Genomic DNA, 576716 nt, shown 5'->3' with positions numbered 1-576716 from the left:
GCAGGGTCTTAACTATTGTTTTTATTAATTAGTCTGTGGTAAAATTGTTTTTATTATACATCATTTTGCTTAAAGTCACAGTTTCCAAGAACTTATCAATGATGTTAAGTAAAGACTTACTGTACTTTTCCTAAATACTCTCAGCAAAACCCAACAAGTAGTAGTTTCCTAAATGTTAGTTGCAATGTAGAATCTGAAACTGTACCAGTGAATTTTTTAAGATGGACACATTACATTTCATTGGTTTGTCTTGAACTTTGAATGCATATTTTTTCTACATGCATTATTTTGTAAACATTATGCATTGGTCATTTAGAAAGTATTATTTCAATGAATTATACACACCTTCCAAATGTTGACAAATTGCATTCTCCAAAAAAAAAAATCTCATTTGTTACTATCACTACTAAGCTCTTTAGAAACGTCTGTAACTATCAGGAAGCCTCAACCTCACAGCGACAGGTAAAACTTTTTCAAATATCCAATTTTCATCTGAAAGGTCAAATTTTAACCATTAGCCACAATACTCTCAGTTTTTTTTCTTGAAATGACAGACCCACTTTATTTCTGAGAACAGGTCTCCCAAATACCTAATCTGAATGACCATAGGTTTCCTGTTTCTCAAGTAAAAATGGCATTCCATTTTTAAAAGTGGGGGAGCCTAGGCCAAATCATCTCAAAAAAAGTGCATTTTCTTAAGAAAACCATCATATTTCAGTATGCAGCAGAGTGCTTTATGCTCACATTGTCATTTTGTCACAACTAACATTGAAAAGATGTGTTCTCAAGGGTTGAGATTTAATAAAATAATCATATTTACCACTTCATCAAGAACATTTGTAAGGGAAAGTGTACTGTTTTACTGCAAGTATGTGATGATGAAGAATCTCAGGACTGCTTCCACTGCTTTGTGCCAGTGACTTGATTCATGCAAAGATGTTAGCAGTTTTACCCACCATGTTGTATCTTCAGCACAAACGCCAATATAGCGTAAAAAGTAAATAACATCTTAGTATTATTATAAAAATAGTTTTGACCTCAGGGACTCCAAAAACAAGTCTTCAGGACACTAAAGCATCTGGGGACCACACTTTGAGGACCACTGGTCTAATCCTTCCTGTATGTTACTATTAGATTCTTTCTAAACTGTTTCTTTCCTCCTGGATGATTGTTCTCCATCACCTATGGCACAGAACTCAAGCTTCTTAGCCAGCTTTTAAAGGATATATCATACTCTGGCACCAATATATTTTTCCAACATGGTCTTTCAGAATCAATCTACAGCAGGGGTCCACAAGCCCCCAGCCATGGACTGGTACTGGTTGGTGGCCTGTTAGGAACTGGGCCGCACAGCAGGAGGAGCGCGATGAGCAAGTGATCAAAGCTTTATCTGTATTTACAGCCACTCCTCATCACTCTCATTACCACATGAGCTCCGCCTCCTGTCAGATCAGCAGTGGCATTAGATTCTCATAGGAGAGCAAACTCTATTGTGAACTGTGCATGCAAAGGATCTAGGTTTTGCTCTCATTATGGGAATCTAATGCCTGATGATCTGTCACTGTCCCTCATCACCCCCAGGTAGGACCACCTAGTTGCAGGAAAACAGGCTCAGGGCTCCCACTGATTCTACATTACGGTGAGTTCTATAATTATTTCATTATATATTCCAATGTAATAATAATAGAAATAAAGTGCACAATAAATGTAATGCACTTGAATCATCCTGAAACCATCCCCCTACCACATCAGTGGAAAATTGTCTTCCACAAAACCAGTCTCTGGCGCCAAAAATGTTGAGGACCACTGCTCTACGGTTACCACATACTGCTCTATAAGCCAGTCAGAGCTATTCCCTAAATTTCTACCTTTCTCTATCTCTAATATAGCACACACTATTTGCTTGTATGAAACATCCTAACTCTTCCTCAATGGTATAAAATCACAGCCAGCTGAGGTTCACCTTTTTCAACAACGCCCTCTCTGATTGCTCCTACCCGCAGTGATTTCTCCATCCTGTATGTTCAGCCTTCATCATCTAAATAATCTCCTTAGCACTTCCTGCACTGCCTTTGTTGAATATATTGCTTGTACTTGTACCTTTTTTTTTTTTTTTACAAATTAGTCACACTTTTATGGACAGGTGCCTTATCTTTCCAGTTCCCTAAGGGCTGAGACCATGTGTTACAAATCTTTGTAAACAACACAATGGGAGATACATAAGCACAAAAATAGTTTTTGATTGAAAAGTTGTGGTTGTTCTAACTAGTCAGGCTGATAAAAGCCAACCCCAACAATCTTCCAGAAATAATTTGCTATCTAATCAGTAATAAATATCTTTCATGGAATGTCAAATGGAAAGAAAAAAATGGGTCATAAATTTCAGCCACAATTATTTATACTCCTTTAATATAGTCCTTAGGACTACACTATTTGAGACCAACATTTCTTAAGACTATTAAGCTTGACAAAGTACATACACAAGTTGATGAAATATTTGATGGTCGTTCCTCTTGGGGATAATTTCTGTTGTCCTAGTGCAATAAGTACTGGCTCTGGGTTGTGTGCTCTTAACTACAGATCTTTTTACTAACCAGATGTCTAAAGACTATGCTGCCTCTGGGCATATTCTGACAGCTTTTACTTTCTCTGAGGGTTTATCATAGAGGAAATAAACAAAATGATGCTACAGCCATTGTAAGTACAGTAAGTAAAATGTTTTGTCTCTCTCTAGGCAACAGGATTGCAGCTTATATTCAGTAAATACATTACTATCAAGAGGCCTTGAATTTCTTGATACCTTGAGGTTCTCATTAAGGCTATCATATTGCACAATGGAAATGTATTTTTAGATATCAAAAAATGCTTTATTAACTTAGTCTTTTTAAATGAGCAATTATGGGAGGTAAACATTCTTCACGCTGATTTTCATTTTCTAGAAGCTAGCGTTAGAAAAATCAACCTAACAATAGTTTATAATCTTCCTCTAAAAAAATCTACTAAGAATTCAGTGAATGTGAAGGATTTAGTGTATGGAAGTGTAAAAGGGGAGTCAGGGAGGGGAGGGCATATGTACTGAGACAAATTTGGAGATGAAAATTTTAGATTTGTCTAAATGTAATCTAATTTTTTCAAAAACTTGTATACACATGCCCATAACCTCTTTTGTATGTTTACTATGAAATAGGCAGGGGCTAGAGGTGACAGCACCACTTTATCTGTGCTTTCAGTCTCATGTGTAAGAAGCTTCTTACATGGAATTGAGTTTGGCCCATTTCTTAAAGTCAATACCAATTCTTGAGGATAGATTTTTTCAATTAAATAAAAATATCCCATTTAGTGTGAGAGTAAGATCCAAAAAATGATAAAAGGATCAATGAAACAATAAGTTGGTTCTTTGAAAAGATAAACAAAATTGACATACCACTAGCTATGAACAAGAAACAGTGAAGATTCAAATAAGCACAATCAGAAATGATAAAGGTGACATTACCACTGATATCACAGAAAAACAAAAGATCATCAGAGATTACTATACACATCTCTATGTACACAAACTAGAAAATCTAGAGGAAATGGATAAGTTCCTGGAAACATATAACCTCCAAAGACTGAACCAGGAAGAAATAGAAACACTGAACAGACCAGTAACAAGTAATAAAATTGAATCAGTAATCAAAAATCTTCCAACGAAAAAAAAGCCCAGACAAGACAGATTCATAGCCAAATTTTACCAGACATACAAAGAAGGCTAATATTTCTTCCTAACTCATCATATGAAACTGATATCACCCTGATACCAAACTCAGGTAAAGACGAAGCAAAAAAAGAAAACTACAGGCCAATATCCATCATAAACATAGAGCAAAAATCCTCAGCAAAGGACCAAGCACAGTGGCTCACGCTTGTAATCCCAGCACTTTGGGAGGCCGAGGCGGGTGGATCATGAGGTCAGGAGATCAAGACCATCCTGGCGAACACAGTGAAACCCTGTCTCTACTAAAAATACAAAAAATTAGCTGGGTGTGGTGGCGGGCGCCTGTAGTCCCAGCTACTTGGGAGGCTGAGGCAGGAGAATGGCATGAACCCGGGAGGCAGAGCTTGCGCTAAGTCAAGATTGCATCACTGCACTCTAGCCTGGGAAACAGAGCAAGACTTTGTCAAAAAAAAAAAAAAAAAACCCTCAGCAAAATAGCAGCAATCCAAATCCAGCAGCACATCAAAGAGATAATTCACCATGATCAACTGGGTTTTATTCCAGGAAGGCAATGATTGTTCAACATTCACAAATCAATAAATGTGTTCACCATATAAACAGAATTAAAAACACAAACCATATGACCATCTCAATAGATACAGAGAAAGTATTCAATAAAATCGAACATCCCTTCATGATTAAAAAAAAATAAACCTCTAACAAACTAGGCATTGAAAAAACGTACTCAAAATAATAAGAGCCATCTATGACAAACCCATAGCCAACATTATACTGAGTGGGGAAAAACTGAAAGCATTACTCCTAAGAATTGGAACTAAGCAAGAAAATCTTCTTCCAATTCAACATAGCACTGGAAGTCCCAGTCAGAGCAATCAGGCAAGAGAAAGAAATAAAAGCCATCCAAATAGGAAAAGAAGAAATCAAATTATCTTTGTTTACTGATGACATACTTTCATACATAGGAAACTGTAAAGACTCCTACAAAAGACTTCCAGGAAAGTTTCAGGACACAAAATCAACATCCAAAAATTAGTAGCATTTCTATACACCAAAAACATTCAAGCTAAGAACCAAATCAAGAACTCACTTCCATTTACAATAGCCACCAATAAACCTAGGATTACATTTAACCAAGGAGGTGAAAGATCTCACAAAAAGAGCTACAAGACACTGATAAAAGAAATCACAGATGACATAAACAAATGGAAAAATATCCCATTCTCTTGGATTGGAAGAATCAATGTTGTTAAGATGATCATACTGCTCACAGCAATTTACAGATTCAACACAATTCTATCAAATTATCAGTGTTAGAAAATATTCTAATTCACAGAATTAGAAAAAAAATCCTAAAGTTCATATGTAACCAAAAAAGAGCCCAAATTGCCAGAGCAATCCTAAGCAAAAAGAACAAAGCTGGACGTATCATATTACCTGATGTCAAACTATACTACAAGGCTAGAGTAATTAAAACAGCATGGGACTGGTACAAAAATAGACACATAGAACAATGGAACAGAATAAAGAACCCAGAAATAAAGCCACATACCTATAACCAGGTGAAATTTATGAAAATTGGAAAGAATAGACAATAAGGAAAGGACACTCTATTCAACAAATGGTGCTGGGAAAATTGGTTAGTCATAGGCAGAAGAATGAAAGTAGACACTTATCTCTCACCATATACAAAAATAAACTCAAGATGAATTAAAAACTTAAACATAAGACCTGAAACTATAGAAATCCTAGAAGAAAGTCTAGACAAACTCTTCTAAACACTGGCCTAGGCAAAGACTTTATGATGAAGACCCCAAAAGCAAATGCCACAAAAACAAAAATAGAAAAATGGAACTTAATTAAACTAAAAAGCTTCTGCCAGCAAAAGAAATAGTCAATAGGGTAAACAGACAATCTACAGGATGAGAGAAAATAATTGCAAATCATGCCTCTGACAAAGGACTAATATCCAGACTCTACAAGAAACCCAAATAATTCAACAAAAGCAAACAAACTCATTAAAAAGTGGACAAAAGACATGAACAGACGTTTCTCAAAAGAAGACATACAAGTTGCCAAACATGAAAAAATGCTCAATGTCACTAATCATCATGCAAATTATGAAAATTAAGCCACAATGAGATATCATCTTACACCAATCAGAATGGCTATTACTAAACAAAAAACAATAGATGTTAGCATGGTTGTGGAGAAAAGGGAATGCTTATACACTGTTGATGGCAATGTAAATTATCACAACCTCTACAAAAAACATTCAGATTTCTCAAAGAACTAAAAATAGAACTGCCATTTGACCCAGTAATCCCACTGCTGAGCCTTTACCCAAAAGAAATCATTATATACAAAGGATATCTTTACTTGTATGTTTATTCCAGTACTATTTACAACCACAAAGTTATTACAACCTAAGTGTCCAACGACGGTGGATTGGATAAAGAAAATGTGGTATATATACATTACAGAATAATATGCAACCATAAAAACAACAAAATAATGTCCTTTGCAGCAACATGGATAGAGCTGGAGGCCATTCTCCTAAGTGAAATAACTCAAGAACAGAAAAATCAAATACCACTTATTCCCACTTATAAATGGGAGGTAAACAATGGGTACACCTTGACATAAAAATGGAAAAAATAGACACTGGGTACTCCAGAAGTGGGGAGGGTAGAAGAGCAGTGAGGGTTAAAAAATTACCTATTGGGTACAATGTTCACTATTTGGGTATTCTAGAAGCCCTAATCTCACCATTACACAATACATACATGTAACAACCTGCACATGTACCCCCTAAATATACATATAGATAGAGATACAGATATACACCTGTATCCCTGAATCTGTATATATGTGTGTGTATATATGTGTCTGTATATATACTTATATATATACATATATATGGGATATACACATACACATATATATAGGATATATATGGGATATATATATGATATATACAAACATATTTATATATATATCCATTTAGATATGTTCATATGCCTGTCTTAAAAAGATACCAAAGGGTTAATAACATATAAATCTTAAGGAAATTATATTAATTATAACAAGAACCACTTGTTGCTTATTAAAAGTGCAGATTCCTAAGCAATGCTCTAAAGCTAAAGAATCTGCATTTCTCCAAGTAGGGCCTGGAATATGTATTTGACAAGTTCCAAAGGTTTACTGCATATATTCTGAAGTTTAAGAACGACTGAAGACAGACCATCTAGAGCTTTGATGAGTATCCCTCATTCCATGTAGACTTACAGAACCTTCCCATCTCAACTGTATGGCCATGATCTAATTCCAAATGAAATTTTCATCTTAATAAAACACAGGAATCTGAAATCAACCATTGGTTAGTGATACGGTTTGACTCTGTGTCCTCACCCACATCTCATCTTGTAGCTCCCATAATTCCAACATGTTGTGGGAGGGACCAAGTGGGAGATGATTGAATCATGGGGGCCGGTCTTTCCTGCGCTGTTCTGGTGATATGGGTCTCACGAGACCTGATGGATTTAAAAATGGGAGTTTCTTTGTACAAGCTCTCTGTTTGCCTGCTGCCATCTAAGTAAGACATGACTTGCTTCTCCTTGCCTTCCACCATGATTGTGAGGCCTCCCCAGCCACATGGAACTGTAAGTCCGTTAAACCTCTTTCTTTCGTAAATTGTCCAGTCTCAGGTGTGTCTTTATCAGCAGCATGAAAACAGACTAATACAGTTAGTTTCCCCTTGGGAAAACAGCTGATTGTCACTAGAGTTCAAACAATCTTATCAACTAGGATCTTGGCAAGTGTTACACAGTAGACCATTCTAGGCTATGGAACATAAGTTTATGAAAGCAGCAACTTTCTCTGTTGCTTCACTGCTACATCTTCCATGCCTGGAAGATTGGATGCCTAATAAATATTCAGGAAATAGTCCTTCATCCATTCTTTAGCAAGAACCCAAGAAATAAATTTTCATTTTCTTCTTAGGAAATTTTACCACCTTCATGTGGAGACAGAATAGAATCCCTTAAAATAACATTTCTTTTTTTTTGTTTTAGAACATAAGCGTCAATGTGTAGGCTAAAGCCATGATTTAATGAGAACCTAACAATGATTAATAATGACTTGCAACTAACGTTTTAAGATCATCAGCATAGCAAGGAGATTTTTCTTATTTTACCATTGCAATGTTTACATGAACATGGATCATTTTAAAATAATGTGTTGCCTTAGGTTAATATTCTTATATGATCTTGTTTTAGTCTAACATTTTTTAGCTACCACAAGGCTAAATTACGAGACATCTCAGAGGTGAATCATAAAACAAATATATTACATAAAATTATTGAGGTCTTTTCTCATATTTTCTCTTTTATTTCACAACAAAATAATGCCTGATGTATTAGGTGCCTCAGGTCTGTCACTAAACTCCTTTTATAGAAACAATGACTGTTCATACTAATGTTAGCACTTCGTCGGAAAACATTTTGTTTTCTTGTGAAGGCAATATTAAAACGTCTCAGTTAAGACAATGAAATTAAAGCATTACATAAACTTATGAGACTATTTTACTGTTTGTCATTATAAAAGTTTCAAGCAAATTCGAAAGGTACTGCTGTCATATAATAATAGAAATACGTCTTTTGGGCCTGGTGCAATGGCTCACACCTGTAATTCCAGCACTTTGGGAGGCCAAGGTGGGTGGATCACCTGAGGTCAGGAGTTTAAGAGCAGCCTGGCCAACATCCCTGTCTCTACCAAAAATACAAAAATTAGCCAGGTGTGGTGGCGCTTGCCTGTAGTTCCAGCTACTCGGGAGGCTGAGGCAGGAGAATCACTTGAAACCGCGAGGCAGAGGTTGCAGTGAGCCGAGATCACACCACTGCACTCCAGCCTGGGCAACAGAGCAAGACTCCGTCTCAAAAAAAAAAAAAAAAAAAATGTCTTTTGCACATCATGACTAAAAGACTGCATATCACATAAGAAAGTAAAAGAGAATTATTCACATGAGCTGTTCACATTGCTGTCAATTGTAAACCTGGGTGACTACAACATCTACAAACTGATCACTAGACATAACTATTGTTTACATCCTAAAACACACTGGTCAAGTCAATAATCATTATGACCTAATTTACAATAACACAAGCATGAGACTAGCAGACCTATGCATTGCATCCATCAAAGACAAAGCAATCATCACTAAAACCACAAGTAGTAAGAAAACATCAAAGCCACACACAATGGCTCATGCCTATAATCCCAGCACTTTGAGAGGCCGAGGCAAGAGAATCACTTGAGCCCAAGAGTTGGAGACCAGCCTGGACAAAAAAGTGACCCCATCTCTACAAAAAATAAAACAATTAGCTGGATGTGGTGGCACATGCCTGTAGTCCCAGCTACTCAAGAGGCTGAGGTGGAAGGATTGCCCGAGCCCAGGAGATTGAGGCTGCAGTGAGCTATGATCATGCCTCTACACTCCAGCCTTGGTGACACAAAGAGACTATCTAAAAGAGAGGGAGAGGGAGAGAGAGAGGGGAAGAAGGAAGACAGGAAGGCAGGAAGGAAGAATGGAAGGAAGGAAGGAAGGAAAAAAAACAGCTGCTCATGAAACCAAGTGAGGTAGAGTAACTGATAAAAAAAAAAAAGCCCGTGTAAAAGTGTAGCATCAAGGAAAGTATCATCTTAGTACTGTGACCTTTCAATAATCATTATTAGGTTAAGGGATTACAGATCAGAAAGTAGCCCATAATTATGATGATAAATGATTAACATTGTTCACTAAAAACTTAGGATTATTTTGAAAATAGCTGTTATAAGATGCACTACTACAGGACTGACCAATGAATCTTGGCCAACATACCAAGAGTTCTGGGATTTAATAAAATAAATATGAAAAGTCTTATTCCAGTTCTACAACATAGCATAATCATAACAAACAATGAAAAAAATCTCTAAACTAGGTTTGGAATTGAGTATTTATGTTTAAGGAAATTGTCAAAGCTTTTAGGTATTTGCATTTTTATTCAGAGATTTCTGTCCTAACAACAGATTACTGAAATGCATTAAGGCATTTAGAATAAAAAATAACCCACATTTACCTGATTAAGGATTTTGTAATATATTATTATTGGTACTTTGGTATGGAACTTCTTAAATTACTTTTGCACACATTATTTAATTTATTCTTCAAAGATCTCCACAGGAACTAGAGAGGAAAGGTGTTATTATGTCTACCTCTTGAGAAAAAATACTAAGAGGAAGAAATTTTGTAAAACCTTTATGTGAGTTTATATTCAGTCTGCATCAGAATGACAGATCTGATTCAGTCTAAAGATATAAATCATCTAACTTTCAGATTTTCTACTCATGTTTCTATGTCCAAAAGTTTTGGAAGATTCATATAATTATATAGATAAGTGAGGTTATAACTCATATTTATGAAACAAAAAATAAATATTCAACTAGAGGGTTTGCTCATTTACAAAAAAATTCATGGAGGATTCCTGTAAACAGCATTTTAAGAGAGAAAGGAAAGTACTTGAGCTGACTAAGTACCCAGTAGGTTGATAGGCAATTTTTATGTTTTTCCTAAATTAATTTTCCCATTAGTCCTGCAAGGTAGGATTATTGCATCATTTTATATAAAATGTAGCTCAGAAAGGTTGAGAAATAATGAAGTCTAGGGTTTTCCCCATTGCCCTAGTGCTTCTCAAACTAATCCCCACAGTGCCCTGATGGCAGAGGAGAGAGAACATGGACCCAAGGTCTAGGGTCCCAGCTGCCCTTGCCCTTGCACCGTCACTAACACCCTTGTCACATCCACACGCAGCCTAGTTTACCTCCTACAAGGACAACACCAGACCCTCCTGGCACACCGCGTCCAGACACACACAAGCCATGTCACAACTCTGGCATTCTGACTTCCCAATTCCTTCCGCCCTATGCTTACTTCATTACCTTAAACCCCTTACTCCTCCCCAAAACCCAACTTAAATGTCGCCTCCTGAGTAAATCCTTCAGCCTGTTTTGACACCTACAGAGAATGACCTACACAACATTTTGTTCATACATGTATACGAATATTAACTACTTTTATTGTGATTTATGTATGTCCTATTGTGTCACTAGACTTGGAGCTCTCTGAGGGCAGAGAGCTATCTGGTTCATTCTGATATCTCTAGTACCTAGCATGGTTGCTGGGAAAAGATAGATTTTTCTATGCATATTTGTTGAATGAAGTGCTAGCAGGTAAAGTAGAAAACCTGGTAACCATTGGGTTGTTTGAATGTAAATGTGCTTCGAAAATATTTCTGGATAGAGAATGAGTAAATAGTTAAAAGTAGTGTGTTCTCATTATTCTTTGAAACATTCTTTCTACACTCTTGCTTTTTCCAAACTATTTACTCTGTCATTGATTAAAGGGCTGGCTAGGAATATTTTACATAGCAAAAACTATGACAAGTTACTAATTAGTACCATCCAAATTCATAAGATACGGGTGTTTCTAAAGGGAAAACAGATAATAAGAACTGGAATGCCCCCAAAATATATAAATAGCTGCTTGCTTTTAATAATCAGAAAATCAGATTTGACTACCTTATTTAATATTTGTATCTTATCTCTATATCTTACTCAAAAATCCTAATGTTGTGAAAATAAATTTTTATAAACCATTTTGAAAGTAGATGTTTTTAAAATTTCAAACCTCAGAGAATATCTCATACAAAGTTTTACTGAAACATACCAAGTAAAACTCCTATTAAAAGAAAGAAATAAATAGGCATCACTGTCCTCTTTTTACTCATTCATCTCTGCTAGCCTTAGGGAAATATACATTTACATGGAAATTGCACACATTTTCAAAAAGTACAAAGCAATGACAAGATAACAAGATGAAAAACTTTTCTCCTCTACCAAAATCAAAGGCAGCTAAGTTCCTATTCTTCCCTGATTTTGTGCAGCTAAGATTGTTGCTCTAACACTTTCAACAATAACAACATTAGTAATAGGTTACAAGAGGTGATATTCTTTATGGAGTTTTTTTTTTTTTCTTATGGGGTTGTCTCGACCCCAAGAGCAGCAAATAAGCCCCTGACTACTCGTAAAACAATTGCAAGTGATGGACCAGCCGACACGTGCCACAGAGGGCTCGAGCAAGATAGGCGGCCTTCATGCGTCCCACATGGCCACTTTTATGACAGTTTGTCCAAACATAAAAAAAAAAAAAAAGCAACTACTACAGCAACGAGGCTCACGGGAAAAGATGCAAGCTAGGCATGAAAATACTTACTGATTCCTGTGTGTGGTTGAAAGATGTAGCCACGAACCTTGGCAGAAGGGCTCCTTTGAGGGCAGTGTGAAAGGTCAACGGTTTTGCCATAAACTAACAAAACACAAAGAAGGGGAGAAAAAGAAAAAGCAGCCCCCATGGGGTTAATTATAGCAGAAATATCATCCAGTCTCGAGCTTATGGAACTATAAACCCACCTGCTGATTCTCCCTTCTTCTCCTTCCATGGGACGGGAAGGCAGCCAATCAGAAGCAGTTATAGATACCACCCACCTCGCCGCTAATCCGTTGCAGGTTGGCAAGAGAAAGCTAAAACAAGATAAGTGCCTCCATCCTCTCCTGCCTTTCCAATCAGGGTTAATACTGATCGTTATTTGGTCACTGGCTAGTCCAGCTGCAGTGATTTGCTACCTCCTCCTCCCCTCTCGTATTTGCATTTGAATTGCCTTCATCCTAACACTAAAATGGCTCAAACCTTGTTTTGCCTGACCTTACGGAGATAACATGCACTTCTTCATAATCAGTCAGTATCTACCATCTGTGTCTTCCTAGAACGATGCCTGGATAATGTTCACATCTCCCAACAGATGTTCTAAGAATGATAAGGCTTTTTTTCTTCTGTAAGCATGAATCCTTATAATATATACATATAACATGCATATATATATATGTCTGTGTGTATGCATATATGCATGCAGTCTGATTATATTGCTTCATCTTGGATAATTTCAAGCTGCTTGGTTGGTGATCATTTGGCTTTAAATACTTTTATAAATAGCATAGTCTCATTTTGACTAAAGATGAGAATTTTAGTTCCATCTGTATAGGAAGCCCTTAAATTGCAGCATATTTATATGGTGAAACTTGGTAGCTGGGAATGTCAAACTGTAGGCTTTACTAACAAATGTGATTTGCCAAGTACTCTCACAATATTTGAAACACTAAATTAGGCACTTCTTGCAGCCAGAAAAAATGGCAGTTCTTTCCCTTATTGGGTTTATATTCTAACAAATATCACCATCTGCTATTTATTCTTCTTATTTTGAACATGGTATCACAGAGACACAACAAGTTTAAATGAATCTGTAAGATTCTATAGTTAACATACTCCATTCACGGAACTGGAAAATCTTCAGAAGTTATTTTTCTTAATTCACTTTTATTGGAAAATATTCTCTCACTCATATTGGATTAAGAGTTTACACTCTGAAGGCAGACTGTCTGAATTCAGATCTTACCTACCTCTACCAAGTGATAGTTGTAGCACTCAATCACCCTACTGAACCAATTTCTTCATCCACAAAGTGAAAACAACAGCCATACCTATTCTTCAGAATTGTGGTTAAGGGTTAAATGAATATACATAAAGATCCAGGTCTACAATAAATTCCATGTCAGCATTAATCCTTACCCATGGGCTGTGACACTCCCCAAAAGGGACATGCTTAAGCCCAATGTTCAAGTCTAGATGGCCACCATTTCTGTATACTTACATACATTCTCAATGAAAATCACAAGTCTAATTTAAATGTGAGACAACCACATTTGCTGAGTAACCACTGTGTGTCTTCATCTTCTCCAATATTGTTAGTTGCCTAACCGATTTTCATCTTTCACTTCTTCCTTACCAACATAATCTTTTTTTTATCGTGGGGTTAGCAATATGTCCAGCTAAAAGAAAGAAAACACATTTCCCAGACTCTTACTCAGATGGGGGATTCATGTGATACAGTTTTGGCCGATGAGATATCAATGGGAGTTTTTGGTGGAGATTCCTGAGAAATCTCCTTGAAAGGAAGCAAATTCTACTAGCAAGTGGAGTTTGCTTTTACTCTTCTCTTTCGTCCTGCCTACAGAGTGAATGTGATAGCTGGAGCCCCAGCAGCCACCAGGTGACCATAAGAAAAGAAAGACTCCGGGGATGGCTGAACAAAGGGGCGAAGAGAGCCTGGGTCATGCCTTCATAGCCCTGGACTACCTCTCTTCCAACTGACTTCTCATTAGGAATTAAAAGATAAACCCTTATCCTACTTGAAACCTTATCTGGGGTTTCTATACATACAGCCAAACTCAGTCCCTAATATAAGTGGGCATCATTGTCCCCACTCACAGACAAAGTTAAGGAACTGCTGTGATGACACAGCCTGGAGATGGCAGAACTGGATTTGGAACCAAAACATTCTGGGCCCAGAGCTCACATGCTAAATTATATACTACAAGCTTCTTTAAAAAGAAGAAAAGAGAGAAGAATCAAATAGATGCAATAAAAAATGATAAAGGGGATATCACCACCGATCCCACAGAAATACAAACTACCATCAGAGAATACTACAAACACCTCTACGCAAACAAACTAGAAAATCTAGAAGAAATGGATAAATTCCTCGACACATACACTCTGCCAAGACTAAACCAGGAAGAAGTTGAATCTCTGAATAGACCAATAACAGGAGCTGAAATTGTGGCAATAATCAATAGCTTACCAACCAAAAAAAGTCCAGGACCAGATGGATTCACAGCCGAATTCTACCAGAGGTACAAGGAGAAACTGGTACCATTCCTTCTGAAACTATTCCAATCAATAGAAAAAGAGGGAATCCTCCCTAACTCATTTTATGAGGCCAGCATCATCCTGATACCAAAGCCTGGCAGAGACACAACCAAAAAAGAGAATTTTAGACCAATATCCTTGATGAACACTGATGCAAAAATCCTCAATAAAATACTTGCAAACCGAATCCAGCAGCACATCAAAAAGCTTATCCACCATAATCAAGTGGGCTTCATCCCTGGGATGCAAGGCTGGTTCAATATACACAAATCAATAAATGTAATCCAGCATATAAACAGAACCAAAGACAAAAACCACATGATTATCTCAATAGATGCAGAAAAGGCCTTTGACAAAATTCAACAACACTTCATGCTAAAAACTATCAATAAATTAGGTATTGATGGGACGTATCTCAAAATAATAAGAGCTATCTATGACAAACCCACAGCCAATATCATACTGAATGGGCAAAAACTGGAAGCATTCCCTTTGAAAACTGGCACAAGACAGGGATGCCCTCTCTCACCACTCCTATTCAACATAGTGTTGGAAGTTCTGGCCAGGGCAATTAGGCAGGAGAAGGAAATAAGGGGTATTCAATTAGGAAAAGAGGAAGTCAAATTGTCCCTGTTTGCAGATGACATGATTGTATATCTAGAAAACCCCATTGTCTCAGCCCAAAATCTCCTTAAGCTGATAAGCAACTTCAGCAAAGTCTCAGGATACAAAATCAAAGTACAAAAATCACAAGCATTCTTATCCACCAATAACAGACAAACAGAGAGCCAAATCATGAGTGAACTCCTATTCACAATTGCTTCAAAGAGAATAAAATACCTAGGAATCCAACTTATAAGGGACGTGAAGGACCTCTTCAAGGAGAACTACAAACCACTGCTCAAGGAAATAAAAGAGGATACAAACAAATGGAAGAATATTCCATGCTCATGGGTAGGAAGAATCAATATCATGAAAACGGCCATACTGCCCAAGGTAATTTACAGATTCAATGCCATCCCCATCAAGCTACCAATGACTTTCTTCACAGAATTGGAAAAAACTACTTTAAAGTTCATATGGAACCAAAAAAGAGCCTGCATCGCCAAGTCAATCCTAAGCCAAAAGAACAAAGCTGGAGGCATCACACTACCTGACTTCAAACTATAATACAAGGCTACAGTAACCAAAACAGCATGGTACTGGTACCAAAACAGAGATATAGATCAATGGAACAGAACAGAGCCCTCAGAAATAATGCCGCATATCTACAACTATCTGATGTTTGACAAACCTGAGAAAAACAAGCAATGGGGAAAGGATTCCCTATTTAATAAATGGTGCTGGAAAAACTGGCTAGCCATATGTAGAAAGCTGAAACTGGATCCTTTCCTTACACCTTATACAAAAATCAATTCAAGATGGACTTAAGAAAGACTTAAACATTAGACCTAAAACCATAAAAACCCTAGAAGAAAACCTAGGCATTACCATTCAGGACATAGGCATGGGCAAGGACTTCATGTCTAAAACACCAAAAGCAATGGCAACAAAAGCCAAAATTGACAAATGGGATCTAATGAAACTAAAGAGCTTCTGCACAGCAAAAGAAACTACCATCAGAGTGAACAGGCAACCTACACAATGGGAAAAAATTTTCGCAACCTACTCATCTGACAAAGGGCTAATATCCAGAATCTACAATGAACCCAAACAAATTTACAAGAAAAAAACAAACAACCCCATCAAAAAGTGGGCGAAGGACATGAACAGACACTTCTCAAAAGAAGACATTTATGCAGCCAAAAAACACATGAAAAAATGCTCACCATCACTGGCCATCAGAGAAATGCAAATCAAAACCACAATGAGATACCATCTCACACCAGTTAGAATGGCAATCATTAAAAAGTCAGGAAACAACAGGTGCTGGAGAGGATGTGGAGAAATAGGAACACTTTTACACTGTTGGTGGGACTGCAAACTAGTTCAACCCTTGTGGAAGTCAGTGTGGCGATTCCTCAGGGATCTTGAACTAGAAATTCCATTTGACCCAGCCATCCCATTACTGGGTATATACCCAAAGGACTATAAATCATGCTGCTATAAAGACACATGCACATGTATGTTTATTGCGGCACTATTCACAATAGCAAGGACTTGGAGCCAACCCAAATGTCCAACAATGATAGACTGGATTAAGAAAATGTGGCACATATACACCATGGAATACTATGCAGCCATAAAAAATGATGAGTTCATGTCCTTTGTAGGGACGTGGATGAAATTGGAAATAATCATTCGCAGTAAACTATCGCAAGAACAAAAAACCAAACACTGCATATTCTCACTCATAGGTGGGAATTGAACAATGAGAACACATGGACACAGGAAGGGGATCATCACACTCTGGGGACTGTTGTGGGGTGGGGGAAAGGAGGAGGGATGGCATTGGGAGATATACCTAATGCTAGATGACGAGTTAGTGGGTGCAGTGCACCAGCATGGCACATGTATACATATGTAACTAACCTGCACATTGCGCACATGTACCCGAAAACCTAAAGTATAATAATAATAAATTTAAAAAAAAAGTACAAATAAGATTAGATTTAGGAACCAGAAATTGACTTTATCTGACTTTTCCTCCTATCTATACACTCCCTTTCCTTGATCCACCATTCATTCCTTTGGACAACTAACCCCATTTAGTGTATTAAGTATCAAGCACACCGCACCAGGTGCTGGAGATACTACACTGACAAGCCAGACAAGATCCCTGCCTCATAGAGCCTGTACCTGTGGGGGTACAGATGAGAACATAGACCATTACAATGTTATAAGCATAATCATGTGGGTGATACAAGGTACCATGGGAAACAAAGGAGGAGTCTTAGCCCAGTTGGTTTTCTCTCCCTCCCCAAAAATATAGTGACTAATTGTCCAGATGTACAGAAAAAAAAATCAGAAAAAGTGAGCTCCTCTACTTAAATAGTCTCATAGACTATTTTCTCCTGAAGGAGAGGGGAGCCAGCTAGAAAATTTTCCTTACACCTTCTCGACTTGACACAGGATTCCTCAGCCTTTTTTCACATTTCCTATGCAATCTTTCTTACAATTGTTCTTACTCTTGACATACAGAGGTGAGAAATATTTCCCAATTCTCCCACAAGTGGCATTTGAAGGACTGTTACTCTACTATGGTTAGTCCCTCCCATGTCTCTCCACAAGCTGTGTTACTGTCTGCCTTCAGAAGCTGTCTCTTCAGTCTGTGTTGTAATAAGGCTATCATCACTCTGCTTGCCTTTGTTCACTTCCATCCCTCCTGGATAGAATGGCATTGGAAAGGAACAATGAGGATCCTCCTTTTAAATCTTCTGCAGCAGATCCACGTAAAATAACTTCCTTCTCTGTTTCACAAAGCCCAAACCTTTCTTCTGACACCACCTTAGGCTTCATCTATGATTCACATACCTAATACATAAAGACCCCCTTTTGTTAACCACTGCATCAGGAAATTGAGTAAGATAATAGACTACTCTCTCTTGCTCTCACCCCCCATGTCCTTCTCTCTCAGTAGAGCAATATATCTCATAAGATTCTAAAAAGGAAAGGCAGAACGAGATTGTTAAAACCTCTACTGCATTTTGATCCTATTTTACCTGGTTAACTATCTATTCATCATTTGCCTTCTGAGTATGAAATACAGAAGCATCTTGCTGCTCGGGGGAACATCAAGCTGTACTTTTCTGGTTTCTACCATTGACAGGCACCAACATGGAATCACTCGATAAACCTAAAAGCAAAGAAAGTGTTCAGGTAATAGACACAGCACAAATAACAACAAAAACAAGCAAATGTATCACTTTATTTTAATTGTCCTTAGTGGCTTAAAAGCATGGCACAGACTACGTTTTTTGCATGAATAATGACCCCTTTTGTCTTCCAGATTTTTACAATAACAAACTTATATGCCTATCTCACTTCTTAACACATTATCCCTGGTTATCCCATTTGTCACCATAATTATGTGACTTGAAGCGCAATAATCTGGTGAAACAAGGACTTTGAGTTTTCGTTCTAAACTCATAACTTCCGATATGACCTTGTAGGAATTATCCAAGCTCCACAGTCTCATCATTAGAATAGCAGTGACAATAACCTACCTCAGAGGTTTATAGGAAAACAAGCAGATTTTTCAAATCATGATGAGACACTTTTCACAAACAAAGGGCTTTGAAGCTGTATTATCATTCTTGGACTTGTGCTCTATTTCCAATTATGGGGTGAAGTCAGTCACTGATTAATCATTACTAGAGCCGCAGTCTCTTCCTAGGAAGTGCAGCCACAGGGCAGAAGAGTGTCAAGATGAAATATGCATTGAAATATCACTCTCACAACTTTGGATAACAAAAGGGGCTGTTGGTTCTTTTCATTATCACAAAAAAAATCTGAGTTCTTTGTGTCTTCATAGAAAACTAAACACAGGGAAGCTTGATAGAGGGGAATCAAGGATGAGAACACTGATTTCTGTCATTTATTCTTGCCATGCTGAAGAAGAATCAGTAATAAACACGGAACTGAGGCTGCCATCTTATACCATCTACCCCATGTGTATTCAGCATCTGACAGTACTAAGGCTTAGCATATTAGGCAGAAAACCAGATTCAGATAACAAAATTGTGCTCCTCACAAGACCCCAGTGTGCTAACCCTTTTCACCATCATTACTCCCTCTTTCTAACTTTCCTGTTGCATTCCTGAGTCTCTCACTCAATTTTTTTACACTCTTGTCATTGTTCTGCTCCACGGTGCTGGGCCCTCTCCATTTTCCGTAATTTCCACCAACAAAAGTTTTACTGATGGTGAATATTTACATTTATTATGGGCAAAAAGTGGTAGCAGCCATTAAACTTCACCCTGCTGGAATCCTCTCCTAAATATTTCCATAATCCCTTTGGACTCTCAAGTGTGAGCTTTGGGTAGGATGATAAACAGGCACATGGACAACTGCTGAGTCTAAGTCTCCCTATTTCTCCCTGCCTCTCTTCCCCCTTTCATGGTTTTCTCCATGAAGCTGCCAGGGGCCTTTTGAAAATGTGAATCAGATCATTTCACTCCTTTGCTTAAAACCCTGCACTGGCTTCTCATAAACATAGGAATAAAATCCAAAGCCTATTGCATGTCTCATAAAGACTTACAGGATGTGGCCACTAGCTACTTCTACAATCGTACTTCCACAGCCTTCTCCTTGCCCAGCCACCCTAGCAGCAAGGTTGCGCTCCTCATATGCCCCAAGCACACTTATGCCTCAGGTCTCTGCAGTTAGCTTAACCTCAACTAGGATGCTCTCTCTGATAGTCACAGGCTTATTATGTGCCTTCATTCAGGTTTATACTCAAATCTCACCTTAGCATAGAGACTTTCCCTGACCACCCTGTATTCAAAGCCTCCTTGGCTCTTGGCTATTACCTTACCCTGATTTATCTCTATAGCATCTATCAACTGTTGGTGTTATATTCTTGTTCATTTGTTTACTTGTTTGAAAATTTACTAAAATACAGACTCCATTAGGGCAGCGACTTGGTCTGTTTTGTTCATCATTGCAGGTATCTTCAGCACACAGAGAAGTACATGATTCAAAGCAGACATGCAATAAATATGTGTTGAATAAAAGAGAAAGGGAGGGAATAGGGAAGGAGGGCAGAAAGGAAGGTGGAATGGAGAGGGAGAAAGGAGGGAACTTCAGATATCCATAGCAGGCAATCTACCCCAAAGGTTAAGAATATGAGCTCTGAGTAGAAGAGTGGTTACCAGAGGCTGGGAAAGGGAGGGGGCTGGGGAAGGATTGGTGAACTAGTACAAAGTTAAACAGGAGGAAAAAGTCTTGGTGTTCTATTACACAGGAGGATGACTATAGATAACAATATCATATTGTATATTTCAAAATAGCCAGAAGAGAGGATTTAGATTGTTTCCACCACAAAGAAATAATAAATGTTTTAGGTGATAGATGTGCCAAATACCCTGATTTGATTATTACACAATGTATACATGTATCAAAACATCTCACTGTCCCCAAAAATTCATACAATTAGTCCACGTCAATTAAAAATAAACTAAAACTAAAAAAGTAAAATCAACTCTGGAGTCCAATCTTTTTGGGTTCCAAATCCTAGCTCCAACACTAGCCATCCAAGTGACCATTTGCAAATAACTTCTCTGAGATTCCTTATCAGTAAAATAAAGACATTAAAGACAGTGACTCATGGGATTGTGTACTAATATAATATAATAAAATGTATTAATTATAATGCAAATTAATATAGTTCAATACTAAATTTGAGAGGAGAGAGTAGTGGTTAAGAGTAAAGATAGTGGCATCAAATTATCTAGGTTCAAATTTCAGCTTTACTACTTGCTGGCTGTATAATCTTTGACAAGATATTTAATATCTGCCTTGTTTTCATCATCTGTAAAGGAGGATATGTTAATACCCATCTCATAATAAGTGAGCATAAATAGAAAAAATAAGAACATCAAAGAATGAAAAGTGCTCAGTCCTAGATCACCCCAAATGACCAGTTTGGAGAAAAGAGGAGAGGGCACTGAAAAGGTGCTACCAGTGACATATGGGGAAAACCAAAAGAGTGTGGTGCGATGCAAAGCTAGCAGAAGTTTAATAAAGGAAACCAGTGTGATCAACTGTGTCAAATGTTCTGAGAGATAAACACAAGATAAGTTCTGGAAATTGGCCACTGGATTTAGTAATATGGAAATTATTGTTTACTGTGACAGGAATAAAATCTTTGGAGTGCTTGCAGAGGTATCCTGTTAGAAGTGTGTATAGGAGAAAATGAGAGAAGAGAAATAGAAGACAGCCAACATAGACAACTCTTCTGAGGAGTTTTCCAGCAAAGGAGATTAAAGAAAAAGCTTGATAACTGGTGAGAGAATGAGGCCAAGAGAACATTTTATTTTAGATGGGAGAAACAGCAGCATGTTTGCATTTTGATGGGAATGAGCTAGTAGGCAGAATAATTGCCAAATCAATGTCTGTATAGCAAGAGAGAAGAGGATCAAGTGGACAAGAGAATGCTCTACCTAAAGTGAGAGCATGGATAGCTAATCTGTAGCAATACTCTGCTATATCACCATATATCACTATATCACCATATCTATCAGTATCCAAACACTTATACTTCCTGCAAAATGGGATACTGGTAGATATGGTGGTGGGAATTCCACGGAGCTTCTTTTTTAATTGCTTTAATTTTCATAGTGAAGAGGTTGAGAGGGATGACAGAGGAGAAGTGGTTATGAGTGTGAGGGAAAGGAGAAAATGTGAAGTGTTGTCTAGGAGAATAGGAGATTGATTGGGCCAGTATAATTGCCTGGCAGCATTAAGGGCCTACGTAAGGTTTTTATCATGAACATAAAATGAGACCAGTCAGTATAATTACAAGTTTTCCTCCAGCAAGTTTCAGCTGGATAGTTGTAGGCTCTGAGAAGGAAAGGTTTCACGCAGCTGCAGTTTCATGCAGCGGTACAGTGAAGGAAGAGGTGGAGAAAGGAAGTTAAGAGTAAATGTGAATAGAGATTATTATTATCGGACATGAAATTAAGCTGAGTAAGAAGAATAATGATATGTCTAGAGGAGAAGGACAGTTTAAAGGTGGTGGATCCCCTCTCAGTGGGGTGGATGGGGAGGGTTATCGAAGGATGGCTAGATGTGAGCTGGGAGGGGGTGCTGGTTAGAGTGGGGTATGAAAAGTTGGGATTATGACGGGTTTGGATTTATTGGTAATCACAGGGTCTCGGATATGACAACATGTGAGTGAGGGGCTGCACCAGGCTAGAGACAAGTTCATTGAAGAAAAGTTCAATCAACTAAAGGTCAGGGTGTTAAAAAGATTCCCTGTGTGCATATTAAAGTGAGCAAGAATCACAAATGTGTTAGAGAGAAGAATGATCCAAGAATTAAACTGTAGAAAAATAAGAGAAAAAGACTGGAGATTCAGTAAAGAGTGGCAACAATAATGGGTAATGAAAGATAAAATCTGATGACACAAGAGTCAACATTGGGAGGCTATAGGGAGGGAGAATCATCTGGACCAGCAGCAATAAGGTGCAAGGAGGAGACCTCCGCCCTCAAGCTCAAGTGAGAAAGCTATGGAAGATAAAACAGCCATCACTTGTGACAGCTGTCAAGGAGGCAGAAACCTCAGGAGAGAGTCAGGTTTCTTTTAGAACAACAAGGTAAATGGAATATTTGGAAACTAGGTTGAGGGTACAGGAGATTTTACTTCTAAGGAAACTGGAATTCTAGAAGGAATCGTGGAAGAATTTTAGGAAGTGGAGAAGGGTAATGAAAGAGAACAAAATAGGGGTATAGTGTGCTCAATGGGAATTAGAGTGTGGGAGAGGAGAGGTGACTTGGGCATCTGGGGACTCCTTTGGTGATTGACATCAATAGGCGCAAATGGAATAATGGAGTTGTCCCAGTAGACATGAGGCAAATGCTGAGAGGCTGAGAGTGTTGGCAAGCAGGGAAAGATGCTTCCTGACAATGAGAATAGAAGACTATAGGCCAAATGGTCTTCATCTAATGCACCACAGTTCCTTCTTAGCCTCTATCAGGAAGGTTTTTTTTTTTTTTTTTTTTTGAACTTTAAGCATATGTGATCCTTACTGACCCCTATTGATGGACTTGGGATTTCAGGAGTAGCTGAGTCCCACACCAACCTATGCCTGTTGTCTCTTCCCCATCCTCAACTTCATTGTCTTACCAAAGTCATGACTCAATTAAAGATTATTTTATTTTGAGAGGATTATAAGAGAAATTTAATGTCATAGCAGACTAGCAAGGATAAACGTTTGGACCAGACATTTGGGTATTCCTCAATCCATTGTGATCATCCAACTAAATTTATGGTTGTATGAATCCTGCCTTTTCCCATTCTATAAAGTCTCTCTGATCTCTTGCACTTTTCTCAATACACATAGATTTCACGACTTTTTACATTTCCTTAAAATAACCATAATTATTTCAATGCTGAGATGTATCTGGCCTGTAAGAATGTATGCACATTATTAATTACAGAAGCAACGAGAAGACTTTCCCGTTAAAAATTTTAATATTTATAAAGTTAGTTTTTACTTATATATAGTAACAACAAATTTCAAAGGTATAAAAAGCTCATAAATCCTTGAGAGATCAACCAAAAATCTTGAAAAATGGAATTCTTCTACTTATGAATTTAAAGTCTAACTTCATCAGTTATGTATCCAGTTTTATTCAAGGTTAATAAGTTACTAAAAGACATTTCCTAAATACTCAATTTGAACTAAACTCTCTTAATTTGCTGACATTCAGTTGATTAAACTCTTTATTTCTTTCTTTTTTTTAAATTATACTTTAAGTTCTGGGATACATGTGCAGAACGTGCAGGTGTGTTACATAGGTATGCATGTGACATGGTGGTTTGCTGCACCCATCAACCTGTCATCTACATTAGGTATTTCTCCTAATGCTATCCCTCCCCGAGCCTGCCACCCCTCGACAGGCCCCAGTGTGTGATGTTCCCCTCCCTGTGTCCATGTGTTCTCATTGTTCAACTCCCACTTATGAGTGAGAACATGCAGTGTTTGGTTTTCAGTTCTTGTGTTAGTTTGCTGAGAATGATGGTTTCCAGCTTCACCCATGTCCCTGCAAAGGACATGAACTAATCGTTTTTTATGGCTGCATAGTATTCCATGGTGTATATGTGCCACATTTTCTTTATCCAGTCTATCATTGATGACCATTTGGGTTAGTTCCAAGTCTTTGCAATTGTGAATAGTGCTGCAATAAACATATGTGTGCATGTGTCTTTATAGTAGAATGATTTATAATACTTTGGGTATATACCCAGTAATGAGATTGCTGAGTCAAATAGTATTTCTGGTTCTAGATCCTTGAGGAATCACCACACTGTCTTCCACAATGATTGAACTAATTTACACTCCCACCAACAGTGTAAAAGCGTTCCTATTTCTCCACATCCTCTCCAGCATCTGCTGTTTTCTGACTTTTTGAGGATCACCATTCTAACTGGTGTGAAATGGTTTCTCATTACGGTTTTGATTTGCATTTCTCTAATGACCAGCGATGATGAGCATTTTGTCATATGTTTGTTGGCTGTATAAATGTCTTCTTTTGAGAAGTGTCTGCTCATATCCTTCACCCACTTTTTGATAGGCTAAACTAAAGAGCCTCTGTACAGCAAAAGAAACTATCATCAGAGTGAACAAGCAACCTACAGAACGGGAAAAAAATTTTGTAATCTACCCATCTGACAAAGGGCATATATCCAGAATCTACAAAGAAATTAAACAAATCTTTATTTTCTTTTGTTGTATTATACTTTAAGTTCTGGGATAAATGTGCAGAATGTACAAGTTTGTTACACAGGTATACACGTGCCATGGTGGTTTGCTGCACCCATCAACCTGTCATCCACATTAGGTATTTCTCCTAATGCTATCCCTCCACTAGCCGCCCACCCCCTGACAGGCCCCAGTGTGTGATGTTCACCTCCCTGTGTCCATGCGTTCTCATTGTTCGATTCCCACTTATGAGTGAGAACATGTAGTGTTTGGTGTTCTGTTCATGTGTTAGTTAGCTGATAATGATGGTTTCCAGCTTCATCCATGTCCCTGCAAAGGACATGAACTCATCTTTTCTATGGCTGCATAGTACTCCATGATGTGTACGTGCCACATTTTCCTTATCTAGTCCATCAATGATGGGCATTTGGGTTGGTTCCAAGTCTTAGCTGTTGTGAATAATGCTGCAATAAACATACATATGTATGTGTCTTTATAGTAGAATGTTTTATAATCCTTTGGGTATATACCAAGTAATGGGATTGCTGGGTCAACTGGTATTTCTGGTTCTAGATCCTAGAGGAATCACCCACTGTCTTCCACAATGGTTGAACTAATTTACACTCCCACCAATAGCGAAAAAGCATTCCTATTTCTCCACATCCTCTCCAGCATCTGTTGTTTCCTGACTTGTTAATGATTGCCATTCTAACTGGCATGAGATGGTATCTCATTGTGCTTTTGATTTGTATTTCTCTAATGACCAATGATGATGAGCTTTTTTTCATATGTGTGTTGGCCACATGAATGTCTTCTTTTGAGAAGTGTCTGTTCATATTTTTTGCCCATTTTTTGATGGGATTGTTTTTTTCTTGTAAATTTATTTAATTCCTTGTAGATTCTGGATATTAGCCCTTTGTCAGATGGATAGATTGCAAAAATTTTCTCCCATTCTGTAGGTTCACTCTGATGATAGTTTCTTTTGCTGTGCAGAAGCTCTTTAGTTTAATTAGATCCCATTTGTCAATTTTGGCTTTTGTTGCCATTGCTTTCAGTGTTTTAGTCATGAAGTCTTTGCTCATCCCTAGGTCCTGAATGGTATTGCCTAGGTGTTCCTATAGGGTTTTCATGGTTTTACGTCTTACATTTAAGTCTTTAATCCATCGTGAGTTAATTTTTGTATAAGGTGTAAGGAAGGGGTCCAGTTTCAGTTCTCTGCATATAGCTAGCCAGTTTTTCCCAACACCATTTATTAAATAGGGAATCTTTTCCCCGTTGCTTCTTTTTGTCAGGTTTGTCAAAGATCAGGTGGTGTAGATGTGTGGTGTAATTTCTGAGGCTTCTGTTCTATTCCATTGGTCTATATATCTGTTTTGGTACCAGTACCATGCTGTTTTAGTTACTGTAGCCATGTAGTGTAGTTTGAAGTCAGGTAGCATGATGCCTCCTCCAGCTTTGTTCTTTTGGTTTAGGATTGTCTTGGCTGTACAGGCTCTTTTTTGGTTCCATATGAAATTTAAAGTAGTTTTTTCTAATTCTGTGAAGAATGTCAATGGTAGCTTGATGGGGAAAGCATTGAATCTATAAATTACTTTGGGAAGTATGGCCATTTTCCTGATATCGATTCTTCCTATCCATGAACATGGAATATTTTTCCATTTGTTTGTGTCCTCTCTTATTTCCTTGAGCAGTGGTTTGTAGTTCTCCTTGAAGAGGTCCTTCACATCCCTTGTACGGTGTATTCCTAGGTATTTTATTCTCTTAGTCGCAATTGTGAAAGGGAGTTCACTCATGATTTGGCTCTCTGTCTATTGTAGGTGTATAGGAATGCTTGTGATTTTTGCACATTGATTTTGTATCCTGAGACTTTGCTGAGTTTGCTTATCAGCTTACAGAGATTCTGGGCTGTGACAATGGGGTTTTCAAAATATACAATCATGTAATCTGCAAACAGAGACAATTTGACCTTCTCTCTTCCTATTTGAATACCCTTTATTGCTTTCTCTTGCCTGATTGCTCCGGCCAGAACTTCCAATACTGTGTTGAATAGGAGTGGTAAGAGAGGGCATCCTCGTCTTGTGCCAGTTTGCAAAGGGAATGCTTCCAGCTTTTGCCCATTTAGTATGATATTGGCTGTGGGTTTGTCATAAATAGCTCTTATTATTTTGAGATACGTTCAATCAACACCTAGTTTATTGAGAGCTTTTAGCATGAAGAGGTGTTGAATTTTATCGAAGACCTTTCTGCATCTATGGAGATAATCATGTGGTTTTTTTCATTTGTTCTGTTTATGTGATGGATTACTTTTACTGAGTTGTGTATGTTAAAACAGCCTTGCATCCTAGGGATGAAGCTGACTTGATCCTGGTGAATAAGCTTTTTGATGTGCTGCTGGATTCATTTTTCCAGTATTTTATTGAGGATTTTCACACCGATGTTCATCAGGAATATTGGCCTAAAATTTTCTTTTTTTTTTGTTGTGTGTCTCTGCCAGGTTTTGGTATCAGGATGATGCTGGTCTCATAAAATGAGTTAGGGAGGAGTTCATTTCTTTCTATTGTGTGAAACAGTTTCAGAAGGAATGATACCAATTCTTCTTTGTACCTCTGGTAGAATTTGGCTATGAATCTGCCTTTTTCTGGGATTTTTTTGGTTGGTAGGCTATTAATTACTGCCTCAATTTCAGAATTTGTGATTGGTCTATTCAGGGATTTGACTTCTTTTTTTTTTTTTTTTTTTTTTTTTTTTTTTGAGATGGAGTCTTGCTCTGTCACCCAGGCCGGAGTGCAGTGGCACGATCTTGGCTCACTCCAATTTCCACCTCTCAGGTTCATGCCATTCTCCTGCCTCAGCCTCCTGAGTAGCTGGGACCACAGGCACCCGCCACCATGCCTGGCTAATTTTTTGTATTTTCAGTAGAGATGGGGTTTCACTGCCCTAGCCAGGATGGTCTCGATCTCCCGATCTCGTGATACACCCGCCTCAGCCTCCCAAAGTGCTGGGACTATGACTTCTTATTGGTTTAGACATGGGAGGATGTATGTGTCCAGGAATTTATCCATTTCTTCTAGATTTTCAAGTTTATTTGCATAGAGGTGTTTATAGTATTCTCTGATGGTAGTTTGCATTTCTTTGGGATCAATGGTGATATCCCCTTTATCATTTTTTATTATGTCTATTTGATTCTTCTCTTTTCTTTATTAGTCTGGCTAACGATCTATCTATTTTACTAATCTTTTCAAAAAACCAGCTCCTGGATTCATTGATTTTTTGAAGGTTTTTTCATGCCTCTATCCCTTCAGTTCTGTTCTGATCTTAGTTATTTCTTGTCTTCTGCTAGCTTTTGAACTTGTTTGCTCTTGCTTCTCTAGTTCTTTTAATTATAATGTTAGGGTGTTGATTTTAGATCTTTCCCACCTTCTATTGTGGGCATTTACTGCTGTAAATTTTCCTCTAAACACTGCTTTAGCTGTGTTCCAGAAATTCTGGTATGTTGTGTCTTTGTTCTCCTTCGTTTCAAAGGACTTATTTATTTCTGCCTTAATTTCATTATTTACCCAGTAGTCATTCAGGAGTGGGTTGTTCAGTTTCCATGTAGTTGTGCAGTTTTGAGTGAGTTTCCTAATCCTGAGTTCTAATTGGATTGCACTGTGGTCTGAGAGACTGCTTGTTATGATTTCCATTCTTTTGCATTTGCTGAGGAGTGTTTTACTTCTAATTATGTGGTCACTTTTAGAATAAGGGTGATGTGGTGCTGAGAAGAATGCATATTCTGTTGATTTGGGGTGGAGAGTTCTGTACATGTCTATTAGGTCCACTTGGTCCAGAACTGAGTTCAAGTTCCTGAATATCCTTGTTAATTTTCTGTCTTGTTGATCTGTCTAATATTGACAGTGCGATGTTAAAGTCTCCCACTATTATTGTGTGGCAGTCTAAGTCTCTTTGTACGTCTCTAAGAACTTGCTTTATGAATCTTGGTGCTCTTGTATTGGGTGCATATATATTTAGTATAGTTAGCTCTTCCTTTTGCATTGATACCTTTATGTGACTCCATTCTTTGTCTTTTATGATCTTTGTTGGTTTAAAGTCTGTTTTATCAGAGACTAGGATTGCAACCCCTGCTTTTTTTTTGCTTTCCATTTTCTTGGTAAATATTCCTCCATCTCTTTATTTTGAGCCTATGTGTGTCTTTGCACGTGGGATGGATCTCCTGAATACAGCATACTGATGAGTCTTGACTGTTTATCCATTTTGCCAGTCTGTGTCTTTTAATTGGGGCATTTGGCACATTTACATTTAAGGTTAATATTGTTATGTGTGAATTTGATCCTGTCATTATGATGCTAGCTGGTTATTTTTCCCATTAGTTGATACAGTTTCTTTATAGTGTCAATGGGCTTTACAATTTGGTATGTTTCTGCAGCAGCTGGTACCATTTTTTGTGCTTCCTTCAGGAGCTCTTGTAAGCAAGCCTGGTGGTAACAAAGTCTCTCAGCATTTGCTTGTCTGTAAAGGATTTTATTTCACCTTTGCTTATGAAGCTTAGTTTGTCTGGATATGAAATTCTGGGTTGAAAATTTTTTTCTTTAAGAATGCTGAATATTGGCCCCCACTCTCTTCTGACTTGTAGGGCTTCTGCCGAGAGATCCACTGTTGGTCTGATGGGTTTTGCTTTGTGGGTAACCCAACTTTTCTCTCTGGCTGCCCTTAACAGTTTTTCCTTCATTTCAACCTTAGTGAATCTGAGGATTATGTATCTTGGGTTTGCTGTTCTCGAGGAGTATCTTTGTGGTGTTCTCTGTATTTCCTGAATTTGAATCTGGCCTTTCTTGATTGGTTGATAGAGTTCTGGTTAATATCCTGCAGAGTGTTTTCCAACTTGGTTCCATTCTCCATGTCACTTTCAGGTACACCAATCAAACATAGGTTTGGTCTTTTCACATAGTCCCATGTTTCTTGGAGGCTTTATTCATTCCTTTCCTTATTTTTTCTCTATTCTTGTCTTCATGCTTTATTTCATTTAGTTGATCTTCAATTTCTGATATTTTTTCTTCTGCTTGATGGATTCAACTGTTGATAGTTGTGTATGATTCACGAAATTCTCATGCTGTGTTTTTTAGCTCCAACAGGTCCTTTATGTTCTTCTCTAAACTGGTTATTCTAGTTAGCAATTCTTCTAACCATTTTTCAAGGTTCTTAGCTTCCTTGCATTGGGCTAGAACATGCTCCTTTAGCTCAGAGGAGTTTGTTATTACCCACCTTCTGAAGCCCACATCTGTCAATTCATCAAACTCATTCTCAATCCAGTCTTGTTCCTGTGCCGGCAAGGAGTTGTGATCCTTTGGAGGAGAAGAGGCATTCTGGTTTTTGGAATTTTCAGCCTTTTTGTACTGGTTTTTCCTCACTATCGTGGATTTATCTACTTTTAGTCTTTTAATGCTGGTGACCTTTGGATGGGGTTTCTGAGTGGATGTCCTTTTTGTTGATGTTGATGTTCTTCCTTTCTGTTTGTTAGTTTTCCTTCTGCCAGTCAGGCCCCTCTGCTGCAGGTCTGCTGGAGTTTGTTGGAGGTCCATTCAAGACCCTGTTTGCCTGGATATCACCAGCAGAGGCTGCAGAACAGTAAAGATTGCTGCCTGTTCCTTCCTCTGGAAGCTTTCTTCCCAGAGGGGCACCTGCCAGACACCAGCCAGAGCTCTCCTGTATGAGGTGTCTGTCAACCCCTTTTGGGAGGTGTCTCCCAGTCAGGAGGCACGGGGGTCAGGAACCCACTTGAGGAGGCAGTCTGTCACTTAGCAGAGCTCAAGCACTGTGCTGGGAGATCTGCTGCTCTCTTCAAAGCTGGCAGGCAGGAAAATTTAAGTCTGCTGAAGCTGTGCCCACAGCCGCCCCTTTCCCCAGGTGCTCTGTCCCAGGGAGATGGGGGTTTTATCTATAAGACCCTGACTGGGGCTGCTGCCTTTCTTTCAGAGATGCCCTGCCCAGAGAGGAGGAATCTAGAGAGGCAGTCTGGCTACAGCAGCTTTGCCAAACTGTTGTGGGCTCCACCCCGTTTGAACTTCCCAGTGGTTTTGTGTACACTGTGAGGGGGAAACCATCTACTCAAGCCTCAGTAATGGCAGATGCTCCTCCCTCACCATGCTCAATTGTCCCAGGTAGACTTCAGACTGCTGTGCTGGCAGCAAGAATTTCAAGCCAGTGGATTATAACTTGCTGGGCTCCATATGGGTGGGATCCGCTGGGATCCTCTGAACTAGACCACTTGGCTCCCTGGCTTCAGCCCCCTTTGCAGGGGAGTGAATGGTTCTGTCTCGCTAGTGTTCCAGGCACCACTGGGGTATGAAAAAAAAACTTCTTCAGCTAGGTCAGTGTCTGCCCAAATGGTCACCCAGTTTTTGCTTGAAACCCAGGGCCCTGGTGGCATAGGCACCCAAGGGAATCCTCTGGTCTGTGGGTTGTGAAGACCATGGGAATAGCATGGTATCTGGGCCGGAATGCACCATTCCTCATGGCAGTCCCTCACGGGTTCCCTTGGCTAGGGGAGGAAGTTCCCTGACCCCTTGTGCTTCCCAGGCGAGGTGATGCCCCACCCTGCTTTGGCTCACCCTCCATAGGCTGCACCCACTGTCTAACCAGTCCCAGTGAGATGAGCCAGGTACCTCATGTTGGAAATGCAGAAATCACCTGCCTTCTGCATTGATCTAGTTGGGATCTGCAGACTGGAGCTGTTCCTATTTGGCCATCTTAAGTGTATCTTATTAAACTTTTAACAGTAAATTGCTAATATAGCCACTGATGAGATAGGTGAAAATGTAACTTGTACTCCAAAACGTAATCATGGGTAGCCCTATCCTTATCCAAGCTTCTACTATTACCCATATTCAGGTTCTACTATGTTCTGACTCAGATTTACCTATATTCTCGTATACCAGTCATACTGCGGAGATTAGGCATAAGCGTTGATCTCTTCTCCTAATGTATACATATTTATCTACCAAGAAGAAATGACATGGAGGATTGTATCAGTCAGGTTACAGATAGACAACTACAAGCTCCCCATAAATGGGTAAAGAAGAGAGATTAATACATTGATAATTAACAAAAGTGTGGTCAAGACTAAGGGAAATGCATCAGAGAATTATAAGGCACACAGAGACTAACAATGGAGGGAAACAATTACTATCCCTAGGCCTGAAGGAGAAATAAAAAGAAAGCAGTTTGGAAGAACAGCAATACTAGTTAATATTAGCAGGAGCTGTAATCCTCTATAGCAAAATTCAACCACCACCTATTCATGTCTCAACAGGTAGGTCTCTATAGGAAATGCCCCAAATTTTCCTTCCTCCCACTTCCCAATATCCTGCTGATGTCTTCCATTGGCCAAAACCAACTGGGAGCCAGAGGACAAAGAAGCTAGTTACAGTATGCTTTCCCGGGGCACATAACAGGATGATGATGGGTGGAGAGTGGATCTAAAAAGTCCAATGGAGAATATCCAGCACAGAGGACAATGTACATATTTCAATAAAGCTATAGGAGACAGGAAATAAATGATGAGTGATTACTGATGAAGCAGCATGGAATAAAAGGACCAACTGAGTTCCAAAAAGAATAAGTTAAAAAGTGTCCAAACACAGTCATATTGCCTCCCTTCTGCTTCATCAGACTTACATGATTATAAATGTTCATGAAAACAAAAATGAAAAGAAGAATCTAAGTTGGTAGCATTAGACATCTCGTGAGCAATAATGGGTGTCAGAACATAATGAATGCCTTCAAAGTTCCAAAGGAAAAAAAACAATTTTAACCTAGTGTACTCTACCTAGCCAGATAATAAAACATAAAAAAAGATATAGAAATTTTCAAACATAAGAATTCCAAAAATTTACATGCCCTAAAGCCTTTCTTAAGAGTTTGTCTGATGATATGCTCCAACAAAACAAGAAAGTAAACTATCATGACAAAAGAAGAAATTGAACTACTTGAAGAAAAGCAACTGAGAGAATTTCTGAGCTTGGAAAAACTCAAGGCTATAATAAATGCAGATAATGTAAGTAATTAAAGAATGAGAGATAAATTTGCCCTCACCAGATGTTAAAAGAAAAAAAAAGCTATTTTTAAAAAGGCAGCTTAAATTTGAGTGAAACTAAAACATGGAATGAATATGAGTAAATGATAAAAAGATAACTTTTGAATTTGATACTAGATTTACTTTCTTTTGCATGACACTGAATGTTGACTTTGTAAACTTAGAGAAGGAAGTATAATCACAGTGTATGACTTGACTCACAAAGCAATATTTTCTTAACAGCTGAAATACTGTGAGTGTTATTTACAGGTAGTTTTCCAACTTTGCCCCTCCTTTCAGAGGAGTCCCCAGTGTTTATTGTTCACATCTTTTTGTCTTTGGGTACCCAATGTTTAGCACCTACTTATAAGTAAGAACATGCAGTATTTGGTTTTCTGTTTCTGCATTGATTTACTTAGGATAATAGCCTCCAGCTGCATCCATGTTGCTGCAAAGGACATGATTTCATTCTTTTTTGTGGCTACATAGTATTCCATGGTGTGTATGTACCACATTTTCTTTATCCAAAATGATTTGTCTTTATCAGCCATTATGAACAAGTTGATACTTTTAACTATGTGGATGTTTTATTTTAATAATAATTTTAAGTAAGATTTTTTTCCTCTAAAATCCTGTATCTGTAATGTAATTCTCTAATTTTCAGGCCTACCTATTAAATATTTGCTTAGATATATCCCGTATATACCTTAACTTCAAAATACATCCTCTTCCCACTCCTCCCCCAAAAACACCTGTTCCTGCTTCTCCTCCTCCTATCATTCATATTTTACCTACTGACCCAGGTAAAAAGATGGGAATTAATTTAGACACCACCTCCCACAGATACACACACACACACACACACACACACACACACACTCTCCCACATCCAGCTTGCCACAGAGTAGAATCATTCTATGTTCTTATCTCTCTAAATCATTCCCTCCTTTGCTTTCCTAGTGCCTTATTTCAGTCCCTCATTATCCTAATAGCCTCCTAAGTGGTCTTTCTCACCACTTTCCAACACAGCAATCTATATTTCACACTGCTGCCAGGGGACTTTTTCTAAGTTCAAACCTTATGCCATCTCTCAGTCCTCTCTGAAATTCATCTGAAAGCATCACCCTTTATTCCTTTCAGAATAAAATCCAAATTCCTTAGCATAGCGCACGAAGAGCTCAACACGACCCCAAACGCTTGATGCTCCAATCGCACCAAACATGAAGCATTTCTCCAACAAAACAAGATTTTTATAATAGAAATCAGATATAAAGCAATCAATTATGAAACTTCTTTTGTACTGTATAAACTAGTATTGATTACAAGTGTGTCTCTATTGAGAATTAATACCTGGCCAGCCAAGGTGGGGGTAAAAGCTCATGCAGACAAAGCATGGAAACTTGTGGCTGCTCTGAGTTCATGGCTGGATGTGCTGCAAACACTTCTTTCGACTTCTGTCCTTGAGCTCTTTTGTTTACCTTCCACAGTCGTGATAAATGCAGCAAACTCAATTGTAAGGTCAGGACCCATCAACAGAAGAAACTGAGGCTGTGTTTGTGGAAGAGTAAATGAGAAAATGTTTTAATTTTGTCCATTTTGATGTTTTGTTTAAAATATTTTTTAAAAGCCGTTAGAATAGCAAATATCTTTTTTATCAAAATCTCTGCAAGAGAAATAAAAACTTACTATAGAAGTAGGAGGCTCTCAAGCATCTTACCTATGTTTTTCTATTGAAGATAGATTTTCTATTTTACTAGTGGAAGATTTCCTAAGAATGTAATAATGGATATGTAATATTTAATAATGGAAGATTTCTTAAGAATAATAATAATAATAAATATTTTTATTTTAATAATGGAAGATTTCTTAAGAATAATAATAATAAAAAATATTTTTATTTTAATAATGGAAGATTTCTTTTTTTTTTATTTTTTTTTTTGGAGTCAGGCTTTCTGAGCACATACTGTGTCAAATCTGCTTACTGGCTGTGTGACATTTGACAAGTCACTCAGCCCTTCTTTGACTTAGTTTTATTATCTTTTTTTTTTAATAATAGTTACTATACTTCAGGTTTTATGGTACATGTGCGCAATGTGCAGGTAAGTTACATATGTATACATGTGCCATGCTGGTGCGCTGCACCCACTAACTCGTCATCTAGCATTAGGTATATCTCCCAGTGCTATCCCTCCCCCCTCCCCCCACCCCACATCAGTCCCCAAAGTGTGATGTTCCCCTTCCTGTGTCCATGTGTTCTCATTGTTCTATTCCCACCTATGAGTGAGAATATGCAGTGTTTGGTTTTTTGTTCTTGCGATAGTTTACTGAGAATGATGATTTCCAATTTCATCCATGTCCCTACAAAGGACATGAACTCATCATTTTTTATGGCTGCATAGTATTCCATGGTGTATATGTGCCACATTTTCTTAATCCAGTCTATCATTGTTGGACATTTGGGTTTGTTCCAAGTCTTTGCTATTGTGAATAATGCCGCAATAAACATACGTGTGCATGTGTCTTTATAGCAGCATGATTTATAGTCCTTTGGGTATATACCCAGTAATGGGATGGCTGGGTCAAATGGAATTTCTAGTTCAAGATCCCTGAGGAATCACCACACTGACTTCCACAAGGGTTGAACTAGTTTACAGTCCCACCAACAGTGTAAAAGTTTTCCTATTTCTCCACATCCTCTCCAGCACCTGTTGTTTCCTGACTTTTTAATGATTGCCATTCTAACTGGTGTGAGATGGTACCTCATTGTGGTTTTGATTTGCATTTCTCTGATGGCCAGTGATGGTGAGCATTTTTTCATGTGTTTTTTGGCTGCATAAATGTCTTCTTTTGAGAAGTGTCTGTTCATGTCCTTCGCCCACTTTTTGATGGGGTTCTTTGTTTTTTTCTTGTAAATTTGTTTGAGTTCATTGTAGATTCTGGATATTAGCCCTTTGTCAGATGAGTAGGTTGCGAAAATTTTCTCCCATTTTGTAGGTTGCCTGTTCACCCTGATGGTAGTTTCTTTTGCTGTGCAGAAGCTCTTTAGTTTCATTAGATCCCACTTGTCAATTTTGGCTTTTGTTGCCATTGCTTTTGGTGTTTTAGACATGAAGTCCTTGCCCATGCCTATGTCCTGAATGGCAATGCCTATGTTTTCTTCTATGGTTTTTATGGTTTTAGGTCTAACATTTAAGTCTTTAATCCATCTTGAATTAATTTTTGTATAAGGTATAAGGAAGGGATCCAGCTTCAGCTTTCTACATATGGCTAGCCAGTTTTCCCAGCACCATTTATTAAATAGGGAATACTTTCCCCATTTCTTGTTTTTCTCAGGTTTGTCAAACATCAGATAGTTGTAGATATGTGGTGTTATTTCTGATGGCTCCGTTGTGTTCCATTGATCTATATCTCTGTTTTGGTACCAGTACCATGCTGTTTTGGTTACTGTAGCCTTGTAGTATAGTTTGAAGTCAGGTAGTGTGATGCCTCCAGCTTTGTTCTTTTGGCTTAGGATTGACTTGGCGATGCAGGCTCTTTTTTGGTTCCATATGAACTTTAAAGTAGTTTTTTCCAATTCTGTGAAGAAAGTCATTGGTAGCTTGATGGGGATGGCATTGAATCTGTAAATTACCTTGGGAAGGATGGCCATTTTCACGATATTGATTCTTCCTACCCATGAGCATGGAATGTTCTTCCATTTGTTTGTATCCTCTTTTATTTCCTTGAGCAGTGGTTTGTAGTTCTCCTTGAAGAGGTCCTTCACATCCCTTGTAAGTTGGATTCCTAGGTATTTTATTCTCTTTGAAGCAATTGTGAATGGGAGTTCACTCATGATTTGGCTCTCTGTTTGTCTGTTATTGATGTATAAGAATGCTTGTGATTTTTGTACATTGATTTTGTATCCTGAGACTTTGCTGAAGTTGATTATCAGCTTAAGGAGATTTTGGGCTGAGACAATGGGGTTTTCTAGATATACAATCATGTCATCTGCAAACAGGGACAATTTGACTTCCTCCTTTGCTAATTGAATACCCTTTATTTCCTTCTCCTGCCTAATTGCCCTGGCCAGAACTTCCAACACTATGTTGAATAGGAGTGGTGAGAGAGGGCATCCCTGTCTTGTGCCAGTTTTCAAATGGAATGCTTCCAGTTTTTGCCCATTCAGTATGATATTGGCTGTGGGTGTGTCATAGATAGCTCTTATTATTTTGAGATACATCCCATCAATACCTAATTTATTGATAGTTTTTAGCATGAAGGGTTGTTGAATTTTGTCAAAGGCCTTTTCTGCATCTATTGAGATAATCATGTGGGTTTTGTCTTTGGTTCTGTTTATATGCTGGATTACATTTATTGATTTGCGTATATTGAACCAGCCTTGCATCCCAGGGATGAAGCCCACTTGATCATGGTGGATAAGCTTTTTGATGTGCTGCTGGATTCTGTTTGCCAGTATTTTATTGAGGATTTTTGCATCAATGTTCATCAAGGATATTGGTCTAAAATTCTCTTTTTTGGTTCTGTCTCTGCCAGGCTTTGGTATCAGGATGATGCTGGCCTCATAAAATGAGTTAGGGAGGATTCCCTCTTTTTCTATTGATTGGAATAGTTTCAGAAGGAATGGTACCAGCTCCTCCTTTTACCTGGGGTAGAATTCGGCTGTGAACCCATCTGGTCCTGGACTTTTTTTGGTTGGTAAGCTATTGATTATTGCCACAATTTCAGCTCCTGTTATTGGTCTATTCAGAGATTCAACTTCTTCCTGGTTTAGTCTTGGGAGAGTGTATGTGTCCAGGAATTGATCCATTTCTTCTAGATTTTCTAGTTTATTTGCGTAGAGGTGTTTGTAGTATTCTCTGATGGTAGTTTGTATTTCTGTGGGATCGGTGGTGATATCCCCTTTATCATTTTTTATTGCGTCTATTTGATTCTTCTCTCTTTTTTTCTTTATTAATCTTGCTAGCGGTCTATCAATTTTGTTGATCCTTTCAAAAAACCAGCTCCTGGATTCATTAATTTTTTGAAGGGTTTTTTGTGTCTCTATTTCCTTCAGTTCTGCTCTGATTTTAGTTATTTCTTGCCTTATGCTAGCTTTTGAATGTGTTTGCTCTTGCTTTTCTAGTTCTTTTAATTGTGATGTTAGGGTGTCAATTTTGGATCTTTCCTGCTTTCTCTTGTGGGCATTTAGTGCTATAAATTTCCCTCTACACACTGCTTTGAATGCATCCCAGAGATTCTGGTATGTTGTGTCTTGGTTCTCGTTGGTTTCAAAGAACATCTTTATTTCTGCCTTAATTTCATTATGTACCCAGTAGTCATTCAGGAGCAGGTTGTTCAGTTTCCATGTAGTTGAGCGGTTTTGAGTGAGATTCTTAATCCTGAGTTCTAGCTTGATTGCACTGTGATCTGAGAGATAGTTTGTTATAATTTCTGTTCTTTTACATTTATTGAGGAGAGCTTTACTTCCAAGTATGTGGTCAATTTTGGAATAGGTGTGGTGTGGTGCTGAAAAAAATGAATATTCTGTTGATTTGGGGTGGAGAGTTCTGTAGATGTCTATTAGGTCTGCTTGGTGCAGAGCTGAGTTCAATTCCTGGGTATCCTTGTTGACTTTCTGTCTCATTGATCTGTCTAATGTTGACAGTGGGGTGTTAAATTCTCCCATTATTAATGTATGGGAGTCTAAGTCTCTTTGTAGGTCACTCAGGCCTTGCTTTATGAATCTGGGTGCTCCTGTATTGGGTGCATATATATTTAGGATAGTTAGCTCTTCTTGTTGAATTAATCCCTTTACCATTATGTAATGGCCTTCTTTGTCTCTTTTGATCTTCGTTGGTTTAAAGTCTGTTTTATCAGAGACTAGGATTGCAACCCCTGCCTTTTTTTCTTTTCCATTTGCTTGGTAGATCTTCCTCCATCCTTTTATTTTGAGCCTATGTGTGTCTCTGCACGTGAGATGGGTTTCCTGAATACAGCACACTGATGGGTCTTGAGTCTTTATCCAATTTGCCAGTCTGTGTCTTTTAATTGGAGCATTTAGTCCATTTACATTTAAGGTTAATATTGTTATGTGTGATTTTGATCCTGTCATTATGATGTTAGCTGGTTATTTTGCTCGTTAGTTGATGCAGTCTCTTCCTAGTCTCGATGGTCTTTACATTTTGGCATGATTTTGCAGCGGCTGGTACCGGTTGTGCCTTTCCATGTTTAGCGCTTCCTTCAGGAGCTCTTTTAGGGCAGGCCTGGTGGTGACAAAATCTCTCAGCATTTGCTTGTCTGTAAAGTATTTTATTTCTCCTTCACTTATGAAGCTTAGTTTGGCTGGATATGAAATTCTGGGTTGAAAATTCTTTTCTCTAAGAATGTTGAATATTGGCCCCCACTCTCTTCTGGCTTGTAGGGTTTCTGCCGAGAGATCCGCTGTTAGTCTGATGGGCTTCCCTTTGATGGTAACCCGACCTTTCTCTCTGGCTGCCCTTAACATTTTTTCCTTCATTTCAACTTTGGTGAATCTGACAATTATGTGTCTTGGAGTTGCTCTTCTCGAGGAGTATCTTTGTGGCGTTCTCTGTATTTCCTGAATCTGAATGTTGGCCTGCCTTGCTAGATTGGGGAAGTTCTCCTGGATAATATCCTGCAGAGTGTTTTCCAACTTGTTTCCATTCTCCCCGTCACTTTCAGGTACACCAATCAGACGTAGATTTGGTCTTTTCACATAGTCCCACATTTCTTGGAGGCTTTGCTCATTTCTTTTTATTCTTTTTTCTCTAAACTTCCCTTCTCACTTCATTTCATTCATTTCATCTTCCATGGCTGGTACCCTTTCTTCCATTTGATCGCATAGGCTCCTGAGGCTTCTGCATTCTTCACGTAGTTCTCGAGCCTTGGTTTTCAGCTCCATCAGCTCCTTTAAGCACTTCTCTGTATTGGTTATTCTAGTTATACATTCTTCTAAATTTTTTTCAAAGTTTTCAACTTCTTTGCCTTTGGTTTGAATATCCTCCCGTAGCTCGGAGTAATTTCATCGTCTGAAGCCTTCTTCTCTCAGCTCGTCAAAGTCATTCTCCGTCCAGCTTTGTTCCGTTGCTGGTGAGGAACTGTGTTCCTTTGGAGGAGGAGAGGTACTCTGCTTTTTAGAGTTTCCAGTTTTTCTGCTCTGTTTTTTCACCATCTTTGTAGTTTTATCTACTTTTGGTCTTTGATGATGGTGATGTACAGATGGGTTTTTGGTGTGGATGTCCTTTCTGTTAGTTTTCCTTCTAACAGACAGGACCCTCAGCTGCAGGTCTGTTGGAGTACCTGGCCGGCCGTGTGAGGTGTCAGTCTGCCCCTGCTCGGGGGTGCCTCCCAGTTAGGCTGCTTGGGGGTCAGGGGTCAGGGACCCACTTGAGGAGGCAGTCTGCACGTTCTCAGATCTCCAGCTGCGTGCTGGGAGAACCACTGCTCTCCTCAAAGCTGTCAGACAGGGACATTTAAGTCTGCAGAGGTTACTGCTGTCTTTTTGTTTGTCTGTGCCCTGCCCCCAGAGGTGGAGCCTACAGAGGCAGGCAGGCCTCCTTGAGCTGGTGGGCTCCACCCACTTCAAGCTTCCAGGCTGCTTTGTTTACCTAAGCGAGCCTGGGCAATGGCGGGTGCCCCTCCCCCAGCCTCGCTGCCGACTTGCTGTTTGATCTCAGACTGCTGTGCTAGCAATCAGCGAGACTCCGTGGGTGTAGGACCCTCTGAGCCAGGTGCGGGCTATAATCTCCTGGGGCACTGTTTCCTAAGCCAGTCGGAAAAGCACAGTATTCGGGTGGGAGTGGCCCGATTTTCCAGGTGCCGTCTGTCACCCCTGGAAAGGGAACTCCCTGACCCCTTGCACTTCCCGAGTGAGGCAATGCCTCGCCCCTGCTTTGGCTGGCGCACGGTGCACTCACCCACTGACCTGCGCCCACTGTCTGGCACTCCCTAGTGAGATGAACACGGTACCTCAGATGGAAATGCAGAAATCACCCGTCTTCTGCGTCGCTCATGCTGGGAGCTGTAGACTGGAGCTGTTCCTATTCGGCCATCTTGGCTCCTCCTCCAGAAGATTTCTTAAGAATGTAGCCAAACAGACTCTACTTCCTCTACCTGCTAATTTTTGCTAGTGTGTTTTGACTTAGCTTAGCAAAATTATCGTCATTTTTAGAAAGGTTTTTCTGATTTTCTCAGCCCAAATCTAGCTCTCTTTATTCTTGCTGCGGTTGCACTCTCGACATATTTTTCTCCTTAAACCTAGCACCCTGTGTTACAATTGTTAATTTAATGCTCTCTTTCTCTTGCCTGCTCTGAAAAGGAACTTGAGAGTAGAAGCCCTCCTTCATCTATGTATCACCATGGCTTCAAGTGATGCTTCAGACGTAATAAGCTCACAGTACATGCTTGTTAAAAAGCACTGACAGATTTATTGTGCAGCATGTGTTGCTTGATTATATCATTGCTATTCTTGTTTATTTTGCAAATTTTAAATGGTTCAGGAACTCCTTCCTGAAAATTGTCTCAGAAGCTTCAAATTTCTAAGCTATACTAATCTATTCCCCAGCATTTATTAAGGTAACCCATATGCAAATTGGGGTAAAACACTATGGAAAGTCATTCTATTTATTTCATATCCAGGGAGCTGGGCTACATTTAAACTGTTATCCATCCTAACTGATAAAAATGATTAAATGGCATTGTCTTCTGAAACCTCGTTTCTTGCCAAACTAGGAAAGCATTTAGAAATCAATAACTCATAAAACTTGCTAATAGCTTCAAATAAGCTTTTTCAGAATTGTACCATTAGTGGAAGTGCCTGGATAACATGTGCTGTATCCACCCTCTCCTTCACACAATGAACATTAAAACACCAGCTGTGTATATTTATTTATTAAATTGTTTACTTAAGATTTATATTCCACCTTCCTCTAAAATAATTGTACGAGAATTATCAGCTAGGAAAATCATTAATATCCGTGTTTCAGGGACTTTATGATTCATGGGTGTGTGGCTGTAGCTAACAGTAGTTAGGTTCTAACTCAGTAGCTTAGTTTTATATCTTCTTCCTCTGGCCTTTGTATCAGCAACTTTTCAGGAATAGTTTATAGATCAAGAATATTGTTATATTACATAGTTTGTGTACAGAATATAGAGTGACTCTGTATGATTCTGTGTGTACAGAAAACAAAGAAATTATTTAATGCTTTCTCATATAATCAAATGATGGTAAGTTTATTCTAAAGTTCAATAACTACAGCTGAAAATTCAAAAGCAAAACATTAAAGAGAGAGTCATTATACTTCAGAAAAATCCATGGCTATAGCAAATAGCACACTTTAAATGGATGCATTAACTTGTATGCGAGTTATGCCTCAATAATTAGGAAAAATCATATCTACAATGACAAAATATTAATGGCTTTGTAGGGCTGGGAAAGTAAAGATGATATAAAGGCGCATGAAGTAAATTTTGGGAGTTATGGAAATATTCTGTATTTTGATTGTGGTTAGTCTTTATTTGGGTTAATATATTTGTCAAACTTATTAAATATGAAAAAGCCCTTATTTTATTTTATATAAATTACACCTCAATAAAACTGAGTTGAAAAAATCAATGGCTAAACAAAGCAAAGCACCATTAAAAGCTATTTTAAAGAATAATGAGTACTTTATTTTTTTAATTACACTTTAAGCTCTGGGGTACATGTGCATAATGTGCAAATTTGTTACATAGGTATACATGTGCCATGGTGGTTTACTGCACCCATCAACCCATCATCTACATTAGGTATTTCTCCTAATGCTGTCCCTCCCTCAGGTGCCCATTCCCTACAGGCCCCGGTATGTGATGCCCCCCTGCCATGCCCATGTGTTCCCATTGTTCAACTCCCACTTATGAGTGAGAACATGTGGTGTTTGGTTTTCGGTTCTTGTCTTAGTTAGCTGAAAATGACGGTTTCCAATTTCATCCATGTCCCTGCAAAGGACATGAATTCATCCATTTTTATGGCTTCATAGTATTCCATGGTGTATATGTGCCACATTTTCTTTATCCAGTCTATCATTGATAGGCATTTGATCTGGTTCCAACTCTTTGCTACTGTGAATAGTGCTGCAATAAACATACGTGTGCATGTGTCTTTATAGTAGCATGATTTATAATCCTTTGGGTATATACCAAGTAATGGGATTGTTGGGTCAAATGATATTTCTAGTTCTAGATCCTTGAGGAATTGCCACACTGTCTTCCACAATGATTGAACTAATTTACACTCCCACCAACAGAGCAAAAGCTTTCCTATTTCTCCACATCCTCTCTAGCATCTGTTTCCTGACTTGTTAATGATCACCATTCTAACTGGCATGAGATGGTATCTCATCGTGCTTTTGATTCACATTTCTCTGATGACCAGTGATGATGAGCTTTTATTCATATGTTTGTTGGCTGTATAAATGTCTTCTTTTGAGAAGTGTCTGTTCATATTCTTCACCTATTTTTTGATGGGGTTGTTTTTTTCTTGTAAATTTGTTTAAGTTCTTTGTAGATTCTGGATATTAGCCCTTTGTCAGATGGATAGATTGCAAAAATTTTCTCCCATTCTGTAGGTTGCCTGTTCACTCTGATGGTAGTTTCTTTTGCTGTGCAGAAGCTCTTTAGTTTAATTAGATCACATTTGTCAATTTTGGCTTTTGTTGCCATTGCTTTTGGTGTTTTAGTCATGAAGTCCTTGCCCATGCCTATGTCCTGAATGGAATTGCCTAGATTTTCTTCTACAGTTTTTATGTTTTTAGGTCTTATGTTTAAGTCTTTAATCCACCTTGAGGTAATTTTTACATAAGGCGTAAGAAAGTTTCAGCTTTCTGCATATGGCTAACCAGTTTTCCCAACATCATTTATTAAATAGGGAATCATTTCCACATTGCTTGTTTTTGTCAGGTTTGTCAAAGATTAGATGGTTGTAGTTGTGTGGTGTTATTTCTGACACTTCTGTTCTGTTCCACTGGTCTATATATCTGTTTTGGTACCAGTACCATGCTGCTTTGGTCACTGTAGCCTTGTAGTATAGTTTGAAGTCAGGTAGCATGATGCTTCCAGCTTTGTTCTTTTTGCTTTGGATTGTCTTGGCTATATGGGCTCTTTTTTGTTCCATATGAAATTTAAGGTTTTTTTTTTCAATTCTGTGAAGAAGGTCAATGATAGCTTGAAGGGGATAGCATTGAATCTATAAATTACTTTGGGCAGTATGGCCATTTTCACAATATTGATTCTTCCCATCCATTAGCATGAAATTTTTTTCCATATGTTTGCATCCTTTCTTATTCTTTGAGCAGTGGTTTGTAGCTCTCCTTGAAGAGTTCCTCCACATCCCTTTTAAGTTGTATTCCTAGGTATTTTATTCTCTCTGTAGCAATTGTGAATGGGAGTTCATTCATGATTTGGCTCTCTGTTTGTCTGTTCATCTGTTCTTGGTGTGCAGGAATGCTTCTGATTTTTGCACATAGATTTTGTATCCCAAGACTTTGCTGAAATTGCTTATCAGCTTAAGGAGATTTTGGGCTTAGACAATGGGGTTTTCAAAATATACAATCATGTCACCTGCAAACAGAGACAATTTGACTTCCTCTTTTCCTAATTGAATACCCTTTATTTCTTTCTTTTGCCTGATTGCCACTGCCAGAACTTCCAATATCATGTTGAATAGGAGTGATGAGAGAGGGCATCCTTGTCTCGTGCTGGTTTTCAAAAGGAATGCTCTCAGTTTTTGCCCATTCAGTATGATATTGGCTGTGGGTTTGTCATAAATAGCTCTTATTATTTTGAGATTTGTTTCATCAATACCTAGTTTACTGAGAGCTTTTAACATGAAGGCTGTTGAATTTTGTTGAAGGCCTTTCTGCATCTATTGAGATAATCATGTGGTTTTTGTCATTGGTTCTGTTTATGTGATGGATTACTTTTATTGATTTGCATATATTGAACCAGCCTTGCATCCAAGGGATAAAACCAACTTGATCATAGTGGGTAAGCTTTTTGATGTGCTGCTGGATATGGTTTGCCAGTATTTTATTGAGGATTTTTGCATGGATGTTCATCAGGGATATGGGCCTGAAATTTTCTTTTTTTGTTGTGTCTCTGACAGGTTTTGGTATCAGGATGACTGGCCTCATAAAATGAGTGAGGGAGGATTCCCTCTTTTTCTATTGTTTGGAATAATTTTAGAAGGAATAGTACCAGCTCCTCTTTGTACCTCTGGTAGAATTCAGCTGTGAATCCATCTGGTCCTGGACTTTTTTTGGTTTGCAGGCTATTAATTACTGCCTCAATTTCAGAATTTGTTATTGGTCTATTCAGGGATTCGACTTCTTCCTGGTTTAGTCTTGGGAGGGTGTATGTGTCCAGGAATTTGTCCATTTCTTCTAGATTTTCTAGTTTATTTGTGTAGAGGTGTTTATAGTATTCTCTGATGGTAGTTTGTATTTCTGTGGCATCAGTGGTGATATCCCCTTTATCATTTTTTTTATTGTGTCTATTTGATTCTTCTGTCTTTTCTTCTTTATTAGTCTGGCTAGCAGTCTATCTATTTTGTTGATCTTTTCAAAGAACCAACTCCTGGATTCACTGATTTTTTTGAAGCGGTTTTTGTGTCTCTATCTCCTTCAATTCTGCTCTGATCTTAGTTATTTCTTGTCTTTGGCTAGCTTTTGAATTTGTTTGCTTTTGTTTCTCTAGTTCATTTAATTGTGATGTTAGGGTGTGGACTTTAGATCTTTCCTGCTTTCTCCTGTGGGCATTTAGTGCTATAAATTTCCCTGTAAACACTGCTTTAGCTATGTCCCAGAGATTCTGGTACGTTGTGTCTTTGTTCTCACTGGTTTAAAAGAACATCTTTATTTCTGCTTTAATTTCGTTATTTACCCAGTAGTCATTCAGGAGCAGGTTGCTCAGTTTACATGTAGTTGTGTGGTTTTGAGTGAGTTTCTTAATCCTGAGTTCTAATTCAATTGTACTGTGGTCTGAGAGACTGTTTGTTATGATTTCTGTTCTTTTGTATTTGCTAAGGAGTGTTTTACTTCCAATTATATGGTCAATTTTAGAGTAAGTGCAGTGTGGTGCTGAGAATGTATATTCTGTTGATTTGGGGTAGAGAGTTCTGTAGTTGTCTATTAGATCCACTTGGTCCAAAGCTGAGTTCAAGTCCTGAATATCCTTGTTAATTTTCTGTCTCATTGATCTGTCTAATATTTAGCATATATATGTGGGATAGTTAGCTCTTCTTGTTGCATTGATCCCTTTACCATTATGTAATGCCCTTCTTTGTCTCTTTTGATCTTTGTTGGTTTGAAGTCTGTTTTATAAGAGACTAGGATGGCAACCCCTACTTTTTTTTTGCTTTCCATTTGCTTGGTAAATATTCCTTCATCCCTTTATTTTGAGCCTATGTGTGTCTTTGCACGTGAGATGGGTCTCCTGAATACAGCACACTGATGGGTCCTGACTCTTTATCCAATTTGCTAGTCTGTGTCTTTTAACTGTGGCCTTTAGCCCATTTACATTTAAGGTTAATATTATTATGTGTGAATTTGTTCCTGTCATTATGATGCTAGCTGGTTATTTTCCCCCTTAGTTGATGCAGTTTCTTTATAGCATCAATGGTCTTTACAATTTGGTATGTTTTTGCAGTGGCTGGTACCTATTGTACCTTTCCATGTTTAGTGCTTCCTTCAGGAGCTCTTGTAAGGCAGCACTGGTGGTGACAAAATCTCTCAGCATTTGCTTGTCTGTAAAGGATTTTATTTCTCCTTCACTTATGAAGCTTAGTTTGGCTGGATATGAAATTCTCAGTTGAAAATTCTTTAAGAATGTTGAATATTGACCCCCACTCTTTTCTGGCTTGCAGGGTTTCTGCAGAGAGATCCGCTGTTAGTCTGATGAGCTTCCCCTATGTGGGTAACCCGACCTTTCTGCCTGGCTGCCCTTAACGTTTTTCCCTTCATTTCAACCTTGGTGAATCTGACAATTATGTGTCTTGGGGTTGCTCTTCTCAAGTAATATATTTTTGGTATTCTGTGTATTTTCTGAATTTGAATGTTGGCCTGCCTTGCTAGGTTGGGAAAGTTCTCCTGGCTAATATCCTGAAGAGTGTTTTCCAACTTGGTTTCATTTTTCTGTTCACTTTCAGGTACATCAGTCAAACGTAGATTTGGTCTTTTCACATAGTCCCATATTTCTTGGAGGCTCTGTTCATTTCTTTTCATTATTTTTTCTCTAATCTTGTCTTCTCGCTTTATTTCATTGAGTTGATCTTCAATCTCAATATCCTTTCTTCCACTTCACTGATTCAACAATTGAAACTTGTGTATGCTTCATGAAGTTCTCATGCTGTGTTTTTCAGCTCCATCAGGTCATTTATATTCTTCTCTAAATAGATTATTCTAGTTAGCAATTTGTCTAACCTTTTTTCAAGGTACTTAGTTTCCTTGCATTGGGTTAGAACATGCTCCTTTAGCTCTAAGGGTTTGTTATTACCCACCTTTTGAAGCCTACTTCTGTCAATTCGTCAAACTCATTCTCTGTCCAGTATTGCTCCCTTGCTGGCAAGGAGTTATGATCCTTTGGAGGAGAAGAGGCATTCTGGTTTTTGGAATTTTCAGCCTTTTTGCTCTAGTTTCTCCCCAACTTTGTGGTTTTATCTACCTTTGGTCTTTGATGCTGGCGACCTTCGGATAGAGTCTCTGAGTGGATGCCCTTTTTGTTGATGTTGACACTATTCCTTTCTGTTTGTTAGTTTTCCTTCTAACAGTCAGGCCCCTCTGCTGCAGGTCTGCTGGAATTTGCTGGAGGTCCACTCCAGACCCTGTTTGCCTGAGTATCACCAGCAGAGGCTGCAGAACAGCAAAGATTGCTGCCTGTTTCTTCCTCTGGAAGTTTTGTCCCAGAGGGGCACCTGCCAGATGCCAGCTGGAGCTCTCCTGTATGAGGTGTCTGTCAGCCCCTACTGGGAGGTGTCTCCCAGTCAGGATACACAGAGGTCAAGGACCCACTTGAGGAAGCAGTTTGTCCCTTATCAGAGCTTGAACACTGTGCTTGGAGATCCACTGCTCTCTTCAGAGCTGTCAGGCAGGGAAGTTTAAGTCTGCTGAAGCTGCGCCCACAGCCACCCCTTCCCCGAGGTCCTCTGACCCAGGGAGTTTGGGGTTTTATCTGTAAGTCCCTGACTGGGGCTGCTGCCTTTTTTTTTCAGAGATGCCCTGCCCAGAAAGGAGAAATCTAGAGAGGCAGTCTGGCCACATCTGCCTTGCTGAGCTGTGGTTGGCTCTGCCCAGTTCAAAGTTCCCAGCAGCTTTGTTTACACTGTAAGGGGAAAACCACCTACTCAAGCCTCAGCAATGGCAGACACACCTCCCCCAACCAACCTCAAGCATCCCATGTCAACCTCAGCCTGCTGTGCTGGCAGCAAGAATTTCAAGCCAGTGGATCTTAGCTTGCTGGGCTCCATGGGGGTGGTACCTGCCAAGCCAGACCACTTGGCTCCCTGGCTTCAGCCCCTTTTCCAGGGGAGTGAACGGTTCTCCTTTGCTGGCATTCCAGGTGCCACTGGGGTATGAAAAAAAAGCTCCTGCAGCTAGCTCAGTGTCTGCCCAAATGGCTGCCCAGTTTTGTGCTTGAAACCCAGGGCCCTGGTGGCATAGGCACCGGAGGGAATCTCCTGGTCTGCCAGTTGTGAAGACCGTGGGAAAAGTGCAATATCTGAGCTGGAGTGCACTGTTTCTTCCGATACAGTATCTCATGGCTTCCCTTGGCTGGGGGAGGGAGATCCACCGACCCCTTGCACTTCCTGGGTGAGGCAACACCCCACCCTGCTTCAGGTCGCCCTTTGTGGGCTGCACCCACTGTCCAACCAGTCCCAATGAAACGAACCAGGTACCTCAGTTGGAAATGCAGAAATCACCTGCCTTCTGCGTTGATCTCACTGGGAGCTGCAGACTGGAGCTGTTCCTATTTGGCCATCTTGCCAGCAAATCCCGAGTACTGTATCTTTATGGTAACTTTTCTTTGCCAGAGATCTCACAGATAAAAATAATGCATGTAGATCTCATTAGAAGAATAACATTTTGAACTTTTTCAATAAATAGAAATTATTAATGTTTAACTATGTAAGATCACCCCATTGCTCTTTATTAAATTTGCATAACATTCCATATGTATAACTTACCAGCCAGCTCCAAAGCCTGTTCTAAAAGAAATGCAAGTACAAAAGATGGGTTAAAAACTTGTGAATTTACAAATATAGTTCACCCTATGTTACATTTAGGTGGAGAAATTGTCTTATCAAAATGGATGAGCTTTGGCAGTAACGTGTATCAACTAGATAAAATCTGAAGAAAATACTTCCACAAGTAATAGTGAAGTGCTATATGTGGTGAGTGTCCATGGCACCTTACTTGTGAGTGGAGACCTCTCACACATGGCCTCCCATTATCTTTTGAATGTCCTCTACATTTTATGAGTTTCTCCATTGTGCATTTTGTATTCCCAAGATAAAATTAAGAAAACCCATTTTCCCACCATTCTTGGCATCTAGGATGCAAGCAAATTGGTTCCACCAATCAGACACACTCATGTGAGATTTCAAATCATAATATAAGAAAACAGGCTAAGTGTTGGGTGTCTATTTTCCTGGTTCAGGTGACAGCTGAGTATCTTGCTTTAAGGTGTAGCAGTAGAAATTACAATAAAGTTAATTGAGCACATGGCATCTATAGCAGTTTTACAGAAGTGGAGTTCCTGACATCTGAAGTCTGGGTTGTGGCAGCAATGGTGGTGGCAGTTTCCACAGTAGGAGATTCCTACAGAATGCTTCTGGAGTCAGAGGCAGCAGCAACAGTTTGCTCATCAGGCCAGTGTATGGCTGCTGCTGGACATGGTACCCACTAATTTAGCCTGATGCCTATTTCTTCATCCCCGATAAGGATTCTCTGAACTACCAATTTTCTCTACTAAATTCTTTGTTATCTTAAACATGCTGGAATGTTTTCTGTTTGCCATTTTGGCCAGTATAACACATCTTTTTTTTTTTTTCTTGAGACAGAGCCTCACTCTTTCACCCAGGCTAGAGTGCAGCAGCATGATCTCAGCTCACTGCAATCTCTGATTCCCAGGTTCAAGCAATTCTCCTGCCTCAGCCTCCCGAGTAGCTGGGTTTACAGGTGCCCACCACCATGCCTGGCTAATTTTTGTATTTTCAGTAGGTTTCACCATGTTGGTCAAGCTGGTCTCGAACTCCTGAGCTCAGGCAATCCTCCTGCCTCAGCCTCCCAAAGTGCTGGGATTACAGGCATGAGCCACCACATCCAGCTCAGTATACGCATCTTAGAATCATCAAGGAATAAGCCTGATGTTGGAGGCTTCCTAGAAAGTTAAGAACATGTAGACAAAATTCCATTTCAGTGTATTTCTGAAAGGTCTATTTTGTTATAGCGGCCACAGAATGGGCACCATCTTACAAGCTCTTCCAGAGAGGTATCTGCCCTTCCCGAAACTGGACAGTTTTAGTGTTTATTCAGCTCCTTAAAGTCTCTATTGGTGTTACTCCAGTACTCTGGGGCATACAATAAATCCAGAGTTATGTGTAATGATTATAAATTATATCCTTCAAGACTCATCTATTTCTAGTCTTCCTCTCTCTCTCTGAGTGATCTCATCAAGTCCAAGGGCTTAAATACGGTCTATACTCCCTAATTTCCATGCAGTTTAATTTCTCCTCTGAAATCTAGATTCATGTACAACTACTTGCTAGTCTTGGATGTCTAATAAGTAGCTAAAATTTCACCTGGCCATTTCTTAGATATGACATTAAAAGAAAAAGTGACAAAAGAAAAAATAGACAAATTGGACTACATTAAAATCAAAAGCTTTTGTAGTGCAAACAATAACATCAAAACAGGTGAATACAATCCAAAGAATAGAAGAAAATATTTACAAATCATATACCTGACAAAGAGGTCTTGTAGCCAGAATATGTAAAGAAGTCATACAACTCAACAATTAAAAAAAAATGTTTGGTCGGGCACGGTGGCTCATACCTGTAATCCCAGCACTTTGGGAGCCCAAGGCAGGTGGATCGCCTGAGGTCAGGAGTTCAAGATCAGACCGGCTAAGATGGCGAAACCCCATCTCTACTCAAAATACAAAAATTAACCTGGTATGATGGCATGCACCTGTGATCCCAGGTACTCAGGAGGCTGAGGCAGGAGAATTGCTTGAACCTGGGAGATGGAGGCTACAGTGAGCCAAGATCATGCCACTGCACTCCAGCCTGGATGACAGAGTGAGACTCCGTCTCAAAAAAAAAAAAAAAAAACAGTTTAAAAATGAGCAAAGAATATGAATAGACATTTTTCCAAGGAATTTATACAAATGAACTACAATCACATGAAAACATGCTCAACAACATAGTATTAGGGAAATGCAAATCAAAACCACAATGGCATACCACTTCGCACTCACTAAGATGACTATAATAAAAAATATAGACAAAAACAAATGTTGGCAAGGATATGGAGGAATTGAAACTCCTATTCATTGCTGGTGGGAATTTAAATGGTGAAGCCACTTTGGAAAGTTTGACAGCTCCTCAAAATATTAAACGTAGAGTTACTATACAACCCACCAATTCCACTTTTGGTTACATACATATAGAAGAGTAAAGACAGCATATGTTCATGCAAAAACTTGCACACAAACATTCATAGCAGCATTATTTATAATAGCCAAAAAGGGGAAGCAATACAAATATTTATAATAGCCAAAAAGTGGAAGCATCTGATTGATACATGCCACAGCATGTATGAACCATGCAAACATTAAGTTAAATGAAAGAATCCACTCATAAAGTTCCATATATCACAGCATTTCTTTATATAAGATGCCAAGAGTGGAGAAATCTATAGAGACAGAAAGCAGGGTGGCTAGGAGCAGGGAAATAAGTACAAGTTTCTTTTGAAATGATTGAAATGTTCTAAATATAGATTGTGGTGATAGTTGCATGACACTGTGACTATACTAAAAAAATTATTGAATTGTGCACTTTAAATATGTAAATTTTACTGTATATGATTATATTTCAATACGGTTTTAAAAAATAAAAACAAAAACCTCAACATGGCCAAAACTGAACCCTTAACTATTGACTCCCTTATACCGATTCTTCTCTGAGTTTTCACTTAGTTGTCCAGGCCAATAACATAGGAGTCATCCTTGATTATTCTTTATATGTCTCCCACATTCAATACAGCTACAAATCCATTGTCATTACCTCCAAGGTCATATCTGAGGTCAGACCATCTCAGTCCTTCTCAGCTCTAGTCCAAATTAGCATCCCCTGCATTCCAGTGTGCTTTCTGATTGGTGTCTCAACTTCCATATTTGCCTCCATGAGTCTGTTTGCATATGACAGCTAGCTCACTTTTTTAAAACTGTAAACCAGATCACATCATCCACTGCTTATAATCCTCCAATGAATTGAACTGAAATAAAATTCAATCTCCTTTTCCTAGCCCACAGACCCTAGGGAATCTAGTGTCTGCCTTCCTCAGCAAGTCCACTGCATGCCCTCGGAATGCTGACTTCCTCATCTTCCTTGAATAGACCAAATCTGTTTCGGTCTCATGACTTTTGCACTTACTATTCCTTCTGACGCTCATGACTAATCTATTTCATCAGGTTTCAACTCAAAGATCACTCCTTCCAAGGTGCTTTCTAATATAGCATTTCTTCTCAGTGGTGCTTCATCCTATTATATCCTCCTTTATTTTCTTAATAGTATTCATAATTAGCTAAGATTATCTCAATTTTTATTATGGTAAATACACACAAAATAAAATTTACGACCTTAACCATTTTTAAGTGTACCGTATTAACTACACACACATTGTTGTCCAACAGATCTCCAGAACTTTTTCATCTAGTGAAACTGAAACTCTATACCCATTGAACAACTCCCCTTTTAAGTGGAATTATGCAGTCTTTGTCTTTTTCGGACTGACTTATTTCACTTAGAATAATGTTCTCAAAGTTCATGCATGTTATAGTCAATCCTTTATTTATCTGGTTATTATCTGTTCTCTTGCTAGATTGTAAGCATTGTGAGAGCAGAGACATTACCTACCTTGTTCATTGCTGTATCCCTGCACCTAGAACAATTGAAGGAAGTTCCACAGTGATGGCAAGACTGGAGTTGAAACTTGGAGGATGTGATTAAACAAAAGAAGCAATATTCCCCAAAAATGAAGAGCAGGAGTGTCAGCAAAGACATTGGAATGAATATGGCCTATTAGTGGCATAAAGAGATTAGTATGATTCAATAATAGAGATTAGTATAAAATAATTTGGCATAGGTAGATAGGACCAGACTCTCATAATCCTGACTATCAGTCTGAGTTTCTGGATTTTACCCTAGAGGCAATAAAACAATGAAAATTTTTGTACAGGAAAGTATTTTTATACAGGGAAATTGGGGGAATTATTTACTAAGCATCTACTTTATGCTAAATGAGTGCATACCTGATTTTTTTAAACTTACAATAGCCCTGTGTATAACCTTCATTTTCCAGAAAAATATTTTGGATAAGCAATTAATTATGAGGACAGTTCAGACTAGAACAATAAGAGTAGAGATATTTAAGTATTAGATTTAATTTATAAGCATTTAATTTTTAATTTTTCAAAGGAAAAATAATAAGACAAGGTAATAGATTCTGAATGGAGAAAGAGGAGAAAAAATATTTCAAAATATTTTACCAAGATGTTTAGAAAGGAAGGAGACACACAGAACTAATCAGGACAGTTGACTGGGAGTCAACTCTCCCAGAAGAAAAGGGAAAGGTTTTAATAGAACACCTAAATAGAACACTCCGGCAGATATCTTAAAATGTGACACTGAAGCAGTCACAAAAGATCACAAGCTGTTGATGGAGAATTTGAGTATTTTTTTCCCCATAGAATGATGTAGTTTCATAACTGAATTAAATTAGTGACTTTGCAAAATTTAAATGTAGCTTTTTGCTTGATTTTTCTAACAAAAGCAAACTCTCTACCATATTTGTAATGATTCTACAGAAAATTCTCCCCAGGTGAGATTTAACTTTGGGCTCAATCTCTAAAGCAGGCTGGCTTGAGACATCCACAGAGGAGCGAGTTCATATAGAGTAAGATCATGCAAACATGTAGGAATGAGGAGGACAATATGGTTTTAAATTATTGTTTACAAAGTCATACTCACCTTATAACCCCACAGTTGCTTTTACATTTCCCAAAACCAAACAAATAAAGCAGAAGTGTTCAGGTGTCCTACAAGCCACTCTGTTCCGGAAACCTTCAGCAGCATTTCGGATTTTAGGATCTGAAGTCTAAAAAGTGTTATCTTTCTGTTGTTTAGATCTTCATTACATTTCTCTTCTTCATTAAATCTTTTCCATATGTTACCCCTGGGCCCTTGTTGTGAATGCTTGGATTCACATCCAGTTAAATGCTCATTATTTTCAACATCCTCTCAGATTTTCTTCCCTAAATTATTACAGTATTGCACAGGGGAACTTGACATCGCAAGGAAACAGTCAGAAGGCTTAACAGCAGTGGATAAAGATAAAGAACAGGCTTTGTTAAATTTGGCTTCTCATAAGGTTTTTCTAAAGTTAAACTTTGACTTTAATGTGAATATATTTGAATGCATTAAATGTTCATTCATTTTTGTTTTACCTGTTTACAATTTACCTGTATGATCAATGTGAGCATACACACACAATGTACACTTTTCATTCATTTAATTCAACATTTATTGAATCACTTCCTGTATACTAGGTATTGCACTGAATATTTTTCCAGAAACCTTATTCTTCCTTATATTAATATATAATTTAAAGTTAGTCATTCTCCAATATTCCTTTACATTTTCTTCCTGAGACTAGTTGTGCTACTAAAAATAAGAATATTGATGTATTAATTTGGCTGTGATTCTTCATGCTGTTCTATTAAACTTTGTTGTCATGCTGGAGTTTGTTTCCCTTGAAAGTTTAATAAGTGTCCACTATGTGCCAGGTACTATGCCTCGCACAAACAAGCTTCAAAGTGTAGGGTATTCAACAGCTGAAAACAGCACTTTTCCAACAAGGCTTGTATGTGGGTCATATTACAAACTGGCCCCAATCAACCTTTCAACCATAACTTATTTCTCTACACACTCATGGCTACCTCTCTATTCCAGTCATATTAAACTATGTCTCAAATTGAGACATTAAGCTTTAGATCTTATAGTCACCTGTCCCTATTTCTGGTTCAAATTTAATGAAAGATTAATATCTAAGAACTACTATGTACCTCAGAAGATAAACAGAACAATCGCAGAATAGTGATGTATGCATACATTTAAGCAAGGAAACTAGATATTTCTTCTCAGTAGGAAAAAAATTGTAAAGATTTTTCAAAATATTTTATCATACGAATAAGTCCATAATAATAAATTCTAATTAATAGCATATAATTGGAATATAAACGGGGGGACATATGTTCAATATAACAATATTTTTATAACAGAATCAAATATTTTTAAACTAGAAAAATTAGACCATGCTTATACAGTGTATATGCATATCATAAAGGCAGAATAGCATAGAGAATGGGACGACTGGATCTGGAGTCTGACAGTCCTGAGAAGGAATCCTAGGGCCATCACTTACTAGCTACAGGACCTCTGAAATATTCACATCTCAAAACTCCAGTTTCCTAATCCGTCAAGTGTGGCTAGCCACAGAGTTATGAAAATTAAATTAGTTTAACAATGAATAGCACATAGATGGTGCTTAATACATGTTATCAAATGTTTCTTTTTTTGTATCTTCTTAGTGTATTTAAATTTAAATAATTAACTTGGTATCTTCCTTTTGGTGAGATTGTTTCCTATAAAGGAGTGGTGTCAAGGGAAGGAAGAGAACAGCAATGTCAATATTGAGCAATATAGACTAGCTTGTTTTCTTCTCTCTAAAATAAAAGGATAGATTAGAAATTCGTTCTTAAGATTTCAGACTCTTCATTGAGTATATCTGTCATGCTAACTGACTGTTTTATTTACTGATATTTGTAATTGTGCTTTTTGCCAGGTTTGCAGTAGGTATGAGGAGGGAATCAAGTATAAGTGTTGTAATCCTTTTGAATGTTTATGTGTATTGAAGGCGCTGGTTATTGTTATTCAGACTACATCTGCAGTAAGTAAGGCTGGCCTCCCATGAAAAACCTTTTCTTTACCATTTTACCTCCACCTTTATCTATTTCTCAGGTCAAATTCAAGGCTACTGGTTCATCACCGTAAGGGTAAAGTTTTTGCTAATCCCATGTACTTCCCCATATCCTTTTTTTCTCTGAAGAAGGCAAGTGTGACTCTCCATTGAATTAAAGTAGTAAAATTCAAGACTGTGATTTGGGCTTGGAAGTGAAAATGGAAGAATAGGCTTAATCTGAGACTACTTTAGTGTGCCTAGTATGACAGTTTATTAAGAGGCCAGGAAAAAGTGTTAATTGAACAGATGTGATTAAAGTGAAGTTAAAATGGCATTATGGGTGTCTTTGCTAGGACATATCAATTCCTTAATTTATATCTCCCCATAATTTGCAAGGCAGATACATGTACAAGATGATAAACCAGAATAAAATTGTGCTTTATTAATGTCCAGGCCTTTCTACAAATCTCAATGTTAAATCCCAGTTTTCTAGATTGAGACCAAATGAAAAACTCTTTTTACATTAGATGGGCCTGAGAAGCCTTGAATTAGAAGGCCCACTCTGTTTTTTTATACTTCAAAGCCAAGTTCAAATCCCATTTTGTCAGTGCTCTAGAGAAAGCTAAGGAAAGGGAGGAAGGGAATATATTATCTTATTTATACCCTTCTGCTATGACTCCACTCCTAGAAATGTGACTTGCATAATGTCTTAATAAATCCCATTCAATACTCACTGTTGTAGAATAAAGAAGGGTAGGTAGGCAAGTGGGAGATACAGAAAATGTTCTTCCCAAAGGCCAAGAAAAAATTTTCTCATTAACTTTAAAATGTTTAATAGAAATTAAATTTGAGGATCTGCAAATTTTTGTATGTATAAATTAATTTTAATGTTTATGATCACTAATTTTCCAGGAAAATATGAAAAGATAATTATCTCTATATATAGTCCTTAAACAGGCAGAAAGGCTCAAGCTCCAGGAATATTGATGTTAATTATTAATAAATGAAGCCAACTTGTTAGAGTAAAGAACTAAATGAAACTTCCTATATCCATAGTCATAATAATCTCATTACTTATTACTCTACAATCTGTAATTAGCATTTTGGAAATGATTTTCAGCAGTTAACTAGTAGACTTTTCCAAAGCAATGCATAATATGATTAGTAGAAAAGGGTGAACACAATATTTCTCTTTAAAGTGAAGAGGAAGACCTAGTTCAGAAAGGGGCCTTACACTGTTATTTTTGTGATATATAGGGTGTAAGTTAAGCAAGCATTGGCTGGTGCTATGGTCTGAATGTTTGTTCCCTCCCAAAACTCATATGTTGAAAGTCTAGCTCCTAAGATGATGCTATTAGGAGATAGGACTTTTGGGAGGGGATTAGGTCGTGAATGATATGAGATTAGTACTTGCTATGGTTTAAACGTTTTTGTCCCCTCCAAAAATTCATGTGTATCGGGGGAACCACCCCCGATAATTCAACATAGGTTCTTTTCTATTTTCCCTAAGTGTCGGCCAGTCTGAGAAATAAAGGGAAAGAGTACAAAAGAGAGAAATGTTAAAGCTGGGTGTCTGGGGGAGACATCACATGTTGGCAGGTTCCATGATGCCCCCCAAGCTGCAAAACCAGCAAGTTTTTATTAGTGATTTTGAAAGGGGAGGGAGTGTACAAATAGGGTGTGGGTCACAGAGATCACGTGCTTCACAAGGTAATAAAATATCACAAGGCAAATGGGCGCAGAGCAAGATCACAGGACCGGGGCGAAATTAAAATTGCTAATGAATTTTCGGGCACACATTGTCATTGATAACATCTTATCAGGAGACAGGGTTTGAGAGCAGACAACTGGTCTAAAATTTACTAGGCGGGAATTTCCTCATCCTAATAGGCCTGGGAGCGCTACAGGAGACTGGGGCTTATTTCATCCCTTATCTTCAACCATATAAGACAGACATTCTCAGAGCAGCCATTTTAGAGACCTACCCCTGGGAGTGCACTCTCTTTCTCAGGACTGTTCCTTGCTGAGAAAAAGAATTCAGTGATATTTCTCTTATTCGCTTTTGTAAGAAGAGAAATATGGCTCTGTTCTGCCCAGCTCTCAGGCAGTCAGACCTAATGGTTATCTCCCTTGCTCCCTGAACATCGCTGTTATCCTGTTCTTTTTCCAAGGTGCCCAGATTTCATATTGTTTAAACACACATGCTTTACGAACGATTTGTGCAGTTAATGCAATCATCACAGGGTCCTGAGGCGACATACATCGTCAGCTTACCAAGATGACAGGATTAAGAGATTAAAGTAAAGACAGGCATGGGAAACCACAAGAGTATTGATTAGGGAAGTGATAAATGTCCATGAAATCTTCAAAATTTATGTTCAGAGATTGCAGTAAAGACAAGTGTAAGAAATTATAAAAGTATTAATTTGAGGAACGAATAAATGTCCATGAAATCTTCACAATTTATGTTCTTCTGCCATGGCCTCAGCCATTCCCTCCGTTCGGGGTCCCTGACTTCCCACAACACATGTTGAGACATAATCCTCAATGCAACCGTATTGGGAGGCAGGGCCTTTTGGGAGGTGTTTGGATCATGAGGGCTCCATTCTCAAGAATGGGTTAATGCAGTTATAAATGGGTTTGTCAGAGGAAGTTCATTCCTTTTGCCCTTCTGCCTTCTACCATGTGATGACACAGCAAGAAGGCCCTCATCAGACACCAGCCTTGGGCTTCCCAGCCTCCAGAACTGTGACCTTGAACTTCCCAGCCTCCAAAACTGTGAGAAAATAAATTTCTGTTCTTTATAAATTATCCAGTCTGTGATATTTTGTTATAGCAACACAAATGGACTAAGAGACCTGAGGAAGCTCGTTTGACCCTTCCACCTTGTGAAAACACAGCTAGAAGGCACAATCTATGAAACAGAAATTAAGCCCCCACCACAAAGGAAATCAGCAGTCACCTTGATCTTGGACTTCCCAGACTTCAGAACTATGGGAAATACATTTCTGCTGTTTACAAACTACCTAGTTTATGGTTGTTGTTATGGCAGCCTGAACAGACTAAAACAGCTGGTCAGGTTTGAATTCCTTTTTCAAATATTCTCTCCCATGCCTTTATAATTTTATCCTTTCTTATGTAATACTGCACCATGTCAAACACTTCACTTAAATACTAATGAGGCAAGAGAGTAGGGTCTGGGGGCAGGGAACCTAAGGTCTTCCCAGAACTAAATCAAACAGAAAATCCCCAACTTTCTAAGACCAAGTCAGCTATGACAGGAAACATCCTCTTTATTTGCACAAGGTGTACACAAAGTAAATCACTTTGTAACTTCACTTCAGCCTCTTCATTTACATAGGGTATATACCAAGTAACCAGTGGGAAAGCTCTAGAGGATATTTAAACCTCAGAAAATTCTGTAACCAGGCCCTTGAGCCACTTGCTCAGGCCTACTCCTGCCCTGTGGAGTGTGCTTTCATTTTGAATAAATCTCTGCTTTTGTGGCTTCATTCCTTCCTTGCTTCATTTGTGCATTTTGTCCAATTCTTCATTCAAAATGCCAAAGAACCTGGACACCATCCACCAGTCACACTAAGTAAAGCTTAATTAAGTTTTTCTTCCCATCACATAATATTTTCTCACAAATAATTTTCCAAAAATCTGATACTCTGATCTAATAATTGATACTTTCTGAAGGAAATGGTAAGAACCAATATAATACTGATTTTCTTGCTAACTGAAATGGGAAGACCAAGCAAGAACAAGATACTAGTGAAAACTATACACTTTGAGGCCAGGTGCAGTGGCTCACACCTATAATCCCAGCATTTTGGGTGGTTGAGGCAGTTGGATCACCTCAGGTCAGGAGTTTGAGACCAGCCTGGCCAACATGGTGAAACCCTGCCTCTACTAAAAGAAATACAAAAATTAGCCGGGTGTGGTGGCACATGCCTGTAATTCCAGCTACTTGGGTGGCTGAGGCAGGAGAATCGCTTGAACTTGGGAGGCAGAGGTTGCAGTAAGCTGAGATCACGCCACTGCACTTCAGCCTGGGTGAAAGAGCAAGACTCCATCTCAAAAAAAAAAAAAAAAAAAGCTATACACTTTGGAAATCAGCAGTTAAGTTGTCTCTGAAAGGAGCCTAATCTTCAGTTTATATAGAAACAATTATACAGAAACAAAAGTAACATTTGAAAAAGAGTAGAAAAATGAACAAAAATAATAAGTTTATATGGACAAAAGAGTTAATACTCTCCATCTCAGAATAGGAGCAAAGATAAATGAGATGTATGTGAAGTTGCTTTATAAGGTTCTAAACAGATGTTAGTTACCCACCTCGCACATTAGAAGTGATCAACAAAACTTTTTGAATGAGTGACTGCTAGTTAACTAAATAATTAATTAAAATAAATGCTGAGTGAACCAGGGACATGAAAGACAAGATGGTACTGTACTGAAGAAAAATATGGGACTGATTTTCTCAGTTCTTTTGAAGGGTAAGATCATTACTTCCATTCTAACTGCTTTTCAGCCAACTCTTCTGACAACATCACCTTTATACTCATAATATTACCTATGCAATTAAGTTAGAAGAGCCAAGAAGTTATATTCGTATTTTACATTATTCAAAGGGATTAAAGTTAATTGACTTAATTATTTAAATCAGCATAATGACATCTCTGCTTGCAGTTTTTTCATGTGGAAATCTCAAAACACTTTACAAAGCATTAGTAAGCAGTATCTCCATTTTAAATAGTAAGAAACAGAGGCACATTTAATTCTAATGAAATTTTTCCAATAGATGAAGACAGATCTTTGCTCTGAATTTAACCCATTAAAATGCAGTTGCCCACAGCATTTCAAGTCAATATTAAATGAAACACTGCAAATTATAAAAAATTCTTCTTTCTAAGTTGCAACAGGGTGTCATTCCTCCTTAGCAGTATACCTCAGAAGACAACAGAAAGAAAACTCACAAAAGAATATTTGTGGAGCTTTGGGGTGGTTAAGGGCAAGGGCTATGAGCCAGGTGGATCTGGGTTTAAATTGTAGGATTGACCTTATTAGCTTTGTGACTTGGACAAGCTATTTTTATGTCTCATTTTCCTCATCTATATGATAAATATAGTGGCAGTAGTTTCCTCATAGGATCAAACTAAGTAGCAAAGTGTCTGGCACATGGTAAGCACTCAGTATAGTGTACCTGTTAGCTGAGTGCAGTGGCTCATGCCCGTAATTCTAGCACTTTGGGAGGTCAAGATGGGAGGATCACTTGAGGCAAGAGTTTGAGACCAGCCTGGTCAACATAGTGAGACCTGATCTTGAAAAACAAAAATAAAAAATGTCATGTACCTGTAAGAGTTAAAGAAAGAGGAAAGAAACACGAAATGCAACTGAACAGCCAAGGACAGGTTTATTTTAGAGAAATCAACCTGAGGGGGGCTTCTGGCTAATTTTGGTCAGGAGCATTCTCTCTTACAGACTAAGAGTATATATTGGTTTTTGGATGAGGGGGCTTATCACAAGCTTGGCATGTTTCTGTGTCAGGGAGAAGTTTATGGTGGGGTTGGAATGTCTTTGGGTGAAGGGGAGGTTATCTTGGGGCTGGCATGTCTGTGGTTGGGGAGGGGTTTGGCATGTTTCTGGTCAGAGATATTATTTGTGGTTTATGTGATTTAGGCAGTTTTTGATCGAGGTGAATTTTAAAATGACAGTGCTTGTCGAAGATGGTGATACTCCTGCTGTATCAGTACCTATTATCATCATCATTGTCATCAGTTAATTTTATGTATCAACTTGGAAGGCATTTATGGATGAGATTCACATTTAAATCAGTGACCTTTGAGTAAGCAGATTGCCCTCCATAATTTGAGTGGGTCTCATCCAATCAGTTGAAGGCCTAAATAGAACAAAAGATCAGCCTCCCCATGCATGAGAGAATTTTCCAGCAGAGGCCAGGCACAGTGGCTCAAACCTATAATCTCAGCACTTTGGGAGGCCAAGGCAGGCAGATCACTTGAGGTCAGGAGTTTGAGACTAGGCTGGTCAACATGGCAAAACCCCATCTCTACTAAAAATACAAAAATTAGCCAGATGTGGTGGTGTGCACCTATAATCCAAGCTACTTGGGAGGCTGAGGCAGAAGAATTGCCTGAACCCAGGAGACAGAGGTTGCAGTGAGCCAAGATCATGCCATTACACTCCAGCCTGGGAGACAGAGACTCCATCTCAAAAAAAAAAAAAGAATTTTCCAGCAGATTGCCTTCAGACTTCATCTGCACCATTGAATCTCCTGGGCCTCTGGCCTGCCAGCCTTCAACCCTGAGCTGGAACATTGACTCTCCTGGGACTTGAGCCTGCCAGGCCACACATACTGCAGATTTGGATTTCCCAGCCTCCATAATCACATGAGCCAATCACTTATAATAAACGTCTTTGGTTCTGTTTCGCTGGAGAACCCTGACTAATACAGTATTATATATAAGCATGAGAACCTAAATTATACAATAAATGTGATGGTGTAAAATTGAGTATTCATATTAGCACTTAGAATAAAAGAGTCTTGAGGGCAAGGATATACCTTTAGTTATTAGCCATTCAATAAATATTCACTAAATGTTTGAAGAGCCCATTAATAACCATGCAAATGTTGTGACATATTTTAAAAGTTTGTGTGAACTGATATCATGCCTAAGACATAGCCTTAGGATTGTAATGTTAAAAAGGTGTTAGATGAAGAAGTATTCAAATAACCAGCTATGCCAGATGGCTGAGTGAGTATATGAGCTGCCCCAAATGTCACCCTAGGGAAGAGAATGTCCCAAAGGAACTGAAAGCTAAGGAAGGGATGAATCACATCTGCCGTTGTCATGGATACCGTTCATCTTATCTGTGTGAACTTCAAAACAGAAAGCACTATAGACTAGAGTGGCTAGCTACCTAATTGAGGCCTCATCTGTTACTAAAAGACCTAGTTCAATAGAGGCATCCTTAATGTTTGATGAGCACTCAAAGTGTAGTTGGCCTTTTGTAAAATGTACAAATATAGACCCTATTCTCCTGTGCAGTTGTTCTCTACTCCACATGCTCGTAGAATTATCTGGAGAACTTTTAAAAATATATTTGATGGTATCTCATCTCCAGATATTCTGACTTGAGGATATGAGGTGGGACCTGAGCATGGATGTTTTAAAAGCTTCCCAGTTAATGCTAATATTATGCAGCTGTGCTTAAGAACTGTTACTCTAGGGCCGGGCATGGTGGCTCACATCTGTAATCCCAGCACTTTGGGAGGCTGAGGTGGGTGAAGCACTTGAGGTCAGGAGTTTGAGACCAGCCTGGTGAACATGGTGAAACCCTAGTCCCCGCCAAAAATACAAAAATTAGCCAGGAATAGTGGCATTCACCTGTACTCCCAATTACTCAGGAGGCTGAGGCACCAGAATCACTTGAACCTGGGAGGCGGAGGATGTAGTGAGCCAAGATCACACCACTGCACTCCAGCCTGGGTGACAGAGCAAGACTCTGTCTCAAAAAGAAGACAAAGAACTGTTGCTGTACTTTCCTACAGTCTGTATAATACACAGAAACACGTTTCCCCACATAAAACTTCTTCACATATTAACATTGGTCATGATCCTTCATATATACAACTTAAATATTTAGGGAATGAATGTTTGGTTATGACAACTATCTGTCTTAATGCTTGCGTTCTTCCCTATCTTCTAATTATTTTGATGTTCCTCATTTTTCCCTTCCGAGACTCAAGGTAGGAATATGGACAAATGGAAGATAACAGACTTTGTTATTGATAGGAAGCTGGATAGAATAGGAGCTTAGAGCTAATAGTTAAAAGCAATTTTTCTGTTAGTTTGTGAATCTTGAAACAATCACATACAAATAAAAAGTCCAATAAGAGTCAGAGAAAATTAAGTTTTGTATTTTTATTTTATTTTATTTTTGAGAGGGAGTCTTACTCTGTTTCCCAGGCTGGAGTGCAATGGCACGATCTCAGCTCACTGCAACCTCCACCTCCTGGGTTCAAGGTATTCTCCTGCCTCAGCCTCACGAGTAGCTGAAATTACAGGCTCACACCATCATGCCTGACTAATTTTTGTATTTTAGTAGAGACGGGGCTTCACCATGTTGGTCAGGCTGGTCTAGAACTCCTGACCTCAAATGATCTGCTTGCCTCGGCCTCCCAAAGTGCTGGGATTGCAGGCATGAGCCACTGCACCCGGCCATGTTTCACATATTTTTAAGTGGTGATTTATCTGAAAATAAACTAATTTATGAACATATAGGGTTATGAAGCTCTGGAACATCTGAACTTTTAGGAATTTACTAAATTTTCGATCCCATTAAATATTTTTGCAACTGCCACTTTGTTTCTGGAAAGTGAAAATAAATTAAACTGAGGAGTACAGTCTATTTTGTATGGGTATACCAAAACTAGTCAAAAGTAACCAATCCCTTTAGTATAATATACATAGAAAACAAATGACTAAACATACAAATGTAAATTTTCTAGATCAAAAATTTGAAAAGTATAGCAACTGAAATATTTTCACTGGATATTATGTTGTCTCATTCCACAAATTAAAGATTCTGAGGTAACATGTGTGGTCAAAATGAGACAACATTTTCCACAGCCATCGTAATTGAGTAAATAAACATGGAAGTGGGCTAAGTAGCTAATTTCAAATACTGCCTTGAGTCTCAAGCATCACTGACCCCATCTAATAGCTGTCTTGTATGTGGCATTTTAGCACCACAGTCCATGCCATTGTAGCACTCCACCCTTTGGGAAACGGGTTACTGATAGTTCCAGGTGACTGAAACTGCACAACTACTCAAAGAAAGAGGATGAAATCATGCTGATTTGGTCTCTTCTGGTAACAAGGAAAAGTGACTCATTCTGATTTATTTTAAGGGTTTATATAAGATATTAAGGAAGATAAAAGTATTAGAGAAATTTATTAACTGGAACAATGATACAACCAGGCTTTATGGGGAGTGGGTCCACCATAGTTCTTTGTGGTTTTGTTTTTGTTTTTGAGACAGAGTCTCGCTCTGTCGCCCAGACTGGAGTGCAGTGGTGCAATCTCGGCTCACTGCAAGCTCCGCCTCCCGGGTTCACGCCATTCTCCTGCCTCAGCCTCCCAAGTAGCTGGGACTACAGGTGCCCGCCACCACACCCGGTAATTTTTTTGTATTTTTTTAGTAGAGACAGGATTTCACCGTGTTAGCCAGGATGGTCTCGATATCCTGACTTCGTGATCTGCCCGCCTCAGCCTCCCAAAGTACGTGAGCCACCGCACCTGGCCTGGGTCCACCATAGTTCTAAGAAATACTTCTCTCTATCTCTCTTAAGATTCATGATATCTTTGTAGTGGCATATCTGCTTATTTCTCATGCCTCATTGTTGATTATCTATTGCTATGTAGCAAACCATGCCAAAATTCAGAGGACTAAGAAAACACCAACAAGATTTGGCAATGATTTCTCTGATATGACACCAAAAGCACAGGCAACAAAAGGAAAAATAGATGAACTGAACTACAACAAAATTCAAAATGTCTGTGCATCAAAGGACACACCAGAGTGAAAAGGCACATCCACGGAATGAAATAAAACATTTGCAAATCTTAATATCTATAGGGTCTTAATATCCAGAACATATGAAGAATTCCTACACATCAAGAACAGCAACCTCCCCCAAAAAATCAACCTGATTAAAAAATGGACAAAGGACTTGAATTGTCATTTCTCCAAAGAAAATATAAAAATGGCCAACAAGCACATGAAAAGAGGCTCAACATTACTAATCATTAGGGAAATGCAAATCAAAATCACAATGAGATACTACTTCACACTCATTCGATAGCTACCCTCAAAAAACAGAAACAGGAAACAACAAGTGTTAGTGAAGAGATAGAGAAATTTGAGCAATTGTACACTGTAGTGGAAATGTACATTGGTACAGTCACTGTGGAAAACAACCTGGCAACTCCTTAAAAAATCAAAAACAGAATTGCTGTATGATCAAACAAATCAATTTCTGGGTACGTATATCCAAAAGTACTGAAAGCAGGGACTCAAGCAGATATTTGTACATCCATGTTTGCAGCAACATTATTCACAAGAGCCAAAAAATGGAAGCAACCCAAGTATCCATCTTTGGATGAATGAATAGACAAAATGTGTTATATTTTTACAATGTAGTATAGGCCAGGAAAAGTGGCTCATGCCTGTAATCCCAACACTTTAAAAGGCCAAGATGGGAGGATTGCTTGAGGCCAGGAGTTCATAACCAGCCTGGGCAATGAAGTGGGACCCTGTCTCTACAAAAAAACAATTAGGTGAACCTGGTAGCACATGCCTGTGGTTCCAGCTACTGAGAAGGCTTAGGTGGGAGGATCACTTCAACCAAGGAGGTCAAGGCTGCAATAAGCCATGATTGCACCACTGCACTCCAGCCTGGGTGACAGAGTGAGACCCTGTCTCAAAAAAAAAACGTGTTATATACATACAATGAAGTCTGAAAAAAGAAGGAAATTCCAACACATGCTGCCGCATAGATGAATCTTGAGGACATTGTGCTAAGTGAAATAAGCCAGTCATAAAAAGACAAATACTGTATGATTCCACTTAATGAGGTAACTAGAGTAATCAAATTCATATAGATAGAAATTAGAATGGTAGCTGCCAGGGGTTGGGGGAAGAGGGGAATGGAGAGTTGTTTAATGGGTATAGAATTTCAGTTTCATAAACCAAACAGTTCTGAAGGTGAATAGTAGTAATGGTCACACATCAATGTGAATGTACTGCATGCCACTGAATGGTATACTTTAAACTGGTTCAGATAGTAAATTTTATGTGTATTTCACCACAATTAAAAAATACTAAGAAGTAAAAATAAACAACAGTCATCGATTTTTCTCATGAACCCACAATTTGGGCAGGCTGGATGGGGTTGGCTCGGTTCTGTTCCATGTGGTGTCAGCTAGGGCAGCTCAACCGCATCTGCAGAATCTGCTTTCCAGAGGGCTGACTCACATGCCTGGCAAATCAGTGCTGCTGTTGACTAGGAGTTCATCCTAGGCTGTTGGTGAGAGGCCTTAGTTCTCCACCTCTCTATGTGTCTTCTCATAGAGAAGCATAGCCGATTGGCTTGGTTTCTAGCACAAATACTCGGAGACAGGAATTGAAAGCAAACAATCTCTTGAGATTCCAAAATGGCACAGGGTCACTTCCACTGTATTCTATTGGTCAAGCAACCAAAATATTAAAAAAAAAACCCACTCAGATTAACAGGAAAAAGAAATAGTACCCCACTTTTGGGGAAGACAAAGTGTCAAATAATTTGTAGCTATCTTTAACCTACCACACCATTTAGCTTATTTTTTTCTCTCTGTATTCTAGACATTTTCTTTCCCTGATAGCTTCCGATTATAACTCAGATAGTGTTGACCTTTCACAGGCCTAAACTTAATTCCTTATACATGGCTCCAAATCCGTGTCAAGGGATTTTCTGCATGTAACCTTCAGCTTCAAATCTACTGTTAATTGCCTGCTTCTCTCTTTCCTCAATTCATGTCAATGAGAGTAAGAATGTGATTAGCTCAGATCATCATTTCATGCAAAGCCATGCATGTCATAGGTAACAAATAATCTATGCATTGGCTACCATTTGATCAAGTGCTTACAATCCAATATCTGTAGCAAAGGGGGCAGGGTCATAGATATAAAATATGACTTTTTGGCTCATCTTTTTTGCATTTTCTGTGATTATGGCAATGAAATGCATGAGTAGAGTTGTTGCAAAGGTTATGAATGCAGTAGACACCATAGTTCATTTTCCTAGAATAAATGGAGCACTTAGTGGTGCTGAAAATACTTATATAACTATCCACTGCATCTCAGATTATCAATATATTGATGATATAACTGGTTTAATTGCTTCTCTTTTTTATATATCCTTCCAAAAAAACTGAATGTTGCTTTCCTATAACATTTTGTCTCCCTCTTTTCCCCTGAAAACTGCCCTTAAAATCCACTTAATGCATTTCCTCTGAATAAAAATTGTAACATGATTTTCCCTGGAAGCTGCAGTCTGCAAGTGATTAGTCTGGCCCTATCACGTTAACAGAAAAGAAGTAGCAATACATATATATATGTTCCTTCCTGATTTCAAAGATGTTCTTGTTGACCAAACATTAACCAGGTTTCTAAACCTTCTTTTCAAGTAAGTTTTGACTTTGGGCTTCAGTGGACATCATCGATGGGCCTGGATCACCCAATTTCAGCAAGAATCCTGTTAAGTCAGCTCAGAAAGAATCCCCCACCCTCCATTTCTGATCAATCAATAAAATCAAATTTCTTGTCCCAGACATTCCCCTAGGGAATAACTGGACCCCCCCCCCCCCCCACCCAGCCTGCCTTCAGCAAGAATCTTCTCAAGTCAGTTTAACCAGAATCCCCCTTTAGCCCAATATTTCCTCTTAGTAATTTTCCTTTCAATGACCCCACCCTGCTCCTTGACTATAAATCCTCACTTGTCCTTGCTGTATTCAGAACTGAGTCTTGTTCTATACTTATGTCTCTTTTCTCCTATTGCAATAGTTCCTGAATAAAATCTTGTTTTATCACTTTACTGTGAAGCTCTGGTTTTTCTTTAACTTGGTTTATTTGGCTTTATGCATTACATTTTATTTCTTATTTTCCCCTTTACCTATTCTCATTTAGGGGATTTAATCTTCACAGAGACTTTAGACAGAATATCTTTAAAAGGGGGAAATCTTAAAAAGAAAAATGTTTTCTGATGTAGATGATTTATAGAGGAATAAGAAACCTCAAGGACAAGGCCGACAGCAAACTAGAAAAGTGACTGAAGGCATCAAACACAGTTACATTATAAAGAACTTCAGACTTTCATCAAATATAGTGTGTGTGTGTGTGTATGTGTGTGTGTGTGTGTGTGTGTGTGTGTGTTTAGCATAAACCTAATATGCTCCAGAAGCCTCAAGTGCCAGCTGAATTGACATTTTCAGATTTTCAGTTATACAAAGAGATATGGTAACCATCTCATATGGTTTGGCTGTGTCCCCACCCAAATCTCATCTTGAATTGTAGCTCCCATAATCCCCCACATGTAGTGGGAGGGACCTGGTGGGAGGTAATTGAATCATGAGGGCAGGTTTTGCCCATGCTGTTCTTGTGATAGTAAGTTTCATGAGATCTGACCATTATTACTATTAATTTTTTTTGAGACAGAGTCTTGCTCTGTCTCTCAGGCTAGAGTGCAGTGGCAGGATCTCAGCTCACTGCAACTACTGCCTCCCGGGTTCAAGTGATTCTCCTGCCTCAGCCTCCCGAGTAGCTGAGATTAGAGGCATGTGCCACCATGCCCAGCTAATTTTTGTATTTTTGTAGAGCCAGGGTGTCATCACATTGACCAGGCTAGTCTTGAACTCCTGACCTCAGGTGATCCACCTGCTTCAGCCTCCTAAAGTCCTGGGATTATAGGTGTGAGCCACTGCATTCAGCCTAGATCTGATTGTTTTATTAACAGGCAGTTCCCCTACACAGCCTCCTTTGCCTGCTGCCATGTAAGACATGCCTTTGCTCCTCCTTCACCTTCTGCCATGATTGTGAGGCTGCCCCAGCTGTGTGGAACTGTGAGTCCATTAAACCTCTTTCCTTTATAAATTACCCAGTTCCAGATATTTCTTTATTAGCAGCATGAGAACAGACTAATACACTGTCATGCTCATCCATGTGCCTGCCTGTTTTCCCTGGTGATGCAGAAAAGTAAGTTTCCAAGGTATCCACACTACCCTCTCTCCATTTTCCCCATTGAAGCCAAAGTGATGTTTTTAGAATTCCTTAGATTATGTCTCTCTCCTTGCTTAAAACTCCCCAATGGCTTCAATTGCAATGAAAATAAAAGACTGATTCCTTGCAATGGCTCCCAAGGCCCCCATGATTTGGCCCTTGCCTGAATCTCTAACCTGATTTTCTACTATTCACTTCCTTAATCCAGCCACACCACTATTTTCTTGGATTTTTTCACCTCTTATTTTCCTTATTTTTAAACCTCAGCCTTAATGCCATTTGCTCAAAAAGCTTTCTCTGGTACTCCATCAAAAGTAGTCCCAATCACTCTATGCTTGTACTAGTATTTTTATAACACTTATTGCTACCAGAGTTATCATATATTTATATGTTCTTTTGTTATTGTCTTCACCTATTAGCTCCATAGTAGCCAAGATTTTATTTCTTGAATTATCAGTCACTAGAACATTACCAAGCATATCAGAAGTTCTTAATAAGTATTTGCTGAACATATGGATGATGGATGCCATCTTTCACAAATACCAAGTTTTCCAATAGAAAGCTCTTTCTGCCAGGTATATAAACCTCTAACAACTCAATACGTCAGTACTGATAAATGGTTCTCATCTTCCAATGTGCTAAGTTGCAGTATAAAGACTCAAAAAATACTCTAATGGCTTTCTAGAGACTGACCCTTATCAACACTGATGTGTAGGTTCAACTTAAACATATTTATAAATAATGCAGCATTATTTATAAATGCTGCATTATTTATGAATAATGCTGCATTATTTATAAATAATGCTCTGATTTGTTAGTGTTAAGGGCTAAAATGCAAATTTACCTTTCTTAATTGGCCCACCCAGATGGAATAGTAATGAAAACTGCAAACAAGCATATAGTCAAGTAAATCAATGAAAAGACATAACTATTTTGAAAAATGCAATATAGGGAATGCACCAGTCACAACTCTGATGTGTTATTATAAAAAGCATGGAAAACCAAAATAATGTCTTTGATATTAATGCCCATGCCAAGAGAATTTAAAGACTTGTAGTAATAGTATTCACTTAGAAGATTCCAGGGGGCAGCGACTTAGGAAACAAAATCCTTAGAAAGCCAGCTAATATTGCAGACATTATGAGGATCAGATACATTTTCTAAATGGCATATTTAAAGTTCTTAATTTATGGGATAGACCAGCTAGGATGTAAGTAAAGGAAATGCACGAAACATAAGCTACATATCTTATATAATGATTTTAAAATACTGCCTGACAGGAATGGTGGAATTTGAATATGCTCTAAAGAGAAACTTTACAGGTGCAGCATAAATTATGGCAGCCATATCTTGTATAGGCACTCATCATGTTTACGATAGAGCAATGCATTCTATTTCATGCCTAAAAGGGTGACCCACATTTTCTGCATAACAACCTCATCTTCTCCACAGGAGATAAGAGGAATAAAAATTAGCATAGAGCATCTGTTCCCAACATTTGGAAGTCATGGCTTATACCAATGCTCAGCTGATTACAACTGAGATATTATAATGTGTGAACTTCCACTTTTCTGCTGTGATAAATTTCAAAATCAAAATATCATAGCTAGTAAAAAAAATGATAAAAACATGTGTGGGCACAAACATAAAAAAGAAACATAATTTCAATGCTAATAATAATGCTACCTTGGGAAAGAAAATTGCACCTACAATAGAGATTCTATAGTATGTGTATTTTTGTCTTTCTGCTATGATGAATTTCAAAACAAAAATTTCATAGTTAATGAAAAATGGTGAAATCAACATGTGCAGGTATAAACATAACTCCAATGCTAGTAATCTTAACTTGGGAGAGACAATAGTAATTGATGCAATCTCTTTTCTATGATTATGAACTCAAAAAAATCTCCCTAGATCTTTAAATATACATTATGAGATCTCTTAGCAAGTCTAGCAAGTCACAATATACTGGTCCCTGAGATACCACAGACCAAAGTGAGGAGACATCATAACCATTAAAGCGGCCACGGCTATTTACAGTCATTGTCTGGTAACAAGAATTTCTTCAGACAACAGAAAGGGATCAAATGTATATGAACTTAAGGAGAATATCTAAAACAATTTTATCTTATAGGTCTGAAGTCACACAAGGCCTGGTTCCATCTGCTACTGCCTTTCAGGTTCTCCACTTTGATCCAGACTCAGACTGTCATTTATTATCCTTTCAACAAATATGTACTGAGTACCTCGTAAGTTCCGGACACGGTAGAGCAGTGCCCTCATAAAGTTTACATTCCATGGGAGAGAAACAGACAATAAACAAATAAATACATTACACAATATATTACATATACTTATACATGCAATTGGAGAGAAGATATCAAATAAAAGAGATGGAAGGAAGGCTATAGGAGATATAAAGCAATTTTAAATAAGGTGGCTGGAGATGGCCTCACTGACAAGGTGATATTTGAAAATAATTAAGATGATAAGGGATCCAGCTATGTGAGTATCTGAGATAAGTGTGCTCCAGGCAGAAGTGAAGGCATGCCTGAACTGTTCTAGAAAGACCAAGGAGGTTGCTGTGGCCAGATAGAGGGATAGAGGAGGAGACTACTGCAAAATGAGGCAGCTGAGATTATAGGAACCAGACCATGTGGGCCATTGAAGTCCAATATTAAACTTTGTTGGGCAATTTGGAGGTTGACATTATAATTATTATTTTTTTTTTTTGAGGCCAGATCTCACCGTCACCCAGGCTGAAGTACAGTGGTGAGATCTCAGCTCACTGCAACCTTCACCTCCCAGGTTCAAGTGATCCTCCCACCTCAGCCTCCTGAGTAGATGGGACCACAGGCACATGCCACCACGCATGGTTAATTTTTGTATTTTTGGTAGATATGGGATTTCACCTTGTTGCCCAGGCTGATCTTGAACTCCTGAGCTTAAGCAATCCACTCACCTCCGCCCCACAAAATGCTGCGATTACCGGCATGAGCCACCATGCCTCTCCATCACAAATATTTAAAACTGCAACTCACTGGCTATCCCCATACACATTCCAGATGCCTCTTACTCTGCATAATTGTATTCCACTGCACTTATCATATCATTGTCTTACATACTTTTTTAACTTATACATTGTTTGCTATTTATTGTCTTTCTCTCCTGATTACAACTTAAGTTCCACAGAGGCGGAATTTTTGTCCTTTTTTTTTTTTTTCTATTCTGTTTGTTAGTGTGTCCTAAGTGTCTGGCACACGGTAGGCCTTCAATAAGTAAATATTTGTCGAATAAATAACTTTTGTTTTGTAATAAGTTTACTTTGAGGCAAAGTTGAAAAGGAAGAGAAGAATCAGACCATTTAAACATAGGAGAAACTTCCCAGTGGCCAAGCTAAGAAAAAAAAAAAATCAGCAGCTAGAAACTCTAAGGACAAAGCAGAAATATCACATGCTGCATACCACAGGGGAGACAAAGTGTGTAGTATTGAATCCAGGTAAGGTAACTTGTCTACTAGAATAAAAACCCAACAATTTTCTGAAAAAACAGAATACAGTCACTACAACAAATTACCTGCAAAGTCCAGTTTTCAACCAAAAGTTAATAAACATGCAAAGAAACAGGAAAATATGTCCATACATGGGAAGGGGTGGGGGCAGCGGCAGAAAGCGATCAATACAATCAAGCCACATATTTAATCTGAAATTTTACTCTTTGAACCACTCTTAAGTTTTGACTAGCTCAAAACAAAAGGTTTTGTGAAGCAATTATGAGCTAGTCAAAACTTAACAGAAGTGGTTCAAAGAGTAAAATTTCTCTTAAACACATATTTTTTATTACTATGAAGCTATATTTATGAAACTGTGTGGGTGCTATCCTTTCAATAATAACAATTTATGTACCTGCTACCACTATCCTGCCATCACTAAAAACATTTTGATTATCTATCTTTTAAAATTTCCTATAATCCCAGCATTTTGGGAGACCAAGGTGGGAGGATCCCTGAGCCCAGAAGTTTGAAACCAGCTTGGGTAATGAAGTCAGGCTCCACCCCCCAAAACAATTTTTTTTTTAATTAGACGAATGTGGTGGCATGCATCTGTAATCCCAGCTACTTAAGGCTGAGGCTAGGAGGTTGAAGCTGCAGCAAGCCATGATCAAGCGAATAATTAAGATGATAAGGGATCCAGCTATGTGGGTACCTGAGATAAGTATGTTCCAGGCAGAAGTGAAAGCATGCCTGGACTGTTCTAGAAACACCAAGGAGGTTGGTGCACTCCAGCCTGGGCAACAAAACAAGGCCCGATCTCAAAAAAAAATAAATAAAATAAAATCTCCTATAACAAATTCTTGCTAAAATCTTCATTAAAAAGCATCCAAAGATTATGCAGATACAAATCTGAGAAATAAAATGAATAATATGGTTGAATAATACTTTGGAATTTTTGATTATTTGGAAACAAGTGAATAATATGTACCAATTGTGTATGTGATAAAAGTGGCCATATATTTCAAGTCTGAAGAAACAATGTATTCTTTCATAAATTCAGTTGAAGCATCTCAATAGTTACTCTTTAAAAAAAAAAAAAAATGAGTTCTCTACACCAAACCAGAAACACACAGACACACTCCAAATAGTCCAGATGGGACAGAACTTAATGTAAAACTTGAAACTCTAAAAAGATCAAAGAAAAACATACTGAATTTGTACATAATCTTGTGAGTAGGTTGGCCTTTCTTACCATGATATTAAAACATGATATCAAAAGCACAATGCATAAAGCAAAATTAACAGATTTAATGCTTAAATTTTTTACTATATAAAATATAAGAACTTTTTGCCCAGAAAATAATACTAAAAGTCAAAAAAGGGAATTATTTGCAACAAATATGGCCAAGAAAGAGTTAGTATTCTTTTTTTTTTTCCCCCCTAGGGACTGGGTCTCTCTATGTTGCCCAGACTGGACTAAGACTCCTGGGCTCAAGGAACCCTCCCACCTCAGTCTCCTGAGTAGCTGGGACCACAGGAGTACACCACTGCACCCAGCTTAATAGTTGATATTCTTAAAAAAGAAAAAAACTATCCTAAGTCAATAAAAACATAAATAACCCCAAAACTATTCTAAATCAATACAAATGTAAATATTGCAAGAAATAATCAGACAAAGGGAATGAAGATGCAAGACACAAAAGAAGTAGTATAGCTAATCAAGAATTATATGAGAAAAACATCAATCTCACTAATAATTAGAGAAACTTATATTAAAACAATTGACAGAAGTCTTTACTTACCTACTTGGCAAAGTTTTTTTCAATAATACACAGTAATCCAAAGAATATGGAGACTTAGAGGCCCGTATACATTGCTATTAAATAAAAATTAATACAACCTTTCTAGAGAAGTTCTGATGTAATTATATTTTCATTTATAAAATTACTCCAATTGCACTATGATTAGAGAATAACAGAATATGCCACTTGGAGACTTCTGGTTATTGAGATGAAAAACAATGATTACTTGGCCTACCTAGGGTGGTGGCAGTGGCAATGAGAGACAAAGATGGATTGGGGAGTTATTTAGATGGTGGGAATGATAGAATTAATGATTGATCAAGAAGCGGGGGGTAATAAAGAGGAAGGCGTCAAGAAGAACATCCAGGCTTCTGGCTTAAGTCTCTGGATAAGTAGGGATACTGTTTAGTGAAATGTAAGTCCATAGAAGAGAAGAGGGTTTATTGGGGGAAACTATGACTTCCCTTTTAAGAAGATGGAATTTTAAGTGCTCTAGGGAAAGAAATTAGCATCTGTTAATTTGTTATTTTGGTTTAGGTTTAGTTTGGTTTGGTTTCTGACTACCTAACATCAATTTCTTATTTCTTATAACATCTGAGGTTTTCTCTACATCAATAGACACGATCCATTACAATTGTCATCAAAAACCTGCCTCACTAATTACAGAGGAGGCAGGTGATCCTAGGGAGGCCAATCAGATACCATTCAAGCATGTGAATCTTGAATGGAGAGACTAAAATGTAGCAGAGTTCTTGCTACAAAATAATTGCATCATTTATCCTCTTAGTTCTTGCCTAGTTCCAAGTTCTGTGAATTCTAGCATCCTGCCAATAACTTGCCTCTTGATTAAGTGAGCCACAGTTTCTGTTGCTTGCAATCAAAGAACGTAAATAATACAATATCTATAGTAAGATAAGAGCATCTGTCATTCAGGAAGATATTTGGTCAAACAATGGATTTAGTGAAAAGATGGTAATTGAGGGCATGACTGGCAGGGAATCGGGGGTGGGTCAGGACCCTTATACAAAGAATATATAGAATGAACATAAAGCACACCTATGTATGAGAACTCAGGAATATGAATGGTGTCAAGCAGGTGAAGAGGAGCCAGCAGAATAAAACTAGAAGAAACAGTTAGAATGATAATAGGAAAATCAAGAGAGTATGGTAGCATGAAAGCCCAAGAAGCCTATAGCAATAATAATAAATGTAAGTAAACACTTTTAAAGGATGTTTATTGTAACATTATCTGTGTTAGCAAAACATTAGAAACAACCTATGTGTCCAACTTAAATAATTTAGAAGATAGCCTAATTGTGGGATTCCATGTCTGTCATTGAACATGATGTTGTAAATGTAATATTTAAGTGCATTCTTACTCTGTAAACACTATATAAATGTTACTCTTACTTTGGAAAATTGAATATTCTCCATTAGGCTCAAACATACAAGAAAATTTCACTTGCTTTTCCCTTGGGAAACAGACTTCTGGTAAAATAAATGCAGGTAATGATTTTACTAAAAATTAAGATATATTTACTTCTACAGTTTAATAGAATCAATAAAAAAGACTTTATAAAGTACTTATTGTGTGTTTACCATGGTGCCAGAGTCTGACAGATACCAAGCAATACAAGATAAAATCTATGCTTGCAATGAAATTGTACAAATACTTACAAGTAGTTAAAGAACTGAAGTTATATATTGAAAAATGATGATGAATTTGCCAGTTGGACATGAGATGTCATGGTGTTTCAGCAGAGAAAATTACTTCTTCAAAGATCCAAGAAGAGAAAGAACATGACAGGTTCAGGAAAATCTAATTAATTTTTGCATAGGGGTTATGTAAAAGAGGAGCTACACATGGGAATGTGTTAGTTTGGGTCCCTAGAAAAGCAGACAGCAAGATAGGAGTAGACATGCAGGAGACGTATTTGGGGATGGGGGAACTGCAATGGTGGATAAAGGAGAGAGAGCCAGAGAAAGTGGGAAGAGCTTTCAGACCATGATGCAGATCTGACACCTGTGAAGGAGAGGGGGAAGTAAGTAGAGTCTCAGACAGCAGCTCTAAGAAAGACTCAGCCATTCCCACAGGGAGTCCACAAGTCAAAGTCACCTGTTAAGGGGTCTTGCATCTCATAAGAATGGGCCCACATTCGTATCTCCACCATGCTCAGTCATTAGCTGGCAGCAGCCTGTGGGAATTGTGGCCTAGTGTGAACACAGGTCCAGGTCCGGAAGTGCAGCATCTAGAGTTCTTAGTGGATTTTGCTCCATGCAGCAGGAGATTTGACTGGTGCATTTTTATGGCCACCAAAGTCCATGCCTTGCGACATACAGATATACTTCTCTACTTAGCATTGAGCCCCTCTTTCTGACAGGAAGCTTTGAAGAGAGAGGCTGGTGGGAAGAATTGTCACTGCAGTTAGTCTCAGTGCCACAACTGCTCCTCATCCTCTCCTTTCTCTATTATCCATTTTAAATTTCTCTCTCCCTCAGCTGTCACCTGAGCAGGTCATGGTGATTTATCCAAACCCTCATTCCTTAGAGGTATAATTCATTGGCAATCATTCTTTTCAGGCTTGTCCAAAAAGAATATCCATTCACAGTTATAATGGAGCAACACAATACCTGAAGTTGCCCAAGAAGATCACTAATGACTGAGCATGCAGGATCCCTTCCTTACACCTTACACAAAAATTAATTCGAGATGGATTAAAGACTTAAATGTTAGACCTAAAACCATAAAAACCCTAGAAGAAAACCTAGGCAATACCATTCAGGACATAGGCATGGGCAAGGACTTCATGTCTAAAACACCAAAAGCAATGGCTACAAAAGACAAAATTGACAAATGGCATCTAATTAAACTAAAGAGCTTCTGCACAGCAAAAGAAACCACCATCAGAGTGAACAGGCAACCTATAGAATGGGAGAACATTTTTGCAATCTACTCATCTGACAAAGGGCTAATATCCAGAATCTACAAAGAACTCAAACAAATTTACAAGAAAAAAACAAACAACCCCATCAACAAGTGGACAAAGGATATGAACAGACACTTCTCAAAAGAAGACATTTATGCAGCCAAAAGACACGTGAAAAAATGCTCATCATCACTGGCCATCAGAGAAATGCAAATAAAAACCACGATGAGATGCCATCTCACACCAGTTAGAATGGCAATCATTAAAAAGTCAGGAAACAACAGGTGCTGGAGAGGATGTGGAGAAATAGGAACACTTTTACACAGTTGGTGGGACTGTAAACTAGTTCAACCATTGTGGAAGTCAGTGTGGCGATTCCTCAGGGATCTAGAACTAGAAATACCATTTGACCCAGCCATCCCATTACTGGGTATATACCCAAAGGATTAAAATCATGCTGCTATAAAGACACATGCACATGTATGTTTATTGCGGCACTATTCACAATAGCAAAGACTTGGAACCAACCCAAATGTCCAACAATGATAGACTGGATTAAGAAAATGTGCCACATATACACTATGGAATACTATGCAGCCATGAAGAAGGATGCATTCATGTCCTTTGTAGGGACATGGATGAAGCTGGAAACCATCATTCTCAGCAAACTATCACAAGGACAAAAAACCAAACACCACATGTTCTCACTCATAGGTGGGAATTGAACAATGAGAACACTTAGACACAAGAAGGGGAACATCACACACCAGGGCCTGTCATGGGGTGGGGGGAGGGGGGAGGGATAGCATTAGGAGATAAACCTAATGCTAAATGACGAGTTAATGGATGCAGCACACCAACATGGCACATGTATACATATGTAACAAACCTGCACGTTGTGCACATGTACCCTAAAACTTAAAGTATAATTAAAAAAAAAAAAAGTTAAAGAAAAAAGAAAATCTTAGGCAAGGCAGATGCCATGGCTCATGCCTGCAATCCCAACATTTTGGGAGGCCAAGGTAGGAGTATTGCTTGAGGCCAGGAGTTCAAGACCAACCTGGGCAAAATAGCAATATCCCATCTCTACAAAAAATAAAAATAAAAATTATCTGGGTATGGTTGTGCGTGCTTGTATTTCCAGCTACACGGGAGGCTGAAGCAAGAGAATCACTTGAAACCAGGAGTTTGAGGTTACAGTGAGCCAAGATTATGTCACTATGCTCCAGCCTAGGCGACAGAGCAAGCCTCTCTAATTTTGAAAAAAAAAAAAAAAAGAAAGAAAGAAATGAAAAAGAAAATCTTAGCCAGGCTGAGTTTAGTGGAGTCCTCCAGCCAGAATCACCAGTTTAAGGAACACTGTCTCATAAAAATAAGCCTGCATTAGAATCCCTGTTGTACTCAGACTGGCTGAGAAAACCCTGTGGGAATCATGGCGTCTACAAGAACACAAGAGTGAATCCAGAGGACATTATCTGGGGCCATCAGTCAATTATACTCTCTGCAGTAGGAAACCTGAGTGCTGCATTTTCATGACCACAAATGGGGGCAGCGAAAAATGAGGCCACAATGTAGGCAAGGGTCAGATAATAAAGTGCTTTGTATGCAATGCTACAAAACTTGAATTTATTCTGTAGGCCCTATAGTGTAAGAAAGGGTTTGGAAAAAAGATAACAGAGTCAAGAGATATAGCTATGAGGTAGGATTAACTGGACATGATGGTAAATTAGATTTCACAAGAGAGAGCTTTGAGTCCCAGTTTTCTGTCTTGGGAAATACATTGTACATGTTGCATGATGTCAATATTTTGGGGGCAAGATGAACTGAAATTCGTCTCTCACTATCAGGAGAAAAATTATATTATCCTGCCGATCAACTGGGCTTAAAACACTGGTTTTGTTTCTGACTCAAGTCCAGCATTATTAAATACCTACATAAATAATACACCATCTGGGCCTTCCAAGGGCTTATTCCCTTAGCACAAAGATAATAGCAAACATTACTGTTCCCTAAAGCTTAGTACTGGAGTCATTTTAATAGGAAAAATCTAAATTTTTCATGTTGAGAATAGATTGATTTTCAGAAAAAAGATAATATAGATAAAGTAGGCTGGGTGCAGTGGCTCATGCCTGTAATCCTAGCACTTTGGAAGGCCAAGGCAAGCAACTTGCCTGAGCTCAGGAGTTCAAGACCAGCCTGGGCAACACGGTGAAACCCCGTCTCTACTAAAATACAAAAAAATTAGCCAGGTGTGGCGGCATGTGCCTGTAGTCCCAGCTACTTGGGAGGCTGGGGCAGGAGAATTGCTTGAACCCGGGAGGCAGAGGTCGCAATGAGCCAAGATCATACCACTGCACTCCAGCCTGGGTGACAGAGCGAGACTCTGTCTCCAAAATAAATAAATAAATAAATAAATAAAATATTAAATAAAATGTTTTAAATAAAACATTTTTAGAAAAAAAAAAAAGATAGATAAAGTATTTCTGTGTTTAGGCACACTCAGGAAGAATACTTCAGCCATTGCTGGTGGACAGCCTGAAGCAAAGTGAAAGCACCCACCAACTCAACTGCAGCTCAGGAGGACAAGGCTTCCTCCTACCCCTCTTCGGACCAAGAGACTCTCAGGCAGAAGTAAAGCCCTTGCCACCAGGAGTCTGCAACAGGAGAACTGATAAGAGACATGAAAGGCTCTGGGGCCAGCACTTGGGATTCTCTGTCACTTGGAGGGAGCTGAAGACTCCCCAGGTCAGGACACAAGAAAGGAGAGTACTGGACAAGGGGACTGAGGCCAGAAGACTGTGAGAGGAGAGCAAATCGTGAATGAAGGTAAGAACGGGTCTTAAAGGAAGGCTTTGATTTATGTAGCACATAGAAGCATACGCAATTAATTAAAGTAGAAACACTAGTCTTCCAATTTTATACTGCTTTGGGATGTTTATCTGAATGTTCTGTTATTTCAAACAACAACAACAAACTGCCTTACCCTAGATCACAGTACTATGGTGACAGCAAAGGTGGCGTTCAAGAAAAGAACAGCATGGCTTCCTGTTTTTCCATTAGGGGATTATCACCTTGCCCTTTGGCATTAGTGGGTTTATAAAGTTTTCTGTCTACGGAGAGTATTGTGGAATAATCTTCATATTTCTATCATGGGACAAAGGAGAATGACTGTCAATTTTGAGAATGAAAGCATGGTTGTTGTAGATACTCAATTAATTACTAATAACTAATCAGACTAAAGTTAGTGTTTTCCAAAGTTCATCTGAATTATAGCTTAGATTTAATTAAAGAAATTAATGCACTCAACTTTTTATTCAACTGTCACACACCTTGTCTTAAAATAATAATAATTTGTGATTTTTTTCCCAGAGATTAAAGTAAAAGAACATGGCTTTACATTATGACAAGAATAATATTCTCAACATTTACATTAAATTTACAAACTAACGAACTGTAAGAAATTTTGATGATAATTATTTCTGAATATTAGTCACTTACATTATTTCTAAAAGTATTAGTTATTTACATTGAGCAATTTTTCTATAGCTACATTTTTCTGCTCCTTGAGAGCAGAAAAGATGTATTCTCTTCCATTCCCCAGCCAGTGCCATGCAAATAGTAGATATTTAATAATGCTGGAATAAATTAGAGATAATGCTGATATTTTAAATCTGAATGGTAGAAACAAAGAAAATCAAATTGACAAACAGAAATAGTATGGAAAGATGATTTTAGAGAAGTTGGGTCACCCATAACTGAAAGTCTGAAGAAAAAACATTATTCTCTAACCAAATATATTTTTATAAACTCAACAATCGTTCCATTAAGCAACATTTTGTTCATTGGTTTTAGTGATTCTCTAAGCTTACTCTCACAGGACAGGATAGTCATGAGAGCTCAATAAAGATATTATGCTGCTAAAGTGGGATAATGGTAGTCTTTTCACAATTTACATAAGAATGTAACTCAATTACATAATTTTCTAACTTCAAACTTTCCTGCCATAAATTTATCTCAAATATTTTGCAACTGCAAATCTACTAAAATTACATAAAGTTTATGCCTCTTACTATAGTATCTGAAAACAGCGAGATAGATCATACCAGATTCAGGATGCCTTTGATCCACACCAGTTATTTGAAAAGGAAAAATTTAATATAAAGGACTATTACATTAATCATAATAAAAAGGAACTCTAATGAAAACAGAGGTAACAAATGCAAAAAGCAGCTGCTTCTGGGACTGAGGAAGAATGAACAATGATGGAACCAAGAATGTAGAAGAAACCAACTGTCCCACCGTCAACCAATGTAGATTCATGCCTTGTTGGGGAGAGTGTGCTTGCTATAGGAACACCAGACTACCAACAGCATAGAAACTTACCAGAAGGTATATGCTGGAGGGGTTCACAGGAAGTGGCTCACCTGGTGACCAAACTTCTTGGAGGGTTTGGTGGGCCCTATGCTGGTTGTCAAGTGTCACTGAGGTGAGAGCCATGGGAGCTCTGACATGCACATCCGGCAGCAGCCTTGCTGAAGGAAACAGCAAACCTGGCCATTAGGAGCAGCCCCTTTCTCTTGCAGTGGACTTGAAGTGGCCCTCCAGCACCCTTTCTTGACAAAGTCTAATGTTGTACCAGCTGGCAATAAAGAAATGTTTACAGAGCCCCTCTTCAGTTCACAAAGCAGAGCAGAGAATGGTAGGTGGAGACTGATGGGCAATAAATTGATAAATGGCAGAGTTTGGGAAAGCCTCTTTTAAAATAGAAGGTACGAAACTTACTTAGGAACCTTGAGGGAGCACTTTGAAGAGAAAGGCAGTTTTTCTATGGAGTAATTGAGTTTGACATACATTCAAAGAGCCCTGTCTGGAAATTGGGAGAGGAAAGTCATGTGTATTAAAAAAGTGATGGCCAGAAACAGTGATACACAGTGGTGTAAAACAGGAGCTCCAATTTAAAGTCACAAGGGTGGCAGCTCTGAATGAGGATATTGACTTATAAATTTGGGGCTTCTCACTTGCACAACTCCAAACAGAGTGTTCCAAGGCAAGGAGTACATAATACTTAGTTCATTAATGATGACTAACGATTATCATAGGCAATACTAGGTAACACAACCAGTGAACGCAAAACCCCAGGAAAAGATGATGGTGGCTTATTGGTAGTGTATTGGGTGTCAGGGACAGGCTAAGCCCTGTGACAATGAATGGACAGAAAAACAGTAGAGAAAGTATGTGCTGCTTTATTTTCATATTTAGTACAGTCAGATCTTCAGTTGACATATTTTAGGTGATATTTTAGAATTAATTATATTAATATTCCATAGCATTCAACAAAATATACTCTAACATCATGTGTTCTACCACATGAGCAGATTTATGCCTGTCTGTTCCTAAAATGATAGTATAGAGGTGGGAGGTAGGCCTACCTCTCCCTACCCCCAGGTAAGACTTTGATAAGAATGAGAAAATCAGCTTAAATCTTGACACAAACTTCAGCTACGTGAAACACATGATTAAACTCATTTCAGTAGAAGTTGCAGGCTACATAAAACTACAGTATTTACAATGCCCTTAACTTGACGCAGTTAAAATTTGAGGCACTTTTTCTGACATCTTATTGTCTATTTGCTGACGTCTTATTCTCTACTCTGAGTCACCTTTTATACCTAGCAAATAACTACAATACTCAGTTTTTAATATTTAACTAAGGATTGGAAAAGTCTATGAAGACTTAGATTCGCATTAATGGGCTTTATTAATTCAAGGAAGCAAAAAGCTAATTCAAGTTTACATAGTATAAGTTTACATAACAAATATGTACTTTCGGATCAATAAACCACAGAAGATAATATTGAGCTAATTAATTTGGGTTATTATATCAAGTGTTACATAAAATGTAACTACTATCAAATTGCCAATTAGTCATCTAAATAAATTATTTCAAATTTAGCCTTTATCAAGAATATGGGAAAACTTAGTAGAATTTCAACTCAGCCTAACTTGACTGAAAAGTGAGTTATGTTGATGAATTCATAGGTTACTGATATTTTTATATATTCTAAATTTGTAGTGCTCATTAAAATTTATAGTGGAGACTGAATGTCTAATACATGTCTTACATTGCATCAGAGGCAGAACTGTTACTGAAATTGCAAAGCGGTATAGCTATTTTTAAAGTAACTTTTCTCTAACAATTCATTTTAATTATTTTGATTTTTTTCTCTCCTGTTTCTTTTGTTCATGCCAAAAACATAACATGCCACCTCAGTTGGGTGGTCCAAATCATTATCTTTGTTTCAGGGTTTATGCACATTATGCATAACAATGTTTGTGTTTTGTGTATAAGGTATTCAAGTTTGTGGCATTCTCATTACAAGTCTCATTCTTTGAGATTCTTACCTTGGTCTACCGGTCAGATCCAGGCACAAATGGTACGTTGACACCTGATTCAATATGTATCACACTTTCTTACCAATCTCCTTTCTCCTTATACCTTAGCCTCACATTAAGGATTATAGAAGAAAGTTAAATTAAAATTTATGAATATTCAATACATCAATGTTTTCAATAAAGCCATAAAATATGAAACCTATAATATTTCAACTTATGAGAACTATTCTCATAAGTTCTACCTGCTCTTCTCATGGGAATGACCCCCAGAAACAGGCACAGAATCATGTGCCAATGAATATTTAAGTTACCAAATGTTGATTTTTAGAATTTTCTGTCAAATTAAATGTTATTTATTTTAACAAAAGTAAAAATAAAACATGTTCATTGTAGAAAGTTCAGAAAATAAAGATAAATAGAATGAAGAAAATAAAAATTAACTGTAATCCTACCACTTAGAGACAGCCATTGTTGTCAGTCATATAAACTTTTTTCTATAAATTTGTCTTTTTTTTAAAGTGGTATCATGCTGTATATACACTTTTTATAAATATTGGTTTTAATTTTCAGGTAAAAGTAATTTTCTTAGGATCATTGGGTTGCAAGAAACAAAATATTCAAAGAATTTTAGAATAAAAGTGGGATTTACATACAGGTACGTGAAGACATGCATTCAGCTCGGACTGTGCATTATCTTGCAACCCCAACGCCCAGTATAATAAACTATTAAGAGAAAATGTGATTGGGATTATTCCTGATTCAAACAGCTATGATTACTGCAGCAGTATCACCTGATATAAAAATGGTTACCAAGCTCACCACTTAAGTAGGAACAGTAATTTAAATGTAAAATAATTATGAATGGGATGAGTGCCCCAAACTTTTCTACTGTAGTGTTAGACCTCTTTTGTTGTAATTATATATTCATTACATCAGTTTTATTTTTTTTTCTTTTTTAGAGACCAAGTCTCACTATGTTGTCTAGGCTAGACTTGAACTCCTGAGTTCAAGTGATCCTCCTGCCTTGGCCTCCCGTGTAGCTGGGCCTGCAGGCATATCCCATTGCACCTGGCATATTACATTTATTTTTAAGAGTTGCAGAGTATTTCTTCATAATATGAGTAATAATCTATTTAAATAATTCACTATTTTGGACATTCATGTGATTTCAACTTTTGCAATTATACACAAAGCTCTGATGCTTGCAGGTAAATCTTTGGGAATGTCTACAATTTTTAGAATTAAATTCTTTAGAAGAAAAATTTCTGGTCAAGGGTATGGCAGAGACTACTAGGTATCCACCAAATTCTGTTTTCTCCTTCCTACACATATGGCTGCCCAACCGATCAACATTTCCCAGCCTTCCGTGCAGATAGGTGGTGTGTCCATGTGACTACATTTTTACCAATAGGATATTAATGGAAGAGATGCATGCCATTTCTAGGCCATATCCTTACAACATTGGTCATAACTCCTCCATGTTATTTTTCCTCTTCTTGCCAGCTGGAACTTGGTTGTGGTGGTGACTCAGTTTTGACCTCGCACATGACTATAATGCCTCCCAGATAACCTGGACACAGAGAGATAGAGCAGACAGAAAGAAGTAAACTTCTGTGTTATTTAAGTCACTGAATTGTAGAGTCTATTTGTTACATCAGAGAGAAGAATATTTTTAAAGATTTCTTATGTAATTTTTAAAATTGTTGTCCAGAAAGCTTATACCCATTTATATTCCCTTTAGCATTGCACAGAACTTCTATTTTTATTTTTTAATTTATTTTTCTTGCTCATATTGCCCAGGCTGGTCTTGAACTCCTGAGCTCAAGTGATTCTCCCACCTTGGACCCCCAAAGTGCTAGGACTGCAGGCATGAGCCACCATGCTTGGCCCCATTTTTCTGCATTCTAGTCAACAATGGGGAAATCATATTTAATCTTTATACTTTTTAATTTGAAAACGAATTACTGTGAAATTTGATTATCTGTTCAATTTTTTTTTACCTTTTCTGGTTCCTCATTTATGAAGTTGTAGTTCCTATTCCTTGACCATTTTTCTGCCATAGATTTTTAATAGCTTTCAAAAGGAAGTGTGAGAACTAGATAAAAGAAGATGAGCAAAGCATAGATTTCTCCTAAAATTGGATGCTGTCACATGAGGATTTATTACGCTATTCTTACTATTGTTGTGTGTGTTTAAAATTTTTTACAATTAGTTAAAAAGTCTAATTGTATTTCCTAATTCTATTTACTGAAAAAGTCTAAAAGCAATCATTAAACCTAGTACCAGATTGTGATCTCTAAATATCACTCGCCAATAAAACGAACTAGGGCTCCTTAGAAAAAGGGCCAGATTGAGGTTTGGGTCAGGAAATAGATAAGATGAGCCTTGGATATCTTGTTGTAAAAAAGACAAAAGTTTGATAGTGATCAAACTGTAATGGGAGGTTGGGCATGGTGGCTCAGACCTGCAATTCCAGCACTTTGGGAGGTCGAATTAGAGACTTTCTGTGTTCTGGTCAACACAGAAAGACCTTACCTGCAAAAAACGAAAAAGGTAATGGGATTATGTCAAAAGGACATAAGAGCTAATTTGGCCAAAGATGGAATAATTTAAGCATAAAAACAATAATGACTTCAATTGATTGAAAATTATTTTGTGAAAATGCATGAGTCATATGATATTCCAAAAGAAAGAAAGGGAGCCAAAACACAAAAATTAGTAAGAACTCACCAGGAACCATTGAGGGTAATTATAATTAGGGCACTGAAATTTTATTTTTAAAATGGCAATTAAAGAGAAAAAATATAAGCCATTGTCCCATTGATCGTGTGTAATATATTTTCCTTTTTTTTTTTTGAAAGGGAGTCTCACTCTGTCACCCCAGACTGGAGTACAGTAGTGGATCTCGGCCCACTGCAACCTCCCCCTCCCAAGTTCAAGCGATTCTCATGCCTCAGCCTCCCAAGTAGCTGGGATTACAGGCACATGCCACCATGCCTGGGTAATTTTTTGTATTTTTTAGTAGCGACGGGGTTTCACCATGCTGGCCAGGCTGGTGGTGATCTCCTGACCTCAAGTGATCTACCCACCTCAGCCTCCCAAATTACTGGGATTGCAAGCATGAGCCACCGTGCCCAACTATGTATAATATATTTCAAATAATCTTAGTTTGTTCCTGCTGCTATAGCAAAGTACATGAGATTGAGCAATTTATAAAGAACAGAAATTTATTTTCTCACAGTTCTGGAGGCTGTAAAGTCCAAGATCAAGGTGCCAGTAGATTTGGTTTCCAGTGAGAGTTGCCCTCTGCTTCCAAAATGTTGCCTCTTGCTGTGTCCTAAAATGGTAGAAGGTTAAAAGGACAAAAAAGAAATGTAAAGCTTCCTCACACCTCTTTTATAAGGTCATAATCTCATTCATGAGAGCACTGCCCTCATTACTTAATCACCTCCTGAAGGCCCCACCTCTTATTACTATTGCAGTATATCAGAAAAGGAATACTTATCTCTTTTGTTACTCAAGAAAAATACATAGTTATCTATAAACTCAACTCCTTTAATGTCTTTGATACAAGATAATCAATCAGCTTCACTGTAGTATTAATACAAAAGATTTTCATGATCATGCCACATGGATTGCAATGTTTAGAGCTTGTATTGTAGGTTTAAGTTTTTTAATTTTATGAAATTAACCATGTCAATGACACCCATCAGCATTTTGCACATGTGTGACTTCAGTTTTGCTTTATGTGTTCACATATGATGGAGTAAGTCAATTTGCATTGTACTAGCTCTGAAATCCATCTGTGACCTATGAGTACTTTTTAAGATTCCAGGCAATGCAACTTGGTTATATACAAAACATTATTTTCATTAAAGAAGTTGTTTATTATTGAGAGATATCTTTTCTGGCTCATATTCTTTAGTAGCTTACACAAAAAGTAGTATTTGATGTACTTCATTATTGAAATAAAATCTAGCAAATACCACAAACTTAGACTTTGGAAAAATATTGATACTTTTATGAATAGCATGCCCTCCTTTAATTTGAAATTTGTTCTAAGTTACATTTTGCAACTTCTAACACTTTTTGCTGTAAAAGGAGTGTCTGTTGGTTTGCAGTTATATTGAGTATATTACTTTAGCCTACTGTGACAGGGCAAATAACTGCTTTTTGCCTCTTGCAATTAAATAAGAAATGTTAAAGGAAGCACTCAACGTTTTCATTAATTTTTAGTAAAATTTTGCAAAGTACTGGATTGAGTATGACTTCAAACATTGCTGAATCAATTATAGAGTTCATCTTCATGTTTTAGATATTTAGTGTCAAAATAGCTTGATTATCCTTAGCCAATATCTCAAAGGATACATATACAGCTCACATGATATTTATGAATAATGATAGTGGATGTAAATATATATATATATTTTTTTTTTTTTTTTTGAGACGGAGTCTCGCTCTGTCACCCAGGCTGGAGTGCAGTGGCTCAATCTTTGCTCACTGCAAGCTCCGCCGCCTGGGTTCACACCATTCTCCTACCTTAGCCTCCTGAGTAGCTGGGATTACAGGTGCATGCCACCACACCTGACTAATATTTGTATTTTTAGTAGAGACGGGGTTTCACCACGTTGGTCAGGCTGGTCTCGAACTCCTGACCTCATGATCTGCCCTTCTTGGCCTCCCAAAGTGCTGGGATTACAGGCGTGAGCCACCGTGCCCGGCCAATATATTTTTAAATAGCCTTCTTGATAGCTAAAAATTTGTTTTTGTCCAACTGTTGTTCAGATCATTATTTCATCTTGTAATATTGCTGATGAAAATCTTACATTTTGGCTAGGTATTATGGTGCATGCCTGTAGTCCCAGCTACCCAAGAGGCTGGGATCAGAAGATTGCATAAGCCCAGAAGTTCAAATACAGCCTGGACAACATGCCAAGACCCCACTTGGGAGGCTGAGGCAGGAGAATCACTTGAACCCAGGAGGCAGAGGTTGCGGTGAGCCAAGATTGCGCCATTGCACTCCAGCCTGGGCAACAAGAGCGAAACTCCATCTCAAAAAATTAAAATAAAATAAAAATAACATTGTGAGTGATAGACATGCGGGTCTGCTATTTTTTCATTTGTTCGCTTAAACATTGTTAGTCTTAGTTTCTTTTTGGGTTTTTGTTTGTTTGTTTGCTTTTTGAGCCGGAGTCTCACTCTGTTGCCCAGGTTAGAGTGCAATGGCATGGTCTTGGCTCAATGCAACCTCCACCTCCCATGTTCAAGCAATTCTCCTGCCTCAGCCTCCCAAGTAGCTGGGACTACAGGCCTGTGCCACCATATCCTGTTAATTTTTGTATTTTTTAGTAGAGACGAGGTTTCACCATGTTGGCCAGGCTGATCTTAAACTCCTGACCTAGTGATCCGCCTGCCTTGGCCTCCCAAAGTGCTGGGATTACAGGTGTGAGCCACCATGCCCAGCCTTTTTTTTTTTTTTTTTTTTTGTGAGACAGAGTCTTACTCTGTTGCCTAGGCTGAAGTGCAGTGGAGCAATCTCAGCTTACTGTAACCTCCACCTCCCAGATTCAAGTGATTCTCATGTCTCAGCCCCACAAGTAGCTGGGATTACAGACATACACCACCACACCCAGCTACTTTTTAGTAGAGACAGAGTTTCGCCATGTTACCCAGGCTGGTCTCAAAATCCTGGCCTCATGTGATCTGCCCACTTCTGCCACCCAAAGTGCTGGGATTACAGGTGTGATCCACTGCACGCAGCCTAGTGTTAGTTTCAATCAGCATTTTCTGTACAGGAATCTATGCATGTCATTTGTATATTTTGTGAGGAGTAGTTTAGTCAGAAATGGATCATATGAGGCCAGGCGCAGTGGTTCAAGCCTGTAATCTCAGCACTTTGGGACGCCGAGGCGGATGGATCACTTAAGGTCAGGCGTTCAAGACCAGCCTGGCCAACATGGCGAAACCCCATCTCTACTAAAAATACAAAAAAACTAGCCAGGCATGGTGGTGGATGCCTGTAATCCCAGCTACTCAGGAGGCTGAGGCTGGAGAATCTCTTGAACCTTGGAGGTGGAGGTTGCAGTGAGCTGAGATCATGCCATTGCACTCCAGCATGGGCGACAGAGTGAGACTCCATCTCCAAAAAAAAAGAAAGAAAGAAAGAAAGAACTGGATCACATGTATAAGAATATAAAGCATCACACTGACAACTCATCAGACCATGAATAAGCAGGAATATCTTTGCATATTTGGTTTAAAAGATAATTTAGAAATTTTACAATCCAAAATAAGCTTTTCTGTTATGGTTTTTGTACTAGATAGATGAATGGGACACAGGAAATATAAGGAAATATAAATTCAATATTCAATATATGTGGAAGTGGTCATTTTCATTAACAATCAAAAACAATTATTAAAGCAAAAATGAAGTAGCCATTAAAAAATAGTCCTATAATCTATAAATCCTTGTATCTAGGCTCATTTGAACTGCTTAAGACACAACACTGAGAGTGAGTAAACAAGAGAGGGTATCTCTGTGAAGCTGCTTGCATTTTGGAGCTCTCAGACATCTCTTCCAGACCTCTCCTGTACCAGATAGGATGGGGAGCATGACCATAGACACTGTTTGATCTTTGAGAGTCAGTCTGTACATTAAATATTAGTAAATTTAACTTGCATCTTATTTTTTTAATGTAAAAACAGAGGTTATCATTGTTATTACATCCAGTGACTTTTCTGTGCACTCCTGGATTCTACATTAGACTCTACATGGAGAGTACTGGGGAGTCCCATAAACCTTTGGAATAAAAAAAAAACAAAAAACACTTAGAAAGTTACTTAACCTCTCTGAGCTTCATTTTATTCATCTTTAAGATGGTAATTATAACAATAATAAAGCCATGCTGACAGATTTACTATGAACATCAAATTGAACATTATGTAAAAGCACATTGTAAAACATTATATAACTGTTAGTTAATGGTATGCAATAAACATTTCAGTGAGAGTTATAAACCTGTAGGGTATTGAGATGTAAGATGAGTAAAAGAATTATGTGAGATGGTCCACTTAATGTTACTTGTATAGAAGCTTTATTGTTTCTAAGACTTAAAAAAAATTGACATTAAGATGTCCTGACATTATAATATCATGGAATGCCAAAACATGGCAAATAATAAGTCTTTTCAAAGAAGGTTACTCTGATATACTCATATGAGATATGTATAGGAGCAGATGAAGCAATAAATAAGGATATTATCCATGTTAAGGTTTCAAAATACCTCCCACTTTGGAAATGCTGCAGGATGGATGCGGTGCCTTTAATTATCCTTGGTCCCATCACTCTAGTTTAAGACATTAATTTAATGAGGTCACAACCAAATTAACTTGTTTGGGTAATGTGGAAAATAATTGTAAACATTCATTTGATCATCTTATTTGTCCATGTACATTGGACAATGCACACACATTTGGTCCACAATGACCAAATTTAACAGATAATTCTGAAGTTTAAGTTTTATTTTTACTGCTCTTCTTGCAGTATCTCTCTTAGAGAATTCTTCCACACTCTAAAAATCAGTTATCACTTCCATATGGATTACTACCAAATATTTATTTTTGATCCAATTTTATTCTTAGAATTGTAGTCCTTCATTTTTTTTTTTTTTTTTTTGAGGGAGTCTCACCCTGTCGCTGGAGCTGGAGTGCAGTGGCATGATCTCAGCTCACCGCAACCTCCACCTCTCTGGTTCAAGTGATTCTCCTTCCTCAGCCTCCTGAGTAGCTAGAACTCAGGTGCATGCCACCATGCCCACTAATTTTTTTTTTTTTGGTAGAGACGGGGTTTCACTATGTTGGCCAGGCTGGTCTCAAACTCCTGACCTCAAGTGATCCGTCCACCTCAACCTCCCAAAGTGTTGGGATTACCAGCGTGAGCCACTGCGCCCAGCCAGTCCCTTATCTTAAACTGTGTGCAGATATTTATGCTCATATATTTCCAAATTTCCTGCAAATTACAGTTTTTATAATCTACTTCCAAACCCTCCCTACTCACCTGGCACCAGGTTCCTCTGATATATGTAATAGAACTAACAATGTTCTTGTCATTCTGACTGAATCAGAAAGTCATCTTTCACATGGCTCTCCCTTGCTCTCCAAACCCCAAAATAACAAAAAGTCCAATGATTCTTCCTTAAAAATATTTCTTCCATCACCTTTATTTTACTATTAGGTCACTATCACTCCAGTTCAGGCCTTACCTACCTTTTAATGTAAACCTCATCGCTCACCTTCCAACCTCCAATCCCTCGCTAATGCAGTCCTTCTTGCATTCTGCAGAAAGACAGATCTTTCTAAAACATTATTCCTCCCATGTCATTCTCCTGTTACAAGTCAAACTTTCTACTATCTATAGAATAAATACCCAATTCCTAAATCTGGCATTCAATCTGGCATTCAAATTTGACTACATTTAACCTTTCCTAACACATGTATTACAACTTTCAAACAAGCTAGAGAATTGTCTTCATTCTAAATATGCTTTGCTCTTTCCTGCCTGTTCTGTTACATCATAGGCCCATGAAAATGCCTTATTTCCTCTTTGTTCCCAGCTCTTCCATTCATAACCACTCACTTATTCACTAATCAAACATGTAGTAAGCATTACCAATGTTCCAGGTTCTATATAGAGGTGAACAACCCATGATCCTGACCTGATAATCTGGTGAGCTAAAAAAACACAAAACAACAAACGTAATAATCCTATTTATAATGGAGACTTAAACAAAAGGAACAATGCCCACATAAAATCAGCTACCTAGTCCAATTTAATTTTATTTTTAAAATTAGCAAGTAATGCCTCACATTTTCAAGTGGGGAAGCCCACTTTGCCCAATATGAAGTCATGGTAAGGATGAGGCATATAATTCAGAAAGCGTTAAGTCAAGTCGATCTGCCACAGCTAAGAGAAACCAAATGAATTTAAGTGAATGCAGATTCCAGATCTTCATGATTTAAACATTATTAGAGCCCACCTCCTATCTGTTCATGGAACAGCAACTGGTTTACAGGGTAATTTGGCTGAACCCTGACTGCTGCTGTTTATGCTCCATTGACCCCTTATTCCCTGATGGAGCCTTACATTAACCCATCTTTCACATATTTGCAAACACTCTTAGAGTTAGGGTTAGGTTAAAAGGATACATTATTGATCCGATGAGCATTTTTCCTGCTCTTTTGACCAAGATAGTAATTTCAAAAACAATAACTAAAAAAATGGTTGCAGGTAAAATAATGGATGTCATAAACCTAAGCAGTGTTTGTAATTTAGTTGATGGTGGTGATGCATCACTTGTTTCATTTGCATCCCTGTGGACACAATCTAATAAGATAAAGTGTTTGTTTTCTCAATTTGTCACACCAAGAGTTTATCTGCTCTCTACTTATTCTGTGGGAAGTCATAATTCTCATTACTTTTTAAGTAGAGTCGGCAACCCTTTTGTATTATGCAGAACTAACCAACCAATCAATATTTAGAGAGTAAGTGAAATATGTTTGGAATAATGACAAAGGAGAAAATTGGAGACTGAGAAAAGATAAAAGAGGTGAAGTGGATGCAGAATAGGAACAGATGTTTTTGCAATGCCCTCTTAGAAGGAATAAAGGAAGCTGAGGCAAAATGGAGTAGATCTTGAAAAGGCAAGCATTGTTTGGATTCAGGAGCTGGACGGTGAGATCTGTATAAGTGAGAGAGTAATGCGGTAGGATCAGAGACTTTATGAGGTATCAGAAGTAGAAGGAAGAATACAACACAATCTACAGGAGATGGATGAGGTGGGAGGTGAGGAGAGTGGCTCAAATTCTGTAAATAGGTAGGGAGTTTTCTGTCAGTAGGCCCAGGTAGAGAAATAAGGTTGCTATGTGTTCCCATCTGAACCAGCTAAGTAATTCTGTCTCTGGAGCTGTTGTGGGGAGCTCCCACTAACCATCCAGTGTACACAAAGAACTATAAATATTTAGTCTTGGTGCCCCAAGGAATCCACAGCTCAATTAAACGAATTATTCATGTGTATGTGAGGGGAGAAAAATGCTTTCAATGTAGCATGATATTTCTCACCAGGTTCAATTTCATTTGTGAAAGCTTCAATATATATGAATTTACTCCTGCATAATTTTGGCAACAATTTTATCTCCATTTTAGACTGACTGAGTATATCTTGATGAGGATAATAAAAAATGAATCCAGGAACTGCGTACAGAAAATCAAGGTAAAATAGATGGCAGAGGAGCTGACTGTTTTTGCAGCCAAGTCTTGGGAGAAAGTCAAGAGAGTGTAAATGGGGGCTTTAAAAGCAGTCTGGTAGTAACTGTGTGAAGGAAGTGTACACTGAACTTACAACCAACAGACCTCACTATTCACACAGAACAAGCATGCTCCTCAGGTAGGTCAAGATACTCCAAATTGTTTTACCAGCTGAATACCTAAAAAGATATATAATGTATCTTACATTTCCTGAGGAGTATAAGTTTAACTCACAATGTCTCTAAACCATAACATTTCACTTTTCTATCACAGAAAGTTTGCTCACTGTTGACTGAACATGTACATATTCAGCTTTCCTGCCTTCACAGTTTCACCTGTTGGATTACCTGCCTGAAATATTCTCACTACATACAAGTTCAATCCATCTTTTAAGATTAAACTCATACTACCCCTCTTTGTACAGTCTTTCCTACCACTCTGGAATCAAGTGATGGGACTTTCTATGAACATCTAGTGCATATTTATATAATTCATTTGGAAAAACAGTGTACTACCTTTAAGTATTTCTTATGTAAATCACGAATTATTTACATTTTTATGTTGTTCAACTTTTGTGTTTGTCTCTCCGACCGGATATTAAGCTCCTTAAAGTGTATATAATTATTTTTATGTACTACACCTTCCCACATAGGGCTTGCTCATTGCTTCTTTGTTGAGCACAGAAAAATTACACAAGAGTGTAAGTAATATATATTGCATTCCTGGAATATAACCTAGTGATGGTCTATTATTTATTTAAGTAAACTCTTAAAACAGATAAGTTCATATTTTATTTTATTTTATTTTTGCATGTTGCCCATATTCATGGTTTTGGTTTCAGGTTATGGTAGACTGGTAGAAAATGGAACTTTGCAATGTTTTGTTTCTATTTTCTAGAACACTTTAAATAGTATTGTCGATTGTTATTAGCCAACTACAGGAAACTCTTTTCTTCCTTCAATTTTGCATCACAGTGGAAGCAGAGAAACAAAAGTATCAAGTTCTCAATTTTGGAGTTCAAAGATCCCAGTCTACGTTTAAGACAAGAAATACTTTAACAGGGAATATAAATAAGCATGAGTCTCCTACCACCATATTCCTGACTCCAAACTTCTAAAGAGTCTTCTATCAGGAGAGGCCCTCTCCTTGTCCCTCTTTCCCTGTTCTCTCTGCATCCTCTATAGAGATGGAGAAGAAGCAGGCACAGCAAACACTGGGAGCGTCTCTGAGAGTCAAGTACCTCCCCATTTCCATGTGAACCCCCATTTAGACCCTTTAGCTCCTAAAGGAGAGGGAGGATGATGATGATCCCCCTGGAAATATTGGGGATCTCAGACTACATGAGATCTGTGCTGTTTCAGGTCTGGTTGGTCCTGGAAGACGCTGAGTCCAAAAGAGTTCCTCAACCCTACACAATATAGAAACACTGAGTAAAGAAAGCCTCTGCCCAATGTGTAGGAGGGCTGGAGTGACTCAGACTCACACAGGGCCACCTTCCATCTTAAGCAGGCATGACGGAGTAGCCAAATGTTTTTCTTCCTAGTGGTCTGAGTGCTGTGAAGACTGCAGAGGTCTCATGGTTGAGAGAGGGAATTAGGCAGAGGACAGTGAATCATACGATTGGAAGCCAGATAAGGCAACCCAGGACTCAGCGGGTGACATTGTCGGGGGATGGCTATACTTAGGATTATACAAATGCCAAGCAGCCCAGGAGGGACATAGCAGGATACAGCTCACGCCACCATACTGTGAGTACACTTAATTAAGCTCTTGAAGGTAAATGTTATCCCAAAAAGAAGGTGAGAAAGGGAAGAAACAATGAAAGGAATTACATATACCTGAAAATAATGATTTTTCTGCTATAGTGGGGGCCTTGAAATGATGTGGTTATTGAAATCTATTTCAATGTGGTTAGGTTGAACCATAGAAAATGAGCAGGACATTTTCACAATGCCTGATAATGCATAATAACAGAGTTAGTAATGTGGTTTGGAAATTTTGTAAGTGGCATAATGATATGGAAATTATATGTTCCTTGAAGATTTTACAAAATCTTTATAAAATTATTTTTTATAAAGCTGTTTGGGTCTTTTTTTGGCCGGGGGGCCATTTTCATTTTTAATAAGTTTTTCCATTTTCTACCATGACTATTGATATACTTAAGTTTCCAATATTTTTAATCAATTTGAACTTCTACATTTTCTTAGAGATTAGAAATATCCACTTTATCAAGATTTACAAATTTAATACCATCAGGTTATCACTGGTACTATCCTGTAACATCTGTCATTTCATCTGTCTCAGTGATAGAACTCCTAATTTCTGAGAAAAATTGTCTTGGGACACACATAAAACACACTAACACTAATGATAACGGATGAACTAAAAAAAATGCAAAAAATATTTTCATAATGTTTTAAGAAAGTTTGTGAATTTGTGTTGGGTCACTTGCAAAGCTGTCTTGTGGTCCAAGACAATTCTTCCAGTGTGGCCCAGGGAAGCCAAAAGATTGGACACTTCTGCTGTAGAGCCTGAGAACCTAAAAACTACATTTCCCAGATCCCTTTGAGGCAGGGTTCTGGCCACAAATTCGAATCCAGCTGTTGTTACGCCTGTCCTAGTCACAGAAATACTGAGTTTTTCTGCAAAAGCAAAGCCAAATTGTGGGTGGCAAGGAGGAAGATGCAATGCTAGCAGTGGTTTCTTTTGATCCATCTCTGCTTCTTGGGTAAAAATCTCTGATATTATGTTCTTGAACTCAGTTGTTCCAGTGGTAGCCTCCTAAATCTGCATCTTGTTGATTGTGTCACTATGGAAACTGGCAATACAGTTCAGCAATGTTTTTTGGGAGTAAGCCCTGAAGGCACCGCCAAAAGCCTGATTTTCCAGCTCTTCCTACAATGCTGTAAGTACCAAATTTACTGTATTAAATCTATTTATATTTAAAATGGTTAAAATATTATGATTCCTAAAGCTAATTGCTAAATAATTCCCTACTATTTTCTAATTGATTAATATCTGGTTTATCTTTATTCATTTATTTCCCTATAAAGTTTTCTATTGTTATTCATCTTGGTTCTTAGGTATAAGATTTAGTTCCCTTTCTTTATTTCCTTCCTTCCTCCACCCTCCCTCTCTTCCTCCCTTCCTTTATTTCTTTTCTGGTTAGGAGTAAAAGCATTAAACACTGCATTTTTCTCTGAGAATAGCTTTAGGGTCAACCCATATTTTGATATGTAGTACTGTTATTGCTAATGTCTAAATAGTATATAACTTTAGGTTTGATTTCCTCTTTTAAACAATAATTATTTGGCAAAATATTATTTCTAAAGGATTAAATAGCCCCTCTTCCTTTTTCATTTTTTGTTACCTTTTGTTTACCTAGTTTTGTTGCATTGTGGTCAGAGAATATGGCTTTCTATCTTTTGGAAATTGTCATATTTTATACAACATAATCAAATTTTATAAATTTATAGATGCTCTTGGCACTGAAAATTTTATTCATTCTTGTAGCGGCAAATCTATTTTATTTATATTTTGCATGTTTTAAATTATTTTTTGCCTACTCAAAATAAATTCTCTCACTTGTATTCCTACCAATTTCTTCTTTTATTCCAACAGCTTTTGCTTAATATGAAGGTACATTAATTTAAATTTTTATTATGAATTGTTCCTTTGATTTTCTGTAAAATTTGTTTCTTGTGACTGGCTTTTTCTGCCATCAAATCCATTTATTTCTTATACTTATTACTCTTTATTTTTGCTTACATTTGCCTAGTATTTTTCCATATTCTTTTTTTTTTTAATACCTTAAGTTTTAGGGTACATGTGCACAACATGCAGGTTTGTTACATATGTATACATGTGCCATGTTGGTGTGCTGCTCCCACTAACTCATCATTTAACATTAGGTATATCTCCTAATGCTATCCCTCTCCCCTCCCCCAACACCACAACAGGCCCCAGTGTGTGATGTTCCCCTTCCTGTGTCCAAGTGTTCTCTTTGTTCAATTCCCACCTATGAGTGAGAACATGTGGTGTTTGGTTTTTTGTCCTTGCGATAGTTTGCTGAGAATGATGGTTTCCAGCTTCATCCACGTCCCTACAAAGGACATGAACTCATCATTTTTTTGTGGCTGCGTAGTATTCCATGGTGTACATGTGCCACATTTTCTTAATCCAGTCTATCACTGTTGGACATTTGGGTTAGTTCCAAGTCTTTGCTATTATGAATAGTGCCTCAATAAACATACATGTGCATGTGTCTACATAGCAGCATGATTTATAATCCTTTGGGTATATACCCAGTAATGGGATGGCTGGGTCAAATGTTATTTCTAGTTCTAGATCCCCGAGGAATCGCCACACTGACTTCCACAATGGTTGAACTAGTTTGCAGTCCCACCAACAGTGTAAAAGCATTCCTATTTCTCCACATCCTCTCCAGCACCTGTTGTTTCCTGACTTTTTAATGATCACCGTTCTAACTGGTGTGAGATGGTATCTCATTGTGGTTTTGATTTGCATTTCTCTGATGGCCAGTGATGATGAGCACTTTTTCATGTGTCTTTTGGCTGCATAAATGTCTTCTTTTGAGAAGTGTCTGTTCATATCCTTCGCCCACCTTTTGATGGGGTTGTTTGTTTTTTTCTTGTAAATTTGTTTGAGTTCATTGTAGATTCTGGATATTAGCCCTTTGTCAGATGAGTAGATTGCAAAAATTTTCTACCATTCTGTAGGTTGCCTTTTCACTCCAATGGTAGTTTCTTTTGCTATGCAGAAGCTCTTTAGCTTAATTAGATCCCATTTGTCAATTTTGTCTTTTGTTGCCATTGCTTTTGGTGTTTTAGACATGAAGTCCTTGTCCATGCCTATGTCCTGAATGGTATTGCGTAGGTTTTCTTCTAGGGTTTTTACGATTTTAGGTCTAACATTTAAGTCTTTAATCCATCTTGAATTCATTTTTGTATAAGGTGTAAGGAAGGGATCCAGTTTCAGCTTTCTACATATGGCTAGCCAGTTTTCCCAGCACCATTTATTAAATAGGGAATCCTTTCCCCATTTCTTGTTTTTGTCAGGTTTCTCAAAGTTCAGATAGTTGTAGATATGTGGCATTATTTCTGAGGGCTCTGTTCTGTTCCATTGGTCTATATCTCTGTTTTGGTACCAGTACCATGCTGTTTTGGTTACTATAACCTTGTAGTATAGTTTGAAGTCAGGTAGCATGATGCCTCCAGCTTTATTCTTTTGGCTTAGGATCGACTTGGCAATGCAGGCTCTTTTTGGTTCCATATGAACTTTAAAGTAGTTTTTTCCAATTCTGTGAAGAAAGTCATTGCTGGGGATGGCATTGAAACTATAAATTACCTTGGGCAGTATGGCCATTTTCACGATATTGATTATTCCTATCCATGAGCATGGAATGTTCTTCCATTTCTTTGCATCCTCTTTTATTTCATTGAGCAGTGGTTTGTAGTTCTCCTTGAAGAGATCCTTCACATCCCTTATAAGTTGGATTCCTAGGTATTATATTGTCTTAGAAGCAATTGTGAATGGGAGCTCACTCATGATTTGGCTCTCTGTTTGTCTGCTATTGGTGTATAAGAATGCTTGTGATTTTTGCACAGTGACTTTGTATCCTGAGACTTTGCTGAAGTTGCCTATCAGCTTAAGGAGATTTTGGGCTGAGACGATGGGGTTTTCTAAATATACAATCATGTCATCTGCAAACAGGGACAATTTGACTTCCTCTTTTCCTAACTGAATACCCTTTATTTCTTTCTCCTGCCTGACTGCCCTGGCCAGAACTTCCAACACTTGTTGAATAGGAGTGGTGAGAGAGGGCATCTCTGTCTTGTGCCAGTTTTCAAAGGGAATGCTTCCAGTTTTTGCCCATTCAGTATGATATTGGCTGTGGGTTTGTCATAAATAGCTCTTATTATTTTGAGATACATCCCATCAATACCTAATTTATTGAGAGTTTTTAGCATGAAGGGTTGTTGAATTTTGTCAAAGGCCTTTTCTGCATCTATTGAGATAATCATGTGGTTTTTGTCATTGGTTCTATTTATATGCTGGATTATGTTTATTGATTTGCGTATGTTGAACCAGCCTTGCATCCCAGGGATGAAGCCCACTTGATCATGGTGGATAAGCTTTTTGATGTGCTGCTGGATTTGGTTTGCCAGTATTTTATTGAGGATTTTTACATTGATGCTTATCAGGGATATTGGTCTAAAATTCTCTTTTTTTGTTGTATCTCTGCCCGGCTTTGGTATCAGGATGATGCTGGCCTCATAAAATGAGTGAGGGAGGATTCCCTCTTTTTCTATTGATTGGAATAGTTTCAGAAGGAATGGTACCAGTTCCTCATTGTACCTCTGGTAGAATTCAGCTGTGAATCTGTCTGGTCCTGGACTTTTTTGTTTGGTAAGCTATTAATTATTGCCTCACTTTCAGATCCTGTTATTGGTCTATTCAGAGATTCAACTTCTTCCTGGTTTAGTCTTGGGAGGGTGTATGTGTTGAGGAATTTATCCATTTCTTCTAGATTTTCTAGTTTATTTGCATAGAGGTGTTTGTAGTATTCTCTGATGGTAGTTTGTATTTCTTTATAGTATTCTCTGATGGTAGTTTGTATTTCTGTGGGATAGGTGGTCATATCCCCTTCATCATTTTTTATTGCATGTATTTGATTCTTCTCTCTTTTCTTCTTAGTCTTGCTAGCGGTCTATCAATTTTGTTGATCTTTTCAAAGAACCAGCTCCTGGATTCATTGATTTTTTAAAGGGTTTTTTGTGTCTCTATCTCCTTCAGTTCTGCTCTGATCTTAGTTATTTCTTGCCTTCTGCTAGCTTTTGAATGTGTTTACTCTTCCTTCTCTAGTTCTTTTAATTCTGATGTTAGGGTGTCAATTTTAGATATTTCCTGTTTCTCTTGTGGGCATTTAGTCCTATAAATTTCCCTCTACACACTGCTTTGAAATTTCCCTCTACACACTGCTTTGAATGTGTCCCAGAAATTCTGGTATGTTGTGTCTTTGTTCTCGTTGGTTTCAAAGAACATCTTTATTTCTGCCTTCATTTCATTATGTACCCAGTAGTCATTCAGGAGCAGGATGTTCAGTTTCCATGTAGTTGAGCGGTTTTGAGTGAGTTTCTTAACCCTGAGTTCTAGTTTGATTGCACTGTGGTCTGAGAAACCATTTGTTATAATTTCTCTTCTTTTGCATTTGCTGAGGAGTGCTTTACTTCCAACTATGTGGTCAATTTTGGAATAGGTGTGGTGTGGTGCTGAACAGAATGTATATTCTGTTGATTCGGGGTGGAGAGTTCTGTAGATGTCTATTAGGTCTGCTTGGTGCAGAGCTGAGTTGAATTCCTGGATATCCTTGTTGACTTTCTGTCTCGTTGATCTGTCTAATGTTGACAGTGGGGTGTCAAAGTCTCCCATTATTATTGTGTGGGAGTCTAAGTCTCTTTGCAGGTCTCTAAGGACTTGCTTTATGAATCTGGGTGCTCCTGTATTGGGTGCATATATATTTAGGATAGTTAACTCTTCTCATTGAAATGATCCCTTTACCATTATGTAATGGCCTTCTTTGTCTCTTTTGATCTTTGTTGGTTTAGTCAGTTTTATGAGACTAGGATTGCACCTCCTGCCTTTTTTTGTTTTCCATTTGTTTGGTAGATCTTCCTCCATCCCTTTATTTTGAGCCTATGTGTGTCTCTGCACATGAGATGGGTTTCCTGAATACAGTACACTGATGGGTCTTGACTCTTTATCCAATTTGCCAGTCTGTGTCTTTTAATTGGAGCATTTAGCCCATTTACATTTAAGGTTGATATTGTTATGTGTGAATTCGATCCTGTCATTATGATATTAGCTGGCTATTTTGCTCATTAGTTGATGCAGTTTCTTCCTAGCCTCGATGGTCTTCACAATTTGGCATGTTTTTGCAGTCGCTGGTACTGGTTGTTCCTTTCCATGTTTAGTGCTTCCTTCAGGAGCTCTTTTAGGGCAGGCCTGGTGGTGACAAAATCTCTCAGCATTTGCTTGTCTGTAAAGGATTTTATTTCTCCTTCATTTATGAAACTTAGTTTGGCTGGATATGAAATTCTGGGTTGAAAATTCTTTTCTTTAAGAATGTTGAATATTGGCCCCCACTCTCTTCTGGCTTGTAGAGTTTCTGCCAAGAGATCAGCTGTTAGGCTGATGGGCTTCCCTTTGTGGGTAACCCGAGCTTTCTCTCTGGCTGCCCTAAACATTTTTCCTTCATTTCAACTTCCATGAATCTGACAATTATGTGTCTTGGAGTTGCTCTTCTTGAGGAGTATCTTTGTGGCGTTCTCTGTATTTCCTGAATTTGAATGTTGGGCTGCCTTCCTAGATTGGGGAAGTTCTCCTGGATAATATCCTGCAGAGTGTTTTCCAACTTAGTTCCATTCTCCCCATCACTTTCAAGTACACCAATCAGATGTAGATTTGGTCTTTTCACATAGTCCCATATTTCTTGGAGGCTTTGTTCATTTCTTTTTGTTCTTTTTTCTCTAAACTTCTCTTCTCACTTCATTTCATTCATTTGATCTTCCATCACTGATACCTTTCCTTCCAGTTGATCGAGTTGGCTACTGAGGCTTGTGCATACGTCACATAGTCCTCGTGCCGTGGTTTTCAGCTCCATCAGGTCATTTAAGGACTTCTCTGCATTGGTTATTCTAGTTAGCCATTCATCTAATCTTTTATCAAGGTTTTTAACTTCTTTGCCATGGGTTCGAACTTCCTCCTTTAGATCGGTGTAATTTGATCATCTGAAGCCTTCTTCTCTCACTTGTCAAAGTCATTCTCCATCCAGCTTTGTTCTGTTGCTGGTGAGGAGCTGTATTCCTTTGGAGGAGGAGAGGTGCTCTGATTTTTAGAATTTTCAGTTTTTCTGCTCTGTTTTTTCCCCATCTTTGTGGTTTTATCTACCTTTGGTCTTTGATGATGGTGATGTACAGATGGGTTTTTGGTGTGGATGTCCTTTCTGTTTGTTAGTTTTCCTTCTAACAGTCAGGACTCTCAGCTGCAGGTCTATTGGAGTTTGCTGGAGGTCCACTCCAGACCCTGTTTGCCTGGGTATCAGCAGCAGAGACTGCAGAACAGCAGGTATTGGTGAACAGCAAATGTTGCTGCCTGATTGTTCCTCTGGAAGTTTTGTCTCAGAGGATTTCCCGGCCGTGTGAGATGTCAGTCTGCCCCTACTGGGGGATGCCTCCCAGTTAGGCTACTCAGGGGTCAGGGACCCACTTGAGGAGGCAGTCTGTCCGTTCTCAGATCTTTAGCTGCGTGCTGGGAGAACCACTACTCTCTTTAAATCTGTCAGACAGAGACATTTAAGTCTGCAGAGGTTTCTGCTGCCTTTCGTTTGGCTACGCCCTGCCCCCTGAGGTGGAGTCTACTGAGGCAGGCTGGCCTCCTTGAGCTGCGGTGGGCTCCACCCAGTTCAAGCTTCCCAGCCACTTTGTTTACCTACTCAAGCCTCGGCAATGGCAGGCGCCCCTCCCCCAGCCTCGCTGCTGCCTTGCAGTTTGATCTCAGACTGCTGTGCTAGCAATTAGTGAGGCTCTGTGGGCGTAGGACCCTCTGAGCCAGGTGCGGGATACAATCTCCAGGTGTGCCGTTTGCTAAGACCATTGGAAAAGTGCAGTATTAGGGTGGGAGTGACCCAATTTTCCAAGTGCCGTCTGTCACCCCTTTCCTTGGCTAGGAAAGGGAATTCCCTGACCCCTTGCACTTCCCGGGTGAGGCGATGCCTCGCGCTGCTTCAGCTCACTCTTGGTGTGCTGCACCCACTGTCCGACAATCCCCAGTGAGATGAACCAGGTACCTCTGTTGGAAATGCAGAAATCATTCGTCTTCTGCGTCACTCACGCTGGGAGCTGTAGACTGGAGCTGTTCCTATTTGGCCATCTTGGCTACACCCCCTATTCTTCTATATTCTATAGACTTATTACATCATTTCATTTTATGCATTTATTTGTAAACAGCATATATTAACAGATAAATTTTGCATGCAGATATATTTATTCAATAATATGTTGTATCTTCTTTCTTTTTTATAATACATTAAGTATATGTATTATGCTTTTAATTCTATTCATATAGACATAATACCTCAAAAATATTATGGGTTTTGTTCAAGACTGCCACAATAAAGCAAATATCACAATAAAATGAGACTTTGTTTGTTTTGTTTTCCAGTACATTGAAAAGTTGTGTTTAGACTACTGTAGAGTACTAAGTATGAAATAGCACTATGTCTTTAAAAAAATGTACATTCCTTAAATTTAAAAATATTTCATTGCTAATAAAAAATTAAATTAAAAACTCTAATAATCATCTGAGCCTTCAGCGATTGTAATCTTTTTGCCAATGGAGGGTTTAGCCTTGATGTTGATGGCTGCTGATTGATCAGGGTAGTGATCAATTGCTGAAGGTTGGGGTGGCTAAGGCAATTTCTTAAAATTAAAAAAAATGAAGTTTATGCATCTATTGAATCTTTCTTTCACAAAAGATTTATCTGCAGCATGTGAGGTTATTTGATAGCATTTTATCCACAGTAAAACTTATTTCAAAACTGAAGTCAGTCCTCTCAACTCCTGCTGCTGCTTTCTCAGCTAAGTTTATGGACTATACTAAACCTTCTGTTGTAATTTCAACAACATTCATGGCATCTTCACCAGAAGTACATTCTGCATCAAGATTCCAATTTCTTTGCTCATCCATAAGAAGCAATTACTTAAAGTTTTATCATGAGGCTGGGAGCAATGGCCTATAATCCCAGCACTTTGGGAAGCTGAGGTATATGGACCACTTGAGCTCAGGAGTTCGAGATCAGCCTGGACAACATGACAAAACCCTGTCTCTACAAAAAATACAAAGACTAGATGGGCATGATGGCTTGTGCCTGTAGTCCCAGCTACTTGAGGGGCTGAGGTGGGAGGATCATTTGAGCTGGGGAGGTTGATGAGTCTGCAGTGAGTCATGTTTGTGCCATAGCATTCCAGCCTGGATGACAAAGCAAGACCCTGCCTCAAAAAAAAAAAAAAAAAGTTTTATCATTAGGTTGCAGCAGTTCAGTCACATTTTGAATTCTAACTTTCTTGGTATTTCCACCACATCTGCAGTTATTTCCTTGACTGAAATCTTGAACCCCACAAAGTCGCCCATGAGAGTTGGAATCAACTTCTTTCAAACTCTTGTTAATGTTGATATTTTGACCACCACCCAATGAATCATGAATGGTCTTAATGGTATCTGGAATGGTGATTTATTTCCAGAAGGTTATCAATTTACTTTGCCCAGATCCATCAGAGGAATCAGTGTCTGTAACAGCTATAGCCTTACAAACAGTATCTCTTATGTAATAAGACTTGAAAGTCAAAATGACTCCTTGATCCCTGGACTACAGAATGATGTGTTAGCAGGCATGAAAACAATGTTAATCCCCTGTACTTCTCCATCAGAGCTCTTGGGTGACAGGTGCATTGTCAATGAGCAATAATATTCTGAAAATCCTTTTTCCTGAGCAGTAGTTCTCAAGAGTGGGCTTAAAATATTCAGTAACCTATGCTGTAAACAGACATGTTATCATCCAGACTTTATTGTTCCATTGATAGAGCACAGGCAGAATAGATTTAGCACAGTTATAAAGGGCCCTAGAATTTTTGGAATGGTAAATGAACATTCACTTTCACTTAATGTCACCAGCTACATTAGCCCATAACAAGAGAGTCAGTCTGTCCTTGGAAACTTTGAAGCCAGCCATTGACTTCTCTTCTCCAGCTGCGAAAGTCTTAGATGACAACTTCTTGAATAGATGGCTGTTTCGTCCACATTGAAAATTTGTTGTTTATGTAGTCACCTTCATCAATGATGTTAGCTAGATCTTCTGGATAACTTGCTGTAGCTTCTACATCAGCACTTGCTGCTTCATCTTGCACTTTTATGTTATGAAGATGGCTTCTTTCCTTCAACCCCATGAACAAACCTCTGCTAGCTTCCAGCTTTCCTTCTGCAGCTTCCTCTCCTCTCTCAACCTTCATAGAATTGAAGAGAGTTAGAGCCTTGATCTGGACTAGGCATTGGCTTAAGGTTGTTGTAGCTGGTTTGATTTTCTATGCAGACCACTAAAACTGTCTGCATTATCAGCAAACTGTCTGCATTATCACTTTCTCATCATTCATGTGTCCACTGGATAACCACTGTTAGTTTTCTTCAAAAACTTTTTCTTTTCATTCACAATTGGGCTAACTGTTTGGCACAAGAAGCCTATCTTTGGGTCTGTCTCGACTTTCAACATGCCTTCCTCACTAAACTTAAATCATTTCTAGCTTTGGATTTAAAGTGAGAAAGGTGTGACTCTTCTTTTCTCTTGAGCACTTAGAAGCCATTGTAGGGTTTCTAATTGGCCTAATCTCAATATTGTTGTGTATCAAGGTACAGAAAGGCCCAGTAAGGAAGGAATAGATGGGAGGAGCAGCCAGCTCGTGGACAGTCAGAAACTGCACACACATTTACTGATTAAATTCACTATCATCTCTGGACACAGTTCCTGACACCACCAATTACAATGGTAACATTAAAGATTACTGATCACAAATCACCATAGCAAATATAATATTAATAATAAATTTGAAATATTTTGAGAGTTACCAAAATGTGACACAGGGACATGAAGTAAGAATATGCTGTTGGGAATATGGCGCCAATAGAATTTTACACTCAGAATTGCCACAAATATTCAATTTGTAAACATCGCAATAACTGCAAAGTGAAATAAAGCTAAGTGCAATGAAATGAGGTGTGACTGTAATTAATTTAAGATTTGTATGTAAGAAAAATAAGTTTTCTGAAAGTGATCTACATTTATCATTAAACAATCTAAACAATTCCCAAAATTCAGAGGAAATTGCAAGATCTATTCCTAGCCTTTTAGCCCAAAAACAACCATCACTAAACTTTATCATAATTTCACTTCTTTATATTTAATTATGCAAATAGAATCATATAAAATGGGATTGGTGACCACATACTTGGAAGTAAAGCACTCCTCGGCAAATGTAAAAGAACAGAAATTATAACAAACGGTCTCTCATACCACAGTGCAATCAAACTAGAACTCAGGATTAAGAAACTCACTCAAAACCGCTCAACTACATGGAAACTGAACAACCTGCTGCTGAATGACTACTGGGTACATAATGAAATGAAGGCAGAAATAAAGATGTTCTTTGAAACCAACGAGAACAAAGACACAACATACCAGAATTTCTGGGACACATTCAAAGCAGTGTGTAGACAGAAATTTGTAGCACTAAGTGCCCACAAGAGAAGCAGGAAATATCTAAAATTGACACCCTAACATCAGAATTAAAAGAACTAGAGAAGCAAGAGCAAACACATTCAAAAGCTAGCAGAAGGCAAGAAATAACTAAGATCAGAGCAGAACTGAAGGAAATAGAGACACAAAAAACCCTTCAAACAATCAATGAATCCAGGAGCTGGCTTTTTGAAAAGATCAACAAAATTGATAGACTGCTAGCAAGACTAAAAAGAAGAAAAGAGAGAAGACTCAAATAGACGCAATAAAAAATGATAGAGGATATCACCACCGATCCCACAGAAATACAAACTACCATCAGAGAATACTATAAACACGTCTATGCAAATAAACTAGAAAATCTAGAAGAAATGGATAAATTCCTCAACACATACACCCTCCCAAGACTAAACCAGGAAGAAGTTGAATCCCTGAATAGATCAATAACAGACTCTGAAAGTGAGGCAATAATTAATAGCCTACCAACCAAAAAAAGTCCAGGACCAGACAGATTCACAGCCGAATTCTACCAGAGGTACAACGAGGAGCTGGTACCATTCCTTCTGAAACTATTCCAATCAATAGAAAAAGAGGGAATCCTCCAAACTCATTTATGAGGCCAGCATCATCCTGATAGCAAAGCCTGACAGTGACACAACAAAAAAAGAGAATGTTAGACCCATATCCCTGATTAACATTGATGCAAAAATCCTCAATAAAATACTGGCAAACTAAACCCAGCAGCACATCAAAAAGCTTATCCACCATGATCAAGTGAGCTTCATCCCTGGGATGCAAGGCTGGTTCAACATACGCAAATCAGTAAACATAATCCAGCATATAAATAGAACCAATGACAAAAACCACATGATTATCTCAATAGATGCAGAAAAGGCCGTTGACAAAATTCAACAACGCTTCATGCTAAAAACTCTCAATAAATTAGGTATTGATGGGATGTATCTCAAAATAATAAGAGCTATTTATGACAAACCCACAGCCAATATCATACTGAATGAGCAAAAACTGGAAGCATTCTCTTTGAAAACTGGCACACGACAGAGATGCCTCTCTCACCACTCCTATTCAACATAGTGTTGGAAGTTCTGGCCAGGGCCGTCAGGCAGGAGAAAGAAATAAAGGGTATTCAGTTAGGAAAAGAGGAAGTCAAATTGTCCCTGTTTGCAGATGACATGATTGTATATTTAGAAAACCCCATCGTCTCAGCCCAAAATCTCCTTAAGCTGATAGGCAACTTCAGCAAAGTCTCAGGATACAAAGTCACTGTGCAAAAATCACAAGCATTCTTATACACCAATAGCAGACAAACAGAGAGCCAAATCATGAGTGAGCTCCCATTCACAATTGCTTCTAAGACAATATAATACCTAGGAATCCAACTTATAAGGGATGTGAAGGACCTCTTCAAGGAGAACTACAAACCACTGCTCAATGAAATAAAAGAGGATACAAACAAATGGAAGAACATTCCATGCTCATGGATAGGAAGAATCAATATCGTGAAAATGGCCATACTGCCCAAGGTAATTTATAGTTTCAATGCCATCGCCAGCAATGACTTTCTTCACAGAATTGGAAAAAACTACTTTAAAGTTCATATGGAACCAAAAAAGAGCCCGCATTGCCAAGTCAATCCTAAGCCAAAAGAATAAAGCTGGAGGCATCATGCTACCTGACTTCAAACTATACTACAAGGTTATAGTAACTAAAACAGCATGGTACTGGTACCAAAACAGAGATATAGACCAATGGAACAGAACAGAGCCCTCAGAAATAATACCACACATCTACAACCATCTGATCTTTGAGAAACCTGACAAAAACAAGAAATGGGGAAAGGATTCCCTATTTAATAAATGGTGCTGGGAAAACTGGCTAGCCATATGTAGAAAGCTGAAACTGGATCCCTTCCTTACACCTTATACAAAAATCAATTCAAGATGGATTAAAGACAAACATTAGACCTAAAACCATAAAAACCCTAGAAGAAAACCTAGGCATTACCATTCAGGACATAGGCATGGGCAAGGACTTCATGTCTAAAACACCAAAAGCAACGGCAACGAAAGCCAAAATTGACAAATGGGATCTAATTAAACTCAAGAGCTTCTGCACAGCAAAAGAAACTACCATCAGAGTGAACAGGCAACCTACAAAATGGGAGAAAATTTTCACAACCTACTATCTGACAAAGGGCTAATATCCAGAATCTACAATGAACTCGAACAAATTTACAAGAAAAAAACAAACAATCCCATCAAAAAGTGGGCGAAGGATATGAACAGACACTTCTCAAAAGAAGACATTTATGCAGCCAACAGACACATGAAAAAAATGCTCATCATCACTGGCCATCGGAGAAATGCAAATCAAAACCACAATGAGATACCATCTCACGCCAGTTAGAACGGTGATCATTAAAAAGTCAGGAAACAACAGGTGCTGGAGAGGATGTGGAGAAATAGGAACACTTTTACACTGTTGGTGGGACTGCAAACTAGTTCAACCACCGTGGAAGACAGTGTGGTGATTCCCCAAGGATCTAGAACTAGAAATACCATTTGACCTAGCCATCCCATTACTGGGTATATACCCAAAGGATTATAAATCATGCTGCTATAAAGACACATGCACATGTATGTTTATTGAGGCACTATTCACAATAGCAAAGACTTGGAACTAACCCAAATGTCCAACAATGATAGACTGGATTAAGAAAATGTGGCACATGTACACCATGGAATACTACACAGCCACAAAAAAATGATGAGTTCATGTCCTTTGTAGGGACGTGGATGAAGCTGGAAACCATCATTCTCAGCAAACTATCGCAAGGACAGAAAACCAAACACCACATGTTCTCACTCATAGGTGGGAATTGAACAATGAGAACACTTGGACAGAGGAAGGGGAACATCACACACTGGGGCCTGTCATGGGGTGGGGGGAGGGGAGAGGGATAGCTTTAGGAGATATACCTAATGTAAATGAAGAGTTAATGGGTGCAGCACACCAACATGGCACATGTATACATATGTAACAAACCTGCACGTTGTGCACATGTACCCTAGAACTTAAAGTACAATAAAAAAAATGGGATTGAAGGATTTTTATTTTATTTTTATTCTTTTTATTAATTATGTTCACTTTTTTTTTTAATGGAGTCTCACTCTGTCACCCAGGCTGGAGTGCAATGGTGTGATCTCAGCTCCCCGCAACCTCCATCTCCTGGGTTCAAGCAATTCTCCTGCCTCAGCCTCCCAAGTAGCTGGGATTACAGGCACGCACCACCACACCCAGCTAATTTAATTATGTTTACTTAAAATCTAATTTAATGAAAGAAGAAATTGAAGTAAAGCTGAAAGAATTGGTGTACTTGAAGTAAATGTTTCTTTACCACAAAAAATAAGTTTCTGAAACTTTCCTCTATAGATAAAATAAACATTAAGAGGTTAGAGTTGTGACTTTTTTAGACTGCATGTGTAAATTATGCTATACCCACAGCCTTTTGACTGTGGAAGACTGGGAGAGTTGTATACTAACAGTTTCTTCTACTAACCTCTTGTTTTGGCTATGAGAAACTGGGAGGTTTGTGTACTTATAGTTTCTTCCACCAATCTCTCCCAGATTTGTATTACTTATTAAGTTCATAATGTCAAGATTAATAACATTTACATTTTATTTTACAATCAAAATTCTTGACATGTTTTAGCTGTGGTTTTATACTTAAAGGGATTGTATTCATTATCATTCTTTTTCCCTAGTTTCTTTATTCTTGTATTCTATGTTTCTATACATCTCTTATTTGATTGAATTCAACTGACACGCTTTTTTTAAAGTAGCACTTACAGGTAATGTATCCCCTCAGTGTCTCTACCCTTGAGAATATGTGTTTCTGTTTTTATAGTTGAAGGATAACTTGCCTAGGGATAAATTTTAAAGTCACATTTTATTTCCCTCAGAATGTTATAGACATTCTTTCTGTTCTCTAGGATTAAACTATTACTATGGAAAACTCCAAGGAAAACCTGATTCTTTTTTAATGAAATGCTACTTGCTTTTCTGCATAAAATTTTCACAAAATTCTGTTTTTATTCCTAAAATTCCAAATTGCACCAGGACATGTTTTGGGGAACATGATTCGGAATCACTTTTTCTCTTAGATGGAGTTTGCTTTTTAAATCTGCAAATCTGGTCTTCAATTCGAGAATGCATTTTGCCCTTTTTTTTTTTTTTTTTACTATTTATTTAATTTTGTTTGCTTTATTTTCTTTCTCAATTTCTACCTCTTTCTCAAGTCTATTTTATTTCATTATGCCTATATGAAAGGCATGCATATCTTTTTCCCCATATTAAACATGATTTTTATATCACTGTCTTTTTTATTGTGTATTGTGTGATTTCTTTAGATTGTGTATTCAATCATGTGTTCTTCTATTAATTCTCCTACCATTTTTTAGCTCTTCCATTAATTTTCTGAGCTCTTTTATCTCCACATTTTCCTCTTCAGATGCCTTACATTTTTATTAAACTCTTCATTCTCTTGTTACAGGTCTTCTTCTAGAAAGGACATTGTACTAGTTCTCTATCGTTCCATAACAATATTATCACTAATGTAGTGGTTAGGACTACACACATTTGTTATCTCACAATTTCTGTGGGTCTGGAGTTTGAGCATCACTTAGCTTGGTCTTCTGCTTTGAAGGTCTCACAAGGCTGCAATCAAGGTGATAGTTGGGGTTGCAGTCTCATCTGAGGCTCAACTGAAGGATCTGCTTGCAAACTCAACATCGTTGCAGAATTCAGTTCCTGGCAGACTACTACACTGAGGGCTCAATTTCTTGCTGGTTATTGGCCAGAGGCCACACTCAGCTCCTTGCCCTGTGGCTCTCTTCCTATGACATTTGGGAATATGGTAGCCTGCTTCTTCAAAGCTGGCCAGGGTCTCCTAACACGATAGGCTACAATCTTACATGATGTAATCACATGCACAAAATCATCATCATCTCCTATTTGCACTGTATTCTATCGGTTAGAAACAAATCATAGGTCTTATTCACAGTCAAGGAGAGGATGCAAGGGTCTGAGCACCAGGAGGCAAGGGTTATGGGGGGTGATCTTAGAGTCTGCCCACCACAGTGACGTTGTATGTAATTTCTTGAAGACTGTGTTAGTTTCTTAGGGCTGCCATAACAAAGTGGCTGACTTAAAACAACAGAAATTTACTGATTTACAATTCTCAGGGCTAGAATTCTGAAATTAAGGTGTTGTCATGGCTATGCTCCCCATGAAAGCTGTAGGGAAGAAAACTTCCTTGCCTTCCTAAGCTTCTGGCAGCCTTAGAAATCCTTGGTGTTCTGTGGTTTGTAGCTGCATCACCCCAATCTTCACCTCCACTGTGACATGGCCTTTTTTCCTATGTATGTCTCCATAGGTCCTCTCCTCTTCTCATAGGATGCCAGTCACTGGATTTACGGCCCACCTTAATACAGTAGGATCACACCTTCCTAATTGCATTTTCAAAGAATTATTTCCTAATAAAGATTACATTCTAAGGTTCTGGGTAAACATAATTAGAAAGAGACACTGTTCAACCCACTACAGAGATTACAAGGAAGTATTTATTTTAACTCTTGGAATATTTAGTAAGTAATTTACCTTGCATTGTATGCTCTTCTTCTGCAGTTTATTTATGTTCTTTTTTCCTTTTAAAATATATTCTCACATTCTGTCTTGATTCTTTTTTTTTTGTAGTAATAGAAATTACAGATTCACTCATCATTTTCCCTTGCCTATCTCTAACACAGAAACTGTAACAGATAACTAGTTATTTTCCTTGCCTTCTTATCACTAGTGTTCGCCCAGAGACATGGTGCTTGTCAATGAGTTATTGACAAAAAAAAATCTGCATAAGAGTGAAGAGTGACACGAGATTTCTGGTTCTTCTCTTCCTTTCCTTACTCTGCTTTACTTCTAGCAATCTCCTTGGCTCAGAGAATAGGCTGAAGGCTGTAACGCTGACATGCCAGCCTGGTTTCTTCTTTAGTTCCACCTCTCCTTTAAACTAGACATTCCACTTCTGAGGCTCCCCCAGGTTCAGATTTTGCTACTCTAGTCACAGTCTTTCAGGATTGTTTCTCTTCCTTTGAGAGAAATCTTTGTTCTGCTCAAGATTAGAGAAGGCATGCTTTGGTTCTTGGCAATCAGCTTCTTTCCTCATTTTACTTTATTGCTGCTTCCTTTTTTGTAACTTAGGATTGTATCATTTCCTTGTTTCATTGAAGATGAAGTTGGTTGTCTGGTTGGTTGTTTTTCCTACATTATTATTTTTTATTTTTTCATTATTGGTAAGTTTCAAGGGGGAGGATCAAATTTTTAAAAATATTTTTATCTTGCCATCTCTAAAAGCCTCTATAAACTATCTTTAAGAATTTTAACATCATTATTTAACCTCTACTTCTATAATAGTCAGAACTGAAAGTAAAATATTATATTTTGAATTCTCTCTATTTAATATAATGAATTTTTGAATTTTGTAAATTTCACCTCAGTATCCCAAGTAACTGGGACTACAGGCATACACCACCATACAAAGCTAATTTTTTTATATGTATAGATATGGGGTTTCACCATGTTGCCTCACCTAGTCTCAAGCTCTTAGGCTCAAACAATCTACCTGCCTCTGCCTCCCAAAATGCTGGGATTACGGGAGCAAGCCACCATGCCTGGCCAAATTTAGTCAACTTTTTTCCTTTTCCAACTTTTCAGTCTTTGCTAATATAACATGGAATCTAGATTCAAAGTGTTATTATATTAATATTATATGTATTTCCTTATTCAATTTTTATATGATGGTGGTATTTAGTTTACAAACAAATTTACAGCCATTTTTCAGCTCTCTTTTTTCTTTTTTTTCTGTTATATATGTATTTATTCCTTTTTTTATTTCTTTCCTGTGTATTATTTCTTTCTTCCTTTTTTTTTTTTACCAAGTTTCAGTGCTTGCAGTTTGTCATTTCAAACCCTTAATTTTCACTATCTCTTAATTTTGCTTCATATTTCACTTTTTGGAGAAATATTTAAGGCATTTAAAAAATTATAAAGTTTGTCTCATAGCCTTTGCATATTTGAGAACGTCTTTCTGTTGACCTTTACTTATCATGACTATATATAGATGAAAATACAATTCTGTGGTTAAAACTTTTCCAGCCTCAGATCAGTCAGTACAGGCTTTTGGATGTGTTGACAAATGATCCCCAAATTTCAGTCATTACAACTTCAAAGCTTTATTTTCAGTCTTGCTACTATTTCCTTGCAGGTAGGCTGCAGCTCTGTACCACATCACCTTCATACCAGCACCCAAGCTGATGGAGCATCTAGAATACTGCTGGCTGTCTGGCATAGTGCAAGAAAAGCATGGCAGATGATATCCTGGCTCTTAAGTATCTGCTGGGAAGTAATGCAGTCATTTACACTTGTATTTAGTAAGTTGCATAGTCAAGCTATGTCAATAGGCATGGAAGTACAACTATCTCTTATGAATGGGCAGCAAATATCAGTAAACAATAATGCAATTTATTATACCTGCATGTGTTCCAGACATTGCTCTTTATGCTGGTATATCCATTCATACGAAAGAAGGTTAAACGAAGACTATTATATCTGAGATGGAGGAAACAGGAATAAGAATTAGTTTAGGGAAGATGATAATTGTAATTTTAGAGAGTTGAATATAAAGTATCCAGTAGGCAACTGGATATGAGACTGAAAGTGTTGGGAAAGGTCTGGGTTGGAGATATTAATTTATGTAATCAGTGTAAAGAACTGAATTCATTAGAATTACTGAAAGGAGTGATAGAATGAAGGTGTCACCTTAGAGCACTATCTGTAAGGGACAGGTAGAGATTTGAGAGGAACCAGGAAGAAGGGACTAGAGAGTATCAGGGAAAAGAAGAATCATAATTGCCAAAATAAGGACAGACAACTTCTAGTATAAGATGGAAGATACTACTTTATGTCGAATTAGGAGAACACTGATGACTTTGGTAAGAGCAGTTTCAACAGAGTAGTAAAGTTGGAAGCCAGTAACAGGTAACTGAAGAAGGAGTATTAGAGATTTAAGTGGAGAAATGAAGTATAAATTGAGCACTTTTTAAAAACTTCAGAGAAAAAAAAATGGAGATGGGGAGATTTCCCCCCATCTGAACAATGAAGAGACTTGGAATTTAAAGGACCAAGAATTGTGTTTGTGTGTGTGTGCATGTATGTGTCTGTGTGTACTTACACATTCATTTTTATTTTGTAAATAGGCAGAGGGATATACAAGATAAAATCACTTGGAATTTTTTTTTTTTTTTTTGAGATGGAGTCTCACTCTGTCACCCAGGCTGGAGTTCAGTGATGCGATTTCCACTCACTGCAACCTCCACCTCCCGGGTTCAAGCGATTCTACTGCCTCAGCCTCCTGAGTAGCTGGGATTACAGGCACCCACCACCACGCCCAGGTAACTTTTGTATTTTTAGTAGAGACAGCATTTCATGATGTTTGTCAGGCTGGTCTCGAAGTCCTGACCTTGTGATCCACCCGCCTCGGCCTCCCAAAGTGTTGAGATTACAGGTGTGAGCCACCGCACCCGGCATAACTTGGAATTTAAAACCAAAATTAATCAACATAGCTATCTTTAAATTGTGTAAAATCCATGCAATTATAGTTAGTATTTAATGTCATGGTATGTGCATTAGTCTGGGTTCTCCAGAGAAATAGAATATTAGACAGATGATAGATAGATAGATAGATAGATAGATAGATTTAGATAGATGATTGAGAATAGATAGATTGATAGATGATTGATAATACATAGATAGATGATAGAGAGATATATAGATAACACATAGATACACAGATTTATCATAACAAATTGGCTTAGGTAGTTATGGAGGCTTAGAAATTCCAAGATCTGCAGTTGGCAAGCAGGAGACCCAGGGCAGTTGATGATATAGTTCCAGTCTGAGTCCAAGTATGAAAGCAGGATAAGACTGATGTTCCAAGTCAAAGACAGTCAGGCAGAGAGTAAATTCTCCCTTACTCCACATTTTTTGCTCCATTTGGGCCTTGGACAGATTGGATGAGGTCCACTCACATTGGGGAGGGCAATCTGCTTTACTCGGTCTACTGAGTCAAATGTCAATCTCATCCAGAAACATCCTCACAGACACATCCAGAATAATGTTTAACCAAATATTTGGATACTTCATGGCCCAGGTAAGTTGACACATAAAATTTACCATCATAGTATGTCGTTAAATTAAACTTGGATTTATTTTTTTAAAAATGAGGCTGGGAGTGGTGGCCTATGCCTGTAAGCTCAGCACTTTGGGAGGTCCAGGCAGGAGGATCACTTGAGCCTAGGAGTTAGACTAGTCTGGACAACATGGAGAAACCTTGTCTCTGCTTAAAAAAAAATTTTTTTAAGGAAAATGAATGATATTATATACATAATATAATTGATTTTATAGAGTCTCACTATGAATTCAGAATGATTTAATTTCTTGATAAGGCAAGTAAATATAACTCTATTTGTTTGTGACTGATTTTATCTAGAAACACAAGCTATTGAGGAAAATTTTTAAATAAAGTAACTGTAGGTTGGGTGTTTGGTTATTTTGTTTGTTATTGTGTGCCTCTACCCCATCCCATCATCTGGAAGTTTCAAAAGCACAACAGCAAAAAAGGAACTTGATTTTTAAAGATTATATAATGGTGGCAGAAATGTCAAGAGATAAGGAAGAGCAAAAGAGGAAACAAAATATTGCAGTGATAGAGAAGATCTCAAAAAAACTAGGTCAATGTTTGACTTCATTCACAGTTGCTCCTCAAATATGACATTGCCTTGAGGAAAGAGTGCCCTCAAATTAGCACACATTCTGATTAGGAGAGCAGGGTCCAGTAGCCAGTGTTAAAGAAAACAAACGTTTTCTAGTCTTGTCATAACACATATGAAATAAACAGGAAAAAAATATAAATTAAATGTGTTTGGAATCATCAATAATCCAGCATATTTTATTCATTCCTTAAATGTGTGTACTTCTTTAAGTTATGAGAGGTGTCAATTGCTTGATTGAAAACTTCTCTACCCTGATGTGGAAGAATTTTATAGTGTAAAATGGTAGTACCAAAACTGGACCAATAAAGAGCCAAAACACAGTCATTGTCCTCATTGAATTTATAGGCATAAACTACATAACATAAAAAACTATAAAATTGCATCTGTGATTAGTGCTATGAAGGAAGATTGAGTGGTTCTATGAAAAATTTAATGGTGGGATTTGTGACTTAGTTCAGTGAAGACATCGTTAAAGTAGATGAAGAATAGAGGCAGGAAGTCGATTGTGCAAAGGCCATGTGGCAAAGGGAGCATGTCAAGGAGAAGGGACTGAACAGGCCAGTGTAATAGCAGTAGAGAAAGTGCATTAAATTATGGATTATGTCGACATTCGAGAGGTGGATGGTTGGCCAACTATGCCAGGTCCTAAGAACCACCGAAAATTTGTAAATGGAAACAATGGATTGGAAGAGATTCAAGTGACTGTGGGTAGACTAGATAAAAGGTTATCTCCGTTGAAAATATGAGACTAGGGTAGTGCCAGAGAAAATGGGAAGAGGTGTTCATGTTTGAGAGTTATTTGGAAGTAAAATTGGCAATACTTGGTAATGGATTTGATGCAGGGAATGGGAGAAATTGAAATGTTATAAACCTTTTGAGGTTTCTGAGTAAAGCAACACAACAGAAACTCCACTCAGACGGAAAGCTCAAAACATAGTTCTTGAATAAGTCCAAGGATTATTTACAGTAATTGAGGACAGGAGCAAATACTTATTAGACTGTAATTTATATGTGTTGATAATAATTTATGTGCCCCACTAGAGCAGCAGGAGGTACTCCTGTACCATCTTGTTATAGTTCTTAAGACATTATCATTCTTGGTTGATATCTATCTCTTTGTCTAGACTGTGAGCTCCATAAAGGTGGACAGTAGGTTTTTATTATATCTCTTGCAGGCAATCTAGTTTCTGGCATAGCAATCACTCAAATATTTGCAGAGTGAAGTAATTAGGTCATGACTTAAACTTTACATTTTTTTATTTTTCAAATTATTTTTACTGTAGTTATACAATTTAAATGTCCTTCTTTTTAGACAGAGTCTCGCTCTGTGGCCCAGGCTGGAGTGTAATGATGCAATCTCAGCTTGGCTCGCTGCAACCTCCACCTCCCAGGTTCAAGTGATTCTCTTGCCTCAGCCTCAGCTGGAATTACAGGTGCCCGACACCACATCCAGCTAATTTTTGTATTTTTAGTAGAGACGGGTTTTCACCATGTTGGCCAGGTTCATCTCAAACTCCTGACCTCAAGTGATCCGCGTGCCTTGGCCTCTGAAAGTGCTGGAATTACAGGTGTGAGCCACTGCACCCAGCCTTAAGTAACTTTTAATGTAAAATTTTTCTATATTCAAAATTCCAAATAATAACTTTATTTCCTCATTTACATTTAAGCCCTATTATTGCTGCATTACTAATTATGGTCAGAATTACCTGTTCAAATAATGATAACAACCACCACCACATGCTAGTTGTGATGATTAATTTTAGGTATTGACCTGACTGGATTAATGAATATATAACGAAGTGATAAAGCATAATTTTGGGGTGTGTCTGTAAGGGTGTTTCTAGAGGCAATTGGAGTGTGAGTCTGAGTGGACTAAGTGGGGAAGATTCATCCTTAATGTGGGTGGGCACCATCCAATCAGCTGGAGGCCCAGATAGAACAAAACAGAGGAAAAGTGAATTGGTCTCTCTGTCCTGAAGTTGGGATACACTTTTCTGCCCCTGGACATGAGAATGCCAGGCTCTCCAGCCTTTGGATACCAAGACTCACACCAGCTCCTCTCTGGGTTCTCAGGCCTACATACTTGGAATGAGCCACGCTACTGGCACCCAGGGTCTCTAGCTTGCAGATGGCCTGTCGTGGGACTTCTCAGCCTTCATAATTGCATGAGCCAATTCTAATAAATCCCCTCTCCTGTATCTGTATCTATATTTTATTGGTTTGGTCTCTCTGGAGAACCCTAATACGGTAGCATAGGATATAGTCCTAGGTGTCCATCTAGGAGACTGAGTAATTTTGTATCACTCAGCATAGTGCTTTTTAGAATACTTTAAGGAATTATGGAATAAATCAACAGAGACCTCTCGCTAGTTACAGATGGTAAGACCAACTAATTTTTCATTCTAGTCAGCAGATGGCAGTGTTTTACTTTATTTGGCTAACTGAGGTTTGTTTCCTGAGTCTTGCAACACTCACTTTTAACTTAATCCATGAAATAACACAGTATTTTTGAGTTAACTTTATACTTTTTGAACCACAAATAAATGTTATAGGAGTTGTTTTAGGTTTTTAAAAATCGCATTTTTTAGTCAACTTGAGCTTTCTTAAACTATCTTTAAATTTGCTTTTTACATTAATTGCAAACAATTGCTCTAATTTTTGTAAACAGGAAAACCCTGTTTATTTACTTTATTCCTTAGCTTTATTTCTAAGAAAGGTCAACGCTGAACATTAATTCTGGAAATTAAGTTTAAATTATATTTAACCGAAGATGGCACAGTTAAAAGTTTCTTTGGTTGAGTTTCTCTTCTCTAAGATGAGCCCTGTCAACTCTGAAGTTACGGGACTTGAGACTGAGTCAGGAGATCTAGATTTCATTCAAATTGCTATAAAGTTTGCACTAGATGATCTATAGTGAGCCATTTGAATAATTTTTCACCAGAATTTTTAATGAGTGAAATAAGCTCAATGTGTATACTACTATACAGTTGACCCTTGAACAACGCCAGGGTTAGGAGTGCTGTTGCCCTCCCTGGCTGCTGCGCAGTTGAAAATCTGTGTGTAATATTGGAATCCCCAAAAACTTAACTACTAATAGTCTACTGTTGACCAGAAGCCTTACTGATAACATAAAGTTGATTCACATATATTTTTATATGTATTATCTACTTATCTTTACAATAAAGCCAGAGAAAAGAAAATGCTATTAAGAAAATCAGAAAGAAGAGAAAATATATTTATTATTCATTAAGTGGAGAAGGATCATCATAAAAGTTTTCATCCTCATCATCTTCAGGTTGAATAAGCTGAGAAGGGGGAGGAAGAGAAAGAGTTGTTCTTGATGTCTCAGGGGGGTGGCCAAGGTGGCAGAAAATCTACATAGAAGTGGATTTGCATAGTTCAAACCTGTGTTGTTCAAGGGTGAAGTGTATTTATCTTGTAAAAACATTGTAAATATACTGGTTTTAAAAGTCTGAACTCTCCATAGAGAAACATAAAGGAACTGAAAATGAAGAGGACCTTTAAGTAGAAAAAGAATTTATTAATAATAAAAGTCTTCAATTCCCCATCTCTATTATAATGCTGATAATTATGATGAACAAGGGCAAAACATGACACTATTCTGTTTCCTCCTGTGAGCCTGTAACTCTTTAAAGTTTAAAGAAGCTTTATTACATATTACTTACTTAAGTATAAAGAGAAACAATACATCGAGCTACACACATGTCCCTTCCCAAAACAAAACAAACTCTCCAGTACCTCTTTTGAATGTATTTATAAGAAAAACAACAGAAAAAATCTCAAATTAGAACTTTCTAAAAGCATTTCTCCCCAATTAGAGTGCAGTAATGACTATAAATGGCACTGTCTCAGGGACAGCTCATCAGTTAATTATAAGTAGTTCTATAAATTGAAGAGTGAAGAATGATACTAAATTTCAATCAGTGCAGATAAATATGGCTTGTCATTATTCAATTGATATTTTAGACAATCCACCTAAAGAGGAAGATGCAGAACAGAAATATTGTCTTTTCTAAAGAATGGAGATTATGAGAACATTTATCTAAGACTATATTCTTGTCTGGAATATGGTTTTCATAGACACTCAATTCCCATGATCCCCAGAGACTTTCATTGGCTTGCCCAGTTTCTTTCCATCTGGTCCTTTCAAACCAGGAAAAACAATATGGTAATTCTATTGATGTGTCTAGTAGCCTGGAAAAATGGAAATATATATTTAATAGAATACGTAATATAGTGGCTCAATAATTTTTAAATATGTCAATTAACACTTCCATTTCTTTTGATTTTTGTGTCCCAGCATCATTTAGCACTCTATGTTCTGGAATAAATATCTCAAAATTCTATAAATTACATATGCTCATCTCTGGGATAATGCTACCTGACCAAGTTTAAATTATTTCTTGTATAGTCTTAAAAGCAAACATGTTAACAAAAAGTTAACATAAAGAAAATAATTGTTTAAATAGCAAACTGTTAATATGTATTATTTAACAATTTTCCAAAATTGCTGTTTTCTATTATTTTTTCTTTCTCTTTTAGATATTTTTCATGAACCTTTTATCTCCATTTTCCTTCCTTTAAAATTATGCTTCACTCATTCATGTTCATAGAATTTTCAATCATGTTAAAAGCAAATATGGGTTCTGTTTGCTTATTGTCACAGATAGCCTCTTGGTTATTATTCTCCACAGTCACCTTATTCATGAATTGTAAGTTGGAGATCAGCCTCCCAGTGCAGAACTGTTTAGAAATAGCCCTTCATGCTTGCTCCTCTATTCCCAGAGGAGTTTGCTGCACATGCCTAGATCTCTTTCCATCTGGCCTCTGCACAAAGGGTTTATCCCACTTTAACACAATTCTTTGTTTTATAGAGGACCTTGACTTTATCTGAGAGTGAATACATAGGAAACAATAAACATGTTGCAGGAAAACCTGATTTGACCATTTTTTTTTCATACTTGATTCCTAAGATGACAGTGAAACTACACTTAGCCGGCAACAAAGACTAAAGGTAAGGTTGTAATGATGACAGAGCTGTAAAAAAGTAAATGTGAAGGGTCTGATTTTTCCAATATTACAGTACTTACGTTTATGTGGCTTCAGTAAAAAAGAAAAAAAAACTTGGTACATTTATTTTTATGTCTATCACTGAAAAACCTTTGTGAGTTTGTAAGATATTAATATGAAAATGGCTGCATTTGCATACTGATAGATTTGTGAACTTTATTGCAATATATGTTTTAACAGAAAAATATAATTATAGTATTTTAACATGTAACTCTTCCTCCCTCAGTGTAAATAAAATCACAATGACAAGAGTCCTGAAACCTCTAATTGAAAATCTTCCTTTAAAAATGCATGGTGGTCTTAATGTTTAAAAGAAGTCAGCCTATTTTCTCAGTGTATATTCATGTTATCTAACGTTCTTTTTTCTCCAATTATTATACATACAGTTTCATAAGTGAATATTTAAGAGTCAAGAATTTTGTGGTATTTTGCCTAGAAACAGACTGGAAGAACACAAAATCTAAATAAAGAATAAACACCAAAAGGCCAAAAGGAAAGAACAAAAAAAGTACATGCACATGCACACACACACCCCCACATACGTGCTTTGTTTTTAATAATTTATTTCAAAACGTATTGTACAATGTTGTCTCAAATACTTTATTTAGGTTTAAAAGAGTTGTAGATGTTAGTATAGGTTGTTGATTTCAAATGGGAAAATTATTGGCACTGAAAGATGGCAACTGAAATCTTGAACCTAACTCGGTTAAGGTTACTTCGTGAGGATTAAATATTAGAATTCTGCTCCGCCCCCCACCAAAGGATACCGGTATTTTTACTAAAATATATTTTTAGGTTTGTTTTGGCATATTCTTTTCAAAGAGATTTGAAACTCTTAAATTGTTATAATTACAAAATCTTATATTTGAACTTTCAAAACATTACTCATTTTGAAGTAGAATCTAAAACTACATTTAAAAACATGTCTGCCCACATTTGGTCTGTTTAAGGGACTAACCTTTGAACACACTAGTCTTATTTTGAAAGGGCAAGGGGTGTGTGTGTGTGTTTTTTTAATAGCCAGTGCCCCACAGAAGCAAAAACTGTGACCCCCCTCCCCCACAAAGTGCTCACATATGTCATCTGTGTTTGTTAGCAATGTTACCTCCAACTTTGTTACCTTGGAGTAATTGAGAGTAAATCATTACAAATGGGCCCAATTCTAAAGGCAAAATCGTCAAAAAGAAGAAAACAGCAAATCCAACTTGCCTTATGTTTATTAGAGGAAATCCTGAAACTTCTGTAGATTGCAGTGTTAGGAAAAACAAGTTTGTCATTACAGCGATGTTATGACCACTTCCCCACTCTAACTCTGTTGTTTAAGGGAGTCCACTCCTAACTGCTGACTCAGTTTGTCTTCACTGCCAGAACTGAAGCGTGACCCAAATTGTCTACTGGGTTGAGTAGGAACAAACGGGCAAACTGATGATCACTTGGCAGTTCTAGGTTTACTAAAGGATACTTATTTGGTCTAAACACTGTTTGTTGGGACTGCAAAGGTATAAATAATGCCCCTCCCAGCAAGGAAAAGGAAAACCTAAAATCTTAGGCAACCGACTCAAGGTCACTGACGAAAGGCACCATTTGAGACCGAGCTCCTCAACTCCAGTCCCATCACGGACAGGAGCCACACAGGAGAGCGTGCAGGAGTTTCGAAGCTGCGTAGTAAAACAGCTGGCGTGGGCAGTTCTTTTATACTCTGGCTAGAGTAAAATTAACGCAGCTTTGCGTTTCTCCATCACCTCTGACAGCATCCAGCTAAAGGGTGTAGGGTTAAGGAAAGCGGAACCCAGTTGTCCTTTCTCAGCTGAGTCCTTTCAGAAACTGGGACTGAGGAGGGTGGGCGCCGCGGAGAGGGGCAGGGGTGGGAGAGGAGAGAGGGGCGCTGGGCGGGGAAGAGGCGCGTCTGGAAGGCAGTGGGGAGAGAGACTGAGAGAAATGGGGTTGAAGTCCAGCTGGGAGCATCCAGCGGCGCTGTCTGCACACGGGGGCGAAGACAGCCGCTGAGAGTGAGGGGAGAGCGGGAAGCCGAGGGAAGGGAAGGAAGTAAGGAAAGAGGAAGGAAAGGCGGGAGGGGGTAGAAGCTGAGCGGCTGCAATTTCTGCGGCCGGCTCAGTAGGAGGAGCAGGAGGGGAAAGAGGAGGATCCAGAGTCAGTCAGTCAGACAGCCAGCGGGAGGTGGAGAAAGCAGGAGGAGGAGGAGGAGGAGGATTAAAGATGGCCACCAACAGCTGCGGGAAACGGCAACAACCCCTCACTTTCCGGGATGGTCCCTGCGGGTCGGCCCGGCCTTGATGGAGAGAAGAAACCCGAGGAGCGCCGAGGCTGAGGCGGCGGCGGCGGGGACCCAGCGAGGACCAGGACGCGGCGGAGCAGGGACGGGGGCAGGAGAAGGGAAAGGCGGCGGCGTCGCTGCCCCTGCCGCCTAGCACCGCTGCCTGGCCCGGCGGACTGGTTCCCATACCTCGCGGCCGCAGAATCGAGCTCGGGTCCCGGCCCCCCGCCCGCGGCGCGGGGCTCCCGGGCCCCGCCGCGGACGTCGCGCCGGTCGCCCCTTCCCCGTAGCCCGTGCGCCCCCGGCGCGGAGCCCCGGCCCGCCGCGGTCCCCTCTCCCGGGCCCGGCCCGCCCGCGCCCTCCGCCGGCCCTCAGGTGAGTGCCCCCGCCATCCTCCCCGCCCCCCGCGCTCCCGGAGAGGCGGTGCTGCCTCGGCCCGGCGCGCCTGGCCGCTTTGTTCGTGCGGGGCGGAGGCGCTGCCCACTCGCGGCCCTGCGCCCGCTCCCCCTAGGGACAGGCCGCGGCCCAGCTGCTGTCCTCCCTAGGGTCCGCCTTGGCCGGGAGCCGCCGCCGCCGCCAGGGTGGGCGGCCTGGCCCCAGTCCTCCGCTGTGGCCTGGGGAGGGCGCCGTCGCGGTCGGGTCGGGGTCGGGGTCACGGGCGGCGAGCGGAGCGGAATCGGGATATTTCGGGGGATAGGGGAGGAGAGGGCTGGACGTTACCTGTGGGAAGCAGTGGGGGCGTAACCTGGCGGCCCTGGCTCGCAGGGGTAGGGGATCAGGCCCTGGCCCCCCTGCTGCATCCCGCGGGGTCTCAGCTTCCGGAGCCCCCCGCACCTGAGCGCAGCCGAGCGCGGCCTCCATCCCTCGGGCTCTGTCTCCAGGGCTTCGGGCCTCTCCCCCTACGCCCTACGCTGGAAGCCCTTCGATTATGGAAGGAACCAGAGATGCTCCAGTTCTCTTGTACTGGGGATGTGGTGGCATCGCAAACATTCACAGTTACGGCGGGATTTAAAAAGCAGACGTGACCTTTCCAACCAAAGGCCATCTGGCTAGTGTTTGAGCCTCAGGTGCAGTTTTTCATTGATTTTTACCATTTAATTCTGAGATCTGCAATATCAGGTCTTCCTTTCACAGAAACAATGTGATACAACCAGATTGAAAGGATATTAACTGCATATGTGAACCCTTGCATGGACTTCCAGTACCTTAAAAATGGTTAAGTGTTTTCTGTGGGAAAATGGTGCTCATGCATACGAAAAACTATTTTTGTTCAGTAATGGTTGCCAACTGGTTTACTATGTAGTTTGAACACCAAACAATTAAAAAGGAAAAACAAAACCCTATTCTTTGGGCTTTTTAAATAGTGGCATATTTCCAGGTTGGTATTTGGTAGCAGGTTGAGAATAACTGGTTTCGACTATCAGGCGACATAACAAACATAACATAAAACAGAACCAAAAATATGATAATTTATAGAAAAACATGTTGTATTAGTGCATAAGTCTAGTAAAAAAATCCCACTTTAAAAAAAATAAAACTTTATCATGAGACTCTTAAGTATAGAAATTGGGTTGGTATGTTTTTATGTTTAAAAATATATATTACATTAGAATTGAGAACTCTTCCTATGATATTTGAGCAATAGTAGAGTATGTTAATACTTTGAACCATTCTATCTCAAGCTGCTAGAAAGAGGTTTCTACTGCTAGTTTCTTTCCATGAGTTAAAATGGATTCATCTGAAATATATACATGCTTTTGGTGGGTCACAGTGGGTCATGCCTGTCATCCCAGCACTTTGGGAGGCCAAGGCTGGGGGATCACTTGAGGCCAGGAGTTAGAGACCAGCCTGGGCAACAAAGAGAAAACAATTTTTGTAAAGAAAAAAAAATGTTTCAAAAAATTTATATCACTTCCAAAAAGGAGGGATAAATTAGAAAATACGATGTTCTACTCTTGCGTAATCTGTTTTTAAAAAAGTAAATGACAGTATATTTCAATATTAGTTGGATTCTCTGCTTTGAAGAGATTCTTAAATTCCACTGCTCAACTTTGCAATTTTAAAAGTTTACATCAGTTGTTCTTTCTTTCTTTCTTTCTTTCTCTTTTTAGAGACAGGGTCTTGCCCTGTTGCCCAGGCTGGGGTGTAGTGGCACGATCACGGTTCACTGCAGCCTTGAACTTCTGGGCCTAAGTGATCCTTTCCCCACAGCCTCCCGGGAAGTTAGGACTACATGTGCGTGCCACCATGCCTGTCAAATTTTTGTATTTTTTGTAGAGATGAGGGTCTCCCTGTGTTGCCCAGGCTGATCTTGAACTCCTGGCCTCAAGTGATCCTCCTGCCTTAGCCTCCCTAAGTGCTGGAATTACAGGCGTGAGCCACCATGCCCTGCTTCTTTCCTAATTTCATGCATATACTTCTGAGGGTCCTTGGCTTCCCAGAAACCATATGCAGAATATAGCATATATTTGCATTTTTCCTAGATAAAGAGTCTGTTGGGTGATCACATTCTCAAAAGGATATGGCTCTGTAAATGATTATGAACTTCTAGATATGAAATTAAAGAATAAATATTCCGTATTTGGAAAGCTAAAATTTTAAAATTACATTTCATGATTTATGTCCTTCATTTCTGATTATGCCCAAGAAATGTTTGTGAGTAAGAGTTTAGCACATAGACGTTGTTTCTAACACATTCTCATTTAAATCGAAGGAAAATATTAATCCCATTTTACAGATGGGGAAATAGAACAAGTTGTTTTAAAGTCATACAAACACTGGTGGGCCAACATGTGAACCCAGACTGTCTGAAGTTAGAGCCAGCATTCATAACCAGGGTATACTAGACTTTGATCGGTAATACCATTTGATTGATGTTAAAATAAGTAATTGATGTTTTAGTTAGAATTGCAAAGTATATCTGAGATTATCATAGCATACAATATCATGAGATTTTGGAGCCCTGGACTCCCAGTATGATGAGATCTTAATGATACTAACCTCTGTTAATGAGGCTAGTCTGAAATCACACCCGAACTAGGGTCATTTCTACAGCATCTTTGGCAGGATCATCCACCTCTGATTTTTAGTATTTCCTGTGATTACGAATTTCCCCTCTTCTTTTTTTTTTCTTGACCTTTTTTTTTTTTCTTTTGAGATGGAGTCTTGCTGTGTTGCCCAGGCTGGAGTGCAGTGGCATCATCTGGGCTCACTGCAACCTCTGCCTCCCGGGTTTCAAGAGATTCTCGTGCCTCAGCCACTCAAGTAGCTGGGACTATAGACCCTCGCCACCACGCCTGGCTAATTTTTGTATTTTTAGTGGAGACGGGGTTTTACCCTGTTGGCCAAGCTAGTCTCGAACTCCTGAGCTCAAGTGGTCTGCCTGCCTCTGCCTCCCAAAATGCTGGGATTACAGGCGTGAGCCACCATGCCAGGCCATTTTTGTTTGTTTGTTTGTTTGTTTTTACATTTTAAATCTATATTTCTATTTATGTTGAGTCAAAATCTGCCTTCCTGATATTTACACTGATAAATCCAGTTCCCCCTTGGTGTGTGTGGTATATTTATCATCCATGAAATGATTAAGAAATAAATGGCGACCGGGCGTGGTGGCGCACAGCTGTAATCCCAGCATTTTGGGAGGCCGAGGCGGGTGAATCACCTGAGGTCAGGAGTTCGAGACCAGCCTGGCTGATATGGTGAAACCCCGTGTCTACTAAAAATACAAAAATTAGCTTGGCATGGTGGTGTGTGCCTGTAGTCCCAGCTGCTCGGGAGGCTGAGGCAGGAGAATCGCTTGAACTGGGGAGGCGGAGGTTGCAGTGAGCTGAGATGGCGCCACCGCACTACAACCTGGGTGACAGAGCGAGACTCCATCTCAAAAAAAAAAAAAAAAAAAAAGAAATGGCTCCTACTTTAATTTTTTAGAGTAATGTTTATTGAAGCATAATTTACATGTAGTGAAAGTAAAAGTTTAACAAATGTCTATAATTGGATAGTCTCCACCACAGTCAAGACATAGAAAAGGACGTTTCCATTACTCTAAAAAGTTCACTCATGCCCCTGTCATGAGTCAGTCCTCTCCCTCTACACCCCCAGCCCTTGAAAACCGTTAATTTAATTGATGCTTTTAAAGTTTTATCTCGTCTAGCATATATAAATAGAATTATACATTATGTAGCCTTTTGTGTTCCCTTGCACTTAGCATAATGCTTGATATTTATTAAGTTGTTACATGTGTCAGTAGTTTGTTCGGTGATGTGCTGGGAAATGTCTTAACAACATACTCTTCAGAAAAAAAAAAAAAAAGAATCTCTCATTTGTAGCATTTGCTAATCATTGTAGTGTAAACACTGTCACTATGGCCTAAATTAAGCTACCAGCTCACAGAATTCCTGAAAATTTAACAATGGGCTCCCATGAGCTGGTACCAGCCAGCTCCAGCACAGTTCCTTTTTTTGTTGAGTAACATTGTTTTACACCAGGGTAACACAGTTTGTTCATCCATTCGTAAACTGATGGACATTTGAGTTGTTTCTAGTTTTGGTCAAATATGAATAAAGCTGCTATAAACATTTGCATACAGGTCTATGTGAGGGACAAAAATGTTCAGTTTTCTTGAGTTAATACCTAGGAGTGGGATTTTTGGGTCCTAGGATAAGTGTATATTTATTAATATCAGTAACCTTTTTATTGAACTACTGAATTGTTTTCCTAAGTGGTGATATCATTTTACATTTCTGCAGCAATATCTGAGAGTTTCAGTTGTTTTTACATCTTTATCAGCACTTGGTATTGTCAGTTATTAAAACTTTAGCCATTTCTTATATGTGTAGTGATCTCCTTTAAATTTTTTTACTCTTATTTTCAGTAGTGTTTAGACTCAACATAGAAAGTTTATGATAGATATTTCTAAAAAAATAATTTTCTTTAGCTTGGGCATCAGTTATGATCTCACTATGAAGGCTGCAGCCTTTAAAGGCTGTTTGTTGAGTTTTTACTGTGCACTCATCTTTCATGTTGTTAAAATTACTTTTTGTAAAGGAATAATCATTAGGGAATTATTCTAATGCTTAGCTGTTAGCAATTTAAAAAATGAACCATTTTAAACAAGTAGATAAAGCTTTGTTTAAAAAATTAGAATTAAAAAATTTATCATAAAGAATTTTTTTTTTTTTCAATTTTACTTGGACTTAAAGGAAAAAAAAGATTCTTTGTGGCTCCCTGTATGCCAACAATTTGCTTTGATGGGATTTCACCAAGTTCTATAAACTCATTGAATTGTTCTTTATTTTAAAATCTTGAGGACTGTCAAGTTAGTTACTACTCTTTCTGAAACCACAGTATCAAAATCTTTTTTTTTTTTTTTGAGACAGAGTCTTGCTTTTGTCGCCTAGGCTGGAGTGCAGTGGCATGATCTCAGCTCACTGCAGCCTCCACCTCTCGAGTTCAAGCGATTCTCTTGCCTCAGCCACCCGAGTAGCTGGAATTACAGGCATCCACCACCACGCCTGGCTAATTTTTGCATTTTTAATAGAGACAGGGTTTCACCATGTTAGCCAGGCTGGTCTCAAATTCCTGACCTTGTGATCCGCCCGCCTCAGCCTCCCAAAAGTGCTGGGATTACTGTGCCTGGCCAAAATCTGTCTTTGAAATTTCACGTAGTTTTAGTGTGGACAAAGGATTAAATTACACATGCCTCATATCAACATTTAATTTTCAATAGTAAAATACTGGGTTGCCCCGTTGGAATAAGATATCATTCATTCAGAAGGTGATATGAAATAAAACCCTTAGAAGAGTAACCTGCCAGGTGCAGTGGCTCATATCTGTAATCCCAGCACTTTGGGAAGCCAAGTCAGGTGGATTGCTTGAGCTCAGAAATTCGAGACCAGCCTGGGCAACATAGTGAGACCCCTTCTTTTTTTTAAAATAAGAAGAGTACCTTGTAAAATACATAGTCATGTTAGACTGTAAATAAGAATAGCTATATTCACAGTTTGAGTACCCCGTAATAATGAAAGATGTTTGTTTAAACATCTCAACAGTTCTCACAGAAAATGAATAATTTGTTCAGTCATTGATTCATACATTTGTTCATATGTCTTGTGCATGTAGGATTCAAGGTCCTTATCATGATAGAGCTTACAGTTGAGTGGAAGAGACTGTTGAATAGAGTATCACATACGTGAGGTGTGGATGCTGTAGGTAGGTACATATGGTGTGGAGGTGGGGTGGGCATGGAACTCAGACTTCAAAGTTTGGAACGACTTCCAGGAGGAAGCATTGTCTTCACTGAGAAATCTGGAGGTTGAGTAGTTAGGGGAAGTGGCTGTGTAGCATTAATAGAATGTGCAGTTATCCAGAGATGAGAGAAAATGCAAATAGTAAACATATCAGGAATATTATTTTCAAATAACAGGCCTCTAAACCCTACATTTCTTGCCCCTACCCAATCTCAGTTGAAATTAGGAAGGTTAGTGGGAAGTAAAACTAGGGTAAAAACCAAAAAAGCAAACATTTACTATACTATTGAGGTATTTTTTGGTAGTTTGCTTATTTCTAACATTCATAGACTGACATAATTCGATCATATTATCTTTGAACTCATCCCCGGATCTTGTAAGAAGCGTTAATATAGATAAGATTATAGCCTTCCTTTTTAACATTTAGGCTAATTCTCATCTAATACTGTAATGTTTATTCCTAGTTAAGTGTATTTGATTTTTATTGCTGCCATGAAGTTCATCAAGTTTTGTTTGTGTGACAAGTATTAATAACATCTGAACCACTGATTTTATGCTGGGATATGTCCAACTGCTAGTTTAGACATATCTGCTGAGATATTTACACAGGCATGTCAACCTCAGCATGGCCCAAATGTAACTCATAATCTTTCTTCCAAAATGTATTTTCTTCTCCCATCTCCTCAGCTTGAGTAAATGCTGTTAGCACCTGTTCTGTCACTAGATTGAGATTGGCAGTCATCATCCACTCCTCAGTCTTCCTCACATCTCACATTTAATTCAGCATCAGGTCCGGTTGTTTTTATCTTCTAAATGTTTATCGTTTTCAACCTCCACCTGCCAGAAGACAATTTTGGGGTCTGTATTTCCCTGCTGAAGTATTAGAGAGGTCTTTTAAATATTCTCCTTAACTTCAGTCTCACGTCTTCTCATAGATTACCCTCACAATTTCCAAAATGATATGTTTTTTCTTTGTTTTAATTTTTTAAAATGTGAAATTGTGGTCTTTCCAGTATACCTTTTTTTTTTTTCTGCTTAAAATTCTTGAATAGATCTTAAGTCATTATCAAAGAGGCACTAAAACATGGGGTTGCAGTCTATAAAAAACTCTTTGTAACCTGGCTCCAGCTTCTCCAGTCTCATCTCTGACAGCCATTCATTTGTTCATTTTTTAAAAAAAGACTTGAGTGTCTGCTGTCTGTTAGGCACAGTGCTAGGTGATAGAGCTATATCAAGGAGCTTAAATTCTAGTGGTGAGGGGGATAGATAACAAGTATTACTATTGTCAATTGTACTGTCAATAACTGTCAGTTATTATAATACATAGTACATTATATACTATATTATATTATTATAACTGTCAGTGACATCATACAATCACTGGGGTGCTAAAGTATGGGTGGGATTGCCATTTATAGAGGTCTGAATCGGAAGGCCTCTCTGTAAAGGTCCACTTGAAGAGATTTGAGGCAGCCAAGGGAGTGAGAATTGTAGGACTGAGAGAAGAGCAAGTGCTGAGGCTCTGAAGCAGGGTGCTTGGCACATTCACAGAACAGTAAGGGGTTGGCTGGAAGGAGGTGAACCATGAGGTCAAGGTGATGGAGGTGTCATTAGTCTTGGGTAGGCCAGTGTTAGGACTTTGACTTCTGAGCTCAGTGTGTTTGAGCCTAGATTGCATCCTCTGCATGGCAGAGATGCATTCCTGTCTCCTACTTGAAGCTTTTGAAGTATGCCACGCTCTCCTGCCCCTGAGCCTTTCTTTCTACCTGGAATAGTTCTTAGGTTGTCCCTCCTGGATGTTCCCTTAGCACTCTTGGTTGTACTCCTTTTATGAAACTTAATAGCTGGTTTATTTGTCTCTCCTCCCTAAGCTGAGGTCTTGGATGGGAGGAACTGGAATTTAAAAAAAAAAAACTTCTGAATTTTTATTTCATTGAATTAATGTTTGTTGAATTATAGAACTACTTAAACATAGGATTAATCATTGAAAACTGGGTAGGAGATGCCAACCACATTGCTTAGCAACTGCTAGTTCATGTGGACATGGAATCTGTTTTGCTGACCGCTATGCATTTAGTGCTGGTGCAATGAGCTATACACAGTAGCTGCTTAGTAAATACTTGGTAAATGATTGAGTGCACATTCCTGTATCAGCCTCTGCCTTTTCCACTGCTTCCTTGAAACCCATGGGTTAAATGAACCCAAAATCCCTTAACGTTTCCTGACAGCCTTATCTTTCCACTAATCTTATGCACAAGAAATGCCAAATACTTAGAGATGCATTCTTTCACCATAAATAAATGTAATAATAAAGAAATACAGTAGCAAAGAAATGTGGAAATAATTTATCTCCAAGTTAAATAAATAAAGTTCATTGCAGAATGTTTTGGCTCATTCACACTTCTGTTTTTCTTTGGTTGGAATTTTTTCAGGTTAATTTATTACTTGGCCCCCACATCTTTAATAACTATAACACTAATAGGTCTACAATATCAGTTCTATAAACTACTGAAACATGAGTCCTGCAGAATGTGAAAAGCCCAGCACCAGAAATAAGTTAATGATATTTCTTCATGTGTTTCATTTGGTTGAACAAGGAAGTACTAGTTGATTTATTTACTTGACTGCACTGGTGCAGGGCTTTGGGATTTTTGAGTCTAAAAGTATCAGGCCTTACCACGGACCTTTCAGGGACCCCTGAGACATCTAGGTATCATTAGGGTCATAAAACTGTGACCATTAACTCCAAATTCCCCAGTTCTTGTTGCAGGCTTCCATGTCCTGTCTGACCCCATTACCTTCACGTCTTTGAACCTTCAGAGAAGGAACATTGAGATATATTAAGTACTGTATCTGCAGAAGATGTAAGATTTGAGGCAAAACATTTAAGCAATGTCTGTTAGTGATATGAGTCACTTACCCCTCATTTTTGTTTAATCAAAAATTACTGTGTCCAATAGATTGTGTATAATAGATGATAAAATATTGGATTATTGATCTTCCATAGCGTTATAGTCCATTGTGAGAAGTCTCATTATGATATGCCTTGTAGTTTTTTTTTTTTTTTTTGGTATATGAAATACTTTGTATCTGTTAACCCACTTAATGCGGGCACTGTATATATTTTGACCAACTAAACTGTAATTTCACTAAAGTGCTGAGATTTTGTTTTCAGTTTGGGGTTTTGTTGCTGTTTTAATGCTTCTGCCTGAGTTGGGCCTTGGTTTTATATCTCTATAAAGTGGTCTCACTATTAAATAAGCACATTAGTTTTTGCAACTCCAGGAAAATTATTAATGATTTTCTTAGGCCTGTGGTTTCTTCCATAACGGTTATTTTTTTTTTAAAGAAAACTTTTGTCACCTGCTTCTATTCATGTATTAGTGTATTTGTGTATAATATATGATTTAGCTTAATAATATATCATTGTTTTGTGATATTTCACAAAAGAACACCTGGTTATCAAGTGCTGCAGTAATTAAGCAAGCTCAAGGCTTGGAGGTATATGGAGACAACCCTTTTTATCATTATGCTGATCCAATAGCAGATACTTGTAAGCCTTAAAAAAACTGAAGCCCTACTTAGTAAAGATAACTGACATAGGTGGTACTATAATAATGTATTTTGATGAGGTTGCAAGCTTAGATTGGGAACTTTGTATCAACTAGGTACATGTGAAGCCCCAGTGGATTTAAAGTATTGTATTTGGGAGTTTAGAGGACTATAAACGAGTGAGGATTTTAAAAAATAATTACAGTTGTTTGATTCTTTTATGAATGGCCTAATCCCTTTAAAGTATTCATTATTACTACCTATAAAAGATTAGTGCCTATTGATAATGGCACTTCAGAGGCCCAGAAATTAAAAGACTCTTGTTCTTCCCTTGCGAGTAGAGAGCTGTGTCTTTGGGTAGGACCCCTAGCCTGTCTGGCCTCTGGTTCTTCATGCATTGGCTCTCCTTTCCACTCTGGGTCCTTGAAATAATAGTGATCATTGAGTTCTGACATGGATTCTTTCAGTTTTCTTCAGTTTCTTAAGCCTTTGGTACCTGTGTTACGAGCGGAGATCATGTGACAGGGTGATTTTTGACATGTTGTAATTGGTATGTTGTCAACACTTGATGAATCAGCTGCCCAGCCGATTAATACCAGGCCCAGCTTCCTCTTCCTGTATGATGTTTCTTCCTAGCATGTTTCCTTCTGTTCTCCAGCCAATGTAGACTTAAAGGAGGCCAACTTATTTAATATTAGCCTAAGGAAAGTAGGAATTTGATACATAGCTGTTATTTGGTCTATGACAAAATTATGCCAAAATTATTTTGTTATGTGCTATTTTTTTTCAAGGGACAACTGATTTGTTTATCTGCACATTAACTTGTAGTTTTATTGCCTTGCTCTGAGTAAAACATCCACACACATAAATTTCACTTTATAAGTGGAATAACTCAGGAGGTGATTAATTATCCTGCCTAGGATTCAACACTTTAAATAGAATTTTCACAAGTATTTTCTCAAAATATTCGTTACTTAGTACATGTTAAGTGTTTGAGTTTAGGAAAACAATTTAATTTACCTGTTTTAATTTCTCCAACACTTATTAAAGATGCATTACCTTATTGTTTTTTTAATTTTTAATTTTGAAATAATTATAAACTTGGAAAGTTGCAAAAATATTATAGAGCTCCACGTACTCTTCACCTATCTTTCTTTCCCCATTAATAATATCTTATAACTATAGTATAATAACTGATTTATATTTTATTACTAAAAGCATAGTGACTTTATTTTGAAAAATGTTGGAAAATACAGGAATGTTGGTATTTTTGTCCTCTTCAGAGGATGAAGATGTTTGTGTATACAAATTCAGAACTGTGCCTTATGTCCGTAGGCAGCAGGCCCAGGGTATGTTTCTTCCCTGCATTTCCTGTAAGAAGAGCAACAGGTAACTAGACAAATGGCTGATTATTTCCACGGGGTAATTCATTCACAGCCCTAGATATAGTCATGTAAACATTTTAGTTACATGGCATTCTTCTTAATTCATCTTTACTGTTCTTCTTTATTTAGTCACTACTATATTCGCTTACTGGGAGCTTCCGCTCCCCCCCCCCCCCCTTTTTTTTTTTTTTTTGAGACAGAGTTTTGTTCTGTCACCCAGGCTGGAGTGCAGTGGCGCAATCTCGGCTCACTGCAACCTCTGCCTCCTGGGTTCAAGCGATTTTCCTGCCTCAGCCTCCTGAATAGCTAAGACTACAGGCACGCCACCCTGCCTGGCTAATTTTTGTATTTTTTGCAAAGATGGAGTTTTGCCATATTGGGCAGGCTGGTCTTCAACTCCTGAGCTCAAGTGATCCACCTGCCTCAGCCTCCCACAGTGCCAAAATTACAGGAGTGAGCCACTGTGCCCGGCCACTGGGAGCTTTCTTAACATGTAACAAATAAAGCAAGAAATATTGAGCACTTAGCCAAAGAGTGTTTATTAAGTATCTGCTGTCACTGTGCTGATTCTAGAGAGAGTTTGGAAAAATTAATAGTGCAGCTAAATAAGCAGCTATAGAACATTACCAGACATTGTATAATATATTTCAGCAAATTTTATTTTCTCTCTAGACACATAATGTAGGAATATGATTGACTTTCAGTAAACATTTGTTGAGTGAATAAATGTAAATAGACAGTAAACATGTTGTCAGAAAATTAAGAAAATAAATGTTCACTGTTACTCTGAGGAACTCTAAGACTGTTTACTAAAAATGAAAGAATGATAATATGTGTTTTATGTTTCTTTTTTCTGTTCACCCTAGAAATCCCTATAAATTTATAGATAAATTTATAGTCAGATTTCTTTGATTAAAGCCTGGAGTCTTTTTGTGTCTCTTTGACCCTACAGTCCAAGTTCTTTCCCCATGGCATTGCCCATTAAAACACAGTATTAGGTGATTTAGATGATAAATGCCATAGTTGAGTAAATAAGTATGAAATAAAAATAAACTCTGTATCATTTATTTGTAGAACAATTATTGTCTATTGATTGCTTAATAATTTTATTTAGCTTGATTTATTTGTGTAATGAGTAGGGACTAAATTAGATCAAGTATCAGGGATTAAGCTTGCTACCTGGGAACCTAGTTCTTATTTCCCAAAATGATGATCCTATGTAAATAGACTCTCAAGTGATGTTATGATATATAATAATAATTCTGTAAGCTTTTTTTTCTAAAGATGATAACATACTTTATTGTGATTGTGCTGGGTATCATGGGTACTATGCATGGATGCTTTACACATGGGTAGTTCTGCCCTCAATAACTTTATAACATAGTGGAGATAAGATAGGTAGATACCTAATTGAATGGTATTTGATGAGTCTGAGAGGTACAGAAGTGCTATGGACACTTAATGAGTAGAAAGATTATTTTTGGTTGAACTGATTAAGAGAACCCTAAGATACGATGTTTGATCTGCGTATCAGGGGGATTGATCGAATTTCCTTGGTGGGAATTGTGAAATTTATTTATATCAAAATTATAGGACATATAAAATTAATAGATTTCACTCTCAGTGAATCAGAACAGGTTTCTTGGGAAAAAATATTAGCCCAAATATAATATTTAAGTAAAGAAGAAAAGGATTAGGGATAATGTAAGATACTTAGGAAAAAAAAATACTTATAATATAAAAATCTTACTCTTGCTCCTGAAGCATTTTACAACTACGTCATCATAAAAATTGTACTAAATATGACTTCCCTAGCATGTATTCTTTTTTTAAAAAAATACATTTTATTGTGTATATTTAAGATATTCACATGATGTTATGAGATAACAGAAGTATAGTAAAATGTTTACAATGGTGAAACAAATGAACATATCTATCGTCTCACATAGTTACCCACTTCTCCCCTGTGTCAAAAGCAGCTATGACCTGCTCATTTAGCAAAAATCCTGAATACAATACATTGTCAGTTAATGAGATCTTTAGATTTGTTCATCCTGCATATATACTATTTTGTATCTTTTGAGACACCTCTCCCATTTCCTCTGCGCAACCCTGACCCTCATAACTAGTTTTATTCCCTGTCTCTGTGAATATTTGACCTTTTTTTTTTTTGATACCAGATATAAGTGAGATCATGTAATATTTTTCTTTTGGTGTCTGGCTTATTTCACATAGTGTAATATCCTTCAGGTCAACTCATGTTGTGGCACATGACAAGATCCCCTTCTTTTTTTTTTTTAAGGCTGAATAATATTCCATTTTTTATATATACATCATAGTTTCTTAATCCATTTGATAGTTGAGGGATACCAAAGTTGTTTCCATACTTTGGCCATAATGAATAATGCTGCAGTGAACGTGAGGAATGTATCTATTAGAGGTGGTGATTTCATTTCCTTTGTGTATACACCCAGAAGAAGGGTTGTTGGGTTATAGGTAATCCTAGTTTTAATTTCTTTAGGACCCTCCATACTATTTTCCATAATGGCTACATCAATCTACCATGTATGCTTTTTAAGTTTGATCTGCTACATTAATGACAGATGTAATTTACATATTGCACTTAATTTGCTAAATCCAGAAAATTTGTTTTTTTGGTCAAGATGAGTATTAATTTATTTTGCTGTTTTATTTTTTGAAGTTTCAATGTTTAAATTATTTCTGAGTGGAATAGCATTGAAAAAAATTTCTTGATGTTGTGGAGTTCAGCATTGCTGAGTGGTAGCTGTCAGTGGCAGGCTTTAAAGAATAAGCTGGAAGAAGAAGGGAAAGTAAGATGTTGGTGAATGGCAACATGATGAGAGGAAAGCAAGAAAAAGACAGAGAAAATAAAAGTTCTATATAAAGGGGTGTTGTTTTTGCCTCAGGTCATTCAGTATAGCAGATGGTACATTGTACCTGGTCAAACCCGAAGTATTTCTGAAAGCTAATTTCTTTGTCAAACCTATAGAGAGCAGAAAATCTTTTGAGTTTGCTTCAGTTATACAATAAATATTAATGAAAAATGGTGTCATACATTCTTTTATGTTCTCCACCTCTTTTTCCACAGAGACCTAGATTTATATCTGAGTCACCAGAGTAAATAAGTTCAGTGATTCCCAGCTTGTCTTAGGTTGCATAACCACCACATGGGTTGGCATAGGTGTTTTTACTTTCAGGAGGATATGGGGAAACCTTTCAAGACATGGCAGCTGCTGAAAATGCATTAAGACCACTACTACCACTAATAGGTATTTGTGTAGTTGGGGCAGGGCAGGGAAAAGTTGTACTGCATTGCTTTTCTGAGGTGATAGTACTTGTGATCTCTTTTCACAGCTTGGAAAAGAGTATTGTGTCTTTCTTAGAAGGCTGATTTTTCTTTCTCTGTGGATTTTCTTGCACTTTCAGTTTTCTCAGCCTGACTAAAACTTTCATCAAAAATGAACTACTTTTTGACTGTGGCTTGCCAATGTTGATAGATGTTTAAAAGTCTCCTCATATTCCAGCCTTTCTTCTTCCTACTCTGCTTGTTGACACCCACTTTAGCACAGGGTTTAATAGTGGCTTTGCCTATCCTGATGTCATCTGGCAAAGCATCATTCCAGTCCAATGAAGATTTTGTTTGGCAAGCACTATTTTAATGGAAGAAAATTGGTTGCATTGCAGTATCTAATTGTTACTTTGGTTTTGTTATTTAACATCGGGCATGGCTTACGTTCACATCTGTGTGCTTTTTTGAGTTTTGTTAAAGTTTAGAAGTGATTTTACTACATAGCATGTGTGGCATGTTGTTGAGATATAGATATATATCATACTTCTAAGTAGCAGAAGTAAGTATTGTGCACAGGCTTTGAGTTAGATTTTTTATATTACATCATCTGTTATCATTTAAAGAATCAATACAAATTGTATTTTTGTTTAAAATTTGTAAAGATGGTAAAGTAATTAAATTGGTAAAGACTGCTCTGGCATCAGGTAATCTGTTTTCTTCATGAGAGTTCAACCCACTGTGACTTCTGTTACAAAGGAAAGCATGTCTGTGAACAGCAGTTTTGAAGATTTTTGTATGTTCATGTTGATGGAAAAAATATGATAAAAACAAACGAAGAAAATAGAAGATAAACATGTTGACCAGTAAATCATTCCCAGATGCCCGAAATATGGAGAAGTCCTACTCAAATAAACAAGTAATAAGATGGATTTTTAAAAGATAAATATTAAGCATCCTGTGAGGAAAGGGTCATAGGAATATAAAGTTAGAATAGAGGTAAATAATTGCCTGGCAAAAGGGAAAGAGTACATGAAATTAATCCCGAATGTGGGATGCATTTTGCATTGTGTTTATTAATGAATAGGGAGTAGTTTTTGGAAAACGTGAGTTTCTTAGCACTTACATTACACTTTGTCTCCTTAGAGTAAGGCCCTCCCTAGTAATTGACATTCTGCAGTGATTGTATTGCAGTATAAGCTGAGTACATTTGACACTTCTTTACTAACCAACTAAACTCTTGATTTACTTTTTCATTCAGTGTGTTTATTCAGTGTCTACTTTGTGTGCTGAAACTATTTTTTTTTTTTCTTTTTTGAGTTGGAGTCTCCCTTTGTCGCCCAGGCTGGAGTGCGGTGATGCTGTCTCCGCTCACTGCAGCCTCCGCCTCCTGGGTTCAAACGATTCTCCTGCCTCGGCCTCCCAAGTAGCTGGGACTACAGGCGCATGCCACCATGCCAGGCTAAGTTTTTGTATTTTAATAGAGACGGGGTTTCACCGTGTTAACCAGGATGGTCTCGATCTCCTAAAGTCATGTTCCACCCGCCTTGGCCTCCCAAAGTGCTGAGATTACAGGTGTGAGCCACCTTGCAAGGCTGAAATTATTAAGATGATGAGATGCTATTACTTCTTTCAAAGAGTTCATATACTAGTTCAGCCTATATTAAATAATGTAACCTTTTTTTTTTTTAATTAAACTTTAAGTTCTGGGATACATGTGCACAAAGTGCAGGTCTGTTACATAGGTTTACATGTGCCATGGTGGTTTGCTGCACCTATTAACCCGTCATCTGGGTTTTAAACCCATCGTGGTGTCCTAATGCTCTCCCTCACTTTGCCCCCCAACCCCTGACAGCTTCCGATGTGTGACGTTCCCCTCCCTGTGTCCATGTGTTCTCATTGTTCAACTCTCACTTATGAATGAGAACATGTGATGTTTGGTTTTCTGTTCCTGTGTTAGTTTGCTGAGAGTGATGTTTTCCAGCTTCATCCATGTCCCTGCAAAGCACATGAACTCATTCTTTTTATGGCTGCATAGTATTCCATGGTGTATATATGCCACATTTTCTTTATCCAGTCTATCATCAATGGACATTTGGGTTGGTTCCAAGTCTTTGCTATTGTGAATAGTGCTGCAATAAACATATGCTAACAGCATCTATTTTTGAGATGTCATTGGCTTCCCACCTTAGCCACAGTATTTAGAATTCTTTATTATCTACTGCACTTGTTCTTACTGCAGTTCTGTTGGCTTATAAGGGGCCTGAGGTAAATATATTTACTTTTGTCCTTGAATCTTCGGCTACTTGGTAGTTTTTTTGGCGGCAATCCCACCTGTGGCTTGATCTTTAGTTAGGAATCAAGATTGTAGAGAAAGCCAGCAGAGGAAACAACTTTAATGAAGGTGTAATATTAATAACAAAACTAGATTTTGGAGAAAGTGGTAGGAGTCCCATTTTTTGGCACTAAAGAGAATTAGAAATTGAATAAGTTTCATAGAGAAGAATTCAGCATTGATCAGAAGAGGCACTGATTTATGTGACTAGATATATATACTCTTTCATTGCTCTGGTGTACCTTAAGGTTTGCATTAAGAAATTGCTTCTAGAACTCTTGGGAATCAGATGGCCTTTTCAATATGCTATAATCTAGAACATATTTACAAAATGTGGTCATTGTCGTTTCTCCCATTTTAAAATTTATCTGGTGATTGAAAAATAAATTCGGACGTGTAAATGTGTGGGATTCTTTCCTATATTATGTTATTGTTTTAATTGTACTATACTTCCAAAGTTTCCAGCTTATGCCATTTAGAAAATAACTTTTCTTTTGTATATTTTCTATGTTTTAAAATTCTGTGAGCTTGCTTACTTTTTCCATATCTCAAAATTTGATAGAGCTTTGTTGTATTTGTGATATGGGAGCACATGGCCAAGTTGTAGAGTAGGGCAGAGGTAACTATTTTGCAGGACAGACTAGAATCAGTCCACATTTAAGGTATAGTGCTGCATGTTAAGGTCAATCTAACCTTAACTGCAGGCGCTGAGGAAAAGTTCTTTTTGGTAGGCCATGCCAGGGGTAGAACAGCCAGAGAATAATTCAGTCAACCTATTAATGGGAATTCAAGGGGAAGAAGCATATGGAATCTGAAATAGGAGGGTGTGTGTGTGTAAATGACGAAATGAATGCAAACATACATGCTTATATATGTATGAGTGGCCACCAGATAATTCTGTCTGTGGGTACTGGACTCTAGCTATCAGTCCTTGGGATTGGGAGTGGTAATTTAAAGTAGACTTCTCAGTCCTAGGAAGAGAAAAGCCAGGAAGGGATCAGACTAGGGACCTCCAAAAGTGTCTAAGCAGAAGCTTAGTTATAATAGCTGAGCTATAAACAGGGCAAGGACAGCAGAAGGGGAAGGAGTAGAACAGGGTAGGCATCATAACGAGCTAGAAATCCTAACTATCTAATCTGCAATATGAAGGCTGGGTAATGTTAGTGATGACTTGATCCAGAATTAAAGATTGGGGCGAAACTGCAAAAACATCTTCTATCACAAGTCCATATTGGTGATCTAGGATTTAAGTGACAGGAGAAGCCAGGCGCTTGGAGAGCAGAGACAGGCTGGGCTTGACATTCTTTGATGAACTACTAAGTATCTTTTTTTCTATATACTATTAAGTATTGTTGATCAGTAATCATTTAGTCTGCTTTATTGGCATTGGTATGGCATCACGAGATGCAAAGAACTGCTGATGCCTCATAGTAACGTCTTAACAGGGAACTGCTGCTAAAACGAACAAACTTAAACACTGAAGTAAATATGCTTTCTTGTGAAATAGGAGGATATGAAAAAGCATGTTAGGCATGAGGGTTCTCATGTCACACTTTGGAAGGCAAAATTACCCTTTAGGAATTTATTTTCTGAGTTGGGTAAGAGGAAGCAAGGAAAATGCATGATTATGATAAATTGACCTTAAAATGAGAACCTCCACACCTTTCATTTACTTCCTGTAAGAAGTTATAGTAGCATTTTTTTGGTTGCAGTCAGTTGACACTTACTAGCTTAAGGAGGGGAAAAGGAATTAATGGGACTCAAACTGGGAATGGAATGATGGATTGAACAAGTGGGTCTTGAACAGAAGAAATCAGAGTTGCTTTGAGGATCTCATTAGCAGGAATTTAATTAATTTATTTATTTACTTTTGAGACAGGATCTCACTCTTTCATCTAGGCTGGAGTACAGTGGCATAATTATGACTCACTACAGCCTTTACCTTCCAGGCTCAAGTGGTCCTCCCACCTTCAGCCCCTGAGTAACTGGGACTTCAGGCACATGCCACCATGCCTGGCTAATGTTTTTTTTTGGTAGATGTGAGGTTTTTTGATATGTTGCTCAGGCTGGTCTTGAACTCCTGGACTCAAGCGATCCGACTGCCTTGGCTTCCCAAAGTGCTGGGTTTACACGTGTGAGCCACTGCGCCCAGCCTAGCAGGAATTTTTATTTTATTTTATTATTATTATTATTTGAGACGGATTCTCGCTCTGTTGCTCAGGCCGGAATGCAGTGGCACAATCTTGGCTCACTGCAACCTCCACCTCCCGGGTTCAAGCGATTCTCCTGCCTCAGCCTCCCGAGTAGCTGGGACTACAGGCCTGTGCCACCATACCCGGCCAATTTTTTGTATTTTTAGTAGAGACCGGGTGTCACCATGTTAGCCAGGATGGTCTCCATCTCCTGACCTCATGATCCGCCCGCCTCGGCCTCCCAAAGTGCTGGGATTATAGGCATGAGTCACTGCGCCGGGCCCCTAGCAGGAATTTTTATACCTTCTTACTAGACTCCTGCTATTAAGGTGACTTTGCTGTAAAGATTTAGTCTCTCTCTGCCTTGCATCTTCAATTTATATATTCCATCAAGAAAGGATTAAATTGGCCAGGCGCGGTGGCTCACGCCTGTAATCCCAGCACTTTGGGAGGCCGAGGTGGGTGGATCACAAGGTCAGGAGATCGAGACCATCCTGGCTAACATGGTGAAACCCCATCTCTACTAAAAATATAAAAAAATTAGCCAGACATGGTGGCGGGTGCCTGTAGTCCCAGCTACTCGGGAGGCTGAGGCAGGAGAATGGCGTGAACCCGGGAGGCAGAGCTTGCAGTGAGCGGAGATCGCGCCACTGCACTCCAGCCTGGGCGACAGAGGGAGACTCCGTCTCAAAAAAAAACAAAAAATGAAAGGATTAAATTAGCCTCGTTCAGATCAGGTGTCTGTCTGTTCTAGAGCCAGGGTATGCAGAGTTATGATGTATAGTGTGCTAGGAATATACCTTGGTGCTGGGGGTCATTCCTAAAGAAGGGGAAGTCAAAAGCTGGGCAGCCCTCCTAGGTGTCTAGAACATCTCACTCTTTGGTAGCTTAACCACTGCTTTTCCTGTCTCTTTCCCTTTGCTTTCCTCCCCACTAGTAGAGATAACCCTGCTATCCCATGTATTGATGCAGTTTTTCCAGTGGGAGAAAATCAAAAAGCAATTTAAAGTACCATATCCAGAGGCAGTGCCATAGGGCTACTGACTCTGAGTGATATCATGCTGCCTTCTGGTTCCATTGTGATTCTTTCTTGATATTTTACAACCTAAATTTAACTCCTGCCAACTTGCCATCTGCATGCTTGAGGGAAAGGAAGAGGAAATAAAGAGAAAATGTATTTAAAGGGAAAGACAAGGGTACTTATCACACATCAGTGACTATTAAGGAAATAAATGGTGGCTACAGTCCTTAGTTTTGCATCCGAGCACAAAGCCCTAACCTGTTTCACTTCAGATTACATATTTCTGTTACCTTCTGCTAGTATCCTGGCTTATCAAGGTTCTATTTCTAGCAAGCTAATTCAGTCCTTCATTCCCGAAAGGGTCTGAGGTTTGGTAGTTCCAACTGTATAGAATTGTGATAATCTTTCACTCACATTAACACTATGCACGGCACTGCCAGAGAATACTCTATGAGATTCCCCCAAGTTCTTTTCTCATGATCTTCCTAGCCCCAGATGTGCAGTAGCAACCTGTCTTCTCCTTGATGGTCAGGAGCAGTCACCTCTGTCAATTCTATAGCCTCCATTTTTGCTTGTTTTTTTATTGTTATGAGGAAATAAAACTCTGCTTTCAATTGAGTGAAACAGTTATTTTATTTCTTGGTATAAGTATTTCATTCTTGGGTACTAAATGAAATTTCTAGATCAACAGATTCCAGAGTTCTTGAGACAAGAAGCAGAACTTTGAAAGCAGATGAAATATACCACCTCCACCATCACCACATGGTTCCCACATTCAGTGTGTTGCAGAGATGGGAGGATGGGAGACATCATATATTAGTGGGTGGTTCAGAGCTTATTTTATATACTGTAGGACAGCACCCCAATTTCAGAAGGTTTTAGGTAGTGCAACAACTTGCATGTCAAGCTTCAAAATGCTATTACTCCTCTTTGAGGACAGCTGTGTCTGAGTAAGAGTCTATTTGATAAGACTAGTGAGGTCCCTGGGCATCTGCCCATCACCATTTGAAGTGAGATCCTGGATCAGAGGCCCTGTGAGTGTGATTTATATGAAGCATTCACTTAATCTTGAATGGTGGCGATGGCAGAGACAAATTCAGAATTGGTGTTTCTTATAGTGAAAACCAGCCATCACCATTTCTGTAATGCAAAGGGTTTGTTACAATTTACCTGCTAAGAAGTAGTCTCTCTATGGGGGACTCAGGCAAATGTGTTCTCAACAGTAGTGACAGTGACGTCAGTCTTAATGAGTTCGTACAGATTTGCCCTTGCATAACTGCTTCTCCTTCCACCTGGTGGTTTTCATGAACCTATTGAGCAAAGACCAGTCTGGCTGGAGGAGTATGAGTTGGTCTATGATGTGGGTCATCTTATCCACTCAATTACTAAGAGGCTTTGTATTTTGATTTGTTAGCAGAATTCTGGTGAACATACACATGGGACAGGAATTTTTTTAGGCTATGACCCTGTTGTGAGAAGTTCATTCAAGTAGCTATTCTGAGAATCTCCCTCTTTTTTATCTTTTGATCTTTTCAAGGCCATTGATCATGACACAGAAAAGAGAAGGATTATAAGCTTTCCAGCTACTCCAGGAAGTGTCTACTACAGAAGTAATAATATATTCTATAAGTTCCCAAAACTTAAGACTTTTAGCCACATCCAGTGACTATATGTATTATTTATTTATTTATTTTTATTTATTTTTTTGAGAGGAAGTCTCACTCTGTTGCCCAGGCTGGAGTGCAGTGGCGTGATCTCGGCTCACTGCAACCTGCCTCCCAGGTTCAAGCAATTCTCCTGTCTTAGCCACCACGCCTGGCTAATTTTTTGTATTTTTAGTAGAGACGTGGTTTCACCATGTTGACCAGGCTGGCCTCGAACTCCTGACCTCAGATGATCCATCCTCTGCAGCCCCACAAAGTGCTGGGATTACAGGCATGAGCCACTGCACCCAGCCTATTTATTTTTTGATACAGGGTCTGACTCTCGCGCAGGCTGGAGTACAGTGACAAGATCTTGGCTCACTGCAATCTCCTCCCTCAAGGTTCAAGTGATTCTCCCACCTCAACCTTCCAAGTAACTGGTACTACAGGTGTGCACCACCATGCCCAGCTAATTTTTTGTATTTTTTATTTTAATTTTTTTCATAGAGAATGGGTTTGTAGAGGCTGGTCTTGAACTCCTGAGCTCAAGTGATCCATCCCCCTCAGCCTCCCAAAGTTCTGGGATTACAGGCATGAGCCACCATGCCTGGCTGATATTTGCTTCTTAAAGTTAGGAGTGATAATTTTGGAATAATTAAAGACTAATAAATAATATTTATATAAAGCTATTTGTTCAGTCAGCAAAAAGATATTTAGAGTCTTATTTGTTTTAGCATATGTATTTGACAATCAGGTGCTTATTGAAAATCATTACATGAGTTAGTTTTTCATGTAAATATACTTAAGTTGAATTTCTTTGCTTTCCCCATCAACCTAAAGTTCCCATTTAAAATTTGCTCTATAATTAACAAAAGGTGCAATATGTCCTAATCTGGAATGTTTATAATTCAGAGGTCAAATTGCAAGAGGGAGGCTTTCAACAGTTACTCTTCCTTGCTAATTTTAGGCTTTATGTCTGTGCATCTGGTAGGGACCCAACACAATGAATGGCTCATAACTGGTAGTGTAAAGACTTATTTTCCAGTTTTGAGTATGTGTAGGCCAAATTGTATCACCCTTAGGCTATTTACTAGTTGATGATGATTTTGTCACCTTTAAAGAGCGGTTTTTTGTTTTGTTTTGTTTTGTTTTTCAATAAATTTATTCAAGTACAGTTGATCTTTGAACCATGTTGGGGCTAGGGGAAGTGACCCCCTGTGTAGTTGATCTGCATGTAACTTTTTTGGTTTCCCCAAAACTTAATTACTGATAGTGTTACTGATAACATAAACAGTCGATTTGTACACATCTTGTGGGTTATATGTATTATATACTGTATTCTTTTTTTTTTTTTTGAGACGGAGTCTTGCTCTGTCGCCCAGGCTGGAGTGCAGTGGTGTAATCTCAGCTCACTGCAAGCTCCGCCTCCCTGGTTCACGCCATTCTCCTGCCTCAGCCTCCTGAGTAGCTGGTACTACAGGGGCCCACCACCCCGCCTGGCTAATTTTTTTGTATTCTTAGTAGAGATGGGGTTTCACTGGGTGTTACCCAGGATGGTCTCGATCTCCTGACCTTGTGATCCGCCCGCCTCGGCCTCCCAAAGTGCTTGGATTACAGGTGTGAGCCACCACACCCGGCCATATACTGTATTCTTACAGGAAAGTTAGTTAAAAGAAAATGACATTAAGAAAATCATTAGGAAGAGAAAATATATTTACTGTTCATTAAGTGGAAGTCGGTCATGATAAAGGTCTTCATCCTCATTGTCTTCACACTGAGTTGGCTGAAGAGGAGGAGGAAGAGAGGAGTAGTTGATCTTGTCTCATGTGGCAGAGGCAGAAGAAAATCCACATATAAGTGGACAACACAGTTCAAACCCATGTTCTTCAGGTTTATTGTATATACGTAAGTAAAAGTAAACAAATTGTAAGTTGAAGCTTAATGAAATTTCTCAAAATGAACATGCTTCACCATTTAAAAAAAAATAAAAAGGTTAGCCACAGACTGGTAAATATACTTGCAAAACATATACATACCTGGCAAAGGATATGAACCAGAATATATAAAGAACTCTCACAATTCAATAATAAGAAGACAAAGAACCCTGTCAAAAAATGAACAAATAATTTGAACAGATATTTTACCGAGGATACGTGAATGACAAATACATGTAAAATCTGATGATGTTAAGTTTCATAAGGATATGCAGCAACTAGAAGTTTCCTCTCATTCATTCCTGGTGAAACGGTATAGCCATTTTAGCAAACAGTCAACTAGTGTCTCATAAATTCAAACATATTCATTAGGATCTATAAATTCCATTCCTAGGTATATGTATAAAAGAAATGAAAGCACATGTCCACAAAAAGGCTAATGTTCGTAGCAGCATTCAAAATGTTTTAATTTACTTTTCATAAATAATGGTAGTGAGCTTTCATTGCTTGTTTGCTGTATGTATCCTTTTTTTAAAAGTGTCGACATCTTTTACTCTTTTTAAAATCAGTTTGCTTTTTTTTATTGTTTAAAGAATTCAGCAAAGTCTCAGGATACAAAATCAATGTACAAAAATCACAAGCATTCTTATACACCAATAACAGACAAACAGAGAGCCAAATCATGAGTGAACTCCCATTCACAATTGCTTCAAAGAGAATAAAATACCTGGGAATCCAACTTACAAAGGACGTGAAGGACCTCATCAGGGAGAACTACAAACCACGGCTCAATGAAATAAAAGAGGATACAAACAAATGGAAGAACATTCCATGCTCATGGGTAGGAAGAATCAATATCATGAAAATGGCCATACTGCCCAAGGTAATTTATAGATTCAATGCCATCCCCATCAAGCTACGAATGACTTTCTTCACAGAATTGGAAAAAACTACTTCAAAGTTCATACAGAACCAAAAAAGAGCCCACATCGCCAAGTCAATCCTAAGCAAAAAGAACAAAGCTGGAGGCATCACGCTACCTGACTTCAAACTATACTACAAGGCTACAGTAACCAAAACAGCATGGTACTGGTACCAAAACAGAGATGTAGATCAATGGAACAGAACAGACCACTCAGAAATAATGCCGCATATCTACAACTATCTGATCTGTGACAAACCTGAGAAAAACAAGCAATGGGGAAAGGATTCCCTATTTAATAAATGGTGCTAGGAAAACTGGCTAGCCATATGTAGAAAGCTGAAACTGGATCCCTTCCTTACACCTTATACAAAAATTAATTCAAGATGGATTAAAGACTTAAACGTTAGACCTAAAACCATAAAAACCCTAGAAGAAAACCTAGGCATTACCATTCAGGACATAGGCATGGGCAAGGACTTCATGTCTAAAACACCAAAAGCAATGGCAACAAAAGCCAAAATTGACAAATGGGATCTAATTAAACTCAAGAGCTTCTGCACAGCAAAAGAAACTACCATCAGAGTGAACAGGCAACCTACAAAATGGGAGAAAATTTTCACTACCTACTATCTGACAAAGGGCTAATATCCAGAATCTACAATGAACTCCAACAAATTTACAAGAAAAAAACAAACAACCCCATCAAAAAGTGGGGGAAGGACATGAACAGACACTTCTCAAAAGAAGACATTTATGCAGCCAAAAAACACATGAAAAAATGCTCACCATCACTGGCCATCAGAGAAATGCAAATCAAAACCACAATGAGATACCATCTCACACCAGTTAGAATGGCAATCATTAAAAAGTCAGGAAACAACAGGTGCTGGAGAGGATGTGGAGAAATAGGAACACTTTTACACGTTGGTGGGACTGTAAACTAGTTCAACCCTTGTGGAAGTGAGTGTGGCAATTCCTCAGGGATCTAGAACTAGAAATACCATTTGACCCAGCCATCCCATTACTGGGTATATACCCAAAGGATTATAAATCATGCTGCTATAAAGACACATGCACACGTATGTTTATTGCGGCACTATTCACAATAGCAAAGACTTGGAACAAACCCAAATGTCCAACAATGATAGACTGGATTAAGAAAATGTGGCACATATACACCATGGAATACTATGCAGCCATAAAAAATGATGAGTTCATGTCCTTTGTAGGGACATGGATGAAATTGGAAATCATCATTCTCAGTAAACTATCACAAGAACAAAAAACCAAACACCGCATATTCTCACTCATAGGTGGGAATTGAACAATGAGAACACATGGACACAGGAAGGGGAACATCACACTCTGGGAACTGTTGTGGGGTGGGGGGACGGGGGAGGGATAGCATTAGGAGATATACCTAATGCTAAATGACGAGTTGACGGGTGCAGCACACCAGCATGGCACATGTATACATATGTAACTAACCTGCACATTGTGCACATGTACCCTAAAACTTAAAGTATAGTAATAATAGAATTAAAAAAAAAAACAAAAAACAAGAAGGGGAAGAGACACCAGATCTCTAAACCTCTTCCCCATACCAGAAAAAAAGAAAAAAAAAAAAAAGAATTCATTATATATTTTGGGTTCCAGTCTGGTATGTGTTTTACAAATACTATCTCCCAGTTTTTGGCTTAATTTCATTTTTATAACACTGTGTTTTGATGAGCAGAAATTAATTTTGGTGATGTCCACTTTGCCCATTTTTTTCTTTTATGGTTTTTACTTTTTATATCCTGTTAGATAATTTTTTGCCTAACTCAAAGTAACAATGATTTTTCCCTGAAGTTTTCCTCTGGAAGTTTTATAGTTCTAGATTGTACATTTATGTCTGTGATTTGGTTTGAGTTAAATTTTGTATATAGTGTAATGTGTGGGTTGATTGAAGTTTTTGTGAGTTTTATTTATTTATTTATTTATTTTTGGCTTGTGGATATCTGATTACTCTAGCACTGGCTAGTGAAAAATTTTTCCTTCCCTATTAAATTGCTTGACATCTTTGTCAAAAATCAATTGAACATGTTTGTATCTATCCATTTCTGGAATTTCTGTCCTTTTCCATTGATCTAGGTGCTTTTACCACTGCCACACTATCTTGATTACTGTAGCTTTACAGTAAGTCTCGAAGTCAGGTAATATGAGTCCTCCAATTTTGTTTTGTTTCCAAATTGTTTTGACTGTTCTTTATTTCTTTTTCGTGTAAATTTTAGAGTCATCTTGTTGATTTCCAAAAACGAAAGTCTACTCTAATTTTGATTGGGATTGCATTGAATCTATAGGTAAATACGGGAAGAACTGATTCCTTGAATATATTGCCTCCAAATCCATGAACATAGAATATCTCTCTAGTTACTTGTCTTTGGTTTATCTCATCATTGTTATCAATGATTATCTTATTAGTGATTATTTCATCATTGTTTTGTAGTTTTCAGTATACAAATCTTGCACATAGTTTGTTAGAATTACCCCTCAGCATTTCATGTGTTTTGGGTGGTATTATAAATGGTACTATCTATCTATCTATCTATCTATCTATCTATCTATCTATCTATCTATAACTTTTAGTTTTTTCATTGTTAATATGTAGAAACACAATTGATTTTTGTATATTGAACTTTGTATACTGCAGTCTTGCTAAGTTCCCTTGTTAACTTAGGGAGGTTTCTTTGGTAGACTCTTTGGGGTTTTCTATATAGATAATCATGCTGCCTGGAATAAAGACAGTTTTACTTCTTTCATTCCATTTTTGCCTTTTATTTATTTTTCATGCCTTATTGCACCGGCTAGGACTTCCAGTATATGTTAAAAAGAGAAAGCATTCAGTCTTTCTTCATTAAATATGATATTAGCTGTATCTGTTTTAAAGAGGCTGTTTATCAGGTTGAGTAAGTTTCATTCTATTCCTGGTTTAGTAGAGCTTTTATCATTAATGTTGAATTTTGCAAGTGATTTTTAAAATATCTATTGAGATTATATGGTTTTTAATCTTTATTTTATTGATAATGGTAAATTATATTAATTTTTTGAATATTGAATTAGCCTGGCATTTCCAGGATAAATGCACTTGATCATGATGTAATACCCCTTTTATATGTTGCCAGATTTGGTTTCCTTATATTTTGTTAAAAGTTTTTGCATTTATGTTCAGAAAAATATGAAATTTCTAGTCTTCTTTTCTCTTAATCTCTTTGTCTGGTTTTGATATCAGGATATTGTATCTTATAAAAGGCTTTGGGAAGAGCTTCCTTCAATCTGGATTGAGCTGGTTAGTATAAACAAGAATATATAGTGTGCTATCTTTTGTGTAAGAAAAAAGGGAAAATAACACATACATATATATGCTTGACTTTACAAAAAGAAGGGGTAGTGAGAGGTAATGGGGCCAGAGGTTTATGGGAGGCAATGACACTTCAAAGTAAAACTTTTTTTTTTTAAATATAGTTTTGGCTTTTCATAGTGTGTTTTTTTCAATATTCAAAATAAGGACGGAAATGGGGAGAATCCTAATCCACTGAAACAAATGAACCTGAATGTATTTTAAATTAGTATTGTACCCCCATTGAGGGAACAAAGAGTAAATCTAAGTAATTTATTACTAATAACATGGTACTATAACTATGACTATATACCCTCAGCTTGGGTAGAGTTGAAAGAGACGAGTTGCAGGCAACTCTTGAACTCATTCTATTAGGTTTACTTTTTATAGTGATATGGACATAGCACTTCTGGGACTTTTTAGGTGTATTGGGGATTGCGTAAATGTTTTGAGGTTATTGGAGTGAGGTTTCTCCCTGAAGAAGGAGGGACACACAAATATGGGATGGGAGAAGGCAAAATAAATTCTGTGCAGGTGGATTGGAATTGAAGGTATCAGTGTGAGTTCATTATGTTTTAAGCCAATATATGTGTACATGTAATTGCATGTACAGACATATGTACATAAATTTGTATGTGTACATGCATTCATACATTTCCTAGCTCTGTCCAGTAAAAAGGCTAAGAGGCAAAGAGCATACCTAACTCCAAATTCTTGGAATTAGAATTCTGTAATGCCATTCTCAAGTCAAAGGAACCAGAGCTCCTCACAGAAATAGATTATTCTAGGATAGGGTAGGGCACATACCATGTGAGCCTGGGTTATTTTTTAATGCGAGAAAATAGAAACTTTTTTTTTTTTTTTAATAAGAACATGTCACAAGAAGCCTATTGGCATTCCTACTAGCTAAATTTGAGATAATTTAATAATCGAGTAAGTATAATGATAAATTATGAACCATTAGAAATAGGAATAAATCCATAATGATAATAAAAATAAGTGAATGAATAGAGGAGAAAGGAAGGCTCTTTCTTCCAGTAGGACTCTGAGCTTTAGAGTTGGAAAAATCATTATTTTGTAGCCAGCATAGTAGATATTAGGTAGGGCAAGAGTCATAACTAAATGAGGGAGAAATTTTGATGAGAAGCAGGATATTTTCAGTGTCTTAAAGCATCACCCCACAGACTATGTACTAATTCCAAGGGATAATATAGTGATTATGCATTGGTGCGATCCAACAACAATATGGGGCAGATGGTCACCATGTGACTCCAGATAGGACACCCTGAGGGGACACATCATCTCCTCTGTAGTATTCTGGCCAAGACTGCATAACCTGAATTTAATCATGAGGAAACATTCGACAAGTGCAAAATAAGGAATGTTCTACTTTAAAAAGCGGGGAAGGAACTGTGGTCCTTAAAAAAGTCAGTGTCATAAAAGAGAAAGAAAGGCTATTGAAGTGTTCCAAATTAAAGGAGGCTTAGAAGAGAGAACCACTAACTACAGTACCTGACCCTAGACTGGATCTTATACTGAATGGGGGAAAATATACCATGCAGGATGTTATTGGATCAATTGAAAAATTAGAATATTGGAATATAGACCATAGAATAGATAAAAATATTGTAACAATGTTATAATTACTGAAGTTGATCACTGCGCTTTTCTTATAAGAGAAAGTATTGCTAAAGAAATACACATTGGAAGCAGAGGAGCAAAGGGCTTGATATATATAGTTTATTCTCATTTGCTCCAGGAAAAACAGTGTATGTGTGCATGTGTGTGTGTGAATGCAAGAAAGTGTAAGAGCTCAGGAGCACAGATGTAAAAGTAAGGAGGTGACATTAGTAATGGCTGAATCTGAGTATGAGTGATTTTTGTATTCTTACTAACTTTTCTGTAAGTTTGAAATTATTTTCAAACAAAATATTGAAAACATTTAAAAATATCTGCCCTTTATTTTTAGACTTTCCTCATTTATAAAGAGCTTGGTTCTTTCTCTGGAACCAGTTTGGAATGAACATTTTTGTAATATTTTCCTGTGTGCTGGTGTTATGGCCCTGCATGCCAACCATTGTTAAATATGACAGCAGTTAGTGGGAGAGAAATGAGTCATTCTGTGGACGGCCAGAGTCTAAAACCTAGTTATAGGGGGAACTATTTGTTAATTTATCAAATTTATGGAAGTATCAATTACAATGTCTAATAAAGTATTTCGAGGTTATCGTCATTATTATCTTTTGAAGAAATTTTAGAATGATTCTTTTACATCAAAAATCTAGTTGTTGTCCCCCGATTATTTAGATTATCTTGTTTTATAAACTAAGAAAGATTCCCATTTTTAGCCCTAAGAGGGTAACTGTTTATTCATTTTAAAAAATGTTAATTAGATGCCTGCTATGTGCCAGATTCTTTTCTAGGCATTGGAGCTGTAGCATTAAACTAAACAAAACCATTGCCCTCATAGATTTTACATTTTCATGGAAGGACATAGACAAATAGGAATAGAAGGGAAGTACACCTGTCAGAGTCTCTCAGTGCTTATATCCAAATAACCCTTATTTTACTTAATAATGGCCCCAAAGCATAAGAGTACTATGCCTAATTTATAAATTAAATTTTATCACAGGTATATATGTATGGGGAAAAATGTACTGGGGGTCTTGGAACATGTCCAACCCCCAACCCACACAGATAAGGAAGGGTCTACTGTAATCATCTCTTGGAAAAGCATATAGGGAGAGAATAGCAAGTATAAAGGCCCCAAGGCAAGGGTGTGCCTGGCCTGTAAAAAGAATGACAAGGAAGTTAGTAGGAAATGAAGTCAGAGGTAATGGGGGCCAAATTTTATAGGTTCTTTTATGTCATTTTTTTAAAAAATGGCCTACTCTGAGTGAGATGGGAAGCCACTGGGAGATTTTGGGAGCAGATGTTGTGCGATTTATGATTTATGTTAGGTTGTCTGGATCACTCTGGCTACTTCGATGAGAAAGGACTTGAAAATAGGACAAGGGTAGAAGTTGGGAGGCCAGTTACTAACCTATGGCAAAAATCCAAGTGAGGGACAATACAGACTTTGACCAAAATAGTAACTATGCAAGTGGCGAGAAGTGGTCAGATTCTCAGTATTTTTATAGATAAAGTCAATAGTACTTGCCAGTGGGTTAGAGAAGAAGGCTAAGAACCTAAACTTTAAAGGTCAAGGAGAAGAGGAGGAACTAGCAAAGAAGGCTGACAAGGAGAGGTCAATGAGATAGGATGAAACTAATAGAGTTGGTTCTGGAAGCCAATAAAAGAAAGTGTATCAGCATGTGATATGTCATGCCAAATGCTGCAGATAAATCCAGAAAGATGAGAACTAATAGGCCTTTGGATTTAACAATATTCAGGTAATTGATGACCTTAAGTTTCAGTGATGTTGTGTAGTAAAAGTCTAATTGGAGTGTGTTAAATTTGAATGGAAGTATAATTGTAGACAAGGAGTACATGCTTGTGATGTTTTGCTAAAAAGGGAATCAAAGATATTGGCCATCATCTAGGGGCGTATAAGGAGTTGAGAGGTTTTGTTGTTTGTTTTCTAATGATTGGAAATGTATTTGCCAATGATTTTGCTTTATTGGAAGGAGGAAATTGATGACGTAAGAGAGAGAAGTGGGATTTCCTAGAGCAATGACATTGGTGTTCTAGGCATGTAACATCTAGTAGCAAAGTAGAGGAGTTAGATTTTGATGTGAATCCTGAAATTCAGTGAAAGGGTACAGATTCAGGTGGGGAGGTAAATGTCATGAGAGATTCTGGAAGTTCTCTTCTGATTGCCTGTGGCTTTTGAATTTTTTTTTTCTTGTATGATGCATTTCATCAGATTACCTGGCAGGAGTCCTGGGAGGCCTTAGGAGGACTCTAAAACTGCTTGTTAAAAATTTTGAAAATTTATTTTTTTGTTATTATTTAGTTTAACTGGCTACTTTGTATAAAGTTTGGAAAGAGACTCCACAAAATCTTTCTGGGCTATTTGGAAAAAAATTTTCTCACTGATCTTCAAGTCAAATAATTTTTTTTTAAAGAGACAGGGTCTCGCTATGTCACCCAGGCTGAAGGGCAGTGGCACGTTCATAGCTCACTGTGGCCTCAATCTCCTGGACTTAAGTGATCCTCCTGCCTCAGACTCCTAAGTACCTAGGACTACAGGTGTTTGCCACCATGCCCAGCTAATTTTTTAATTTTTTGTAGAGATGGGGTCTCACTATGTTGCCCAGGGTGGTATCAAACTGCTGTTCTCAAGTGATAGTCCTGCCTCAGCCTCCCAAAGAGCTGAGATTCCAGGCGTGAGCCACTGCTCCCAGCCCAAAGAGTATGATAAGACCCAGCACAATTTCCATTTTAAGTATTAATATAAGAAAACCAACTCAGAAGACATAGATAGGCCAGGGAGATATAGCTAATCATCTAGCTAAGTCTGGAATTCAGGTTTCTGTGGCATTTCAATGTACACAGTTTAATTTTGAAATTTAGTTTTTATACATATGTGCATATACATTTAAACTTAATCCTCTGACAATGTAACTGACTTACTCTAAATTGGAGGCAAGCCAAGCATGAAGTAAAAATATGTAAAATGTCAGGGTCAAAATGGGAACTTTATATTGTGGTCTAAATTGTGACCTGTGTAAAACTTGATTCCTGAGAATTATATTATTATATTACATATTGTAGTTAGAATGTACTGAAATCATTTTGTAGCATTTGTTCTTGGCTGAGTTTATATTAAAATGAAAGATTGTAAATCTAGATTGATTTTATAATATTTTAGATTTCTGATACTTTAAGATGTCTGTAGATTACATTTATATTAAAAAATGGGTTGAGGAAATCATTGGTACTCTAACTTGCTGTTGCCAGTTTTCTGGCCGCCTGCTATTTTTGCTTCTTCTCCCTTATCTCAACAATTGCCTGTTTTTGGTCAAGACTGGTAAAACCAAGTAATGAGCATCCAAATACATATAAAATACACATGAAACAATATGAAAATGGCAAATAACTCAGGAGGAAAATGGGTAAAATATATGAATAGGCATTTCATACAAGAGAAAATATGAGATAGCCAAGAAGCATGAAGAAGTACTCAGCATCATTAATTGACAAGGAAGTGTGAACCAAGACCACAATTAGATGCCATTCTATACCCAGCATTAAAAAGTTGGCATTACTACACATTGGAGAGGCTGTAGATGTGGTAGTTCTGCTACTACCTTTTGGTAGTGAAGTTATAAACACACTTTAGGGAAAGTAAAAATTGGCATCATCATGAAAAGTTAAATTTAAGATTACTCCCTAACTCTTAGGCATGTACTTAAGAGAAACTCGGACACATGTGGAACATGACACATGTCAGAACTTTCATAACATAGATGGTCATAATAGCAAAACAAAACAAAACTTGGAGGGGAGAATAAGCTATTGACAAGAGAACGAATAATTAAATTGTGATATGTTTGTCCAATGCAGTATTATTCTGCAGTGAAAATGAAGGAACTACAACTATATGCAACAATGTGGGTGAGTTTTGGAAACGTAATATTGAATTAAAAAACCAAATCCTACAAGACAGGAGGATAGATTTTGATACCATTTTGATAGATTTCAGAACCAAGCAAAATGGAACACTATATTGTTCAGGAAGATGTACATATGTGATATACTGTTTAAAAAGCGAAGTAATGATAAACACAAAATACAGGATTGTGGTTACAAGGGGTGGCGGGGATAAGAGAGGTGGAGCATGAAATGGAGGAGGAACAAATTAGTAGAACAATACCAATAACTTACCCTTAGGTTCTTGAGTTGGATGACAGGTATCTGGATGTTCATTCTATTATTTTGCTTTGAATTTAAAATGTTCCAAATAATTGTTGTATGTAATAATTAATAAATTAAAAGATAAGCTATAATCTGAAGTCATAATTTAGGAGACATGTCATTAATTTTGCCTACTCTCTACTGCCACCTGAATTCCTAACAGCACTCAGTATTTCACTAGAATTATCTTGTTTTAAAGCTTTCTGTCTCATTAAGCCTGTATGTATCTGCCATCTGGCAAGTGACTCAGTAAAAACTTATTGGATGAATAACTAGATCAATGATTTGAGGAAATAATTCAGGATATTTCTTAGAAACTACCCAAGAGGTAGACTTTTAAAGAGTACTTTTCCTTAATCTGATTTAAAAAATGGGCAAAAGATCAGAATAGACATTTCTCAAAAGAAGACATACATATGGCAAACAAACATGTATTAAAAGGTGCTCAGTGTCATTGATCATCAAAGAAATTCAAATCAAAACCGCAATGAGATATCAACTCGTCCCGTTAAAATGGCTTTTATGCAAAAGACAGGCAATAACAAACGCTGACAAGGATGTGGAGAAAAGGGAACCCTCGTACACTGTTGTTGGGAATGCAAATCAGTACAGACATTATAGAGAACAGTATGGAGTTTCCTAAAACCCTGAAAATAGAACTGCCATGTGATCCAGCAGTCCCACTACCAGGTTTATACCCAAAAGAAAGGAAATCAGTATATCAAAGAGTTATCTGCACTCCCATATTTATGAGCACTGTTACCAGTAACCAAGATTTGGATGCAAACTAAGTGTCCATCAGCAGACAAATGGATAAAGAAATTGTGGTATATACACATTGGAATACTATTCAGCCATAAAAAAGAACGAGATCCTGTCATTTGCAACAACATAGATGAAACTGGAGGACATTATGTTTAGCAAAATAAGCCAGGTGCAGAAAGACAAACTTTGCATGTCCTCACTCATTTCTGGGAGCTAAAAATTAAAACAATTGAACTCATAAATAGAGAATAGAATGATGGTTACCAGAAGCTGGGCAGGGTAGTGGGTGGGGCAGGAGTGGGGATGGTTAATGGGTTCAAAAGCATAGTTAGAAAGAATGTATAAGATCTAGTATTTGGTAGCACAACAGGGTGACTATAGTTAATAATTTGTACATTAAAAAATAAGTCTAATTGAAATGTTCATAACACAAAAAAATAATAAATGCTTGAGATGATGGACACCCCATTTACTCTGATGTGATTATTACACATTGTATGCCTGTATTAAAACATCTCATATACCCTATAAATCTATATATTTACTATGTACAAGTAAAAATTAAAAATAAAAATTAAAAAGAAGGATTTTTCTCCTACTTCTAGCTGGGTTTCTGTAATAGAACCAGCCAGGTAATTAGATAAACCAACAAAACTAGGTTATTATTGGTTAGGTTTTTGAATAATTACCTGTCTATTGAAGGCAATATTGCCTTCAATCATTATGAATGATTTTGAACTGTAATAGTATGATTAAAGAGTTTAACAAATAAAGTTACATAACAAAAACACATAGCTCATCTGAAAAGGTGAATGTCATTAAAGATGATGCTATTCTTTGGTATAACATTTTAGAGTTAGAAGGCCCCTAGGAATTATTCCAGGCTCCTCATTTTTGAATTAAAGAACTTTAGGACCAAAATGTGTTTGACTACACTATAGAACTTGTTGAGAGCAGAGTTACTAGAGGCCTAGAAACTAGATCTCATGATTCATATGCTAATGTTTTCATATTGAAATATTGACAGGTAAATGAAAGGAAACATTTATATATCCTGTATAAGACAACCCAAATAACTTGAGACTAGTGTATGACCTTTGAATGAGGCAGCAATTTTTAAAATTTTAATTTAGAACAAATCAATTCAGCTCTATACCGCATTTATCTTGAGATGCATGACAAACACACCTAGAGAAATAGCATGAATTTTTTCTCCAAGAAAAGAGGCTGTGTGGTCTGTGATACACAAATGAGTACCGGACTGGAAGTGGTAAGGGTTGAGTTCTGAATCTGACTCTAACACTAAGGAGCTGTGTTGTCATGATACTTTGCATAACTTCTCCATGTTAAAGTTTCCTTATCAGTAAAATGAAGAAGTGGAATCAGATGGTCTGTAGAGACCAGCTTTAAATAACTTTATATTTTTCATGGATCTTTAATAGCAAATTTAATCTATTTTAAATAAAGTGCTATATGTTCCATTATTAGACAAGCAAGACAACAAGTAAGGAGGTAAAGAGAATCAGTAGAAAATGAATGACTCATCATGCATATTCTGAACATAAACTGAGTTTTCTTTTCCTTTCCTTCATCAGGTGTAATACTTCTCCACGTCTGCTTCAGGAAGAAAGTGCCTGCCATTCTTATCATTTCTAAGCAGGTTCATGCCAGCCCAGAACAGAGAATCAGGTCAGTTTTAGGATTGTTTTATTTGTTGAAAAAGGAGTCAGGAACAGAATTGTGATTGTCTTTGCTGCGTTATTGTGCAGCAGCAAGACCAGTGACTTGTGATTCAGGAGTTGGGTTTCAACCGTCCTTTACCACTGATGCCTGGTAAGCTTGGGCAAGCCTTCTTTGCTTGTTGGCTCTTAGTTTTCTGCACCAAAACAGGGCTACATTAGAATAAGTTATCTTCAGTTTCAATTTTGGCTTTAAATCAATATTACTTTTCTTGTAGGTACCTACAGATGATAAAAGTCATATTTTTAAAGCATCATTTCCTCTTGTTTTTTCCTGGAAAAATCTAGTTGTTTTTAAAGCACATGCTTTGAAACTCTTTAATCCATTGTATTGTAGTTTCTTTGAGTGACTAGTTTAAGGAATAAACTGTCTTCTGAGGCCCTTGAGAGTACTGTGGCTACCCTTAGTTTTAATGTTTTACTTTACTTTGTTGTTATTAAAAAGTTTATTTTTTACATGAGGTTATTAGTTTTTCAATAATGTTCTTTAGCTTTAGAGAGGGTACCTTTTTGATCATGTTGGTTCCCTGTTGATTGCAAGTAATCAAATTATTTTAACCAAAAATGGGAAAACTTTTGGGAGTGTCCCAGGAGATGCCATAGGATCCAAGAACAGAAATGCAGCTGGACTGCAAATAAGAACCCAGGACTAAAGACAATCAGATTTCCCTCAGGCTCTCAGTAGAGTGTCTCTTCTCTGCATGTCCATCTCATTCTTCTCTCTCTCTTTGGGAACTAGCTATCATCACATTGCTATTCTTTGTGAGGTGAAGCCTGCTTGCCACTGTCTCCCAAGCATAATACCTTATAATCCAGATCCCAAAGAAAGGCTAACTAAGCACTCAATACTGATTTGCTGGAACAGACTCTGCTTCCTCAATCAGATACCTTTAGACAAATTGTGGCTTAGGGCATGGTAATTTAAAAGCTTTGCATTGGCTTTCTTTGTTTTAAAGACTGTTCTCTGAAAAAGATCTCACTTATTCCTACTAAAATGTGGATAACTAATAATAAGATGTAGTAGTACTTCTTCCACATGTGCGGTAGTCTCCCCTTATCAGAGAGGGATATGTTCCAAGACCCCCAGTGGAAGACTGAAACCACAGATAGTAGTGAACCCTATGTATACTATTTTTTTTCCATACATACTTACCTGTAACAAAATATAATTTATACATTAGGCACAGTAAGAGAGTGACAATAATAACTACTAATAAAATAGAACAATTTTAATAACAAATATTGCAGTGAAAGTTATGTGAATGTGGTTTCTATCAAAATATCTTACTGTATATAATATTTTTGGATTGTGGGTAATGAACCGTGGAGGGTGAAATCATGGTTAAAGGGGGAGTATTGTAATACTTTAAAGATATATCCATGTTATTGCATTCATTTGTGTTACCCAGCATTAAATAGGATAAAACTTCTGATCCTTTTAATGCTGGGTAGTATTTCATTGTTTGGATAGTCCACAGTTTGTGTATCCTTTCACCAGTTGATGGACATTTATTTGACTATCATGAATAAAATGGTACAGTGCAATAAGATATTTTGAGAAATGAAACCTTTTTCATTTGACTTTTTGAGAAAAAAAGATTTGAATATAGGAGACATACTATTAGGTACCCAGCTGAGCTGCCAGCTATGATTTTGGGTAAATTACTTTTTCTCTGTGCACCTCAATTTATTCAGATCCGGCATTGCCACATACTAGCTTTGTGACCTTTACTTCTGGACATCAATTTCTACATCTTAAAAAAGGAGTGGATGATAATGGTAGCTCATGGTATTATTATAAAGAATTAACATATGTGTTCCTGGCACATCATTATTATTATCATCATCAATTTTTGAAATGAGTAGATTAGATTATATGACTGCAGAGGTCCCAGCTCACTAAAATATCTGTGGTCCTAAGATTTTCTGGTATGGACTAATATCTTTTTTCTTAATAAAGACCTTTGGGCATCTACTTGAGTCCTAAATGGAGGCTAATTTTGGTATTTTTGATAGAAGTTATTTTGAATTAAGTATATGTGTGTTATCTATTGCCACATATATTAGTTTGTGAGGGCTGCTGTAACAAAGTACTAAGAACTGGGTGGCTTAAATGACAGGAATTTATGGTCTCACAGTCTGTATGCTGGAAGTCTGAAGCCAGTGTTGCAGGGTTGGCTCCTGAGGCCTGTGAGGGAAGGATTTGTTCCAGTCCTGTTTTCTTGGCTTTTAGTTGGCCATCTTTTCCCTGTGTCTCTTTGCACGGTCTTCCTTCTATGCATGTCTCTTGTGTCTAGATTTTTTTTTTTTTTTTAGCGAAGTTTCTCTCTTGTTGCCCAGGCTGGAGTGCAGTGGTGCAACCTTGACTCACTGCAACCTCTGCCTCCTGGGTTCAAGTGATTCTCGTGCCTCAGCCTCCCAAGTAGCTGGGATTACAGGTGTGCGTCACCACATCCAGCTAATTTTTTGTATTTTCAGTAGAGTCAGGGTTTTGCCGTGTTGGCTAGGCTGTTCTTGAACTCCTGACCTCAGGTGATCCACCCGCCTTGGCCTCCCAAAGTGCTGGGATTACAGGCGTGAGCCACCACGCCTGGTCCTGTGTCCAGATTTCTAAGGACCTCAGTCATTCTGGATTAGAGCCCACCCTGATGGCCTCATTTTAACTTGATTAACTCTTTAAAGACCCTAGCTTCAAAGGTCACATTTTGAGATACTGACGGCATGGATTTCAACATATGAATTTGGTGGGGGGAGGACAATTCAATCTATTGCCCTACATAACAAATTACCCCAAAACTTCTCAGATTAAAACTGCAAACATTATCTGTTTTTATTGATCAGGAATCTGAGTGCAGCTTAACTGAGTCTTCTGGCTCAGGATCTCTCACAAAGCTGCACCTAACATGTCTGCTAGGCCTGTGGTGTCATCTGAAGGTCCTGGGGGAGGATCTGCTTCCAGTTCAATCATGTGATTATTGGCAGCACTTAGTTCTTCACTGATTGTTGAACTAAGGGACCCAGTTCCTTGTGTGGGCTGTTATTGAGAAGCTAACTTCAGTTCCTTGCCACTTGAGCCTTTACAGTAGGGCAACTCACAACATGGCATCAACTTCCATTAGTGCAAGCTAACAAGAGAGGGTGAGCAAGATGAAAGGCCCAGTGTTTTTGTAATATAGTCTTGAAAATGGCATGCCTTCACTTTTTCCATATTCTGTTTATTAGGAGTGATTCACTAGGTCCAGCCCACATTCAAGGAGAGGGGATTACACAAGGGTGTGAATACCAGGAGACAGGGTCATTGGGAGCCACTTTTGAGGCTGAGTACTAGTATGTATAAAATGAGATATGTTTTGGTCCTGTGTATACTTATTCAAATGGCACATGACTTTTCACTTCGCTACATTAACATGGTATTTCTCCTAAAATATGCAGAGGTCTAATCTCATTTCCCTAAAAAAATTTAAGAGTAAGAGGTCTGAGGTTATTAAGATTACTTTAATTTTATCAACTTTTTTGTGGTCATTTTCAACAACTAAGGTATTATAAAGTATTAGGAATTAGCTGCCATATGTGAGGATATTTAATACACCAAACTGGCCAAGGGTACTGCTCAATTACAGTTACTTTTACAGAATGTAGTGGTACAATCATATATATCATATCATCCAGCTAGCAGTTCTTATCATTTACACTGATGGAAAAATCCATGGTGTTTTAGTCAGGGTTACCCTAGAGACAGGCTATCAATTGAATATATATTTAGATAGTGATATATATGAGAAAGGATTTATTAGGGGAATTGGCTTAGTCAATTTTAGAGACTGAGAAGTCTCACCATAGGCTGTCTGGAAGCTGGAGAACCAGGGAAGCTGGTAGCATGACTCAGTCCAAGTCCAAAGGCCTCAGAACCAAGGAAGGCAATGCTGTAACTCTCAGTCCAAGGCTGAGGGTTCGAGAGTCAAGCACGGAGGAGGGAGAGGGGTTGATGCTAGTTCCAGAATCCAAAGGCTTGAGAACAAAGAGCTCTGATGTTCAGGGACAGACGATGAAGGGCATCCTGGATTCAGAAAAGAGGGCAAGTTGGCCCTTCTGCTTTTTTGTTCCATCTGGGTCCCCAGCTGATTTGACAGTGCCCACTCACATTGAGGGCAGATCTTCCTTACTCAGTCCACTGACTGAAATGTCAGTCTCCTTCGGAAACACCTTCACAGACACACCTGGGACACCCCAATCATTCTAATCAAATTCTACACCACCTGGTTTTGTCTTTCAGCAGAAACAGGATGAGCTCAATGCCTGCTGAAGCATTGAGAATAATTACTGCTTTACCAGCTATCTGGGTATATTAGTCCATTCTCACATTGCTGTGAGAAAATACCTGAGACTGGGTAATTTATAAAGAAAAGAGCTTTAATTAATTCACAGTTCCGCATGGCTGGGGAGGCCTCAGGAAACTTACAATCATGGCTGAAGGCACATCTTCACAGGGCAGCAGGAGAGAGAATGAATGCCAGCAGAGGAAATGCCAGACACTTATAACCATCAGATCCCCTGAGACTCACTCATTATCACGACAACAGCATGGGGGAAGCCTCCCCCATGATCCAATTACCTCCACCTGGCCCCACCCTTGACACATGGGGATTATGGGGATTACAATTCAAGGTGAAATTTGGGTGGGGGCACAAAGCCAAACCATTTCACTGGGTATCCCTTAATCCAGTCATGTTGACACTCCAAATCAACCACCATCGTATTTGGAAACTAATTTTATGGGTTCTTTTTGTAATTCTTCTTATGGAAGGCCGTATAGTTGTGTTTCTGGAAGTGAAATTTGACCTAGTTGGCATTATCTGTAGGAGTTAATCTATAAGGTGTGTGTGTGTCTGTGTGTGTGTGTGTGTGTAACATGGAATAACATTTCTTTAGTAAATTTAGTCTAAGAAAATCTCAAGTTCATGGAGAAAAGATTGCTTTTAAAAACTTCATTAGGTTAGATGGAGCATGACTTCTTAAGCATATGATGACATGATTTTTACATGATTTTACAAGTGGTTGTTTATTTTTATAAGTAGTTGTTTAATTATTATTTGTGAATTACTGTAAATAGAATACATTTAATAATATACAAACACCTCATTGTTAGAAATGTTGAGACATTTTTAACTCTCACTAGATTTGGACGTTTAAGTCATAGTATACAGAAATTAAGTAAACATGATTTAATAGGATTTCTATGTGGTATTCCTTTTTACTTGTTAGCAGGGTTAGCAGAAATCATACAAAAATTTAAGACTTTCTTTTGGTATGCCTGTAGTGGACTGGGGAAGGCATTCTTATCTTTGAACAACTGACAATTTTTTTCTTAGAAAAAACTCTGTTGAATTGATTATGGCAGAGGGGAAGGTCTGTTGAATTGATTATGGCAGAGGGGAAGGTCTGTTGAATTGATTATGGCAAAGGGGAAGGTTTAAGCTTATGCTCTTAGGATGCTGTTACCAGGATACTGAGCTGAGAGTTCTGTTTTATAATATACCTCCTTTTTATTATGAAAACTTCTGGAACTGCATAGATTTATGACTAGATTTTAGGCTTTAGACTATTTGAGGAAAATAATGTTGCAAATTTTATGATTTAGAAAAACATCACCCAGATATGAAAGTCTGTGTCAAATGTATTAGAAAGAAAACATGTGTTGAGAGAGTTTGAAAAGCTGGAAGGGAACTCAGGAAAATGTAAATGAGTAAAGATACTTGATGTGAAGTTTAAATTACAAAGTATAAAAAGTTTTTGTAATCAGAAAAAAATAAGTAGCAAAATAAAATTGTGTTACTAAATAGAGTTTTAGGATTTTAAAATGTAATTCAATTTTCTTTCATTTGAAGAAGTGATACTTAAAATTTAAGTCTTAGAAATACTAATCTTTTTTATCACCACTTTATCTTCTGTTGTGAAACTTTTTTCCTTTTTCTATAGACTTTTGATTTATTAAATAGAGCCTGATGTTTGTATGGCCACATCACATTGATTTTTTTTTTTTTTCTTTTAGAGATGGAGTCTTGTTCTGTTGCCTAGGCTGGAGTGTGGCGGCGTGATCTTGGCTCACTGCAAGCTCTGCCTCCTGGGTTCACGCCATTCTCCTGCCTCAGCCTCCCGAGTAGCTAGGACTACAGGCGCCCGCCCGCTACCGCGCCTGGCTAATTTTTTTTGTATCTTTAGTAGAGACGGGGTTTCACCGTGTTAGCCAGGATGGTCTCGATCTCCTGACCTCGTGATCCGCCCGCCTTGGCCTCCCAAAATGCTGGGATTACAGGCATGAGCCACCGCGCCCAGCCACTTTGATTTTCAACCCTTAGTATCCCTTATTTAGCACTTGTTTTGGGGACAAATTATACATTGATCTTTATCAACAGTATGATTAAAAATATATAAGGTGTATTAATAAAGCAGATATGAAAGTGAAAAAAACTGCAGTATTGTTTTGGTTAGGGTCTCAAACTGAATCATATTTTCTAGTTTAAATCATATTATTGCTTACAGCATTTTTATTTTTTATTTTTTTGAGATGGAGTGTCACACTGTTGCCAAGGCTGGAGTGCAGTGTCATGATCTCTGCTGATTGCAACCTCTGCCTCCTGGGTTCAAGCAATTCTCCTGCCTCAGCCTCCTGAGTAGCTGGGATTACAGGCACCTGCCACCATGCCAGCGAATTTTTTGTATTTTTAGTAGAGACAGGGTTTTACCATGTTGGCCAGGACGGTCTTGAGTTCCTGACCTCGTGATCCTCCCACCTTGGCCTCCCAGAGTGCTGGGATTACGGGTGTGAGCCACCACGCCTTGCCTACTTACAGCTTTTTACCCCAGGACAGATTTTTCTAACCTCTTCTTATTTCCTTATCTGTAAAATGGGTTTGTTAGTAGTACTTAGAAGTATCAAAGGATTAAATGTGATAATGCTTATAAAGAACTTCATACTGTGCCTGGCACACAGTAAGTAGAAGCTAAATTTATATTAGCTGCTATTTGTTGTTAATAAGCATCATCTTTTTTTTCTTCATTTTTACTTCAGAATTTTTGAGATTGAAATATAAACAAAATCATGTCCGCAGCAAATAATATATATATCCCTTGGTATTTAGTTGATTGGTTACATATTTTATTAGCATACTGACTTTATTTTTTCACTTGATCTTAGCCAAAAGTCAAGAAGTGATGTTTATTTTTGAAAAATAGAATAGAGTTTGCATAAAAAGATGTAAGTTTAAAGGCATCACTTAAATTATTGACTTACAAAGAAAGGAGAAAAGGGAAATAGAGGAAATAAGTGTGTTCTCTTTGCTTGGGTCAGAGGTGATGTTTTTAGTCAATAAGTTCTTAAAAATTACAAGTACTAGGATGTCACGTTTTCATTTTCTTTTTAAACGTTGTTAACCACTAGACCCCCTCTTCTGTTTCTCATTTTGTTTTGTTTTCACGTAGGGGAAAGAAGTGTGGAGAAGTGATGGCTTTTCTCTTCATTGTCTTATAAAGGTCAAGTCATTCCCTGTGGGAATGTGAGTGTCCCTTGAGGGTGCCTCAGTTTTATGAAGATCTCTACTAAAAGCCATCTTTACATGGATTAATCTGGTTGTGAGATGACTGAAGCCCCTTGGTAGCATCCTAAGAAAGCTAAACTCCTTCTCCTTTGAGAAAAAGGATCTATGCCTAAGTAAAGTAAAATACGGAATTTGAAAGTGTTAGACAAGTGATATAGAAGGAAGACAGAAAATTAAAAAAAAATCTGAAATACAGACTCTGAAGCTGCTTATTGTCTTCTTTGTATGTATTGGGGGAGGAACCTCAAAAAGCCTAGCCGAGGATCATATTTTGAAAGTAAAGATGCAGTATTTTTTGATTGAAGGATTTTTTTGTGAATATGTGTATGTTCCGGATTGAAATGTGAGTTAAAGAATTACCGGATTTTAAAACATAGGGAAGGAAGTACAGGTTCTTTTTAATCTTTGCTTGCTTTTTAAAACTTAACTACTTTGTTAAGTTTAAAACTACTTTGTAAGTTGTTAAGTTTTAACTGCTTTGTGTTTTCTTATAAAAATTAGGATATTTTGATTCTTTCCTCCTCCAAGTAGTTGAAATTATTTATAAAGGTCTCTTTCCCTCCCTTCTACCTCATCATTTCTTCTCTTCTGCTTAATTTTTGACCTTTCAGCTTGGTTCTCTTATTTGGTCATACCGCATGTTTTGTAGGAAGCAAATCATATATCATATGTTTATGATGCAAGAATTGTTTTTCTCCTTAACAATATCTCTAGCTGTTTCTTACCTATATAATTGCCTAGTCCAAAACAAGTTTCAAAAAGCCCCATAGGAATGCGTTTTTGTAGTCATCTCTGAACCAGTCATGGTTGAAAATGAAAACATTTTGAGATGAGATTTTTTTGTTTTTTTTTTTTAAACCTTTGTCTTCTTCCAACATCAGTAGATAATCCTAATACTTTGCTGTTTCTGAGTGATGAATGGGCATTTAGAAATAAGGCTTCCTTTTGTGGTCAGGAGTTATTGAAACCTTTACAGAATTTTATCAAAAAGCAGAGTATCCCTCATGAAAAAACACTTCATGGTTTGTTATTGTGGAGGCCCCACTATAGAATTAGATAGTCTAGGAGATTAGGGTTTTTAAAAATATGGGTTTATCTTTATTGCTCCTGTTTTTTGGATCATACATTTTTATTTTTTTTATTTCCTGTACCTATTAAAGAGTTGCCCTGTTGAAGGAATTCAGTTTTATAATGTTATGGATATGTTTGAAATCCACCCCCGTTACCAGAATATCAGCTAATGATTATTAAAAATAATAATATTAATAGCAGCTAACATCGTTTCCTAGGATTTTTAAAAGCACATATTATGTCACTTATTTTTCTTATAATCCTGTGAGATAGATTCTATTATTATTCTAATTTTATACTGTTGAACAGGAGAAGTAACTGACCCAAGCTCACAGGATTAGCGATGACAGGGCCCAAATTCAAACCTAGGAGTCTGGCTCCAGGGCTTATGCATTTGACTGCTCTCCTATCCTGCCTCTCTAATACATGAAGAAAGACATCGCTTATTTCTTTCTCTACCCTAAAAGGACCTAAGGCATTTTTATTATATTTGAATTTATATTTAAAGCTGATAGTCTGTGAATATTCATTAATATTAAACACAGGTTTCAAACATTTTATTCTATTGCTGATAAAAGTAAGAAAATGCACACTAATAAGGAAAGTTTGGACCAGAAATGATTTGTTCTGTCTTTTCAAGTGGCTCTGTATAAGGTTACCATCCTATTTTGGGAAGAATGTATTGATCAGTAATTGAATCCCAGGCTTTGTTATGTCCTAGTCATATTTTTGGTATTTAGTATGCTAATTTAACTCATTTGTTTCTTTGGAAGTTTGCATCTGTATCTACATAGATGTCCATATTTACCTTCCCGCCCTACCCCTGATGGTTGTTTTGAAGACAATTTTCCTGGTGACAGTTACTATAGAACGCAGTACAGGAAGTACAGCCAGGCTTCCAAGGAACTGAATATTTTTAGGTGCCTCCTCTCCTTTTTCTGTAGTTGCCTGTATTTTTTGTTTTTGTTTTGTTTTGCTAAATGGTCTCTACTTTCTTATCAGTGGTCAATTATGAGTGTTAAGTTCAGCTAGCCTATAGTCCCCATAGATAAATATCTCATAAAATTCTAAATTCTAACTTGCTAGGGAAGAGAACCATTTATCTCACAACATAGAGGAGTCTAACACTGTTCAGTCAGCTATCGTTGGAAGAGCCTAGTTAGGTATTCACAATAAAGTTCCTTTTCAGTGAGAAGGGAAAGGGCAATTTCTCTAAGAAGGGGATATGTGCAAGAAGAAAATAAATACCTTTAGTATTTAAATAAATAATTTTAGTAATACCCAAAGAAAAAATGTTTTGATATAAGTTTTTAATTTGAGTTAGCCCCTTGCTTTTTCTTGACTGCATGGATGTTGGAATTTTGTGGAAGACTTATTTTTATAGCCTTTAGTTTATGTGTCTGGAATGGGAATACATTTAAGTCTAATTTAATGGTGTAAAATGGTGTGTGAACCTAAATGAATGAGTTTTTCAGTCATATCTTATGTTAGAACTGTATTTTGAAGAAGCATAGGTTCGTGAAAAACTTGTTTTCTCTGAAGTGTATTTCTGCAAAAATGTGTGGTGACCGTAGCCATCTTTCTAACTTTCTTTAGGTTCATTGTACTCCTCATTGTCTGCATGCTTTGCCTAAGGCCTGAGTCTCAGGATGGTTGGACCATTTAAGAATAAAACAAAAGTACTTACTACATAATTAATAGAAAATAACATCTGTGAGATTGTATAAGGTATATGCAAATAACAGGTTTTTATAAAAATACAATTTGCTCCTTTACCGTCTGTTGACCTTGGTAGGATATTCTATTGGAAACTATGAAAAACACGGTTTAAGAAAAGATTTGTGTAGTACACCCACACATTATCATCATTGGTACCATGGGAAAATTATATGGTTTTATACTTAAAGTATTGGTGATATACTTTTGTTCATGGAAGAAAAAAAAGAGTAGAGTCATAATTTTGTGTATTCTTCCTCAGAACCTGATTAGAATGGTAGCCCTTCTAAGATTTAGCAGTTAGCACTTTGTAGACTAAGAGGAAGTTGTTATTTCTGCTATATCAATAATAGTAGATATCTAGGTTGGGTGTGGTGGCTCATGCCTGTAATCCCAGCAGTTTGGGAGGCTGAGGCGGGTGGATCACTTGAGGTCGGGAGTTCAAGGCCAGCCTGGCCAATATGGTGAAACCCCGTCTCTACTTAAAAAAAAAATACAAAAATTAGCTGGGTGAAATGGCAGGTGCCTGTAATCCCACCTACTTGGGAGGCTGAGGCAGGATAATTGCTTGAACCTGGGAGGCAGAGGTTGTAGTGAGCCGAGATCACGCTATACTCCAGCCTGGGCAACAGAGAGAGACTCCATTTCAAAGAAATCTGAAAACAAGTGTAGACTGCCCAATGGTTTAATCTCTCCCTTACCTTTTTAAACCCAGTTTTATATTTTGAAAAATTTAAACATGCAGAAATGTTTAATGAGTAATACAGTGAACATCCAAACACCTTCAACCTTGATTCAATAATTACCAACGTTTTGCCACATATATTCTTGTGGAATATGTACATTTTAGAGAGGGGTGTGGCACTGCTGGACCATTTGAAAGTAATTTCAGACCTTATGACATTTCACTCTTAAAAACTTCATACTTTAATATGCATCTCCTAGAAATAAAGGACGTTGTTTACATGACCACTGTATTAATTACCATATGTAAAAAAGAACAATAATACTGTGTTAAATTCAGTCCGTATCTTAATTCTCCAGTTGTCCTCAAAACTTCCTTTATAGCTTTTTTCAAACAACAGTCTAGTTAAGGTCCACATATTGCATTTGCTTATGTGCTCTTTATTCTTTAAAAAATCTGGATTAGTTTCCCTTATCCTGTTTCTCTTTCATTCTTCCTCTCTTTTTCTTTCTCTCTTCCTTTCTTTTTTAATAATACTGACTTTTTGAAGAGTCCAGAACAACTTTCTTGTAAAAATCCACATTGTCCATTTGTTTCTTCCTGGGTCTGCCTAGTGAAGTCAGAAAGTATTCCTGCCATGGGAGCAGCAAGCCACATGAGATATTTTTTTAAAAACTTCCCAGGGCATTAGTTAGTGACTAGAAGTAGTTATTACTTGGTTGAAGTTAACAAATGAGAACAATTAAGAGAGGTTTCTTTGAGGCTAATAGAGTAGAAATTGGAAAAATAATAGGAAAAGAAAGAGGTTAGAGGAAATGCTTATGGCACTGAGGCATGATGCTAGGTGAGTTACTTAATAAAGAGGGAAGAGACTTGGAAGTCACAGTCCTCAGCACCTAGAGGGTTAGATGTCCATTCTGTGCTAGCTAAGTAGCTGAATGAATGAAGAAACACCTTTAGATTTTCTCTTCTGAGCTTAACTGCTACTGGGCAAAGGAGATTGTGAGCATTAAACCTTTCATAGGTATGAAGTTTTCCATGGAAGTATACATGTAATAGTATATTGTACTGGTTCTTGCAAATTTTCAAGGGCAAATTTGGAGCCATGATCTTATACTTTGGCTATATCTTTATGCTTTATAATGATTGTGTAGGTTCTGTAGTTGGAAGGTACTATAGTAGGAAAAGTTTTAGAAGCAGAGGATTTTAGTTTTAAATGATGTTCATACCACATACTAGCTAAGCAGCCTTGTTCAAGTATACCTTTTCCTCTGACTGTTTCCTCCTTTATGATGATGAAACAACAATGTGTAGGTGAAAGAGCAGAGGATCGAGTATAAGGCAGACAGACCTGTTTCTAAAGCCTGGTTTTTCTGGTTTCTAGCATGTGACCTTGGGCTACTTAACTTCTCTTATTCTCAATGTTCTGTTTTGTAAAAATGGAATTGATAGTATCTACTTCATGTGATTGTTGTTAGGATTAAAGAGATAGTTCATGTAAAACACTGCGTGGAGCCTGGCATATGGTAGGTACGTGGCATATGTTAGCTTTCTTCCCACAGGGTTGTTGTGAGGATCAAGTTAAATGGTCAACTAAATGTAAAATGCCTTTGTAAAGAATAAAGTCCTACACAGAAGAATTAGCCAATGCCTAGGAAATAGAATATGGATATAAAGCCGTGTATGTATTTCTATTCATTTTACATTGTAGAAACCTCTGCAATGATAGTATCCTAAGAAATATTGTAAATGCTAGAAAATAACTTTTCAGAAATCTGCTTTTTAAGCAAATAGCTCTAATTGTTAGGTATTAAAACATTGCAGTTATTTTTTTTGCATAGAAAAAAGATTCCTTTTATCTCTTAGGGCTGTGCCCTAAATCACTGTGCCTATGTGAATGTGTGTATTTATAGCCTGAGTGCTTCCCCCATTAATGTAGCTTGTAGGAATTTATTTATATAAATGTTTCTATTAAACAAAAAAATAAGCTGATCACAGTTTTTGCAGTTTGGCATTAGGGAAAATAATATCTAACTCTCAATCATGGCTCATTGCAGCCTTGACCTCCTGGGCTCTATCAATTCTCCCACCTCAGCCTCCCTGAGTAGCTGGTACTATGGGTGCACACTACCACAACTGGCTAATTTTTGTATTTTTAGTAGAGAAGGGTTTTCACCATGTTGGCCAGGCTAGTTTTGAACTCCTGACCTCAGGTGATCCACCTGCCTCAGCCTCCCAAAGTGCTGGGATTACAGGCATGAGCCATCATATCTGGCCTGGAAGTTTTATTTTCATGCTTGGGGCATGGTGTATAGAACCAGCTACTAAGAATGTTTATTAGCATTAGAGATTGGTAAGAACTTTATTAAGAATCTCTTCCCCTGTAGGAGAGGCAAAATTTCACCTCTATCCTCTTAGGGTAATAGTTGGGCCCAAGAATTAAATTGCCATTAACAGGAGAAAAGCATACACATTTATTTAATAAAAGCTTTATGTGGCATAGGAGCCTCATAAAGAAATGAAGACCCAAAGAAGCAGTGAGAGACAAACACTTATATACTGAATTGGACAAAAAGCAGTAACTTGCAAAAAATGTGATAAGGCAGCGGGGCTTGGGCTAGGGTAGTCAAGTGGGCAGAGAAGTGGTTGAGATGATAAGAATTTGTGTTAGCAGAGTTGTTTGTCCAGATTTCCTTTGGCCTCAACTTTTTATTCTTGATGATAAGAATGCTGTTTTCTTTGCAGTATAGGAAGGGCATCTTTCACATGGGAATTTCATCTCCTACTTTTAAGAAACAGCATGGTCAGAATGATCTTCTTGTCCCTGCTGTTTTTTTAAGTGCCTTTAACTTAAATAGTCAATATGCCAGAATGGCATTTTGGGGTAGCATATTCTTAACTCATTTACCCCAAAAGACTATGATGATTTTGTCCTCATTATTTGCAAACCTAAAGAGACAGGCTAACTACTTTTTTAAGTTCAAAGATCTCACAGCATGTGTCCCAGCTGAATAGAAGATAGGCCAAACACTTCGATTTTTAGCTTTCATTTAATGCTTTAAGCAATATACAAAGAGTAAATTAAATAACTCTGTTGCATATGGGATTCCTTGGCTGGGTGTGGTGGCTCCCGCTTGTAATCCCAGCACTTTAGGAGACTGAGGCAGTGGGATCACTGGCATGGTGGCGCACACCTGTATTCTCAATTACTCAGAAGGCTGAGGCAGGAGGATCCCTTGAGTCAAAGAGGCTGAGGTTGCAGGGAGCTTTGATGGTGCTACTGCACTTCAGGCTGAGCAGAAGAGCGAGACCCTGTCTCAAAAAACAGCAGCAAAAACAACAAAACAGACTTTGCCTCGGTAAAAGCAATAAGATTAAAAAAACAAATTCTTGCTGTACTGTTGGCCATATTTACATGCTTAGAGCTATAGAAATCCAACAAAAGAGCCCATCTATAGACCGAATTGATCTTTGATCCTTTACTCTGTCTGTCCTGACACACACCTACTCACACTTACAATTTTTAAATTAAAGTTTAAAGAACAAGTGTTATTTGTTATAAAAAGACTAAATGAATGTGATGATTAAAACAACTTTTTGTGGGGAGAGGAGGCCGTAGTGTGACATGTTTATTGCCTCTGTTTAGTTTGTTTTCTTTTCCTTCTGTAAACTGGAAAAGAAATATAAGAAGCAAGCTTTTTGTCCTGAGGAGACTCTTTAATGTATATTTGGCTATGTGTTGTATTTTATATTCTCAGTGTAAACTATCAATAAATGTTTATATTTATAAAATCTAGCTGTTGTTATTGTGCAACTTGACATTCAACATGAAAGTTACTTAAAACCTTTTACTGATCGCTAAAATCTGCAGGTGTAGGTGCTCAAGTAGAATACTAGAATCCGGATACAGATATATATTGTGTAACTTTATGTATATTATACATATATGCTATATATGTGTATATTTTTATATACAATAAATGTATAGTTATATATTGATGCCTTGAACTGAGAAATTGAAAATCTAAAAATGAAAGCAGGCCAGGCGCGGTGGCTCATGTCTGTAATCCCAGCACTTTGGGAGGCCAAGGCGGGTGTATCACGAGGTCAGGAGTTCAAGACCAACCTGGCCAAGATGGTGAAACCTTGTCTCTGCTAAAAATGTAAAAATTAGCCAGGCGTGGTGGCAGGTGCCTGTAATCACAGCTACTAGAGAGGCTGAGGCAGAGAATTGCTTGAACCTGGGAGGTGGAGGTTGCAGTGAGCCGGAATTGTGTCACCGCACTCCAGCCTGGGCGACAGAGTGAAACTCCGTCTCAAAAAAAAAAGAAAGCAATAGAAACTTGGTTCCATATTTGCTTATAAATAATAGAATATATATTGATTATGAATAATACTGTCCTCAAGTAACATTTGATAAAATGTCAGATATTGATAAAGACATATAAAAAATACTTCTCTCTGATTATGCTTGCTATTTCATTAGAAATAATTGAGAGAGGGTTAGTTAATTCTTAAAATGCTAACATTTTAACACTAGACAAATCTCTGTTTTACTAATAGAGTTTTCTTCTTTTCCCTTACCTTTTTAACTTTTTCCTTCCCTTCTTTTCAATTTTCTACTTTGCCATTTCTTTTCCTTCCCTTCTTTTCCTTAAATTTCTTTTCCCTTCTATGCTTTTAATTACCTTTCCTTCTTCCAGGGTTCTTATGTTATTTGTATAAAAGGCACTGAACATATTGCTTGATAGCAGTTGCTTTAAGATTGGGTCCGAGAAGGCTCTTGCAGTTATTTTATGACTATATCAGTTATGTTATACCAGCTTTTTAAGTCTCTGGGCAGTAATTTTTGCTTATTTGCTTCTGAAGATCCAAAATAATGTATTTCATTAGTGTTGGGTTTTTTTCAAGTTAATCCATTACGTTCTTTCCTACATATATTTAGGACAAATTAAGAAATACAGGGAGTGACATATTCAAATTTCATTGGGGGAATTCACTCTGTAGCAGTGTGTAGAATGATTTAGGGCCAAGACTGGAGGAACGGTGATCATTAGTAGATTGTAGCAGTAAATCAGATGAGAAATGCTAAGTGATTAGGTCCTACACCAATTTGGTATGATTGGAGGAAAAAAAAGGTCATATTAATGATATTCCCTTAGGAAATTCTCCTTTGGGGTGTGGGAGTTATAGAACAGGAAGGAAATGATGAAACTATTGAGTAATCTAGGTTAACTGTCAAGTTGCTAGTGGGATGACTAGTTGGCACTGGTGCTGTTGAGCTGTGTAGGAATTATAAAAGAAGGAACAGATTTTAGGGAGAAAAATAATGTGTTAGTTCCTGAATATAATGATTTTTTTGGAAATAATTTGAAACTTGCATAAAAGTTGCAAAAATAATATAAAGAGCATCCAGTTGCCCTTTATCCAGATTCATCTATTGTTAGCCATTTGTCCCAAATGCTTTATTACTCTTTCTCACTTTGTGCATGTTTATATGTATATATTTGTAAATATACATGCATGCATACATTTATTCTTTTCATTTAGCCATTTGAGAGTTACATTGAACATATTATGGCCCTTTAGTCCTAAATGTTTTTGCATAGATTTCTAAGAATAAGGATCATCTCTTACATTAGCAGTCTAAAAACTTAAGTAGACTTAACATGCTTACATTACTTTAATCTTCCATTTCCTAATTTTGTTATCTGAATAAATGCCTTCTATGTCAGTTTTCTTCTCCTCCAGTGTAGGAATTAGTCAATGATCATATGTTGCATTTATATTTGATGTCTTTTTAGTATCCTTTAATCTAGAATAATTCTTCAACCTTTGTCTTATATGACATTTTAAAAGTACACAGTCATCCTTTCTCTCCCTTTTCAGAAGTTATTTTTTGTTCGTTTTTTATTTTTTGTTCCTTATTTTTTATTTGTTTGATGTTTCCTCTTGATAAGATTTCAGGTTATACATTCCTGGATGGAATATTACATAAGGAATATATCTTTCTGAGCATATCATATCTATAGGTACTGACGGTTCTGCCCTTCATTTGTGATGGAAATTTTGACCATTTCATTGTCTGATTTTTCCACTATATAGTTACTATGTGTATTAGTTCATTCTCACGCTGCTATGAAGAAATACCTGAGACTGGGTGATTTATAAAGGAAAGAAGTTTAATTGACTCACAGTTCCACATGGCTGGGGAGGCCTCAGGAAACTTACAATCATGGTGGAAGGGGAAGCAAACACACCTTTCTTCACTTGGAGGCAGGAGAGAGAAGTGCCGAGCAAAAGGGAAAAAGTCCCTTATAAAACCATCAGATCTCTAGAGAACTCACTCACTATCATGAGAACAACATGGAGGTAACCACCCCTATGATTCAGTTACCTCCCACCAGGTCCCTCCCATGACGTGGGGATTATGGGAACTACAATTCAAAATGAGATTTGGGTAGGGACACAGCCAAACCATATGTTTGCATGTTCCTTGCAACTAATAAACAGTCTACTGGGAGGTAGACACTTTAAGACAGTTAAAATATACAACTCCTCATAACATTTCATCCCCTGTATGTAGCATCCATTGATGATACTTGCTTGAATCAATCTTTACTATTATAGTTGCAAAATAATGATTTACTCTCTCTGCGTTTACCAGTCATTACTTAGCATTCTACTGTAATAGGAGCCCTTCTATTTATCTGTGTGTATTGTTGTATTTATTGTTGATTTGAATTTATGGTTTCCTATTTTTCCCTTAATGCTTAACATTTCATTACTGTCCTTAAATATTTTGGAGCTCAAATTGTTCCAGTTCTCACCAGTGGCATCTTCTTCATGCTGGCTCTTGTATCCTTTTACATGTTCCCATCTTTTTTTTTAAGCAAGTCATTATTTTCACTCTTTATAATAAGTTTCATCTTGTGCATTTATTGCCCAGCACTGGAGTCAGTCATTTCTCCTAGGAGCCTTGGTCCTTCTTATTGGGTAATAGTATTAGAAACCAAGATCTGGATGCTTTGGTGTATATGTTATTGCTGGATATCTTTGCTTCTGGGCCCTATCAGGGAACAAACTAGAAAATGTACACGTGTGTGTGTGTGTATACATATATATACACACACATATATCTACATATACACACACATATATACATATATGTGTGTATATATGTATACACACACACACACAAATATGTGCATGTGTTTGCATGTATATGCCCATATAACATGGATATACATATGTGAATATGGGGTTTTTTTTTTCAAAATAGGAATTTACATTGATACCTGCAATTCTCTCTTTTTCTATAATGAGAACATGGGCTCCCAACAGTGCCAACATTTTACTCATTTGGTCTAAACGAGTACCATCTAAAATGGTTTCAGAATTGTTTCACGTATATCACTAAAAACAAAAACAACATGCTACCCTGGTAGATAACCAACCTTATTGTTTTTTGGTTTATCTTTCCAATGTTTCCTTTTATAATGATTAGTAGATATTTGTGTTTTCTTATTTCCCCTTTTTTCCAACACAAAAGATAGCATATTGTCTGTGTAAACACTTTGGCACTTAACTGTTTTCACTGGAAAATATACCTTGGAAATTATTCCATATCAGTTCATAGAGGTCGTCATCATTCTTTTGTGTGTATGTACACCAGTTCATTCATCTTCTTTTCTATGTTTGTGTATCCAGATAGTTTCTAGCATTTTATAGTTATACAGTTCTGCAATTAATAACCTTGTGTCTTTTCATACTGTTGGAGGTGTATCTTCAGGATAAATGTAGGAGTGGAATTACTAGATTGAAGTGGTAAATGCCTATGTAGTTTTGCTAGATGTTACCAAATTCCCTTCCATAGGGTTTGTACTGTTTTGCATTCCCATCGGCAATGTATGAGAGTGCCTGTTTTCCCACAGCCTTACCAAGTGAGTCTATTGTCAAGCTTTTGAATTTTTGCCAATCTGAAGGGCAAAGAAATGGTATTTTGGTGTAGTTAGAATGTGCATTTTTCTTATTATGAGTGAGGTTTAACATCTTTTCCCATCTATCAGAGCTATATATATAGGGGGAGATGTCTGTCTATATCTTCTTTCATTTTTGTCTAGGAGTTTTGGTCTTTTTAAATTATTACTAAGCTCTTTGAATGTTGGGAATATTATTTCTTTATCTGTAATGTATATTGCAAGTATTTTCTCCCAATTGTCTCGTTTGTCTTTTGGCTTTGCTTTTGGTGGTTTTTACCATTCCCAATTTATTTATATGTGTATATATATATATATATAAAATATATATATATATATATGTTTGCTAATGATTTCCTAATGATTTTTATTTGCTAATGATTTGCTAATGATTTTTATTATTGCCCTCGCATTTTGAGTCATAGTTATAAAAACAAGGAGTTTGAAATGAATTTGCTGTGTTTAATAGAAAAGGAATGAGTGGTTATCTATACCAGATGCTCTATTTATCCTTGTCCTGCAGTCTTACATTGTAAAGCCTGAATGAGAAAAAAATCTGCTATTATGTATAGAATAGGTAAGTTAATTTATTTTACTTTTAACTTTTTTAATAGAAAATTTCAGATATCCATAAAATATGCTCATGTATCTGTCACCTAGCTTTTGTAATTATCATTTCTTTTAAAATTTCCCTACTAAATGACTTAGATTATACATTTTCAGTTATTGTGAATTATCCTTGTAAAGAGGAAGATTTGGACCAGCCTAGTAGTCTTTGGCCAACTGGCCTCCCAGGCTCTCTTGGCTTCTTTTCAATGGTCTTGGCACCAGACCTGACCTCTTTTAGGCTTCTGTAACTTCACCATTTCCATGAAACTGAAGTTTATATAAAAGAGATAATAGGTCAGAAACTAGTAATGTTACCACGAAGCAGTGAAATAATTCAGAGGGCTTGGCGCCGATTGATGCTTTAAAAGTTATATCTTTCCACTTAAAACACACACACACACACAAAAGATATCTATTCATCTATTTCTCCTGTGTGTGTGATATATAAAATATGTATCCGTTCATAGATATATACTTTGTTTCATGTATATGTTTTTGTGTGATATATAAAATATATATCTATTCATCTCTTTTTCATGGTTTAATGTTATTAGAGGAGAGCCAGCAAACATCTTTTATCATTGAGTCTAAAAAGACAGCTTATAGATGTTTGCCAGCCAGAGTCTAAATGTAACATAGAAAATACTCAAAAATTCTAATTTGTGTAATGGAATTTTGTCTGTACTACAATTATTTTGAACTGAAATTATATTACTTTCATTTGATAACTTCCACAGAAATTGTTTTATTAATTCAGTATATTCATTTTCAGTTTATCAAGAGTCCATGATTAATTTGGCAGAATGACTAGAGATCATTGGAGCTCTGGGATTTCTTCATTTAATTTTAAGTTCTTGTATTCTATTTGGAACAACATTCTTGATACATTGACATCCAGTTGAGGTACTACATTAGAGTGTCAGAATAGCCTTTCCCTCCTGCCTGAGTACAAACTGATCAGTCACTTGCTGCTGGTAATCATATGCGAGAATGGCAGTATTCTTCAGAAAATACTTGTAACAGAGGCAGGAAGGAAAATCAGTGAATTCTTCATCTAATGATTGTAAATCATTTGCATAAGTAAAGTCCACATTTGGTTTCTTTTTCTCATTGAGAATAGCAGTGGTAGTGATCATGGCATGACAGAGTGCTTTCTGGCAAGAAGAGGATAGAGAGGACTTGTATAATGATAGGAGGATGTTGCTGCATAGAACTGTATTCATTATTTTTTCTCTGCCCATCTCTTGTGAACTTACTAGAAGAACTGATGAACTTACCTTTTGCTTGTGTTTTGCATTTCTTGACCTGTTATTTTTGTGTCGTTCTGTTTTTAGTTTATAATGTCGTTCATCCCTTTCCTGAAATTACAGCTTTTCCACAAAAAAGGTAGTTTTTTTGTACCTATCCGGTGTGATAAAACATGATATTTTTATGATTAATACTTACCCCTAAATATATGACAAGGTTCTACTTCGGTGGATTAGGAACATAAAATATAATTTCAGGACTAAGTTTATTATGAAACAGGTTCTTCATTAGTTTGTGGAAAATCATAGCATTCCTGATTAGAAAACAACATGGTAAGTAATTGGTTTTGTGGCACTTGCCAAAAGCATGCAGCACATTGTGGGGGTGAGCCAGAGGTACGTGTGTATAATTAAAACCTTTTTTCCCCAGTTCCTGTTAATAGAGGTCTGTACACTTAAAGCTTCTACTACTCTGAGGTTCTACAGTTTTGATTATTAAAAATTTGAGTGCACATATTTTTTTCTTGAGAGCCCCATTTTTAAACTGGCTTAAAGAGAGAATTCTAGATGTGGAAATAGAAACAGTAAAAATAGACAACTAAAGATCTCAAGTCTGCAGTGAACTTGGCTTTTATTTCTGTGGAGTGTTTGTGAGTTTAACTTGGCTTGAATACCAAGTTCTTGCTATAAAAACAAATCCTTTGGGGTTCATTTATAGGCTTCTTTAGTGTGGCCAGGGAATTGGGTGCCTTATTATAATGCTGAATGTATACTTTGTAGCTAGTACTATATTAGTTTATGTTTGCCTGAAAATTTTGTGGTGATAGACTTTAGATCAAATTAAATTCTGTTTCAGGAATAATATTCAATCTTAAATGCCTTTTTAAAATTGTGGAACATACACTCCCTAAAAATGACCTTTTTAACAGTATTTAAGCGTACAATTCAGCAGCATTGTATACGTTCAGGATGTTGTGTAACCATCACCACTATCTGTTTCCGGAAGTTTTTCATCATCCCAACCAGAAGCTCTGTACCCATTAGGTAATAATTCCCATTCTTCTCTCTCCTGGCTCCTAGCCACCTCTATTCTGTTTTCTGTCTCTATGAATTTGCCTGTTCTAGATATTTTATATTAAGTATGATCATACAATATTCGTCATTTTGAGTCTGGCTTTTTTCACTTAGTATAATCTTTTCAAGTTTCATGTATGTTGTTGCGTGTATCAGAATTTCATTTCTATTATGGAAGAATAATCTATTGTATGTGTATACCACATTCTATATATTTTTTCATCTCTTTACACACACCTGAGTCATTAACACCTTTCACTATTGTGAAAATTGCTGATAAGAACATTGGCATACAAAATTCTGTTTGAGTCACTGTTTTCAACTCTTTTGAAAACAGAATTGCTGGGTTGTATGGTAACTCTTTGTTTAACTTTTTGAGGAACCACTAAACTTGTTTTCCACAGTGGCTGCACCATTTTGCGTTTTTCTAGCAATACATGAGGGTTCCAATTTCTCTACATACTTACTAGCACTTGTTATTTTCCATTTTTTTTTTGGAAAGTAGCCATCGTAATAGGTGTTAAATGGTGTCTTATTGTGGTTTTGATGTGCATTTTCCTAATGACTAAATTATATTGAGCATTTTTACACATGCTTACTGACAAGATACAGTTGACCCTTGAGCAACTCAGGGCTTAGGGATGCCAGTGCTCCTCCAGTCGAAAATTTATGTATAACTTTTGACTCTCCCAAAATGTAACTACTAATAACCTATGTTTTTGTTTTGTTTTGTTTTGAGACGGAGTCTCGCACTGTCACCCGGGCTGGAGTGCAAAGGCGCGATCTCAGACCACTGCAACCTCCAAGTTCAAGCGATTCTCCTGCCTCAGCTTCTTGAGTAGCTGGGATTACAGGCACCTGCCAGCATGCCCAGCTAATTTTTTGTATTTTTAGTAGAGACGGGGTTTTACTATGTTGGCCAGGCTGGTCTTGATCTCCTCACCTCGTGATCCGCCCACCTTGGCCTCCCAAAGTGCTGGGATTACAGGTGTGAGCCACCACACCTGGCCCTAATAACCTACTGTTGAAGGCTTACCACCAACATGAACAGTTGATTAACACGTATTTTATATGTTACACATAATATATGTATTCTTAAAGCAAGCTGGAGAAAAGAAAATGTTACTAAGAAAATCATCAGGAAGAGAAAATGTATTTATCATTCATTAAGTGAAAGTGGATCATCATAAAGGTCTTCATCCTCATCATCTTCACATTGAGTAGGCTGAGGAGGAAGAGAAGGGGTTGGGCTTGGCAGTCTTAGGAGTGGCAGAAGCAGAAGAGGTGGAGGAGGTGGAAGGGAAGGAATAGGTAGAAGGGGAGGCCAGGGAGGCAGGAGAGGCAGGCACACTTGGTGTCATGTTACAGAAATACATTATAATTTCTTCCTTCCTTTTTTTTTTGCTTTATTTCTCTAAAAATATTTCTTTTCCAATCCTTCTTCCACCATTTGGTTTAGTTTCAGTGCCTGTATCATAGAAGAGTCCATGTCATAAAAGAAGTCTCGGATAATCAGAACCCTTCTTCCAGATTGTCTAATGTCGATTTTTTTTCTGGCACTGCTTATTCTACATCTTCTTCCTCATTGTCTGTTACTAGTTCAGAAGCACTCAACTTCATCAAGTTGTCTTCTGTTAATTCCTCTGATGTGGTGTGTACTAGCTTTTGAGTTTCTCCAAGATCCATATTTTGAAACCCTTCACCCCTCACCTTTTTTGCTATATCTGCAGTCTCTCACAGTTTCCTGATCAGCTATATCATACATCTTACGAAATCATGCACAACATCTGGGAACATTTTTCTCCGACAGGAACTTATTGTTTTGGGCTTGATGGCTTTTATGGCTTTTTCTGTAACAATGATGGCGTCTTCTATGGTGTCATTTTTCTAGACTTTCATGATGTTGTCTCTGTCAGGGTTCTCTTCCATAGGTTGGCAATCCTTTCCATAGAGTAGTGAGCCTTAAAGGTCTTTATAATGCCCTTATTTAGAGGCTGAGTTAGAGATGTTGTGTTTGGGTTCAAGTAGACCCTTCAATGCATAGATGTTGAACTCATGAGGTTCTGGGTGGCCAAGGGCATTGTCCAATACCAAACAAATTTAAAAAGGCAGTCTCTTACTGGCAAGGTACTTTCTAACTTCAGCGACAAAGTATCAGTGGAAGCAATCCAGAAAGCACTCTCATTTCCAGCCCTTCTTGTGGTACAACCAAAATACTGGCATTTGGTGTTTACCTTTTCCCTTCAAGACTCAGGGTTTAGCAGCTTTGTCGATGAGGACACTTATGATTATAAACCCAACTGCATTTGCTCAAAACAGTAGAGTTAGTCTATCCCTTTATACCCTTAAATCCTGGTGCTCACTTCTTTTCTATAGTAATAAATGTCCTTGGTAAGCTTTGTTTTTTCTTTTTTTTCAGAATAGGGTACTTTCATCTACAATAAAAACATGGGCAGATGTACTTTATCCTCAGTGATTTTTTTAATGTCTGGGAACTTGTCTGCTGCCTCTTGGTTGGCAGAAGCTGCATCTCCTGTTCTCTTGACATTTTTAAGCCATACCTCTTTCTAAAATTACCAAGCCATCCTTTGCTGGCATTAAATTCTGCAGCTTTAGATCCTTCATGTTATTTTTGCTTTAAATTGTCATATAATGACTTAGCTTTTTCTCAAATCGTATTAGAGTCCATGGATATGCCTTTCTTATAGCAACCCTGTGCCCACAATAAAGCTGGATTTTCATTATGAGATAAAAAAGTATTTTGCAAAAAGCGCAGGGTTTTGTGCCTTCTGGCAGAGCTGCAGTGATGGCTTCACCAGTTTCCCTTTCTGTTTTTACAGTGGTCCTTAATGCTAGATTTGTTTTTCTTGAAGTAGTCGGCAACTGTACCTGCAGACCTCAATCTAAGGTACGTATCAAGCAATTCAACTTTTCCTTGTTGTGTCATGACTTTTCTCTGCTTCTTGGGAACACAACCAGCATCACTAGTGGTACTTCGTATGAGTTCCACAGTGTTAGTCAAGGTTTATGATATTGAGCTAAACATGATGAAAAATATATGCATGAACCTTGAGACACATTTTGTTGCCATATACAACTTACTGGAGAGACGAACTGCTCTGGCAGAGATAATTAGCGTCACACACTGTTTTAATGAATACTCGCAACATTTGAGCTTACCACTATAGCGGCAAGAGATGGCTACGAAGTTATTTTGGTAGTAGAGCCTGTACTACAGTTAATTTTATGCAGTTATGATTTAATACTGCATCTTCACTGTTTACATTTCTCTTGATTATGAATGGCACCATGTACAGTCTGTGCATGTGTAAGTCTTGATACGTTTTAACTTTTTATAATAGATTTGTATATATTTTTATGGTAAAAAAATGATAAAAATAGACTGGTGTCTACATATATTTTATGCATTCATGACCTACTTAATTTTTTCTTAATTTTTTCAATATTCCTAGGCTATGGTTTGTCTGTAAGATTTTTCAAATTGTCACAAATCTCCAAAAAATTTCTAATATATTTATTGAGAAAATTCACGTATAACTGGACCCAAATAGTTTAAACCTGTGCTGGTTAAGGGTCAAGTGTGTATATCTTCTTCAGTGAAATGTGTGTTCATGTAATTTGCTCCTTTGCCCTTTTTTCTTTTTTAAGAGACAGGGTCTTACTCTGTCACCCAGTCTGGAGTGTAGTGGTGCAATTATAGCTCACTTTGACCCTCAATTCCTGGGCTCAAGGAATCCTGTTGCCTCAGCCTCCTGAGTAGCTAGGACTACAGGCGTGTGCCACATGCACAGCTAATATTTTAATTTTTTGTAGAGGCAGGGGTCTCACTATGTTTTCCAGGGTGGTCTCAAACTCCTGGCTTCAAGTGATCCTCCCACCTCCTTTGCTCATTTTTAAATTGGGTTGTTTATCTCTTTGTTCTTGAGTTATAGGAGTTCTTTATGTGTTGTGGATAACCCTTATCAGATGTATGATTTCGCAAATATTTTCTTTCATTCTGGGAGCTTTACTCTGTTGATAATGTCCTTTGGTGTACTAAAGTCTTTAATTTTTATGAAGTCCAGTTTATCTATTTTGTTTCCTGTGGTTTTGGTGTCATATTTAAGAAACGATTGGGCTAGGCATGGTGGCTCATGCCTCTAATCCCAGCACTTTGGGAGGCTGAGGCAGATGGATCACCTGAGGTCAGGAGTTTGAGACCAGTCTGGCCAACGTGGTGAAACCCTGTCTCTACTAAAAAAAAAAAAAAAAAAAAAAAAAAAAAAAAAATTAGCCAGACATGGTGGCGCACACCTGTAATCCCAGCTACTTGGGAGGCTGAGGCAGGAGAATCGCTTTAACCTGGAAGCCGGAGATTGCAGTGAGCCAAGATCACACCACTGCACTCCAGCCTGGGGGACAGAGTGAGACTCCGTCACAAAAACAAACAAACAAACAAAAAACATTAAAGAGTTGTTCATTTTTTTGGTAAGAATTTTGTAGTTTCTGCTCTTAAATTTAGGTCTATGACCCATTTTACGTTAATTTTTAAGGTAGATCCAATTTTCCCAGCACTGGTTTTGTTGACGAGACTGCCTTCTCCTCCATTGAATAGTCTTAGCTCCCTTGTTGAAAATCAATTGGCCATATATGTGAGAGTTTTTTCCTGGGCTCTGTTCCATTCTGTTGGTCCATGTTACCATCCTTATGCTAGTACCATACTGTTTTGATTACGATATTAAATGTTTTATTTTTAATTGGATATTTTATTACCATTAATGTGTGCCTTTAAAGATGTTTCTAATATACAATCATCCCTTGTATCTGTGGGGGACTGATTTCAGGACCTTCCTCAAGCACCAAAATCTGTAGGTGCTCAAGTCCCTGATAGGAAATGGCATAGTTTTTGCACATAACCTGTGCGTATCCTCCTGTATACTGTAAATCATCTTTAGATTACTTATAATACTGAATACAATGTCAATGTTATATAAATAGTTGTTATTCTGTATTGTTTAGGAATAATGACAAGAAAAAAATATGTACATGTTTAGTACAGATGCAATTTGTTTTTTCTGAATATTTTTGATCTGCAGTTGGCTGAATCTACAGTGTGGAACCCACAGATGCAGAGGGCTGACTGTATATCTTTAAATTTTGCTTTTAATAGTTTCATTTAGTTGACAGTACTCCAAAAAGAATGGCAAATATTAAATTTATTGTGAATACTGATGGAGTTATACTAGGAAAAAATGTTAAAGCAAGCAAATTGTTGGTTATTTAATTCATATTGTAACTTTCTTTGGAAATTTGAGGATTAGAGACAAAAGCATGAAGACGAAAAAGGAAATATTTGTCTTGCTTGCAGAAAAAATGCAATAATGAAAAGACCAATGAGTCACGTAATCTAGTAAATTATTCAATTTTATGTTAAATGCTACTTTTATTTTAGTTCCAGAAGCTATCTACTTAACTGAAAATCTTGAGATTTCATAAAAGAAAATATTAGTATTTTATAAGGAATATTTTTACTAAAGAGCTAGCAGTGAGACTCCTAAGCCAAATATGAATGACTGTATTTAGGTTATTTTTATGTTACAAGTATCTAATTAATCTTGTGTTCCTTCAGACTGCAACAGCAACCAGAAAATTAGGAGAACATTAGATGTCATTTTCTCTTACTTTGTTATTATATGAATTATATTTCTATTTTTCTGTAGTACATTTGTGCCCTTTCTTTTTTTTATTATAATACTTTAATCATAGTTCTAAAATAAGTTATTTGGTATTTAGAATTATGAAGTATAAATATTTTGTAACAAGAACACTGGGTTATAAATTAAAGGCAAAAATCTGTCAAGAAAGCATAATTTTAACCTTTTAAAATGTATTTTAGTTTATTTTACCCCATGAACCAAATACATAGAGTAGATGCCCTCCCTGTAACTCCCTTGTTTACTTTCACTTTTCTCTGATAAATCTCACAGTTCTAAAAAGTTATATATTGGCCCATCTTGTTTTATTACATTCCCATGCATTTACTCTATCCCTGTATTATTAAACAACTTCCGTCAGTAAATATTTGTGTGTGTGTGTGTGTGTGTGTGTGTGTGTGTGTGTGTGTATGGATACGTTCGTAGGCATAGACTCCTAGTATTTAGTTTAATATGAATCCATTCAATAAACATCTTTTGAGTTTTTCCTTGCTTTAGATGCAGTGGGCTTAGTGCTAGGAATAGATGTTTAAGACATGATTTCTGCCCTCAAAGAGCTTACATTATAGCTTAGAAAGAGTTCTTATTTTGATAATTTATGCTCACTGAAGTCCTGAAGAGTTTCAACCTTAGAGGAACACTGAGAACTCTTGAGCTAGATAAGGACAATGTGTTGTATTCTGACATCTCTGACTTAGATATTCAAGGAGAGGTAATACAGTATCTCCTTGATCCCTTTATTCTAAAAGGGAAAGAAAAAGAACTATACTTCATACTAGCAATAAAAAAAGTTAAAATATACAAAGAGTTGGGCTTGTCAGTTGTAAATGACTATTGAGGTTTCTGATGAGGTACATTAGAATTATGCAAAGCCATTTATGCCTTCATCATATTGAATTTATAGTTCTGTCTTTTTGGACAACTGATTTAAAATTCATTTCCACTTTCAGAATGTGTTGGTGATTCTTCTGAGTTTAGAGGGTTTGCCATGTATACCAATAAAGATTGTTCTTTTACTTGTTCTGAATATTTGCATATTATGGTGATTTTCCTTTTTTAGTGTTTTGGAGATATTGATGGCATTTAATTTTAAAATCAGTCATTAAGTTCTATCTTTCTACCTTCTAAATGTCTGTTGAATCTGTCTACTGCTTTACTTCTTGTTGCTAAGATATTTCAGGCCATCATTCTACCTAAACTGGATAGCTGCAGTTTCCTTTTAACTGTCTGTATTAGAGGAGGCCCTTTGGAGCCGTTTTCCATACTGCAGCAAGAGTCTTCTTTGTAGAATGTGAATCTTACCCTACTTTATTGAAATTCTCAGTGTCTCCTTATTGCCTTTAGTTAAAGCTCAGAGTATGGCATCCTTTCATTATCCAACTGGTACTTATATATATCTCGAGTCCCTTCATTTCTCATCCTCTGCACTTTCCTTGCACCTTACATGTAGATATGCATACCTACACCCACTCTTTCCCCCTTAAACAGCTTCTCCTCCTCCTCCTCTTCCTCTTCCTTCTTCTTTTGAAACTTGATATTGTGTTCTGGGTGTTGAGGTAGGGCCTTCTATTTATCCGTTTAGAGCACTTAACGCTGTGTTGCTATACTGTCCTCTATCCTCTTGTATATCCCGTCTATCCCTGTAAGATAGTGAGTCTTATTTTTTCCCTGTGTCTGTAGGGCCTGGTACAGTGACTGGGCCATAGTAGGCACAGATCAATGATTATTGGTTGAACAAATATAGATTACTTATTGCTGATTCAAGTTAAGTTGCTTAAAAAAAACCAAGCATTTATTATCTCACAGTGTCTGTGGGCCAGGTATTTAGGAGTGGTTTAACTACGTTGCCCTGGCTTAGGATTTCTCATGAGGTTGTAGTCAGGATGTTGGCAGTAGCTATCTAAAGGCTTGACAGGGACTAGAGGATCACTTTCCAGGATGGCTCATCTACATGGCTGTTGACAGAAGACCTCAATTTCTTACTAGCTGTCAGCAGAAACCTTTGGTTTCTACTCATGTGGACCCCTCCATAGGGTTGCTGGAGTGTTTTCATGATGTGGAAGTTGGCTTCCTTCAGGGCGAGTAATCAGAGAGAGCAAGAAGGAAGTCATAATGTCTTTTATAATCTGGTCACACATAGTCACTTCCTCCATATTCTGTTCCATAGAAATGTGTTGCTAAGTGTAACCCATAATTAAAAGGGGATTAATTAGACTCTACCTTTGAAAAGAGCATCATAAAATTTGTGGATATATTTATAACCAACACAGAATGGGACAGTAATTTATTATTCTCCCTTGGACCTGACCAAAATAGGTTATTTTCTCTCTCTACAAAATACTTTGGTCCAAATGGAAATACATTCAGCCCTCCATATCTACAGGTTCCACATCCATGGATTCAACCAACCATGGATAGAAAATATTTGGGAAAAGATGTTGCAAAAAATAATAATAAACAATTTTATATTTGAAAATACAGTATAACAAAAATTTACATAGGATTTACATTGTGTTGGGTATTATAAGTAATCTAGAAGTGATTTGCAGGTGTGTCCAGTCTTTGGGCTTCCCTAGGCCACATTGGGAGAAGAAGAATTGTCTTGGGCCACATATAAAATATACCAGCACTAACGATGGCTGATGAGCTAAAAAAAAAAAAAAGAAAAATCACAAAATATCTCATAATGTTTTAAGAAAGTTTACAAATTTGGGCCATATTCAAAGCTGTCCTGGGCCATATGCAGCCCATGAGCCATAGGTTGTACAAGCATGATTTAAAGTATACAGGAAAATGTGCATAGGTTATATGTAATTACTGTGCCATTTTATATAAGGGACTTGAGCATGGCAGGATTTTGGTATTCATGGGGGTCCTGGAGCCAATTTCCTGTGGATACCAAGGGATGACTGTGGTTAAATTTTTTTAAGAGTATGCTTTTATTAAAATATTACACATATTTTTGAGGCTATAGTCATTTTGCATATAAACATAATTATTTACTTGAGCTAGTTGGTACCTATTCATAATTTTACTGCAGTTTTTCACCTAGATTCTGAAAATAAAATAAGAAAGTCATGTCTTAGGTTCTATATTGCCTATAAAATGAATCTGACACAAAATTCACTGCTTTGAGGTTTGTCATAGGTCTTTAAGAAATGAAACATGTCTATCTCTGAGTTATATACTTCACGAGAGAAAATCATAAATTACCTTTTAAATTTGTAGCTTAAAACACTTTAAATTGTATAGAAATTAAAGTCCTTTTAGTCTAATATTCCTAACATGCTCATTCAAGTAAAATTTACATGACAGGCATTTTACTAGGTGGTGAATATAAGTAAACAGACATATTCTGTCTACTTGGAGTTCATAATCTGGTAGACAACTAGATGATAAATGTATAAGTAGATATTTTCCAATAATGTTAAGCGCAGACCATGGAAGAAATGCAGATGAGGTGATAGAGGGTCATGGGAAGGCAGAGGTACTTCTACATTGCCAGAAAATGCTTGTCAAGAGAGGTGACCTTGAAGCTGAAAATTGAAGGAGTTATCCCTGCCAGGAATTTACAGGAAGAAGGGAAGACCCTGCAGTGTGAACAGTTGGTGTATGAGGAATTGAAAGCATGCCTGGAGATGTCCGGGGGAGAGTGGAATGAAGTTTGAAAGGTAGAAAGGGATCAGATATCTAGAATTTTAAAGGGCCATGGTAAGGAGTATGGCTTTTATTAAACACACTGAAAGCCACTGAAGGGTTTTAAAGTTATATACTATAGTTTCTGTTACCTGTCCTCTAGCCCCCAAAGCACTTTGTCTGCAAAGGAGAGAAAGTAGGAAAATAATAAGACCATTATAGTAGTCCAGGTAAAAGATAATGGCAGCTCGGATCTAAAGTGTTGGGAGAGAAAAGGATAGATGAGATCTAGTCTGTAGGTAGAACCAGTGGGACTTAACATGAAGAGTGTGGGGGAGGAGGAAAGCAAGGAAAATACTCAGGTTTTGGCTTGAGCAGTTGGGTGGATGACAGTATTCTTAAATGAGACAGGAGTTCAGTGAAAAGGGAAGTCAATAATTTATTTATTTATTTATTTTTAATTGAGATAGAGTCTCACTCTGTCGCCCAGGCTGGAGTGCAGTGGCACGATCTTGGCTCACTGCAACCTCCACCTCCCGAGTTCAAGCTATTCTCCTGCCTCGGCCTCCCGAGTAGCTGGGATTACAGGCGCATGCCATGATGGCCAGCTAATTTTTGTATTTTTAGTAGAGACAAGGTTTCACCGTGTTGACCGGGATTGTCTCAAACTCCTGACCTCAAGTGATCTGCCTGCCTTGGCCTCCCAAAGTGCTGGGATTACAGGTGTGTGTAGGGACCAGCCCCACAGGGTCGGTGGGTCTCTCCCCATGTGCGGAGACGAGAGAGTGTAGAAATAAAGACACAAGACAAAGAGATAAAAGAAAAGACAGCTGGGCCCGGGGGACCACTACCACCAATGCACGAACTCCTGACCTCAAGTGATCCGCTTACCTTGGCCTCCCAAAGTGCTGGGATTACAGGTGTGAGCCTTATTTTTGAACTTGTTACTTTTGTGACATCTGTAAGTGACCGAATGGAGATGTCAAGTGGCAATCAATTAAACAATCTTGAAGCTCAGACAGTTAGGAGGAGATATACAGATGGTATTTAAAGTTGTAGAGTGAATAAGAGCTTTTTTAGGGAGAGAACAGCCCTAGAAACTCTACCTTTTAGAGTTTGCTTGCATGGGCCACATTTTGCTTGCTTTGTAAGGCAAACCACAGCACAGAAAGAACACCTGCACAAACTGCAGCACAGAAGTTTGCTTTGTTTATATTAGTTTATATTAAAACATGTGCTTTCTTATTTATTTCTTTTTTAAAATTTTTGGCAGTAATGGTATTGTAATAGATGAGAAAGTATTACATCTCTACCATGTCTACCATTTGTTGAATGAATGACTAACAGAGCCCTTCCAAGCTGTGTAACCTTGGAATTTTACCTCTCTCAGTCTCAGTTTTCTTCTTCTTCTTTTTTTTAGATGGAGTCTTGCTCTGTTTCGTCCAGGCAGGAGAATCCCTTGAACCCAGGAGGTGGAGGTTGCAGTGAGCTAAGATTGCACCATTGCACTCCAGCCTGGGCAACAAGAGCGAAACTCCGTCTCAATGAATGAATGAATGAATGACAGAAATTTATTTCTCACGGTTCTAGTTCAAGATCAAGGCACCAGCAGATTCAATGTCTGGTGAGGGCCCACTTCCTGGTTCACAGACAGGGCCTTCTTGCTGTGTCCTCACATGTGGAAGAGGCAAAGGAGCTTTTATAAGGACACTAATCAGTTTATGAGAGTTCCACCCTCATGACCTAAACACCTTCCAAAGGCCCCATCTCCTAATACCGTCATATTGGGAGGGTTGGGATTTTAACATGAATTTGAGGTGGGGGAACACAAACATTCAGACCATAGCAGGCAGGTGAGCAGGCAGGTGGGCGGACGGATGGATAGAGACAGACAGACAGACAGACAGACAGATAGGGAGATAGAGAAATAGAGATACACATCACATAAATATACATGTGTATAGCGTAGTGTCTTGAATATCTGAAACCGATTCTTTAATGTTCATATATTTCAGATATTGTTTTTGTCCAGCTTTTCTCAGTCTGTCATAACTTGGCTACCTTCAAAGAAGGTTAATTTTTTAAATGATGAAACTCTAAGGTGAGGTTTGGTTTGAAATATTTTTGAAGTCTAATAAATAGGAGAATGAATTAAAACAGTATTATAAGACTGGGCACAGTGGCTCACACCTGTAACCCCAGCACTTTGGGAGGATGAGGCAGGTGGATTACTTGAACCTAGGAGTTCGAGACCAGCCTGGGTTACATGGAGAAACCTGATCTCTACCAAAAATACAAAAATTAGCCAGGCATGGTGGTGCAGGCCTGTACTTGCAGCTATACAGGAGGCTGAAGTGGAAGGACTGCTTGAGCCTGGGAGGCAGAGGTTACAGTGAGCTGAGATTGCGCTACTGCATTCCAGCCTGTGCCATAGAGTGAGACGCAACAAACTCCCTTTTTGTTTGTTTGACGCAAAAAAACTCCCTTCATATATGCTTTGCTATGGAAAATATTCTAAACTTTTTACATTTAGATTATATATTCCCTGAGGTTTTCCATTTATTTGAAATATGTGATAATGTGTTTGATAATATCAGAGGGAAAACATTTATTCCTAATGTATTAGATTGAACTGTAAAAATTACTGATACTCTCTTTTTTCTGACCTGACAAAAATGGCAATTTCGTTTGACTCAACCTTAATAGAAAGAATTTTTTCTAAAAGTCCTTATATTCTTCGTGATTTGATTTTAGCACTTTGTGACTTTCCTTCATTCAACAACATAATTTACTCTTTTCATTCTTAAATCCTAATAATACACATCTTGAGGGAGACTCTGAGGACTACAAGTGCTTGGTTAGAAGCTATTTGTTAGGCTTCTAATATTCTGGCGCTAAGTCAAAGACTTTACATATGCTGTCTCCAATCCTGACAATAAATCTGAAAGAGAGGAATTAGTATTAATGGCAGAGCTACAGTTTGAATCCTTTTTATGACCTAGTCTTATAAGTCACATAGTATCACTCCCAACATTTAACTTGTCGAAAGAGAGTCCCATTCAAAGGGTATGGAGCAAAAGGCTTTTCCTTTTAAAAGTAGGAATGTCAAAGAACTTGCTAACATTTAAAATCACCGCAAAATGCTAGGGACTTTGGGATGTGCTTTTTGTCATGGTGAAAATTTTATTTTGCCCTTCTAAAAAGTTTCTTCTCTTTGATGAGCATGTAAAAATGATTTACAGAAGATTAGTGGTCACTCCTGAGTTCTTCCTCTTAGAGTTTAACTTGAGACATGGTCTGTTAATTATGCACAATGGAAGCAATTAGTCTGAATGTTTTTAGTCTGGTCCAGAGATTTTAATCTTCTGCCAGTTTTTCATATTGGGTTTTAAAAAAACTATTTTATTGGATTTACAAAATATGTAACTCATTTATAAATTGTTTTTATTGTTGATTCTGTGAAAGCACTAAATTCTGCCTCTTGTTTTCTGTGATAATTATTTTGTATTTACTAAATTTACCTTTGATTAATTTCAGGTGACAGTTTACAGATTTCTCATGGGAAGTCTGCAAATCTGGTTTCCCTAAAGAAAATTGCAGACCATGTATAGTGCGAAAACATATGTGGCACAGTCTTTCAGTGTGTGTATGGAATATAATGCCAGATTTTCCTGAAAACTTGGAGATGGGAAAGAGCTTTGAGAGCAGCAGAGTGAGAAAACTTGAGTGTGTGAAAAGGGCTGACAACTGTGATATAAGCCATGCCTTTGTATTTGTGGCTAATCTGGAGAGTAGAATGGAGGTATTCTGAGATAACTTGAATTGCAGTATTTCTTCATGCAGTATGTCATATTTGACAGGGGAAATATTGCATTCAGGACTTTATATTAACCCTTAGATATCAACATGTCAGACTGCGTGCAGAAAAATCACAGGGAAATACTGAGATGGGTTATTGATTTAATGTTCCATTGTGAATGGATTATAAAGCCAGGACTAAAACCCAAGAGTATGGTAACCCAGACTACACTTTCGGATCTCATCTTCCCTGGAAAAATCTCAGATTATTTGCCCTAAATTTTTAGAGCTTGTTTCCTTGTTAGCTTATTGTTTTTCTTTAAACTATCTACTATGATTTAAATACGTCCCCTCCAATATGCAGGTGTTGAAATGTAATGGCCATTGTGATGGTGTCTTAGTCTGTTTTCTGTTGCTTAAAACAGAATACCGAAACTGGGTAATTTGAAAAGAAAAGGAATTTATTTCTTATGCTTATGGAGACTGAAAAGTCCAAGATCAAGAAACTCCCTCTGGTGGGGGCCTGCTTGCTGGAAGGGACTCTCTGCAGTCCTGAGGTGGTACGGGACATCACATGCTAACTCAGGTCTTTCTTTCTTGTCTCAGAAAGCCACCAGTTGATCCCCATGAGGACCTTAATCCATGAATGGATTAGTCCCTTCATGAGAGCAGATTCCTCATGAACCAGTCAAAGGCCCCACCTCTAATTACTGCCACATTGGAGCATTAAATTTCAACGTGAGTTTTGGAGAGGAGAAGTTTTCAAACCATAGCAGATGGCATTAAGAGGTAGAGCCTTTAGGACGTGATTAGACCGTGAAGGCTGCTTTCTTATCAGTGGGATTAAGACCCTTCTAAACGAGCCTTTATGCATTAGGTTTCTTGCCCTTTCACCTTCTGCCATGTGAGGACACACGCTCCTCCCCTCCAGAGGATGCAGCAACAAGGCACCATCTTGGAAGCGGAGAGCAGCCCTCACCAGACAACTGAACGGGCCAGTGCCTTGATCTTAGATTTCTCAGCCTACAGATCCATGAGGAAATACATTTCTATTATTTGTAAACTACCCAGTTTCATGTATTCTGTTATCACAGCACAAATAAACACAGAAACTATCATGCTGTTTTCAAAAGTTTTTGTTTTTTAGATTATTGCAAAGTAAAATTGACCTCGTTGTGGTATACAGCCTTATGGATTTTGATACATGTGCAGATAAGTGTAACTGCTACCACAGTGAGGATACAGGACGGTTTTATCACCGAAAAAACTTCCTTGCTCTGTTCCTTTATAGTCACAGTCTCTCTCACCTCTAACCCCTGGCAACCACCAATCTGTCTTCATCAAAATAGTTTTTTTCAAGAACACCATATAAATGGAATTACATTTGTAATCTTTTGAGACTGGTTTATTTGACTCAGCGTAATGCCTTTGAGAATAATCCAAGTTTTTATATATAACAATAATTCATTCACAATCTGGATGCAGTGGCTCATGCCTGTAGTCTCAGCACTTTTGGAGGATCGCTTGAGGCCAGGAGTTTGGTACCAGCCTAGGCATCATAATGAGACCCCACCTTTATGAAAAAAATTTTAAAATTAGCTGGTTGTGGTGTTGTGTCTGTAAACCCAGCTACTCGGGAGGCTAAGGCAGGAGGATCGCTTGAGTCCAGGAGTTCGAGGCTGCAGTGAGCTATGATTGTACCACTGTACTCCAGCCTGGGAGATTGAGCAAGATCCTAACTCAAAAAAAAAATTATTTTACTTTTGTTGAGTTGTATGGGTGCACCATAGTTTGTGTGTCTATTCACTTGCTGAAGGACATTTGGGTTGTTTCCATTCTTTGGCCATAATGAATAGAGGTACTATAAACTTTTGTGTGTAAGTTTTGTGTGAATGTAAGTTTTCATTTCATTTCTTTTTCTTTCTTTTTTATTTTTTGAAACAGGATCTTGGCTTTGTCACCCAGGCTAGAGTACAGTGGCACAGTCACATTGCATGTAGCCTCTACCTCCCAGGCTCAAGCAATCCTCCTGTCTCAGCTTCTTGAGTAGCTAGGACTACAAGCATGCCGCCACATCTGGCTAATTTTTTGTTTTTAATTTTTAATTTTTTGTGTGTGGAGATGGGATCTCACTGTGTTGCCCAGGCTGGTCTTGAACTCCAGGCCTTAAGTGATCCTCATGCCTCAGCTTTTCAAAGTGTTGGGATTATAGGTGTGACTCACCACCCTTGGCCCAGTTTTTATTTCTTTAGTGCCAGGGTCAGCAAACCTTTTCTGTAGAGGGCTGGATGAAGTATTTTATGCTTTAGGGTCTCTGTTGTGGGTACTCAGCTGTTGTAGTGTGAAAGGAGTCGTAGACAATATGTAAGTAAATGAATGTGGATGTGTTCCAATAAAACTTTATTTACAAAAACGTGGGCTAGATTTTGGTACATGGCTGTAATTTGCTAACCCCTGTTTTATGGTAAATACTTAGGAATGGGATTGCAATTTATCATGAGTACATAATAAATAAATGTTTAATTTGTTAAGAAAATGCCAAACGTTTAGTTTATTGACTTAAAATACCTTAGTTTAATAACATTTGAATCATGGGATGTTTTTGAACTCAGACGTTATAGTTCACACAGCAAGCTCACCTGATTTATAAGACAGGCTTTGGTCTTGTCTTACACTGAGGGTCTATTTTGCCTTTTACTTTTATTCATATTCTTGTGTGGTCTTTTGGCTTGGATATATTTTTTCTTTGCAGATAAAAGACATACTCATATTTTAAGCAATTTTTATTTGAATTAGTTAAGATACAGTCGAACATTTCAAGGAGGTTGCCTTTTTAAAAAAGTATGTATTAGGAGCAAAGGATTAGAGATGGAGTTGCTAAGTTTTTAAATCAATTAGACAGTTGATTGTATCCTAGAAATTGGGTATAGCTGGATATACTCTATACTCATCACACCATGGTGTCTCTTAGGAAGACTGTTTCAATGCCAAACCCAGACCTTTTCAGTATGGAAGCTAAACCCAGACTGTTTATCCGTAAGGGAAGCTCACCTGTGAGATCATATCTTTGTTTTGTGTTAGTTTTTGATGACAACTTAGGTGTTAAATCTTAGGTTAGTAGCCAAGTATCCTTGGAATTCTTCTTAGGAACAGCATCCTACAGATGGAAGGTTGTTGTTTGTGTTTTTTTCTGAGGGATGCAGAATTCACTTTCCATTTTGTTGTGATTCCCTTTGCCACAAAAGGCTGGGATTTGGGGTTAAAAGACAGGTAAATAATCTTGGATATGCCAATAGCTAATGAAGTTGGAGCTGATGAATAAAGCAAAGGAGGTCTATTTTTCTGGTTATGATTTACTATTACTTTTTCTCTTCTGAAAAAGCAGTGAAGCCCCAGGACCATAACAACATCAGGGAGGTGGGAAGACCGTTTTGTGCTAATAGTAGTCCCAGTCATCTTCATGCAATGATTGAAAGACTGTATCCGTGGGTGGGAAGTGCTACTGTTGATATGATATGCTTTTTTAAAAGAGGTAACTATTTGGGGACAAAACAAAACAAAAAAACTCTTTTCTACTTTCTGTGGGCTTGGGCACTGGCACTTGAATCACTGGTGTGGCAATTGAACATGATCTCCTTTGACAATCAGATAAAAGTCATAGGTCATCTCTCTAGAATATATGTATGTTTACAAATTTAATATGAAGTTTCAGGGCTTCATTTACCCCCAAGCCAGCATTGTCCAATGTGACTTTCTGTGACAATTAAAATGTTTTATATTGGCTCTGTCTAATACAGTAGTCACTAGACACATAATAGCTGTTGAGCACTTCAAATGTGTCTGATGCAACTGAGGAACTAGATTTTTTACTTCATATATTTAAATTAATTTGTATTTAAGATTAAATAGCCACATGTAGGTAGTGGCTGCCAGCTTAGGCTCTTTCATATGCCATAGGTTATAATCCCTATAAAAAAGGTTTTGTGAATGTCATTGTTAGGAATTTAATTTGTTCATTTCACTTTTGATTTTTGCAGTCAAGCAGTAGTTAATTGTATCTTGCTTTTCAGTTAAATTTTAATAGTTGTTGTTATCTCTAAATATGTAACTTCTTTGTAATTCAGGAAGATTTAAAGGCGTTTTTCAATATTTGATCCTGTTTCTTTCATAATGAAATATCCAGAATAGGTTTGTCCTGGGCTTTTAAGCTTGTTCAGAAAATGTGAGGTGAATACCTATTGAGTCGTGTGTTGTGAGCTCTCCAGCGTCACTTTGTCCTGCATTAGGAACACTCTGGTTATTTAGAGCCACCTTTGCCCAAGTATTTTAAAACTGCATTTCCCCTTTGGGAGACCGAGGCGGGCAGATCACCTGAGGTCAGGAGGAGTTCAAGACCAGCCTGGCCAACATAGTGAAACTCTGTCTCTACTAAATGTAAAAATTAGCCAGGCATGGTGGCGTACACCTGTAATCCCAGCTACTCGGGAGGCTGAGGCAGGAGAATCACTTGAATCTGGGAGGTGGAGATTGCAGTAAGCCAAGATCAGGCCATTGCACTCCAGCTTGGGTGACAAGAGTAAAACTGTGTCTCAAAAAATAAAATAAAATAATAAAATAAAATAAAGTACATTTTCCATACTCATACGTTATTTAGCAACCAGCTGAAAAGTTTATAGGTGATCTCCATACCATCTGATTTTATATTTCTGTGGCAGTGGTTCTCAACCCCGGATACACATTAGAATCAGTTGGGAAACCCATAAAAACACTGCCCAGGCTCTAGCCCCAGAGACTTGATTTGAACAGAGTGGCTTCCAGGCATCAGAGCATTTTTTAAAGCTTCTTAGTTGATTCCAGTATCCAACCAAGGTTGAAAAGCCCTCATGTATGAGATAGTTAGTGGACCTGGGCTACCTGTGTTGAGGAAAATATTCTGAATTAGAGATTAATTCATAACCTTTTTCCCCCTCTTTCTAGCTGGAGCCCGGATTTCAAGTTTTGAGTAAAATACCTTCAAGCGAATGGGCCCTATTGTGCTCACACATTCAGAACCTGTTACCCAAGGAATTCCCTAAAGGTCAGTCTCTGGGAAGAAAAATTGTGGGTTTTTGTTTTTAATCTTTACTATCACTGGATTTATTGATAAAACAAAGACTGTTAATTATGTGTAGACAGGACTTTTTATATTGACTTGATTTATAGAGCTACCATTATAAATTTGATTACTGTAGTATCATATTTAGGAAATAGAAAATGTATCTTGAGAACTGTTTCTAATAGGCTATTTAAAGGAGGATATATGTTATATGTACACCTATATGCTTATACATATTTAACATATTTTAAAAGATATTCAAGAAATTAGTGATGACAGTTCTAGGGAGGGAACTGGAGCCCTGTAGTGGGATATTTACTTTTACTGTGTATTCTTTTCAGTATGGTCTTTTAAACCCCATGCATATATTAAATTTCAAAAAAAATTCTTAATGGCTAAAAATGCTTTTTTAGTTTTATAAATATGCTTATATAGTTTTTTCTACTTGGAAAAATAGAAAACAGCCTCACATTCCTTGAAATTGAGGGTCTCTGCTTGTTACTTGGTATACTATTTCTTGTGTTGGATGTGTTACTTAGGGGCATACATCTGATTTTCCTCTCTTGAACTCACGTCCTGGGATTTTTTTGCTTTACATTTTCTTTCACCTTTTTATTTTTTATTTTACTTTATTTTTTGAGACGTAGTCTCACTCTGTTGCCAGGCTGGAGTGCAGTGGCGCAATCTCGGCTCACTGCAACCTCTACCTCCCAGGTTCAAGCGATTCTCCTGCCTCAGCCTCCTGAGTAGCTGGGATTACAAGCACCCACCACCACACCCAGCTAATTTTTATATTTTTAGCAGAGACGGGGTTGCACCATGTTGACCAGGATGGTCTCCACCTCTTGACCTCGTGATCCACCCCCCTCGGCCTCCCAAAGTGCTGAGATTACAGGTGTGAGCCACTGCACCCGGCCTCTTTCACCCTTTTATTTCACCATGTTCCAATTTGTCTCTTTTTATCTTTTGCACTAATTTGTATTCCTTCAATTTATTTCTGGCTTAATTAATGGCACTACCATTGTTCGTATCACCCAACCTGGAATTCTGAGTTCTCTTGATCTCTTTTTCCTTTGATCCTGAAAGATATCTACTTCCTAGATTGTTAATCCTTTGTCAGTGGCATTACTTGTAATCTCTCATACCACTGTGCCCCACCCTTACCTCCACTGGCACTGCCTTTATCGCTGAAAGCATCATTAAGATACATCTATCCCACATATCACACTATATTTAGAAATATTTTCTCTACATATATAACCCTCCTACTTAACAGTTTATTGTTAGTCTAACATGTAAGGCCTTTTAGCCTCTTCCTGTGACTGGCTTTTCTCTGCAAGCCTCATCTCCAGCTTTTCTCCATATTCACCCTTTGTTCCAACTATGCAGAACTACTTGGCCAACCCAGCAGCATATCTTGTGCTTTCTTGTCTGTGTACACAGTTTATTTGCTAGAAATAAGTTCTAGTCCATTGTCAGCTGAATGAACTTGTCTTCAATTTCTAAGGCTTAGTTCAGATGTCACTTTCTCTATTGATAGTTAACTGTCTTTTCCCTGTGTTCTCCACAGCATTTTATTTTTTATTATTCATTATAATACTTATCACATTGCTTCTATTAGTTTTTTCACTTAACCATGAGCCCCTAGAGGGTAGAGTGTGATTGATTTATCTTTCCATCACTAGTTTCTAGCAGAGTACTTGCATGTAAAAAGTGTTATTAAATGAATAAGAAAGTAAATGTTAACATACACAATTTTTGAACTCTTGCTTTATAACCATGTGAGGTCACTAATCCAGTGTTTTTAAAGTTTAGTAAAAGCTAACCTGAGTTTTACATTTCTGAAGAAAGAGTTTAATAAGTTACTTATTAGTAACTTATTAATCAATTATGAGAAAAATGTTCACCTATTTGAAAAAGCTGACTTTTTTTTTTGTTTTTGAGACAGAGTCTCACTCTGTTGCCCAGCCTGGAGTGCCGTGGTGCAATTTTGGCTCACTGCAATCTCCTCCCCCCAGGTTCAAGTGATTCTTATGCTTCAGCCTCCTGAGTAACTGGAATTACAGGCATGTGCCACTACAACCAGCTAATTTTTTTTTTTTTTTTTTTTTGTCAGACTGAGTCTCGCTTTGTCACCCAGGCCGGAGTGCAGTGACGCAGTCTCGGCTCACTGCATCATCTGCCTCCTGGGTTTGAAGCAATTCTCCTGTCTCAGCCTCCTGAGTAGCTGGGAATACAGGCGTGTGCCCCATGCCCGGCTAATTTTTGTATTTTTAGTAGAGACAGGGTTTCACTGTGTTGGCCAGGCTGCTCTTGAACTCCTGACCTCAAGTGATCCGCCTGCCTTGACCTCCCAGAGTGCTAGGACTACAGGCATGAGCCACCACGCCCAGCCTAATTTTTAGTAGAGATGGGGTTTCACCATGTTGGCCAGGATGGTCTCAAACTCCTGACCTCAGGTGATCTGCCCATCTTAGCCTCTCAAAGTACTGAGATTACAGGCGTGAGCCCCTGCACCTGGCCAAGAGCTGACTTTTTAAAAAGTACTCTTAGATGATTCAGAATACTTTTCATGCAAATCACTTATACATAAGTACATGACAATTTAACTGTTATTTAAAGTAGAAAACAGAGTAAGCTTTTATCAACATTACCAGAGTTTATGTTCTCAAAAGTAATAATGCTGTATTTATTTAACATACACTGTTTTGATATTTTGCTTATTCTCTCTTCATTGCATATCCATTTGAATATGGACATTTATTTGTCTTTTGTTATTCTTTAGTTTGAATATAAGGATAATGGTAGAAATTTACTATAGTTTCCAAGTTTATATTCCTTATAGAGTCTTTTTTTTTTTTCTTTTATTATTATTATTATTATTATACTTTAGGTTTTATGGTACATGTGCCCAATGTGCAGGTAAGTTACATATGTATACATGTGCCATGCTGGTGCGCTGCACCCACCAACTCGTCATCTAGCATTAGGTATATCTCCCAATGCTATCCCTCCCCCCTCCCCGCAACCCACAACAGTCCCCGAAGTGTGATGTTCCCCTTCCTGTGTCCATGTGTTCTCATTGTTCAATTCCCACCTATGAGTGAGAATATGCGGTGTTTGGTTTTTTGTTCTTGCGATAGTTTACTGAGAATGATGATTTCCAATTTCATCCATGTCCCTACAAAGGACATGAACTCATCATTTTTTATGGCTGCATAGTATTCCATGGTGTATATGTGCCACATTTTCTTAATCCAGTCTACCATTGTTGGACATTTGGGTTGGTTCCAAGTCTTTGCTATTGTGAATAATGCGGCAATAAACATACGTGTGCATGTGTCTTTATAGCAGCATGATTTATAGTCCTTTGGGTATATACCCAGTAATGGGATGGCTGGGTCGAATGGAATTTCTAGTTCTAGATCCCTGAGGAATCGCCACACTGACTTCCACAAGGGTTGAACTAGTTTACAGTCCCACCAACAGTGTAAAAGTGTTCCTATTTCTCCACATCCTCTCCAGCACCTTATAGAGTCTTTAATGTACATTTAAAGTTGATTCTGTGCTAAATTACTTTTTTTAATTACTTTTTTTTTTTTTTTTTTTTTTTGAGACGGAGTCTTGCTCTGTCGTCCAGGCTGGAGTGCAATGGCGCAGCCTCGGCTCACTGCAATCTCTGCCTCCCGGGTTCAAGAAATTCTCTGCCTCAGCTTCCTGAGTATCTGAGATTACAGGTGCTCGCCACTACACCTGGCTAATTTTTTTCTTATATTATTAGTAGAGACGGGGTTTCACCATCTTGGCCAGGCTGGTCTTGAACTCCTGACCTTGTGATCTACCTGCCTCGGCCTCCCAAAGTTTTGGAATTACAGGTGTGAGCCCCTGTGCCCAGCCTATTTTTTAAACAATAGTTGTAAGTCTGTAGATGTTGGTGGTCTAGAATTTCTCAGATTTTCAAATAGGAAAAACTAGATATTGAAATAAAAAATGTAGAGATTGAGAAATGTAAGTTCTGTAGGTATACCTACTCTAAATTTATCAACAGTAGGTGAGGAAAAGGATTCCATTCAAAATGGCTGAGTAAAAGCATTTGTATTCTGTTCTTCTACCTAATGCTAACTGAACATAACAAAAAGAATAAAGAATAGGGAAGAAATCTTTTAACTTAAGTGAAATGAGGAGAAAACAGTAATCCCAAGCCTCAGATTATGAGAAGAGCTGCCAAACATTGTGAACGTTGAAGCAAATTGGGAAGTATGCAAATATCTACAGATTTTAAACACGGCACAGAGCTCTCCCATGGTAGGTAGCAAGGGGACTACAAAGTCTCAGGCAGGGCGAAGCTGCAGGGAAAGACACAGATGTACCTTTTTTTTGCAGAAAAGAGTGGCCAGAGGCAGCAGAATAGAGGAGGTAGTATATAGAGCCATCTCCTTGGTCTCAGTTGATGGAAAGCAGCTGAAGAGAAGTAAACACTGAATCACAATACAGACATTTGAGAGCTTAACACTCTCCCCTTCTGTAATTCTGCTCCCCAACTCTACTGGTTTCATTACAGTTCTTCAGCCATGTGAAGCACAATCTTACTTCAAGCCATTTGGTTTTACTTGTTCCTTAGCCTGGAATTTTATTCCCCTAGAAATTCTTAGGGATTGCTCCCTCATTCATTTAGGTTTCTGTTCTGCTGTGAAATTCTCAGAGAAACATTCCTTGACCATGCATACTGAAACAGCAACCCTGGGAACATTCTATTTCCAAAGCTTACTGAATTATTTTCATAACCATCAGACATAATTGATTTCTTTGTTTATTTTTTTCTCTGTCTCATGAGAATCTAAACTCCAAAAGGACACAGACTTTAGCAGGCTTCTGTTCTTCCTCTACATTCTTAGCATCTAAAACATTGCTGGACACATAGTGGTCGCTTGATAAATATTTGTTGAATAAATTATTCAGCAAACAATAGGCAACACAGAGTTCCTGTGCCCAGTAGAAACTGGGAGATCTATATGAGAGGCTTAAGAGACATTATCAGCCAATAGCAATAAGTGGTCTTTATTTTGAACCTGATTCATATAAAATGTCTATAAAAATCAACCATGACATTTATGAGATTTTGAACATTGGATATTTGATACTAACAAAATGATGGTTACTTTTTAAAAAGTATTTTAAAACCTTTAAAATACTTTAAAAAGTATTTAGCCCTAATACTTTTTTTTAGAGTCCTTTTTTTTGGAGATTCTTATACACATGCACGCACACACATGCACACTTTATAAGAGATTATATAATGCCTGAATTTTGATTCAGAATAAGTTTAAATTTCTGACAGTTAAAGAATAACTTAAAAACATATATATATATAATGGAGGATGTTGATTGTGACGCTATGTTTAGATCCCATGGATACATTCCAAAACATGATATATTATTTTATTTAAAACTGTCAGTGCTTATAATGCCATCCTTTGTAACTCTTTAAACTCAGATTGAAAAGTATTAGATATCAACCTAAAAATAGTAAAGATTCTGACTTACGTTAGGGATTGCGTGCAAAAAAAAAAAAAATTGAAGGCCATTTTTCTAAATTACCTTTAGACAATTTCTGTTTCCAGGGTTATTCTCTGCTGTACCTTCCAGGAAGGATTAGTTCTACTATTACTGATGTGAACTGAAGGTCTGTCCCAATTTGACTTTTCAATGCCTGGAGAGAAATGAATGTAGTGCTCAAAGATTATGCAGTTGCCACTTAAGATACTCTAGAGCCATCATAGATTTTAGAGATGTAGTTATGCTTCCCTAAAAACAAAAAGTAGAGTTTCCATAAGCAAAATGTCCATTGAGTTCTCCTGTTTTCTGCTTTTTCATTCTGTAATCTAATGCAGGTTCCCTAATCACTGAAAGGAGGTGAACAGTTTTTCTTTCCCACTATATAATTTTATATTTTTGTGGTTCAAACATAATAAATACTTTCAAATTATTATTTAGGCATTTTCTTATATTTATCATGGTGTTCTGCAGAATCTGTAGATTCTTGTGGATTAGGTGGTTTATGTTCCTAGTTTGAAATAAATTTCAATTAAATAGTGTATTCTTAAAATGACATTCTGTTGTGTATAGTTTTTTAGTTGTAAACTCATATTTTAATGCATTAAAATTAATTTGTAAATGAATATTTTATGGTGTACACCTGAAAGATAATAAGGGTTTTTTTTTGGTTGAAAATAAAAAGTGCTTATATATGTGTAGCACTATGAATCAGTCAGGATTTAGTTGCAGAGAATAAAATTTGTGCTAGCAGTTTATGCAGGAAGATACTTATTACATGGCATTAGTGGCTTGCAAAATCATGGAAGAGAGGAAAGGGCAGATGAAACAGATTTTGGGCCCATGGTTAAACTTTAAAAACATCTCCCAGTGGTATACCTCAACACTGGTTTCTAAGGGAGCTGCGGCTGTCTGTGTGGATCAGGAGACTGTTGTAGGGTGGCAAACTATGGCCTGCGGGCAAAGTCTGGCCTATTACCTGCTTGTCTGTGTCTTACAAACTAAGAATGGTTGTTATATTTTTAAATATTTGAAAAAATCAAAAGAAAAATAATGTTTTGTGGCACTTAAAATTAATAAATTCACAATGGGCACAGTGGTGGGCACCTGTAGTGTAGTCTCAGCTACTTGGGAGCCCAAAGTGGGAGGAGGATTGCTTTAGGCCAGGCATTTGAGACCATCTGGACAACATAACAAAATACTTTCTCAAATTAAAAATGAAAAAAATGTGAAATTCAGATGTCAGTGTTTATTTGAACACAGCAATACATGCTCATTTACCTGTTATATATGGCTGCTTTCACACTACAGTGGCAGTGTTAAGTAGTTGTAACAGAAACCGCATGGCAAAATATTTGCTATCTGACCCTTAACTGAGAAAGTTCTCAACCCTGGCTCTAGAACACACAGTTCGGTGCCACTGCAGAAAGCTGCCTCTACTGCTGCTTGCTCCAGTCATACTGTAACTATTATGACCAGGCATATAGATGTGACATGCACTGCCTCCCAGCAGCCAGCAGGATAATTACTGGGTACTAGGATCTCTGTCCAACACTGCAGCTAAAAAATGTATGTATATCATTGACAGTGTGGTCTCTGCTTCACTTCTCCTTTTCAAAGCTTGGGCAAGTCCACATGTGGTGGCTCACACCTGTAATCCCAGCACTTTGGGAGGCCAAGGCAGGTGGATATCTTGAGCTCAGGAGTTCAAGACCAGCCTGGGCAACATAGTGAAACTCTGTCTCTACAAAAAATACAAAAATTAGCTGGCCATGGTGATGTGTACCTGTAGTACCAGCTACTCAGGAGGCTGAGACAGGAGGATTGCCTGAGTCTGGAAGATTGAGGATGAAATGAGCCATGGTCATGCCACTGTACTCCAGCCTGAGTTACAGTAAGACACTATTTAAAAAAAAAAAAAAAAAAAAAAAAAGCTGGGGCAAGTAAGTTTGATTGGCTGAACCTAAATTGCAACAAGAACCTATTTGCATAGGAGTCTGTGGAAACCTTGCTTATTTTGTTTTATAGCCTCTGTAATACATGAAAGCCCATTACAGGAGCAAGGTATGATGGATCTTGAGCTGCAGTCCCCACCATATTTATCATATACTGGCTGTAAGAATTTGGAACATACTCTTTGTTTATTGAAATGATTAATTTTTTTTCTTAATTCCAATTCAAAGTCATTGGTTGGTTTTGCAGTAACCAATTATAATCATGTCATAACTAAACATTGATTGCCTTCCATGTGGTAGTCACATCACATGTATTCTGACTCCCTTTTCTTACAACATTATAAAGCCAGTATCATACTAATTCATATCTGCCTGACGCTGGAACTTTTTTACTGCCGGCTATTCTTGCTAGTCTATTGCTTGTCCCTGTAATGCAGCATTTTTGTGAATCAAACCAGAATTTTTTTTAATCACATATTGAGACTATTTAAACATTGTTTCTTAGTTTCATTGCCTTTACAGAAATTTCAACCTGTCTTTATTTCTTCTTCTGTAAAAGGGAACTAATCAATTTTGTCTTCTATTTTTGCATAATGATTCGTAGTTTAATGCAAAAGGTCTCTGCAGATGTGTAATATCATGCACAAAATATATTGCTCAGACAAAAGACTGCACACATTTTAGTATTGATAATATTATGCATTTATGTTTTATGAGGAATACATGTATAAGCTTCAAGCACAATATTCACTGGAGGGAATAAAAATTTGTTCTTAGCACCCTGACAAGAAATAGAGACATTGCTTTTAAAGTAGTAGAATATGATAAATCAAGCCAATCAGATAAGATTCAGGGATACACTTTCTGTGAGAATATTTTGGTGAAAAAATATTTTTACTTTAGATCGTTAGTCACAATATCTGAACTTTTTGAAGTAGTCTAAGTATTTTCAAGGCAAGGCCTTTAGGGAAAAAATAAAAACATAAAATCAGTGTTTACAGGAAAAGAGAAGTAAAGAAGAGAAGAAAAGAAGATAAAAAATATAAGCTTCTGAAGCACTAGTGTGGCCTAAGCACAGTGCTGATATAGTGACAAGCTTTATAACAACCAGCTAGCCAAGAAAAAAACAAAAGCCCCAATTTTTAGTGTTTGCTGATTGCTGTGTTGCAAATATTCTCACCTTGGCTAGTCCCAAGCTATTTGTAGTTTGACAGCTGGATGTCCAAAATTTCTGAAAATTTAGCCATCGGCTCTCATAAGCTGGTACAAGCTGGATCTAACACACCACTATTTAGTTTAGCTTCATTCAGCAAAAGGTAAGAACAGTAGACAAAGGCAGAAATATTTTGCATTTACATTTTAGTGGATATGCAAGAAAAAAACTTTATGGAACCTGAGTATCTTTTTTAAATCAAAAGTCATCATTTTGGAAAATAATATGAAAGTATATTATTTTATTCACAGAAGAATAAGGTTAATAGTTAAGTACTCTTGATATTGGAGTTTTTTTCTAAGGTTATTATCTCATTTTCTCATTAATAAAAGAATTGCTCAGAACTCATTAAATGACATAATACATTGCTGTGTTTAATTGCTAATAGTCACAATCATAGTTTACTATAATCTGGAACTTCTGGGCTTAAACAGTCCTCTCGCCTTGGCCTTCCAAAGTGCTGGGATTACAGGCACGAGCCACCATGACTACCTCAACAATAGTTTTTTATTCGTATTTGCCTTTGACAAATTCTGCCAAGAAATGATTTCCTTAATATTCTGAATATTATTCTATATTTAATATTGAGGCATGTGTTAGGATTGTGGCAGATTTGAATTAAAGATAGCGGGAAATCCTCAAAGGAAAAGAAAATGTAGTTACATGTATGTAACATTTCCCCTATGTGTCAGATGTACCTAGAGATGCTAAGAATTCTTTGCCAAGATACTGCTCATGAGTCATATTTCTTGTCACCAATCTGGTTACACCCTTGGTGGAAGATACACAAAGTAAACATGGGTTTTGTGGGTTTTTTCTTTTTTAATTCTTGGGGACAAAAATACTTGATCATTTTGTCCAAATGTTTTAAGGAAGAACAAATAGTACTATCTTCGGTAGGAACAACCAGAAAATAAAATTGCCATTGCTTTCATAAGTAAAGGTATTTCATAAAGACAAAGAGCTTCCATTTAATAAAAGAGTACTGGATTTAGACTTAACATGTCTTGAATTCAAATTTTAGCTAAAGCTAGTTGTTGGATCTTTTTGGCAAGCTGCTTAAACTCTGAGCTTCCGTATTTTAAATGTATAAAGTAGGCATACCATTTTGTGGTAGGAAATAAATGAATAAATTTTTGTGAAAATACCTAGCATTGTACTTGGCTATGGATATTAAGGCCATATTTCCTGGACGAAAACTGACATAGAGGCAGGAAATGAGAGTTCCTTAGGGATTAACCCCAGCCTGAGCTGCTAATTACTGATGCTGTCCCCTTAGACTTAAAATGATTCAAGGAAAGAATGGCTGGTGTTTTACACTTGGAAATACTGATTACAAGCCAATGGGCAGAAACCAAGCTGCAAAAATCTGATTGGCTAGAATGGTCTTAGGATAGGCCAGTGAAATTCGTTTGTTTTCTTCTGTAATTGACAATCTTTTAAAAATGTGCTTCTCTTTCCTAACACTCTTCTTCCCCACAGCCCCACCTCCCTGAAGCTAGATTAGGTTTCCCTGATGTACTTTTCCCTAGCCTTCCTGTGTTTCCCTGGTATAACATGCATAGCCTTTATCATTCTTCATAATCTTTGCTACCACTCAGCTTCTAAACTCCACGAGGTCAGATATCATGTCTATCTTAAATGAATTGTCATTTCCTGGCACATGGTGTAAATGCCACATGTTCCAGGTTGTTGATATGTACCACTGTATCCCAAGCACCTACTCAGCATAATGGTTAACGTTTTATAAATTATTCATGATTCAGAATATTATAGCGTAAAAGTGATCATTCTATACCATAATTTTCATCATATATACATAAGAAGACTGAGAGATTATGCCAAAGTTGTGATGACTCCAAAATACTAATAGGAAATTGCTCTATTTTTATTAGAGGCAAATCTAGGGTATTGAACACTACCAGAACAGTGTTGGTATTCCCAGTGTGACTTTTTTGTTGTTGGATACCATGGGTAGGTTTGTCTGAAGACTGGAAGAAACTCAGATTTATTTTGCTATTAAATGTTGTGCAATTTATTTAATATCTAATACCTATTGAAAAACCAGTTCCCTCTTTCCCTCCCTCCCTTCCTTCCTTCCCTCTCTAAATATGCCTACAAATACATATATTTTTCTTGTTACTTGCTAAGCAGATGAAATTTATTTTAAGGAATTTTTTTGTGTCAGAGGATTAAAAGGAACAAAATGGCTGTGTTGATGATAAATAGCTAAGAATCACTTTAGAAAAAAATACATGTATCTGATTTAAACATGGTTCAATTGTGCTCACATTCGCAGCACAGATATTAGCATGGCTCCTGCACAAGGATGACATGCAAATTCCTGAAGCATTCCATTAAAGAAAAAAAAAAAAGAAGAAGAAATAAACAAATAAATGTGGTTCAGTTGAGACTAACTTAAGAAATGAATTGGTTGGTATATAAGTATTTAATTTTAGTTGTTAATGTAAATATATTTTTATATAAAACTGATTTTTAGGGTTGAACTAAATTCAGAAGTATTGCAAAGTAATTATTAAAGACCTATAAATTTAATGAAGGACAGATACAACCATTCTAAAGTAGTTAATGTTATCTTTTGTTAATATGTGTCCTTGTAAAATGTTTGCTTTCTGTTCATGTATTTTTAATTTCCAAAAGTTACATTGTAATGTATTTCATCTTATTTTTTAATTATTTTTACCCATCACTATGTTTCTAAGATGTGTCCAACTTAAATGGATCTGAAATGTATACTTTTAAATAACTATATATAGTTGTGTATCAACTTTGGTTTGCGTGTTCTTTTGCTCAGTGACGGACCTCTTAAGTAGCTTCCAAAAAATTGCTTCCAATGAGAGAATTTCTTCAGAGTGTAGATGTAGAAGAGGAACGCAAGATTCCAAGTGATGCAAAGTTGCCCTTTAGATCCAGTTCATTTTCTCACTAGTCGTGTATGTAGTTTCTGTCCACATGTCTAAGGACACAGCATTTTCCAGCTTTCTGATTGTTGCTAATCTGTTAGGTGCAAAGTGGCATTTTGTTTCAATTTGCATTTCTCTGAATACTAATTAAATTAAAACACCTTTAACACCTCTATGTTTGATGGCCTTCCAGATTGCTTGTTCATATTTTTCGCCTTTTTTTCCAGGGATTGCTGTATTTTTCTTGTTTTTTTTTTTTGTTTTGGAATTACTTGTAAATTCTATATTCTAATTCTTGTCAGTTTTGGATATTTTAAATATCTTCTATTGTGTTCTTTTTTTGTTGGCTTACAGTGTTCCTGTCTGAGCCAAAATATTTAATTTTGAAGTAATTACATTCATCATTTTATTTTTATATATGGTAAGCGATTTTGAATTTATCCTTTTAGAGTTCTTACTTGATTCATTATATATATATATATATATATGTATGTATGTATTTGCCGGGCGTGGTGGCTCACTCCTGTAATCCCAGCACTTTGGGAGGCCAAGGCGGGTGAATCACTTGAAGTCAGGAGTTCAAGACCAGCCTGGCCAACATGGTGGAACCCCATCTCTACAAAAATACAAAAAAAATTAGCCAGGCATGGTGGTGCATGCCTGTAATCCCAGCTACTCAGGAGGCTGAGACAGGAGAATTGCTTGAACCCAGGAGGCAGAGGGTGCAGTGAGGAGATCATGCAATTGCATTCCAGCCTGGGTGACAGAGTGAGACTTCACCTCAGGCAACAACAACAACAAAGAATATGTATGTTCTTCTATTAGCTTTATAGTTTACCTTTCATGCTTGGATCTTTAATCCATTTTGAACACACCTCCGTATGTGACTTTAGGGAGAAGTCTAGTTTAATTGTATTCTAAAATTAGTTAGTTTCTCAGTACCATTTACATAATTGTCATATACCGTTTTCTGTGACAATTATCACATGTTTGGTTCTGATTAGATATATGGGTCTGCCTCTGAGATTTCTCACCTCTACCTTGGTCAGTTTGTTCTTATATCATTCTGCCACTGATTTTATTACCATGGTTTGGTAGAAGATTATTTTCAAAGTCTAAAAATTATATAATTTAATTTTCAAGTTTTATGATCATTGTTACCTCTTATGTTTCCTAAGTACATTTAAATTATGTTTAACACTCTTAACTAGTAACCATTATGGTCCTTGAGGTATATGTATTGTTAATTCTTGATCAATTTCTTTAATTGTAATTAAATGTAATTTCTTCAGGGTCTCTTTTTTCCCATGTTATTTAAGTGTTAGATTTTGCTTTTCAGGAGACATCTGGATTTGAAATTAAATGAGTTATTCTTTTCTCTGAAGTCTGAGAGTACAAGTGTATATATACTCTTAAGTGTATATTAAATGGCATGAACATTTTTAAATCAGTCAAAAATTAAAAGCAAGTGAATATTTAAAAAAAAACCTAGATCAATAATAAGTTTCACATTAGAAATAGGTTGCTTTAAAAAACAAGTCCAAATATTTTAAGTAATCAACACTGGTATAGCTCTCAATATTTTTGAATGACTTAGTGTATGTTCTACTAGGAACATAAATATATGCATAAACCAAAATCAACTAAATGTCTTGGAGTGACTCAGTTTTGACCATAGAATGACTTTGTTTTGTGTAATTTCACAAAGAAAGAAAAACTAAAAAGTAATCTATAGCTTTTTGAGTCCCAAGTCTTTGCATTCTTTGTTCCCTACCTGAAAAATATTCTCAATTCAAATTGTAATTTTTAGCATGTAATTTTGAGACACCACAAACATACATATATATTTTATTTTGATCATTAAGTAGAAAGTTACGTCTGCTTTTTAGGGGTGGTTAGGTCTTTATATGGAAACATTTATTTCATGTAGTTTGTATTTTCTGTTTAAGCCACTGATTTCAAAAGCCTAGATATTGGAAATACAATAAGTAGATGAGAAACTTAATTTTAACCTCCAAATGCTAAACCTCCTAGCAAATATTTCAACTAGAAGATTTCAGTTGTATAGTCTTTCCCTTTTCCCCAGCTCTAGTTGAGGTGTTAATTGTAAAATGTAAAAGGAGACAAGTAGAATGAAAATAACAGCTAGGTATGCTTAATCCTTCAGTAATGATATAAAAGGCATTACTCTTTTAGATTGCTCTTCGAAATAATGTGAATTAGGTCTTATTATGGAATGTTATAAAAATAAATAAGCCTAGGAAATAGTTCCTCACTGCCAGAGGGGTTCTGTGCCAGTTTATTCAAGGTAGTATTTTATATTTTATGACATTGCTTTCCTTCTAAGAAGATGAGACTTACCAAGAAAAATATAGTAAACTGATTTACACTTGGAGAATTATTCACTTCAGTTACTTATTTCCCCAGAAATTAGAGAAGCCACATATTTCAAATATTGTCACTGTTTCAGATAGATTTACATAATATATTAAATAGCTAACTGATAAGAATAACATTTCTCTTCTGATTCTTCCCCAGAGGCATTTTTTAAAATAGGCTACATGTGATCAACAGAGAAATGATGTAATTAGGACATGTCTAATGGTAGTAATCATTCTTACATTTTGATATGGTGGAAGGACAGATACAAAATAGTTTTTTGCTCTCCTTTTCGTCTACCCCTCCACTCTTCAGCTCCTTTAGCGAGAATGTATCCCCCAGCCATGAGAATAGAAATACACTTTTATATTTCATTTGTAGACTATTTAATTCAAAAATTATAAGGGAGGCCAGGCACAGTGGCTCATGCCTATAATCCCAGCACTTTGGGAGGCCGAGGTGGGAGGATCGCTCTAGCCCGGAGTTTGACACCAACCTGGGCAACGTAGTGAGACCCCAGCTCTACAAAAACTGAAAAAATGAGCCACGTGTGCATACCTGTAGTCCCAGCTACTCAGGAGGCTGAGGTGAGAGGATCACTTGAGCCTAGGAGGTCGAGGCTTCAGTGAGCTCTGATCATGCCATGCATACCATCCTGGGTGACAGAATGACACTGTGTCTCAAAAAAAAAAAAAAAAATTATAAGGGAAACAATAATACTCTGATTAACAAAGGGTATAAATCCACTAACAAGTAATTTTTGTGTCCCTGATAGTCATATTACTATCACCTTTTATTTACAATGTGTTTAGGAATTTCATAAGTTTCCTAATCTTTTTCATTTATATATCCCTAAAAAGTACATAAAGAGCAGATTGTATATACATAATATACATGTAATTTAAAATAATTTGAATAGAGGAATTTGTGGAAAAGATAAGTTAGGTGTGTCAGCAGGAAGATTCTCTGCCTCGTTCTATCCATCCATTTATCCATCCATTCGTTAAGCATCTTCAGTGTGTCAGATACTGTGTCAGCCACTAAAAGTTGAATATAGAGAAACAGATTACTGACCTAACACCAGATTCATCTTCAAGGAGTGGTGGTGGAGCTGTGCACTTTTGGAGATACTCTCCATAAATCCTAACATGCTTTTATTATACCTGTGGTAGGGCGAGAAATAGTCTCAAATGGGACCAAACTAGAATATTGGCTGTTGACTGAGAGCCTTGATGTGGATACTCAGTGCTTGTGTTTCTAGGTGATGAGGATTATATGTGAATTTGGGATGAGCGGATATGAGATGATGGCACAGACGTAACAGGCATTCTTACAGAGAGCAAAGAGCTGTCAAAAGGCATGACTTCAAGTCCCATTCATACTACTTACTAACAATGTTTTGAAGATTGCATGAGATAATGTTTCTCATGTCCTCATAATTGAGTATAAATACGACCATACAAATGTACATACTTTAAAACAGAAACAGAAAAGTAGATCTTAATAATAGATCTTAATAATCTTTTTTTTTTTTTGGAGACAGGGTCTCGTTCTCTCACCCAGTCTGGAGTACAGTGGTGCAATCTCAGCTCACTGCATCCTTCACGCACCCCTTGGGATCAAGCGATCCTCTTACCTCAAACTGGGACCTCAGACGTACAACACCATGCCTGGCTATTCTTTTGTATTTTGAGTAGAGGCGGGGTGTTGTCATGCTTCCTGGGCTGGTCTCTAACTCCTGAGCTCAAGCCATCAGCTTGCCTTGCCCTCCCAAAGTGTTGGGATTACAGGCGTGAGCCACTGCACCTGGCTTAACAATCTTTTTTTTTTTTTTTTTTTTAATGATTGTAACGATCATATTCTAGTTAGAGGCCAATTAGATTGTTTCCTGGAAAACAAAGACATTTGAATTCAGCCCTCAAAATAAAAGGAATGTAATTTGACAGGCTGAGAAAAAGAGAAAAAGATTTGGTGAAAGGAAGAATATTTGCCCAAGATATGGCTGTCTTTCTTGCAAAGTACTTTCAGAAATAACTGTATTGCTTTATTTGTTTATCTTTATGGTATATTTGAGGTGAAGCAAGGGTAGTTTTTTTTTTTCTTATTTTTTAGATTTAAGAAAATAATTCACAGAGAGATACGTTATTTGCTATCAAATAACCACAAATGAGTCTCATGTTCCCATGCAGTGTGTGAATGAAGAGAATAATACACAGATTGAAATAGAGGGATTAAAATAAAAGTATGTGATGTAATATTTAGCAATTGATGCATATGTATGGTAAAAAATTACAAATCTTGAACAAGGCTATTAAATACAAATCTTGAATAAAGCTATATTGAAAGACATCAATTGAGTGTATATATGACAAACAATTGAAGAAGCTCAGTAAGACTTACCATCAGGTCGGGCACAGTGGGTCATACCTGTAATCCCAGCACTCTGGGAGGCCGAGGAGGGCGGATCACTTAAGTTCAGGAGTTCAAGACCAGCCTGGCCATCATGGCGAAACCCCCTCTCTACTAAAAAATAAATAAATAAATTAGCTGGACATGGTGGTGCACGCCTGTAATCCCAGCCACTCGAGAGGCTGAGGCATGAGAATTGCTTGAACCCAGGAGGCAGAGGTTGCAGTGAGCTGAGATCCTATCACTGCACTCCAGCCTGAGTAACAGAGCAAGACTCTGTCTCCAAAAAAACATATATATATATATGGTTCCCTTATTGACAAACACTTTTATTATTTTCAGGTTTTTACAATTTAATCAATGTTGCTTATGGCTATTACTTTATACATCTCCTTCTACATATATGTGAGTTTCTTTAGGGCATATACCTAAGTGGAATTGCTGATTCGTATGATCTGTATATGGTCAATTTTACTAGATAATTCCAACCAGATAATGCCAATCCATAAACACTGTTACTAAAATTTATAACCCATTTGTTCACATCTTTACTGATTTGGTATTGTCACATTTGATTTTTGATATACAATAGTATATTGATGTCCTATTGCTCTTGTAACAAATCACCATGTTCTTACTCACTTGAAACATTACAAACTTAGTATCTTACAATTCTGGAGGTCAGAAGTCCAAAACTGGTCTTGCAGGGCTAAAATCAAGGTGTTCATAGAGCTGCATTCTTTCTGGATGCTCTAGGGGAGAATCTGTTCTTGCCTTTTTCATCTTCCAGTGGCTACCCACATTTCTGGCTGATGTCCATATTACTCCAACCTCTGCTTCCTGGTCACATCTCCTTCTCTCTCCTGACTCCTTCTTTGTGATTATTTCAAGCTTGCTCAAACAATACAAAATAATCTCCCCATTGCAAGGCCCTTTACTTAATCACATTTGCAAAGTCCTTTTGGCCACATAATGTAACATACAGGTTCTAGAGATTAGGATGTAGTAGAGACGTCTTTAGGGGCCATTATTCTGCCTAACACAAACGTTAACTCGTTGTTATGTTAATTTGCATTTCATTTATGACTAACAAGGTTGTGTAGCTTTTCATATTTTTGTGGCCATTCATGTTTCCTTTTCTGTGAAATGCCTATTTGTCTTTTGTCCATTTTTCTACTGGGTGGTTTGCCTTTCTCTCATTGACTTGAAGACATTCTTTACATATTTTGAATGTAATGCTTTTTTGTTCATTATAGATGTTGCAAATATTTCTCTCCCAATTTCTAGCTTGTGTTTACTTGTTTTTTATTTTGATGTACAGAAGTTAATTTTGATAAGGCCAATTGTGTGTGTGTGTGTGTGTGTGTGTGTATGTATAATTTTTGTTTTGTTTCATTTTAAGACATTTGTTCCTTAACCTGAGGTTGTACTTTCTAGCGTTTTCTTCTAAACATTTTTAAAGGTTTACTTTTCAAATTAATGTCTTCAAATGTCTTCAGTTGCTGTGGTGACAAGAACATAGTGAATATAAGCTGCTGAAAGTAGAGCTAGTCGTGGCTGGAACAGAGAGAAATTCAAGTGGGTTGGGAGTGAGTTGATAAATATTTCTTTGAATCAGTGATCAAGCTACTACTATATAGCTGTGTTCACATTGCTTTAAGATTAAGTACAGTCATGAACTACCTATGATAGGTAGCCATGTAATAGAAAAATCTGTTATTTCAAACAAAGACCATCTGGGAGAAGCATCAAGGGTTTGAAATTGCATGGTGTGTCCAGGGAACAGCAGATAGGTAATGCGGTATGAGCATGAGATGAGGGGAGGGCTAGGGCAGAAGATACAGCTTCAAAATTAGGGACCCACCAGATTTTGAGCAGCGTTTTTATACCTTGCAAAGGTTTTGTCTATAGTCCATTGCAGCCATTTTTGTCACTTTTAAGGAAAGTTGTATTCTGATCTGTTTGAAATTTTAGAAAAATGAATGTAGCCACATTATTGGCAGAGTAAAAACTGAAGTCGGCATTCCCTTAGTTCCTTATATATAGTAGACACTTAAGGAATTAAATTTCAGCAATGCTATTGCAGTTGGGGATGCAAACACAGAGTGTGCAGTGCAGCCTTTTGATTATTAGTGGTGAATTTTCAATCTTTTAAATGGATTTGATATTTAGTAACAGGCAGAAGATATTTTGAGGAAGTTTTGAAACTAAAGCACATGAGTACACTGGGAAATTCCATTTTTGGTAACACATGATGTATGATGATACTGATTTTAAGATGTAGCTTACAAAATGCTCTTAAAGCAATTTGTAGAGAGGAATTTTTTAAAGCATTTCCAACCATGTCAGCATCATTATGTATACATAGCTTTCCAACATAACTAATTGGAAGAGCAAAATTCATTTGGATGTATAAATTTTGATATTTTGTGAAAAATGTAAAATAACAATAAAACTCCTCATTCTAATTAATCAATAGTGTAGTTAATCTGTGAAGAAGCCAACATCTGTTTTACCATTATTATTTTTGTTGATATCATTACTTTATTCATATTTTTTTCATTTGTGAGGTTTTACCAGTGTAATTCTGCACAATCTTGTGCACTTGTCATTTTCCTTTGATCACTTTCAGGTCTTAACATACATTCCAGCCTCATTCAGTCATGATTTCTTGTGACACTAGTGAGTTGTTTTCCTCTTTGGGATGTTCCTTGTCCTCAGTATGTTGTTGATGCTTGAATTTCCAGCAGAGGATTCTGGCTTATTGCCTTTTGTTTTGTCATCATCTGTTTACCACCCAAACCTAACTCTGTTAGTAATTTTTTTCCTTCTGCCCCTGCCTTCTCTTAAATAGTTCTTATTTTCTGAATTTATATCAGTTTTAACTGAACATGTTTTAAAAAGTACATTATGGGGTACCCAATGATCTTAACAAAAATGGTCATTTTTGTTAGTTATATAATTGATTTTAAACAAACCATAAAAAACAAAGTTGTCTTCTAAGTTTTCTTGTTTTAAAATAAACAGATAAGAAATTTAAAGAAAAAATTCGCCCCCTTTGGTCTATTTTAAATCACCTTAACTAATCCTTGAGCTGCCTCTAAATCATTTATCTTCTAAACTCTCATTCAGCACCGTTTACTCATTTATGAATCATTTTTTTGTCCATTTCTTATTTGTCAGGTACCATGTCAGGTATTCAGGAAAAAAAAGTTGAATAGGATATGACCTTTGCCTTCCATAATCTTACATTGTCTGGTGTTGAAAAAGACAGTCAAAACGACAGTTACATGATGTGATAAATGCTGTGATAAAGATGTACACAGGATGCTATGGGAACCAAGAAGGGGAGGCATCTGTCAAACTGGGAGATTCAGGAATGCTTTCAGCCAGGCACAGTGGCTCACACCTTTAATTCCAACTCTTTGGGAAGCTGAGGTGGGAGGATCACTTGAGGCCTGGAGTTTGAGACCAGCCTGGGCAACATACTGAGGCCCCATCTTTATAAAAAATAAAACAATTAGCTGGGAGTCTGAGGTGGGAAGATGGTTTGAGCCCAGGAGATGGAGGCTGCAATGAGCCCTGATCATGTAATTGCACTCCAGCCTGGGCAACAGAATGAGAAAAACAACAACAAAGGAAAGCTGGAAAGCTTCTTAGAAGAGGGACAGTTGAGCTCAGATTTAAAGGATGATTCATAATCATCTGGATGTAGAAGAGCCAGAGGGGGAGAGCCCCCAGGAGAGGGCTCAGGGTGTGTGCAGGCAGAGCAAGGAGGCCTGCAGTAGACGGGTGTGGTTAAAGTAGAATAGTAGGGCATGAAGAAGGTCAGGCCGATGCAGGGGCTAGATAATAAAGAGCCTTAAAATTTGTAGTATTCCTTAAAGTTATGAGAATCAATCATACATATATTCCTTCAATTCTGCTATGTACCAGATACTTAGCTATATGTTAAAGGATTTGGAGAGCATAGCCTTCTTTCAAGGAATTTATAGTTTGATGCAAGATATTGATAATTTAATAGCATGTATCTTTAAGCAAGTTGGTAACTTTTCAATTTAGAACAAATGATTAATGTAATTTTTATCAGGAGATACGTAAGATGTCCTGCAAAAGCTTTCTTTCGGATGAGAACTAGGATACATAAATTGTAAGCTTAAACATTTTTTTATGTTGTAATTTGTAAGTTTTTGTGAGAAACAGTAAAATACACACCCAGAACTCAGAATATCTGAACAGAAAATCTAGTGCTGTCACTTACCAGTTATATAACTCTATGTAAGTTTTTTTTTTTTTAACATTTATTATTCACCAACCACTTACTATGAACTAAGGATACAAACTTAAATAAGATTTGATTCTCTTTATTGAGAAAATTATTGCTAATGGGAATAAATAACCATTTACTGGTAAATGTACATTACGGTAGAATAACAGTAATAATAGCCCTCTCTTACTGAGCACTTGTGCCAAATACTAATCTAAGTGCTTTCCATGTAATAAATTACCTAATTTCTACAAATAGCACTGTGAGTTAGGTTTTGATAATTATTCTTTTTTTCCAGATAAGGAATCTTACACACAGACTTGAGGTTAAATAGTTAGTAAGTGATACAATTAATTGCAAAGCCTGTGTAACTAATATGTTATACTGTCTCTCTTAATGATGAATATTCTGTAACAGACTATAGGCATGCAGTAAATAATGATATGTTGGTCAACAGACTGCATATATGATGGTGTTCCCAGAGACTATAATGAAGCTGGAAAATTCTTGTCACCTAGGGATGTCATAAGTATTGTAATACCATAGCACAAAGCACAACTCACGTGTTCATGGTGATGCTGGTGTAAACAAGCCTTCTATGCTGCCAGTTGTATGAAAGTATAGCACATACAATTATGTATAGTATATAACACATGCATATAAATCATGTAATACATGGTAATAAATTACCATGTTACTGGTTTATGTAGTTACTATACTATACTTTTAATCTTTATTTTAGAGGATACTCCCACTTATAAAAAGAAAACTAACTGTAAGACAGCTTCAGGCAGGTCCTTCAGGAGGTACTCAGAAGAAGGCATTGTTATCATAGGAGATAACAGCTCCATATGGGTTATCGTCCCTGAAGACCTTCCAGTGAGACAAGATGTGGAGGAGGAAGACAGTGATATTGATAATCTTGGCCCTGTGCAAGCCTTAGCTAATATGTGTGTTTGTGTTTTTTTTTAACAAAAATGTTTTAAAACTTAGAACAAAATTAAAATATAAAAATGCTTATAGAATAATGATATAAAGAAAAAACATTTTTGTACCACTGTACAGTGTTTGTGTTTTAAGCTACATGTTATTCTAAAAGAGTCCAAAAGTTTTTTTAAAAATTTGAAAGTTTGAAAGTTCATAAAGTAAGAGTTTCAGTAAGCTGAAGTTAATTTATTATTGAAGAAAGAAACATATTTTGTTATAAATTTAGTGTAACCTCAGTGTACAGTGTTTATAAAGTCTACAATATATTTAGATGTCCTAGGCCTTCACGTTCATTCACCGCTCACTCACTGACTTCACCCAGAGCAACTGCAGTCTTGCAAGCTCCATTCGTAACAAGTGCTCTATGCAGGTGTACCATTTTTTATCTTTCTACAGTATTTTTACTTATGTTCTCTGTGTGTGTGTGTGTGTGTTTGAGTCTTGCTCGGTACCCCAGGCTGGAGTGCAGTGGCGTGATCTCGGCTAACTGCAACTTCCACCTCCTGGGTTCAAGCGATTCTCCTGCCTCAGCCCCCTGAGTAGCTGGGACTACAGGCGCGTGCCACCATGCCTGGCTAATTTTTGTATTTTTAGTAGAGACGGGGTTTCACCGTGTTCGCCAGGCTGGTCTCAAACTCCTGACCCCATGATCCACCTGCCTCGGACTCCCAAAGTGCTGGGATTATAGGCCATTTTCTGTGTTTAGATATACAAATACCATTGTGTTACAGTTGCCTATAGTATTCAGTACAGCAACATGCTGTACAGGTTTGTACCTAGCAGCAATAGGCTATACCATATAGCCTAGGTTTGTAGTAGGCTAAACCGTCTAGGTTTTTGTATGTGCACTTTCTGATGTTTGCACAAGGACAAAATCGCCTAACAGTGCACTTATCGAGCGTATCCCTGTCGTTAAGCAATGCATGACCATATAACTAAAGTTTCATGGTAGGCTAAAAGCTGAACAACGAACTTGCCTGGAGATTTGGGGAAGACTTCTCTGAGAAGGTGACCTTAGAGCTGAGTTTTAGACTACTTGGAAAAGCAGAGGAGGGGGCATCGTTAGCAGAGAAAACAATATGCATAATACATAGAGGACTGAAAGGGCCTAACAGTCCAGGAGATACTTTCAGTGTGGCAGAATTTAGAGTGAAAGAGGTGGTGGCTTACTGGTAAATGATGCTGAAAACTGTATTTTAATTTATTCTTAGACAATAGGCAATCAACAGAGGTTTTAAATCAGAAAAGTGGTATGATACCTGCTTTGTGTTTGTTTGTTTGTTTGTTTTTGAGACAGAGTCTGGCTCTGTCAGCCAGGCTAGAGTGCATTGGCACAATCTCGGCTCACTGCAACCTCCGCCTCCTGGGCTCAAGCAATTCTCCTGCCTCAGCCTCCCCAGTAGCTGGGATTACAGGTGTGTGCCACCACGCCCGGCTAATTTTTGTATTTTTAGTAGAGACAGGGTTTCACCATGTTGGCCAGGCTGGTCTCAAACTCCTGACCTCAGGTGATCCGCCCGCCTCAGCCTCCCAAAGTGCTGGGATTACAGGTGTGAGCCACCACGCCCGGTCTCTGCTTGGTTTATCAGAAGATAACTTAGGAGCTGTAAGAACAGGACACCAGGCCCGGGGCGGTGGCTCACACCTGTAATCCCAGCATTTTGTGAGTCCCAGGCGGGTGAATTGCTTGAGTCCAGGAGTACGAGAACATCCTGGGCAACATGGCGAAACTCCATCTCTACAAAAAATACAAAAATTACCCAGGCATGGCTGTGCATGCCTGTAGCCTCGTACTAGGGAGGCCGAGACAGGAGAATTACCTAAGTACAGGAGGTTGAGGCTATACTGAGCCCTGATCATGCCACTGCACTCCAGCACTCCAGCATGTGTTACAGATTGAGACCCTGTCTCAAAAAAAAAAAAAAAAAGAACAAGACACCAGTCATATGTTAGTGAGATTTACACTAAGTTTACTGATCATTTCCAAGAGCAAGCGTTTGGTTTTATTGATTTTCTCTGTTTTTTTCAGTTTCAATAATTTCTGCCCTAATTTTGATTATTTCTTTTTTTCTGCTTTCTTTAAGCTTAAACTACTTTTCTTTTTCTAGTTTCCTAAGGTAGAAGTGTAGTTTATTAATCCTTAGATCGTTCTTCTTTTATAATGTATACATTTAGTGCTGTGAGGAAAATTTTTTCCTCAAAGAACAGCTTTTGCTGCATTTTATGCATGTTGATAAGTTGTATTTTCATTTAGTTCAAAATGTGTTTCAGTTTCTCTTGACCAGTCCTTTGGACCATATGTTTATTTAGAAGTGTGTTGTTTGATTTCCAAATTTCTCTTTTAATTCCGTTGTGGCCTGGGAGCATACTTTGTATGATTTCTGTTCTTTTAAATTGTGAAGATGTGTTTATAGCACAGAGTGTGGTCTGTCTTGGTGAATATTTCACGTGAATTTGAGAAGAATGTGTATTCTGCTGTTGTTGGATCAAGTATCCTATAAATGTCAACTGTAGATCTAGTTTAATGATAGTGCTGTTCAGGTTAACTATATATGTATTGATTTCCTGCATGCTTGATTTATCAATTAATGTATGAGTGCTGTCTCAAACTCTGATAATCAATTTGTCTCTTTTTCCCTTCAGTTCAGTTTTTGCCCTACATATTTTTATATTCCTTTTAGACCTATACACGTTAAGGATTGTTATGTCTTCTTGGAGAAATGATTCCTTTGTCGGTATATAATGCCTCTTTTTATCTCTGATACTATTTTCTTATTCGAAAGACTACATTTTGTAAAATTAATTTAGCTACTGCATCCCGCTTTTTTAAAAAATCTTTTTTATTTCAAGGGTAAGTCAATAGAATCCAGCTTTCTTTTGATTAGAGTTAGCATGGTATATTTCTCTCCATCTCTTTACCTTTAACCTATCTGATTATTTATATTTAAAGTCACATTCATATAGATACTATATTGTCTATAGGATTTGAGTTTTTAATCCCCTCTGACATTCTCTGTGCTTTAATTGGTGTATTTAGACCACTCACATTTATAATGATTATTGATTTAGTAGGATAAATATCTGTCATGTTTGTAACTGTGTTCTATTTGTTACATTTGTTCTTTGTTCTTCCTCCCTTCTTTTCTTGCCTCGTCAGGTTTTAACAGCATTTTCTATGATTTCTTTTAATCTCCTATCTTAGCATATTAAACTTTTTTTTTTTTTTGAGACAGAGTCTTGCTCTGTTGCCCAGGCTGGAGTGCAGTGGGGCAATGTCGGCTCACTGCAACCTCTGCCTCCAGGGTTCAAGCGATTCTCCTGCCTCAGCCTCCTAAGTAGCTGGGACTATAGGCGCCCACCACCACGCCTGGCTAATTTTTATATTTTTAGTATAGACGGGGTTTCACCATGTTGGCCAGGGTGGTCTTGATCTCCTGACCTCGTGATCTGCCCACCTCGGCCTCCCAAATTGCTGGGATTTCAGGCATGAGCCACCGCGCCTGGCAGCATATTAAACTTAATGGTTGCCCTAGATGCCAACATTCACCTTTTACTTATCTTGATCTGCCTTCATATGACACTTTTTATCACTGAGGTAGGTATACTGCAGGTTTCTTGCAATAGCATTACCAGCTCCTCCCACCTCTCCCTTGTGATATTGCTCTCATTTATCTTACTTATTCATAAGCTATAATCATCCAACACATTATTGCTATTTTTAAACATTCAGTTATCTTTTAGTTCAATTAGGAATAATTAAAAGCTAGGCATGATGGCTCACACCTGTAATCCTCGCACTTTGGGAGGCTGAGGTGAGCAGATCACTTGAGCCAGGAGTTTGAGACTAGCCTGGGAAACATGGCAAATACCTATCTCTACAGAAAATACAAAAGTTAACTGGCCGTAGTGGTATGCTCCTGTAGTCCCAACTACTCAGGAGACTGAGGTGGGAGGATCACTTGATCACGGGAGGTTGAGGCTGCGGTGGGCCGGGATTGCACCTGCACTCCAGCCCTGGTAATAGAGTGAAATCGTGTCTCAAAAAAAGAAAAAAGAAGAAAAAAAAGGATAAAAATGTTATATTACCTTCATTTATTCCTTATCCAGTGTTCTTTCTTTCATTAATATAGATACAATTTACTGACCCCTATCATTTTTTCTTCTTCCTGAAGAACTTTTAACATTTCTTGCAGAGAAGATCTCCTCACAACAAGTTCTCTCAGTTTTTGATTATCTGAGGAAGTCTTTATTCTTTCTTCATTTTTGAAGGATAATTTTATTAGATATAGAATTCCTAGGAATTTGTTGGGTGGGAATTTGGTATATTAGGTTGGTGGCCTTTTCTCCTAATGTTTAAACTATTTCACTCCTTCTCTTTTTGCTTGCATGTTTTAGATGAGAAGCCCACTATAATTTTTATCCTTGTTCCTTTATTGATACTGTGTTTTCCCTCCCTGTTATCCCCCTACCTCATCATGCTTCCATGATTTTCTCTTTATGTTTGATTCACTGCAGTTTGAATATAATATGCCTACATGTAGTCTTTTAGGTATTTATCATGTTGGCGTTCTCTGGGCTTCCTGTATCTGTGGTTTGGTGTTTGTCATTAATTTTGCAAAGTTCTCAAAGTTCTTTGTCATTATTACTTTAAATATGCTGTTGCTCCCTTCTCTCTTCTCTTTCTAGAAGTTTCTGTTGACCTATCTTCAACTCACTGACTCTTTCCTCAGCAGTATCCATCTGCTGCTGAGCCTATCAAAGCATTCTTCGTATCTGTTAGAGTGCTTTTGATTTCTAGCATTTCCTTTTGTTTTTTTTGTTTTTTTTTTTAGAGCCCTGTTGGTATGGTGAAAGTATGGAGGAAGGGGAAATGTTTTATAATCTTATTACTAAATATCATTGTTTTAGTGGACCTGGACTCTGGGCTGTGACCTTCCAAGTGTTTCCCCTGGGCTTTGCTTCCTTTATTCTTCCTTTCCCCTTCCTGGACCTCAAGTGAGACCAGAAGGCAAAGGGGCTGGAGTGGAAGAAATGCCCTTCCCCCAGGAAAGATAAGGCTCTGATAAAATCTTTCATCCTGCAGTGTAGGCCTTTGTTATGGAGAATACTCTGAGAGCATTTCACAATGATTACTCACTCTTCCCCTTCTCTGCTTGAGCCAGGGAGGGGATCTTTCTCAGATCTTCACCATGAAAACCTAGTGTGATTGCAACCCTGGAAAGTTGTGGTCCCGGCATTTCTCCCTCTCATGCTAGTTCACTTTCAACCACCACCAGTTTGTCCCACTTACCATTGAGGTGTTCCTACCAGTTCATGGCTGCAGAGACTTCTTATCCAGGTAGGCTGATTTCACCTGTGACTCTGGATTTCTGGGGTTCATTTGCCCTGCGACCTCAGTCCTTGAGAAAAGTCCTTGAGTTAAAGTTGATCCAGTGGTTTCTTATGTAGGAACAGGAGATGATTTCAAAGCTCTTTACATTTTGGTGCTAAATCCCTTATTTTGTTTTTTATTTAACTTTTCTTTTCATATTAGTACATGTTCTTTTAACAGTATTCCATGACATGGATGTACCATGAATTACCTATTGATCTGTTAAAGGACTAGCCTTTTTCCAACTTTTTCAGTATCGCAAATGATTATAATAACATAATGCGGTAATTCACATTGTATGACATCTTTGTGATCTGTGTGAATATTTCTACAGGATAGCTTCTTGTTGACTTATATGTGTAGTAATTTCCATTTTACTTAGTACTTCTTACTGTCTATAAAGAGAAATCCTGTTAGTTTTACCAAAGTAATGATCAAAAATTGTACTTTGTTTTTATTTGCATTTCTTGGATTAGTGATTTTAAGTACCTCTTCATATGTGTTGTGTAGTGTTTTTACTGGGAGTAGTCTATTTGTATTCCATATCTACTATGCTCTAGGGTAGTTGAGTCTGAGTTCCATGGATTTCCTAGTTATTACTACTTTGTTAGAAGGGCTGCAAATATTTTTTGTCTATTTGTTTCTTATCTTTTAACTTCGTGGTATTTTTGGCCATAAGTTTGTCTTTTTTTCCCTTTTAAAGATTTACTCTAAAGTATAAGTATTCCTTTTATATTTGCTACTAATATTTTATTGTTTCTTTACATGCATATCTTTAATCTATTTGGAATTATTAGTTTTTATTTATGGAAAGAAGTAGAAAATAATAACTTTTTATTATAACCAGTCTGCAGAATTATAGAATTTTCTCTGTAGTACCCAGCAACCCAAAATTAGAAAAGAAGAAATGATGTGGCTGGGTTCTTGGAGGTATGAAAACATGTTGAGAAGGTGTATAGGCCAGGAATGCAGGGGGCGTGAAGATACTGATGAGAATTAAATATGGTCTCACCTCTATTGAACAATTGGGAGAAGTCAAGGGATAAGTGATTCTAGTGAAGACCACAGATTCAGCGAGTGAGAAAGGGGGATGGATTAAAAGACCAGAGTGAGATTTTGGAATTTGAGATGTCAGAAATAAATTCCTAATGATGCCAAGATCTGGGATATATCTGTGTAAGTTTTAGGTCAGCTGAAGTGCATCTCATTCCTGAGCTCACTCTCCCTGTACTGTGCCTTCCACTGAGGATACTGGTCAGTGATTACCAAGCTAAATGACCTGAACTACAGGTTAGCAAACGTATGTAGAATGCACAACTTGTCAGTATTATGCAGTCACATTTTACAGAAGTATTGTGTTACAAGAATCCTTTTGCAAATCTTTTATACAAAATTTTAACATATGTATAAAAACTCAGAGAATGCTGGGGATCTCAGGCCAGCCTTCAAAAGTTTATTTATTCTATAACATAATTGAATTATACTGTATTAATCATACCAAGTAACCTAACTGCCTTTTAACTATTAAGATAAATCTACCTTTAGGGCTTCTATTAGTGGTTGCAATTTCCGCTCACAAGATAGCAGTGGGAGCTGTTGTAGGAAGGGTTCCAGAAAGGCAGCAGGGAGATTTCAACAGTTGCTGTTGTAAATTTTATGTAAGTGAAGTATTCTCAAATGGAGGTGAGTTGCTTTTGGCTTTGGAATATGCTTTTCTGTGTGAAAAAAATTAAGTACACCAAAAAATGTTTAAAGAAATCTGAGAAATTGTGTAGCTCAGTGTATATATAGTATGATGGGTCCATAGACTGGGCTAATCTTGTAGTATCTCATAGTCTGGGCTAAAATATGATAATGACTGTCCTTGAAAGACAGAAAACTTAATGCTTCAGAAGGTAGAAATTTTAAATTCTAATTCAGGACTATATGTAGAACTTGTTTTTGTTTGTTTTTTACTGTACATATTAGATTGCTGGTTTATATACCCAGTTTGTTGGGATCATCTCAGAGTTTTGCCTTTATTCTTCAAAAGAATAAGAGGTTTGCCTTTACTTTTCAAAGTAAAGGATTTTCCAGAAAGATTAAGAAGATTAAGAAGAAGAAAGAAAAAGAAAAACCTCAGGAATTGCTTATAAATCTTTTTTTTTTTTTTTGAGACAGAGTCTCGCTCTGTCACCCAGGCTGGAGTGCACTGGCATGATCTCGGCTCACTTAAAGCTGCACCTCCTCCCGGGTTCAAGCCATTCTCCTGCCTCAGCCTCCTGAGTAGCTGCCTACAGGCAGACTACAGGCGCCTGCAACCATCCCCAGCTAATTTTTGTATTTTTAGTAGAGACAGGGTTTCACCATGTTGGCCAGGATGGTCTTGATCTCTTGACCTCGTGATCTGCCTGCCTTGACCTCCCAAAGTGCTGGGATTACAGGCGTGAGCCACTGCGCCCGGCAGGAATTGCTTATAATTCTTTGATGAAACTGTAAGATTTCATTTAGCCATGTGAGCTTACATTACATTTATTGAATGTAGCTAGTGTGTTTTGTTTCTTCGCTTATATAATTAAAGAGTTAGGAAAGTTATTTAAAGTTTTCAGCAGAGCTACTCAAACGCAGCTAGTTACTTGACAAATATATTTTTTAAATTTAGCCTATTTACTTGATCTATACCCATCTATGATTTAAGTAATGGAAAACTGTTTAAATGATTTGGGGTGAGCAAGTTTAAAGTGGTTTTCTCTTATTAACATAAGAGATTAGATTAAGAAATACTATCTGGGTTTGCAGTAATTATCTCATTGCTATTTAAATAAGCCCCTGCTGGCAGTCCTAACATTATTTTTTCTTATGAAACCAAATAGGGTTTGTATTAGAAAGCCAGTTCTTATACACAATAATCTTTATAAATATTTTGAAAACCCTTACTAACATTAAAATTAAGCGAAAACATTCTGTGGTTTGTCCTTATTTTGCATATCTTTTCTTTATTGCTTTATAAACCTCTTATTCTACATCCAACTGAGAAATAAATTATTCCTTAATTTTTTGTGTCATTTTGCAAGTCTCTAAAACAGCACTGTAGGGGCTTATAGTATTTCCTTTGCTTTGCTTGTTTAAATAACTAAAAATGCATATAAAAAATTAAATGTTTCATGATCAAGGTAAAGGAAGAAAAGATAACATTTATTGAATGTAACTAGTGTGCTTGGCATGTTACAGAAATGATGTTATTTAAGTTTTATAAAAAGTTCATGAGGAAAGATTTTATAGATGAAAGAAACTCAAGATTCAAGGGTGTTTAGAGCCTTTCTCCTGAAGTTACCTGATTTATTATACGGGTATGTTTATAAAGGTTTGACAAGTGCCTATTCTTTCTGCTCTTTCACTGCTGAAGAATATTTTAGACATGTTACCTCTTGATCTGAATTATGTTTTAAATGTAAACATTTAAATGTAGACAAAGCCATGGTTAGCAGAGAGCAGGCCTGAAGTGTGAGATGTCCAGGTCCTTGGCGTTTCCACAAAGAACTGGACAAAATGCACACGCAATGAAGCACAAGTAATGAAGGAATGAAGCAGCAAAAGCAGGGATTTATTAAAGCGAGAAAGCACTCCACAGGGTGGGAGTGGGCCCAAGCAAGTGGCTCAAGGGCCTGGTCACAAAGTTTTCTGGGTTTTAAGTGTGCCTTTTGAGGTCCCTGTCAGCTACCCCTTAGCTGGATGAAGGATTTGGTCCATGGCTAATTAAAGGCTGTGGTGAATTGGTGCCCTATGCAGATGAAGGGATGGCCTGAGCTTGGCCCACAGCCCATCCAGGACACTTTCCCCTTCCATCTAGGACGTGGTGGAAAGGGGAGGGTTAGGGAGATAGCCTTTGATCCTTTGCTACTCTGGCCTGGGGAGATGGGGTATTTCCTTTTGGTTTAGCTTTTGGAAGTTCTAGACCCAGGTGTTTTCTTTTTGATCCACCTTTGGGAAGTCAGCACGAATTGGCCTTAGATCTCTTGCCCCCAGACCTTGGTGTTTAACCTTGATTCAGCTTTAGGAAGTCAACATAAATTGGCCTTAGATGCCCTGTCTCCAGACCCTATTATCCTGCCCCACTATGGTTCAGAAAACTGATATGCTGAAGTGTTACTTGGTACATTAGGAGCAAAGGAGGAATCTGATTTTTTCCCCCATCATTGAGATTATCTGAGTAATTGAGAAGGACCAGTAAACCCACTGAGCTCCTGTTTAAAAAATTACTCATTCTGGCACTTGTTTTTGAGACAGGGTCTCACTCTGTAACCCAGGCTGGAGTACAGTGGCATGCTCATGGCTCACTGCAGCCTTTATGTCCCCAGACCCAAGCAATCCCCTCATCTCAGCCTCCCTAGTAGCTGGGAATACAGGCATGCAGCACCGTGCCTGGCCAATTTTTGTATTTTTTGTAGAGATGGGGTTTTGCCATGTGTCCCAAACTGGTCTCAAACTCCTGAGCTTAAAGGATCTGCCTGCCTGGGCCTCCCAAAGTGTTGGAATTTCAGGTGTGAGCTGCTGTGCCTGGTCTCTGGCATTTGTAAAAGAGCAACAAGTCAGACTTTATTCAAGACCATCATGATAGATGTAGGGATCATTCCAGTGGGGTTTGCAGTGAAAGGGAGAGACTCGGCTCAACTTGGAAAAGAATGAGGAAAAGTAGTCATGTTATAGCCAAGTAGCAAGGCTGGGGTTGGGGGGCAGTCAGTGGATAGAAAATTACTGAGAGGAAACATTACGGCTTCTGGCTAAACTGACCTAACAAGATTTTTGCCGAACGCAGGCCAGGGTGATCAGACATCCATCACCTGGAGGATGGCGGGAGATTTGGCCACCCAATCAGATATTAGGATGGGAATTCTGGCTAAACTTTCTTAGCAGGTTTCTAATTGGACAATGTAGAGACAAACACTGAAGGCCAAAAGCCAAGCCTAGTTGAGAAGAGAATTCAGAAGAGCCTAACTAGAGCTTGGTCAAGGAAAGAATCTTTGTCACTTTTGATTGTTTGGTATGTATCCTTTTGTATCTGATAAAATATTAAATAACCATATTACAATAGCTTGGTTGTATATAGTGAGATAGTATTTGTCATAATGTGATCGTGTGTATTTTTAAAATTAAAATGAAAGTTGAGGCCAGGTGCCGTGGCTCATACCTGTAATCCCAGCACTTTGGGAGGCCGAGGCAGGCAGATCGCTTCAGCTCAGGAGTTTGAGACCAGCCTGGGCAACAGGACGAAACCATGTCTCTACAAAAAATACAAAAATTAGACAGGCATGGTGGTGCATGCTGTCATCCCAGCTACTAGGGAGGCTGAGGAGGGAGAATCACTTGAGCCCAGGAGTTCGAGGCTGCAGTGAGCACGGTGATTGCACCACTGCACTCCAGCCTGGGTATTAGAGCGAGAACCAGTTTCAAAAGAAAAAAAAAAAAAGATTTATGTATTTTAGAAAACTCCAAAAAGATTATTTTCACATTCTGATTGTTACCTGATGCCAAATAAATAAACATGCTAACTAGAGTCACAGTTTCCAAGTATTTTATAATTTAAAATTGATACCTCAATATAAGTAAGCCTGGTGAAGGCCACTTAACTGGGAGTTGGAAGGCCTGGATTCTCATCCAAGTTCTATTTCGCTATTGTACTTCGAATGAGTTCTTATCTTGGGCGCCTCTGTTAAAGGTAGGAAGCAGTCCCATTTGCAATAGCAATAGGAAGAATGCAACTTGTAGAAATAAACTTAATCAAAGAAGTGAAAGACTTGTACACTTTAATAAAGCATTGATGAAGGACATTAAAGAAGACATTGATAAATAAAAGGATTTCTTTTGTTCATGAATTGGTAGAGTTAATGTTGTTACAATGTTCATACTACCCAAAATGATCTGTAGATTAAGCGTAATCCTTATCAAAAATTCAGTAGCATTCTTTTTTTTTTTTTTTTTTTTTTGAGTTGGAGTCTTGCTCTTTCACCCAGGCTGGAGTGCAGTGGCGCCATCTCAGCTCACTGCAACCTCCGCCTCGCAGGCTCAAGTGATTCCCTGCCTCGGCCTCCTGAGTAGCTGGGACTACTGGTGCGTGCCACCATGCCCAGCTAATTTTTTGTATTTTTAGTAGAGACAGGATTTCACCATGTTAGCCAGGTTCATCTTGAATTGCTGACCTCAGGTGATCCGCCCACCTGGTCCTCCCAAAATGCTGGGATTACAGGCATCAGCCATTGCACCTGGCCTCCAATAGCATTCTTTACAGAAATAGAAAAAAAAAATCTTAAAATTCATATGGAACCACAAAAGAACCCAAATAGTCATAGCAGTCTTGAACAAGAAAAAAACTGAAAGTATCATATTTCCTGATATCAAAATATATTACAAAGCTACAGTAATCTTAATAGTATGGTACTGGCATGAAAACAGACATATAGACCAGTGAAATGGAATAGAGACACCAGAAATAAATCCATGCATTTACAGTCAGTTGATCTTCAACAAGGGTTCTGAGAACATGGAATGGTGAAAGATAGTCTCTGTAATAAATGGTGTTGGGAAAACTGGATATACTCATGCAGAAGAATAAAATTAGACCTTATTTTACACCATATACAACAACTAACTCAAAATGGAATAAAGACTTTAATATCATACCTGAAACCAAAAACTACTAGGTAAAAACAGTGATATTGGTGTAGGTAATAATTTAAGTACATAAGGGACTCATGCAACTCATAGCAAAACTCAAATAACCTGATTAAAAAGTGAAAAAGCACCTGAGTAGATGTTTCTCCAGAAAAGACATACAAATATCTAATAGGTATGTGAAAAGGTGCTCAGTATTAATAATCATCAGGGAAATGCTGATCAAAACCACAATAAGATAACCCCTCACACCTGTTAGAATGGCGAGACTGTTGGCCAGAATGTGGAAAGTGTTGGCCAGAATGTGGAAAATGGGGGACTCTTGTACAGTGTTGGTGGGAATATCAATTGGTATAGCCACCTTGGAAAACAGTTTAGAGATTCTTCAAGAAATTAAAAATAGAATTATCTTTATGATACAGCAGTCTCATTTCTGGGTATATTTCCAAAGGAAATCAGTATCTTGAAGAGATGCCTGCACTCCCATGTTCGTTGCAGCACTATTCACAAAAGCCAAGGTATGGAAACAATCTGAATGTCCCTTGACAGAAGAATAACAAAGAAAAGGAGATATGTATGTGTGCGTGTGTGGCACACACAGTGGAATATTATTCGTCCTTATAAAAGGAAGTGCTGTCATTTGCAACAACACAGATGAACCTTGAGAACATTATACTAAATGTGAAATAAACCAGTCATGCAAAGACAAATACTGTATGACATCACCTACATGTGGAGTATAAAATAGTCAAATTCACACAAGTAGAGAGTAGAATGGTGGGTGCCAGGGGCTGGAGAGAGTGGGAAATGGGGAGATATTGGTCAAGGGATAGAAAGTTCTGGAGATCTAATCTACAGCAATGTAATATTTTTGATAGTTGATAGTGTATTGTATACTTGATGTTTGCTAAGAGGGTAGATATTACATATTTTCACCACAGATTGTTTTTTGAATGATAACTATTTCAGGTGATGGATATATTAACTTGACTGTGCTGATTATTTCACAGTGTGTATGTATATCAAAACATTGTATATTTTAAGTGTATGCAATTTCTATTTCTCAATTTGTACCTCAGTAAAACCTAGGAGAAAAAAAATGGAGAATTTTCTCTTCACTCAGTTTTTGTGAGTTGGAATCAAGAGCAAATGAGATGTTCTGTAAGTTCTTTGAAACTCATTCTAAAGACGGAGAATGATTCCTGACCTTTTAAAAAATGATTTAGACCCCTTTGAAAGCTGAGAATGTTAGAATTTTTTTTTTTTTTTTTTTTTGACTCCGAGTCTCGCTTTGTCACCCAGGCTGGAGTGCAGTGGCATGATCTTGGCTCACTGCAAACTGCCTCCCAGGTTCACACCATTCTCCTGCCTCAGCCTCCCGAGTAGCTGGGACGACAGGCGCCTGCCACCACGCCTGGCTAATTTTTTTTTTTGTATTTTTAGTAGAGACGGGGTTTCACCATGTTAACCAGGATAGTCTCGATCTCCTGACCTCGTGATCCACCCGCCTAGGCCTCCCAAAGTGCTGGGATTACAGGCGTGAGCCGCCACGCCCGGCAGAAAAAAAAAATTTTTTTTGAAGTGTTGGAGTATCATGAATCCCCTAAGTCCTATCCACAATATCTAGATTATCAACTCTAGCTACAGGGTAAGGAAAAGGAGCAGAACCATACATAATCTAAAATGTTAGCTAATTTATAAAATTTTTATAGTTCACTTCAAATTAAAGTTTTGCTCTGGGGATTTCCAGGACTGTAAATACCAGCACATAGTAGGTTATTGGAACATATTTGTTGAAATATTTATATTTGGAAGACATATTTTTCAAGAATAAGATACATTGGACATCTTTGAACTGGACTAACTTCTGTTATTTTGCAGATTAAATGCTCCCGCCAGCCCTTTGCCTATGTGTTAGCACTGTTTCCAGCAGTTGGGCGCTTGAGAATGTGCTGAGTGCTCTCTGCACAGTAGTTATTCAGTGCAAACAAGCCATTGGCAGAGTTCTAGGCAGAATTTGTCTGACTCCTCTTCACCTGTGATGAGTTACATCATGTCCTCCTGTTAGCTACAGTGCCTCAGCATATGCCCGTAGTCAAGTATGGAATTCACTCAAAATTCTCAAGGGCAAGTGTGTTTGAAATTCTTGTTCTTAGTTTTAAAAATCAGTAGGCAGATATGTAGTAAATAAAACTCTAACCTTGCTGTAGTCCTTCATTTCTTAAGAAATGGCATACTGGCATATGTGGTTCTGTAGCAAAATTAAAAATTAATCTCAGGTGATGCCTGCTTTTCTATGGGTTAAAAAGTAAATGGCCCTTCATCCAAATTCTGCATACCCAGAATGTCCTCCCAGCCTTCCTGGTTCCTTTGGTAAGATATCCTGTTTTTGTGTCTACACTTAGCCAATTGCTGGCATCATTAGTAGTGGTTAAAAAGGGGTAATGATGCTTTCTGAAAGCTTACTGTTATTGATTCTTTGTATACTTTAACTCAATGGTTAGTTTGTGTATTTTTTTAACTGCAGCTCCAGCAAGGGATATATTTTGCATTGTGATTCAGTACACATTCATACACCTTTATCTGAAATAAGCTTCATGAAACAAGTTATTATTTTCTTATCTTCTATTTTTTTCTATTCTATTTCACCTCTTTGAAAAATGCTCATCATTATCCACTAAATGATTTAACATGACTTACCAAACTATAGTTGTAGAAAGTAGTTTTCAGTCACATGATCATTTTCACTGTCCTTTTATGATTTATAGGATAAATTAGGATAGTATTGTATTCAATTTGCATATTTTAATCTATACAATACACTGTTCTTCAGGTACTCAAAGTATACTTGAATTTTCTAGCAAAAAAATTAAGTAATTATAAATTAAATAACTAAAAATATAAAATTTTGTGAGGTTTTGGGGTTTTTGACTGTCTTAGATGTTTTGAGATTTAGGGTAAAGTTTGTTTTTTCATTATTTTTACATTAACCATTAAGAAGTCTGTTAATAGTTTTGTGATCTCTTTATGTTTTCATTTTATTCATTTATTTAAAGACAGAGTCTCTGTCACCCAAGCTGGAATGCAGTGGCATGATCTTGGCTCACTGCAACCTCAACCTCTCAGGCTCAAGTTATCTTCCCACCTCAGCCTCCTGAGTACTTGGGACTATATGCGCACACTACCATACCTGACTAATTTTTGTATTTTTAGTAGAGACAGGGTTTTGTCTTATTGCCCAGGCTGGTCTCGAGCTCCTGAGCTTGAGCCATTCACCGGCCTCGGCCTCCAAAAGTGCTGGGATTGCAGGTGTGCACCACTATTCCCAGCGCCTTTATTTTTGAACTCGATATGACTAAACTAATTGGAAACATTTATTACTTGTCTGATTAATGTTTTACATTTTATACAAATTGTGGCAAAGTGAGTAGAAACTTCCAACGCTGAGATTCATAATTTGCCCTTCAGGGGGATTTATCAAATTTTGCTTCTCTGTCTTTTCTGTTTAAAGAAGTAGAAAGATATATTTTAGACAGAATTTTCTATTTTGCAAATTTCTTATAAGCTCTTACATGCATGCTTGACCTAGTCAAGATGATGATGTTTTGACTGTTCATGTATTGACATTTTCCTACAGAATTAGAAGTGTGTCTCACCAACCAGCCAAGATGAACATGGTGAAAAGGATCATGGGGCGGCCAAGGCAGGAGGAGTGCAGCCCACAAGACAACGCCTTAGGACTGATGCACCTCCGCCGGCTCTTCACGGAGTTGTGCCATCCTCCCCGGCACATGACTCAGAAGGAACAAGAAGAGAAACTGTATATGATGCTGCCAGTGTTTAACAGGGTAAGTCCAGGTTGCCAGATACACACCTTCCAGGACTGGGGGGGCACTACAAGAATCTGAAGGTTACTGGTAAGCCATAGGTAGAAAAAAATGATAGGATGAGTTAGTTTTTAAGAAGTTTGGTGTTCTCGTTTCATCTTTTCAATTTGCTATAAAGCAATGTGACTTGATGTGAAACCTGGTCAGAATAAACTACATTTAGTGAGACTTTTTGATTTTTAACAGATAAAGTGCAAGCTGTGAGCCATTGTCTAAAATGGCCCTGTTATGGTTGAATTTTGGAAGAGGAATAGATTGTAAATTATCAATTGTGTTATTTCTGTTATCTGTTAAAGTGATGATTTTATTACACCAAATGGTGCAACTGCCCAAGCCCTTTGTATACTTTAAAAAGTCATTACAATTTGCTGTTGTTTAAGAGATGCTGTAAGAGGATAGTTATAGGCTATAGATAGTTCAAATAGAGTTAATGTTTTAATATGTTTTGTAAATTACATGTAGCAATCTTGTTGGGTATTTTTAAAATAACAATTTTTTTAGGCCAGGCGCAGTGGCCCACGCCTGTAATCCCAGCACTTTGGGAGGCCAAGGCAGGTGGATCACTGAGGTCAGGAGTTTGAGACAAGCCTGGCCAACATGGTGAGACCCCATCTCTACTAAAAATAAAAAATGAGCCAGGCGTGGTGACATGCGCCTGTAATCCCAGCTATTCGGGAGGCTGAGGCAGGAGAATCGCTTGAACCCGAGAGGCGAAGGTTGCAGTGAGCTGAGATCACACCATTGCACTCCAGCCTGGGCGGCAAGAGTGAAATTCTGTCTCAAAAATAATAACAATAATAATAATAACTTTATGTTTATCAGAAGTTCACAAATACATCATTTTAAAAAGTCAGATAGTTTGACAGGCTTATAGGTGCCCTCCTGCTCTTCACTACTAATTGCTGCCGCCATAAAAGACTTTTAAATAACATACTTTTACTGCTGTTATGAAGTTTTAATTGACTTCCTACTGAGGAATATGAGAATTAGCTTTTTTACTTCCTCTCCCTCCAAACCATACCGTACATACATACATACATACATACACTCATTCATACACGCTGCCCTCCTCATCCTTTGCCTATAGTTATGCTACTTGTGTAAGCAATATTCAGTGTTTGCTCTCTACTGACAGTGATATAAATTTAAATTTATTCAAAGATGAACCTTATACTATACTACCTTTATTTTTCCATTATTATAGAACTTGTTTTCCTCAGACTTCATAACTGTCTCAATTTCTTTCTTTCCATGTCTTTGTTTCTTGGTTTCCCTTCTCTCGCTCTTTTTCCTCCTTCTCTTTCTCTCTCCCTCCTGCATCTTCTCTGCCTTGCCCTGTCTGTCTTTTTTATCCTGTGTCTGCCTGCCTTCCCCCGTTTCCATTTCTTTCTTCCTATCTCTGTCTGTCTCTCTCTATGCCTTTCATCTCTCTTTCTCTTCTCCATCACTGTCTTTCTGTCCTCCCATTTCTCTCTTTGTCTCCTCTCTGTCCCTGTTTCTCCCCATCTCTGACTCTCCCCTTTCTCTTTTTCTTCTCCCCTGGATCTCCCTTTTTCCAGATCTATCTCCATGCCCCTGACGATGCCTTTCTCCACACCCACCCCCTCACCCCGTGCCCCAATCTCTGACTGGCTCTGTCCCCTCTAGTCTCACTTGTTGTCTATATTATTTTCTCTGTTCATCTATCTTTTTGTGTGAAATTTTCTGGGCTCTTCCTCTTCTCATTATTTTGAAATTTATTGTGGCTTCAGCTTAAGCCTTCTTAATCTGAAAACTTGTATTGTTCAGTCTGGGTAAATGTTCTGAAAGATTTCTTTGAGAATATTCTCCCCAATATCTTATATGTTACCCCTTTTCTGGACCTCTGTCAATCAAACATTAGCTCTTTTAGAGTAATGTTGTGCTATTAATATCACAGTTTTAATTTCCTTGAATTCTTTGTTGTTTTATTATTATTTTATTTATTTTTTTAGTATGTCCCATGTTCAGTAGATAGACTATCACTTAATCTCCAGTGTTTACATATCAGTGTTCTTGTCTTTGATTTGTGGTGATATCTCTCTTCTTCCTTGTAAGGAACTAGACTTCTAGTTGTCTACTGCACTGGGGAGGAACAGTCACCTTCAATTTCCGGGCTGTAAAATAATAATAATGTCAACCTTATTGGGTTGTCGTGAGGGTTAAATTCAGATAATATACTTACAGCACTTAATAAGTGTTTGTCCCAAGAAATGTGTACCTATTATTGTTATTATTGTATCTATTATTGTTTTTGTTATGTGAATTTATTATTTTTGTTGTTGGGAATACTAGTGAAAGGGAATGAGTGAGAAAGAGAGAGTTGAAAGGGGGCAATAAAAGAATTGATTAGTATTGATGGCTCAGTGAAGGTTGGAGATGATAAATTTATACTAAACCTTATCTGTACTGGCCTGTGTGAAACAGTAGAGAAAGCAATACCTGATTTATTGAGATTGAGGTTTTTATAGGCTGGTAAGGCAGAAAGGCAAGAGTGCCAGGAAGGTTAGTTCACATATCACCCATGAGCTTGTGTTGGATACAACAGAAGAGGATAGAAACATTAATGCATTTATAGAATGTACATTTCCTTACTTATGAAATAATAGGATAGATTATCTGCTGGGAATGATAGAGGGAGGAGATGGTAGAGTAGGAACGTGAGAAGAGGTGGGGAAAGGTTTAAAATAGCTCTTTTAAAAATGGAAGAGATAACTATGACAAGCCATTGTTTTAAGCCCTATTCAGGGAAGTTACTAATTTTTATTACCAGGAAGTTAATAATTTTTGTTACCCGGAAGTTTGTTTTGTTTTTAAATCTTATTTTTGTTTTACTCTAACGTCATGATGTGCTGTTGGCTACTGAGTAGTTTGAGGTAATTTCCTTCTCAGACTTAGGAATGTTTACAAGGTAATGAGAATGTTTAGAGCAGTTAGGGGAATTGTTCTTGGCTATTAACATGAATTACTAAGTAATAGCCTACATATATATGTATCCCATGTATTTTATCAGTTAGGCTTCCACAGTCTACTAGACTAGAAGAATCTTATGACTATTTGTTTTTTTAATAAGTAGATATGAGATGCTTTAGTAATTATTCTCTATCTACTTATAATGTTTGACTTAGTTATCTTATGTCCTATGTTATTGTAAGTCTCATTAACTATTAACAAATTCTCTCAAAAGTTTTTAATTGGTTGATTAGAAACGTATGTGTATGCAATGCCTTAAACCTCTAATATAATGAGTGATTTGATATCACAAAGGTTCAGTAAACTCTTAACTAATGAAAAGATAGAAAGTTATATCTGTACCATTGTGACTAACTTGAAAAATGTATTATTTTAAAAATAATTCTTATTAATTGGATATAATTAATGAACTAAAATTGTTCTTAGATACCATTTCCATTAAATTTAGAAATATATAGCCATATCTATTTAACATTTTGCCGTTTGTGCTTGAACATTCTCCACTAGTGAGAAATACCTATGGTGAGTGAATAGCTCAGTATGTCACTAGAGCCAACCAGTTCTTACCATGATTGCTAAAAAGGAATTGCAGTGTTGATTTTTGAGACTTTGCTTGATTAGAGCTAAATGGTGAACAAGCTGTTAGACATGGACATCTAGCTACAGACTAGTTTTTAAAGTATGCTTAATAGTGTTATTTCAGTGCATGATTTTTGCCTTTGAGAGACATGGGTTGGGAAATGACATGTATTAAGTCTTTTTTCTGGGCCAGGTCTCATGCTGGGTTCTTGAAATGCCTCCTGTTGTCTTCATTACAGTCCTACAAGGAGGCTGCTGTTATCTTCCCTCTTACTGATTTGCTCAAACTGAAAGATTATGGTGAAGTCTGAAAATAGCTGAATAATATTTATTCAGCATTCTTAAAAATAATTAAAATTTAGTCCCAAGAACAAAAGCTGACAAAGAAAACATTTGGTTTAAACTTAATCAAAATGAGTAGCATTTTAGTTGTCTAAAAATTCATAACTGCCACTGTTAATTACTGTAGTATTTGTTATATTTTGCTGTGTATTTTGTAATGTTTACCAATTAGATCTTCTGTAAGAAACTCCCCTTATTTTTTAACTTATTTCCAATTTATATTTGAGAAGCATGTAAATGTAATACAGTGTCCTTTTTTAATCCCTTACAAATTATCATTACTTTTTAATTTGTTGACTTAAGAGAGAGGTCACCCAAACTTAGAACCAAATAAGAGAGAGAGCAGAAGGCAGACAGGTGAATTATTTTGTGGCAGCTTTATTACTTATTACATAATACCAATACAGTTGATACTGGAGAATGTGGCTTGGGTCTGTGCAACAAAGGACTTGCTAAATTCAGCCCTGAAATAGTCATGTTTACTTACCCAGTCACTGGCAGAACTGGACAGTGGCAAGCCACAGCCAGAGCAGATGAGAATGCACATTCTCATGAGGCAGGCAAAGCCCAAAAGGAGAGGACGGGGCTGAGTTAGGCATTCTGTTCTTCTCAGACTCTCATCTGATGGTCCTTCTTAAAAACAAAAAGAGCATAAGATAAATATTTCCCTAATCATTTATATTAATTGATAAGAAATCTTAACTGATTTACCATATGAAATAATGCAGTTACATCTTCATTGTTAATTTTTTAACATTGTTATTTATAGCAAATTATTTTAGGACTAGTGATGGTCCATAGTCTGACTTAATTTTAGATATAACACGTATTTAGGAAACAAAAGCCTCCATTTTTAAAAACTTTGTAAACATTCCAACCTCTCTTTTATTAGTCATATTTAATATATTTTTATTGAATAGCACTATTCAGTAACAAGTTTATATTGAGCCTTTATGAATGCCATTAGATAACACCATTAATTTGTTTTCCCTGAGTGCCAAAAATATTTGGTTGAAGAGGTGCCAGGAAATCTTCTGAAATCTATTTAGGTGGATATTAAAAATGATTATTTTAAAAATAAGTCAAACCATGCTATTTTTCTCTAAAGATGAACACTATGCAAAGTTACAGTGATAGGGTTCATGCACAGTTTGAGAAAAATATAGTACTGAGCGATTAAGAGCGTGGCTTGGAATCAGATAGATGTAGTTTTAAATTGTCTGTATTACCTCCTGTTGTAAGTTAACTTCTCTAACTCTTAATTTTCTTAACTGTAAAATGAGGCTACTAGTAGAACCTATTCTGTAGGATTTTATGAGACTTAAATGACACCAAGTTCTTGAATAGTGCTATGCAGATTTTAAATGGGTATTATATGGTAATTGTTGTTATTTCTAGTGAATTTGCAAGAAGGCATTTTTGTTCCTCAGTACAGTTTTTTTTTTAATCTGTTATGAACTTCACATATCTATTCTAGAATCAGCCCTTTTGAGTTGAATGTGTTACCAGTTCTCTTGCCCAACTTTCTTCCTCTACAGAACCAGAAATTTTTTGTCATTGTTTGTTTGAGACCAAGTCTGGCTCTGTTGTTGCTCAGACTGGAGTGCCGTGGTACCATCTTGGCTCACTGCAACCTCAGCCTCCCAGGTTCAAGCTATTCTCATGCCTCAGCCTCCCAAGTGGCTGGGACTATAGGCATGTGCCACCACACTCAGCTAAGCTAATTGTTATATTTTTAGTAGACATGGGGTTTCACCATGTTGGCCAGGCTGGTCTCAACTCCTGAACTCAGGTGATCTACCCACCTCACCCTTCCAAAGTGCTGGGATTAAAGGCATGAGCCACCATACCTGGCCTAGAACTGGAAAGATTTGACAAGTAGTCAGTACTCGCTGAGAGTGAGAAGTAGAATCTACACCTTCTGACACCCAGCTTCATGCTGCATCCTCTTTGGCAAACATTTATGTAAATGATGGAAGCATTGTATAGTTTCAAGAAATACCACTACTTGTTGAAAGTAGTGAACACATACGTAATATTTTTAGGCTTAATTGTTGAAATCAATCACAAAAACTACACTATTTTGTTTGCTACCTTATCCATTCAGTATTATCTACAATGTCAGATTCATGCTTTAGTTCCTCTATCCCTCCGACCTTATCTTGTACCATTTTTCCTCTTATACAAAATGCCCCAGCTTTATCAGCCTCATTTTCATTCCTCTACACCCCAGAATCAATCTCACTTTGAGGTCTTTGCACAGCTCTGATCTCAATGCCTGCAACCCTGTTTCTCTGTCTCTTTGGATTGTAACTTTTCCTCATTAGTCAGTGTCATCCTTTGGCACCAGTGTCGCTTCTTCAGAGAGACCTTTCCTGACAACCTTCTTCCCACCCCAGGCATTCTCTTTCAGCTACCCTGTTTTACTTTCTTCATAATACTATCTTTAAATAATTTTAATTTTAAAATCAACTTATTTACCATTGGTCTTCTGTGCTAAAATGTCCTGTGTTTCATGAGCACAGGAATCATATTTGTTTTATTTACCTTTGTATTCCGTACCCTTCGAACATTGCCTGGTATATATACTAGGAAGTCAATAAATATTTGTGAGTGAATAAACCTTATTTAAGAAGCAATGCTTGTTCATTTCAGATTAGCAAATATGACATAGTCTTTTTCTGTAGTACTGATTTGGGTTGGTAAATTCAAGCCAGTTTTATTTATCTTGTCAGAACATTTCTTAGAGGAAATAAAGCAGTAAACATCAGGATTTGTGTAAAAAGTTACTGGCATTTTCAACAGCATATTATTTACCCAGCATGAAGACTGTTTGAATAATTATATCCTTAACAACTGTTCAAGAAATGAGCTATTGGTTCTGTTTAGTTGTCCTAATAACTATTAGCAATAAAATACCTCATACTAATTCTTAGGAGCAAAATATACATTGATACACCCTGAGTAATAGGAATATTATAAACACCTCCATTAAAAAACCATGTACTCAGCCGGGAGAGTTGGCTCATGCCTGTAATCCCAGCACTTTGGAAGGCCGAGATGAGCAGATCACCTGAGGCCAGGAGTTCGAGACCAGCCTGGCCAACATGGTGAAACCGCATCTCTACTAAAAATACAAAAAAAATTAGCCAGGTGTGGTGGTGGGTGCCTGTAATCCCAGCTACTCAGGAAGCTGAGGCAGGAGAATCACTTGAACCCAGGAGGCAGAGGTTGCAGTGAGCCGAGATTGTGCCATTGCACCACTCCAGCCTGGGCAACAAGAGCAAAAACTCTGTCTCAGCAACAATAACGAAAGGCTGTGTACTCATCTCTGAGCACAGGTGGAATGGCTATTCAAAGATGTGTCATTATTAGGTTTCTCAATTTTTATCAATCTTCAGTTTGTTAAAGAATAGAGGTTTCTGGCCGGGCACAGCGGCTCATGCCTGTATTCCCAGCACTTTGGGAGGCCATCATGGGCAGATCACTTGAGCCCAGGAGTTCAAGACCAGCCTGTACAACATGGCGAAATTCCTATCTCTACAAAAAATACAAAAATCAGCTGAGTGTGGTGGCGGGCACCTGTAGTCATAGCTACTCAGGAGGCTGAGGTGGGAGGATCACCTGAGCTTGAGAGGTTGAGATAGCAGTGAACCATGATTGCGCCACTGCACTCCAGCCTGAATGACAGAGTAAGACCCTATCTCAAAAAAAAAAAAAAAAAAAGAGGGGGGGCGTTTATTTAACAGGTAACATAGATTATTTAACAAGTAATATAGATTAATTCTAAGCACACAACATTTATCAAAATCTCAGGAAAAAAATGTGTTGAGGAAGTATTGAAAAGTACAGTTTATTTTTTGAGATTTTGAGATTATTACAAATTAATCATTTGTCAAATTATTGAACAGACTAGGTGTCTGGAAAAAACGATACCCTTGTAGAATTTATTTATTGTTTTAGCATTTTCAACTTAATTTGAGGGAGGTTATAAGAAACATGTAAGAAACACATTTTCTATTAGAAGGATATTACATTGTTTGTTATATCCTTTTATTGGGATCTTTGGAAGGAATTGTTTATATTATGCAGTAGTCCCTCCTTATTCATGGTTTTGCTTTTCATGGTTTTGGTCATCTGTGGTCTGAAAATATTAAGTGGAAAATTACAGAAACAAACAATTCATAAGTTTGAAATCTGACACCATTCAGCTCCATCCCTCCCGGGATGTGAATTATTCCTTTGTCCACTGTATCCATGATGCATGGGCCACCTGCCCAATAGTCACTTAGTAGCAGCCTCAGTTATGAGACCTGTTATCCTGATATCAATCTACTTGTTTTCAAGAAACTCTATTTTCCTTAATAATGGCCCCAAAGTGCAAAAGTTATGAGGTTGGCCACTTGGGTATGCCAGAGAGAAGTCCTTCCTTTAAGTGAAAAGATAAAAGTTCTTGACTTTATAAGGAAAGACCAAAAACTGTGTGCTGAGGTTTTTGAGATCTATAATAAGAAGGAATCTTGTATTTGTGAAATTGCAAATAGTATATTATTACAATTTTTTTACTTTATTATTAGCTATTGTTGCCAGTCTCTTACTGTGCCTAATTTATTACTTAAACTTTATCACAGGTACGTATTATAGTAAAAAATACAGTGTTTACGGGGTTTGGTACTATGCGTGGTTTCAGGCATCCAGTGGGGTCTTAGAACTTACCTCTCACAGATAAGGGGGGGACTAGTGTAATATGAGGAATAGAAGTACTTCCTTAAATATATGTATTTTTTCATGCTGAGGGTATTGTGAATGATGTGATTGATCAGGTTTTCTCTTCTGTATCTTTGAGCCAAAATTTGTAACCAATACATGGAAAATATAGAGGTTTTTCTGGTCTTAGATTTTTATTTAGTTTTCTTTTCCAGTCCATCTCCCTAGCTGGGTCTTTTATTTGCTTGTTTGTTTTGTTTTCCTTCTTAATTTTAGTTTATGTTCTCATGTTCTCCTTCAGTGCTCCCTGAATGTTCTCTAGAATTTGATTGTGAGGGCAGTCAGCATATAAATAAACAACCATATTTAGGGAGCATTACTATAAAAGGCAAAGTGCTGGCTTGGGAGAATATGAAGATGAGTAAATTATGTTTTCTCCTTTTGTAGTGACATTTCAATAGGTAATAATAATATAAAATACTGTGTAATGAGTGTTAAAAGGGAGAGATACTGTAATAGCCTTAGAATATAGAGAATTTCCTTTCAGCTATAAAGAATATTCTCTAAAATAATACCTCAGGATATATCTAGTTATATACCCATTAAAATACCATTTCTTTTCTTGTGATGGTCTGTCCAGGTTTCATTTTCTCAAATTCTCCTTGCTGAACTCATACCCGTTTATTTTTAAAAATTATTTATTGTAGGCAGGATGTAGTGGCTCACACCTGTAATTCCAGCACTTAGGGAGGCAGAGGCAGGAGGATAGCTTGAGCCCGGGAGGTCAAGACCTGTCTGGGCAATATAACAAGACCCAGTTCTCAAAAAAAAAAAAAAAAAAAACAGATAAGTAAAATTAAAAATAAGAATTATTTATTCTAAAGCTCATTTATTTTAAAATTTGTGTAAAAACAATTTTATTTCATGACCCTCCCATTTATTTTCTTTTTTCTAGTTTTTCTGGTAACAGCCTTGTTTTGTAAATTATTGTGATTAGATTGAAGAAATTCTGAGACATGAAATGCATTTAGTGAATTCTGAGGTCAGCCTGGGATTTAGCAGTAGAGCTGCTTTTCACCATCCAGTGTGCCTTTACTCCATCAAAGATCCTTTATAACTTTTCTCTAAATTCTCAAATTAGCTTTCCTCAGAAAAATGTTGGCTGGATGTGGTGGCTCACGCCTGTAATCCCAGCACTTTGGGAGGCTGAGGCAGGTGGATCACCAGAGGTCAGGAGTTCAAGACTAGCCAGGCCAACACGGTGAAACCCCATCTCTACTAAAAATACAAAAATTAGCCAGGCGTGATGGCATGCGCCTGTAGTCCCAGCTGCTTGGCAGGCTGAGGCAGGAGAATAGCTTGAACCCAGGAGGCAGAGGTTGCAGTGAGCCAAAATCATGCCACTGCACTCCAGCCTAGGCAACAGAGTGAGACTCCATCTCAAAAAAAGGAAAAAGAAACATGTTATAATTTCTAATGTTTTTCGTGAGATTGATTCAAATTTTATCAATAATGTCTATGGGTCTTAGATTTCATTAATTTAATCATTTCTTCAACAAATTTATATGTAAAAGGAAATGTGGCTAGACGTGATTTATTGAAAGAGTTGTATTTTCAACATATTAAGACTCAAAGTAACTGCGTAGGTAGACTTTTCTGGACTTGATTTTCAAGTCATACCACACTTCAAAATTCACAAAATAAAAAGAAAAATTTGTCAGTGCTTCATTAACAATGTCTTTTCTTATCTACAGGTTTTTGGAAATGCTCCGCCAAATACAATGACAGAAAAATTTTCTGATCTTCTGCAGTTCACAACACAAGTCTCACGACTAATGGTGACAGAAATTCGAAGGAGAGCATCAAACAAATCCACAGGTATTTTTACAGTAGCCAGCAAAAACTGATTTGTTTGAATGAACAGGCAGTTCTGTAAAAGTCCCATTAAAATTAAATGGAAAACAGACCTTGTTCTCAGCACATTGAGTTCATTGACCCATTCCCTTTCCCTTTCTTAGAGTCACATTCTTTTCCTGATTTCAGCATCTTCAACTCTCGAGTAGTTCTGCTCAAGGCTACTCTGTCTGGACCACTACCACTTCCACCCTAACCCTTTAAAATACTCTCTGTTTCTCTTTGAACAAAATACAAATTCCTCAGCATGAAACTTAAGGCAAAGCTATCATCTGGTCTTCTTTTTTTTTTTTTTTTTTTTTTTTAGCATACCCTGCTTCTATTGCTTGTTTTCTTTTCTGTAGTTCAACTAAATCCAGCTGTCTGTAGTCTTCAAACATGTTTATACTCTTATTTTAATCATTTACTTAGAATGCTTCACTGAGGAAGGAGAATCTTTCCTCATTTCAATATGTCTAAATGTCAGCATGATTAAGTCATGCTTCCTTGATGAAATGCTTTTTGATTTCTTTAGGTAAAGAAAATTTTTTTCTGTTCTGAACTACTGTTTTTCTTCTCAACCTCCTGGGTGGTCATTGTGCATGTGTCTTGATCTTCCCAGTAGACCATAAGCTACTTAGGGTTCTCTGTGTCATCTGTAGTAGTTGCTGTCTAGGCCAGTGCACAGCTGCCATTTTAACATCACTATTCACATTGTCCTGGGATGCCTTTTCATTTTTTTTGGGTGGGTTCTGTTTCCTGAATCCCTTAAATTCCTGATTTTGGTAAAGCATATTTTCCAGCAGCTTTATAAAAAAGGATACTGGGGAGTTATCAGGGTTTTGTTCTGCTTGTTTTAGACATACCGTGAGTTAAACATTTTTTGACTATTGCTGTAAAAAATGGGTTCTTTTTTTTTTCAGTAAGTAAAGTGATACCTTTAGCCTGACAACCTTTCAGCTGCCAGGACTTAGAACAAATTCCACTACATCATACAGCATGATTATTATAGAAAAGGAAATGTATTTAATACAAAACCAAGGGTCAATAAGAGACAAGAAGACACGTGTCTACGACTCTCGTGATCTCACAGATACATGTGCTGGGGAGATGTGCTGAATACGCAGCTGTGGTTTACGTTTAAATGGAGAGATACTTCGTCTCTTCCTCTCCATCCCCCATTGTTCTCCATTCCTAAAGGACAAGCTCAAGAGTAATCTTGTTAGTAAAGAGACATTTAAACTGCGTTTGAATACTTGTTAGATATTTATAGGAGTTGTTTGAGAATGCTAGCTGTGTAATCCAGGAGGTCCTCTTAGCAGAGATTAGAAGCTACCAATTGCTTGGGAAAGTTGACCATGGGTTGAGATGGTCAGTGGTGGGTGTCTTAGCTCTGTCCTTCCATGCAGCCCAGGATGAGCACTCAGGGTCATTTTGGAAAATCTTGCCGCTTGCATTATTATCAGTCTTCCTTTAAGTAAGTATCAGGTTCTATGTGGGAAATCATTTTGTCTCAGAATTTTAAAAATTTTCTTTTATAATTTAGGCTCTTACATTGTTATTGAGAAATCGAAAGCTACGTAGATTCTTGATTTTTTTTTTCCTCTGTGACCTATTTTTTTTTTTTCTAGAAGCTTTTAGGATCCTCTCTTTGTCCGTGCATTTCTAAAATTTCATAATAACATGCCTTGTGGTAGACCTATTTTTATACGTGTGCTGGGTACTCATTGAACTCTTTCAGTCTGGTTATTCATATCCTTTAATTTGGGCAAAGTTTCATGAATTGTTTAATAATATCCTCCTTTGTTTTCTCCTTCTAGTTAGATGACCTCTTAGACTGTTCCTCTCATTTTCTTATCTTTCTTCTCATTTTCTATCTTTGTGTTTTGACTACTTGCTAAGAGAACTCCTCAATTTTATCATCTATCTCTTCTATAGAGTTTTTTTTTCATTTGTGACCTTATATTTTTCTCATTTTAAAAAATATTTTTCATTTCTAAGTGTTTCATTTTCTTACTGGTTTCTATTATTTTGGGGCTGCATTTTCTTCTCATCTTTCTGGGGTTTTTTTTTTTTTTTGAGACGGAGTCTCACTCTGGCCCACAGGCTGAAGTGCAGTGGCGTGATCTCAGCTCACTGCAACCTCCACCTCCTGGGTTCAATCGATTCTCCTGCCTCAGCCTCCTGGGTAGCTGGGACTACAGGCACGTGCCACCATGCCTGGCTAATTTTTTTTTTTTTTTTTTTTTTTAAGTAAAGACGGGGTTTCACCGTGTTAGCCAGGATGGTCTCGATCTCCTGACCTCATGATCCGCCCGCCTCAGCCTCCCAAAGTGCTGGGATTACAGGCGTGAGCCACTGCGCTGGCGGTTTCTTTTTTTTCTTTCAGATTTTTGTTTCCATAAATAATCTATTTCTTTCAGGTTTAATAAAAAGGTTTTTTTATCAATCTGTTTTTGTCTTTGTCTTTTATGTTAGAGAATGTCCGTACATGTCTCTCACCCTTGACCATCTGCTCTTACATAAGAATGGAGCATTAAAAAGCTTTTTAATTGTGTGTGAAGCTTGCAGCTGTGGGCTGCAACATAAGATGATCTTGCTAGGCTGTTTTTTTGGTGATCTTTTTCCTAAACTAAGCAGGTGCTCAGAGAATTGTCCAGTCTCTGCTTGGAAGATATATGCCTGACTCAGCATTTTGGAAGCAAAGTAGGGGAAAGGTTTGGGGACCCTCAAGGTTTAGTATATAAGCTTTTATTTTACCTTTGTACGTCCACATGGTGCCTTGTGCCCCTCAATCCGTACTCCCTCTCTTACTCTTTTCAGTGAACAAACAAACTCCTGGTATAGAAGCCCAGGGACTACTACTATGCCCACATAGTAGTAGGGACCTTGGGTCTAACTGCTCTTGAACATATTTTCCACCAGTCCTTCTCTGTGTAGTTCCTTATTTACTTCTGCTTCCAAAGGTGCGTTGTGCCACCAATTCCTGAGCCTCTCAGGGGTTCTTTGGTAGTTTGGTTGCTTTTCCACTTTTCCTGAATTACTTCAAGATTCTAGGGTTTGCTAATCAGTAACCGTGAATCTCTCTGCTATTTTAATATCCAAAATTTCATTGCTTTCACTTATTCTGTTCTTGTTTTTAAAAGTTTATACCTTTTAAAAATCCTTTTACATGCATTTTAATGGATGTATTCATCCATTTTCACAGTACTGTAAGGAAATACCCACGCTGATGAAATTAGGTATCCCCATTCTTTCTTGAATGACATACTAGATTAGGAAAAAATTCCTAAAACTTATTTATACTTGCCTCTGTTACTGTCTTTTTAAATACCTAATCTGCATGTTTGTAGAAAGACATTTTGCTACACTGCAGATTTGTTTTCCTAACTCCCTTTATGATTTTACATCCACAGGGCAATTTTTTAGATGTAAAGAAAGATGTCTTAAATTGAGTAGAAGATGTCTCATTGTTAATTACAATAAGAATTACACAAGTATTTTTTTTAACTTTTAAGTTTAAAATAATCGTAGACTCTTAGGAAATTACAGAAATAGTAGCTAGGATCATGTGCCCTTCATCCACTTTTCCTCATTGATGACATCTTACTAACTAGGGATTTTTTAAGATGCATTTTTTTCATATTGTGTAATTTCACATAATTTTTAGTTTTAAGCTTGTGAAATTCATTAACCTTTGAATCCTATGATATTCAATTTAGTTTGTGTGTTACTTCCTCATGAAAGATCTTTCCTAAGTACCCTATCTCAAATAGGTCTTCTATCCTCTGTCTCCACACCCATTAGTATCTATTCAGTCACATTGTATGTTAACCTTTATAGCTTTGTTATCATCTGAAAGTATTTTGTTTATTTACTTATTTAATTTTATTGTCTGTTGTGTTCACCCGTGTATTACTAGCACCTAAATTTTTACTGATTTTGGACATAGGATTTCTCTGCCTTTTTTTTTTTTTTTAAATGCTTTGAGAATCGGAGTAGAGTTAGAAGGGCCAGCCTTCCTGATTTTTAGGAGAGAAGAACATAATTCTGGAGTGTCTCCTCAGTCAGCCTTACCCTGGCTATGGGAATCCTTGTTTTTTTTCTTTCATTTTTAGTTTAGAACATTGGAAGGTTCTTTTGGTCAGTGTTGTTATCAAAAATACATTCATGGAGACTTTGTGACCTATTGATTTTTCTAGTAAAAAGTTCTAGATTTTTCAGGGCCTAAGTATATCCTAAATCATCCAGCTCTTAATATTTCATCTTTATTTTTTATTTACTTATTTTTATTGTGCTTAAAAAAACACTTAATATGGGATCTACCCTCTTAACCAGTTTTTAAGTGTGCAGTACAGACTATTAACTATACATACCATGCTGTACAGCAGATCTCTAGAACTTTTTGTGTCTTACATGCCTGAAACTATACCCATTGAACAGCAACTCCTCATTTCCCCCTCCCCTCAGCCCCTGGCCACCAACCACCATTCTGCTTTCTTCTTCTGTAAGTTAGACTACTTTAGATAGCTCGTATAACCTTTTATTTTATAGGAGGTTATCACTGAAAAGAATTTTGTCTTAATTTACATTCACACACTTTTTCTACAAAAAAACAGGTGAAGTGAACCTTTTATTATTCCTTTGAAGGTTGGCTGTGTTCGTTGTTCACCAGAACAAGATTATTTTTCCAGTACCCCTCTGAATTTGCTATGGAAGACTTGTTATTTTGGGTGTTACCTAATCAGCACCCACAGATACAGCCTTTTTTATCAGATTACTTGAGATATGGGCTGTAGATATCTCAGTAGGAAACAAGCTTATGTGCAGTTCTGTTGTTTACATCTATCTGAAGTTTGTGAAAATGGAAACCTTTTAGGGAATATCAAGTTGCAAAATGGATACATGGATGATTTGTTATACGTTTAGGTCAAGTCACAGTCTCCTTGTCTCCCTTAATTCTTTCTTGGTCCTTTGCCTCCATGTGGCTTTTGCTGGAAGTAAGTAGTGACTCAGTTAATTTGTCAAAAAACATAATGTTGTGACCAGATTGTATAGAGGGTGTATCTTAAGATGTTTCCCCATCTCTTCTAGTTAGTTCAGCCAGTTCTAATTCTGCTTAAGTTTTAAGGGCACATGGTCAATTTATATCAGCAAAGCAGAAAATTCCTACCTGCATAAAGTAGTATCTTTAGTTTATTATTAATGTTTTTCTACCTGCTAGGTGCCACTGTTAAACCCTAGTAGTACAATCCCCAATATGGGCAGCAATCCAGCAATGGAGAGGCTGGATGATGTTGACCCCAGTACTCTTGTGGTGGGATTAGTGGAATTTAGTGAATCCATACTTAGACAACCCAGCCTTTTTTTTTAAACAGAAAAACAGTGTGCCCTGCTGTCCCCCAAGGATTTCAAAGCCACAACACCTTCAGGTAATTTCATTCCCAAGATGTGGTTATGTATTGTCAAATGAAAAGAAGCACGGAAGCTGTGAGTTCTAATATTGTTTTTCTGACTAACTTGTGGAATTTTTTTTTTGGAGGGCGCAAGGGTGTTTAGGGCTTTGTGTCTTCATTAATTAAATAAGTATAATAATACCATTAATGTGACTCACCATCATCATGAAGCATACATTTGAAAATGGCATACGCTTTAAATGGACTTTGCAAAGGAAAACTTGTATTTCACTTATTAACATGTTTTGCATTCTGGTTGTTCTGAATGCTAATTGAATTCGTTTGTTTTCTCTCAGTGTAGGCTGAGAAATTGCATTTAAGATTGTCTGCATTCTTTACTTATTTAATGTAATCCTGGGCTTTATTAACTTGATTTCTGTGTTTTTCATTCTAACTGTATGTATTGAAATGCAGTGTGAAAGATAAAGCTTGAATCAAATGATTGACAACTCTAAAGATAGGTTAATATTAATATATTATTTCATTAGCTCTTAAAAACTTGAGTTAAATCATCGTTTATATTTGAATTTGTTAAATATTATTGAAATTAAAACATCCAGTATGTTTCTGACTAGTAGTGGGCATTTTTTCCCCAAAGTTTTAAGAAACCATTTGATTTATGGAGGTTTTATTTAAAATTCCTTGCTAGTATATATAATTTTTTAAGATAGCACTAAATGCTATATACTTTTAAAATGAGCTGCTTACCTCATTTAAAATAAAATGTGAGGCTGGGCACAGTAGCTCACACCCAGGTACAAGTAATCCCAGTACTTTGGGAAACCAAGACAGGAGGATCACTTGACTTTGGGAGTTTGAGACCAGCCTGGGCAACACAGGGATACTCTGTCTCTACAAAAAAATTTTGTTTTTATTAGCCAGGCATGGTGGTGCATACTGTTAGTCCCAGCTACATGGGGGACTGAGGCGGGAGGATTGCTTGAGTTGAGGAGATTGAGGCTGCAGTAAGCCGTGATCGTGCACTCCAGCCTGGACAATAGAGTGAGACCTTGTCTCAGAAAAATAATAAAATAAAAAGTGGGAGATGCCTTTGAAATATTCTTAATGACACATATTGAAATTGGTAGGTGAAAATAAAAGTTATTTTTTTACAGTGATACAGTTATGCTATTCTTTACAAAATAGTAAAATATATTTGTTATGTAAAGATAGTTTGTTTTGTCGATGGAGTTTGGAATCTCCCTGTATCATTCAACCTCAGCCCTATCCAGATCTCTTTCACTGACTAGCTATGTGATTGTAGGCAAATTACTTATCTTCTGCATTTCTCAACTTATACTGTTGTAAGGGATATATTAGTAGAAAATAACTCACAGGGTTCTTGTAAAGATTAAATGAGTTAAACTCACAAGTACTTAACACAATGCTTGATATATAGTTAAGACTCAGTAAAAAGAATCTATTTTTAAAATTTTCGTGCTAAAATGTTCCCTCAAATGGAAGTTTACAAAGATGAAACTTTGCCCAGCCCAGAATCACGTGTAAGTCTTGTATTCATTTATCTAATAGAACACTTTTATTTTATGTTAAATTGAAGAAAAAATACATCTAAGATAACCTAAATCTTATTTTCTACTTTCTACTTCTTTATGAAGTGTGTTAAGTATACATTAGTTTTTTGTTTTGTTTTGTTTTTGAGACGGAGTCTTGCTCTGTTGCCTAGGCTGGAGTGCAGTGGTGTGATCTCGGCCCACTGCACCCTCCACCTCTGGGTTCAAGTAATTCTCCTACCTCAGTCTCCCAAGTAGCTGGGACTACAGGTGCCTACCACCACACTCGGCTAATTTTTTGTATTTTTAGTAGAGACGGGGTTTCACTGTGTTAGTAGCCAAGATGGCCTCGATCTCCTGACCTTGGTGGCATGAGCCACCGCACCCAGCCAAGTATATGTTGGTTTTTACCCAGTTAGTTCCTAGTGAACAAATTAGACTTACTTCCTTTTTTTTTTTTTTTTTTTTTTTTGAGACAGAGTCTCACTCTGTTGCCCAGGCTGGAGTGCAGTGGCGTGATCTTGGCTCACAGCAACCTCCACCTCCTGGGTACAAGTAATTCTCCTGCCTCAGCCTCCCAAGTAGCTGGGATTACAGGCTCATGACACCACACCTGCCTGATTTTTGTATTTTTAGTAGAGATGGGGTTTCTCCATGTTGGCCAGGCTGGTCTCGAACTCCTGACCTCAGGTGATCTGCCCGCCTTGGCCTCCCAAAGTCCTGGGATTACAGGTGTGAGCCACCATGCCCTGCCAAATTGGACTTCTTTTCTGACAATTTTAACTCCTATCATATGTTACTATAAAAATTGGCAAATCATGCTGATGAAATTAGGTACATATTTAGAGACTTCCACATTTACTCTTCTCTCTAATAAGAAATATAATCAACTAAGTTTACTTTTGAAGATTCTTCCAAGTCTGCAGTTCTGTGATTGGCTGTCTTATGTATTTCACGTTTCTCTCTTCCTACTGTCAGCTGCTCAAGTTATTCCTCGGTGTATTACCTAGGAAACCTCTTAATTTTATTTCCCTCTCACCATTCTCCTTAGCCTTCCAGTCTGTCATACACATTACTACTAGATTAATAGTCTTAGTATAATCCTTTCATCATCTCCTTTGTTCAAGAAACTACATTTGCTCCCTCTTGCCCAGAAAATCAAATACAGCCAGTAGCTAACCCTCCTTCATAATTAGGCATCTCTATTTTTTAAAGTCACTACTGTTGGTATTAGACTGCACTTCTCAACAGTGCTCTTCTATAATGTTAAGAAAGTGTTATCACAGTTCTTTGTCTTGATCTGTATGTGTCAGGCTCATTCCTCTAGCCACTCTTGTTTTATTGCTGTGCTCTTATTTTCTCTGCACCCTTAATCGCTCCCACTTCCTGGACAAACATGTACATGTTTTCCAGGCAGTTTTAGCTCAAATTTCACCTCTTCCATGACTTTTTGATGAGCCCCTGTCATAACTTTCCCTGAAATATATAGGTTGGCTTTTACATTTCTGTATTAATGATATAAAGGTTTATGAATACCATTAAAACATTGCTATTTTTAAAGTTTTTCCATATGTAATAGTGCTGATATAATTATGTGCTTAGTAAATTTTCATTTCCTTGGTAGGTTTTAAAGAAGAACCTCTTTATATATGACTTTTCCCCCACTTAATGGCTTTCCCTTTGGTTTTATAGAGGCTGCAAGTCGGGCCATAGTTCAGTTCCTGGAGATCAATCAGAGTGAAGAAGCCAGTAGAGGCTGGATGCTTCTGACGACAATTAATTTGTTAGCTTCCTCTGGTCAGGTAAGTTCTTAGTTTTCATGTTTGATAACTCAGCGTCTTTATTTTATAGCCTCTCTTGTGATTTTATTATTAAATTCATCATTATATCCAAATGAGATACTATGATAATCACTTGTATTCTTCTAAATCTTTTAAAACATTATTTCATGCTTCTCATAACATCTCTGCAAGGTGTTTGATGTTCGATGCATTTTACTCATAAGGAAACGAACGCATGGCTTAGAGCAGTGTTTTCCATCTCGATATGTTGTAACACACATACGACATAACCATTTGTGGCTGGGCTCAGTGGCTCACACCTGTAATTGCAGCACTTTGAGAGGTCAAGGTGGGAAGATTGCTTGAGCCCGGAAATTCGAGACCAGTCTGGGCAATATAGAGAGACCCCAATCTCTTTAAAAAATAAATAAATAAATAACTGAGCATGGTGGCCTGCACCTGAAGTCCCAGCTGTTCAGAGGCTAAGGCAAGAGGATTGCTTGAGCCTGGGAGGTTGAGGCTGCAGTGAGCCATAATCGCACCACTCCAGCCTGGGTGACAGAGTAAGACCCTGTCTGTAAAAAAAAAATTTCTTTAATGATACCATTTGTAGAGCATTCTGGGCAAACAGATGGACTATTTCTGGCTGGTGGCAAGTAGCTCAGGAGCTCTGGGTCCATCAGGCCCAGCCCAGCACTTTTGTCACCGATGTTAGGGTGGCTAAGGAAAGATAAAAAAATCTGGCTCAGGAAAAATAAAAAAATCACTCTTTATCTAAGGTCACTCAGCTAATAAAGAACAAATGACATGGAAAATAGTTTTAAATTTTTATGGGAAGTAAGGAAACATTGACATTTTTAGGATAATACATATTTTCTTATTTGATTTATTCTGGAGATTGCTTTTTATTTCCTCCAAATCAGCTGTAATTATCTGTCATGAAATATGTTGCATGTGCTCATTAATGAGCTATTTGGATACCTGATTTTTGGCCTTTGATGTTTTGGGGATGAAAGAGATTAATTGAGCCTTCTAAAATCCAGAGTATAATTACCTACCAAAGTCAGTACCAATCTTGGGAATGTCTGTTGTCTAAGTTACAGTGGACTTTCAAACACTCTCATAATGTAATAATGGACCTACTTAACTGTAACATAATTGTACCATGTGACTGGCTACAGCAGATACAGTGCATATGTCTTAGTAACCATATCCTGAAACCTGTCAGTAACCCAAAGTAATTATCTCTTAGAATTTTCTCCTTGGAATGATCTATTTTCTTTTTATTTGTTTGCTGTGTTTTTTCTCTCTTTTTTTCTTTCTTTTTTTGAGGTGGAGTCTTGCTCTGTCACCCAGCCTGGAGTGGAGTGCAATGGTGCGACCTCGGCTCACTGCAACCTCCGCCTCCCAGATTCAAGCGATTCTCTTGCCTCAACCTCCCGAGTAGCTGGGATTACAGGCGTGCGCCACCACACCCAGCTAATTTTTGTATTTTTGGTAGAGACGGGGTTTCACCATGTTGGCCAGGCTGGTCCCGAACTCCTGACCTCAGGTGATCCACCTGCCTTGGCCTCCCAAAGTGCTGGGATTACAGGCGTGAGCCACCGTGCCTGGCCCTCTTTTTTTTTTTTTTTTTTTTTAACTCAGGGAATTAGTGTAACCAACCTGTCCTGGTGTTCCTGGGATTTTCCAGGTTTTAGGATAGGAAGGCCTGCATCTCAGGATACTGCACAGTCTCAGGCACATGGAGAGGGTTGGTTATTCTAAGTAGTCTTCAAATGGTCCCAGAGTAGACCATTGTTTTCATGTATCTGACTCTACTGGATGAATAACAAAATCTCAATTCTGTTTGCTGTTGATGGTAGCTATAAATGTATGTATGTTACTATACCAAAATTTGGTTTAGAATAGCATATCTTTATTTACTATTAAAACTTTATATAATTTAAATATTTACTATTGATATTTAATATACATAATATTAACTTTTAATACAGTTTTCTACCTTTATTCATATTTTCTATAAAAACCTAATCACTTAAAAAATTACAAGTTTAGATGCCAAGTTATACTTTAAATGTATCTACAATAAATGAAAATGAAACATCATACCACTTTGCTTAGTGGCCAGCTAAACCTAGTAATAATCTATCTGGAAATAGATACATTTAAAAAGCAAATTCAGTGTTATGTTTGGAGCTACCTTTTTTGAGTGCCATTTTCTGCTGGTAGCAGCGATACACAGAGATGACCAAAACATGGTCCTGACTCAATGCATAGATGTAAGAGATGAAGCAGAAAAAGATAATACCATAATATTTAATAATGGGGCATATATAATGCTATAGAAAATAGAAATGTGAGAGTTAAACCTTTTGGAAGTGAGGGTAGAAGGAAAGATGAGGAGTTCAGTAAACTTTGAGACATAGCAGATGTTTAAACTGAACATTAAATGTATGGTAACATAAGTGTTAAGAAATAATCGTAGATGAATAGAACAAAAGGTTTAGAGTATTTGAGACAAGAAATGGTATGTTGGGTATGTAGAAAGGGGCCACATCTTGCCAGGGATAGTCTTGAAGCTTTCTCTTCATCACCCTGCTACTGCATTAGTTCCGGCCCCATCTCTCATGTGGTTTGGAGGGTTAGTTTCCCAATTACCCTTTCCTTCTGGCTCTCTATATTTAATTTATGATCTGTATTACCACCAGCTAATTTTCTGAAATCTAGCTCTTTTACTTTTTGTTTGTAACACTTCACCAGATCATCACTGCCAAGAAAATAAAATGTGAGACTATTTTCATAAGTCATTGAGCATACACACTTTGTAGGCCACTTAGCCAGCTGTCTGACCTAAAGCAGGGTATGTAAGTGATGAACCTCAGTTGCTTCATTTGTGAAATAAGGATCATTTTACAAATGAAGTCATGGGGTTGACTTAAGGAATAGGTGAGATGATGTATGTAAAGTGCTTATTAGCCTTATGCCTCTTATACAGTAAACAGTAATTCAAGGTTAGCCATTATTATTGTGGCTCTTCAGGAGTCAGCATTTTTGGAATCCGTGTTTCTTCAAAAATACTGTACCATATGGCCTAACCTCCTATGTATCTTCCAGGTAATCTTTCCCTTTTTATTGTAATTCCTTATGCTTTTTAATGCCATTCCTGGCAGTGTTAGTCAATCCCTTTTATATTAGCCTGTATATACTACCATTGTTAGACTGAAATCTTAAGAGATTAAGTCATAGTTACTTAGGACTCTAGTAATTCCAGTCGACTGTGGTCTTTTGAAGGACAGAGATGCTTCGTCTTTGCATGCCGAGCTCCCAGCACACAGCCTGACATTCCCTGGACACAATAAATGTTTTATGAGAAAGTAAACTAACTAATCAACAGATTATACCAGTCTGTTGATCTCTAGTGCAGTTAAACTTTTTGTTCCAAACTGCACCATGGAAAATTTTGATAAATATTATATCATACTTAACAATGTTGAAATACGTATTGTAAGAAGGTCTAGAGTTTCTCCACTGGATATCTTTGAAAATAATATAGAGATGTATTTGTGTCAGTGATGGCTTTATCACTCAAGTGTCTTTCCAGCCTCAAAAATCTACAGTAAGAATAAAGATAAAAATAATAGTAAAGCAACAATGAATATACAATTTAGTGCTTAATGTATCTTTGTATGTATTATCTTACATAACTCTCATGTTAGCCATGAGAAGGGTGTATCATTCTATCTATTTTTATAAGAAAGGAAAGTGAATCTCAGGAGAATTAAGCAGTCTGCTGAAGTTCATAGTTATTAAGTGTCTGTTTTTCTAAATTCTAAAGCTTATGCTTCTGAAACATGCTGCTTTTTAATAAATAAATATTAAATTTAATTGATAATTTACTATATAACAAACTCAATCTCACTATTTGATTAAAGCAAAATTGTTCAGATGCAAAGTTGTATATTTCTTCACTTGGAGTCATTTTTAAATTCTTACATGCATTTAAAAAGTTACCTTTATATATAATTTTTGGGTTAACATGAATTATTTGGCTATACCAATTATAGTTGTGTCTGTCTATTCACTTATTTATTGATTTGTTTTCCAGAAAACCGTGGACTGCATGACAACAATGTCAGTGCCTTCCACCCTGGTTAAATGTTTATATCTGTTTTTTGACCTTCCACATGTGCCTGAGGCAGTTGGAGGTGCACAGAATGAGCTACCTCTAGCAGAACGTCGAGGACTACTCCAGAAAGTTTTTGTACAGGTATGAAAGGTGCTATTTGCCTACCTCCACCCTATTTAAAGGGAAGTGGGTATACTTCCTAAATAGATGTTTTACATATTCCATTTTTTAACTCATATTTCATTTTATTTATGATAGTATGACTTTATCTCATATAATTGTCACATTTGTTGAATCTGCAGAAATAATATTGAAATATTCTTTTCAGGAATATTTGAGTGAGGCATTAGCAAGTTTGTTTCTCTGAACAGATCCAGCCATTGAGATTACTTTCGATATATCGGAATGTCTGTAAAATGAACTAAGCAAGGAAAACTTGAAAATGATATAAAGATTTGGATAATATTTCTTATAATGTCTCAAAATTCTATCTAGTTGCTGTTTATATACAGGAAGTCCCCAGCCTATAAATATTTCACTTGTAAAGACAGTTTACTTTGGTGGTGGCTGCCTCCTCCTCTGCCCTGCCTGTAAAGCTCTTCTTTCCCACTGTTAGCACTGTTCTTTTAATAGCATTGTGGGTTAACAAATGTGTGATAGAACTTTATTAGCTAGCCCAGGAATATAGTCATCATGTATGATATCCTTTCTTGGCAGAAAATTGTCAAAACAAGCAAACAAACATATAGAATATGATCTGTCCATTGGTCTAATACAGTATTAAAAAAACAACATTTGACACAAAAAGACAAATACTGCGTGATTCCACTTATATGATATATCTAAAGTAGTCATACAGGTAGAACAGAAAGTAGAATACTGGTGGCTAGGAACTAAGGGAAAGAAGAAAAGGGAATTATTTTTCTATAGGAGTAGAGTTTCAGTTTTGCAAGATGAAGTTCTGTTGCACAACAGTGTACATATAGTTAACACTACTGTACCACACTCTTAAAACAGTTAAGATGGTAAATTTTACATGTTTTTTAACCCAATCAACAGTTAAAAACAACAACATGTTTAGATCTAGTTCTCTAAAGCTAAGTCATCTAAGATGCAGATTTCGCACCTATAAAATGAAAATGATATCTACCTAAATAAAAGGTTTTTTGAGGCTTAAATGACATAATATGTAAAGGTACGATTTTAAGTTTAGCACATAGTAGATAGGAAGGAGAAGTAACTGTGATTACTGCCACTGCCACCATCACCACCACTGAGAGTAGGAAGAGAATAGAGAGAACAGTGGATTGGGGTAGAAAAGATAGAGCTGTATAGAGTAATGGTTGCAGGCTCACCTCATGTCACTGGGCTCTTTACTGTAAGGATGACTCTGTTTGGTAGAGCTGCTAGTGATGAAAGGACAGGAGAGAGTGAGACCAAGACAGTTTTAGAAAGTAAAAGAATGGGATTATCAAGTAAAATACTAAATCAGTATATTTATTGAACACTTGATCTGTTAGATACTTTTGTGCTTGTGGTTAACATTTCTCATCTCACATCTCAATTTGCAAGATAACCCCACCTTCAGAGCTTTTGTTTTTCCCCAAAATGATTATATAAGCAAATGGCAGGAATAGGATTAGAACTCAGATCTATCTGATTCCTGAATTAGATTGGCTGAGAAAAGCAATGGGAATAAATGAAGGAGTAAATCGCATAGGAATTATAGCTGCTTGAAGATATTGCCGATGAATGTAGTGGGTTAATCTTTGCTGATTAGAATAGCAGCCTCATTTCAATAAACCCCTTTTAAAGAACTAATGCCTTAGGTAATCAATGGAATCTGCATTTTATACTTTTAATACCTAAGTAAGCATAGCAAAGTTTTTTAAAAAATTATTTCTATTTGAAAACCAGGTGCTGACTTTTGATCATGTGGGAGTCACTTTAGCTTACTGAAGTCATTGAATATTAAGGCCAAAAGGGACTCAAAAGATAATTTAAATCAAACTCCTCATTTACAGTTGTGGAAACTAATATTCCGGTTTATGATCCGTAGTAGGCGAGTGACAGTGATAAAAACCTAGCTCTCCCAACTCCTAGTTCACTGCTGCTTTTAGTGTATCACTTTCTTTGTTTTAGTTCCTCATCCCAGGCTAATGTTTTCATCATTGTGTCTAGGCAACCAATTGACACAAACTTATTAAATGTTTTAAAATAGATGAAATCCCTGCGTTTGTATTATGTGACAGATGGTTTCCTGGGACTTTAGCATTTGGTAATGCTTCATGCAAGCATTCAGTTTTTTTGTTGTTGTTGATGTGGCCAGTTATTGCTCTGCCATGCTTGGTTGGACTTTTGTAACAGAGTTCTTACAAATACAAGTGGTTAGTGTAGAGGCAGAAGAGGAATGAGAAATTTTTTTTGGAGAGAATCTTGCTCTGTCTCCCAGGCTGGAGTGTGGTGGCGCGATCTTGGCTCACTGCAACCTCTGCATCTTGGGTTCAAGCGATTTTCGTGCCTCAGCCACCCAAGTAGCTGGGATTACAAGCTGTGCCACCATGCTTGGCTAGTTTTTTTTGTTTTTTTTTTTAGTAGAGATGAGGTTTCACCATGTTGGCCAGGTTGGTCTCTAACTCCTGGGCTCAAGTGATCCTCCTGCCTCAGCCTCCCAAAGTGCTGGGATTACAGGCGTGAGCCACCATGCCCAGCCAGGAATGAGAAATTGACTTTACAGTTTTCTGTTCTGTAAAAATGAAAGGATCATACTAGATTATTTGTAAGAATCCTTCTGCCTGTAAAGATGAACCAGTTATCTTATAAGTCAACAAATTCAAGGAATCCTTGCATCCAGTTTGAGAACAGTGATTTGATTTGTAAAAAAGTATTTTATTATTTGTGGGTTTGTTTTCTGTGTACCAAATTGGAAAACTGGCATTTGTCTCGCTAATCACATAAGGCAGTGTCAGAACCAACAACAGCTATAATCAGTAATACACCCCTCTGAGAATATACTTTTTTGTTGCATTTAACTGTCTGTATTCACATATGGTAAAAGATGATGACATATTACACATATTAATGGACATTTGGTATCCAGCAGTTTCTCCAGGCATTTGGTGGGAAGGGTACCATATTTACTGATTTTATAAATATTTTATTGTTTTTATGAATTCTTAAACCTTTTTTCCTTTCTGATACTTGGCAGCTATGAATTAGAAAGCTTTTATATCTAAGCAAGTTTTTGCATTTGAAGGAAATAGGAAAAGGAAGGCCTAGTTTTCTCAGATAAAATGTGGTATTTCAGCTACCTCTCTCTATTGAGATTCACTTCTGTTCTGTTCTGTTCTGTTCTGTTCTCTTCTGTTCTCTTCTCTTCTCTTCTCTTCTCTTCTCTTTTCACTTTAGAGACAAGTTCTCACTCTGTCATCTAGACTGAAGTGCAGTGGCATGATCACAGCTCACTGCAGCCTCAACCTCCCGGGCTCAGGTGATCCTCTCATTTCAGCCTCCTGAGTAGCTTGCCACCATGCCTAGCTAATTTTTTGTAGAGATGGAGTTTTACCATGTTGCCCAGGCTGGTCTGAAACTCCTGGACTCAAGTAATCTGCCTACCTTGGGCCTCCCAAAGTGCTAGCATTACAGGCGTGAGTGGTATTTTCCACTGATGCTGAAATACCAAAATTTCATGAAGCGCTCTTTTCAAGAGAATAAAATGATGTCATAAGTTATAGTTATTTCATTCATATTATATATTTTTAAAAATATTTAGATGAGAAAATTTAGCAAAGAGAAGAAAAGTTAACTTTTCCTAACCTGAGCTGGTATTAGAAGGAAGAGCCCATTGAGGGCAGAAACCATTGCTGAATTCCCAAGTGGCAGGCTCTTAATGGTGTGTGCTCTTGTGTAGTGTGTATTCTGCAAATCACAGTTAAAGAATAATTTCTCATTCCAGTACTTAAGAAGTCTTGAGTCTTCTTTGAAAGCCAGACTTTAGGTTTTTGGCAACTAGATTTAAAATACTGAAATGAAGATTATTTATATTATTCTAATATCCTCTATTACTTGTATAGAAAATTGAAACAATTTCAAAATCTCTTTGCTTTTAAAGATCTATTTTTACTTCCTTTTCTTTCTAAAACTGTCCTTTTTAGAGAAGAAAATTACATTTCGCCTGTGGCAAACTAAAAATTAAAGAACTAAGTTAGAAAAATAAAATGTTGACTTGGAAAAGCAATGCTATTTTATCTTGTTTCAAGCCAAGGTATGCAAAAATATTAGGGTGAAGAGAGGATAGTAAATGTTCTTTAAAAAATAAGCTGATATAAGTAGGACTAGTTTACTGTCATAACATAATCAGCCATTTATTTACTTGCATACACTCTTACGGTTTTTTAACTTTCATGATTAATTTTAATTGACAAATAATAATTGCACATATTTATAGGTCACAGTGTAATAATTTTTGTGTATACAATGTGTAATGATCAAATCAAGGGTAACTAGCGTATATATATCCATCACCTCAAACATTTATTATTTCTTTGCATTGGGAACATTTAAAATTCATTCTTCTAGCTATTTAAAAATATACAATAAATTGTTTTTTTAATAATATTCACCCTATAGTGCTATAGAACACTAGAACTTACTCCCAACTGTACTTCAGTGTCCCTTAACCAGCCTTTAGCTTGCCCCACTCGCCTTCCCTTATCCACTCTTGGTAACCAAAATTCTACTCTTTACTTTCATGAGATCATGAAACTTTCATGAAACTTTCATGAGTTTCATGAGAACTTTTTAAACTTCTACATATGAATGAAAGCATTCAATATTCATCTTTCTGTGCTTGGATTATTTTCCTTAACATAATGTCCTCCAAGCTTATCCACGTTGCCTTGAATGACAAAATTTCATTCTTTTTTATGGCTGAATAGTATTAGATTGTATATATATTCCATGTTTTCTTTATCCATTCATCTGTTGGATACTTAGGTTGATTCTAAATTTTGGCTATTGGGAATAGTGCTGCAGTAAACATGGAAGTGCAGCTATCTCTTTGACATACCAATTTCATTTCCTTTGGATATATACCCCCAGTAGTGGGATTGCTAGATCATATGGTAGTTCTATTTTTACTTTTCTGAGGATCCTCCATACTGTTTTTCATAATGGCTGTACTAATTTACATTCTCACCAACAGTATATAGGAGTTCCCCTTTCTCTACTTCCTTACCAGCATCTGTTCTTTTTTATCTTTGATAATAGCCATTCGAACTGGCTTGAGGTGATACCTTATTGTGGTTTTAATTTTCATTTCCCTGATGATTAGTGATGTTGAGCATTTTCTCATATACCTGTTGGCCATTTCTATGTCTTCTTTTGAGAGCAGTCCATTCAGCTCGTTTGCCCATTTTTAAATCAGATTATTTGATTTTTGCTTATACACTCTTGTTTTGTTTTGTTTTATTTTTTAGATCTTAGTGAAACTGTGCAGTTTTGTTTCCCCTGCGGAGGAGCTGGCTCAGAAAGATGATCTCCAGCTTCTATTCAGTGCAATAACCTCTTGGTGCCCTCCCTATAACCTGCCTTGGAGAAAGAGTGCTGGAGAAGTCCTCATGACCATATCTCGTCATGGTCTTAGTGTCAATGTAGTGAAGTATATTCATGGTGAATATCGCTTTATATATTTAAGTGTTCTAAATTTCTTCCACTTTTCTTCATTTAATAATAGATTTATTTTTATCTTTCAGTATTCTAAAGCTTGTTCTTTAAAATAAAAAATAAATTTGCCAAGAGAAAAGAAAAGATTTTTTTCATCTGTGGGGCATTTCAAATGTAAAACATTCTCCTCATAAGTTCTGAACAATAGATATTTCTTTTTTTTTTTTTAGATGGAGTCTCACTCTGTCGCCCCGGCTGGAGTGCAGTGGCGCAATCTTGGCTCACTGCAACCTCCACCTCCCGGGTTCAAGCAATTCTCTGCCCTAGCCTCCTGAGTAGCTGGGATTACAGGTGCACACCACCATACCCAGCTGATTTTTGTATTTTTAGTAGAGACAGGGTTTCACCATCTTGGCCAGGCTGGTCTTGAACTCCTGACCTCGTGATCCACCCTCCTCGGCCTCCCAAAGTGCTGGGATTACAGGCGTCAGCCACTGCGCCTGGCCAACAATGGATATTTCTAAAAGTTAAAAAAATTTCATTGTTGTGTAAATTCAATCATAGTGTAATGAAAGTTCTATGTCACAGCCTGTTCTTCTCTCTTCTTTTACTGAATAAAAAAGAGAAGTTTTTTTGATATCCTGTAACCAGTCTTTCTGAAGATATTGTATAAGTTGCTAGGTAATAATCTGTCTTATGCAGCATAGATGGAATTAGGTGGATTCTTTATCAGCAATAAGAAGACACTATCGGTTTCAAGTATATGTAATATTCAGCTATCTTTTAAAATGTCTGTATAGGAGACAATTGCCTTAGCATCTCAAGCAATCTGCTTATTTGGTATATACACAGATGCTCCTCAATTTATGATGGGGTTATGTCCCAATAAACCCATCATAATTTGAAAATAATGCAAGTCGAAAACGCATTTAATACACTTAACCTACTAACATCATAACTTAGCCTAGCCTACCCTGAAAGTAGCTAGAACACTTATGTTAGCCTATAGTTGGGTAAGATCATCTAACACAAAATCAACTTTATAATAAAGTATTAAATATCTCATGTAATGTACTGAATACTGTTCTGAAAGTGGAAAACAATGCTTATATTGGTACATAAAGTACAGTTTCTATTGAATACATGTTGCTTTCACACCATCATAAAGTAGAAAAATCTTAAGTCAAATCATCAAGTCGAGAACTACCTGATGTTATTGTCCTGAAACTCTTTCAAAATAATTAATACACCAGTTTGTTCACTTACATTTATTAAGTGATATATGTGAAAGCTAGTACCTAATATGAGTCAGTTATTAAATACACATTTCCTCCCATTCCTCTGTTAAATCTTAGCTTTTGTTATGTAACAGTGAGTTTCTTTATACAAATACATATCACCAAAGATAAGAAAGTGAAAGTCTTCCTTGAAATGCTACAAATCCTCAGAGTCAGGGATAAGATATAACTGTGTTTTAAACTAGTAATATACAAATAAAATTTTAAAAATTGTATTTCCTAAAGTATTGCTGTATCTCATTGGTCTATAGTCTAATTTATTTATTTATTGGTTTATTTATTTTGAGACAGTCTCGCTCTGTCACCCAGGCTGTAGTGCAGTGCAGTGGCGTGATCTCGGCTCACTGCAATCTGCCTCCCGGGTTCAAGTGATTCTCCTACCTCAGCCTCCTGAGTAGCTGGGACTATAGGCGCGTGCCACCACACCCCGCTAATTTTTGTATTTTTAGTAGAGACAGGGTTTCACCATGTTAGCCGGGCTATATATTCTCTCTAACTTAAAGTTTTAACTAATGACTAGATTTTTCTTCTTAAACTTAGAAGATAGTTTTTTGCTTTTTTCATCTTGTTACTATATCAATATAAAAGATCAAAAATATCATTTGGCAGTGGCCATTTGTTTAATGATAAAACATGAAAATATGTGAAAAAATTACATGTACATACATGTCAACTGTTTTTCAACACATTTCTGTATTATCCTTTGTTTACTACCTAGAGGCAGTGCTTTCCCGATGCATATGACTCATATTGACTTTTAGAATGTGTTACATTTATCTCATAGTATTTTACAGATATGTTAAAATTTAATGTTTCATTAAACAACAGTTAACAATTAAAAAATTTTTAAGCGATTGTCAGGAATAATGCATATTTATGTAATTATCTATTCTTACAGAGAAAGAGTGTTTATCTACATGTGTTCAGAATATGCAGCAATCAGATGACTTGTCTCCCCTAGAAATTGTCGAAATGTTTGCTGGGCTTTCTTGTTTCCTCAAAGATTCCAGCGATGTTTCCCAAACACTTCTGGATGATTTTCGGATATGGCAAGGATATAATTTTCTTTGTGATCTCTTGCTTAGGTAAGACTGCTCAATTTAAGAATATATTTTAAATGTCTACTCAGTCTTTTTTATCAAGGAAAACAATGTGATTTGGGGTTATAGGAAAAGCAAATTAAGGAAACACTTATTTAATGTATACCTGGCTTTACTCCCTTCTTTTTCTGGTGCAATCACAGCTCACTGTAGCTTCGTATTCCTGGGTTCAAATGGTCCTCCCACCTCAGCCTCCCAAGTAGCTAGGACTACAGGCACGTACCACCACACCCAGCTAATTTTTAAACATTTTCCATAGAGACAGGATCTCGCTGTGTTGCCCAGGCTGGTCTCAACCTCTTGGCCTCAAGCAATCCTTCGGCCTCCCAAAGTTCTGAGATTATAGTCATGAGCCACCACACCTGGCCTTCCTGTTCTGCCAACAGAGTGGAAAAGTGAATTTAGAGTTAAATTGCCAAGTGCAGGGCACAAGCATGATGAAGTCAGAGGTTAGATATGAAGCATAAATCTGCTCTTTAGTAGCTGAGGGAGAAGAATTTGGATAAACTAAATAATATCTTCTTAAAGTATAAACTCTTCTTAATTATATTTTTGGTTCTTTATTTTATAGTACTTCTAGTCTTTTTATTAATGTACTTAATAATAAGAATAATTATGTAGATGGAATAAAACCTTACAACTGTGTATATGAAACAAATTAATAATTTCAAAATGTGTTACTAACCCCCTTTTCCATTTCAAATGGTTCGCGCACATACTTAGAAAGTGGCTGGTTACAGATTTTCTTAAGAAGAAGATACCATTTTTCAGCAGCTATTCTTGGGCCATTACTTATTTTTAATTCATTTGATCTATTATAAGACACCACTGTTTTGTAAACTTACTTGTCTCCCTCCCTTCCTTCCTCACTTCCTCCCTCCCTCCCTCTGGGGTCTCATTATGTTCCCAGGCTGGAGTGTGGTGGCATAATCATAGCTCGATACAATTTTTAACTCAAGAGATCCTCCTATCTCAATTTCCTAAGTAGCTAGACCCAGCTATATTTTGTTTTTTTTTTTTTTTTTGTAGAACCTATGTTGCCCAGGCTGGTGCCAAACTCTAGCCTCAAGCAGTCCTCCTGCCTTAGCCTCCCAAAGCACCAGGATTTTAGGTGTGAGCCACCATGCCTGGCCAGAACTTGTTATTTCTAACACCAATTTAACCTAGTTGCTGCTAGTTGATATTAGATAACCCCTAAGAATGTCATTTTGCATATATATGCAAATTTATAAATACATATGAAAGTTGATGAAATAATCACTTAACATTACTAGAGGAGTATTAATTGATTCATCCTTTGAGAACGTAGGTTGGCAAGATATTAAGAGCCTTAAAAATATTGGTAATCTGATACAATAATTTCATTTATGTTTATTGATCCTAAAGATATAATCCAAAATGTAGACAAGATTTTATTTATTAGTGCTTTTGCATTCTGCCAGCTGTTGCACCTCTCACTCCCCAAATGTGTGGTTGGCTCTGCATGGCCACTGAAAGCTTACCTGTGAAAGCTTACACTAATGTGTGGAAGTACACATACAGCACTAGTAAAGGAAAAAAATAGGTTACAACATACTGTATATAGTATGAGAATAAATATTGTAAAAACTAAACTTTTCATATTAAAAAGATAAGCTTAAGAAATATATAAGAATGTTAAACGTGTTTGTGAGGCTAATCATACTTTTTTCTTCTTTCCTACTTTTTGGCATTCTCCAAGTTTATTTTAATGAGAATAATTACTTCTTTTAAGGGGAAATACCCAATAAATCTTTTTTTTTTTTTTTAAGGGTATTTGTTGCAACCCATTTTGTGTTCTCAGTAAAGCCGTGGTTAAAAGATAATTCCCTAATGACCCCAGTGTTCTTTCACTACTTCCCAGAGTACTTTATACATTTATTTACTGCATATAAAATTGAAAAATACTTTCTGTGTTAAATCTGAGAACACAACCAAAGAGAAAAAATACTTTCTAAATCATACTTTTCTAGATTGGAACAAGCAAAAGAGGCAGAATCCAAAGATGCCTTGAAAGATCTGGTTAATCTGATAACTTCCCTAACAACATATGGTGTCAGTGAACTAAAACCAGCTGGTATTACCACAGGGGCACCCTTTTTATTGCCTGGATTTGCAGTACCTCAGCCTGCAGGCAAAGGTGAGTCTTGTTTTTTCCCTTCTGTGCTACTGAGAGAAATAGAGAAAGAATGAATTTGTCTTATTTTGGTATATTACTTTTTGTTTATGTTATATATATAAAAGCAATATATTGTTTCCCTAAAGCTTGTTTTTTTTTAAATGGTTTAAGTCTGTTTAAGTATTTCTTAAGTAATAACCTTTAATCTAGCAGATCAAATACTTGAAAATCATATTATAAAAATATCATAAATCAAACAAGGAGATTTATATTACAGTATTTTTTAACATTCAAACAATTTAATCAAAACATACTTCTTTTGAATGTTGGCACTTCGTGCATTTCTACTTTACGTGGATAGAACTCAATTTTCAGCCTAATCTCTGTACCTATTAAGACATACAATCATCCCTCAGTATCTGTGGGGGATTGGGTCCAGGACCCCTTGCCGATACCAAAATCCACAGATACTCAAGTCCCTGATATAAAATGGTATAGTATTTGCATATAACCTACACATGTCTTCCCATATACTTTAAATAAATAATCTCTAGATTACTTAAAATACCAAATACAATGTAAATGCTATGTACTTATTTTGCTGTATTGTTTAGGAAATAATGACAAGGAAAAAAGTCTGTACATGTTCAGTACCGATGCAACCACACCTTTTTTTTTCTTTAATATTTTCCATCTGTGATTGATTGAATCCACAGATGCAGAACCCATGGATACAGGGGCTGATTATGGACAGCATGAAGTATAACTGCTTGTATTTTATTTAAAACTAAGCAAAATCTAAGTACAGAGGTTACATTATTTCATTTGGGTCAGAGGATAAATTTTTATAGTCTAGATTTCCAAACATTTGGATCCTAATAATATTTAATTACATACTTATGCAGGCTAGTTTTATTATGTATTTTATTTTTCAAAAAATGCACAGTAATCCTTTCAGAGTAACCTGATCCTGGAGGCCTCTAATAGTTTTTATTCACATGACTGTCACTTACTAAGTATTCAATAGGATCATGATATTTCCATTTAAAATTTAACCAGCCAATAAATACAAACATGTCTGGTTATTTACATTTATAATACATATGTTATGTATTAAATTTGTAATACATATTTAAATTTATAATACATGTTATGACTTACAAATTAACAGTCTTTAAATCAGTGAAAATAGATGGCATCATCAGTGTAATATGATGTGCCCTCAGTACATAAGTTGTTTAGAACCTTTTAAATGAGTCTCTGCAGTAAATAGGGAGAAATCCATGTTTCCCTAAGTGATTTAAGGTTTCATTTTATTTACTATCAAGAAAAAAATAGTGTGGCAATTCACACTTGTAATCCCAGCTACACAGGAGGATCTTTTGAGCCCGGGAGTTCAAAGCTGCAGTGAGCTGTCATCACACCACTGCACTCCAGCCTGGGTGACAGAGCAAGACCCCCTTTCTCTTAAAAGCAAAAAAAAAATAGAGGCTTCTCAGAAAACTTCTAATTTATAGATTCCAGCTTAATCATTCTACAGTTAACTCTTTCTATGAATTAATATAAAAATATTGCAGCAATGTACTTCTACTTTATTGTTGTTTCATTTGGTTTATCAATGTGATGTTGATATTGGCATAATAGCTAATCACAACAATTTAATTTTGTAATAATGCAGCACAATTAATCTTGTGCATATATCATTGCCTGGTTTTGTCTCATTCATAACAGGGATAATAATTATATAACCTAGCACCTCCCAGGGTTATTGTGAGAATCCAGTGACATAATGTCTATGAAAGTAAGGCTATCTAGAAAGGATGATGCCCTAAGAGTCAGAATTTATGTAATCATTAGTGACCTAACTTTTCTAAACATCAGTTTCTTCTTCAGAAAAATTGGCATAATATTCTATAAAGTGAATGGGTGAAGCTACATCATTTTGAGTTTCCTGTATAACTCAAAATTTTCTGTTTCTCATGGCCTACTTTTAGCATTATTGCAAAGATCATAGGAAATAGCTGTATTCCATTATAGAAAGAATGTGGAATAGGTTGTCTTTTATATTTTCTAGCAGTATTGAGTTGTAAATTGTGTACATTAAATCTATTCAATTGAGTGTTGAATTTGATGAGTTTTGACAAGTGGATATGGTCGTGTAATCACCACCGTAATCATGATGTGGAATATTTTCATCGTCTGGAAAGTTTCCTTGTCCTCCTTGCGGTCAGTCCTCCCCACCTTAACCCTTGCCCTGGCAACCACTAGTGTGTTTTAGTTTTGCCCTTTCTAGAACTTAATACACTGTAATCATATAGTATGTAGTTTTTTTGTATCTGGATTCTATCTAATCACTCCCCTCTTTACCAGGGGGAATGTGTTCCAAGGTCCCCAGTGGATACCTGAAACCACAGATAGTACCAAACCCTATATATTCTATGTTTTTCTTCCACATCATACATATGATAAAGTTGAATTTATAAATTTGTCACAGTAAGAGATGAACAACAATAATAGTAAAATATAACAATTATAGCAATATACAATAATAAAAGTTATGTAAATGTTGTGTGCTCTCTCTTGAGAGCATGAGCACTCTCTCTCTCTCAGAATATCTTATTGTATGTAATGTTTTCAGACTGTAATTAACCATGGGTAACTGAAACCACAGAAAATAAAACCATGAAAATGAGGGGAATATTGTAATACTTTGGAGAATCACCTATGTTATTGCGTGTATCAGAAGTTTGTTCCTTTTTAATGCTGGGTATTATTTCATTGTTTGGATATTCCAGAATTTGTGTATCTCTTCACCAGTTGATGGACATTTATTTGACTATCAGGAATAAAGCTACAGTGGACATTTATATAAAACAAATCTTTCTGTGGACATACGTTTTCATTTCTTTTAGCTAAACGCAGAGCAGTTAAAGTGCTAGATCATATGGTAAATGTATGTTTAACTTTATAAGAAACTGCCAGAGTATTTTCTAAAGTGGCTGTCCAATTTTTGCATTCACATCAGTAATGTCAGTTCCAGTTGCTTGATGCTGTCAGTAACACTTGGTATTGTTAGTTCTTTTAATTTTAGACATTCTACTAAGTATGTAATAATGCCTAATTGTTATTTTAATTTTCGTTTTTCTAATTGACTAATGAAGTTTTGCATTTTTTATGTACTTTGTCACCATCTGTTTCTCCACCTTGGTTCAGGTCTCTGAGCCCATTGTTTGATAGGGTTGTTTTACTGGAGTTATAAGAGTTCTTTAGATATTCTGTATAAGTTCTTTATCCCTTAATATGTATTTTGGAAGTGTGTTCTCTTAGTTTTGACTTGCTGGGTTTTTTTTAATGCATCTTTTGAGAAATGGAAGTTTTAAATTTTGATGAAGTCCAGTTTTTCATTTTAATAATATTTTGTGATTGTTTTTCTCCTATTGAAAAAATCTTTACTTCAGATTCACAAAGATCTCTTGTTTTCTTCTAATGTTTTCTTTATCCAGTGTTTCATATTTTAACTTTTAAATTAAGGTCTATGGTACATTTTAAGTTATTATCATAGAGGGTAGAAAGTAAGGGTTTCTTTTTTAATATGGGTATCTGAATGTGCCAAGACCCTTTGTTGAAAATATCATATATGACTACATATATCTGAGACACTTTCTGAATTTTGTTTGATTGATCCATGTGCCTGTGCTTAAGCCAATACCACACTGTGTTGATTGCTGTAGCTTTATAATAAGCCTTAAAATCAGGTCACTTAAGTTGTCCAGTTTTGTTCTTTCTTCTCAGAATCATATTGGCTATTCTAAGTCTTTTGATTTTCCATATAAATTAATAATCATGTGAACTATTTTTTCGAAAAGCTGCTGAGATGTTGATTATTCTTTTCCAGACATCTTTACTTTTTATATTATGTAGGTAACCAAAAAACAAACTTAGATAGACTGATAGACACAGGAAACAAAGATAAATTTTTGGTATTTGCCATACATGTAATAAATATATATATTATAAACAAGAAATTAGAAAATTGAAATCATATATAGACTGGAGATTTTTTTAATTTCCTGTGTTTTTAAGAAATGTCCAAGTCAAGATTTCTGAGCATTCTTTTTTGTTTGTTTGTTTGTTTGTTTATTTTACAGACTGGATTGCTTTCTGTCGCCCAGGCTGAAGTGCAGTGGTGTGATCATAGCCCACTGCAACCTCAAACTCCTGGGCTCAAGCAATCCTCCTGCCTCAGCCTCCTGAGTAGCTAGAACTACAGGCACATGGCCACCATCCCCAGCTAAATTTTTTTTTTTTTAATCTCCTGTAGAAATGGAGGTGGTCTTGCTATGTTACCCAGGCTAGTCTAGAACTTCTGGCCTCAGGCAATCTTCCCAAAGTGCTAGGACTACTGGTGTGAGCTACTGCCCCCAGCCCTGAGCATTCTTTCTGCTCCATTTACTAATTTTGGTAGTTCTCTGGTTTATACTCTTTCTAAAATCCAGCTTATTCTGTCAGACACTATGTTAATTTTTTGGTCATACTTGGAAATGCCATATACTCCTAATAGCTATTGTTCTGGGGACTCCTTTTATAGGCAAGCTGCTTATTTTCATGTACTTCAAATAGAACTTTCTGTCTTAATTTCTTTATAATTATTATCACTAATTTGCCTCACCAGAGCCATGTATAAAGTTTTTTTTCCCCCCATTTGGTATGTTTGAATAGCTGGCCATAAATTGCTTTAACAAATGTCTATATGAAGAAATTGTACTGTTAGCTAGAAAACAAAACAAACTTCCAGCTTAAAATTTATAAAAATCACAGTGTTCTAATTATAAAGGAAAACTGGAATTTAGAAAAATTTTCCCCTCCTGTTTTCCTGCTTCATTATTGCTGCTCTCAGGCCTGTAACTTCTTCAGCCTCAAAGTCTTTTTAAATTGAGAGACAGCTGTCCTTATAATCAAAATCAATCTCATAGATAATAAAACTACCACACATTTCCAAACTCTGAAGCATGGATGTTTATAATATGCTTTTATTCCCTCTAAAACAGTCTTAACTTTTCAACATACACTATTTTGGAATTGAAATATTCATAATAATGCATTAAAATTTTAATCAGTGTTATTTTTAATTAAATGATTTGAACCTGATGAAGAAAAATCAGACTTTTTGTGAAAACAGGGTTATGTTCTTAGTAAATAATTGATGTGTTTAAACAGACTAGTTTGCCATCATTAAAATATCACATAGTACCTACTTTTATGTTTTTCTTTTCTGTTTTAGGTCACAGTGTGAGGAACGTCCAGGCCTTTGCAGTTCTTCAGAATGCATTTTTAAAAGCAAAAACCAGCTTCCTTGCCCAAATCATCCTTGATGCTATCACAAATATTTACATGGCCGACAGTGCCAATTACTTCATCCTAGAGTCACAGCACACATTGTCACAGTTTGCAGAGAAGATTTCTAAACTCCCAGAAGTACAAAACAAATACTTTGAGATGCTGGAGTTTGTTGTTTTTAGCTTAAATTATATACCTTGTAAAGAACTTATTAGTGTCAGTATCCTCTTAAAATCTAGCTCTTCTTATCACTGTAGCATTATTGCAATGAAAACACTTCTTAAGTTTACAAGACATGACTACATATTTAAAGATGTGTTCAGGGAGGTTGGCCTTTTGGAGGTCATGGTAAACCTTTTGCATAAATATGCTGCCCTGTTGAAGGATCCAACTCAGGCACTAAATGAACAAGGTAAAGTATTGTCTGTAACTTTATTTTTATTTGAAAAGGGGTTCAAAACAGAGTTTTTTGTTCTTGTTCACATTCTTTGGTTATTGATTTCAATGACTTCCTAATGTGTATTATTGTGACATATTAGTGAACTATATTTTCCAAAAGATTTACAGGTTCATTCAACCTCTGTTAGGTAATTGGGGAGGAGGAAGCTAGAATTATATGAGTGTATTGGAGAAAGTTTAAAGGAAGGTAAAAACTGAGGGAAAACGTGTATGATCCACATGACTAGTATCTACTGCCTTCTGCTTCTAAGAGCAAGTTTTAAAAGCTTCTGAAAATAATCAGATTTATTATTAATTACAACTAATAAATATAGTTAAATGTATAGTTACTTCAATGTGTTTTTATTGTACAGAGCAAATACATATATTTAATGATGTTATATACACAATGTATTATCATTGGGTACCTCTCTGATAAATCTGATAAAAGTACAGTAGTATCTGTCAATTAATAAGTATTAAATGTGAATTAATACAGGTTGAATAGGTAGCTTTATTCATGAACTTTTCTCTCTTTTTGGTGTATCAAAATCTAGCGTTCTCCTGTTGACATCCTTTATTAGGAAAACCCTCTGTGAAGAGAATATATTTAACCTTTGCATTTTCATTTTTAATATTTATTAGATAACGGCCACTTGCAAGCATACCGAAATAAAACTGTTAATATTGATTTTGAGCCTACTTTTGCCAAATGTTGGACACATGCATCGTTTTAGAGATTATATTATATCTGTCATATTAAGGGTAAAACTGAATACTGAAGAAATAAAGAAATTATTACAGTAAAACAGAATCAAAAAATAAGCTTATCACTTTTGTAATTTGGACCTTTGAACCTTTTTTTAGGGGACTCAAGAAATAATAGTTCAGTCGAAGACCAAAAACACCTGGCTTTATTGGTTATGGAGACCTTGACAGTGCTTCTTCAAGGATCAAACACAAATGCAGGTAATTTTAAAAGCCGCAAGCAAATACTTTGGGAGATTACCACTGATTACATCTTCTGTGGTGATTCTTGCTTCTGAAATCTTCCTGTCACTTAAGAGAAAAAACTATTGATTCAGTGATGGTACCCGTCATGTCCCTAAAAATGCAGTACTTTTGACCATCAGGAGCACCTTGATGACAAAACATATAACATTGTTACTATTTCAAAATGATGTTTAAATTGCTTTTTATAATGTCTTGTGTTGACAGTATTCTTTTAATTTTTTATTGATACACTCTTACTCAAGTTGCTATTTAAATTCTTTCTAAAATATTTTTTTACACAGTGATTTAAAGAATATTTTTAGTACTACAAGTTAGAGTATTATGATGTTACAACCTTCAGGAAATACTGAACAATGATTCTTTAATAAAACGTAATCTCTCCAAGGTTAATTAACTTTACTAAATATTTTGTTTAATTTTGGTCTCAATTTCTCTTTTATCCTTTTCTACCTGTCATTAACAGGTAGCCTAACTATATTTATAAAATATCACTCTTGCTTTTTAAAAAAGATTACTTGAGATTTTAATTAACATCAAACAACTCTCAGGTAATCAGGTCAGTACAGCTTGAGAGGAATAATGAGGGAAAATGAGTTCAGATTAGTAGGCTGGGCCCAAATCATAGGGAGCTTTTTAGGCCATGGTAAGGAGCTTGAAATATATTTTAAGTGTTATGGAAAGCCATGGATGAATGAACCCCATGCACAAATGCATGACTGTTTGCCTGAATGCAGAGAAACTCAGCATTCATCATATTTAAAATATATTGCATATCCCAGGTACCATGCTAGCTAGGTGTTAGAATAACACCTAGATGCTAAGGTAAGATCATTCTTGCTCCCTGGGGATTAGAATCTATTGAAGAAAAATGTAGACACATAATTACAGAAGTAATTAGTCTAATACAACTTTGGCAAATGCTAAGATAGACTTGAATGAATTTAACAGGTAATTGAAACAATGAGTATGATGACTTTTAATGAATACTATAGTAACATTTTGTCAATGCATAATCTTATTTCCACTAACTAGGTTTAGTTAACTGAGATACTCAGAAACATAATAAAGATAGACTAACAGGAATTTGCTCAGTAAATTAGCTTTCCTTGAGACGACCTAGAAGTTGCACAGGAAGAGATTGGACAATTGGAGAGCTTACTCTGTATGACTAAAAGTCACTTAGTACATATCCCAAAGTGCCAAACAATTTCATACAATTCTTTTCAGTTTTTCTTTTCCCAGTATGAAAGATGTTACTAGCTGTGTGATGTTAGGCATTTAAAACAGTACTTTACTCATAGTTTAAGTATTTAAATAATATTAGCCATTATGATTATCTAATCTAAACAGGCCTTCAGGTAATGAAAGGATGTCACAAATTCCATGTGCTGAATCTCAAGCACACGACTTAGACTGAATTCATGATCTTATAATTTTTATAAAGTTAACAAATAGCCACTAAGCAGAGAGGACAGTGGCTGCTATAGCAGAATACAGTGTTTCAGTAAACGTTTATTGAAACACAAATCAGGAGAAAATCCAGTAGTCATGGAAGACCAAACATAAGCAATAATAGTAAGACTGTTTGTTATAAACCATAATAGAGATATAAACAAGATGTCCTAAAAACATAAGGGATAGAAGAATTACTTAGAGGAAATACTAATTAGTGATTTCAATCACTGGGCCCATTTTTTTTTAATACTGGAGGATGATATTAATATTTGATGTGAGAACAGTATCACTTGTGAGCAGGAGCACAGGCTTACAGAGCTGGGCTGTGTAGGCATACATCCTTTTCTGTTGCTTACTAGCTGTATGACTTTGACCGCCTTACCTCTATATGGTAGGGGATGAGTATTAAGTAAGTCAATCTGTGTAAAGGCTTTGGAGCAGTAACAATGACACATGCTTTCTGTTGCAGAATTTGTCACTTTTTGTTCTTATGCTCTACCTGTGCAACAAAACATGTTGGTTCCTTGTAATTTTTCCCATGGTGGAATAATTTATTCCATTCCTTTCTTGCTACTATTTTGGAAGCCATGTTCATTTAAATCTCCTTTATTTAGGCTATTGTTCCTCTGAAAGCCTTTTACATAAGTTGATTACAATAGAGAGTCTCCTGGCGTCTGCCTAAGAGACTTGTGAATGTTCTAGATTTTGAGAACTTGGACATGGTGAACATATCATGGCATTAATCTTGCATTAAGGAAATGTAGAGAAAATTTGCGTATACCTTTGCTGACAACCTGCTGTGCAAATTTGTATTGTAATTTAAAAGGTGAAATAGTTGGGTAGGTTTTATTTACATTATTTTGAGTTACTTTACCTACAAAAAATAGCTGAATGTTAATTCATCTGACTTGTCTCAGAATATTTTAAAGTAGCCATTGTTGGACTTTTTCTCCTTCCTTCAAGGAATTTTTCGAGAATTTGGAGGTGCAAGATGTGCACATAATATAGTAAAGTACCCTCAATGCCGGCAGCATGCCCTGATGACTATCCAGCAGCTGGTGCTCTCCCCAAATGGGGACGATGACATGGGCACTCTCCTGGGGCTAATGCATTCAGCCCCACCGACGGAATTGCAGTTGAAGACTGATATTTTAAGGGTAAGTTTGATAAATGTGTTTCCCCTCTTTTACTACTAAAATCTGTGGTTATTTTTAGATGATCTGTATTTAAGTTAGAGACAGGGAAATTTTAAAAAATCCAAATTACCCAAGAAACCTCACAACTTTGTACACATTAGGAACTTGGAAAAACTCCAGTCATTTATGTCTTTCAGTATATATTTTTCTTCTGCTGATAAACCTTTGCAGTAATTATCTTGACTTACTGGAACTCTTAAATTAAATATTAGTGAAGTATAGGATCTTAATACTAAATATGTATATTTTCTGTTCAATTAAATTCACTCATAGTGTTATGCATCTGTGAAATGAATGTTAGATTTGGCATTTTATACACATGCATGCATATATGTGTGTATGTAAGTAATGGATAATCTAGTAGATATCAAACAATATACCAGGAGTTTTACATATGCTTTTATCATTTACTCCTTAGTAATACTGTAAAGTAAGTAGCACCCTGTTTTGCAGATGAGAAAACTTAGGTTTAGAGAAATCATATAACATGGATATTGTTCACTTAAGTGACTTTTAATTAGTAGAACTGACCCCCAGATTTCAATACCCATTTTATTTCCACAGCACCATTGTTTTATACAGATTTATACACTCACATTCTCTCATATTACAGAAGTTATTGATATTGTAAGAAATTTTTAGAATCAAACTATAATCGAATGTTTCACTTTCATTTAGAAGTGAATTTAGTAATGCAAGTAAGGCGTAATGGAAAAGTAAAGACTATTAAATATTAAATGATATATTTTAAAAATTTCCAAGTTCCAGATATAACAGTAGCTAACATTTATTGACTGCTTTCTATTAGTACTGTTGTATGCATTTATGTGCATCTACTTATTTAATCCTTATGATAAAAATAAATACTATTAGTGTCCCTGCTTTACATATTGTAAACTGAAACACAGACTGGTTGAAAAATTTTCCCAAGTTCTATATGTCTGTCTAGTAGGTAGAGGAGCCTAGATCTGAACCCATGTAGTCTCTTTGTAAAGCTGTGCTTTCAACTTATGTGCTGTGAATAATAGTTGTTTTAATAAAAAGAGACATAGCCTTCTCTTTTTGTGACTAAAAACCTGCTCTTGTATTTAAATAATATCTGAGTAAAGTGAAAGAAGTCCATTAAAATTTATGTTCTTTAATTTATTGATTGATGCAAGGTTTCTAAATACAATTTTCCATTATAAGAATTCAGGCCTCCTTGATTCCAGGACTAGGGCAGAGAAAGAAACAAAACGAGCCTAAAACATTTCAGTTAGCCTTGAAAAAGTAAAGAAGAGATCAAAGAAAATAAGCAATTAAGTAAGTACAATCAAACAGAGAAGAGGAAAAACTCTTACTTATAGTCAAAAGTCAAAGAAAATCACAATTTATGAACTATAGTAATAATTGATTCAAGTAAAATTCATCACTGGCTACTAAAGATAGTAGATGAAAGTTTTAGAACTGAAAGGATTTTTGCATACTCTTAAATTTTATCCTTAAAAGATATTTCTTAATTTTGAGTGCTAAAATACTAGCTTTACAATGTACCCTACCTTAACTAAATGATCAGCATTAACTTTGCCAGTGATGGACAAATGAACAGCATACACCTCCTGATAGGAAGCACTGAGAAAAATTCAGCTCATTTTTGTACTTTTTCCTCCGAAAAGTATATAATATGAATCTGATTATTAGAAAACATCAGATAAATCCTAATTGGAGGACTTTCTATGAAATAATTGGCGTAAACTCTTAAAAAAATGAGATGAAATGAAATTAAAAATGACTTAGGAACTGTTCCAAAAAGTAGAGGTTGAAGTGACTACTGAATATAGTACATGAACTTGAATTTTCGTTTGCTATGGAGGATATTATTGGGATTTGGAAAAAACACAAGGTCTGTAGATAAAATAATTGTATTGTTTGAACGTTAGTTCTGTGATTTTGAGCATTGTACTGTGAGTAGTAAGAGAATTCCTTTTTTTGAAAAACATTGAAGCTTTTAGGGGAAAAGGGAAGTGAAGAAAGAGAAATTAAGTAAAATGGTAATTTTTCAAGAATCTGAATGAAGGATATCTGTGAATTCTTTGAACTATTTATTTTTTTCTTCAAGTCTAAAATGACATTAAAATAATAACAGACAAACCAGTGGGTTTAACCTTGCTTCCAAGGCCCTTGTGACCCGACCTCCATTTCCTCTCACTTCCTCTACTAGTACTCTCACCTGTAGATGAGGAAAACATTTTTCCTCTACCTGCTGAGTTCTTAACTAGGACAGACCAGTGTTACAAAAGACAAATTAACAAGAGAAAAACAAACAGAAGTTTATTAACATGTCTACCTCATATGTACATGGGAGACAACCAGGGAAAGATGACTAATTCTCAAAGAGGTGGCTTAGAACTCCATTTTGTATGGTAGTCCCCCCATATCTTCGGGGGAATACTTTCTAAGACCCCCCCAGAAGTGTCTGAAACTGCAGATAGTACGGAATTCTATATATACTATGTTTTTTTCCTGTGTATATTCATACCTGTGATAACATTTAATTTATAAATTAGGCACAGTAAGAGATTAACAACAATAACCAATAATAAGATAGAATAATTATAACAATATGCCAATGTCACTACTCTTGTGCTTTGGGGCCACTATTAAGTAAAATAAGGGTTACTTGAACACAGGGACTGGGAAACCTCCACAGTTGCTCTGATAACCGAGACTCTGCTCAGTGACTAATGGGCAGGTGGCTTTTGCAGCATATGTACACTGGACACAGGGATGAGTCACAGTGGTGTGGGGCAGTGTGAGACTTCATCATGTTACTCTGAACGATACACAATTTAAGACTTTTGAATTGATGTTTCTGGTTTTTTTCATTCAATATTTTCAGGCCAAGTTTGAGCACAGGTAACTAAAATGAAGGAAAGCAAAACTGCAGAGAAGGGAGACCACTGCATAGCATTCTCTGCAAAGAACTGTACATTTTTAGAGAAATGATGACATAAAGGAAAAGGACTCTAGGGATATCAACTTGTGGGAAGGCAAATAAATGGTAGATAAAGAATAGTTGGTAGTTTGTTGTGTGCATTTCTTTGCTGTCTCCAGGCTGGGAAGGGTCTGACTTCATCAAACAGGGGATGGCAGAGAGTTTTCTTATATCTACTTCTTCCCAATTGCCTTCAACTGAAAATAATCCTTATGCCATAGTGGCATATTTTGGGGTGGCATATACTAGTTTCCTACATACCCCATTCTAGCCACAGACATTAGTAGTTATTACTTCTATTTTCTTTTACTTTTATTCAATTAAATATTTCATTGGTAATGAAAAAATAGCATTTCTTTCTTTATGCTGTCATATATTTCATCATGTTTTGATGGTGTATAATGACAATTTTGAATATGCATCTTAAAAGCAAGATTAATCTCACCACAATTTATCTCTTAGACAAAAAGAATATCCACATGAGTGTCAATATTTGAAGAACATTTTATATTTGAAGGAATTGTTGGGAGAATATAGATGGCTTCAAAAGATGCTAAGGTTGCCAACTTTTTTTAACATACCATTTTCTCCTCTTTTGGTACCTTATTAATTGGATTTTTTAATATTGATAAGTAAAGCCAACAAGAAGTAATTGGCTGACCCGTAATTTTGAGGCAGTGTTCTGGTTAATGTTAGTTACTGATTCTCAGGCTGGAGGAGGGCAGGAGAGGGTCATGATATTTTGCATTTACTGATTTCCAGGGTAAAAATACTCGCATTGTGGCCTATTCAGTCAACTAATGTGCCACTGAATGTGGACTGGAAAGAGTTGCACAGTAGTACACCATTATGTAGCATTTCCTCATGCAGATACGTAAAAGCCTAGATAATAGTAAAATTCAGAAAATAATTAGAAACTGATCAGTTTTGAGTATTTTGTCTTTAAAATACTTAGTTGTAAATTTGTTACTTAATTTTTAATTATGATTGTACGTTTAACAACTGACTTACAAAATTCTTGAAAATATGGCACTTGACCTCTTGAGAGCTGGTATGAGCTAGCTCTGGCATTCTGCTTTGAAGGGAAAAAGTAGCGTTGAGAGCCAGTAGGGAAAATTTGGGTTCTCAGTTTCAATTTCCATTTTTACTTCATTCAGAATTGCTTCTTAGTGCCTCCATTCAACTGACATATACCACAGACCTATGTAATTTAATTTCTAATTACATAGTGCCTCCATTCAACTGACATATACCACAGACCAATGTCATTTAATTTGTAATTATTTATACACAAACCTGACATTCCATGACATGTCATGGAAATTCTCCTGATGCACAAATTTGAATTGTATGAATTGTATTTATGCAAATATAAGTAATATATAGCTGATTTTGTCTAATTAACCAAGCAGCCTCCAGATCTCATTGCAACTTTGGTGTTTGCTACTCGTCATCATTTATTGATGTAAGTGGGAAGTTACATTATTCATGGTATTTGAAATTTTTCAAATACTGAGATTGTGCTGGGATAATGTCAGAGCGACAACAGATACCAGTTTTGAGGAAGTAGGAGGTGGGCCTGTCCAGAAGTACATAATATAAATTATTGGACTAAGGATTCATAAGCAGCAGTTTTTCTAACCTCAGTCATAATTCTAACCAGTGATAGCATTTTGTACATGTTACTTTAACTTTGAACTCACCCCTCCTCATCTATAAAATAATACTTGTCATATTTTTCTCCCAGTATGTTTTTGAAAATTGATGATAGTGATAGGTTTATATGCCGGGCACTTCTTTGAGGGTTTTTACATGTATTTCCTTTGAGGTTAGTTATTGTTGTTTCCATTTTACATAAGAGGAAACTGTGACACAGAAAGGTTAAGTAACTGGGATGGTTAAATACTTTTTAATGTTGAAGTCAGAATATGACCCCAAGCATCCTGAGTTCAGCCATCTTCAGCCTATGTTATAAGGAGTGTGTGTGTGTGTGTGTGTGTGTGTGTGTGTGTGTGTGTATGTGTGTTAAGTCTTGTTAATATGAGATATTTTAAGTATTCATATAGTTTATTAAATTTGACAAGATAGGGAAACTATATTGTTACCAGATACTAAAATGGAAATTTGTTGATTGAAGACTATAGGAAGAAACATTGTTTTTATATTTTATTTACATACAGATTGCGTATTTTCTGTCTTTTAAAATATTAAGGAATAGGTATGAACAATGAAATCTTCATAACTTCTGAAGTAGTATATGTCAAAAGGTGACTAATATATTAATACAGGTTGAGCATCCCTCATCCAAAAACCTGAAATTCAAAATGCTGCAATCTTTTTGAGTGTGGAAAATTCCACACCTGACCTCATGTGATGGTAAAGTTGCATGAACAAAATTATTTAAAATATTGTATAAAATTACCTTCAGGCTATGTGTATAAGGTATATATGAAACACATGAATTTTGTGTTTAGATAACTTACTGTATATGTGCAAATATTCCAAAATCCGAAACTTTTCTGGTGCCAAACACTTTAAATAATGGATACTCAACCTGTATGTAGCCTTTTCATTCTTCAGATACCATTAGAAATGTGTGAGATCTTTTAATAAAATGACTTTTTCAAATGCGATGATTGGACAGATTAGAAATTATATCTTAAGTTATAGTAGATACCCATTGTGCTACAATTAATGAAACAGAGGGCAAAGGAGTCCACTGTATCCATAAAAAAGATTTCAGCTTGCTGTTTGGGGCATAATGTCATGATTAAGTGCAGGAGTAGGGTAATTAGACTGCCTAGGTTTAAATTCTGCCTTTACCATTTTAATAAGTTGTATAGTCTTTGGAGAGTTATTTTACCACATTGGGCCTCAATTCCTTATCTATAAAGTGGAAATAATAATAGTACCTTACACATAGGATTGTTGAAAGGATTAAATAAGCTAGTGCATAAAAGCACCTAGAGTGCCTAGTACATAGCAAGTGCCTGATAAAATATTAGGTGATTTTGTAATGTGTTTTTTAAAATCATAAGCTGGCGAGGGCGGTGGCTCACACCTGTAATCCCAGCACTTTGGGAGGCAGAGGTGGGTGGATCACTTGAGGCCAGGAGTTTGAGACTAGCCTGGCCAATATGGTGAAACCCCATCTCTACTAAAAATACAAAAAATTAACTGGGCATAGTGGTGCGTGCCTGTAATCCCAGCTACTCAGGAGGCTGAGGCATGAGAATTGCTTGAACCCAGGAGGTGGAGGTTGCAGTGAGCCAAGATCGCGCCACAGCACTCCAAGCTGGGTGATAGAGCATGACTCTGTTTTTGTTTTTGTTTTTGTTTAAAAAAAAAAAACATAAGCTAAGTTAAAATTATGACAGTTCAGAAAGTAAATGTTTGATTTACTTATTTACTTCAGGTTTTCTTTCTTAAAGCTTACAGCTGTTTTGGGAAAAGCCATACTTTCAACCCTTAGGCTTCAGTTCATTTTGCAAAAGAGAATGTTTAATAAGTCTTCTAAAGTGAATCTGCTTTCTAAAGCATGAATATGGTCACTTTATATGAGACAAAAGACCTCAGATCTTGGCTGCTCTGACCATCTCTGTGATCCCTTCTAGAATTAATCAGTTTGTATACACAAAGTCGTAAGTTTTCATGATTGTGTAAAACTAGACTAGAAGATGTATTTTACTTACTTTGTAAAGTCACTGAATTCATTGATGTCATAATCAATTAAAGACTCTGGAAAAGCTTTTCAGCCAATATTTGGATGTAGCTTTATTCTATCAAAGAAATACGTGATAGTGTTTCCTAAAATTACCTTCAGCATTAATGTGGCTTTTTTTAATTAGCAAACTATTTGATATGCTTTATAGGACCATTTATTGGGTAAATGATAAAAACATGTCAGATTCATAGAATGTACAACCTCCATATACATGCATAGTGTTTTTTTTTTTTTGAATTATGTGTATTTTCGTTTGTTTTTTTCTTTTGTCTCCTGTAGGCCCTCCTGTCGGTCCTTCGAGAAAGCCATCGTTCAAGAACAGTTTTTAGGAAAGTTGGAGGATTTGTGTACATTACATCCTTGCTCGTTGCTATGGAAAGATCTTTGAGCTGTCCACCCAAGAATGGCTGGGAGAAAGTGAACCAGAATCAAGTGTTTGAACTTCTTCACACTGTGTTCTGCACGTTGACTGCAGCAATGCGCTATGAGCCAGCCAACTCTCATTTCTTCAAAACAGAGATTCAGTATGAGAAGTTGGCAGATGCTGTTCGATTTCTTGGCTGCTTCTCAGACCTAAGAAAAATAAGCGCCATGAATGTCTTCCCCTCAAATACACAGCCATTTCAGAGACTTTTAGAGGAAGATGTAGTCTCAATAGAATCAGTGTCACCCACGTTACGGCACTGCAGTAAACTTTTTATTTATCTTTACAAAGTAGCCACAGATTCTTTTGACAGGTATGGCTCTGCTCTGTCCTCTGAATTAAAGGGTGTATACTAAGCATGACTTCAACATTAAGACTTGAATTATGAGTTAATCCAAAAGAATATGAAAACAGATGACTCTTCTCCTGTTTGTTTGAGGTGTATCACTTTATTTTTGAATATTACTCTTGCTCTGGTATTGTTTTTTTTTTTTTTTAGCATGGAAGCCTGTGTACTATTTGTAAATTCAGGTTCAATTAGTTCTCATTGCAGTTATTGGAACAGTTTCTATGAAGTTTCCTTTAATGATAGTGTTTACTATTGTCTTTTTTCTTTTTAGCCTCAAAAGGTGCATCTGGACTTATTGATATGTGTTATCAACAGAACATCATTATGATTATTCTTATTTCCAGACACATACTCCATCATTCTCCACATATCGTACTCCTCAAAAAATGATAAAGTTCCCAAAGAGGGGTGTCAGTGTCTTGAACCGTCAAGTTCGAGAGGCCATCAGACTCAGTATTTACTCATTCCTTCATGAAATAAGTACTTAACAAAAACCTGCTGCATGCCAAGTCACTGTGCTAGGCATTGAGGATTCAGCTCTACACAGGGCTGTCTTGGTCCTTGCTATCTTTTAGCTAAAATATAGACACATAAATAAACAATTACATATAGTGTGACAAATTCTACAATGGGGGAATCCAGGGTTCTCAGGGAGATTGTAGGAGAGCCACTTCATCTAGATCACTTATTTTCAGTGCTTCAACTGTGTTTTCAATGAAGATGTCACTTTGAAAATAATACTTCTAATTTATGCCCCAAGCGTTATTGCTTTTAACTTACCATAGTTTTAATACATAAAATGAATGAACTGCCCTCATCAATAGACCATGTAACTCCATTGGCTAGAGCTTGTAATAGGTTTTGTGTCCTTTTCTGTGGAATATCTGCTTTGAAGTATCAACTGAGATATTTCCAGCTTCTTAACAAGATTTCTTAGTCCTCAGTATTTACATTTAAAAATCCAAACAACTATGACAACAATTGTAAAAAAAAAAAATTCGTTAAACTTCTGCTTTTCCCTATCTTGAAATAAAATGCATATGTATAGTTAACTTATCGAAAACACAGGACAGTGTGGTGTTCTAGGAATGAGCTATATAAATTTGTGTATTCAGATTCAACCTCTTTTCCCTTGATTTCTACTTATCCTAGTTAGAATACATCATTTTTAGTCACTGTCAAAAATAGGGCTTAGAGCACCCTGTTTAACAGATGTGTTAAATGTTAACATGAATGGAATAAGCATCTGCCGTGAGCATGCTTTTCTGTTTCATTCAGTGCTTGTGTTGTAGTCTTGTTCCTTGTTCCTGCTGAATATGGAAGATGTTCCTTATTAAACTTTTACTGGCATTTCTTGTGAAACTAACCAACTGCCAACCTGGTGTTCTCTTCTTCTAACCTCTCTAAACCACCCTGTCTGTTTTGTTGTCTGTAGTCGTGCAGAACAGATCCCTCCTTGCCTGACAAGTGAGTCTTCTCTCCCCTCTCCTTGGGGTACACCAGCTTTGTCCAGGAAAAGGTACTGATCATATAAGAGAAGTCAGTCTCTATTTGTGTGGGGTTTCTTTTTTTCTGTGCTTATTTATGTTAACATGTTGATTGTGTTTTGTGATTTCAGTTTTGGTTTTTTTTTTTTACTTTTGGGGTTTTGGGGGGTGTTTTTTAGATTTTAAAGATATCAATTTTTCATGAGAGTAAAATGTGTTGATGCTATGAAACTATGAAGGACATATATAATTTTGTCATCCAACTATTTTCATACTAAACTACACATTTTTGTTATAGAAAAAGCATGTCTTTTATTAAAAATAAGTTAGAAATGTAGACTTAATGTCTCTAAGTAGAATACTTTTCCACTTTTTTCTTTTTCTTTTTTTTTTTTTTTCTTTAAACGTTGGGATCATTCTTTGGTTTTTACTGTTATTCCAAAATGAATTTCATAGCACTGAAAGGAACTGTGTATTTTCTCCATCAGATTCAACCAATTGAAGTATGTTGCTGTTATGAAAAATGCTCACAGCTAAGCTTTGAAAAAGTTAGTAAAAAACCCACCCCAATACTTACTTTGATCAGTGCTTTGTAAATCTCTAAGCTGATCTAGTTGATCTTTTTAAAACTACCTTTAAAAAAATTCTACTCAAATTTTTAAAAACTACAGTTGATTGATGCAACCTGCACATAAAATGATCATGGTCTGCAGTTGGCCCCAAATACTTCATTACTTCTCCTGTTTTCCTCATAACCAAAAATAAGTCCTTAACTCTTACATTAATATTCTTTCACTGTGGCTTTTAAAAAATGAATCCCAAGGTTCTGCTATATTGTTGTTTTAATCTTATTACTGTTGTTCAGATTTTGAAACTTGAAGATAGTTGGAGTTAGTACTTCAAAAGTATTTGTTACGGATTCAGTATTTCAACATATTTGCATAGTAATATTAGGTATATGAAAAGATGTAATTTCATTTTTCTCTTAAATTTACACTTATAGCTTACTTTGCACAACAAACCGTGGCATGGTTCAGAATAGTCTTAAATGAATATAGGATTGTTCAGTATATTTGTGCTTAAAAACTGCAGTTTCTTTTTTTAAAAAAGCTGTTCCTAATTCAAGGAATGATAAACTAGATAAATTTGAGTTGATATGTATTTTTCTGTTGCTAAAATGGTCGAGGTAAAAAATGTGCATGTTTGAAAATTTGTGTTTGTTCATGAGCCCAAGGAATTACTGAATATTAGAGAAATAATTTCAATTAGTAGTTTAAATTGCTAAAAATCACAATTTAAAAATATGGTGATTATATCATAAATGAGTAAAGCCTTAAAATTTGCTGTTTAAAAACATTTAGTCCTTTTTAAGTATTAACCAAATGCCACAAAATAAAAATACACAGATTAAAAGGATACTTAAAAAAATACATCAGGGCCAGGTGCGGTGGCTCACACCTGTAATCCTAGCACTTTGGGAGGCCGAGGCGGGCGGATTGCCTGAGGTCAGGAGTTTAAGACCAGCCTGGCAACACGGCGAAACCCCATCTCTACTAAAATACAAAAAAAAAAATTAGCCGAGCATGGCAGCGTGCACCTGTAATCCCAGCTACTCGGGAGCTGAGTCAGGAGAACTGCAGGAACGCAGGAGGTGGAGGTTGCAGCGAGCCGAGATCACGGCACTGCACTCCAGCCTGGACTACAGAGCGAGACTCCATTTCCAAAAATACATCAGAAGTTTCTATGTATTTAAATGGTAATTTGACAAAGGGAAAACAGCATTTTCTTTTTATTCTTAAAGAGTTACTTAATGGCCTTAAATCAAAAACATATTGTCATCATTTACAGTGCAGCTCCATGTAGAGATACCAGGTCTTTGACTTAAGGGAAAACCGTCACTAAATCAGGAAAGCTAGCTGATTGAGCCCTAATCCGTGTGAATTCTCCATGAGTCTTTACAAGTTGACGTTACCCCAAGGACAGAAAGCCCGCTACTGTTCATGCTAATACTAAGATGATTGTTGACATTTTCAGGTTGCCATTCTATTCAGCTTGCATACATTTTGCTCAGTGGTAAGAATCATAAGCTAGTAAAGAATATTATGTTTTTTACTTCACAAATTCAAGTCTAGTAACTTGAAATTAGAATTTAAGTCACACTATTTCTAGAACCTCTCAACAAATTACATCAGCTTATAGACATCTTTTTCTTGTAGCAAAACATACTGGTTTTGTTGGCAAAAGGAGAAACCAAAATTTGACTGTGTTTTTATGGCTTGTGGAACACTCTCAGATGCTAAGGACATTTTGAGCTTGTGATACTTGTCTGACATGTAGTATCCAGGAGATTCTTCTCTAATTATTTAAGGATTGGGGGAAAATGAACTAGCCGACTTTATATTTGGAAAACTAAAACTCAAAACCTTTTTCATTGTTCATTATTCAGAAGGAATAATAGAACAGAATTATAGCTGAACAGTGTTCAATCAGAGTTAGAAGAAGTGAATACAAAATAATAATCAGAACTCTACAGAATATAACTGCAATGGAGCAAAAGGTGGCAAGTACTTGTTATTCTTCAAACATGGGATCCATTACTTAGTGCCTCTACACACCTGATGATAAGTTAAGCAAAGCAGATTCAGAATTTAAATATTATGTATTCCCAAAAGAGGTAGATGAATCTTAAATATATATGAGAATTTAGGTCGAAATATTAAATACCAACCAAATTATGAAATGTAATTTTATCCTATCTTTGCAAATGGTTAGTTCTTGCTTGGGAATTAACCATTTAATAAGCTTACCATAATTCCACAATTTAAAAAGTGATACCTGTGATGATACCTAGGTGATTTAATCAGAATTAATTTTGTATAATACCTATTGTAATACACCTAATTTTAGTTAATAAATACCATGTTTTAGATATCAGCAATGTTTGCAATATTTTTCTGGTTTGAAAACAATGAATGTAATTCCTTTTTCAGAATATTGCTTTCTTATATAAGATAAAAAAATGTACTACTGTAATAATTATATACAGGTTGAGTATTTCTTATCCAAAATACTTGGGACCAGAATTGTTTTAATTTCCAGTTTTTTGGATTTTGTAATATTTGCAATATATATAATGAGATATCTTGAGTATAGGACCCAAGTCCAGACACAGAATTTATTTATGTTGCATATACATCTTACACAAGTAGCCAGAAGATAATTTTATGTAATATTTTTAATAATTTTGTACATGAAACAAAGTTTTGACTCTGATCCATCATATAAGGTCAGATGTGAAATTTTCTACTTGTGGCGTCATGTGGGTGCTTAAAAAATTTTGGATTTTGGAGCATTTCAGATTTCAGGTTTTTGGATTAGGGGTACTCAACTTGTGTTAGTAAAGAGTTCAGTGTCCAAAGATGTAAAGATTTCTTCCTGAGTGTATCAATAATTTAAATCCAAATCTCATCAAATCTGTCAATTCAGAAAAGATTTTCGAAGGCCTATAACTAAAATAGACAATTAGAATCTGTGCGTATGTGTGTATATGCAATGAAAACATGTTTAATGAAATTTTGGAATTCAGTGGTTATTTCTGATACATGCTAGATAAATTATGAATCTTTTTTCTAGATGGATCAAAATATTTAAAAGAATAAAGGGAGCAATATAGGAGGAGGATAACTGCTGGTAATACGCATTTTGAAATATTTTTCTTAGTAAGTTTAGAAATTAAATCTTCTTGAATGAAAAACGGCAGAATACAGGGAGTGAAAACATGAATGGGTAAAGGACATGCTGACTTTTAAATAAACTAGGAGAGCCTATGTGCCTTTTTATAAGTAAAGCAGAACATTTTCCTAGAATCCCTGTTAAAAAGAGAACGGTATTTTTTTTAAACCATGGCAGTGCCAATTCTTTGCTACTAAATCACTGACGTAAAGCATCTGTTTCCCAAGCTGCTCTTGTCCCAGAGAGCTAAAACTGCATTGCTCTCTGTGACAGAGCTCAGCATTAGGCAAATTATGCTGAGACCAACTCATTGGAACAAAGAGTTCCCATAGGCTGAAGCCACAAGCATCTGTTTCTTAGTGCCAAGATGCAAAATGTGCAAAATTCATGAATTGTAGATGAGTAGTATGAAATAGAAAGTAGAGATCATTGATGAGAAGAAATGTGTACATTCAGGACATGGCTGGGCTTTAATTCATAGAAACTTTTTCTGTAAATTGCTTTCAAGTTTTTAAAAGTTGCAATGAATATTTTCAGTGGTAGTGAGGATAGATGCAGAAGATGAAATTAGTTCCAAATAAGCTAAAGGAAAACTCCCACAATGCCAAATATATTTATTCTTGGATAGCCTAGACTCTGAGACAACCCTGACCCAGTTGACCCAGTTAGTTGTTGATTGTGTTACTCATGCACTAAGGAAAGGTTAAAACACATATAGGTAATTTCAAAAGATAAAATCTCATTGAGGGAATTAATTTAACTTGATCTCTCATCACATATTATTGGAACTGTCATCTTCCTAGAGCTTTGAATCACTATGATTGTACCTGTTCTTTACATCTTCTGGTACAGGTATCATTTTTTAATCAAACAATCCGTATAGTAAATCAGTAAAAGTAAAAATCATAAAGGCTATGAATAATGGATAGTTACATGGTCTGCACACACCCACCCACACATGTGTGGACACACACACATATCAACTCGAGTTGATAATATATTCCTTTTTTTCTATCCCAACCTTAAGGTGTTTTCTAACAAGGCTTTTTGGTTATCAGTGGATGAAAGTAACCGAAGAGGAAGAGAATGTGATTGGAATTCAATACCAAATTTACTCTTTCTTTTTTTATAGGCATGCATATCATTCTGTTTCAACTCCCCCTGTTTACCCTCCTAAAAATGTTGCCGACCTGAAACTACATGTGACAACTTCATCTCTCCAGAGTTCTGATGCAGTCATCATTCATCCTGGAGCCATGCTTGCCATGCTGGACCTACTGGCCTCTGTTGGGTCAGTGACACAGCCAGAAGTAAGCTTGAATATGTTAGTTCCTTCCCGTCTGTAATGAAATGAATGAAAGGACGTGAGTATGATGATATGAGCTAGGGGGTTGAGGAAGAAAGTTAATGTTACATACTAAAGTAGCTGAAGGGGGAAAAAAAAAGGATTTTTTTATTTGAGTGTTACCTTTCATGATAAATGGTAGATACATATGTTTTAGAATCCAATTCATTTGTTACAAAGGCAACCAAGGTGGCTTCTTCTGGTGCTAGAATAATTCTGTTTCTCCTTGTAAATCCTGCTCAGCAGTGGACATTGCTAATGAATAATACAGAAGGAAAAATGACTGAAGATACTACATTGAGGCTATTTGTCTGTTTTGACTTGTTGCACTCAAGAGTTTGAGTGAATTGGAGTTTTGGTGATGATTTTTATTAAAATGTTATATAGACTCTAAGGCCTAAAGTGTCACAGATGTAAATAGGCTTTCCTTTAAACTAGTTATCTGCCCACCATTAAGAAGATTTTGTCCCTGCTATTTCTATAAAAATAGAACTACTTTTAGTCATATAGTCATGTAATACAAAAGGCTTGGAAGAGAATAGAGTCCAGCTGCCTGTACTTCTAGCAAAATTAAAATAGGACATGTTTGCCTAACCTGTTCTGGAATTGCTATATTGCTCTAAGCAAGTTACTTAATTTATGTGAATGTATTTGGAAGCATATAGAGACTTCATATTAAAAGGTATGCTTCTGGCCAGGCACGGTGGCTCACGCCTGTAATCCCAGCACTTTGGGAGGCTGAGGCAGGTGGATCACGAGGTCAGGAGATCGAGACCATCCTGGCTAACACAGTGAAACTCCACCTCTACTAAAAATACAAAAAATGCAAAAAATGCAAAAAATGGCTGGCGTGGTGGCAGGCACCTGTAGTCCCAGCTACTCGGCAGACTGAGGCAGGAGAATTGCTTGAACCCAGGAGGCGGAGGTTGCAGTGAGCCGAGAGCCGAGATCACACCATTGCACTCCAACCTGGGCGACAGAGCAAGACTCTGTCTCAAAAAAAAAAAAAAAAAAAAAAGTATGCTTCTGCCGGGCACAGTGGCTCATGCCTGTAATCCTAACACTTGGGAGGCTGAGGCAGGTGGATCACCTGAGGTCAGGAGTTTGAGACCAGCCTAGCCGACATGGTGAAACCCTGTCTCTACTAAAAATACAACAGTTAGCTGGGCGTGGTGGTGGGCGCCTGTTATCCCAGTTACTTGGGAGGCTGTGGCAGGAGAATCACTTGAACTTGCGAGGCAGAGGTTGCGGTGAGGCGAGATCACACCATTGCACTCCAGCCTGGACAATGAGCGAAACTCCGTCTCAAAAAAAAAAAAATTAAAAAGGTATGCTTCATGTGAAAAGAATTGTCACCTTTCTCACTAAGAATGACCTGACTGTGTGGATTTCTTTGTTGATTTTAGCATGCTTTGGATCTTCAACTTGCCGTGGCAAATATTTTACAATCCCTGGTGCACACAGAAAGGAACCAGCAAGTCATGTGTGAAGCTGGTCTTCATGCACGACTGCTGCAGAGGTGCAGTGCTGCATTGGCTGATGAGGACCACTCACTGCACCCACCCCTGCAGCGGATGTTTGAACGATTAGCCTCTCAGGCCCTGGAACCCATGGTGTTGAGGTAAGTTCTCTTTCATACTCAAATAGTCCACAATTAGTAATGTCGGTTTCTAGAGTCCTTATGATTCCAGAGTTCCTGCCTTAATGGACATATATTCAGTTATCTATGGGCAAAATATAACAAAAATGGACAAAATACTCAAAATATAGCACTTAGAAACAAATAAATCTAGTTACTAGTAATCATTTAGTGTTTCTGTCCATCAGTTATTTCTTTCATTTGAATCTAGCAAGCTCTCACTTTCCTTTAAAAATGAAGTCATGCGTTTACTTTATATTTAATAACTTTTCATATATAAGAAGTTTTTAAAGAAATACTTTTTAACTTTTTAATTTTGAAATAATAGATTCACCATAAGTTGTGAATATAGATCCAAGAGTTTTCCTGTGCCCTTTGCCCATTTTCCTCCATTAGTTACACCTTACATAACTATACTACAGTATCCAAACCAAGAAGTTGATATTGGTATGATGTATTCATGTGCACATACAATTATCTGTTATTGTATCACGTGTAGATTCATGTAATCACCACACAATTACGATGTCACAAAGATTTCTCTAGTGCTACCTTTATTGTCATACCCACTCCCCTAACCCCAACATCGTTAGCCCATGGAAATCACTGATCTTTTCTCCATCTCCATAGTTTTGTCATTATGAGCAGGGGTCCCAAACCCCCGAGCCATGGACCAGTAGTGGTCCATGTCCTGTTAGGAACTGGGCCGCACAGCAGGAGGTAAGCTGTGGGTGAGCCAGCATTACCGCCTGTGCTCCGCCTCCTGTCAAATCAGCAGTAGCATTACCTACTCATAGGATCGTGAACCCTATGGTGAACTGTGCATGCAAGGGATCTAGGTTGGGCACTCCTTATGAGAATCTAATAATCTAATACCTGAGATCTGAGGTGGAACAGTTTCATTTTGAAACCATCCCCCACAATCCATCCGTGAAAAAATCGTCTTCCACAAAACCGATCCCTGATGCCAAAAAGGTTGGGTACCACTGATTTTGAGAATGTTACATAAATGAAGTTATACAGTATGTGATCTTTTGAGATTGTCTCTTCACTAATCATATTGCTCTTGAGCTGCACACAAGGTGTTACATGTATCAGTAGTTTTTTCTTTTTATTACTGAATTACTATGTTCCATAGTATGGATGTATCACAGTTTGTGAATCATTCAAGAAATATATACTTACATATGTGTATTTCTTGAATGATTCATATATATCTGTCATTTCCTCCAGGAAGCCTCCTGCTTTGAGCCACCCTTCCAAAAGTCTGGGTAGGCTGCCCCTATATAAACTCTATAACACTGCTATTACATAACTTATTATTAGAGTACTCCTCTTTTATAAAACTTTTAGGAGCTTTCTTAAAAATGGTTGAAATTTATTTGTAAGTTTTTAAAACTGACTCCAAACTGATTGTGGATTAAGAAACTTTTATGCAGTAAACATTTGTTAAATGGTGTTGTATCAGGCTGCGTTCACAGCCTTTATAATGCCAAGATGAGTGAGATGGACCTACTCACTTCATCCATTATCTTGTAGTTGTACTCACCGTCCTAAAGTTTTGAAAATAGCATTGAGATTTTCTCCTGATCCTTTTTAGTAATCTGCTACTTTAAAAGTAGAGAAACACAGAGAGAGAGAGAGAGACATTGTCCCATACCTAATGCCACTATTTTACCAGATAACTTATATTGCATAGTTAGATAAATAGAATAAGCAATGAAAATCAACCATTGGGTATGTTCAGTTTTCACAATTAGTGAGTTCTCAGAAAAAAAGAAGTCAAATGATGGTACAAGTACTTTGCTACTTAAAAGCCATAGATTATAAACTAATTGTGTCTAACGTTCTACATGAAAAACTGGCAAACCTAACTTGTAAGCCTTTTTTGTTTCCTGCTGTAGGGAGTTGAAAATTTGGAGTATTCTTCTTTTTTTTTTTTAACATGATGTTATAAATGACAGGTTATGGAGGGTTCATGCTCTTAAAAAATGTATAGTCTAGTAAAGAATACATGCAGATAAGCAGGAAATGAAAATATTGTTTATTAAGTTCGTAATAGCAGTGTTACAGAGTTTATATAGGGGCAGAGACTTTTGGAAGTGTGACTCAAAGCAGGCTTCCTGGAGGAAATGACAGTTAATGAAATAAAGTATGAGGCCGGGCAGTGTGGCTCATGCCTGTAATCCCAACACTTTGGGAGGCCAACGCAGGAGGATTACTTGAGGTCAGGAGTTTGAAATAAGCCTGAATAACATAGTGAGACCCTGTTTCTACAAAATATATATATATATATATTTTAACTAGCATGGTGGTGTGTGCCTGTAGTCCTTGTTACTTGGGAGACTGAGGCCGAAGGATCTCTTGGGCCCAAGAGTTTGAGATTGCAGTGAGCTATGATCACACCACTGCACTCCAGTCTGGGTGACAGAGCAAGAGCATGTCTCACACACACAAAAAAATGATGATAAATAAAAAAGTCTAAAGTATGGAAGAGAGTTAATCGGGTGAAAAAGTAAGGGCAAGAATTTTTTCCCCAACAAGAAAAACAAATATGGTGGTCCAGGGTAGAGAAGGAGTACAGCATTCTTAGGCAGTCAGAAGTTTTATGTATGTCTTAAGTGGAATTTATGATTGGGGGAAAGATGGGGGAGCAGTGAAGCTGGAGAGTACAGTAGAAATCATCTGATGTATGGTCCTGAATGCTAGCTGTTTTGTGTTTTCAACTACGAGAAATGGACAGCCATGGTAGAGTCTTAAGCAATAGAGTGACACTGTGTAGATTTAAGTTCTGTGAGATACTGACTGTAGTGAGGAATGGATTGAGTTGGGGCAATATTGGTGTCACAGGAGGTAATTAAGACTCTGTTTTAGGAATAGTAAAATAATATGGTCTGGGTGATAGCAGCAAGAATGAGAGAAAAGAGCAGATTCCATATTTTTATGAGTAGAAATAGCAGGATTTTCTGATTTTCTGAATATGGAAAGTTAAAGAAAGGAGAAGGAACAAAAACACATTTCAGTGAGATGCAGAACATAAGAAATGCCCTGGGTTTGATTATAAGGTGATGAGTTTGGTTTTAGAAATATTTGAGTTGGGGTTCTTCTTAAATATTATTAACTTCTAAAAAATGAATTTATAAAAATGTGTAGCAGATATATAGCTATATGGTGATTAGATGTAAAACTAACACTGTATATGTTTTACTATACTTGCATTTTTTGTATTGTAATTAGTCTGTTGGAATTTATTAAATTCCTTTTTTGAAAATGTTTGGTTTATGAATTATAATATTCTCAATCAAGGAATAACTGTCTAAAAAACATTTAAAAAAATATGTGTCAGATATATAGCTATATGGTGATTAAATGTAAAACTAACACTATATTGTTTTATTATACTTTGCATTTTTTTATTGTAATTAGTCTGTTGGAATTTATTAAATTCCTGTTCGGAATATTTGGTTTATGGATTATATAATAATCTCAATCAAGGAATAACTTTGCTTTGTCTCTTTCTTAGGGAGTTTTTACGTTTGGCAAGTCCTTTAAATTGTGGTGCCTGGGACAAAAAATTGCTAAAACAATATAGGGTCCACAAACCAAGTTCACTGAGTTACGAACCAGAAATGAGAAGTAAGTTGACTTTTGAAATTCCCTTTTTTGATTTATTTTATGAATGAAAATCATGTAGGGGCTGAATATTATTTCAAGAAGTTTGTGAAAGCAAAGAAAGAGAAGGGTTTATTATTTAAATAGAGAAACAGGCTGGGCGCGGTGGCTCACGCCTGTAATCCCAGCACTTTGGGAGGCCGAGGCGGGCGGATCACGAGGTCAGGAGATCGAGACCACGGTGAAACCCCGTCTCTACTAAAAAATACAAAAAAAATTAGCCGGGCGCCGTGGCGGGTGCCTGTAGTCCCAGCTACTCGGGAGGCTGAGGCAGGAGAATGGCGTGAACCCCGGAGGCGGAGCTTGCAGTGAACCGAGATCGCGCCACTGCACTCCAGCCTGGGTGACAGAGCAAGACTCCGTCTCAAAAAATAAATAAATAAATAAATAAGAATTGAGTTGTGATTTCCTTTGCTAAGAGTAGAAACAAAAATAGTTCCTTTCCCTAAGATAATATTTGAAATATCTTTGTAGTTGCCTGAATATCCAGCACATTTAAGAGGAAAACAGTTTCCTATACTCATGTAGTTTATTTTGAGAGAGAATATTTTCTTCATTACATTTGTAATGTGTCCCTGGAGAGATAATGACAATCTGTTTAGAATTTGTCTTTTTTTTCTTGAAATTGTTACCCTTTTTATAAATATGGGAATCTTTAAATTAAAGTACTTTTACGATCGTGCATTTAGTTCTAATAATTGTAAGGAAAGAATTAATAATGGGGAAAAAATGGGGGAAGCAAGTTTCTGCCATTTATCTCTAATTTGTTTTATAATAAAGATGACCTATTTCTTTTCATTTTAATGCTCTAAAATTGTTTATTTTTCCCTCAAAGAGAATTAATAAATCATAGTTTTATGAAATAAAAGTATTTCCTGATTTGTAAACTATTAACTGAGATTTATAATTAAATTACATTGTATCAGTGGCTTTGATGACAATTATTTGAGATGTTTATTTTTATTTATACTCTAGTTTCCAGCATTTCTGCAGTGTGCATATTGCTTTAGTAAAAAAGGAAAGGCATGCTGTTAAGTTTAAAAATAAATGTACATTAAAACTGGATAATGATCTTGGCACTTAAAAAGAAAATTATTGTCTATTGAAACTGAAGTGGTATTTACAAATAAATCAGCCTTGTAAAGTTATTTTGAAATTCCATATGACATTTTCCCAAGAGATTTCCTTGACTTACAGGTAGTATGATCACATCTCTGGAAGGTCTGGGTACTGATAATGTTTTTAGCGTACATGAAGATAACCATTACCGGATAAGCAAGAGCCTGGTAAAATCTGCAGAAGGAAGTACTGTACCCCTGACCAGGGTGAAGTGTCTGGTCTCCATGACAACCCCACATGACATCAGACTTCATGGGTCATCAGTTACTCCAGCTTTTGTTGAATTTGACACATCACTTGAAGGGTTTGGGTAAGAAATTTGCAAGGAAGCCAACCTTTATGATTTTATGCCTCATACTTGCCTTTACAAATCTTTGGTTTTAAATATACTTAATTAAAATATATTTTACCATACTTAATATTTTTTAATTATTGAGTTTTTTGAGCATGCTATTTTAAGATTACTACATTTAATTATTTTTGTTTGTTATACTAAATAAATTGATATGACATAGGAATCCAAAATCTTAGGCCCATGGACCAAATCTGTTTTGTTAGTAACACTTTTGCAAATTTTTTTTTTTTTTTTTTTGTAAATGAAGTTTTATTGGAAAACAGCCACACTCATTTATATTTCCTATGGCTGCTTTTGTGCTGGAGTGTCAAAGTTGAGTAGTCATGATGGAGACTGCCTGGTTCACAAAGCATAAAATATTTATGATTTGGCCTTTTCCAGAAAAAGTCTGCCAACATCTAATATAATAAATATAAATGTATAGATAATATATAAATTAAAATTAGGTTGAAAACTCTTTGGGTTTATCATCATCTATCCTTCAAATTACCTAGTGTAATAATTTATACATTATAAACATTCAGTGACTGTCACTTCAAATGAATAAATTATTTCAAGTGTTAGAAAAGATTATAGTAACAGAAACGGCAATAATGAATCTAAAAAATCTGAAAGAATTCATGAAGTTCAACAGCCTAAAATAGACACAAATGCTAATAGATCTGATAGCTAGATCTGTTAGCTATTAGAGTTTTGTTTTGTTTTTTTCCTTTTGAGTCAGAGTCTTGCCCTGTCGCCCAGGCTGGAGTGCAATGGCGCGATCTTGGCTCACTGCAACCTCCGCCTCCCAGGTTCAAGCATTTTTCCTGCCTCAGCCTCCCAAGTAGCTGGGATTACAGGCGCACGCCACCACGCCTGGCTGATTTTTGTATTTTTAGTAGAGATGGGGTTTCGCCATAGTGGCCAGGCTGGTCTCGAACTCCCGACCTCAAGTGATCTGCCCACCTTAGCCTCCCAACATGCTAGGATTATAGGCGTGAGCCACTGTGCCCAGGCTTACAGTGTTAATTCATAATTTTTGTCTATACTAGTTGTTTGTGGGATTCTTATATTGATTGAAACCTCTGTGTTTTAAGAATATTATCACGGGTCATTATCAAACAATAGATTAAAACACGATTGGGAATAGTCAGAAGCAATCAGTGGTAACAAGAGAGTGACAGTAAGGGGCACATGGGAGTTTTCCTTCAGTGATGAAATTGTTCTAATGTCTTGATTGGGTTTATACGTTAGAGTATGTTGCCATATGCATTTTGTATCTTAATTTTTTTTAATTTAAATTAAAAATGTTATTTTGGGAGATTTTAAAATTATGTCTTTTGATACCCTTACATAATTAAAAGAAGGGAAGGGCTTTGCGAGGCATCCACATTTATTCCATGATCTTTTCTCTAGTCACCATTAAACACTGGCAGTTATTTCACTGTGGTAAGTGCACAGTGTTAAGAGAAGGAGTCACTGATCTCTAATATGTATGTTGTCTTTTCTTTAATAGATGTCTTTTTTTGCCCAGTTTGGCCCCTCATAATGCTCCTCCAAATAATACCGTCACAACAGGTCTTATTGATGGGGCTGTGGTCAGTGGCATTGGTTCTGGTAAGTAATATTTTCTTTCTGCTTATGAGATTTTTTTTCCAGTAGATTATATATAATTTAGAGTTTATATGCTTTTGTTGGCATCTTTTAAAAACTATAAATATTAATCAACACAAACTTTTTTTTTTTAATTTTTACTGTAGGTGAAAGATTCTTCCCTCCTCCCTCTGGGTTAAGTTACTCTAGCTGGTTTTGTATTGAACGTTTTAGTTCTCCTCCAAATAACCACCCCGTCAGACTTCTTACTGTTGTGCGCCGAGCAAATTCTTCTGAGCAACATTACGTGTGCCTTGCAATAGTTCTATCAGCAAAAGACCGATCTCTGATTGTTTCCACCAAAGAGGAACTCCTCCAAAATTATGGTCAGTATTTGTTTTTTTTGTTTTCTTCTTTTGATTATGGAAGTATTAAAACTTCATTTTTGTATTTATTTTAAAAGTCCAGCTAATAATAACTTTTCAGCTTAAATTATTATAGCGTAGAACAAGTTACATAAAACATTGAATATTGCTTACCAGTGAATTTTAAGGCACTTTCAAAAGAGACTTACAAAACAGTGGACGGAGTGAGTACCTAATAAGGACTAATCTCTATTTGCCAAGAAATCACAGCTTTTCCTAGGAAAGCAGGTTGCTTGTTTGATGTATTTTGGTAAGGATTATCATTGGCTGTGAATTCTGCTTAACTAATTAATATTCATTGAGCACCTGCCTGCCATATGTGCCACACTGTGCTAGACACAATAACATTTCAATTACCTTATCCATCACTTACCTTCAAGATGTAATACATACTATTTTATAATTCTAATTCCCTAGTTTTCTCCAACATGCCATGACTTTACAGTGCTGTATAGTAGAACTCCAAACTCAAGGCATTCATGAAGATCCTGCTAAATGATAAATAACTTAAAATATAAATCTCAATTTACTCAATTTTCTTTGCTCAAGAATATAAGCATTTTGTATAAATGTGATTTTTTCGATCATTTAATTTTGTTCTTTTAATTAAGTAAAATAATATCACATATTAATTGACATGTGGTTGGTGTTCAATAAATATTAATATAATATGAATGTTAGTCTTTTAATTAGATTGTAAGGTTGTAGTATTCCTCATGGTACCTAGCACAGAGCTAGGCATCAATATAGTTAGTACTTTAAAATTCTTGTTATGACGCTTTATTTGCCCCTTAGTAGTATTTGGTCCTGTTGACTAATTCGTCCTAATTAAAACTACCTGCAATCTTGCATTCTAGAATACTCACTATTTCTCTGATCTTTGTTTTGCAATTTCCTTCAATCGCTTTCTCTTCTGTCTGCCCCTCAGAAGTAGTATTCTCCAGTGTTTCACCTTTGATCTTTGTACTTGACCAGCTCTTCATGGGAAAAAATCATGAACTAGTATTGCTTTAAGTCTTTTTATGTCAAGGACTGTGAAGTCAAAGTTTTTTTTTCATTTGTCTATGTCCCAAGCTATGTCCTCATATTTCCAGCTGCATATTAGACATCTCCATATGAACAGTATTCCAATAAACATCTCAGATTCTAATATTTCTTCTTTATAAAACCTACATCTCCTTTAGGAGGCTGAGGTGGTGTAGGATTGGTGAAGCCCATGAGTTTGAGGTTACAGTGAGCTGTGAAGGTGCCACGGCACTCCAGCCTAGGAGAGACACCCAGTTTCAAACAAAAACGAAAAACCTACATCTCTTTCTGTTTTCCTGTGTTGATAAATGACACAACCACTGCCAGTTAGCCCAATTAGAAACCTTGAGTCAACTTGAAAATACCACCCCTTCTACTAAGTCTTACTGTAATATGCCTCCCTAATATTTCTGAAATCTTCCCTTCCTCCCTGTGCCCACTTCCATAGCGCTTGTTTAATAATCTTCATCTCTTATCTAGACTTCATAGATTTTAATTTTTAATTTGTTTTTGTCTGCTTATCTTTGTAATCTAAGCTGCCCTGTCATCTAACACAGTACCTAGAATGTATTAGGCATGCAGATATTATGTAAACTTATAAATGCATGAATAGAGGAAATGAATGGCCTGAGGAAGAAACAACAAGAAAAGTGAATAATAATGGGGAATTTGAAGACACCCTAGAATTTAATGGAAAAGTTAAGGAGTGGATCTGGAGATAAATCTATAAACTAGGAAAATATTTTCTAACTCTTATCTCATTTTTATTACTAAATGTAATTTGCCAGGCTGCTGTAGTCCATATATGATTAGAAATGACGGTAACATATGCATTAGTATTGCCAGGATTCATTCTCCCAACAGCTGTAACCCATTAAGATGCCTAGGAAATTAAGAGTTGTTATAAACCAGTTGGCTCACTGAGATATCCTGACACACCACTCAGTGCTGGAAATGTCTTAGTTCAAACCTAAGTCAGAAAGTGAAACTCTCACAAATGTTTGTAAGGAATATCTTCTTCAATACTTGAGAAGACTTATAGTCTACGAACCAGGGGAGGAAGAGGGACAAGTTCCTTGTTTCACCCGTATGTTCATATTTACTTTCACCTCCATTGGTCCATAACACTAGACCTTTCAAGGCTTTAGGACCCTGCTTTCTGCCTAGTTTATTCAGTTCCTATATCAAGTCACCTCATGGATAAGATTTTTACCTGTGTAATAGTCTTATCAACAGACATATATTCTGAATTGCCATTCTAAAATATAATCTTGGTATTTAAGTATGTGCAGATATTTTAAGATTCCAAAAATAGAAATTAATATTTTATTTGCATTTTCTTCTTCATATCACATAAATTTTACTTTCAGTATATTTACTTGTTTGTACATGCAGTGAAAAATACTGGATCTGCTTTAAATTATATGGTTACAGGTTAGCTCTTCTTAATTTTTTTTTTAATGAGTATTTAAAATCTGGTTTTCCACTGCTGTCTTGCCATTTGTTAAGTACTGATAAAAGGTAAATTAATTTTTATTTAGCTTAACAATAAAACTAAATTAATATGAAACCATTATTTCTTAGCATGGTCTGGTAACATATAGGGTAGCAAAAAGGAGCCAGATTGGAGTCAGGAAGTAATTGTAGAATGGTAGCAAATCAGAATATATTTATATACATGGGACAAAGTTGTCTGATGAAGCAGGAAACTTGGATCAACAAATACCTAGTCTATGCTGTAAATCATCTCCTTCTTACTACCTTTTATTATGCACAGTACAGCCACTAATAATAGATAGTTGTCCTCTTGTATCGTTCAGCATAGCATATAGCAAGAATAAACTTTACATTTTTCTTGATTCTTTTTCTAACCCATACTGTAACCAAATCAATGTCAAAAAGTTACAACACATTATTGTTGTTATACAACATTATTGTTATACAACATTATTGTTGACTATAGTTGCAGTGTTGTAGAGCAAATCTCAAGCTTTTTTTCCTCTTGCTTCACTGAAACTTCCTGCCATTTGATTAGTAACTCCCCATTTGCCCCTCCCTCGAGCCCTTGGCAACCAACATTTCATTTGTTGTTTCTCTGAATTTGGCTATTTTAAATACCTCGTATAAGTGGAGTCATGCAGTATATGTCTTTCTATGACTGGCTATTTCATTTAGCATAATGTCCTTAAGCTTCATCTATGTTGTCAGATATTGCAAAATTTTCTTCTTTGAGGCTAAATATTATTCCATTGTATATATGTACCACATTTTCTTTATCTATTCATCTGTCCAGGAGAGTACTGATAGCTCTTCGAAGTCCTGATTTGAGTGATTTTAAATAAGTACCCAGATATGGTATTGCTGGATTATATGTTAGTTCTGTTTTCAGTGTTTTGAGAAATGTGTGTACTGTTTTCCATAGCAGCTGCAGCATTTTACATTCCCACCAACAGTGCACAAGGGTTCCAGTTTCTCCACATTCTTGCCAACACTTGTGTTTTTTTTTTTTTTGATAATAGCCATTCTGACAGGTGTGAGGTGATATGCCATTGTGCTTATGGTTTGCATTTGCCTGATGATTAGTGACATTGAGCATTTTTCATATACCTGTCTGCCATTTATGTGCCTTCTTTGGAGAAATGTCTATTCAAGTTCTTAGCTCATTTTTAATTGATTATTAGTTTCTTTACTATTGAGTTCTAGTAGTTCCTTATGTATTTTTGACATTACTCCCTTATGAAATACATAGTTAGCAAATATTTTTCTCCCATTCCATAGATTGCCTTTTCACTCTGTTGTTTCCTTTGCTATTCAAAAGCTTTTCAGTTTGAGATAGTCCCACTTGTTTATTTTTGTTTTGGGTGTCAACTAGTCTCTTTTTAGTGTTTGTCATAATGTTATTGTCTCTTTATTTTTGTGTATTTTTTACTACATTAGCTAACTTTTGTTCATTGTAACTTTATGTGATTATACCTATATTTGTTGAGCAGAAGAGAGCAAAAATACATTCTAGGTTTCACTTTACTGCAGGTAAGGGTATTGCATGAGTGAGGTATCTTCTGTCTGCATTATATTTTTATTTTTATTTACTCATTTTTTTTTTGAGATGGAGTCTCGCTCTGTCACCCAGGCTGGAGTACAGTGGTGCAATCTCAGCACTGCAAACTCTGCCTCCCAGGTTCAAGCGTTTCTCCTGGCTCAGCCTCCCGAGTAGCTGGGACTACAGACGTGCGCCACCATACCTGGCTAATTTTTGTGTTTTTAGTAGAGATGGGGTTTCACCATGTTGGCCAGGCTGGTCTCGAACTCCTGACTTCAGGTGATCCGCCCACCTCAGCCTCCCAAAGGGCTGACATTACAGGTGTGAGCCACCGTGCCCAGCCCACATTATCATTTTTTTTTCCAGAGTTGTATTATTACTCAAATAGTCTGCATCATTATCTTGTTTTAACATAAAGTCAAAACATGCTGATCTAGATATGAATAATTTGAATAGGGATGGTGTTGGAAAAAGTTTTTTATGTCTTCCCCCCTTTATTTCAGTTGATGATTTTAGTGAAGAGTCCTCATTTTATGAAATTCTCCCATGCTGTGCTCGCTTTCGATGTGGAGAACTTATCATTGAGGGACAGTGGCATCATTTGGTCCTGGTAATGAGCAAAGGCATGTTGAAAAACAGTACTGCAGCCCTCTATATTGATGGACAGCTTGTTAACACTGTAAAGGTAAGTGTATGTGCACTTGTAAATCTACCTGCTTTATAAGGTAGTAGTTTGGGGTGTGTGTGTGTGTGTGTGTGTGTGTGTGTCTGTGTGTTACAGGGGTATTTTTAAAATTACTTTCTTAATTTTAAGTTGATATTCAGTACCCATTTGAATAATATGTTAGACTCATGTGGCCAATTCTTAAACCATTTTCTTAGAGAAGAATAGAAATGAGGGCTTATAGGTACTAAAGAAGTTGCTGAATATGCAAGAGCTTAAGCCAGATTGCTAGGTGCTTTTTCATAATAAAGGAACCAGTTGAAGGATTCCTAAATAACAGTGAACACACTATTTTGTCACTTCATTGCTGTTGTTGTAATTTAGTCCAGAAGACTTACATTCTTTAGAGCTAGAATTGTTTTTTTTCTTTGTTTTCATATCACCCAGATTAGTCCCTGATAATGATAGTAGGTATTTAGTTTATTGTTTCTTGAATGAATGACTACATAAACATTACTGTAGATTGTGATAGTATTTAGAATACAAAAAAAGAGTTGATTATCAAGTAAAGAAACAAGTGAAACTCCCTTTTTCTGAATGAGAATAAATCCTGCTTGTTACTTTGTACAGAACTCAGTTCGCAAGCTCTGAAAATTGACCTTCTAAAAGATAGTATTCATTTTATTTTATTTTATTTTATTTTTATTGTTTTTCCTTTTTTAAGACAGTGTCTCGCTCTGTCGCCCAGGCTGGAGTGCAGCGGCGCGATCTCAGCTCACCTTAACCTCCACCTCCTGGGTATGAGCAATTCTCCTGCCTCAGCCTCCCAAATAGCTGGGACTACAGGCGCGTGCCACCACACGTGGCTAATTTTTTTTTAGTAAAGATGGGGTTTCATTATGTTGGCCAGGCTGGTCTCAAACTCCTGACCTCAGGTGATCCTCATGCCTCGGCCTCCCAAAATGCTGGGATTATAGGCGGTTATCCATTTTACGGCGATCACTTGAAAGAAGTAACAAAGACAAAGTTTGTCCTTGTGTGTGAATTAAAGTTTGAAAAGCACTGAAACCAGCAGTATCTTTGAATATATTTCCTTCCTTGATGATGATGATGATATTTTATTGTGACATTGTGTTTCACTATGATAAACTCTAAAATGCACCTTGTGGAATAGTCGTTGATTTATTTGTTTACATGATTGCATTTGAAATGGGTTTGTAGATTCTCTAGTACGTTGCTCCTTCATTAATTTTAGTGTCATTAAAAATAAAAATGCCCTCAGCTTCTAGAGTTGAGCAATAGGAAATTTATTATTGATTGATTTACATCATCATCATCACTGTCCCTGTCAATAGTCACAATACTGTGAAATCAACTCTAGCTCATATGTTGGTCTTCACAATTGTGCTATTAACATCACCAAGAACTGCTGTTTAATATATAGAATAATGAATAGGATCTGAAGCTGAGATGTTATGACACAGCAATTAATGGAAGTGTCCTTCATCCCATTAAGCTGCTTCAGCAAGAAAAAGCAACTTAAGTTCTTTATCTCTTATACTGTACTTAATTATATATTTATTATAATAATTTACCCCTATAAAACACTTTTCATCAGTAATTTTAGTTAACAGACTCACATTGAAGGTAACATACCTAATTTCAAGACTACTTTAATTCCATAGTGGAAAGCTCTCTTTATATCAGCACAAAAATTTCAGAGAAGCGTCATTAACTTGATATGCAAACCAGCCATTGACAGTATCCCTGTATTTGCTTGTTGCCATTTCTAGCATTAAAGAGTTTATCTGTGTTAGAGAGTTGGATAAAAGTTTTAGCTACTATACCTGGTCCTCAGTTACAGATCCCAGTATTGTGCCTTGCCCTTCCTGTTTCTCCACCCCAAATGTTTTTGTGCATTTGTAAAGTTGTGTGACCTCATATGCTGAAGTAGTTATTTTCCTGGGGAAAATGTTCACATCTCACACATTTGCTTTTGTCTTCCTAACAGCTTCATTATGTTCACAGTACTCCAGGGGGTTCAGGTTCGGCAAATCCACCAGTGGTGAGCACGGTCTATGCCTACATTGGTACTCCACCTGCCCAACGCCAAATTGCCTCATTGGTTTGGCGCCTGGGACCCACACATTTTCTAGAAGAAGTTTTACCTTCTTCAAATGTTACTACCATTTATGAACTTGGACCAAATTATGTTGGAAGCTTTCAAGCTGTATGTATGCCATGTGAGTAACTTATTTTTAGTTCTTGAAGTTGTATGAAACTTAACTCCTGCAATATAGATGCATGTGTGTGTATGAGGTTATACATATCGTTTATCTAGGAAAAGCGCCTTCTCCTCTAATCTTCTTCAGCAGGATACTCACTCCTATTTAAAATATTTTCCTCCACTGATCATACTGCACTTTCTGGATTCTTTGTCTTTATGCCTGATCACTTATTATCCAGTTTCTCTTATTGGCTCCGAGATATAGGTATATGCCCTCTAGGAGTCTAACTGTGACACTCTTCTCTTTCTGTGATTTCTCCTATTACATGAAGCAGTTTAAAGTATAGCCACCCCTGTTAAAGGAAGAACAGATAGGTTCAATAAACACACACACATATTCTCTAGATTAGATCACTTAACATTATTTTTCCTCATTTCTTTACTCCAAGCCTACTTTTTGTTATCCTTTCTCCCAAATGAAATTTAGACTCAGAGGAACTGATGTTAAGCTGGCAATTCCTTGGTAGTACTCCTTGCAAATGGTGGTCTTCCACTCCCTTGTTCTGATTCCACCAAGAATCTCAGAAGAGTTAGGACAAGTATATTGTAAATGGTCATAATCCTATGATTTAGTAATTTATCTTTTCACTCATTCTTAATTTAGATGGTGTCTAATAAAAGCTAACACTTCTTGGGCACTTACTGTGTGCTAAATAAGTCAACACACATGAAGGATGTAGCTGTTCTGAGCCCTTCACATGTATTTATTCATCTCGAAACACTGTGAGTTAGGTACTGTCATTATCATTCCCATTTCACAGAAGAGGAAACTGAGGCACAAAGACATATAGGTCGCACAGCTTTTAAGTGATAAAACAAGATTCAAACTCAGGCCATGTGGCTTTAAAACACATGCCTTTATTAATAACTCCTCTGCTTTGTGGTCTCGAAGAATACAGGCAGGCATATCTGAGTGCTTTTTTGGGGGAGGGGACATAGTGCTACACGGCTGATCGGCATTTTATTCGTCTTCATTCCTTTTTCCTTTGAATCTAGGGGGACATGTTTTACAATTTGTCAGATAACAGTTAAAACTTTTCATCCTTTACATTGTACTATATGTTAAACATGTTTTAAGAGTAGCACTTAGAATGTAGAACTCTATGACTAGATTTCTTTTTCCATCTTTTAATTAAAGAAATAAATGAAGAGCTGAGAAGTAAGATAGTTTTTAAATTTACCTGTCTTATTCTACTTTAAGACTTTCAAGCCTCCTCATTTAAAAAATGATAGTAAGTATAAAAAAACTTGTTTCAAGATGAGAACTACTGATGATTTTGAAAATAATTATTCTTCTTTTGAAGATAAAGATGCAAAATCCGAAGGGGTAGTGCCATCCCCTGTGTCATTAGTACCAGAGGAGAAGGTGTCATTTGGCCTCTATGCACTCTCTGTGTCGTCTCTAACAGTGGCAAGAATCCGGAAAGTGTATAACAAATTGGATAGCAAAGCCATTGCTAAGCAGGTAAGCAGAATGATTTCTTGGTGTACTATGGCTGATTTTTACTGGGAACACATCTCAGAGTCTCATATGGATACTACTCAATTATGAGTGACTGCTAAAAATCATGCCTTTCATGTATTGTTTATGTTTGGTTAATTTGACTTCAAATTTAGGCCAAAACACATGTAGATATGTAACTTAATTTGGAAAAGTGACAGTTTCTGTTATGAGTACATAATTCATATTAATTTATTTATATTGGCAATTAAGAAATTTAACTTTAGAAAACGAATGAAAACAATTACTGTTTTTAAGGCTACAACTCAACTTTTTAATGAATGACCTATTATGTGCCAGGTGACATTCGGTTCAGGACATAGCAGTGGATAAAAAGAAAATTTCTGCTTTTATGTTTCCTACATTCTAGTGGAAAAGACAGATGATAATACCTAAAGAAATAACCTAATCATGAAGTATGTTAGAAGGTGATGAGTGCTATGCAGTAAAATAAAACAGGGAAGGAGAAAGAGAAGCTTCACGTTTTTAATATGGTGGTCCGAGGAGACGTTACTGAGAAGGTGAATTTTGAGCAAAGACTTGACAGGGATGAGGTAACAGGCCACAGGAATAGGGAGCATGGGATATACCTATGGGTGTGGGAGTGTTTTGTATTCCAGGAATAGAAGTGCAAAGGCCATGAGAAAAGTACTGTACGTGCCTGCCATGGAGACAGATGTGGCTGGAGTAAAATTAGAGAGGGCCTGGGCAGTAGGAGAGGAGCCCAGAGTGATGATGGGTCCCAGGTTGTTTAGGATTCATGGGGCAATTGTAAAGACATTGGCTCTGATGGAGAAAGATGGGAAGCATTATGGAGTTTCAGACATAGGAGGGAAATGCTGTAACTTACATTTTATCACTATGACTTCTATTGACAATAGGTTGAAGAAAAACAAAGGTAGTAGCAGGGAGACAAGTTATGAGGCCGATGCGATAAATAATTCCTATGAGAGATTATGGTGGTTTTAACTTGGGCAGTAGCAATGGTAGTGATAAGAAGTGATCAGATTCACTTTTTTTTTTTTTTTTTTTTTGAGATGGAGTTTTGCTCTTGTCGCCTAGGCTAGAGTGCAATGGTGTGACAATCTCGGCTCACTGCAACCTCTGTCTCCTGGGTTCAAGTGATTCTCCTGCCTCAGCCTCCTGAGTAGCTGGGATTATAGGCATGCACCACCACGCCCAGCTGATTTATGTATTTTTATTAGAGACAGGGTTTCACCATGTTGGCCAGGCTGGTCTCAAACTCCTAACCTCAGGTGATCCACCTGCCTCAGCCTCCCAAAGTGCTGGGATTACAGGTGTGAGCCACCCCACCGGGCTCAAGGTATATTTTAAAAGTTGACCTAGCAGTTTTGTGTGATAAAATGTGGAATGAGTGTGGAAGTTGAGAGAGTTAAGGACTCCAGGTTTTTTTCTTGAACAGCTAGGAAAATGGAGTCACGTTTTCTGATTTGGAGAAAACTACAAAAAGAGTAGAGTCGGGAGGAATATTGAGAATTCTGTTTTAGAAGTTTGAGAAGTGTGTTAGACATCACAGTAGAGATTCAAGGCCATTGGAAATACGAATCTGGAGTTCATTTATACAGGTGGTGTTTAAAGCCATGAGTTTACATGTATTCACCAAAGCATAGATGTAGATAGGGAAATGGAAAGTTTTAAAGACTGAAACCTGGGACGTTCCAGTGTTATGGAGTTGGGGAGATCAAGAAGAACCAGAAAAGACTGAGAAGTAGCAGTCAGTAAGAAGGGAGAAAAACCAGGAGGGCTTAATGTTGTAAGATCAAGGATTCACTGTGGAAATGACTTAAGTGGTCACAGTAAGATAAGAAGTGAGGACTGACTATGGGGTTTAGCAAGTCAGTGAGCTTGACAAGCCATTTTGACTGATTATCGGAGGCAAAGTCCAAGGGGAAGGATATCAAGAGACCAGGAACTGTAAGTATTGACAACTCTTACGCAGAGCTTTTGTGTGTGTGTGTGTGTGTGTGTATACATATATATGACACATATACATATCTAAGGAACATAAACTGTACATAACTCTATAGTGAACAACAGAATTAAAGTTATGTTTGCCTTGAAAATAGATCTTGTGTATGTGTGAATGTACAAAATGTGAGATTCCTTTATGTAGGCATGTTTTATCTATAAACTCTTGGATAACTTATGTTTACTTGGATATGGAATAAAGCTAATATGTTCACTGATCTGAAATACTGTGAGGCAGTTAGTGATAACAACCTTTAAACTACCAAAGAACTTCATTCAGAAAGACCCCTGAAGCTGTGTCTCAAGATCCTCTCACCATCTTTATCTCAGTAAATTGTGTTTAACTTACCTCCTAAGAGTTTCCACACTTTGGAAGTGTTTGTACATTTCCAAAAATAAATGCTCCCAGGCTGGAGTGTGGAGTGCCAGTGGCACAATCTCCGTTGACTGCATCCTCGACCTCCTAGGCTCAGGTGTTTCTCCCACCTCTGCCTCCTGAGTAATGCACCACAAGACCTGGCTAATTTTTTGCATTTTAGTAGAGATGGGGGTCTCGCCATGTTTCCCAGGCTGGTCTCAAACTCCTGGGCTCAAGCGATTCCCTTGCCTCTATCTTACAAAGTGTTAGGATTATAGGCATGAGCCACCAGGCTAGACCTAAATGCTCGTTTTTCAGTATTCTGATAAGGGAGGAGGGAAAAGATGTGTTACCATTCATGTGTTTGGTTTCTTTTCCAATCAAAACATTGAAACTGTTCTTATATAATTACATTTTTTTCCTTTCCTATTTTTCAGTTAGGCATTTCCTCACATGAGAATGCCACTCCTGTGAAGTTGATACACAATTCAGCAGGACATCTTAATGGATCTGCACGGACAATTGGGGCCGCTCTGATTGGATACTTGGGTGAGTGGACTTGTCTTTGTTGTTTCAAACTTCTTTATTTGCCATCAAGTTTTCATTCACTTTCCTCACTTAAGAGGCAGTATTTAAGTTCATATTTTAATAGCACTGACCTATAGTGTACGTGCAGTATTCAGAGATTAAATGTAACAATCTCAAATTCCAGTCAACTTAAAATAATAACCTTTCATAAAATCCTGCTAACTTTTACATATCCACCAAGGAATACTATACAGCCATAAAAAGGAATGAGATCATGTCCTTTGCAGGGACATGGATGAAGCTAGAAATCATACTCAGCAAACTTAACGCAAGAACAGAAAACCAAATGTCGCATATTCTCACTCATAGAGGGGAGCTGAACGATGAGAACACGTGGACACAGGGACGGGAACATCACATACCAGGGCCTGTCAGGGGAAGTGGGCCAAGGGGAGGGAGAGCATCAGTACAAATACCTAATGCATGTGGGGCTTAATACCTAGGTGACAGGTTTATAGGTGCAGCAAACCACCATGGCACATGTTTACCTATGTAGCAAACCTGCACGTTCTGTGCATGTATCCCAGAACTTAAAGTAAAATAAACTTTAAAAAAAAAAATCGCACTGTTTCCCTCTTGTCAGTAATGATCAGCACTGACTATATAATTTCATGTAATTTTTAGGTAAATTTCAAATTACGTTTAGTGACAGGTATCAAAATTTAGAACTATTATTGATTGTTTCATGATTTGGTATATAGCTCATGAGTTTTTGTTAATTTAGAAATGAGCTAGAAATTAGAGCTTCTGAGTATAAACACTGACTCAAACTCTAATAAAAATTTAGAGTGGACATTCTTCAGAGCCTTATACGTGTCTGCTTAAAACGTTATTTTTGTTTTTGTTTTTTTGTTAGATAGGATCTTGAGACATAAACCAATCATGCCATTCAAAATTCAGAACCAGTGATTATGCCTTTTAATGTGTAAATCAGTATATAATACTGGTTCCTTTTTAGATTAATAAAAAGTTAGTGTTGTGCTGGTCAGAATCCAACATGTTTATTAGTCATTGGCAATTTTTATTGTCCCAGTGAATTGCATAAATCTTTGTTTTTCTTTTTTGATAATACAGCATTGATAAAAATTTTCTTTACTCTGAAGCACATGGTAGTGTTCTTTTATTCAAAAAATACTTACGAGCACTGTGGTATGTCCTTTTCAAAAGTATAGTGGTATAGTGGAAAGAGCAGTGAGCAGTAAGTTCAGAGACCTAGGTTCCAGCCCCTGTTGTGTCACTGTGTGATATTATGCCATACAGTTAAGCTCTATGAACTTCAGTTTTCTTATCTATAAACTAGTAATACTGGCCCTAATTACCTTAGGAGCTAGTTTTCAAAATCCAGCACTGTAATATATGAAGGTATTGTGGGCTGGGCATGGTGGCTCACACCATGTAATCCCAGCACTTTGGGAGGCCTAGACAGGAGGATTGTTTGAGCCCAGGAGACTGCAATGAGCTGTGATTGAGCCACTGCATTCCAGCCTGGGTGACAATGAGATCCTGTCTCAAAAAAAAAAAGGGGGGGGAAAGAAGGAAAGAAAGTATTGTGAATACTGCAGAGCACATAGAAATATAATATGGATGTTACTTTTATTTTTTAAAATCTCAGTCTTGGTCAGCAGGCAAGTGACATTCAAACAATGCCCCTTTAAAATGTTAGGAATGCAGGTGTGATTTTTTTTTAATTGGCACACAGTTCCAGGCCTGTGTTTCTATAAACTTATGCTCTCCTAAAGTTACTGATGTACTGTTACTCAGATTACTTAACCAAGAGAAGCTTTGGGTAATGGTCAATAATGTGCTTTGCTTGGTTTATCTATAGGAAACACATCATCCCCGCCAGGATGGCTTCTCCAAGTCTTTCCCCAGTTCACAGAGTTGAAGTGATTTTTATTGTCCCCAAGGTTATTCCCCAACAGATGCTAGCAAGGCACTCTTACTTACTCAGAAATGCATTCTCAAGACCACTGTACTTTTGAGTACAGCCCAAAGCTACACAGTAGAAACATTTGTGCTTGCTGTAAAGCCCTGCTCTTCTCTGCTCACTCCTCTACACCCAGTCTTCTCTAAGAGTATGTAGATTAGCTTTTTTTTTCTTTTTTTAAAATTTTATTTATTTATTTATTTATTTTTATTTATTTTTTTTTTTTTGAGAGGGAGTCTCCCTCTGTCGCCCAGGCTGGAGTGCAGTGGCGCAGTCTCGGCTCACTGCAACCTCCAACTCCTAGGGTTAAAGTGAGTCTCCTGCCTCAGTCTCCTGTGTAGCTGAGATTACAGGCGCATGCAACCACGCCTGGCTAATTTTTGTATTTTTAGTAAAGACGGAGTTTGGGGTTTCACCATGTTGGTCAGGCTAGTCTCAAACTCCTGACCTTGTGATCCACTTGCCTTGGCCTCCCAAAGTGCTGGGATTACAGGTGTGAGCCACCGTGCCCAGCCAGCCTGTATTGCCTTGTCCCAAATTCTACCTTTAATGCTTTCCCTAGAATTTGCATTATAGACAGAAGATATTTTTAAAATAAAACATTGCTAATTAAAAAACTTTTCAAGATGATATATACAGTTCTTGTTCACATGGGGAATTTATCTTAATTATTTTTCACTGTCTTTTAATCAGGAGTAAGAACATTTGTCCCTAAGCCTGTTGCCACTACTTTGCAGTACATTGGTGGAGCTGCAGCCATCCTGGGCCTGGTGGCCATGGCCTCTGATGTGGAAGGGTTATATGCAGCAGTCAAGGCCCTGGTTTGTGTGGTCAAGAGTAACCCACTAGCCAGCAAAGAAATGGAAAGAATCAAGGGCTACCAGGTTTGTAACTGTAAAACTTTGCCTTCGCTTCACCTGGCACCTAAAATACTCTGCTTTTTTATTATCATTCATGTTGTTTCAAACTCTAGAAGAATTATGTTGTCCAAGGAAACTTAAAGAGCCAGTAGTTTTATGAAAACTAATATATGTCAAATGAAAGTATGTATTGTTTCTTTATTTTGCTTTATCCTTTTTCTCCTATCTTATCAAATCTTACTAAACACTTGAGTTAGGCAACATTATTTCAATATAGCATTAATACATTGAATATATTTTCAGAACAAAGGTTTGCTGGTTTGAATGTTGTTTTTCTCTGTGGAAATGGGAAAGAAATGAAATGGGGTCCTATTCCCCCTTCCTAAAAGGATTGCCAAATCCTTGGTAGATTCAGGGCTCTCCCTGTTTCCTTGTCTCTCCCCTCCACCTCACACCCCACCATCTTTTATCTCTGTTACTTACTCAGGATATTTGAAAGCCACTACATCATAAGTGTACCATTGCTATTCCTGAAAACTAAAAATACAAAAATTAGCCAGGCATGGTGGCATGTGCCTATAATCCCAGCTACTCCAGAGGCTGAGGCAGGAGAATCGCTTGAACCTGGAAGGCGGAGGCTGCAGTAAGCCGAGATTGCGCCATTGCATTCCAGCCTGGGCGAAGGAGCAAGACTCAAAAAAAAAAAAATGCAGCATTTATGTATCCACAGTCAGAATTAGATAAAAAATCACTTGTAAGAAGAGGAACAAATACTTGAAGCAAGATTAAAACCTATCATACATGAAGTACAAATGCCTTCTACAAGTTTAACCATTAGTTTATTGATAATGAATATACTGTTTACTGTGTTGTATAGATTTAATTATACTATTTCAATAAGTTTTCTTTTGCAAAACTTTCAAAATGATTATTGCAGCATTGTTTATCGTGAAAAAATAGAACAATCTAGATATACCAGTAATAAGAGAATGACTAATTATACTCTAAGCATTCCATAGACTATCATTCAACCTTTTAAAATTGTAGTTATTAAGACTGTGTTGCAAAAAAAATACTTTATAACACAAAAAGTGTATATTTAAGTAGTTACCATCATGTGCATACAATTTTATATTCTTGCTGTGATGTTTTCATTATACATACAATTTTATGCACGTGTTGGTAACTATTTACATATTTATAATGGAATTGAAAGGGTAAAGGTAAAAGTGGATATTTTAATAGAATGTTAAGATCCCTTTGTTTTTCAGATTTTACCTAATGTTATATTGTCATAATAAAAATTTAGAAGGTAACTTAATAATCTCAGCAAATCGTCTACATAGGATTCTGTGTGTATGTGTGTGTTTGTGTGTGTGTAATGAATATACATGATGATTTATCAACAGGCATTTGGTATTACTTTCTTGTAGTTGCTGGCAATGTTGCTTAAGAAGAAACGTTCCCTTCTTAACAGCCACATCCTCCATCTAACTTTTTCTTTGGTGGGAACTGTTGATAGTGGACATGAGACCTCCATTATTCCAAATTCAACTGCTTTCCAGGACCTCCTCTGTGATTTTGAAGTATGTATATAAGCATAATTGATAATATATAATCAATGAATGCATTTCTTACTCCATATGATTATAAACTATTTTATCTCTAAAATGTGTTTAAAGCCCTATAATTTTATGATGTTCATGTTAATATCATTTAGTAAAATATAAAAGGTAGAATAATGCTGGGGTTCCTTTTCTCCAAGGATATTCCATTTTGCAAATATTTTAGAAGTGAAATGGTATGATGCATATCCCTAACTAGCTAATTTGCTGCTGGCAGTGGCATTACATGAGTCAAACATAGTTTCATCAGGCGATTCTGACAGAAACTTTTTCTTGATGAATAGGACCTAGACCTCTTAATTTTGGTTACAGCTGCATGGTAAAATATCATTCATGTTATGTTCACATTTCATAGTCTACCTCTTCTGCTTCTGCTGCTGTATCCTAATTCAAGCCCTAATCAATCTTCTCCTATTCATACTAGAATAACTATCACTTCTTTTTCCCCTTTCCTCAGGCTGTCCTACATACCCTTGGGACCTCATTCTTTCAAAGGCATTTTCATTTCTACTGGCTTATTACTGTAACAGCTTACACTCTGTTCTCTCAAGGCAACTCTTAATCACTCATATCCTTTTTCCATTTAATTTCTTATTTACAGCACTTTGCATGTTAGTTACTATGTACTAAATTTATGTAATATATCCCTGTGAAACAGTAGGATCTGTGGGCTTTATGATTGCGGAAATCATGTTTATCTTCTTTGTCTTTGTGTTCCTACCACCTAGAATAGTGCCTAGCACTTAATATTTGCGAACTCTTGTGTCTAGGCCCTAACCCTTCTTCCTCACAACTTCTGTAAGCTCTGTTTTGTCAGTTATTGAATCCCTCACAAACAGTGTGCCCTAATTGCTTTACTGACACTGTATTTTCAAAGCTTACTAGAAGCTTCCCCCTAAATAAAAATCTATGGCCTATACTCAGTTTTCAGTATCCCCAGCTCTCAGTAACATTGGCTGTTGTCTGTTTCCCTCATATTCTTTCAAGTTATACTTCTTTTGCTAGCTTTCAGGTGTTAATATCCTGGTTCTTACATCTTTCTTACTATTTTTTTCTATTATTTTCTTGCAGTGATGTTTTCATTATTTTATGTAAGGATGTTCATCTTTAACTTTTTACATTTTCCTTTATTTGTTGTTTTCCTTTCCTTGAACTCTTACCTAGGCTGATGGTCTCATCTCTGTGGAGTTGATCCTCAAATCTAAATCTCTAACCTTGACATCTGAATTCCAGACTTATTTTTAATTCTTGCTCAGCAGTGTCCCACCAACATCTTAACTGAACTTAGCATCCCTCTCCAAATTAGTTCTTCCTTCTAACTTCTCTATTTCTCTTAATAACACCACCATTCCCCTAGCCACCAAGGCTTGAAATTGAAAACATCAGCTTCCTTCTTCCCTGTCGATAAACAGTCTGATATTGTCATATAGGTTCTACTTTCACATTTCATAGTGTGCCTTTTCTGCTTCTACTGCTATATCTTAATTCAAGCCCTAATCAATTATTCTCCTATTCATACTAGGATAACTATCACTTCTTTTTCCCTTTGCTCAGGCTGTCCTACATACTCTTGGGACCTCATTCTTTCAAAGGCATAATCATATCATTTATTCAAGGACTTCCAGTGATTTTCCTTTTCTACACTATGAAGTACACATTTCTCAGCCTAGTATTCAAAGTTCTAATATCCAAACCTCTTATTCTTTTAGAAAGCACTTGCTGAGTATTTTTGAGGCAAGCACTATATTAGTTACTAAGGATGTGAAAAGAAAAAGCAAGAGTCCACGGCTCAAGGCATTTAGTCCATTAGAAGAAAAAGACAAAGAAATAAGATAATTTAAAACTTGTGAAAGCCCAGAGATGGTAGACAGAAGGGATTATGGGAACACTAAGAAGACCTACCTAACCCAGCCTAACCTTGTTTTCACCTGGTAACTGACACATTTAAATCAAGGATTATCTTCAGTTTCAGATTTCTGATTAAAACTCAATATACAAACATCAGAAATTTAGTTGCTTAATAAATTTTGGCTTTATTTTATAGTACATTGCTCACTTTACAGCTTCTTATAGCATCCCTAATTACTCCAAAACCACAAGTAGTCTATAAATACCTAATTTACCAAATTTTTAGAATAGTCATTTGACAAATATAGGTAAAATAATTGCAATGCCATACACAATTTTTTGTATGCATCTAAAACAATTCAGTCTATCTTTGAAGAATATTATACCTTATAAATACTTTGCAATAAGAGACTTTCATTTCTCCCTTTCCATTTTTATGCTATTGTTGTATACATTTACTTCTATATGTTTATAATCCCTACAATAGTTTGCATTATTTTTGCTTTAAATGATCAATTATTTTCAAAAAACATTTTACAATTATTTTCCATTTGACTACATATATAGTATTTATAGCATTCTTTATTCCTTTGCGTAAATCTCAATTTCCATCTTGTGTAATTTTTCTGCCTGGAGATTTTTTTTAACATTTCTGTATTACAGAAATATTGGCAGTGAATTCTGTCATCTGGAAAAGGCTTCCATTTCTTTCTTCCTTTTTGAAGGACATTTTTGCATGAAATAGAATTCTAGTTGACTGTTTTTATTGTTTTCACACATTAAAGATGTCAGTCATTTCATTGTCCCCTTTGTCCACTTTATGTTTCTTCTGCTTGGTTTTGTTGATCTGTGAGTTTGTCATTTTCATCACATTTGAATTTTTTAGCCATTGTTTCTTCAATGATTTTTCCTGCCACTTCCTTCCCTTTTCTGGACACCAATGACACATATCTTAGATTGCTTGATACTGTCTCAAATCACTCATACACTAAATCTGGTCATTTCTTTTTAGTATTTTTTTCTTGTGCTTCATTCTGAATAATTTCTATTGTTATATCTTCAAGTTTATTGTATTTTTTTTCCGAAGTATCTCATCTGCTATTAATGCCATCCAGTATATTTTTCATTTTAAATATTTTATTTGTCATGTCTAGAGGTTTATTAGGGGGCTTTGGTTGTCTTTCATTTGGCTCCTCGTCATGTTCATGTTTTTCAATACATTCTTTAGCATATGGAGGATATTTGAATTAGCTTTGTAAAAGTGTGATAATTCCATCATTTTGGTCATTTTTTTGGCCAATTTATAATGATTTTTTTCTGCATATAAGTGGTTTTATAGAACTTTACAAAATAATAATTATATAAGTGAAATAAGTTCCATGTGCTATATTGGTGTTTGTTAGTTTGGCATTTGGGTACTTTTTTTTAAACCTTAAATATACTACTGTTTTTATTTATTATAGGTCTGGCTCCATGCACCATATGAACTTCATCTTTCCTTATTTGAACATTTTATTGAACTGCTCACAGAGTCCAGGTATTAATTAATACCCACGTAGTTAATTATTCAGCTATAGGAAAGGTGATAGTACAGTGTATAAAATCTTCTTTTTCTTATAGTGAAGCCTCAAAGAATGCCAAATTAATGAGAGAATTCCAGTTAATCCCAAAGCTGCTCCTGACTCTTCGAGATATGTCTTTATCCCAGCCTACTATTGCTGCTATTAGTAATGTCCTGAGCTTCTTACTGCAAGGTTTTCCCAACAGCAATGATCTGCTTAGGTAGGAAAAACTTCTTTGTCTTTGTCTTTTTATTAACTAAAAGTACCAATGAGGTTAAGATGGATGAGATGAATGTAATTGGTTTTTATGACTGTGTAATAACACCTGTAATGTTAATACTATTCAAAAGATTTATGACGCATGGAAAACATGAGTGAGACAATATCTTGCCTTGATGGAGCAAAGCTAATTGTTGCCACTAGTGAATAATAGAATATTGGTGAGAAAAGATGTAGGAATTAGCCCAATGAAATTGGCCTGGATATAAAGTATTCAGTCTAGGAATTCTTAGTTCCCAATCCTATTTTCCAAGCCCTGCTAATTTTTAAATGTATGTGCACAAGCATGCATACACACTCCTAAATAGTGGGTGTGCCACCTCTATTTTTTATTCTCTGTCATTCAAACAGATTATGGTATTTTAAATCTGTTGCATATCCACACTTTTTGTATGATGTAAGTATTATTTTGCAGACAATGCAAAATGCGGTTTAAGGCATATTGAAGACATGTCTGTAGAAATGTTCTTATGTTCACATGATAATCCCCATTTTGGAAAATTTGGGGATTATAGAAGGAAAACAAGAAAAACAAACTACACAATTGAATATTTTTCAAGTAGAGAATTGCTTAAACTGGACTTGGTCACTACTGTTCGTTCATGTGATCTACCAAGTATCTCAGGTGAAATCACACCCATTTATTCAGTTATTCTCATAGACTAACCTCTAATCTGTATAGTTTGTAAATCACTCACTTTTTTATTAATTTGCCTTCAAAACATATTTTTAAACCGGGGGGGCCGGGTGCGGTGGCTCACGCCTATAATCCCAGCACTTTGGGAGGCTGAGGCGGGCGGATCATGAGGTCAGGAGTTCAAGACCAGCCTGCCCAACATGGTGAAACCCCATCTCTACTAAAAATAGGAACAATTAGCCGGGCGTGGTGGTGGGCGCCTGTAATCCCAGCTACTTGGGAGGCTGAGGCAGGAGAATCACTTGAACCCTGGAGGCGGAGGTTGCAGTGAGCCAAGATCGCACCACTGCACTCCAGCTTGGGCAACAAGGGCGAAACTCCGTCTCAAACAAACAAAAAATCTGGTGGCAGATTTAAAACTTTAGCTTAAGAATTATTTTGGAGAATTATAATTATCATTATGTCAAGAATGTATATTTAAAGCAATTCCTAGCATTGTAATGGTCACTTTGCTGAAATTATTACCTAAGCCTGTAAAAGTTTTTGTTTTTTTCCCTACTTTATAAATGAAGAAACAAAGCCCCAGGTCACATAATTCGAATGTGATACAGTCAGGATGTTTTTTCTTCTCCTGTTCCCCCTACTCCAGGAATTTAATCATATATGTAAACCCAAGTTCTTAACCGCTACGCTACAGTGGATCCATCCAGATAATGTTAGGACATTCGAATATGGATCATGTTGTTTGGTTTTTGAAACCATTTGCATGTTAGTGCATTAAAGAATTCATATTTCAAAGAACTGCATTTTCCCCATATTTTAAAAGCATTATTTTATATAATGTTACTTGGGATGGTCCAAGAGGAAGCAAACTAAATATTATCACCTAATGGTCCTTAAAAGGCTAGTTAAGATAAGAAGTACAAGACATGCCTCCACACTTCTCTTATCTTTCTCGCTGGTGGTATGCTGTGAAGGACTGAGTGGGCAACAAGGAAACTAAAATCTCCAGATGATCAGAACGTGCGTTTCTTTCTGCAAGTGAATAAAATGAAATGAGATAATGAAAAAAAAAGAAAAGAAGTACTGTTTTGGTTTTTATTCTTTGTATTTTGTTTCTTTGTACTTTGTTGTTTGTTTTGGGAAGAGGAAAAAGAAAATCCATAATCTTGTTTTCCTTTGTTTAAAGATTTGGGCAGTTTATTTCTTCTACTTTGCCAACCTTTGCGGTTTGTGAGAAATTTGTAGTAATGGAAATAAATAATGAAGAGAAGCTTGACACTGGTAAGTTGATTCTGGAGCTTGGAGAAGATAGTGGTCAACTAAATATTATGCCTTTTTTCTTCTGGCCCAAATTAGACCTGAATTATATGTGATTATATATAATATATGTATGACTTTTCTCCTTACATTACGTTTTTGGCCCTTCTCTGATGTATTTGTCTTATATTAAGCCTATACAGTATTGCCTACAAAATTTAATAGGGTGTGAATTTTACTTTAAAAATAAAATGTTTCCTATTTTTAGAGTATTCATAGCAACGTTTCTTTAAATAGCAAACTCTTCCTGTGTGATTTGAACATTATTTGATTTTTTAAATGTATGTATATCTCTTCAGAAACATGATACTTGCTAAACTAAATTATATCCATGTATCTGTATTACTATTATTTTCACTTCCCTGTTAAATATTTAGTAGTCACTGAGAAAAATAACATAGTATCATTTTATGTAAGTATAATATAAAAATAATTTCATAAGTTGTAAGTTCCTGGGTCCATGACAAGTACTTTTTTTGGAAACCTTTCCTCATTTAGTACATATATATCCTCCCTCTGTTCCCATATGTTTTTCTTGTTGTATATGCTAGGACAGGAGAGTTGCTTGGAATGCATTGAAAGGACCTTTTTTTAGGTTGACCTCTGGAATTAAATTCTCAAAATCTTATATTTGTTCAGCCTTATTTACATTGTTACCCTATTACATTATTCCCAAATCATATCATATAGATTATTTCATTTAAATCCATACAACCCCATCTACCTGGAGGGTGGAGAAGAACTGTTATAGTATCACTTCCTCCCAAAAGGGTTCTCCATGATGTCTGTCCTTCCCGAGCACAGCCTCTCCTGTGCTTCATGAGTAAGAGAAAGTGGTGTGATTACAGTTTTCAAAGGAGAGATGGAGAGATTTGAAAAACTAAGTGACTTGCTGCAAATCACACGGTATGTTAGTGACAGGTTCAGGACCCTGACAGTTACCTACTGCCAATTCATTTAGAATGATGTTGATATTTCTCTGGTGAAGCAAATTAGCAGTGGATGAGAAGTATAAAGATCAGATCAATGAATAACACTTATTGAATAAGTATTCAATAAGTGCTCTATATAATTTTGTAATAACCATATGAAGTAGGTACTATTATTCCAATTATACAAGGGAGGAAACTGCAGCCCAAAAAGATACAAGTAAAAGAAATTTATCCAATATCATACCATTGACTATATGGGAACCCAGGTAGTCCAAACAAGCATTCTAAGCTTTTAACTACTACATTTTCCTACCAAATGCAAAGATTATTTCTAAGTTCTAAATTAATATAGGCTGACTAATTATAATTAGGTAGTGAAAGTGCTTTAAAGATTGCTGAAATATGTAATGAAATATTTATTTATATTTATATTTTTTTATACTGAATATAAATATTTATACTGAATATTTATACTGAATTTTATACTGAATATAAATAAAAATATAAATATTTATTTATATTTTTTTATACTGAAATATTTATTTCAAGTATAAAAAATATGTGGGCTGAACATGGTGGCTCACAACCTGTAATCCCAACACTTCGGGAGGCTGAAGCAGGTAAATTGCTTGAGTCCAGGAATTCAAGACCAGACTGGGCAACATGGCAAAGCTCCGTCTCTACAAAAAATACAAAAATTAACCAGGTGTGTTGGTGTGCACCTATAGACCCAGCTACTCAGAAGGCTGCAGTGGGAGGATCACTTGAGCCTGAGGAGGTTGAGGCTGTAGTGAATTGTAATTGTGCCACTGCACTTCAACCTGGGTGACAGAGTGAGACTCTGTCTCTAAAAACAAACAAAAAAAGGTGTGAAAAATATTTATCTGGTTTCCATATTTATTTGCTGTCCATTGAATTCAATAACCATAGTAGTGTTGTAAATTTTTCTTTCATATAGAACATTGAAGTAGGGGTGTATAAATTAGTAAATTTTTCTTTTGATATGCCAAGTTGATTAGACTGATACTGTCATCAGCTTATTGTCATTTGAAATAATAAAGTCAGAAGCAAATTGCTAGTCTTGTTAGTGTATGACATTTATTTATTTGATATGCACTGAAGACTTTATTGAGTATAATATAATGTTCTAAAAAATGAAAACTGTGACAGTAAGAAAAGGAGACATAAAAGTTAAATAAAATTTTTAATTTCTGTCTAGATTATTACTTTATTGTAGAAAAATTTAAAGGAAGTAGCTCTTAGAGTAAGTTTTGTGATATTCTTTTGATAAGGCAATTTGCAAATTACCAGTCTCTGTCTTCTCAGAAGAGGTGAGGATCTTGGGTTCTTCTTGGTAGCTTGAAGTATCCATAATGATTAAGGTACTAAGTTAGCATTTTAAAGGACAGTTTAAAGGTGCGTTGTCCCAAACAAGTAAAAGTATATAACCATGAAACTTTAGCCTGAGCATTAGTTCTAGAAAGAAGGAAAGTATAGGAATACCTCAGAAATATTGCAGGTTTAGTTCCACACCACTGCAAATGAAGCTAACATCACAATAAAGTGAGTCACATAAATTTTTTGGTTTCCCAGTGCTGTAAAAGTTCTGTTTACACTATACTGTAGTCTACTATCTGTGCAGTAGCATTGTATCTTTTAAAAAATTTATATAACTCGGCCGGGTGCAGTGGTTCACACCTGTAATCCCAGCACTTTGGGAGGTTGAGGAGGGCAGATCACGAGGTCAGGAGACTGAGAACATCCTGGCTAACATGGTGAAACCCGTCTCTACTAAAAATACAAAAAAATTAGCCAGGAATGGTGGTGGGTGCCTGTGGTCCCAGCTACTCAGGAGGCTGAGGCAGGAGAATGGCTTGAACCCGGGAGGCAGAGCTTGCAGTGAGCAGAGGTCACGCCACTGCACTCCAGCCTGCGCAACAGAGTGAGACTCTGTCTCAAAAAAAAAAAAGTATATAACTCAATTTAAAAGTTTTTTATTGCTAAAAAATGATAACAATCATTTGAGCCTTCGGCAAATTGTAATTTTTGCTGGTAGAGGGTGTTTTCTGGATATTGTTGGCTGCTGATTGACCAGGGTGGTGGTTGCTGAAGGTTCAGGTGGCTGTGGCAATTTCTTAAAATAAGACAACAATGGTTTCAGGTGATGGAGATGCTAATTATTCTGATTTGGTCATTACATATGGTACACATGTATTGAAATATCATACTGTTCCCCATGAATGTATACAATTATATGTCAATTAAAAAAATAATAAAAGCAGGCCGGGCGCGGTGGCTCATGCCTGTAATCCCAGCACTTTGGGAGGCCGAGGCGGGTGGATCCGAGGTCAGGAGATCGAGACCATCCTGGCTAACATGGTGAAACCCCGTCTCTACTAAAAAAATACACAAAAAAAAAATTAGCCGGGCATGGTGGCAGGCGCCTGTAGTCCCAGCTGCTTAGGAGGCTGAGGCAGGAGAATGGCGTTAACCCAGGAGGCGGAGCTTGCAGTGAGCCGAGATCGTGCCACTGCACTCCAGCCTGGGCGACAGAGCGAGACTTCGTCTCAAAATAATAATAATAATAATAATAATAATAATAATAATAAAGGCAAAAAAAGACAATATAGTTTGCTATAACAATGGACTCTTCCTTTCACAAAAGTTTTCTGTGTAGCATGCGATACTGTTTGATGGCATTTTACCTATGGTAGAACTTCTTTAAAAATTGGAGTCAATCCTTTCAAAAACTGTCACTGCTATATCAATTAAGTTTATGTAATATTCTGAGTCCTTTGTTGTTATTTGAACAATGTTCAAAGCATTTTGACCAGAAGTAGATTCCATCTCAAGAAACCGCTTTCTTGCTCATCTGTAAGCAGCAGCTCCTCATCTGTTAAAGTTGTATCTTGAGATTGCACTAATTCAGTCATGTCTTTAGGCTTCACTTCTAATTCTAGTTCTCTTGCTGTTTCTACCACATCTGCAGTTACTTCTTCCACTGAAGTCTTGAAACCCTCAAAGTCATCCATAAGGATTGGAATTAACTTCTTCCAAACTCCTGTTAATGTTTATATTTTGACCTCTTTCCATGAATCATGAATATTCTTAATGACGTCTAAAGTGGTGAATTTTATCCAAAAGATTTACTTTACTTTGGTCAGATCCATCAGATAAATCACCATCTATGGCAGCTATAGCCTTTAGAAATGTATTTCTTAAATAATAAAACTTTGAAGTTAATTCAAAGTCAAAATTACTCCTTGATTCATGGGCTGCAGAATGGATGTATTAGCAAGCATGAAAACAACATTAATTTTTTTGTTCATCTCCATCAGAGCTCTTGGATGGCTAGGTGCATTGTCAATGAGCTGGTAGTATCTTGAAAGGAACCTTTTTTTCTGAGCAGCAGGTCCGAACAGTGGGCTTAAAATCTTCAGTAAACCGTACTGTAAGCAGATGTGCTGTCATCCAGACTCTGTTATTTCATTTAGCGAGCATAGGCAGAGTAGATTGAGCTTTATTCTTAGGGCCCTAGGATTTTCAAGTTGATCAATGAGCATTGGCTTCCACTTAAAGTCACCAGCTGCATTAGCCTCCAACAAGAGAGTCAGCTCTGTTTTTTGGAACTTTAAAGCCAGGCATTGACTTCTCCCCTCTAGCTGTGAAAGTCCTAGATGACATCTTCTTCCAATAGGAAGCTGTTGGAAAAAAATCTGTTGAGAAGTCTCTTGGAGAAATCCGTTGTTTAGTGTAGTCACTTTCATTAATTATCTTACTAGATCTTCTGTATAACTTACTGCAGCTTCTACATCAGCACTTGCTGCTTCATCTTTCACTTTTGTTATGGAGATGGCTTCTTTCCTTAACCCTCATGAACCAACCTCTTCTGGTTCCAGCTTTTCTTTGTATTTTCTTTTTGTCTGTTTATTTGTTTTTGAGACAGGATCTCACTTTGTCACCCATGCTGGAGTGCAGTGGAACAATCATAGCTCACTGCAGCCTCGGCCTCCTGGGCTCCAGCGATCCTCACACATCAGCCTTCTGAGTAGCTGGGACTATAGGTGTGTGCTAACATGCCCAGTTCATTTCTTCATTTTTTTAGAGACAGGGTCCAACTGTGTTGCCCAGGTTGGTCTCAAACTCCTGTACTCAAGAGATTCTCCCACCTCAGCCTCCCTAATGTTCTGTTACAGTCACGAGCCAGTGCACCTGGCCCCCACCTTTTTTTCTGCATCTTTGTCAGCTCTCTCAGCCTTCATAGAGTTGAAAAGAGTTCAGGCTTTGCTCAGGGAAATGTTTTAGCTTAAGGGAATGTTGTAGATGATTTAGTCTTCTATCTAGACCAGTAAAACTTCCTATCAGCAATAAGGCTGTTTCATTTTTTTTTTTTTTAATCATTGTGTGTTCACTGGAGTAGCACTTTCAGTTTTCCTCAAGAATTTTTTCTTTATATTCACAACTTAGCTAACTGTTTAGCACAAGAGGCCAGCTTTGGGCTTGTCTGATCTTTCAACATGCCTTCCTCTCTGAACATAATCATTTCTTGCTTTTGATTTAAAGTGAGAGATACGTGAGTCTTTCTTTCACTTGAACATCTAGGTGCCATTGTAGGGTTATTAATTAGTCTAATTTCGATATTTTTATGACTCAGGGAATAGGGAGGCCTAAGAAGAGTGAGAGAGACGGGGAAATGGCCAGTCGGAGCTGTCAAAACACATTTTTTGATTAAGTTCACTGTCTTATAAGAGTGCAGTTTGTGGCCCTTGTAAACAATTATGATAGTAACATCAAAGATCACAGATGACTGTAACAGATATTATAATAATGAAAAAGTTTGAAACATTGTAAGAATTTCCAAAATAAGACAGAGACATGAAATGAGCACATGCTTTTGAAAAAAAAAAAATGGCCTGATTGGACTTGCTGTATGTGTGGTTGCCACAACCCTTTAATTTGTAAGAAACACAGTATCTGCAAAGTGCATTAAAAGGTGTGCCTCTGTGAGGTCTGTGACTCAGTAACTCATAGCTCTGCTGGAGGAGAGCTGGGCCTAGAACTCTGGGTTGTTGATGCCCAGTTCTGTGTACTTGCAGTACTATCTGAGAATGTCTCAGCTCCATTTCTTCCTTTCTTCTCTAATTTCTCCTTTATGCGTTTGTGCGCCTTTGCCTTTCTTCTGTGCTATTTAATTCTAACTTTTCTTTATGTATTACGTTTAATAAGTCTATGCTTCCTATTTTCAATTTTTAAATCTGGTAGATTTAACTGTATCTTTCAAAAAAGAAACTAAAAATTAAGGATTTGAGAGGGTAAGAGTTAGCGGTGATTATTATTTTTATTCACATGGTCCTCATTTGATGACTTTCCCCCTATTGGGAAGGCAAGGGGAATATTAATGTAAGAAATATCTCACAGCCTTATTATCACTAGTTTAGGAAATGTCAAATGTAAATGAACAATTTTCAGAGTTGTAAAGAGAAATATTTAACTGACCCTTTTTCATGTCCATGTTGGTGAAAAGCAGTCCTGGAGAAAATGTTTTCTAAAAGATATTTTTCAGTGAACTCTCCAAGAACTATGTTGTATATTTTCTTTTAGCTTATCTACTGGCGAGATTTAATGTATTTATTTTTATTTTAGGAACTGAAGAGGAGTTTGGAGGTCTTGTATCTGCTAATCTTATACTTTTGAGGAATAGACTTCTGGATATCTTGCTAAAACTAATTTATACATCTAAAGAAAAGACAAGCATTAATTTGCAGTAAGTAAATCTTTTTTAAAAGTGATATACTAGTTGCTACTACTAGTTAATTCATGTTAGGCAAAAGAAGGAGTTGCCATTGACTTTAAATAGATTTTTTTAACCCTGAAATTTATAGTATCTCAAGAATGAAACTCAGTCTTCTTTTTCCTTTTTGATTTTAAATCCTAATTTCTGAAATTAATTTTGTTTTTTGTTTTTTAAATCCATCTGTCTCTGAATAGAGCTTGTGAAGAACTGGTGAAGACACTGGGTTTTGACTGGATCATGATGTTTATGGAGGAACACTTACATTCTACCACAGTTACAGCAGCCATGAGGATTCTTGTTGTCCTACTAAGTAATCAGTCTATTCTCATCAAGTTTAAAGAAGGACTCAGTGGTGGAGGATGGCTTGAACAGACAGATTCTGTCTTAACTAATAAGATTGGAACTGTATTAGGTATGGGACTTTTCTAGTCAGCTGCTTGAAAATGAGCTGGTGTGTTTTGTTTTATTTTTTAATTTTATGTAAACTTATCCTCTACAGTTTGATCACCATTAAGGAGATATTAATTTTAATTAATGATAGAATGAAGCGCTTACAAGATTTCAAATTAGGCCTTTTAAATGGCAAATCAAACTGAAGACAGAAATAAGATACTAAGATTTGAAAACTCAGGGAATTCCTCAAGATCTTTTTGTAGTATAGGCCTTATTGATCTGTAAGTAAATAATTAGCAAATTATCAGTAGTAGAACTAAATTAATAATAATAATAAATATTTATTTTGAGTACTTACTGTGTGCTAGTTCCTAAACACTTGCCAGGCAATAACATTTCATCACGATAACTCTGTGAGGTGCAAATATTATCATATCTATTTTACAGATTAGAAAACCAAATTCATTTTACTCAGTTCCAAAGCCTATGCTTTTAACATTTATCTTATATTGCCACACAAGGATGTAAGCTCACTAGTACCATAGCTATTTTCAGCCTATAACTGAGCATTTACCTGATGTTAGAAAATTGCAATTTCCTATGCTAGATTTATTTGAACTCATATATTTCCATTCATATTAGTAATATTACTTTGGAAAATATATATTTGAAGATATTGTTTTTATTTAAAGGCAAAGTCATTCAGTTAAATAATTTTAAAAATACATTTGTCATGTATCATTACCTTGTAAATCATATCTAATTGTTGTATGTCTGATCTTAAGCTGATATTGAGAATATCTATTTACCTTGGTCCGATGGGAAAAATAGGGATTAGAATTTAATATGTAATTTATTTATAGAAAAAAATGTTTAAGTATCAGTGTCTAGCTGCTGCCTGTACTACTTCTTCAAACATGAAAGTAAATTATAGGAAGACAGATCTTTTTTTTTTTTTTGAGTCGGAGTCTAGCTCTGTCCCCCAGGCAGGAGTGCAGTGGCGCGATCTTGGCTCACTGCAAGCTCCACCTTCTGGGTTCATTCTCCTGCCTCAGCCTCCCGAGTAGCTGGGACTACAGGCACCTGCCACCACGCCCGGCTAATTTTTTGTATTTTTTTTTTTTTTTGGTAGAGACGGGGTTTCACCATGTTAGCCAGGATGGTCTCGATCTCCTGACCTCGTGATCCACCTGCCTCCACCTCCCAGAGTGCTGGGATTACAGGCGTGAGCCACTGCACCCAGCCATAGGAAGACAGGTCTTTCAACATACTACTATTGTATTGTTATTTCAGATGTGAAGAAGGTCTGAAGAAACTTTGTATGTGATAAAGGAAAAGTAATATCATTTCCATGTCACTGTGAAATGATTTCTAAAGAAAATTGTCTGCTTTATAATATACATTTTAAATGATCATCATGAGTACTTTTGTGCTCAAAAAATAGATCACATTTTACATGAACTCTGGGGAAGGATTTAATCTACAGTTATAATTATTTTGAACATTTTGGTAGTAAGAAGTTTTGTTTATTGGCCTTAATAATACCTACTGGAGAATAAACAATGAAAGGCACAATTGAATGTGAATTCTGTTGAATATGCAAGATTTAAATGCTAATTGACAGCAATGCTTATTTTGAAGGCCAACAGCAGCAGTAGTAATAACGCCTGAGATTTATAATAGTACATTGTGGTTTGCAAAATTATTTCACATATATCATCTCATTTGCCCTTCATGATTCTGGAGACAGGCATATATTTTATAGCATATAAGTTTTATTTTCTAGAAAATAAGCCTAATGAATATAAAGTAAGGATTAATTTCTCTAATTAGGAAATTAAGACTGTTAACTACATAAGGTTAGTTCGCTAGGCAGTAATACTCTCTAAAAATCTGTCTTTTGTTAGTCCTGTGCTTTTTCTGTCCTGCGTCACTTTAGTAATATTGGAGAGAGGTGCTTTCACTGTGTCTGACCTACCTGATTTCATGCATTAGAATCTTTTTGTCCTTCATTGGTACTTGCATGAGCATGCATATGCTGCTCCTATATCTAGGTATTCAATTTAAATTTAATTTCAATTTGACCCCACTTAATTTTCCCTGAATATCTATCTGACACATACACGTTTTTGTGTGTGTAAACAACTGTACATATCAGCTCATTTGATTCTATTTCTCCTTGATCGGACTAGCAACCTATTTTTTTTTTTTTTTTTTACTTTTTTATTCACATGTATTGGTTTTTGTAAAATTTTTCTTTATAAAAATAGATTTTTTTAAATTTTACTTTAAGTTCTGGGATACATGTGCAGAACATTCAGATTTATTACGTATGTATACATGTGCCATGGTGGTTTGCTGCACCTATCAGCCCGTCATCTAGGTTTTAAGCCCCACATGCATTGGGTATTTGTCCTAATGCTCTCCCTCCCCTTAACCCCCACCCTACAACAGACCTCGGTGCATGATGTTCCCCTCCCTGTGTCCATGTGTTCTCATTGTTCAACTCCCACTTATGAGTGAGAACATGCAGTGTTTGGTTTTCTGTTCCTGTGTTAGTTTGCTGAGGATGATGGTTTCCAGCTTCGTCCATGTCCCTGCAAAGGACATGAACTCATTCTTTGTTATGGCTGCCATAAAAGTCTTTCATGTGGCTGAAACTTGTATCTAAATTAATGCTTAATCGTAGTATATTAAATATTCCTTAAGATTAATTATAGGGGAAAATAATGTGAGAGGAGAGGAAAATGAGAATGCCAGTTTTTTGGGTTTTTTTTAGGACTTGCAGTGTTATCAAAATCTATTTTCCTATTTAATGTATAAAATACCACTTCATGTCTTTTGGTTTCTTTTTCACTTTTTAAAAATTTTTTATTTTTTAGAGATTGGGTCTTGTTATGTGGTCCAGGCTAGACTTAAGCTCCTGGGCTCAAGCGATCCTCCCATCTCAGCCTCCTGAGTAGCTGAGATGCCTTTTGATTTCTTAGAGCTCAAAACATTGTTTAATCTTATAATTTTATTTGGAATTTCTATAAAGAAAAATCAGCAAGATCTTCTAATTAAGTCATTCTAATTAAGCCAATCTTTCAGAAATGTGGCAGTTTCATTAATGAGGGCAAAGAAAACAATAATTTTACAGACTCTAAAATGGAGAAATGAGTTGTCAAATCATAGTGCCTCCACTTATGCCACATTGTGACTTTGAACAAATCATGTTTTCTATGTTGTAAAAATGATAATAGTAATTTCTACCTCACATGTTCATTGTGATTAAGGAATGATATGGGAAAGAGCTTGTTAAATTGCTATATAATTTTTTTATTAATTAGAAGAGCATACTTTGGAAGTTAATTCCCGTCACACTGAGGAATTCGTTAGGATAAAATATTTTAAAAGCAACCTAGACATAAATTTTTCCTTTATTATATAAAATAGTAGTTGTAATATGTACTTTGCTGCACTCCAGAAAAAAAGAAGTTGAAAAAAATATGGATATCTTTGCTGAGTGCAGTCGCTCATGCCTGTAATCTTAGTGCTTTGGGAGGCCAAGGCAGGAGGATCATTTGACGCTAGGAGTTTGAGACCAGCCTGAGCAACATAGCAAGACCCTGTCTCTACAAAAAAAAGTTTTTAATTAGCCAGGCATGGTTGCATATGCCTGTAGTCCTAGCTACTGGGGAAGCTGAGGCGGGAGGATCCTTTGAGTCCAGGAGTTTGAGGTTAAGTGAGCTACGATCACGCCACTGTACTCCAGCCTGGGCAACAGAGTGAACCCTCATGTCTTAAAGAATAAATAATAAATGCAAATATCTATTTGAAATACAAATTGCTTTAGACCGAAATCAATTCCTCATCTATTAGTTGCTATTCACAAAAGTTTCCATTGAAAATTTGACTAACATTCACTGTGTACTGAGTACTTCCCTAGGTATGAGGTGAACCACATGTTTAGGGTGTATCCTGAGTTTCATTATAAAACAGAGGAAACAAGATTGATAGAAACACTGATGCCATAAGCTACATTAGTAAGAACTGACTATCTCCTTAAAAAGCTGGGTTTCTAGAGAGAATTCCGGATGTTAAGTTCAGCCAGTGGATAGCTGCAGCCACAACGGGCTTGGATTTGCCATCCCACTGCCCAGCAGCTTTCCAACAGATTACAGATCATGTTGTGAGTAAAGATTGTTTTACTTACTCATTTTGTCTTATCTCTAAATTCATAGGTAATTTAAGGTTAACTAGTTTTTCATGATTTTCAGGACAATGAAATATATTAACTATATTGTAGCAAGTTACAAAAATTAGCTGGGGGTGGTAGCTCATGGCTGTAGTCCCAGCTACTCAGGAGGCTGAGGTGGGAGGACTGCTTTGAGCCTAGGAGGTGGAGGTTGCAGTGAGCCAATATCATGGCACTGCACTCCAGCCTGGGCAACAGGGCAAAACTGTGTCTCAAAAAAATAAAAATATATTATAACAAGGATATTTTTAAGTTATATTTTTGTAGCATTCTAAATTTTGGCTGTATTTCGGATTTCACTTTTTTCTAAGGGAACTACAAACCAAGAACACTAGAGCTCTTCTGAGGTCATTTAATAAGTAGAACTTATAGCACCTTAAGAAGGATTTTCAAACTCCTTGTATCTTATTTTCTCAACTGTGTTTCAAAACCTATATCCTAATAGACAGGCTTGCTAAAGTCAAACAAATTGTAAAGTAAAACTTTTAACTGGAGATTAATTCAACAATTGAATACTTAATTGCCTATAGTAATACGAATTTTCTGGATAGAAGTGTTGACACATACTGAATTACTTCCTCCTTTGTTAATGCAGCATGTTTATCAGTTGCTAATTTTGCACTTACTGTTATATTTCCTCTTCTCTTAGGATTCAACGTGGGCAGAAGTGCTGGTGGGAGATCGACGGTCAGGGAGATTAACCGAGATGCTTGTCATTTTCCTGGTTTTCCAGTCCTTCAGTCATTCCTTCCTAAACACACTAATGTCCCTGCCCTCTATTTTCTCCTCATGGCATTGTTTCTGCAGCAGCCAGTTAGTGAGCTGCCTGAGAACCTGCAGGTCAGTGTGCCTGTCATCAGCTGCCGGAGTAAGCAGGGTTGCCAGGTAGGAATTATCTAGCAAGGGGTGCGTGAAATTACGTATTCCAAAGAATCACCGTAGGATAATGGATGATCACTGTAAAACCAACTGTCAATTCCATCAGTTTCCCCACATTTAAGGTTTGATTTGGGACAGAAAAATCTGAAAATACCACAGAAAAATTTCCCAAAAAGTCCTTTGTCCCTATTTACATTTTTTTCTATATGATTACTCTGTATATTATATATGCATAAAGACTCTGGATGATATTTAATGGTGATCTAAAGAACTCTTTTGTTATATGATTTATTTTATTTTATTTTATTTGTGAGACAGAGTCTTACTCTGTCACCCAGGCTAGAGTGCAGTGGCATGATCTCAGCTGATTGAAAATTCCACCTCCCGGGTTCAAGCGATTCTTCTTCCTCAGCCTCCTGAGTAGCTGAAACTACAGTCAGGCGCTACCCCACTGGGCTAATTTTTGTATTTTTAGTAGAGACGGGGTCTCACCATGTTGGCCTAGCTGGTCTTGAACTCCTGACCTCAGGTGATCCAACTGCCTCGGCCTCCCAAAGTGCTGGGATTACAGGCGTGAGCCACTGTGTCCAGCCTGTCATGTGATTTATTTCTGCAGAATTAAAAATGAAAGGAGTGGCTTATATACCATAAATTAAATATCACTCCTCGAGTGGGTATGACAGGATTCTCAGTGCAAATTCGGATTAGGAAAAAAAAAATTACTTAACGATAGATAGCATCCACATTGGGAAAACAGTAAGACTTTACTTGACTTCTAATTGAAGACTATTAAAGATGTCTAGATATAGCTTATGTTTGCGGCACTGCAAAGACTTAGGAATTTAGCTTTTAGACTCAACTACACTTCCATCCTAATGCCAAATGCTATTCAAATCAATTCTAGTAGTTGACAAAATCTTTTAAGTGTAAACACTTGAGTCTGTGCCCTTAGATTAAATTAAGATACAGATTCACGCCTAGCACAGTTGTATTGGTTATGCAATTTTTCAATATCCATGGTACCATAGTCATAAAGTTTATATATAAAACTGCTATTAATAAGTCTCAAATTAATTTTTAGTTTATCAGATTTATCTGTAAGTAATCTAAAATTAAAATATTGCTGAGAATGGGAAAGAAGTGAGCTTAATGTGCTTTGTTTAAAAGATCTTGCTTAAATTTATTCGTTCTATAATTTTATCTCTTGGCTAATTAACATGTATTTTATTTTTATATTCTTTAGGAAAAAGGTAGAAAGCAATGTTTTTAACGTAGGTACCTAAGGCAGGATGCAGAATGATATACAGTATTCAATTTTTTTATATCTATAAAAATGAGTTTTAAAATGTAGGATGGAAGGGTACTAGTTCTTTATGTCTATATCATTGGTTACTTTTAAAAACAACAAAAAACTAGTTTCAAAGAAATTTTAGACTATTAGAACTTATGAGGGTCTCTACTGAAAAATTGGTGGTGGCTAATATTTGCTCACTTTCACCTCTGCAGTTTGATTTGGATTCCATTTGGACATTTATCTTTGGAGTTCCTGCCTCCAGTGGAACTGTGGTCTCTTCTATCCATAACGTATGCACAGAAGCTGTTTTTTTATTATTGGGAATGCTCCGCAGCATGCTGAATTCAGTAAGTTCACTCAAATGCCCAGGCCTGTTGAGAATTCCTCCTGCCTGGGATACTTTTTTGTAAATAGAGGAATTTTTTGGTAACATAACTACTTATTTACTGCATGATCTCAGGAACTTCAGACTCTTATGTTAGACAAAATTATGTCTAACGTAAGAACAGACTGTGTAGTTATTAAGACCGTGCACTCTGGAGCCCTACCTGGGTTAAAATCTCACCTCTGGTACTTCCAATGTATTATCCTCAGTTATGTGCCTCAGTTTCCTGGTGTTTAAAATGCTTGCAATAATAGAATGCATCTCTTAGGGTATTTGTGAGGAATTAATAAGATAGTGTATACACATAAAGCACTTATAAACATGGCTGATACATAATAAGTGCTTCATAAGTATTAACTTACATTATTAATGTAATAAAATATATAATAATGAGTGCATATATAATGAGTATATATTTGTAGTATATGTTATTACAATAATATGTTATTTCAACTTTTAAAGTCACTTTCATTTAGAGGTCAGAAATGTTAACAATACAAGTTTCATTTGATTTTGTTTTTGCTTTTCTTCTGCACTAATTATGTCTAACTTAGAGATGAAGAATTGAAAGAGTAAAAGACAGAACTGATGTTCCTATTGATCTCACAGGAATACTGTGAATGATGACCAGATTTGTTTATACAATTTAGGATTGTGTTGTAACAGGAAATATTAACTTGACTCCTTGAATTACATGTACCTGACAAATCTAATTTCAGTCAAAACTATTGTTGTATCATCTAAGAACAGAACATTACCATTAAATGTATTAATTTAGAATGTTTTAGGAGTCTTGTTTTGGTGCCTATTCATAAACAACTATAAAGACATAAGAAAAGTTTTTTAAAAGATACTCTCTGGGCAGGTATCAGAAGATATACGTTGTTCAAATATACAGTATTCATTTTTTTAATCATCATCATTGTGGTATTACATAATGCTTAAGAGTGAGGCTCAGAAAGGTGAAGTAACTTCCCCACCTTTTATCTTACTCCTGACTTCCTAGCATGATGCACGATGGGGCAACATTAATGGTAATACAGCCACTTTCATACCACCAACACTCATGGTAATAATAATAAATAATCAAAACCACTGATTCTAGTTAGCAGACCTGTGAGTAATCCAATGATTAGACAATGATCCTATCAGTTTCTAAGGAGATTTTTTGTTTTAGCTAGTTTCTAAATTTCTTTGCATGTGTGTGTACATGTGTGTTTACTCATATGTGTGGTTTACAGAGTTCTGGACCATCAATATATCCAGTTTCATAAAATACTGAGTAATGGATTTTTAAAATAATTTATAGCAGTGTCAATAACTAACATAGTGTTTCCTCTCATGTCCCCATAACAGCCTTGGCAATCAGAAGAAGAGGGATCTTGGCTCCGAGAATATCCTGTGACCCTGATGCAGTTCTTCAGATATTTGTATCACAACGTCCCAGACCTTGCCTCCATGTGGATGAGCCCTGACTTCCTGTGTGCATTAGCAGCCACGGTCTTCCCCTTCAATATTCGCCCTTACTCAGAGATGGTAGGAAAGGGGGAGGAAAATGTCAGAACTGGAATTAGTCTGTTTCAATGGTTAGCAGATTTTTTTTGACAATCTTTTAAGTTTCTGACCAAGTTACAGTTTCATAACTTTATACATCACCTCTTGCATTATTGTCCGGTGTCCCCAGCTCCCCACAGTTTCCTTCTGCTTTCTCCTAAAATCACAGTGAACTCTACTTCCTTTTCTCATTCACCATATTCTCATAAGTCTCTTGTTAGTAATTTCCCTTTTTAAGTAGTTGATTCATTTCTTATTTTACGCGATGCCAGCCGTGTAGTTGTAAAATGTTCTTTTCCATTAAGATAGCTCTAGTCCGACCAAATTTATTTATTTTTTATTTTAGGAAGTAAGTAATTGTTGGATTTAACTTTTACCAATAAATTACAGGGTTGAAAGCAAATGTTGGTCCTTTCTTCTGCCTGACTTTTCTTTTTTCATTAAAGTTTTATTTTGCTTATTTTGTACTAACTTAAAAACTATTAGATTATAATCACATATAGTATAGATACTCCTTTCTTCTTTAAAATAAGCCCAAAAATTGTGTTAGCATGTACAATATCACATCTTCATATGCTGCCTTGTTTCCTGCTTTGAAAATGTATTCATGTGGAAATTCACTGAACCACATTTTTGCAGAGGCCTTGCCGGATAGTTTCATAACTTTAGAGTCTAAATACTATTCATTACAGTAACTAAGAGTTCAGATGACATAAATATTGATGACTTCTCAAAACAAATGAACTACTGTAGTTTACACAAAACCATATTGCAGGGACTAATCACTTACTTTTGCACGTTGATGTTGATTAGCTAATAAACTGTAAACATAAAACAGGTTTAAAAATAAATAGATAAAACACACCCAAAAGATAGTTATTCCTCAATAGTACTTCAAAGTTTCATGATGTTTCTTCATATTTCCACCATATACTCTAGGATCTGGGATAAATGACCTTCTTTATAGTAATTTTTCTCCATGTATAAAGGTGCAATACTTATTCTAAAATGGTGGGGATTTTTAGGAGAAAGGCAAATGTGACACATGACCTTAATACCCTGGCTTGTTTATAATTTTAGAATCCTTATTTTTGGTTAAAAAAAAAAAAGACCTTCAATAATATATCAATGTCTTTTCCTTGTCAGCATCTTTTTTTTTTTTTTTTTTGAGACGGAGTTTCGCTCTTGTCATCCCGGCTGGAATGCAATGGTGGCACGGTCTCAGCTCACTGCAACCTCCACGTCCCAAGTTCAAGCAATTCTCCTGCGATTCTACTGCCTCAGCCTCCTGAGTAGCTGAGATTACAGGCATGGACCACTACGCCTGGCCAATTTTTTTGTATTTTTAATAGAGATGGGGTTTCGCCATGTTGGCCAGGCTAGTCTCGAACTCCTGATCTCAGGTGATCCGCCTGCGTCGGCCTCCCAAAGTGCTGGGATTACAGGCGTGAGCCACTGCGCCTGGCCATCAGCATCTTATAATTTGTTTGCTAGTCTCACTCTCTGTCACTTGGTTCAAAATTGGCACCAATATTGTTTTGTTTTTTTTTTTTATTTATTTGGGGTTTTTTTAACCTATAAAAAATAGATCAGCCCTTACATGCTACCATTATGCCAGATTTTTATCTGAAATTCTGTGACATTTGACTTCACGGTAGGGGTAGAGTTCAAATATGGAAACATATTTATCCTCATTTTATTATTCCATATATGTTAAGTGCAGTTAGCCACAATAGACATATAATTCAACTTAAAGGTGACATATTGTTAGTGGTCAGTCAGAAACACCATATGTTGCGTAACCATGACGTATGGTGCCAGATTACTACCTTGAAAGGAAGGGTCGAGTAAAGCAGAGTGAAATAATGTGCTGAATAGCTTAATAGGTGGAAAATGCTGCTGCTACAGTTTTAGGAAACACAGAAGTAAAAATGTCAGAGGTCTAATGTGATTACTGTATCTTTCCACTTGATTTTACTAGGTGACTGACCTTGATGATGAAGTTGGATCTCCAGCAGAAGAGTTTAAAGCATTTGCAGCAGACACAGGGATGAACAGGAGCCAATCAGAGTACTGCAATGTGGGCACCAAGACATATCTGACCAATCACCCGGCTAAAAAGTTCGTTTTTGACTTCATGCGGGTCTTAATCATAGACAACCTCTGTCTCACTCCTGCCAGCAAGCAAACTCCACTAATTGATCTTTTGTTGGAGGTAAAGAAAAAGAAACGCATTTACATCTCTTTTGCATTACTTTTTAAATTAGAACATTAGTAACCAAGCAAGTTCTATAACAAAGATTTCTAATTCCTCTTGTTTATGTGTAGGCAGAACATGTTATAGGCTGTGGAAAGTTCTTAATCCCACATGTGCTTTCAACCCTATCAGTTTGTTCTTTTCCTTCCCTCAAGGATGTCTCTAATTCAGTCCTTTATCATCCTTTCTCTAAGAGCTGGCGAACTTATTCTGTAAAAAGCCAAATAGTAAATATTTTAAGCTTGTGGGCCATACGGTCTCTGTCACAACTGTTCAAGTACGTTGTTGTAGCTAGAAAGCAGCCATGGACAATACGTAAGAGAATGAGCATGGCAGTGTTCTGATAAAACTTTATCTACAGAAACAGCACAGGCTGGATTTGGCCCACAGGCCATAGTGTGCCAGCCCCTTCCCTGGACATTAACAGTGCCTAGTTGCATTGTCTTCTTACCTTATAATTTCCTACATCAATTTCTCTTACCTATCATTGCCAGGTATTACTGTTGTCAGTGTCCTGTGCAGCTTAACACATGGTGCATTGTACAGAACAGGTGCCCAGGATGTACTTGTTAAATTGCCCAAGGCAGCAAACTTCTAGGTTGCCTGCCTGCCCATTCTCCTGACAATTGATATGAATCAACTGATGCATCAGAAAATGAGAGTGGCTCTAAGCCTTTAAGTGACCTCATTGCTGGCTCTAGAAATTAGCTATCCCAGAAAAGCATTAAAAAATGTTTACCTAGAAAAGTCTGAAGATATCACAGAGAGAAAATTTAATACAATGTGATTAGTTGCATATACATTAATGTTCTTTTGACCAATTCATATAAATAAGATCAAACAGTCCATGCCAGGGGCTCTGAAAATAACACGTTTTATGAAAGAGTACATCTGTGGAGAAGACTGCTTTTCTCCCTGAAGAACTGCATTGTCTCTCAGCAGTTTGACAGCTGAACCTGAGATTTTTTTTTTTGTGCTCCCTCTAGTGGCTAGTACAGTTAACTTATAAATAGCAACTTGAAAACCACATGTTTATCTTATTCATGCGAAAGTATCTCAATTTGGTCAATTTTTTTAAAATCACTAATGTAATTAGGGTACCAGTTATGCTAAGCATTTAACCAGGACGACAGTGTTTAATAATGGCAGGAGAATAATTGGTTTCCTCACTAATGCATGTGGTAGAATTAAAAAGCAGGCCCAATGGAACGTCTCCCCTTTGGAAACTTTAAAAAGCTCTAAAAGAGATGGCCAGTATCTTACTGTATAGGGTAAAAATTTGAAGCATTTTATGAAAAAGTGAAATAGTTTATCAGAAAATAATAGGATAAAGTCCAGAAGAGATGTGTGCAAGAAAGCATAACTGATCAAAAAAGGAAAATACATACATGAAAGATATGGAATGACTGGAAATATACAGTGATAGCATTTTCAAGCTTCTGGAACTTGAATAGCTAATTAATTACCCATATATAAATTGTATAATTGCCCTTTATTTTTGTTTTCTATATTTTTTAGTAGGAAGAATTTGATATATAATAACATGTATTAACCTTGAAGTAAGGTTCTCTTTGTTGTTGGCATGAATTTGCCCTACGGTAGAATAGTGCTTCCTTATATTAGGGTGTAGGAGTATAGTTCAGGGAAAAGCAGGGGATGTCAGGATTGAAGCTTCCAGATAGATTATAAACTGCTTAGAGACCAACTTTCATGTGTTCCTTCATCTCTCACAATTTTTAGCACAGTGCCTTGGTGTAGTCTGTCAGTACAGTAAGTCCTCACTTAATGTCATTGATAGGTTCTTGGTAGCTACAACTTTAAGCAAAATGATGTGTAACAAAACTAAATTTTTTTCTTCATCAACCTTATAATAAAACTAGGTTGAAGGAAATGATGTTATTTGAGGACCTGCTGTACATTGTTTCACTTAAAGTTGCAGTTGCTAGGAGCCTGTCAATGACATTAAGTAAGGCTTAGTGTATTTTTGAATCATTTAATTATTAACTTCATCCCTGGAAATTCCCAAACAGTAAGATAGGATACTATCTAATAAAAAACATAGAAATTTACTTTTAAATATTTTGAGGATCTTTAATATACATATGCAGAATACATATACAAAAAAATTTATATTAATGAAATATTAACATTCTATGTCTTCCACTGGTGTAACAGAATAAATTATAAACATATGATTTTGAAAATTATGATTATGAAGTCTTTATCCGTGAAGAGATTCAAGAAGAAAATTAGGTTGAGCATGGTGGCCCATGCCTGTAATCCCAACACTTTCTTTGGGAGGTCAAGGCAGAAGGATAGCTTAAAGCTAGGAGTTCAAGACCAACCTGGGCAACAGGTAAAATCCCATCTTTACAAAAAAATTAGCCATAGCCAGTGTTGTGGTGCGTGCCTGTATCCTACCTACTGGAGGCTAAGGTGGAAGGATCACTTGAGCCCAGGTGTTCAAAGTTGCAGTGAGCCGTAATTACACCACTGCATTCCAGTGCATTCCAGCCTGGATGTCAGAGTGAGACCCTGTCTCAAAAAAAAAAAGAAAAAAGAGAGAGAGGGAGAATTATCTTACATATTTACCATTTACGTTTGTGAAGGAAGGGGCTTGAACATCTGAGTCCAGTAAATGTGAACCAGAGCATCTTCAGTCTTATGAGTGTTAGAATTTCATCATAAAAGTATCTACTTACTTGATTATATCTACAAAAGAACATGTAAAATTATCTTCATTAGCAGTAAAATTCATTAGCATAAAAATAGGAGATTCCCATTCATATAGACTGGCTTTAGTGTGACTGAGGCCAAATACAAGGGAAGTGGTGTGGTGTGGCAGAAAGCTAGAGCATGGGTTTGAGAATAAGAAGTGCCTGGGTTTAAATTCTGGCCCTGTTGTTTATTATATAAGCATTTTCATCTTCCCAAGCTAAATTCATTCTCTAGAGAATGATATTATTTACCATCTCTCTTACAAGATTATTGTGAGGATTAAATATATGTACATCACCCAACAAAAAGTATTTTGAGGAATTACATGTGTGCTGGATATAGCTGTGTGGCCTTGACCAAGTTCAATTCTCTTCACATCTATACAATTTACACATCTGTAAAATGATATAAAAGTGGAACCTCTCTCTGAGAATTATTGTGAAAACTAAATAAGATTTAATATTCATAACACAGTGCCCAACACTTAAACATACTCAAAAAATTGACTACGTGGCCTGTGTTGGCTTCTACAAGGGTGCCTAGAGACTCTTCTCCTAGACCCTGTTTATCAGTGCCCTGTGCAGTCACCACCAGACTTCTCATGAAGAGCCAAATGAATTTGCTGCAAATAAATACCGTGGCAGTGGGAAGAAGGTGCATGAGAACAGCTCAAACAGATTTGTGTAAAGATAATGAAACTGAGAGGGTGCTGACTTGGAGTGCGTGTTAGTCCAACCTCACACTGCTAATAAAGACATACCCGAGACTGGATATGTCTTTATAAAGGAAAATTTATAAAAATTTTCCTTTATATAAATTTTATAAATTTATAAAAATAAAAATTTATAAAGGAAAGAGGTTTAATTGACTCATAATTCAGCATGGCTGGGGAGGCCTCAGGAAACTTACAGTCATGGCAGAAGGGGAAGCAAACACATCCATCTTCACATGGTGGCAGCAAGGACAAGTGCAGAATGAAGTGGGGGAAAACCCCCTTATAAAACCATCAGATCTCATGAGAACTCACTCACTATCACAAGAACAGCATGAGAGTAACCACCCCCATGATTTAATTACCTTCCACTGTGTCCCTCCCATGACTTGTGGGGATTATGGGAGCTACAATTCAAGTTGAGATTTGGTAGGGGATACAGCCAACATAAGCACGTTGCTGTGGTCTGAGGAGTTCACTGGACTCTATTCCAACCATCTTCTACAAGAGCTCCCCATTGTCATGCATCAGAGTGAAACCCACCCTGAGGAACTACAGTGAAACAAGCAAAAAACAATGGCAAAGTGGGCAAAGAGAGCACCACAGAATAACTCAGAGAGGAAAAATCAGTCAACAGGCAGACTACAGTCAGAATCAGGAGACTCAAAATCCTATCTTTAAAGGCTTCCAGCCCATTACAGAAACAGGACAGAATTCCAAAGGCCTTCCTTCCATAGCCACTGTGCTGTCTACCCATGGGCAGCAGATGCGTAAGGGCTGTCTGGCCTGTGTGTGGGACACAAAGATTCTGGGTAGTGTCCCCAAGACCTTAAAAAGGAGACTGATGGATATGTTGACTGGCTTTGCTGTTTTCACCAGGAAAACAGATCTGACCACCAGAGTCCAGAGCAGATCACCGTGCCTGTCCTGCCTTCATTCTGGTTGTCTGGTGGGCCAACCAGTCTTATCTAAAAGAGTGATGAAGAGATTGTAGCCCACACTTTGCAGATTTGCTCTTGTGCTTTTAACTTTCATAAGGAGATTTTAGTAGAGTGGGGAGAATATGACATAACTGGTGAAGCCATGGGCTTTGGCTTCACAGAAACTGAGATTTGAATCCTAGTTGTGACTTGATCAAGTGACTTACTCTCTCTCAGCCTCAATTAACTTATTTCTAAAATGGGGATATTAGTATCTATTTCAAGGGTATTTTCCTGACTATATGAGATAATGTATATATATAAGCCCTGTGTCTGGCACAAAACAGTAGTCCAGTGAATTGTTTAAAAAGAAAAAGAACACCTCAGAGACAATAATGCATGCTTTCATAAAATGTTAAGTCCTTGAAAAGTTAGACTGCTATACATCTCAGCAAGAACATCAAACTAGGCCACTAGGACCAGTAACAAGTGTAAATTCTGGGTCCTCATCATTCGTGTAACAGTTTTATTGAGATGAATCAGAAGATTAAATGCCTGTTGATGACTGAGCCAGTCTTAAATCCTTCTGGAATAAGAAAGAATATTATTTTAATAAAAATAAATGTTATTCACCAAGCATCTCTGTATGTTTAATAGTCCCTTTGTTTTACAGACTTCAAAACTTTTTCTAGTTAAGATTTGATAAGCCCTACTCATTACTAGTCTCATTAACCACCTTGACTTGATTATGAACCTGAAAGAGTAGCTTTCTTTTTTTGAGACAGGGTCTTGGTCTGTTGCATAGCCTGGAATGCAGTGGCACAGTCATGGCTCATTGCATCCTTGACCTGCGGAGGTCAATCAATCCTCCCAACTCAGCCTCCCAAGTAGCTATGACTACTGGCACACACCACCATGCCAGACTTTTTTTTTTTTTTTTTTTTTGGTAGAGACAGGGTTTTGCCATGTTCCCCAGGCTGGTCTTGAACTCCTGGGCTCAAGTGATCCACCCGCCTTAGCCTCCCAAAGTACTAGGATTATAGGCATTAGCCACCATGCCCAGCCAGGAGTACCGTTTTTTTCAAAATGTTTATGTCCTTCTGTGACTGGAGAGCTTTATTCCTTAGCAAATTATGATGACTCAAGCTATTGGAAAAAGCTGATATAATTATAAGGAAATTATATCTCTGATATAATTATAAGGAAAGCCTCCTGGAACTATCAGTCTGCTGTTAATCACTTAAAAGTCCTCACATCCTCTTCAGTTTATAGGGATAAGACTCCCAATATAGTATCAGCTTGAAAGGACTAGACAGGCCTTGGTCACAAGTCTCCTGCTCGCTATTGTATTAATCTGTTCAACTACACAGGAAAATTTATCAAGATTAAAAACATGAGATGTTCTTCACTTTTTCCCAAATTAGTTTAATGACAAACCAAATTCCTAAGCACTGGTATTCTTTTAATTCTTACTAGACCCATATTTTGTCATTTTAAAACAAAATGAATAGTCTTATGCAGAAGAAAGAGCAATTTTCCTTACAATTTTGATTTAGCAGTTGGCTTTTGAGAACTTAAGCTAGTATTCTTGTTCTCAATGTAGAACTTTTATTCTAGCTACGTTCTTAAAACATTTAACAGGACCACCTTGAAAATCAGAATAGAAGGGAAAATAGAACAGCATTCCAAAAGCCCACCTTTGTAACAGGGTCATAAATATAGTCCTGGATCTCTCTTTTCAAGAATAAGCAGGTTCTTCCATTTCACTTGCAAAACCTCAATACTGTGCCTGAATCTAAAACATACAGATCTCTTTTTAAGAAAGGAAGTTATGACATTTATTGAATTGTTTAATATCCAACTCCTATCAAAAACCTGGCTGAAACTACTGGCATTTGAGGGTGACAAAAGGCTCTTTCCTACATCTCATCCCTCTGTTCCCAGTTCCTTGCTACTCACTGGATCAGATACTGGAAAGTTATGCACCTGGATTTTCATACCCTAATTACAAGTAGAATTGTTGTCAGTAGACTACAGTTTAACTTTGTGCTCTACACTTTAACATAAGATAATTTTCAAAATCATCTTTGTACATTGTAAAACTTAACAAAGATACCACCTATATAGGGTTGTTCACTGTCCTCCTTACAAAAACCCACAGAGAACATTCCTCTCAGAACAATTTTAGGAAAACGTATGTCTTTGCTGACAATCTATTGTGTTTTTCTTTCCTTCTTACTTTTTTTAATAAAAGGTTCTTGCTATATTGCACAGGCTTGACTCAAAATCATGTGATCCTCCCACCCCAGCCTCCCTAGTGGCTGGGACTGTAGGCACTTGACGCTATGTGTTTCTTTTTATAGACAATAAAAAGCTTTGTAAACCATTTTTTTCTTGACACCTATGAAGCTCAGAGCTAAATTGTGTGCTTAGTTTTTTGTTACAAATGTATTTCCCCTCCCTACTGACATGCCCTCTTGATTACTAGATTCTTGGGTTTTTGTATTTGTTTTAATGGCTTTATAATTCATTTGTTATTTATTTTATCTGTATTTCATTGTAAACTGCCATATCTCTTTTGGAAGTGAGGTGTGATAATAGTCAAGTATTTATTATATTGTTGTAGTTTATATTGTTATAAACTGTTATAACAGTTTTTATATAACTATTAATATAGTTTCATATATTATATATAATATATATTATATAATATAAACTATAACAATATAATAATGTTTAGAATACTGTGTTTTAAGGAATGGATTCGAAAGAAGATGATGTTTCACCTTTGCTTTAAATTTTTTTAAATTCTGTAGTCAGAAAATACGTGAAAGACCATAAGCATAGCATGTATACCATCTCTCATGGCATTTAAAAAAAATTTATCAGTAGGATTTTTTTATCTTTTTAATATATTAGGTAATGTAAATGTGGTTGAGCTCATATTTTTGTTTTAGTTGGTTCTGTTTCTAATTCTAAATTTTCTTGATTAGGCTTCCCCTGAAAGGTCTACAAGAACTCAGCAAAAAGAATTTCAAACTTACATTTTGGATAGTGTGATGGACCATTTGCTTGCAGCTGATGTGTTATTAGGTAATTCTGTGTTTTTATTTTATAAAAATACCTATAATCACTTTCCTCTGTAAGCCCCAAGTAAAACTACTTTTTAACATCAGCTTTTTTCTTTCCTTTTTTGTCTAGCTTCTCATAGTCAACATTATATTTATGAGATTTGTCTATCTTGTTGCATGTAGCAGGAGTCCATTATTTTCATTACTATATAGTATTTCATCATGTGAATATATAAATTTGTCATTTTACTCTTGACAGATATATGAAAGTTTTCAGCTTGAGATAATTATTTTAACAGCTGCTATAAACATTCATGTTCATATGGACCACATAGGTGTACAACACTTAAACGTATCTGTTGAGTATATACCTGTGAGTGGAATTGTTAGGTCATAGGTATATGTATGTTATCTTTTTAGTATGGCTTCCAGGACATAGAGTCAAAACACATTGAAATGTGTTTTTTCTGTATGTCTGTATCTAATTACAATACAAATATAAAACTTAATACATTTACAGTGAAGCCAACATTTGTGTATAAAACAAAGTAGAATTATAAAAGAAGGAAACATAATGGGTTAGTATACTATATATGCTACTTTTGAGTTCCTAGCAATAATGCTAATCATATAACCTCTACGCTATTAAATTACAATTTTTTTCCCGAAGTAAATTTGCCAGGAAATCTTTAGTATTGTCTTAACATGCAACTGTGCACTCTCAAAGTCACACTTTTGTACTTATTCTTACCAGTTTAGAGCAGTCATACTACACAAAGACACAACACAAATAATTTTGCTTAATGGGGCAATTTAGCATTAGGTGAGAATAATAAAAATCAAATTCTGTGGCACCTCCAGAATTTCTGTGGAGGAAGGGCTTAAAGCAGTGGTCCCCAACCTTTTTGGCACTGGGGACCAGTTTCATGGAAGACAGTTTTTCCACAGACCAAGGGGGGATTACGGTTTTGCGATGATTCAAGCATTACATTTATCATTTGCTTCTCGGAAGGATTGTGCAACCCTGGATCCCTTGCATGCACGGTTCATAATAGGGCTTGCACTCCTATGAGAATCTAATGCCACTGCTGATATGACAGAAAGAGCTCAGGTGGTAATGCTTGCACACCCGCCTCACACCTCCTGCTGTGTGGTCCGTTCCATGGCCTGGGAGTTGGGGACCCCTGGCTTAGAGGAAGCATTCTGGTTAGGAGGAGGAGCTAGGAGGATTAGTCTGAAAGCAATATGTATATGGCAAACACACTGAAAACACTCGGATAGCTTTAGAAAGAGAGAGAGCTGATGGTTATGATGGAGGGGCTAAACACACCCCTCAACAATGATTCTACTTTATTTTTCACAATTTTCCTGAAGCTCTCTTCTGTCTGTGTTACTTCACTGCTAGTGGAGCGATACACTAAAACAGAGTTTTGTTTCACAGTTTTACCCTTTATTACTTACACAAAATCAATTAAGAGCTAATAAACTGGCCCTTTTTCTCTCAAATGGAGAACACCTGTGACTGACAGTTTATGTTGAGGAACTGCTTGTTTATCACAGACTCTGTTTAGGCAATAGGAGACTCCACAGGTAGTTTCAATCCATAATGCTTTATCCTGCTGAAATTATTTATCCTGATTTCTGGCCATTGAATGTCATTTTCTTCAAGTAGTGCATAAAAGCTAGTAGTTATATTGCTACATGTTGTAGATACACTTATTTTACCTTAGCCTGATTTTTTTTTGAGGATCTGCTCTTGTGTTGGTAGATATCAATTTTCTTAGACTTTTTTTCCTACTGGAATTTAGGGGAAGATGCATCTCTGCCTATTACCAGTGGAGGAAGCTACCAGGTATTGGTGAACAATGTGTTTTATTTCACACAGCGTGTGGTGGACAAGCTTTGGCAAGGCATGTTCAACAAAGAATCTAAACTTCTTATAGATTTTATAATTCAACTAATTGCACAGGTAATCCATTGTCAGTATCAGTTGTAGAGTACATGTTATCCTGTTTTGCCTGTGGTGTCAAAATTGTTGAAATTAAATGTAACTAATAAGATAATGAATGTTAACATTTAATAAAAAGCTAAGCTTATTAAAAGTGAATAGAGACGGGCCGGGCGCAGTGACTCACACCTATAGTATCAGCACTTTGGGAGGCCAAGGTGGGTGGATCACTTGAGGTCAGAAGTTGGAGACCAGCCTGACCGACATGGTGAGACCCTGTCTCTGCTGAAAATACAAAAATTAGCCAGGCATGTTGGTGCGCGCCTGTAATTCCAGCTACTTGGGAGGCGGAGGCAGGAGAATCATTTGAACCTGGGAGGTGGAGGTTGCAGTGAGCCAAGATCACAATACTGCAGTCCAGCCTGGGTGACGGAGCAAGACTCCGTCTCAAAAAAAAAAACTGAATAGACATACAGACTTTGAACACCTCCCCTATTACTAATTGCCTGGTGCCAATGTGTCCTTTGTAAAGTTGCCTAGGTATTATTCTTTGCTACCCAGATAGATTTAAATACCTTAATACAGTGATACAGTTTGGTAGGTTTGTACTGTATACTACATCCATGTGTAAAGGCTTGCACAGCATGAAGAGTTGATATTAAAAGAATATTCTCTTATCAGTTGAATCTTTACAAAGTTCCTTGTAGTTTATATTTTCTTGAAGTTGTTATTTTTTGTGCATGTTCACAGTACTTTTAATTAAGGGTTTGGCCTGGTTTGGCACAATTGATTAATCTTATTTAATACTTAATGTAGAAAGTAAGAAATAATTATTACATGTTTTGTTAGCATATGCTATACAGATACATAGGCTCTGTCATGTCACCTAAGACTTTTTAAAGGGATATATTTGTATTTAAGCCAAAGAGAAAAATTCTCAAATGAGGGGATGAAATTAGAATGTCAAAAAAAATGATTTTAGTAACATCTTAATTTTTTTCAGTACTTTTGAATATAGATCATTTATCCTAACAAAATATATTTGTGAGGAGACTCCCCTAGCTGTCACATCCTTGTGTTCTCAGGGAGACTGCTCTGCCCCACAGCATCGTTAGTGGCTCTCCTCCCTGGGAGCTCTTTTTTTTATGTAGCCCTCATATCATTCATTAAATGGTATTGATGTGTCTCATGGGTTCTGAAATCCATAATAATAAGAGCTTTGTATCTTCTAACTTAGCACCTTCATACTTAGCATGGCATCTGGTATATAATAGACCTAATAAAAGTTCATGTATGAATGATTAACAGGTGTTTTACTTTTGTCTACTGTACTAAAAACATGTCTTTCATGTCTTTAGTCAAAGAGAAGATCACAGGGATTGTCACTGGATGCAGTGTATCATTGCCTCAATAGGACCATCTTGTACCAGTTCTCACGGGCACACAAAACCGTTCCTCAGCAAGTAGCTCTGCTTGATTCACTCAGGGTCCTCACTGTAAACAGAAACTTGATTCTGGGACCTGGGAACCATGACCAAGAATTCATTAGCTGTCTGGCCCACTGCTTGATAAATCTACATGTTGGAAGGTAAATCCTTTAGGTTCAGTTTGCCATGTTAAATTTGGCTTTGATGTTATTCCAACAAAATTCTTTATTTTTTTGATAGTAACATTTATTTTACCCTTATTCTGTTTTATTTAAATCTTTATGCAAAAAGGTAAAGGGCAAGTGTTGCATTTTTGCAGTGAAATAATGGGTATTTTTTTTCCTTTAACTTAGTTTTCTACACCTTTAAAATTTTCCATTTTCACCATATGTCACTTATATAAGGAAGTTTGCTTTTAAAGCAAATAAAATATACACCGTTGAAATCTAAGAGAAGTAAAAAGTGAAGCTCAATGCAGTGTTATATGTTAAATGAGTAAAATTAGTATTTTTCAGTTGATTGCTTTGACAGATATTTCATTAGAGTCTGCCGGGGCCAAGCATTGAATTAGGGGCTGGGACAAAATGTGAGTATGATAGACCCTGTGGCAGCCTTCTTGAGGAGAAACAGCTAAGCAAGACCAGTCAGCTGTATTGAGTGATCTGCTAGGAACAACCCAGTGCTTTGGAGGCACATAAGAGGGGCCCCTAACCTGAAAGAAATACCTGCTGAGCTGCAGCTTGAGACCTGGTTGGGGAGGACAAGAGAATGGAGACAACTGCTACTGGAGGAAAGAACAGTCTGTATGAATGCCCAGAGGGAAGAAGGAGTGTGGCATCTCAGGGGAACTGCAACTATTTCACTACAGGAGCAGAGTAGTGAGATATAAAACTGGAGAGAGGACACAGGCATATTAGAAAAATGTTCTTAGTTGAATGAACATTTTGTAATTGTTAGGTAAAAATGTTCACAATAATGAAAACGCATGTTAAATGTTAAGGTAATAATCTTGATGCTATAGATTAGTCTAATTACATTTAGTCAGGTTGATTTATTTGATCACCTCTTAAAAATGGCATCTTCCTGGCAAACTAGAATTCTATTCTGTGCATCTGCTGAGTAGACATTCAGTGTCTGCTGGTAATGGAAATAGAGTAATTCTTAGTTACTGTAGTCTTCAGCTAATCATTTCCTTCATAAAATTTAAACTGACTGGAATTTTTCAGCAACGTGGATGGATTTGGACTGGAAGCAGAAGCCCGCATGACCACATGGCACATTATGATCCCCTCGGACATTGAACCAGATGGTAGTTACAGCCAAGATATTAGTGAAGGTAATTGCCTTGACTTGGGATGTTTTTAAATTTTGTGGTTGTTTTATCTCCAGTTTTTAAGACATAACCAACAAATTGGCTTCAGAAACTGCCAGCATTGATAGCAACTCTCCCAGTAGGGCAACCTATACATAGACAAAGAGTCTCCTCATGCCAATAACAGTAAAGCACTAACCAGTAATATTGCTAAGCTTATCATTTCTTAGTAACACTGTGAGATTTGGTGGTGGTATTAATATTTACATTTGCTTAAGTAGAAGTACAAATACTACCTTGGAATTAACTATAAAGAGAACTGCCCAATGGTAATGCCAGGCATATCACATTAGAGTAGGCTAATATTGCTTGAGACAGGTTATCAATAGTGCTATTTTTTATTCTTCTTTATACTCTCTCTCTTTTTTTTTTTTTAAAAAAACAAAATCTTGCTCAGTTGCTCACAGTGGAGTGCAGTGGCACTATTTCAGCTCACTACAACCTTTACCTTTCGGATTCAAGTGATTCTCATGTCTCAGCCTCCTAAATAGCTGGGACTACGGGTGCCCATCACCACGCCTAATTTTTTTTGTATTTTTAATTTGCTAATTTTTTTTGTATTTTTAGTAGAGACAGGATTTCACCGTGTTGGCCAGACTGGTCTCAACCTCCTGACCTGAAGTGATCCACTGGCCTTGGCCTCCCAAAGTGCTGGGATTACAGCTGTGAGCTACCGTGCCCAGCCCCTCTCTTTTTTTTTCAATCTGGTTTTCCCACTGATCCTGTAAGGATTGCATATTGAAGTCTTTGTATGGATTGATTTCTTATTTCCACATGTTTAGTGATAAAGAGAAATCACTCTGGTGGTATTTGTCTCTCCAGAAATACTGTGCGATAGTTTTACATATGGCTTCATTATTGAGAAGCCCAGCACTCATTTTAATTTCATTCCTTCATTTAAACATGAATTTATTCTCTGTTCTTTCACCAAAATGTTTTGAACCCTAAACACCAAAGGTGCGGTTATTATTTTCACCCCCTGAGGAACTGGCATTGGTTCTCATAGCAAGGTCCTCAGAATAGCAACATCAATATCATTTGGGAACTTGGTAGAAAAGCAGATTCTGTTGCCCTACTCTGACCTACTGAATCAGAATCAGAAACCCTGGGGTGAGGACTAGCAGCTTGTTATCACAGGCCCTCAGGTGATTGCTGAGGGCCGACTGGTCTGGAGGAGGAGTCAGGCATACAAACAAGGAATCCAAAGCAAGAATGAATTTCATAGTAAAAGTCTTTTCAAAATATTTCTATTCTTGTGCAAAATATTCAAGAATACTAACTTAGTTTTGAACTCACCTTAAACATTCAGATTTAAAAATTACTTTTAAATGGGGGATAAGTTTTTAATCTAGAAAAAGTTAGTTAATTACATATATATAATTTCCAATTTTATAAATAAAAATGTTCTTTTGTATGAATATAAAGTTTTTTAAATGTTTTCTAAATAGGCAACCACAGTTTTAGTTGTCTAAATAACCTTTTCACTGAGCTAGATACATGAGCTTTTTTTTTTTTTTTACATTAAATACTGTAGTCGAAATTCCCACATGTAAACATGAAGAAAAATAAAAACTAACTTTATACTGTGTTTTGATCATTTGCTTACTTTTTTGTTTGTTTGTTTATTAGGGCGTCAGCTTCTCATAAAAGCTGTCAACAGAGTTTGGACTGAACTGATACATAGTAAGAAACAAGTCTTAGAGGAACTTTTCAAAGTAACTCTACCTGTGAATGAAAGGGGCCACGTGGACATAGCTACAGCAAGGCCACTCATTGAAGAAGCTGCCCTGAAGTGCTGGCAGAATCATTTGGGTAAGGCCTACAGAGATCAGACAACCAGGAGATTTACATGTGGCTATCATATATGGGTATACTTTAAATATGTGACTACAGCATTCCCAAAAGGATACTACAAAGTCATCCTTAAAATCAATATAACAACCATTCTAGAATGATTATACTGAGATCTTACTTTTCTTTGATTTTTTTTTTTTTAATATCTGAGGTATGTCGTACATCAGGCGTTTATGCATTCAGAATGTAATACATTGCTAATAGCTCTAGTATGGTCACTGTCTTGGCTACAGGTCCACAATCCCTTAACTATAATTTTGAAATTCAAAAAGCTCTGTTTTTTCATTAATTTGGTGCCAAAACTGACTTTATAACAGAACCTAATTTATCTTTCTTTGTCCTACTTGGTATGGGAATATTCATACATTTTGTTGCAGTAATATTGACGTATTAAATTATAGCTTATTACCTTAGATTCTCTGGTGGCATTATATAATCTACAGTGTATAAGCTGTATAGCCTTTTAAAAATCCAAAACGTTTCTAAGTTGCGAAGTATACCCAACACCAAAGATTTTAATTAGGTGATTATGAATTATTAATATAGAAACTTGTTATAGTTAAATTTGCATGTTATTACAGAGCTGTGATCTTTCAACCAACCATCAGTTCAGCTAATACAACAATTTGCGAGCAATCATCCTTAAGATTACCAATAAATAAATTTGTGATATCTGAATGTAATATCTGCATCTGTAATATGTGCTGCTTTTGTTAACTACAGGGTTGTAGTTTATAACCAGATATGAAAGTTTTTAAAGTAAGACTCATAAATACATGGAGAAATTATAAAATAATCTAATTTTATTTTTTAATAGCCCATGAAAAGAAATGCATAAGTCGAGGAGAAGCTTTAGCGCCCACCACACAGTCCAAATTATCCCGTGTCAGCAGTGGCTTTGGTCTTTCCAAGTTAACAGGATCAAGAAGGAATCGAAAAGAAAGTGGTCTTAATAAACACAGTCTTTCTACCCAGGTACTTTTTTAGTTTCATTGATGATATTATTAGAAATTTATATTTCAGGGTTTAGTTGTAGTATTTTATATAATATACTTAACATGTACAAGCAATTGATTGGAAATGAAACTTTTCTGTATTTTTGCTTTAGAATAGAGATAGAAGTAATCCAGACTATGGGAATTTCTCTCATTTTCTTATGATAAAATTATATGTGAGTGCTATTTACTTATACCCATTTTATAACTGGATATAAGATGAGATTTAGAGATTAATATATGATCAGACTATGGATAATTTTCTCTCAATTTTCCCAGCTTTCAATAATGTTATTACTAATAATTATATAAATTTTAAGGCAATAGCCGAACAAGCCTTTTTTAATTTTTACAGTCTTGTTGTGTATACCTACAGTTTTTTAAAAGCTCATCTGCCTCCAGCATTAACTTCTTCCTCATCCTGCTTCCTTCACCATCCCAGAATCTAAGTGGCAGCTATGAAAAGGGTCTGAGAGAAATAGTATGTGTCAGCCATCTCATGCATCAGGTTAGGTTTTCTAGGAAGCAAACTCTGAGATGGAGTTTAGTGTGCATAATGTATATTAGGGGGTGCCCTTGGGATCAATACCTGTGGAAGGAAGAAGAAAGCAGGATTGGACGTAGGGAAAAGTCAGGCTGCGGTGCTGGTCTAGTGACAGCCTCAGCCAAACTAAGTGGAGCTTTGAGGACAGAATACCCTCTTATAATTGACCTCCATTAAGCTGAAATGTGTGAGTCTTCCTACCCCTAGAGCGTTGGATGTGGGGCACCCAGTCGGCCCTCTGCAGCTAAGGCCATCCCTGAGGGTATTGACAGCAGCCCAGAAACGTGGGCAGCAAGCCCTTCCTTGAAGGGGCTTGGGGGGTGGGAGAGCATGCAGATCTGTGTCCATCACACAAGCATATAATTCATTCCGAATTTTTTGTTTTAGTTTTCTGTTTTGGTGCTTTTGGCAGAATTTTAACCAATTATTTAGCATTAATTTCAAGGGTAATTAACTATGTTTTTCCAGAAATCCATGAAATATTAAGACTCTTTTTCCATCCATTGTTAGGAGATTTCGCAGTGGATGTTTACTCACATTGCTGTTGTTCGTGACTTAGTAGATACACAATATAAAGAATATCAGGAGGTAAGGAGTTATAATCATCATAATGGTTTGTTTTACATTTTTTGTATGTGAAAGGTCTCTGTTTGTCCTGGTATCTTTCTGCCCATTTTAAGGTACTTGCTGGACTACATTCATCATCAGATGATGGTTTTAATTATCCCTGCCATCAGCTACTTTGGCTACTGATTTTAGGATGGAAAATTTTAATCTTCTGTCAACAAACTGTGTTTCAAAAAGCAACTAACTGAAAATGAGCCCAGCTGAATTCTGTTGACATTCACTACTGATATGTTACATATCTTTGTTCCTAATAAAAATAAAAATGTAAGAATGAGCCTTCTTTTTCAGGCTTTTAACAAGGAGATTGTGAAAATACGCATCAAAGTCTCTGAGAAGTCTCTTAAAATTGTAAAAAATTACAAGATTGAATGAAATTATTTTTTACTACACTACAAGTGCTTGGTGATTATGTCAGTGAAAAAAAAATTTATTGAAATTCTCTTGGTAAATTCATAATTACTCAAAAGCTTATCTTAAATATTTTATTCTCAGATTAGCTATTTTGGATCTATTAAAGGTTTCTGAATGGTTAACTGCTAATATTTTATGGATGTAACACTAGATCCTTAGTTTCCCCAACCAAAGAACATATAAGTACTACTGTGATAGATAATTTTTTAATTATTCACTCAGTAATCTTTACTGTCAGTTATATTTTAGAAATCTTTATTTTTAGATTTAAATTGTATATACTTATATTCCATGAATCATTGGGCAAGTTATTTGTCACTGTCTGCTGTTGAAATGTTATATATTTGTCATTTGATAGATAAGAACTTGTACTGTGTCATAATTTCCATTTAAAAAATGGTTTGGATCTATCTCAGTGGCCAGGAGAAAATGGTTTCCCTTTGATTTTTGTATGAACATCAAGTTTCCTCTTAGTGCTGCATGTTTATATTCTTCATCTAAAATCTTTGGAAATGTTTACCTAGTTCACCAATAATCAAGCCTGTTGGCACTTTTTCTTCATCTGATTTCCTAGAATATCCCCCGTACATGTTGTGGTAGCTATTTTACAGTTTGGTGTATCCTTAAATTACCATATATATTTATTAACGCACATAGGGCTAACAGTTTCAATACATTTTCATAGTAATATTACCATCTTTCCTGTGCCAGAGAAACAAACTTCTTTCAACTCTGTTTCACTATATTGCACACTCTATCCTATACGTGTCTGTCATTTACTTGATGCTTTAAGAAGTCCACCTTCTACAACAAACCCTCTTACTTTAACCATAAACAAATGTAATTTTACTTTTATAATGTTAACTGAAACGGTGTGGATTGTGTTTGTTTCCAAATAATAACTTGATTTTCAGTGACTTGTAGACTTGTTACTGTTACTCCTGCTTTTGCTTGAAAACCGACCTGGACTCTTTCCTGTCAGCGTCAGCAGAATGCCCTGAAGTACGTGACAGAAGAGTGGTGTCAGATCGAGTGCGAGCTGTTGCGGGAGCGGGGGCTGTGGGGCCCTCCCATCGGCTCCCACCTCGACAAGTGGATGCTGGAGATGACGGAAGGGCCCTGCAGGATGAGGAAAAAGATGGTGCGAAACGATATGTTTTATAACCATTACCCTTACGTGCCAGAAACTGAGCAAGAGACAAATGTGGCGGTGAGTATGCAGAATTCAGTGATCACAATGGCTCTTTCAAGTTTTTATTTTCCTCTGTAAGCATTTTTCTCTGTTTAGTCAATTACCTCAAATAGCTCATTTTAAAAATTCAACAAACTCCATTAAATTGATAACTTCAGAGTGGAGGTGGAGTGAAAAGATGCAACAGTGCAAGAAGGAGACATCATAATAAAGAGGTTTAGATTACAGACTCCAGAGCCAGACTGCCCAAATTTAAGACCTGACTCTGCCACTTTGCTATTATAGCTGGGTTACGGGTCATTAAACCTCTCTGAGTTTTCATTTTGTTATGCCTGAATTGGAGCAAATAATAGTTCCACCTCATAGGACTGTTAGGAGGATTAAGTTCATTAAAATTAGTTAAGTACTTAGAATAGTGTCTGGTCCAGAATAAGCACTGTATATTACAACACATGAATCTTCTAAGTGGCTCTGATCGTATAAGGTGAGGCAGCTTGAATTGTTCCAATGCCTCTTGTTTTTCTCTGACAAACACCCTGGCTCCATTTATCTTGTACTGATTGGTTTAACCCCAGTCCTGATGCTAATATAGATCTTAGCATCAACTTAAGTGTCTATCAGCAGAGTAATAGATAAAGAAAATATGCTGTGTATACATAATGGAATAGTATTCAGCCTTAAAAAAATAAGAAAAGCCTGTCATTTGTAACAACGTATAAGAACCTGGAGGACATTATGTTACATGAAATAAGTAAGGTACAGAAGGACAAATACTACATGATCCATCTCACTTATATGGGGCATCTAAAACAATCAAACTCAGAAACAGAGTAGAATGAAGGTTTCCAGAGGCCGAGAAATGAGGGGAATAGGGAGATGTTGGTCAAAGGGTACAGTCAGATAAACAGGAGGAATACATTTTTTGAGATCTATTACATTCCATAGTGACTATACTTGATAATAATCTATTGTACATTTCAAAATTGCTAAGAGAGTACATTTCAAATGTTCTTGGCACAAAAATTGTTAAGTATTTGAGACGTTGAATATATTAATTAGCTTGATTTAATCATTCAAACCATATACATATAGCATTACTTTGTACACCATAAACAATTACAATTTGTCAATTAACAGTAAAATTTTTAAAATAATAATATACGTAGGTCTTAGCTCCTGCTGATAGTTATTAAGATTTTGGAAAATAGCTCTCTAAAGTCTACTTTTCTCAAAGCTATTCAATTCTGCAAGAATGCCATACTTGATGCAGCTGTGCCTTAAAGCACTATAATTTCTAATTCTGGAGCACTGTGTAAAAAAGGTAATCCACCCATATTTTTGCAGCAAAGCGACAATATGACCTTTCAGTTCTTAATCTTTTTTCCCTAACAATCTATTAAGAATTTAAGCCATTAGCAATTTGATAAAATATTTCTTATTGAGTCAATGCTTAAATTGAATCCATTCAAGAATACTAAAATATAAATATGCTCTCCCAAATATATGGCCAACTCACTGTTTAGATTTAACTGAGGCATATACTTTTGAATTATTTTTACAATAACCATAATATTTTTTATCTGTACTCCTTTCCTTCCTTGTAATAATGTCATTTGTTTACAAAAGTGTATTTAAACTTCTATATCAGATAAAAACAAAGTACCCTATTAAGAGTTCACACCTACAACCGTAGTATCATCAGCATTTTACCTAGGCAAAGGAATTCACCAGCCTGTGAAATCGAAACAGACACTCTCATAAATGAGTATGCACCAGATGGAACTTATTTTTTTAACAGGTGGGTTACATATTGGAAAATACTAGACAGTTGAGAAATGTTGGAGATACTTTCACCTAAAAGGACAAAGCAGGAAGGAGAGACAGTTACAGAATGTAGAATTCATACTGCATAGTTCATGCACAAATCAAGGTCAGGATTAATCTGCTATGATGAAATTTTCTGAAATAATTTTTATTTTGGTTTTAGTAGTTCACATCTTTTGTAAATTTGAAATGCCATTAAATGTCAACTTGTATCTTTTGGAATATGCATTCTGGCAGTGTTAAAAACAAATTTTCAAAAAGTGGTAATATCTGTTATCCCACTGAATTCTACCATCAAGTCAAAAAAGAGGAGCTAATATTTACAAAGCACAATGAGCTGGAGCAAGCTTGTCCAGTCCGAGGCCCACGGGTCACATATGGCCCAGGATGGCTTTGAATGCGACCCAACACAAATTCATAAACTTTCTTAAAGCATAATGAGACTTTTGCCAGGCGCAGTGGCTCAAGCCTGTAATCCCAGCACTTTGGGAGGCCGAGGCAGGCGGATCACCTGAGGTCGGGAGTTCGAAACCATCCTGACCAACATGGAGAAACCCCGTCTCTGCTAAAAATAGAAAATTAGCCAAGTGTGGTGGCACATGCCTGTAATCCCAGCTACTCAGGAGGCTGAGACAGAATGGCTTGAATCAGGGAGGTGGAGGTTGCGGTGAGCCAAGATCACGCCATTGCACTCTAGGCTGGGCAACAAGAGCAAAACTCCATCTAAAAAAAAGAAAACAGAGAGAGAGTTTTTTTTTTTTTAAGCTCATCAGCTGTTGTTAGTCTTAGTATATTTTATGTGTGGCCCAAGACAATTTTTCTTTCAATATGGCCTAGGAAGCAAAAAGATTGGACACTCCTGAGCTAGATGCTCTACAGAGCAGTTTGAATGCATTTTGTTTCAGTCTCATAACAACCCTCTGAAGTACAGTTAATATTGTTATCCCAGTTTTACAGATGAGAAACTGAAACCTAGAGTAGTTAAGGAACCCCTTCTAGGCTGCAGCTGCTAAGTAGTGTAGTAAGGTAGGAGTATAGTTCAACAGTCCCCTAGTTGAATCACTTTGAAAAAGAAAAGATTCTAATGTTTGCCCATTTTGTGACATTATCCATTGATAGTGAATGTATTCCGTATTAGGTTTTATCTCTCTAGTGCTAACAAAGTGCCTAAGACTTAGTGAATATTGAGTGAATGAACTGCCAGCACTCTTGTCTTCCCTAAGTTATAGACGTTTTTCCTTTTCTTTCTCTTTAGCATTCTATAGAATTTTCCTAAATCTAAAACTTTTCTACTAAAATGTCCTCGAATCCAATTTTATGGGCCCTGTAGTTTATGCAGTTTAGGAGAGGGCTTTATAAGAAAAAGAGTAAAAATTATGAATATAAAATTAGTAGGGCTTTGTTTCCAGGGTTTTGAAAGGGACTCAATGGAAGTGAAGGCCACTAAAGTTTAAACCACCTTAACTTCATAGTAAATCCACCTCTGCCGTGATCTGTATTAAAAAATATTGCCTCCCAGAGTTAGAGATCAATCAGTTCTTTCCTTTAAACTTCCATGAATTTGTTGCCCTTCTTGCATACATGTTTAATATAGTCAGTACTTTTTGTGATATAATAGGTTTGTGCCAACCTAAAGTTGCTTTTGAAGCCTCTTGATATTTAAAAGAGACTTTACCTGGTGCAAGGGCAAATGGATTTGATCTTTTGCCTTATTGATTAAAATAATTATTATTTCTCAGTAACATTTCCTTTTTTTGTCCTGTCCCTTAAGCTGAAGAATACAGTGGTGATTAAAAGTTAATTTCTTGTTTTAAAGTCTTTGATTTGTTAGAAATAAATCAGGTGATTTTTTTTTTTTTACTCATTAAAGTTTTATTTCTTAAACTTTGATAATGTCACATGCTGTATAACAAATAGCTTACCTAGTATAAGTTTTGAATTTTATTTATTGATTTTAAATTGGATGTTTGTGTATAGAATACGGAACATATTCAGACTTTAAAGCATTGATAGTTTATCAGTTATAATTATTGTAATAAAAATAGTAATAATTATTAATATCTTGAGAAAAATTAAGTACATATGGAAAATTCTGTATTCTCACATAAAAACGATTTATACTCTTCACACAGTAACCTTCCTTGGGGAGTAATTTTCATAATTAAAGCAAATGAATTATACTATAATTGTGTATTTTAAACAAATATTATAGATAGTGTAAGATGTAAGCCTGGGATATGCTGAAAATTCAAAATCTGGTTGTTCCTCTGAATCCTAAGGGAGGAAAATAATGTATATTTTGCCATTTTAAAAAAATTATGTTCAAATATTAACTAGGCTTTAATTCTGTAATTCCCTTATTTTTAAAGAATAATAATCTCAAACACATTTACTATTCTTTGCAAAGTTCATTACGGTGAAGAGTTTGTCTGCCTATTAATTTGGGGTTACTCGGGGCAGGAAGCTAGTCAACTTTTAGGTTCCTTTTCTAACTAGGAGAGTTTCTTGTGGCTGCCTCAATATATATTTTTATATAATGTATACATGTCACAAGACTCGCAGAAACTAAGCAGCTCATTTAGCAAATTTCGTTGCCAGCTTTATAGAAAAATTTGAAGTAAAAGGACTATAACATTATTTGCTAGAAATTCTGACTTTGAAAAATGCAGGTTTCTATGTAAAGAATTATAGTAATAACTTAATGCTTTTTTAAATAAAAGGAAGCCAAAATAATGCTAAAATTATTGGTATAACATATTTACTATTGAGTGCTGGGCCTTTTAGTAAAATAAGAACCGGTTAATCAATCAGTGAGCAAATATGTATTAAATCGACACTGTATCATATGGTGCCAGGAAAAATATAAGGGTATACTTAGTAGACCCTGCCTACATCCTGGCTAGGAGTATATATAGTGAATGTCACAGTTAGGTGTGACATTGGTAATTGGTCTGTTTTGTTGTATTTATTTGTTGCATATCTATCCAACAGTCTATCTTATTTTTTTATTCATTTGTTTTAAGACAAGTTATCGCTCTGTTGCCCAGGCTGGAGTGCAGTGGCGATCTTGGCTCACTGCAGCCTCGACCTCCTGGGCTCAAGTAATTCTCTCGCTTCAGCCTCCCAAGCAGCTGGGATTACAGGCATGCACCACTACGCCAGGCTATTTTTGGATTTTTTGGTAGAGGTGGGGGATTTTCTATGTTGCCCAGGCTGGTCTTGAACTCCTGAGCTCAAGCAATCCACCCACCTCAGCCTCCCAAAGTGCTGGGATTATAGGTGTGAGCCACCGCTCCTGGTCCTATCTCGCTTTTGTTTGTTTGTTTTGTTTTGTTTTGTTTTGTGAATTTCAGAGCGGGTTGAAGAATCCGTTTTCTTCACTTTCATGTGCATATTATGAGTTCAGTATTTGTTTACAATTCTTTTTTTCCTGAAGGAAATTTTATGTACATTGAAATATACAAATCTGAAGTGTACCGTTCAGTGATTTTTTTTTCTTCCTTTTTTTAATGTTGGATTTCCTGATCTGTTCTTGCCATTAAAATACTTTTATTTTATTATGGTCTAGTCAGTGAGTTTTAACAAATATATACATTATACTTTTATCATCTAAATCCCTACCAAGATAAAGAACATTGATTAGATGTTAAATATTATTTTTCAATATAAGATATACCTTTACAAGTTTGCTTTTAAAAAGAAAGAATCACTAAAACCATGTGAAGTATTTGTAAGTATGCCTAGTGGGCCATGGTTTTGCCTTGGTAAGCAAACATTTGTGAAGACATTTTGCCTGCTCATGTTTACTATAGGGAAAAGTACCAGAAGTCATCACCAGATATAAACCATGAACAGGAAGGAAATTCGGAAGTGGTTTTTGGTTGCATTATTGTCTGTAGCTACCTGTGTGCTTACATGAAGCCACGTGCTGCAGCTCAACAGAATTGCCTTCTTATTAACCAGGATTTTATTCTGAAAATAAAATATAAAGCCATTACCTAATTCTTTTAAAAGTACTCTAGAAAAGCTTCTGATCTGGGGGCTGATGATCCAGTCTACCCTCTGCTTTCACCCTTTCTGGGATGGTAAAGGTAGTGAAGGAAGTAGGTCCTTATGCTTTAAAGGAGGATTCTTAAAGAGAATGATGTCTGTGGTATGGAGTATTGTAAATGATAGCTTAAATCAGCCATTTGCCCCGTTACAACACAGATTTAGGGATAACCCCAGGGAAAGGAAGATGGAAGATGCTTGCTAGCATTAGGTTCTATTATCCTGATTTCAGGTTTGTTTTCTGTTTTTTTTTTTTAAACAGTGTAAAGAGTTGCCTGTAAATCATCCAAGTCAATGGCAGCCTGTGCTGAAGTTTTGCCTGTGTGATTTGTAAGAGTTTGTCCTGTTCAATAGCACTGAGATGTTTGCCGTATTTAAGCTTTACTTAAAACTGCTTTTGATCTGTGAGACAGTAACCACAAGATGCTTAGTGATTATTTAAGCTGCTTAGGCTATCATGTTAATTTTGTTTGAGTAACTACATCTTTCATATTTCATACAATCCTCAAGAAAAATTTTATTTTTATGTTCTTCTTTGTTTTTTTTTTTCTGATATGTCTATACTTAATACCCTGTTTTCAGTCTGAGATCCCAAGTAAACAGCCTGAGACACCCGATGATATTCCTCAAAAGGTAAAACACAAATTACAGTAAAAGAATGTAAACTACTTGTAAAGGTTTTGTTTTTTGTTTTCTGGTTTTATTTTTTTAAGTGCATGGTAGACTAGACTAACTTAAAAGATTGGCTTTCAATTTGTTCTTCCTATAAGTTCCTTAGAGTTGAACAGTTGGTTTCATTCAGGCTGAGAGATGTTGTTCTACTGTTTCTCAGCTTTTTCTAACTATCTCTTTTTAGGATTTATATGCCACTCACTAACAGACTGAGTTTTCACTGCTCTCACTATAAAAACATCTATTGCTTCACACATAAACTAACAAATTATGAGGCATGTTAGTAATGGGCAGCCTGGCATCTTCAACTTTTCAGTTACTCATTTAATTCTTCTAAATACTAAAGTGTGTATTTTGAGAATGCAACAGTGTCTCCTCTTTTAAAATTATTTTTTTCAATCAGAACGAATGGAAACAAAGAGTGTGTGATCACTTTTTAAAATACAAATTTATTTTAATTAGTAGAAAAGTTAATTATCGTTTTTGTATTCCAGAAAGATGAAAGTACATAATTTAATAAAAAATGTAGTTTTTTAGAACACAGAAATGTATATCAAAATATTTTAAAAAAATTCTTTTAGGTCAATTTTAAATCTGTACATGAAGTCAGTAATCAAGTAGATGCTGTCCCTCATCTATTAATTCATTGTCTTGCCCATCACTGACTATGCTTTTATCTTTTTAAATATTAGCAATTTTGAGTTGAAAATACCTCACACAAAAGAATTTTTATGGTACAAAATCTACGACCTTCCTTTCATTTTCAAAAATAGTGCAGTGTTCTTGTTTTTTTACCCATCAGTTCCTCCAAATTGTAATATTATTTTACATCATTTTAATACTTTGCTATGTCAAGTAATATTTTCAGTCTCCATTTGCTGTATATCATTCCTCAGTTCACTGGCAACTCTCTTTATTTCCTTGCTCTGTACCTGAAGTTAAAGAAGGTTAATGCGGCTTGACTTAGTTATCTTTTTATCTAAAATTTGGTTCAGTATCTCATTCTACATGTCTCACCCAAAGGACACTTGTTTTCCGCTTTAGTTGGAAATCACTTTAAAAAAATGTTGCTTGAAAAGGGCATTGTTGTAAATTATGCATATTGATTATTTGAGTTTGAAGAGTAGACAAGTAGTAAAATTTTTAAAATTATATATTCTTGTTTATAGGAAAGTAAAGTCATATTTAGAAGGGGAAGGTTTTAAAGCATATTTCAGATTTCATCTTTTTAAAATTATTAATCCATAGTCTGGGTCTAATTCCAATCCGAGGAACCTATATACATACAAACTTTTCCCTCTGCCTGATATTTTATAGGATATTTTAGATCTTAGTTTCTCATCTTCTGTGATTTTAAGGGGAAAACAATTTAAGTCAGTTGGAGAACCTGTTTTGAGAATAAAGACTAATCAGGAAAAGAAATGTTCATGTATCATGTTCTAAAACATCAAATCCTTATGTTTCTAGGTAATTAATTTCTTCTTCAAAATGGACTGCTGTATGTTCATTAAGAATGAGTATATCAAATACTCATTTAGTTGAGTTAGTTATGGATCATATTCCTTTACACAACAGACAATGAGAATGAGCAAATTGAAGATAGCAGCTTGCAGTGACAAGCTAACCAGAGTGTCACCTGGCATAAAACTTCTTGATTCCTTTTTGGGTCAGGACTCTCAGAAGGATCTGAAGAAGGTTTTGGCCATTCTCAGTGAAACCTGGGAATATAGGAAAGAATAGGCCAGTTGAGTCTCTACCTCCAAGTATTTGAACTACACACTCACACCGATTATTCTGAGTGTGTGGACCTTTAGGCCTGACCTAATTACTTCACTTGGGGTGGAAGTGAAGTTCCAGGCACCTCACAGACTAGACAGGCTCTTTGCAGCTCGATGCTCTTCAACAGTGATCATTCTCTTTACCGGATGGGGAGGTTTTCTCATACACCAAAGAAGACACACTGCACTAACACAGAAACATTTTTTGGCTAGAGATTATTTCAGGAAGAACCAAGCTGCTAATATTGTTGTTTTATGTATGTCTTTTAAAAAATCAATGGAATTTTAAAATAGAGAAACTTAACCCAAAAGTGTGGATTTACTGTGTATACACATACAGTCTATGAAAAGCCCCTTTAAAAAGGTAACACACCTTGGCACCGTACCTTCCCTCAAGAATATTATGTTTTAATTCTTGGTGATAGTTATCGGAGTCATTTTCTTTTGTCATTTCTTAGAAACCTGCTCGATACAGAAGAGCTGTAAGTTATGACAGTAAAGAGTACTACATGCGACTGGCCTCTGGCAATCCCGCCATTGTCCAAGACGCCATTGTGGAGAGTTCAGAAGGCGAAGCTGCTCAGCAAGAACCAGAGCATGGGGAAGACACTATTGCTAAAGTCAAAGGTCAGCCTGCCTTTTTGATTTTGATTAAAAGTGATTTTGGAACATTCTTGTATTTGAATTCATACAAAAATTTGAGCAACTGTAAATAGTAGGGCCAACTTTAAAAATATCCATACACATTTTAGCATCTCACCCTTCTTAAAGACTGATTCTTTGTCAGAACTAAAACGACTTGCTCTTGTTTATTGCCTACAAATGAATGTCACGTGCCCATTGGCTTAATGGTTTTTTAATTGTATTTCTCAGAATTCTCAGTGGCACTTAATATTTAGTTTTTTAAATATACATATGTATTTTTTCATGACACAGCATCAGGAGGTATTGAGAACATGAGCCTTGGCACTTGATATTTTAAGTTAAGGGCTTAATAACTAAATGAATATTTATGAAATTAAAATAAGTACTAAACCTGTCATTAGTGCATATTAGCCAATAGTAAGGAATAATGGTCTTTCTTCCTATGAGATGAGAGAGATTATCCCAAATCTAAACTTTAGGAGCTGAGTAGATGATGAATTGGACTACAATGTCCATAGACTTTCGGATTCTGTACTTTTACATGTGGTGCCCTCAGCCTGAAATGGTTTCTTCTTTTCTACAGCTTCTCCATTATCCCTACCTTCACACATCCTACTCAGTCTTAAACTCACTGGTCATATATAAAATCATCCTTCTCTAAAGTCTTTTCCAACTCCTCTGTTTACTGATAGTAGTTCGCTCATATCCATTATAGCAGTTTCAGTGATTTTTCACTGCTGTATGTTTCCACTTTCTAATTTATGAGTTTTTCTCAAAGACAGATTTTTTTTTCTCACTTTATAAATTTTGACACACGACTAGCACAGAATGAGGATTCAGTCAGTTCAACTGAGTAAGTAAATCAATCCATTGTTTTAATCTTTTTAAGCCTCTGATTCACCACAAATTCAAAAGTCTTTGCATAGTCTATAAAGCCCTAAAGTGTAAATTAAGATTTTAAGTAAAAGTTTTAAAATTAAAAACTAATAAATTAAAAATGAGTTTTAATGAGTTAATAAATTAAAAATGAGTTTCAGATTGTTTTAAAAACTGATAGTATATGACTGTGTCAACAAAAAACACTATTGAGATTGTGATCAGTTTCTCCTGTTGTTATGACATACCTGTTCTCTCATGTGATGACTATGACTTATTAACATTTTATAATTGATCCAACATTTTCATAAAATCACTGAAACTGTTCGTAGTTGAACAGAGATTAAAGCCTTCTAATTTTGTTGACATCGCACCAGCATAGTTATTGAATTGGGTCCAAAGCTGTTGCTGGATACAAGCCAAGGTATAATTCACAGAGTTTGATAGATTATTTGTGTTTAGGTCATTGGCTTTTAACTTCTCTGGCCTGATTTTCGTAATCTAATTGAGCTAAAAGCACAAATATACAGGGTATTATGCTAGACATAGAAATGGAGGTTTTGATTCATTAAGCTAAAAATAATGCAGCTGTAAGCTTTCCCCCCTTGTGGATGTTCTCTGCAGGATTTGGTCTCTCTTGCTTACTTATTACACTTGTTCAAATATGAAAACAAGGCTCTTCTCAAAGCAAAGCAGAACCTCTGATAAGTAATATTCAAAGGGTAAGACTCAGGCTGACTTGTGCTTTTCCAAAGCGCTTAGAGCAACTGTAACAGGCAGGTATAGTGTTACTTTGGATGGCACAAAGAATATTAATATAATCAAAATGTGTGATTTGGCATGCATTTTCAGGACTTCTCATATTTTGGGTCCTCACTGGTTACTATCAACTGATTTTAATTTATCCTACTGTGATTATTAAAAAGTTGTCAAAATGTAGGTAGTAAAATGTTTCCTTAATCTGCAAATTACATTATATGTCCCTGTATTATAAAGAATTCTGTTCTTTCTGACCAAAATTCTGTATTTTGATCAGATTAATTCATGTATGAAAAGCCATACTGCCACTTATGAAATGAGGCATGAAATAGTCTTCAAGAGCCCTCCAAGTAGGTGGGATATCTCATAATCATGTTTATTTTTTACTTTTTCTGAGACAGAGTCTTGCTGTGTCACCCAGGCTGGAGTGCAGTGGTGTGATCTCAGCTCACTGCAACCTGTGCCTCCCAGGTTCAAGCGATTCTCCACCTCAGCCTCCTGAGTAGCTGGGACTACAGGCATGCACCACCACACCCAGCTAATTTTTGTATTTTTAGTAGAGACGGGGTTTTGCCGTGTTGCCCAGGCTAGTCTCAAACTCCTGACCTCAGGTGATCTGCTCCCCTTGGCCTCCCAAAGTGCTGGGATTATAGGTGTGAGCTACTGCACCCAGTCGTAATCATGTTTATAATTTGCTATCTTTATTTTTGTGACAATAATTGATTATTTACTCATGGTGTCCCCTTAATGACACCTACCTAAGCTATACCATTCTTACTATTATAGCTTTCTATTATCATCATTACCTGACACTATTGAGAATTTATTATGTATTAAGCATAATGCTAAGCACTTTATATGAATTACCTAATTTAGTCCTCCAACAATCCTCTAAGATAGTGTACTTGTACCATGTTTTTTGTTGTTGTTGTTGTTGTTTTAAGACAGAGTCTTGCTACGTTGCCCACACCTGGCTCTTGTCCCAGTTTTATAGATAAGAAACTAAGGTTCAGAAAGTTGAATAATTTGCCAAGGTCATTAACTCCAGAGGACTATGTTCTTAACCACTGAATGTGCTACCTCCCTATACCTTCCAGAATTGTCTCAAATTGGAAATCTATAGAAGGAACTACATGAGACTAAACTGCTTCCCCACAAGGTCCGTACAATGCCACATGGCCCTCTTGGTTATTATACTGTAGGTTTGGTCAAGCCTCCTCTAAAACGCTCCCGATCTGCACCTGATGGAGGAGATGAGGAGAACCAGGAGCAGCTACAAGACCAGATTGCTGAGGGCAGCTCCATAGAAGAGGAGGAGAAAACAGATAATGCTACCTTACTGCGCCTGTTAGAGGAAGGAGAAAAGGTATTGTACTTCTGAAAAGTAAGGATTGTAAATACTTCAGTAACATATTATTAAGACAAGATGAGTTGATAGGGTAGCTGTGGAAAGTAAATGCATTAGCCTCAGTAATAAAATACAGCTTTAAGCAGCCTTTTGGGTTCAGTACTCTACTTTTCTCATCTGTAAGGGTTTTCTCATACCCTGAAACATTAAACAGCATAAGATTTCATCAGATACAGTGTTAACAACTGGCATCTAATTCTCTTTCTTCCTCTGTACCACAGATCTTGCCATAATTCTCTATTTCAAATCCATGTAGGTAGCCTATTCAGTAATCTGGCCTTGTATTTTTTTCTACATCTCCATAATTCCAGTAATAACCTACAAGCGGCTTCAGCCAATCTGGACTGTCACCTCCAGCCTTGGATTATTTAGCCCCTGCTCTCCTTCACTCACAGAAGACATCACCTTCCTATTTCTTGCTCAACCTCCAATACCCTGCTGACCTCTCTGGTCTCATTCCACTGACTCTGTCTTGTAGCCTGAGCCCCTGCAGCTTGGTACACCTTGGAGTTCGTTACATCCACCATGTTGTGTTTTTTTTTCCACTCTGCACTTTACTCATTGTGGTTGTCCATGTTGCATTGCTATAAAGGAATACTTGAGGCTGGATAATTTATAAAGAAATAGGTTTGTTTGGCTCAACGCTTCTACAAGCTGTACAAGCATGGCACCAGCATCTGCTCGGCTTCTGATGAGGCCTTAGAAAGCTTTAACTCATGGCAAAAGATGAAGGGGGAATAGGCTTGTCACATAGTGAGAAAAGGAGCTCTTGTGTGAACTGATAGAGTAAGGACTCATTACCGCCAGGACAACACCAAGCCATTCATGAAGGGCCCACCCGCATGACCCAGACACCTCCCATAAGGCCGCACCTCCAACAATGGGGATCACATTTCAACATGAGATGTGGAGGGGACACATATGCAAACCGTGTCACTCATATTGTTTTTTCCTGCCAAAATGCCCCTCTTCCTTTTACTTGCATAACCTTTATCCTAATAAATCCTGTGTGTTATAATCCCATTTATCTGGATGTTTGTAATATTCAAACATAGGAAACTTTCTTTGACTCTTTTGCTAACTCAGGCTTGGTTGGATGCCTTTCCTCTATACTTTCATGATGGCTTATATATATCATTCTGTATTATCATGTCATAATTACTTGTTCCAGTAGCTTTCTCTCTTGTCCTAGATGTTGAGCTCCTTATAGGCAAACTGTGTCTTATCCCTATCTCATTGCCTTACACAGGTCCAGTTGCATAATAGACAACCAGTAAACCTTTGAATGAAGGAGTGATTGGTTTAATAAACAAGGGAATGAATGACTTGAATGTGTCATGAATATCACCTTTTTAAAGGATGTTCTTTTGCCTATTATATTAGATCTTGGTATAACCTTTGAGTTCTTACCCTCTAAGAAGTAGTCACCAGAAATTGGAGTGTAATCAAAACAGTTCTGTTCAAATGTATGCCCTAATTAATATTGAATGACAATACATTAGAAAAGATCATGTAACTGTAAAAGTACACCAGGTATGAAGGAAGCACAAGAGAGGCTTCTAGGGACTGGGGAGCATTCTGTTTCTTGGTCTGGATGCTGGTCACACCAAATTTTAACATTTGAAAATTCATCCAACCATACACTTAGGAAATAAACATTTTGTGTGTGTGTGTATGTGTCTGTGTTTATATATAACATATGTATGTATGTATGTATATATATGCATAAAATGTACTGCAATAGAGAAACTTTTAAAGTACATCAGGATTGATCAAATGTAGCAATGAAAATTGACTTATATTTAGATATTTTAGAAAACCTATTACAATGCTTTCATTTTTAAAACTTTTAATCTCATGAGTACAGTTTTTGCTCTAGTTGCTTTAATAAAAATGCAGGAAGTGTATTCAAACTGACATGTGTTTGACTCTGATTTAATTGCTGACTTTTGTCTTGACTCATGTTGAACTAAGTTTAAGCAAGAAAGAGTTCTTACAAAGAATTAGATACTGCCCTTTGGGAGAAAACAATACTTATTTTGAGAGATTTAGCAACGCTCCTTCCTATGAGGAAAATACAACTTCTGCCAAGCTTGGCTTTTTGCAATGGTACAATAGTCTCCAGGAAGCAGAATCCAGGTGGGGAATGAATAGAAACAAATTCTACAGTTCCATTTCCAGGGGGTATGATGGAAAAAGAAGGTAAACTGTGTGTAACAGAAAGCAACCAATAATTCCTAATCTGATTATGTCATTATCTCACTTATTTCTCACAACAAGCCAATTAGAAATTTACAAGTAAAGACATGGAGGCTCAGAGAAATTAAGAAACTTGACCCAGTCTACAAAGTGGCAGAACTGGAAATTTACCCTGAGTTAGCAGGCCCTGCAATTTTCACTCTGTATCATCTTGCCTCACATAGAACACAATCCTCTTCTAATCTCCTTACATGTATGCCTCAATTCCCTTTCCTGCCAAGTTTGCTGTGTCTGTCTCCCTTCATGAGAGCAGGAGCCTTATCTAATGTTCTTGACTTTTAGAAGCTAGCGCATGTTTGCCTGGCCTACATAAAGTACACCCAGAATATTGAGAGAGATGGGATTGGCAGATGAGTGGATGGGTATGAGTGAATTGTTTAGTTTTACTCTAGTCAGATGTAAATCAGACTGTAATCTAAGCTTAATCTTCTCAATGTGCTTAAACTCTGATTTAATATGCTTAGCTCTAGGGATGCCATAGTAGTCTAACAAAAATTGATCTTTACAAAAAGCCTATATTAATGAATGTTTGTGGGCTTCTTTATAGATCCAACACATGTACCGCTGTGCTCGAGTCCAGGGCCTAGATACCAGTGAGGGGCTCCTTCTTTTTGGTAAAGAGCATTTTTATGTGATTGATGGATTTACCATGACAGCAACCAGAGAAATAAGAGATATTGAAACCTTACCTCCAAAGTAAGTAAATGAATGAAGAGACACAATGTATGGCTATCTTTAGAAGACAGAAAATGTATTTGCATAGTTTTCTTTTTTAATCAAAAAATTGTGTTCTAGGTAATGTTATCTCAGTTTGTGTGTATTCTATCATTACATATTCACAAAGATGATATTCAGTTATTTTAAGGTAATAATGAAAATGTTTGGCTTGTTTATCAAGATGAAAGCTAAATAACATTCCTGTGCATTCTGAGTTATTTATATTATAATCTATATATTTACGAATTTATTCTGAATTTATAAATTGTCCTTTTAAAAAATATAGCAGATATACAGTTGTAGAGAAAATACTCTTTTTTTTTTTTTTTGGAGACAGAGTCTCAGTCTGTCGCCCAGGCTGGAGTGCAGTGGTGCAGTGGCGTAATCTCAGCTCACTGCAAGCTCCGCCTCCCGGGTTCATGCCATTCTCCTGCCTCAGCCTCCCGAGTAGCTGGGACTACAGGCACCCGCCACCACGCCAGGCTAATTTTTTGTATTTTTAGTAGAGACGGAGTTTCACCATGTTAGCCAGGATGGTCTCAATCTCCTGACCTTGTGATCTGCCTGCCTCGGCCTCCCAAAGTGTTGGGATTACAGGCGTGAACAATACTCTTAAAAATGAAAGAGCATCATCAGGTACTTGGAGTACCCTAGAAACAGCATGACTAAAGCATTAGCAGAGATTTACTGACTGAGTTGTAGGCATCTTCCTTTTCTTCTACCAGTCCTGTGATGAAAGTGATAGTGAGTAGTGGAAAACTCAGGAGACAGACCAACCTAGAAGAAAGTTAAGAAGCTGAGGGCTTAGAAGATCAACAGGCTGCTTCTCTTCCTTTAACATTTTCCTAGCACCCTTGAATACAGACATTGTTTCTGTAGTTCATTCCTAGGAGATATTTCAAATAATTACTTTCAGCAACAATCAGGGTCACATGAAGTCCTTCGTGGGTCCTTTTTCCATACAAAAATATTTAAAATTGTATGTTGTGGCTAATGGTATAAATATACTCATATATTAAAATGTGTTTTTCTACCTAAAAGTTGATATTTTTTCTGATTTTTAAAAGAAATTAAGACATTTTCTTGGGCCCCAAAATATGTGAGCTGAGGCACTGTGCTAACCATGTCTGGTAGATAACTTGGTCCTCACAGTAATAAGGGGATTTTTAAAATTATATTCATCAAAGGGGGTTCCTTGTATCTCAGGTAGCTAACAAATTCTTCTTTTAAATGTATTTTTTAACTGAAAATTCTGATATATATTATTCCTCCATCCTGTTCATGTGTTTAAAATTAGCACACCCTTTGTGGAACAGTGAATTTATCCCTTGCTGTGTTTTTGTTTATTTGCTTTTTCTCTTGGCTACCTGTAGTATGCATGAGCCTATTATCCCTAGAGGAGCCAGGCAAGGCCCTAGTCAACTCAAGAGAACATGCAGCATTTTTGCATATGAAGATATCAAGGAAGTTCATAAAAGGAGGTATCTCCTGCAGGTGAGTCAATTTAGTAGTACTGTTTTGTCCTGTTTCTTTATTCTGAAAATGTATTATTTTATTTTATTTTATTTCTTTTTTTTAGTTTTTTTATTTTTTGAGACAGAGTCTTGCTCTGTCGCCCAGGCTGGAGTGCAGTGGCGTGATCTCAGCTCACTGCAACCTCCACCTTCTGGGTTCACGCCATTCTCCTGCCTCAGCCTCCCAAGTAGCTGGGACTATAGGCACCCGCCACCATGCCAGGCTAATTTTTTTGTATTTTTTTAGTAGAGACGGGGTTTCCCTCTGTTAGCCAGGATGGTCTCGATCTCCTGACCTCATGATCCACCCGCCTCGGCCTCCCAAAGTGCTGGGATTACAGGCTTGAGCCACCTCGCCCGGCTGAAAATGTATTATTTTAAAATTGATATGTGCCATGGAAACCCTCAATAGGATCTGCATTTTTTTTTTTTTTTTTTTTTTTTTGAGATGGAGTCTTGCTTTGTCACCCAGGCTGGAGTGCAGTGGCCCGATCTAGGCTCACCACATGCTCCACCTCCCTGGTTCACACCATTCTCCTGCCTCAGCCTCCTGAGTAGCTGGGACTAGAGGTGCCCGCCACCATGCCCAGCTAATTTTTTTGTGTTTTTTAGTAGAGATGGGGTTTCACCATGTTAGCCAGGATGGTCTCGATCTCCTGACCTCGTGATCCACCTGCCTCAGCCTCCCAAAGTGCTGGGATTACAGGCATGAGCCACCGTGGCCGGCCAGGATCTGCATTTAGAATAATCCTTAGATTTGGTTATAGACAGACTCAGGTCACGTGGATGCATAATTTTGTATAATGCATTTCTCTTGTTTAAACACAGCCTAAAATTTGGGTAATTATCTTTGTTATCCATCTTTCCCTGTAGCTATCGAAATCAACATTTTAGTTTTCTTCTAATATATAAAAATTACATCCTTACTATAATTTTATAAAATTATAATTATAAAATTATAATTACTTTTTTTATTCTGTTATTAAAGACTTTAGAAATAAATTGAGCAGAATAAGAAATATCTATTTATTGTGTAGCTTAATCTGCAGGGAATTCATGACTCTAAAAGTGTTAGCAAATTAACTTCTTTTTTTTTTTTTTTTTTTGTCTGAGATGTGGAGTCTCGCTCTGTCGCCCAGGCTGGAGTGCAGTGGCGCGATCTTGGCTCACTGCAAGCTCCGCCTCCTGGGATCACGCCATTCTCCTGCCTCAGCCTCCCGAGTAGCTGGGACTACAGGCACCCGACACCAAGCCCGGCTAATTTTTTGTATTTTTTAGTAGAGACGGGGTTTCACTGTGTTAGCCAGGATGGTCTCGATCTCCTGACCTTGTGATCCACCTGCCTCAGCCTCCCAAAGTGCTGGGATTACAGGCATGAGCCACCGCGCCCGGCCGCAAATTAACTTCTTGAACATTGTAGAAATTTATAGTGGAAAAGTTAATATATAATTTTATTTGTGAACTTCTGTTTTTTCTTAATGTTTTTCTCTCTGATCATTTCAGCCTATTGCTGTAGAAGTTTTCTCTGGAGATGGACGGAATTACCTCCTTGCTTTTCAGAAAGGAATCAGAAACAAAGTCTATCAAAGGTCTTGTTTATTAGGAACACTTTGTATACTATTATGGGAAGATATGGGAGGGGGAATCTTTTCTCAGTTTTGCTGGTTTTTAAAAATCTAGATCAGTGAGCCAACATCTTTGAAAAAAATAATTTATATTATTTTTGCCAGCCTCTTGAAACAATTATTATTCTAACTTTTAAAATGATGCAATTCTATTGTGACATACCATTTTTCCTCCTGGTAACTTATAGTAGAGATCATCAAAAACTACTTTTATCACTAAGTCCTGTGTCTCTAAATACAAAGGATGATGAAACTGCAGCTTTAAAAATAAAACTTTAGTTTCTTTTTTTTTCTTCTTTTTTTTTTTTTTTTTTTGAGACGGAGTCTCGTTCTGTCGCCCAGGCTGGAGTGCAGTGGCATGATCTTGGCTCACTGCAAACTCCGCCTCCTGGGTTCATGCCATTCTCCTGCCTCAGCCTCCTGAGTAGCTGGAACTACAGGCACCCGCCACCATCCCCAGCTTATTTTTTGTATTTTTAGTAGATACGGGGTTTCACCGTGTTAGCCAGGATGGTCTCGATCTCCTGACCTCGTGATCCGCCCACCTCGGCCCCCCAAAGTGCTGGGATTACAGGTGTGAGCCACCTACCGTGCCCGGCCAAAAATAAAACTTTAGTTTCAAAATAAGCTTTCTTTGTATTTACCAAAATGAAGCCAATGCAGTTTCTTGCTATTGAATGCAAGGACTGAGTAAATTTAATTTATGTGGGACTTTTCTCTGGCCATGGAAGGGATGTTGGATACCTTCATCCTTGAAAAAGTAGTATAGCTAAATAAAGCAGTTAATCTAATCTAAGCATATTTTTATCTTTAATAAACTATATTTAAAATTTACCTTTTAAGTGAAAAACAGGCCAAGCTGTGCAGTGGCTCACGCTCATATTCTTAGCACTTTGGGAGGCCAAGGAGGGAGGATCACTTTGGTCTAGGAGTTCAAGACCAGCCTGGGGAACATAGTGAGACCCTGTCTCTATAAAAAATAAAATAATTAGCCGGGCATGGTGGCGCATGCCTGTAATGGGAGGTTGAGGTGGGAGGATTGCTTAAGCCCAGGAGGTCAAGGTTGTAGTAAGCCACGATCACACCACTGCACTCTAGCCTGAGTGAGCAAGGCACTGTTTCAAAAAATAATAATAATTTTTTTTTTTAGACAAAGTCTTGCTCTGTCACCAGGCTGGAGTGCAGTGGCGCAATCTCGGCTCACTGCAACCTCCACCTCCTGGGTTCAAGCAATTTTCCTGCCTCAGCCTCCCAAGTAGCTGGGATTTCAAGGCACACCACCACACCCAGCTAATTTTTGTATTTTTAGTAGAGATGGAGTTTCACCATGTTGGCCAGGATGGTCTCGATCTCCTGACCTCATGATCTGCCCGCCTTGGCCTCCCAAAGTGTTGAGATTACAGGCGTGAGCCACCACACGCGGCCTATAAATTTTTTAAAAAAGGAAAAACAACACACATCTCTGGTACTTAAATTCTTTTGAATGTGTGAATAATAAGGCTATTCTGAACTAACCATGTAGATGAGAGGCATTCTCTTGTTCTCTGAAGGGTGATACAGATCCTGGCAATCCCTCCATTATAGAAAATTTTATATTTCAGATTATTTCCATGAGGAATAACTAAACCATCCAACATTGCTTCTCATTGCAGTACAGTAATATTACCCGTGAGCACCTGGGAAATGAGGGTGGTTCTTCAAATAAAGGGCCTGTGGATGTTGATTGGTAACCCAAAACTGCTTTCACATATGGGAAGAGCTAAGTAAAGTGATTGAGATTCACTTTTACTTATCTGATTTTTTAATTTCTAAAGATGCTATTGTTTTCAGTGCTAAGAAATTATTTCCTCTTTAGAGAAGTCCAAAATTTATATATTCGTTTTGCCTGCCATTTAGTGGGTTATGGGAGGGTAGACGCAACTATGAAAATCTAAACGAATCATCCTTTCTTAGGCTTCACGTTAGATCCTGACTGAAACTTCACTTGCAATTTTATGCTATTTTACATTTTTCAGGTTTTTGGCTGTAGTGCCATCTCTAACGGACAGTTCAGAATCTGTATCTGGGCAACGACCAAACACAAGTGTGGAGCAGGGGTAGGTGGTTTGTTCTTTGCATATTACAGTTTAATAGTGAAGTTGGGATGATTCATATCTGGACAGTATTATTTAACATTTTAGATGAGGGTTTTCCCCTGGTGGTTGCAAATTTTTTTAAAAATACTGAAAACTAAAGGAAGAAAAGAAAAAGGTATACATAATCACTATGTCAAATCACTGCTTACATTTTGATCAATTACCTTCTGTTCTTTAAAGCATGAGTATTGCTGTGTGCATGATTGAGTTTATACTCTAAATACAAGTTTTTATTCTGCTTCTTCTATTCAGTGTTATATTTAAATATTCCCTCTCGTCTTTAAAAAACTATTCAGAAACATAACTATCATTCGCTATCTATTCATCACATATATAAAACATCATGTAATTTTTGGATATTTCATCTTTATCAGGTTTTTGCTTTTTTATTATTATTATTATGAGATGGAGTCTCGCTCTGTCACCCAGGCTGGAGTGCAATGGCATGTCTTGGCTCACTGCAGCCTCCTGGGTTCATGGCGATTCTCCTGCCTCAGCCTCCCAAGTAGCTGGGATTACAGATGCCTGCCACCACACCTGGCTAATTTTTGTATTTTTAGTAGAGACAGGGTTTTGCCACGTTGGTCAGGCTGGTCTCAAACTACTGATCTCAGGTGATCTGCCCACCTCGGCCTCCCAAAGTGGGATTACAGGCATGAGCCACTGTGCCTGGCATTTATCAGGTTTTCTTATCATAAGACTGGACATGTGATTCTTCTTTTTTTTTAAATTTTTTTCTTTTGAGACAGTTTCCTTCTGTCACCCAGGCTGGAGTGCAATGGCGTGATCTTGGCTCACTGCAACCTCTGCCTCCTGGGCTCAAGCGATTCTCAGCCTGAGGCTGAGCACTTCTCAGCCTGAGGCTGATTCAAACCTCATCCTCCCAAGTAGCTGGGATTACAAGCATGTGCTACCATGCCTGTCTAATTTTTGTATTTTTAGTAGAGAAGGGGTTTCTCCATGTTGGCCTGGGTGGTCTCAAACTCCTGGCCTCAAGTGATCCGCCCATCTTGGCCCCTCAAAGCGCTGGGAATTGCAGGCATGAGTCACCATGCCCAGCTATGATTCTTCGTTATTTTATTGTGGTAGAGTCCCCTTAATAAAACAAAGAGTAGGAATTTTAAGGCCCTCGATACACAAAACCAGCTTGATATTCATAAAAACTATACAAGTTTATATTATACTATTAGTAGATGTTTGTCTCAATAGATACTTGCTAACTTTGTATATTATTATTATTTTTTTTTTGAGACGGAGTCTTGCTCTGTTGCCCAGGCTGGAGTGCAGTGGCACCATCTCAGTTCACTGCAGCCTCCACCTCCCAGGTTCAAGTGATTCTTCTGCCTCAGCCTCCCAAGTAGCTGGGACTACAGGTGCGCGCCACCAAGCCTGGCTAATTTTTGTATTTTTAGTAGTGATGGGGTTTCACCATATTGGCCAGGCTGCTCTCAAACTCCCGACCTCACGATCCACCCACCTCGGCCTCCCAAAGTGCTGGAATTACAGGCATGAGCCCCCGTGCCTGGCCTGTATATTAATTTTTTTATTTTATTAGATTTTATAAAATGTTTTCTAATTTTTTAAATGTATATTTCTTTGATTATTAGTAAGCATGAGCTCTGTATATGTTTATTAACCATTTAAAATCATTTTTGTAAATTGTCCATATCTTTTGCCTATTTTTCCTTTGAGATCTTATCAATTTGTATAGGATTTTTCTACCATAAGGTATTACTCTTTTGCTTGTCATTTTTATTGCAGATTTCCCAGTTTTCCACTAAATTTTGCTTTTTGACATTTACATTTAAACTTCTGTTTTTATGTATTCTGACCTATCAGTGATTCCTTTATGCTCCTTATAGCTGTGCTTCATCTTAGTGAGGCCTTCTAGATAACATAGCCATTTCAAGAATCTATAGACCCATTTCCATTTATATCACTCAGTAACTGGTAGCGCTTTATAATCGACTGGAAAGAAGCAGTGCTTTGGGGCTGTAAATTAATTATTAGAGCATGCAAGAAAATGACTTTTACAAGTTGTAGAGGTTCTGTAATTTGTAAATAAATTTGATTCCAATCTGTGTGCATCTAAATACTTTGTGTATTTCTCTTTAAGTTTTGTTTTTATTTTTCTATAGCCAAGCCTTAACAAATACAATGCTAAATATATGCTTTTTTTAACCCCAGAAACATGTTCTGCTCCTAATCATTTGTGTTGTTGTTAACATAAATACAGGAAGTGAAAGATTTCCTTAAAAACATAATGAGCCTTTTTTCTACTTGTAAGCAAATTGCTACTGCTTCCTAGATAATCTTAAACTTCCTATTTCTTTGTTCTTGCTACTGCCTGTGCTGAGTTGGCAGTTCTTAAAGAACTTTTAAGAGCTCAGAGGCAAGAAACAGAAATTCATTTCCAACTTTAATCTTCCATTTCAGTTATCCTCTTTCTTACGATGTTGAAGAGTGGTCATGGCTATTTTTCCAAAGAGAGTATCTTGTACATTCAATTTGCCTGATGGAAAGAGTATCTCAAAGTGGAAAATAGTACCATCGAGCTGGATGTGTTTAGGATCTAAGGTTTTCAAATGTATTAATTTCCTTTCAGAAAAGAAAATATATAAATACTTTCTCTTGGTTCCATGACCAATTATTAATTATCAATATTATAAAGCTGATAAACCTTAAATAGGATTTTATAACATTTTAAGGAAGTCTGCTGTCCCCAAAAAAGTAATGTTTAAATTTTAAATGACCTGGACAGCAATGACTTTCCTGTTATACAATATTCATATTTTCTTTCACTTATTTAATGCATTATGTACCTACTATGTACAGAATATTATATAATATTTCAATTATTCTAATTAAGTATGCTTGGATCTGTTTACTTAGTGATTATAGTAAAAATAAGAAAGTTAGACTATGGTTAGAGTATGGCTCATGCCTGAAGTCCTAATAATTTGGGAGGCTGAGTTAGGAGGATCGTTTGAGGCCAGGATCTTGAGACCAACCTGGGCAACATACCAAGACCCCATCTCTACAAAAAATAAATTATAAAATGGTTTTAAAAAGAAAAAGAAGGCCAAGCACTGTGGCTTATGCCTGTAATCCTAGCACTTTGGGAGGCCAAGGTGGGAGGATCAGTTGAGGTCAGGAGTTCGAGACCTGGCCAACATGGTGAAACCATGCCTCTACTAAAAATACAAAAATTAGCTGGGCGTGGTGGCAAGTGCATGTAATCCCAGCTACCCAGGAGGCTGAGGCCGGAGAATCACTAGAACCCAGGAGGTAGAGGCTGCAGTGAGCCGAGACCATGCCACTGTAATCCAGCCTAGGTGACAGAGCGAGACTCCATCTTAAAAAAAAAAAAAACAAAAAAACAGAAAGTTGAACTAGATCAGTGTTCTTCCAACTCTTTTGAATATGACCTAGAGTAAAAAATATATATTACATTCATCCCAAGACACATAAATGGAGTTATAAATACTCAACTCAAACAAAATTCACAAAAAAATACTTTTTCTTACTGTATGTGATGCCTTCTGATGTCCTCTGTTTTCTTCAGTTCAGTTCTATGTTACTTCATATTTCAAAATGCTGATCACAACCCACTAAACTGATTTTATGACCCACTAATAGATCCTCCATAGTTTGAAAAATTCCTGGACCAGGTGACTTAAATTTTTCAACTTTATAATTTTTCAGATTTAAAATTTTATTGCTTGTAATTTATTGTATTATGTGTTGCTTTTAGATCTGGGTTGCTTAGCACTTTGGTTGGAGAGAAGTCTGTGACTCAGAGATGGGAGGTAAGTTTAATGAATATATGAGCTTCCTTAGAAGTTTGTAGTTACAGTAGAAGTCATACAGTTAAAAGCACTTTGATTATCCATAAAATATATACCATAGTGCTGGGAAAACTGGCTAGCCATATGTAGAAAGCTGAAACTGGATCCCTTCCTTACACCTTATACAAAAATCAATTCAAGATGGATTAAAGACTTAAATGTTAGACCTAAAACCATAAAAACCCTAGAAGAAAACCTAGGCATTACCATTCAGGACATAGGCATGGGCAAGGACTTCATGTCTAAAACACCAAAAGCAATGGCAACAAAAGCCAAAATTGACAAATGGGATCTAATTAAACTCAAGAGCTTCTGCACAGCAAAAGAAACTACCATCAGAGTGAACAGGCAACCTACAAAATGGGAGAAAATTTTCGCAACCTACTCATCTGACAAAGGGCTAATATCCAGAATCTACAATGAACTCCAACAAATTTACAAGAAAAAAACAAACAACCCCATCAAAAAGTGGGCAAAGGACATGAACAGACACTTCTCAAAAGAAGACATTTATGCAGCCAAAAAACACATGAAAAAATGCTCACCATCACTGGCCATCAGAGAAATGCAAATCAAAACCACAATGAGATACCATCTCACACCAGTTAGAATGGCAATCATTAAAAAGTCAGGAAACAACAGGTGCTGGAGAGGATGTGGAGAAATAGGAACACTTTTACACTGTTGGTGGGACTGTAAACTAGTTCAACCCTTGTGGAAGTCAGTGTGGCGATTCCTCAGGGATCTAGAACTAGAAATTCCATTCGACCCAGCCATCCCATTACTGGGTATATACCCAAAGGACTATAAATCATGCTGCTATAAGGACACATGCACACGTATGTTTATTGCGGCATTATTCACAATAGCAAAGACTTGGAACCAACCCAAATGTCCAACAATGATAGACTGGATTAAGAAAATGTGGCACATATACACCATGGAATACTATGCAGCCATAAAAAATGATGAGTTCACGTCCTTTGTAGGGACATGGATGAAATTGGAAATCATCATTCTCAGTAAACTATCGCAAGAACAAAAAACCAAACACCGCATATTCTCACTCATAGGTGGGAATTGAACAATGAGAACACTTGGACACAGGAAGGGGAACATCACACTCTGGGGACTGTTGTGGGGTGGGGGGAGGGGGGAGGGATAGCATTGGGAGATATACCTAATGGTATATGCTGGGTGCAGCGCACCAGCATGGCACATGTATACATATGTGACTTACCTGCACATTGCGCACGTGTACCATAAAACCTAAAGTATAATAATAATAATAATAATAATAATAATAATAAAAGAAAAAAAAATAAAATAAAATAAAAAAAAAAAGAAAAGTAGAATATTAAACGAACAACCCATATGCATATATAGCTAATTTAAAGTTATAAAAATAAAAATAAATATTTTGAAAAGGAAAAAAAAATATATATATATACCATAGAGAAAATGTTTTATTTTCATTCTTTTTAGAAAAAAAAAAGTATTTCATTGTTCTGAAATCTGTTAAAAAGAAACTGTCCTTTACATCACTTTGCATATAAAATTTTAAAAGCTGAACATAGTGGAAATAATTGATTGCTCAAAAATGAATATTTATCTTTTTCCAGAGAGGTGAAATCAGCAACTTCCAATATTTGATGCATTTGAACACTTTGGCTGGCAGATCATATAATGATCTCATGCAGTATCCTGTCTTCCCCTGGATTCTTGCAGATTACGACTCAGAGGTAAATCTTAAGTCATTTTGCTTAAGTAGAACACATTTTCAAAAATAATTTTAAAATACAACTATTGAAGCAGGGTGCAGTGGCTCATCCCTAAAATCCCAGCACTTTGGGAGGCTAAGAGAGGCGAATCACTTGAGTCCAGGATTTCGAGACCAGCCAGAGAAACATGGCGAAACCCTGTCTCCACTAAAATTACAGAAATTAGCCAGGTGTGGTGCCAGACCCCAGATGTCCCAGCTACTCAGGAGGCTGAGGTGGGAGGATTACTTTAGCCCAGGAGGTGGAGGCTCCAGTGAGCCAAGATTGCACCACTGCATTCCAGACTGGGTGACCAACCAAGGAAGACTCTATCTCCAAAAAGAAAAAAAAAAAAAAAAAAAAACTACAGTTGCCTAAATGTTTTATTTGGTTTGTAGTTTAATATTCTCAATCGGCAAAGGCACTTAATTCAAATAGATGAGAGGCATTTAGCACAGACATATAAAAAGTTTGGATAATTGACCCACTTACTGAGTACTGGCCATTAATTCTTAATATCTGTTCAGTTTCTTTAAGTGCGGATTAATTTGCATCTATTGGTGGATGTCAGAATCCATCTGTGTAGTTTGAAGTGTTTGTTAGGAAAACACAAAGTAACTCTTCTACAAAATGTTCCTGCCATATAAAAGAAATTTTTTATACTATTCCAAGAAGCCTTGGTAGAAGATTTCCAACAGTTCAACATGTACATGACTTAAGTCTCAAAATCAAGAACAAATAGATGCATATGAATATTTTGATTCCCCTCTTCCTTTGCCTCCTGTCTGATAGACATCTGATTAGTTCAGAAATGAACCATAACAGGCAAAACATAAGACACTTAGCCCTAGGTAAACAAACAAAAAGATTGTTTTTAAAATTCAGAAATTCAATGAACCTTCTTATTCACTAGAATCACGGCTGCTTATCCTTTCAGAAATATTAGACATCAACATATTAAGGAGAAAGATAAAGCTTCTATCCTCAGAAAATTTTGGTCTAATGAAAGAGTGAAAGGAAATCCACCCTATATGCATGGGTGTACGTTAGTGCATTTGATATGTGAATCTATATATTTGCTTGTATAGTTAATTTGCATACCTAATACACAATAAATAAATAATAAAAGGAAAAGAAGAGCTCAGGAGTAAAGATGGATAAATGAAAATATTTTTCTTTAAGTCAATCAAGGAAAGTTAGAAAGAAAATGTAGATTTTTTAAAGAGACAGGAAGTCCAAAAGAAATGTGGTTTTCTGAGAAGGGAGTGGAGTACTTTGTCAACTCATATTTGAATATGTATCTCACAGGAACATGGCAGGTCCCATTACTGAACCTTCAGTTCTCTACCACATTCTCCCGATGCAATTCTGACCCTCACCGTGTATTCCCCATCGCAGGAAATGGCACCATCATCCATGCTGTCTTACAGGCTGGAAATTATACTTTTCCTACTGTCCATGTCTGCTCAGTGGCCAAGGCATGTCTACCTTTGTCTCCATCAGTGTACCTAGTGTCTCATTTCAGGCCCTCCACATCTTTACTGGACCATTGCAGCAGTCTCCTAACTGGGCTTAATGCTCTAGTCTCTCCTTCCTTCAGTGTGCCCTCTATACTGCAGCCAGATTCAGGAACACTAATTGAGTCATCCCTCTGTTTAAAATCATTCAGTGACCAGGTGCTGTGGCTCACACCTGTAACCCCAGAACTTTGGGAGGCCGAGGAAGGCAAATTGCTTGAGTCCAGCAGTTCAAGACCAGCCTGGGCAACATGGCAAACCCCATCTCTACAAAAAATTAGCCAGGCATGGTGGCATGCATCTGTAGTCCCAGCTACTCAGGAGGCTGAAATGGGAGGATCACTTGAGCTGGTGAGGTGGAGATTGCTGTGAGCTGACAGTGTGCCACTGCACTCCAGCCTGGGCGACAGAGCAAGAAGCTGTCTCAAAAAAAAAAAAAAAAAAAAAAAATGAAGTAAAAATAAATAAATAATAAAATTATTCAGTGAATCACCATCATAATTTGGGAGAGAGTTGAAAAACCTCACTATAGCAACCTTTTCAGTGTAGCTCCTATGTATATATTCCTCATGTACTCCCAGAACTGCTATCGTGGGGCACCCCAGTTCCCTCTCCTGTAATTTAGTGGCTTTTCACATACAGCCTGACCTGCCCAGTGCCCATCGTGCATTTCTTCTCTCCACCAACTAACTCAACTGACCAGCTCCACTTCATCCTTCAGGAGGCACTCAAGTACCAGCCCTGTGATGAGTACCCTTCTGTTCTTTTTCTCCTCTGCCTTCTATTCCCACACTGCCCTTTAGCTGTATAACATGGTACCTATGTTGGGGTTTTTTTTTTCACCATTTTAATCAGGGAGCTTTCTTTTACAGCATTGTCCTGCTATTTGTTTGACCCTACTCAATCTTAGGGTCAAGGTCCTTGAGCACATAGTCCATTTTATGTCTCTCTCAACTCTCAGCCCATAGGATGACACCTGGTACTTTGTACATACTTTAACATTTGTTGAATTAACCAGAAAATATAAACAAGGTACTTTACATATACACTTTGAGATAACAAATATGCTAACTTGACTTACATTCATAAATGTAGATCAGTTTCTCCTGCCCAAGATTTTTTAAAATGAAAGTTTGGCAAAATTGGTTATTCATGATGTCCTATAGAAAGGACACAAATATGCCACAGGCACATATTTCAAATTTCCGCTTTTAAAATCCTCAGGGAGTAAATTTTAGTTTCCTTTTAAATATATGAATTAGGTCAACTCATCAACTTTTAAAGTGATGTCTGGTAAACTAGAAGAATCCATCTCATTGGGAAGTTACTTGATCTGGTGTGATGTTATCTTTTAGAGGTAAAAGAATTACTGAGTGTTCTAGTTTTTATCACTTCCTGATCACCTCTGAGAAGAAAATGCTCAGAAGTAACATTGGAGGGAGACAGGGTGGGGGTGGAGGGAGGGAGGACACAAGGGAGATCTGATCCTCCAATTATGTAAGTGATGAGGTTAACGATGAATTGGAGCTATTGTGTCCACAGTCTCCTGCTGGGTCCTTGCCAAGACTTGGAAGCATTTTCCCTCTTAATCCTCATCCCCTAAACCTGGATCCTGAGTGGCTTCCTCTGTGAAACATATAATTTCCAAAGCACTTGTCTTCCAACTGAATCGGTTAACAAACTCCCATGTGCCTGTCTGTAAAGTATGTATAAATAGTACGTACATGGCATTATTTTGGAGTCCAGTTATACCAGTTTGACCCCACAGATACTAGTGCGTTTTTAAATCATCATCGTCCACAACAGCCACTGTATCTACGTTAGTGAGGCTAGGTAGTGTATAGTAACTTGGAATTGAGTTACATTTTGTATTTTAGGAGGTGGATCTTACTAATCCCAAGACGTTTAGAAACCTGGCTAAGCCAATGGGAGCACAAACAGATGAACGATTAGCTCAGTATAAGAAGCGGTATAAAGACTGGGAGGATCCTAATGGTAAGGAACTTTTTTTGTCATTGGACTTTGTACCAAGTTTCAAAAGTAAGTCATTATGTAGCGGTCTGACATTCTTACATCCTCCTTCAAATTGCTTATATATCATATCTATATGTATTATATGTCCACACATATATGCAGATTATTATAGCAGAGGAATCAGGTTTGCATGCCAACGTATGGCCATGCTTAGAAGGCATTTTAAATAGCTTATCAGAGTATTGGTGGAAAACTAAGTATTCCTGCTCTGCATAGGGCAGAAATTTCCCATCATAATCTGCCTCTGTCTCTAATCATGTTTAGTCCAGGAACCATACTTTAATTTATTGTCTCTCTTTAATTTTATTGAGGCAATTTGTGGAACCCTTTTGCATTTAAAAGAAATTACTATATTCTAAAACTTTATAGTTTACTTATTTATTATGTTTAATGTTTATTGTGTTTCTCTCTCAAAAAGGCAAAACAAACAAAGCAGAAAGAAAGCCTAAGCTTGTAGTCCTGTGTGAACTCTTTTTTCCCGCCCCGCCTCTGCCAAGGAGAATATGTAGTAAAAATACATAAAAGTGCTTAATATTCATAAACAATGATGTAGAGAAATATATAATTGCAAAGCCAGAACCTAATAAAAACTATAAGACAATATACAGCTTTAGTGGAAGATGGTCTACTATTAAGGGTTAACTATTATAGTAAGCCTCAAAACATGAAATTGGTAGACATACTAAGTTTGTGGGAATAGGCCATTGAATTATACTTAATCTGGACTACTGTCAAATATAGAAGAGAGGGATAGTGGTATCATGAAGTTTTCCTGCTGCAAATGCCAGTACTAATTGCATTTAGTGTCACAGTTATCACATAGGCTAGCATTTTCAAGCATAAATTAATACCTATTTTATTTTTCATATTTCTTCTTTTGGTTTCAATTGTGCTTTAATTTTCTTAAACAGGAGAAACTCCTGCATACCACTATGGGACCCACTATTCATCTGCAATGATTGTGGCCTCATATCTTGTAAGGATGGAGCCTTTCACACAGATATTCTTAAGGCTACAGGTAAAACTTTAAATTTGGGGTTTTTCTATTTTATACAAGCCTACTTCTATCTAAAATGTCACCTTTTAAAACATCATTATCTTGTGTTATAAGAAGCTCTGCGAAATTTTAGTGGCAAAGTAGTTACATAACTAAAGTAGAATTTTGTTGGACCAAAATTGATTAATGAACTAGAATTCGCTTAGAACAAGTAAGTGCCAGCATCCTTTAATCAAATACATAAGTAGCATACATTTTTCAAGCAGCCCTAACTGGTTGAATTAAACAATTTTTATTTTACAAAAACTTGATATATTCCAGCTCATTCTCTGTTTCCTCGATTATAATTGCTTTTCTGTACATTCTCATTCATTTATTCAGCAAATATTTAATAAACACCTACTGTGTGCCAGGCACTGTTCCAGGTACTTGGGAGGACTTCAATTAATAAAGAGAAAAGCCTTACCTGTGCAGTTTATGTATTTCAGTTGAAGGAGACAGCCAAACATCAAAAATAAGAAAATTGTAAGGTGTTTCAGAATGTGATAGAAGCTATCAGAAAGATTTAGGTCCAGAAAGAGGGGATGGGAAGTGGGGAGAACAGGAGGTTGCGCAAGGTGGGATGCAGGTTTAAGTAGAGTGGTCAGAGTAAGTCTCCTGTGAAAAAAAGCCTAAAGGAGGTAAGGGTGTTGCTTCTGCAGACATCTGGAGATACGTGTTCCAGGCAGAGGGAAGAGCTTGTGCAAGGGCTCTAAGGCAGGCTTGTACCTGACATGTTCCAGGAGCAGCCCGGGGGCCAATGTGTCCAGAATAGAGTAAGTAAGGAGGAAAGTTAGTTGTAGGGGAAGAGGTCAACAAGGAAACGGGCTAGATTGTATGGCAGATGTTGGCAGCCATGGCATGGACTCTGGCATTTTCCCACACTGAGCATCATAAGACAGGTACACCATGTTAACTTAAAACACAGCAGCATAGGGGGCTTGACTGAAGAAGATGGATAGTGTACCTGTGAGGCTGCGTAGTCAAAAATATCCCTTTTCTATTTTAATTTGCTTTATCGGTCTGTAACTGATCACCTTTTCTAATTCTCCATTTAATTCTTATTAGTATGAGAACTTGCATATCATGTAAATTTATAAAATTAGCCAAACATAATTTGAATGTTTCCAACTGTAGATGATTTACATTAGAATCTTTTCTTGTGATGGCATCATCAAACTATGGAAGAACTCATATTTCTTACAGCCTTGTCCTCTCTTTAAAATCTACTATTTTTTGGATGACTTTTTAAAATCTTTACACTTGGATTTCAGTTTGATTATAAAACAAATGCAGAGAGAACCCTCTGTAAGGATTACCCCAAAGAGAATTAGATGTTTTATGTTTATTAAAAATTTGTGTATATTTAATGTAGGATAATGGGAAATTGAAATGTCACCAACTATAGTTGGAGTTTTCAAGCTCTTGAACTTGACAGAAGCTTCAGGTGGGAGCGGTTCTCTAATAGAGTGGTGTCTTCTCATTCTGCCCACAGGGTGGCCATTTTGACCTGGCTGACCGGATGTTTCACAGTGTGCGGGAGGCCTGGTATTCAGCGTCAAAGCACAACATGGCAGATGTAAAAGAACTTATCCCAGAGTTCTTTTATTTACCAGAATTCCTGTTCAATTCCAATAACTTTGATCTAGGTACGTAGAGCTATGGCACTGTTTTAGGAATGTTAGCCCGGAAAAGTCCAATAGAAATAAGTCACTTCTCTGAAGATTGTCTGCAGCACACATTAACAAGAAAAAAATTTGTTATAGTTTCTTGCAGTCATTTGCTGTAATTGGGTGTGGTTACATGTGATTTTTGTGGTTACAAAAATTAGCCAGACGTGGTGGTGGGCACCTGTAATCCCAGCTACTCAGGAGGCTGAGGCAGGAAAATTGCTTGAACCTGGGAGGTGGAGGTTGCAGTGAGCTGAGATCGTGAACTGCACTCCAGCCTAGGCAACAGAGCGAGACTCCGTCTCTAAATAAATAAATATTGAGACAGATTACTCCGAACATTTAGAATTTTGTTGTTTTGATGAAAACAAAGGTGAAAATTTATTTGAAAAGTATTACTGTTGAAACCCATTAATAGCTAAGAGTAGTATATCCAAATTTTCCACGTGTTGTTTTAATCTCGTTTATTGCCTAATACATTCTCGGTTTATATGCTAATGTGTTTTAAAATTAGAACTTCAGAATAACTTTAAGTAAATCCCTTTTCTTTATCCTGTAAGGGCTCTATTTTCTAGAAAAACGGGACCAAATCAGCATTTATAAAAACAAGAAAAACTCGATCAGTGCTGTTTTTATATTATCTGGCTGTTAGAGGAAGTGGATTTGACTTCGGTTACAGTTTCTTGGAACACAGTTTGCTGATCTATGCTTCTGAGTATTTCTTTTACAGCATATCAAAATTCCATTGTTTCCATGTTAGAATATTCCTGCCAGATATTTGTTGTTTTATATTTTTTTCATTCCTTGTATTTTCTACTGTTTTATAAGAGTTAGCACATAAATTATAACTGTACTACCTCCAAATTTTCATGAACAGAAAATACAGGGAAGTGTTTGTATCCTATACATATGAAAGATATATCTATTTGAAGTTTTCTAAAGATAATTTTTATGTATTTAATTGTCCATCAGCAACTCTACCTTTGTGAAATGGGATCTAATGGGAAAGATAACAAGGCTATCTCCAGAGCCCCAGGAAAAGTCTGAAATTGATTTTCATTACCTCTAATTATGCCTAGAGCTCACCCTTGAGCAGCTAAAGACACAACTTTAGGACTTAGAATTAGAGAAAGTGATGGGTTTTCCCAAAAGAATAGAATAGTCAACAAGAACAATCAACAAATACCTGCTATAGCCTTTGACTGTGAATGCACATTAACATTTTCTTTTACTGAGACAGAGTCTTGCGCTGTTGCCCAAGCTGGAGTGCAGTGGCATGATCTCTGCTCATCGCAACCTCCGCCTTACAGGTTCAAGCAATTCTCGTGCCTCAGCCTCCCAAGTAGCTGGGATTACATGCGCCACTACACCTGGCTAATTCTTTTTCATATTTTTAGTAGAGATGAGGTTTCCCCATGTTGCCTAGGCTGGTCTGGAACTCCTCACCTCAAGTGATCTGCCCGTCTCAGCCTCCCAAAGTGCAGTGGTTACAGGTGTGAGCCACCACGCACAGCCACATTAGTGTTTCCTTATGTTCACTTATAATTCAACTTTGGAGAACGTTGCCTTCTTCCCCAGTGATACCACTGTCAAAGAGACAAATATGGAGAGGTGCAGAAAGAAAGATAGCTCATAATCTTCCAGAAACATCTATCAGTTATGATAATCCATGTTGCAAAGGTGTTCCAGACTGACCACTTACAAACCCAACTAACCAATCTACTTTTAAAATAAGTAAATAAAAAAAGGAGGATGTATCTTCGTCATGTTCACCCTCATAACAAATTATCTTCCCTCCTTGAAACAGCATACTTTAAAAAACAGTGGTTGGGCCAGGCATGGTGGCTCACACCTGTAATACCAGCACTTTGGGAGGCCAAGGCAGGCGGATCACTTGAGCTCAGGTGTTCAAGACCAACCTGGGCAACATGGTAAAACCTCATCTCTACAAAAAATACAAAAATTAGCTGGGCGTGGTGATGTGCATCTGTAGTCCCAGCTACTCAGGAGGCTGAGGTGGGAGGATCACTTTATCCCAGGAGGTTGAGGCTGCAGTGAGCCGTGTTCGTGCCACTACACTCCAACCTGGGTGATAAAGTGACACCCTGTCTCCAAAACAAAACAAGACAAAACACTGTTTGTATATAAAACCTAAAATCATACGACTCATAAGAAAACATAGGGGTAAATCTTCATGATCGTGAACTTGGCAATGTATTCTTAAATATGATATCAAAAGTACAAGCAACAACAACAAAAGATAAATTGGATTTAATCAAAATTAGAAGTTTCTGCATCCAAGAATGTTACCAAGAAAATGAAAAGATGCCTATAGAATGGAAGAAAATATTTGCAAATAATATATCTAATAAGGATCTAGTATCCAGAATATAAACAACTCTTATAACTCAATAACAAAAAGACAAACAACCCTGTTGGAAAATGGGCAAAGGGCTTGAATAGACAATTTCCCAAATAAGTTATACAAATGGCCATTAAACTCATGAAAAGATGCTGAACATCATTAGTCATTAGGGGAATGCAAATCAAAACCACAATGAGATACCACTTCATATTTACTAGGATGACCATAATGGGGTGGGGGGAACTGAAAAATAACAAGGGCTGGCAAAGGTATAGAAAAATTAGAACCCTCATACATTGCTGGTGGGAGCATAAAATGGTTTAGCCACTGTGGGAAGTAGTTTGGCAGTTCCTCAAAAAGTTAAACAGAATTACCATATGACCCAGCAGTTCCACTGCTTGGTATATAGAATTGAAAATGCAACTCAAGTAAGTATGTGTGTGAGCATGTTCATAGTAGCATTATTCACAATAACCAAATGGCAGAAACAGCCCAGATGTCTATCAAGTGATAAGTGGATAAACCAGTTGTAGCATATACATACAATGAAATATTATTCGTCCATGAAAGTGAATGAGGCACTAATAAATACTACAATGTGATTGAACCTCAAAAACATTACACAAAGTGAAAGAAGCCAGACAAAAACAGTCACATATTGTACATTTCCATTTATAGGAAATACTCAGAATAGGTAAGTCCACAGAGACAGGACACAGATTGGTGTTCTGGGGCTGGGGTGAAAGTAATACAGGCAGCTACTGATTAACAGGTACAAGATTACTTTGGTGGTGATAAAAATGCTTTGGGACTAGATAGAAATTGTGGTTGCATAACATTGTGTCTGAACTAAATGCCACTACATTGTTCCCTTTAAATGGCTGACTTTATGTGAATTTCACCCCAATAGAAAAAAAAAAAACAGTTTGCCTCTTCACACAGAAAAGAGAGTAAATGGTGTAAAAGAAAACACACTTGGGGCTGGTCGCAGTGGCTCACGCCTGTAATCCCAGGACTTTGGGAAGCTGAGGTGGGCAGATTGCTTGAGGCCAAGAGTTCGAGACCAGCCTGGCTAACATGGTGAAAACTCATCTCTACTAAAAATACAAAAATTAGCTGGGCGTTGTGGTGTGTGCCTGTAATCCCAGCTCCTCAGAAGGCTGAGGCACAAGACTCACCCGGGAGGCAGATGTTGCAGTGAGCCAAGATCATGCCACTGCACTCCAGCCTGGGCAACAGAGCAAGACTCTGTCTCAAAAGAAAAAAAGAAAGAAAAAGCACTTGGATTTTTTTTCCCCTTGCTATGAGATAAGTAATATTCACCCTGGGGTCTTCTTGTCTATGCATCCTTGGATACACATGGAGGAGAACTTCAGAATAGCAAAATTAAGGGTGGGGCACTGGCTCTTGCCTATAATTCAAGCACTTTGGGAGGCCAAGGTAAGAGCATCACTTGAGGCCAGGAGTTCAAGATTAGCCTGAGCAACAGAGCAAAACCTCTTCCCTTCAAAATAAAATAATTAGCCAGGCATGGTGGCACGTGCCTGTACGTGGGAGGCTGAGGTGGGAGGATCACTTGAGGCCAGGAGCTCAAGGCTGAAGTGAGCCTCATAGCACTGCACTCCAGCCTGGACAGCAGAGCAAGACCCTGTCTCAAAAAAAAAATCTAGAATTAGACAAAGGCTTTCCTACAGACTATGTTATCTTTATATGTCATTTTAAAATTGCATATAGTGTTCATAAAATAAAATTCTATCAAATAAGTATTCAAGGATTATAGCAAAATTTGGAAAAGTAATTTCTATCTCAAGTAGCCTTTTTACCTGTTTATTATTACCAAAAAATTAGGCCTAGTGGGCATTTCAGGGGGATTCAACACAGAGCGTGCAGTGTGTGTGGTTGAGGAGGAAGGGTTGTAATGACTTGATTTATTTTTGTCTTAAATCATATGGTAACCTTTCCAACCAAGTCAAGACATTCCTTTAAACAATAAACTGATATTTGTACCACTCACTTAATATCACATTGTAAATAAACCATCGACTAGCAATGATAAAGGCAAGATTGTATCTAAGGGAAATATTTTATTCGCTTTCACTTGGAATTGGCTTTGTGTTCTAAAATTTGAACAACTGCATTTCTGTATGAAAATTTCCAGTACAAGTATTTATCTAACCAACTGCTATTAAACTAGTGAGTCAACATTGTTGTTTGTAGAGTCATTTTTACAATGATAATCTGATTTGTATCTATAAAAACTCTGTAAGCTAAAGTGACTTTTTTGGTATATTTCAAAAAAAGAAGAAAAACACCCTTTTTGCTTAGATGCAGCCAAATTTAATATATTTTGATGTGGATAGATTTCATAGTGAATGGTTTCTTTTATATTTTAGAAATTATCTTGGCTATCACTTAAAATAAGTTTATATGGAATAAATATTATTTATGTGCTTTATCACAACATTTTTTTTTTGTTTTTGACAGGTAGCCCTATAGTTTTTCCAAATATTTTTTCTGTTAAATAATGCAATAACAGCAAAAAGTTATGTCATTTCAGATTTTGCTTTTTAAATGAGAATGCTTACTGCAAATACATGCCAGTTCTACAGAGCTCTTTTGAGAACCTAAGAGTCAGCGATATAAGAAACCTCTTGTATTACAGATATCTACAGGAGACTGTGTCCAGGAGATTCAAGACAGTAACCCTGCAAAATGTTTTGCTGAAAAGGAGTCCTGTGGTCAATTAAATTTCAGACATTTTGTGTTTGATATCCCTCTTAGAGAAGGGCAGTGCATGTTAGCATATTAAACCTCTGAGGAGTCCTGCCCTCAAGACTCTGCAGAAAGAAGCATGTTTCACTTTGTATAACTCAGCATTTCCTGAAGACATTGGCAGTGAGGGCCTCAGTTTTGCTGACTTAGTAACTCTTTCTGCTGGAGTGATCTGAGGACCAGTCTTGAGGGATGCTAGAGTTGATAATCTCTGAAGTCCTTTCTGGTGTACAATTTTAGCGTTCTGGTAATGAATCTAACCCACCATTTCTCTGTTAGATTAATATAAAGTTACCATTTATCCCATTCTTTCTTTTTTTTTATTTTTAATGTATCCAATTGCATAGGCTGTAAACAAAATGGCACCAAGCTTGGAGATGTTATCCTTCCACCCTGGGCAAAAGGGGACCCACGAGAATTCATCAGAGTCCATCGTGAGGTAATGGAAGCACACTTTACAATTGAAGTTGAATTTCATTTGGTTATTGAACATAATACAAAGACAGGGCCTCTAGCAGAGTACCACCTGTTTGTTACTAATACAGCCAGGTCCCCTTATCTACAGGGGATACATCCCAAGAACCCCAGTGGATGCCTGAAACCAGGAATAGTACCAAACCCTATATATATAAACTATGTATTTTCCTATACATATATAGCTCTGATAAAGGTTAATTTATATATTAGGCATAGTAAGAGATTAAGAATAATAATAAAATAGAACAATCATAACAACCTACTAAGAGCTATGTGAATGTGATCTCTGTCTCTCACTCTCATAAATATAATAATATTTTCAAACCATGGTTTACTGCAGGTAACTGAAACCTCAGAAAGTGAAACTACAAATAAGAGGGGACTACTATGTTGTTTTTATGATTTTTAGTTATTTTAGTTCCTATTAACCACTTACCAAGGTTTTTCTAGTCTCTGAGCAAGTAATAGAAGTCAGCCAGTGACTAAACCTGTGTTTGAAATTACAGGCTTTGGAGTGTGATTACGTGAGTGCCCATCTACATGAGTGGATTGACTTAATCTTCGGTTATAAACAGCAAGGCCCTGCTGCAGTAGAAGCTGTAAATGTCTTCCATCATCTTTTTTATGAGGGTCAAGTGGATATCTACAACATCAATGACCCACTAAAGGAGACAGCCACAATTGGGTTCATTAACAACTTCGGTCAGATCCCTAAACAGGTATGGATGTTTCTTTCTTATCATTGATGTACTCTGTTTCATTTTGTAACATTTCTCTAGATTATAGATTACCACAAAATAATTAAGTTTACATTAACTTAATAAAGAGCCATAAATATCACCTAGTATTTCAATCGATTCCTAGATCGTTGCTTTTTTCTCACTCTCACAGTCCAGATAAATAAAAATTTTTGTTTAAAGAGAATTATCCCTTACAAACTAATGCAGGGTGTGCTTCCTTAAACCTCTGTAAGATGTAACAGGAGGGACCTTATAGGCCACATACACAGAGACAAGGTTTTGTCTGGAGGCCAGTGGGAAACCAGTGCTGATTTTAGTCAGAGAAATGACATGGTCATATTTAAACTTTAGAAGTTCATTCTGGCCTCAGTCAGAATAAACTACTCTATGCGTGCCTCTCTCTCTCTCTCTCTCTCACTCTCTCTGTGTGTGTCTGTCACTCACACACACACACACACACACACACACACAGGGGACCCAAATGGGGAGCAGAAGACCACTAAGAAAGCTATTGTGGTAGTTCAGAGAACAGATGATGATTAATTGGGTTAGATTGTTGACATAGGCATAATAAGTGCTGTGCTGTGAGAGCACGTGCCTTAGGAATGCCTAGGACATGCAATAGCTGCCCTCACCACCTTCTGGAACTTGGAGAGGAAGACGAAGATCTAAGCCTCTCAGCACCCAGATACTGTAGGCCTGTTTCATGTTCAGCAATGAGCAAACCTCCATGAAGAGACCTCATCCCTTCTCTCATCCCCATTGTCCGAGGTATGGCAGGAGGGCTGGGTGCACCAGAAGTAACTGCAGCACTTCTCCACAGTGTGGAGAAGGCACACTTTGATGAGCTGGTCAGACCACCCACCTTTACTAAGTACCAGTGGCTCATACTTTGATCCTGGCTACCTTCTCTGTTCCTGCTTTAGATGTCTCTACGGACTCCCTTTTTTGTAGGTTAACTTGAGGTTTCCAGGGTTGACACTTGAGAACACACAAAACAATGGCTCATCTCTTTATATAGAAAAGCCATGATAGATAGCAGGACATGCTGTAACTGTACCATTCACAATGCAGTCTGATCCCCTAGCAATCTGATCCCCTAATAAAAGAAACATGTTTACTTTTATTTTTATTTATTTTTATTTTATAGAGAGAGAGTCTCACTATGTTGCCCAGGCTGGTCTCGAACTCCTAGACTCAAGCAGTCCTCACACCTCAGCTACCAAAGTGCTGGGATTACAGACATGAGCTACGGTGCCTGGCCATGTTTACTTTTAAAGCAAAATGCTTTCTGATAAACTATTCACAGTTGAAGAATATTAGCTATACCTTTATTTAGTTAACTTTTTTCTTTTTCCGGAGAGTTACAAGCGCTGGAGCCATCTTTCATACCCTAGGGGAAATACATATTCTGAACAAAAAATCAAGACACTTGCACTATTGCAGGATTTTTGTGCTACTTTGAAGTAGAAGAGGCCAGAAGTCTGGGAAGTATCGTTTGGATGCCAACATATTTCTGGGACATACATTGAGTAATAGAGGGTACTTTCAAGTAAAGCCATCCTCAAAAATGTAGGTTTTATGGTCATCATCTCCATACATCATTATATACCCGCAGCCTGGTGCAGTGCTCTGTCCTTAGGTCCTCACGTAAAAGTGCTTCAGTAAATGCACATTCATGAGAGTGCTTTACAACTATGTATCTTAATAGAAGCCTGATCTTAATGTCCTTTATGTAGATGAAATAGTAATAAAACATTTAAAGATTTGAGAGTCTGGAATGTGTATCTTCCTCTGCACAAAGAATTTTTTCTGTTTTTTTCTCTTGGAAACCCCAAATATCTAATTTACAAAGTGTGATGGTGTTGTATTCATCTTAAATCTCATTTCTTTTAAAGTTTTTCAGATCTCCTCAAATACTAGTTTTCCAACAGAAACTACTCTATGCCTGTCTCAAAGATTTACAATAATTGAAAAATAGTAATCTTAAATGTACTTTTTTTTTTTTTTTTGAGACGGAATCTCGCTTTGTTGCCCTAGGCTGGAGTGCAGTGGCGCAATCTCAGCTCACTGCAACCTCCGCCTCCTGGGTTCAAGCGATTCTCCTGCCTCACCCTCCCAAGTAGCTGGAACTACAGGCGTGTACCACCACGCCCAGCTAATTTTTGTATTTTTAGTAGAGACGGGTTTCACCATATTGGCCAGGCTGGTCTCGAACTCCTGACCTCATGATCCGCCCACCTCAGTCTCCCAAAGTGCTGGGATTACAGGCATGAGCCACCTCACCCAGCCATTAATATTTTTAATTCTGTAGAAATACTGAATGATGATGTAGCACATTTTTATTTTCTTTTTTCCCTTTACAACATAGCAAAGCACAAAGAAGATGATAATATTCACACTTTCAGCAAATCAGTAGCACCTTTTTAGGACACCAAAATGATATTTCTAAATTACATAAAGGCCACATTGAAACCAGAAATAATCTAACTAGATAGAATGTCTGCCTGTCTTCAATGGCAAAGAATGGTATTAGGATACTAAGAGTTAACTTTTGAATATCATTGGAAAATAATTGTCGATCAACTGTAGATTGACTTTCTTTGAGAAATTTATTGTGAATTCAGCTTAGCATAGAACAAGACAATAGCCCATGCTTTAATATCATACTCCTGTCCCTACTTATTCAGGTGTGAGTTCTCTGGCCACCTTCATAGCCTCTTTGAATCTCTTTCCTCGGGTGTAAAATGAGGATAATATAGTACCTAATGGTTCTTGTGAACCTTAATTGAAGTAAGAACACAATGCCTGGCATATAAAAGGGCTTATAAGTGTTATCTTTCATTATAAAGTGAGTCATCTTCTTTCATACCAGTTATTTAAAAAACCTCATCCACCAAAGCGAGTGAGAAGTCGACTCAATGGAGACAGTGCAGGAATCTCTGTCCTACCAGGATCTACAAGTGACAAGATCTTTTTTCATCATCTAGACAACTTGAGGCCTTCTCTAACACCTGTAAAAGGTAAAATAATGAGAAATAAACTTTTGATTAATGATTTAATGGGATTATTAATAATCCCAGTTTAACAATAACAAATTTGCTTTTTGACAATAGCATAATTTGTTTAATAAGTGCCATACATTTTGTGTTAAATTACTAAATACCTACTAGTATTTATATTTTCTCTTTTTGCTTTTTTTTCTCTGTTTTCTTTTTTTGGCTTGTTGGACTTCATATCAGAAGGAACCAAACAGGCTTCTCTCTCCTCTTTAAGATAATCAAAGCTCTAAAATACCAAAACCTTGTAAATTCAACTTTATAGATAAAAAAAATTTGTCTTCATAATTTCATTCTCATTTAAATATATTCTGCCTATCCGATATATTAGTAAAAGAACGTATTTTTAGTATGCCAATGAGAAGACATCTGTCTTTTATCTAATGGTATAATGGGATATCTAAAAATATTTTTTCAAGTAGGTTTTTTCCCCTTAGAATGAAAAAAAAAAGTTCTGCAAAATCTTGAAGTTGTCGCTTAAAAATATCCAAGAATTGGAACAAAGTCTGGTTAACTTGTGTGCCATTCTATGCCATTTGGCCTCATTACACAGACTCTGCTCTGTGCCAGCGTCAGTCACTGCTGGCGATTCTTCTGGAGTAGTAATGTGGTCATCAGAGTGCTGGTGTGGAGCAAGGAGTCCGTTCCTCTGGGGAATGACATAACCTTCCTTGAGGAAGTCTAAGGGCTGGCTATAACTTGGGAGGTACTAAAGACATAGGTTTGTTGATAATCTGTGTCCCTATGACATTCTGGGGAGCATCCCAGATTACTCTTTACAACCCTAGGGAGGCAGACCTGAATGGTAGTAACCAAACCAGAGAGTGCCCAGAAATAGGAAAGCTGGAGGAAAGTCCTGCAGAGGACCTGTTAGGTTCAACATTCCACCCAGCAGGTCTTGTAGGAGATTCAAAAGCCCAGCTCTATTTCTGAGATCATTTTTTCCCAACGTAGGTGTCAGGATGCTTGATTTATATGAATATTTGAAATTATCATGCTCTATGAGATAATGACATTAGTTTTTCCTGTTCCTGTCCTAATACCATGATTTCTTTTTTCTAGAACTCAAAGAACCTGTGGGACAAATTGTATGTACAGATAAAGGTATTCTTGCAGTGGAACAGAATAAGGTTCTTATCCCACCAGCCTGGAATAAAACTTTTGCTTGGGGCTATGCAGACCTCAGTTGCAGACTGGGAACCTATGAGTCAGACAAGGTTTGCATTATTTCCTGCCTACTCATTTAATATTGCTCTTTTGTGGTCTGGCTATCCTATATGACTAATAGGGTTGGGGAGAACCCAGTCCAAGGGCTTGTCAGCTGTTCCTCCAAACCCCAAAAGAAAAGTGAGGTTTCCTATTTGGGGAAAGGAGAGCTTCACTGAATGAGAGCAGGATAAAGGAACTCATAGAGATGTCATGTTCTCTGCAGAACAAGCCTCTTTGCAAAGTTGTGTAATAGGGGCTAGCAGTTTCCTTCTCACTCAAAGAATTCCTCCGAGAGATCCTAGCCAGCAAGGTGCTCAGCATTTCTGTCAACCAGAATAGCCTCCTTTTGATGAGTCACCATCTGGCCCACTTTTCATTTTAGTGCTGCAAACAAGCTGGCAGAAAACCTGTTGCTCCATCCCGCAAGAAGCAACAGAAACTGTTTTGGGTCCCATAAGTACCTCTTGGAGAGACAATCTGTAGTGATCCTTTGGTGCCCTGTGTTTGCCCTCCAACAGTCCCTTCCCAAATGCAAGACGAAAAGAATCTGCATAGTCTGTTATGTTGCTTTGTAACATGATTCCATTTTGTTGATGTTCTCCTTAGCAGCAGTCATGCTCTCTTTTCACATTCTGTCTACAGCAAATGCATCCTTTTGCCACATTGTCCCCTGTACCTTCCATAGGTCACACAATTTGAGCATCACTTTCCCAATCTGGAGAAACCAGAGACCCCCATTATGAGCAAAGTCCTTTTTGGTTATGGCTTTCAGCAGCAACAATAGTTTGGAGGCGGTAGGGGTAGTTCTGGGTAGAGATTCAGTGGATATGCTTCTGAACTAAAGCTAGCTGAGAACATGAGCCGCTGTTTGCCGGTGAGGTGCCTGCACCTTCACTCAGTTCTGCTCCTTGAGTTTCAGGAGTTTGTAGTACTTAATGGCATGTGTGTCTCACATCCGTTTTACTTTACAGGCCATGACTGTTTATGAATGCTTGTCTGAGTGGGGCCAGATTCTCTGTGCAATCTGCCCCAACCCCAAGCTGGTCATCACGGGTGGAACAAGCACGGTTGTGTGTGTGTGGGAGATGGGCACCTCCAAAGAAAAGGCCAAGACCGTCACCCTCAAACAGGTAAGAGAGAACATAGAAAATGCCAAGAGGGACATAGTCCATCTCCTGTGCCTACACCCTGTAGGAAGTAAAAAGCTTCCTTAATTCTGAGGTACTTCAGATATAATGGACAAAACCAAAGTGATGTTCTGTTGCTAGAAATACTTTTTTGAAAAAAAAAGGAAATCAGAATAGGCTGCTTCTAACAATGATCTAAGCCGGTCCCTTTGTTAAAATCTGAAGAAAGTTATCTTTAGGTAACATATATTTCAGTGTATTTAAGTAATATAAATGCAAAAGTCTAAATTGAATTTTTGCAAACTGAATTATGTTTGCTATTGACTCATATTAATTTCCTTCCAGGGTGATTTCCATTTATCTGCCACTAAATTCTTTATTCTTTGTTTCTCTCTTTTCTCATTTGTCATATACTTAAGGATATGCCAAACTCATGAATATATTCAGTAGAGCCCTTGATGATTTAATTAACAAGTATTTCTGATTGCCTGTTACATACATGATTCTATTATTAATTTTTACTTAAAGCAAGAGTCCTTTTATAATTAAGCCATTTCTTAATATTTGATCTGTGAGAGAACTTACCATAAGGTATTTTTAAATAAGGAGCATATATATAAGTATTTTTAATGATATAAATTTGAAAAATAATGTAACAATACCACTTATCAATTATTGAGCACCTCTATTTCAGGGGACTGTGTTGAGTATTCTACAAATACAAAACTCTAGTCCACACAATTCTACAAGGTAGTTATTAGCCCCATTTTACCCCTGAAAAAGACACAGGTTAGAGTGGTCAAGACACAAGTCTAAAGTCACATGTAGCAGTAAAGCTATAATTTAAATTAAGTTCTGTCTGACTTCAAAGCTATTATAAAGCCAAACTCAAACAGTGGTGTCATAAATACCTGTAGAAAAAAATTGAACCCCTGTTCAGTATAAAACTGAATCATCTGTATAGGCCAGAAACTTCACAGAGTTGCTGGGTCCTGAGGCAAGCCATATAAAGAGGGAGAAAGTCTTGAAGTGAACGGATTACAAGGTTAATAGTACATTTTGCTGATCCAAATTCTGCTTAAAAATATTTTCCATTTAGAAAATGCACTTTGAAAGTAATGTGCCAGGAAAAAGGACTTCCTGCTTAAAATAGTTTCCTGGGGTTTGCTAAGCATGCAATAAAGATGTCTATATGACCAAAATTTTAAGCCAACTCATTTTTTTATATTATGCACACACACACATATATATATTTCATGTGTATACACAGATAGTTTTCTCTCTCAAAAGTATTAAAAAATTGATCAACCTTCAATCTATAAAAAATACCTACTCTACATGATAGCAAAATCTGTCCTCCAAGTTTACACTGATTTACACCCAAGGCTTTCCCCAAATGTACAATAGGAGGCAACTTCTTACATCCTAGTGTGGAAGGCGGCAGATGAAGCCAACTCATTATTAAGCGGATATATTTTTCTGCCAGGGCAGATGGCCCATTCTAAGTACTTAGGAACTACTAACAGTAATCTAAATCTTTTTCTTCAGAATATTTACTTATTTTCACACATTGCCATTTCCTTGGGTCCTTTTTCTCTTCATATTCCAGCAAAAGAGGGAAGTTCTTATTCTAGTTTAAAGAAAGAACTCCTCTCAGGCACAGATACTCAGATATCTCCCATTGGCAGCAGGACTTCAGCATGCTGACGCCTCAGGACTACATTCTCCCTTTGTCTATTGTAGACCACATGCTACAACCATGTGGTTCTCACAGTTTATGCATTTTTTTAAAAAAAAATTCATTCAATTGTAATTCCTTAGAATGGTCTGAACAGGAGTTTGTGGCATAAAAGAATAGATATAGAGTTGAAATTCTGTATTTTTGGTGCCCATAATCAATACATCTCTACATAAAAATGGTATAAAGAAACCCAAGCTGGGTTGTGGTTGTCATTCCCTCTTCCAAGATCCTGGCCCAACTCCAGGAAAGAAGTAATGTGAAAACAAAGCCTCCAGAGTGCTCCAGGCTTCTCTCTACCCCCCGTGGGCTGAGGCAAGGGCAGTCAGCAGGAGGAGAAAGGTCTGCCTTCCAGACTCTCCAGACACCACTGCTCGAGTCACCCACTACCCAGCATGCGTGCCACTGCTTCCTGATACATCCAGGAGCTTCTGGAGTCACTGTGGAACCCTGTCACTGAGCTCAACCTGATTTTGTTTGTTTGTTCTCATTCGTAGGCCTTACTGGGCCACACTGATACCGTCACCTGCGCCACAGCATCATTAGCCTATCACATAATTGTCAGTGGGTCCCGTGATCGAACCTGTATCATTTGGGATTTGAACAAACTGTCATTTCTAACCCAGCTTCGAGGGCATCGAGCTCCAGTTTCTGCTCTTTGTATCAATGAATTAACAGTAAGTAGTAAATTGCCCACTTCACTTATGTTTAGGTAAACAAGTAGTCTTGGCCAAACTCAATTAAAAATGGTGGGGCTCAGGGGAACATGTCTGAGTTGCAGCTGCTCAGGAGGCTAAGGCAGGAGGATTAGTTGAGCCCAGGACTTCTGGGCTGTAGGCACTATACCCATCAGGTGTCTGCACTAAGGTCAGCACCAATATGGTGACCTCCTGAAAGTCAGAGACCACCAAGTTGCCTAAGGAGGGGTGGACCAACTGAGGTTGGAAATGGAGCAGATCAAAATTCCCATGCTGATCAGTGGTGGGCTGTGCCTGTGATAGCCATTGCACTCCAGCCTGGGAAACAGCAAAACACTGTCTCTTAAAAAAATAAATAAATTTTTCTTCTAAAAAATGACTCATTGTTTTTGAAGTTGATAGATACTCATTTTATAAAAGTTACTACCTTTTCTTTGATTTAGTGTTGTTTGAAAAGCAAATAGATGTTAAAGTTTGTAATCCAGAGAGCAGTTTTGTCTTAAAATCCATTCACTGCTGCATGCAGTAGAGAGAACAAAATTTGATTAAAATAAAACAAAGCTTTCTAGAATATGTTTTTTTTAAAAACAGGAAATTTGTAGGATTTGTTAAGAATGTTAGAAATTGGCCGGGCATGGTGGCTCATGCCTATAATCCCAGCATTTTGGCAGGTCATTGCAGGCGGATCATTTGAGGTCAGGAGTTCTAGACCAGCCTGGCCAACATGGTGAAACTCCATCTCTACTAAAAATAAAAAAATGAGTCGGGCTGGTGGTGGGTGCCTTTAATCCCAGCCATTTGGGAGGATGAGGCAGGAGAACCACTTGAACCCGGGAGGTGGAGATGGCAGTAAGCCGAGATCGCTCCACTGCACTCCAGCCTGGACAATAGAGTGAGACTCAGTCTCAAAAAAAAGAAGAAGAAGGTTAGAAATGTGTTGAAAATTTTAATAAAATATAGTCAGAGTATGGAAAGTAAAAAGGGTTACATTTGGGTACCCAAACAAGAGAAAAATTCTTACATAGCTATTTTCAAAACAGATCAAAAAGTTATCAAAAGATGCTATCTGTTTTCAGAAATAAATAGTTCATATACAAATAAATGAAAGACATCAAATAAAATAAATACCCTCATCTAGGATCCCTCTACACATACCAAGCCTACCTGAAGCAGACAAGAGGGGATTCATTGCTAAGATGGTCTTGAAACAGGGGAAGCTTGAGAGCAGGTTTACAGAGACCAAGGCCTCACAAGCTTATCGAATTAGTAAGTAGATGATGTGTGTCAGCATGTAGGTGATGCCCCATATACAAATCCGTCTTGGGAGTAGACAGGAACCCACCCAAGCCTCATCGCTTCTTAGCTATACATATCCATTGCCACCTTACCGTCACCCCTACCACAGGGCCATCCTTCATGACACAGAACATTTCTAGCCATGTCACTGAGTGACATTCACACCATCACCTACACAGACAGCTTTCCTCTTGAAGGGTGCTGCATCTTTGATTTCTACCAGAAGTTACTCAGTATTAACACTTTTAGTCAACTATCTTGTAGTCACTTATTAAAAAAGGAAAAAGAAAGGAATTCACTTATAGTTGTCAATCACTTAGAGTGTCTGATTAATAATGGCAGATACACTCAGGTTGAGAATGAGTGGGCGGCAAGGGTAGAAGAATCAAATTTGTTTTTGTTTCTGGTTTTTTTTTTTTGGGGGGGTTTTTTTTTGAGACAGAGTCTCGCTCTTTCGCCCAGGCCGGACTGCAGTGGCGCTATCTTGGCTCACTGCAAGCTCCACCTCCCAGGTTCACGCCATTCTCCTGCCTCAGCCTCCTGAGTAGCTGGGACTACAGGCGCCCACCACCGCGCCCAGCTAATTTTTTTGTATTTTTAGTAGAGACGGGGTTTCACCGTGTTAGCCAAGATGGTCTCGATCTCCTGACCTCGTGATCTGCCCGCCTCGGCCTCCAAATTTGTTTTTTCTGTCTGAAAGGTTTAAGAGGTTTTCAGAACAACACATCGGGTTGGTCCTGCAAACATTTGAACCAAAAGAGCTTTACAAAAATGTGGGTGCTGTAGAACTGCTCTTATGCAGCAGTGTTGAGTCAGATGCTTAATCCGTTATTTGGAGCACTTTGTTTTGGGGTTGTTCTTCACTTAAATACTGATAATTTTATTATAGCCAGTTGTTATTTGAGCCAGTGTACACTAGTGGATTGCAATATTTGCTGCAAATACTGCAAAAGCAGTCTTTTCTTTTTAAGATGCTTTTGTAATATCTTAATAACTTATGAAAAGATTTATATTTCTGTTGTGTTTCTCCAACCAATATCAAGCCTGCTTTACTTCAGTTTACACTTCAGGCCAAAGCCACTTTGCCTTTAATTATTCTTATGTCTCTGCCCTCATAACGACAGGATTTACTCTAATAAACTCTAATTAAGGCCCCAGAGTAACTGAAGAAGGTCTTGCCCAGTGCAGAATGGAGCAATTTTCTCTTGCAGAGACTAAAGCCACTAATTAAAACTCAACTGCTGACACTCATAGTCAGAGATGGTTCAGTAACTGATACAGAAGTAGACACAGCAGTGCTTTGCTAAGTATTGTTTTGGTTTGGGTTTTGGTTTATTTCTTGCCATTTTGGTAGAAGAAGAGCTAGGGGGTGGGAGGAGCAAGGAGGAGCAGTAGCAAGACCAGCACAGACGGTGCAGCACAGACTGTGGATGGAACAGGCCCAGTCCTCCTCCTCACCCTACCCCAGCCTCCTCCACCTTACCTTCTTATGTGTTGATGCTGCTTTGCAGCTTCTAGTTCTCCTCTGTTTTTGCTGACCATCTTCAGACTTATGTAGGTTCTTATGTATCTCCTGAGGGTACTGAACTTTACCAGGTCTTTTCTAAAGGTAATACCCAGCATTGTGACAAACAGACTATCTTAGGAATGAAAGAGGCAGCACGGTATGGTATATAAGCTTTGGGGCTATAGAAAGCTGGCTTCAAATCTCTGATGATAAATAAGTTACTTAAGTTCTTTGCCCCTCACCTTCATCCTTTACAGCAGGGCTAGTGATAATCTCACAAGGTTGCTGTGTTAACTAGAACATCTGAAGTCTCCACCCCAGTGACTGGCACACAGGAGATGCTTCAGAAAGCATCCTCCTTTCTTTAACTATAGTGGGTTGTGTTCTTACCAGGTTAGGTAGAGCCCAGCCTGGTAGAATTTCAGAAAATAGGTTGTTCTTTTCTATCTTTGGAACTCATAAAAACATAAGTTATCAGCTCAGGGAGTCTTGGTTTTTACTAAGTTTGCCAAGAAGTGACCCATTTACCAGTCTCCTTTTCTCCCCTCACGTTTCCCCACCCCTATTTTGAATACAGATTTTAAAATAGGATATTACAGCATTACCAAGATTGTGCCTTTTGATTTATTGAAGAAACACAACTATATCTGGACTGAAAAATGCCTCTTCTACCCTGTGGTTTTAGTGGTTGGATTCATTTTGTAAAAGTGGAGGTGGATTCCTGCCTCTAGATGAAAGGCGTAATAGATTTTGTTAACAATGGGAGGAAGAAGAGTAGTTCTGCATCTCCTCAGATGACAGGGAGCTTTCTTGTGTCGCCAGACCTTGCTCAGCAGTGTGCCAGGGACGTGAACCTGCCCTTTGTCTCCATCCGTGGTCCCTTTGGCCACTGCATCCACTCAACTGTGAATTCTTAAAGAAGCCTCTGTTGAGGGTATTTTTTTAAGTCAGCAAGCACTGAATTTCAGGTTACCTAAGAAATTAGCCACTAGTCTTAGGACTGAAAGGCTTTTTGAGAACTAGGCCAGGGATTCAATTTGCTTCAGAAACCAGAAGGTAATTGGAAGGGAGCAAAGAGAATGACGTTTTTCTCTCTCTTCTCAGGGGGACATTGTGTCCTGTGCTGGCACATATATCCATGTGTGGAGCATCAATGGGAACCCTATCGTGAGTGTCAACACGTTCACAGGTAGGAGCCAGCAGATCATCTGCTGCTGCATGTCGGAGATGAACGAATGGGACACTCAGAACGTCATAGTGACAGGACACTCAGATGGAGTGGTTCGGGTAAGTGAACTGAGAGAAAAACTCATTAGGATATTTGTCATCCTAGTTTACCTGAGACTTGTAGCTAATTACAGGTTAAGAACACCTGAACAAGTTGTAATGTTTAGTGAACTTTTGCTCCAGCTCAGACAGGCCTTGGCCTCTGCATTATCAGACATGAGGAACACCGGTGTCTTGGCCTCTTTTCTTCCTATTAAGTAGATCTGGTAGTGCTACTGGCCATTTGACAGCTTGACACAATGAGGTCACTTAAACATGATTCCCATGTCACACTGGGATTGCTCAAAATGCGAACTGCAGAAGTACTGGGTTTTCAGCCTGTCAAATGGCTTCATAGGGAAAACATAGTGAGCAGGGATAAGTCTCTTCCCTACAGAGAATCACAGTGCTGGAGAACACTTCCAGGGTCCCCAGCTAGGATCCCAGATGACTGCACCTGAAGCCTAGATGTAGTTTATCCTTTTCTTAGGTTGCTATGTGCTGGGCCTCTACAGAAAATAGAGGCAATGGAGTATTCACTTTTGTAATCTGTTGAAGTATTTGAGTTTTTCTGTCTCAGGAGATTTTTCTTTGTGCTTGTTTTTCCTTAATTGTGCTCTTTGTAAAAGCAGAGAGCAGCTGATTACCACCCTCTCTAGTCAGAGTCACATGTTGAAAGACAGTGAAGCCATCAGTCCACTCCAGTACCACACCCTGTACCTCACACGATACACATCTGTGCACACACAAAAACTCACAAACACACACACCCTGGAGTCCGCTTCCTCGACAGTGGTATTTCACACTGCTCAATCTGTGAAGCAGCATAAAATAGCTCCCTAGCCAGGCACCTGGGGATTCTGTTTACTGTGTGCCCTCTTGGAGATCTATAATGTGTATTAGCATATGCAAGACTCTGAGAGGTTTTTGTAGGAAACAAAAAAGTTTACTTAGTTGAACTATGTTTTTGTTTTGTTTTTGAGACAGAGTGAGTTGCTCTGTCGCCCAGGCTGGAGTGTAGTGGTGCAATCTCGGCTTACTGAAACCTCTGCCTCCCAGGTTCAAGCAATTCTCCTGCCTCAGCCTCCCAAGTAGCTGGAATTACAAGCATGCACTGCTGTGCCCGGCTAATTTTTGTACTTCTAGTAGAGACAGGGTTTCACCATGTTGACCTGGCTGGTCTCAAACTCCTGACCTCAAATGATCCGCCCACCTTGGCTTCCCAAAGTGCTGGGATTATAGGCGTGAGCCCCTGCACCTGGCCTGAACCATGTTTTTAAACTGATATGACTATAATCTTTTTCCCTGTACTTTGAAACAGCCGTTGTGTGCAGGCAGCCCCCTGCCACATCTTCCAAGATACGGGAAATCTAACTGTATAACATGATGGAAATTAAGTTATCTGTTAACCCTGAGAGTCTATCTTCATTGAGTAATGTAAATTTGTTCCTTAATCTGTTTCTTAACTTTTTAATTTTTGTACTTATTTAAATTTAGTTTTGGAGAATGGAATTTTTGCAAGTTCCTGAAACACCAGCTCCTGAGCCTGCTGAAGTCCTAGAAATGCAGGAAGACTGTCCAGAAGCACAAATAGGTATTTAATACTTTCTAAAAATGACTCAAATCGTTTTCATATTTCTTTTAAGTCAGTGTGGATAAGCTTGTACCAGACAACATAAAGAGGAGCCCAAGGTTGGGCACTGCTTGGAGAAGCATGGTTGCTGCCTGTTGTGTGATTCCTTTGAGCAGACATGCAAGGTTTTCTCTACTTCACTGGGCAACATTCAGTGTGGTGGTGTCTTGTGGTTAACTTCCACATTCCATACTAAATATAGCACTTACTTCCTAGAGTACCAAAGGCTTTGGCTTTCACTTCTGAAAACACACAACAGACCTAGAGGGCATGCTGTTGTATAAGTCAGACAAGCCCTGCTGCACCCCAGCCCCACATTTGTTCTGCCCACCATGGGGCTGGCTCAGTGTGGACAACAGATACAATTGTGTTTGTAAACAATTAACAGAGGCAGACCAGAGTCCACAGTCAGACTTGCTTACGTTGGGGCATTAATTCACACTGAAGCCTGGTTACCTATAGTCCATTATTTGTGAAGCAATTTAAAATTTTCCAGTGAAATACAGAGATAATTGATTTCTACCCAGAATAACTGAAAGCAATGCCATAACGCCAGGGTGAGATCTGCTTTGCATTGCAGTCACTGAAGAAGCCGCCCCCTTTGATGTAGAACAGTGGGTACAAGGAACTTCCTGGAAAGGAACAAGGTTTTAAGTTTGACCTTCAGATTGTTTCTCCATGATTGGCTTTTGTGCACTGAGAATTCAGTGTGACTATGATGATGTGAGAGAGTTAATAAAGGAAACTTAGCAGAAGGACACAAGTCACTTCTCTATATAAGCTGAAAGTAGCTTTTACTTTCCATGCCAGAGAAGAAAAAAGATCCCTTGGGCAGGACGTTTTAATGTTGGTGTTATATTAGTATATGTAAATTTCTAATTACAGCCCCACCAAAAATGTCATCTGGGTGTTTGGGGACATAAAAATTCAGTTTAATTCAATAAGTATTTGGGGGTTACCTGTTACATGTCAGATATTGAATTAAGGGAACCAATGAGAAGTGGGTCATTCTTCTTTCCCTTAAAAAGCTTTTAAGTAAATAACAGTGGAAGAGGAGATGAATGAGTGAGATAGAAGGGGTCAAATTCAGGGTGGAAAGATATTTATATGTCTTTATTGTGGGCAGTCTGGCAGAAGTGGCAGAGAGGGAGAACAGCCCACAGGAAGGATTGAACAATGTAGAAGTGGTGAGATTTGTGGGCACTTGCTGGGGTGAAATGTAAACAAGCTAGTGGTTCACTGGAAATTAAAGCCACTTCCAAAGCTGCTTGTTTGCGGACCTCAGAGCTCACGATCATAAGCCGTTGGGGTGAAAACTTCGTTCACATTAGTCCAGTAGCCCCCTACTAAGTAGGAAGCAGGCAAATAAAATATTTGTCTTGCTAAGAAAATAACTTTGGTGAGCTCAGTATCCTCAGGAGTAGGTTCTAAGACCTCCTTTTGATACTAAAATCTGAGAATGCTCAAGTCCCTGATATAAAATGGTGTATGTAGTATTTGCATAAAACCTACTAACACCCTCCTGTATACCTTAAATCATCTGCAGATTACTAGCAATACAATGTAAATGCTGTGTATATAGTTGTGATATTGTATTGTTTAGGGACTAAGGACAAGGAAAAAAAATTCTGCACATGTTCAATAACAGACACAGTTTATTTCTCCAAATATTTTCCATCTGAGATTAATTGAATCCGTGGATGTGGAACCCGCAGAAATGCAGGGCCAGGTATACTTGTTTCTTATACATTTTCCCTCCAGTAGACTTTATTGCAAGAGAGTAGAGAGTTGATGTGAAGAAATGCAAAATAACAGTGAAAAGAGGAAGAAGAACAAAATTCCAAAGTAAGGCTTTCATAGAATAATTCACTAATCTTTAGCCAGATGTTGTGGCATGCACGTGTGGTCCCAGCTACTCAGAAGGCTGAGGCGGGCAGATTCCCTGGGCTCAGGAGGTTGAGGCTGCAGTGAGCTATGATCGCTCCACTGCACTCCAGCCTGGGTGACAGAGTAAGATCCATGTCTGTAAAAATAAATACATAAATAAAAATTAAAAATAAGTTAACTCACTAATCTTTGAGTCATTAACCACTATATGCAATGGCCCTTTACCATCTTGTAGAAAGAATATCCAAAAGTAGCCGGGCGTGGTGGCCCACGCGTGTAATCCCAGCACCTTTGGATGCCGAAGCGGGTGGATCATGAGGTCAGGAGTTCAAGACCAGCCTGGCCAACATAGTGAAACCCTGTCTCTACTAAAAATACAAAAATTAGCCTGGTGTGGTGGCGGGTGCCTGTAGTCCTAGCTACTTCCAAGGCTGAGGCAGGAGAATCACTTGAACCCAGGAGGCAAAGGTTGCAGTGAGCCAAGATTGTGCCACTGCACTCCAGCCTGGGTGACACAGCAAGATTCTGTCTCAAAAAATACATATATATATATATATATATATATATATATATATATACGTGTGTGTGTGTGTGTGTATATATATATGTATAGAATATCCAAAAGTAATCATTTAGAATGACAATTTCAAGAACTCAGGAGGCACAGAACTGTTAAAGGAGTCCAGAAAAGGGGGAGAATACTTTCAGCTGAAGGAATTGGGTGATTTAGAGACAAGAATGTTTAAGCTGTGCCTTGAAAGCTAGGTGACATTGGAAACACACAGAGATTGGAAAGATGGGTCTAGGCGGCACCAGCAGCATGTGAAGAAGCTCACCTTTGGAGGAGCAGGTCTGCAGGGAGAGAACTGGAGTGACACCATCTAGCTGCAGCACAGGAGGGAGTGTGCGGCAAAGGCAGATTCTGGCCAGATTGTGAGAGATTGAATTCCAAGCTAAGGATTTTGGCCAAAGTTTTTAATAAACTCTTTCAGAAATTCAACTTTTTTATTTCTTTGCTCTCTGTACTCTAGCCAAAAATCCTGGCACTCACTTTATTTTTTGTTACACTTAGCTTAAAATATTATGTCTATAGAGGCTTATAACTGGGAGAAAAAAAATACTAGCAGAACAAAGCTGGGTGTAACTTTGATGGGTCTGTATGTTCCAATTCTCTCAATGCTTCACCCAGGGCAGGAAGCCCAAGACGAGGACAGCAGTGATTCAGAAGCAGATGAGCAAAGCATCAGCCAGGACCCTAAGGACACTCCAAGCCAACCCAGCAGCACCAGCCACAGGCCCCGGGCAGCCTCCTGCCGTGCAACAGCCGCCTGGTGTACTGACAGTGGCTCTGACGACTCCAGACGCTGGTCCGACCAGCTCAGTCTAGATGAGAAAGACGGCTTCATATTTGTGAACTATTCAGACGGCCAGACCAGAGCCCATCTACAGGGCCCCCTTAGCCACCCCCACCCCAATCCCATTGAGGTGCGGAATTACAGCAGATTGAAACCTGGTAACTTGAAGTCTGGTATCTATTTCTGACTCCTTATATGTGGTGTGAGGGTTGGTGGATTGAGGCAGTGGGGTCTAGCTCTCCCTGGGCCCCACCCTGGATGTGCCCTGTGACCTGGGCCACTCACACAGAATGCCTCTTTACACAGAAGGCCTCTTCGTTTCTTCTAGTGTAAAGTGGACTTAAAAATTCTATCCTACAATGGCGTTTGCAATATGCTGGGCATCTTTTAAAGAAAAATACCTCAAACCAAAAACTGTATTTATTCACAACTCATTAAATCACAGAAGCTAATTAAAAATGAATAAATAAAACTACATTTGCAGATAACTTTGCCCAGAATAGAGTTAGAGGCAAGGTCCTCAATTAGAGAAATTGGATGCATCTGCTTGCATTGAAAATTTCTCCTTCTCATTAGTTTGTCCCCTTCAATGAGATGTTTTTCCAGCCTGGCCCATGTTAATGTCAAGCTAGGTAGCTTTACTTTCAACCAAGGCAGCAGCTGCCGAGAACTGGAAAAGCTGCTGTAGCTGCATGTTGAGGTACCCTAAGTTTAAGGCCACCATCTTAGAGTATTTCTCCCCAGTATTGGCTTCTCTCAGTTGAGTTAATGTTGTGTCCTCCACTTCTCCACTCCAGGGTACCGATGGGAACGGCAGCTGGTGTTCAGGAGTAAGCTGACTATGCACACAGCCTTTGATCGAAAGGACAATACACACCCAGCTGAGGTCACTGCCTTGGGCGTCTCCAAGTAAGTGTCAGGCTTTTTCCAGCTCCGCTTCCCATCTGAGTTGTTTGGTTAGCCAAGGGCCACATACTCCAGCCCAGTCTTTGGGGAAAACAGATTTTATTTGTATTATCATACGTAGCTCAAAGAGATAAATTTGAAGAAGAACGCTGTCAGTGTGTGGATATTTTTCTTTTCTTTTTTTCTTTTTTTTTTTTGGAGACAGGGTCTTGCTCTGTCACTTAGCCTAGAGTCAGGGGCACAATCACAGCTCACTGCAGCCTCAATCTCCCAGGCTCAAGCAGTTCTCCCACCTCTGCCCCTCAAATAACTGGGACTATAGGCGTGCACCATCACACCCGGCTAATTTTTGTATTTTTTGTAGAGACGAGGTTTCACCGTGTTGCCCAGGCTGGTCTCAAACTCCTGGGTTCAAGTGATCCGCCCACCTCGGCCTCCCAAAGTGCTGGGATTACAGGTGTGAGCCACCATGCCCATACACTGGATTTAAATTCTGAATTTTTTTAAAAAGTGAAAAACTGCTTTTTCTGTTCTTCAAAGATACAGCAAGGGTGATCCAAAGAAAATTGAAATGGAAGTGTAAATTTGGGCTCAGTTCAGTTTTTGTCTGTTTACACATACATCTCTGAGTGAATCAAGGGGTCTCTCCAGGACCCTTACCAGCCCCAACCCCAAAACACACATCCACCAAAATCCAGAGAGCCTCAAGAAGGAGATCACAGAAGCCTTCCGTGCAGTGACCTCCTCTGTCGTGTCTCCTGCAGGGATCACAGTAGGATCCTCGTTGGTGACAGCCGAGGCCGAGTTTTCAGCTGGTCTGTGAGTGACCAGCCAGGCCGTTCTGCTGCTGATCACTGGGTGAAGGATGAAGGCGGTGACAGCTGCTCGGGCTGCTCGGTGAGGTTTTCACTCACAGAAAGACGACACCATTGCAGGAACTGTGGTCAGCTCTTCTGCCAGAAGTAAGATAAGATATATACATTTTGAATTTACATTGATTAAGCTCTAAGGTTGTTAATTATGCCCTGCACACAGGTTCTGATTGGCCCTGGTGTCTGCACTACAGTATGCCTTGTTGGTATGAACCAGTCTTCACTTTTTCTATTCTTCGTTATTACTACAATTAGGAAATTTTTCTGTCATACAAGAGTCACAAACACCTTGTCAGCCATGACACACAATGCGCATATGCTAATATTTCATTGTATTTAATTTAGAAGCCTGTATGTGAAATGATCCTATAAACACTATAGATACATTGTAAGTATCCTCTTTGCACCTTTCACCAGTCACACCCATTCTCTATGTTTTTATGCTTTCAGGAACATGTGTTGCCTCTGTAAACATTACATCATACTATTTTGGTGTTTTCAGCTTTACTTTTCAGCTTTACATAGTATATACTGTTTTTGCCCTTCTGTAACTTTCTTACTCAACATTGTTTTTGAAATCCATTTATATATATATCTTATTCTAATATATTCATTTTAACTACTGTCGGTTATTTTAATTATATGAATTTATCACCATTTATTTCCCTTTTGATGCCCTCTCAGGGTTTTTTTTTTTCTATTTTTATCAGTACTATAAATAATGCTACAGTGCACATCCCTATAAATGCCCTTCTAATACACAAGCTGGAATTCCTCTAGAGATGGAATGAAATTGATAGAACACAGACTTATTCTTGATCTTAATTAGATATTGCCAAATTACTCTTCAAAACAGTAGTGCTAGTTAATACTACCTCCAACAGGCCATGAAAGTTCTCCAAATTCTTAGTCATGCTTGGTACTGCCAGACTTTTTCCACTTTTGCCAATCTGATAGCTAAAAAATAGTGCTTTGTTGTTTTAACTTGCAATGCTAGTGAGACAACATCTTTTCATGTTTGTTGGCTATCTGGGTTTCCTTTTGGGTACTTTGCCCTTTTTTTTTCCTTGAGGAGTTCTTTTATATATTCTGTGCTGTACACCTTTGTCTTTTATATATCTTGCAGATACATTCTGCCAGTCTGTGGCTTGTGTTTCAACTTTGTATATGTTTTTTCTGTCATCTACAAGTTTTTAAACCGGTTGTAGTCACATGTATTACTCTATGATTTTTGCTTTTTTGTGCCTTAAGAATTCTTTCTCTGTCCTAGGATCATAAAGATAATCTTGTTTATTTTCTTTTAAAAGTTTCAAAGTTTTATTTTTCACATTTAGGTCTTTAATTCATTTGTAATTTACTTTGGGGTATAACATGAGGCGAGGATCTATTTCTCCCCCATATGAAAGGTCAGTGGTCCCATGGCTGTAGATTTGGTTGATATCTCTGTCCTACACCCGGGTCCCAGATACACATCCACAGTCGTTACTTTTTCTGCCAGACAACAGAAAGGATTCCACGGACAGTACACTTTAAGGCTTATATTGCCTTACTCCAGAGATGCTTTCATAGAAAGCATATTATTCTCAACTTGTGTAATTATGAGTCCATTCCTGAGGTTTTGTAGGCAGCATTGGCGCACTGGTATGGGTGTAGTCTTTGGGTTTACACTGACCAAATGCTCATCGTGCTACCTTCTGTTGCCGTAATGCCAGCAAGTTACCGAGCCTCTCTGAGCTTTGGTTTCTTCATCTGTAAATGTGAGTAAGAAGACCAGTCCTCTTAGAGCTTTGAGAGAATTAAATTAGATCACATATATGAGTGTTGTAAAGCACCAAGTTCAGAGTCTGGCAAAACAGGTGTTCCATAATTTGATTCCTTAAACCTTTTCTGCTGGGCAGTCTGGTTCAAGATGAGGGACCTAAAAGGTTGCAGCCAGCCATTTCCTGTGGGAGTTTCTGTGAGGCTGGCAGAGGATTCTGTCTAGTGGCTCTGTGCTTTGAAAGGCCTGCTCTATAAAACCTATAATGGGACCGGGCACAGTGGCTCATGCCTGTAATGCCAGCACTTTGGGAGGCTGAGGTGGGCTGATCACCTGAGGTCAGGAGTTTGAGACCAGCCTGGCCAACATGGCAAAACCCTGTCTGTACTAAAAATACAAAAATTAGCCAGGTGTGGTGGTGAGCTACTCAGGAGGTTGAGGCGAGAGAATCACTTGAACCCAGCAGACAGAGGTTGCAGTGACCCAAGATCACGCCACTGCACTCCATCCAGCCTGGGCAACAGAGCGAGACTCCATCTCAAAAAAATAGATAATAAATTTAAAAACCCATAATCGGTTTTATAGAGCAGGCCTTTCAAAGCACACAGCTGCTAGACATATATATATCTTTTTTTTTCTTTTTTTTTTTTGAGACAGAGCCTCACTCTGTCACCCAGGCTGGAGTGCAGTGGCACGATCTCGGCTCACTGCAGCCTCCGCCTCCTGGGTTCAAGCGATTCTTCTACCTCAGCTTCCTGAGTAGCTGGGACTACAGGCGTGCACCACCATGCCTGGCTAATTTTTGTATTCTTAGTAGAGACGGGGTTTCACCATATTGGCCAGGCTCGTCTCGAACTCCTGACCTTGTGGTCTGCCCACCTCGGCCTCCCAAAGTGCTGGGATTACAGTCATGAGCCTCCGCACCCAGCCTATATATATATATTTCTTGAGATGGGGTCTTCCTCTGTCACCCAGGCTGGAGTGCAGTGGCACAATCACAGCTCACTGCAGCTTTGATCTCCCAGGCTCAAGCAGTCCTCCCACCTCAGCCTTCCAAGTAGCTGAGACTATAGGCAAGAGCCACCACACCTGGCTAATTTTTGTATTTTTTGTAGAGATAGAGTCTCACTATGTTCCCCAGGCTGGTCTCAAAGCCACGGGCTCAAGCAGTACCCCCGCCTCAGCCTCCTAAAGTGCTGGGATTACAGTTTTCAGCCTCCACACCCATCATATTAATCTAGTGATTTGTACTAGCACTCCCGTATGTATGCTGGCACACATCTGTTCTTTGTAGTGTTTAATTTTCAAAATATTGTTTAAATATAGGTAATTCTTTAAATTATCCATTGCTATTAAATGTTGGATGGAAGCTTTATTGGAAACTGACCGAACAGTGATAAGTTCTGATGAAGCAGGCACAGAAGGAAGTGCTTTCCAGAACACACAGCCTGTGGTCTCTGTGGCTGAGAGCTGTTGACACTCCTGAGGGTTCTGAGAGGTCCAGTGACAGTCCTTTAAACCCATAAGCTTATAGTACTTAATTTACTCTCTGGACATTTTTACTGGTAGATTAATGGACTAAACATAAATCTCCATTTCAAGGCGAGGCACAGTGGCTCATGTCTGTAGTCTCGGCACTTTGGGAGGTCAAGGCAGGAAGATCACTTGAGGCCAGGAGTTTGAGGACAGCCTGGACAATGTAGTGAGACCCCATCCCTACCAAAAAAAAATTTTTTTTCATTTCCATTTCAATCTTCTGAAAATCCAAGCCTAAAGTGATTTAATACCACATCCTGAGTCACACCTGGCTTTATTCCAGGAATAGGAACTCTGAATACTTCTTAAAGAATTTGAACATCTCTTAAGAATAGTCTTCTTCAAACAGTTCTAGCAAGATAAATAGGAAATGAGGGTGTTGGGACTGGAAAAGGAAAGCCAGTCTAACTGTTTAAGAAATGATTAAAGAGTGGATCAATCAAAATGTTTAAAAGTACAATGGAACTTGATAGTGATCAAACTCATATTTCTCTTGGAAATTAGAAGACTTACTAATGAGTCATTAGTAATTCTCTTGAAAATAGATACTCATTAGTGAGTCTTCTAATTTCCACTAGTGAGTTTTTCTGATTTCCAAGAGAAATATGTCAAGCTCCAAGTAAAGACATTGACATACCTCCCAAGCTTATAGGCCATGAGAATTAGTCTATACAGGTAGAATGGCCTCACATCGCTGTTCAGACACCTTGGCCTCATTGTATAGGAAAATCTTAACTCTGTTTTTTGTTTTCGTTTTTTTAATTCTCGTCAGTCAAAGAAATAGCTTCCCTGGTTTAATACTGCTTTTCTTCATAGACTGAAACAAATAATACAGCTTTCCTTTTAGTCCTTGTTCAGCCACACAACACAAAGCAGTATGGCCTTTGGCATTTTACTGCAAGCTTTCCATTCGATTATTAATGATTCCGGTGCCCATGATCAAGCATGGAGAAGACCTATAATTAATTGACTTTTCCTTTCCTTTAGGTGCAGTCGATTTCAATCTGAAATCAAACGCTTGAAAATCTCATCCCCGGTGCGTGTTTGTCAGAACTGTTATTATAACTTACAGCATGAGAGAGGTTCAGAAGATGGGCCTCGAAATTGTTGAAGATTCAACAAGCTGAGTGGAGACCATGGTCTATAGACCCCTTCCCGATTCTCCTGTCCCAGCTTGGAAGGCATTGCAAACAGTCTCCGTTTACACATCTCTTCATACCACGTGTTTGAAGTGTTAAAATTCAAAGGGATCATTGAATAAAACGGGTGTAGAGTACAGGAATGGGGCAGACGCGATTCAGGTGAACAGCACAAGAAGAATATGAGGTGGTTCCTAGGAGCAACACTTTCGATCTCCAGTTCTCCCTGATGACAGTAGCTGTCTCCAAGAGAAAAATCCTCACTTATTAACTCTCTTTTCTTGCATCTCATTTTTATAGAGCTACTCATCCTTATTTGGAAAAACCAACAACAAAAAAGGCTTTTAGAAAATGGTTGTAAATCTGACTTCTTTGCAAGTAACTATGTATATTGTAAATAGATATAAAAGGCCTTTTTTCTAAATAAGGACTTAACTGCCTGTAACATGAAACTTCAAACTAAACCACTAACTCAATGAACTACTTATGGTTTGTCTGACATCCCTCACTTACCAATTAATTATAAATATGTTTTTTTAAATCCCCAAAGACATTATCTGTGGTCTTTTTTTCCTTTCAAGCTCAGCCTGTGTGCCTGATGTCATTTCTTTCAAGTTGCCCACAGTATCTCCACTTAAACTAGGCTAGTAACCAAAATAATGTGGACCTTCTTTAGGAAACAGTGTGGGAGAATAGGAGTCCAGCCATAAGATAAACTGGAAATATTTGGGCGTCTTGTACCTGGCTACGCACCACCTCAGTGTTGTTCCTACATAAACAGGGCCCCTTATATATGTGGACTGCTGTTTGGTCAAAGAATACCTTCTTAGCATTGCAGAAAGGTGGTCAGATGACCAATGTAGTGCAGGAAACAGCCCTGTCTCAACTAATGGAAATATATTTGCATGTAACCCAAAATTAGCTTATCTTGCATAGAACATAATAAGTATGTGTCTTTGGTGACACTGATGTTCTACTATAGCTTATTTTCAAACAAGGGGTAAAAAAAGGAAAGAAGTGTACAGAATTAACATATAAACTTTGTTGTAAAACTGAATCATGTCAGAACTGCTTAAAATTAACCTTTACCATTTAATGTCATCTACCTGAAAACAGTGAGATTTATACTGTATCAATGTCTATTTTTTTGTTTTTGCTATGAATATAATTACAGTATTTTAATATTTAGTTATTTAATTTGTTCTACTAGTTGGATACAGAACACACAAATCCAGGGGGATTAAAGCTGGAAGGGGCTAAGAGATTAGTTTACAGAGAAAAGGCTTGGTGGTGGGATTTTTTTAAATGTGTGTTATGTACATATATATATAATATATATATTAAAAAATGAAACAATCTAGATTTTAACATTTTCAGAAACTTAGTGATAATATTAGAACAATTCTAAAAGCCCTGTGATTTGAAAAATGTAGAATCATTAACGGCCCAAGATAGGCCTTCACACCTTCACAGGTGTGAAAGGAAAGGCCTTCACACCCTCACAGAGGCATCATGCAAAGGACAGCAGCTTTGGCTTTTCCAATTTTCCATCTTTAGGCCCTGGTGAGAGGCACACTTATGTACTAAAATGCACATATATGCACATGCATTCAAAAATAGGCATTTGGTACAATGGTGATCTTGTACCTGATGGGCTGAAACCAGCTTAAGAACAAATTTGTTCTTCCTGATATGATAACTAGGTCTCCAAGAGAAAATAGAAAGGCTGCTTTAGTGCCTTACGCTTACTAAATTTAAATCTTTATTTACCTGGGTTTGAGCCTACAGTCTATTTATGATTACATATCAAAATTGATTAAAACACTTCCATTTCTAAAAGTTCAAATATACTTGTTAATAAAAGGATTATCGGCATTAATACTTTAACTTAAAGAAAAGTTGTGTTCTGTTTTCCTTTCTGTGTCTTACTCCCCCCACACTCTCCCTCCCCCATCACCATCTTCAATTCTAATAAATAATGCTGATGTTCAACAGTTGCAGAAATTGTGCTATTATGTAACTGTGGGCCTTGCCCCTGTCTGGCCCTCTAGATGAGTTGTAGCAGTGTTATTCTACACTTTTTAAAAGAAGCGTCCTCCTTTTGTCCATGAATCATGTTTACCCCATAACATAACCAGTGGCAGAGGTGTTCTTTAAAGACTTGAATATATGAATGTGTGTGTGTAGTTACTTAAAGGTTATTCCTCTTTGTAATAGGAAACTATATGGGATGAACACTTCTAAACTTTCTGACACAACTTCCATTACTAACTTTCTAACAGAACTTCCGTAACTAGAAGGTGGAAACCAAAACCCTCATGGTAGTATTTCCTCTGGCAGCTGGTGCTGTGGGCAACTGTTTTGTTCAATCGGGTTTCTTTTCTTTTTGCCTCTAATGCAGAAATCAACAGAATCACTCACACATACAAGTACACTCACATACATAAACTAATTATTTCTCTGGATATCTTTCTGTGTTCCATGTAAATTTATTTACCAACATCTATTGTCAACATGTACATCTACCTTAGTGTGGTGTGCATTCTTTTTCTGAGAGTACCTCATAGGGCTCTTGCCTGATCTTTGTAGTTTGTTCATTCATCCATCCACCTGTTCATTTGTTCATCCATGTATTCTAACATTTTTGTGTAGTGTGCAACTGTAATGTCATGCTTTTGAAGAAGAGAATAGCTGCCCATAGCAGCCATCCGTCTGGATAATAGCAAAACACTCTAGATAAGTTATTTTGCACTTTCTTATGTATAAAGTTGGTAGAAACTTATTTTTGCTTTGTATCATTTAAATACATTTTGTTTTGGTAAATGAACTGTGTATAAAATATTTATGCCGTTAAAACTGTTTTTAGAAAGTATTTTTAATTTCAGCAAGTTTGGTTACTTGTTGCATGACTATTAACACAGCTGACTTTTTGTGTCAGTGCAATGTATATTTTTTGTCCTGTTATTAACTTGTAAGCCCTAGTAATGGCCAATTATTTGTACAGCAACAGAAGTAAATTGAAGATACTGGCTAAGACTGGATTGATTGTGGACTTTTATACTATATTGCAGAAACCAATATCTGTTTCTTGGTGGTTATGTAAAAGACCTGAAGAATTACTATCTAGTGTGCAATCTGTGATATCTGAATGTTCATTGTATATTTGTCTCTGATGCAAAAAGGTAGAGTAACACAATTACAATACATGATTAAATGCAATAGTCCAGGTACTTAAGTAATTTTTTTTCATTTCAAATAAATACCTACTATTTACCATCAAAAGAAAGAAAAAGAAAAGTTGTTAAGTCAGTTATTCAGGGAAGGAAAAACAGATCTAATAACTCCCTAACTTTATGTAGTTCTTTTCTAGTTGTAAATACTTTCAGAAGCACCTGCGTAAGATTGTAGAAGTATTGGCTGTTAAGTTTCCAGTTCCAGTTCTAGTTTGACTCATCATTAAAAATCAGGCTTTCTGCAGTCTGAGCTTCTCAATTGTGCTGGATTCTCAGGGCTAATGAGTGTATGTGGATGGCAGTAAGGAGAAGCAAGCCCCTTCTGGGAGATGTGACCCTCAAATTTGACTGGACCTGTAGAAAAAGACATGTCTGCATGGTTTTGGCTCTTTTTTCCTGAGCTTTATTCTCCAGCCAAAATATTGTGAAAAGTAAGCAACAGTGTGTATATATATATATGTGTCTCTTGCACCCATACTATAGTCACATAAGGAATATTCCAGTGTCCTGCCCCTCATCTGGAGCTGCAGCAGCCGCTGTTAGCAGCTGGTCTTTCCAGTTCAGCCTTCAATCTGAGAGTGTTAGAACTCACAATCCATTGTTCTTGTTATCAGCTTGTTTGGTTTTAAAATAGCCTTTCTGTAAAGAAGAGTTTTTAAGTTTATTTAGGCTGTTTTGATGATTTTAATTTTCCTCTTTATAAAGATACTAAATTCATTTTAAGCTTGAACAGCAGAGCCCCAAATTTGAGTATGTTTTGCTTATTACAAATTTTACCTCACTGCAACTGTACTTGAGTGGCAGAAGATGAAGGAATGCCAAGAACTAAAACAGTGGCAATTTCTTTAAAAATTTTTTTAAAAATGGTAAAAGAGAAAGCTTAGAGCAGCTCCCATGTTATTAATGCTTTATTACTTACAGTTCTAGTGACGGGTTGCAGTCAAGAATGGACACTGCAGAATTCTCAGATGCAGAAATTCAGAGTTTAAAAGAACAAACATGCAAATGATTTTCCGTGAGTCCCTTGTCTGCCATTTGCTTCTCATCTTCAACAGAATTTTCCCTCCACGCCTCACTGTTGACCATTTGATGGACTTGGCCCAGCACTTGGTTAGTCTCTTTGCTTTATGAATATTCTCATTTCCTCCCACCTATTATAAAGCTCTTTTTTTTTCTTTTACTTTTGCTAGAGACAGCACCAAGCCAAGCTACCACAGTAGCATGGTGTTTTGGAGATCCCTGATTAGGAATTACCACTGAGGCTTCAGTTCTAACCAGCTTGGGAATTTAGGAAGCCTTTTGTTTTAGCGCTCACTCTCTCCATAGGGTTTTCCTACATCAGTAGTTGCCTGTGAGGATGGGAATGGTCTAAGATAGTGCTTCTTTAAACTTTTTGGTCTGAGAACTCTTTGATCCTTAAAAATTTTCAAGGAACCGAACAGCTTTTGCTTATTTGGTTTATATCTATCAGTAGTCATTGTATTAGAAATTAAAACTGAGATTTAAAATATATATGTCAACTCATTTAAAATAACAATGATAAGACCATGATGTATTAACATAAATTACATATTTCTATAAAAAGTCTTTTACAGCCGAGTGCAGTGGCTCACACCTGTAATCCCAGCACTTTGGGAGGCTGAGGCCGGCGAATCACCTGAGGTCAGGAGTTCACGACCAGTCTGGCCAACGTGGCGAAACCCCGTCTCTACTAAAAAATTAGCCAGGCATGGTGGCACGCGCCTGTAATCCCAGCTACCTGGGAGGCCGAGGCAGGAGAATGAATTGAACCCGGGAGGCGGAGGTTGCAGTGAGCCGAGATCACACCACTGCACTCCAGCCTGGATGACAGAGTGAGACTCCGTCTCCAAAAAAAAAAAATCTTTTCCAAACAAAAAAAAAAAAGGTGTTTTTGGCAAATTTACAACTTTTTGCAAATCTCTTTAATGTCTGGCTCAATAGAAGACAGGTGGATTCTGAAGTCTGCTTCTGCATTCCATCTGTTGTGATACTTTGTTTTGACTGGATTTATGGAAAAAGACAAATCTGCATGGTTTTGGCTCATTTCCTGAGCTTTGTTCTCCAGCTATCATTTTGTGAAAAGTATGTCTATTGCACCCCTACTATAGTAACATCAGGAATATACTTTGTTTTGGTTGAAGCATGAAGAAAATCCAACCTTACACATGTATTGGTTGAAAAGGGGGTGAATATTTTTAATTTTTATGGGCTCATAAGTGTATATATTTATGAGGTACATGTTATATTTTAATACAGGCATACAATGTATAATAGTCACATCAAAGTAAATAGAGAATTTACCACCTCAAGCATTTATTGTCCCTTTGTGTTAGGAACATTCCAATTCCACCCTTTTGGATATTTTAAAATATGCAGTAAATTGTTGACTGGAGTCACCCTGTTGTGCTATCAAATACTAGATCTTATTCATTCTATGTGACTATATTTTTATACCCACTAAACATCTCCACTTTCCACCCTCCTCCCTGCTACTCTTTCTAGCCTCTCGCAACCGTCATTCTACTCTCTCCATGAGTTCGCTTGTTTTAATCTTTAGCTCCCACAAATGAGTGAGCACATGCAAAATGTCCTTTTTTTTAATTTGCCTAGCTTATTTCACTTAACATAATGTCCTCTAATTCCATCGATATTGTTGCAAATGATAGTATTTCATTTTTTATGGCTGAATAGTATTCCATTGTGTATATGTGCCACATTTTCTGTATCCATTCATCTGTTGATAGACTCAGGTTGAGTTGAAATCTTGGCTATTGCGAATAGTACTGCAGTAAACATGGGAGGGCAGATATCTCTTTGATATACTGACTTCCTCTCTTTTGTGTATATTCCTAGTAGTGGGATTGCTGGGTCGTATGGCAGTTCTATTTTTAGTTTTTTTAGGAACCTCCATACTGTTCTCCATAGTGGTTGTACTAATTTACATTCCCACCAACAGTGTAGGAGGGTTCCCCTTTCTCTGTCCTCACCAGCATTTGTTCTTGCCTGTCTCTTGGATAACAGCCATTCTAACTGGGGTGAGAGGATATCTCCTTGTGGTTTTGGTTTGCATTTCTCTGATGATTAGTGATGTTGAGCATTTTTTCATATACCTGTTTGACATTCGTATGTCTTCTTTTGAGAAATGCCTATTCAGATCATTTGCCCATTTTTTAATAGGATTATTAGATTTTTTTTCCTATCGAGTTGTTTGAGCTTCTTATATATTCTGATTATTAACCACCCTTGTCAGATGGGTGGTTTGCAAATATTTTCTTCTATTCTGTGGGTTGCCTCTTCACTTGTTGATCATTTCCTTTGCTGTACAGAAGCTTTTTAACTTGATGTGATCCCATTTGTCCATTTTTGCTTTGGTTATCTGTGCTTTTGAGGTCTTAGCCAAAAAATCTTTTCCCTGACCAAAGTCCTGGAGAGTTTCCCCAATGGTTTCTTCTAGCAGCTTCATAGTGTGTCTGGAATTGGTGGGTTCTTGGTCTCACTGACTTCAAGAATGAAGCCGCGGACCCTCGCGGTGAGTGTTACAGTTCTTAAAGGTGGCGTGTCCGGAGTTTGTTCCTTCTGATGTTCGGATGTGTTCTGAGTTTCTTCCTTCTGGTGGGTTCGTGGTCTCACTGGCTCAGGAGCGAAGCTGCAGACCTTCGCGGTGAGTGTTACAGCTCTTAAGGCGGCGCGTCTGGAGTTGTTTGTTCCTCCTGGTGGGCTCGTGGTCTCACTGGCTTCAGGAGTGAAGCTGCAGACCTTCGCCATGAGTGTTACAGCTCATAAAGGCAGTGTGGACCCAAAGAGTGAACAGTAGCAAGATTTATTGCAAAGAGCGAAAGAACAAAGCTTCCACAGTGTGGAAGGGGATGCGAGCGAGTTGCCACTGTTGGCTCCGGCAGCCTGCTTTTATTTTCTTATCTGGCCCCACCCACATCCTGCTGATTGGTAGAGCCGAGTGGTCTGTTTTGACAGGGCGCTGATTGGTGCGTTTACAATCCCTGAGCTAGACACAAAGGTTCTCCAGTCCCCACCAGATTAGCTAGATAGAGTGTGGACACAAAGGTTCTCCAAGTCCCCACCAGAGTAGCTAGATACAGAGTGTCAATTGGTGCATTCACAAACCCTGAGCTAGACACAGGGTGCTGATTGGTGTGTTTGCAAACCTTGAGTTAGATACAGAGTGCCAATTGTTGTATTTACAATCCCTGAGCTAGACATAAAGGTTCTCCAAGGCCCCACCAGAGTAGCTAGATACAGAGTGTCGATTGGTGCATTCACAAACCCTGAGCTAGACACAGGGTGTTGATTGGTGTGTTTGAAAACCTTGAGCTAGATACAGAGTGCTGATTGGTGTATTTACAATCCCTGAGCTAGACATAAAGGTTCTCCACATCCCCACCAGACTCAGGAGCCCAGCTGGCTTCACCCAGTGGATCCCGCACCCGGGCTGCAGGTGGCGCTGCCTGCCAGTCCCGCACCCGCACTCCTGCACTCCTCTGCCCTTGGATGGTCGATGGGACTGGGCACCGTGGGGCAGGGGGCGGCGCTCCTCGGGGAGGCTCGGGCTGCACAGGAGCCCACGGAGTGGGTGGGAGGCTCAGGCATGGCGGGCTGCAGGTCCTGAGCCCTGCCCCGCGGGAAGGCAGCTAAGGCCGGGTGAGAAATCGAGCGCAGCGCCGGTGGGCTGGCACTGCTGGCGGACCCAGTACACCCTCCACAGCCGCTGGCCTGGGTGCTAAGCCCCTCATTGCCCGGGGTGGCAGGGCCGGCCGGCTGCTCCGAGTCCGGGGCCCGCCAAGCCCACGCCCACCCGGAACTCCAGCTGGCCCACAAGCGCCGCCGCAGCCCCGGTTCCCGCTCGCGCCTCTCCCTCCACACCTCCCTGCAAGCTGAGGGAGCCGGCTCCGGCCTTGGCCAGCCCAGAAAGGGGCTCCCACAGTGCAGTGGTGGGCTGAAGGGCTCCTCAAGTGCCGCCAAAGTGGGAGCCCAGACAGAGGAGGCACGGAGAGCGAGCGAGGGCTGTGAGGACTGCCAGCACGCTGTCACCTCTCAATAGTTTTAGGTCTTAGAATTAAATCTTTAATCCATTTTGATTTGATGTTTGTATATAGTGACAGATAGGGAGTCTAGTTTCATTCTTCCGTATATGGATATCTAGTTTCCCATAGGATTTATTGAATGGACTGTCCTTTCCTCAATATATGTTCTTGGCACTTTCGTCAAAAATGAGTTCACTGTAGATGTATGGTTTTATTTCTGGATTCTTTATTCTGTTCCATTGAGCTATGTGTCTGTTTTTATGCCAGAACAAGGCTGTTTGGGTTACTATTGCTCTGTAGTTGTAATTTGAAGTCAGGTAATGTGATTCCTCCAGTTTTGTTCCTTTTGTTCACAGTGGCTTTGGCTATTCTGGGTATTTTGTGATTCTACCTAAATTTTAGGATTATTTTTTCTATTTCTGTGAAGAATGTCATTAATATTTTGATAGGAATTGCATTGAATCTGTAGATTGCTTTGGGTAGTATGGACATTTTAACAATATTGATTCTTCCATTCCATGAACATGGAATATATTTCCATTTTTTGTGTGTCCTCTTTAGTTTCTTTCATCAGTCTTTTGCAGTTTTCATTGTAGAGATCTTTTATTTCTTTGGTTAAGTTTATTCCTAGGTATATTACTTTATTTGTAGCTATTGTAAATGGGATTACTTTCTTGATTTCTCTTTCATATTGTTCACTGTTGGCATATAGAAATGCTCCTGATTTTTGCATGTTGATTTTGTATCCTGCAATTTTACTGAATTTATCAGTTCTAATTTTTTTTAGTGGAGTCTTTAGGTTTTCCCAAATATAAGAGCATACCATCTGCAAACAAGAATAATTTGACTACTTCTGTTCCAATTTAGATGCCTTTTCTTTCTCTTTTCTGATTGCTCCAGCTAGGACACTATGTTGAGTAACAGTGAAAGTGGGCATCCTTGTCTTGTTCCAGATCTTAAAGGAAAGGCTTTCAGTTTTTCGAGCTGGAATATTATAATTGCTTTTTCAGATCATTGCTTCTTAAAGATAATAGTTTTAAGTTTTTTAATAGTTTAAGTTTCTTAAAGATTAATTACTATGTGGACTCTGAAATGATGCCAATGAACTTTTCATATTATGACATTAAAATCCATGGGTCTATCTTGCACTTTGAATTTATTTTTTTACACATCCAAAATTTTACAGCATCATGCATTGATCATTTAGAAAATTATTTTTAAATCCTGATTCAAGCACCAGAGACAGAAACAGTATATGTAGAACTTCTAAATGTTGACATATTTCATTATATAATATCAAAAAATCACATTATCATATACATTAAAATACCACCAGCAGTATCAGAAAATTTTAAGTCACAGTGACAGACACAAATTCTCCCAAAAATTCTTATTTTTGCTTAAAACCTAAAATTTTATCATTGGCAATAAGTTCTGTCTGCTGTTTTCTTTGAAGGGATAGGCTCACTTTGTTAATATTTGAGAACATACCACCCATAGAACCGTAGCTTGTCAGTTGTCCTTTCAATAAAAATAGTATTCCATGAGAAAGGCAGAGAGTTCAGCTCACAATTCAGTCACACAAGTGCTTCTCTTTGAGACAAATGTTGTACTTCAGTATGCAGGTGCTTTATGGGTACTTCTCATCTTGTGTCACTCTACTTAAGGGCCAAGATTTAATAAAAGTAATAATTTTTATTGCTTCTCCAAGGTCATTCTTAAGTCAAAGAGGCACTTGTGTTTTTATTGCAAGTGTTTGGTTATGAAGAATATGATCACTACTACTAGTGGTTTGGTGCCACCATACTAAGGTTCCAACAGTTCTACCCACTGCTTTTGTATCTCAGTAAAAATATCAATGCAGCGAAAAGGGTAGTGTTTTAGTAGTACTATTAAAACCTTGCAGACCCTCTAAAAGGGTCTCAGGACTCCTGGGGGCCTGGAAACCCCTTGAGAACCACTGGTCCAAGAAGAAGACATGAGATGAGGCTACCTAAATTGTAAGGTAGCATGCATGCAATCTCATTCAGTAATGATATTCCTAATCACTAATCCAGTGCTTTCAACTGGGCTCCCATTGAAACCTCCCGGGAGCAAGACCAGGCCCTATCACACTGAAGTGTTTTGGCAGCTACCCCCAGCTACTGGGATACCACCTCTACAGCTCAAAAGCATGTTGGGGTTTCAAATAAGGACTTTTAAAACCACATTATTATTCTATTCAAGACTCTAAAATTTTGATAATGTAAAAGAAACTGCTAATACGAATCTTTCAACATTAGATACAGTTCTAAATAGTATAATAAACTATCAGGAGAGTCAGTCTAGGGGCTAAGCTCCCATTCTCCCACTTACTGTGTGCTCTCAGGTGAGTGACTTAGTCACTCTAGGTCTGAGTTTCCTTATATGGAAAATTTGTATTAGGATACCTGCCCCCAGAGAATTGTTATAAGGATTCGATATGGTAATATATATATGAAGGGTAGTGCCTGACAAATGTGTTGTCAGTACATTCCAGTGTTAACTTGGAAATACGAACATAAAAGGGATGATGCACTGAAACATCTGAATGCCAAATGAACGCCAGTGGCAGGGAGTTCACCTTCAGTCAGATATACAGGAGGCAGAATGCTACAGCGGGAAGGGCTCTTCAAAGTCATCAAGTCCAAAGTAGGCTTTTTAAGTAGAATTCCCAGCTCTGCTCCTAAGCCTCTGACACCCAGGCCAAGGCTCTTAACAAACAGCTCCCAGTTAGTATTTCCCAATTTTCTTTTAGGTGACTACAGTGCAAGTGTACTTTGGATGTCATTTCAATATTATCTGTGCATAATTATGCCCTTCTTTATCAAGAAGATAAAGCATCGGAACTTCAACCTTGGCCTTCAGCTGTCATGCTTCCTGCTCAACAAAGGCAAAGAAGAGTTGCAAGCTGCATTCCAGTGCAGAGGACAGAGTTAAAGAAAAACAACTTGTTTAGGATCTTGCCCTCAGGCCCTACTACAAACTTCAAACAAAAGTTATATCCTAAAAATGTGATTTCCCTGCGTAAAGTTTCCCTTCATAAAAGGAAGCTGCTCCTTTGCAAACTGATTCTCAAGAAATCCACCATGGAGCAAAGGTCAACTAAGCAGCCTTTGGTTATAAACTTGAGGATCCTTTGAGTGTGCTGCTGGCCAATTCTGCCAAGAGGAAAAAAGAAACAAAGTTCTCCTAAAGCAGTGTTATCAAGTGTGCTATGGTTCAAGTTCAAATCTGCGAATGTGGATGTCTTTTTCCTTCTAAGGTAGCAATCTGTGTTTGTGCTAATACATACTTAGCTGGGCCTTGAAGATGATTTTTTAAAATGATGTAAGTACCCTCTCCAAGAACTTTCCGGCCTATAAATGAGAGGCTTGCCTTCATGCAGGTGTCTGTAATTAGATTTTCAGCAAGGGTATTCCATTCCTTACTGTTTCTAATTCAGTAATACTTTCTTCCACAATATGTTTTCTTTGCTCTGCACTCCACATTTTCATATCATTGTTATCTCATCTTTGTCCTTTTTTGAATGACTGTTGTATGATACCAGGCCTTCCTAAAGGTTCTCCCCTATTCCCCCTTGTTCATTCCACTGCCCCCACCCCCTGACCCGCCACTGCATTTCTGGTCTTTTGCAAACTTTTGTCCTGCCTTCTTGCCTGCCTGCCTTTTGCATAGGTGTCATGCCATTGATTTTCCTCTTCCTCTTTTAAATGTGGACTCTTGTCCAGCCTTTATGTTTGCTGTGATATACTGTGAGTGAATTCTCCTTAACATCGTTCCCCCCTTAGTTTGAGGATTGGGTGTTGTGATTGGGTTTTGTGACACAGCAGTCACTATGCATGTGCTGCAATTGCCCATTCTGTGTCAAGCCCTGCAGGGCTCCTCAGCTTCTTACCCCTCACACCTCCTGCTCCATCCTGGGCTGGGGCCTCCTCTGCCGCAGGGCCATTCCCTGGCTCTGCCCTCTACCTGCAAGGATCCTACTCCAGGTGTGCTCCTCTTCCTCCCTCACCTTCTCCAAGTCTTTCCTCAAATGTCACCTTGTAAGTGAGGCCTCCCCTGACCAACCTACAGTATTTACAATTGCAATTTCCCTCCCTCTGACTTTCTCATAATCACCCTTCTCTGAAACCCTCCACAATGTGCTATGCTACTATTTATTTGTGTCTCTTTAGCAAAGTGTAAGCTACATGACCACGGATACTTTTGTCTGTTTCACTCACTGCTGCATGGAGTTCTAAAACTGTATCTGACAGAGTGGCTGCTCAATAAATGTGTTGAATGAAGGAATTAGAGGCAGCCCTTGGCTTGCCCTCAACTGTAATGCAATCTGTTTTTGTAAACATCTTACATCATCTTTCTTGGGTTGAATTTGAGCTTTCATATACCATATGCCTGAACACATGCGCTTGAAATGCTCACTGGGGTTTGGTTTTTATTATTCTTTATTTTATTTTTTGAGACAGGGTCTCTCTCACCCAGGCTGGAGTGCAGTGGCGCTATCCACAGCTCACTGCAGCCTTGACCTCTCAGGCTTAAGCCATCCTCCTGCCTCATCCTCCTGAGTAGCTGGAACCACATTCACCATGCCCAGTTAATTTTTTTTTTTAATAGATGAGGTCTCATTATATTGCCCAAGCTGGTCTCAAACTCCTGGACTCAAGCGATCCTCCCACCTTGGCCTCCCAAAGTGCTGGAATTACTGGTGTGAGCCACCACACCCAGCCTAGGGTTTGGTCTTAAACTTTGAAAGTTCCTCATTCCTTGAAGTTACCTTGAGCAAGGCATCCTCTGCCTATGGAATCACCCACCCAGCACCCCAGGATAGAAGCCACAGGGTCTTCGTAGCAATGCAAGAGAAGAAAGCCTCTTCCCCTCCTTTTCCTAGTCCAGCCTAACTGGGGAGGATGAAATATTCCAGGGAAGCCCCCACCCCTCAACCCTGCCTAGCAGACGGATCCAGGAGGGGCTACTGGACCTATTGTGGGGTTCCCATTTGAGGTCAGCTGGCAGCCCTTCCCTGTCCCATACCCGGTCCTAGAATACTCCCCCATCCCATCCCTGCCTGCTCACCCTATCCCATCATTACAGATTCTCCAATCAGATATTTTAACAACTTTGATACATAATTAACTTAGTGTAAAAATCATCAAGTCTACAATTCAGTATGTTTTGGTATATTCAGAGTTTTGCCACCTGATATGGTTTGGCTGTGTTCCGACCCAAATCTCAACTTGAATTGTATCTCCCAAAATTCCCACATGTTGTGGGAGGGACCCAGGGGGGAGTAATTGAATTATGGGGGCTGGTCTTTCCCATGCTCTTCTCATGAGTGATTAAGTCCCACGAGATCTGATGGGTTTATCAGGGGTTTCTGCTTTTGCTTCTCTCTCATTTTCTCATGCCGCCACCATGTAAGAAGTGCCTTTCACCTCCTGCCATGATTCTGAGGCCTCCCCAGCCATGTGGAACTGTAGGTCCAATTAAACCTCTTTTTCTTTTCAGTCTCCGGTATGCCTTTATCAGCAGCAGAAAACAGACTAATACAGTAAATTGGTACCAGTAGAGTGGGACGTTGCTGAAAAGACACCCAAAATGTGGAAACTATTTTGGAACTAGGTAAGAGACAGAGGTTGGAACAGTTTGGAGGGCTCAGAAGAAGCAGGAGAATGTGGGAAAGTTTGGAACTTCCTGGAGACTTGTTCAATGGCTTAGCCCAAAATGCTGATAGTGATATGGACAATAAAGTCCAGACTGAGGTGTTCTCGGACAATAAAGTCCAGGCTGAGGTGTTCTCAGACAGAGATGAGGAACGTGTTGGGAAGTGGAGTAAAGGTGACTCTTGTTAAGTTTTAGCAGAGACTGGCAGCATTCTGCCCCTGCCCTAGAGATTTGTGAAACTTTGAACTTGAGAAAGATGATTTAGGGTATCTGGCAGAAATTTCTAGGCAGCAAAGCATTCAAAACATGACTTGGGTACTGTTAAAGGCATTCAGCTTTATAAGGGAAGCAGAGCATAAAAGTTTGAAAAAATTGCAGCCAGACTATGTAATAGAAAAGAAAAACCCATTTTCTGGGGAGAAATTCAAGCTGGCTACAGAAATTTGCATAAGTAGCAGGAGCCTAATGTTAATCCCCAAGACAATGGGGAAAATGGCTACAGACCATGTCAGAGACCTTCACAGCAACCCCTCCCATCACAGGCCTGAAGGCCTAGGAGGAAAAAGTGGTTCCATGGGCCAGACCCAGGGTCCCCATGCTGTATGCAGCCCAGGGACTTGGTGCCCTCTGTCCAAGCTGCTCCAGCTGTGGCTGAAAGGGCCAATGTATACCTTGGGCTGTGGCTTCAGAGGGTGGAAGCTCCAAGCCTTGGCAGCTTCCATGTGGTGTTGAGCCTGTGGGTGCGCGGAAGTCAAGAATTGAGTTTGGGAGCCTCTGCGCAGATTTCAGAAGATGTATGGAAACACCCGGATGTGCCAGCAAAAGTTTGCTGCAGGGGCGAGGTCCTCATGGAGAACCTCTCCTAGGGCAGTGCAGAAAGAAAATGTGGAATCAGAGCCCCCACACAGAGTCCCTACTGGGGCACTGCCTAGTGGAGCTGTGAGAAGAGGGCCACTGTTCTCCAGACCCCAGAATGGCAGATCCACTAACCAACAGTTTGCAGCATGCACCTGGAAAAGCCACAGACATTCAACACCAGCCTGTGAAAGCAGCCAGGCAGGAGGCTGTACCCTGCAAAGCCACAGGGGCAGGGCTGCCCAAGACCATGGGAACGCACCTCTTGAATCAGCATGACCTGGATGTGACACATGGAGTCAAAGGAGATCATTCTGGAGCTTTAAAACTTGACTGCCGGCCAGGTGTGGTGGCTCACGCCTGTAATCCCAGCACTTTGGGAGGCCGAGGCAGATGGATCATCTGAGGTCAGGTGTTTGAGACCAGCCTGGTCAACATGGTGAAACCTCATCTCTACTAAAAATACAAAAAATTAGCTGGATGTAGTGGCAGGCAGCTGGAATCCCAGCTACTCAGGAGGCTGAGGCAGGATAATTGCTTGAGCCCGGGAGGCACAGGTTGCAGTGAGCCAAGATCGCGCCATTGCATTCCAGCCTAGGCAACAAGAGCAAAACTCTGTCTCAAAAACAAAAACAAACTTGACTTCCCTGCTGGATTTCAGACTTGCATGGGTCCTGTAACCCCTTTGTTTTGGCCAATTTCTTCCATTTGGAATGGTTGTATTTACCCAATACCTGTACCCCCATAGTATCTAGGAAGTAACTAACTTGCTATTGATTTTACAAGCTCATAGGCAGAAGGAACTTGCCTTGTCTCAAATGAGACTTTGGACTGTTGACTTTTGGGTTAATGGTGAAATGAGTTAAGACTTTGGGGACTGTTGGGAAGGCATGATTGGTTTTGTAACGTGAGGACATGAGATTTGGAGGGGCCAGTGGTGGAATGATATGGTTTGGCTATGTCCTCACCCAAATCTCAACTTGAATTGTATCTCCCAGAATTCCCATGTGTTGTGGGAGGGACCCAGGGGAGGTAACTGAATCATAGGGGCTGCTCTTTCCCATGCTATTCTCGTGATAGTAAGTCTCACGAGATCTGACGGGTTTATCTGGGGTTTCCACTTTTGCTTCTCTCTCATTTTCTCTTGCCACCACCACGTAAGAAGTGCCTTTCACCTCCCGCCATGATTCTGAGGCCTCCCCAGCCAGGTGGAACTGTAAGTCCAATTAAACCTCTTTTTCTTCACAGTCTCGGGTATGTCTTTATCCACAGCATGAAAACAGACTAATACATCACCATTGTCACAATCTAATTTCAGAACATTTTCATCACCCAAAAAGAAACCCCTTACCATTAGCAGTTACTCCCTAGTCTCCTCCTGCCCCCAGCCTCTACCAACCACTGATCTACTTTGTCTGTAGAGTTGCCCAATCTGAACATTTTCTCTAATGGAATTATGCAATAATATGTGGTCTTTTGTGAATGGTTTATTTCACTTAACATTTTTGAGCTTCATGTGTATCACAACATTATCAGTGTTTCATGCCTCTTGATTTTCAAGTAGTAGCCCATTGTATGGATAGACTACCTCTTATTTATCCGTTCAGCACATGGTGTTTAGGTTGTTTCCACTTTTTTACTATTGTGAATCATGCTGCTGTAAACATTCATGTACAGGTTTTCATACGGATGAATGTTTACATTTCTCTTGGTATATACCAAGAAATGGGCTTGCTGGATCGTATGGTAACTCCGTTTTACATTTTGAGCAGCTCTCAGACTGTTTTCCAAAGCCATCGCATCATTTTACATTCAAACCAGCAATGTATCCAATCAGGTTTTATTCTCAGGGAACAGCACCAACCAAACTGTACGCCCTCTGTGCCCCCTTCAAGCGCTCATTAAAATATAAGGCACTCTTATTTGGGGACAGGTCACTTTCCAATATACTTTCAGAAGGTATCTGGTGAGAAAGTAGTGACAGTGACAGCCTCTTCTAGCAGCCTCAGAATGCGCCGGGGTCTCTGATCCCACCTGGACTTTTCCTACCACCTGCCTCACTCCCCACTAGCTCCAGCCCAGGTTAGAGCTCCAACCCTTCCTGAGGGGACCACAATCACAGCACCTTCTACAATTTCTTTCCAGCTAATCTGCACATTCTTTTGAGGGAACAGGATATATTTAGTTATTTCAAATGCTAAAATGATGTCTCATTCAAATACGGTTCTATATCCATGTTTAGTGGACATACGATATCCATTATTTAGTGAATGACTGAGGTTCTGGGGGTGGTGGTAATGAATACTTTTAGCAGTATATATTACAAAGAAAACGTACCCTATTGAAATTCCTGAAAGCTGGATCTTAGAACTGAGTCGCCTTTTCAGGGTGCCGACAAGTGCTATGTATTGTGAAAAAGACGGAGCGGGCCACGATCAGTAGGAAGCCGTCTTCCTGCCTTTGCTTTCCTGGGGGCCAGAGCTCAATGGGGCAAGGGAGCAAGCTGCCCCTTCCTTCAGTGAGGGCTCTCACTTAGAACTTCCATAAGTTATTTTGGCCTCGCTTTTATGTTTTAATATCAGTGTATACACTTGGTCACTACTCCTCAGCTACGGAGCAGTGATGTCACCATATTTGGATTTGGATAAAGATCTGTTGCTTCTCTTCCTGCTATCAAGTAGAATTGTCAAGGTGGGACTTCCAGCTATGTCTGAGTAGGGGGTGGCAAATCCTCTCCCCAAAAAGCATCTATTAAAAGCTGGACAAAATGTATGTTTCCACACTCTAGAAATTGAACAAAGGTATACACTATGAAAAAGGTTTATGCTTGAAAAACTGGGGCATAGTGGGTGTTTGTGGAATCCTTTCCTAGGACTGCACACGTTCCCCCACCAGCTCAGCTAGGTTAGAGCTTTAGCCAGGGCAGGACAGACTCTGAGGACTCCAATGGTCCAATGGGACTTGCTCAATTTGCAACAGTGGACAATACCCATACCCAGAGAAGTCAGTGGAAGTGACAATCTCAGAGGATGAGAGGGGAGGGCTAATGGTACCACAAGCTGAGAACTGTGTGGTTGGGCCAAGCACTTTCTAGATGAGGCCGCACGTGGGTGCGGAGGAGACCTGGGGCAACACTTCCACTACTGGCTGCCCCTGAGGCTGGACATAGGAGCCTCAAGAGACAAAGTTGATTAATTGGACATTTTCAATTTTAAAAGATGTTAAACTTCAAAAGACACCATTAAGAAAATAAAAGACAAGCCAAAGCCTGAGAGAAAATATTTGCAAGTTATATATCTGATAAGGTTTCTTACAACTCAATAAGAAGGAAAATAATGCCATTTAAAAATGGGCAAAAGAGGCTGGATGCAGTGGCTCATGCCTGGAATCCCAGCACTTTGGGAGGTCAAAGCAAGCAGATCACATGAGCCCAGGAGTTTGAGACCACCCTGCCCAACATGGCAAAACCCCATCTCTACAAAAAAAATACAAAAATTAGCTGGACATGGTGGCGGGTACCTGTAATCCTAGCTACTCAGGAGGCTGAAGTAAGAGGATCTCTTGAGCCTGGGAGGCAGAAGTTGCAGTGAGCCCAGAACACGCCACTGCACTCCAGCTTTGGTGACAGAGCAAGACCCTGTCTAAAACTAATTAAAAATGGGCAAAAAGATATGAATATTTTTATCAAAGAAGATATACAGAAGAGAAATAAAGCACATGAAAAGACACACCACCACTAGCCGTTAGAGAAATGCAAATGAAAATCACAATGAAATACCTCTATGCATCAGCTAGAATGTCTATAATTTAAAAGACAGATGATGGCAGGTTTGGGTAAAGATGCAGATAAACTACAGCTGTTGAATATCACAAGGAAGAATGTAAGATTGTATAGCTACTTTAGAAAACAGTTTGTTTTTCTTTTTTTCTTTTTTTTTTTTTTTGAGCCAGAGTCTTGCTCTGTCACCCAGGCTTGGGTGCAATGGCGCAATCTCGGCTCACTGCAACTTCTGTCTCCCAGGTTCCAGTGATTCTCCTGCCTCAGCCTCCCAAGTAGCTGGGATTACAGGAGCGTGCCACCATGCCCAGATAATTTTTGTATTTTTAGTAGAGACGGGGTCTCGCCATGTTAGCCAGGCTGGTCTTGATCTCCTGACCCCAGGTGATCCACCTGCCTCGGCCTCCCAAAGTGCTGGGATTACAGGCCTGAGCCACTGTGCCCGGCCTGGCAAGTTATTTCTTTAAAAGAAACTTACCATACAATCCAGCAATTCCTCCCCTAGCCATCTACCCGAGAGAAATGAAGAAATTGCCGCACAAAGACATGTATGTCTACACACATTCATAGTAACATTCTTCATAAGGGCCTCAAACTGGAAATAACCCAAATGTTCATCAGCTGATGAGTTAGCAAAACATATTAAACAGGAGAGAAGTGCTAATACATGCAAAAACATGCCAGGTGCAAAACATACTGTATAATTCAATTTAAGTGAATATCACACAGACAGGAAGCAGATCAGTAGTTGCCAAAGGCTGAGGCTTAGAGTGGGGATTAACTGCAAATGGGCACCAGGAAACTTTTTGGAAGATCATGGAAGTGCTCTCAAACTGGATTTGGTGGTGGTGGCACAATGTTATGGTATGTAAATTATATCTCAGTAAAGCTGTTGGGGGAAAAAACAAATGGAATTTCTGACAATTCATATGTGTCTGTCTTACCTGGACTAGCTGAAGCCTCTGTTTCCTTTTCTTCACAACTTCTTGAGATGTACTAAAACCAATGAAAAATATATTTAATAGATTACTCAAGAATGTTCCCCAAACTCATCACTTGCCTAGGCCTCATCTGAAGCTTGAATTGTCAAACAGAAAATTATCCAGGCCAGGTCATGCTTGTAATCCCAGCACTTTGGGAGGCAGAGGCAGGTGGCTCATTTGCAGTCAAAAATTGGAGACCAGCCTGGGCAATATGGTGAAACCCCATCTCTACCAAAAAAAAAAAGAAAAAAAATTAGCCAAGCATAGTGGCATGTGCCTGTAGTCCCAGCTACTCAGGAGGCTAAAAGGTGGGATGATCGCTTGAGCCTGGGAGGTTGAGACTGCAATGAGCCGTGATCATGCCACTGCACACCAGCCTGGGGCAACAGAGCGAGACCCTGTCTCAAGAAAGAAAGAAAAGAAAGAAAAAGAAAAGAAAAAAGAAAATCATCTGGACACATTAAACTCAAGTCAGATGCACAGCAGAAAGTCTGAGAGTTAAACTCCAAGTCCTATACCCTGTTCATGTTACAAGTTGAGAGACAGCAGTTTGAAATTTCACTTCCACCAGAGGACAATGCGATCCTTAGGGTGCACCCTCCGTCAATAATTCTTTCGCTCTCTTGAGTGACAAGGCTCTTGCTTCACCAGCCCTATCTTTGTACACAGTAGAGAACAGGCTGGATTCTCTCCATTCCTTCTGGAAACTCACTTTGCCATCATCAGGAAATGTTCCATTCATCAACTTTTACTAAATGATTATTGATGCGTACCTGATGATTTAAGAAGGTTTTCCATTTCTGTACAGGAAAACGATGAGATTAAGGTAGGAATGGCTTCTGATTTTGGTTAAATTATCTAGACCTGATTTTTCTTTGCAGCTACTGAAGATTGCCAAATCTTTACAGCCCCTCTTCAAGGAATGAATTTTAAACTTTGTAAGTTTCAAGAGGGGGGCAGAAAGATCTGGCTATGGACTATGGTCAGGAAAGATAGGTCTTAGGGAGGTCAGACGGTGGTCACCTGTGTTCCCACACACCTGGTTTATATATCTGTCATCACTCTGATCAATATCCACTTCAAATGACATTACTTCTGTACCTGTCTGTCTCCGTGACTAGGCAGAATACTAGTTCTAAGGTTTTTCTTCATGCGAGAACAAAGCACAGTGCTGGGTCAGGTAGACATTTCAGGTTTGCTGAAGTGGATCAATGGTTTGTCTATCATTCATGGAACACTTCCGTTACCCACCACCTGAAGCAGACATGGCCAAAGCGGTGGTTACTTTTCTGCTCAGTCCTATAACCTGTCGTTTCCCACTGCAGACAGGCAATGGAAGAGGAGCAGACAGGAAGGAGGGAAGGAAACTTAAGAATTACTAATCAGCTATTCAATGCTGGACAATATGAGTTTTCACTGAATCCTTAAAACAACCCTATTAGCTAGGAATAATGAGGCCCACCTTAGAACTCTGCAAAATAAAAGGTCTGGGGAAGGGGATAGGAGATGTCCTAGAGACAAGAGGCAATGTGTACAGCTGGGTCTTTAGACCAAGCTCCAAGCTTGTGCATTTCAGAAGCTGGAGAGCCTACAGAGAGCAGGCATCATGCCAGACGCTGGGTATGCAGTGGCCAACCCAAACAGACTTCATCTGGCCTCTGTATAGCTTAAAGCTCTAGTAAGGGGCACACATCATTCAGAGATTCACAAAAATACACAGGTAATTACAAACTGTGCTAATACCATAAAAGTTCAGTACTCTTTGTATTAAGAGGACATTGCCTCTCAACAAATAAAGATGTTTGGTAATCACCAGAACTTATTTTATCCCCAGCCCTGAAGATTTCACTGTAGGTGCTGGTGATGGAATAGACACGATATAATACTTACATATACCCATCATTATTTTGTTAACACTGGTTGAATATTTCTTCTCCAATGAGAAAATGGCACAACAAAGTCAAAATATGATTTGTTTCAGTTTTATTTTCCTGTCTCAGTTTCAGTAAAAGATTCAGAGAACTGATTGATACATATCATAAGCTATCACCCATATACCCTAAATATACACTGTTTATGCTTTTTCTTTTTCACGGAACAAGGTGACACTATCTTTGTTCAAACCAAAGTGAAAAGGAAGAGATACTATAATTTTAAAAAGAGGGGCGTGTGTGGTCTTTTACTCTCAGACAGTGAAGGTACGTCACCACCACAAGGAAAAAGCGCTGAGGAACAATGTGCATCCCACAGGTCACAGAGTCAAGCAGGAAGTACCAGTAGAGCACCTCCAAATATAGCAAATTTGGAACAATTAGGCATTACTGTGAAATAACTTCCTAGTTTTTCATTTGTCTACCACCACATTGCTACACTGGAATTTAAGCCCTCTTCACAGTGCAAATATCAAAATGAGCCAAGTCAGGGTTTTATGGCAATCTTTTGCTAAAATATATTCTATTTTAATATACATGCTATAAAAGTATGCTAAAAAGGTCAATCGAGAGCTCCATTAAAATTAATAATTTGCTTTTTTACATATAGGATAATGTACATTCAACTCTAAAAGTATATTTGAGAAAAGCTATTACTGTGCTCTCAAGTATTTCTAGCTTCATATTTTGTTTATAATAATATTGATTTTATAACACACATATTCAGTAATGCTTTCTTATAATTCTGGATTTCAATGCCTCACCAATTATTTTAAATACAAATGTGGGGGGATCTGTGTATCTCAAGGAGTTCTTACTCATGCAAACTACTGAGTTTTTAATGTAAGTTCTTATCACAAAATTTTCATTTTATTCTTTAAACTTTGGTAGCCTAAATTTTTTTATGACCAACATTTGAAGCTGTAATGGGACAAATAAAAACATGAGATGTTGAAAATTAAACTTGTAGATGGCCTGATTTTAAATGCGATCACTGCCTCCTGTAACATTTCCAGTATCAATTTTAGATTTGTATGGATAGTGTGAGATACACTGGCTGAACACATGCAGTGATGATGAATCAATGGAGTATATGCTGGACCATAAAATGGACTCTTGGTACCGAGTACACCTATGTCTAATCATGTGTGCATGTGAGGAGGTGCTGGCTGACTGCATCAGCGGAACCCAGGTATAGCGGCAATCTTTTGTTTTAGGTATAGTAGACGGAAATATAAAATAATGGAAAGTTTTTGCTGATTTAAACAAAAATATTTACTCTTTTCATTAGCAAAACATTATTTAAAATATATCTATTTTTCCCCTCTGAACATTTAACTAGGAGCACTGGGCAATTTTTGAAGGTTTAGTGCTGATTGTTTAATACAATAAATATGGCTGTGGAGAGCACACAGCAGCAGTAGCTTACATATGTCCACAGATAAGAAATTTACTGTCATCTGGTTAGTGTCCAGTCCACCAAAGAAAAGGTTTGGCATTCGTGTGCTTTTCTTTCGTGTAGGAATCAATTCTGCTTGATTTTCATTCTTGGAAGAAAAAATAATCAGCTGATATCCTCAAATTTTATGACATGATGCAAAAGAGCAATGGGACAAAGATGACCTATGGCCAAAAAGCTGGACTGGGATCAGGTCTCCAGGCAGATCTTCCTTCTTGCGAGCTGAGTCTACAAAGGGCTGCACTAGAAGCCAGGAGTGAGGCATCGGGGACACGGGGGCGGGTCGCTCCCACTCGGGCAAGCATCTCCTGCTCTGCTGCAGCAACAACCCCGACTCACTACCCTATAGAACCATGGAAGCCAGTTCACAGGGAAACAGGGAAAAGTAAAGCACATGACCAAGAGATGGCCCAGGCCACAGGTCACCGTTTGACGCTGCCTCCTGAGCTGCTGTCCTCTGTTGAGATAATCTGTGGAGGATCTGTACACTGTGTTCTTCACAGCAGAATTCTTCCTTGTTGCTCTTGAAACGTTTTTGCGAGGTTGTGATCTTCCAAACAATTTTATCAGAAGTAGTTTGATGCCTGCTCTTTCTAACAAACCAATCATGGCAAAAATTTCAGGCTCCCTCCCCTGAATTTTGAAACTACCTAAAAGCAGAATGTTTTCCCCTGGCAAATGGTTACTTCTTTGAAAAGTAGACAATCTTTTTTTCTTTTTTTTTTTTTTAAATCCAACTAAGCCCTTTAGAAAGTACTCCAGACTACGTGAGGAGGAAGTGCAGGAGAACTGACTTCCTATTGTGCCTTGCATAAAACATTTTGCTAAAATTAAAAGCAGCTCCAAGTGCAAAAGTAAATATTTGTGCAAAAAGGCACACTGCCAGGTGCAATCTTAAAACATCCTCAACTTACTCATTTTATAGTGTTTGACTCTTTTAAATACCAGTCTTTTAAATTATGAAACCTAGCAAGTAAGGGGAAGGAAGTTCACATCAGAAAATACACTTTAGAAAAGGTACAAGACATTTTGCTGGCAATTTGCTACTTATTTCATAACATAGATCAAGTAAGTGTTTGTTAAATATTCACAGTAATTTCAGAGAGAAACATATCTCCAAAACTTCAACCTATTGCATTTTAAACTATTTTTCTGTACAATTTATAAAACATCTGTCAGTGTTTTTCTGAATAATTTCTTCTTGTCAGTCCTTCCCTCTCTGGATCCAGTTATACCTTCAAGGCGGGTTGTAGGATTCCTTTCTCAATGAGATAAGTCTTCAGGGTTTTATATATATTTAGCTGCTGTTCTGGTTGAAGCACCAACAACTGCTGTAGCACTTTGCTGGGATTTGGGCCCCTAATGATAAGGCAAAGAAGACAAGTTCGTGTTATTTTAATAGGGATAAGTGAAGCATATATACCCCCAATTTAAAACAAACCATTCCTTTAAGTGTAGAGTAGCAATCTTTACAGAATTAAAATAGCTCTTGATAACAGCTCACTTTAATGTGCAATGTTAGTGTCAAGGGGATAAAGAGCCAGAACTATTCTGCTTTGAGAAGCATATAGCAGAGAGGGAGAAAGAATGCACAAACACAAAACACAAGAGCAATATAAGTCAATTGAAGGGGTGCAGATCTAAGTTCTACAAAAGTTCTTGAAAGGGCAACCAAAGTTAAAGGTGGGGATAAATGGCAAATCTTGAGATTGAATGAGACACAAAAACTATTCTGTAAGGAAAGGAGCCTGGTGAACATAGGACAAACCAAAGAGGGCATGAAAATATAATTGAAATTTTTAACTTCCAAGAAACTTCAGATGATGAAAGGTATTTTGTTGAAAAATATCTCCAGGGAGTTATGAATATTCAGAGTCAGAATACAAAAGTCCTGAGCCTAGCACTGAAGCCCCTTACCAGTGATAGAGGTGCCATGGTCTTTGTTCAAAGCCAGTCCTGGGTAAACTCCAATATAAAAAACAAAATAAAAGCAGATCTGCTTTAAAAGCCAATGGGAAAAAGCAACACACAAGTGATGTATAGGGATGGCACAGAAGTCTAAGAAAGACATTTATGTGGGTAAATAATGTATGACTTACAATAAAGATTGTTCACATTGAATTATAGGAAGTAGGAATCCCAGCAACAAAGAAATGTTTGCTATTTAGTGTTACCACAATGAGGATGAGCAGAGGAATTATTTACTCTGCAAATCTTTGACTTAACAAATTGCACAAGAGCCCAGATGAGCCATCCCACCAAGGGTCATCTTCATGCATGTGGCTCAACTCATCTGCCAAAAAACTCTCACACTCAGGTCAGGACACTGTTCGTCTTATTTCATTTCTTTAAAAGAGTCAGCAACTTCACAGCATAAACCCCAAGTAGAGACCAACAGAGAAAAGGAAGGCTGCTTTAGCAAGTTCAGCTAAATGCAAAATTGTGTCAGCAGGTGCTCCCAGCTAGTTGCATCCTGGCACTCTCACTGTCTTCTAACAGTCTAAATAGCTGCTTTCAAATGGTGGACAACATGGCTCAGCATGACATCTCCCTACTGAGAGAACAGCATTTTTTTTTTTTTTAAAGAAAGCATATGAGTTAATGCCCTAAAAAGCTGCCATATTCTGAAAACAAAGTTCTAAGGATTTAACCACTAATTGCTAATACCCAAATAGATCAATAAATAATATGCAAATAAGTTAAATAGTCCCATTAAAAGGATAAAGATTATGAACTGTCTTACAAATAAAACAGGGAAAAAAATCAGCTATATGCTTACTAGAAAAAAGAAACACACATTAAATATAAGGAAAAGGGAATGTTAAAAATAAAAGGAGAGACAAAGAAATAACATGCAAACACTGACCAAAAGAAAGCTGATATTGCTATTCTAATATTCAACACAGTAGGCTTTAAGGCAAGCAGTAAAGACAGACATTATATAACGACAAAAGGATCAATTCAACAGAGAGATATGACAATCCTAAATTTGTATATATGTAATACAACCTCAAAATATATAAACCAAAAATTGGTAGAACTACAAATAAAAATAGATACATTTACAATCACAATGAGAGACTTTAACAAAGCTCTCTTAGTAACTGATAGAACAAGCGGACCAAACAAACACAAAAACAAATAAATAAAAATCAGTACAGAAGATTTAATTAAACCTCACCTAACTGACACAGACAAAACTACAACCCAAAACTACAGAATACACCTTTGCATATGGAGCGTGTACTAGAATAGATAACATGCTGCACCACAAAGTAGATCTCAAAAATTATAAAATACTCAAATCATGGAGTATGTTTTCCGACCACAGTGGAATTAAGGGAGGAAAGTGAGAAAATCTCCATTTGTTTGAAAACTAATGAATATGCTTCTAAATAACCCATGTGTCAAAGAAGATATAATACTGGAAATCAGAAAACATATGTAAATAATGAAAATACAAATATCACAACTTGTAGGAAGAGGATAAAGTGATAATAGTCTTCAATGGATAAATTAGATAAGAAGGCTAAAAATCAATAATCTAAGCTTATCTCCAGAATTAAAAAAAGAACAGCAAATTGAACATTTAAAAAAGGCAAAGAAATGAAAGATGAGAGGAGAAATCAATGAGGTGAAAAATGTACAGTAGAGAAAATTAACAAAGCCTGGAGCTGATATTTTTGAAAAGATTAATGAAATTGATAAACTCGCTATCAAGACTGTCTCTCAAAAATAGTTAATATAAAAATTCTCACACGACTGTGGTACATATTTAAAATGTGTATTTAGGGATTGCTAAATATGAATTTTCTTCCAAGTACTATGAAGGAAATCCATGTTTTCTACAGCTCAGGCACTATTAATAAGCATTCTGCCTTCTGGGCCCCCAGTAGAGACCACAGAAAATAAAGTTAACATGCAGTTGATGTTAAGCCTTCACATTCACACTGATATTTCAAGGCAGATCCAAAACATTAAGGTTTAATAACAAGAATAAACCATCCTTTATAAAATGGCAGTATTCATCCACCCACCCACCAGCCAGCCCCTACACACACAGGCATGATCCCCTCGGCCTGCTTTATTTTTCTGTGTGACACTTACAACCATCTAACAAACTATATTTATTTGTTTATTGTCTCTTTCTCATCATTCTTCCTTCAACCTCCAAACAAGAAGCTACGGGGGCAGAGATTTGGTTTGTTTTGTTCCCTGCCATATTTGTCCCTAGAACATTCTACAATATGGCAGGCACTCAAGTAATAATTGGTAGACTGGATGCATTTCATTATCTTCCGTTTTAACTCTTAGTATTCATGATCATTGCAATGCCCACAGTTGAGAAATCAAATCTCCTCAAGTTTCAAATCATATACCATCCACATTAATTGGGTCTTTAATGTGGTCCAGGACCATGACAAATACTATCTTTTTTCAAGTTGTTCAAATGTAGGTAAAACAATTACAAGTTAACCATCTTGCTCAAGACTCTAATTCCAGGGGCCACCATTCACTTTAATAGTGTAGACTACCATTGACGGAAAAAAGTTAACCTACTCAAACTAATGTTGATGGAAATGAGAACTCAAAGAAATCATCTAAAAAATGTCTTAAATGTAAAAGTACCTTATAAAACTTGTGATGTACACATGTACAAAAGTTGCCATCAAATACTGACAATCAAATCTGTCCATTATCCCACCATGTCCAGGAATGGTATTTGCAAAATCCTTTAGAAACAAACAAATATATTAGCAAATTTTCAAAAAATCACCCGCTACAAAATTCCTATCTGTGTCTCTTTGGCATCATGGACTCACTCTAACGAAAATACATTACTATTGGATTTTTTTCACTAAATAAAAACTTATTAGAACACATCCAGCAGATTAAAACCACATCTTCCAAATACATGCTTCTTTTAGAATGATTTCTGAATTGACCCACAGCATTCATTCATCAAACATTAATTACATCTAGCACTTTTTTTCGTTAATAAAACTTTTTCTAAATAAAAATTCTATTAGCTATTACTAATCTAATTTTGTTACAGCCTAGCTTTCTTTTTAACCACAAGCTGTTTGGGGAGCTATTTTAGTGCTGTTAAAAGATGTACAACTGGTTCTAACTAGTTTATCCTAATAGCTCTTACTCTGAAATAAACATTTTACTACTATGATAAATATTTTTTCTTCTTTTTTTAAGTGTTAGAGTAAAAAATAAAATTACAGTGAGCCCATCTGGGACACATTAGTCCATTAAATGGCCACACTGAGGGAATGGTAGTAAGCCTCTGCAAACTGACCCTTTACAGGTAGATTCACATGTCTGGGTGCCCAGGAAATGGACATGACTAACTGCTCTTCTAGTTCACTCAGGCACCCTAAAAATATCTAAACTACAACAGCAATAGCTGTTTGGTTTCCAACATGCAAAAAAAAATCTCACCATTTAACAAAAAACCTTGGATTGGAGACTGTTAAAGAAAATACCATTCTAAATATAACATTTTTCTTTTTAAAACAATTACTGAAAAAGTCTTTGGTTAATTTTTGCCAACCCATTTCTCTCCTTCTCTTCCTTACTAGTCAAAGCATGAGACAGCCACAGTAACTCAATGCCACTCTGCTATTACAGCCTTTGCAAGATACTCATCCTGCACAGCTGTTGCTGTAGTTCTCTGGGGATGTGTATTGTCTGCCCTAGTAAGTGGTGAGCATCTTTAGAACAGGAACAACATCTTGTATATTTTTGTATACTGCATTGCACCTTACATAGTAGCTTCCCACTGGCAAATGCTCGCTGAGTTCACTTATTCCCTGATCTGTGGGCCACGTGTGATCTGGTCCCACCAAACTCTGCGGTCTCATCTCCTGCTCTCAACTACAGCCACACCGTTCCTGCTCACCTTCAAACAGACTAACCTCTTCCACTCCTCTGTACACTCTGGAACTCTCTTAGTTTTCTCTGGAGGACTTCTTTTCTCAAATCTCTGCTTAAGTGCCACCTCCTCAGAAAGGCTTTCCCTGACCACCCCACCTTCCATAGCCACTTTCTAACTCCAGATGGTGCCTCAGCCATGTGAGGGAAGCTGAGATAAAATTGCTGAGATAACATGTCACTTTATGATGATCTAACCTAACACACAGGGATAATTTTAGGTCCCTGGAACAGGCGTCAGAAAAGTATGTCCCAGAGATCAGATCCAGGCCACAACCTATTTTTATAAATAAAGTTTTATTAAATCCACTCATGCCCATTCATTGACATATTGTCCACGGGGGGCTTTCTCACTGCAACAGCAGGGTTCAGGGTTGAGAAGCTGTGATAGAATATATGGTCTGCACATCCTAATAAACGTATTGTTTGCCCTTTACAGAAAGAGTGTGATGACACCTGACTTAGCAGAATGGACAGTTACATAGCCAAAGGTTCTTCTGCGTGTCCCTTCAAGTGAGACTGTAGTAAAACACTAAACTTCAGATGATTCACAGCTGGATTCTTGCGTGAGCACTTCAAAGACCAAGATTCTGGGTCTATTCCAACACTAAAGGACACATGCCATGTCTATAAAGGAAGCTGACATGACACTTAAAATGTATTAACATGGTATGACAAACCTAAAAAGAAAGAATACATTCAGATCAACGTGGCAGCATTTCTGTGAGGTCGAAACAAATAGGATATAAAAGTTGTGGCCTAGGGGCTTAATGTAGATCATGAGCGGACCAAATTCCAACTAAGTTACATTCTCTAATTATATTCTCTAACAATATAACAAAGAATCCAAACACACACCTTGATTTTGAAGGCTCTTTTGAATCCACTGGCAAAGAAGCCTCCAAATGGGCCAATTAAAGATGCAAAGGTTGACAGTGCAATGCTGTGGATCTGGAAAGGGTACAAGCTCACTCTTTCCTAAAGAGGAAAAAGAAGGGGAGGAGAGGGGCTAATTTCATTGAAATTGTATTTGAGCATACCACCTGATCTAAGAACCATTGTATAAATAGTAAGTCAAAGCACATACCACATTTTTGCTAATTTTTCAAACTTTAAGGATTAAGGAAGAAAAGTCTATTTAAGCCTTCTGTACCATCCTCTACTTAGCCAGCACTTTCCCTTCTCTCTGTAAGCATAATGACAGGCAACTGGCACACTGAAATCTTGCAGCGTGGTAGTCTACCTTCCAGGTTGTCTAGGAACTTTACTTCTTACCAAGAATCAGCTGTGTTATTTTCCAAATTTTTTTAAACTAGTAATGCTTTGTTTCTGTAATTATATAATTTAATATTGTATTTTATTTCACTTTAATTTTATATGATAAAATAAGGGAAAAGTTGGACTTTTCTCTAAAATTAAGATGAATGCTGTGGAAAAACACAAAAATAAGTTGCTTAAAGATTATTATCAAAATGAACATCAGTGAGACAATCACTAAAGATTTGGGGAGACAATCATAAAAGCTGAGAAGAATTTTGTAGTCAAATTATTTTGCAAATTTGTAGTTCTTGCTCCTTTTTAAATAATCTGAAACTACAATTTATAGACAGTGCAAAAGGTACCCATTTTGGTTGAAGAAAGATGTTTGAGACACCAATTTTTTTTTTTTTTTTTTTTTTGAGGCGGAGTTTCGCTCTTGTTGCCTAGGCTAGAGTGCAATGGTGCAATCTCGGCTAACTGCAACCTCCGCCTCCCAGGTTCAAGTGATTCTCCTGCCTCAGCTCCCCAAAGTAGCTGGAATTACAGGTGTATGCCACCACACCTGGCTAATTTTTTATGTTTAGTAGACACAGGTTTCACCTTTTGGTCAGGCTGGTCTGGAACTCCCGACATCAGGTGATCCACCTGCCTCGGCCTCCCAAAGTGTTGGGATTACAGGCATAAGCCAATGTGCCCGGCCGAGACATCAATTTTTTGACCTGTTCTCAAAGCAATAAATAGCCTTGCTCCTAATCAAACACTAGCAGTATAAAAAGTTTTATAGCAGGTAACAGATGGCTTGAACATTGAAAAAGTTCTTGGAAACCACGTACTGAGCGCTCAGAGAGAGAAATAATTTGTTAAGCTACTTCTCAAAAATTATGGATTTTACGTAAAATGATTCAGATACAAAGGTGTACATGTGTGCGCACAAAGATACAGACATCCATGCTATTATTTGATTCCTCACTTTAACCAGCCACTCACCAGACCTGATGACACAAATCAGGAGGGTTCTACTGGAGGGCATGTCAACATCCTCTAGTGTAAGGCCTCCAAGATACCTATCAAGGAAGGCACTGTGTTTGGAAGGAAAACTGATTTGTAGAAGCAGCAACTTTCTGTCCATAATAAATGTCCTCTAAAAATCAAGGACTCGGTAAACTGGTGAATTTTAAGTTTTAAATTGCGCCAATTGATGTCAGCGATATGAGAAACACATTCTAAACCATTTGATCCATTTGATTTGTAACCCGTTCTCATCCATTTAAGCTAACACTAAAACCACTGCTATATCAAAGAATTAAAAATTTTACAGAAATCAGTTTCTCGTACAAATCTGAATCCCACTTTTAAAGAAAGCTTAATTAATCTTCAGGCCAGGCACAATGGCTCATGCTTGTAATCCCAGCACCTTGGGAGGCCAAAGCAGGCGGATCACTTGAGACCAAGAGTTTGAGACCAGATTGGCCAACATGGCAGCACCTGTCTCTACTTAAAATACAAAATTTAGCCAGATGTGGTGGCGAGCGCCTGTAATTCCAGCTACCGAGGAGGCTGAGGCATAAGAATCACTTGAGCAAAGGTTGCAGTAAGGTGAGATTATGCCACTACACTCCAGCCTGGAAAACAGAGGGAAACTCTGTCTCAAACAATACATTAAATAAATAAATAAATAAATAAATAATAAAGGAAGCTTAATCTTCAGAGTAGAAGATCTCTAACCATGTTTATCTTGAATTTCTACTGTACCTGTCTCAACACTGCCTTTAGAAAGGGTGGAAGTGAGTAAGTCTGAAGCTGGAAAAGTTCTGAGGGCTCACATTCCGTCACGAAGGAGTTTACATCACTTCGGTATTCCACTGGGCAGACAAAGTACTGGTATTTGGATAACACATAGGCAGCCTGGTGTTAAAAACAAAACAAAACAAAACAAACAAAAAAAAACAAAGCAAAAGTTCATAACACATTGACTAAATATATATCTTTTAAGTTATACATCAGAAAGGCCAGAGATAGAATGCCAGAATTTCTTTGTCTTAATATTTTGCTATGTATTTCAAAGTTAAATGGTCATAATTATCCTAGTAAAAGACTTAAAAGACCTTTAGAAAAAAAAAAGTTTTTTTTGAAATCAATAAGATTGTAATCTCTGCATAATCACAATTGTACAGTACAGGAGAATAAAGAACTGAAGTATACTGCACACAAGCTTCTATTAATTTCATCAGTTAATAATTAACCAGTAATTCAAAATTACAATGAAAATAGTACAAAATAGTACAGGTGAAAAACACCATTGTTCTTAGCCAACCCAGAAAACTTTGACTAAATTATTCTTTCCCTGGCCACACCACTGCAATTTTTAAAACTAGCTGTCCACAGCCTTGAAAGTAAGATACATAAAATAAGGTATCCTGTTATAAATTTAAATTGCTAGACAACAGCTTATTCTCCTTTTCTTGCAGCCATTCACCCTATTATTCTGCTCGAGAATGATTAATAGAAATTCAAGACACTAAGAATGAATATAAACTGATTTTGCTTCCAAACAACCAGTTTATTTTATATATATAAAATATATATTATATACATTACATATTATTATATATATTATATATATATAATTTCATATAGATGTGAAATTTCCTTCATTATTTTGTCATGCATTACATGCTTATGGGGTAGCTCCTACTTTTCTTCCAATAACATGGCTATTCCTGTGGTATTTTCAAGTTAGTCTTTGATAATAACAAATTCTTACACTATTTAACTTCATAATGTTTAATTATTATCGCATTGTAATGTAAAAACATTGGATGAAATTGGATCCTTTTGCGTTCTTCTATCTGTCCATTATTATCTCACCAATATTCTACCACAAAAACACTGGAATAATTTTATCACATTTTATTAAAATTTTCATTGAAATGAACTAAATTTATAAATTAAATGGAGGAATTCTGGTGGTTTCCCCACCCAGGATCATGGCATATTTCCATTTATTTGTATATTCACTCTCTCCAGGCTTCATGTTGTTACTAGGTACTCTAGATTTGGATACAGAATGTAACCACGACTGTCAGAAACTAGGAAAAGTAAAGCTTCCTGACAGTACTTTTTTGTACATTTATCTTATATCCAGCTATGGTACTATACTCTCATTCTCACTAGACACCTTTTAATAAAAATCTAAATCCTATAACTGTAAACTAATTTGTAAAACATGAACAATAGCTATTTAACATGCTAAAAGCAAATATTAATAATTTATAGTTAGACTGTTTCTGCAAGTTGGGCCCACAACAGTAACTACCCACTGAGCCAAGTGGCCGCCATGTGTTTAAGAAGGCAGAGCTTTTCAATAGTATTTGCATCCTCTGCTATTACACAAGGCCACCACCTGTCCCAGTACTTGTGCCCCACCTAAGGCAGAATAGCTGTTAGAAACTACCAAACACAACAGCACAGCAGCAAGTCAGCAAGTCAGCAAGACAGCACAGATGGCCATTAGAATTACCTGGGGGTGTTAATTGGCCTGGGATAAGGCTGAGACATAGATTTTGTTTAAGCTTCTCAGGTGATTCTATATGTAGCCAGGATAAGGGCTGCTGAGGTACAGAACTGGTTCTTTTTAGTAGGTTTCAATAAATACATTATTAGCATTTTGTGGTTTAATTTTTCTAGGTTTAAAATTAGACCAGTAAGCTTGGTATCATATTTCGAAATGTATATAAAATAAAAATCTTAGTAATACTCACAATGAATCCAAACACAACTGTGGAAAAGAAACCACCAATGAATCCTTCCCAAGTCTTTTTAGGAGACAACTAAAAAAGGGCAAATAAAATTAAAAAGCTTTACTGCACTCACAAAACTCACTATATATATATATATAAAAAAACTCTTTCCTCAATAACTTGTACATCTCTCCTTACTTTTCTCTTATTGGAATAGTTCAAAACCCTTTTTCCTTTTCTCTGATCTTGATTTACTAGTGAAAATCTCTCTAATAATATTTAAACACATAGTAGGCCCTCAAATATTTGACATGCTGTGAATATGTGTTTGTTCATGTTAAATGGTCTAAATTTGTTCTGTCTCTCAAAAGAGTATAAACTCTATACTAAAATAACTGTCCCATGACTCTTATGCTAATATAAAACCCGGTAATAGTTGGTGTAAGTTCTTGGAATAAGAATGAGACATATTCATTCCAAGTACACACAGTCAGTATTGACCTGCTATTGGCCAAAAATAGAATCAGTACAACAAAACATGGACATTTTAGCACATATAATTTTCACATATTCCTAATATGCTATATACACACAGACTTCCTTCTGATATGGCAAAATACTCCAGAGCCCCAGATACTGTATTTGCTTAAGTATTGACATATCCTTCTCTCTTTTTTCACAATTTATGTCCATCTCCAAGAAGAAAGGAACATGTTGTACTTCAAAGAAGAGATACTGTTTGTGTTGGATTCAGGCTATTGCTGCCCAGTCAATGGACCATTCATGGAGAGAAATCTGGAAAAAAATCTAGAAGTTAGTGGTGTCGGGGCAGGAGGAAAAGATTCAGGAGCAAAAAGTGAAAGTTGTTGCCCAGGGGAGATAAAGACTGTGATGTGTGGCGGGTCATTAATGAGGGACAGAAACCAAATATCAGAATGAAGTCTCTGAAGATTAAAATGGGTTATGGGTTAACCTATAGGAGCTCTTCATAGACTTCTTGTCCTGATATTTATAAAGCCCCAAACCAAAACAGTTGGCAGAAATGGTTTCTTGACAAATCTGATAACAATTCTGCCACAGAGAAGGGACAGACACACCTTCTCCTAGGGTAATTCACTAGCACTGCCATGAAGTAGGAGCAGACTCAAATTCAAAAGTGCCTGCTGATTATTGTAAAGATAGCTTATCAAATTAAATTGATGCATATCATATCGATTTAGGGGTTTACAGTTCAATTATCTAAGTATATTATACAACTAATCCAGCCTGATAAATTCACTAGAAGGCTGTGTTCAAAATCAGTTGCTAAGGTTCTTCCACAGCTATAACAGCCTTTTTGAAGGCTTCTGATATGGTTTGATCTGTGTCTCCACCCAAATGTCATGTCGACTTGTAATCCTCAGTGTCGGAGGTGGGTTCTGGTGGGAGGTGACTGGGTCAGGGAGGCAGTCTCTAATGGTTAAGCACCATCCCCCTACTGCTGTCCCATGAGTTCTCATGATATCTGGTTGTTGAAAAGTGTGTGGCACCTCCTCACTCTCCCTCTTCCTCCTGTTCTGACCATGTAAGATGTGCCTGCTTCCCCTTCCGCCAAGATCATAAGTTTCCTGAGGCCTCCCCAGCCATGCTTCCTGTACAGCTTGCAGAACCATGAGCCAATTAAAGCTCTGGCATTTCTTTATAGCAGTGTGAGAATGAACTAATACAACTTCCCAAGCCAAAAACTTCTCAGTCTGGGTAGAACTCTTGAATATGTAAATCATGTGCTCTGGAGCAGCTTTAGAAACGTTTTAAAAATATACAGCTTGCTTACCAGTATCCTTATACAGCTCAGCCCAACGCTCTCTGTGTGCTGATGCTTTCAGCAGGTGCTCTCTGTGAGCTCCTCCCCAAGAGGGGAAGAGTTTACAGAGGTTTTTGGAAGAATAGGCAGTCCACAAATTCCTCTGGTAATACTAAACTACCCTCATACCACTCTGAATAAACAGAAGGCTTTATATCTGAACAATTGTCTCAGTCCTTCCAAAACTGCGTTCATATAACAATATCAAAACAGCCAGGTAATAATATGTCTGTGGAACATTATTAAAAACTTTACCCAATAATGTGAAATGTGCGAATCTTATCTGAAACTCCAACATGAAAAGCTCTTTTAGGCCAGGTGTGGTGGCTCACACCTGTAATCCCAGCACTTTTGGAGGCCGAGGTAGGCAGATCACTCGAGGTCAGGAGTGCTAGACCAGCCTGGCCAACACAGTGAAACCCTGTCTCTACTAAAAATACTAAAATTAGCCAGGCATGGTGGCAGCTGCCTGTATTCCCAGATACTTGGGAGGCTGAGGCAGGAGAATCACTTGAACCCAGGAGGCGGAGGTTGCAGTGAACCCAGATTGCACCACCGCACTACAGACTGGGTGACAGAGCAAGACTTTGTCTCCAAAAACAAATAAAAACTAAATAAAAATAAAGAAGAGCTCTTTTAGAAGAAATCAGTTCTAGAAAATGATTTGATTTCCATGAAGAATTAGTTTATTTCTTCTCCCAAATGAGAACTATATAATTTAGTTCATTTCCGTCTTTACCTCCATTGCCCATAAATAGAACCAATTCTATAGCAAAACAACATGGTCTACTCATGTGTATTTTCCTTTCCCTTTCATTATTACTTGTATTTTATTAGTATTTTATTGTAGGTCCCCAAAATCTTCTTTTGATATGAGTTTGGATATAAAAAGTCACACAAATGGATATGAGGATGTGAAGGTGGTATTATATAATCTCTTCTTTGAGAAAGTTTGGTAAAGGAGGGGACAGGTAAGGCGACAGGTTGAAGGGAGAGGACAGTCAAGGAAAAGGCTTGTGTATAGGCTTGCTGGAAAGGAGGATAAAGAAGAACTGCACCAATGGCTGAGAGAAAAAAACACAGAGCCCAGGGGCGGTGGCTCACGCCTTTAATCCCAGTACTTTGGGAGGCTGAAATGGGCAGACTGCTTGAGCCCAGGAGTTTGGGACAAGCCTGAACAACATGGCAAGAATCTGTCTCTACCAAAAATACAAAAATTAGCCGGGTGTGGTGGCACCTGAAGCCCCAGCTACTCAGGAGGCTGAGGTGGGAAGATTGCTAGAGCCTGGGAGGTGGAAGCTGCAGTGAACCATGGTAGCGCCACTGTACTCCAGCCTGGGTGGCAAAGCAAGACCCCATCTTCAAAAAAAAAAAAAGGAAAGAAAAGAAATCACATAAAGATAAAATGAAGATGAAAAGGGAGGGAGGGAGGGAGGAAGGAAGGAAAGAAGGAAGGAAGGAAGAAAGGAAGGAAGGAAGGAAGGAGGGCGGGCGGGCGGGCGGCAGGCAGACTGATGGAGTCATGCCCTTCCTGAGGAGCCAACAGAAGAGCTGATGAAGAACCCAGATGGAAGTACTGAGAAATATGGTTTCCTGCTTCTGCACCATGCAGCTAAGGAAAATCAAATCACCTCAAAAATAAAAAATGCACAACAGCACAGGTTGTTGGAAATGTTCTCCAGTGGCTAATCTTTAAGGTTACATAGTGGCTTGCTTATAAAATTTTGCCATTACCTTAATTAATGGAGTTCTCCCAAAAAAAAATCCAAAAAGGTAAGCAGTTATGTCATTGCAGATAACACTTGATATTGGAACAAGGAACCTGTTTTTTTTAAAAAAAAAAAAAAAAGTCAGCAGAAAAAAGTTCACGTGAGTAAGTGGCAGATATTCGGAAAGATTATGATTCATAATGAACCATCAGAATAACCCTTTGGATTGCACTGCAGCCTACCCAGAACATAACACTTGCCAAAACAGGAGAAATGATAAATATCAACCAAATCTGCCCACTTACCAATTTAAACAGAGCAAAATCTAAAAATAAACTAACATGCTAGGAAAATACTGCTAAGGAAAATATTAAATTATTGATTTCTACAGTTACGGATGTTTTCATTTTAGTTTTATGAGGAACATGTTACAATAAAAAATAAAAGGCAGACTGAAAGCTAATCTTAAGAAAACCAGCCTTTTAATATGAAAATGAGTCATTTCTTTAGACAGAACATAATCTGATAAATTTATATCAAGCTCTTAATACATATTCTCAATTATTAATTTTAATTCTATCTTAGCTTATGATTTCAGTAAACCCTACTGAATGTACAGAATCTACTTACTTCAGTAACTGCCCCATCAATGAAAAGTCTGTACAATACATGAAAGACAATCTTAAAATGATTCCAATTACTTTGCACACACACAGAGACACACACACACAAAGACACACCCACACCCTTGGTAAAAAGACATAAAGCTGTCAAGGGAATACAATTTATCTTGACAAAACCCATCCACTGTAAAAGATTTTAATTAATGAGTTTAAAATGAGTGTGGGAAAAATACGGTCAGAATTTTTTTTTTAATCTTAAGCTTTTTCTCCATTCCAACTAATTTTTAAGTATATTGTTTTATACTTTTTACCTAACAAAAATGCTTTCTGAATATGCAAGCCACTGCCATAGAGCAATTAACTTCTACAATCTGGAAACCCACTCCTACACAAGAGCAAAGTAGAAAACCTACCCAACTTTCACCTAGAAAAACATGCATTTCTTCACAGTAGTTACTAATAGGCAAAGTTTTATATTTTTTTGCATTCTATGTAAATAATATCTTAATAAATATTATATTTAAAGTCTATCTTTTGTGAAAAGTCACATTAGGATTTATTAACACCTGAAAATGTAATTAATTGTTTGGGTCTTTTATGGGAACTTCCTGTATTTGGAACTTGAATAAGAATGGTATCCAGTTGTTAATGAAGCATTTTGTCTTTAGTTGTCAAATAGTAAGCAAAACTCAGTAAGATAGTTTAATGGAATATAAGAACAACAAACAGTACATTTTAGTAGAAATCTGTAAGACACTGTCCAATGTTAAAGAGCTATAAAAGTGCTATGACATACTTATAAAGCAGCATAATTCTGTTGCCTTACCATATCATGCCTTCAAACAGATTTTGGATGACAAGGTGTGACTGAGTGACAGTTATCAGTAAAGTGACATGAGTCCATGCGAACTGTTAATAGCCCAACAATACAAAAATTAGTGAACACAACTGATCAGTGCAGCTGAAGAAGCAACAGCGATTTGAAACCCAAATTTCTACCATGACTTTTGGTCAAAATGCACAAGTTAGAGTCATATAAAATAAAAACACTGTTAGTAAATTATGTTTGTTTTGTTGCCTACTGGAACCTTAAAATAATGAAAACATTTAACAAAGTAACCTTAATTTATATACAAATAGAATTCTAATAATAGATATAGTACTAACTTTTAAAACATATAAAAAATAAACCATTATCTTGAATCATTAGAGTTAAGTGATAATGAGAGATTTCTGTTGTTGGTTTAGCATTTAAAGGGGAACATTTTACTCTGGCTGCATTCTGCAGTTACGAAAAAAAAAATGCTAAAAAATTCCTTTTCTTTCAGAGTTTATTATGGTAACTTTTTCCCATAAAGAGTTATTTCTAACTTCAAATGATTCAAACCAGCAGGGTTCAATTGCCCTTAAACTCTATCTGTCATACTTGAAGGGTGATCGTGACAGGTCTGTTCAATGACAGTATTCAATTTCAAATTTTTAAAGACCTTTGTGTTTTGCCAATTCTATCTAGCCTGAGAGATGGCCACTTTTAACATAATCAATATGGTTTCCATGTATGAGTCTTATAATTTTGATTGAAATTCATAAAATTACTTTTAAAAATTCTTAAGATTTTTATTTATTCTCCCTGGACCCCCACCCTTGAGACAGGGTCTCACTCTAGTCACCCAGGCTGGAGGGCAGTGGTGTGATCACAGCTCACTGCAGCCTTGACCTCCCAGGTTCAAGTGATCCTCCTGCCTCAGCCTCCCCAGTAGCTGGGACCACAGGTGTATGCCACCATGCCTGGCTAATTTTCATATTTTCTGTAGAAATGGGGTATTGCCATGTTGCTCAGACTGGTCTCAAACTCCTGGGCTCAAGGTATCCGCCTGCCTTGGCCTCCCAAAGTGTTGCAATTACAGGCATGAGCCATTGGCGCTTGGCCTTTTGATTTATTCTTAATAAACCTGTTTCCCATTTAAGCAACCATATTATATTGGTTGCTTTATTTTCTTCTATTTTTATCTGCTTAAAAGATCCAATTCTCTTTTACCCTGATTGCTTAAAAATGCATAATTAAATTTTTTCCAATAGATGCCATTTACATTTTCACTGGATATTCTACTATTTTTACTTGTCTTGTTTCTATATAAAATTCACTAAGAATTTTACTCTTCATGCTCAGATTCCCTTAAATTAGAAATATAAGAAACACAACAATTTCCCAGCAATTATGTTCAGCAGATGTCTTAATGGAGAAAAGCTAAGCATAAAGAACAGAAAATATATTCCAAGTCCAAAATAAGCCTCACTATCACATGAATTTACAGATCTGAATACTACACTGCATTGCACAGTCGTACTAGCTACAGTTTAAGAAAATAAAAAAAGTTCATATGTAAAGTGATACATTTCTTAAGACAGGCTTTGGTACATTGAACAAAACATCTTATGCCAAAAAGAATTACACAATTCTATGACTAACCATAACCACCAAGATAATACATGCTCTGCTTGCTTTATGCTCACGCCAAGTGCAAGTAAACATAGTTACTTTCATAGAACAATATGGTAGATGTTTCTCAGACATAGTAACTGTCCCGGAGACTAAGAAAATTCTTCAAATTTCTACAAATTTAAGGAAGCCAAGAACTTTAACTTTACACCATTTGAAAATATTCAAAGAAAGTTTTTAGTAAACTTTGAAAACAGTTAAAATTTTAAAATCCTCACAAACTTCTCAACTTTAATAGTTTATATCTAATGGTCATCTGAAATCCAAATATCCCTCACATTCATGTAAAACAACAGCTAGCAGATTCGACTGTATCTTCTCACTACAGAAAAAAAAAAGTTAAGGGTTTTTATCACAGATAATGACTAAGGAATAATAGTTAATACACACCATATAAAACTGCAGACGATAATGTTTCTTCACCAAACTCAGTACAAACATGCAGAAACCTGTTCAAGAACAAAAAACATGTGCTCGTTGTACAATCTGGTACAAAGGGTTAAGATTCCCTAAGCCCAAATAAACCAATTTCCTGTATCACAGCTAGGCATATTTTAGCTACTTACTCAGATGCCATCTCTCCTACTATCTTATATTAAGCATTTAAAGTAAGTTTCTTGAGGGAAACAATCTTTTACTCTCCAAAGTGCCTAATACATTCCATGGCACAAATTCAATAAACATCCTCTGCATTAATTCAATTAATTAGTTCCTTGCTAATATGTGGGCATGGAAAACAGATCTTAAATTTAAATTAACTAGTATTTATTTGCTATAACAATGCATCAAGTGTATGTACAGAATGTTCTCAATCTCTACATAACAGAAAAATTAATAATAACTATTATAGCAGCTAAAGTCTATTGAATGCTTACTCTTTCTAGGCTCTTATCTAAGCATTTTATCATTAATGATAATTAATCCTTTATTACCAATTCATTTAATCCTTTCAAAATTCCTATAATATAGGTACTCATTATTAGCTCCATTTTAAAGATGAGGAAAAATGCACAAAGGGCTTTATTAATTTACTGAGGATCACAGGGCTAGAAAATAAACACTAAAATCCTATTGACCCTTAGGAGTCACGTGGTTCCATGAACTGAGATCAGCAAAATTCAGGCTAAGAGCAATTTGCAATTTATCAAAAGCATACAATAATTATAGTAAAATGTAATACTCTTAATAATGTAAAGATTTACAAACAGTATTTGTATTTATGTTTACATTTTACAAATTTATTACAATAATTTATTAAATTCTAACCAATTAAGTGAAATCTAATAATCATATACTAAAATAATGGGAGGCAATATGAATCACTTCTTGCCAAAAATACCAGTAAATGTCTAAAGATATGTTTATTTTACAGAGGTGGATATTGAAAATATATAAACCAAATTTAATTTCAGATAAATGGCTATGTATGCATTCTATTCTGCAACATCCTTTTTTTTTCTTTTTTGAGTCAAGTATCACTCTGTGGCCCAGCCTGGAGTGCAGTGGCACAATCACAGCTCACTGCAGCCTTGAACTCCTGGCCTCAAGCGATCCTCCCACCTTGGTCTTCCAAAGTATCAAGATTACAGGTGTAAGCCACTGTACCCAGCCTCTGCAGTATCTTTAAAGAGTGAGTTCTCCAAGAGAGAAATTGAATTTTCAGTTGATCAATTTCTATATAAAATAAATACTAGACTTTGCATATCCAAGTTATACTTACCAAGGCAATTCTACCAGCAGAGTAAACAAGGGTATTACTACTCTCACCAAGCAAAGAATCAAACAGCAGCTGCCTTTCGCTACTTTTGATGATCAATTTGAAATGTCAAAGCATAAAGGACCATGACAAAATGAAGAGAATGAATACTGACCCCAATCCTATCTTACCTCCTATTTGTCATCTATGAGGTAATCCAACTAACTGGCCTGCACAAGCAATAGGGACACATTTTCTAAGTGGAGGCACAAATGAAAGCCATTGTGTCACTTTATTGAGAGAAAGAAGGAAAGAGAGAAAGAATGAGAGAGACAGAGATACTAAAACATGAAATTAATGGCATCAAAATTACCAATTGTATGAAAGATTCCTTTAAAAATTCCTGCTTTTGAGTTTTTCTTCTACAGAAGGTAGACTTATCTTGAAGCTCAAGTAATAACATAATTTCTATGCTGTTTTTGTGCCACTGATCCATGGTTAAAGGTGAACGTGGACTGGACTTGGTTCAAAGGCCAATGGGTAAGGGCAAAGCAGAGACACAAGACAGAAACCGTTTTTTCTGTCCAAACAGACCCCTTGACTCTCCCAGCACAGCCTTGGGAACTTCTCAATATCATTAACTATGAATTATCTACTCACAAATACTACTCCAAAATAGATGATTTTCTCTTTCTTGAAATGATAACACCATTCACCCTTACTTACATTTCTTCAAACACAATTACCAGTAGAATCATTTAACATTTTCCTAATGGACATTTTATCCAGGACAACCTTGGCAACTCACGTTTACCTAATCCAATTTCACCTATGGGATATAATTGTCTGACTCCTAGATACAGAAAGATAATACAGTTCTCTGACTTGGAGGAAGGGGGAGGTATAAAACGTTTTCCTAGCATAGCTGAGGCTAAATATAGTCATCTCTCAGTATCCCTGGGTGATTGGTTGCAGGATCCCCAAAGGACAAAAATCCATGTATGCTCAAGTCCCTTATATAAAATGGTATAGTATTTGCATATAACCTACTTACATCCTCCTGTGTATCTTACATCATTTCTAGATTACTTATAATTCCTAATACAATGTAAATTCTATATAAATAGTTGTTAGACTGTATTTTTCAGGGGATAATGACAAGAAACAAACCTATACATGTTCAATAAAGACACAATCATCCATTGTGGTTTTTTGTTTGTTTGTTTGTTTTCAGAATATTTTCAATCCATATTGATGCAAAACCCATGGATATAGGAGGGCCAACTGTGTATTATTTTTTAAAGAAAAACATTGTAAAAAAGAAACATATGAACTTAATCTTTCTCATTCACAACTATATGGACATATTAACATTTTATGTTTAAATACTTAAAAATACATTTATATTTTAATAAATCTGTGGAAAGGATCACTTTTTGTACAATTGGATCCATAGGGTTTTTTTTTCCCTGATTAACAAAGAATGCTTGTATGACTATTTCTAAATTAAAATCACAGAATGTGTTGCAGTACTATAAATAAAAGTACTGAAAAGGCCTCCTAATATATAGTTCTTTATATAAAAGTTATACTTATCATCGTTTATTATATAAAAGTTATACTTATCATCATTTATCTACATAGTATTGTGCCTGGTGTTCTCAATACAAAGATACGTACATCTCGTTGCCCAGCATCAAAGAGTTCTCCAGTGATTAAGCAGAACCAGTTACCCAACAAATTAAAGAGAGGTATATTCAAAAAGAACAAGAGAATCCAGGTGCAGCGTCCTATGCCTGTAATCCCAACACCTTGGGAGGCCAAGGAAGGAGAACTGCTTGAGGCCATGAGTTCAAGACCAGCCTGCGCAACACAGCAGGATCCTGTCTCTATGAAATAAAAGTAAAAATTAGCTGAGCAGGATGGCACGCACCTGCAGTCCCAGCTACTTGAAAGGCTGAGGCTGGAGGATCACTTGAGCCCAGGAGTTTGAGGCTGCAGTGAGCTATGATCAAGCTACTATACTCCAGCCTGGACCACAAAGCAAGTCACCATCTCTTTAAAAATTTCTTTAAAAAGGAAGAAGAAGAGGATGAAGATTTTTAAGGGGGTCAGGAAAAGTAAAGGAAAAAACACAAGATACTGAAAAGCCCAATAGATGACACAGAGGGAATTTCAGAAAAATAGATAAAAAATATTTATCAAGCACCTTCGATATGCTAGAAACAAGATGCAAAAATGAATAAGATAGGCACTGCCATTCAGGAGCTCTTGCTCTTGTTGAAGACACCGAAAACAAAGAAAAAATAAAGTTGTTTTTAAAATTTACCATTGATGATTAGTCAAAATTTAGTAAACACATATAGCCCTTAATTCAAAAAACAGACAGTAGGATGAGCCCAAGATTGAATACTAAAGTTTCTGACTCATCCCCCATTCTTCTGCTTGGTTATATTCTTCATTATACTTGCCTAAACCGTCAAAACTTTCTAGCATCAAATTAAATAAATTCAAAATCACACTGCATTGTGTGCCTTTATTCAGACACCAGGCTATAACTGAGTTGTTCTGAAAAAGTTTTAAATGAATATGCATTGTAGAGATTACCATACAAACCAATCATCATATTAGTTAACATTTTTAAAAGTTTTCTATTAATCTGAATGGTTAGTCTAAGGTTTAGAACCAATACTAGCATGTGTATAGAGTTTAGTAGTCTTTAATTCAGAAATTTTAAGTAGTTTTGGAGATACAGTCTTTTGTGAATTATTTGTGACACTTTTCTAAAGATTTCATTAATATCCTCTGATATAAAAGATACTCAGGATGTTTGAGGAAAACATCTTAATTATGCATTAATTTTGGCTATAACTTAGTTTTATATGTCCACCAATTTTCTTGCATTACATTCAATCTTATTATCTCCATAAGAACTTTAAAGAAATCAAAATAGCTATGCATACACAAATACAGCAAAAATAATTTATTAAATATAATATGCACATCACTGTAGTTGGATAAAGAAATGTAAGGTGATGATATTAAGGGTCAAACACCTTAAGTTTGTTTACACATCACTGCTAACCATATAATTGCATGACTTGCTCTGGTTTCTAAAGAGCCCCAATTCCAAATAACCAAGTTGATGAGTTCTTTTTAATATATATCTAGACTCTAGAGAAAACGTTTGTCTTATTATTTTTAGTCTCCCTGATTTTCTCTGCTATCAGTCAAACTCATTTTGTAACAAAATTATCTAAATGTCAATATGACTTCTAGGCCCTAGTCAGTGAGACATTTTGTATAATATTAAACAAGTCATTTAATTTCATGGACCTCCATGAGGGGGTCAGAATTGGAGATACCTACATTTTATTTAAATAAAATTCAATGTCAATGAAGTAAGTTGAACTGTCTCTGCTTTTTAAATCTGGTAAGACATACATTTTCTGAAGTCATTTGACCACTGTAATAGAACTAAAATTTTCACAGGGCACTTGGAATATTGTTTAACAAAAAAGACTTGGATTCCAAAGATTTCTACAGCATAATTGGAAAGAAAGGTACAAATATCTCAATGTTAGCATACTCTCTATTTCCATAGTCCTGTTTCAAAGTCTAACTCCATTTGCTAGACTAAGCTCACAAATGTTGCTAAGCACTTCAAGAGTAGCCACTAAGGCCTCAAGACTCAGCAAACAAAACACTGATACTAAGAAAATATCATTAAGAAGCACTGTGTGTGGATGTGCATGTTCTCAGCCTTTTAATCATTTATCCAACAAATACATAGTCGGACCCTCAATGCCAGGCCTGCACTGCGCTCTGGGAATTAAATAAACAAGAGAGGTACACCATGGGTGCTTCTGGTCTAACCGAGCCATTTTTAGGCCACCCTTAAAATGATAATAGACATATAGTATTTTATGCCTGTTTTATACTGGAAGTTACATCATTTAACTGAGTAGCTCCTAGCTTACTATGAGGTTGCATTTTTAAAGTATATCTGTAGAGCTGGGCGTGGTAATACATGCCTGTAATCCCAGCTACCAAGAAGTCTGAGGCAGAAGGGTAAGCTGAGTCCAGGAATTCAAGACCAGCGTGGGAAAATAGTGAGATCCTAGCTCAAAATAACAAACAAAAAGTACATTTGTGTGACTGTAATGATGTCAATATCCTAGTGTGATGTACTATAGTTTTGCAAAATACTATCATTGATGATAACTGAGCAAAGTGTAAAAGGATCTATTATTTCTTACAACTGCATGTGAATATGCAATTATCTCAACAAAGAAGTGCATTTTAAGCCAATAACTTGTGATATAGAAACAACTTTTCAAAGACTGTCATAAAATAGCAGTTGGGTTCTATGATCAGCCTGTGGTATTTTTATTTTCTATGTTTTTTTTTTTTTTTGAAATGGAGTTTTGCTCTTGCTGCCCAGGCTGGAGTGCAATGGCATGATCTCGGCTCACCACAACCTCCACCTCCTGGGTTCAAGCGATTCCCCTGCGTCAGCCTCCCGAGTAGCTGGGATTACAGGCATGCGCCGCCATGCCCGGCTAATTTTGTATTTTTAGTAGAGATGGGGTTTCTCCATGTTGGTCAGGCTGGTCTTGAACTCTTGACCTCAGGTGATCCACCCACCTTGGCCTCCCAAAGTGCTAGGATTACAGGCATGAGCCACCGCGCCCGGCCTATTTTCTAACTTATTACTCATTTAGTATTAACTACAAACCAGAAGAGTTTAGGTCCTTACTATATTTAGTGTGGATTACAGCAGTAACTTCCTATCTAGTCTGCCTGATAATGTCTCCCAACCTACTTCATTTAATTACAAATCTGGTTATATCATTTCTTAGCTTAAAATCCTCCAATGTTTTCCCAGATATAAAGTCCAAACCTTTCCCATGACATACAGATTTTCTCAAGATGTGGCTCCTGCCTACCTTCCCTATCTTCAATGCCTCCATGAACCCAAAACATGCAATCCTTTCTCATTCTCATGCCTGCACAGCTGTTCCTCCGCCTGGAATGGACTTTTCTACTATCCGATACCTGGCAACTGCCTGCTTGCTCTTTCCTTTTCATGAAACCTGTCATCTCTTCTCAAAGGGCTTCCATGACCTTCCTTCCTCTTCTTCATGCTCCTGCCAGGACTTGTTCACATTTCAGCAATGAACTAGAAGACTCACATCTCACCAGCTTCAAGACCCTGGAAGGCACACAATCGCTTCATCTCCCTTTATATCCTCAACATCATTCACAGTACGTAGCATTTGGAAAACACTGAAATGTTTGCTCAAAGAATGACTTTGACGACTTCCAATAAGTTTCTGTGATTCTATGAGTGTAAAATAAGAAATGGTAAAATATGTCTAAGGCATGTGGACGGCAAGCCACCCAGGTGCCGAGGCAGGAGACCAAGGACACGAGCTGTTCCAGTATAATAAAATATAAAACAAGAACAGTTATACCAGATATAGATCTTAGATATGATTATACATGAATATAATTAATCATTAGTAGTACTTACTCTTTATTCCAATATTATAATAATCCACGCTCTATAATCATAACCTAGGAAAAACCAGGCCATACAGAGATAGGAGCTGAGCGGACACAGTGAGAAGTGACCAGAAGACAAGAGTGCAAGCCTTCTGTTATGCCCGGACAGGGCCACCAGAAGGCTCCTTGGTCTAGCGGTAACGCCAGCGTCTGGAAAGACGCCCGTTGCCAGGCGGACCATGGTCTAGCGGTAGCCTCAGTGTCAAGGAAAAACACCTGCTACTTAGCAGACCGGGAAAGGGAGTTTCCCTTTCCCCGGGGGAGTTTACAGAAGACTCTACTCCTCCACCTCTTGTGGAGGGCCTGACATTAGTCAGGCTCGCCCGCAATTATCCGGAGGCCTAACCGTCTCCCTGTGATGCTGTGCTTCAGTGGTCACGCTCCTAGTCCACCTTCATGTTCCATCCCGTACACCTGGCTCTGCCTTTTAGATCACAGTAGCAAAATTAGTGAAAGTACTAAAAGTCTCTGATATGCAGAAATAATGGCGTAAGCTGTCTCTCTCTCTCCCTCTCTCTCTGCCTCAGCTGCCAGGCAGGGAAGGGCCCCCTGTCCAGTGGACACGTGACCCACGTGACTTTACCTATCATTGGAGATGACACACTCCTTACCCTGCCCCTTTTCCTTTGTATCCAATAAATAACAGTGCAGCCAGACATTTGGGGACACTACCGGTCTCTGCGACTTGGTGGTAGTGGTCCCCCGGGCCCAGCTGCCTTTTCTTTTATCTCTTTGTCTTGTGTCTTTATTTCTACACTCTCTCGTCTCCGCACACGGGGAGAGACCCACCGACCCTGTGGGGCTGGTCTCTACATGGCAGAAATAAGTATACTGTTAGAAAAATGAAGAAATACCAGGCCAGACATGGTGGCTCACGCCCATATTCCCAACACTTTCGGAGACCAAGGCAGGAGGATCACTTGAGCCCAGGAGTTAGACACCAACCTGAGCAACATAGTGAAACTCCATCTCTACTAAAAATACAAACATTAGCCAGGCGCGGTAGTGCATGCCTGTAGTCCCAACTACTTGGGAGGCTGAGGCGTGAGAATCACCTGAACCCAGAAGGCAGAGGTTGCCATGAGCCGAGATCATGCCACTGCACTCCAGCCTGGGCAACGGAGTGAGACTCTGTTTCAAAAAAAAAAAAGATGAAACACTGATTGTATTGTATAGAAGTAGAGTCCAAAAGTCACACATGAAACAAAGAATTACTAAAAAGGGGCTGGTTGGGAGGCTATCAAAGACAAAATATATAAAAAGAAACAACAAAGAAAATGAACTACACTATCGGTCCACAGTCAATTGAGACGTTATTCTCAAGCATAAATTATAGCAAAACCAAAGGGGAAAACAGTAATCTCCTTATATGCCGACATTCTACCTCTCAGCTATTGCTGTATATCAATATAGATGTAACTGTAGATATGGATACAATGATAGATGTAGACGTGCCAATATAAATCCATCTATAAGCTATTAATATATGAAGTGGAAAAATGGTACAGAAGAGATACTTATATAAGAAAAAGGGAGGGAGATATAAACATAAAAGCTTGAATACTCAGACAATTTCTGGAATAACAGTAGTAAGCCTCCAGATATCATAAGTAAGGCTCTGAGGTGGAGGAAGATTTCATCGAATACTCCTTTCTAGTCCAAATTTTTATCATGGGCATATATTTTCATTAAAAAAAAAAAAAAACGTTTAAAAAAAAAACAAAAACTAGTTTAGGCCTCTTGAAACACCTGGCTTCTGGCATGCTCCCCATTCAGAACCCAGGCTGCCTGTCCCATCCAAGCCACATGGAGGGGCCACAGGTCAGTGCCCAAGTCAGCAAGCGGCACGAACTGCAGTCATGAAAAGGAGCCATCTTTGATGTCCAACCCACTCAAGACATGAGCACCGGCCTCTGTCTCACGGCAACCACGTGAGAGGCCTGGGGTTAGAACTGCTAAGTTAAGCCCGCCAATCCGCAGGACTGAGCGAAAATAACAAATTGTTCTAAGCCAAGGGAAAAACAAAACTAGTTAAGGCTTTTTGTTTTTAAATGACAGTTTGTATTCCATCCTGGTATCCCTGCAAAATAACATTAAAATAAATTAAGGGGAAGCCCCGCAAGAACAAAGAAAACTGAAAAAATGTCAAGGAGAAAAGAAGAAACATGTCTAAAAAATTTGAAAGATAGAAAACTGTTAGTAGGCCTGAGAAATTACAGGTGCCTAAACGTATTTGCTAGAGAAACTAGGAAGAAAAGTCCCCGTGGAAGGCAAGACTGAGGCCTAGGCTTCTGACCTGGATTATTAAGTAAAAGTCTAACAATAAGTATGGGCCCTAGCCAAAGCAATCGGCTGTGAGAAAAGACTAAAGATATCTTTAGAAATGCACAAACATAAGACATCTACCTTCTACACATCATTTCATAAGAAACTACAGCAGGCCATGCTTCAGCAAAGTGAGGGTGTTAACCAAGAGATGGAAGACCTGGGATGGAAGAAACCAGCTCAAATCATGAGGACAGCTCAGCAGTGGGCCCATATGCAGCCAGCTCACACAGGAACAGGAATGCAGAGGTCTCTGGCACAGAAGTCTCCAGGAAAAAAGGCAATTGATATACTATCTGACTTGTGTAAACATCTGAAAATACTACCAACAGACATGGGGCAAACCTGAAGGAAAAATTAAGGATCTCTACACTGAAAATAGCAAATATGGGAAAGAGAAGGTGAAGCAGTTCCTCAGTTCGGGAAAAACAAAAAGTTGTAAAAGAAGGAAATGTAATCATAGATACTATTTGGCTCTACAGGAAGTGATATTTTAGGTACCTACTTAATGCAAACTATGACTATAAAAAAACTGAGTATGAAGAAGTGAGGTAGGTTATAACAAGAAGTCAATAGATAATGCCTAAAGTAAACTAATAAATAGGCCTATTACTTAGAGAAAAGGAAAAAAATCTCAAAGCGGTGGGATACAGGGTTGCTGTTTACATCATAATTCTTTTGAAAATCAGTTTGAAAACTAATGTGCAGATATTAATGATAGAAATGATTTATGTTTTAATTAACCACAACTGTTCTTTTATTATTATTATTATTTTGAGATGGAGTCTTGCTCTGTCGCCCAGGTTGGAGTGCAGCAGCATAATTTCAGCTCTGCCTCCCAGGTTACAGCAATTCTCTTGCCTCAGCCTCCCAAATAGCTGGGATTACAGGCACCTGCCACCACGCCCGGCTAATTTTTTTTGTATTTTCAGTAGAGATGGGGTTTCGCCATGTTGGCCAGGCTGGTCTCAAACTCCTGACCTCAAGTGATCTGCCTGCCTCAGCCTCCCAAAGTGCTGGGAGTACAGGTGTGAGCCACCACACCCGGCCCGCAGTTGTTTTTAAATAATTACAAGAATAATCACATGAAATAAAGTGTTGGGTTCAATAACAGAAGATACCATAGACACTTTGACTGTTACTATTATTATCAAAACTCAAAATGCCAGAAGTCTTGTTACTTTAAATATAAACTGAGAAGGTAGTACATTCTTCTCTCCCGTAATACAAAAGAATCCATTCCAGAATCTACCTTACCTTTAACAAAATAAATCCAACTTATTGGTTTGGTAAACGAGAGAAAATGCTCAAAGTTTCTACAAAGAATACCAAGAAAATGCACAAATGTGCTTTGATAAACACAGAATCAGAGTCAAGTGTTTTATTCTCCAAAATTTTAGTATGATCTTCTTAGCTGATAACAATCATAATCTCTCCATGATCATAATCCTTCCAATTGGTCAGAATTTAAAATGGACCAACTATCATCATATGAATACCCTTAAAAGAGTAGAAATTTTTCAATACCTATTTCTATGAATGTACTTTCTATAGATACAGCAGTGAAAAGTTTTTTTAAATGAAGGAACAGATTTGGAAAGCTGAACTGAACAATAATTCTGAACGAAAGGCTGGGTGCAGTGGCTCGTGCCTGTAATCCCAGCACTTTGGGAAGCCAAGGCAGAAGGATCCCTTGAGCCCAGGAGTTCGAGACCTGCCTGGGCCACATGGGGAGACCCAATCCCTGGGAAAATAAAATGAAATTTAAAATTTTAAAAAGTAACAAAAGACCTGAATGTAAAAGGTGGAAAATTCTTCGAAAATGTATTCCTCCTCATTACATCAAAACAAATTCTCTGAAAATTCCCATTATCATTTCAGATTGTATTTCACTTTCTGGCTTTTTAGAATTAGAAGGCCTAGGAACTGAAGGAGCTGAGGAGCACCATGAAGAACATCATAACTATTTAATGAAATAGCATACTTCTACAGGACTGGACATGCTTCCCCACATACTCTGTAGATTTTTAAAGAGAAATGGAAAAGAATTACCCAGTTTCTATGATTGTACCAGGAGAAAAATTCATTTATTGGGAAACTCCTAGGAGCTAAAACAATAACTATTAACAGCTAACATGAAAACTCACAAATTTCATGTCCTTCTTTTAAAGTGAAAATAATAATAAAAAAAAATTTAAGTAGTGCCAGGTACTATTCTAAGTGCTTTACAAAGAAACTGAAGCACAGAGAAATTAATTAAATATCTCATTTTTGTTTGTTTGTTTCTTTTTTGAGATGGAGTTTCCCTCTTGTTGCCCAGGCTGGAGTGCAATGGTGCAATCTCAGCTCACCGCAACCTCCGCCTCCCAGGTTCAAGTGATTCTCCTGCCTCAGCCTCCTAAGTAGCTGGGATTACAAGCACGCGCCACCATGCCCGGCTAATTCTGTATTTTTAGTAGAGACGGGGTTTCTCCATGTTGGTCAGGCTGGTCTCGAACTCCCAACCTCAGGTGATCCCTGCATCTCGGCCTCCCAAAGTACTGGGATTACAGGCATGAGCCACCGCGCCCAGCCCAAATATCTCACTCTTTACTCAACCAGTAATTGGTAGGTCCAGAATTCACATGAGCAATCTGGTTTTTAAAAAGCACATTTAAAAAAATCAATTTCTTAGGGGTTATTTTTATGATCTGTAAAATTTCATGGAAAAGATATCTGTAAATTCTAACTTTATCTTAAGAATCTAATTTTTAATTTAAAAATTACAAAAACATGTGGCATAGCATAGTATAAACAGTTGCATGTATTATAAACTATGTCGAAAAAACTAATTAGGCCGGGCGCGGTGGCTCATGCTTGTAATCCCAGCACTTTGGGAGGCTGAGGCGGGTGAATCACGAGGTCAGGAGATTGAGACCATCCTGGCTAACACGGTGAAACCCTGTCTCTACTAAAAATACAAAAAATTAGCCAGGCGTGGTGGCAGGGGCCTGTAGTCCCAGCTACTCGGGAGGCTGAGGCAGGAGTATGGCGTGGACCCAGGAGGTGGAGGTTGCAGTGAGCTGAGATCACGCCACTGCGCTCCAGCCTGGGCAACAGAGTGAGACTCTGTCTCAAAAAAAAACAAAAAAAAACCTAATTACCCTGATTAATTCTACATGAAAAAGCTCTATTTCCTAGGGACAAATAAAGCAATATATATGTGAAAGTTTCTTCATAAATTAAATTTGGTTAATAATTTTTATTTACTTAAAAGTTTTTTTACTACAATTTGCAAAGAAAATTTTCAAATATATGGAGTGATTCTTTTTTTTTTTTTTTTTTTTTGAGATAAGAGTTTTGCTCTTGTTGCCGAGGCTGGAGTGCAATGGCACGAGCTCGACTCACCGCAACCTCTGCCTCCCAGGTTCAAGCGATTCTCCTGCCTCAGCCTCCTGAGTAGCTGAAATTATAGGTATGCACCACCATGCCCGCCTAATTCTGTATTTTTAGTAGAGACGGAGTTTCTTCATGTTGGTCAGGCTGGTCTCAAACTCCTGACCTCAGGTGTTCTGCCTGCCTCAGCCTTCCAAAGTGCTGGGATTACAGGAGCGAGCCACCGCACCTGGCCTGGAGTGATTCTTAACAAGCACTTTTTAAACCCACTATAAGGGAATAATTGCTATTTAAGAATATGATGAAAGAAATAGCTTTATACACAAGAAACAATGAAAAAGAGAGGCTGGAATAAAATTTAACCAAAAAATTACTAATTTAAATAACAGAAATAAAAATAAACATGGAAAATATGTTAGCTATATATCAATACAGAATATTCCTTAACTTACCTGCCAGATAGAGGGCAAATGATATAAATCTATGGTAGCGAATGAGGAACTGAAGTTGTTCTTCTCTTTGAACAAATGTAGCAAAATAATCAGCTACAGTCTCTCCATAGAAAAAGTAGTTTACACACAATAGAAAGTACCTATAATTTAAACACAATTAGCTTTTCTATATTTGAAGCTTTCCTTCCCCTCAAACTCAACAAAATTATTTTCTACATTCTGATGACACAAAAATCAAAACCAAGTTCAGAAGACCAATTCAAGATGTATTTTACCAAAATGCTATTTTCCTGTTTTAATTTCAAATTTATTGATTAGCAAAAATTTACCGAATATAGTTCATACCTTTATTTAGCTGAAAATCTAATGCCAAAGATAATTAGGAAACAATGTAGAAAATACTACACACACACAATCCCTCACCCTTGTGAGGCGGTAGCAGTGTGTGTGTGTGTGTGTGTGTGTGTGTAAATTTAATACTTTGTGTGTATGTATAATGTGTGTATGTTTGTGTGTGTGTATGATTTTAATACTTTGTATGTATGTATAATGTGTGGGTGTATATATTGAGGTATTAAGTCCATAATGAAAATTAACTCGTAACTACTCACAGCCCTAATGCTTTTTAATAGTAGAAGTCCTAAGACAAATCCCCACCTGTCCTCAGGAAGATTAAGAGGGAAAGAAAGAAGAGGTAATTCAAACTGTCTCCCCACTGCCCTGCACACACTGGCATCTCCCCTCTTCTAATGCTCCTAGTGGACTCCAGATGAGCAGGGATTCTTCCTCTGTAAGGCAATCAAGGCCTAACCTGGTCTACCAATCCAACTATTTACCCACTGTCCACTAATCAATACCATCTGCTCAGAAGGGCCAGGAACATCTCATCAACAGTAGTATAAGTGCGTCTGTCCCACATCTAGAAACTGATGGGTGCTACGTCCCCAACCAGAAAACTCTTCTTTATCCAAAACTTGTCTTCATTTCAAATACCAGTTTATCTTTTACCTCTTGTTTGACACCTTCTACCATCACTGGAGCCCATCCTTATTTATCTTCTCTTTTTTTTTAATACTTAGAATCAATACTGCATGGTTTTGCATTTAATTATTCTCCAATTACTTTACCTATCTAACATTTCTTATATACTCTGCCACTCATGAAGAAACCTGCTAGAAGGAAAAATCAGCTATCACCGAAATCAAGACACTTCTTTTTGACTATTCTAAACCCCATCTGTTTTAATAAGACACTGACTCCCTGGTTGATATTAATCAACTATACTAAAAAGGATGGCCACTTGGGTTAAATATGAACTATAACGTTATCATGTTTCCTAGCCAAGGTTCTGATAGCAATGATTTATATATGAAAAGTTTTAAAAGATATAAAATTTTAAATGTTAATATCATTTGGTGATTTTGTTACTAACTTTACATGCATTTGTTTATATACAATATGCTGTATGTTATCATGTCAACTGAGGGGAAATGAAGGAAAATGAAAGAAAAGATTATATGTAAATATTTTGCTAAAATTATTATTGTAAAGGATACAAAAATGTTTCCAATACAATGTTTAGTTTTTTATTAAAAAAAGGACAAGAATGGTGTATATATTCACATATCAGGTATCTCTACAAAGAGTAAAATATGAGATCTGAAAAAAGTTGTATTCGAGTGGGAAAGACAAAGGTGATCTTCTTTTCAAAATTCAATTACATTATTTTTATCCATTTTTCTCTAGAATCAATCTATAGGGTGAACTGAGTGAATACTGACTGATCAAGATGCTTCCTTTACAAACTTCAGAAATTAACTTTTCATATCTGAAATAGTTTCAAGCTTACTTACCAACTTAGTGTTCTAAACCATGGTAGATCATAAGAATGATAGACTCTATAACCTATAGTGATAATTTCATGGAAGCATTTCACTTGGATGCCCAGAACCTGAAACCAAGAGAAAACATTAACATACATTTCTCAATGTTTACATTTGTGCTTAATCATTCAATAAAGCAGTTTGTTATACGTATTTAAAAAATCTTAATCTACCAATGTTTAATTATTCTAAATGTCAGTAAAAAATGCAATATTCCATGTCTCTAAAATCAAGTGATGCCTCAAAGGGGTAGGCAAAATAATGTTTTACTCAAAAAGGCTTGGAAGATCCTTCCCGGGGTGGGGAATGGCACTGGAGTTTAAAGTTTGAGGGATACAGTCTGGTTGGCCACAGTTCACTAGGATTTATCCCTCATTACTACTTCATTCTTGAGATTATCCTCAAGATGGAGTATCTTTTTGTCCAACCTGTCCATTATGTTTCTTGAGATACCCTAAGAAAATCATATACGAAAGTTTGCTTGTATATATTTATTTGTAACCATGCATTGTTATACTTGCAAATAATAAAGATACTGTCAGGACAAACAGTTAAAACACTTTCTACCCCGTCACCCTGGAATGGCCTTTGCATCCTCCCAGCTGTGTCAACTCTCCCATAGCCAGCTAGCTACTCGCTGCTCAATCTAAGCTGGGCTACCTTAGCAAAGTATAAGCAACCTTCCACATTTGCAACCACTTTGGCCAGTCAACTGAATTTATGCATTTCTGTTTACACAGTGTCCTGATTGCACACCTATTAAATGGGTTTAGATTTATAAATCCCTTTTTGATGTTCTACTTTGTAGTCCTTCAAACTGCTGCATTCGGCAACCTGGGTGAAGGTAATTTCTCAAGATGTAGCATCACACCCAGTGCTTGACCTGTCAATTCCAAGACTCAAAGAGCAAATGGCAAGTCGAACACTTATTATCATGAATTAAGAGGTAAAAATCTCTGTGAATATGGCAGACTAGCTTTTCAACATCTAAAGAACACAGCCCAAGGGCTTGTTTTTATGCTGTCCTTGAGCTAAGAATGGATTTTTGTATTTTTTAAAGAGTTATTTAAAAACCAAAGTTTATGTGACCGAAACATATGCAGCTCCTTAAAGCCTAAAATATTACTATCTGGTCCTTTAACAGAAAAAGCTTACCAAACTCTGTAAGAGGATATATTTTGGGATTTCTTTTTAAGATTTCCACAAGTTAGTTTTCTAAAACCTACCATTCAGGGTATTCTTAAGCTATTTTTTCCCATTATACTGATTACATGTCCAATCACATACTTTAAAAAGTAAATGTGTCTTTTCAGCCACATGATAAATGTACGTCAAACCATAAACAGTACTTTTAGGGAAAAGTCATAAATGTGTCATAAAGACAGGAGGAAATCTAAGTGTCCTTCTTCAAATAACCTTTGTATATAATATCAAGTCATTTCTAACAAAAATACAGAACGGAGACAATGTTTAGTATTAAGACAAAACGGTAAAGCAAAGTTAGTCAGATCTGAAGGGCTTTTAAAATATCATACTGATGTAATTTCTATGAACATATTTGCCAGGGTACATCCACTGGCACTATAAATTGTATTTCTTTTACTGAGAGGGGAGAATAAAAGTATTTTTAATAACACACATTATATTTATATGATCATCAACTATAGCTTGCAGGGACAATTAATATGGAACTTCTAGGAAAACAGAAAACAAAAGATTCCAAATAGCAGTGTCGAAATCCTTAAACTATATGTGTATCTTCCAGGACTGGAGGATTACACAGAAATTAATACTCCACACCATCAACACTGATAGCAATGTACACTCATAGGACTCTGTTGGCCCAATTAATGTTTCAAGAACCTTAAAAACAACAGTCAGTATTTAAGTCTCTACTCTTTACTAGTTACTGAGGACTTACAGAAATAACATAGAGCATCTGTTCACAGAGAGGTACAGTGTCTCTCAGGGAGGAAACATAACTACAACCCATGTGAAATAGGCAAATGGATGTGTGTAGAGGCACACACACCTGTGGCAGGGGCAGGGGGTGGGCAACGGCAGAGCCAGAGGAGGAGGATCTGCAGAGTCGCCGCCTGTAGAGGGAATGGGGCATATTAAGGGAACTACTAGGAGGGTGGAGTTGCTGGAAGACAAAGGTGGGGATAAGAAGGAGAGAGAGATGAGCCTGGTCCTGGAATCCTAGGAAACAGCAGGAAGCACTGCACCGAGGAGTTGAAAGGACATGACTGGACATGAAAGTTTGGGAGAATAAGGTGGAAAGAGTGGACTGGGGAGGTGACAAGAGTAAAGGCAGTCAGGCAGGCAAGATGCCACTTCACTATCCAGCTGAAGTGGTAGAGGAGTAGAGAAGACAGGAGAGAAGTATAGGGGGTAGAACTGACTAGACTTGGTGGGTGAGGAAATTGAGGGGCTAAGGGAGAAAAGGGAACACAAAATAACACCAAAGAAGGCTTGGGAAAGTAGACAGTATGAAAGAATTATACAAATTGGGTCAATTGTCATATTCAGCTAAAATCAGAGTTGAAGGGCGAAGCGGAAAAAGCACTCAGGGCACACAGCACCCGCTCCACGAATTATCCAAAGCCCAGCTGCTGAAACAGCTGGCCATACCCTCAGACCACTTTTACTTAGTGGCTGCTGAAACAACGTGCCATGACTTTAAGACTAGTTTTACCTGCCACCACTGTCACTCACCAATCAGAGCCTGCCAACTCCCCAAAACTTCACTAGTGCCAATGGGCTTTCTTTCAAAACAGTATGTAGCATTTCTCTCTCTCTCTTTTTTTTTTTTTTTTGAGACAGTCTTGCTCTTTCGCCCAGGCCGGACTGCAGTGGCGCGATCTTGGCCCACTGCAAGGTCCACCTCCTGGGTTCACGCCATTCTCCTGCCTCAGCCTCCCGAGTAGCTGGGACTACAGGCGCCCGCCACCACGCCCGGCTAATTTTTTGTATTTTTAGTAGAGACGGGGTTTCACCATGTTAGCCAGGATGGTCTTGATCTCCTGACCTCGTGATCCGCCCACCTCGGCCTCCCAAAGTGCTGGGATTACAGGCATGAGCCATCGCACCCGGCCTACATTTCTCTCTTTAATAAAACTCCCAAACTTCTCTCATTAATAAAACTCCCAACCTTCTCTTTGTTCTTTAGACATATCAAAGACCACCCTGGTCTGGGTGTATGCTCTGAAGTGCAATTCTGTTTTTTTTAAAATATATATATACATTCCCAAATAAAATGCTTTGCATAGAGATTTGTCTGTGTATTGTTATTTAACTTTGACAACAGATTTACTCTGGATGGCTGAGGTATGGACTAGAAGTTCAGATCCGGACATTTTGAGTATGAACTATAGTACCTATGGGTTATCCAAATAAGTGTCTCTTTTCACTTTGCAAATCTTTTCTAAGAAAATACTCCTGCATATAAAGTTAGAGCATATTTATGTTCTAATATGTTCAGGATAGTGTTATTCACAATAAAAAAAAAAAAAAACAGAACATAACCTGAATGTCTACAAATAACACAATGATTTGAATAACTTTAAATGATGCACTGAATGAATTCAGATATTCATTCACTGTAAGTGAATAACTGCATGATGAACTACATTCCATCAAGCAGACAATCTAGTAAAGCTAATGATTATAAAGACTACAGAACAACACAAAACTTTTTTTAAAAGTTTGGTTTTTTTAGAGATAGGGTTGTGCCATATTATCCAGGCTGGACTCAGACTGGAATTTCAGGGCTCAAGTGATCCTCCTGCCTCAGCCTCTCGAACAGCTGAGACTACAGGTGTGTGCCACCGCACCTGGCCACAAAATTTTTGATGTGATATTTAGCTTAAAAAGCAGGATGCACAATGTTGGTCACATTATTATTATGACCATGGTTTTAAAAATATATAAATTAAGCAAAAAGTGATGAAATAAAACATAACACTACTAATTGCATTTTGGTAGTTAAACATAGGGTTGGAATGATTATTTTTAATTATCTATTTTCCAAAGTAATTTGAACACACGTATACAACTCTCATAATGGGAAAAAGTAAACACACTATTTAAAAGTAAATTACATAGCACGAATTAAAACTTAATGACAACAGTTTCCAAGAAGGCGGGAGGGGGGGGGAGAAAAAACCTCTTTCAATATCTTCTATGTGTTCACATCTGCCTTTAAATCAAAACATGCTTTAGTAACTCCATCACTTAGAAAGTATGATTCTAAGCTGTGAATACAATTTAAAAACTACAAATAGAAGGCCTTTTAAGGAACATGGGTATGCATTCCATATTAAAATAGTACCTGTAATTTCCTAGAAGCTTTGTTTGTTTGTTTTTTGAGACAAAGTCTCACTCTGTAGCCCAGGCTGGAGTGCAGTGGCGTGATCTCGGCTCACTCTGCCTCTTGGGTTCAAGTGATTCTCTTGCCTCAGCCACCTGAGTAGCTAGGACTACCGGTGTGCACCACCACATCCAGCTAATTTTTTTGTATTTTGAGTAGAGACAGGGTTTCACCATGTTGGCCAGGCTGGTCTTGAACTTCTGACCTCAAGCAATCTGCCCGCCTCGCCCTCCCAAAGTGCTGAGACTACAGGCATGAGCCACCGCGCCTGACCTCCTAGAAGTTTTTAATAAAACTATATTGAATTAGTCATTTTTGAGTGCTGACATTATAAGGCAACTGCAAGCTAGATACAACGTGTCCTTCTCAAAATATAAATGATCTAGTTAAGAATAGGAATAGAAATACGGTTTTAAAACACATAATGTCAATTGAGTACCAACTATATGTGTGAATCATCTATATTCTCTTAACATAAATATCATATAAACATAATATATATATCTATGCATGTATGTGTATGTAATAAACTTAAATAACCAATAACAGTTCAAACCTACTTTACTTAGATCTTTAATATTCTTTTTTTTTTTTTTTTTTTTTGAGACAGGATCTCACTCTGTTGCCCAGACTGGAGTGCAGTGGTGTGATCTCAGCTCACTGCAACCTCCACCTCCCAGGATCAAGCGATTCTCCTGCCTCAGCCTCCCAAGTAGCTCAGATTACAGGCACACGCCACTACCACCCGGCTAATTTTTGTATTTTTAAAAGAGACGGGGTTTCACCATTTTGGCCAGGCTGGTCTCGAACTCCTGACCTCAAATGATCCACCTGCCTCGGCCTCCCGAAGTGCTGAGATTACAGGCGTCAGTCACCACACCTGGCCAGAACTTTAATACTCTTATTTTCTTCTTTAATTAAACTCACCAATTGAAGCAAGTAACTAGTAGTAAGATCATATTTTCCTTTCATAGTAGAAAAAAAAAAAACAAAAAAACTCAAATACTGTAGGCACACTTATGGTTCTCTTAAAAAATCAGAATCCAAATGTATGCATGCATGTCTTTAAAACTGTCTTGAATTTTGTCTCAAAGAGTGGTTAGAAAATAGTTTTTATCCACAAATTCTTGCCCTAGTTATTATACTCAACAGTTCAGTTTGGAGAAAAACGTAAATCACAGGGGAACCCACCAAACCTGCCTAAGTCACTGTATCTAGGATACTGGTGGTTTCTGATATCTTAGATCAAAATTTTCTTCTTACTCCTTACTTCTCCCAAATAAATTCTTCTTAGTTCTTAATTCCAAATAAATTCTCCCAAAATACTTCTCCTTACTGCTTCCCAAATAAAACCCAAACTTCTTCACATAGCAAGGCCTTCCAGAACCTGATCTCTAATTATTTTTCAGCCCTGTGCTCAAGGAAAAAGCAACTTTTTCTGCCACCCAGGGAGCAATGTGAGCAAAGGTCCAAGTGGCACACTTCTAGCCACTTGGACCTTTGCTCACAGTGCTGCCTCCACCCTGATGCACTGCTCAAGATCATACTCAAAGGTCCCTTCACCTACAAAGACTTGTGGAACTCCTTGCTCTCACTTGGTCCCTTCTTCCTCAAGCCTGCCCACTCACCACCTGGCACTGAAGAGTGCTCTGCACACTTGCTTCTTAAATGCCCAAGTCCCAGGGCCAATGGTGATCATTTTAGCCCTTGGCATGTTCAGCGACAGAAGACTGGGAGCTGGGGGGCCTCTTCCTGGAATCAAACCTAGACAATTGTCCACGCCTGCCCACTTGGCTTTCAAGCTCGGCTTCCTCTGCCCTCACATTAAGTCTATCCTATTTATTATCCATTTTTCCTTTGTGAGAAAAAGCACTTTAAGATCTCAGCAAATTAGCAGAAAAAGAAATTAACTTGTTATTCATTTTCATTACTTGATTTCCCCATGGAAGTGAAAAATTAATGAGAGGACAAAAAGAGAAGTGAAAGAGGCTTTGAGGTGCTTATAAAAGCCACTTTAAGTGGCTTCAACAGCTGATGGAATTTTTTTTCATCATGTCTAATTTCACATCAAAACTTGTTCTTTTATAAAATAAAAGGAAAACCATATCATACAGCTCATAAGCTTATGAGCTATGAATAGAATTGAATATGGAGGGAGATTGGCAAAATGGATAAACACATTTCTAAGTGGGCAAGAGAAATCAGAGATGAAGGAGATGAGTACATAAGAAGAACCTGGATTAACTAAGAAGGAATGAGAAAAAGTAATAACAATGATAGTACCAATAAAGAAGGCCACAGGGCACCCCGGAGAGCAGGCTCTCACTGTGTGCTGTCAAACTATGCTCAGCACTGCCTCAATGCTTGATGAATGCATTGAACAAATGCATTTCTCCTCAGTTCCAACATTTGTGGGCTTCAAATGTTTCATGCTTTAAATATCTGGGCTTTTGCACACAGAAATCCTCTGCCTGTGATGGTCCTCCCCAAGACTCCATCCTTTACCTTGTTGATTCCCACTCAACCTTCAGATTGCAGCCCACGTGCTTGGCACTGTGCCTCTGGAAAGTCTCCCAGCTCCGTCTTTGCTCTATTAGTATTATTCTTTTTTTCAAATGCTTATTGTAGTTTGTAATTATATATAGTCATGTGTTGCTTAACAATGGGGTATGTTCTGAGAAATGCATTGTTAGGCAATTTCGTTGTTGTGCCAACATCATAGAGTATACTTACAAAACCTAGATGGTATGGCCTCTTATACATCTAGTCTATATGGTATAGCCTATTGGTCCTAGGCTATAAATTTGTACAACATGTTACTTTACTGAATACTGTTGGCAATTGGAATAAAATCATGAGGCAATAGGAATTTTTTGGCTCCATTATAATCTTATAGGACCTCTGTCGTATAGTTGTCTATCACTGACCAAAATGTCATCAGGTGGCATCTGACTGTAAATACATAATCAGCTCTTTAAAGGGCAGATAGTATGCTCCATGAGGGCAGAGACAGGTACATTTTTCTCGGTACCACTGTATCATCCCTAGAACTAATGTAATGCCTGGAATATAGCAGGCATCTTGAAAGCGTTTGTTACACGAATGAATGAAGGGTTTAAATACTTGTTTGGCTTCCTGACTTGTTGAGCTTCCCACACACACCAAAATCCCAAACTCCCAGAATGGTTTTTCCTTGCCTCTCCAGTGCCCTATCTAGACACCCTCTACACGTGCAACTTGCAGATCTTCCAATGGACCGCATCCTCTCACTACCTCCACGCCCCGCTCATGATGTCTCCACTTTGGAATTCCTTCCCCTGTCCAGTATTCAGGACTCGGCTTTGGCACTGTCTCTTCTGGAAGCCCCTCCTCATCTCTCCCTCAGACTGGATTAGGTGCTTTTCTACTGGGCACTCCTAACATGTTCTATCATAGAACTTATCTCACTTATTTATCATACTATTTATTCATATGGTTACTTGTATGTTTTTGCCATTACACTGAGTTCCTTGAAATCAGGGATCTAGCTAATAGTCATATGTTGATGTTATGTGTGTGTATATTTCTGTCACTTTTTTTTTTTTTGAGGTGGTCTGTGTTGCCTAGGCTGCAGTGCAGTAGCACAACCACAGCTCACAGCAGCCTCAACCTCCTGGGCTCAAGTGATCCTCCCACCTCAGCCTCCCCAGTAGCTGGGACTATAGGCGTGAACCACCACCCCCAGCTTATTTTTTAAAAGTTTCTGTAGAGACGAGGTCTCAGGCTTGTGTTTTTTTGCCCATATAAAATATGCTTGGCACAATGTCAGACACATAGACATGTACCTGTTATACAAACTTGGTCTTTGCTGAATGAACACACTGAATAGTCATTTTGCAAACAGAAAATATTAAGTCAGACCATATCATGAAATAAAAGACACTTAAAGGAACTAAATATGCTATGACTGAGTGTTGAATTAGCTTCCTTTTTATGATATGCTCAAATTACTTCAATCCTATATAAACGTTGAAAAACAAAGCAAGAGACACTCAGGGAAAAGTCAAAAACTTACAAGAAGCATCAGCATGAAGGATCCCATATAGATGATCAGGAAAAACAATGAGATCATAGTTAGAGTGAGAATTCCACGTATCCACCAGTTTTTCCACCTACAAAGAAAACGTAAAGTTAGTATTTAACATGTTCTTAAGGTTTTTTGTGTGGTTTCAGTATTGATTTGCCAGATTTATGAATTTTCCTTAACTGTACTTTAAGATTCCCCTACTTCACTTTATATAACAAACAACAAAAACAAAAAACAAACAGCATTCATTCACACACTAGGAGATAAATTAACTTTTAAAGTTATATTAGCCAAGAAAGAAAATAATTTTTTTTTTTTTTTTTGAGACAGAGTCTCGCTCTGTTGCCCTGGCTAGAGTGCAGTGGCGCGATCTCGGCTCACTGCAAGCTCCACCTCCTGGGTTCACGCCATTCTCCTGCCTCAGCCTTCCGAGTAGCTGGGACTACAGGTGTCCGCCACCAAACCCGGCTAATTGTTTTGTATTTTTAGTAGAGACGGGGTTTCACTGTGTTAGCCAGGATGCTCTCGATCTCCTGACCTCGTGATCCGCTTGCCTCAGCCTCCCAAAGTGCTGGGATTACAGGTGTGAGCACCGCGCCTGGCCAGAAAGAAAATAATTTTTGTTAAATGTGAGTGGGGAATAAATCGTGAGGTTAGGGCGTTAGGTGGTCAGGGTGGATGTGACAGTCAGGCATCCCACCAGGGACCACATAGAGGGGAAGAATGAGCCAGGTACAAAAGCCCTCAAAAGAGATGATGCCCAATTAGGATGGCAGATGAACACAGTCATGATTTTAAGAATATGATATAGACAGCACGGACTGCCAATGAGAATAAGTAATGAAAGACAATACCAAACTAAAACTGGAAAGAACAGTGATTTCAGTGAAATAAAGGAGTGAGGTGCCAGTTACCTAAGAGGTCAGCCACTGAGGATAAAGACAGATGGAAGGACACTTCTATTGTTCAAAGTGTATTGACTGCTTTCTTTGATTAGGGACAAAGCCTTTAGTAAGTTATTTCCTTGGCCAGGCGTGGTGGCTCATGCCTGTAATCTCAGCACTTTGGGAGGCCGAGGCGGGCAGATCACGAGGTCAGGAGATCGAGACCATCCTGGCTAACACGGTGAAACCCCGTCTCTACTAAAGATACAAAACAATTAGCCGGGCACAGTGGTGGGTGCCTGTAGTCCCAGCTACTCGGGAGGCTGAGGCAGGAGAATGGCATGAACCCGGGAGGTGGAGATTGCAGTGAGCCGAGATCGCGCCACTGCACTCCAGCCTGGGCGACTGAGTGAGACTCCGTCTCCAAGAAACAAAGTATTTCCTTATCCTTGGGCCTTTCTTTGCTCCTCAGAGCAGAGCTTTCCTGCTGGTACACCGGCTGGTCCTTGCCATGCTGAGAACTGGTCTCCCTCAACCCTCGCTGTAAGGGCCTGGCATGCCTGACCACATCCCACCACTGCCACAAGCGTTACACTTCATCCCCAGTGTGCCATACAAATAATCACTCCTTGTGTTACCATGTCATATAAACTGTTGGCAGCTCTGTATGAAAAATCCAGAATTTCTGAATGCTCCTATATACAAATGATGACTTCTATATTTAGAATTGTCACTGTTTTTCTTTAGGACTTTTCTGATTTTTATTAATTAAACTGGTAGCATTTAAATTATGTTACAAGAGATTTTGATTCAACTTAAAGTCTAGTAACATATATGCAGTATATTCTGAGCAGAAGTCCTCACTCCTTTTTTTAAAAAAAATAGAGACAGGGTCTTACTATCTTGCCCAGGCTGGTCTCTAACTCCTGGGCACAAGTGATCCTCCTGCCTTGGCCTCCCAAAGTGCTGGGATTTCAGGTGTGAGCCACCATGCCCAGCCCCCATTCCCTTCTTAGAACAGAAATATTAGCTGCCTTCATAAGGTATAGAATTGCTTCAGCTCAGTAGTTTGAGACCAGCCTGGGCAACATGGTAAAAACCCAGCTCTACAAAAAATGCAAAACTTAGCTGGGCGTGGTGGTACTCGCCTGTGGTCCCAGCTACTGGGGCGGGGGGAGTGGGGGGAGAGGAGGCGGGGCATGTTGGGGGCTGAGGTGGGAGGAACACTTGAGCCCAGGAGGTCAAGGCTGCAGTGAGCCATGATTGTGCCACTGCACTCCAGCCTGGGTAGCAGAGCAAGATACTGTCTCTTAAAAAAAAAAAAAAAAAGGGTTACATTCCTTGCTTTCAACCACTCTCCAATATAGTTTAAATACTTCCAACAAATACTCTTTTCAAATATTCCTTTTACCATGTCATTTCTGCACACAGGATCTAAAATACCAACATACCAACAACATACATTTTTTTCCAGCTTCCAAGTTTCTTCATAAGGCAGTCAAATTGCATTCATTCAACTTTATTTCCCTCTATTGTTTAACAAACTATGTAGACATAAACTTCTCATGAGAGCATGAGCATGAGGCAGAACTAAAAATGAGTGTAGAGTCAAAAATACTATGGCTGAAAGGCTCCATGTAGTTGTACAGATATAACTGTTAGTGGATTAATGGATGGATTAGGAAACTGGGCTAGGTCACAAATCTAGTCAGAGGTAAATAAAGGACCAAAAGCCAAGGCAAAATCCTGTCTCTATAAAAAATACAAAAATTAGCCAGGACCATGCCTGTAGTCCCAGTTACCTGGGTGGCTGAGGTGGGAGGATTGCTTGAGCCTGAGAGGTAGAGGTTGCAGTGAGTAGAGACTGCGCCACTGCACTCCAGTCTAGGCAACAGAGTGAAACCCTGTTTTAAAAAAAAAAGTAAGGGGAGGGCATAAAACTTGACCAAGGGATTTCTCTTTTAGGACTTTATCCTAAGGAAATAATTAATGGATGTTAAAATAAAGTTACTACAAAGAAAAATGTTTAATGTAGAGGTATTTTTAATTGTGAACATTTAGTAATATACTAAATGCCCAGCAATAGGTGGTCAGTTGGATAAACTAGGCTATAGCCATGCAGCAAAATATATCATACAGACATTAAAAATGTTTCTGAAATATATTTAGGATTCTGCATGAAATGTTGTTCCTAATAATACCATGGAATGAAAATGAAAACAGTAAGGTAGAAAACAGTACAATCTCATTTTTGCTTTACACACATCCATACATACACACACACACACACACACACACACACACTGCACAAGAAAAAAGCCTCAGAGAGTAAACACCGAAGTATTCTAAATATTAATGTCTTGGTAGGAGGATTATAGGTTTTTTTTTCTGCAAGTAATGTACATTTCTTATGTAATTACTATTTTTAATCCTATGTATGTACAAATTCTAAGTCTTTGCAAGACAGTCTGTTTTCAATATTAGATTAAAAACAGGATAAAAATGTATAAAACAGATTACATGTAAAACATTCATGTAATCTTTGTAGAAAAGTTTCTTGAGAAGATTGAAATCATTATACTATCTATTGTTCATTTTCTAAAACCAATTCACTCATAAATAGCATAGATAAGAATACAGGCATTGAAGCCACAGTACCTAGGTTCAGAATGTGGTTCCATAACTTACTAGCTATGTGACCCCTGATATATAATATCTGCCTACGTTTCCACATTTATATACCTGTGTTACAAGGCTGCCATAAGAATATTAGTCAACACATATAAAGTGCCTGAAACAATGCTAGTACATAGTAAATGCTAAATAAATATTAGCTGCTAGTATTTGCTATTGTTACTTCATATCAGAAAAAAAACAACTTCATGATTAAGGAAGATCTTATTATGAATGACACACACAAATCTGGCCATTCTTATAGAACATCAACGACACAAAATTTCAGGTCTGAGATAGACTTGATGAGATTTTAATGCAAAGTTATATCTGGGAATTAGGTCATGAAAACAACTGGGAACAAGAACTATTAAAATAATCATGCTTTTCACAGCAGATCAAAGATATGTTCTATTGGTTAAAAAATATGAAAATGTTGCTTTTAACCAATATATTCTAAGATGGTTATCCCTTACAAAGTAAAAAAAAAGAAAAATTCATATTACATTTACTAGATACGACTAAACTAGTGGTTTTCAGACTGCAGGCTATGACCCAAGGGTAGTAAAATCCACTGAGTAAGTGACATGTAGCATTTTTTGTTCAATAACATAGAACAGCGTCAAATAGAAAAGAAATCAGAGGGTATTACACAGTAACGGGAAGAACTGTTTCATAACATTTTGCAGCAGTTAAATACATTTGTGTGTCTTGGAATGTGGTATACAATGTACTTCTTATTGTGTCATACTGTCAAAAAGTTGGGGAAACATCGTTCTTTCTATACCAATATGTAACATTTCATACGTTAATCTGGACAAAAGCTTAGGTTTACTTTGCTTTTATAAATTTTATAATTCATATTACTAAAGTATACAATGAAGGGTAATATAATTAGCTGAAATTTTGTGGTCATCACACATTTTTAAATGTTGCACAAATATAAAATGGTAATGGATTGTGGAGTTTTAGACAATAATCTTAAACTCAGTTAAAAGAAAAAAAAATACTGGCCTGGTGCCATGGTTCACGCCTGTAATCCCAGCACTTTGGGAGGCCAAAGTGGGCAGACTGCTTGAGCCCAGGAGTTCAAGACCAGCTTGGGCAATGTGGTAAAACCCCGTCTTATTTAAAAAATGAAAGAAAGAAAAGAAAAAAGAAAAAAATACCTATTTCTGTCTGGCATTTGAAAAATAGGGAACAGAGACTGTGGAGTTTTATTAGGTGTTCTAATACCAGAAAAAGCAACGTGACGTGGTAAATAGATCATAGACTTCAGAATCTGACAGCCCAAGGCAAGAATCCCAAGTCTATATCTTACTAGCTCTGTAGCCTTCAACAATTAACCTCTCAGCCTTGGTTTTCTTATACTTCACAAGGTTTTAAGGGTAGATACACATTAAATACATAGAACTATACCTCAGATATTAGGTGGCCTTTTTGACCACCTAATACCATAGCTGGAAAACTTACAAAAAGCCAAATTTATTACATGGACAAGGATAACCTCAAAGCCTATCTTGTGCACTAAGATATACTCATCTTCATCCAATCATACCTTGAAGATAAACCAGATAGAGCTTTTTTGAGAATCTCAGGGGTTCTATCTGAGGATGGTGGAATTTCCGGAATATCAGAATCTGTTCTGGAATCCAAATCTCCATATCTGTCATCAATATCTGTTTCCTAAAATTAAAAAGACAAATTACTTTGCAAAATCACGTTTATAAAAGCACAGGCTGGCCAATACATTCATTTATTGCTCAGTGTGTCAAATCTCAGTTACATAATCTGAAACAAAGAAACTACTATTTATCTTGAATATCTTAGCACTGCCATACTTCTTTGTTAGGGAAGTTTGACTATCTTTGCTAAAATCTACTACTAATAATACAAAGGATAACTTTAAACAAAAGACACAAAAGAAGCTCCCATATTTTCTAAATCAGAAATATACCCCTAAAATCAGATATGTATTGTTTTGCCACTTAACTGGGAGATCACGGTGTTAGTTCCATGTAGATTCTGATTAGCTGTTAAGAGTCCCTTTTTAAATTTGATTTCAATTAAAGCATCAACCATAAGAGTAATATCTTACATAAGCATAGCATTTCTCATATATTTGTAAACATTTCAACTTCCATCATTTTTATTAGATCCTCAAGAGAGAATCCCAATTGAAGCAGGTCAAATGGACCTCATCTCTATTTTACTGGTAGGTAAACTATGATCAACAGCATTTGGTGATGAGATTTTTAAAGAAGTTATTTAAAACACAAACTGACTTCTGAGTGCATGTACAGGAGCTGCGTGAGTGTGCTGGAGATGGCAGGGAGCTCTAGGCCTTTAAACAAAGGTGGTCACTGCAGAATTTCCAGGGATAGGGTGATCAATGCAATTTTCAAAACAGAAATGTCATCTAATGCTCAGTTTTAAAGTTGTTCATTCTGCCATAAGTCTCCACTGCCATGTTCTTTCCTCTTCTACAACCTCTCCCGGCTCAGGCCCTACCCTTTCCATCCTGCCCTGGCAACCTTCAGTTATGAGTGGTGAACACACAGAAACCTTGGGAGAATGGCTTACAGAGGAGGAAACCGGAGTGAGGGTGTTGAACTGGGATAGAGGAAAGAGAATTCCCTGGAGGCAAATACAAATAGACAGAGCATTGAGCAGGATATCAAGCCTGAAATAATCCTAGGAATAAAAGCACCCAACAATTCAGAATGTTGAGGATTCTCAATCCAAACTCAGCCCTTATTAGCTCCAAAACACTGGCAAATGTCATCACCCCTTCGAACTGTTTCTTCACCCCTAAAATGAAGGATTTAGTATAATGCCAAGGACTTAGTAAATTCAAATAAGCAGTAAGATAATATTATGATTGAATCAAGTTTTCTAATTCCTCATTAGGAGGCTCACCAAATATAATGTTAGCCTTCGGGAGTATTTTCAGTTTTCATAAAGCATTAATAAACTTTAGTTTACTCACTTTTTAAGTATACAATTACGAAATTAAATGTGTCAATGTACCCTAAATGACAAATGAGAAATAGAAATGTCAAATTCCCACTGTGACACCAAGAGTCAGTCGGCCCTGAAGCTGCTTAAATAGAGATGGTAACTAATAAACAACCAGATAGAACATCCCCTCAGAAAATGGCAGGGCACCTGCCGTCAGTCTGATAAGCCGCAGAGCTTGGACATCTAGAACAAGGGAAACACATCAGTTTTTTTTTCTTTTCCCTGCCATTTTCTTTTCACCTTTAATAACCCAGAGTATTGACAGGGGTGGTGTGAGGGGTAGTGGGGTTGGTGACTAATGGAAGTGGTTCTCTAGGGCAGTATCACCATCCTACAAAAAGAGCATGAGACTAGGAATCAGGAGTTACCAGCCCTAATTCCACCTCTACTCTACTCTAGTAGTGAGACAAACGGCAAATCACTTAATCTGAAGGAAACTCAGGCCTTGGTTTCCTTATTTATAAAATACTAAAACCATTAGACTAGCTTTCAAATTGTGCTCCTCAAAATATTAAAGTTCTCTGCAAGCCACTTCAAAGTCCACTTTGCAATAATGGTGACGTGCTGCAACCCTCCCCTCCTAACCCTCAACAAGGCTGTCCTGCTTTTATCTACATTATTTAAGCTTCTGATTTCTATTTTATACCCTTTAGAGAAACACAAAATAAAAACTTAAATTGAACTAGGAATCTATTTCATTCTAGTAATTAAAGAATACAAGATAATTTCTAAATAGTGGCATTTTGGAGCAATGTTACTCAACTATGAGAATGAGTAGCAGGGGCCCTTGTTTTACTGTATTTAATGTATAGACTCTGTTACAAAGACGCTAGACTTGAAAAGGAAGATAAGAGTGTGAATGGAGATCAGGGAGAAGAAGGCAGTACTATAATACTTTTAATGATCAAATAGAGCCATGCAGCATTGTGCACGTTGAATGAAGGTATGTATGTATGTATATCTGTATGTATGTATTTATTTATTTATTTGAGATGGAGTCTCACTCTGCCACCCAGGCTGGAGTGCAGTGGTATAATCTCAGCTCACTGCAGCCTCTGCCTCCCAGGTTCCAGTGATTCTCCTGCCTCAGCCTCCCGTGTAGCTGGGATTACAGGTATGCCCCACCAGGCCCGGCTAATTTTTGTATTTTTAGTAGAGACGGGGTTTCGCCATGTTGGCCAGGCTAGTCTCGAACTCCTGACCTCAGGTGATCCGCCCGCCTCGACCTCCCAAAGTGCTGGGATTACAGGGGTGAGCCACCGTACCTGAATGAAGGCATTTAAAATGTTTACAAGAACCTAAAAATTCGTAGCTGCTTCTTCTCAAGCTCATAATTTAAAGATAATGATCTTCAACTTTCTATTTTGGGCCTGTGTTCTCCTACCACCACGTGATCTCATGGACCCCATACACTGATGACTCCCCGTAAACTTACGTCTCCAGCTTCCAACATGCCATCTCCAGGTGGTTTTCCACTGGCATCATTCGAAATTCAACAGAAGCAATGGACTTCTCTCTCTTCCACATCAAAATGCTGCCTCCTTCCGTAATTCCTTCTTTGGAGAAGATACTACCACCAATCCAGTTAACCAAGTACTCAGGTCAGAAACTTAGGCATTGCCTTAACACTTGACACTGCCTCCTTTAACCAAAACATTCAGTCTGCACCAAGTCTATCATTTGTCTTTCCCTCCATGTCTTTTTCTTTTGCTTTTTTTTTTTTTTTTTTTTTTTGAGACAGGGTCTTACTCTGTCACCTAGGCTGCAGTGCAGTGGCGTGATCTTGGCTCATGGCAGCCTCAGACTCCTGGGCTCAAGCCATCCTCCCACCTCAGCCTCCTGAGTAGCTGGGACTACAGGCATGCACCACCACACCTGGCTAATTTTTTTTGGCATTTTTCATAGAAATGGTGTATCACCATGTTTCCCAGGCTGGTCTTGAACTCCTGGACTCAAGCAATCCACCTGCCTTGGCCTCCCAAAGTTCTGGGATTACAGGTGTGAGCCACCGTGCCCAGCCTCCCTCCATTTCCATTCTCATTCACCACTGCAAGCCTTGCTGAGCATCACCTTCTTCTGTAAACATCCCAGAAGGCTTTTTTGAAGAAATTTTTCTAAAATTTCTATGAAAATGCAAAGAACATAGAAGAGCCAAACAAGTTTGGAAAAAGAATAAAGTTGAAGGACTTATATTACCTGTTTTCAAGAGTTCTTATAAAGCTACTGTAATCAAGAAAATGTGGTATTGACAAAACAGACAGAATGATCAATGGAAAAGAATAGCCCAGAAATAAACCTACATGCATATGGTCAACAGATTAACAACAAAGTTGCAAAGGTAATTCAACACATGGTACTGGCACAATTTTAACAAAGAACCTTGATCCATACCTCACACCACAGATAAAAATTAAATCAAAACAGATCAGACATTTATATAAAGCTATAAATCTTCTGTAAACTCTCTGGGACCTTGGTTAGGCAAAAATTCCTTAGTATGATAACAAAGTATTATCCACCAAAAAAAGATAAATATAACTTCATCAAAATTAGAATTTTCTTTTTTCAAAAGATACTAAGAGAATGAGAAGACAAGTCACAGAACGAAACATATTTTCAAATCACATATCTAATAAAGGACTTGTAATCTGGAATACATAAAGAACTCTCAAAATTTGATAAGGAAACAATAAATGAACAAAATATTTGGACAATGCACAGATGGTAAATAAACATATGAAAATATGTTCAACATTATTAGTCATTAAGGGAATGCAAGTCAAAATCACAATGTGATTCTACTATACATCTATCAGAATGGGTAAAATTTTAAAACTGAACAACCAAACGTTGGAGAAAATCTGGAGGAACTGAAAGGCTTGCACACTGCCGGTGAGAATGTAAAATAGTACAACCACTTTGGAAAACACTATCACAGCTTTTTTTAAAAATTACATATACAACCAACAACTGACCCAGCCATTTCACTCCTAGGTATTTACCCGAGATAAACTGAAGTGTAGATACAAGCAAAGACTTGTGCACAAATGTTCATGGTAGCTTTACTTGCAATAGCTCCAAACTAGGAACAATTCAAATAGCCAACAGGGAAATGGACAAATTATGTTACTTTCATACAGTGGAATATTCTCTTGTGATAAAAATAAGTGAACAATTGATACATGGATGAATCTCAAAATAATTATGCTGAGTAAAAGAAGCCAGACAAAATGTACATGTAATATGTATATATATACACACGTATATGTATATATATACACACGTATATGTATATATATATATACATATACGTGTGTATATATATATATACACACATATTATATTATTCCATTTATATAAAATTCCAGAAAATGCAAACTCATCTATAGTGCCAGAAAGCAGATTAGTAGGTGTCTAGCGATGAGGGAAGAACTACAAAAAGGGGCAAACTTTTAGTGGTGATAGATTAGCTCATTATCTTGATTATAATGATGGCTTCATAGGCATATATATATATATATATATATATATGTCAAAATTTGCCAAATTATATTTGCTATGGAATGAATGTTTCTGTCCCTACCAAAAAACAAATTATACAATGAAGTGCATTTTCCAATGTAATGTTATCTGGAGGTAACCTTTGTAAGATAATGAAGTCAATTAGGTAATTAGAGTGGAGACTCACGAATGGGTTTGGTGCCCTTATAAAGAGGCACAAGAGATAATCTCTCCACCATGGGAGGACAGAGCAAAGGGGTCTGTCTGCAAAGGGCTCTCAACAGGAACCAAATTGGCCAGCATGTTGATTTTGAATGTCCAGCCTCCAGATTTATAAGAAATCAATTCCTGTTGTTTAGGCTATAGTATTTTCGTTATAACATCTTGAACTAAGATAGCACTTTAAGTGTGTTCAATTTAGTGAATATCATTTATAGTTCATGAGGACTCTTGAAGAGCAGTCCAGGAAAGAGAACTGAGGTGCTTCCCAATACCGAGGACAAAAAGGACAAGAACAAGGACAAGGGGCTCAGGGAACAAAGGATACAGTTCATCAAGAGGATGATTCCATCATTACACACTGTACACAGGTTTCAAAATATGACACTGTACTCCATAAACATATACAACTATTATGTCAGTTGAAGTAAAAAATAGCTGGGTGCAGTGGCAAGCAGCTATTTCCAGCTATTCAGGAAGCTGAGATAGGAGGGCCTCTTGAGCCCAGAAGTTAGAAACCACCCTGGGCAACATAGCAAGATCCCACCTCAAAATAAAATAATTAAAATAAGAATCAAAATTTTAAAAATAGATGATGGCTCCAAAAGGAAGTCTCTAAACAAATGAAGGTAAAAATGCAACAAAGGATAATATATTAAATCACTCACACTTTTCGCCTCTTTTACAACTGGCCCCTTAAAAAGTGAGTTAGAAAACCAGGGTCAGCTCTTCCGTCAAGAGTCCCTTGATGTGGACACTGATCCCTGTAGCTCAGTTCAGCATTAAGATTTGCAATTAAGCCAAAGGAAACCCACAGAGACATAGAGCTCCACGCCTGAAAGGAGGCAGCCTTTTAAAAATCTTGAAACTAAACAGTTTTACTTAAAAGAACATGAGGCTGTGTTCCTGATTTCAGCATTTTCTGTTTCTTCATGGTTTTATTTTTCTTTTTTTTTTTTTGGAGACAAGAGTCTCGCTCTGTCACCCAGGCTGGAGTGCAGTGGCGTGATCTCGGCTCACTGCAATCTCAGCCTCCCAAGTAGCTGGGACTACAGGCGCCCGCCACCACGCCTGGCCAATTTTGTTCTTGTATTTTTAGTAGAGACGGGGTTTCACCGTGTTAGCCAGGATGGTCTTGATCTCCTGACCTCATGATCTGCCCACTCAGCCTCCCAAAGTGCTGGGATTTACAGGCATGAGCCACCGTGCCTGGCCTTCTTCATGGTTTTCATACAGGCATGGATTCCTTCTCTTTCTCCCAGGAGTGGAAGTGAAGAGAAGGAACTGCTTTCTATCTGTGCTGGGGAGAAGGACTAAACTGATTTAATTCCTAGTGAGTTAGCAGTTTGGTGAACGAAGAGTGAGGGAGCTCAAGACCTCTATAATGATAGAGAATGGTCAAGGGACTTAGTAACACTGTTTTGTTTCTTTTGAGGCAGGGTCACCCAGGTTGGAGTGCAGTGCACTATCATGACTCACTACAGCCTCACCATCCCAGGCTCAAGTGATCCTCCCACCTCAGCCACTCAAGTACCTGGGACTACAGGTGGAGCCACCACACCTGGCTAATTTTTTGTTATTTTTTGTAGGGACAGGGTCTCCCTATGTTGCCCAGGCTGGTCTCAAACTCCTGGACTAAAGCGATCCTCCCACCATGGCCTCCCAAAGTGCTGGGATTACAGGTGTGAGCCACTGCTCCCACAACACTGTATTTTATAGACAGAAATCTGGTTACCTCATTCATCAGCTCTGTGGTCCTATCCTACACTAATTAATTATAATTGATAAAGCCTCCTTATTTTTTTTTAATTTGAACTGCAAAGGGAAAGACTGGTCCCCAAATCTTTCTCCGCAGCCCTGTTCTATTCCCCACTGAAGGAAGGAGGTGACTGGTTGGCCCAGTGTACCACTTTACTAATCCAATCAGGAGTTACACTTTGTGGTGGATCCCAATGCTTGGATAAGAGAAAACCAAATGTGTCTCAACATAACATAAAATGCCTGAGTAAAAGGCAAATCTGATTACCTCATCCACCTACCTTCTCATCACAGGGTATAAACCCAGCCTCCTCTTACTCTCCAGCCAGGGCTTTGGCCACACCCACCCAGCCACTCCAGGCTCTGCAGAACTAAAGCTTCTGTGCTCCCCACAGTGTGAAGAGTCTTAGCCTCTCAATATTGTGCTACAGTATTCTTCTATTTATAACTTACGCTCTTCCTCTTTGAGCCTGGCTTTGCCTGACTGGTGCCTATTTATCTTTAAGGTATCAGCCTAGATGTAATTTCTAGAAAACTCTTCTTCAGGGAGCCTGTCAAACGCAAAATAATGCTTCCCTCCCCACTCCCCCCACCAAGATATTCACGTCTTAATCCCAGAACATGTGAAGATGTTGGTACAATTCAAGCGAGAATTAAGGAAGTGGGCAGGATTAAGTTTGCTAATCAACTGATCTTGACGTGCTGAGTTTATCCTGGATTATACAGGTGAGTCTAATATAATCACAAAGGTCCTTGTAAGTGGAAGACTGGAGGATCAGAGTCAGAGAAGACATGACAGAAGCAGAGGTACAGTGATGCTGGTTTTGAGCAAGGAGTAAGGGGCCACCAGCCAAGGCATGTCGTTAGCCTCTAGAAGCTAGAAAAGGCAAGGAAACAGATTTTCCCCTACAGCCTGCAGAAGGAACATGGTCCTACCAGGACATCTTCACTTTAGCCTAGGGAGACCCATTTTGGACTTCTGACCTCCGGAACTGTAAGTTAAGTTTATATTGCTTTAAGACACTAAGTTTTTAGTGATTTGTTTTAGCAGCAATCAGAAGCTAGGGGAGCTCCTCAGCCCATTTTGTGCAGCTCTTTGGATGCCAACATTTGTATGACATGTTTTGATTGCCTGTTCACCCAGCAATCTCACCCACCATGGCCATTCCTGCAACCAGGAGCTTGGTGAGTATGTGCTGAGGGAATTATGACTGTCATCTCTCTATCCCCAAATGGAATCGGGCCAAGTCTTCCAAGCTACAATATTGCTGCTGTTTTTTTTTTGCCATTCCTAAGATGCTATCTACAATATTCAAATCTTACTTAATTTTAAGGTCCATTTTAAGACTTTCCTAGATGTTTGGCTCCTTCTGATCTTTCTCCAGTGATATCTCATTCTATTATACATTAAGATCATACTATTTTGTATGGTTTCATTTACGTAAGTCTTAAATTCCAAATTAAGAATAAAGATCACTAGAAGAAAAAAACTCCATGGAATTACACAAAAGAACAGAGAAAATTAAGGAGTTTCACTGAAAATCTGAATTATTACTGCCATCCCAAACTTGTTTTTTACCTGAGATCTTATGAATGATTGGTCCTCACAGGTACATCACTTTTTCAGGGCTAAGATAAATAATGCCTCCAGCTTTTCTGCCTTGCCTTCATTTAGAGCGAAAAACAAGTACGGTTGGTCCCCTCACATTTGTGGGTTCCATATTCGTGAATTTAACCAGCCTCAGATGAAAAATATTCAAAGGGGAAAAAAAGGTGGTTGCATCTGTACTAAACACATAGACTTTTTTCTTGTCATTATTCTCTAAACAATACAGCATACTATATTGTACAACTACAGTATGCAACTATTTATGTAGAACTTACATTGTATGAGGTATTATAAATAATTGAGAAATAAAAATAAAAGCCCAAGCCCCCCCCAGCTGACTGAACAAACCCCTTCTTGGCCAAAGGGACACCAGAGAAACTTCGGAAACTGAGTTCCAGCCACGATGGGACAGGAGGTTGGACATGCCTCAGTATGCCCCTTCTTTATTAACCTTTAGCCAGAATTCTTTCCTAAGGAGTAAGCAGAAGCCAGCTCCAGAAAACAAGAAACAGAGTACCCTTTCTTTTACCACCTTTAGCCAGTCATCTGAGGCTGCTACTGGACTCTCCCTCTTTGCAGCTTTGATATGACAGCTTGCCAGTTTCACAGTGCATCCCTTTCCTAAAAACTGACCATCACCAGACCGATTTTGGCCACCTCTTGGATGATGTGCATTGAGGGTCTTCACGTCCTGTGCTTCACCTTTGGGAGCACTTTGGGAGCCCGAGGCAGAAGGACTGCTTGAGCCAAGGAGTTTGAGACCAGCCTGGACAACACAGGGAGACCCCATCTCTATTAAAAAATATGTAAAAATTAGCTGGGCATGGTGGTGTATGCCTGTGGTCCCAGGTACTTGGGAGGCTGAGGTGGGAGGATCACTTGAGCTTGGAAAGTTGAGCCTGCAGTGAGCCACGATCCATAGATATGGAAAGCCAACTGTGTATATATGGCAAGATAAAGCAAATTTAGCAATCTCTTAATAACTGTTAAGTCCTAGATATGCTGATGATCATTGTACTAACCTTTTAACATTTCGATATTATTAAAAAGTTACAATAAAAAGGTAGGGAAAACTTCAAAACTAATATTGAGACTCAGGACATATTACCCTAAAATATGACTATAGAGAACTAGAATATGCCACCCCAAAATATACTTCTTTGGCATATTTCAAGATTATAATTCTGAGAAACTGCAGACACATTAGTAGCTCTGAAATGCAGTTATTTCGTAAAAAAAAATTATCTATAAAGGAAGTCTACATTAGTTAAGTATTTGTATAAGGAAGACAGCTGCTCTGAGACAACTTTTATTACCTGAAAGACTATCCGCATAACAAGACAGCCTTTATTCACCATGCAATTCCTCCCCTTACCCTCCCAGAATTTGTGTGGCCAGTACCCCTTAAAGCTGAATAGGTTCCTTTCAGTATCTCAGGGTGCTATATAAACTTCAAAAACCTGACCCTTCTTTCCTGTTTTGTTTTGCACATATGTAATTAAACAAGAGAAAAATAGTTTTCCTCTTAATTGTCTTACGTCAATTTAATTTGTAGCCCAGCCAAGAAACCTAGAAGGGTTTTCACTCCCCTATACTAAATAATATATTGATTGAGGTGAAAAAAGAAAAATAGCTCTAAGCTGACCCAGCTATGTGAGGTATGTAAAATTTATCAGGCCCCAGAGTATGGGACTTCAATCACACCCCCACACTCGTGCCTGGGAGCAATTACTTAAAGGCATTTTGTTTCAGACTCGCTGCCTCACCCCTTATCTTCCTGGAATTTATGATGCAAAGAACAATGTGTAGCCAATCAATAGTTCACTTTAATCTAAATTCTTGTTAAACAATTTAGAAACTGCCTTTTCTTTTCTCCTTAAAAACCCACTTGTAGGCCAGCATGGTGGCTCATGCCTGTAATCCCAGCACTTTGGGAGGCCGAGGCAGGTGGATCCCTTGAGGTCAGGAGTTCAAGACCAGCCTCGCCAACATGGTGAAACCCCATCTCTACGAAAATACAAAAATTAATCAGGCATAGTGGAGTGCACCTGTAATACCAGCTACTCAGGAGGCTGAGGCAGGAGAATCGCTTGAATCTGGGAGACAGAAGTTGCAGTGAGCCAAGATTGCGCCACTGCACTCCAGCTTGGGTGACAGAGCAAGACTCTATCTAAAGAAAGAAAAAAAAAAAAAAAAAAAACTCTTGTAACTGCTGCTAATCAGAGTGTATACTCAGGGCAACTTGAGTCTAAGCTCCAGAGTGGCCATCCTCAAGCTTTGAGCTCAAATAATCATACATTTGAAATTCATTATTTAAGGTGACAGGGGATGCAAACATATGTTGTAAACCTATTAAGACAAAGAAGGAATACCTCTGAGAGGATAAGTCACCCATATCACTAGCTAGTATCCTTATCTTCTTGTATACTTTGTACACCTTTTTGTATCAACCTCATATTTATTAAAAGCAGTATACATTATTATAAATGGGACTACTACAAGCAGAATTCCAGGGGGCACTATCTACATTGAACTGTACATGAATAGTGTCCCACAGAATTGTTCGAAGCCTCAACCCTGAGACGGTTCAAGTACAAGCATAGTAAGTAGATGAAAAAATAAAAAGCACAACCTTGAAAGACGAGTCTAATTTGGTTTCTCAAATCTGGATTTTTATATATTGAGATAAAATGTGAACTTCCAGATGGGCTTAATAAATATTCATTGACCCACAGACAGCCCCATATTGTTTGTGAAATGACCTGCTTGGGACTGGAAGGTAGCAGTGAGCCAAAACAACTGTCAAGGTGTCTGATCCCACCTGGGTCACCCAGGTGATGAAGTCAGATTGGCTACATCAGCCTTGCAGAAAGCTCTTAAATAGCTGGCCATGGGTTCCGGCAAATAAAGGGAACTGCAACCATAGCCAGGAAGCAGAAAAGCAACACTGCTTTCTTAGCTGCGATGTTCGCAAAAAGCAGCTATAAATTTCCATAGATAAGAGTCCACTCTGGACTGGACTCTTTTTTCTCCCATCCTATGCCTTTCAATTTCATATTTTAAAAGTTTAAAATCTTGACAGTTCTGAGAAAGTCTTAAGCAAACAAACATTCAATGACATGACCTGAAAAATATCTTTCACCTCATTTTGAGGACAAGAAAATAAGTAAATACTTAGATAATAAACTTGGTGTATCTCAGGGATGATCAAAACCCAATTGGTTGGCTGGGCACAGTGGCTCACGCCTGTAATCCCAGAACTTTGGGAGGCCGAGACAGGTGGATTACTTGAGGTCAGGAGTTCAAGACTAGCCTGGCCAACATGGTGAAACCCCATCTCTACTAAAAATACAAAAATTAGCTGGGCTTTTGTGCTGTGTGCCTGTAATCCCAGCTACTTGGGAGGCTGAGGTGGGAGAATTGCTTGAAATGGGGGGGCGGGGGGCGGGGGCAAAGTTTGTAGTGACCCAAGATCGTGCCACTGCACTCCAGCCTGGGTGACAGAGTGAGACTCTGCCTCAAAAAAAAAAAAAAAAAAAAAAAAAAAAAAAATTGGTCATTAATGAAATTACTTCCTCTCCATTTCTAGAGTTGTTTCAAAATGTGATGTCATTCTCATTAAATAAGTTCTGAAACATTTCTCAACCAAATAAAGTATAAACAGCTATAAAATGAAATAAAAGCTAATGATTTCTTGTAATTGATCATAAGTAAGCAATGAAATACTTGAAGTGCTGTTTTAAATCTAGGCACCTGAAATCACCCAATGACAGGCTTTCAGCTAAAAATTTCTAATCCAATGCCAACATTTCATAGATTCAAAAAGACCAAATTAGTCCAAAATCACACAAGGTAGTAACAAAGTAAAAATTTTCTTAATGTTTTAAATTGATTTTATACATTTAGTACCACACATCTGATTTCTCCTTTACATTTTTTAATTAGAAAATTTAAGGTAAATCCTGGCTCTAAATACCATGATTCTGAGCAGGGTATTTAGGCTGTCAAATTCCAATTTTCTCATATGTAAACTAAACCTATCTCCCTTGCCTATATAATTGTTAAAAGACTAAAATTAATATTAAGTATAAGCAAGCATTTTGCAAATTATAAATTATTTTGCACTAAAAAATTAGTTTACATCATTATTCCATGCAGTGAAAGTCCATAATTCAAGAGATTAATATACTCTACAATCAGTTGTCGAGCAACAAACAAATCCTGACACCACCTCTTTTCTCAAAGAGTATAAAAAAGCCACAAAAAAGTAACATTCAAGCAGTGTCTTGCTTATAATAGGCACTCAACAAGCATTTACTGAATGCACAGAACCAAACCAAGCCTCAAGAAATATGTTTATAATTTCCTAAATGACCTATGTTCTTTACACTGAACTAAAATCTGTATTTTTGGAAAAGACATCCCCAAATATAGAATGGTTAAAGGAAAACAAATACGCCAAACCCCTGTAGTTATCTGTGTTATCTGGGAAGAAATGTGAGAGTCTATTTTACAAAAATGAAATTCATAAACACATAAAGAATACTCATACTACATGTGTATATATCTTAATTTTTCTTCAAAATTTTCCAGAGGACATTAAATTGTCCCACTTTTCCCCAGTATATTTTGACAAACAAAACATTGTTTGTGTTAAAAAGGAAAAGAAACTTTTATTTTGAAGAATATGAGTCTCATTAAATTATCAGGCCCCGAGAGGCATTTAAAATGTGTCAGCAGTCACGTCTTTCACCGTTTGAGCTAAACAATTACCTCTTCGAGCCACTTGCTATGTTGACTCTGGACTGATACCAGGTAGCCATAAAATACCATATACTAGACACTGTAACTCATACCTTACATTTTAAAACTGAATAGCCAATCATTCATCAATAGTCTCTGTAAGGCAATGAGAATTCCTGTCAAACAACTTTGTACCAGCCCATTCCTTGTTCCTTTTTGCCTTTAAAAACTTGCTTATAACAAAGGCCAAACAAAGTACTCCCCCAGGCAACTTGGAGGTATGACCCAGGCAGTGTACTCACTTTGGCTCAAGTAAAGTCTTTAAATTTGGCTCAAGTACTGTCTTTAAATTTTATGTTATGCCTCAGCTTCTTCTTAGGATGACAGCATCAAAAAAACCCACTGTGGTATACATCCAAAGCTTGATGTAGTTGATGACATTCTATGGCAGTATCTCTCACAATAATAAGAAAAATGAATTGTTTAAAGATCATAAACAGTAAGTGAAAATTCATACGGTAACCCTCAGCTATTCTTTAGAAATCTCAAGTTTTAACTACCACTTCTAACCGCACATAGCTTACTATTACATTACCATGCCTTTAGATTCACTCTTTCATTAGTATAACTTGAGTATTCTGGAAACTCTTGCTAGGAGTTCATGTTATTTACAAGAATTTCTAAAAGACACATCAACTCTTTGAAAGGAAGCATCAACGAACAGTTTAGTCCTAAGACTCTTTGAAAACGTTTGCCTCAAAATCCTTATCTGGCTTATCCACTAACCCCAAATTGTTATATTGTGACCCTTACCCAATCCTAATCAATTCCCTACATTGAAAGACCTGCCTTAGGCCGGGTGCGGTGGCTCATGCCTGTAATCCCAGCACTTTGGGAGGCCAAGGCGGGCAGATCACAAGGTCAGGAGATTGAGATCATCCTGGCTAACACGGTGAAACCCTGTCTCTACTGAAAATACAAAAAAATTAGCCAGGCGTGGTGGCGGACGCCTGCAGTCCCAGCTACTTGGGAGGCTGAGGCAGAAGAATGGCGTGAACCCGGGAGGCAGAGCTTGCAGTGAGCCGAGATCACGCCACTGCACTCCAGCCTGGGCAACAGAGCAAGACTCCGTCTCAAAAAAAAAAAAAAAAGACCTGCCTTAAACCAAACTTCCAATTCTCAAATAAGTTACACCTTGCCTCTCCCCCTCTGAAATACTACCAAGGCTCTGTGGAAGTGTTCCTCACTGCAGTAAGCTAAAAACCCAGTTCTGTCTTACCACTTGGCTGGGTTGCTGATATTTTAGAAGCCAGCATTTTTAAAAAATGTTATTAAATGAAATGAATATGCTGCGCATGATAAAAGCTGAATCATGGAAAATTATTTAGGTGGTAATACTGACTGATAATTTATCAACAATTAGGGAGTATCAGCCCAAATGGTAGTCCAGAACTCTAGATCTAAACATTAATATTTTATTAATGGCCTAGATCTAGATGAAAAACTATAGAAAATGTTCATTACACTTATAGGTGACGTCAGCACAACCTGTAGTGAGGTGTACCAAAATGAAGAAATAATTTACAAAAACACAATAAGGCTTTTACAATAACAAAATAAAGTAGACAAAATGCAGTGTTGAATCCCGGATTGTATCCCAGGGCAGTAAATGGACAGTGGAACAAGCAGTGAATTTCTAAATAGTATCTGCAGTCTAAGATGATATTATAGCTATGTTAATTTCTTAAGTTTTGACTGATGTACCACGGTTATGCAAGATACAAACCTTACGGCAAAGTTAGTGAAAAGTACACAGAAATCTTTGTAATGCTTCTGTAAATAAAACCAACCACCTTTACAAAAACTGTAACAGTGAGAAAATCATAACAGTGAAAAAAGATCTGACCTAACCAACTCTATCTTGCCTTTAACCTTTAAGCTGCCCATGGTCATTCCCAAGTGAGGACCAAGCTAACTTTGGAAGAAATTTAGTTTATAGGTTAAATGATAATAGCTCTTCCCTAAACTAAACTGCCTTTATAAAACTAATAAAAGGTCACAAGTTTAGGATTATGAGAGAGGACTGAATTTTGCTGTGATTACATGTAAACAATTACCAGCCACTGCTCTGGAGATTACAAGATTTGTAACTTCTCCAATTACTTCTATACATAATATCACTATTAAAGAAGCTAAGATTGGCCTTTTAAAAGATAGACCACTTTCAGATTTTTCTATTTCTGATGACTGGATAACTCCTCCCAAACCAGCAACTCTTGTGGCCCCCCCATCCAGAAGTGGACTCAGCATACAAGGACCATTTTCCATACCCCTGTAATCGCCTCCCCAACCAATCAGCAGCACCCATTCTCTAACCCCCTGCACACCAAACTATCTTTTAAAAAGTCTAGCCTCCAAATTTTTAGGAAGGTTAATTTGAGTAATAATAAAACCATGGCCTCCTGTTTAGCCGGCTCTGTGTGCATTAAACTCTTTTTCTCTATTGCAATTCTGATAAACCAGTTCTATCTGGGCAGCAAACAAGAAGAAACTGTGGGGTGGTTACTAAATCAAAGTTGTTCCAAAATTAAAAGTTTATTTGAAAATAATAATGTATTTATGAAAGAAGCTGCACACATCTCAAATGGAGGAGAGATGTTAACTGATTTCTGGATTGTTTTCCCCTCAACTTCACAAACCAAAATCTCTAAGTAGCAGCCCCAAGCACAAACACACAGAGACTTTACCTGAAAGCACACTATTCCACGTGTGCTCCCCTTGATTGGCCACATCCTCAATGTGCACCCTCTTTTCTCCCACTTCAGGGTCTAGCAAGTGAAGGAAATCAGAATATTTCACCCCAAATTATACTTCTTTGACATATTTTGAGATGGCTGTTCAGAGGGCCTGCAAACAAACAGCCCTGCAAAGCTGTCTTTTGTGAGGGAGATTTGCATCTGTAGAGAAAATCTGCATTTATGCAACCTGGCCTTCTCTGAAGGTTTTCTCTTGCCTGGATCTAGGAAAGATTAACTGAGAGTCTGACACTTTTAAAGGTCTGAAAGAAATATTCACCATCTATTCTCTCTGAGGGCTACTCCCTATGAGGTTTCATCTACATGACAGGACCACCTTTGCCTCAAGACGGTATATAAGCTTCTGTGCCTCTTGGGGTTCAGGTAATCACTCTGTCTCCCTCCTCCCATCCCACATGTTAATAAATTTGTATGCCATTTCTCCGATTAATCTACCTGTTGTCAGTTTTTTCTGGCAAGTCTTCAGAGGGCAGAGAGGAAGTTCTCCCTTGGTCTCGACATAAGTCATGTCTTAGCTCTTTCTGTTTCAATGCTCATTCCCACTTAATCCATTAGATCTTCACCAGCCCACTTCCCTGCTGACTCGAATCTGTGGTCATCCACTTCAATCTTGGCTTCGCTGACTCTCTAATTCCCTACATCCTGGACCTCTGGCACTCCCCAAGCCTAAATCACTCCCATTGCTTTTTTTCTTCTCAGCTATTAAATGGGGATATTCCTAACACACAGTCACACAACACTGACTGTGACTGGAACACATTTGAACTGTCATTTTTGGGAAGTGTGATAGGAAATGACCAAAAGGTAACTATTATAAAACTATACAGAATTATCAAACTCAGTGAAGATTCAACTGAACACAAATTTATTGTTTGTAATTTAATTGTATATATACCAAATTATATATAAATATATACAAATATAAATATATATGAATTGAGTTAAACCAAGTTGTTTCTAAGATCCCTTGAAGCTCATTGGTTCTGAGTTCCTACTTTACTAACTGAAGGCATCCAACACTTGATCTTCTCCTTTCTGCTTTTCAAAATGTTCCTGTATCCACCCTTCATTCCGTCTTTCTTTTCTTAAGGAAGGGACATGCATCCCTCTTTTCTTTCCTTGGATATCTCAATAATCCATAGTCTCTACCCCATGTTTGCTTTCTTTTTCCTAGGGCCTACCCATTGTCTTCAACATCTTTACTCATTTGACTTTCATACAAATATATATCTCCCCTCCTCTGAAAAGAAAAAACTTCATTAATCCTCCTGTCTCTCTAGTTGCCATCCTGTATTCCTTTCACTGCCACTTTATAACAATAACTACCAACATTTCACCTCTCAATTTCCTCAACCTAAACCTGCTTCTACTTAGATCTTTTGCTAAACTCCATGTTCTGTCTCAGCCCTTATTCCTAAGTACTACTGATGATGTCCTCTAAGCCAGGGGTCCCCAACCCCCAGGCCACAGACCAGGACCGGCCTGTTAGGAACTGGGCCTGTTGGGCACCCGGCTGCAGAGCAGGAGGTGAGTGGCCTGCGAGCGAAGCTTCCTCTGTATTTACAGCCACACCCCATCACTCGCATTACTGCCGAGTGCTGCCTCCTGTCAGATCAACAGCAGCATTAGATCCTCACAGGAGCTTGAACCCTATTGTGAACTGCACATGCGAGGGATCTAGGCTGCATGCTCCTTATGAGAATCTAATGCCTGATGATCTGTCACTGTCTCCCATCACCCCCAGGTGGGACTGTATAGTTGCAGGATAACAAGCTCAGGGCTCCCATGGATTTTATATTATGGTATAATTAATAATTATACAATATATTATATATTTCATTATATATATGTGTATATATATTTCATTATTTCATTATATATTACAATGTAATAATAATAGAAATAAAGTGCACAATAAATGTAATGTACCTGAATCATCCTGGAACCATCCCCCCAACCCATCTGTGGAAAAACGTGTCTTCCACAAAACTGATCCCTGGTGCCAAAAAGTTTGGGGACACTGCTCTAAGCAACGCCTCCTCCTTTTGCTCTCAAGACCTTCATTATCTCTTCCTCTGTATCTCCAACCCTGTGCCTAGAATGCTGATTCAAGAAAAAACCCAACACGTCCTTTGCCTAGAACACCCTACTCAAACCCTTGTAAACCTGGTGAGTCCCAGGAATCTTTTCATTCCCAGCTCAATCCTCATCCACTGTTTAGAGCCTTTCCTACAGTCTCCAGGTAGAGGTCAAGCATGCCCTCTATGCTAACAATGAGCCTTGTATAGACTTCTAATAAATCTAATTCATATATGTCTCCTGCAGGGTTCCTTGAAGAGGTCCCTTGTCGTTTTTCAAGTACCACTCCAACATTTAACACTTGGGAACATTCCCCTGCAGGTAAGAAGTTTTTTTTTCACTTGCTAATTATCTGGAGTACAGAGCCTTCTCTCAGCATAAGTCACCAGTCCGGAACAAAGGGAGTGTCATGTTAATAACACCATTATTAAAAGACTACAAAATGGCAATGCATGGGAGTGTATTATAATAGCAGAATATAATGTACCTCCTTCACTTCTTTCACTAATTCCCCAAGAGTTCTGCCTTTACTGCAACTGAACAGAGAAGGCCCTTAATGAGTTTGAATTGACCAAATATTAACCAGCCTCCAGTGTGCAAACCGATTTTAAAATAGCCCTTGACCTGGAAATACAGGTGTATTCAAATACACACCCTGATAAGAAAGGACAGACAGGGATAGAGTTCAACATCTATAAGCTTGCCAAGTCAAAAGTTCCTCACGATAAACTCTAAAAGTAGAGCAGTATTTTAGATATGGTTTGAATATGTTCATTCTTGTCTAAGAAATCTTGACAAAACAGGTTACATATAGCAAAGTCTACTTTCAGAAAACAAAATCCAGCTGGACATGTGTCAATAAAAACCAACAGTACTGCATTGATAAATAAATAAATACGCAGCGAGGTAACCCAGTCACAGATAGCTAGAGACAACAGTTCTAATGAGTCAAATCACACTACAGAAGTAGTTTCCATTTTAAATACATTATGGTGTTAAAAAAAGAAAAAACTTAATTCCAAAGATATTTTATGCATGGCTTCCTGAACATCTTTTCTCTTAACAAAAGCTTGTTAGCTTTGTCGAGTTAAGGAAGTCAACATAGAGAAGCTGGTATTTCCTTGATGCTAAACTATACCAGTGCTAAAAACAAAACAAAACAAATCCCAACCTAATTAATTCTATTTTGGATCTAGTTTCCAAGGCAGTTTTCACAAAGACTATTCTCAGCCCACTGTTTCTAGTTTTGTAACTTCAACCATCAGTAGCTGGAAATTGTTATATTTTGGGTAATTCCTTGACACATATGTTCTATTACAGACTCATTTTATTCTACTTACTATCAAGGGTAAGGGGGAAAAAGTGTCTGCATTGATTCTAAAGTTTTAGTACTAAGAACCACGTTTATGTTTATTTCGTGATATCATGTGATATGTTCCTATTAGGGCTTTGTAATTTAGGTTACATCAAATTCATCAACATCAACTTTCAGGTGGAATCCTCCCCAAATCAGAACTGCCAGCCAGTCTCAGCAACCACATAAATCAGAAGAAAAGGAATCAGGAAACTTAGATTCCAGTTTCAAGAGCCACGAACTTGACCTTGGGCAATCCACCTCACTTCTGTAATTCAAACTGCAATGCCTGCTTCCAAAGTATGCTTCTAGAAACAGTTTACGTGTTTTGGGTTTCTCAAATAAAATGGAATTTTCTAAACTGACGGTTTGATACAACAATCTATTCTCTGGCCCAATTTCCCAAACCATCCAGTCCATAAGGTCATAAAACTGCATTTCTTCACAAGTTCTTACTTGCACCACTGTATTACCAAACACGTCCGAATTCCTTTTCTAGCTTTAAACAGTAATATCACACCTACTTATTCTTAAATGTGAAAGAAGAGTAATCTATAGAAAAGGAAGTGAAAAGTCTTCATGAATTAACATCGGGTTATATGAAATCTACTGGTAGACAGAAGAATTGCACTGTCTGCCGTGTACTCAAAAGAAGCTGGAAGATTACTATTATGTCACGTGCATGATACTCTCAAACCTCCAAAATCTATCATACTGAAAAAGGATGGATAAAATAAAAGTGCAGATGGGGCAGCGCGAGAAGCCAAGCCTCCCGCGTCAGGATCCAATGAAATGATAGAGCCGACCGTGGCACGTCTCTAGTCCTTACTAACTTTGTTCCCTCTACTGAGAAGAGAGGTGAGGTGGCAGCTACTAACTGCACTGCAGCCCCTAGGAGGGCAGGTTCCCTCCAGATTCCAGCGTCGGCCCCAGATCCTGAAGAAGGGACCGGAAGAGGATGAAGCTAAACTGTAAGCCGGGTTGAGTTGCCCATTTCTCCCGGGCAGCGGCCGCGGTCATCCTGGGAACCGCACCGCCACCAGCATCCCGGGTCCCGACCCCCTCTGGGGAAGGAGGAAGCAATGCCAGGCAGGGAGGAAGGTGCACCGGCAGCCTGCAGCCTCACCTGACGCTCGACGGGCCCCACCCTTGCTCTCAGGTGTCTCGCTTCCAACCAGGACCCAGCTAGGGCGCGGCGTCCGCCTCTCTCGGCTCCACTTACTTTGTCGCTGGTGCTCTCGGTTTCGTGGTCGCCGCCGGCCGCCTCTCCCTCGCGGGGTGGCGGCGACACCGCTTCCCCAGGGCCGGGGCAGCTTCCCCGGTGCCTCAGCTCCAACATCTTCCGCTCCCGCGCTGCCGTGGCGGCCTCCTCAAGCACCCCGAAACCTGAGCTGCAAGCGGGGTTCTGCAGGCAGGGCGCCCCGCCACCTCGCAGCCGCGCCCTGGAGTCCCGCGGAGCCGCAGCCACTAACGCGGCCCCACCATAGAGCGGCCGCCGCGCCGGTCACCTCCAAAACGGCATCAACGAGAGAGCGCTCGAGGCCGCCTGTAGCGAGCGCCGCTCTGGCGGAGGTCCCGGGCAGGCTCGGGGCGCCAGGCGCGAGCGGAGAAGGCGGAGACGCGGCCTCCGGTTGCCAGGTGCGCGTCTCCACGCAGAGGCCCAGGTGGGAGGAGGAGAAGGGGCGGGGAGAAAAGGAGGACGCTTGACCCGCTTTAGCGCGGCGCTGGGCTCCCGCCGCCGCGCCGGCCCCTCCCGCCCCGCCCCCCGGAGCCGGACTCGGAGCTGGCTGATCCCGGCCCTGCACACTTCTCCCTGCCCGGGCCTCCGGCACCGGGTCTCGCGCCGCAGGCCCCGCCCCTCTGCGCTGCACTGCGGTTCCCACAGCCCCGCCTCCCCGCGAGGTGACGTCAGGAGCCCGGCCCGCGACCCCGCCCCCGCCTCTGCGTGCTGGCAGGTGGGGGGGCCTGAGAAAAGGTGGGAGCGGCGGGGCGGAAGGAGGCTGAGGAGCTGGAAGGCGGAGGCGGGGCTAGCGCGGGCTGGAAGTGAGCGTTGAGAACTTGCAGGCTAGTCCCTGGGCCGCTGCGAGGGCTGGAGGAGCTACTCAAAGACGCCCGCTAAATGTTGGCAGCGCTCAACACTGCTCCTTCAAACGCCTCCCCGGCCTTGTCAGCTTGACACGCGCGGCGAGTCGGAGGCTCACTGGACCAGAAACTTGTCTGGCAGGACGGACAGGTTGGCCCCGCGGCATTCCAGCCCAGTGTCATCACCTTGAAAACAGGAGATGCTTTTGCCTCACTGGGCGTCCAGAGGTGCGTCGGCCAACAGTTCCAATCACAACCGCAGCGCCGTCTCCCAGAAACTCGGTACTGAATCTCACAAAGGTCACCACCTAGGATCCCAACACAGTGTGAGATGCTGTGGGGCGCCATTGCCCGCCAGCTAGTCTCTGAGCAGTGGTGGACCTTGGGCTACCAAAGCGGGAACAGGAAGGGCACAAGATCTGCATTAATTCTAGTCCTAATCCTGTTAGAAGGTGATTAGTTTTCTTGACATGTATCCGCCACCCGGTCATTGCTGACAAGCTAACAAATGAAAAAAAAAAAAAAAGAAAGAAACAAAGAGAAAAAAGAAAAAAAGTGGGTCTTCACACAGGACAAGGTTCAGGAGAGCACCCTTATAGAAATAGATCAACTATATAAATTCCTCAAAGTCTTTATTGACACGGTAAAAGTAAGTAAAGTGTTGAAAATTTACTAACAAATGAGCAAAACCAAAAGTCGAAGTAGGATGCATTGAAAAGCCGAACACAAAGACATCATTTTACCTCACCAAACAGATCTTTGAAGCTGTGCGGTTAGTTTGGGTTGCACGTTTTCAAAAGGATGTCGAGAAACCATAATTTGTTCCTTATGGGGAGGATAACGGAAATGACAGAGAAGATTTGAAAATAAGTCTCTACTGACCAGAGAACTATGGGGTGACTACATTAATAAATTGTCCAATTATTTGGAAGATTGGAAATGAAGGACTGCTTGATAGTGAAGAAGATAATCAGAATAATGGCTGAAGAAGCTAGTGAAGGCAGTAGTAGGGTTTCCATCTCTGGCTACCACCCTACCCTCCATAAAGGATTAGAAGTGCTCTATTCTAAGTCTCTGGAAATCAAGAAGCCTGAGTTCTAGTGCTGCCAATGCCACTAATTGCATGGCCTTGGTAAGTTATAAAGCCTCAGTGTCCTCAGCTATAAACGGACAGTAAGGATGGCCTCCGTGGTCCCTTTTAGCTCTTAGACGATCAGAATCCAGCCTTTGCTTTCCCCCACGGTCCAAGAAAAGGAGACCTACACTACTCAAGGTACCTGAACAATTTCCTGTTTCCCCTTTCCCTAGTCCACTCATGGCCTCTTTGACTTTTTCCCTTTGCTGCAGGAGGAAAAAAGAGAGTGAAAGGAGTGACAGAGGGGAGCAACAGAGGACAGTAGTGCGTGACAGAACAAACAGTATTCCCCAACCCAGGAAAAGTGGGACCAATGCAAAGACTGCCAAAATAGAATGTGAGGTTCTACTTACCTCACTTTCCTTAAGCTCTGCTCCTTCTTGTGTTTTAGCTAAGAGAGCAATTTCTTTCAGTCTTTTTCATTATAGTTATTACCACTAGTTGAGTGAATAGACTGAGCCCAGACAGCAGAAACCGGCTTATTCATCTTTACAGGTCTAGCTCTTTCCACAGTGCCAAAAACCACCCTTCTATAGGTAACAATGTTTGCTGAAGAAGTGAATGAAGAAATGATGGGATGGCAAAGGTACAGAACAACAAGGGAAATTTATACAGTCATATGTTGTTTAACAGTGGGGATACATTCTTAGAAATGCATCATTGTGCAACATCACAGGGTATACTAAACCTGGATGGCATAGCCTACTGCACACCCAGGCTACATGGTATAGCCTATTACTTAGACAACTGTAACACAACGGTAAGTATTTGTGTATCTAAACATAGAAAAGGTACTATAAAAATATGGTATTATAATCTTATAGGCTACAGTGGTATATGTGGTCCATTGTTGACCGAAACATTGTTATGCAACCCAAGAATGTACAGTATTTATGGTTTCTTCATTTAAAGTCTATTTTAGACTTACATAGACACTCACTTTTCTTCATTTTCACTTTATATCAGAGAGAAGTTGATTTTAATACTTATTAAAAGGGGTTGTAGTAATGACTTTATTTTATTTAAGATACAGTACAATATACTCAACCACAACTGGCTTACGGAACTCTGTTCTCAGACTTTTTCAATGTCTTTTTTCTTATTTTTCCTTTTTCTTTCTTTTTTATTTTTATCTTTCATTTTCATTCAGGGAACTTATGTTCTCTAAATTTATTGTATTTGTGTTTGGTGACACAAAATCTGGCATGTAATGGTTTCTAAGGCTTTACCTGTTAATTTTTCTTGTATTTATCCTGCTGAAGGGCTTCATGGAAACCCTAAGCATATGCATGGGCCTAATCACGTAGTGCAACCCAGCCAGCACTTCTTGGATTGATTTTAAGATTTTCCAGCTGGGCATGGTGGCTCACATCTGTAATCCCAGCACTTTGGGAGGCTGATGCATGACTATCTCTTGGGCCCAGAAGTTCAAGACCAGCCTGGGAAACATATGGAGACCCCATCTCTACACAAAAATTTAAAAATTAGCTGGGCATGGTGGCGTGTGCCTGTAGTCCCAGCGACTTGGGAAGCTGAGGTGGGTGGATTGCTCGGGCCTGGGAGTTCGAGGCTGCTGTGACCCCTGTTCACTCTACTGCACTCTAGCCTGGGTGACAGAGTGAGACCCTATCTCAAAAAAAAAAAAAAAAATTAAATTAAAAAAATAAAAAATGGTCACCTTCTAACTCCTAATGAGGAATTTGCTAGAGAGATAAGAGAGAGAGTGCTAACATTATTGCTTATATGGTTTTTATTTTAGATTACTGTTTACCTTCTCTTTTGCTGGAAGTAATAAGAGCATAAGATGCAGAGACGTTGCCTGAAGTAGTGAGAGTAGATGAAGCAGTTTGTTACCACTCTTCCCTGAATACCCTCAGAATGTTCCCAGACTGATAAACATGCCCCTCTGGGGCGGGAATGTGAATCTGAGAGGCTTTTCACATCAGATGCTCAAAGGTGCCCTGCTGGAATGTCCCCAGCTTGCCAGGGGCAGAAGAAATCTTCCTCAGCCAAGCGTTTCCAGTTGCTTAGATACACAAGTAACAGCTTTTGTCGCTTGACCTATCTTTCTCTGTTGCCCTCTGTGAGCCTTGTTTATAAGTTAGAGGTAGGAATTTCTGATTTAGGCCACCAGAGAAACATTTTATGGGAAAATCTTGAAAAACAACTTATATTTACATTTTTATTTTTAATGGAATTGCACAGGAAAACAATGGTGTACTATCAAGTATTGCAGTGAGAGAGTATCAGAGGAGAGAGTGCTACGGTGTAGTTAGAAGTATGGAGTTTCTATACCAAGAACCCTGGGTTTGAGTCATAGCTTGAACCTAGCTTGAATCATAGCCTGAATCTAGCTGTGACCTAATTTGCTTTCAGCAACATTTTCATCAAACACAGCTGAAGCTATATCCTAAATGACATGTTCATTCAAAACTTAAGTAATAATTCTTTACATAACACTTTACAAAGCACTTACGCATACGTTATTTCATTTCTTCTACTCAACAATCTACAAGCTAGGCATAACAAATATTACTCCTGTTTTACAAGGAAAAAAACCTGAGGCTCAGATGTAAAGGGTTAGAAAGGAAATTGGGATTGAAAGCTAAGTTTTTATACTTCAAAATCTGCCTGTTCCGTGACGTAGTACAAATATATAGCAGCAGAAACAAGCAACTTCTAAAGCTGGGGGTGGGGGATAGTTTGTTATAACAGGCACATAAATTCTGAAGCTAGCCTGAGTTCAAATCCCAGCTCTGCCACCTACTGGCCTTAGGCAATTAGCTTGAGTGTCCTCATGTGCAAAATGAGGATAAGGTAATATTTTCCTCCTAGGATTCTTATGAAGACTAAATTGGTTAATATATGTAAAATACTTAGAATAGTGTCTGGCCATCGTGAAGCACCACAAAAGTGTTACTTATTATTATCATTCATATTACTGAAAGCTACGTTTCTTGAGGAGAACAATATTTGACTTCTAAATTCACTAAACTGCAACACCCCAGAGGACTGTGAAGAAATAAAGATATGCTGATATTGCTTTGGTGAGGTAGGTAGAAATTATGAAATGGGGTAGAGAGACTTTGCAAACAAGTACAAAGAAATCAGCCTACCCAATTAGTTAATTTGTGCCTTATCCTTCTGAGGTAGTACAATTAATGAATTTGGCATTCCCCATTATTAACTGAAATCAGTTACTACTCTTCTACCTTGTATATAATATGACGACTGTGGAATTCCTTCCATTTCTAGGTTCTTCACTGAATCCTAGTAGCTCTAAGCAAATTAAATTTTGTTGATTTAATTTCTTTGTAAAGTAGGCAACATATTTCTTCTATAATTTTATAAATTGTGCTTTAAAAAATGGGTATATGTGAGCTTTTTATACTGCATGGTTCAAGTATTCTGTTATTGTTGAATATGGCTATATATATATATTTAGAGGATATCATTTGGAGAAGTGGAAGAGATTGGTAACTGTCTTTAGAAGGGCCGGATCACTGATTGGCTTCAAACTATGTCAGTTATCCCTCTTCAACAAATTACAGAAATCCAGAGGTATCAGTTAAAGTATGCGGCAAAAATCACTGATTCTGGTTGAGTTGGGCAGACAAGGAACTTATTGAAAGGATGTTAAGAAGTTCACAGAACTCTTGGAAGAACTGAAGAACCCAGCATAGAAAACTGGGAGAAACAAAGAATTTCAAGCAACAGTCAGGATTACAGTCAAAATTATTCCCAAAACCTCAATTAAAGCCACCATTGCTAGATCCACTGGAACAGGACATGACAGCTTGCTCTGTCACTGAGGTAGGCACCAGTCACTGGGTGCCACAGTTGTAATTGCTAATCCTTTCTTACTTAGGTTTTTTCTTCACAAACTCTTTTTTTATTATTAATAATAGTTTAATAGGAGGAATCATAGTCTTGTAAAATGCAATAATGGCCTAAGATTTCTGTGAAAAGAGCCTTCCTAATCAGATAAATAAAAGCTTCAGTTTATATCTTTTACGAGATATAAACACTATACTTCTCTTCTAAGACATCCTACTTATTTACGTTTTAACTCCTCTAAAATCACAGTGTGTCTTACAATTGATGCAATAAGAAATAGTTTTATTGGCCATTTTATTTTTCTTCACAATACATAAAAAATATGGTGCATTTAAAAAATGATTTAATTGAGTCTATGAAGTACAACACTCTAAAGATTATTGTTAGGAAGAACACATATTTTGGATTTTTCCAGGTAGTCCCAATTATATGTATTTTTTTCTTTCAGTGAAGAGTATTTATTAAATATGTAACTATTTTTTTATTTTGAAAACTTTTTCACATCTATATATTCTCATAGCAAAAAAAAATTTCCTAGACTATATGAGGCCTCATTTTTTGTTTGAAAAATATAGTCAATAATATGTTTTAAAAATTATTTCACTAGTGGATGTATTTTATTCCTGAAAATTACAAAAGACTTTTAAAGTTCACATATTTTTGGTAATACCTGCTGTTTGTTGCAGTTGTCTCTTTTCTCATAGTTTGATTTACTAAAAAATATTTTTGTCATATTTTCAGAAATGTCATTGATTTGCCCCCCAAATTATACTAATATCCCAAATTATTATGGAGATTAATTTCCCCTTAACAACAATAATTTATGCATTTTACCATTTAGCATTTGATGCATTTTTATGCATTTAACTGGGAGGAGTTGGTGAATGGGAGTGATAAAGACTGTGGCCTCCAGAAAGTTGGGAAAATCCTAGAACAGGAAATCTATTAGAGTGTCTTTGGTTGGACCAGGACTGGTTGTTAACCTAAGATGCTTAAGAAAGACCTAATACAGCAGTGGTGTTCTTTTGTTTTGTGTTTTTGTTAACAAACCGGGCTTCAGCAACATAGCATGCAGAGTGTAAGTTCTGTACTATTGCTTTTAGAGAACAAATGCCACAATGATTTACTTCAATTAGGTTTTGCCAAGTTATTTCCAGAACATCTTATTCAAGGACACTTTGAGATTTCATAAGGCAAAGCTTTGCATTACCTTACTTGCAAAGCAAATTTAGACAAATTTGGTGATCTTGTTAAGAGAATAAGTGAACAGTATTAATCTGTATATATGTAGATTAAACAGATTTTTCAGGACTGTGGAATCCTTGACAAATATTTATTTATTTTTATTGTTTTTTTCTTTTTTTTTTAGAGACAGAGTCTCACTCTGTCACCCAGGCTGGAGTGCAGTGGTGCAATCATAGCTCACTGCAACCTCAAACTCCTGGGATCAAGGGATCCTTCTGCCTAAGCCTCCCTAGTAGCTAGTACTACAGGCAGGTACCACCATGCCAGGCTAACTTATTTATTTATTTATTTATTTGTAGACAGAGTCTTGCTATGTTGCTTAGGCTGGTCTCAAACTCCTGATCTCAAGTGAGCCTCCTGATTGTTAACATACCAGTGTTGGGAAAAATTGATTTGGAAATGAGAAAAAGAAATTTCTGGCTATTCTTACAGTGGACCTTAAGCATGCCTAGGGGGCCTGCTAGGCACTATTTGATTTCATAGGGGGATGCACCATTTTTTTTTTAAGATGGGGTTTCACTATGTTGTTCAAGCTATGGTGCAGTGGCTATTCACAGGCTCAATCATAGTGCACTACAACCTTGAACTCCTCTTGGACTCAAGTGATCTTCCCACCTCAGCTTCTGGAGTAGCTGGACCACAGGTGCGCACCACCATGCCCAGCTGGGGATGCACCTTAGTCTTTGATCAAATAGGCTATTTTGCAACTCTGTTGGAATAAAAAAAGTGCTGTATGGAAAGCTGATAACCATGTTCTTGTTCATGGCAATGTAACTGAATTTTGTCTGATAGAGAATATAAATCATTTTAAGTCAGAAACCCATTTGAACTAATTTTAATATATCTCTAGTTCTCTCATTTGTAAATGCATTAAATCTTTGATATGTGTTCATTTTATATTTGTATAAGATATGTGATTTTTGCACTTTTGGAAATGATACTTCAGCTATAGTAATAATGCATGTTTGTTTTTATTCGATATTCATCTACATATGTAACAAATATTTATTGAGTACCTACAATGTCAGAACACAGTGCTAGGCACTATGTAGCAGATATATATATGTATATAGACACAAATTATACATAAATACACACGAGTTAAAAAGTTAATACAGTATTATCTAGAGCATATAACAACATAAAGGTGATTTTCCATCTTTCTGGAAATACTTCTTTCCCTAGAAATAACCACTGTTGTTAACTGCTTGCCAGAGTTTCTTGCAGATCTGTTTCTTATGTAAGTATATATGCACATGTATATATTCTACATAATGTTCTGTGACATAATTTTTTATTTAATATTATGCCTTAAAGCACTTTTTGTGTTTATAAGTACATTCTAATTCTTTAAAATCATTATATATATGCATGGTGTGACTGTACCATATTTTACTTAGCCATTTGTACAACAGACATTTAGGGAATTCCCCGATTTTGTAATTATTAAAATAAACACTGCAATAAATATAGAATTTATGAAACGTGCAATTCTATAGATTCCTAGACATGGAGCAATAGATCAAAGAATACATGCATTCAATACTTTGATAAATTCTACAAGATTTCCCTCCCAGATGGCTGTACCAATTGTTATATGTTGATTAACTCAGATTCCTATTATAATACCTCTTAGGATGATATTGGGGTGGAGATAGAAATATGTTAGAATAGATAGAATAGGTTGTGCCACTAACTTGTCTAACTGGTGTGTGGACTTATCCTTTCTTGAATTCTAACACCAACTGCGAGAATTGCTTATTTTAGAACTTCCATTTGAGAAAGCTGAGGCCAAATGCAGGAAATTGCAGTTTTCGCAGTTTTCTTTCGTTTCCCCTCACCCGCCTACTCTGCTATCACATGAAGATCCAAGTTACATCAGATCCTTCTCCTCTCCCAGCTCCATTACTTACCAGGAGCCATCTCAGGCAGGCTGGGTTTTACTTTGTGTCTTCGTCCATTCAGGGTGCGGTAACAAAGTACCATAAACTGGGTGGCTTAAACAACGTATGCTTATTTCTCACAGTTCTGGAGGCTGGGAAATCTGAGATCAATGTTCTGGCAGATCTAGTGTCTGGTGAGGGCCCTCTTCCTGGTTTGCAGATAGCTGCCTTCTTGTTGTACCCTTACAGGGTAGGGAACAGAGAAATAGGCAGAAAAAGAGAGAGAGAGAGAATGAGAAAGAGAGCACTCTCATGTCTGTTCTTCTAAGGGCACTCATCCTATCATGAGGACTCCACTCTAATAAACTAATTTCCTCCCAAAGGCCCCATCTCCAAATATCATCACACTGGGAATTTTAGGGTTTCAAGATGTGAATTTGGAGGTAACACATTTAGTCCATAGTACTTTGTTTTAGAATTTTTTCTCCAGACATGAGTCTGAAAGCACATACCCCTGCTGATGTGGAGGAAGAGTGGTAGACAGTTGTGGCCCCACACTTTGAAACCAAGGATGCAGCCCTGATGAATCACCTTTGAAGTCATTCTTTCCTTTTCTTGAAGAATAGTTCCTGTTTGCAGTCAAATCGCTCTATTGTAACTGTTCTATAGAATTTAAATCCAACAGCCTTTCTTCATTTTGTCCTGTCTCCATCTTCTTCAGTTCAAACTGGCAGTATTTCTGCTAATATAATTCTATAACCTTTGTTATCAAGTGATAGTCTAGCCACACTCTTGGTGTCCTCTTTCAAACATGCCTTCACATATTTTGCAATATGGACAGGCTGAAAATTTTCCAAATCTTTAAGCTCTGGTTCCTTTTTGCATAACAATTTCTTCTTCAATTCATTTCTCACTTCTTGCATTTTACTAAGCAAGAGGAACCAAGACACTCCTGTAGCACTTGGCTTAGAAATCTGCATAGCTAAATATCTAGTTTCATCGCTTGCAAGTTCTGCCTTTCACAAAACACTAGGACACAACTCAGACAAGAGTTGTCATTTCCTCCAGTTTCCAATAATTTGTGTTCCTCTTTCCATCTGAGATCTCCTCAGAATGGCCTTTAACACCTATATTTCTGCCAACAGTCCCTTCATGACTGTCTAGGTTTTTTTCTAGCATGCACCTCAAACTCTTCTGACCTCTACCTTGTACTCAGTTTTAAAGTCTCTTCCACATTTTCAAGTATAGTTTGCAACACACCCCATTCTGTATACCAAAATCTGTATTAACTAGCTTGGGCTGCCATCACAAAATACCATAGACTGATGGCATAAACAACAGAAACTTATTTTCTCACAGTTCTGAAGGCTGAAAGTCAAGATCACAGTACCAGCCTGACTGGTTTCTGTTGAGGGCCCTCTTCCTGGCTTGCAGTCGGTTGCCTTCTTGCTATGTCCTCACATGGTGGAGAGAAAAGGAGAGCTATCCAGTGACTTTTCTTATAAGGACATTAATCCTATCAGATCATGGCCTTACCCTTATGACCACATGTAACTACAATTACTTCTCATTACAGAACAGAATATTTAAGAGGCTACAAGAAATGGAATCAACATATATTGCTGAGCAGCTGCATGTGGGAAAGCGGGGGTGAGGAATTAAGAACCATAGGTACGTTTTTGACTTGGGTGGCCAGGTGGCTGGTGGTGTCATTCCTGGAGACTGGGACTACAGGAGGAGAAATAGGGTTGAAGGAAGATGGAAGAGAAAAAATGAGGTGCCTAGTAAGTATTAGGCACTATTGGTCATTTTACATATGATAAGCTTAATCCCTACCACAAACATGTAAGGTTAATCTACTGATCATTTAGATGAGGACAAGGAGAGAATCACTTGCCCAAGTTCAAACAAAAATCAGTAAAGAAGTTACATCTGCCGCCCAGACACTACCCTCTCTGCTCCACCCACTGGCTAGCTCTATGTCCATGCTCACACATGGATACTTCAAGGAACCTGTGACACATCTCAGGCAGGTGGCAGCAGGAAGCCGGGCTTGCTAGTTTTAAGAGCTGTAGATATTTGCTTGCAAACCATTAGCATAAAGACAGTTACAGAAGAAGGGGTCAGAATAAGAAAGTAAGATAATTTCTTCATAATAAGCCAAAATATAAGGGCCTCAATCATATCCTATCTCATATCAGAAGCATCAGGATGTTTTCCACATTCTATGAAGCACTTTGATCAGTTATAAGTAGCAATTCGAATTTGGGCAATGAGCTAATAGATAGTTTCCTACCAGATGGCTCCACTGAGTGTTTTATAAAAAGTAGCTAGAAATGTGGGATTACCTGTGAATTCCCAACTGTTTTCTGAACACAGTAGCTTCACTTATTCAGAGATGTAAAGATAGGCATTTCAATATTTATTTTTGCAATGCTCATAATTATTATTAAATATTGTTTTATTCACAATTTTTAACAGTTTCATCTCTTTCACATTTTAGGAACTATTTCATGCATATTGTTTAAATGCATCATATTTGAATAACCAGGTATCCTAATGTGGAACCTGGGATATTTATTTATTTCACAACTATTCATTGAATTTCTGTTCTGTGCCACATACTATTCTAGGTGTTGATCTATGACAGTTAATCTGACAGACAAAAATCACTTACCCCTTGGAGCTTATATTCTTGGAAAGGTGGAGAGAGGAAAGACAATAAACAAATGAATATATAAAATGTTAGCTGGTAGGTTCTATGGAGAAATATAAAACTGCTAGATGGGAGGGTAGGGGATTATGATGGGGTGGCAGGGTGAAATCTGGGAGGGCAGGGGTATTCTATTTTATTTAGAGTGGTTAGAGGAGACCTCACTTGTCAGGTGCAATTTGAGCCCCAGACTGAAGGAAGTGAAGTAGTGAATCATGTGAATAATCCAGGTAAAGAACAATCAAGGTAGACAGAACAAGTGCAAAGGCTCTGAGGCATGAGTTTGCTAAACATCTTCTGGAATCTACAAGGAGGTCAGTGTAGCCAGAGCTGAATGAGTGAAAAGAAGATGATCAGGGGCCAGCCTGACTTGGAGTGTGTGTCGCTGGATCATGTAAGCCCTTGTAGAACTGATAAAGGACTTACACTCTGAATGAGATAAGCACCCAGAGATAGGAAGCCATCAGAAGGTTTTGGTTTGTTTTATTTTTTGTAGAGACAGGGTCTCACTCTGTTGCCCAGCCTGGTCTCAAACTCCTGGCCTCAAGTGATCCATCTTGGCCTCCCAAAGTGCTGTGATTACAGGTGTGAGCCACTGCATCTGGCCTATTGGAAGATTTTAAGAAGAGGGATGACATGATCACCTAAGTTGTGAAAGGATTCTCCTGGTGCCATGTGGAGCATGGACTGTAGGAGTTAAGAAATAAAAAAAAAAAAAAAAAGAAAAATAGAATCAGAAAACCAGTTGGGAGGCTTCTGAGATGATGGTGGCTTGTGCCAGCTTGTTAATTAAGGTCGTGAGAAAGCATCAAATTCTTTATGGTTTGAAGGTAGAGTCAACAGGATTTTCTTTTGGCTTGGAGGCAGGATGTGACAGAAAGACACCAAGGTTTTTGGTCTGAACAACTGGAAGGATGGGACGTCTCTTAGAGAGGTGGAGAAGACTATAGGGGCAGTGGGACCTAAGTCTGTGCGGTCATAACTGTGAGTCTACCTGTGAGCATGTGGTTGTTAAGAAGTATAGACTATGAAATTAAGCCTTTGTATCTAGAAAGTGGGGTCTGGCTGTGAAATCTCTGTGCTCCTCACATGGGCTTAGGAGAGGCAGGGGACACCTCAGTATCTACACAGCTGCAATGGGCCCTACAAAGAATAATGTGCTCATATACTTGTTGAAAAGTTCCAAGGGATGTGGATTCCGAGCCTCCCCCTTTTTAATTTCAACCGTGGCATTATATACATATAGTAAAATCACATATCTTAAGGGCAAAACTTGAATTTTTACATATGCATACACCCATGAAACCAGCATCCCAGGTCAAGGTCTACAATATTTCCATTGCCTGGGAATGCTCCCTCAGTGCCCTTGCCAGTCTATACTGGTTCCCCTCGTTCTGCAGAGGTAGCTGCTATCCTAACTTCTGTCACCAAAGATTTCTTTATTTCTTGGACTTTATATAAACAGAATCATACAGTATGTGATCATTTACATCTGATTTATTTTAATCATCTTATCTATGAGTTTCATCCACGTGATGTGTGTAGCAATAGTTCCTTTTATGTATTTCATATTTTTAAATGATGTATGGTATAAATTGTATAAATAAACCAAAGTTTATTTATTCATCCTGGTGTAAATGAACATTGGCATTGTTTCCAGTTTGGGGATATTATTCATAAAGCTACTGTAAGCATTCATAGATGTGTCTTCTGGTGGACTTGCACTTATTTTTCTTGCATATATACCTAGGAATGAAATTTGCTGAGTCATCCTTTTTTTTTGAGACGGAGTCTCGCTTTTGTTGCCCAGGCTGGAGTACAATGGCATGATATCTGCTCACCGCAATTTCCGCCTCCCGGGTTCAAGCAATTCTCCTGCCTCAGCCTCCCGAGTAGCTAGGATTACAGGTATGTGCCACCACACTTAGCTAATTTTGCATTTTTAATAGAGACAGGGTTTCGCCATGTTGGTCAGGCTGGTCTCGAACTCTGGACCTCAGGTGATCCGTCCACCTCGGCATCCCAAAGTGCTGGGATTACAGGCATGAGCCACCACACCCAACTGAGTCATTCTCTTTTAAAATGTTTGTAACTTGACGTCATTCTTATTCAGATGAAACCTCTATTTTTTAAAAAAGTCCCCTATCAACCAGAACAAAACTCTGTACTTCAGCACTTCGTCACATCTCCTACAGACAAATCTACTCCTCAAAGAATTTTTAATAATAAATGATTTAGTAAATATACGCACTTATTATAGACCAGGCACCATGCCAGGTTCTTTACTTGAGCTCATATAATCGTCAGAAGAACTCTTTGACGTAGACACTATTATTTTCCCCATTTTACAAACAAGGAAACTGAGGCATTAAGTCGAAGGATTTGCTTGCTGTCTTGCAGGTGCTAAATGGTACAGCCAGGATTCAGCCAGGTCCCATTCTTACTGCAAGAGTTTGTGGGAAGTACTTTTGTTTTCTCCCACAGTTTATCTTCAGCTACCTGTTGCTGCCATATTCTCCTCAGCCTTGCCTTGCAGCATCTCCACCTCCCATCCTCCACCCACTTGACCCCATTTCTCTTTCTTTTTCTGTGGTACAATTCAGCGCATCCCAGCTGTCTCAATTGTGCTTCCTACTCTTACTATTTCAAATATGCAAAAGCCTTTATCCTGAAGTTGACTATTCTCAGCAAGCAAAGATACCTCAATTACCAACCAACATCCACCCTCTTGAGAAGGGCAGATAGGGTGCTTGTATGGGAAAAGGGGAACAATTTTAAATAATACAAATTGTGTTTTCCTGTCAGATGTGTCTTTGAAAAGATGTTTGTTTTGTTTTTGTTTTCAAGGATTTTCTTTTTACTTCTCTTTCCCTGGTGTGTGGTAGGTGGTCTAGTATTTTGGTGATTGATGGGACATGAAGGATGATAGAAATAGATGTGGCAAAGATGACTCCAAGGCTTTGATCTCGGGGACTACTAGAGAATGACTGTGTTTGCCAACAGCAGAGAAATTGAAAAGAGTTGCTCATTCCTCCCAGCCCCCAAAGGAATTAGCAGCTGTGGGAGCTGAGAATATTTTTTGGACATGGAAGTTTGGAGAGGATAATGTAACACTGAAGTAAACACATTCAGGTCGTGGGAGTTGTGTGAGACTGTGGTACAAGTGGAGAAACGAAGGCTGCAGATAGAAGACTTAGGAATTGCCAGCATAGAGGTGGGGGCTGAAGCAGCAACTGGAAACTATTCTTCAAAGAATGAGCGTGCAAAGGGCTGACTGAGTGGGGCAGGGAGAAGTGTGGGAATCCAGGAATGGTAATAAGCAAAAAAAAAAAAAAAAAAAAAAAGATGGAGAGGTAAGTAGAGAATCTGAATGTTACAGCATTATGGAAGCCAAAGAAGAAAAATGTTCAACAACAGCTGCTAACATTTATAAGCCTTTAATAGTGACATGCATTATTTCAGTTAAAATTCTCAAAAACCATATGATCAAAATACTGTTATTTCACCTGTCCTCACTGATGGACATAGTTTATCGAGGTTAGATAATTTGTCTAGAGTCATACAGCAAGTACTCATATCAAGATTAGCTGGACCGTAGGATCACGGCCTGTAAGTACTCTATAGGATGCATTTGAGAAGCCATAGTTTAGATACAATGGCTGATAGTTATATAATCTTTATTGTGTCCCAGGCTCTGTTAAGTGCCTTTTTATACTTACTGAATTCTGACAAAATTTTCAGATCTACTGTCCCCAAACCAAGGTGTAAGGAGGTGTTACATGACTCACCCAAGACCACACATTTGTGAAATAATGGAATTGGAATTAGAACCCTGTCAGTTTGTTCCAGAATTTATACAAAAAAAAATGTTTAAGAGGGGGAAAAAGCCATCTTTCCATTTTAGCAGTTAAAAAACATCCAGTCTTTTTGTTTCCTACAGTAGATCTCTTTAACTTATTCCTGGTATCTAACTAAAATTTTCTATCTTTTGATCAGCATCTCCCCAACCTCTATTCTCCATGACCCTAGCTGCTGGTAACCATCATTCTATTCTCTGCTTTATGAGTTCATTGTTTTTTTTGTTGTTGATTTTGAGACGGAGTCTCTCTGTGTTGCCCAGGCTCGAGTGCAGTGGTGCGATCTTGACTCACTGCAACCTCTGTCTCCTGGGTTCAAGCCATTCTTGTGCCTCAGTCTCCCCAATAGCTGGGATTACAGGCATGCACCACCACGTCCAGCTAATTTTTTGTGTTTTTTTGTATTTTTACTAGAGATGGAGTTTTGCTATGTTGCGCAGGCTAGTCTCAAACTCCTGGTCTCAAGTGATCTGCCCACCTCAACCTCTCAAAGTGTTGGGATTATAGGCATGAGCCACTGCACCTGACCTTGTTTTTTTTAGATTCACATATAAGTGAGATCATGCAGTATTTGCCTTCCTGTATGCGGTTCAGTTCATTTAACATAACGTCCCTGTTTCATCCATGTTGTTGCAAATGCTAGAATTTCCCCCTGTATTAAGGCTAAATAGTATTCCATTATGTACATATATCACATTTCCTTTATCCATTCATCCATTGATTCCATATTTTGGCTATCGTGAATAGTACTGCAATAAACATAGTGCAGATGTCTCTTCAACAAACTGATCTCATTTCCTTTTTGTATACACCTAGTAGTGGAATTGCTGGATCCGAAAGCCACTATCTTAACCTCTGTTAGATATCTCTTATACTTTCTCTCTCTGCTCTGTGTCCACCTTGCAGTCTTAGTCTCTGAGAAAATCATATCCATTTCATGATCGCCTGCCATCTTCCCCCTGCCATCCTCAACTTTTTCTTCTCAACCATAGAAAAGAACTTGGAGTTTCTGAAGGGCCCAGTAGTCTCAGTTGAGCAGATTTTAATTATAAGTGGAAAATCGCTGATTGCCCTGATGTGGCAAAAATGTTAATCATGTAGGTAAAATTTTCTTCTGTCCTTTCTCATTTCTTTTCTCTCTGATGAAAGTCAAGACAAATATTACATATTTCTCATTGCTTCTTAGGTGAGAAATGCCACCTATGAATGGTTAGGGGAGCAGTGATTAAAATGGAAGTTTATGTGTTTATTATAACCAGAATGTAGGCTTGCCAGGTGTAGCAGATAAAAATACAGGATGCCCAGCTGAAATTGAATTTCAGTAAAACCACAAATAATTTGTTTAGCATAAGTATGTCCCATGTAGTATTTGGAACCTACTTATATTAAAAATAAACATTCACTGTTTATTTGAAACTGAAATTAATACAGGAGTTATTAAGAAATTATCTTAGGCAGTTACAGAGGGTAAAAGAGTTCTCAGTGAAATTTCCCTTTAATAAAAAGCAGCCCCAAACCATTTCTTTTCTAACAGAAAGCAGCCTGAAAAGTCAAGTTACAAGCATAGATATGCAAGCTAGAAGCTTGCATATGTAAATGTTGGCAGGTATACCTGGAAGCCAGGTATATCAATATGGCGATCTCTGCTCCCTTTTCTTTGTCACCACATGTGTGGGTATCATGGCACCGGCCAGATAAAGCCACATATGCAGATGTCACGGTGACAGCCAGGTAGAAGCCACATTTGCTTAATAAAAGATCACGATGGGAGGGCCAGTCTTCTGCAAGCTATGTAAATGGCACACCTGGTCAAACCAATCCCCTGGGCCTTATGTAAATCAATCAGTGCCTCCTCAAGCCTCTGTATAAAATCAGTCAAATCTCACCCCAACCTGGAAACCATTTTGGGTGACCGCTTTCTCAACATGAGGAAACTTTCTCTCTTTCTCCTTTTCTTTGTCTATTAAACTTTCCACTCCTAAACTCACTCCTCATGTGTGTCTGTGTCCTAAATTTTCCCGGCGCGAGACAATGAACCTTGGGTATTTACCCCAGACAATGGAGCTATTTCAAAATTTCACTGGACATCTTGTATTTTATCTGGCAACTCTACCAGACTGTGAATTCCATCAGCTGTTCTCTATTTGGTATTTTAATTAATTCAAGCTAGCAATTCATGGCACAAAATGAGAAATGGTACAAAATGTCTCTGGAATTTTGGTCCATTTGAACTCTCCTGGAGGTATTTATAAACTGTACTTTCTGAATATTCTGATACTATGAGCAGCAGGAGACAGGATGCCCACATTTTCCAGAGAATGGGACACGCAAATGTATCTATCTAACACTCAACAAAATTACATTTATGTTTGCTATGGTCCGAATGTTTATGTCCCCCCAAACTCATATATTGAAATCCTCACCCACAAGGTAATGGTATTAGGAGATGGGACCACTGGGAGGTGATTAAGTTTTGGGGATGGAGCCCTCAATAATGAGATTTGTGCTCATATAAAAGAGGCTCAAGGGATCCTCTTTGCCCTTCCCAGCATGTGAGGACAGAGCAAGAAGGTGCCACCTAGAGCCAGAACACAGTTCTTCCCCAGATGTAGACTGCTTTGATCTTGAACTTCCCAGTCTCCAGAACTATGGCAATGAATTTCTATTATAAGCTACTTAGTTTACGGTATTTTCTTATAACAGATCAAGTAGACTAAGACAATGTTATAATTTGAGTGGCTCATGACTATCTGGTTTCACAGTGAATTTGAGTATTCACTGGCTATATCTATCTAATTAAAAATGAGGGTCAATTCTGTGATTTTTGTATTTATTTAAATCAGGCAAATAGCTATTCAAAGTCCCCCCCAAGGCCTCTCCTTTTTAGTTTTAAATATCTGGTTATTCTTCATATAACCTACTTTTCTCTTGTTACTCACTTTTTCATTTTCTGCAGTACTCTACTAATTTCAGATCCCCTCCCTCCTTTTTTTTTTGAGACAGGATCTGGCTCTGTCACCCAGGCTGGAGCACAGTGGTGTGATCTTGGCTCACTGCAACCTCTGCCTCCTGGATTCAAGCGATTCTACTGCTTCAGCCTCCCGAGTAGCTGAGATTACAGGCAGGTGCCCCCATACCTGGCTAATTTTTCTATTTTTAGTAGAGACAGGGTTTCACAATGTTGACCAGGCTGGTCTGGAACTCCTGAGCTCAACTAATCTGCCCCTACTCAGCCTCCCAAAGTGCTGGGATTACAGGTGTGAGCCACCACGCCCGGCCCAGACCCCTTTTCTTATGTATAAAAGCTATTAAAGATATCTGATTAGAAACAAACACGATTGCAATTGTGATGGATAGAATATGTATGCTGGTGTGTGACTTTCCTAATGTGGCTTCTTTTGCTCTGATAGATGCAATGTTTTTATACTTTTTGACAGTTAAGAGTAACTGTTATATCAGTACCATGGAATTGCCTTATAGTTTATACCCATTAACAAGTCAAAAAGAGAAATAAAAGGAATTGATTATTTGTCATTTATTTATTTAGACAACAAATATTTACTCTTAGCCTGGTGGATACAGCCGTGAAGAAGAACAGCTAGTCTTTATTTGTGCCATCCTTTTCCCAGAGCTTTCCATATCAGTCATTGAACCCTCACAACACTCTTATGCATGGGTACTTCAGTAATCATCATCTATTTTACAGATGAGGAGTCAAAGCAAGGAGAGGTTGAATATCTTGCCCAAGGGCACTTTCTTAGAAAACTTCAGCAGGACACAGGCAGTTTAGTGTTAAAGCCCATTCTCTTAAAATTCACGGCTTCTAGGTGAACAAAACAGGCATGGTCTTTGCCCTTAGGTAGCTTACAATACTTTCAGGTGCTATTTCCTTTAATAAAATGTGCTATGTGCAAAACCCAAGACTGATTAATTCAAGGTAAATATACCTACTGACTTTCAAAGCATGTGAATATGTATTTGCACTCGTTAGTTTTTCATCTTATTATGGGGGAGTAATATTTTAAAAATCACAGATATTAGTAAAATATTCAGTAATTATGGTCTAGTCTAAAGTGCTTATGTTTGATTATGCATATTTGTTAAATATGGATAAAAATCCAGAAAGACATTAAAATACAAATCAATCTGAGCCTTATATGAAACTATCCTTATTAATGTGACATCTATGCGGAAACATTTCATAAATACTTACAAGTTAAAAGGTTAACATAATTTAGTAAACCATGACTGAGTATCACCCATTCAGCCTGTTTTCCATGCTAAGAATTCTTAGAATTCCTCTGAAACGATCCAAAACAACAGAAAAAGAGGGACTCCTCCTTAACTCATTTTATGAGGCCAGCATCATCCTGATACCAAAACCTGGCAGAGACACAACAAAAAAAGAAAATTTCAGGCCAATATCCCTGATGAACATCGATGCAAAAATCCTCAATAAAATACTGGCAAACCGAATCCAGCAGCACAACCAAAAGCTTATCCACCATGATCAAGTCAACTTCATCCCTGGGATATAAGGCTGGTTTCAACATACGCAAATCAATAAACGTAATCCATCACATAAACAGAAGCAATGACAAAAACCACATGATTATCTCAATAGATCCAGAAATTCAGCATTCCAGGACTGTTAGCCAAGCTGTGTCTCATAATAGCTCACTTGAGTAGTCAGTGAGAACCCTGCCCATAAAGGATGTCCTGGTTCTGAAGAAAATATGAAGGCAAGGGCTTTACTTCCTTCTTAAAGCTTGGTAAACGGTCATAGATATTACTTTTGTGGTGTTTCAGTTTGTCTCTTCTAGAGCTTTTGTAAGTTATTGACTTTCTCAGTACAGAGGTCATGATATTTCTCATTTTTTACAAAGACATTTTGCTTAGAGGGCATGGATAAAATTAAATTTGGTGGTTGGGAAAGATGGAGATATTATGGATTTAGGGAAAAATGATCCAAAAATATTTACTCAGAAGAGGAAGAAATCTAAAGGCAAAATATAATAAAACTATTCATGTTGAACTAATTCACATGATTAGTTTAGGTGACTAATTATGGACTGAAATTATTACAACATTTCATTTTTCGCTATTATTGCATAATAAGGAAAATGGAGAGGCCTTTGGAGAGCTGTTACAGTGAGTCCCTGGCTGACACTTAGTTCTAGTCTTTCTCAGTTCTTTGAAATGAACCTGATTTGATGAAATGGTTTGATAAGACAGATTTGCTTCTAAGTAACCCAGTGGAGGGGGTGGAGGGAAATGAGTGTGTGTGTAGATTAAACAAGATTTACCACATGTTGATAATTATTGAAATGGGCTTAATGGGTTCATTTTGTTTTTTCTTCTTTTGTAATTTTGAAACATTTCATAATAAAAGTTTGAAAAGAGAAGTCACTTTTAAAAATAGATTTTATTATTTAGAGCAATTTTAGGTACACTGCAAAACTGAGCAGGAAGTACAGAATTCCCACACACCCACTGCCCCCACACATGCACACCCTCCTCCGCTGTTAACATCCTGCACCCGATTAGTACATTTGTCACAACTGATGAACCGGCATTGGGTACATAATTATCGATGAAACTCAGTAGTTTAAATTGGTGCTCACTCTTGGAGTTCTTTGTCATATGGATTATGACAAATGTATAATGACAAGTATTCACCATTTAGTATCATATGCAACAGTTTAACTGCCCTTAAAATCCTTCTGCCTATTCATGCCTGCCTCCCCACAACCCCTGATAGTCACTGATCTTTCACTGTTTCTATAGTTTTGTCTCTTCCAGGATGTTGTATAGTTAGAACTGCAAATCACTTTTTAAAATTTCGACTCAAAGTTAAAATCAGTATATTGCACATTACATCCATTATTTATGTCCAAACAAAAAGAATGCGAATATAATGAAATTTAAAAATTTAAAACTTTTCCACAAAAGGATACATGGGAAATATGTAAAAAAAACCATCTCAGAGAGTGGTGCCTTCATCTCAGGAATGAATACAAATCAACCTCCTTTTTGTCTACTTGAATCTGCTTATCTTCTCTTTGTCTTCCAAGACGCCTCCTGGTTTTCTTAGATTCCTTTAGATTGAAGACTTGCATTGGACTTGTTTTCTTGTCTTGGCCTTAACCCTCTTCTTAAAGCCCCACTCCATGTGAGTGACCCAGGTAAGATCTTTGCTCATCTGTCCCTACAGTGGAACGGATATCAGGCTTAGAAATAAGCCAGGCCACACATTTCCTAGCTAAGAAAAGACCCCATTTGTTCTTTTCATGTTTGCAATGATGGATAATATAATAAGAAGAAAATGTTTTTGAATGTTAACTTAAACTCCTTGTCTAATTTAATCTTCACAACAGCCTTAACAAGGTAAGCGTTAATATTGTTTGTATTTTGTAGATAAGGACACTGAGGCAGCCAGGGATTAAGTAAGTGGGTCACATTTGCCCGCTGGTACGAGGTACATGAACCCTGGAATGGGAATTAGAAGGCCATGCTCTCCTTTTGCTTCTGCCGCAAAGCAGGTATGCTCATTCAAAAGGGAGCACTTCAAAAGGAGGCATGCCTAGGCTTCACTGAATCTCTTTTTGGGGCATTGTTTTCAGTTAACTTTTCAACTAAATGAAATGTGTTCAAATAGTGTAAAGTGTATCTCTTTACCTTTTTTCTTTCATTCTTATATCCCTATCTTAGTCCATTTTATGTTGCTATAACAGAATACCTAAGATGGGGTAATTTATAAAGAAAAATTGTTTATTTGGCTTATAGTTCTGGTGACTGGAAATCCAGGATTAGGCAGCTGCATCTTGTGAGAGCCCCAGGCTGCTTCCACTCCTGGCAGAAAGTGGAAGAAGTAGGTGTGTAGAAAGAAGTGACATGCGAGAAAGGAGGCAAGAGAACAAAACCAAAGAAGCCAGACTCTTTTTAATAACCACCTTCTTGGGAACTAATCCATTCTCGAGACAACAAAAGCTAACTCGCTACTGAGCCATGCACCAAGCCATTCATGAGAGGGATTCACACCATCACTGAAACACCTCCTGATTAGGGACCCTGAGCCAGATCTGCCTAGTTAAACTGCACCTAAATCCTGGGATAATTTGTGAAGTTTTTTTGTTTTTTTTGTGTGTGTGTTTTTGAGACAGTGTCTCACTCTGTTGGCCAGGCTGGAGTGCAGTAGCACGATCATAGCTCCCTCCTGGGCTCAAGCGATCCTTCCACCTTAGCCTTCCAAGTAAGTGGGGGCACAGGCACAAACCACCACTTCTGGCTTATTTATTTATTTATTTACTGAGATAGTGTCTGGCTTTGTCGCCCAGGCTGGAGTGCAGTGTGTGATCTTGGCTCACTGTATCCTCTGCCTCCCAGGCTCAAGCCATCCTCCCACCTCCTGAGCAAGCCTGTTTATTTTTATATTTTGTAGAGACAAGATCTTCCTACGTTGCCCTGGCTGGTCTCAAACTCTTAGCTGTAGCAATCCTCCTGCCTCAGCTTCCCAAAGTGCTGTGATTATAAGCATGAGCCACCATGCTCATTTGTTATGCATCAATAGGAAATTAATTTTACAAGTGAGAAAACTGAGGTATGAGAAATTTGAGTCAGTTGTCCAAGATCACTCAGCTAACAAGTGGTATTGCTGGGCAAAGATCATAATGTATTTTCTTTTCATTTTAACATCATTTATCAGTGGCACATTTTCTTGGTCACTTTTTGAAGACTTTTTCATGGGGGTGGGGTTAATAATCTAAAAAAGATGCTTGTTACATTAGTTTTTTTTTTTTTTTTTGAGACCAAGTCTCACTGTGTCCCTCAGGCTGGAGTACAGTGGCACAATCTCGGCTCATTGCAACCTCCGCCTCCTGGGTTCTAGAGATTCTCCTGCCTCAGCCTCCTGAGTAGCTGGGACTATAGGCACCCGCCACCATGCCTGGCTAATTTTTGTATTTTTAGTAGAGACAGGGTTTCACCATATTGGCCAGGCTGGTCTTGAACTCCTGACCTTGTAATCTGCCCACCTCGGCCTCCCAAAGCGCTGGGATTACAGGCATGAGCCATGGCGCCCGTCTTTGTTATACTTTTAATTAGTAAAGTTATTCATTGTTCATTGAGCAATGAAGAATTTGGGTTTTTAATTTTTTTAGTCTTTATTCCGAAAGAATAGTTACATAAGAATTGGAAAAAATGACGGTAAATTTAAAATGACTTTCTCATCCTTGCGACATGCGTGGTACCTAATTGGGGAGTGAACACATGTTCTTAGTGCAGTCCTGGTTTATGCCTGTTTTGTGGTGTAATTATGAATGGTACTCCCTTTTACACTCAAAAGTGGACTATAAATCATATGCTTACTGTGGGTAGACCAAGTCAACAAATTAGTAATTGTTTATTTCCTACAACATCAGCTCCCATTTCAACCAGAGCTACCTGCTTGACCCCTAAAGGCTTAAACTCATTCATGTGCATTCTCAGATTGGCTCTGGCCATATCAGGCCATCCTTAGTGAGTCCTCGTGTAGAATACCTTTAGCTCAGAATGAAGCTACACCTTTGGGCTCATTCTCCTGCTGGTGGAAAGAGTGGGCTTTGCAGTCAAACCTTCTCTCAAGCTACAGCTCCATGACTCACCAGCCACAGGATTAGGCTAAGTTATTTACACCAGGCTGTCCAATAGCACTTTTGCTGTAATGGAAATATTCTAGAACAGCACTGTCCAATATGGCAGCCACTAACCATATGTGGTTACTGAGCCCTTGCAGTAGGGCTAGTGTTAATGATGAACTTGATTCTTGGTCTTATTTAATTTAAATAAAATTTAAAAATAAATTGTCACGTATGGCCAGTGGCTACCATAGCAGACAGTGCAGAATCTTTTTGAGCCTCAGCATGCTCTCTTAAAAACAGAGATAATAATACCTACTCTCCAAGGTTGTAAAAGATTTCAGAAAATGTTTCACATATAATTGGCACTCAATTTTCATTATGTTTATGTAGACTCCTAGATTCTGTTCTCCAACTGAGATGACCAGCTCTTTGTCTCTTTACCTTGACATCTCCTTCTCTCTCACTGCCCTTATATTCAATCAGTCATCCCCAGTGTTAGTGTTCTGGATTTTGATCATTCTAATAAGTGTATAGGGCTATCTCATTGTTGTTTAATTTCATTTAATTTAATGATTACATATGATGTGGAACATCTTTTCATATGCTTATTTGCCATCTATAGCTCTTCTTTGGGAGGTGTCTTTTAAGGTTTTTGGCCCTTTTTTTTAAAATTATAATTTAAGTTCTGGGATACATGTGCAGAATGTGCACATGAGATAATGTCTTTTGCAGGGATGGATGGAGCTCAAAGTCATTATCCTCAGCAAACTAATGCAGGAACGGAAAACAAAACACTGCATGTTCTCACTTATAAGTGGGAGCTGAATAATGAGAACACATGGACACAGGGAGGGGAACAACACACACTGGGGCCTACTGGTGTGGGGGCGGGGGAGGGAGAGCATCAGGATAATACCTAGGCGATGGGTTGATAGGTGCAGCAAACCACCATGGCACATGTTTACCTATGTAACAAACCTGCACATCCTGCACATGTGTCCTACAGCTTACAATAAAATAAAAGAAAAAGAAAAAAATTTTAAAAGACTATGTGCTCTGGAATCTGATAACCAATATGGATATAGAACCCAGTTGTGGTGCTTTGGGCATCTCTTGGAGGACATTCCAAGCCTCGTTTTTCTCATCAGTAAAATGGTGTAGCCATATTTTAATGTTTTATGTTGTTAGTTTTATATGTATTTATACTTTAGTTAGCTGTCTAGTAAATTTTATTTCGTTAACACCCTTTTGTAGTTTCTGCTCTTTACAAATAATACTTTTGTTTCTTTTATGAAGCCTCTACAGGTATTATTAAAGAGAAGATGAGAACCCTGAACTGAGAGGACCTCACAAGCCTGTAGTGAAGGAAGACCCTGTTGCCAAGATGAGGTGAGATTGGTCTCTCCTTAATGAATGGTTGGCATTCTAGAGAAGGGGCTAGAGATCCAGACCTGCTTGAAGAAATGCCAAGAGTTGGTAAAGCTGGAGGATACATGGCAAAGCACATTCATGGAGGACCACCAAGTGTTAAACTGAAGAAACTAAATCTTCTTCAGGTTGTAGAGATGATGGTGATGTTGAGGAGCTTCCAGGGATGGGTATAAAATCAGAGGCTGACACACACAAATTCAAGAAACAAAGCAGGAACAAGTTGGGAGAGATCGAGCTTTAGATATGAGCAGGGCTGAGTCATCCAGAGTTCCCCTTATTACTGTGTGCTGGCTGTATGGCAGATGAGTGGTTTAGCCTGGGTGTAAGAACCTGTGTCCCAGCTGGAGGGTGCCTGAACTGATGTGATATCTGTGTGGGTGTCTAATCCATGGCAGATACATCAGCTGCTTAGCCAGACATTTCCCCATTTGAAGGCTCTTTCTTTACCCTTACCCCTTCCCACATTGCTATTTCCAGGTTATAACCTGCAAACCCCTTACTGTTTGTATTAGTCAGAGTTATCCAGAGAAACAGAACAAATAGGGTATTGTGTATGTGTGTGTGTGTGCGCGCACACGCGTGTGTGTGTGTGAGAGAGAGAGAGAGAGGGAGAGAGAGGAGACAGAAATTTTTAATTTTTTTTCTTCAACTTTTATTTTAGGTTCAATGGCACATGTGCAGGATATGCGGGTTTGTTACATAGGTAAATGTGTGCCAAGATGGTTTGCTGCACAGATCATCCCATCGTGTAGGTATTAAGTCCAGCATCCATTAGCTGTTCTTCCTGATTCTCTCCCTTTCCCCACATCCCCCTCCAACAGGCCCCAGTGTGTGTTGTTCCCCTCCCTGTGTCCATGTGTTCCATCATTCAGCTCCCACTTATAAGTGAGAACATGTGATATTTGGTTTTGCTGAGGATAATGGCTTCCAACTCCATCCATGTCCCCGCAAAGGACATGTTCTCATTCCTTTTTATGACTGCATAGTATTCGATGGTCTATATGTACCATATTTTCTTTATCCAGTCAATCATTGATGGGCATTTAGGTTGATTCCATGTCTTTTCTATTGTGAATAGTGCTGCAATGAACATATGTGTGAACGTTTCTTTATAATAGAATGATTTATATTTCTTTGGATATATACCCAATAATGGGATTGCTGGGTCAAACGGCAGTTCTGTTTTTAGGTCTTTGAGGAATCACCACACTGTCTTTCACAATGATTGAACTGAATTACACTACTACCAACAGTGTAAAAGTGTTCCTTTTTCTCTGTAACCTCACCAGTATCTGTTCTTTTTTGCCTTTTTATAGCCGTTCTGACTGCTGTGAAATGTTATTTTTTTTTTAGACAATCTCACTCTGTCATGCAGGCTGGAGTGCAGTGGCATGACATTGGCTCACTGCAGCCTTTGCCTCCTGGGTTTCAGCGATTGTCCTGCCTCAGTCTCCCAGGTAGTTGGATTACAGGCAAGCGCCACCACACCCAGCTAATTTTTGTATTTTTAGTAGAGATGGTGTTTCACCATGTTGGCCAGGCTAGTCTTGAACTCCTGACCCCAGGTGATCCGCCCGCTTTGGCCTCCCAAAGTGCTAGGATTACAGGAGTGAGCCACTGCACCCAGCCTGTGAGATGGCATCTTATTGCAGTTTTGATTTTCATTTCTCTAATGATCAGTGAACGTGAGCTTTTTTTCATATATTTGTTGGCTGCATTTATGTCTTCTTTTGAGAAGTGTCCGTTCATGTCCTTTGCCCACTTTTTGATAGGGTTGTTTTTTTTTCTTGTAAATTTCTTTGAGTTTCTTATAGATTCTGGATATTAGACCTTTGTCAGATGGATAGATTGGAAAATTTTTCTCCCATTCCGTAGGTTGCCTGTTCACTCTGATGATAGTTTCTTTTGCTGTGCAGAAGCTTTATAGTTTAATTAGATCCCCTTTGTCAATTTTTGCTATTGTTGCAATTTCTTTTGGTGTTTTCTTTATGAAGTCTTTGCCTGTGCCTATGTCTTGAATGGTATTGCCTAGATTTTCTTCTAGGGTTTTTATGGTTTTGGGTTTTAACTTTAAGTCTTTAATCCATCTTGAGTTAATTTTTATATAAGGTGTAAGGTAGGGGTTCAGTTTCAGTTTTGTGCATATGGCTAGCCAGCTCTCCCAGTACCATTTATTAATTAGGGAATCCCTTTCCTGTTGCTTGTTTTTGTCAGGTTTGTAGAAGATCAGATGGTTGTAGGTGTGTAGTCTTATTTCTGCAATTTTCTGTTCCATTGGTCCATGTGTCTGCTCTTGTACCAGTATTATGCTGTTTTAGTTACTGTAGCCTTGTAATATAGTTTAAAGCCAGGTAGTGTGGTGCCTCCAGCTTGGTTCTTTTTGCTTAGGATTGCCTTGGCTATATGGGCTCTTTTTTTGGTTCATACGAATTTAGAATAGTTTTTTCTAATACTGTGAAGAATGTCAATGGTAGTTTAATGTGAATAGCATCGAATCTGTAAATTACCTTGGGCAATGTGGCCATTTTCACAATATTTATTCTTTCTATCCATGAGGATGGAATGTTTTTCCATTTGTTTGTGTCCTCTCTGATTTCTTTGAACAGAGGTTTGTAGTTATCCTTGAAGAGGTCCTTCATGTCCCTTGTTAGCTGTATTCCTACATATTTTATTCTGTTAGTAGCAATTGTGAATGAGAGTTCATTCCTGAATTGGTTCTCTGCTTGCTGGTTGTTGTTGTATGGAAATGCTAGTGATTTTTGCACATTGATTTTGTATCCTGAGACTCTGCTCAAGTTATCAGTTTAAGAAGCTTTTTGGGCTGAGATGATGGGGTTTTCTAGATATAGGATCATGTCTTCTGCAAACAATGATACATATTTTTTTATAGATAGAGTCTCACTCTGTTGTCCAGGCTGGAGTGCAGTGGCATGAGCTTGGCTCACTGCAACCTTTGCCTCCAGGCTCAAGTGATTCTCTTGCCTCAACATCCCAAGTAGCTGGAACTATAGGCATGTGCCACCATGCCTGGCTAATTTTTACATTTTAGTAGAGATGGAGTTTTGCCAAGTTGGGCAGGCTAGTCTTAAACTCCTGACCTCAGGTGATCCACCCACCTCGGCCTCCCAGAGTGCTGGGATTACAGGCGTGAGTCACCACACCCGCCTAAAAACAAAGATAATTTGGCTTCCTCTTTTCCTATTTGAATGCTCTTTCTTTCTTTCTTTCTTTCTCTTGCCTGATTGCCCTGGCCAGAACATCCAATACTATGTTGAATAGGAGTGGTGAGAGAGGGCATCCCTGTCTTGTGGTATTTTTCAAGGGGAAGTCTTCTAGCTTTTGTCCATTCAGTATGATATTGGCTGTGGGTTTGTCATGCTCTTACTATTTTGAGGTATGTTCCCTCAACACTTAGTTTATTGAGAGTTTTTAACATGAAGGGATGTTGAATTTTATTGAAGGCCTTTTCTGCATCTGTTGAGATAATCATGGGGTTTTTGTGTTTAGTTCTGTTTATGTTATGAATATGAATCACATTTATTGATTTGTGTATGTTGAACCAAACTTGAATCCCAGGGATGAAGCCAATTTGATAATGGTGGATAAGCTTTTTGATGTACTGCTGGATTTAACTATCCAGTATTTACTGAGGATTTTTACATTGATGTTCATCAAGAATATTGGCTTGAAGTTTTCTTTCTTTGTTGTATCTCTGCCAGGTTTTGGTATCAGGATGATGCTGGCTTCACATAATCAGTTAGGCAGGAGTCCCTTCTTTTCAATTCTGTTTGGCATAGTTTCAGTAGAGATGGTACCAGCTCTTCTTTGTAACTCTGGTAGAATTCAGCTGTGAATATAACTGGTCCCGGGTTTTTCTTTTTTTGGTTAGTAGACTACCTCATTTCCAGAACTCATTATTGGTCTATTCAAGGATTCTGTTTTTTCCTGGTTCAGTCTTAGGAGGATGTATGTGTCCAGGAATTTATCCATGTCTTCTAGATTTTCTAGTTCATGTGCATAGAGGTGTTTATAGTATTCTCTGACGGTTGTTTGTATTTCTGTGGGGTCAGTGGTAATAATATCCTCCTTATCATTTCTGATTGTGTTTATTTGATTCTTCTCTCTTTTCTCATTATGTAGCCTACTGCTCTATTTTATTAATTTTTGGAAAAAAAAACCCAGTTCTTTGGGGTTTGTTTTCTCTTGGTTATTTTGTTCTTTTCTTTATGATGTTAGGTTGTTAACTTGAGATCTTTCTAGCTTTTTGACGTGGGCATTTAGTGCTATAAATTTTCCTCTTAACACTGATTTAGCTGCATTCCAGAGACTCTGGCACATTGTCTTTGTTCTCATTAGTTTCAAAGAACTTGATTTGTGCTTTAATTTTATTATTTACCTAGGTGTTGTTCAGGAGCAAGTTGTTCAATTTCCATGTAGTTGTGTGGTTTTGAGTTAGTTTCTTAAATTTGAGTTCTAATTTGATTGCACTGTGGTCTAAGAGACTGTTATGATTTCAGTTCTTTTGCATTTGCTGAGGAGTGTTTTGCTTCTGAATATGCGATCAGTTTTAGTTTAAGTGCTGTGTGGCAATGAGAAGAATGTATATTCTGTTGTTGTGGGGTGGAGAGTTCTGTAGATAGCTGTTAGGTCCAATTGATCCAGAGCTGAGTTCAGGTCCTGAATATCTTTGATAATTTTCTGTCTCAATGATCTGTCCAGTATTGTCAGTGGGGTGTTAATGTCTCCCACTCTTATTGTGTGGGAGTCTAAGCTCTTTGTAGGTCTCTAAGAACTTGCTTTATGAATCTGGGTGCTCCTATATTAGGTGTATGTATATTTAAGATAGTTAGCTTTTCTTGTTGAATTGATCCCTTTACCATTATGTAATGCCTTTCTTTTTTTTTTTTTTATCTTTGTTGGTTTAAAGTTTATTTTGTCAGAAATTAGGATTGTGACCCTTGCTTTTTTCTGTTTTCCATTTGCTTAGTAAATTTTCCTCCATCCATTTATTTTGAGCCTACGTGTGTCTTTGTACTTGAGATGTGTCTCTTGAAGAGAGCATACCCATGAGTCTTAATCTAGCTTACCATTCTGTGTTTTAATTGGGGCATTTAGCCCATTTACATTTAAAGTTAGTATTGTTATGTGTGAATTTGATCCTGTCATCATGATGCTGGCTGGTTATTTTGCAGACTTGTTGATACAGTTGCTTCATGGTGTCACTGATCTGTGTGCTTCAGTGTGTTTTTGTAGTGGCTGGTACCAGTTTTTCCTTTGGATATTTAGTGCTTTCTTCAGGAGCTCTTGCAAGGCAGGCCTGATGGTGATGAGTTCCCTCAGCATTTGCTTGTCTGAAAAGGATTTTATTTCTCCTTTGCTTATGAAGCTTAGTTTGGCCAGATATGAAATTCTGGGTTTAAAATTCTTTTCTTTAAGAAAGTTGAATATTGGCCCCCACTCTCTTTTGATTTGTAGGATTTCTGCTGAGACATCTGCTGTAAGTCTGATGGATTCCCTTTGCAGGTGACCTGGTCTTTCTCTTTGGCTGCCCTTAACATTTTTTCTTTCATTTTGACCTTGGCAAATCTGATGATTATGTGTCTTGGGGTTGGTCTTTTTGTGGAGTATTTTATTGGGTGATATGATTTGGCTGTGTCCTCACCCAAGTATCATCTTGTATTGTAGCTCTTATGATTCCCATGTGTCATGGGAGGGATGCAGTGGGAGGCAACTGAATCATGGGGGCAGGTCTCTCTCATGCTATTCTCATGACAATGAATAAGTTTCATGACATCTGAGGTCTGATGGTTGTATAAAGGGGAGTTCCCCTACACTTGCTCTCTTGCCTGCTGCCATGTAAGATGTGACTTTGCTCCTCATTCATCTTCTGCTTTGATTGTGAGTCCTCCCCAGCCCTGTGGAACTGTGAGTCAATTAAACCTCTTTCATTATAAATTACCCAGTCTCAGGTATGTCTTTATTAGCAGTATGAGAACAGACTAATACACTGGGGTTCTCTGCAGTTCCTGAATTTGAATGTTGGCCTGTCTTGCTAGGTTGGGATGTGCTCCTGGATGATATCTTGATGTGTGTTTTCTAACTTGGTTCCATTCTTCCCATCTCTTTCAGGTAAACTCACTTATAGGTTTAGTCTTTCTACATAATTCCATATTTCTGAGAGGTTTTGTTCATTCTTTTTTTTATTCTTTTTTCTCTATTCTTGTCTGTCTGTCTTATTTCAGAAAGACAGTCTTCAGGCTCTGAGATTCTTTCCTCTGCTTCGTCTGTTCTGCTATTGATACTTATGATTGCATTGTGAACTTCTTGTGTAGTGTTTTTCAGTTCCACCAGGTCAGTTGTTTTTCTCTCTAAATCGGCTATTCTGGCTTTTAGCTCCTGTATTGTTTTATCATGATTCTTAGCTTCTTTGCATTGGGTTACAAAATACTTCTTTAGCTCAGTGAAGTTTGTTATTACCCACCTTCTGAAGCTTACTTCTGCCAATTCAGCCATTTCAGCCTCAGCCCAGTTCTGTGCCCTTGCTGGAGAGGGGTTGCGGTCATTTGGAGGAGAAGAGGCACTCTGGCTTTCCGAGTTTTCAGCACTTTAGCATTAATTTTTGTCTCATCTTTGTGGGCTTATCTACCTTTGATCTCTGAGGTTGCTGACCTTTGAATGGGGTTTTTGTGGAGTCTCTTTTGTTGATGTTGTTGTTGTTGTTTTCTGTTTATTTGTTTTTCTTTTAACAGTCAGGCTACCCTATCATAAGGCTGCTGTGGTTTGCTGGAGGTCCACTCCAGACCCTATTACCTCATTTTTCCCATACCTGGAGGTATCACCAATGAAGGCTGTGAAACAGCAAAGATGGCAGTCTGCTCTTTCCTCTGGAAGCATCATCCCAGGGGTGTACTGACCTGTTGCTGCCCAAATGTACCTGTAGGAGGTGGCTGGAGACCCCTGTTGGGAGGTCTCACCCAGTCAGGAGGAACAGGATCAGTGAACAGCTTAAAGCAGTCTGGTTGCTTTTTGGTATAGCAGGTGTGCTGTTCTAGGGGGTACCCTTCCTTCTCTGGACCATTTGTATTCTCCAGAGCTGGCAGGCTGGAATGGCTGAGCCAACCAAACTGCAGAGATGGCGCCTGCCCATCCTCCCTGGGAATTCAGACCCGTCTCAGGCAGATTCCAGTCTGTTGCCATCAGCTGGCTGGAATTCTAAGCCAGTGGGACTTAACTTCTGGGGTGTCATGGTTGTGGGACATGCAGAACGAGGCTGCTTGGCTCCCTGGATTCAGCCCCCTTCCTAGAGATATGTATGAATGGATTTCTCACCTCACTGAGAATCCTGGGGCTGCAGTATATAAAACTGTGTGTGCCTGAGTGGCTGCTCTACCAAGACTCCACACAGCTCTGTGTATTGGATACAAGGCCCGCTGGCGTGGGCTCATGAGGGGATCTCCTGATCCACAGATTGCAAAGACCCATGGGAGAAGCATGGTTTCGCAGACCGTGTTGCACAATCACTCACTACTTCCCTTGGTGGAGATGGGAGTTCCTTTGGCTTTATGCTACTCCTGGGTGGGCTGTTGTCCTCCCCAACCCCAAAAGCTTTTATTCATTGTTTGTGGTTTGAGTTGTTTGCCTAGTTAGTCCCAGTGTAAGAACCTGGATATTTCAGTTGAAGGTGCTGAATTTACTCACCCCTTTTCATTCCTTTCCATGAGGGCCAACCGCAGCTCCTTCTAATTGGCCATTTTGGATCCCCCACTTGAGAGATTTATTTCAAGGAATTAGCTTAGCTGATACAATTGTGGAGGAGACAGGCAAGTCTGAAATCTGCAGGGTAGGCAGGCTGGTTGTAGACTCAGGGAAGAGGTGATGCTGCAGTATGAGTACAAAAGCAGTCTGCTGGCAGAATTCCTTCTATGGGGGAGTTCAGTCTTGTTCTTTCTTGTTTTTTTGTTTTGTTTTGTTTTTCTTGTTTTTTGTTTGTTTTCTTGAGATAGGGTCTCGCTCTGTCACACAGGCTGGAGTGCAGTGGTGTGATCTCAGCTCACTGCAACCTCTGCCTCCTGGGTTCAAGCAATTCTCATGCCTCAGCCTCCTGGGTAGCTGGGATTACAGGTGTGTATCACCATGCCTGGCTAATTTTTTTTATATTTTTAGTAGAGATGAGGTTTCACCATGTTGGCCAGGCTGGTCCCGAACTCCTGATCTCAAGTGATCTGCCCACCTTGGCCTCCCAAAGTTCTGGAATCACAGGCATGAGCCAGAGTGCACGGCCAAGTTCAGTCTTCGTCTGTTAAAGCCTTCAACTGATTGGATGAGGCCCACCCACATTATGGAGGATAGTCTGCTTTGCTCAGTCTACTGTTATAAATGTTAATCTCATCTAAAATAAATCTTTACAGAAACATTTAGAATAATGTTTGACCATATATCTGGGTGCTGTGGCTCAGCCAAGTGGACAGGTAAAATTAACCACCACTCTACTCTTTCTTTTTCTCTCACCAAAAGCCTCCTAGCATCTTCTACCAGTTTGCTTATTAAAAAGAGAATTAGGTTGATTCTTGGAAACTTGAAACTCATCTTAGTGATGTGTATTAATTTTTATGCTCTCATTGTTAGACTCTCACATTAGCACGGCCTAATTTCTACTACCAGGAATAAGATGTGTGCTGTGCTAATGGGAAATGATATATTTAGTGTTTTGTATGATCATTCTTTAGTGTCTGTGTCCCTTTAATTGGATGAGAGCCCACGCGGAGTGGGTAGATAATAGTGTCCCTTCTGCTTACCCCTGCATTAGGAATAAAAGAGAAAGAAAATATGTGTGTGCTCAGGAAAAAAAATCCATTATTTTAGATATTTAAGATATTATAATCAATATAATAACTTTCAAGTACCTTCCAGTTAGTAAGCTTTTCAGAGTATAAATTAATTCCATATCAGCTGAAACCAGTGGCTTTTCCCATGTTGGGTTCAATTGTAGTTATGGATGACATAAGCTTTTCCATCAAGTGTAATAACTAAGTTCTAATTTTGTTGGCCAATGTAATTAACACAATAGCAAAACATAATTAAAAATAAGGGCTATTTTTTTCAGACCTTATATAAATATATTATGCTTAGCAGATAGATAACATTTTTGAATTAAAGGAGTTTTAATTAATTCAGTGTTTAATTACCACAAGCAATTTAATTTTCACAATATGTTAAGTACCCATGTTCAGTTTACAAAATACCACAATTGTGTGAAATGGATCTTTTGATTCATTTGATTCATCATGACATTTCTCTTTGTTACATGAAAAAATATAAAATTTTGAAGTCAATCTATGTTTCCTTCCAAGATTAAGAAAATGACAGATGATGTAGACCCTTTAAATATATGGACCAAGTCTCCCATTTCTCCAAACAAGAGACTTATGATATTTTGGTTTGCCTGAGGAAGAAAGCTGGCTGTTGCTACCAGGGTGAACTAGGGAATAGCCTGGTCTACTCCAGTTGAGGAACAGCTATAAGGTCTCTTTGGTGCTCTGTTGGTTCCTTTAGCAACAAGAAGGGCAAGTGATCATGAAAATGACTATACTTCATTCTATTTTCTGTAGCTCTTTGAGTGGTTTATGAACATAGCCCATAATAGCATAAGCTGTTATGGAACAGCTTACACTTGTGACAAAGAGAATTCAAAGCCATATAGTTTACAAAAAAATAAATACAAATAGACCTAAACATATAAGGAGAATATGCAAATTAAGGCCATGCAAATTAAAATTATACTAACATACAATATTTCACCCTGATAGGCAGAAAGCTAAAGGTGCAATAGTTCATTCTGTGGGGGAGACTTTGGAGAAACAGTCACTATTGCTTGTTGCTGTTAGGATTGCTTGTTGCTGTTAGGATTGCTAAATGGTATAACATGTGTGGCAGGGACACTGACAATATCTAGAAAACAGTGAAATGCATTTATCTTTGGTGCAAATTATTTTATTGTTGTCTCTTCCCATACCTCTTATCCATTTTTTTGCCCTTCTCCACACTGCTCTGGACCATGAGATACTAATAACCCTTTTGGAAGGCCTCACTCATGTTTTCTCGCAGCTGCCTTAAACCACTACAATAAATGAGTAGTTTAACAGACTGTTCAATTGGTGGTGCCATGGATTAAGTCCACTAGCCATTGTGGGATTCTAATCTCTCTCTTGTCTCTCATTAAACCTCTAAAGTTCTCACATGCTGAGGTGAAAAAGTTTCCTAGAGTTTTGAAATACAGGTCTTGAATTCCTGGTCTCTATCACAGACCAATTGCATCAGAATCTCAGGTGGGAGGGATAGCAATCTGTTGTTTTCAGACTCACTAGGTTAGGTAACCACTGATCAAGATACAGCACAGTTTCTCACATTGCCCCATTTGTTCTAGATCACTGAGATGTTAATGTGTAGTCCCCTAAAATAATGACAACCGGAATAAGGAATAACAGCAACACAAAACTAATGCTCTACCAATAGCGAAACTTTGTGGTGTTTACTATGAGGCAGATACTGAAGCAAATACTTCACTCATGCTAACCCATTGAAGCTTCACAACTACCCAATAAAGTAGGTGCTTTTATTATTGCAACTTTTCAGATGCAGAAACTAAGGCACAGAACGATTAAGTGACTTGTCCAAGATGCCACAGTTACTAGAGGCAGCATTTAAACAAAGGAGGCCATATGGCTCTGGAGTTTGTGTACTAAAATAAAACTCCTGTGGTCAAACATTTTTGGGAAATTCTGCTCTCTTTTTTGGATTTATAATGTAATAATATATTGGTGCAAGCTTTGAGAGGTATCTATAAATAATCCCTCTTGTAAATAATTTTATTTCTCCTTCACTTATGAAGCTTAGTTTGGCTGGAGGTGAAATTATGGGTTGAAAATTATTTCTTTAAGAACGTTGAATATTGGCCCCCACTCTTTTCTGGCTTGTAGGGTTTCTGCAGAGAGATCCGCTGTTAGTCTGATGGGCTTCCCTTTGTGGGTAACCCGACCTTTCTCTCCGGCTGCCCTTAACATTTTTTCCTCTATTTCAACCTTGGTGAATCTGACAATTACGTGTCTTGGGGTTGCTCTTCTCAAGGAGTATCTTCGTGGTGTTCTCTGTATTTCTTGAATTTGAATGTTGGCCTTTCTTGCTAGGTTGGGGAAGTTCTCCTGGATAATATCCTGCAGAGTGTTTTCCAACTTGGTTCCATTCTCCTCGTCACTTTCAGGTACACCAATCAATTGTACATTTGGTCTTTTCACATAGTCCCATATTTCTTGGAGGCTTTGTTTGTTCCTTTTCATTCTTTTTTTCTCTAATCTTGTCTTCACACTTTATTTCATTAAGTTGATCTTCAATCTTTGATATCCTTCCTTCCACTTGATGGATTCGGCTATTGATACTTGTGTGTGCTTCATGAAGTTCTCATGCTGTGTTTTTCAGTTCCATCAAGTCATTTGTGTTCTTCTCTAAACTGATTATTCTAGTTAGCAATTCCTCTAACCTTTTTCCAAGGTTCTTAGCTTCCTTGCATTGGGTTAGAACATGCTCCTTTAGCTTGGAGAAGTTTGTTATTACCCACCTTCTGAAGCCTACTTCTGTAAATTCATCAAACTCATTCTCCACCCAGTTTTGTGCCCTTGCTGGTGAGGAGTTGTGATCCTTTGAAGGAGAAGAGGCGTTCTGGTTTTTGGAATTTTCAGCCTTTTTGTGCTGGTTTTTCCTCATGTTCATGGATTTAACTTCCTTTGGTCTTTGATGCTGGTCACCTTCGGATGAGGTTTCTGTGTGGATGTCTTTTTTGTTGATGTTGATACTATTCCTTTCTGTTTGTTAGTTTTTCTTCTAACAGGCCCCTCTGCTGCAGGTCTGCTGGAGTTTGCTGGAGGTCTAGTCCAGACCCTGTTTGCCTGGGTATCAACAGTGGAGGCTGCAGAACAGCAAATATTGCTGCCTGTTCCTTCCTCTGGAAGCTTCGTCCCAGAGGGGCACCTGCCAGATGCCAGCTGGAGCTCTCCTGTATGAGATATCTGTTGACTCTTGCTAGGAGGTGTCCCAGTCAGGAAGCATGGAAGTCAGGGATCCACTTGAGGAGGCAGTCTGTCCCTTAGCAGAGCTCCAGCGCTGTGCTGGAAGATCCCCTGCTCTCTTCAGAGCTGGCCAGGCAGCAACATTTAAGTCTGCTGAGGCTGTGCCCACAGCCACCCCTTCCCCCAGATGCTCTGTCCCAGGGAGATGGCAGTTTTATCTAGGAGCCTCTGACTGGGTCTGCTGCCTTTCTTTCAGAGATGCCCTGCCCAGTGAGGAGGAATCTAGAGAGGCAGTCTGGCCACAGTGGCTTTGCTGAGCAGTGGTAGGCCCCTCCCAGTTCGAACCTCTTGGAGGCTTTGTTTACACTGTGAGGGGAAAACTGCCTACTCAAGCCTCAGTAATGGCACCCGCCCCTCCCTTCACCAAACTCTAGCGTCCCAGGTCTACTTCAGACTGCTGTGCTGGGAGCAAGAATTTCAAGCCAGTGGATCTTAGCTTGCTGGGCTCCATGGGGGTGGGATCTGCTGAATTAGACCACTTGGCTCCCTGGCTTCAGCCCCGTTTCCAGGGGAGTGAACGGTTCTCTCTCGCTGGTGCTCCAGGTGCCTTTGGGGTATGAAAAAAAACTCCTGCAGCTAGCTCGATGTCTGCCCAAATGGCCACCCAGTTTTGTGCTTGAAACCCAGGGCCCTGGTGGCATAGGCACCCGAGGGAATCTCCTGGTCTGTGGGTTGTGAAGACCGTGGGAAAAGCGTAGTATCTGGGCCGGAATGCACCATTCCTCATGGAACAGTCCCTCACAGCTTCTCTTGGCTAGGGGAGGGAGTTCCCTCACTCCTTGTGCTTCCTGGGTGAGGCGACACCCCACCCTGCTTCTGCTCGCCCTCCGTAGGCTGCACCCACTATCTAACCAGTCCCAAAGAGATGAGCCAGGTACCTCAGTTGGAAATGCAGAAATTACCCGCCTTCTGCATTGATCTTGCTAGGAGCTGCAAACTAGAGTTGTTTCTGTTCGTCCATGTAGCAGTGCTTACTCAATTAATTTTAAGTCTCCTGCAATTATAACCCAAATTTCAATGGAATAAATAGGCCAGAGACAGAATCCATATAATATAAAAGGTCTTGGTATATGATAAACTATATACCATGAATAAATAGGTCACAGCTGAAAGGCTGAGTGGTGGGAACCAAGAAGCAAGTGCTCACCCTCTACAAGTCTTCGCTGGTGCAGACCAAACGGCGGGTTATAGAGAAGATTGACCTTAAGTTCATAGACACCACCTTCAAGTTTGGCCATGGCTGCTTCCAGACCATAGAAGAGAAGAAAGCGTTCATGGGACCATTCAAGAAAGATTGAACTGAAAAGAAGAAGGAGCTTAATGCCAGGAACACATTGTGTAGCTCGTGGGGTCTCAATACAAGTTATTTTCCACTGAAAAAATAAATAAATAAAATGTTGTGTTGATCTAAAATGTGAAAAAAAACAAAAAAAGGCAAACGCAAATTACCAAAGTACCAATAATGCTCACCTAATTGCAGTTCTTCCTTTCTCTTTGCAAACGATTAGGGACTTGCCTGCAAGAGCAAAGGAAAAGAGATGCAAACTCCCAGGGATGGTAGGAGACAAAGTGAAATACTTAAAATACTGAGAATTGTTTAAGCTGTGTGGTTTTTCTTAAAAACTTCACATGCATTTGCTATTCTATTACATGTATGTATGTATGTATATATGTGTGTATGTATGTACGTATGTATGTATTTATGACAGAGTCTCTCTCTGTCTCCCAGGCTGGAGTGCAGTGGCACGATTTTGGCTCACTGCAACCTCCACCTCCTGGGTTCAAGCGATTCTCATACCTCAGCCTCCCGAGTAGCTGGGATTGCCCGCCACCATGCCTGGCTAATTTTTTTATTTTTAGTAGAGACGGCGTTTCACTGTGTTGGCCAGGCTGGTCTCGAACTCCTGACCTCAAGTGATCCACCTGCTTCGGCCTCCCACAGTGCTGGGATTACAGGTTTGAGCCACCGCGCCTGGCCTATTTATTTATTTCTTTAAGGCAGAGTCTTGCTCTGTTGCCCAGGCTGGAGTGCAGTGGTGCAATTTCAGCTCACTGCAACCTCTGCTTCCCAGGTTCAAGTGATTCTCATGCTTCAGCCTCCCCAGTAGCTGGGACTACAGGCGTGTGCCACCTCTTGTAATTTTTAGTGGAGACAAGGTTTTGTCTTGATGGCCAGGCTGGTCTCGAATTTCTGACCTCAAGTGATCTGCCTGCCTCGGCCTCCCAAAGTGCTAGGATTACAGATGCGAGTCACTATGCCCAGCCTCTATTATTACATATCTATTTTTGAATATCAAAATGCATTAGTGTCCTTGAAGATGTGCCACTTTATCCATGACTTCTTGACTTCTTGGCATACTCCCACACACTCCAAAGGAGCCCTTGAGAAGAATAATGTCCTGTTGCTTCACATGGCTAACACAGAATCAGCTTTTTCCTTGCTGGGCATACTCTTCAGGTCTGCTACCAACTTCCCATGTGGCAAGCTCTCTCTCTCCATATATATATATATACACATACATATACACACACACACATACACATACACACACATACACGCACATGTATATATGCACAAACACATATATACTATATATACATTAATACATAAAATCATGCACCACAGAACAACATTTTGGGCCAGGCACGGTGGCTCACGCCTGTAATCCCAGCACTTTGGGAGGCCGAGGTGGGCGGATCACGAGGTCAGGAGATCGAGACCATCCTGGCTAACGTGGTGAAACCCCGTCTCTACTAGAAATACAAAAAAAATTAGCCGGGCGTGGTGGCGGGTGCCTGTAGTCCCAGCTACTCCGGTGACTGAGGCAGGAGAATGGTGTGAACCCGGGAGGTGGAGCTTGCAGTGAGCCGAGATCGCGCTACTGTACTCCAGCCTGGGCAACAGAGCGAGACTCCATCTGAAAAAAAAAAAAAAAAAAGAACACCATTTTGGTCAATGACCAACTGCATGAATGATGGTAGTCCCATAAGATTATACTGGAGCTGGAAAATTCCTATCATCTAGTGATATAGTAGCCTTCCTAATGTCATAGTGCAATGCATTACTCATGTTTGTGATGATGCTGATGCAGATAAACCGACTGAGCTTCCAGTCGTATGAAAGTCTAGCATATACAATTATGTACAGTACATAATACTTGATAAGGATAATAAATGAGTGTTACTGGCTTATGTATTTACTATCCGTCTTATTGTTATTTCAGAGTGTGCTTTTTATACTTATAAAAAAATGTTAACTGTAAAACATATTCAGGCAGGTCTTTCAGGAAGTATTCCAAACAAAGGCATTGTTATCCTAGAAGATGACAGCTCCGTGCATGTTATTACCCCTGAAATCCTTCCAGTGGGACAAGATATGGAAATGGAAGACAGTGATATTGATGATCCTGATGCTGTGTAGGCCTAGGTAATGCCTGTGTTTGTGTGTCAGTTTTTAACAAAAATGTTGAGAAAAGTTAAAAAAAAATCTTTGAATAATAAAAAGCTTAAAGAGTAGTGATATAAAGAAAGAAAATATTTTTGTACAGCTGTACAATGTGTTTGTGTTATAAGCTAAGTGCTATTACAGAAGAGTCAAAAAGTTAAAAAAATAAAAAGTTTGTATCTCTGTTTTGGTACCAGTACCATCCTGTTTTGCTTACTGTAGCCTTGTAGTATAGTTTGAAGTCAGGTAGCATGATGCCTCCAGCTTTGTCCTTTTGGCTTAGGATTGACTTGGCAATGCAGGCTCTTTTTTGGTTCCATATGAACTTTAAAGTAGTTTTTTCCAATTCTGTGAAGAAAGTCAGTGGTAGCTTGATGGGGATGGCATTGAATCTATTAATTACCTTGGGCACTATGGCCATTTTCACGATATTGATTCTTCCTATTCATGAGCATGGAATGTTCTTCCATTTGTTTGTATCCTCTTTTATTTCGTTGAGCAGTGGTTTATAATTCTCCTTGAAGAGGTCCTTCACGTCCCTTGTAAGTTGGATTCCTAGGTATTTTATTTTCTTTGAAGCAATTGTGAATGGGAGTTCACTCATGATTTGGCTCTCTGTTTGTCTGTTATTGGTGTATAGGAATGCTTGTGATTTTTGCACATTGATTTTGTATCCTGAGACTGCTGAAGTTGCTTATCAGCTTAAGGAGATTTTGGGCTGAGACGATGGGGTTTTCTAAATATACAATCATGTCATCTGCAAAGAGGGACAATTTGACTTCTTCTTTTCCTAACTAAATACACTTTATTTCTTTCTCCTGCCTGAGTGCCCTGGCCAGAACTTCCAACAGTATGTTGAATAGGAGTGGTGAGAGAGGGCATCCCTGTCTTGTGCCAGTTTTCAAAGGGAATGCTTCCAGTTCTGCCCATTCAGAATGATATTAGCTGTGGGTTTGTCATAAATAGCTCTTATTATTTTGAGATATGTCCCATCAATACCTAATTTATTGAGAGTTTTTAGCATAAAGGGCTGTTGAATTTTGTCGAAGGCCTTTTCTGCATCCATTGAGATAATCATGTGGTTTTTGTCTTTGGCTCTGTTTATATGCTGGATTACATTTATTGATTTGCATATGTTGAACTAGCCTTGCATCCGGGGGATGAAGCCCACTTGATCGTGGTGGATAAGCTTTTTGATGTGCTGCTGGATTCGGTTTACCAGTATCTTATTGAGGATTTTTGCATCGATGTTCATCAGGGATATTGGTCTAAAATTCTCTTTTTTTGTTGTGTCTCTGCCAGGCTTTGGTATCAGGATGATGCTGGCCTCATAAAATGAGTTAGGGAGGATTCCCTCTTTTTCTATTGATTGGAATAGTTTAGACCAATGGAACAGAACAGAGCCCTCAGAAATAATACCACACATCTACAACCATCTGATCTTTGACAAAGCTGACAAAAACAAGAAATGGGGAAAGGATTCCCTATTTAATAAATGGTGCTGGGAAAACTGGCTAGCCATATGTAGAAAGCTGAAACTGGATCCCTTCCTTACACCTTATACAAAAATTAATTCAAGATGGATTAAAGACTTAAATGTTAGACCTAAAACCATAAAAACCTTAGAAGAAAACCTAGACATTACCATTCAGGACATAGGCATGGGCAAGGACTTCATGTCTAAAACACCAAAAGCAATGGCAACAAAAGCCAAAATTGACAAATGGGATCTAATTAAACTAAAGAGCTTCTGCACAGCAAAAGAAACCACCATCAGAGTGAACAGGCAACCTACAGAATGGGAGAAAATTTTCGCAACCTACTCATCTGACAAAGGGCTAATATCCAGAATCTACAATGAACTCAAACAAATTTACAAGAAAAAAACAAACAACCCCATCAAAAAGTGGGCGAAGGACATGAACAGACACTTCTCAAAAGAAGACATTTATGCAGCCAAAAAACACATGAAAAAATGCTCACCATCACTGGCCATCAGAGAAATGCAAATCAAAACCACAATGAGATACTATCTCACACCAGTTAGAATGGCAATCATTAAAAAGTCAGGAAACAACAGGTGCTGGAGAGGATGCGGAGAAATAGGAACACTTTTACACTGTTGGTGGGACTGTAAACTAGTTCAACCATTGTGAAAGTCAGTGTGGCGATTCCTCAGGGATCTAGAACTAGAAATACCATTTGACCCAGCCATCCCATTACTGGGTATATACCCAAAAGACTATAAATCATGCTGCTATAAAGACACATGCACACGTATGTTTATTGCAGCACAATAGCAAAGACTTGGAACCAACCCAAATGACCAACAATGATAGACTGGATTAAGAAAATGTGGCACATATACACCATGGAATACTATGCAGCCATAAAAAATGATGAGTTCATGTCCTTTGTAGGGACATGGATGAACCTGGATACCATCATTCTGAGCAAACTTTCGCAAGGACAGAAAACCAAAGGCTGCATAGTCTCACTCATAGGTGGGAATTGAACAATGAGAACACTCGGACACAGGGTGGGGAACACCACACACTGGGGCCTGTCGTGGGGTGGGGGCAGGGGGGAGGGATAGCATTAGGAGATATACCTAATGTAAATGACGAGTTAATGGATGCAACACACCAACTTGGCACGTGTATACATATGTAACAAACCTGCACGTTGTGCACATGCACCCTAGAACTTAAAGTATTAAAGAAAAAGTTTATAAAGTAAAAAAGTTACATAAGCTAAGGTTAATTTGTTATTGAAGCAGAAAGATTTTTAAAATAAATTTTTGTAGCCTAAGCATACAGTGCTTATAAAATCTATGGTAGTGTACAATAATGTCCTAGGTCTTCACACTCACTCACCACTCACTCACTGGCTCACCCAGAGCAACTTCCAGTCCCACAGGTTCCATTCATGGTAAGTGTCCTGTATGGATGTACTATTTTTTATCTTTTATACTATACTTTTATGGTACATTTTCTATGTTTAAATGCATAAATACTTACCATTGTATTGCAGTTCCTTCCAGTATTCAGCACAGTCACATGCTACACAGGTTTGTAGCCAGAAGTGATAGTCTATGCCATGGAGCTTAGATGTGTGGTAGGCAGGCTTACCATCTAGGTTTATGTAAGTGCAGTGTGTGATGTTTGCATAAGGACAAAATCACCTAATGATGCATTTCTCCAGTGTATCCCTGTTGGTAAGTAACACCTGATGGTATATATAAAACACAGTTACATGTTTACTTATTTTATTTTTTGCTTATATCTCGGGTGCAGAGGGTGGAGTTAATTATTCTCCTCAGTTCCTACTTGGTGAATGTTTCATGCGTCTGTGTGAAGAGAGTCCACCAAACAGGCTTTGTGTGAGCAACATGGCTGTTTATTTCACCTGGGTGCAGGCGGGCTGAGTCCGAAAAAGGAGTCAGCAAAGGGTGGTGGATTATCATTTGTTTTTATAGGTTTTGGGATAGGCGGTGGAGTTAGGAGCAATGTTTTGCAGGCAGCGGGTGGATCTCACAAAGTACATTCTCAAGGGTGGGGAGAATTACAAAGAACCTTCTTAAGGGTGGGGGAGATTACAAAGTACATTGATCAGTTAGGGTGGGGCAGAAACAAATCACAATGATGGAATGTCATCAGTTAAGGCTATTTTCACTTCTTTTATGGATCTTCAGTTGCTTCAGGCCATCTGGATGTATAAGTGCAGGTCATTGGGGATATGATGGCTTAGCTTGGGCTCAGAGGCCTGACAGTGAATTTGTCATTTATCCTTCAATTTTCATCTCAATACAGAGGCTTTACCTCTGTGTAGCCTAACTGGACAACTGCAGAGAACAGGGCCTTGTCCCATCACTGCCCCATGGACATACCTAACATGATATGTTACATTACTGCATCTCTTTAGGTCTTTACCTCTCAACTGAACCCTGAACTCCTGGAGAATAGATGCTCTCGGGAAATCACCAGCTTCTCACACAGGAATGATCGTTGAATAAATCCTTGTTAAATAATGACAGTTTTCCTTTTTGGATTGCTGGAATCTCTACTCCCATCACGACTGCTAAGACTTGGACAGGAGACCTTGTATTCCCAGCCAGCTATTCTTCCCACCACCATCCATGAGTATTGGATGAAAGTAGCCAGGGCAGGGAAGAAATATGGAGATGGTAGTGTCTGAAAACTTCCCACTAAAGCATTTCCTGTCCTACTTCCTGCCAGTTCCTTTTGCCCAATTAGAACTGAAAAGGGATATGGTATGTATGTATACCCCATATCAGTATATCATCATATAGATATAGATATAGATACAGATACAGATACAGATATAGATATAGATATAGATATAGATATATCTCAATTCCCCCAGGTGCTAGGTAGTATGGATATAATCCTACCAAAATAGGCTTCCTCCAACCTTTGCTTCAAATCAAGGCACCAGTCTTTGGAGCGCACTAGTAGGTACTAGGAACAAGAGATGAAAAAGTTGGTCACAGTTGGTCCTGCACATGTCCTTATATTTCCTTCCAGTCTGAAATGTGAGTGTGAAAATACACCATTTTGTAGACAAAATGTTTGTAATAGTTTCTTCTAGCCTGTGCCTAACTCCAGTTTTTTATTTCTCTTCTCCCCATCTCTGTCCATGAGAATTTGTAATAATAGCTGAACAGTTTTTTTAATACTATAGTTTTTTTTGTTTGTTTTTTTTTTTAAGAACAGAACCAAAACATAGGGGAAAAAGACCATTTTCTCCAAGGAGATGAAGAAGGAATAATAGTTGAAATAGAAATATCAGTAAAATTTAGACCTTTGAAAGATGGGGAAGAGATGGTTTCAGAAAGAATAGGATGGTTATCTATTAAATGTTTCTGAGAAATCAAGTAATACATATTACTGAAAAGTATACATTGGATTTATCAACAGAGAGGTTATAGGTGACTGTGGCAAAAGCTATTTTGGTGGATTGGTTGAGGCAGAAGCTGGATTTCGGTGGTTCGATAGGAGAGTGTAAAAGTGAAAGAAGAATTAGGGAGTAAATGCAGTCGTAGGATAGTCAGTAGTCCAGCAGTGACCTTGAATTGATAGTGGCAGCAATCTGAATGGCTGTGTATCTCCTAGAGGAGGACTCAATGGTAAGAGAGTCCTGTAGATTAGATGAAAAAGCCTCAAACATCTCAGTAACCTCAAGGTAAACAATTATGGTCACATAAGTTGTTTAGAGAATTTGACCCTTAAAATACCCAGGATCTTCAAAAATAGATTATGTTCCTTGCATTTTGTTTGAAATATCAGAAATATGTTTAACATATTCATAAAGTTGGTCTGAAAATTTATTTCAGTGTTGAAGGGTCTACATATCTTTTTTGTTTGTGTTTTAGAAAATTCACTTCTGTGAATTATCCTATTTCTCAGTAATGATATATGAGATGATAGTATATTGCAGTCATAAAAATCATGCAAACAGCAACATGACATGCTATTATTATAGTAATAAAAATATTAGAAAGCACAATATGACACTCCTTAGAGAGTTTTCATTTCAGATGTTTTCTTAATTATTTATTTTATTAAGCTTATTTTTCAAGATGAGGTCTCACCCTGTCACCCAGTCTGGAGTGCAGTGGTGCAATCTTGGCTCACTGCAACCTCCACCTCCCAGGCTCAAGAGATTCTCCCACCTAAGATTCCTGAGTAGCTAGAACCACAGGCACACGCCACCATGCCTGAATAATTTTTTTGTATTTTTGGTAGAGATGGGATTTCACCATTTTGCTCAGGCTGGTCTTGAACTCCTGAGCTCAAGCAATCTGCCCACCTCGGACTCCCAGAGTGCTGAGATTACAGGCATGAGACATCACACAGAGCCTAAACTTCTAATCTTGAAAAACTTCCAGACCTCAGAAAAATTACAAGAATGTAACAATTAACATGTAAATACCTTTCACTGAGATTTTTCCACATTTGCCACATCTCTTTCTCTCTTTATATCATATATAGTTCTAGTGTATTAATACACATAATGTTTTTCACCCTTTTGTTTGTTTGCTTTTAGAAACTGGGTCTCACTGTGTTGCCCAGGCTGGAGTGTATTTGAACACTCATAGCTCACTGCACCCTTGACCTCCTGGGCTTAAGCAATCCTCCCACCTCAGATTCCTGAGTAACTAGGACTACAGGTGTGTGTAATCACATCTGGCTAATATTTTTCTAATTTTTAAAATTTTAATCTTGTTCGTAGGTAGTTGGTCTCACTATGTTGTGCAGGCTGGCCTCAAACTCCTGGGCTCAAGCGATCCTCTCATCTCATCCTTCCAAAGGGCTGCGATTACAAGTGTGAGCCACTGCGCTGAGCTTGTTTTTTATTCTTCTTGTCATTTTTTTTTTCCCTCAACCAACTGAAAGAAGGTTACAGATATTACAACATTTTATCCCTAACTACTTCAGTGTCTGTCTCCTGAGAACAAGGAGAATTTCTTATATAACCATGTTGCAATTATCAAATTCAGAAAATCGAATATGGGTACAATACTATCTAATACAGTCCAAATTGAAATTTTGGCAATTGTCCCAGAAATGTCTTTTGCAAAAGCAATGTGTTTCTTTGTAATCCAAAATCCAAGCTACAATTACTTACTCAATTTACTTTTTGTGCTTCTTTAGTTTTCTTTACTCTACAATGTTTCTCAGCTTTTCTTTGCTTTTCATGACTGTGACTTTTTGAAGCATGCAGCCTGTTGTTTCGTAGAAGACTTTTTGTTTTAACTTTTATTTTAGCTTTTGGGGTACATGTGAAGTTTTAGGTAAACTCATGTCACGTGGGTTTGTTGTACAGATTATTTTATCACCCAGGTATTAAGCCTAGTATCCAATGGTTATGTTGTCTTCTCCTCTCTCTCCTCCCACCCTCCACCTTCCACTCTCAGGTAGATCCCAGTGTTTGTTGTTCCCTTCTTTATGTTCATGAGTTCTCATCATTTAGCTCCCACTTATGAGTGAGAACATGCTGTATTTGGTTTTCTGTTCCTTCATTAGTTTGCTAAGGATAATGGACTCTAGCTCCATTCATCTTCCTGCAAAAGACATGATCTTACCTTTTTTTAATGGCTGCATAGTATTCCACAGTGTATATGGACCACATTTTCTTTATCCAGTCTGTCATTGATGGGCATTTAGGTTGATTTCATGTCTTTGTTATTGTGAATAGTGCTGCAATGAACATACATGTGCATGTATCTTTATGGTACAATGATTTATAGTCCTCTGGATATATGCCCAGTAATGGGATTGCTGGGTTGAATGGTAGCTCTGCTTTTAGCTCTTTGAGGAATCACCATACTGCTTTTCACAGTGATTGAACTAATTTACACTCCCACCAACAGTGAATACGTGTTTCCTTTTATCCACAAGCAACCTCACCAGCACCTGTTACTTTTTGACCTTTTTTTTTTTGAGACGGAGTCTCACTCTGTCGCCCAGCCTGGAGTGCAGTGGTGCGATCTCGGCTCACTGCAACTCCCGCCTCCCAGGTTCAAGCGATTCTCCTGCCTCAGTCTCCCGAGTAGCTGGGATTACGGGTGCCACCACCACCCTTGGCTAATTTTTTTTTTAGTAGAGACGGGGTTTCACCATCTTGGCCAGCCTGGTCTTGAACTCCTAACCTGGTGATCCAGCCGCCTTGGCCTCCCAAAGTGCTGGGATTACAGGCGTGAGCCACTGCACCCAGCCTTGGCTTTTAATTAATAGCCATTCTGACTGATGATTTGGTATCTCATTGTGGTTTTGATTTGCATTTCTCTAATGATCAGTGATACTGGTCTGTTTTTCATATGTTTGTGGGCTGAATGTATATCTTCTTTCGAAAAGTGTCTGTTCATGTCCCTTGCCCCCTTTTTAATGGGATTTCTTGTTTTTCTTTTGTAAATTTGTTTAAGTTCCCTATAGATGTTGGGTATCAGACCTTTGTCAGATGCATATTTTGCAAAAATTTTCTTCCATTCTATAGGTTGTCTGTTTACTCTGTTGACAGTTTCTTTTGCTGTGCAGCTCTTTAGTTTAATTAGATCTCATTTGCCAATTTTTGCTTTTGTTGTCATTGCTTTTGGCATCTTTGTCATGAAATCTTTGCCCATTCCTGTGTCCAGAGTGGTATTCCCTTCCAGGATCTTCCAGGGTTTTTATAGTTTTGGGTTTCACATTTAAGTCTTTAGTCCATCTTAAGTTGATTTTTATATATGGCATAAAGAAGGGGCCCAACTTCAATATTCTGCATAAGGCTAGCCAGTTATCCCAGCACCATTTATTTAAAAGGGAGTCTTTTCCCCATTGCTTGTTTTTGTCAGCTTTTTTGAAAATTAGATGGTCATAGGTGGGCCTTATTTCTGGACACTATTTTGTTTCATGGGTCTATGTGTCTATTTCTGTACCAGTACCATGCTGTTTTGGTTACTGTAGCCCTGTAATATAGTTTGAAATCAGGTAACATGATGCCTCCAGCTTTGCTCTTTGCTTAGGATTGCCTTGGCTACTCAGGTTCTTTTTTGAATCCATATGAACTTTAAAATAGTTTTTCTAGTTCTATGAAAAATGTCATTGGTAGTTGAATAGGAATAGCATTGAATCTATAAATTACTTTGAGCAGTTTGGCCATTTTAATAATATTGATTCTTCCTATCCACGAGCATGGGATTTTTTCCATTTGTTTGTGTCTTCTCTGATTTCTTTGAGCAGTGTTTTGTGATTCTCATTGTAGTAGTCTTTCACTTCCCTGGTTAGCTGTATTCCTAGGTATTTTATTCCTTTTGCGGCAATTGTGAATGGGATTGCCTTTCTGATTTGGCTCTCAGCTTGGCTGTTGTTGGTATATGGGAATGCTAGTGATTTTTGTATTTGATTTTGTATCCTGAAACTTTGCTGAAGTTGTTTATCAGCTTAAGGAGCTATTTGGCTAAGACTATGGGGTTTCTAGATATAGAATCATGTCATCTGCAAACAGGGATAGTTTGACTTCCTCTCTTTCTATTTGGGTGCCTTTTATTTCTTTCTCTTGCCTGATTGCTCCAGCTAGGACTTCCAATGCTATGTTGAATAGGGGTGGTGAGAGAGGACATCTTTGTTTTGTGCTGGTTTTCAAGAGGAATGCTTCCAGCTCTTGCCCATTCAGTATGATGTTGAAAAGACATTTTATAGGTTTTTAAATTGGGAAGAGCATCAGTACAGGGTCAAAAAGCTGGGATTCTAATTGGTGAACCACCACAAATTAGCTGGCGGTCATCTGCCTTCTCCAAATCAGTTTTCTTATCTTTAAAATAGAAATGTTGTCTGTCCTGACTGTCTCAGAGTTCTTTGGAAGATAAAATGATAAAACAGATATGAAATTACTTTAAAACTGCAAAGCAATTTACAAATGAAAGGCTTTACTTTAAGTTGTGAGTCGATGCTATAGATTTTAAAATGTTATCAGTTGTAAGTGTTGTTCATTCTGATAGAATACCATTCTGTTTTCCCTTCTTTCTCTTCCTCCTTCCTCTTCTTTCTGTCTTTCTCTACACACACACACCCTTACCTCTAGTATTCCTAGAATGCAGCGTAACAACATATTGCCAAAAGCTAAGTAGCAGGAGGAAAAATTAACATGTGGAATGTTTCAATATTTTTCGCTGTATCATTAGAGTCATATTACCTAGTGCTTAATTGGTGACTCTGTTCTCAGGAGTGGTGAATGTAAGATATAAAATTATAACGCTGCAAGGGACCTTTGAAAAACTCTGAGGCCCAGTGCAGTGGCTCTCATCTGTAATCCCAGCACTTCAGGAGGCCAAAGCAGGAGGATCACTTGAGCCCAAGAGTTCGAGACCAGCCTGGGCAACACAGGGAGACCCTGTCTCTATAAAAAATAAAGTAGCTGAGTTTTGTTGCATGCAGCTGTAGTCCCAGCTACTTGGAAGGCTGAGGTGGGAGGATCGGTTGAGTCCAGAAGGTCAAGGCTGCAGTGAGCTGTGATCATGCCACTGTACTCCAGTCTGGGTGGCAGAGTGAGACAGGGTCTCTCTGCATCCTACACCCAGACTGACTCCGCACCCAGACTAGAGTGCAGTGGCATGATCACAACAACAACAATAAACCAGCAACAACAAAAAGAAAAATTCTAGATAAGAGTGTTCACCCCCAGAGGTAATGAGTTGCCCAAGCCACACAGCTAATCTGCAGAATCAGGATGAGACATGCAGACTCTGTCTCCTGGTCCAGTGCCCTTTACCTCACCCTCATTTCCTGAGTTTATCCTGCCCCAGGGAGCCAGTCAATTCATTAAAAGAATGTAGTCTGTGGGGATAAATCTGGTGAGGGTCAGTTTGGTCATCTAACCCTCGAAGCATTTGAATGAAAGGGCGAATGAACAGGTCATGCGGAGTGAGAGGGTTGAGAGCAGGTGGCTGCTTCCAGGCCCCTCTCCTGCCACTCACCTAGGAGGCTGTACCAGGAGGCAGGTGGAGCTGCTCTGCCATGGGAGGAATTTCTACTTTATTTACATAGAAAACTTTATTTGGAAACAGTTTTAAACTTGCATAAAAATTGAAAAAATAAAAATAGTACAGAAAACACTCAAATGTTCTTTACCCAAATTCATCTATTAGCAGTATGCCCCATGAATTTTATTATTTGCACGCTCTCTCTCTCTCTCTTAAATTGTGGTAAAATACGGTTACCATCTGAACTACTTTTAAAGGTACTGTTCAGTAGTATGAAGTACATTCACATTGTTGTGCCACCATTGTCTATCCACAGAACTCTTTGCATCTTGCAAAATTGAAACTCCATACCCTTAAACCATACACACACACACACACACACACACACACACACACATCTTTTTCTGAACCATTGGTAGTAAATTACCTGATGATTTCCCCCTAGATATTTCAGTGTATATTTTTTATTTTATTTTATTTTATATTTTTTTCAGACAGGGTCTTGTTCTGTTGCCCAGCCTGGAGTACAGTGGTATGACCATAGCTCACTGCAGCCTCAAACTGCTGGGCTTATGTGATCCTGCAGCCTCAGCTTTGCCCGGGCTGATCTTAAACTCCTGGCCTCAAGTGATCCTCCCACCTTGGCCTGACGAAGTGCTGGGATTACAGGGGTGAGCCACCACTCCTGGCCTTCAGTGTATATTTTATAGGAATAGAGATATTATCTTACTTAACCCCAGCACAGTGATCAAGTTCAGTGAATTTACAATGATGCAGTAGTTTTGTATAATCTACTGTTCATATTTCAGTTTTGTCAGTTGACCTAACAGCTCTTTCTAGCTGTTTTTCTAGCATTTTTACCCCTCCAGTGTGTAATTAAGCCTGGAAACAAATAGTGCATTTCGTTGTCACGTTTGTTTAGCTCCTTTAATCTGGATTATTTCCATAGCTTTTCTTTGTCTTATGATTTTGACAGTTTTAAAGATTATACTTCCCCCTTTAACTAAGCAGAGTATTCGTCACTTGGGTTTTTCTGCTATTTTCTTGTGGTTGCAGTCAGATTACGCATTCTTGATAAGAACAGTACATGTGTGACATGCTCATCTCAAGGCTTCACATCTGCAGGCACGTGATGCCCATCTGTTTCTTGTTAGTGATGTTACATGAGACCACCAGATCAAAGTGTTGTCTTATTTCTCCACTGTATAATTACTATTTTATTTTTCCCCCTTCCAACTAAGAAGTGGTAGGTGGGAAGATATCTTAAGATCGTGCAAATATCTGATTCCTCATCAGAATTTCTCTCTAGATTTGGAATCTGTTAATGTTTCTTGCCTTATCCAATCTCACTATGATGATTGCAAAATGATTATTTTTAAATCCCTGCATTCCCTCCACATTTACCAGTCTGCCCTCAGGAAGCGCCCTCCCTGTCAGCAAGAGCCCTCCCTTCTTCTTATGTGTCTCTCTCTCTCTCTCTCTCACCTATCTATCTAATGTTAGTATGAACTTATGAGTTCTTAATTTTTCAATGATTTATAATTAATCATGCTAGTGCTCAAATTCTCATAGATTTGGCCAGGAGAAGTCTCTTCAATCTGGGCACCTGTGTCTTTGTGACTTGCTCCTTTTTTTTTTTTTTTGAGTACTTTCTCACTTTCTGACTTAAGCTGTTTTAGGCGCATCTTGTATCCCTCTTGCCTCAACTCTGGAATTGGTTACCACTACTTCTTAACTGGGTGGCAGCTACAGACAGAGGTGAGTATGCAGAAAAGAGGAATTGCAACGCCAGGGCAGGAAGTCTTTGGGCCTTTCTGTGATATAAGCAGAATGGATAAATAATGCAATAATCTGGCAAACAGATTTGCTATTATAAAAAAACAGATTTGGGACCTAAGTAATTTTGTGGCTTCATCAGCAGAATAGAATAGTGGCTTGGAGTGTGAACTTCGGAGTCAGACAACCTGGATTCAAATTTCAGCTCTGTCACTTGCTAGCTGTATGTCCTTAGGCCAGACTTAGTTTCTTTATCTGTAAAATGAATTTAGTAATGGTATTAATATCCTAAAGTAATACAAGGATCACATTAAACAACCCATATAAGTGCTAAGCAGAATATATAGCACATATTAACTGCTTAATGAATCACAGTTATTATTATCAATTGTATTTGCCGAATTCTATGTTCTTTTTTGTTTTTCCCATTTCATGTTAAATGAAAAACAAAGTAACACCATTCTTTTCTAGTTGAAAACCATTCTGCTGATAGGGTTAATTTTTGTGAGTATATCTGGGGCTGAAATGACCATTTGGTGACATAACTTTTGTTTACAGCCATGATAGAAAATTTCTAGGTAACAAAACCAAGTATTAAAATTAATAACCCTAAAAGGTGTTCAGAAAACAATAGTGAGAATGCTCACTAGGGGGAGCTATTATAACAAATTATGTGGTGCTCCTTTTCAATATACTGCATTTTTGCAAACTTCATAGTTTATTCATAATCTACTTTTGCTGTGAAGTGAAAATTGATAAGTATTATGGTGTACTTTCATGCATACTATAAATATGAAAGCTGACTATTTGAAAAGATAAAGATTAATATAATCTGGTGAGAACATGGTGCACTTTCATGCATACTATAAATATGAAAGCTGACTATTTGAAAAGATAAAGATTAATATAATCTGGTGAGAACAAATGCTTACTAAATTTTGAAAACTGCACTAAAGTCTCATTCTGTCTTGGCCAAAAGGATTGTATAAAAATTGTAAGAGCCAACTTAATCAGTAGGGGTATATAGTGAATAAAGTTTATTAAACACATTAAATAGTGAAAGAAGAACAAGCCATTTAAAATAGTTGACAACATTTTCTGAAGTGATTGTAGAAAGTGAAATAAAGAGAAATGAAATGTAAAAGCACAGTTGACCTTTGAATAACACAGGTTTAAATTCTGTGGGTTCACTTATACAAAGATTTTTTTCAACCAAATGCCGATTCAAAATACGGTAATTGCTGGATGTGAAACCTGCACAAATGGAGGGCTGACTTTTTCCGCAAATTCCGCAGGGCCCATTTTGCGACTTGAGTGTGCTAGGATTTTGGTATATGCAGGGGTCCTGGAAACAATTCCACATGTATATGAAGGAATGACTGCAGTTCTCCCAAATCTTGCTCCACCAGAAGGATGGGAGGCTTTAACAGCAAAGCAGTAGCTTTGAATCAGATGTAATCTAGCAATTTGGGTATGACATAACATCAGGGGAAAGCATCTAGTCTGGTTGTAGGATAGTCTGGGTTTGGGAACCTCCCTTCTTGCTGCGTGATGCCAGGCAAGTCATTCAGCCTCTGTTGGCTCACCTCTGTTAGGAGGGGTTTGGAGTGCAAAGCCTCTTTTTAGTTCTGACACTCTGTGATGCTGATGGTAAAAAGCAGTAAATTGGCTTAAGGTAGCTATTTGCTTAACTTTTAGGTGTTCCTTGTTTGCTTCAGCCAAAGTTTTCCTAGCACCCAGAATCAGAGTTATAATTTATGTATGCAAAAATTTCTAACAAGCATGTAATTGATTTTCTTTTTTGTTTGGTTCTTTTTTTTTTAGGTGGTAAGGGAGTAATTGCTTAGGACTGGACTGAGCTGAAGAATGTTTAGCCTGGCGGTACTAGTGCAACTAGAAGAACAGATGAACCATAGTTTACGACACAAAGCCAAGTCAACCAACAGAAGAAATACATATTTTAAGAAGATTTTATATTTTCAACTGAAAACGTTCATGTCAGTTGTGAATGTATTTGTAATTGGCAGCCCCAAATCATCTCCCTTTTTATTTTTGTTTGAGAAAGTGTGCTTTAGTATTTGGAACATTCATTTAAACCTATTAAATTATATTTTAAAATACACTGTTCCCATTTCAATCAAAATTGGTTTTATACTATATATTGTAACACTAAAGTGCTTCTGGTAATTTGCTTGTAAAACCAAAACTGTTTTAAATTTATCCACTTGTCCCTTTCAGAAATGATGTGTTTGTGCATAGGACTTCTTAGTATTCTGATGCAAACAAAACTACAGTACATGTAAAAACATATGTATAGAACATAAATAAGAAAATGTGAACCCTGAAGAATATTTGATGGAGCTAATGGACTATTCTAATTTTTATGTGTGAAAATGATAATGTGATTTTTAAAACGATTCCTTCTTTTTTAGATATGCACACTGAAATAATTATAGATGAAATTATGCGATGTCTGTGATTTGTTTCAAAATAGTCTGGTGCTTAGGGAGAGAGAAGTGGGTGGGGAAAGAGATGAAATAAGCTTAGTTACGAGTTGGTAATTGTTGAAGCTGGGTCCTATATATATATGGGGGTAAGGTCATATTCTATTCTACTTTTGCATAGGTTTGAAATTTTTCATAATAAAAAGTTAAAAACAAATCACACACCAAAAAAACTCCCAAACCCAACTGTCATTATTTAATAACTTTGAACTTGGTATGGACCTAAGAAGGCATCTTTTACAAGAGAAATTTGCAGTTCCAAGTCTTTTTCTTGATGATTGGGTCTGAATGTGTTAATCAATGCTGCCCTGTCATAGCCCCTGACATAGGGAAAATGCTGAAATGTGATTTTTAAATCATAAAAATGTGCCCATAGTAATAGCTCCATCTTTTGCATAATATTTAAATCAATTCATTGATTTCCAGTTGCCTGATACTCTTATTTCAGTAACAAAATAAACGATACATAGTTCAGTAAAGTTGAATCCATTTGGGTTCATTTGTGCTCGAAGTCTGAAGCCAAGTAAGATCTGCTTCTTAGCTGCATGTCGGGGGATAAGGCATCAGTCTCTTCGTAAGGCTTGGTTTCCTTTTTTTCTTTTATTGTACAGTTTCTAACCACGTTCATGAATAGATAAATTAAGGACAAAATACATCTATATCCCTCCTTGGCTCTTTGTATATTTGCATATAGAGAATTACTAATATAGTCCATGTCTGTAAATGTCTTAAAAATGTCTCAATTAAAAAAATCCAGAAAAATGATACTTTTTGACTTCACATTCCCCTTTTCCCTCTTTATTTATTTTTATTTTTATTTTTATTTTTTAACAGCAAAACTCCTCAAAAAGGTTGTCTATACTGGCTGTCTCCAGTTCCTTTTCTCATATTATTTCTTGAATTCTTTCCCATATTCTTTCTTTGACTTCATGAGAGCTTTTGCCACCACCACCACTACCCTGTTCTTGTCAAGGTTGTTAATAATGTTCTTTTTGCAAAATCTGAGTGTCAATTCATCCATCCGACATGACCGATCCGCAGCATTTGACACGGTTGATCACCCCACACTTTATGATCCACTTTTTCACTTTACTCTCAGATCATGGTAGTCTCCTGGTTTTTCTTCTCCTTCACTGGAAACTCTTTCTAGTGTTTTTCGCTGATTCTTCCTTATATTCTTAATTTAAGGCTCAGGTTCCAGTCTTTGAAATCCTTCTTTTCCCTGTCTAGGCTCAGTATCTTGCTAATACCACTTAATCTCAACCCAGCTCTAAATATTATACAAAAGCAGATGTTCTCAACTTTATACCCAGCCCAGACACCTTCCTGTAAATTTCAGGCTCTTATATGAAACGACCCCCATGGCATTTGGGATATCAAAAAGGCATCTCAAAATTAACATGTCTAAAATTGAATTATTAATCTTTCTAACCACCCCAAACCTGGTTGGCCTCCCTGCAGTCCACCTCAGCTAAGTGAATGGCTGCTGCACAATTCCCGTTGTTCAGGCCAAATCCTTAAAGTCATCCTCCCTCCTTTTTATAACCCACATTCGACCTTTGCACAAATCCTGTTGTTTTTACCATAAAAATATATCTAAACTCTGTCTATCTCTCACTGCCTCCATTATGATCACCCTGCTTTCTCTACTGTATTGTTTCAAAAGCCTCCCAGTTGGTCTTTCTTTCTTTTTCCTTTCTCTTTTCTTTCTTTTTTTTTTTTTTTTTTCCGAGACAGAGTTTTGCTCTTGTTGCCCAGGCTGGAGTGCAATGGCATGATCCCAGCCCACTGCAACCTCTGCCTCCCAGGTTCAAGTGAGTCTCTTGCCTCAGCCTCCTGAAGTAGCCAGAATTACAGTCGTCCGCCACCACGCCCAGCTAATTTTTTTTTGTAATTTTAGTTAAGACGGGGTTTCACCACGTTGGCCAGGCTAGTCTTGAATTCCTGATCTTAGGTGATCCACCCGCCTTGGCCTCCCAAAGTGTTGGGATTACAGACGTGAGCCACCGTGCCCAGCCTGGTCTTTCTTTGTCTTTGCGGCTCAGCAGTCTATTCTCCATACAACAGCCAAAGCGGTTCTTTTTTTTTTTAAATTTTTTAATTATTATTATACTTTAAGTTTTAGGGTACACGTGCACAACGTGCAAGTTTGTTACATATGTATACATGTGCCATGTTGGTGTGCTGCGCCTATTAACTTGTCATTTAGCATTAGGTATATCTCCTAATGCTATCCCTCCCCACTCCCTCCATCCCACAACAGTCCCCGGTGTGTGATGTTCCCCTTCCTCTGTCCATGTGTTCTCATTGTTCAATTCGCACCTATGAGTGAGAATATGCGGTGTTTGGTTTTTTGTCCTTGCGATAGTTTGCTGAGAATGATGGTTTCCAGCTTCATCCATGTCCCTACAAAGGACATGAACTCATTATTTTTTATGGCTGCATAGTATTCCATGGTGCATATGTGGCACATTTTCTTAATCCAGTCTATCATTGTTGGACATTTGGGTTGGTTCCAAGTCTTTGCTATTGTGAATAGTGCCACAATAAACATATGTGTGCATGTGTCTTTATAGCAGCATGATTTATAATCCTTTGGGTATATACCCAGTAATGGGATGGCTGGGTCAAATGGTATTTCTAGTTCTAGATCCCTGAGGAATCGCCACACTGTCTTCCACAAGGGTTGAACTAGTTTACAGTCCCAACAACAGTGTAAAAGTGTTCCTATTTCTCCACATCCTCTCCAGCACCTGTTGTTTCCTGACTTTTTAATAATTGCCATTCTAACTGGTGTGAGATGGTATCTCATTGCGGTTTTGATTTGCATTTCTCTGATGGCCAGTGATGATGAGCATTTTTTCATGTGTTTTTTGGCTGCATAAATGTCTTCTTTTGAGAAGTGTCTGTTTATATCCTTCACCCACTTTTTGATGGGGTTGTTTGTTTTTTTCTTGTAAATTTGTTTGAGTTCTTTGTAGATTCTGGATATTAGCTCTTTGTCAGATGAGTAGATTGCCAAAATTTTCTCCCATTCTGTAGGTTGCCTGTTCACCCTGATGGTGGTTTCTTTTGCTGTGCAGAAGCTCTTTAGTTTAATTAGATCCCATTTGTCAATTTTGGTTTTTGTTGCCATTGCTTTTGGTGTTTTAGACATGAAGCCCTTGCCCATGCTTATGTCCTGAATGGTATTGCCTAGGTTTTCTTCTAGGGTTTTTATGGTTTTAGGTCTAATATGTAAGTCTTTAATCCATCTTGAATTAATTTTTGTATATGGTGTAAGGAAGGGATCCAGTTTCAGCTTTCTACATATGGCTAGCCAGTTTTCCCAGCACCATTTATTAAACAAGGAATCCTTTCCCCATTTCTTGTTTTTGTCAGGTTTGTCAAAGATCAGATAGTTGTAGACATGCGGCATTATTTCTGAGGGCTCTGTTCTGTTCCATTGATCTATATCTCTGTTTTCGTACCAGTACCATGCTGTTTTGGTTACTGTAGTCTTGTAGTATAGTTTGAAGTCAGGTAGCGTGATGCCTCCAGCTTTGTTCTTTTGGCTTAGGATTGACTTGGCAATGTGGGCTCTTTTTTGGTTCCATATGAACTTTAAAGTACTTTTTTTCCAATTCTGTGAAGAAAGTCAGTGGTAGCTTGATGGGGATGGCATTGAATCTATAAATTACCTTGGGCAGTATGGCCATTTTCATGATATTGATTCTTCCTACCCATGGGCATGGAATGTTCTTCCATTTGTTTGTATCCTCTTTTATTTCCTTGAGCAGTGGTTTGTAGTTCTCCTTGAAGAGGTCCTTCACATCCCTTGTAAGTTGGATTCCTAGGTATTTCATTCTTTTTGAAGCAATTGTGAATGGGAGTTCACTCATGATTTGGCTCTCTGTCTATTATTGGTGTTTAAGAATGCTTGTGATTTTTGCACATTGATTTTGTATCCTGAGACTTTGCTGAAGTTGCCTATCAGCTTAAGGAGATTTGGGGCTGAGATGATGGGGTTTTCTAGATATACAATCATGTCATCTGCAAACAGGGACAATTTGACTTCCTGTTTTCCTAATTGAATGCCCTTTATTTCCTTCTCCTGACTGATTGCCCTCACCAGAACTTCCAACACTATGTTCAATAGGAGTGGTGAGAGAGGGCATCTCTGTCTTGTGCCAGTTTTCAAAGGGAATGCTTCCAGTTTTTATCCATTCAGTATGATATTGGCTGTGGGTTTCTTTTAACACTTAACTCACACAACACAGTCCTCTGCTCAAAACCTCCCCCTAGTGAGATAGGAAGTCCCTGACTCCTGCCCACCACCTCTCCATACTGTCCCTTCCTACTCATTTCCTACCTCTCTGCCCCTCCTTACCCTCCCCAGGTACCCTGGCTTCTTTGCTAGCCTGTGAACACACCAGAGCCCAGGACCTTTGCACTTGGTGTCTTCTCTTCCTTGAGCCATCTTCTCCACAATAATTGCATGAGGCCCTCACTTGAATGACATTGTAGTAGTAAACCCTTGTCTTCACTACATCATTTAAAATCGCACCCTTCACGCTGTCACCAATGTCCAGCACCCTGTATCTCCTTCCTGCTTCTTTCCCTATAGTCATCTCACCTTTTGACATAGTATTTATCATCTCACTCCCTATTCCCCTACCAATTAAAATACAAGCTCTATGTAGGCAGGGATTTTTGTTTGTTTGTTTGTTTTTTACTGTATCCCCACTGCCTAGTTCAGAGCCTGACACTTGGTGGATATGTAAATCTTTATTGAATGAGTAATTGATTGCACAACTTAGTCACTGAACATTTCAAATTCTTCTTGTATAAATATCATATTGCTAAATAGTAATAAATAAAACATAAAAGAGAAAGGTATAGAATTTTTATATGTAGAAAGGGCTTGGTAGTAACAGTTTGGTTGGAAGAGGAGTAAGAAACCCCACATTAAGTCTTCATTTTTATAGCAAGAACTATGATTTTACTTTGGTTGTATCTGGGCTAAATTGAGGGTGGGAATGATGAAAATGGGAGAGAGAAATAAAGTCACCTTACCAAGTTCCTCCTTGGCTCTGTTATTTCTACAAAACAATTGAGTTTATCAAAAAGCCTTTCCATATACATTATTGTTATTTCTTGAGCCTCATAACAATCTTCATGGGTAGGCATTACTATTCAGAGGTGACAGATGGGAATCTGGAGTTGGGAGAGGTTAAGGAGCTGTCCCAGGCTGCATAGCTACTTGGTTCCACAGACAACAAGAAAGGCATTTGCAATAGAGGACATCTGTGTTCTTAGATGTGAGAATGCATTATTAAAATACCAAGATAAATGTGAAAGTACCTGTCAGATTCTCTGTACAGAATGGCATTCAATAAAAAGCCAGGTGGCTTAAACCAACCTTCTTCTGATCTTTATGAGCACAATGCATTGCATATACCATAAGCTTTCATTCAGGGAAACATTCCCTTAGCAAAGCTCCAGCCATGGTCTAATTGCACATTTAATGCTCTACCTTTGCTTCCAAAAAAGTTGGAAGAAGGCAGGGCATTAGGTGTGGCCTCCTCTGGGTTCCTGCACCTACTGCCTTGTGGGCAGATGGGAGGTCACGCAAACTCCTCCCTGCTCCTTCTCATTCCCTTACTATCCTTTGTGGACAGAGCTGCTCTATTTTATACCTCTGCTGCCTTAATCAAATGGTAGGGTTTCTTTTTTTTTCAGCTGATAGACTTGCCTCTTGGCAACCCAGTATGACCCTTGTAGAAATAAGTCATGATCATTATAAGGGCCAATATAGGCTGAGGGATGAGTAAGAGCTGCAGTAAGTGGAATATGAATTTAACGAGCTCGTATTCATCTCTCTCTCTCTCTCTGGAAGAATTGCTACTGTAGCATAGCAGCTTTCAAATATTTTGGTCTCAGGATATCTTTTCATTCTTAACAGTTATTGAGGACCCCAAAAAGCTTTTGTTATGTGAGTTATATCTATCAGTATATATACTAGAAATTAAAACTGAGAGCTTAAAATTAAAAAAAGTATTGATTTGTTTAAAAGTAACAGTAAAAAACCTATTACATGTTAACAAGGAAAGCATATTTTTATGAAGAATAACTATGGTTTTAAAAAATATAGTGAGTGGTATTGTTGATGTTTTTGTAAATATCTTTAACATCTGGTTTTATAAAAGACAGATTCTCATATCTGCTTTTGCATTCAATCTGTTGCAATATATTGTTGTTTTAGTTGAATCACATGAAGAAAATCTAGATTTACACAGATATGTAATTGGAAAAGGATGAATATTTTCATGGCCTTTTCCAATAATTGTGTATATTCTTCTTTGATGCTACATCAAAACTCAATAAGCATTCATTTCTAAAATGTTAGTTACAATTTGGAATCTGAAACCATATCTATGAAATTTTTGTACTCTGTTACATTAAACCCGTCTTGCATTTTGAATGAATCTTCTACCCACCTGTGATTTTGAAC

The 576716-nt window shown here is 37.8% G+C and overlaps 2 protein-coding genes across 11 annotated transcripts; one reads left to right on the top strand and one right to left on the bottom strand.

Annotated features, from left to right (window-relative positions):
- Positions 1-125914: 125914 nt before the first annotated feature.
- On the top strand, positions 125915-424651 carry WDFY3 (WD repeat and FYVE domain containing 3). 8 transcript variants are annotated; one of them, XM_063663841.1, is made up of 70 exons: positions 125915-126044; positions 161807-161900; positions 186767-186834; positions 202052-202151; positions 239513-239723; positions 250136-250259; positions 255653-255706; positions 258934-259043; positions 263131-263292; positions 268629-268821; positions 271012-271198; positions 273205-273371; positions 278632-279099; positions 279993-280094; positions 282558-282751; positions 289768-290225; positions 291697-291780; positions 296613-296790; positions 298232-298446; positions 301988-302100; positions 303334-303565; positions 305106-305206; positions 305350-305568; positions 310177-310358; positions 312349-312580; positions 313929-314089; positions 316910-317021; positions 319681-319871; positions 321281-321433; positions 324784-324857; positions 324941-325102; positions 326988-327082; positions 333694-333814; positions 334039-334256; positions 339124-339314; positions 340860-340994; positions 342389-342568; positions 344568-344801; positions 352187-352286; positions 354073-354233; positions 355571-355800; positions 356866-356975; positions 358641-358823; positions 359683-359840; positions 360915-360992; positions 362425-362652; positions 369091-369141; positions 371417-371585; positions 374441-374604; positions 377453-377601; positions 378996-379116; positions 380640-380725; positions 382777-382857; positions 386651-386705; positions 388367-388486; positions 391899-392016; positions 392967-393073; positions 394587-394740; positions 400246-400337; positions 400882-401094; positions 403991-404138; positions 405237-405391; positions 406355-406513; positions 408746-408925; positions 412854-413036; positions 414513-414609; positions 417725-418048; positions 418688-418799; positions 419561-419758; positions 423951-424651. In XM_063663841.1, exons 5-70 carry the CDS (start codon positions 239544-239546, stop codon positions 424072-424074), a joined length of 10590 nt encoding a protein of 3529 aa, XP_063519911.1. In that variant the 5' UTR covers positions 125915-126044; positions 161807-161900; positions 186767-186834; positions 202052-202151; positions 239513-239543; the 3' UTR covers positions 424075-424651. The 8 variants fall into 8 exon arrangements, with proteins under 8 accessions (XP_063519911.1, XP_063519908.1, XP_063519909.1 ...); XM_063663838.1 differs by having other exon boundaries at positions 339124-339359; XM_063663839.1 differs by lacking the exon at positions 186767-186834 and having other exon boundaries at positions 339124-339359.
- A 22223-nt stretch (positions 424652-446874) lies between these two features.
- CDS1 (CDP-diacylglycerol synthase 1) lies at positions 446875-514932 on the bottom strand. Of its 3 annotated transcripts, none has more exons than XM_063663836.1 (13): positions 514222-514932; positions 493554-493681; positions 488427-488523; positions 479971-480068; positions 478118-478257; positions 465092-465150; positions 463028-463110; positions 461604-461691; positions 458048-458116; positions 456039-456191; positions 453885-454004; positions 451713-451816; positions 446875-448442 (listed from the first exon to the last, which is right to left on the bottom strand). In XM_063663836.1, exons 1-13 carry the CDS (start codon positions 514432-514434, stop codon positions 448313-448315), a joined length of 1482 nt encoding a protein of 493 aa, XP_063519906.1. In that variant the 5' UTR covers positions 514435-514932; the 3' UTR covers positions 446875-448312. The 3 variants fall into 3 exon arrangements, with proteins under 3 accessions (XP_063519906.1, XP_054340279.1, XP_063519907.1); XM_054484304.2 differs by having other exon boundaries at positions 514318-514932; XM_063663837.1 differs by lacking the exon at positions 514222-514932 and adding an exon at positions 496452-499831.
- Between the last annotated feature and the right edge of the window lie 61784 nt (positions 514933-576716).

This window comes from Pongo pygmaeus, chromosome 3 (genome assembly GCF_028885625.2).
Source record: "Pongo pygmaeus isolate AG05252 chromosome 3, NHGRI_mPonPyg2-v2.0_pri, whole genome shotgun sequence".
NCBI classification, from domain to species: Eukaryota; Metazoa; Chordata; class Mammalia; order Primates; family Hominidae; genus Pongo; species Pongo pygmaeus.
Note: the sequence above shows the minus strand (reverse complement) of the source record. Positions and strands in the feature narration are given on the sequence as shown.

Excerpts from the sequence above, each read along its gene's own strand:
- CDS1 (XM_063663836.1), bottom strand. The coding sequence starts at position 514,434 with ATGTTGGAGCTGAGGCACCGGGGAAGCTGCCCCGGCCCTGGGGAAGCG. Across the intron at positions 480,069-488,426 it reads CCTTCATGCTGATGCTTCTT|GTTCTGGGCATCCAAGTGAA; the intron begins GTAAGTTTTTGA and ends TCTTGGTTTCAG. Across the intron at positions 465,151-478,117 it reads ATTTGCCCTCTATCTGGCAG|GTTTCTGCATGTTTGTACTG; the intron begins GTAAGTTAAGGA and ends GTTCTTGAACAG.
- WDFY3 (XM_063663839.1), top strand. The coding sequence starts at position 239,544 with ATGAACATGGTGAAAAGGATCATGGGGCGGCCAAGGCAGGAGGAGTGC. Across the intron at positions 352,287-354,072 it reads TGCAGCTGATGTGTTATTAG|GGGAAGATGCATCTCTGCCT; the intron begins GTAATTCTGTGT and ends ACTGGAATTTAG. Across the intron at positions 359,841-360,914 it reads AACACAGTCTTTCTACCCAG|GAGATTTCGCAGTGGATGTT; the intron begins GTACTTTTTTAG and ends ATCCATTGTTAG.